We start from the raw sequence: 531,508 nt of genomic DNA, 5'->3' as shown, positions 1-531,508 counted from the left end.
ATCCTCTAACGGCACCATTGCCTCTGCGACCGCAGTGTGGATGGAACTTTCCACTGCGTTATAGAAGGAATCATCCCAAGGTAGGACGTTAAGGGGCTCATCCTCCCACTGGTCATCCTGGTAAGTCTCCTGATAGGAATCCATGCGACTAGGCAGAAAAAACCCTTCAAGGTAAGTGGGCAATTCGGGAGACCTGCAGGTCAGTTAAGGGGGACTGGGTGTCAGACTACACTTTGGGGAAGCAGAGCCTGCATTTAAATAGGGCTACAGCCGAGTACCCAACAGCCCAGGTGCAAGTAAAATATTAATGGGCAGTCTGCCTAACAGAAGTGGGCCCCTGGAATTCTAAAATTCCAACATAACAGACTCCCCAGGAGCGTAAAACAAAACGGCCTATTACTGACCCCCTTGAGTGCAATAACAACTGCCTAATGGCAGACTACAGACCCGAGGAATATGAGCGTTGGAAGGGGCGTGCACAAAGAAAAAATTCCTGCCTAATGGCAGGATACAGATCCAAGCGGGCGTGAGAGGCAGATCAAGGCTCCACCGCGACACTGCTCATCGGCTGAGGAATGCGCGGAATGCGCCAAATGCCGTTAGAGCGTGCGCTGTGGGACAAGGGCATATAGGCTCCCCCTAGCGTCCGGAGGAGCGGACCGTGAGCCAGCACCAGTAGCGGCTGTTAGGGAGTTGATGCTCCCACCGCCGTAAACAAACCGGCCCGAGTAGCGGGCATATTTGTAAATCAAAACCTGTCAGGAACAGAATCAACAGTGAAAAACCTTCAGACAAACACGCAGCGGTGAAAGGGAAGAACCGCTAGGGAATTGAGCGAACGCCTGTCACCGCTTAAGGAAAACAGCGTGCAGCGGGAAAAACGGCAGTAGTGAATATCCCGCACAAGTAACACGACAATGAAGGCAATACAACAAGATCTTAATGGCAGTGCACAGTCATAAGAGTGACATTAACAATACAGTTATCCTTGAGATATAATAGTACAAAAGCAGTCTCAAAACCAATTAAAACAAAAACATTCTCTGAGAGAAAAAAGGGAAGGCACTTATCAGGCTGCAAGCAGCGAAGGAAGAGAGGGAGTAGAGGCTAAAAGAAAACTATGTGGTGTCGGAAGCCCTGTAATTGGTGGATTTCCACGGACACTGTACACGGACTACATACTCTATTGTTCAAAAGCTTATTCCATTCCTTTTGGTTCATGGGAATGTTAGTTTTTTACCAGTTGTTTAAAATGGCTGCTTGTTAATAAAGTGGAGAAAGTAAAGCATAATCCTCGCATCTGGTCCTGACATAGAATTATTTAGATACTACACTTACAATGGTAGGTGTCATTTCATAGTAATAGTGACCTGGTTTCGGAATAAAAGAGACAAAGGACAAACATTACAAATGAAACATATAGAGGTACCACTCCAGTACATACTTTATCTCTACTTAAAGGAATATGCACACAGCTGTGGTTGGTGTAGTAAGTTTTAAATAATAAAACATACCACACTCATTCATAGGTAATGTTCCTACTGATGTAGGAGAAAAAGTGTAAAGAGAGCACACTCATGCTGGATTGTCAAAAGAAGAGAGTTTCTTACCCTCCTACAGTAAGATACAGTCCCTTTACAGATCGTGGACATCACAGTCTCAGATATTCTGGTTGTAAAACATGGTAACATGTTAATTAACATGATGATAAAAATGCTCCCACTGGGCAAGCGGTCTCTAGTCTTCTAAAAAGATGTAAAGAGGAAACACAAGGTCTCCTAGTGGCATAGAACTGAGGGCTACCCTGCTTACAGGGAAAGTGCAGGAATGTGCCGTATTTGTCCAATACGGCACATTACCAATACAGCGCACTCCTGTCCTTTTCCCTTGCCTGGTGCTGTTTCGGCAACCTAGCCCCAATGCAAACACCTTTGCACCATAGTGCAAGTGTGCATATTTTGTTGGCAGGATTGTTTTAGTGAAAGGGGCACTTTCCTACACAAAAATAATCCAGAGAGGCTTTTTTTTCTTTCTATGTGTGCTGCAAAATGCAGTACAGGTAGAAAGAGGAAAAAACTAGGAGAAATACAGATATTTCTCCTTGTTACACCTCCACTGGGGAAGCATGTCTTTTTGGCGCATTCCCAGGTTTACAAGGTCTTGTAAATCTGGGAATGCATCAAAAACCATGGGGATTGTGCAGGAACACCCATACGGCTCTCATTAAACACCTACATGGAGCAGAGTAATGCAACACAGTAATTTGCGCTGCATTGCATTACTTCATATTTTTGGAGCCATGCAAAGTAGCTTTGCGTGGCTTCAAAAATATGACTTACAGTTTGCGTCACTCTTGCACCACATTGTGTGGTACAAGAGTGACCCAAACAGTGTCCTAAATATGGCCCTTACTTACTAAAAGCGAGATGGCGGTTGATTAGCCTATCCTCTATCCACGATCCTGGAAGTAAAGGCTAGGCTAACGCTCAGCTTTTATCTGTTAGTGGATGTGGTCAGAAATAGGGCGTGGAGCGCCGGAGGGGTGCCATGTCACTTCGGCACCAGGAGAAGAAACGCCCCTCATTTACGGTGTATGTAGTCTAACCCACAGGGACAACAGATGTGGTAGATTCCGTTTTTCATCTTCCATTTGGTGTGTTTTAACAGTTTCCATTTCCCTTCGGTACCCATGTTGACCTCTTTGGTGATGTCAGTTAAGGGGCACATACTGCATTAGTTGCAGGGATAGTGTCCGGTAACTGGGGGGGGGACCCCAACTGGAAGTGATGCTGTCTGATGTGATGGCATGTCATGGTCCCGTATGGACTACTAGATCCAGTATGTTATTGGTTCTTTTGAACGCAAACAAGGGTATACGATTTCCGAACCCCCCCTGTACACTTTGGACCACCGTTTATTAATAATTCTCTTAATCATGTTAGATGATAGAGTTTAAGGGATTACACATGTGTGTCCAGGTTGGTCATCTCTCGTATGGGTTGCTAAAATCTCATCTATGTGATTATTCTGAGCCCTCTTCTGTGCAGTATTTAGGTCCTTAATGCAGGGACATCAATAGGATTTGGGGGTCCTGGGCCAAACGAATTTTGGGTGCCCCTTTCCAGAACAGCATTCAATTTATGATCCAGTTTCAGCTCTTTCATGCACACTGTGGCCAGGTTACTTACAGTGCACAGTCACACTGGTCCAAATTCTAAACATGTTTACATCTAATATTCAGGGACCGTGTGTTTTCAATATTGTAATACAGTAGCGGCTCACTAATATTACTGCAAATAATCTATGTGACACCCTCTCATTTCTCATATGTGAGGTCCTGTTTTCATCTAAAATAACTTTTTACTGGGTATTGTATTAATCAAAAACAAAAAATGTATCTGCAAAAGTCTGTAATAGACTCTCACACTTCACCCACATTAAAAATAAATAAGGGGAAAACAGTATTTAAACCAATATGTTTTTTAAAAAAAACAAAGTTTATTGAATTTTCTCTGCCAAAGACATGCTCCCGGAGCCTTTTTTTACATGTGAAACAGGACATAATATTTGCATACATATGGGAAATAACATTTTTGTACATTAATAACAGGAAGCAAGGAGAAAGAGAAGAAAATGTTTAAAAAGGAGTTAAAGAACAGGCTGCTGTAGTAATGGAAAAAGGTAAAATCTTGAGCGTATTGAGGTTCCGTGACGATTTTACTCGTGTTTGTAACATTGTCGTAAATACATAATTTTGGTATCAGTGGACCGCAAATGATCCATTTAGTATATCCTGGTGTTTTCGCTATGCTACGAGCAAGAGCACTCCAGTTACAAACACATTTCTGTTCTACCCATGGCATCCATCTTAGTACACGGAAGCCATTTTGTATTCCTTGCCCTCACATAGTCAATGGACACACAATGACCTCTTTTCATTTAAGGACACGTAGGCTTTAGCCGGCGATTCACCTTGCGAGTGACACGTGCACCTTAGGCCAGCAACACTGTGGCAGCATGACTCGGCAAGAGCTGCCTCCCCAGCCTGAGGCCAGTCCTGCTATACTGGTTCTTGTGTTCGTTGGCCTGATCATGATTAGGCGGCCGAAGCTGGTAACCGTGCCCATTTACGACCCACAAACATCTCTTATCCTGTCTTTCTATCTTCCACACCTGGCTCTGCTCCTTTCCTTCTGGGCCTTTATTAGGGGGAGGTAACGAAATTTACGATGAGGCGGTCCGGGTCTTGAATGAAGAATTGACATGGGATTATGATGGACTAGTGGGAACCCCTCATTCGTAATGTTTTGACATCAGATACTGTTGACGATTCCTGTGCAACGCCAAATATTTATTGTTTAAGACACGAATGTTTAGAACTGTGGTAACATGTAAAGAATTTGCCCCGAGCAGAATATTTAGTATATAAGGAACAACCCTCTTTGTACAAATGGAACAGGCTCCTAGACACTGCCCGTGTGCAGTTTCTGTGACTTCTGTGTCCCTGCAGTAATAAACCTTTGGTCTTTGACGCCACCATCGAGAAGCCCGTGTTTCTGTTTGTTTGTGCACCGAGACAGGTTGAACTCCGGGGTCTTCGGGTGTTGTCCCTGACACCTCTGGACGGAACCAAAAAAGTCCAGAACTCCAATTGGCGCCCAACGTGGGGCGACGTCATTCGGTACCGGTCCAAAAGCCTGAAGAGTTCGAGGAGCTTCGTGTGAAGATTTCAGAGGGAGGCGCCCCACTTCATCGATCCCGGCATATCGCAAAAGTGGCCCCGACGTTCTCTTCCACGAGGGTTCCCGTTCAGACGGCTGCAGTGGTCCGTTGCCTTGACCGTCGCCCTGTCTTGGACCCGAGGTGCAGTCCTTAGTATGGCGAGACGTGACGGGTTTCTCCTTGGTGACGTCTTCAGTACCTCAGTTAAGTATTTTGTGAGGGTTGCTCCTGTTTGGATAATCCTTTTAGTTCTCAGTTCAGTTCAGTTCTGTAAGATTATCACTGGTTATTCTGGTTACGATAATCATTCTGTTCAGTTCAGGTATCGATACATTTGTCAGTTCTGGTAGGCCTAAGTTCTTGGTTCGAGTGCGCATCTTTTCTGTTTGTGTCTTGTTTGTTTTGTGTTCCGGATTATAAAATGGTAAGTCGGAAAAATTGTATGTTGTCTTGTTTTAGTTGCAACAGTGATTCCCAGTTGGAGGACTCGTGTTTGGTTCCTCCGATTGGAACTCCCCTTTATGATCTATATTGCAAATTTGGTGTGGGCCCTATCTCTTATAACGAGGTATGGATCCGCTTCACAGAGAAAGATGGTGTCCTTAGTTGGCCACTACATGGTAGTTTTGAACCTGAAGTTCTCGATAATCTAGAAAGAAGGTTGTTTAAGAAGAAAGCCCGGCCGGCAATGTTTGATTCTTTCCGTTATTGGCGAAAAGAATCTAAACAGAGAGAAATTAAAAAGTTGAAGAAAGAACAGAAAGAGCAAGAGTTGACTTTAGAACAGTCTGCTAGGCAGCTGCAACTCAACGAGTCTGAGAAAGCGATGGAGGTGGCCGATAGAGAGCGTAATTTAGCGATAGACAAGTGCTATCCTGCTTTACCATCGAGTACGGCTAAGATAGTAGAGGACCCTGAAAAGGATCCCCTGTTGTCTTACTTGTTACGATCACCCCCACCGTATGCACAGGGTGCTACGGCTCCACCTATACCGAATGTTCAATTACCGGTTGCTGGACAACCTGGTGTCCCTGTTCCCGCTCCCCTGAATCAAGTTCCTGTACCTCCTGTGGTCAATATTAATGTTCCTTCGACAACCCCTCTTCTAGGGTTGCCGGCTTCTTTACCTATGCCTGTGTCGCTCACACCTGCTAGTTCACAAGCTATTTTTCCTGCTACTCCTACTGTTCCTAATCTATCTGTTCCAACTGCTACTCTATTTACTGCTTCTGCTAATATTATGACTCCGCTTTCTGTTCGTCGGAGAATCACTGATTCTGTCTCCAATATTCTATCTCCCTTCTATAAAACTCTGATTAAGACTCCTACCTCTGACTCTGTACAGAGGCGTAGTCAGCTTCCCAGTACTGAAGAAAGAGGAATATTAGATTCCACTGCTCTTAGATGGGTTTCGAAAGTTGGAAGATATAATGTACAAGATGTATTAGATACATTTATGCAATGGAATGAACCGACACAACGATATGTGTTCGATGAAATGTGTTTCCTTATACGTGAGGAATTGGAAGAGGATGACCCTGAATCAAATCTAGAAGAATTAATTAATGTTCAGAAAGAGTTTGCTGCAGGTATGATAGTTGGACAAAATATAAAAGAAGCGATGGAACTGGTTCTAAGTTATAGGACCGACTCATCCCTTCGTTCACCGAGAGAGTTAGAGAAACGCAGTAGGAAACAAAATCGTCAATACCCAATGAGAGAGGTTCCACCAATTTGGCGTGAAGCTGTGCAAGCTAATGTAAACCTTGGTATTGCAGCCGCTCCGGCACAATTTCAGAGAGTATGGATACATATTCCATGGAAGCGAGCTGAAGTATTAGCAGTGAAACAGGCCTTGCCAGATCCGCGTAAAAATCCTGCAGGGTACTACAAAGAGTTGGCTCAAATGGTTGACGCTTGTGTATTGAATCTTGCTGACATAGATCTGCTATTTGGTAATGTAGTACCGCAACCAATTTGGGCTAAAATTCGTAAAGAGAATCATCCAGTTGCCCTAGGTGGTGACTGGGCAGCTATAATTGCAGCGGATGGTCAACAAATAGGTGGTTCCAAACCAGAACCCCTAATTGCTAATTTGCCTGGTAGAATAATCGATTTAATGAAAACCCTGATGCCAGCATTACGCGTTAACTGGGGCAAATTGTCCGCGTGCAAACAGAAGAAAGACGAAAGCGTCTCAGACTTTTTCACAAGATTCGAGGAGACTTTCGTGGATCATAGTGGTCAGGATATGAGCACAGAAGGAGGCCAGAGATTATTTGTTGATAAATTTGTGCACAATCTGTTACCAGAACTTAGTGGTAAATTAAAGAATTCTGAAAGTGCGTGGGCTGTCTCTACGACTGCGCAAATACTTGCGACTGCCCAGTACTATGAAAATAGGGATAAAGAAGAGAAGGAAAAATCAGATAAAAAGACGAAAGATTTAAAAACTAAAGTACTTTTACAGCAAGCTTATCCGCCCGCACGAATCAGACGAATATGCAGCAAGGGTCATATCAAAGAACGGAATATAATTTTCAAAGACCACAATACCAATGGAATCAATGTGCTTATTGCAAAGTGGAAGGTCATTACAAAAATGAGTGTCCAGTTCGAGCACAAAATAATGCTGCGGCAGCTCAGAGAGGTCGTAGTAGTTCTATGCAAAACTCTAGAGGTCGAGGACGAGGTGCTATGCCTCCGCAGACGAGTGATCGCCCTTCTAATTATTTCGACCAGCGAAATGGACAATCTGCCCAACAGAATAAGTCTCCACAATATCATGTTGAAGACTATTATGAAGCTAGTGAGGAAGGTCAGCAAAGTGAGTACTAGGACAGCCATGGACAAAGAGAGGGAGTAGTATCAGTTCCAGTAGATCAGAGTGGGCCTTATGTCGCAGTAGCAACATCAGGTATAGTCGAACCGTTTCTGTTGGATACTGGTGCAGCAAAAAGTTCTATCATACATGCGAAACTCCCTGGCGCACCTTTGTCTGGCTCAACAAACGTTTCAGTAGGTTTTTCGGGCGCCCCTGTTCACAACCCTGTTTCTGGTCCTTTGTCTATTTCTGTTGGACCCTGTCAATTGAAAGCACCCCTGATTTTGACGACAGGTTGTAACGAAAATCTGCTTGGTTTAGACTTATTAAAACGCCTGTACGCGACATTGTACTGTTCTCCAGCAGGAGTACAGCTTACGTTGGGTAAAAGAATAATCTCTCCGATGTACTTGTCGATGGATGCGCTCCCACCAGAGCTGCGTTCACTCCCTGATACTCTTTGGGCGACTGGTCCTAATGATGTAGGTCTATTGGAAATTCCACCCTATGTAGTAACTTTGAAAGCAAATGTCAAACTTCCACGAATTCCACAATACAGAATCTCTAGTGAAGGTGAGCGTGCGCTCCTACTGATAGTGCATGATCTGATTGAGAAAGACGTTATAGAAGAAACTAGAGGTAATGTCTGTAATAGTCCTGTACTGCCTATTTTGAAACGAACTGACCCTACAAAACCTCCAGTATATAGGTTTGTAATTGATCTCAGAGAGGTTAATAAAATTGTGATCCCACAGTTTCCTGTGGTTCCAGACATTACTGCATTGTTAACGTTGATTCCTGCTACAGCAGCATGGTTTTCGGTTGTCGACTTGAAAAATGCCTTTTTCAGCATTCCGATAGCCGAAGAAAGCAGAGATATCTTCGGTTTCTGTCTAGGAGGACGAAGCTTCAGGTTTAAACGCGCTCCACAAGGCTATTGTGAAAGCCCATCTATTTACAGTCAAGCATTAAAAAGCCAGTTAGATTCCTTCGTACTTCCTCTTGGTTCTGCTTTAATACAATATGTCGATGATCTTCTAGTGGCTGCTGATGACAAGGAAACTTGCAAAACAGCTACGATTTCTTTATTGCATCACTTGTCAGATTTGAATCACAAGGTGTCACCTTCAAAAATGCAATACTGCTGCCAAGAAGTGACCTACCTAGGTCATCTCTTGTCAAAGGAGGGAAGGAAGTTGACCCCAGAGAGAATAAAAGCAATTACACAGATGAATGTTCCTAGCACGCAGAGAGAAGTACGTGCCTTTTTAGGTATTACCTCATATTGTAGGCAATGGATCCCAAATTTTTCTCTTTTAGCAAAACCATTGGTAGCCTTGACTGGGAAAGGTGTTCCGAGTCCGGTACCATGGTCTGCAGAATGTCAGCAGAGTTTTTCTGAATTACGAAATGCACTGTGTTCAGCACCTGTATTGGGTACACCCGACTACAGTAAGCCATTCACGCTCTATGTCCACGAGAGAGAAGGTTGTGCATTGAGTGTTTTGACGCAGAAATTTGGTGATAAACAACGCCCTTGTGCGTATTTTTCATCAACGTTAGATCCGGTAGCCAGAGCATTGCCTAGTTGCTTGAGAGCTACAGCCGCAGCTGCAGCTTCCATTCGACAATCTGCTGGTTTAGTAATGAACAATATGCTAGTGGTTATGGTTCCTCATGCGGTGGATACACTCATGAACCGAACCAAGACGCAACACCTTACCAGTGCTAGATTATCAGGTTATGAACTGACACTGTTAGCTAGTCATATTCAGATCAAAAGATGCAATGTATTGAATCCAGCAACATTGTTGCCGACTAGCCAAGAGTCGAGTGATTCCGAACCACACGACTGTTATTTCAAAACTGAGGAAGAAACAAAAGGACGAATTGATCTAAAAAACACTCCGTTGTCAGATCCAGATGGCACGCTGTATGTTGATGGGTCTTGCTTCAAATTGGAGAATGGTGATGTGACTGCTGCTTATGCAGTAACGACCTTGAGTACGATTGTGGAGACTGCAAGAGTGAGTCAGAATTCTGCCCAGGCTGCAGAATTGATCGCGCTAACAAGAGCGTGCGTTTTAGCTAAGGGAAAGAGAGTGAATGTGTTCACAGATAGTCAGTACGCGTTCGACGTGGCCCATAGTTTTGGCCGTTTGTGGAAAGAGAGAGGTTTCATTACGTCCCATGGGACTAAGATTCAACATGGTCAGCTAGTTAATGACTTGTTGGAATCTCTAACCTTGCCGACTGAAGTTGCGATTGTGAAATGCAGTGCTCATAAGGCAATCACAGATGATGTTGGTCGTGGGAATGCTTTTGTCGATGAGACTGCAAAACAGACAGCTAGAAATATGATGAGTAGAATGTATGTTGCAACGTCTGCAAGATGGATTTCTGAGTCTGGAATGTGTGAAGACACAGTGGAAAGCGTGAAGGAAATTCAGAAAGAGGCGACTGAGGAGGAAAAGCTTGCATGGAGAGAGAGCACGGGTAAATTGGACTCGAGTGGGTGTTGGATTGACTTGTCAGAACAACAGTGTTGGATGTTGCCTGATGCGTATGTGCTTGCAGTAGTGACGATGGCACATGGAACAGCGCACATCAGTTCAAAAGGGATTTGTAAGATGTTGGCTCCGGTCTGGAAGAATGATGGGATTAGTAAGTGTGCAGAGAGAGTGGTGAGAAATTGTATGGTATGCTTGATGCATAATCCTGGCAAGGGAATCCCCACACCTGCAGGTCACTTCGCTCCTCCTTCCTGCCCCTTTGAAGTGATCCAGCTAGACTTCATTCACATGGATCGTTGTAATAACCTGAAATACGTCCTAGTGGTGGTTTGTGCTTTCTCCAGATGGATCGAAGCATACCCGCTAAAGGACAATACTGCCTTATCCACTGCCAAAATTCTTCTTAAAGAATACTTCCCCAGATACGGAATGCCACGGATTGTATGGTCAGATAACGGAAGTGAGTTCGTAGGGAAAGTTATGCAGAGTGTGTGTGCCGGCCTAGGGATTAGACAGAAGTTTCATAGTGCGAATCATCCCCAGTCCGCGGGTTTAGTCGAGGGTTACAATGGCACCCTTAAACTGAAACTTGCTAAGATACAAGCATCCACGGGTTTGTCCTGGCCAGACGCATTGCCGTTGGCTTTGCTATCAACAAGAGCAACCGTACATTCTAGAGTAGGGCTTAGTCCTTATGAAATAGTTTTTGGTCGTCCTGCAAATGTTTGGGGGGTACCTAGACCAAAAGAATTCAAGCAGCTGGAATACCCAATGTTAATTGATTACCTTTTCGACTTGACTGCTAAATTGAGTCTTATTCACCAACAGGTTTTCGATGCATTGCCAAAGCCACCGGAGAGTCCAGGCCATCAGCTAAAACCGGGTGATCAGGTGGTCATCAGAAATTTTGCAAGAACGAAAAATCTTCAGCCCAGATTCATTGGCCCTTTCCAAGTCCTACTAGCAACGAGAACTGCTATTCGTGTGGCCGGAAGGAAAAACTGGATCCATACGACACATGTCAAACGTGTGCCTCTGCCACTTCCTTACGACAACTGGGTAAAGAAAGGAATCGGTGCCTCTGAAACGGAACAAATCCCCAGGTTCATACCTTTCAGCGATGCAGAACTGATCACGGATTCACCAAATTCTGACTCTCCTCCTGAAACTGCTCTTTTGAACCCTGAACATTTGCCATCTGCACCAAAAGGACATTTGCCATCTGCGAACGTGAACATTGCAACGTCAGCTGAAAATACATTGTTTCCAGATCAGACAGCTCCTGCAAAACTGAGATACAACTTACGTTCTCGCAATATGGACAAATAAAGCAGGAAACTGCCTATTTTCAGATTTGAATTTGCTATACATTGCCTCCAGCCAGGAAGTTTGCTAAATACTTTGTATTTTTTCTTTTTGTTTTAAAATTGCCTTGCCGTCTGGGTAGCCGTAGGGTCGTGGCTGTGTGCCTAGTTGAATCTGCGGGGGTCAGACACAAGGTCGATCTTTCTGTTAGTTCTGGGAACTCCCAGGGCTGATAGAGGCATTTTCATCTACGTACACATCATCAGTGGTCGCGAACGGTCGTAGAAGATGGAGCTTCCTGAGCTGCAACGAGAAAATGTAATTTATGTTCGCAGAAATAGACTGTACCGAATACTTCACAGCAAATGCTTTCTAATGCAATGTGCAGTTACGTTTTTAATCGTTTTGATAACGTTGGTGGGTGGAATCATCTTTGGTGTACATTTGATTTTTATGCCAGTAACTACAGTACCTCCCCTTGATCCTACTACTTCTACGGTTTCTTCTATGCATTCTTTTCACTCATTTCCTGAACACGAACAAGCTCGACGCTCAGAATTTATTAACAATACATTTGTACAGCTCTTGCATCAACACCAACTGGTAGTTAATACTACAGACTGCTGGGTGTGCGGCTTGATACCTCACACTATGGATAAAGGCATTCCCTATTTAGTCTTGCCTTTTAGCTACAATGGATCATTTCAGGCCTTTCAGACCATTTTTTTATATGCCCTTGAGACCTATCCTCCGCGTCCACCACGGTCCACTAAATACAACTCAGCCAACAAAGCTTTAGTCCAGGGAATTATTGATATGATTAAAGACGTCAATAATACTCCATCTTACCCTAGAGATGAATTACGGGTGTATTTGAGTTGGAACTCTACAGAGTATCGCCTTAGTTTGGGAGAAAGCAAGCGTAAAAGCTCCACTTCAGTTTGGGTCGTGCCTCACCGAGGTCAAGTCTGTTTGCAAGGAAATGGGAGAAATCCGAGAGCTCAGCTAGGGAGGAGTGAGTGCGTTGAGACTTACGTATTTCCGTCTAACTCCTCCCCTGCCTTTCTGACTGCTAGGGGTACCTACTTCATCTGTCAGGACAGAGCTTATACATGGCTGCCTGCTGACTTCTCAGGTTCATGTTATATTGCTCGATTGTTACCTCCGACATACACTGCTTCTTCAGATTATCACAAGACCAGAGTAGCAAGAGGTGTCTTCAGCAAGGAAGATACCGCTGGTCAAGAAGCTGGAGACTTTTTCAAAGGTTTCCTTCCGTTTTGGGGGCCTATGGCAAATAGTAGAAATCTACGTCAACTAACACGGGTAGTTGAATCTACTATTACAGAAACTGCTGGTGCCCTTAGTAACTTAACAGCTGAGCTTCAGGCGGATCGTCTCATGACGTTGCAGAACCGTATGGTTCTAGACGTAATACTTGCAGATCGAGGTGGGGTATGCAGAATGATCCAATCGAGCTGCTGTGTCTTTATTCCAAATAATGCTCCAACAGTCTATGAAGCAATCTCTAAGCTACACAAGATTTCCGACTCTATACACGTAGATAAGGGAAACTGGTCCTTCATGGAGTGGTTTTGGACTCTGGTATCAGCGTGGGGATGGAAGGTTCTGATGGTCATTGGTGTCATCCTAGTATTTCTGTTCTCGTGCTGTCTTATTATCCAATGTGGTCCCGCTCTGTGTAGTCTCTGTGCTGCAACCTGTTTCAGAAAACCACCTGCATTAGGAGAAAAGGCACGAGACAGGATGATGATACAACAACATGTCACTGACCTAATGAGCATAGAATTAGACTCTGACTCTGATATAGACTGAGTAATTGCCTATGTAAGGGCAAAAGGAGGGTCTGAGGTTCCGTGACGATTTTACTCGTGTTTGTAACATTGTCGTAAATACATAATTTTGGTATCAGTGGACCGCAAATGATCCATTTAGTATATCCTGGTGTTTTCGCTATGCTACGAGCAAGAGCACTCCAGTTACAAACACATTTCTGTTCTACCCATGGCATCCATCTTAGTACACGGAAGCCATTTTGTATTCCTTGCCCTCACATAGTCAATGGACACACAATGACCTCTTTTCATTTAAGGACACGTAGGCTTTAGCCGGCGATTCACCTTGCGAGTGACACGTGCACCTTAGGCCAGCAACACTGTGGCAGCATGACTCGGCAAGAGCTGCCTCCCCAGCCTGAGGCCAGTCCTGCTATACTGGTTCTTGTGTTCGTTGGCCTGATCATGATTAGGCGGCCGAAGCTGGTAACCGTGCCCATTTACGACCCACAAACATCTCTTATCCTGTCTTTCTATCTTCCACACCTGGCTCTGCTCCTTTCCTTCTGGGCCTTTATTAGGGGGAGGTAACGAAATTTACGATGAGGCGGTCCGGGTCTTGAATGAAGAATTGACATGGGATTATGATGGACTAGTGGGAACCCCTCATTCGTAATGTTTTGACATCAGATACTGTTGACGATTCCTGTGCAACGCCAAATATTTATTGTTTAAGACACGAATGTTTAGAACTGTGGTAACATGTAAAGAATTTGCCCCGAGCAGAATATTTAGTATATAAGGAACAACCCTCTTTGTACAAATGGAACAGGCTCCTAGACACTGCCCGTGTGCAGTTTCTGTGACTTCTGTGTCCCTGCAGTAATAAACCTTTGGTCTTTGACGCCACCATCGAGAAGCCCGTGTTTCTGTTTGTTTGTGCACCGAGACAGGTTGAACTCCGGGGTCTTCGGGTGTTGTCCCTGACACCTCTGGACGGAACCAAAAAAGTCCAGAACTCCAGTATGATCATGTCCCTGGATGCTGACCCAGCAATCATCTACTTCATCAAATTGTTAGCGATACATGCGAATATTACACTGTACATGAGGGGAAATCTACAGATCCAACAAAGCGGGCTGTAGGGTCGGTGGAGTCAGAACAATACCCCTGTAGTCTGCCCAGCGTTGCCATATACAGATGTGTTTTTGGGGGCACCTTCGGTCCCTAAATCACGGTTCTTCCAACCCCATGCAAACATCTAGACCTCCCTTCCAGACCCCCAACAGGGGAGGGGACTGTGCTTTCCAGACGTGGGCTATATCGTGCTTGGCCAAGGTCAAACCTCAAAAACAGTAAGTGGCGTTTATATCTGTTGCCCTCAATGTCCTCTGTGATGTGTAGTAATGCGAGCCGTGGTGTGCATTGTATTCTCAATCCCAGCACCTCTGCCAAACATCTATGAATGCCCTTTCAAAACCTTTCCAGAACTGGATATATCCATACCTTGAGGATGAAAGTGGATTCCTCCACCTCACACGGAAGACGTACTGGGGAAGCAATGAGACACGCACCATAAAGCCTCACTCGAGTGTAACATGTTCTGTGTAGATATTTCAGTTGTGTAAGGCGCTGGTGCGAGGAGATGGCAGCCTACCTGGGGGACTTCAGAGCCTCCCGCCAATCATCATTATCAATGGGTCCTTTGTCTGTTTGCCAGGCCTCCTGGAGGGATTCAAGTGCTGATGTGCTGTGGATGATCAGTGATTGATATATCTTAGAGATTTTATGTTCCTCCAGGTCCCCCATGAGGAGCCGCCCCTCTAGTGGGCTGAATTCGGGAAGGGCTGTAAGTTCCCATACGTATGGGGCAAGTGCATGGCCAAACTGTAAATATTAGTAAAATTGGGCACACTGCATGGAGTACTCTTCTTGTCAGTCTGAAAAGGGAGTGAGACCATGGAGAACATCACCCAGTGTTGAGATCCCGATTCGGTCCCATCCCTGGAAACCCTTTAGATGTTGCAATTGTGGGAGCAAACAATTACACCACAGCGGGGCCTAACTTGTAAGGTGCCTGTGCCAGTCAATGCGACGAAGAGACTAGCGCCACATAGCCAAAACTACATTAGTAGCCGGAGGGAGGGTGCGGGTATTGACAAGGCCATATAAGTATTTATAAAGCAACGGATCCGCCAGTACCAGTAGCCATCTCTCTGAGCTATCTGCTGGTTCATTCCTCGGGCAATACCATCAATTATTGAGAACTTGTAGATGGGAGGCCACATAGTATAATTGTATGTCGGTGGCTGCAATGCCCCCGCAGTATGTAGAGAGAAAACATGTGCGAAGCGCCAGTCTACTCCCCCCCCCTCCCCGACAGGAACCCATTTAGCAGTGAATTGATCTGTCAGAACCACATCTGCGGGGTGGGATATGGGTGATTCTGAAGTTGATATAAAATCCTAGGCAGAAAGATCATCTTGAATATCACTGAGAAGCCAAACAGGGATCAATGCAACCCCACCCAGGACTTCAGCTCTATTATAACCTTAACGAGAATCCTGTCAATGTTACATGCCCGGGATACCTCCTGTCTATCTGTTACAAAGACCCTCAGGAATTTAATGTGGTACAGAGTCTGGGAAAGACCTGTGGCCCATCTGTAATCCTCTGAGGACCCATGAAGTGGCCATAGTGTGGATTTATTTATGTTCATGAAAAGCACAGAGGTATCACCAAATATTCACATGATTTGAAGGATTCGGGGGCCAGATCTAGATGGATTTGTCAGGAAGAAAAGGACGTCATCGGTGTAAAGGGCCAATCGGTCAGACATCCCGGTGGACCATTCAAAGCCCCGGATCTGGGCATCTATACGAACCCAGGCCGCTAGTGCTCGATAGCTGAAGCAAATAGTAATGGAGGGAGTTGGCACCCCTGTCTAGTGCTCCGGCTGATTGGAAAAGGTGCTGACACCCTTCCGGCTACGTGCACTGATGCAGTCAACCCCTGATACAGCATCCGTATGTATGAGATAAATTCTGGGGAGAAATGTAGGCGCTTCAGAAGAATGACAAGGTAAGTCCAGCTGACAGAGTCAAAAGCACAATGAAAGTCAGCTAGTAAGAGGGCCGAAGGGCGATCAAGGCAGCCGACAGGGGCGATCGCGTTGTATACCCGACAGATGGTGTTGTGTGGCGCACTGGGCTTGAATCTTGCCTGATCCGGGTGACTCAGGTCAGGGAGATGAACCAACAGTCTAGTGGTGAGCGCATTAGCCAAGAGCTTAGCCTCAACACTTATAAGAGAGATTGGCCTATAGGAGGTGTGGAGTTCCGGGAGACGCCCTGGTTTTAGGAACACTACATTCTCTTCATGTCTCCAGTCGGGGGGCATGAATGTGGCATGAGTTGCTTCTTGTATAACCGTATGATAATGGGGGCCTCGCAGGGCCATATAGGCTTTATAGAATTCACTGGGGAGGCCATTAGGGGCCTCCAAAGACATCCTGGCCTCCTCGGAAAGGGCCCACGAATGAAGGTCATCAAAGAATTGCTCAATCTCAGAGGCTTGAAGGACCTTGCAGGCAGTGTATAAGGAACAGTAGTAGTCCGCGAAGCAATCAGTCAACTCTACCAGCTCTGTCACAAGAGTGTTATCAGGGGCATGGAGTCCTGGGAGTGGAGCGTATCTTTGCACTTGTTGACACCGTCTGTAGAGGAGTTTACCGGATTTGCCCCCCCCCACTGATAGATCCTACTTTGTGTAGCGAGCCATGTGCCCGTGCCTCACCCATCAGCACACTTTGGTAATGCTGCTGGACCAGACGGAATTGCTGACGCATCGCAGCACCGTTTTCTCCAGTGGCATGATTTGCGCCTCTAGCTGAATGAGCGACTGTCACCACCGTCTGTGTTCCGCTGTGCAGAAACTAATATCAACCCCCCACAACGTGGGATTCATGGCCTCCCAGAAAGTACAGGCTGAAGACACAGTCCCCACATTGTGTAAAATGTAGTCCCAGAACATATTGTGGATATGTGCGCGGTATGCCAGGTTTTGTAAGTGCCATGCCAAGAGCCGCCAGATAAAAGGGGGTCGGTTCGGGCCTATCAAAAGGTGTATGGCCACAGGGGAATGGTCTGACAGACCCCTGGGGAGGATCGCAGAGGTCCGTATTCTGTGAGCGAAAGTATGGAGGACAAATATGTAATCAAGCCTAGAATAGAAAGTGTGAGTGTGAGATTGGCCTCAGTTGGGTTATGTGTCCGCCATGTATCGACCCGCCCAATCATATCCACCAGGGTCCACAGTTTGGAATCATTGGGTCCCTCCCAGGCCCTCGCTGAGCGCTACCTATCCACCCCCGGGGACATTACATCATTCCAATCTTTAACTCTCACTAAAAGTCCATCTGGCAGGTTACCCCAAATATCCACCAAGCAGTCTAGGAAATTCTGACCAAGGGGCGGTGGGACATATATCCTACCAAGCACTATGTATTCGCTGGATCACTGACATAATATCGATGACACAAATATAGAACTACCAAAATATCGAGGAAAAAATATAGAATGCAAAAATATTGAATCCCTATCTCCAAACAGGTAAGTACAAAAATATTGAATCAAAAATATCGTTGTAATAAATATAGTTAGTCAAAATATCGATTTTTTTATGTCTTAAAAGTAATTATAAATTAATTAATGAAATAATAAATATAATAAATATAATTAACTTAAACATACTTAAAATACTTAAATAACCTTAAAATTAATAAATAATTAATGTAAGTTAAAAAAAATACAATTTTATTTTTTAATACATATATATATATATATATATATATATATATATATATATATATATATATATATATATATTAACGTAATATTAATAAAAAATATACAATATTTTTACCATACGATAGCGGGAGAGTAAAATTTACTATTACAACTCTAATGAGTGCAACAGTAGGGAAAGCGTTGGATAGCGTAGGGGTAAAAATAACTATTCCCACTCCAGTGAGTGCAACAGTAGGGAAAGCGTTGGATAGCGTAGGGGTAAAAATTACTATTCCCACTCCAGAGAGTGCAACAGTAGAGAAAATGTTGGATAGCTTAAAGGTAAAAAATACTATTCCCACTCCACAGAGTGCAACAGTAGGGAAAACGTTGGATAGGGGAAACGTAAGAATTACTATTCCCACTCCAAAGAGTGCAATAGTAGGGAAAGCGTTGGATAGCGTAGGGGTAAAAATTACTATTCCCACTCCAATGAGTGCAACAGTAGGGAAAGCGTTGGAAAGCGTAGGGGTAAAATTTACTTTTCCCACTCCACAGAGTGCAACAGTAGGGAAAGCGTTGGATTGTGGGATGGTAAAAATTACTATTCCCACTCCAGTGTGTGCAACAGTAGGGAAAGCGTTGGATAGTGGGAGGGTAAAAATTACTATTCAAACTCCAGTGAGTGCAACAGTAGGGAAAGCGTTGGATAGCGTAGGGGTAAAATTTACTATTCCCACTCCAGTGAGTGCAACAGTAGGGAAAGAGTTGGATAGCGGGAGGGTGAAACATTACTATTCCCACTCCACAGAGTGCAACAGTAGGGAAAGCGTTGGATAGTGGGAGGGTACAAATTACTATTCCCAATCCAGTGAGTGCAACAGTAGGGAAAGCGTTGGATAGGGGGAGGGTAAGAATTACTATTCCCACTCCAGAGAGTGCAACAGTAGGGAAAGCGTTGAATAGTGGGATGGTAAAAATTACTATTCCCACTCCAGTGTGTGCAACAGTAGGGAAAGCGTTGGATAGTGGGAGGGTAAGAATTACTATTCCCACTCCAGAGAGTGCAACAGTAGAGAAAGCGTTGGATAGTGGGATGGTAAAAATTACTATTCCCACTCCAGTGAGTGCAACAGTAGGGAAAGCGTTGGATAGCGTAGGAGTAAAATTTACTATTCCCACTCCAGTGAGTGCAACAGTAGGGAAAGGGTTGGATAGCGGGAGGGTAAAAATTACTATTCCCACTCCAGAGAGTACAACAGTGGGGAAAGCGTTGGATAGCGTAGGGGTAAAAATTACTATTCCCACTCCAGTGAGTGCAACAGTAGGGAAAACGTTGGATAGCGTAGGGGTAAAACTTACTATTCCGACTCCAGTGAGTTAAACAGTAGGGAAAGTAATGATTTAATATATTATTAAAAATACATTAAATATCAATACCAATAAAACATTAATTACAATTAATTACCAATTTATTAGTATGTAATAATTAATTAATTAGAAATACAAATAAATATTAGTTATTAAAAATCAATTACCTATTCATAATTAATTAACAACTAATTAATATTCAATAACAAAAACGAATTATTAATACAAATTAATACCACTTAATAATTAATTAACGGTAAATGAATTATCAATACACAAAAAGTATTTTTAATATGCAATTAATTACAATTACATTACTTCCCACCCTATTCCCCTATAAACCCACAACCCGCTACAGAACTAAAAAGCAAAATTAAATTAAAAATAATTAATAATTGTTAAAAATGTATATTTAATTTAATATATTTAAATTACTTCCCACCCTATTCCCCTATAAACCCACAACCCGCTACAGATTTAAATTACGCAAAAATTAAATAACATAAAATTCATTACTCAAAAAAAATTAAACATACATTACAAAAATAATATACACTTTTCACACATATACTACATACAAAACACTTTAAAAAATTTGATATTATAAAAAATTCGATATATTTTAATGCCTATATTATATACTATGATATTTTAAACTTCGATATTTTAAACTTTGATATTTTGACAATCGATATTACTTACCTTCAATTCAATATTTTTAACAACTATATGATGTCCATTCGATATTTTGTCCATTCTATATTTTTAATTCGATATTATGTCCATTTTATATTTTTACTTCGATATTATGTCTTAATACCGTGTTCGCCACCTACGGTCCCATGCACAAATATATAGCGGCCGTATATATCGGACCATTTTTGTATCAGAGTGAGCGCTACACAGCGGTGGATCAGGATGGCAACAACCCCCCCTGGAGCCCCTTGTGAACCGCGCGTGGGAGGTGTGCACAAAGCCATAACAAGCAAGACAGAGAGCCTTCGTGCCGAGCATCTGCGTATCTTGTAAAAGAAGAATATTAGCGCCTATGTATTTGGCCAGGCAGAGAACCCCCACCCCCATTTGATTTTGTATAGCAAGGCCCTCGTATTCCAACTCACAATGTATAGCTGCCCAGGGGAGTGCCCTGCGGGTTCTGTCGCATTATGTCAGAGGATAACGGTATATGGACACGAATGATCGGGGAAAAGGTTATTGCAGTGACATAAAAGCTACATAGCCAGAACAAATCAGAACGTGAGCAAACATCCACACCCCACCCATCCCACCCCAATACCAATAAGTATCTGTTGCGGGAAGCCTGGTATCCCACCACCAACAGGGGGGCAAAACACTGACTCCCCACTGGATCCCTATAGACCCTATAAATCCCGAATCCCATAGGGGGGACTGGAGCAAACCCACATATGTGGCCCAATTTTGTCCTGAACACAAGCATGTATACATGAGGAATACCCGGACGATCTCTCCCGGGAGACAAAGTTCTATATCAGACATTGTTATTTTTTTCGGGGAGGCAAGTTTTCTGGATCTTTCCTGTTAGTTTTAGACCACCATGAGTATTTGGATCTATGTCGCCTTTTATCTGTTGGTTTCGTCTGTGTCCTGGTCGAATCCCCCATTGAGGAATCAGTCTCTGTGTGGCGGAGTGTGTGGCTTAAGAGGCTGTTGCTCATCGGTCCAAGTGAAGACCTCTACTCGGGTATCGAAGAATATTGGTGTGAGAGTTAAAGACTGCTCTCAGGCGAGCCCAATACACGAGCATGTATGGAATTTTGAGGTCATGGAGACATGCCTTGGCCGTGGTAAAGGACTGACACTGCTGTTGCACCATTTTCGTGTAATCTGGAAAGATCATGATCCGATGGGATTCATATACCAAATCTGCTCGAAGCCTAGCCTGCTGCAGGATTATGTCTTGATCCCGGAAGTTTAAGATTCGTGCAATCATAGGTCGAGGTTGAGCCCTGGGTGGAGGCCTCTGCTGCAGGGCCTTGTGTGCACGTTCATCAACAAAGCACTGTGACAGAACATTGTTCAGGAGCCAGGAGGTGAGCCATTGTGTGAGTAACATTACAGTATCGTCTCCCTCGCAATTTTCAGGGAAACCCTCGAGGCTGAGATTATTTCTCCTGGTCCGTCCTTCCTTATCCTCGACTCGCAGGGCAAGGTCCTTGGTCAGCTTTTCCAGAGAGGTGACTTTGCGTTGCAGTGTGGTTATTGCATCTTCGACCCCAGAGACCCTTGTCTCTGTCTCCGTGATGTGGTCGACTGCGTTGTGTAGATCCTGGCGCAGTAGAGTGACTTCCATCACCAACATGCCAATGTGAGCTTCTAATGCCCGGCTGGACTGGGTAATGTCCTGCAAGAGGGCAGCATCGTCCGGCAAGCTGGGCGCGGCTTCTACGTTTTCAGTGGGGGGTAACCGCCGTGGCTGTAAATCTGTCCTTAGTGCTTTGTTTTGGGCTCGGCCCTGGGGGCTTGTCTTTAGACATTCTGTGCGGGTTATTATGTATGGATTCGTAAGCTTATATCTAGCGCCCTCTTAGGTCCAGCGGCACCGTGCACCTAAGCAAGCAGGGAGCCTGCGACAAATTATGGCAGCAATCTCCTTATATAAGAGATCAAATATAGCCTCTCTGATTATGCAAGTGCTCACACCATAGTAGTGTTTGCATACTAGCAATCTCCTTATTGTGCCACATTTCCGCCGATCTACATATTGGGGCTGACGGTAGAAGTAAGAAATAGTTCCAGGGTTGGAATGCCCTGTTGAGTCTGTGCAAACCTACTAACTTGCATGTTTTAAGGGTTTTCAACAACCCTTCTCTAATCATTTCCCTTACTGAGAAATATTGGAAAATGTACTCCTGACAATGGCAGATGTAAACCTTCCAGATGTGGGAAAAATTGGTTGGAGGGAAAGTGAACTTGTAAACACTCAGATTTTCACATGAGCAAATCTACATATGCATATTTGCTCATGCTAAAATGCTGTTCACAAATATTTTCTAAGAGGACTATTTCTTGCCCTACTTCTGTAAATTCTTGTGAATTCATGAAAGCTGTATAGCTCCACGTAATGCAAAGACATATACCATGGGTGTATGTTTGAGTTTTTAAAAAAATAATTGGGCCCCTAATTTGGTCTGGCGTTAACCATGACCTTTTCTGTTTATTAAAATTATTTCTCTCTCTCACTGTATCGGCTGGCTTTACTGTGAGAGACAGCATTCTGCGCTTTCACAGGAGCATATTAGCACACAAAGTAGTTTTGTTCAGGGCTAGTAACTACTTTGGCAGTGTTTTTCTTTTAGCCCAGCAGCTCCCACACCAATAAGGTATTAGAAAAACCATGCCAAAACAAGTCACACATTGCCAAAAGTAAAATGCTGATCACCAATTTAGGACCTGCTGGCTTTGCCAATGCTTGTTTATTTTTATGTTTCTCATTATCTTATTGAAACTGGTTACACAGATTTTCCATTAAGAATATTTTTGGGAAATACTAGCATGCATAAACACATTTTACTAAAGTGTGCTGCACAGAAATGGTACCTGAAATTTTACAGTAGTTTAGCAATTTTCCTCCTTTCACTTTTTTATGAACATTTTATTTTAAAAGCAAAGGATCACCAATCTTGCTTTCAAACTCCTGCAAATATTTACATCTAATCAGAAAGCATTCTGGGAGCATTATACATAGCCTCAGATTGCTAAACTTTGAAAACGTGTGTACACATTTTTATGCTGGAACCATTGTCAGTAGTGGAGTCAGAGCTTACAACATTTACTTAGAGCGGTCACCATAATAATAAAGACTTTTAATTAATGAACCATAAATACAAGTTTGAACAGCATTAACTTATGGACACAAATATGACCTTAACAGCAGACAGAGCCCTTCCCTGATCCATAATGTGGTACTGTACACTGGCAGCCAAAGGGTTTGTGCTGCAGGGGGTTGGGCCTACTTGTCCCATGGACAAAATACACATAAAAAAACGTGTTGCCCTTGAGCCCAAACAAAATGTCCTGGGCGTTGGGCTATAGGAATTCCACAACCCTGCCCCTGCAGCAAAACCAAATCCGCTACTCCAGTAAACTTATGTGCCCGGGCTACTAGCTCCGACAGCCACTCGGGCCCTCGGCACTGACCACTTTATTGCCAGAAGTCTCAACTGTAATTGATGCTGCCAGCCAGGAGATGTATGTACCCCTGAGTCCCCAACCATATGCTGCCTCTCAGGTGTCCATATGCTGTGGGGGTCCAATTCCAGTCCATGACGACCCCCACAACAGATCTGACTTGTTTCTGGGCTAGTGGTTTTTGATACTGGGCTGATACTCAGGGCCAGGAGGCAGTACACCAAATAGGGCCCCAGATGTGAGAGGAAGAGGGAGGTCGAGGGAGGGCCCCCAGCTAACGGCATGGCACACCGGAATCTAATCCAGCCAACCACGCCCCACCTCCCCCTAACGGGCTCCTCCCCTCATTGCTGCTCTAGTTGCCTGTGCCGTGTACTCGGATGCTGTCGGCCGGTGCGCTCCGTGTCTTCCTCGACGCATTAGGTCCACACTCTGGGCCCCGGCCTCTCACCGCATACAAGCCTTGGATCCGGCCTGAACCCAGAGGCGCTTGTACGGCTTCACCCATGACGGAGCCTACATGTCTCCGCAAAGCCAATCTAGGCTCACTCCAACCAGGTGCCAACAGTCTCAGGAGCGTCCCCAGCCGCCGCACACAGCTCCGACCAGCCGGCACTCCAGGACCCGACGACCTCCGGGGTGTAGCCGTATCCCTCATCAGGGCCGGGGAGCACTAATGGGCATCGGCCGATGAATTTCACCCCCGACGGGGCACTTAAGATTCCGCGACGCCTGCCAAGGCATCATCCACCATATTAATTCACCACTAATCCTTTGTAGGCTTCCTGAATAGTGCGCGTCAACAAGCGCTATATAAGCACAAACCTTTGTCCTCCTCTATCCTTCTGATTTCCTTCCAAATCCAAATAACTGACTAACCTATCCACCACTTAAAATATACTTGCATGTTTCACTATACTAATTCAACACTAATCCTCTATGGGTCCCTGAGTAGCGTGCTACTCACCAAAAAAGCGCTTCGACGCCTCGTCAGGGGTAGTAAGCTCTGTATAAATGCAATTACAATCACAATTACAATGATAGCCGTAATTCCTGGATGTAAACGCCATTAGGCACGCTCCTCACCTCCACGGAGGCATCCCCAGCGCTGCCCAGGCCGGAATCTGCAAGTTTAGACGCTGCTCCAAAGGGGGCCAAAGACAGTCCCACAGCTGCCGCCAAGCCCAGCAGATGGCCCCAAAGTAAATCCCAGGGAAAGCGGTCCCAGGGGGATCGCCGAGGTGACCAACAAGTATGTGTGCCGGCACAATTTATGGAGGATCGATTGCGGGCCAGCGGAGCTCACTTAGAACACGTCCGCCATGATGGGCTGCTTGTCTCTGCTCCATTAAAACAATATGTTTAAGAAGTATTTAAGGTAATCAGGGCAAGAACAGAGCTGGCTCTATCAGGAGGGCCCCTGAAGGTTGGGCCCTGGGCCAGAGCCCACATTGCTGATGCCTTAAAACGTCTCTGCCTTAATATATGACCTAGACCTAGAATTTCAAGATCGGAATGGTATACCCTATTGTCATTGTTTACTTCATATACAGACAGCATGAACCCAATGAAATCAATATCCACCACAGCCAAGCAAAAAAAAAAGGTACTGTACCCCCTCCTTCTATGCGCCCAACCCTGGAACTAACTTTCTATTTATCTGAGACTGTCCCCAATGTCCTCATCGTCATGAAATAACTAAAATCCTTCCTTTTCCCTCCACTTACGACTGCAAAACAAGTGCAAATGTCCTTTTTACGTCTCGCCCTGCGACGCATCGCGAAGCGATGTCGCAGCGAGACCTATAGCGTCCGCTTTTTTACAACGAGGCAAGAGGAGACAAGAGATGTGCACGCGCAGCCTGCCGTAATTGGATCAGGTCGCGCACGCGTTCACCATCTCCTGTCTCCTTTAACCTCCAACACACACAGCCACACCTCCCCCTGCTTTCGCACACGCACACACACACACAGAGACACACACACACGAGCGCACCTACACGCACGCACACACACGAGCGCACACATATAGAGACACACACAACACCTCCCCCCGCCGCCTCCCCGCCCCCACACACACACAAGCGCACACACGCACACATACAGAGACACACCCCCCCGCCGCCGCCCCTACCCCCGCCCCCACACACACACGAGCGCACACATGCACTCATACAGAGACACCCCCCGTACAACTAACCCCACTCACCGCATCGGCGCCACTCCGGACTCTGCAGCCTCCCACGTCACCACTGCTCCTCTCTGGGCTAGCCACTCCGTGGGCGCGGGCTTCAGAAGACGAAAGTCCCGCCCCACAACAGGTTTCGGTTTCGCTCACGTCTTAATCAATGCTTTAGAAACATTGGAAAACTAACAGCTTGTCTTTCAGAGCGGACATGGTATACGGAATCGCTTTTGCCCTGTGTTTATTTATGGACGGATGTGTGATTTCTGGCTAACAATGGCTCATGTTCGTGTTGTGAATCTTGTAGGGAAAGTGGCAGGGTGGTAACCAAATCCAAACACAAGGTTGAAGTTGACAGGAGAGTTTAATCAGTCTTCTCATGTCACAGGTCATACAGTTAATGATCCACATTCCACCAACCTCCCACTACCTCACCCAAGTCATAACAATTCTAGAATGTCCCTGGTCATCTATTCCACCTAGTAATGATATACATATGCAACACATCTTCCCCCTTATTTTTTTTATTTTCTTTACATAGCAAAATCCTTGAACCTAGCTGGAATCTGACATTTTCTTTTCTCTCTTTGACCATTTCCATATCTATTCGAAAAACTAGGAAAAGGACTAAGTTGTACATTTTTTTTTCCAATAATCCTACAGGAATCTTTGGTGTAATGCTCTTTACATTTGGTGGGATGCTCTTTACATAACGAAATTCTATTGAAATTCCACACACTACCCCCTTCAATCCTGACAGCATTGTTGAATACCCCAATAACCTCTTTAGGGTCTGACCAACGTTGTGACCCCTTTAAAACATTTGAATTTTTTTTTACTCGTACAAAATCACCAATCCCAATTTTTTGTCTACTTGGAAAACCTCTTTTGTTGTCCATATTTAACTTCATTTTTTTTTCATAATCCTCAACTCTCTTTTCAACTAATTCATAGTCAACGCAACATTTCTCATCATTAGAAGAAAAAAAATTTAACCACCATGGCACAAGATTGGTACTAGGTTTCCTCCCCCTTAGAAGCTCAAAAGGACTAGTCAAAGTGACACTGTTTGGGGATGTCCTGTATGACAAAAGCATAGAATCCAAAGCATTCTTCCAATTTAAACCACTCTTAGTAGAAAGCTGAATAGCTTCTTTCACCACGCGATTGAAGCGCTCGACCTGGCCATTTGCTTCAGGATGGAACACAGCAATTCTTTTGTGTGTAATACCACACTTATTGAAAAAAATGTCCATGTCACGACTCACAAATTGTGGACCATTGTCCCGTTACAATCTCCTGCGGTATGCCTTCCCTGCAAAAAATACCGTCCAAAAATTCTATAACTTTCTGAGACGTTACCTCCTTAACCATCTTTACCTCCGGCCACTTCGAAAAATAGTCAATTAACACAATTCCAAAACTTACATCCTTGGGTAACACATGAAACGGCCCAATTATATCTATCCCCAACTTCCTCCATGGACCATCTGGAAAATCAACCGGTTGGGACTCGGCCCTTAAAGAAACTGCGGATTTATCACTACTGGTACATTCACTACATTGCTTAACAAAGTGTTCAATTGAAGAATCGACCCCAAGCCACCAAAAACACTCTTTGATACGCCTGCATGTGAAAGAAATGCCTAGGTGTCCCTCATGACCAATCCCCATAATGGTGTGCCTTAAACTAAAAGGAGGAATAATCTTATCTTCTCTTAACACAATACCATTTTCAATGGCCAACTCACCACTCACTTTCGCAAAACTCATTAAATCTACAGACAATCTCCTCACTTCTGGCCAACCTTGAATAATGAACTCCTTAACTTTACACAGCTCACATCTTTCTCCATCTCATTCATCGAAAAATCTTCTCTCAAAACATTCTTTCCATTACACATCAAATTCACATCATGAACAGTATAAGCTACCTCACAGTCATCCTCTTGATATGATTTATCATCCATAACAGGTAATCTGGACATACAATCTGCATGAAAGTTTGCCTTCCCTTGAACATATTCAATTTTATATCGAAAGGATTGTAACCTAGAAGACAATCTTGCTAAACGAGCAGACATGCAACTACCACCTCCTGGAGACATCAAAAAAACTAAAGGCTTGTGGTCTGTTTTAATTGTGAACTCTGTTCCCCACAGAAAACTCCTGAAATGTTCTGCCCCCCATGCGCAGGCTAACAGCTCTCTTTCGATCACAGAATAATTTCTTTCTGCCTCCCTTAAAGTCCAAGATGCATAGGCAACAACCCATTCATTATAGTCATCTCTTTGTAAAAGAACTCCACCCAGACCGGAATTACTAGCAATGACCTTTACAGTACACTTTTTGCCTGGAACAAATGCTTTCAAACACGGTGCTTTGACAATAAAATCTTTAAGTACACTAAATGCCTCGGACATTTCATCTGTCCACTTAAAAACTGCATTTTTCTTTAATAAGCACCTAAATGGATCGACTTTGACAGAGTAGTTGGGAATAAACTTAGCATAGAACTCCGTAAGCCCCAAAAACTCAATTAGTTGTTCTTTAGATGACGGTTGTGGAGCATTTACAATGCTCTTGATGTGTTTATCCTTAGGTCTAATACCATCACCACTAATTGGGTGTCCAAGATATTCCACTTCCTTTGCCTTTATATTGCATTTATCTAACCTGAGTGTAAGACCCTTCTTGGCTAATGCAGCAATAACACAATGTAGATTATGATCATGTTCCACATCATCCTTTCCATATACCAAAATGTCGTCCTGAAAAGTGACTGCCCCATCTAAACCCTCCAACGTATCTCTCATCAATCTTTGGAAAACAGAAGCCGTGCTTGCAAGACCAAACGGCTTGCGACAGTACCTATAAAGTCCCTCAAGAGTGATAAAAGTGGTCATGTTCTTAGAATCTTCTGACAAAACCACCTGGTGGTATGCACTAGCTAAGTCAATGCATGAAAATACTTTTGCATTCGCCAAAGTTGATACCATTTTGTGTAGATTTGCTAACGGATGGGCATCTATGCAAATGGAACGATTTAGACTGCGTAAATCAATGCACAATCTGAGTTCGCCATTCGATGTCACCGGAATGACAATGGGAGAAACCCATGGCGATGACTCGATCGGTTCTATAATACCTTCTTTACATAGGTTATTGAGCATATCCTTTAACCTGCCTCGGTAAGAAATAGGAACATTCCTCACTCTGTGTCGAATCGGAACAGAGTCTTCATTGAGTCTAATGACATGTTCAAACCCAATATATTTACCTAACTTCCCACTGAAAACTCCAGGAAATTCATTTTTTAATTTTTCAACCAATACACTACTGTTTTGTGTCGGAGGATCAATTGAAAATACTGGAGGATCAGCTCTAGGGTCAAGTTTGATCCCCAAATCAAATTGCTGTGGCCATCCTAAGAGAGACTTCCCCGATTTTGCTACATAAACCTTGCTTGATGCATAGTTGTTGCAAAATTCTAACTTGGCTAGAAAAAACCCTATAATATCAATTTTATGGCCAGTGTATCCACCAGGAGACACGTCCGGAGGTAAGAGACGCCTCCCAGGCCAATTTTCCTCATAGATTTTATGTGAAATTAAGGTAAACCAAGCACATGAGTCTACAAAAAACTCTAAATTGATGCCATCTAACCTGATAATGCAGGATGGAAATTTCGAGACACCATCAACATTGCAAACATTAATGACAGTGTTAATCTCATTTTCACTATTACCACTACAGACCTCATCATCACTTGAATTATGTATATAATTAATTTTCCTTGGTGGAAATTTACAACATTGAGTATAGTGTCCCTTTTTATTACACTTAGCACAAACCTTATCTATTCCTGGGCAATGTTTATGATTGGCCAAATGCGAGTTGCTGCCACATCTGAAACAAACAACTGTGTAATTACGTTTCTCTATTTTCTTATTCACATTCTTATCATTCCTTTGAATAAATGTATTCTTCTGTTTACTACTTTCCTTGTTTTCTTTGTTTACATTAAATACATCACTTTTCTCATTACCCCTGATCTCCTTTATGAATTTTTCGAATGCTCAACAGACTTAGCAATGTCAATGGCTGCATTTAAAGATAGGTCAGAAGTGGACCATCATTTTTCTTGTACTTTCTTACTGTTGGTGCGCATCAAAATTTGGTCTCTCAATACCTGGTCGTAATTAATGTGTTCAAACCCACAAGTGGCTGCAAGAGATCTTAACGCAGAGACATAATCCTCAATAGATTCATCTTCTTTCTGTTTACGAGAATAAAAGATAAATCTTTCCATAACTATGTTTTTCTTTTTACCAAAACGGATGTTCAATTGATTTGAGGCATATTGGTATACGTTGATTCTACCAGGATTAATAAGAGGAGGAAGAGTTTTAAACTCTTTAAGACCAAATCCACATAGACAGTGTTTTAAAAGAGAAAGTTTCCTTTCTGGCTCACAATCATCACTCTCCATGACCTCCACATAAGCTAAGAACATAGGTTCCCATACCTCCCATGACATGGGAGGTTCACCAGACACCGTTAAGAACGAAGGAGGATGTACAATACCTGACATTGTGGATGGAACACAACAAATAAAGTTACGATGTTACTATAACTATTCAATACCTAAATGTAACAATATGCATACAATATTTACTTACAGCATACTGAACTAATACACATTTAAGATACATTTCACCATTGCCACTTAAAGTGAAATAAATGGATATTTGGTAAATATTCACTCTTATACATATGTTTCATTAAGTGCTTGCGCAGGCTAGAAGTAATGGTTCCCAACTTCTGTATGAACTCAAAAGATTAAAAAAAAAAAAAAACACACTTGCACGCTGAAATCCTTGCTCCAGGAGGAGGTCTCCGTGAAAGTTCGCCCGAGACTGGTTGCTAAGTAACAACTAGACAACAAAATGGCCGATTTGACGCTGACGCGAAAACGCACTGACGTCACAAACGTGCTGATGTCACACACAAAGCCTACATCACACAGGCCAACACGGAGGTTCTACAAATGCCGCTCCCAATGCGAAGGAACGTTGCTGGAAGCAAAAAGAATGTTGCCGGTACACATGAAGCGGGTGAGCTTCCCGTACGTTTTTAGGTTTCGAAACCTGGCGAGGGGCGAAGCCCCTCCCAGATCGAAATCTATTGTTTTCAATAGTGAGGTTAGGACAGCCTCTGTTTCCAATTGGCTAGCTCCATAAATGGAGACTAGCCATTGGGAGACAGAGGCTGTCAATCGCGCTTTCTCCTGAAAACGCGATTCGGGGGCGTTTCTGGTGCTTTTTTTAAGCCCCGCCCCTTTGTCCCGGGCCGCGCTGCGATTGGCTGCCGGCCCGGGACACCCCCGTGACGTCATTCCCGGGCCGCGCTGTGATTGGCTGCCGGCCCGGAACCTGACTTGTTATTGTTTAGGTTGCCACCCTTCCCGACCTCGGATGAATTTCGCCTTTGTAAACAGTCAGAAACAGTCAGAAAAGGCCAGTAAGTGCCATGACTGATAGATTTGTAGTCCAGTTATCAGTTGAAGCAGAGAGCTTAATTTACCCTGTACGTAGACCCCCTTGACGACGCCATATTGGGCACACAGGTTAAATGGCATGAGAAGAATGTTTGTTAGCCACAGTCCGGGTGCCTCTTGCATTTGAAGTCCATAGCTAAATGCCAAAAGGATCATCGTGAAATCAGATGGCCCATATCTGGGATGCAATACGTCACAGATTCTTTCCTGATAAATCTGTATCGCCCAATGTCCCGCCTCTGCAGGTGTGTTCTGGGAACCTGGCAGCACCCTTCTTTCCAAGACGGGCCGGTCGAGCGAGATCTGAGTCAGGGCTCCGCCACAGGGAGAAGGCTCTCCCCTCACACACCTAAAATGAACCTGGGGCACCCGAGACACACTCGCATGATGTCCCAGAAAGGCCACATCGGAACCCCTCTGGAAACCTTCGCCTGCACAGACAGGTTGTAAAACCGGCAGCGAGGTGCACTTTGTACGAAGCCGGCCCCGCCCTTCTCGCCCTACCTAGCGCGCTCTTTTTATTTTCATTTTTTAATACTTTGCAAGTTGCTGCTAAAAGACAAGTTACAGTTAAGCAGTGACAGGGTTGGAGATAAGAAAAAAAAGCTGTCACGTGACCTGCAAGCAGCAGGAAAGAGCAGCAGCCACCAGGGTGAAGGTGCAGCAACAGCCACCAAGGCAGGGGGTCAAGGGAACAACAGCGTTTTCGCCCATCCCTCTTCACAGGATACCGCAAATCCTCCGCAGGGGTGTTGCCTTTGTGTTTCGTTCTAGTTGGCTTTGCACTTGTCGGATGGGGCGATCCCGGCACCAGCCGCTCTGAGGGATGAAGCAGCAAAAACAGAAACCACACGCACGCAGGTGAACTCGTTTGCTTGGCAGCGCTTCCAGAGCTCCCGACCGCCGCCGCAATGTCTCTGAGCCGCAGGAACTGGTCTGCCCTCTCCAGGTGAGAGACCCGCTGTTAATGCTTAACTCTTGCGGACCACCTCCTCTTCGTCTTGGACGAGCCCGGGGGCATGGTATGGAGGTGGCGGCAGGTGGATTATATAGGGGGGGGAGGGGGAGGGCGGGGGTGGCATTGTTGATAGCAGCGCCGAACGTGTGCAGGTCATTTACCCAGAAAAAACGAAAATAGTTCATTTTTGAGACGATGTGCGGCTCACAAGTTTTATGCTTTGCTGTTTCTATATGTCAGAGAACTTCCAAAGTTCAATGTATAAGGGCGTGTGTTGTGCACGGGAGAGGCGGTAGCTCCACGCATGAATGAACTGTTTGTGTTCGGATTTATTTATGTGGAGCAGCCCTGAGACTGCTTAACGATCTGGGCATGGGGCTTGTTTCAGTGAACGGAAACAAGGACAGGCAGAAGGCGAACAGTGCAACGAAGCAAAGCAGTGCATCTGCTATACAGCACAACGAGGCCTGGTAATTCAATGCGTGCCTGGAGTAACCAATGCGTGCCTGGAGTAACCAATGCGTGCCTGGAGTAATCAATGCGTGCCTGGAGTAATCAATGCGTGCCTGGAGTAATCAATGCGTGCCTGGAGTAATCAATGTGTGCCTAGAGTAATCAATGTGTGCCTGGAGTAATCAATGTGCGCCTGGAGTAATCAATGCGTGCCTAGAGTAATCAATGTGCGCCTGGAGTAATCAGTGTGTACTTAGAGTAATCAAATCGCTCCTGAAGTAATCAATGGGCGCCTGGATTAACCAGTGCGTGCCTAGTGTAATCAATGTGTGTCTAGAGTAATTAATGTGTGCCTGGAGTAATCAATGTGTGCCTGGAGTAATCAATGTGTGCCTTGAGTAATCAATGTGTGCCTAGAGTAATCAATGTGTGCCTGGAGTAATCAGTGCGTACCTAGAGTAATCAAATCGCTCCTGAAGTAATCAATGGGCGCCTGGATTAATCAGTGCGTGCCTAGTGTAATCAATGTGTGTCTAGAGTAATTAATGTGTGCCTGGATTAATCAATGGGTGCCTGGAGTAATCAATGTGTGCCTAGAGTAATCAATGTGTGCCTGGAGTAATCAGTGTGTACCTAGAGTAATCAAATTGCGCCTGTAGTAATCAATGTGTGCTTAGAGTAATCAAATTGTGCCTGGAGTAATCAATGCGTGCTTAGAGTAAACAATGTGTGCCTGGAGTAATCAATGTGTGCTTGTTCAAGTGGTGGCCATGGGAGGCCAAGGTGATAGTTGAACATTCGAAGTGAAGGAGATGGCTTTTGAGGCACATTTGAAGGTCCTCTGGGAGAAAGCAGATGTTTAATCGTGGGAGGTATGGCAGAGGTGAGGTACCTACGGTGCTTTTGTCGAGCGCACTCTATAAACCGATCAACACCCGTGTTTTTGCTCACTGCAGTCCATGGTAGCCTTGGGGAGGATGTATGTGTTACAATTGGAGCATTTCAATCACTTTCCGAAGTGGAAGAAGATGGAATCTAAATGAGTATTGAAAAGATTTAATGCAGCAAAATAAAATTGGTGGAAAAGTCCGAGATCACACCACTTCTCCAGGGAGAGGTCACTCACAAGGGCAGCATGTGACTGGTCTCTTATCACCAGAGCCATGCTGATTGCCTGACTGCACCTGCACTGCAGGGGAAACAGATTCTTAGAAATCCTTGGGGAGATGCACAGAAATGACTGTGGCTCAAGAGGAGAGGTGGAGGCATGCAGTCAGGTGCATATCTTGACTGGGTCATTTCTTCTCTCCCTTGAGGAATACAGTGACCTTTGAGGTGACATGTCTATTGGTCATCGGCTCACCAGCAGGCAAAATAATCTCTGATCTATATTTCAAGCAAACTGTTCTTGTAATGTTCTGTCTTCCTCCCACTGTTCTTCTGCTCTATCTCTCAGGCTGCATTCTGTCACTTGTTGCTCATTTTACCAGTTGTATCAGGTATTTCCTTTGCTCTACGTGTCTCCCAAAACTCCTTAGTTGCCTCTCAAACTTTTCGCTCTTTTTGAATTACTTCCCAGTTCTCACTAGTGCCACTTTCATTCCCCCTTTCTCTATCATTCTTCTCGGAGGTGTCTAATCTCTTGTTTTCTCTCTAGCTTCTCATCTTAATTCCCCTCTGGCTTTGCTCCTCTTTGTACGTCTAGTTACCTTTCCCTCACTATAACACGCAGTCCAACTTCTCTCTGGAGAGTCTTTGTTTGTCATCATTAACTGTTTTATTATTTCTTTCTTGCTCAATGACTTTTTTTTTTATCAAAACAATATCTCATATCTGCTAAATTTTTCTCTTTCTCTTACCCTCTCTTTCTTGTCCTCCCTTGTAACTGTGGCTCTAGCTCCTTCCATCTTCTTCCTACCTTACGATTTTTACAATATGTCATTTCCTCTGTCTAACATGGAATTCTTTCTACCTCTTTCTGATGTTTTCCTTACTTTGCAAATTTGGTTGCAGTGCTTCTTACTCTTCTGTTTGTGGATTGAGTATTCCCTCCATGATCACGCCCATCGTTGCCAGATCTCTGATTTATTCTTATCAAGTAGAGCTGCTTCCCTGCCCCCTCGGTTTTGTGTGTTCCTCTGTTGCCTGCTTGCGACCCGGTTTTGTGTGTGCCTCTGTTGCCTGCTTGTGACCTGGTTTTGTGTGTGCCTCTGTTCCCTTCTTGTGATCCAGTTTTTTGTGTGGGTGCAAATGCAATAGGTGTCGCATTTGCGAGAGATTAGGCTATTGGCTTTGTAAATGACATGGCTTTGATATCCTAAATAAATGGCAAACACATAAATAAAAATGTTGTCATTTACAAAGCCAATAGCTTTAACTTTTCCAAAGGCGAAACCGTTGCATTGTAAATGCTTGTTAAAATGTGCACACACATTGTCTTCGTAAAGGGACCTCCTTTCTTGGCCCGGAAAACGAAAATGAGAATAAACAGCACAGAACTGTTAAATCAAACTCTGCGCAATCGCTCTTCAAAACGAAGCTTTTATAAAGGTGTGCACAGATGGAACAGCTCGATTTTGCTGTCGATTTACACCTGCACAACTTTAAGAAAATTTAACCACAGCCACTGCTCGATTAAACAGTCGAGTTAAGTTCCCATAAATTAAATAGAGTTCACCATACACCACTGCTCGATGAAGCAGTCGAGTTAAAATACCTTATAAGTGATGAAATCCAAAGAATAACGATGAGATCTTCAAGTGTTTAAAGATGCTGAAGTCCAGTGCCCCCTCGTCGCCAGTGTAGGGAAAGTGGCAGGGTGGTAATCAAATCCAAACACAAGGTTGAAGTTGACAGGAGAGTTTAATCAGTCTTCTCATGTCACAAGTCATACAGTTAATGATCCACATTCCACCAACCTCCCACTACCTCACCCAAGTCATAACAATTCTAGAATGTCCCTGGTCATCTATTCCACCTATTAATGATCTACATATGCAACAAATCTCATCCACACATGGCACTTCTAACAAGCTAGCGGGGCTCGTCCTGTACATTTTTGGTTATCTCGTGATTTTTGGTTTGGAACAGGCGTCCAACGAGGCTTAGGAATTTGCCTGTGTCTTGTGCACCAAATTTCAGAAGCACAACAGTCCACACACAGTTGTATATGTAAAGTTGTCACGTGCACATCCGGCAGCCATCTACTTTAGTATATACAGTGCAGTAATACCACCGCTGTACATTTTATTGACACTTCAAATAAAGCACAGAGGGTCACGCCTGCGGCGTTCGTGCAGTGCCATTGTAAGGTAAGAGACTTCCACAGACCAGGATCTCCTGTTTGTATCCGCCTGTGCTGCATAACTAAAAGCTAGCAGTGGATTTAGCTCAGATGCTTGCCAGCTCGGAGCTCTTTGTGATCGGAATTCCCCTTTTTTTTGCTTACAGCTTTCAAACTATTCACTAGCTGACCACCGATACAAAGGGTCTCCCGTGCTTTAGAATAATATAATACAGAACATGCACAAATGCAAGGACTCTCAATATCCACATTCCTGCACACTTATTATTTATTTATTCGGTCCTTTGGTTTGACCTGCCAATTATACCTTTTTATCTAGTTAGCAGTGGATTGTCGAATTCCTAATTTGTCAGCTGTGCATTAAAGGAAACCTAAACACAGAACCTACACGGGCGACGAGGTTTCTGGCTTGCTCCTGTAGAATGTGAGTAATTGGGCGCATGATGCCTTTGATGTTGTTCAAGAGAATGGACATTCCTGATAAACAATGCAAGTGTGAAATTTGAAAGCTTGCAACGTATGTGCTTGTGGCGTATGGGAATCTGAAATATCTAGTAGCCTCCTAGTGTGCATTTTGGTGTGTGATAAACCAGTTATGTAGGTGGCTGCTCTGCGTTTTTCCCTCTCGTACATAATTGCATCTTGGCTCCAGTGGCCAGACCGTGAATGCACAGCTTGACACGTCCTTTATTAACTGTCTCATCTTAGTGCTTCAAGCGTTGTAAGGTCAGTGGCCTCATTCTTGGTTAGAATGAGCTCCAGTGTACCTGCAGCCTGTCTTTCGTTGAGGCGCCTCGATCGTCAAAGGTAGGTAAGTGTTGCTTTTATTACGGATGGTCAGCTGCCGTTAAGACGTTTTGTGGAGGAGTGAGTTGAGAATGGGGCTGACATTTTTTTTGCAAGGCTGGACCAAGCAGTGGAATTCTCTTCGAGTCCAGGAACTGTCTTAGAATTTCGCTTAAGGACTATTGAGGTTTGACTAAAGTCCATTTCGGCACGTAGTTCTAAACTTGTCTTTGTTTCACAACTTTTTTTTTTTTGCTGAAGTCTACATTCTTTTGATGTTTTGGTATAGCAGGTGGGCCTTTATATCAGTAAACTGGGTTGCTGCACTCTCTTGTTAATTTCCTCCATATGGCTTGCTGGATGGATCTCCCACTGCAGAAGAGTTAGGTCAAACTAAGAAACATTAGGAATGCTGATTTCCTAATTGTGATTATCTCTGAATTGCAAATAGGAAATCGGTATTCCTAATGTAAGAATTTGGTCTATTCCCAGATAATTCATCCTGGTAGTTTGCAAATCGAACTACCTCATGAATATTTGTGGTTGGTTGGAATTTGTGACCCATTACGAATCTCTGCCATCACAGGGGGTGGTACCCTGTGTAGTCCTCAAGCCACCATGTCTGTTATTGATTTTTAATACATCGATCTATATATTTTTTTAAATTAAAGTAGCATATTGTCCTACAAAGTAAAGTGGTTGTGTTTTGAAAAAGAAAATGAAAGGTTTCATTTTGTAAGAGCAGGCAGTGGTCCCTTGACCTCTGCCTACTTTTTTTTTTTTTTTAACATTCTCAATTCCCATGGGGGCCCCTTCCCATTTGGAAATCGGGTACCGCCACTTTTAAAATGGTGATTAAGTATTAGTGTTTTGCGACCGGAATTCGGTAGCAAATTATGAATACATACCATAACTATTTGGTGTTTAGAAGGGACGTCCTAAACACGTCCCTTCCAAATACTGAATCGCATATTCAAACTGTGATTCGGAAACAAGTTGCCGATTCACATTCTGCCTTTCGTACATTTGAAAAGGTATTTTTGCAGTCACAAAGGGCCCAATTCCGCAAATCTGGCCTTTTGTGACTGCAAAAATGCTTTGTACATCTGGCCCTTAGTGATCTGCATTATTTAATGGGGTGGCAACATGGGATTAGTCGTAGGTCAGATTGATTTGCGTTGCCATTATCAAAGTTCAACTTTCTTTACTATCAAACTATGATTCAGTTTACATATTGGTGGGGCTTAATCGTGAAGGTGTATTGGATACAGAAACACTGACTATGCTTCCTCTCTAGTGAGTGTGACTTTCTTAACCACATTAGATGTTCCCTTGTACGTAGCTGCATTGCTAAATTATCTGGGGCTTTTTAAATGAGAGAACACTGGACATATTAAATGCAAAATTCAGACTCTAACAATAACTGGGTGTGAAAGTTGAATCTTACTACGGAGAGGCGGATTAGATATTTGTTTTTGTATCCCTCCTGAGGATTAGAAGTTGTATTTAAAATACATTTTATATTTTTAGGGGCCTCCCATGCCCATCCATTTTTACTAGTGCCAAGATTCTCCATGCCTCCTGAATAATTTCAGGTGCCTATGGTGCTAGAGGTGTGGGTCTGTGTGTGTGCGCGTGTCCTTGTGTCCGTCCCATCCCTAGTTTGAAGTTCCCGCTAGAATCAGAACTCACAGTGCCAGAAATGCCTAGAGTTCATAGTGATAGTGCCTGGTCATTTGCACTGCCGTGAGCCATTAGTGGAGTGTGACTTTCTTAAAGGGGAACCACACACTTGGCTAGGGCCTGTAAACATGTACTTCTAAGTTGTATTATTATTTGGCTGCAGAAATATTTATTTACTGGGTAAGTATTACAGACTGTATACCCATAAAGGCTACAAGTGTCTCTGCCTCACCTATTTCTTTTTCTTCTCACTCTGAGTTCATTAATGCTATTAGCGGGGCAAGTGATGGTCAGATACAATGTGGTAGTCCTGGTGAGGTTAACCTCTGCACTGTCACTTTTCCAAAGGCTGATTATGGGCCTTGAAAAACTGGTCCGACAGGACTGACAGTTCAGTATCATGCCATCAGTAATGACCTGCTAGTGTCATTTTTCTGTACAAAGCTGTGCACTTTATAAGTGAAAATAAACAAACGAAGAGAGGGTTATTATTCAAATTTAGGAACCGGATTGCTAGACACCAAAAGAATGCAACATAACGAAACGGAAAAACTGGCATTCTCCTTGGACACCCTGGGCCCAGTCTTTCTTCTCGTGCTTCTGGCACTCACGGACCATTTTTAGGTCTCTTCTAGACAACGCATGATCGGTCTGTAGCATGGCATATTCTTAGAGCATGCCCATTACTTACTATTGGTCATTTTTATTGTCCCTCTCATTTGTTTGCTTCTTAGTGGTTAGCTTCTTTGTGCTTTTCTTGCTCTTCCTGCGTTTGTCCTGCCCACATCCATTCAGTGCTCTCTTTTCAGGGGTTACTTTTTTTTTTCGTTTACCCTTGTTTTCCAGCTGTTGTCTTCATGTACCCATCTGCCTTGCTCGCATGTGTTGCTCTGTGACTGCTAGTGTGCTTCTACTACGCCTTTCTCTGTGGTGCCCGTGTGTGCTAATCTCCCCTTCCGCTTCTGTTGTTTTTTCACCTGGGCTCTTCTCTCCTCGGGTGCATGTTGCACACTTCTGGTCCGTGCACTAACCAGTGTTTCTCTCTGTTTTCTCCCCTATGCTCTCTGTGTTCCTTTCCCGTCTACCTTACTTACGCATTGCTTCCCCCAACCCTGAACGCATGTTGTTTTCGTCCAACATCCTGTTGCTTCGCCAGCCCTCCATGATTCCGCCACCTCCATCTTTGATTCCGCCACCTCCCTCTGTGTGGCTCCACCCCCATGCTACTTCTCTGCAATAGCTCTACCATTTTGTTTACCAAGTCACCTTGGACCGGTAAACTAATAGACAAAAGATGGTACTTGCACCGTTTTGTAGGTGCACACATGCTTTGTGTGCACCTCTACAAAATAACACAGCAAGTTATGTCATGGGCTTTAAAAAAAAATGGGGATACCATTAGCAAAGCCAGTAGATCCGAAAAGTGAAACCCTTTGGCTGTGCCTGTGCTCCTTTTCTATTGCCCGCAGTTAATTTCATTTTTAGGTCCCCCCTAGCGTTGCAGCGCACATGCGCTGCTCGCTCTGCTTGACATATTGTGAGAAGACATTTCAGAAGGGGGCTTGAAGCTCCACCCCTTATTTTCATTGGATGGCGTCATCGTTTCTGGTAAACAGTGGCCTCCCATTGAAAATGAGGCTTCTTGGTTACCGCCCTTTCGCCTTTTAGGATGGCCCATCCGCACTGAATCATTTGCTTAACGGGTGTTGTGAAGCAATTTCTTATCTAAAGTAGGCGTGTTATCTAAACAAGCCGTGAGGCAAAAGATCCAGTCCGGATGGGCCGTCCCAAAAGGAGGAAGGGCTGCAGGCAGGCACAATGCACACAAAGCTTTAAGCTTTCCTTCCAACCAGGACTGCCTTGTTTTTTTTTTTCAAGCCTGACTTTTTTTTCACTTTACATACTTGGTTATAAACGCCCCTCCCAGCTCCCAAACCGCATCGAGCGGCGAAACCCGTGGCCATTTTGTTGTTTTTTTGTTGACTTGAAAGCGCGCGCCTGTGTCTAACTTTGCCTTCACGATGAATTGCTCGGAATCAGCGTCTCTGGTGTCTGCTGCCCTGTCGCACAGTTGTATCCGCCCGTCTGCCGCTCACATCTAGCCTACTATGCGGTTGCAGGAGTCCTCTGCGCAGCTTGAGGGTGAGCTGTATCACAGTGTGGACTGCAGGGCACCTCACTTTGTGGAAGCGGTTTCCAGCACGTTGAAATAATTATCCGCTCCTTTACTTTGGATAATGAAAGTGTAACAAATTCACGTGTCCCTCCAGCAATCCCTCCCCCTCCGCCCAGGTGTGGTCATAAAATGTTTATTCCACAGTTCGAGTTCTACTTGTTGTTTTTAAAGGTGCCCTAATGTGTCCACTTGATCTCTAACATGTGTAGACTGACGGACACGCATGCAGCGGGCACAGCTCGCAGCCTGGAGTTGTGTCTTGTTCGGAGCTGTGAAGTGCTGGCGAGTTCCGTAAACTGAGCCTCGGCCTGCCCATTATAAGCAATTTTACAAAGAAAACTGGGGGGATGTCCGGGAATAGGAGCCTTTGTAATACTGTTTTTATAGTTACGGTTTTGGTTTTACAAAAGTTGAGAATATAGGTTGCCGGCTGTTCCCCTCTTAAATGTTTAGAACAAACTTTAGGATGCACGGGTGTGGGTGGGGGGGGTTGGTAGGGGCGAGGGAAGAGGCAAGTGGTGTTGGCACAGTGTCCCTCACAAAACTACAGCAGTGTCTGTCCGAGCAGTGACCGCAAACTGCTACCTCAGACCTGTCGACCAACAAATATGAACTGGGCTACTGCTGCCCAGGAAAATGACGACCATTGTGTCGTACTATAAAGGAACAGCAAATAAGCAAGTCCTTCTTGGGTTTCAAAGGTGTCACACACAGATCACAGCAGCATGTGCATACGCCCCGTACAGCTGGAACAAACGTGAACCAAGAACGCAGACTCTGATTCGTGGTTTTGGCTGTCATGCACTCGCCTCCTCGGCTGCTATCCATGTGGTTTTTACAGATGTCTGAACCCAGATCCACTGAGTCCTGGTCCAGTTCGTGAGGGCTTCAGACTTGCGACAGCGAAAGTTACCGAGGCGGCTAGTCGCTGGAATGCTCGAGCCGAATGACAAACCCCAGCCGAATGAGCCGCTCCGTTGAGCCCACTCTGCATTGCTGCGTTCCCCGACCATCCTTTGGAGCAGCAGTGCATCTGATGTGCCTCGGTGAATACCCCGGAGTGAGGTGTGGATGAAGTAGGACTCGGATGGCTCATTCTGGGCAGCAGGGAAGTGCAGGGTGAAGCTGTGTACCTGTTGTGCAGTGTTGCCAGATTTTGAGACCTTCCTCGTACTGTCTTCTCTGTTTCTTATTTCCCCATCTCACATGTCTCGTCATTTCTTCTTGTCTCTCTCCCCCACCCGACACTTTTAAAAAAAAACTTTAATAAGTGCGGCGCCGTCTTCAAGGACACTGCTGCAATTGGTGTTGCTTTTGGTATTGTAAATAACAATGCCTTTAGTTTTTTTAAAGGCTTTGGCATTTACAATGTCAGTAGCTCAAAATAATGTAATTGCGAGACCTATTGCATTGTAAATGCTTGTTAACTTTTTTTATACCCACAGACATGTTTATTGGTGTGAAGAAACTCACAAGGCATTCCGCTTGGAGTGCCTACTCCTCACCTCTGGGAGTGGGTTTATTCAAACGAAAAGATTTGTAGTGGGCATATCCTTATGAGAGTGTTAGTTTTGCATTTCTTAAAAGGCTATTTGCACACTTACATGCTCAGATAGCATTGTGAATCAAACATGGAGTAAGATACCATTAAACTCTATGGGCTGGTAGCCCTCCATTAAGAGAAGGAGTGGAAGGGGGACGCTGTGAAGGTTGCAACTGTTTAAAGTGGATACGAGACTTATTGGCTTTTCCTTAATTTCTTCTGTACATCTGGTACCCTTTTTGCTTGCCTTATGTGTCCTTTGGTGAAGGGGAAGTTTTTGTCCCTTCGCACTCTCATCTATCTAGGAGACTTTTGCGGGTCAAGTTCTTTGTGCATTATGAACAGATATAACTGCAAAAGCTTTGACGTTACTCTTTGCATGTGGCGTTTCGCGTTAACTTTTTCTGGCAGGGCACGATTGGTGAGAACAGTACCTGATGCCTGAAAACATGAGTTAGTTGCCTTAAATTATGATAAGCACCTTGAACCAAAATGTATTCGAACATTCATTTTAATGCCTCTTGCCATTTAAACACCATTTGTATTCTGTGTGTGTGCATGTGTGTGAAAGCACAGTATGTACAGATGAACTGAGTGTAAAAGCTAGTTGGTTGCCATTATGTATTGGGAGGGGCTAAGAGTCAAATGTGTTGGAACCTCTAGTGATCATGACAGTAGCAGCTGGAGGGAATGGGGATGGAGGGATGGGGGGTGTAGGACAAATTGTTTTTTTTAAAAAAAACACTTACCTTTTGACGGAAGCCATCTCTTCTCCGCTTCGGTCCCTTTCCACGCCATTTTCTCCTCAGGTTCGGTGGAAGCAGGAAGAACACAGGCTCCCTCTCCTAAGCGAATCACAACCCTGCAATGCAGTGTTGTGATTAGTCTGAGCTCTGTGGTTCGGCGTTCAGGGGGAGAATGGGAGCCTGGTCATGTTCCTCACCAGACTGTGCAAAACATTCTTCCAAGAAACCCAAGAAGAACAACATGAGGAGGTAACTGGTCTCAAACGAAAATCCACCTTCTGCCCCATTGGGTCAAAAATCCCTAAAGAAGTTCTGACATTCGAACGCACAGTCCTATCTGGTATATCGTCAATCGAAAAAAAGAGGAATTTCGTTAAGTACAATCTACATAAAGACGAGAAAGACGCCCTATTGTCTATCAAAAATGATCAAACAGTGGTCGTCAAACCGGCCGATAAGGGAGGAGCGATCGTGATCTGGGACGTTATATTGACGACATCTTCCTCATTTGGACAGGAGGAAATGACCAACTAAACTCATTTACAAGCTGGCTTGACTCAAGAACCCAGGACATCAAATTTACATGCACGGCCTCTAACAATTCCAATACTTTTCTGGACGTGAAACTGGAGCCTCATGAAGGAGGACTAAGAACCACCTTATTCCGCAAACCGACGGACAGGAGCAAAGCCTTGCATTTTACCAGCAACCACCCACGCAGCCTCAGACAGAACTTACCGTTCGGCCAGTTTCTTAGGATCCGTCGAAACTGTTCAGGAAAGGAGGAATATTTTGAACATGCCAGCCACCTAAAGGACCGTCTAATCAAAAGAGGATACCCAAAAAAACTACTGAAGAATTCCTTAAAAAGAGCCTGGTGGACCCCAAGAGAGACGCTGCTCGAAAAGAAGATCAAACCTGATACTAAAAGACTGGTGTGTGTCACCACATTTTGCCCAGCCGCCAGCCAATTTAAGAAACGAATTTCGACGAATTGGCACTTGCTGAAAGATCTCCATGATGATTTCAAAACCCCCCCATTGTTTGCCCACAAAAAAGAAAAAAGCGTGGCAAACCACATTGTAAGGGCTGCCCTTCCAATCCAAAAAGCCCCAACTTTGAGGAGTTTGTTCGGATTTCCTCCAACTAAAGGACATCACAAGTGTGGAACTTGTTCATGCTGTGAGGAAACATTGGAAGACTCGTTGTTCACTTTCAACAACATCCATTGGAAACACGATACGTTTACGAACTGCAAGACCAAAAATGTGGTCTATGCTATTGTATGCCCATGCCCGTTGGTATACATAGGGAAAACCACACAAGAAGTTCGAAACCGGATCACACAGCACAAGTCAAGAATTCGGAGGGGCGTTGAGAATGCCCCATTAGTGAAGCACTGGACTAGCAAAAATCACGACCAAGCTGACCTTAAATGGACTGTGCTATCGAAGATAGAGAATGACCCCCGTGGTGGAGATGTAGACGCAAGATTATGCCAGCGAGAAGCCATGTTAATTATGAAATTCAACACGGCACTGAGAGGACTCAACAAAATCTCAGAGATATACAAACCCAGTGGCTAGTCAACGCCAAACTGAGATCCTACCCCCCAATCTCACCCAGCAGTGCCCTTCTACACTTTTATAGCGGCCCCAATGACCGAAAATCCAAGCCACAGAGCCTTTCCAGGCTCCACGTTTTGCTCCAACCTCAGCAGTGCATCCATCTCGCTAGCTGAACTCCAACTCCCACAACCACCAAGGGGGAGGAGCTACCCAACCCAGGAAGTAACTGACAAGTCCGTGTACACAGCCGAACTAGCCAAGGCGAAGCACTCAGCCCCTCGCTTTTGGACGTCAACACAGAACCGAAATGGTAGGTCCCACATCGTGATGCTGAATTGAAACGACAGATGCGCGCTCGGCCCACAAGCCTAACATATGCGTTTTTCAACTTTCTACACAGCGTCATTAAGAATTCATGAAGGGATCCGCGCCCTGTCAGAAAAAGGATAATTGTGTAATACATCGAAGACAGAAATGCATCCCAAGTAGGTAAGCCACACTAAGGCCGCTGAATCCCAACCAATTGAATGTGGATGTATGATAGATGCAAGGCAGCGTGTGACTGTTGTTTCATTCTTTCCAGCACTCGCGCGCATTTCCACTGGAAGTACATCTCGTTTTGATGAAAAGTCGAAGCCCCAAGCATAGGAATTCAGGTAGGACAGTGCTGCCAGTGTCTCAGACGGGGTTCCAGTCCCTTAGCGTAGGTGCCCTTTTTAAAGTCGTGTCTCTTTCATTTTTGTTTTGCAGTGCCACTTTTGGTCCTGAGGAGAACCCCTTCAAGCACCGGGGTTCGAAACGCGTAGACCACAGTGGTCTCGTGTCACTCAAAAACAAAATTTCAATTCGAATAAAGAGCGAACAGCAAGAGGATTTTGAAACCCTCCCTGATTTATAAATATTACAACGTTGATGAACAAAGAAAAATATTTCTTAGAGTGCCAACCTGTTTTCATTTAATCTTTGACACAGAGACCTAGCACTTTGTTTTGTTGAGTGAGTGTATGTGCGTGAATGTTTGGCCATTGAATGTATGAAGCGTGCGAGTGTCCAAATCACAGTATTATTTGTGTTTGTATATATTGTATTTATATGATGTTTGTATTTCCATGCACACAAATTTGCATTAAAAAAAATGAAGAAACTTCAAAAAGTAATTAAAAATTAGTTTTTTCCGCAAACCTTGGAGCCAGTTGTTGATGTTACATTCATAACAGCTTTTTCCTTTAAAATCTTTCAGTTACTGACGGTAGCTCTCAGCACTGGCATTTGTTTTGTTTAAATACTTTAGTTTGGCTCAGCCTTGCTGAGTTGTGAGTCAAGACCCCTTGTGTTCTTTGACTTTAGAGCGGGTAGATTATCCGCGAGGTCCTGTTGGGCAGAGAAGTGGCTGCCACAGGGTGATTAGTTTACGTCCAGGAGTAGTCGGTCCATTTATGGACAGATGTGAATGGAGCTAGTAACAGGCGTACTTTGCCTTTCTCACTTTTTCTTGCTTTTTGTTTTGTCCATTTGAGTGTTCATTGTATGTATGAATGAGTAATGGCTGAAAAAGACACACTCGCGTTCAGTGAAGAACATATCCAGAATCTGCTAAGAGACCCCCCCGTGTTTGCATCAGCAGCACTTATTCTTACGGCTAATACCCAAAACGAGTCGGACAAATTAACGCGATTACGCAAAAAACAAATAAGGACCGATCTACACGGACATTTTTTGTTACAGCACTTAAAGGCAGGAACTATTCCATCAGGACTGCAAATCCGCAATGTCCCAGTAGTATTTGTTGAAGATCCGGAGTACAAAAAAGGTTTCAGCGGGATTGAAACTAAATGCAGCAGAGACTTGATGGTCCTGACCATCGAAACCGCACATAGAACATCACTAAAGGAATTAGAGGAAATATCTATTCTGCAAAGAGAAATCGAGGACAACCAACTGATCACCGACGCCAAAGCGTTACTGGACAAAATTGACAAAGAAATCTTAGATTTTAAGGACTTCACAGTCACCCAAAAAAACAACAAGTTCGAGTTAGACAGAAAAAACTTTTCCTTGGAGTCCGTCTACCCGTATCTGAACAAGGACTTCTATACACGATCGGATTCACGAAGATTCCTCCAAGATAATCAAGGACGCTCACGTCGAAAATTTCTAACCTTTTCGGACACAACTTCGTCATCAGGAAGCGAGTCTGATAACTCTACCAGACCCCCCCTGAATAGAAAAGGAAACCAACCAGATCAACAACAACCACAACAACAAAACCAAACACCTTTTTTAGGGAGAGGCCAACAGAGAGGCAGGGGCCGGACCCGCTTCTCGCAACCATGGGAAATGAGGACCCGTCGGCAATTCTACAAGAATTAGAGGAATCACCCATCTATAATCTATCAGACAAAACTCTAACCACAGCGGAAATGGCGATTTTGACTAAAGGACTGAACTTTGTCCCATCCAGACCGACAGACTTTGTCAAGATGAAACTAGAGACGCTAGAATTCTGCCGAAAAATTCGGTTAAAAACATTCTTCCAAGAAACCCAAGAAGAACAACATGAGGAGGTAACTGGTCTCAACCGAAAATCCACCTTCTGCCCCATTGGGTCAAAAATCCCTAAAGAAGTTCTGACATTCGAACGCACAGTCCTATCTGGTATATCGTCAATCGAAAAAAAGAGGAATTTCGTTAAGTACAATCTACATAAAGACGAGAAAGACGCCCTATTGTCTATCAAAAATGATCAAACAGTGGTCGTCAAACCGGCCGATAAGGGAGGAGCGATCGTGATCTGGGACGTTAACAAATATAAAACAGAAGTCCTCAGACAACTTAACGATAACACATGTTACAGACGCATAGCAAAGGATCCCACCATGGAAATAAAAAATCAACTTTTTGACGCAATACAAAAAGGCTATGAACAGGGCATAGTAGGACCCAAAGAACTAGTTTTTTTACAAAACAAACATCCTAGAACTCCGGTGTTCTATGTTCTCCCTAAAATACACAAAGACGAATTCAACCCGCCGGGCCGCCCCATCGTCTCTGGCTGTGATTCCCTCATGGAACCAGTGGCTAAATACATAGATTTCTTTTTGAAACCATTCATAGAAACCATCCCAGCCCACCTTAGAGATACTACGGCTTTCCTCAATAAAATATCTAATACTCAGTTTGACAGGAACCAACAACTCCTAGTGACTCTAGACGTAGTTTCACTTTACACTCAAATCCCGCAAGAACAAGCACTGGAGACACTGTCAGTCTTTCTTGACAAAAGAGAAAGACCAGTGAGAGTACCGACGGACTTTCTTCTCGGGTTGGCCAGTTTTGCACTACAAAAAAACTTTTTCACTTTTGATTCTGAGTTTTTTTACCAAATAAAAGGCGTGGCGATGGGATGCCCCTTTGCCCCAGAGCTAGCAGTAATGTTCATGGGTCTATTCGAGGACAAATTCATTTACAACAACAACCCCTTCAACAAATATATATCCAACTACATGCGTTATATTGACGACATCTTCCTCATTTGGACAGGAGGAAATGACGAACTAAACTCATTTACAAGCTGGCTTGACTCAAGAACCCAGGACATCAAATTTACATGCACGGCCTCTAACAATTCCATTACTTTTCTGGACGTGAAACTGGAGCCTCATGAAGGAGGACTAAGAACCACCTTATTCCGCAAACCGGCGGACAGGAACAAAGCCTTGCATTTTACCAGCAACCACCCACGCAGCCTCAGACAGAACTTACCGTTCGGCCAGTTTCTTAGGATCCGTCGAAACTGTTCAGGAAAGGAGGAATATTTCGAACATGCCAGCCACCTAAAGGACCGTCTAATCAAAAGAGGATACCCAAAAAAACTACTGAAGAATTCCTTAAAAAGAGCCTGGTGGACCCCAAGAGAGACGCTGCTCGAAAAGAAGATCAAACCTGATACTAAAAGACTGGTGTGTGTCACCACATTTTGCCCAGCCGCCAGCCAATTTAAGAAACTAATTTCGACGAATTGGCACTTGCTGAAAGATCTCCATGATGATTTCAAAACCCCCCCATTGTTTGCCCACAAAAAAGAAAAAAGTGTGGCAAACCACATTGTAAGGGCTGCCCTTCCAATCCAAAAAGCCCCAACTTTGAGGAGTTTGTTCGGATTTCCTCCAACTAAAGGACATCACAAGTGTGGAACTTGTTCATGCTGTGAGGAAACATTGGAAGACTCGTTGTTCACTTTCAACAACATCCATTGGAAACACGATACGTTTACGAACTGCAAGACCAAAAATGTGGTCTATGCTATTGTATGCCCATGCCCGTTGGTATACATAGGGAAAACCACACAAGAAGTTCGAAACCGGATCACGCAGCACAAGTCAAGAATTCGGAGGGGCGTTGAGAATGCCCCATTAGTGAACCACTGGACTAGCAAAAATCACGACCAAGCTGACCTTAAATGGACTGTGCTATCGAAGATAGAGAATGACCCCCATGGTGGAGATGTAGACGCAAGATTATGCCAGCGAGAAGCCATGTTAATTATGAAATTCAACACGGCACTGAGAGGACTCAACGAAATCTCAGAGATATACAAACCCAGTGGCTAGTCAACGCCAAACTGAGATCCTACCCCCCAATCTCACCCAGCAGTGCCCTTCTACACTTTTATAGCGGCCCCAATGACCGAAAATCCAAGCCACAGAGCCTTTCCAGGCTCCACGTTTTGCTCCAACCTCAGCAGTGCATCCATCTCGCTAGCTGAACTCCAACTCCCACAACCACCAAGGGGGAGGAGCTACCCAACCCAGGAAGTAACTGACAAGTCCGTGTACACAGCCGAACTAGCCAAGGCGAAGCACTCAGCCCCTCGCTTGTGGACGTCAACACAGAACCGAAATGGTAGGTCCCGCATCGTGATGCTGAATTGAAACGACAGATGCGCGCTCGGCCCACAAGCCTAAAATATGCGTTTTTCAACTTTCTACACAGCGTCATTAAGAATTCATGAAGGGACCCGCGCCCTGTCAGAAAAAGGATAATTGTGTAATACATCGAAGACAGAAATGCATCCCAAGTAGGTAAGCCACACTAAGGCCGCTGAATCCCAACCAATTGAATGTGGATGTATGATAGATGCAAGGCAGCGTGTGACTGTTGTTTCATTCTTTCCAGCACTCGCGCGCATTTCCACTGGAAGTACATCTCGTTTTGATGAAAAGTCGAAGCCCCAAGCATAGGAATTCAGGTAGGACAGTGCTGCCAGTGTCTCAGACGGGGTTCCAGTCCCTTAGCGTAGGTGCCCTTTTTAAAGTTGTGTCTCTTTCATTTTTGTTTTGCAGTGCCACTTTTGATCCTGAGGAGAACCCCTTCAAGCACCGGGGTTCGAAACGCGTAGACCACAGTGGTCTCGTGTCACTCAAAATTTTTTTTCAATTCGAATAAAGAGCGAACAGCAAGAGGATTTTGAAACCCTCCCTGATTTATAAATATTACAACGTTGATGAACAAAGAAAAATATTTCTTAGAGTGCCAACCTGTTTTCATTTAATCTTTGACACAGAGACCTAGCACTTTGTTTTGTTGAGTGAGTGTATGTGCGTGAATGTTTGGCCATTGAATGTATGAAGCGTGCGAGTGTCCAAATCACAGTATTATTTGTGTTTGTATATATTGTATTTATATGATGTTTGTATTTCCATGCACACACATTTGCATTCAAAAAAATGAAGAAACTTCAAAAAGTAATTAAAAATTTGTTTTTTTCGCCAACCTTGGAGCGAGTTGTTGATGTTACATTCATAACAGCTTTTTCCTTTAAAATCTTTCAGTTACTGACGGTAGCTCTCAGCACTGGCATTTGTTATGTTTAAATACAGCCTGGTGAGGCACTTGCAAAGTGTGCATGACTGTTTGGCTGGCCCAGGAGAGCTGCCTAAGCAGTCATGCACACTTAAGCAGTGCAATCCACTCTGCCCCCTGGCACCCCAGCCCCGTCCCGCCCTAACCTAGCCCGCAGTGAAAACTAAAATGATAACGGGGTTCTTATCATTTTATTTTTCCTTCTGCTGCTCTGAGAGCAGTGGGGCGATGGTCCCTCCGCCTTAGCGGAGGAGCCGCCCCTGGATCATGATACGCCTCTTGTCCCCCTCAGCATATTCCTCTAGACAGATCTGCAGATACGATTGATGTTATGCTGTATTTACATGTGTAGGAATTATAGAATAGAAAGAGGAATGTAGCTGTAAAACGGGCACATGGTATAGTAAGATACAATCTCCTTAACTATGACTTATGAGTGTGACACCAAAGATATAAGTCAGTTTGTAGATGGCAAGAACATGGAATTCCACCTTTGCAGTGTAGTAATTGCTACATCAATGGGCATTTATTAATGCACTTACTCTAAAACAGTGTGCGTGTGTGTGAGAGAGAGAGAGAGAAGCATAAGGGAAAGAAAAACTAATGAATGTGGATATTAAAAGCATAAGGAAACAAGCATTTGCAATGCAATAGGTCTCGCATTAGGAAAGTTTGAGCTATTGGTATTGTAAATGACAACTTTTTTTATTCATGTGTTGGTTTTGAAAATAGGGAAATTAATAGCTTTGTCATTTACAATGCCAATAGTTTTAACTTTCGCAAATGTGACACCTATAGCATTTGTAATGCAATATGTGTTGTATTTACGTGACTTAGATGTATTGATATTACAAATAACAATGGCTTTTAATTTTTTAATCATTAATACTTAAATCAACATATGTTGCATACACCGGTCCTAGTACACGAGTGCATGCTTAGACAGCCGCTTGCGCCTGCCGCAGTACATCCTCTTACTCTTGGGATGATCAAAAACCTGCATTTACTGAAATGAGCCTGTGAAATAAAAAAGCATTTGTTATTTCAGACTGTAAAAACATTGTTGTGCTTAAACTTTCTTAGGCTGTTGCTTTAAGGCTCATAGCTGCATTGAATACTATATTATCACTTTTTAGAAATATTGTGTGTGTCCACTGTTTGCCAAATAACAACAAGCATTGGCAAATGATGAGGGAGGTGTGCCTAGATTGAGTGACCACATGAGGAGGAGGAAAGAGGGAGGAACAGGAGAAGAGGAGCAGCAGCCGCATGTGGTGTAACAGCCAAAGCAGCCGACCGTGAAGCTGGGGAACCATGTTCGAATCTCGGCGTTGGCTCAAGCATCCTGTGATTGTGTGCAAATCACCTAATCTTCCTGTACCTGAAAAAGGAATGTGTCCATCTGTAATGTAACTGGTGATCATATAAAGCGCTCTGATCCCTTCGGGTCGAGTTGGTGCTATATAACACTGCAAAGAAATATAATTTTAAATAAGCAGTGTGGTGAGCTGTATGAGGGGGTGGCTTGGTGGGGGTGGCACAGGGATATTAAGTGGCGGCAAAGGTGCAAAAAACAACTGTGTTGGCTGAGGGGTCAGCACGAGGAGATTGTGGTGGCAGAAGCTTAATAAACACAGAAACAAAGAACATGGTAATTGAAACTGCAGCTGTAAGCCTTTCATGAAGCCAGTGCAGGAAGTAAACAGTCCACTGAGCAGCGTTCAGGTGTGGGATAATGGCCAGAGCAGCCTACCTTCAAGATGGAGAACCAGGTTCGAGTATCGGCTCAGGCATCCTGTGATTGTGTGCAAATCACCTAACCTCCCTGTACCTGAAAAAGGAATGTGTCCATCTGTAATGTAACTGGTGATCATATAAAGCGTTCTGATCCCTTCGGGTCGAGTTGGCGCTATATAGCACAGCAAAGAAATATAATTTTAAATAAGCAGTGTGGTCAGCGGTATGAGGGGGTGGCTTGGTGAGGGTGGCACAGGGATATTAAGTGGTGGCAAAGGTACAAAAAACAACTGTGTTGGCTGAGGGGTCAGCACGAGGAGATTGTGGTGGCAGAAGCTTAATAAACACAGAAGCAAAGAGCATGGTAATTGAAACTGCAGCTGTAAGCCTTTCATGAAGCCAGTGCAGGAAGTAAACAGTCCACTGAGCAGCGGTCAGGTGTGGGATAATGGCCAGAGCAGCCTACCTTCAAGATGGAGAACCAGGTTCGAGTATCGGCTCAGGCATCCTGTGATTGGTACAAATCATTTAATCTCCCCATGCCTGAAAATGTAATGTGTCCATCTGTAATGCTGTTTATGTAAAGCGCTCTGATCACTTCGGGTCCAGTTTACGCTTTATAATTTTGCACAAAAAATATATATACAAAAGCAGTGTTGTAGGAGCTGTGGGGGGCCGACACGAGGAGATTAACGGCCACATGCATCATTGTTGCCGTTTGCGATTTCTTAATTGCGAAAATTAAGGAATCGCAATTAAGAAATCGCAAAAGGCTATGCATCAAGAAATCGCAATTTTTTTTGCGATTTCTTAAAATTCCTTAATTGCGATTCACAATTTGCGAATCGCAATTAAGGAATCCCTTCCCATTGATTCCTATGGGCCAAGAGGCCCATAGGAATGAATGGGAAGTGTTGGAAATGGGATCCCTGGCTGGCCAGGGCTTTCGCCAAAGTCAGTCAGAGACCACCACTCCCAAGTCAGGGCAAGGGAGTTACACGCCAAGATAACCCCTGCTCACCCTCTAGGTAACGTGGCGCGAGCAGCAAGGCTAAACTTGGAGGCGATGTAAGTTAAGTATTTGCGCACGCACCCCAGCAACAACAACCAAAGGCCCACCACAAAGGAAAACTCCACACAAGGTTATATAAAAATAGCCTTTGTATTAGAATAAATATACATCAGATAAAACATACATATTGTTACACTGTGCCAACAGGCACGGGCAGAATTTACAAGGGATATTTGTACAGGACAGGGCCACTTGGACCACTGTCAAGGGTATCAGCACTTTTAAAACTTTGTGGAAATAAAAATCACTGTAGCACACAATATAAAAATAGAGCACACAACCAGTAATCACTGGTAACAGGACCTCACTAGCACCACCTGTACTAGGGAGAAAACAACCACCTACATATCATAATACCTGTAGGGGTGTAAGAACAAAACACATGATGCATTAACATTCAGCGGTGTAGGGAAATAAAACACATGATGTATCAACATTCAGAGGTGTAAAATCAATAACAATTGCGCCAAACTCATAAGTCACCACCTGTGACTGTCCCTGTGTCCCAATGTCAGGGCCTAAACGTAGCAGTTGCCCACAAAGTGCTGGGAAACTGGTGCAGGGAAAGTTAGGGCAACGTTTGAGCCTCTCTGGGCTCAAGAACCACCACTGTGGCACTGTGGGGCCTCTCTGGGCTCCTGGACAAGAAATGGGGCCCTGAGCCTCTCTCAGGCTCTTCCTTCCAGAATGGGCACTCGAGCCTCTCTGGGGCTTGCAACGCAAAAGGGCTGGAGCCTCTCTGGGCTCCACCACGAGGGAATGGCACCCTCAGAGCCTCTCTGGGCTCAAAGAACAAATGGACCCCAGGAGCCTCTCCGGGCTCCTCAACAATGATGTGGGCGTCGGGGCCCCTCACGGGGGACCCTCGAACACGTGGGGGCGCTTCTGTGGGAGTCCCCACCTCTGGGGGACTCGGGAAACAACTGTGCGCCCTGGTGGAGCGGCCCGCTGTCACGTGGGGCCGCTCGAGTAGAGGCAGGGGGGGGGAGAGGGTGCGCGACCTCGCGCCTCTCTCCCTAGCCGGCTTTCACTCACCGGCTGTTGGGCGGCGGCTCTGGTGCCGTGGGCGGCCTCCTCTTCCTCTCCGGGGCCTCGAAGGTCCAGGACTCTTCCTGGGCGGCGGGGCTCCTTTCCTCTCGTCCCGGGGCTCTCCTCTCCACTCGGGGAGCCTCGGGGACCCGGCCGGCAGCTTCTCCCTTCCCGGCTCGGCTACGGAGGCGGGACTTCCGGTCGGCCTTTCCTGGGCCGCGCTGGGATTGGCTGGCCGCCTCACCACTTCCGGGTCGCCGCGGGCAGCGCGGCGGCTCGCTTCTTAGGCAGGCAGGCGGGCTCCCAGGATCCGAGGAGTGGGCTCCCTCGTGAATCCAATAAATCACGGGCAAAACAAAGCGGCCATGAGCGGGGTGGCACCCGCGCCGCCAAAGCAAATATAAAGCGAGGTAGGCACTCGCTAGGCACCGCAATTTCGGGCTGATGCCGGGTGGGCACCGGCTGGCTCTCAAAGCGCTAGCAGCGCTAGCCTCTAAGAAAAGGCGCTCCCAAGCGCCACCGGGCCAAATAAAGCGCTCTCAAGCGCTAGGCAAGGGATTCCAGCGCTCCCCAGCGCTGAAAGGCAGAGAGCAGCGCTCTCAGTGCTGTAGGCACAGCACAAGCTCCAGCAGGGGCTGGAGGCAGGCGGGGGGGGGCAAGGCCGGGCCCAGAGCCAGCACACTGGGTCTCCAGGCAGGGAGACACCCCAAGTGGCGGTCCTCTGGCCCAGCAGCAGCAGCAACAGCCCCCTCTGGATCCTGGAAGAGAACAACATCTGTGGGGACACAGCCCCATTTTTATACACCATTTCCCTTTGTCTAAAGGTGCAGGGTGGGGGGAAAACCAGTTGCAGCTGGTTCTTGAGTACTCTGTTTACCTCAACCACCCTCTCTATTCACTGGCAGGGCTTGGGTCATTAGACACACCACAGGGGGGCGGAGCCAGCATTGTGTGGGGAAAACCCAGCCCATCCAGGACACAGGTACACTCCTCCCACACATCACTCATGCTAATCTCACACTCACCACCGGGCAGACCCATCCAGACTTCCTGGAGCCTGGCATGCCAGCCAGCTCCAGCCAATCACACGCCAGGCATATTTTACACTAATATGCCAACTCCTGGAAATGGCATTTCTACATATGACACACTCATGCAACACACACCATTGCGAAGCATTCACTCTCACGAGTTCACACATACCAGACTCAAGCCTTGTACACTCCACGCATCAGGAACTACCAGGGACACATACATTCCCCAGGCATTCCTATGGGCGGGCAGGCCTAGCTTAGCACATGCACTCAGAGTGTGCACGCACTTTCCACTGGGACACAGTGAAAGTGCGCACAATCCAAAAATCACCATCACCAGGTCACCATTTGACGGCAAAAAGTCTAGGGGTGAACCTGCCCTAAGGGCCAAGTCCAACAGGAAGTCATTCTCAATTTGTGATTAGCAATTTGCGAATCGCAAATTGAGAATGCAATTTCAAGGGTGCAAGGGGGGGTTCCAAGGACCCCCCCTGCATCCCTGAAATATAACTTTAAGTGCCCCAAGGGCATGTGTGTGTGTAAAATGAAACTTTCAAAAATGCACTTTTGTGCATTTTTGAAAGTTTTTGCAAATTACCATGAAGGTCAACTTCATGGTAATTTACCTCTCCCTTTTCGCGAATTCGCAAATTTAAAATGTTCATGCATTGCATATAAGAAATCTCAAATTGCGATTTCTTAAATGCAATCGCAATTTTAGAAATCGCAACATGATTGCGATTTCTAAAATTGCGATAAACATGATGCATCCCATTTTTGTCAATTGCATTTGCAAACAGCCGAAAATTGCGATTCGCACCGTTTGCGAATGCAATTGACAATGATGCATGTGCCCGCTAGTGGCTACAAAGGTGTAACAAGCTGCCAGAGGTCCGTGTGCTGGGAGGGGGAGGGCTATTAAATGAAGTGGGATAAAGCGCTCTGATCCCTTCAGGTCGAGTTGGTGCTATATAACACTGCAAAGAAATATATATTTTTAAATAAGCAGTGTGGTGAGCGGTATGAGGGGGTGGCTCTTGTGGCATGCGTTTTTCACTGTGTGTATTTAATTGTGGCATGCGTTTTTCACTGTGGGTATTTCGGGCTGTTTTATAGTTTAATGTGGCTCTGTGGAGCGGTGGAAGAGACTGCAGGCATTTGTGGCGGTGACGGCGCACAGGAAGGAAGACTCGTCAAAGATAAAGATCAAAATGCAGAGGCCCATGTACGGAAGGGGGCGGGGAGGAACCGGCTGGCGCACGAAGTGCCTAGATTGAGGGACCACATGAGGAGGAGGAAAGAGAGAGGAACAGGAGGGGAGGGAGCAGCGGCCGGATGTGGCGTAACAGCCAAAGCAGCCGACCGTGAAGTTGGGGAACCATGTTCGAATCTCGGCGTTGGCTCAAGCATCCTGTGATTGTGTGCAAACCAAGATGGCCGACGGAGAAGGAGCTCCTCTACAGTGCTCCTGGGGTTAGGGATCACAATCTGTGTAAATCCCCTGAAAACCTCGCGCATCGCACAGTTCTGACTGTTTCGGAATATCTGCGAATTCAAGGACTATTCCCATTACCTTGCACCAAAGCCCACGGACCTCTACGTAGCCGTTTGAGCTCCGGACTCCTCGAGGGTCGCCTGCTGCCCTCTCCAGCCTGGGACTCTGCCCTCTTCTCTGGATCGTTTTTGCTTGCCCTCCGGGGCCAGCTGCCCACCACCCGACCCGAGAGATCTTTTCGAGACGAAGCTGCCGCTCCCCTGACGCTGGTGGGGACTTCATCGACTGGGCTGTGCGCTGCTGTGCGATGATCTACAAGATAAGGGTGGCCCCCTGCCCCCCCGTCCCTTTATAAGCGTGACTGCTGCTGGCGGGGACTGCGTCGACTGGGATCTTCACCGCAGGTGGTACAAGGTAAGGGTGGCCCCCTGACCCCCTTCCCCCTATAAGCGGAGATTGCCGCCTGACTGTGTCTCCTGAACTCGCCCGACCCCCACCTCTCCGAAAGTCTGGACCTCTCCTGACCTCTTCTCCGGATCCTCGCCCGTGCCCCTGAGGCACCGCAGCTTTTTCCCGGTTGCTCGCCTCCCGCTCCGCTGAACTCCGCCCCGCTGCAGCCCCAACCTCACTGATCTTACCTAAGGTCCCGGGGAGCTCATCTCATGGCGCCCCCAGCCACTTTCAGGCTCCATACTGCACGCGGGCTGAGCGGCTATGAGGCATGCAAAGAAATGCTCGGCTGCCGACTTGGAGCTCTCTATTGACCCTCGAGCACTGCTTTATTTTTATCTGCTACGCGCAGCCAATCGTCATTCGTCAGCTCCGTACCTCTCCTAATTCTCATAAGGCAGCCTCTACAACCTCATGTACCCGGACCCACCTAAATATAAAAATATTTTTTTTTTTATTTAAGCTAATTGAATAAAAACAGATAAACCCTACAAAACGGACTCAAAATGGCAGCCCATGGACAGAGTCCATAGAAAGAGGACTGCTCCTCTAAACAAACCAGGTCCCCTAACTGGACCTTAATCAAGCTTGCCCTCAATCTGCTATAAATAAAAGAGGACTACTCAATCTCAGCCTCCAGTAACTGAAAGAGGACTGCGCAACCACTAGCTACGGAAACAGAAAGAGTTCTGCACACTATAATCTTGGGGCGGCCATCTTGTAGTGGCACAGAGTGACTGCAGTAACTGTAAGAGGACTACTCATCCACTAACCACTGAAACAGAAAAGGGACTACTCACTCCTTCAATCTTGGAGCGGCCATCTTGAAGTGGCACCGACTGTCCTTATCCTCTCAACAACCAAGACAAGCCGTTACCCCCCCTTCAAGCACCGCTATCCTTATGGCCATGTCCACAATGACCGCCGTTCACTGATCCCAGGTCCCAGGTCCCCACGAGTGTGCCCATTCCAAGACAACATGGTGGGCCCTGGTCTAACTACCTCTGGGTCAATCGCTTACACCTTGGTCTACCCCCCAAACCTCTCAAAAGGCGCCTCAAAAGCCTACAAACACCTCACCCTGAAAAACTACCCCGAAACCCTGATTTCGGACCTTCGCTTCTGTGCGGACATTGGCTTCATCACTAATGACCTCGTTTTCTACTCCAATAGAATCACCGCTTGGCGCAATACCTTTACAACACTCCTTAATGTACGCTATTCCAGGATCATTCCACATGGCACCAAGCTCACAATAGTCCCATCAGCAACCCTTCAAGCTGCCTTCACAATCACCCTCTACAAGAGCGGCATTGTACTGATCCAAGCCTCAACAAAAAATCTTGAAAAATTCTCAGATCTTTTTACCACTCTCCGTAACCACGTCACAGGGACGCCAAACAATTCACAGCCTAACCTTACTCCAACACCCCTGCCCAACATGGAACACCACAACCCCCTCACTATTCCTACCAACCTCCTTAACATTTCGGACCTGAGACCCGCGATTCCACCCGTCCATGATCCCCAACCCACCATGGAACACCGCAACCCCCTCAATAATCCTACCAGCCTCCTTAACACTTCGGACCTGAGACCCGTGATTCCATTCGTCCCTGATCCCCAATCGGAATCCATGGCTTCCATCACAGCACACCTCCTACATATCAAGCCTCCCACAACCACCCTGAGCGAAATAAACGCTGAACCCCTGGTCTCCTCCCGCCTTGCTCCCCACTCAGACGCTAAGACCATTACGTCATCTCCATTTTGTCCTGTGGCAAATCAAGCCAGCCCCGCTAACACTCAAGTCACCCGCTCTAAGACCCCCAACACGGCCCTCCCTCACCCTACAACCTCCCCCTCCTCAGTGATTCTTCCTGTAGCAGGTCCTGCCAGCCCCACTTGCACCATAGCCCCCCTTTCCATGGCTCCCAACACAGCCCACCCTACCCCCCCTCCCCAGCGACTCCCGCCGCCGCAAGTCATGCCAGCCCCGCCACCATATCCCCCTTTCCATTGAGGTACTGGGTTTTTAGGAACCGGTGCCGAACCGGTAACCCAGCGGTGCCAGGGGATCAACACACCAAAGACCTCGGGTTCTCCTGAGTCAGACCCACAGAAACTTCAGAGTCTTCCAGGTGAAGTCAAAGATTAGTTTATTGGCTGCAACCAAGGTGACAGGGTCCTAGAAGTACGATACAAGTATATTCAGGAGACTGCACACTTTCATGAAGTCAGGCTTCTCTTCTTATACCTAATATTCACCCTTTGGCGAAACATTCCTTGGGTGCGCGGTATTTCATTTATGGTTACTGATTACAAAAAGAAAAGCAGAGTCATGATGACATGTACATATTTCACGTTGTGCTGCCCATAACAAATCATCCGGCAAGGCCCAACATTTCATCAGATATCGCTGGACCCCTAATAGAAATGGTCACCTCCCCACCATAAAATAAGTGAGGAGAAAGGAGTGAAGAAAGATGTGAGCGAGATATGGCAGGTGTGCGTGCTGAAATGGTTTTATGGCCGGTTGGGCCTAGATACTATCTTGCTTGGCCACTGGGAGGGAACTGACCTAACGAGCTCGGCCTGGGGCAATGGTTCTAACTTGTACTGGGGTCAGGAAGAAGTCGATTAAGGAGTACGTGTCCTTGTGGAATCAAATTCGACTGGATTAAGGCCTATGTAGAGGGCAACATGCAACTGAGGGTTCAGAAGGTAAATGACGATTTCGAGGCGCAATTGTCACTCGAATATACTGAAAATATACGTGCTTGATGTACTCGTCATTTCCGGTCCTTTGATACCAAATTCGTCCTATTTCGACGAAGTTTTTATTCTCGAGTCCGGTACTATTACGGATCCATATTTTTCAGAACCACAGACCCTCCTTTTGCCCTTACATAGGCAATTAATCTATTCTCATGTTAATCTGAGTCCAGATCTATATTCCTAAAGTCATTGAGGTGTTGCTGCAACATCATTCTAGTGCTGAGTTCGTGTCTTGACACAGGCTTCCTTACACATGATGTAGCACAGAGGCCACATATTGCAGGAGCACACTGTATGCATAGACAGAACAGGAAAAGAATGGCTAAGACCATCCCAATGACCATCAGAATTTTCCATCCCCAGGCAGATATCAGCCCCCAGAACCATCCCATTAATGACCAATCTCCTTTATCCACATGAATAGATTCGGAAATCTTATGTAGTTTGGAGATGGCCCTGTATACTGTTGGAGCATTATCTGGAATAAAGATGCAACAACTGGACTGGATCAATTTGCATACTCCACCCCGGTCCGCAAGTATTACATCCAAAGCGACCCGGTTCTGAAGGGTCATCAGTCGATCCGACTGGAGCTCAGCAGTCAGGTTACTAAGGGCACCGGCAGTCTCAATCACGGTGGATTCAACTACCCTCGTCAATTGCCTTATGTTTCTGCTGTTAACCATGGCTCCCCAGAACGGCAGAATACCCATTGCGAAGTCACCAAATTCTTGACCCGCAGTGTCTTCTTTACTCAGAACACCTCTAACTACCCTTGTCCGATGGTAGTCCGCCGCTGCTGTGTAGGTGGGGGGTAACAGGAATGAAACAAAACATGAGCCCGAGAAGTCAGGGGGCAACCATGTATAGGCTCTATCGTGGCAGATGAAATAAGTACCCTTTGCGGCTAAAAAGGCAGGGGAAGTCTGAGATCCAAAAACGTACGTTTCTGTGCAGACACTCTTCCCTAGCTGAGCTCTGGGATTCCTACCAATACCTTGCAGACACAGGTGACCTTGATGGGGTACGATCCAGATAGGGGACGATCTCTTGGCTTGCTGTTTCTCACTCAATGTAGCGCCATATCCGGTCACATTCCAACCTACATATGCAAGTATCTCATCGTCCGGGGTATCTTCGTAAGAAGTCACTTCCTTGATCATGTCAACTATACCCTTCACTAGGGCGCTAGTCTTGAGGTTGTCTTTTACAGAACGTAGGGGTTGGATTTCTCGTGCATATATGAACATTGTCCTATATGCCCATACTGACCCATTGTGACTAAATGGCAGGACCAAATAGGGGATACCTCTATCCGTGGTGTGGGGCATGAGACCACACACCCAACAGTTGGTTGTGTTCATTACAAGTTGGTGTTGGTGTAATAGCTGAACGAAGGAGTTATTAATGAACTCTAATCTCCTATTTGATTCGTGGTCAGGCAAAGAGTGGAAAGAATGAGAGGAAACAGTAGGGGGAGGTATGGGCGATGTAGTAGGCGTGAATTTCATATGAGAAGAGAATAAAACATAGCTTATCAAAAACACCATTACGCTAAATATCATAAAAATACACATCATTATAAAAATTTTCTTTCTCATTGCTTTCAAAAGTCTCTGCTTAAAATTCGTTTGTTTGGCAGCTCTCTCCACATCAGGAAACTCCATCCTCTCTAAGGTGCTGCCCGCGGCGGTAGGTTGTTTCTGCTAAAGGATGCTTCCGTCAGTCTAGGGTGGCTCCCTTCGACCAACTGGAACCAGCAACCTATTGTTGTCAGCTGCACCCAAAAGTCTTTAATCAACCGCGACCCTAGCAGCGGAACCCGGATGGCGGTTCGAAAAAACAAAAATAAGCAAGTTACCTAGATGGGAGAATCTGCATTTTCAAAATAGCACTTTGGAAGGAAAAACTTATTATTTTATTAGTCCACAGGTTTTTCTCTCGGATCAAAGAATAAATCACTTTTACTTTAGTCTGTTTTTCTCGGTCGTAGATTATAGCGTCTTTTCCCGGGTGCTGTCTGGTCCGGAAATAGTAGCTCAGGTTCCACAGAGTTCAATTGTTCTGATGGCGGCGTAGTTTCTTGAAAAATGTCCTTACTGTCACAATCGCGTTTAGCTTCTTTTACGCGTTCATCAGTTGTGCGCTTTGAGTCAGTGCCTCCTGTTCGGACCCATTGGTCATGTGGCAGAGGGAAAGGTATTCTCTTACAGTGGATCCCGTGGACCCAATTGGGCTTCCCCTCCACTTTAACAGTCGACCTTGTAGACAGGAGGACGAGGTGAGGTCCGGTCCATCTGGGCTGGTCGTTTCTTGTCCTCTGGAAATTCTTGACCAGAACCCAGGAGCCAGGGTCAATGGAGTGACCCGGTGTCTCGGAAACCGGAGGCAAGGTGTTGTGGACCTGTTGATATAAAACACGCAATTTAGCCGTCAATTCATACAGATAGTCGAGCAAAATGGGGTGTTGCAGCTCGCTAAACTTCGTGGGCCTAGGCACTCCCCATATGTTGGCTGGCCGACCAAAGACTATTTCATAGGGGCTGAGTTTCATTCGCGAATGCACAGTCATTCTGGTGGACAGGAGTGCTAAGGGTAGAGCGTCGGGCCATTTAAGACCCGTGCTCGCTTGGATTTTGGCCAATTTAAGTTTAAGCGTGCCATTGTAACATTCCACTAATCCAGCTGATTGGGGGTGATTTGCAGCGTGGAACTTCTGACTAATGCCTAGCCCTTCACACACTCGTTTCATCACACAACCCACAAATTCACTTCCGTTGTCCGACCAGACCATTCTAGGCATTCCGAACCTGGGGAAGAACTCTTTCACAAGGGCTTTCGCTGTGGACAAGGCAGTATTGTCCCTTAGGGGATAGGCTTCTACCCACCTTGAGAAGGCGCAAACAACCACGAGCACATATTTTAAGTTGTTGCACCTCTCCATGTGTATGAAATCTAGCTGCAAAACCTCGAACGGATACGTAGGAGGTGCAAAATGACCAGCTGGAGTTGGGGTTCCCCTACCAGGATTGTGTTTCAGACATACCATGCAATTCTTGACAACATTCTCTGCACACTTGGGAATCCCTGAATTCTTCCACACGAAGCGAGATATGGCAGGTGTGCGTGCTGAAATGGTTTTATGGCCGGTTGGGCCTAGATACTATCTTGCTTGGCCACTGGGAGGGAACTGACCTAACGAGCTCGGCCTGGGGCAATGGTTCTAACTTGTACTGGGGTCAGGAAGAAGTCGATTAAGGAGTACGTGTCCTTGTGGAATCAAATTCGACTGGATTAAGGCCTATGTAGAGGGCAACATGCAACTGAGGGTTCAGAAGGTAAATGACGATTTCGAGGCGCAATTGTCACTCGAATATACTGAAAATATACGTGCTTGATGTACTCGTCATTTCCGGTCCTTTGATACCAAATTCGTCCTATTTCGACGAAGTTTTTATTCTCGAGTCCGGTACTATTACGGATCCATATTTTTCAGAACCACACCATGGCTCCCAACACAGCCTAACCTTGCCCCCCTACCCCCCTCCCCAGCAACTCCCACCGCCGCAGGTCATGCCAGCCACGCTAACATTTGCCCTCCAACCCCCTCCTCCACAGTGACTCTTCCTGCAGCAGGTCATGTCATCCCATCCACGGCTCCTCACACAGCCCACCCTTGCCCCCCAAACCCCCCCTCCCCAATGACTCCCGCGGCTGCAGACCACGCCAGCCCCGCTAACACTCAAGCCAACCCCCCATGACCCATCGCACACCCACACCCACCCTCACCCTCCAACCCCCCCTCCACAGCTATCCAGTCTCTGCATTCACAAGCCTCCAAAATAATTCAGAGCTTCCACTCCTCCATCCTCGATCTTACCAACCTCCTAAACCTCGCCGAACTCTCTCTCTCAAACCTCATGCCTCAGCTGCCCTCCCTTCCTATCCCAGAGCTTCCAAAACGCCCTCTACCGACAGCCTTGAGACATCTCCGCCCCGCAAGCACACTAGCTGCCTATCTTATGAGGAAACCGTCGACCTCGCCTTCTCCTACAACTTTTCCCTCTTCTCAACTAACTCACAAGACCTCACTGAAAAGTAAATCCAGGATCTTCTCAATGACCATAACGCAGACCCTACCTTCTCCTTGTCTACCTGACGTGAGTGCCGCTTACCCCATCTGCACGGTCGCTATTGACCCATTAAGATCCGCCCCCTCCGCAACAGAAGGGCGATCACAAGTAACCTTGCACCCGTACCCCTGTCCATCCCGAACTCTGCTACCACCCCCCTCTCTGATCTGTCTGGGCTTTTAATCAACTGCCGTTCCGCAGTAAAGCATGCAGCCGATGTCGCTGCTCTCATTCTGAACAACAACACAGACGTAGCCATTCTAACAGAATCATGGCTTAATGATGCATCATCCCCATGCCTCAATCTCTTAATCCCCCCCAACTTTAACTTTGCCAGACTAGACAGACCACATAACAAAAAAGTGGCGGAATCGCCTGCATCCATCGCTCTAACCTCCTTGTCACAGAGCTTCTAACAGATTCCACTGTTTCCTGCGAATACCTAGCACTCTCAGTCCGTAGTAACACCATCCATCTATGTAACTTTTACAGTTTTTTACCACCCCCCGGGCACTAACGAATTCTTCACCGACTACCTCATGGAAGTCATCACAACCAAGTACTCCCCCAACACCAAAGACATTTTCCTCGGCGACTTCAACCTGCACTGGAATGACCCCAACGACCCTGATGTCAACACCATCAAAGACCTCATGTCTGATCTAGCCCTGACCCAAGCTAGGCCCCTCCCAACCCACTCGAAAGGGGCCACTCTAGACTGGATCATCTCCAAGGAGACAACCGTCAAACTCATATCGATTGACCCTTGTGATTAGTCAGACCACCATGCCATCACCTTCCTGCTACCTGGCACACGCAGGTCATGGACACCACAACCGGTGCTCCCTAAACGCTGGGCTAGAGACACTAAAAACCTTGACCTCAATGAACTTGAGATTCGCTGCAAATCTGACCTCACCCCCACCACATCACCTCGGTCAGTGAGCTAAATGATCACTACTCTGTTACAATGTCGAACATCTTGGATGACCAAGCCCCAAAAGAATCTGGAGACAGCACCCCTCGGCAGATAACCTCAAACTTCTTCGCCAGGCCAGAAATACTTACAACAAGAATATCATCAACTCAAAAAAGGAATTTTTCAGGGCGGAATTAGGAAATGCCCAGAACAGACCTCGCAAACTCTTTGAGATGGTCAAACTTCAATCGAACAAACTGTCCAAAACAACGAAAGAAACCCCCAAGTCTCTCATCTCCTCCGAGGACTTCTCCTCATTTTTCGCAAACAAAATAAATCCCTAGATATCGAACTCAAGGCTGCCTCACTCCCCCCTCCGAACCTTGACCTTCCAACGTCTCTCCCCTTGCTGCCATGGTCCGCCCCGAAGAATCAAGCACACTGGTCCGAATTCACACCCTATGATGAACACGCTGTCGCTAAAATCCTCTCAACCCTGAACCCTAACAACCATTTCAACGACCCGCTCCCCTCAAACTGTCTCACAACCGTTGCCAAATCTATTATTCCCAGCTGGTCTGGGATAATCAACGCCTCTCTCCGACAGGGATCAATACCGGCCTCACTGAAAGCTGGCCAAGTCCTCCCCATTCTGAAAAAGCCGTCATTGGACCCAGCCTCCCCAGACAACTTTAGACCAATTTCCAACATTCCTCTCTTGGCCAAAGTGCTGGGAAAGTGTGTCCAAACACAGCTAAGTCACCACATCAACAACTTACATCTACTCGACGACTGCCAATCTGGATTCAGACAGGGTCACAGTACTGAAACCACCATGCTCCACGTTGTCGATGATGCTCTTCTAGCCCTTGACCAAGATAAAACCTGTCTCCTGATCCTCCTTGATCTTTCCTCCGCCTTCGACACGGTCAACCACGAGATGCTACTCGAACGCCTTAAACTGAGAATGGGATTCGATGGTACAGTCCTTGACTGGTTTAGCTCCTACCTTCAAGCCGATCTCAGAGATTCTTAATCAACAGCGAACTCTCCGCCCCCTCCATGGTCACGGTGGGAGTCCCGCAAGGATCAACGTTGTCCCCCAACTTCTTCAATCTCTATCTCGAACCCCTTGCCGAAGTCCTCCGCACCTCAAATATCTCCTTCCATATGTACGCTGATGACACTCAGATCTACATAAAAATCTCCTCCCTTGCGGAGATCCTCACCTTGAATGAGGCCCTGAAGCTGACCGTCAGATGGCTCTCCTCAAACCAACTTAAACTCAATGCTAGGAAAACTGAGTTCCTTTTAATCTCCCCGCCCAAGAACAACCCTGAGATCCAGACATGGATTAAAGCCATCACTGCCTTAAACTGTTCTCCAACCATTGTGGATTCGGCCAAATCTCTGGGTATCACCTTGGACCTCAATTTGAACATGCGAGATCATGTCAACGCAATGGCCAAATCTGCCAGATTCCACCTGAGCTACCTATGGAAATTGAAACCTTTTCGTGACGCTCCTGACCTAAAACTAGCAGTCCAATCATTAGTTATTTCTCGACTGGTATATGGTTGCTCCACCCACTCCGGCTTACCTAAGATCTCGCTGGCTCCCTTAAAAACCTGCCTCAATGCAGCCGCCAGACTTCTTACAGGCTCTAGAAAATTCGATCACATCACTCCTCACTTGAAAGCTTTGAACTGGCTTCCCGTCGAGGCTAGGATCCACCTCAAACTGGCATGCATCACACACAAGGCCTTACACTCTAACTGCCCTGCGTATCTTCCACAGAAGCTTGTGTTATCTAGAGGAAGCAGAAACTCACGATCGGCTAACACCCTCCTCCTCCGGCCTGCACGCTTTAGGAAAACAAAAACTTACAACCGATCCTTCGCCGGATCTGCACCAAGAATATGGCACTCCCTCCCTTGCACGCTTCCAAAAAGAGGCCAAATCCTTCCTCATGAGTAAATTCATTGGATAAACCTGCTCCTCAGCTACCTAAGAGACTATTGCCTCATCCTGCGACCTTGTACAGTACTCGTGTGATTTCCTGCCTATTGTATGACTCATGTCCCTGTAAAATGCCCCGATGTATAGTCTCTCCTTCCCCAAATGTATAGTATTGTTGGAATCTCCTGCCTACCTTATGGCCCCTCAACTCTGTAAGCTCTGTGATGTACAGGTCTTGTGATATACTACGCTCTATACTACCCTTTGAATATGTAAAGCGCTCTGATACCCTCACGGGTCAAGTTCTCGCTCTATAAAACCTTAAAATGAATAAATAATAATAAATAAACCTAATCTCCCTGTACCTGAAAAAGGAATGTGTCCATCTGTAATGTAACTGGTGATCATATAAAGCGCTCTGATCCCTTCGGGTCGAGTTGGTGCTATATAACACTGCAAAGAAATATAATTTTAAATAAGCAGTGTGGTGAGCGGTATGAATGGGTGGCTTGGTGAGGGTGGCACAGGGATATTAAGTGGCGGCAAAGGTGCAAAAAACAACTGTGTTGGCTGAGAGGTCAGCACGAGGAGATTGTGGTGGCAGAAGCTTAATAAACACAGAAGCAAAGAGCATGGTAATTGAAACTGCAGCTGTAAGCCTTTCATGAAGCCAGTGCAGGAAGTAAACAGTCCACTGAGCAGCGGTCAGGTGTGGGATAATGGCCAGAGCAGCCTACCTTCAAGATGGAGAACTAGGTTCGAGTATCGGCTCAGCATCCTGTGATTGGTGCAAATCATTTCATCTCCCCATGCCTGAAAATGTAATGTGTCCATCCTTAATGCTGTTTATGTAAAGCGCTCTGATCAATTCGGGTCCAGTTTACGCTTTTAATTTTGCACAAAAAATATATATACAAAAGCAGTGGTGTAGGAGGTGTGGGGTGCCGACACGAGGAGATTAAGTGGCTACAAAGGTGTAATAAGCTGCCAGAGGCCCGTGTGCTGGGAGGGGGAGGGCTATTAAATGAAGTGGGATAAAGCGCTCTGATCCCTTCAGGTCGAGTTGGTGCTATATAACACTGCAAGGAAATATAATTTTTTTAATAAGCAGTGTGGTGAGCGGTATGAGGGGGTGGCTTTTGTGGCATGCGTTTTTCACTGTGAGTATTTCGGGCTGTGTTATAGTTTAATGTGGCTCTGTGGAGCGGTGGAAGAGACTGCAGGCATTTGTGGCGGTGACGGCGCACAGGAAGGAAGACTCGTCAAAGATAAAGATCAAAATGCAGAGGCCCATGAAAGGAAGGGGGCGGAGAGGAGCCGGCTCGCGCACGAAGTGACTCACAGATGCAGATCAAAAGGCAATGAAAGGAAGGGGGCGGAGAGGAGCCGGCTCGCGCATGAAGTGGCTCACAGATGCATGTTGGCAATTGGAAGTATGTGCACAAAGCGCGTGATTGTGCGCGTAAGCGACACACAATCCGTTGGCAGCACTTCCAAATGCCCCTCTTACTAAATCTCTCGCCATTGCGATCGCTTAAGGGATAGGCAAGGCAAGACCTAACAAGAAGAGCTATTAAATATGGGAATGTGGTGGCAGATGACCAAGAGGCACTGGTGATAAAAGAAGCGCGTGAATGGAAAGAGCGGCCGTGGGAGGTGGGAGGGAAGTAGGAGAGTGGTGGGGGGTGTGGAGCGGCAGACCTTGAAGTGTGATTGGGGACAGACAAATGGTGGTGTGACGTGGCTGGTTCATTGAAGCCAGGTGCGAGGCTGATGGGTTTGCCGTGCACGCGCGTCTCACACGAGTGCACCACATGAACTGGACGCTATCCGCTTGTTCAAGAAGTTTGTTTCCCCTGCTATAGGTTCGAGCTATTAATCCCTGCGGGATATAATAGTCGAGACCTAAAAAGGCTTTATCAAGCAATAGTACAGTGGCTTGTCAGCTACATTGTCATGCTCTTTCTCAGCTCCTCTGTTCAGGCAATGAATACCATCAGTATCCCTCCCAAATCATATTAAAGGCACCCAGCTCTTTTGTTTAAAATGGTATCACAAAATCACCAGTAAATCAAACTTTCCATCTAATCTTACTTTTTTCTAATGTCAACATCATGATCTTGTAAATCAGCTGTTACACCGCACATAACACTGCATTATTATTTGTAAATGTAAATGTAAATGTAATGTAAAGCGCACATAACACTGCATTATTATTTGTACCTAAACTGTGGTCTTCTACAGCAAGTTTGCCATTGTTTCCTATAGGGAAGCTAATTTCTGATTAACTACTGCGCTACTGCAGATTATACGAATTTGATAAGGGACATAAAAGTGTGATAACATAAACATCTTGGAGTATCCCAGTCCCAACACATGGAAGGACTCGGGGCTCAAAAGATTTCCACTGACTAGTGAATTGCCCTGAAATCCAATTGTTGTTGTCCACAAACAAGCAAATCAGAAAGTTATTTTATGTAACATATACATTTGGATGGATCAGTCTGCGTGTGTAGGTACAAGCACAATGGCAGAGACTGGGCATGATAAGAATTAATTACCCTCTCCTTACTTTGCCTACTATTATACGTCTCATTACTATCCACCTTAATCTATTATATTTCTGAAAACTGTCCATACCTCATGTCATAGATCAAATCTCTCCTTCGTTTAAACCATATTCCTGCATCCCAACAATATCAAATCTCCTCTAGTCTATTCATCCCACCAACTATTTGTATGAACACAATAAGCCCCAATAACATTCACATTTGACTCTTATTAATGTAGTCTTCCACATAGAAACATGGGTAATTGAATGGAATGCCAGAACAAGTGTAATCCCAATAATCACCAATAAAAATAACAACTGGACTAACCACGAACTATGAGATCTGGATTAGTGGGGTCCTTGTCGTAAATGGTTTAGCACATGAGTACTCACAAACTTTCTCTCAGGGACCAAATTTACAGTGTGCTTTGTGTCAGAGGGCCGCACCGGTGGGGGCGGGGTCAGTGGGGAAGGGGGCGGAGCTAGAGCAACAAAAAAAAACTGTGACCATGAGGTTGATCACAGGTCCCTGCAGCGGACGCCTTCGTCCACTGAGCCACCAGACCTGGCATGCACACATCTCTCTCTGTCTCCCTCCCTCTCTTTCTCCCTCTCCCTCCCTCTTTCTCCCTCCCTCTCTCTCCCTCTCTCTCTCTGTCTCCCTCTGTATTACTCACTCTGACTCTCTCACTCCCTCTCACTCCCTCTCTCCATCTCTCCCTCTGTCTCACTCACCCTGACTGTCTCACTCCCTCTCTTCCTCTGTCTCACTCACTCTGACTGACTCACTCTCTCTCTGTTTCCTTCTCCCTCACTCTGTTTCCCTCTACCTCACTCTATTCCCCTCTCCCTCACTCTATTTCCCTCTCCCTCACTCTATTTCCCTCTTCCTCACTCTGTCTCCCTCCCTCTCCTTCCCTCTCCCTCATTCCCTCTGTCTCCCTCTCTCTCCTTCCCTCTCCCTCACTTTAAGGTCTCCCTCACTCTGAGGTCTCCCTCGGTCTCCCTCACTCTGAGGACTCCCTCGCTCTAAGGTCTCCCTCTCTCTCCTTCCCTCTCCCTCACTCTGAGGTCTCCCTCACTCTGTCTCCCTCACTCTGTCTCCCTCGCTCTGTCTCCCTCGCTCTGTCTCCCTCTGTCACCCTCCCTCCCCCTCCCTTTACCTCCCACTCCCTCCCTCCCTCTCCCTCCCTATACCTCCCACTCCCTCCCTCTGTCTCCCTCTACCCCTCCCTCTGTCTCCCTCTCCCTCCCTTTCCCTCCCTCGGTCTCCCTCTCCCTCCCTTTCCCTCCCACCCTTGCTCTCCCTCCCTCCCTGCCTTTCCCTCCCTCCTTCTCGCTCTCCCTCCCTCTGCCTCCCTTGCTTTCCCTCCCTCCCTTGCTCTCCCTCCCTCCCTCTCCCTCCCTTTCCCTCCCTCCCTCGCTCTCCCTCTGTCTCCCTCCCTTTCCCTCCCTCCTTCTCCCTCTCCCTCCCTTTCCCTCCCTTTGTCTCCCTCCCTTTCCCTGCCTCCCTTTCCCTCCCTCCCTCTCCCTCCCTCGCTCTCCCTCCCTCTCTTGCTCTCCCTCCCTCTCTCGCTCTCCCTCCCTCTCCCTCCCTTTCCCTCCCTCTGTCTCCCTCCTCTCCCTCTCTCTCCCTTCCTCTCCCTCCCTTTCCCTCCCTCCTTTTCACTCCCTCTGTCTCCCTCTCCCTCCCTCCTTCTCCCTCTCCCTCCCTTTCCCTCCCTTTGTCTCCCTCCCTTTTCCGCCCTCCCTCTCACTCCCTCTCTCACTCTCCCTCTCCCTCCCTCTCTCGCTCTCCCCCTCTCCCTCCCTTTCCCTCCCTCTGTCTCCCTCCCTCTCCCTCTGTCTCCCTCCCTCTCCCTCCCTCCTTCTCCCTTCTTCTGTCTCCCTCTCCCTCCCTCTGTCTCCCTTCCTCTGTCTGCCTCCCTTTCCCTCCCTCCCTCGCTCTCCCGCCCTCACCCTCCCTTTCCCTCCCTTCCTCGCTCTCCCTCCCTTTCCCTCACTCTTGCTCTCCCTCCCTTTCCCTCGCTCTCCCTCCCTCTCCCTCCCTTTTCCTACCTCGCGCTCTCCCTTCCTCTGTCTCCCTCTTCCTCCCTTTCCCTCCCTCTGTCTCCCTCCCTCTGTCTGCCTCCCTTTCCCTCCCTCCCTCTCCATCCCTCTCCCTCCCTTTCCCTCTCTCCCTCCCTCCCTTTCCCTCCCTCCCTCGCTTTCCCTCCCTCCCTCGCTCTCCCTCCCTCTCCCTCCCTTTCCCTCCCTTTCCCTCCCTCTCACTCTCCCTCCCTCTGACTCCCTCTCCCTCCCTTTCCCTCCCTCTGTCTGCCTCCCTTTCCCTCCCTTCCTCCCTTACCCTCCCTCCCTCGCTTTCCCTCCCTCCTTCGCTCCCCCTCCCTTTCCCTCCCTCCCTCCCTCTCCCTCTGTCTCCCTCCCTCTCCCTCCCTCCTTCTCCCTTCTTCTGTCTCCCTCCCTTTCCTCCCTCTGTCTCCCTCCCTCGGTCTGCCTCCCTTTCCCTCCCACCCTCGCTCTCCCTTTCCCTCCTTCCCTCGCTCTCCCTCGCTTTCCCTCTCTCCCTTGCTCTCCCTCCCTCTCTCTTTCCCTCCCTCTTGCTCTCCCTCCCTCTCCCTCCCTTTCCCTCCCTCTGTCTCCCTCCCTCTGTCTGCCTCCCTTTCCCTCCCTCCCTCCCTCCCTCTCCCTCCCTTTCCCTCCCTCTCGCTCTCCCTCCCTCTGCCTCCCTCTCCCTCCCTTTCCCTCCCTCCCTCGCTTTCCCTCCCTCCCTCGCTCTCCCTCCCTTTCCCTCCCTCCTTTTCCCTCCCTCCTTTTCCCTCCCTCCCTTTCCCTCCCTCCCTTTCCTCCCTCTGTCTCCCTCCCTCTGTCTGCCTCCCTTTCCCTCCCTCCCTCGCTCTCCCTCCCTCACCTGCCTTTCCCTCCCTCCCTCGCTCTCCCTCTCTTTCCCTCCCTCCCTCGCTCTCCCTCCCTTTCCCTCCCTCCCTCGCTCTCCCTCCCTCTCTCTCCCTTTCCCTTCCTCTCGCTCTCCCTCCCTCTGTCTCCCTCTCCCTCCCTTTCCCTCCCTCCCTCTGCCTGCCCCCCTTTCCCTCCCTCCCCCTCCCTCGCTTTCCCTCCTTCCCTCGCTCTCCCTCCCTTTCCCTCCCTCCCACCCTCTCCCTCCCTTTCCCTCCCTCTTGCTCTCCCTCCCTCTGTCTCCCTCTGTCTCCCTTTCCCTCCCTCCCTCGCTTTCCCTCCCTCCCTCTCCCTCCCTCTCTCGCCGTTTTCCCTCCCTCCCTCTGTCTCCCTCCCTCTACCTCCCTCTGTCACCTCACCCTGCCTGTGTGTGCCTGGGCTGTGACAGCTTCCAGGCGCACACACAGCCGCACCCGAGCACTTCACAGGTCTTTAAAAGACCATTGGCATGTTAATGAGGCTTTGTTCACCTCTCAGCGCCCTTGCAGCCCCACTCTGACTATGGCGGGAATCGCCCGGCCCCCACAGAGCAGCAGAGTCTCTGAGTCGCGCTCTGGTTGCAGACAATCTTTAAAAAAATACAACAAAAAAAAACTTGGGTACGATGTCTGCAAGGTGCGCGGACCGCCAGGGAAGGCTTACTGGACCGTACTATGAGTACCCCTGGTTTAGCACTTGTGACGGGTAGTAAACTTTACATACATTTACCTACAATGCAATACAACTGCCTCCTTATGAAGGACCATAATTAATAATACATTTTGTACGGCGAATACAGACGTCAGTGTTATTTACAAGTAAACATTATCTTTGGAGTCTCCCCAATACTAGGAAACAGACTAGGAAGATACATATATTAGGAGATTGCGTTAAGACAAATGCTCTCTTAAACAAGAAAGGAAATACATAAAGGAAAAAAAATCAAAGAAGAAAGATAAAGGAAAGAATTAAAAAAAGAACAACAAAATAAGGATAGGAAGAATGAAATTTGGAAGAGGAAGCACGAAAAACCTTGAGAGGAAGAACAACGCAGAAAGAATTGGAACAGGAGAGAAAGAAAACAAAACAGAGGAGATCGGGAATGACAGGAAGAAGAGTGAAGGAGAAAAGAATGAGAAATAGAAAGAAAGGAAGTGAAAGAATGTGCTACTGAGGTGGAAGAGAAAAGAGATAAATACAGAAAGTCAAAAGAAAGAAAGGATGAAAAGAAGAAGGGAAGAGAAAGGAAATAGTGAGAGGGAGAAAAAACAATAGAAATGAAAGGATAAGAAACAAAGAGAAAAGAGAACCCAAAAAAGGAGTGAAAGAAAAGAAACCGAAAAAAGAAAGGAAAAAAGGAAAGGAAAAAAGGAAAGGAAAATAAATACTCCTAAAAATGTATAGAAGAAAGTAGGTACAAAAAAAGAAAGACGGAAAAACAAAGGAAGAGAAAAGAAAGATAGGAAGGAGTGAAGGAAAGAAGAGGACAATTAAAAGAAATAGATAAAAAGAAGACGATAATAAAATGAAATATTGAGACAAAGACAGAGAAAAGTAAAGAAAAGGGGAAAATAGAGAAAGGGAAAAGGAGAAAGACAAGAGGAGGAAGAAAAGATAAAGTGAAAGCATATAAAAGGGAGACAATTAGAGGATGACAGGAGGAAAAGAAATAGAAAGGTAGAGATATTAAGAAAGAGAGAGACAGGACTTGACAGACGAAGATGGCAGCATCAGTGCTTTAGTGCTCCAAGACGAGCTGTCGAGATTTGTAAATATCCTGCCTCTAGTGATGTCCCTGGGAGGCCTTGGAGGTTGCGGTGGTGGTCCACAAGTCTGTATGAACATTTTTCACCACTTTGTTCAAGTCCTGGGTACTAGAGATGGACCTGCCCACATGTTTCGGGCTGGAGAGAGCACATCAAAGTCTGATCACTAAGCACCAACCCCGGGCACTCCTCCCCACGTCCAAAAATCATGCAAGTTTTCACCAAGTTACCATACTTAGAACAGCTTGGCAAAAACAAGAAATTCACTGTGATTCCAAGATCTTCATCTCCCCAGAATATAGAACCTGGGTGTTACAGCAGCAAAAATCCATAACCTGATTAAACAGAAACTCAGAGCTATGCAAATTAAATACATGTATCATAAAACTGAAAGTGCCGGTTCGGGAGAAATCCCTCTTTTTCAAGACTCCTGAAAATGCCTGGAGAGAAGGACAAAAAATCACTTTCAGCAGACAGGAGAATTCTGACAAGGGGCGACCGAAAATTGCCTCTAGCAGCCATCTCTCACCAGGAGAACCTTGCCCACAGCAAGAGCCGGCCAACATGGTCTCCTCATGTGGCACCAGTGGTGATGAAAGCCCTAGTACACAATTGGTTTGACTGTACACACCTCCTTGCTCTGATTTTCATGGTTCTTGTTAATACAAAGGTATTGGTATATGAAAGAGGAGGGTGGACTCAGATGTGGCTATAAATACTGCTTTACTTTGTTTATGGGCCACAGTGATATTAAACTTATGGTTAGGAGGCAATTGCACTGCTATAAGCATATCACTGTTCAGCTAATTACCAAAGCCGAGTCAAACTAGTGCCCGTCAACACCCTGGGAAGGATTTCCTGAAGATCCTTGGAGTCTGGTTTAGCAGCGAAGGTGCTGCAGAGAAGACATGGGAAGAAAGTCTGGCAAAGATGAAGCAGAAGCTGGGACTCTGGAGCCTACGGAAGGGAAGTCTTTAGCCCTGCAGAATGAGACCCTGCCAGTGCTCCAGCACATCATCAAGTGCGGCCTTTGCAGACTGTACAGCCAAGGCATTCACAAGAATGATCTGTTACTTCATCTAGAGTTTGAAGATGGACATCGCCACCATTTTGAGGAGAATCTTTGTGTGCCGCTGCATGATGAACACCCTGAGGACCAAAGACGAGAGCTATGTCGACTCTGATGGCATGTTTCTTCCTGTTGCCGACATGGAGTCACCTTGGATGGACAGAATGGGCGAGCACAGTCCCCTACAACTGGGACACCTCATGGTTCCACAAGGAAGCGGAAAAGTTCATCAAGGAGTTTGGAGTGGAGGCTGCCATCCCAGCCACGAGAGGGTGCACTGTGGATGAGATGACCTACCATCTCTTCAGGGAGTGTGTGTACACAAAAGACCCGCTGAAGGCCCCAGGCACAGACTCAGTGATATACAGTCTGATCACAGGGACACACACACTCGGAGACCTCCAGGTCTGCTTGGGACTCCTGTGCTACTTTAAAGATTTTCTTCTGTTTTCCAGAAACTGCCTGGTAGTAGGGAAGGAGACATCGACCTTGGCATGCCAAAAGATGATCCACAGTCTCAAGTGTGACTATGCTGCACTGGATGAATCAGATGAAGACAGTGATGAGGAAACCCGCCGACCCAAAGGGGTCTCATTGTACCCTTACACAGGGGACCCTGGAGGGCTCAGGCAACGAGGAAGACAATGACAACACCTGAGGTCCCAAAGGGTTACCCAGTCCTAACCTGGGGTGGGGCCCCGGAGGGCCCACTAACCTGTTTTGTCTCTTTTCTCATTAACCCAGGAACTGCATGGCAGCAGGGAAGAGGAAAATGCGGATGAAGACAGGTCGAGTTAATGTAGGTATTTACTGTATGTGTTTGACTAACATGACCTTTTACCTTCAGAGGTAAGAGGTCAATGGGTTAGCTTCTGCACTTGTTGTCAAGTTTGTTACCAATGACTTATGAATAGTAGGGTGTTGTGGAAGGTGACGATTGATGTATCTGAACCAGAAACAAGGCCTGACAAAGGAGGAAAAAATACCAATAATTTACGTTGTACACTGCTTTATATGACACAAAAGACTCGGAGATCAGAAATTAGAGTAATCTCATGGAATGTAAAAGGCCCGAATAATTCAATCAAAAGATGGGATGTAATCTACCAGTGTAAAATGGGGTGTTTTACTCTGGTTTTACAAAAATTTCTACAAGAGCGGCCATCCTACTTAACCGCATGCGCGCTAGCGTTTTTCCCGCTGTGCGCTGCGTTTTTTTAAAAGCCGCGTTACATGACGAGCTCAGCTCGTCATGAGCGTACGAGTGCCGTAACTCATGACGAGCTGAGCTCGTCATGAGCTTCCAAGGGGTTAATAGGTCCTTCCCACTGAATGTGGCGGAAGTCCACTACGATGTCATGGGATGGTGCGTTATGATATCTGGGCTAATGAAAGTGAGATCCTGGAATAAAGTTAGAGTCTATGTGCCACGCACATTAATCAGTTGGTATCAGTTGCTCATGTATCTTACCACATTGCCTCTCTGATCTCTTCCCTATAGAAACAACGTTGACCTGTCCTTATAGAGGTAATGGTAGCCAATGGGAACTGAAATCCCTGGTGCCTGTACGATGAGACATTTGTTGAGATTCTTCAGCATGAGATAGTTTGTTTGAATTTCACAAAGGATCAGTCTCCTCTGAGACAGTACTCGGGGAGATGTTCAAGGTATGGCAAGAGATGAGATAGTCTCCTCCATGGCTAAAAGCAAGAAAGAGACGGAAAGAGAGATTACTAGAGCAACAAACTGCCATGCACTAGTGGAAACGTGTGCAGTTCCATGATGAGGAGACTCTCTGTCAAATAGTTACATTGAGAGAAATGCTCAGGGCTAAACTGTTCATCTTAGCAAAACTGGTTTGGATGGCAACAGATCACAGAGTATATGGTGTCTGCTATACTTATCTATTGGCTCATAAATATGAATGCAGAATCCAGACTCAAATGCAGATTTCAAGACCCACGTTTTGGGCAGATCTCTAACTCTGAAGACACAGCAAGCTCATTGGCCAACTACTATAAAACCCTAGAGGCCAGAAAAGAGCCATATAACTTTGAAGTAGAGCGCCTCTACAACAAGACTTCCCAATAGTTAGGTTTCAAGATAAGGACCAGGAGGGGAGATTTCAGCGGCAATGAAAGATGTGGCCTGGTCCCTCATTTGAAAGACATGTTTGAAGAGGCCCTCCAGAATGGAATACTGCCACATGATCTGCACTTGGCCGCAGTGATGGTCATTCCTAAGCCTGAGAAATCATAGACAGACAGCGCCTCTCATAGGCCTGTTTTGCCTATCAACATAGAGGTCAAAGTAATTAGATCACTAATTCAATGAGACCAAATCTACTTTATGCCGGGTGGAGGAAACAGACATTGCATCTGGCAGCTGCAAGCAGCACTAGCTCACATGGAGGATGTCCAAGACCCAACAACACTTCTCTTGGTTGATTTTAAGAAAGCATTTGAGTCAGTGGATCGGTCCTTCTTCTAGGGTACTTGAGCCGATGAACTTTGGTACCCTCATCAGAGCATTTGTGAAATTGATCTACACATTACTGTGGGCTCAGGTGTGGGTTAAGCGAGAGGAAACTCAACCTTTCCATATATAAAGGGGTATGAAACATGGCTGTTCCATCTCCCCCCTTCTATTTGCTTTGTCGTAGATGTGCAAGTCTAAGGCATAAAACGGCCTGTAGGGTATGAAGATCGTAGTGATCAGATTATGACCTGTTATATGTGCAGCGCCTGGGACAATACAGCGCATGTCTGGGGTGTGTGGTGAATCTTCAGGCTTTAGAGTAAACCAGGGGAAATCACACTAGGTCTGCGGAGGGGTAAGGTAGAGCCGTGCTGTTGAAGTAACAAGTAAATCCAATGTGAGAGCACCTCATTTAAATATCAATAGGCATATATATCTCCCTTGACTCGCTGGTTTGCAGGTAACTACACATTTATTTATTCATTGGATTTATTGAGCGCGACAGCTACCCATAAGGGTTTCCCGGCGCTGAAAGAGATACAACAGGACACCAGGCAAGACTGTTATAGGTCGAAAAGCCAGGTTTTCACCGCTCTGCGAAATCGCGTATGACTATTTTCTATCCGAATGACCAAAGGAAGTGTGTTCCACAGTCTGGGTCCTAAGTTCGCAAAGGAACCACCACCCATTCTGGTAAGTCTAAACTTAGATACATTAAAAAGATGATGGGAGGAGGAGCGAAGTGAGCGAACAGGAATATAAGGGCTGACCAGGGCCTGAAGATAAAGGGGAGCTATTCCGATTTTAATCTTGTGCATAGCAACAAAATGGACAACCCAATAACCCCTTGTGAACTTGGGGAGCGTTTATAAAAAAAACAATGAGTAAACTCAATAGGGTGAGCCCTAGAGGAGACGCTTCAAATTAATCATAAAGGAATGAATCTCTGGAAATCATATCATCATAACAATCTATTGTGAGAAAGAGCAAGCGTAAACTATGATGAATATTAAGAAATAAGATTGTTTTATATTGTGAATCGTGAGAAGCATAGGGTACATCAACAAATAAACGAACAAAATGCATCCCTAAAGTGGATGTCTGAATAAAATTGAATTTTCAAAAACATAATAATTCCTGTTTGTAAATCACGAACATATCACCCCCTTAAGGATTTCAAGGCGCTGGGGGTCATCAGGGAGATTAAGTGAGCTATTGCCCAGAGTCACATGATGCTGAGCTGAGCTGCCACTGGCAATCGAACCGTGAACCCTGCTCTCTGGAGTCAGCCGCTCTGGCTGCTGTGCCACACCTCTCCCAATGACTATGGATCAATGTATACAAAAATCCACCCTTTATTCTCATGTATTCAGTTGATTGCCTATATCAAATGATAAAAGGATGCTGATCCAAAAATATATATGAAAGAAGTGGACCTTTTTTGAAGGATGTATTCAAACCTACTAGAACAGAATTCACACAATATTAGAAAAGGTGACTGGCACAGCACTGATGAGAGAACTCAGAGTAGCACTGTTGGGAATAATGTCAGAGTGGGAAGAGGGTTTAGGGTGCGAAAGCTGGAGTTTCTAGGTCTGGTACTGGACAAAAGAGACATTGTGCGTTATTGGAGGTCAACTGTCACCCCACCCATCATCAAATGGCTTAGAGGTATAGACATCTGCGATTTGACATAGGAAATGGTATAGAAGACTAAGAGGTGTCCTTGGAAGCACAGTACAAGTGAAGTGGGGTCACTTTCCAACTGTACGCACTCAATGTTGAGAGTGTGAAGGAAGTGGGAGTAAATGGTCATACCAATCTTGTGGCAGATTATATCATGACGAGGAAACTGTCATAACAATTGAATCCGCATTGAAAGTGAGCTGCTATGTTTGTTTTGTATTACACTGGTTTGACTTTGCAAGTGTTTAAAAAACAATACAAATATTTAAGAAGGAAAGAAAGACAGGGTAAGAAAAGAGAAAGTGAAGTAAAAGATAAAGCAATACAGGAAAAAATGAAGAGAAATAATGAATGTAAAATGCAAAAAGGTGAGAAAGAAAAATAAAGAGGGTTAGAAAAGAGAAAGAATAGTATGACAGAAAACGAAAGTAGGGAAAGAATGAAAGCTAAAGAATTGTTAAGAAGAGAGTGGGCTGCATGGACCTGCACTGTCAGCTTCCCAAGGCTCACAGAACCAGGCACAACATGTTTGCCTTAGCATTTGGGCAGCTGTACATTCTCAAAACAGTTCACAGGAAATGATCATGTTCAGAGGTAGCCTACAAGCTACTGATACTTCAAAATCAAATTGTTGGTGACCCCACAGACTAAGGCTTATCACTTCCATTGCCACGGGATAAATTGTCAGATTACATTCAACCATTGCACCAAATCTTCAAAATCTCCACTTATGACTGCATTCTTACTGCTTTCCCAAATTGTGTAATAATTGTGTACAAAAATGTTGGTACGTTTCAGTATTGATCCGGAAATAAATATTTCGACCAGGAATGCTGTACCTAGCAAAAGAGCCACCATATATCAACTCATACACTTTGGGTGGTAACACATGTTTTTGTATATTAGATGCATGGTAGTTATTGTTGTTAGATGCATGGTAGTGATAGGTAAGACACGCAGTTAACAACAGACGTGTGAGGAAATTTGAGGGCTGATTTAGTGTTTGGCAGACGAGGAACATCGTTTACAACGAATCTTTTACCCCGCACTTCCATTACAACGCAGGAATTACAACGAAAGTCGTTACAACGACTTTCGCTGGAGGGCGCTGTTGGATAGGAAATAGTTTAATTTTCTATCCAACACCTTCCCTACTATCCACGGGGGCTGGAGTTGGAATAGAAATTTAAACTATTCCACTATCCAGCGCCCCCAACGCAAGTCGTTGTAACGACTTGCGTTGTAATCCCCGTGTTGTAAAGGCATGCGTGGTAAAAGCATGCATTGAAACGACATACATCCTTGGCAGACAGGGTACTTCATTACAAATGCCATGAGTACTCTGATCCGCATGCTCTATTCAAAAACACTAGTTATGTTTTTATTCCAGATCATCACTAGTGATTAATACAAGTATATATATAATATGAAGAAGCAAAGGATCCAGTATGCTGTTTATTGTTCTTATTGTTGAATATGGGGACGGAGAATGGCTCATAAAAGTTAAAGCATTGAGCGTGTCAATCTGACCCGTTCCCATCCTGAGAATTGGCATATTTCCCAATGCACATCTGCATATATGGTTTAAGACCTGCAGTTTTGGATGTACCAGTTAATAAAAAAGATATTTAAACATAATCAGTATACAAGGCTTTACATCTGAGCTAAGTGATAAAATCATATTGAAGAGGCCACATAACTATTAGCTTAGCCGGTTTTGTGATGTCATTTTAACATGCAATCCGACAGGCAGTAAACAACGTTTTTTCACATCGATTTCTATGAACTGTGGTACTAAAATGGAATTTGACATTTGCACCATATTAATAAATGTATGCATGCATGTGTGTTTGTTTTTACACTTATTCTGAATAAAGTTACTGCAACACCTTTATTTTTATTGGAATGGCACAAATATATATATTTGCGGTCCAGATTATTAATTCTAAAACATTGGTATCCAGGCAGTTGAAGGTGGGATATAGGTAGCCAGGCAACGTTGTAGTGAGCACATGAAGGCTAGTCAAGGTATATCAAAGGTTTATTTGTAATAGTTTTTGCAAAGAATTCAGTTGACAATTTTTGAAAGTGCTTCGGCTCAAGATGACAGAGGCCTATTTTCTCCCATAATCAATTAACAAAGCCTATGTGTCTCGGCAATCTGAGAGCTATAGGCGTTGTCTTTTAGCTATGTGTTGTGGAGTGGAGTAACTGTATGTAAACACCCTTGGCCTTTATGTACTTACCCATAATCATGGCCAGGTTGAGGCACTGTTCCGTGGTCCCCCTACCTCTCCTAAAACCATATTGGCTATCCACAATAATGCCAGAGGCATTCGCCCATGTCGCCGGGCGTGCCAATATTACTCTCCCCAATGGTTTGCAAGAAGCATCTATTAAGGAGATTGGCCTATTACAACAGGGATCACTTCTATTTCCTTTTTTAAAAATGGGCACAACTACCGCCTCTTTCCAGGATGATGGATGCATCCCACAATAGTCGCCTTAAAAACATTTAACAGCAGAGGTGCCCAAACTTGAGAATTATTTTTAAACAAATCCAGGGGTACAGCATCAGGCCATGGTGCCTTGAGGGCGATACCTTTTATCAGAGCCTCCTCCACTTCTCCCAACGAGAGCGATGAACTAAGCTGCCGTGCAGTCTGGATATTAAAAGGGATGGCATCCTCACATTCATTTAATAATAAGGTTCCCTTTGGGTTAAATATCTTAGAATAATGGGCCTCCCAAACCTCCCCAGTTATATGCGAGACCATAGTCCTGTTTTCATTACTAAAAAGCGGGCGATTTATGACCTCCCATAATATCCTGCTATCTCTCAGTTTACTAGCTTTCTCAAGGTCATCCCAAGCTTGCTCCTTTAATTCTATCTTCCTTTTTTCAATGGCCTTTTTATAGGTTTGTCTTGCGTTCTTAACCGTTAACTTATCCCGTGGGACTACATGTAGGGCCTTCCTCAGTGCTGTTTGCGCTGTGGAACATTCAACATTAAACCATTTTATAACTGGGATGCTACCCTTCCCAGCAGGTTTAAGCAAATTTGTGGCCACACTCTTACAGAGAGCTTCAAAGTTCTGTAATATCAACTCTGGGTCAGAGGTGACCGTCAAACAGGTCATCGCTTGCGATAAATTGACTTTGAAAATCATTTCCTCCAATGTTTTAGGAACGATCTTGTCCCATTTTATCCTTATCTCTTGATTATGGTTACATTTTATTGGTTGTTCAAGGGACTTTTCACTTGCTACCACAGTGCTTAATGATAGAAGAAGGGGATTATGATCGCTGGCAGGATTTGGTTGTACCCTGAAGTCATCAACAAGGTAAACATATCTGCTAGAAATTAACGTAAAATCTATTACACTCATACACCCCCCCAGCCCCTTGAAAAGTTGGGGATGCATTTCAGGCTATATCAGCAAAGTTACCGCGTGGAGACTGAAATCCTAAATGTAAGTTAAGGATCCCTGGATAAACCTTTCTTTTTACCTGGCTATAATTATATTGGTGCTGTTTGCTTTTGGGAGATCGTGAAGCAGACAGAGAAACGTGCAAGAGGGAAAAGAGCACAGATGCAAATCTGCACTTCCCAACTACCACAAGTACTCTCTTGCGAGATTACAACACAAGAATGAAAAGCTTCCATCATGCTTAAATATTGTATGGGGTTCCCCAGAAAATTAAAGAAGGACATTTTTGCTGAATTATTAAATGATATTCTTCATAAAATGATGGCCTGCAAACAGTAAACACTTCATCATCATAATAAACTTTATTTGATCTAAAAATAGACCATAAAAGTACAAAGAGGAGAAAAATATTACAGTACAATAAATAGACAACGATGTGATTTTCAGTACGTTATAAAAAAAGGTTCTTAAATGGTGACATTATGTCTTATCATCAAACCCAAGTCTAAAATCTAAAACATCCTAATGATATTTTTATATTTAGAGCTAAGATCAGGCCTAGGGGTCCGCTATGCAATACCACCTGCCTACATTTCGTGAGATCGTCAAATTTCATGTTAAACTATGTACAGTGTTTACGGAGTAAAGGAAAACAAAAATACATTAAGTTAAAGCCAAACAGGTACAGGTCACTTACCCTGTTCCATGATTTACAAAATGATGTAACAGGCTATATCCAAAAGGTCAAAATGAGGATGTTTTAAGTTCTCAATGCCTTTAACGGTACAGATAATAGACGCCATCCCCCTAAATTACAAGAATAATAAAAACGGGCTATGGAAAAAAACGAATGCAATTGTATATAACAGTCACAACATTCCTTGGTAGCCACAGTTATATAAGTTAATCACAACTAGATATAAGCCTAACCACAGACTTCAAGAAGCTAAGGACATATAGCACATAATTACTGGGAAGCATTTGTAAAAGAATAAAGGCAGGTCTAACCAGCCTAAAATTTGCCTTCATTAAAATGGGAATGAAGTAAGTCTTCTTGGTACCTCATAAGAATGACAAGGGGGGGAAGTAGGAGGGAGAGAAGAGGAAACACCAAGCAAATGGAGGCAAGGATACCTAGAGAAGCAGAGAGATGGCGGCAGAGAGGACATAAAGGTGAGAGGTAGCTCATGAAAAGAGGAAAGGTAGGAGCAGAGGTCAAGACTAAGAAAAGGTGAGCGATAAAAGAAAGAGGGGGGAATCAAAGTATAGTGGCAGCATGCAACAAAGCTAGAGAAAAGACTGAGTAGCAAAGAGAAGGATGGAGGAGGGAGGGAAGAGTGTGACAGGAGTTTCCTGGTCTGAAACAGTAAGGAAATTGTGGATATAGTGACTGCTGCACTATCTCAGATCATGTGCGAGCCAGTAGTGTGTGGTGCCTGATTTCTGGATGACAAAGCTATAAGAATGGGTGTAGCACGGTTACAACGAATTTTTTACAACGCACTACCATTACATCGCAACTTTTACCACGCAAACCATTACAACGCAATGCGCTGGGGGGCGCTCTAGGATAGGGAATGTATTTAATATACTATCCAACACCTTCCCTGCTATCCACGGGGACTGGAGTTGGAATAGTAAATTAAATAATTCACTATCCAGCGCCTAAAAGCATTATGCGTTGTAATGGACTGCGTGGTAAAAACCGCGTTGTAAAGGCATGCGTGGTAAAAGCATGCGTTGTAGTGACACCAATCCATAAGAATGGCCTAGTGTGTATTGAAATAATTGTTGCCTGTTGTTGTGGTCATCTCTAAAATAGACAGACAGCACCAACTTGTGGCAGACTGTCACAAGCGCCGGTGTTGACAATTAGGTGACGGTGCCGAGCACCAGAAACCACCCGGTCAAATTTAGCACCGGACAACTTGATGCTGTAATTTATCAACAGTTGTCCATAGCCGTCCTCTTTTTTTAAATGCCTGGTTCAAATATGTAACGTGTGTTTCACTTTGACTTTTTGTGGCAGGGGTGAAATGTGTTTGTGCCCCTCCCTGTGCAGTGTTCAAATTCCAGTTGAATACCAAATATAATAATCTGTGGATGAATGCATGAATGCATGTAATAGTCATCATTGTACATCACAATTTTAATCCCATTAAGGAACAATGTGCCGAGGTTGTATTTTATACCTATATATTCCTATGATCTTTGACTCTCTCCTTAGTGATTTTCTTCACTACACACCTTTGTATGGACATCGACGCTAATGAGACACTCTGGAGTTTAGATAACCCCTTAGAGTGAGCAACAATGTTTTATGTGCTAAGAATTCCAAAGATGCTGGCCCTGAGCTCTGTCCTTTGTATGTAGATCTACGCACAGGACCAGTTTACGACTTCACCTCACCTACCCTTGCACACGATATAATGGTAGGAGGCAGGAAGTGTAGGGTTTCTGATAACATCCTGAAAAATGATATGTGAGCTCTTGAAAGAGAGCAGACCACCCCCGCTCCAGGCCCCAACTCCTCTGATCTTTAATCCCAGATCACGGTTGATTGTAAATTTCCTATCTGCTGCAGATGTTCTGTGCTGGTTCTCTGTTCGGGGGACAAACAGGCACCACGAAATGTGTGTGATATGGGAGATTTGGGAGCCCCACAATATGTCCTTTTGAGAAGTAGGGGGAGATCTTCATGAGATACCTTGCTGAGGCATGGTGCAGTAGCGTAATGTCTTGGTTTCTGGTATCTAGCCACCAGGCCTTAAGACACAGTCCCCTTCTCTACCTGTAATGGCACACAGTTGCTTCTGACTGCTGTACCTCGGTGAGGGCTCTCCGCTCACCTGGCCTTAGCGTGCCTTGGCCACATTCTCTGAAAATCTCTGTGCCGCAGTGTTCTTTTCGGCCTAGTAATGGTAAAACGGTGCTGCAGCGCCACCAGGTGGCCTACATAGCTCGAGACGCCAATGCTGTGCTCGACCCTTGTGAAGGAGAATGAAATTGTGAGCTGTTCATCTGCCCAAGTTGATAAGTATTGAAGCACGAATATGGTGGAAAGAGGTGAATCCACCTGCTTGAGGTCTTTCTCGCAACAATGTAATGCTCTCGAACCGAGTCCAATCTGTCGATGTGTCGAGGAACGTATAACATGCTGGGATAGTTGTACCCGCCCAGCACTCAGGTGCCCCTCCTAACATTTCAAAGTGCTTCTACCTGCCCCAGCCCTGATGTCCACAGCCGGCCCAGGTTTTATTCATTATCATTATAATTATGTTTTATTATTAATGAAAAGAGGGGCCTGCAGAGTGCCGATGACCATGCCCCCGGACTGTAAATGGGACAAACGAAAATTGATCGGGAGTGCAAGGGCGCCTATTCTCAAAGGAGCATGGATGATGACATTTTGTCAAGACTAAAACATGTAATCTAATTAAACACGTTTCAGCAGGGAGGCACATGAGCGCCTGTGAGGTCGTAACAAAACCACATTAATCAAAAGCCCACCGAACGATGGACCTGATGGATACTGACGCAGACACAGTGGGCTACATCAGTGGTTCCCAAACTTTTAACTCCTGAGGACCCCCACTGAATCACTACTGGAAGCCGGGGACCCCCAAGCAATTTGTACGTTATAAAATACATTTCGAAAATTACAACAGTAATTTGCAAAAAAATACACAAAAAAGTACACACAAAGCAAATACTCAAATTACTGAACCTTTTATTATTTTATAGTGAAAAATTTGCAAAAATCAAAACATTTCAATGGGAAGGATGGTGCTGCATCTCGGCGACTAACTTTTCAATGTTTGGTTAAAGTTGAATCCTCAGTTCTGATTCTACATTTTTCAAACAATTTCTGTATTTGTTTTTTAGAAACATAAGATCTGAAAAAGCGTTTTTCACAAAAATAGATGGCCATGGTAAGCAAAAAAAACGATGGATTTAGGCCCAGATCTCCGTACTGGGGTGAATGTATGACATTGTTTTGCATTCTGTCCATCAATTGTTGTTTTTGCATTTGTCACCCGAGTGGGATGGGTATGCCTAGACATGGGTCCCTTGTTCTCCATGCCACTGTAGTCAAGCTATCTTGGCTGATGAGGGTTGAAAGCCCGAAACTGGTCCTAGGATGCTTGTTTCCAGTCCAGGGAGGACCTGGCCTTGCAGTTCGGACTGGACCGTTCCCATTAGGCGTAGGGTCAAGACTGATTTGCATATGGCTGCGTCCAAACTGGATTGGCATGGTGAGCAAAAAAAACATGGATTTAGGCCCAGATCTCTGTACTGGGGTGAATGTATGACATTGTTCTGCATTCTGTCCATCAATTGTTTTTGCCTCAGTCATAGCAGCACCTCTACATTCTCATTTCAGAGCCTAGGAGGGGTGACCCCTCCTTTCACAAACTGGTTGAATGACTTTGCATTACTAGCTGGTTTTACTCTATTCACTGTTTAAGGAGTGTTAAAAATATTATACATTTATGAAGAATTTTAGCATGAAGTCATACCCCACGAAACAACATATAAATGGGCAGAATGTGAAAAAGTATGTAATATAAAATAAAGGGTGGGGGGAGCCTTGCTAAAGGAGTACAATACTTCATCAAAACACTGTGTATCTCCGATCATTGATATATACAAGGCTAGAGCAGTACCCGCATCACTTTATGGAGCGGAGCTATGGGGTCTGGGCAATATGGAGTCCCTGTTTAAAGCGGAGAACAAATTTATCAAGGATTTAATGGCAGTCCCGATGAGCACCCCGACAGTCCCGGTGCTTATGGATGCGGGCTGTAAACCAATTAAAGACCTGGCCCGCCTCCGGCCTCTCCTACTGTGGGCCCGACTGTGGAGGGTCCCGGAATTAAAATCCTCTGCAGACGGGCTGGTAGAGGTAATGCATTGGGATGGCTGGCAGAAGATCAAATGGCTCAGGGGCATTAAACACCTGCTCGGGGAACTAGGTCTGGGCTCCTGCTGGTTCACTCATTCAGCTCCCCCGAAGGAGTCTCTGAAAAAAATATATTGGGACTGGGTGTCCTCAAAGCTCATGAGCAATCAGCATCACTGCAATTCCACCGCAGCATATTTGAGGATTAAAGATGTTACTGCCTTTGAACCCTTTTTGGATATTATCACCATTCCAATGGATCGGGCCCTGTATATCAAATTCAGACTAGGAACTCTACCCTTAGCCGACTTCCTTTCTAGATGGAACTCGAATAAGCAGGTATCTCGCTACTGTGCCCTTTGTCCAGACTGTTGCGAAACAGTGGCACATTTTCTCCTTGATTGCCCTGATTACGCGCACCCAAGATCTTATTGGCTAAAACCACTTTGTAACGAGATGGGTATTCGCCAGCATTCGGTGGCTTTACGTATTTTACTGACCAATACTGCTCCCTTTATCGTTTGTGCTGTCTCCAAATTTTTAAAATGGGCTTGGTTGATTCGCCTAAAAAGACTGTCTTTATCGATTTAATGCTTTTTTTAAAATCTATTTATTCTGCTTTTACTATTTGATGTTTTCATGTACAGTCTATGATTTCTGATGTGCTGTTTTATATACTTCTGTGCAATGCTTTTATGATATATGCATATCGAAATAAAGCTATCAATCAATCAATCAGTTATATAAATATAAATTCTAACAAGGTAGTCAAGTGCACAAAGCGATAAGTCCAGTGTATATAGAGCAAATTACTATCATACCTTGGGTTCCTACCTATTCAAGGAGCAGCATACATATTTTTATTTCATGAGCTATGAATGACAATTCATCAGGAATGGCAAATCTACCTCAGTGACTGAGTCACCCATAGCGAGCAAAATAAAAAAGTGTGCTGCCCCTTGAAGTCATGCATTTCATTTATTCAGCAGTAGGGCGGGTGGAGCAGGAGGTACATCAACAAGACCCTGACTAACTGTGTTTATTCAGACACACTTCTAGAAAAAGCAACTTGGATTTTTATAGTGCTGTTCTCTTTCACTTCCATGAGGCTGATAACATAAAAAGAAAACACTTTTTAAATGCGTGCACGCTTTTAACATATGCATATTTCATCAAGGCAGGGTTGTGTGTCCTGGGGGAGGGGGAGTATTTAGTTCATGATGTGATGACAATCCCGCTGCACGTGCGTCAGGTAAATACACTTTTTTCAGAATAAGGATTAAATCATTACACGCATTGATTGCATAATGTGACATGATTAAACCATGTTAAAATAAATTCAATAATTTGGACCACACTTGCAGCCACACTTGTTATGAAACCAACCCTAACGGTAGGAAAAACCATGATGTCACTGCCACCAGCACACAACAAGCTGATCATTCGTCACACAAGAGAAGAATCATCAAAAGGCTGCTGCTAATTCCCCTGGTCTACGCTTGTATAGCCATAAATTAAAACACTCACATGCTTATCTTTGTTTTCCATCGGGTGAAGTGCCCTCCTGCTGGCCCGAGGTACCAGAATGCTGTTTAGCCTTGAAACAAGAGGCACAGCTGTACTTCGTATTCAGGGCAGAAAGTGGAGACACGACATTTGGGGGCAAAATGCTCTGGGGCTGGCCGCAAGAGCAAGGGAACACGCACTGCGGTGCGAACGCGAATAATCAAATAATAAAATAAGCTAATCACCCTTCAGCTTGCACCTAATGCTGAATGGAGATTAGTCCGATTTTATTGTGGTGATTTTGTTGTGGTCCCACCACCCCTGCACTGTCATTCTCAGGGCTTGTAGCGCATGGTAATTTCAGTATTGCTGAAGGAATGCACTCGAGTCCGGCGGACCCCCTGGGAATGTGTCATGGACCCTGGGGGTCCGCGGGCCACAGTTTGGGAAACGCTGGGCTACATGGTACAACTGGCCCAGAGCACGTGGGCTCGGCCTCTTTTATTAGAACTGTGTCACCTGACCAGTGACATCAGTGGTGGGTGGGTGTTCAGTGTGCTGGCATACAAAACACTAGACTGCTGACTGTGACTCTGGGTCACTACATCCCTCCCAAACTTGGGGAAAAGTCAAACAAAAGAAGTCGAAAACCTATGGGAAGAAAAGTACAGTTTTCAAAACCCCACAACAAAAAGTTCAACCTGTGGGAAAGAAAATACACCAACAATATAACACTGGACTCGATGATTTGAAACAAGTCTCTTTGGCGGATTGCAGGCCACAGATGGTGTAGTTACTGCAACCAAGACAATGAGTCATTGACAGTTGGTAGTTTGAGAGAAGGGTGAAATGATATGGCTGTTTGTCCTCTGGATTCTCCTCTTCAGTCCTGGTCCTTGATGCTGTCTCTGGGCAGGCTTCAAAGTGTTTCTTGGCAGATGAACAAGAGTAGGTGCATACATCCCTCTCTAGCCTGCGTGGGACTTCATTCTGCTTTCCTGCCTTCCTGTTGGGACTGGACCCTTGCTGTTGCTGGTGCGCTGTTGCCATCTTGAGCGCTGTTTCTCCCTGGAGCGCTACTTCTTGCCGGACCCGCTTCGCGGCGCTTGCTCTCTGTGGGCGCTGGGGGGAAGGAAACTCTCCAAGACTGCTGTGGGCGCTTGAAAAATCAGGGCTGCGAGCGTTTGGTACTCGGACTCCGTTTCCCAGGAGTCCCTGTTACTGACCTGACCCGAGTCACCTGGGCCGCTCTCCCTGATTGCCACGCCCCCACCAACTACTTTCCCAATAAACAGCACACATCATCTCCGCTGCGCGGGAGCGTCCCGGGAGAAGCCCGGGACTAGGGCGGGACCGTCTGTGGCCGTCAGGGGCTGAAGGAGGCTGGGCTGGGCCCGGTCCCTTACATTTACACTCTGCCAACTGTCGCGTTCAAGTTAGTTGGTCTCCGGGGCACCTAATATACTAAGGTTTTCCATAGTCATGTCTAGTTCACTACCCTCCTGTGTTGGGGCCTCGATCCTCGGGCCTCTTGACAAATATTTTGAGAGGGCAAACAAGGAAATCGACAAAGAACTCCTACTAGCGGAGAAACGTGCCGAGCGACGTCGATCAATAGAACAACTGAAAAAAAAACCACCGACTTCCCCGCTAAACTTAATTACCACACAAGACTCTGGAAATATTGGTAGGTTGGATAGAGATACCGACCTATTCAGTACTGACCATATCCCCAATATTTTTCGCGACCACAACACTTCTGCTATTAATTTTGGTATCATTAGTGAGGATAATTGTAACAGTCCGCCTATTGTTTCTAATAGCCTTATCGACCTTAATACCCCAGTAGCCCCTACCACAGCCTTACAACTTCACTCAACCCTGTCTAACCACTCAACAGATACCGTAGCACCCACCGAGATTATTCCGACACATACCAAAAGTGGTACCGGAATTAAGCCCACGAATCTACGTAGGGTTTTTCGTTCTACGCCAAGGAAGAAAAGGAGAAAGGGTGGGGTCAAAAGAAAAGGTCCTGACCATTTGGGCCCCCCTCCTTTACTAGTAACCCCCAAAACCAAACCAATTATCCCCTCTGAGAGGGAGGTTTCACTAGGTATCCATACCCATTCCTCTTTACCCCCCCATGAAGGAACTTCATCCACGTCAAAAAAAGAGTCTATAGAACTCTTTGAACAAATTATAAAATCCTATATACTCCCACTTATGGAGAGAGTTAGGATTCTGGGGGGAAAAATGGATTGCCTCCTAGCAACTGCTGATCCGACCAAAAACCCTCATTTAACGAATACTAAGGATCAGTCTCAATCGAAAGGCAAACCTAGTTCCACAACTTTGATTCCAAGTAAACCACCCAAAATCAATGGTAACTTAACCGTTAATAATTCTAACGCTCTCCCAACATCAACCACATCGACGTTAGTATTTAAGACACCTAAAGTGAAGTCCGTGCCGGCCTCTAACAAATCGATCCCCACTATAAATAAGCCAACTATGCTCCCAGGGGTAGATAAAACTAAAATTGTAACCCAAAGTACATCCTCAAATCGTAGGAACACAGTGGACCTACCCCCAGAATCAGCAAACTTTGTGATCCTTTTAACTGGTGTTCCCCCGATCACTAATGGAAATCCTGAACTAAACGCAAACTTGAAAAACAAAGTCATCTTTTGGCTTAGAACAAACAGACCCCTCCCAGCTCACCTAAACGGTGAGATTATCTCAGTAAGAAGATGCAATTGGGTGGGCCTTCGTCCGAAAGATATAGATGGAGACATTGTGATCATTAATTTTAAGGACCACAGAGTTGTCTCATACATAAGTGACTGGTTCCCAGGAAATAAGGAAGGAGTTGTTTCAACTTGTAATTTGAGCTATTTTTACCCAGAGGCCCTGTTTAGACCTCCTGCCCACTCTAGTTCTAACAGAAATACTTTCCCCCAGAACATGCCAAACAATACACCCTTTTTTTCCTATCCCGCCAACAATTCCAATATATCCTACCCCCTTTTTCCCCGCCGTCATCCCTCCAGTCATTTCCCCATATCAAACAACTTCACTAATTCCAACCGTTATAACGAATATTGGAACATCCCGTTGCAAAATTTGTACGAACCGTATTCGGGGTTGGACTTTAATGATTGACTTGTTCCTCCATTCCTAGACCCAAAGTCTAACCTAGATTGTACGGGTATTTCTTTCACCCCAGAAAAGGTTTCTCCTTATGGTGTAACATCAAATGACAAGCCAATGCATTGTGGAAATGGGAAGTATGATTTTTCTGGTGGGGCTCGGGGAGGGAAATTGGAAACAGAGTTGGTGGTGGCCCAGGTTGTAGCGACAGCAGAGGCTGATGACAAGGTGAGTGGCTATAACGGGGGGTCACCTAAAGGTTGTCGGGTACCTGTGTTGGCAGTTTTTGGTGCGATTGAACCTGTTAAAAGGAGTGGCGATGTACCCCTACAGGATAGACGAAACATTAGGGGTACCTCTGATGTTAATGTAGCTCCATTTTCACAGGATGTTATACCCCCTCTTTCTAAGGCCAGTTCCACTGTCTTGGAGGACTCATGCGGCACCAAGTTTGGTTGTTGGAACATAGCCGGACTCGAGTCTCGAATGTGTAACCCGGTCTGGGTGGATTTTATGCAACCATGCGAGGTTTGGTCATTCCAGGAAACCTGGGCACTCTCATTAGTGTTCTCTGTTGGATACCTAAACTTCAGTAAATTAGCAATTAAAGGTCACCGAGGGCGTGCTATGGGAGGCCTGACTACATGGGTTCGACAGTATGAGGGAGTAATAGTGGAGGAGGTACCAATTGATAGCCCTGACATATTAATGGTTAGAATAAGATCCTCTAAAGGCCTTAATATTTTATTGATCAATATATATGTTAGGGGCATCCAGGGTGGTAAGGTTGCTCCAACCCTCCGAATTTTGGATGATTTCCTATCAGGTGCCCCAGTAAACGGGTTCACGGTTGTAATGGGGGATTTTAATTCCTGTTTTGAACCCCTGAATGTAGATGATGGACTTCTCACAGAGGTTGAGGATATGACCTGGGGGATTCCCCAGCTTGAGCTAGCCCCGATTGGGAAATGGACGCAATTTGCTACATTTATTAAAGGGTTGTGCCTGGACCAGGGTTTGCGCGCATTAAATGGTAGAGTGCGATCCGATAGGTCGGGTAGACATACTTTTAGCAACGGCAGATATAGTAGCCGCATAGACTATATATTAGTTGATGTAAAGATGTGGGCTGTAGTTGAGGACATGGTGGTCACGACCCGTCCGGAAAGCGATCATGACCCGCTGGTGATGGAATTAAGGGACCACAGCTTTCTTGGGTCCGAGAGCTGTAGGCTAAATGTCGTTCAGGATGAAGTCGTACTTAGTAACGACATGAGAAGGGTACGCTGGCCGAAAGTCTCTGTTAATGTTGAGGCACGCAAGGAGATTAGATCCTTGGTATCTAACTCACTGGAAGAAATCTCCAGTTGTGGGTCACAGGACGATATTAATGCAATAATCACTAATATCCACACTAGTCTATTTTTGGAACTGAAAAAGTTGTTTGTGAAGACCATTTCAAAGCATGGTAGGAGGGGGAAATTGAAAACTATATCCTGGTTTGACGAGGAGTGTCGCCGAACCCACGGGGATCTGTTTAGATCAGTAAAGCAAAAAAACCTTAGCCAAATCAGGTCTTGTAGAAAGGCATATAAAGATGCAAAGCACAAAGCCAAGTCCAACTGGGATGAGGAACGGTGGCTATTACTAACCGAAGCATGTAGCTTTCAGAATATGCGACAGTTCTGGCATCTATTAAAATGGGGTAAATCACAGGAAGATCGCCCAAGCCCTGCCTCGGTTGGTCAACACCAGTGGGTATGCTACTTTGAGGAACAATTTAGAAACTGTAGTAGTGCTCAGGTTGAGGTTGACATTCCAAGTCTTGTTCCGATTGCTCCTCTTAAGCTCACGAGTTGTGAAGTGAAACATATCCTGCAATCTATTCCAAGGGGCAAGGCACCTGGTCCGGATTGCATTCCAGCTGATCTTTTTCAGCAGGACCAGGATCTCTGGGTCCCCTACATAGTCCATCTGGCCAATGCTCTAGCCTCCGGTGCCAAGGTCCCTGAGTCCTGGTTCGGGGCAGAAATCCTGCCAATTTACAAGAAAGGCGATCGGTCGGTTCCCTCCAACTACCGGCCGATCAGCCTTATAGATGCGGTACAAAAAATCTCAGCCTGCATTGTTCTTGGCAGGATTCAGGACTGGATTGGTGAGTTTAATATTCTTACTCCATTCCAGGCTGGCTTTTGGTCGCATGTGAGCACCCTAGACCAGGCCTTTCGGTTTATTCTTCTCTACTGGAAGACTGTCATCCTAGGTAAAGGTATCCTTTACGCAGCATTTGTGGACTTAAGGTCTGCATTCGACCTTGTCCCAAGGGCAAAGTTGTGGGACTGTCTAGTGAAGCTGGGTATGCCAGCCCCTCTCATACGCCTCTTGGTGAATTTACAAGCCCAAACATTTGCCCAAGTACGTTGGGGTAAACCAGGGGAGGTAACAGATAGATTTCCAGTTGCTAAAGGTGTAAGGCAAGGGTGTGTTTTAGGCCCTACCCCGTTTTCTTTATATATAAATGGGGTCATAAATTATTTTGCCAATCACCCTACTGATGCCCCGTCCCTGGCTGGAATGAAAATCCCCTTGCTCATGTTCGCAGACAACACTCTTTTAATATCCAAGACCAGACAGGGTCTTCAACAGGCCCTAACAAGGTTTGAACTGTTCTGCTGCGAGCATGAGCTTGAGGTAAATGTGTCGAAAACAAAATTTATGGTACTACGAGGACACACTCCGATTACAGCTAGGGTCACTATGGGAGGCACATCCCTGGGACAGACTAAACTGTTCACCTACCTTGGAGTCACGTTTAGTGAGACCCTTAGTTGGTCTCAACAGGTCGACCTATTGGCATTAAAGCATGCGCAGATAGGAGGAGCCTTGCTAAAAGAACATAAAAGCTCCTTTACCAGGTCTATGTCCCCTTTAATGAAGATCTATGGTACGAAAGTCCTACCATCTGTCTTGTATGGGGCGGAGCTCTGGGGATACAGTAACCTTGATCCTTTGAAAGTTGCCCAAAATAGATTTCTTAGGATGGCCACCGGCCTCCCACAGTCATCACCGCGGATCCCACTTCTGTATGATCTTGGGTGTCAGCCTGTGGAGGACCTGGCCAGATTGCGACCACTAGCATTTTGGCGTCGCCTCTGGACAACACCTGAACTCCAGCTCTATGCAAGAGCATGCATTGAGGTTAGGGATCTTCCTGGCTCCCAGAACATAGGTTGGTTTAAAGACTTAAGAGCCACGTTGTGTACCATGGGGCAAGGAGAACTATGGTTTAACCCTGATAATGCTACCTTCCCCTCCAATAAGGACTTGAAGTTTCAGTATTGGGACTGGGTGGTAAACAATAGACATTCGGGTTTGACTGCTAGTAGCCTTACTGGTACATTTATTGTTATGAAAGATGTTCCCTGCTTCGAAAAATATTGGGATGTCATAACTAAACCCCAGGACCGCAAACTATATCATCAATATAGGAACGGTTCACTGCCCTTAAGGGAGCACACTAAAACATGGGATAAGGACGGTCCTGGGCACTGTCCTAGGTGTTCAGGACAGGGTGAAAGTGTAAACCTTTTTCTTTTTGTCTGCCCTTTGTATACCGCCCCTAGATCAAAGTGGTTAAGCCCAGTTTGTAGAAACTTGGGAACACGCTCAGCAGCCAATGCTAGTAGGATATTAAAGACAGATCTGTCACCCATGATTGTAACCGGTGTAGCGAAATTTTTAGGCTGGGCCTGGATCCTAAGAGCAAGATTCATTAAATCGACTTAGGTCCCAGCCTATATCTATAATCTTACCACTGACTATGTGCAAATGTGTTTTCACCTATTGTGCCCGGACTACTATGGTTATTTGTCCAAGGATTTATTGTAATTTTTAAATGAACTTTCAATGAAGTTTTGCACAAATGATTTAATAAGGTTTTAGATTGTTTTTATATTATCTTATTCTATTTTAGAAACTATGCATGTATTTTTGTTACTGTAAATTATGATGCATGTCTTTTATGATGTAATAATCGAATAAAGACTTCTTGAAATTGACAAAAAATTGGCATACATCCCTCTCACCAGGATGTCCCTCTCGCCGGTGTTCTTCTCTCTTTGCCAGGCTTCCACTGGACTGTTGTTGTCGGTCATGTTGCTCCACCATAGCCTTCGGGCCGTGAGCGGGGCGCTCCACGATCTTCACCGTTGTGTCCTAGTTCCACCTGAAGGTTACGCTGTTGACTCTTCTCTTGCACGCGAAGCTTTCCTCCCCGTGGGTCTTGCAGACGCACCGTTGTGGATCTGTCTCTCTTGCGGGACTTGCTGCCACCAGAGTCCCTTGAGGCCTTTGCTTCTTGGGCTGCCACGGGTTGGTGTGGAGTGGTCAGTTCCTCAGCCGGATGTATGAGCACTCTCGCCGTCCAATCTTCCGCTCAACCCCAAAGGTAGATTGTTGTCAACAGTCCAAACATGCCCTCTTCTGCGATCGCCACCTGGATGGATGGCTCGTAGGTGGATATATTTGACTTGTGCCGCCGGTGCTCATGCCAGGCCTTGTTCTCCGCTGCACTCCGGTGTTCTGGTGCATGTCACCATCTTCTTCTGATGGGTGTGTGAGTTGACTGGTCACACCTCTTCTCTTCTTGTGATCTTCTAGTGGCACCATGGCACTCACTTCCCTTATTCTCCTCCTTTCCTTTCACAACGTGGTCGGTCCCTTTTCTTGTCTTCAAACCACCTAGGCCATCTTCATGTGGTGTGCACTCCACACCACGTGTCTCCCTGGTTGTGTCCTACCCTTAGGACACGCCTTCTCTTCTTCCAATGACCAAAACCAGGCATCGCACCTTTCTTCCTGTCGCTCCTCCTTTACTTCGGGTCGGTGTTATTAGACCTCTTCTGGGTCCCGTCCATGGACCTCTTCTTGAGCTTCCCGTCGGTCTTCATGTCAGACTATTCAGTTACTTTAGCTTTGACCTTCTGGCATGTCTTCGCAGTCGTGGCCTTCTGGCAGGTCATCTTCTCCTTTTCTTTCCGGGCGACCATCTGACTGGTCATCTTCTCCTTTTCTTTCTGGGCGACCATCTGACTGGTCATCTTCTCCTTCTCTTTCCGGGCGACCATCTGACTGGTAATCTTCTCCTTTTCTTTCCGGGCGACCAACTGACTGGTCATCTTCTCTTTTTCTTTCCGGGCGACCATCTGACTGGTCATCTTCTCCTTTTCTTTCCGGGTGACCAACTGACTGGTCATCTTCTCCTTTTCTTTCCGGGCGACCACCTGACTGGTCATCTTCTCCTTTTCTTTCTGGGCGACCATCTGACTGGTCATCTTCTCCTTTTCTTTCCGGGTGACCAACTGACTAGTCCGCGTCTTCTTTCCTTTTCGGGCGACCATCTGCCTGGTCAGCTTCTTCCTTTCTTTTCGGGCGACCATCCGACTGGTCCGCGTCTGGCGGTGTTTATGCCAGGCCTTGTTACAGGTCTCCGAGGACGCGATCCCTGCGTTACTCGGTCGTGGTGGCGTGGAGTTCCTTCACTCCGTGCGCATTCCTGCGCAGTGCTGTTTGGTCCTGAGGTGTGGAGTTCCTTCACTCCTTGCGTGTTCCTGTGCAGTGTTATTCGGTCCTGAGGTGTGGAGTTCCTTCACTCCTTGCGCGTTCCTGCGCAGTGCTGTTCTGTGGCATTGGCGTGTCGCTGTGCAGCGTCACTCTGGCGCTCCTGGCACGTTCCGGCGCAGTACTGCGCGGTCCTGTCGTGCGGGTGTGAGTTTCCTTCACCCCTTGCGCTGTCCTGCGCAATGCTTCGCTTCTGGCGCGTCCCGGCGCTATCTCCTGGCGCGTTCCTGAAGGATTTGGCGCGTTCCTGCGTTATCTCCTGGCATGTTCCTGAGTGTTCTGGCGCGTTCCTGCGCTGACTCTTGAACACTTCTTGCACTTCCTGGGGTGTACCTGCGATTGGTCAGTCTCCTTGGGTGTCTGCTAGGTAAGTGTCTTCCTTTGCTGCTGACAGTGTTCCCTTGGTTTGATGCGGGCTTGTATATACTGATTCTCTGTCGGGTGTCCTCTGCGGGGAGTCTGCTGTCTTTTGGCACACTTGGGGCCGCTAGGGCAAAGCTGCAGTGGTCACTCGCCCTGTTGCAGGCATAACTGGGGCGGTCTTTTCCTTTGAGGTGCGCTGTTGCACCAGATCCACTGGGTGGCAGTGTCACTTTGCTTGTCTTCTCGTGAACCTTGGCAGGTTCTCGACGCTGAAGGGGCTCGTGCACTCTTCTCCCAGTGCAAGATGTCCCCTCCTGCTGACACCTTCTTGTGACTCCCTTTGAGCAAGGTAGGTGCCTGCTGTGTTGTATCTGAGTGTTGGGACTTGTAACTTTGGGCAGTGTTCCAGCTTGCAGGAGGGCTTCGTGTTGAGCACGGGTGAACTCTGCTTCTGCCCACTTGCTTGGTGCTCCTCTGTGCTTCCCCTGCTGCACACGGATTCCTGTTGAATGGTGCACACGGCCCCTGGCAGTCACTGTCCAGGTTGTGTTTTTGGCTTGTGTTGTCACCGCTAAGGGGGCTTATTCGAGACTAAAAATGCCCCCAGGCCTGATGCTGCCTTTGTTCTTGTATCCCGCCGCCGCAGCTTTAGTCTAAACGCGCTGTGCGGCGGGGAGGGGTGTCGGTGTCAGCCGGTCTCCGGGCCGCTCCCTGCCTCGGCCGTGCACACACAGGGATCAGCGGTGCAGCGAGGCAGACGGCCACGGCTTGACGACTTCCCTTTTCGGTGAGTCTATATTGCCTTTTGCTGCTTAGGGGAGTTGAGGCTTCCTTTACCGGCTGCGAGCCGGCGCTGGTTTTTCCACTCCTCCCCCCACCGCGGCAGCCACACGCTTCGCGGGGGTGGGGGTGCTCGTGTTTGACAGCGGGTGGGCTCCGCTTCCTTTATTCAGGGCCCAGCAGCTCTCCACACGCTGCGGGGTCCCTTCCTCACCGCCGCAGCGGCTTCGGTTACATGCTGCGCGGTGGGTCAGGGGTGACTGTATGCAGGCTGCGGGTGGGCTCCGCGAGCCTTGCTTTACTACGGCATGTAGCGGCCGACGCCACGTCGCTGCAGGCAGGCCGCGGGTGGGCTCCGCTGGTCTTGTCTTAATTACGGGCAACAGCTAGCGCCGCTTACAACTGCTGGGGGCACAGTTAATGTTCATGGCTTATAGCGGGTGGGCTCCGCGTTATGTGCTTGACTGTAGGCTCACCTCCAGCCTGCTGGCTTCTTCTGCCACGTGGGTGGGCACCGCGTGGGCTTTCTGCTTCACCCCACGCAGGGGGCAGTTCACGCTGGGCACAGGAGGTGCGGGATGGGCACCCGGTCACCTCCTCCTGGATGCCTAGGCCCGGAGCACGGCACACCCCCTCGGGCCTCTCGGCAGTCGGCGCCGCTTCCCCGGAGGGGTGTCCTGCACATGGGCACTTCCCTTCTTCTTTCCGGGGTTTTTCTTTTATCTGCGGCACGCGTGGCTAGCATCCGCCCTCCTCGTCGCCAATGTAATGTTGGGGGCCCTGGGCCCTCATGCTCGAAAGGACTGACGCAGACACAGTGGGCTACATGGTACAACTGGCCCAGAGCACGTGGGCTCGGCCTCTTTTATTAGAACTGTGTCACCTGACCAATGACATCAGTGGTGGGTGGGTGTTCAGTGTGCTGGCATACAAAACACTAGTCTGCTGACTGTGACTCTGGGTCACTACACCTAGCAACATGTGTAGGAACCCGTCGCGCCTCTTGCCTGTGCCGCCCACACAAGCGCCCGCCTTTCCTCTCAAAAGTGCAGGTGCCCAAGTGCCTCGTGTAATAACCAGCTGGAAAGGACGCTGTCCTGCCTGGAGGATTTGAAATGTATAAAGCATGACCGAGCCCGAAGGAGCTCCGGGTGTCTCGATGAGCCTCCCCGCTGCCCGCACAGATCTGTGCCCAGGGGTCTGTCGGTTTTGGTCTTTGCCTGGTTTGTGCACTATTTTGAAATTATAGTCCATCAGCCTTATTCCCCACCTTTCTATTCTTGGGGGTATTTTCGCATTTGGGTTGCCATATATGGTCACTAGTGCTTGGTGGTCCGTCACTATTGTGAAGGGTTTTCCATATATGAACATGTGGTAGTGTTCGCATGCCCATACTACTGCCAAACTCTCCTTCTCTGGCTGAGAGTATGCTCTCTCGACATCTGACAGACTCTTGCTTCCGTAGGCTACTATCTGTCGAAGTGAATCTTTTCCAGGTTTGTGTTGTGCTAGTATTGCGCCCAGACCTACCGGGCTGGCGTCTACTGTTAGCTCAGTGCATACGTTCGGGTCAAAATATGCCAAATGGTCTACTGCCGTTACTGACGCTCTTATTTCTTCAAACGCCTTTTTGCACTCTGTCGTCCATTCAAATGCGTGTCCTTGTTTTGTTAGTTCTCTCAGTGGTGTGCTCACCGTTGCGAAGTCTTTTATATACCTCGCGCAGTAGCTGGCAAGGCCCAGAAAGGATCGCACTTCAGCGACGTCTTTTGGTTCACTCGTTTTCTCAAGCGTGTCTATCTTGCTCCTGTCTGGCCTCATTCCTTTCCGTGAGAATAAGTGCCCGAAAAATACTAATTCTTCCCTTCCCAGTTCACATTTCTTCTCATTTACAGTCAGGCCCACCTCTACTAGCCGTGAGCACACTTCCCTTAGTGCCGTGTCATGTTCTCCGTCTGACTTCCCAAAGACCAGAATACTGTAGTTGAGACTGTTCCTTATCGGTCTTATTATCTGCCTGATCGTTTCTTGAAATATTTCTGCTGCTGAAGATATTCCAAAACTCAGCCTCTTGTAGCGAAACAATCCTAGGTGCGTTGAGAACGTCGTTATGTATCTGGACTGTTCGTCCAGCTCCAATTGATGGTATCCCTTGCACAGGTCTAGTTTGGAAAATTTTCTCATTCCTGTCAGGCAACTTATCATGTCGTCCAGATGTGGCCCTGGATGCCGTTCTCTTTCGATGGCTGTGTTTGGTATTCTCATATCCACACAGATTCTTATCTGTGAGGTGTCCTTTTTTGGTACAGCCACTATTGGGGACACCCATGGCGTTGGTCCTTCTGCTGGCTCAATGATGTCCTGTGCCGATTGAATCCGTCATGGGGACACCGCTCTGAAAAGGGGCTCTTCAGCGATTTTGGTGGCAGCTTATTATGGTCTGCGCATTTACTGTTCTTTGGATACCAGAAATTTTACACTAATTTTTGGAACTTCTTGGACGAATTGTGTCTTTTAAATATATACCCTTGACGTGGCTAAAATATTATCCGGATATCGAAAGTTTGCCATAGGCTTCTGTACTGTTTGGATCGAACAACTCCATTGACGTTATTTTTCGTCGCTTCAAGTTCTGACCAACACACTTGCCCTGACGAAGCTCCCATGGTTGGGGAGCGAAACGCGTTGGCTGTCCTATAAATGAGAAAATAAAAGAATTTATTTATTGATACTACATGGTCCTGGCTACTTCATCCTTGGTGCTGCCTCTGTTCTGTTTCTTGATGTCCTGTGCTAGTAGGGCCTTTATTTCTTCCTCCACCTGAGGTTGTAGATGTATTGGTACCCTTCGGTGGTGTTGTGCGACTGGCCTGACAGCTTCATTTATGTGCAGCGTTATTTGTCTTCCTTTCAGCTTTCCTAGTCCTTCCGTCAGGGTCGGGAATTCCTGTAGTATGTTCTCCTTTTCCGACATGTGGTACGTCATTTTCAGTAGGCCCATTAGTTTTGCTGTTACATTGCTTAGTAGACACGGTGCGGGAATGTCTCCTCGTAACACGTGTATTTCTTCTGTGACAGTCTTGCCCTTGTGCGTCATGGTGTCCGTGAATTTTCCCATGTTCGTGACAGGATTTTGTGCACCCCACGTAAATACTCTTACGCTTGATGGTTGGAGCGGTGGCTTCTTCTTCATCTTGTCATATTCGGTGGCACACATGATGTTGCACGTTGCTCCGCTGTCCAGTACAAATTCAGTTTGGTGGGGCCCTACTTCAATGGTCACCCAGTCCGTCTTCTTTATTGACTTCCTGTCTATTAGCCTGATGTGTTCCTCTTCATGCCCTCCATCGGTGGTCATAAGGTACAGGTGTTCTACTTTTCTTGTTATTTCTTCCTCTTCCTCTTCTCCTCCTGACTCTCCAGACGAGCTCCTTTCCGTCGCGTCCATGTGCCTTACATGTCTTGTCGTTGCTGCTCTTGACTTTCCGGGTATGCCACGTTCATTTTAAATTGCCCACCTTGGCACATGGTAGCGAAATGGTTGCTTCTGTTGCATTTCTTGCATGTTTGACCGAATGCTGGGCATGGTCCTTTGTGAGGGAATTCCAGACCGCACCTGTAGCATTGGGAACCTTGTCTCTTCGCCGCTTGTTCCTTGTGTCCTCCCTTCCTGTTCCCTTTCTTGCCTGCGTCCGACAGTCTATGTATTTGCTCTCCCTTTCGGTCCATCTGTTTCGCTTGCATCATTGCTCTTGCTTCGGCCCTTGCTAAATCCAAAATTTTTTCTAGGGTGATTGGTTCTTTTAGTAGTCTTGTGCGGAACTCCGTGTCTCGGCAGCCTTCTATCAGTTTGAGGCAAAGTGCCTGTTCATTGTCGTATCTTTGAAATTCGCAATGTGCTACCAACTTTCTCAGCCTTGTTGCGAAGTCATCCATTGACTGTTCTGGTTGTTGATATGCCATGTGAAAAGAATATCTCTCAAAGTCGACATTTCTTTGGGGGTCAAACTTGGCCGTTAGACATTCCTTTAACTTCTCATAGGTCTCTAATTCACTCTGTGGCAGTGTTATGAGGAGGTCATCCACCTCATCCCCCACATAGTTTAGGAATAGATCCAGTTTTTTTCCGTCCACCACGTCAGTCGCCTTCATGTATCGTTCAAATTTTATGATCCATTTCTCCCATCGGATGCCCACTTGTGGTTCCGATACAGTGAAAGGCACTGGTCTGCGGAATTGTGCGCTTTGCTTTGTTTCTGACATTTTTCTTGTTCTTTCCTGTTCTCTGCTCTATTGCTGCTTGTTCAATCTTTTTTTTTTTTTTTTTGGCCTCTTTTTGCCTTTGCTTATGCTTCTTTGTGTCTTTTCTTACTTTTGTCTCAGTGACCGTAGGCTTTTCTGTGCCTTGTGCACTTATTTGCACCTCTTTTATCTTTCCCCTTTATCTTTCTGTTACTGTAGGCCTTTTGCTGTGCTTCTTATGCTTGTAGTCCTTTGTTTCTTCGTATTTCTGCTCTTTCTTCGATATTGCCTGTCTTTAAGATGGCGGCCATGCACTTTTGATGGTCCTTTCTTGTCTGTGTCCCACACAAAATGGCCGCCGAGATTTCGATCGTGAAATCTCGCGTTGCCTGGTCCTAAGATGGCCGCCGCGTTGCTGCGCTGTTTCTATTGGCTCTTTTTGCCTGACCCTGTCATGGCCGCCGGGATGTGTCTCTCTCGCGAGACCTCGCGCTTCTGTTTTCAAACGCGAGGACCTCGCGCCTGCACTCTCGGGTACCAGCGTTATTCGCGCTGCAATTTTCTTTAAATGCGAGGACCTCGCGCCTCCAATTTCAGGCGGTAGCGCGTTTCTGCTCACGCACCTTACCGCGCTTGTAGACTGTTGGTGGACGCTGTCGGGGTGGGCTCCCGTGTAGCTCCTCGCGTCTTCCTTTAGATTCCTTTCCGGTGGCGGATCGTTTATTTGACACGTCGCCTCGTCGCCAGATGTCGTGTTGTGTATCTCACCACACACAGGAACCACACAGGACACGGATGGTGTGCAGAGGTACTCCTTTATTTTGTATAGCGTCCGTCTGTCTGGGCACGTCCGCCCTCGTCCTCGTCCTGCTACATAATGTGCTTTTCCTGTCCGACCACAGGAAGTGGTCTGGTGACCTGGTCACCGCCCTGTGACCCACAGGGTCCTAGTGTCCGGTCTCTGTCTTCGTCATGGTCATCACAGGGTCTGTCACTGCAGGCTGATCTCACCTGTGTAGGATTATCCCGAAAACACTGGAAAGATTCGATGCACGTGTGGGCTGGCAATACTGGTGGTGACAGCAGAACCCCCCCCCCCCCACCCTGCGTGAAGTTCAGTCCCCAGAGTGCGAAGGGGTGTGAGGGGGGAGGGGGGGAATCTCATCTACTTTTGACCCCTCTGTCAGCAAGGCCACTCCGGGCCCCTCCGCGCCCTCCCTATTGCTACAGTGAGTTCGGACAGAACGCTGCCGAGAATTACCACGTCTGCTACAGCTCAGCTTGCTTTCTCGCCTTGTTGCTGCCTTCCTGCGAAAGGTACCAACGGCCTGCCCTGACTTCCCACTGGCATGATTTTAAAACTAGAGAATACAACCTTTGAAATACCTGTGTTTGAACGCACGACCTTTAAAGTAAGCGATAGCGACCATGCCGATAATCTGAAAGCCTCTGACACACCTTTCTCACATTCAGCACCAGATCTAAGGTCTCCACTACGAGGATAAAACCCTAGCAGTACCTTTTAATATCCTCAGAGTTCTCCTCACTGGAATTGGGACTGCCCTCTCAAACATATCTCTCAGTCACCTGGCCAGTATTATAACTGTCACTAACCATAAAACACAAATACGTTGTACATACCTGAGCGCACATCAAGGCTCAAGCCCAATGGGGGCCTGAGACAAAAATCAAAGGGGCATATTACCAACAATTAGCGATATTTATCGCTAACGAGGCTTAGCAACAAATTTTTAACGCTAAGCATCGCCGGAAATTATCGCAGAGATAACTTGCTATTAGCAAGGTTTATCCAGGGGCGTAACACAGGCCCCTGCAGCCCACGCGTTGCGGGGGGGGGGGGGCGCGGCTCCTGGGGCCCCCTCAGCGAGACCCAGCAAGCACTACATATTGTCAGCTATTTGCTAATGAAATGGTTACGTGCATGGCAGTCGTTCGTTGCAGCAGCACCTGGTCCTCGCAGTGGCCTGTTCATATTGGTGAGCGTGGATGTCTCCCCATTTGCGGCTGCGCAGTAGTCTCCCTTAGGATGGGGCTGGTCTGGTGACCATTATCATGCGCATTGCACAAGCGTGACTGGTGAGGCGAGGCGCCGAGGCATCACAGAGGCCATAGATAACTGAAAGGGACCATGCGGCCGCAGCCCGCAGGCAGTAATTGAATTATTTCTGCCCGCAGGTGAGTCTGTCGATGCATCCATCCATGTCCGAGGAGCAAGGAGTCCATGTCAGAGGGTGGAATGGGATGCATGGTGGGGCGGGCGGCCGGGCCAAAAGTGAAACGTCACATAAGCCTCGGTTCCGTTCTGCGAAGTGCAGACAGAGACCGTGAGGATTGCTCCAGTGCGAGTTTTTATTCTGAGGATTCAAAGCTGCCAAGGTTTCAGATTGCTGTGTGTGACATTTTCATAATTTCTTGGTAAATATGATTGAACTTTCAACGACTATGTGTGGCACTTTGTTACGAGCCAAATTAAGCAATGAAGACAAGGGCAATAGATAAATATCAGAAATACTGAACGACTGTGAATCCACCAACAGCACTCTGCCTCTAGGTAACTTGGTTTAGCAATAATGCCACGTTTTACTGAATGTTGCACTCCGTAATTATGCATTTGTTGCATTATTGTTTACAGTCCGTAATCGTTTATTTTTCATGCTGCTTGTGCTCCCGTAAGCTCGGCTGTTGTGTAAGAGTGTGGCAGGGTTAAACACAGCGCTATCTCGGGATAAGATCTCAGACAGATTGCCCACCCCTGAGCTATAATATGTGGCCTAGACAAAATGACAAATGGCACAGTGTAGATTATTGCAATTTTAAGTAAACTGCTGCAGAGCCCAAAAGGCCGAAACTACCATCAACACTGTTAAATGCGATTCGTTCTTTCAAGAGCTCAGAGAGGAGCGGCCGTGCCAAATTAGACACTCTCTTTACCAGACGATTATCAAGCAACCTTAGGGCTCTACACTCGCTTTCTTATCACCTGTTCAACTCTCGTCTGCTGCTCTCCTCTCTCTCTCTTTCATTACGTTTCTCACTCTAGCTCTCTCCATCTCTCTTTTCATCCACATCTTGTCTATTATTTTCCTCTGCTCCCTTTCTCTAATTCCTATCCCTCTTTCTCTTCCTCTTTTTACCCTCTCTCTTTATCTTCCTACCAATCTCTCGCCTTCATCTTTCTTCTCTCTCATGTTCATCAATCCCTCTTTCCTTGTTATCTTTTTCTCTCCATCTTATCCTCTCTTGCGCACACTCCTTTCTTTTTTCCTACTGTCTTCTTCCTCTGCCCTCTTACAGCCTGATTCATCAAGGTACCGTTTTGCGAGTCTCTAATAGAGATTCATAAGGAATCGCTATTAGAGACTCGCAAAACGGTATTAATGTAGGAATTGCTAAATAAATAGCGATTCCTACACATTCCTTATTTGCGAGTAGCAAATTGCTACTCGCAAATAAGGAATAACTCCCCATTCATTCCTATGGGCCAAAAGGCCCATAGGAATGAATGGGGAGTATTCCTTATTTGCGAGTAGCAATTTGCTACTCGCAAATAAGATAGCGATTTAAAGGGTGCCAGGGGTGCCCAAAGGACACCCTGTAGCACCCCTTAAATGCAAATTGGAACAGGTGTTGCGCACACACATGTCCAAAGGACATGTGTGTGTGCAACATGCAACTTAGAAAAATGCTTTTAAAAGCATTTTTCTAAGTTTTTGCTATTTACCGAGAGGTCTGACCTCTCGGTAAATAGCGGCCCGAAATTGCGAATTAGCAATTTAAAATTGGTTGATGAATTGCATTTAAGGAATCTCTAATAGAGATTCCTTAAATGCAATTCCTCGCACAATAGCGAATTCTGTAATAGCGATTATTGCATTTGGGATGATGAATCCCAAATGCAATAATTGCACTCGCAAAAGGCAAGATTCTGAGAATCTTGCCCTTTGCGAGTGCAATTTAGCTTGATGAATCAGGCTGATAGTCCTTCACCTCTGCCTTTGCCTTTCTGTAACGCTCTTGTTTATCACCCCCCTTTCTGGTTTAATTAGGTTGAAGCCTACCAAGTGCTCTCTACTTTGCTAAAGACATTTTGGGGAGGTTACAAAAGCATCCATAGTGCATACGAATGCATTCCGCACATTGCACGCCATGACTTTGTAGTTTGCAATACACATTAAGTAATTACTTTTTGGCTCCAGCAAAGCTCAAGTGTAAGGCTCTATTTTCTTAGTTTACTGTTTACTTTATTTTTCCCAGACGTCAAAGTGAGACCATATGTGACAAACAGGCTGGGTACTGCAGGTGTGCTGGAGTTAATCTGTACGAAGTTATTTTTTTGTAGCACACAAGAAAATGTACATATCTGTAAATAAGAATATATCAGATATAGGAAAGCCCAATGAAACACTTTTTTGGGTAACTCTAAAATGTGTTGAAACAAATATTTTAATGCGATCAGAAGAAATCATTACAATGATAATGTTTAAAAAATAAATCTGTTATACACTGTACACTTTTATCAGTAAAACTGTGTCCCTGTACAGATGTAATGCTCATTTCAAATGAAAATATGTTCTCTGTAATAGTAGTGTGCCACTCTATGCATACTACACTTTATCCCACTGCACTGCACGCCACTCAAATCCACATTGCACTATTCAACTCAACGTCACTGACTCCATCCCACTACAATATTCCCTGTGCCACTCAAATCAACACTACGCACCACACTAATCTTCGCCACTACACTCTGTGCCACTACATTTGATGTTGCAATCAACAACACTGCACTCTTCACCAATGCACTCAACACCACTATACTCACAAACAATACACTCTGCGCCACAGCACTCTAGCCCAATCTATTATGAACCACTGAACTGTACACCACTATACTCTACACAGCAACACTCTACACCACTGTACTCTACGTCACTGCAGTCTAAGCCATTCTACTTGACAACACTGAACTCTACGTCAATCTACTCTGCACCACTACACACTATAACACTGTACTCTACTCTGCACCACTCCACTTTCTTCCACTCTACTGGACTCTATGCCAATTCACTCTATGCCAAAGCACCCTATGCCACTACACTCTTCACCACTACACACTATGTATACCACTACACTCTATGCCACTACATTCTACGCAATACATTTCACGCTACTCTAATCTATTTTGCACCACTGCACACTATTACACTACACTCTGTGCCACTCTATTTTACACCTCTGCACTCAAACATACACCACTCCTCTCTACGCCTCTCTAATCTCCTATGCTCCACTCTACACTAAGCTAATGCACTCTACTATAAAAAACTCGCTCTTTGCCACTGCACTCTTTACAACTCCAGGATCGGCCTCTCCAGTGTGCTTTGCACCACTCCACTCTATGCCACCTCATGCTACTCTACTATGTGAAACTACACAGCACTGCACTCTACGCCAATCCACTCTACTCTTTACCACTCCACTTTATGCCATTTCAATCTACTCTAAAACAATCTACTCTATGCCACTACATGCTATACTACACCATTCTGAGCCACTCTTTTACAATCTGTGCCACTCCACACTACTCCCCTGCAATATGTGCAGCGCCACTCTATACCACTATACACAACTTTACTCCACACCACTGCGCTCTACATCACATAATTACTATACTCATAATCCAATACACATCATGCCACATAATTACACTACACAAATCCACCTCCACACCACTCAAATCCACGCCGCACAGTTACACAACTAACAATTTCAATCCAAACCACATAACTCTACTCAAGCCACATAAATCCACTCAATAACACAAGAGTTAAAGACATTGCCGTTTACAAAACCAATAGCTCTAACTCAAAAAAATGTGAGACCAATTGCATTTCTAATGCTTGTTATGCATATAAGGCAACCCTAAGGTCGGCCCTATATAACCCAGAGGGCAGGGTGCAATGTATTCAAATGGCAGGACATTTATTTTTAAGGTTTACATGTATTGGTAGAGAATAACTCCCAAAGTCGTTTATCACTATTGCAAGGCCTATCTCTCCCGTAGGATAACATTGGGATTACCTTATTACATTTTATAAGAGATTAGACCTCCAATTCTGGTATCTCTGGAATCACAATTTAGAATCACAATTTATGGTTACATCGGATTTTATATTGTAATTCTGAAAATGGCACTTTTAGAAGTGTGAGGGCTCCATAATCTTATCAAGGAGCTCCCCGGGGCTGTATTGTGGATGTCAGGCGTGGGCTGTTCCAGCCCGTTCTTTCAAAGAGACAATACATATCGGGCGACATGCTGCACTAGCCTCAGGCAGTGCAGCATGTCAGAAAATGGTGAATCGGGTCCTTTCCCTCACCCGCCCTTATGACCCATCAGAAGCCATGATAATGGAAAAGGACAGCCTTCCGTCCTATCTGAACTCTGATTGGGCATAAGGGTGTGAGCCTCGCTCTGGTGCACTTTTGACTGAATCTGGGCACTTGGGAACCGTGATTCGTGAAGTGCATGTCAAGGACTGCCTCGGGTAAGTTTCACTTATGTCTATGTCTGAAAGCATGTGCATATTTTTTCCATGTGTCTGCCAGCCTGCACCAGTGTATGTGTATTTTAATGTGTGTATGTGTGAGATTGTACACAATTGTATCAGAATACCTTTAAAAAATGGCTTTTGTGGCAACGCTACCTGCGTCGCTTCCCCTCGCCCTTTCACCCTGGCAGTGTATTCAAGGTCCAAATAATAACTTCTCAGGAAGCTACAAAAAACATTTAAAACGTCCCCCCCCAAAAAAAAATATTCTGCCAATGCATGCACCACGTAGAACAGACAGTCAGTAACAGTGATAAGGGTCATACATATCCGGTTAATATGGAATGCTACAGACATAAATAGAAAACTCTGATACCGTTACATTTCTTATGTGTAAAAGTGCAGTTTCACAATGTTTGTTATTTTCTAAACTATGGCACAGCTCCACTTTAACAAGCAGCATTTAGAACAATTAAATCTAGTTGTAGCTCGGAGCAGAATCGGGTGCCTCATTGAAATGTAATCCTAGGTGACGTAGCAACCAGGGTCAACATAAAAACTCCATTTGCAGCCTCAGCTTCAGTTTAAGGTGTCTGATTGGAATGGCCTTTGAATCTACCAATCGTTGACTTAGGTGCTGCACATGGTTATAAAAATAGAACGTTATTACAGAATTGTTGGTGTATATAGGTTAGGATGGTAAGAAAGGCCATCACAAGCCAGTGAAGTGTGGACTAGAAATTGCCCCAGACAGAAGGGCTGACAAAAACAGCAGATCCACAATGTGAAAATAGATACTGCGAAGGATTGTACTTACTTATTCTGTGTTATAAATGTACACTAAAATGTTTTGATGTGTGTGGGGGGTGCATCAGGAGGGAATTGCGTTCATGGAGCACAACATGTGTGTTAAAATACCTGGAACGAAGTTGGAGTGGCAAGTCTTGCAATCAGCTTCTTCCATTCCTTTGTTTCTCCCTCTCCTATTACTCCTTTTCTCCGGTTTATGTTGCTTTGCCCATTCTCTTCTCTTTCATAATCCTTGTTGTGCCATTGACCTCCCTTTCCTCTTTCTCTTTCTTGCTCTTTTCTTTCTCCTCTTCACTTTCTTGCTTTCAATCTCCTCTTTACTTTTTCTTTCCTCTTTCAATCATTTCGTGTCCTCTTACCGCTCATATTCACATAACTCATCCCATCTCTAGTTCCCTCTTTTACTTTTTCTCTCCTCTCCTCATCTTTCCTCTTTCGTTCTCTCCCCTCATGTTTTCACACCCTCCCCTTGTTTTTGCATGTTCTCTTTCCCATCTGCTTTCCTCATTCCTTTCTTCCCTTCTATATTCCCCTTATATTATTTTATTCTCGCACTGTTTATTCTCTTCTCCTTCTTGCTGTTTTCCCTATTTCCATTACCACTCTTCACAATTTGATAATCTCACTATTAACTCTCTCTCTTTTTCTCCCCTCTCCTTTTGTTTGCTCTCCTCTTGCTTCACTTTCTTTACATGATCCTCATCTTTTCATTCCATCCACTTTTCTCCCACCTCTTTCATTCTGCTGTCCACCTTTCTCTACGTTTTTCTCCTGTCCCCATGTCTTCTATTTTTCCTCTCCTAATTTGCTCTCCCTCATTTTCTTTTTTTAGTTTTCACAATTTGGCTCATCTTTCCTCTTCTCCCTACATTTACTCCTAATGCACTCCCCATCTCTTTAACAGAGCCTCAACGCACATCTAGTTCTACACACCTAAATTCCTTGCATACCTGAAAATAAATGGTCCACCAGTCTAATATTCTTGGGGATGTGAATACGTCGCAGCATCACAGACCGTTCCCACCCATCATCTGAAACCCTCTCTATTACACCCTCATGTCACTCTGCCTAATATTTCATGTCCTCATGCTGGCTCCTCTCATCCCCGCTCACATTTAACTAAAAGGTCCCCCTTCCTCTCTTCTCTTCACTCTTTTCAACTTTCCCTCCAGTTGTAAACCTCTTGTCCCCCTGTCTCCCTCCCCCACACTCCCCAATTCCCCCACCACCAACTACTATACATGGCTCCTGGCCATCTTCCACATCGGAACTTCCCACACAACAATACACCCAATATTATACCATTTCCTATAATCTCACCTCACATAACCATACAATACTTCTGCATTTGGCTAATATACTCTCTACTGTGGATTGATTCCTGTCTTTCTTGTGCTCCCTCTCATGCTTCTCTCTCTCCTGCTCGCTGTCCACACCTGTTCTAGACCATCACTTACTCAACAACACGCCACCACTAAAACTTAGTCTCCAAATAAAACTCACCGGCGACTTCATCCCTGGTCCCTACTTTGCCTTCTCTTCTTAGAGTACCACAATATTTCATGGCATACAACCCAGGTCACAGCATATCATACAAACTCCACATCTAGAACACCACCCGCCTTCACACTTCGGCACATGACTCAACACTGCAGAGGCATGGTCAACAGCATCACTTAATACATCTCACCATACACCATGAGGGTACTCTTGCCTTAACTCACTTCAGCATTCCACAGCTCACACAACATAGACCATTGTGTCACTTGTGACTAACACATTTCAGTACACCAATCTATCACACCCATTTCAGTGGCCATTTTTCTGATTAAAGACCAATACATAAAAGTCCTATGTAAAAGCATATTTACTGACAGCAAACTTTGCCGAAGGACATAAGTGCGCTACTCCAAAGACACAGGCCATGCTCCATTTTTTGGCACAAGGAGATTTTCTGAGATTCAAAACTGCTTCCTAGTGTTGCATGAATAGCAGCTATACCCACTAGGAAACATTGCCTTTAACATTCCCCGTCCCATCAGACGTCACTACGATTAGTCAACTTAAAGGAAAGTCTGTTGTAATGCCCACCATATATATGGCCTAGCAATTTTGCTTATTCTCTTTGCTGTCTTGCTTAGTCAGAATCAAAAACGTTGTTTACGTCTCACCACTTTCTAAATCCACCAGTCGCCTCTGCCTGATTGAGTCTGGGGGGTGCCCCCTCCAGGTACTTTGCAGGGGGGCCCCCTCAGGTTTCGTTACGCCACTGGGTTTATCTCAGAAGTAATAAAAATCCTCGCGCTAACTGCCAAATGAGAGATTATCGCTGGAAAACCACCGATAATCTCTCGAAGTTTGGTGTTAGCTTGATAATAGGGGCTCACAAACTTAGCCATGATATCCACCTTCCATAGGATATCATGGCTAAGTCAGGAAAATACCAGGTGTAAAAAAAGCAGTGCTAACCGCGGTTAGCGCTGCTTTTTTTTTTATCACTAACAGGGTTAGCGAAATCCTTGATAATAGGAGAAATGTCGCTTAACAACATTTCTCCTATTATTTTTCTCTGAAACGCCCCCTTTGCATCTCATTAGAGATGCAAGGGGAAGCAGAGAGAAAAAGGGTGCTAACATGCAAATTTGCGTGTTAGCACCCTGTTGCTGATAGGGAGATCATTTTTTCTCCGCTTTCTTGGCTTTTAGAGCCAAAAAAGTGGAGATAAATCCCTTGATAAAATGCCCCAAAAACTCTAGACCTAAGTTCAACTTCCTGACCTACCACAGCACGTACACCTCCCTAGAGTCCAGGCACTGGCTGGTTCTGCCGACAATACACAACTGACTGTACTACAAATACAGGCAAGGCTCACCCTAGGTACCTCTGATTGTGCAGAAAGAAATAAAACCCAGTATTTGTAAAGCGCGAACAGCTACCCAAAGGAATCCCAGCGCTGGTGGCTGTCGGGAAGATTAAGCAAGCTATTGCCCAGAGTCACATGGTGCTGGGCTAACCTGCCGCCGGTGCCGGAGATCGAACTGTGAGCCCCAGATTACAGTGCCAGTCACCCTGGCCTCGGCGCTATTCCCGCAGCCTGAAACAAGGGGACCGCAAGAACAACTCACCGGAACAACCATCACTTCAGCATGTCCAGACTGAATCTGCGTATCTTCAGTTTACCAGAAAAGGTGGAGGAGCAGGGCTGGACTGGGAACAACAACCGGCCCTGGTAAAGCACTCGGCCAGCCCCCCTCCGCACTCGGGGGAGTTGGAGGTGCTGCCGAGCTCTTTGCCAGGGCCGGTTTTCGGCCGATTTGGATACAGGGCCGATATTGCAGCTATGCTGCAAAAATGGCCCCCAGGGGCCCAAAACCGTCCCCCACCCGTGCGCCACACAGAGGGATTGCCCAGTGCCCACTATGGCCAGGCCGGCCCTGTAGAGGAGGATGCCAACTCGAGTGTCGACATCCCAGAGACCTGGCTACCACACACAATGAGTATCAAATTAGATAGAAACTTCAAAATAGAAAGGGTGCATTGAGTCCCTATGGGTGTACCATGCTGCAAATCACCCAGTATGTGTCCCAGAGCAATGATATTCAGACCACTATGATACCACCATGTGGAGATCATAATTGCCCACACGAGAAAGGTTCAACAGATGGCCTGGAATGGGGCAAAAATGAATATCTCGTAAGATTACTCTAAAGACACTGAAAACCAGGAAAGGCTTCCTCTCCCTATGACAATCACTGAAGTCTAACAACATCCCGTATGGTTTTGAAGGCCCAGCAAATTTGCAGATTATCTTCCACGGAAAATGTTTGTTTCGTCACAGAACGAAAGGATCAATAAAATGTCTAGCCTCCGCAGCATTGTCGGACATGAACAGAAGATAACCCATTGACATCTCCATTCACTGTGGTGCTCACCCTCCAGCACTGGCTGCATTAACTTCTGAGCAATCTCCATATTTTTCGACAGCGGGATCCTAGCATCCCGACATCATCAGCCACAATGTCTGGGCAAAGATATCATATCTCTGATCTCAAGACTTTGTCAGATCTCTAGGCTCCTGATTACCTGTCTTTCCCATGGCAGTCAGACGCTTTCCAGTGGTCACGTAAGATTGTTGAATGGTCATTAAGGTTCTTCCATGCATGATCAACAGTTCCTCTAATACAATATGCTTAGCGAAGTTTGATGTTTATTATCTCTGCTCTACATTCCAGGGTAGGCGTTTGCTTGGATCAGTCATGTTTGTTATTTCTACTGGCCACTCTCTGCCTACATGGAAAATAATATTTAGACATATGGTCTCTCTGTGATCATGCAAACAGTGAGCTTGTTCATTGCTCATATACACTTGTTATTGCTTTTCCTGCTTTAGCTGGTTGTTTAAACAATGGTTACCCTAATTATTGGTGATATTTACGGTTCCGGTATCCTATGGGAGCCCAGATCTGTTTCTGCCTGTGTAAACACTATACACAAGGCAACACCACCAACTCTCCTCTTGCCCTTCAAATATTTTTTCAAACCTTAGGAGAAATACTTCGCCTCCCACCAAGGTGGCCCTCCATACCCAAAAATGCACCACACCCACATATTTCTGATTTCCACATAGAAACGTTAAACTTCCTTAATGACGCCCTTGCTGGGGGGAACATCCATTACAACGCAACTTTTACCACGCAGTGCCTTTACAACGCAACTATTACAACGCATGCTATTACAACGCATAGCGCTGGGGGGCGCTCTAGGATAGGGAATAGATTTAATTTACTATCCAACACCTTCCCTACTATCCACGGGGACTGTAGTTGGAATAGTAAATTAAACTATTCACTATCCAGCACCCCTTAACGCTATGCGTTGTAACAGCATGCGTTGTAAAAACTGTGATGTAAAGGCATGCGTGGTAAAACCATGCGTTGTAATGTCATACATCCCCTTGCTGGCCATAAAGACAAATCTTTCATGTAATATTGCCTACTCTACTAGGTACAGGGAACACCCTTCTATGTAATTTTATCTGTTCAACCAGAATAACACATTTTCTACAACCATACACAACTTGATCCATGGCTGGGTCCCCTGCGGGATACCAGAATTCTTCCTAATGTTAGTTTTACTTGCAGGGCGGGATATCTGCTCAGCCAGATTAGGAAAGCCCTCTCCTGGCTCGGTATACCCTGATTAGAACATGGGTGGGGGAATGCATCCTAGACACATTCCCTGGGTGGGGTGGTGGGTGGGTAAATAAGGGGTTTGGGTATTTTGTTGTGTTTGCTATAATTTTGATGCCACTTTTGGGTCCACTGGTTCTCTCTGTATTCTTTCACTCTAGTTCTATCCCTCTGTCAGCTATCTGTGGTCCTCTGATTGGGCTTTTGAATGACACAGTGATCCTTTCCTCATGGCGCCATCACATGACAAGTCCGGAGCTCTTCCCCATTTCCACACTCAGCATTTGCTCTGGAAGCTAAAACGCACCTTCTGCACCAAACTAACAAAACGCCCACAGCGCTTCTCACAATCTAGCTCTCAGATTCCATCTACTGTCGCTAAGAGAATTCACTCACTCTTAACATGGTGCATAACATAAATATACTCTTGATAAAAGCATAAAAGGGCTCAACCAACAAGTCAAACGTAGAGTCATAGCTGATTACTGCAACAAACTGAAAGATGACATCATTCTCCTCCTGGAGACCCACCTCAGATCAATACATGAGGTGAAGTTCTACAGCCCATGGATGGCTGACATTGGTATCTCTCCAGCCCCCCAAAAGAAAAATGGCGTAGACACGCTTGTTTGAAAAAAAATCGAGATAATCTGTGGTCTCCCCAGACCAGGCGGGAAGGTGGCTAATCTCTAAAATGAAAAAAGGTGATCTGGAACTTTTAGTAAACATCTATGAACCAAATGACAATGCGTCTGATTTTTGAAGGGACCTAGACCAGCAAATATCGCATCTCCCAGATAAAACCTGGGCATTTGTCTTGGGCGGTCACTTTAACCTTCCCATGAATGGTAATTTAGACATAATTTCCACACATAAATTCATAGCTACCAAAGCACAAAATCAAATAAGGATTTTCTGCAATACTAATAATTTCATAGATGTCTGGCGGCTTCACAATCCCACGTGGAATGGCTACACATTTTACTCCACCCCAAATCACTCATTCACATGCAAGGATTACATTGAAGTGAGTAAACCGATGCCCTGCCTCACTCAAACCCCTAAAATAGAACCCATCGTGATATCTGATCATGCCTGTGTATTGATTTAATTAAAGCTCAATGGTACTACTCCACCACCCCGCTAATGGTGACTCAATGATGACCTCATTGAGGACCCTACTAACAAAAAAGAAATAGAGATAACCATAAAGAATGTCCTCAAAGAAAATGGCCCTAACGACAGCTCTGCTGTGACCGACTGTGATTCAAATGACCTCTTTAAAAAAAACTGAGATATTGCCATCAGACTAAAAGAACTAGGTGACCGGGAGCCTGCCCCGCACCTCTCGAACCCACCGTAGCTGCCCTGGTGAGAGAAGGGCCCCGGACAGAAGCGCCAACCGACAGGAGCCCACACGTGTCGGGCGCGACAGCGTGACCCTTCCGGGAGAAGAGCGGACCGACCGGAGCCCACCCGCGCCGGCCGCGACTGAGCCCGCAAAGAAGGTAACCACGCGGAGCCCACCCGCGTGGAGGAAGACGGAGCCCCACAGCACGACCGGAGGTGACCGGGTGCACACCGTGCACCTCAGCAACTGGCTTGTGTGAGCACTCCACGCGTGGAGCGCCAAGAGGGGAGTGCAGGCCGAGCGGTGCCCACCCGCATCGGCCGCGACTGAGTGCCCCGGAAAGCAGAGGCAATGGCGGACACCAGCTAGCTCCGCCGAGAATGAGCAATGCGGAGCCCACCCACAGCGACCCCTTCCCCGCCAGCAGCGTGCTAGTGTGAGACTGCTGCGGCGGCAGGACGAAGATATGGACTGACCCCTCCCCCGCCCCGCACAGCGTATGAACCGAAGCTGCTGCGGGCGGGGAGAGTAATAAGGAGACAGCGGCCGGTGTTCTGAGAAGCATTGTACCCCCATGTGGCTATGTCCCCCCTACGTCACGGGGTGCAGCAAATCTCAGCACCGAGCTATTCGCCGTCGCTCCCCCATGGCGCTTTGTACCCCCTACGTCATGGGGGAGGAGCGGTTCTCGTGCTTCAGTGTAGCAAATCTCAACTCCGAGCTATTCGCTGTCGCTCCCCCATGGCGTTTTGTACCCCCTACGTCATGGGGGAGGAGCGGTTCTCGTGCTTCAGTGTACTAGAAGAATTGCCGTAATTTCGTGAGACAGCGCTCGCGGGCGCCATTTGCTTTTTTTGGGTTATTTAGGGCGGAGCGGCCCCCGCGCGGTGTACTCCGCAGAGTTTTGCCTACATTGACAGAGCGGCCCCTTTGACTAGGTTTAACTCCCCCGATGGCATGGTAGTTTTTCCCGGTTATTTGAAGCTTCGATTTTTATATCAGTGCGGTCCCTCCGGCCAGGTTTGCCTTCCCCCGATGGCCACGGTGGAGTTCTCCGGGGAAATAAATAAAAATAATAAAATAAAAAGAAGCGGCGTACTGGTGGTGTTGCGCCTTTTCCCGCTGCAGTCTGTGGATGGCTCGGTGCACGAGGCTTCATGGCGCAGTGAGACAAAAGGGCAGGCGCACATCACTTTGATTCAAGCAAGCTTTAATAGCTCAGTTGGTAGAGCGTTCGACTGCAGAGCTAGAGGACCCTGGTTCAATTCCGGGTTTCGGCATAGTTGCAACTTCTACTTTTTTAAATTTTTTATTTATGTATTTATTTATTTATGCGAATTTATATAGCGCGGACTTTACCCGAAGGTGTCAGAGTGCTTCACAAGAGGACCGTTAATGATACAAGAGGAAACAATTGCAAATGAACAAATTATAAAAACAAACCTTAAATTACATGATCAAAACTGACAATAGTGAGCAACCAAAATACATGAGGTACCAATCGGTACATTTCAGGAGAATAAAGTGATATGTGTGCAGGTTACAAAAGCATACAATGTACAAGTAGAGGTATAATACTGCAATAAATCGCAGACACTCCAGCACAACAACAAACGTTACGTAGGCAATGGTGGCACTGGTGCAAGTATCTAAAGCAAACAAAATGTGAGAGGTAGCAAACAGTGTGTTACAAGAGAAAAGTGACATGTGCAAGTTACAAAAGGCTACCATCACAGGTACAAGGATAATACTGGAAAAAATGGTAAACATTCAAACTACCAGAACACACTCGGAAGGAACTTCCATAGTCCTGGACAATAGACTTTTCAATAATGGGAGGACTTCCTTCAGATGATAGCGAGGGTGTGAATTAGATTTGGAGGTGTCTTTGGAGGAGGAGTCAGTCTTAAGTCAAAATCAAAATCAAATCAAGATCAAAATACGCAACGCTGGTGGCCTTATTAGACTTAGTTTTTATACTGTTTTTTCCTGTACCCGGTAACTCAAAAGGGAGCTTATACAGGCCTGTTCTAGTTTGCCAGTGTGCCTTGACTAGGGTTTTGCTGGCGTTGATGGGTAGCAGGTAGTATTTAAGCTCCCCGTGGTTTTGTGTACTACCTAAATCAAAAGGCACTTTATACATGCCTGTTCAAGTTGTTTGTTGTGCCTTGGTTAGGGCTCGGCTGGCGTTGATGGGGAGCAGGTAGGATTTCTGCTCCCCGTGGTGCTTTCTGTACCCCATAACTCCAAAGGGAGCTTATACAGGCCTGTTCAAGTTGTTTGTTGTGCCTTGGCTAGGGCTCGGCTGGCGTTGATGGGGAGCAGGTAGGATTTCTGCTCCCCGTGGTGCTTTCTGTACCCCATAACTCCAAAGGGAGCTTATACAGGCCTGTTCAAGTTGTTTGTTGTGCCTTGGCTAGGGCTCGGCTGGCGTTGTTGGGGAGCAGGTAGGATTTCTGCTCCCCGTGGTGCTTTCTGTACCCCATAACTCCAAAGGGAGCTTATACAGGCCTGTTCAAGTTGTTTGTTGTGCCTTGGCTAGGGCTCGGCTGGCGTTGTTGGGGAGCAGGTAGGATTTCTGCTCCCCGTGGTGCTTTCTGTACCCCATAACTCCAAAGGGAGCTTATACAGGCCTGTTCAAGTTGTTTGTTGTGCCTTGGCTAGGGCTCGGCTGGCATTGATGGGGAGCAGGTAGGATTTCTGCTCCCCGTGGTGCTTTCTGTACCCCATAACTCCAAAGGGAGCTTATACAGGCCTGTTCAAGTTGTTTGTTGTGCCTTGGCTAGGGCTCGGCTGGCGTTGTTGGGGAGCAGGTAGGATTTCTGCTCCCCGTGGTGCTTTCTGTACCCCTTAACTCCAAAGGGAGCTTATACAGGCCTGTTCAAGTTGTTTGTTGTGCCTTAGCTAGGGCTCGGCTGGCGTTGATGGGGAGCAGGTAGGATTTCAGCTCCCCGTGGTGTTTTCTGTACCCCATAACTCCAAAGGGAGCTTATATAGGCCTGTTCAAGTTGTTTGTTGTGCCTTGGCTAGGGCTCGGCTGGCGTTGTTGGGGAGCAGGTAGGATTTCTGCTCCCCGTGGTGCTTTCTGTACCCCATAACTCCAAAGGGAGCTTATACAGGCCTGTTCAAGTTGTTTGTTGTGCCTTGGCTAGGGCTCGGCTGGCGTTGATGGGGAGCAGGTAGGATTTCTGCTCCCCGTGGTGTTTTCTGTACCCCATAACTCCAAAGGGAGCTTATACAGGCCTGTTCAAGTTGTTTGTTGTGCCTTGGCTAGGGCTCGGCTGGCGTTGTTGGGGAGCAGGTAGGATTTCTGCTCCCCGTGGTGCTTTCTGTACCCCATAACTCCAAAGGGAGCTTATACAGGCCTGTTCAAGTTGTTTGTAGTGCCTTGGCAAGGGCTCGGCTGGCGTTGATGGGGAGCAGGTAGGATTTCAGCTCCCCGTGGTGTTTTCTGTACCCCATAACTCCAAAGGGAGCTTATACAGGCCTGTTCAAGTTGTTTGTTGTGCCTTGGCTAGGGCTCGGCTGGCGTTGTTGGGGAGCAGGTAGGATTTCTGCTCCCCGTGGTGCTTTCTGTACCCCATAACTCCAAAGGGAGCTTATGCAGGCCTGTTCAAGTTGTTTGTTGTGCCTTGGCTAGGGCTCGGCTGGCGTTGATGGGGAGCAGGTAGGATTTCTGCTCCCCGTGGTGCTTTCTGTACCCCATAACTCCAAAGGGAGCTTATACAGGCCTGTTCAAGTTGTTTGTTGTGCCTTGGCTAGGGCTCGGCTGGCGTTGATGGGGAGCAGGTAGGATTTCTGCTCCCCGTGGTGTTTTCTGTACCCCATAACTCCAAAGGGAGCTTATACAGGCCTGTTCAAGTTGTTTGTTGTGCCTTGGCTAGGGCTCGGCTGGCGTTGATGGGGAGCAGGTAGGATTTCTGCTCCCCGTGGTGTTTTCTGTACCCCATAACTCCAAAGGGAGCTTATACAGGCCTGTTCAAGTTGTTTGTTGTGCCTTGGCTAGGGGTCGGCTGGCGTTGTTGGGGAGCAGGTAGGATTTCTGCTCCCCGTGGTGCTTTCTGTACCCCATAACTCCAAAGGGAGCTTATACAGGCCTGTTCAAGTTGTTTGTTGTGCCTTGGCTAGGGCTCGGCTGGCGTTGATGGGGAGCAGTTAGGATTTCAGCTCCCCGTGGTGTTTTCTGTACCCCATAACTCCAAAGGGAGCTTATACAGGCCTGTTCAAGTTGTTTGTTGTGCCTTGGCTAGGGCTCGGCTGGCGTTGTTGGGGAGCAGGTAGGATTTCTGCTCCCCGTGGTGCTTTCTGTACCCCATAACTCCAAAGGGAGCTTATACAGGCCTGTTCAAGTTGTTTGTTGTGCCTTGGCTAGGGCTCGGCTGGCGTTGATGGGGAGCAGGTAGGATTTCAGCTCCCCGTGGTGCTTTCTGTACCCCATAACTCCAAAGGGAGCTTATACAGGCCTGTTCAAGTTGTTTGTTGTGCCTTGGCTAGGGCTCGGCTGGCGTTGTTGGGGAGCAGGTAGGATTTCTGCTCCCCGTGGTGCTTTCTGTTCCCCATAACTCCAAAGGGAGCTTATACAGGCCTGTTCAAGTTGTTTGTTGTGCCTTGGCTAGGGCTCGGCTGGCGTTGATGGGGAGCAGGTAGGATTTCAGCTCCCCGTGGTGCTTTCTGTTCCCCATAACTCCAAAGGGAGCTTATACAGGCCTGTTCAAGTTGTTTGTTGTGCCTTGGCTAGGGCTCGGCTGGCGTTGTTGGGGAGCAGGTAGGATTTCTGCTCCCCGTGGTGCTTTCTGTACCCCATAACTCCAAAGGGAGCTTATACAGGCCTGTTCAAGTTGTTTGTTGTGCCTTGGCTAGGGCTCGGCTGGCGTTGATGGGGAGCAGGTAGGATTTCTGCTCCCCGTGGTGCTTTCTGTACCCCATAACTCCAAAGGGAGCTTATACAGGCCTGTTCAAGTTGTTTGTTGTGCCTTGGCTAGGGATCGGCTGGCGTTGTTGGGGAGCAGGTAGGATTTCTGCTCCCCGTGGTGCTTTCTGTACCCCATAACTCCAAAGGGAGCTTATACAGGCCTGTTCAAGTTGTTTGTTGTGCCTTGGCTAGGGCTCGGCTGGCGTTGATGGGGAGCAGGTAGGATTTCTGCTCCCCGTGGTGCTTTCTGTACCCCATAACTCCAAAGGGAGCTTATACAGGCCTGTTCAAGTTGTTTGTTGTGCCTTGGCTAGGGCTCGGCTGGCGTTGTTGGGGAGCAGGTAGGATTTCTGCTCCCCGTGGTGCTTTCTGTACCCCATAACTCCAAAGGGAGCTTATACAGGCCTGTTCAGGTTGTTTGTTGTGCCTTGGCTAGGGCTCGGCTGGCGTTGATGGGGAGCAGGTAGGATTTCTGCTCCCCGTGGTGCTTTCTGTACCCCATAACTCCAAAGGGAGCTTATACAGGCCTGTTCAAGTTATTTGTTGTGCCTTGGCTAGGGCTCGGCTGGCGTTGATGGGGAGCAGGTAGGATTTCTGCTCCCCGTGGTGCTTTCTGTACCCCATAACTCCAAAGGGAGCTTATACAGGCCTGTTCAAGTTGTTTGTTGTGCCTTGGCTAGGGCTCGGCTGGCGTTGATGGGGAGCAGGTAGGATTTCTGCTCCCCGTGGTGCTTTCTGTACCCCATAACTCCAAAGGGAGCTTATACAGGCCTGTTCAAGTTGTTTGTAGTGCCTTGGCAAGGGCTCGGCTGGCGTTGATGGGGAGCAGGTAGGATTTCAGCTCCCCGTGGTGTTTTCTGTACCCCATAACTCCAAAGGGAGCTTATACAGGCCTGTTCAAGTTGTTTGTTGTGCCTTGGCTAGGGCTCGGCTGGCGTTGTTGGGGAGCAGGTAGGATTTCTGCTCCCCGTGGTGCTTTCTGTACCCCATAACTCCAAAGGGAGCTTATGCAGGCCTGTTCAAGTTGTTTGTTGTGCCTTGGCTAGGGCTCGGCTGGCGTTGATGGGGAGCAGGTAGGATTTCTGCTCCCCGTGGTGCTTTCTGTACCCCATAACTCCAAAGGGAGCTTATACAGGCCTGTTCAAGTTGTTTGTTGTGCCTTGGCTAGGGCTCGGCTGGCGTTGATGGGGAGCAGGTAGGATTTCTGCTCCCCGTGGTGTTTTCTGTACCCCATAACTCCAAAGGGAGCTTATACAGGCCTGTTCAAGTTGTTTGTTGTGCCTTGGCTAGGGCTCGGCTGGCGTTGATGGGGAGCAGGTAGGATTTCTGCTCCCCGTGGTGTTTTCTGTACCCCATAACTCCAAAGGGAGCTTATACAGGCCTGTTCAAGTTGTTTGTTGTGCCTTGGCTAGGGGTCGGCTGGCGTTGTTGGGGAGCAGGTAGGATTTCTGCTCCCCGTGGTGCTTTCTGTACCCCATAACTCCAAAGGGAGCTTATACAGGCCTGTTCAAGTTGTTTGTTGTGCCTTGGCTAGGGCTCGGCTGGCGTTGATGGGGAGCAGTTAGGATTTCAGCTCCCCGTGGTGTTTTCTGTACCCCATAACTCCAAAGGGAGCTTATACAGGCCTGTTCAAGTTGTTTGTTGTGCCTTGGCTAGGGCTCGGCTGGCGTTGTTGGGGAGCAGGTAGGATTTCTGCTCCCCGTGGTGCTTTCTGTACCCCATAACTCCAAAGGGAGCTTATACAGGCCTGTTCAAGTTGTTTGTTGTGCCTTGGCTAGGGCTCGGCTGGCGTTGATGGGGAGCAGGTAGGATTTCAGCTCCCCGTGGTGCTTTCTGTACCCCATAACTCCAAAGGGAGCTTATACAGGCCTGTTCAAGTTGTTTGTTGTGCCTTGGCTAGGGCTCGGCTGGCGTTGTTGGGGAGCAGGTAGGATTTCTGCTCCCCGTGGTGCTTTCTGTTCCCCATAACTCCAAAGGGAGCTTATACAGGCCTGTTCAAGTTGTTTGTTGTGCCTTGGCTAGGGCTCGGCTGGCGTTGATGGGGAGCAGGTAGGATTTCAGCTCCCCGTGGTGCTTTCTGTTCCCCATAACTCCAAAGGGAGCTTATACAGGCCTGTTCAAGTTGTTTGTTGTGCCTTGGCTAGGGCTCGGCTGGCGTTGTTGGGGAGCAGGTAGGATTTCTGCTCCCCGTGGTGCTTTCTGTACCCCATAACTCCAAAGGGAGCTTATACAGGCCTGTTCAAGTTGTTTGTTGTGCCTTGGCTAGGGCTCGGCTGGCGTTGATGGGGAGCAGGTAGGATTTCTGCTCCCCGTGGTGCTTTCTGTACCCCATAACTCCAAAGGGAGCTTATACAGGCCTGTTCAAGTTGTTTGTTGTGCCTTGGCTAGGGATCGGCTGGCGTTGTTGGGGAGCAGGTAGGATTTCTGCTCCCCGTGGTGCTTTCTGTACCCCATAACTCCAAAGGGAGCTTATACAGGCCTGTTCAAGTTGTTTGTTGTGCCTTGGCTAGGGCTCGGCTGGCGTTGATGGGGAGCAGGTAGGATTTCTGCTCCCCGTGGTGCTTTCTGTACCCCATAACTCCAAAGGGAGCTTATACAGGCCTGTTCAAGTTGTTTGTTGTGCCTTGGCTAGGGCTCGGCTGGCGTTGTTGGGGAGCAGGTAGGATTTCTGCTCCCCGTGGTGCTTTCTGTACCCCATAACTCCAAAGGGAGCTTATACAGGCCTGTTCAGGTTGTTTGTTGTGCCTTGGCTAGGGCTCGGCTGGCGTTGATGGGGAGCAGGTAGGATTTCTGCTCCCCGTGGTGCTTTCTGTACCCCATAACTCCAAAGGGAGCTTATACAGGCCTGTTCAAGTTATTTGTTGTGCCTTGGCTAGGGCTCGGCTGGCGTTGATGGGGAGCAGGTAGGATTTCTGCTCCCCGTGGTGCTTTCTGTACCCCATAACTCCAAAGGGAGCTTATACAGGCCTGTTCAAGTTGTTTGTTGTGCCTTGGCTAGGGCTCGGCTGGCGTTGATGGGGAGCAGGTAGGATTTCAGCTCCCCGTGGTGTTTTCTGTACCCCATAACTCCAAAGGGAGCTTATACAGGCCTGTTCAAGTTGTTTGTTGTGCCTTGGCTAGGGCTCGGCTGGCGTTGTTGGGGAGCAGGTAGGATTTCTGCTGCCCGTGGTGCTTTCTGTACCCCATAACTCCAAAGGGAGCTTATACAGGCCTGTTCAAGTTGTTTGTTGTGCCTTGGCTAGGGCTCGGCTGGCGTTGTTGGGGAGCAGGTAGGATTTCTGCTCCCCGAGGTGCTTTCTGTACCCCATAACTCCAAAGGGAGCTTATACAGGCCTGTTCAAGTTGTTTGTTGTGCCTTGGCTAGGGCTCGGCTGGCGTTGATGGGGAGCAGGTAGGATTTCTGCTCCCCGTGGTGTTTTCTGTACCCCATAACTCCAAAGGGAGCTTATACAGGCCTGTTCAAGTTGTTTGTGCCTTGGCTAGGGCTCGGCTGGCGTTGTTGGGGAGCAGGTAGGATTTCTGCTCCCCGTGGTGCTTTCTGTACCCCATAACTCCAAAGGGAGCTTATACAGGCCTGTTCAAGTTGTTTGTTGTGCCTTGGCTAGGGCTCGGCTGGCGTTGATGGGGAGCAGGTAGGATTTCTGCTACCCGTGGTGTTTTCTGTACCCCAGTGGCGTCACTAGGGGGGTGCGGGGGGTGCGGACCGCACCGGGTGTCACCCCATCATGGGGTGACACCAATCTGGTTACGCTGGCTGGCTCGCTGTGTAACACAAACACAGCTCTGCACTGCAGTGCACTGTGCAGCCTCACCTCTGCTCTCTGCTGCCTTAATATAGTGCACGGACGGTGCGCAGCGCACGCACCTGCTTAAAAATTAAAATATTGCAGTCAGTGACGTCGCCACGCACGCACGCACCACCTACTATAGAGGTGATGTGATGATGGTGGTGCGATGCGCGGCGACGTACCCAGTTTGTGGGTCCCAGGGCCGTCAATCTTTAGCACTACCAATGACGGCCCTGGGACAGCCCCCGCGCGCTGTGTTCCTCTAACGCCTGCACCACGTCTATGGAGAGACAGTCAGGGAGTGCGTGCGCACTGCTAGAATAAGAATTGTCACCGACATCTCTGTCGGTGTTTGACATCGCACGGGCGCCGTCGTCTCCCTCTCCTTCATCCGGTAATTGTGGAGGCCGAGGTGAGAAATATAATTTATATTATTAGGAAGTTTACGTGTCACACACCCTTTCCCTCGCTGGGCCGGCCCTTAATATATGCAGATTGAGGGCGGCAGAGGGCCTGAGCTGAAGTCGTCTCACTTTTATTCATACGTGTATTCATTTTACAAGGCTTTAAGGTTGCAAATGGCACTTTCTAATTCCCTATGGTGTTATTGTGTTCTTTGTTTAGGGTTTCCTAACTGTGTCCTTAATGTCAGATATTACCGAAGCCTGTGAGCAGAAGCAATTGAATGAATATTTTGTACTAGTGTTTTGCTTCATGACTGGGTAGCAATAAACACGTTCCTGAAGTTTGCTAGGATCTTACTTTACGCAATACACAGCAATGGTGGCATGAACACATTTTGGAACTGATTCATAAAGGTTGAAATTAAATAAAAGGGGCAAACCCCGGAAGCAGAACTCCATTCAGCAAAGGCAATCAGCCTACCTGGTTAAAAAGAGGCCATCATGTTGAAACAGACACAGATGTTTTCAAACAAAAGGATTTCTATTGTGTAATAAGTCTACATCTCGTGATGGTTAGCCGACCATCTCTGTAGTCGTGGGGCAGAAGTTAGATTTATTTTTCAGTCCTTTTATGCTGTTTTCCTCCAGGCATTTTTTTATCTAAGTGAAAATAAGAAAACATTCCTCTGTTAGAGACCCCCGCCCCCCGTCTTTTCATAAAACTAAGCCGAAGCAGTGTTTTGCGTAAAGGCAATCCGCTAATGTGGGCAACTTTTTTGTAGCGTGCCTGCGCCTATTTTCAACCCCACTGCAACTCTGGCATTTACAGAATGCATTTTATTATCAGCAGTACGAGCATGTATGGCCGTTCACTCTGGGCCCACACTGAAGTTTTTGAGCTCTCTAAACGACAGTCTGCTGCTTTTTAAACCGAGTGGCAAGCTCTGGGCTGGAGACCAAGGATTTCACATTTGTTAAATGAACAGTAGTTTTACGCAGAGGCATATTTGAAATATTCCTAGTGGATTAAACATTTTCAAAAGAAAGCCATTCATTTTGGACAACTTGTACTTTACTCTATATTCAGCAGTCCTTTAAATTGGGATGAAAAAGGTGGGGGGGGGGGTCTGTAAAAGGTAGTAACCAAGGAAGCATAACTAGAAGTCCTTTTCAAGAGACCTATGTGGCACACAACAATCAGATCGCAATCGCATTAGACTCCCAGTCCCCAAGGCCGGCCCAAGACAGTCACAGCGCTATAAAAAAGGAAGCTTTAAAGACCTGTCAAGGAGCGATCTAATGATTTCAGAGCTGGTGCTCGCTATCGCTTCATTATTTATGTGGTTGCTGTCTTTCTACTCTTTGGGGGTCGGATTTGGTACTGAAGGTCACTGCACATCCGATCCCTTTTAAATATAACCAGGCGGCACCACCATGTCCAGGCACTAAATGTGTGCCACCAAATTCAAAACCCACATTGAAATAGCAGCACATGCACCACGATGCCGTGAGAGGAGCTGGCCGGTGTCAGGGCCTGGGTGCTCCGGTATCTGTAGCCGGCAGGAGCCAGACAAGCTTGGAAGGTTTTTTTTAAGGGCCAACAAGAATTAGAAGAACGATTTGAGCGGGAAGCTAGGGCTGATGGCGAGTGTAACAATGTGTGTGAATTATATGAGAATGAGTGCACAAACCATAGATTGCTTAAAAACAACAACAATAAAATGGCGCCTTGTTAGAACACTGCTGGCATAGTTCCTTCGCCAAAACACATAACATTTCAGAGCCAACTAGATTAGGTCTTTTTTGTGGGGGCGGGGGAGGGGGGAGGGTGGGGTGGAATCAGAGCAGATTTTTTGTAAGGACAAAAGGCTTCCTATCTTGGATCTCACTGGACTTGCTCCTTGTTGTTTTTGAAGCCAGCTGGGGTATTGGTACAGAGCCCCCTCACCAGTCGAAGGGAGACAATCAGCTAGCTGGTGGCAGCTATGCATAGTGAGTGGAACAGGGGGGGGCTTATTTACAAGCCCCTTGCGCTACCAGTGCGTCACTTTTAATATGGGAAAAAGTGGCGCACCGGCGACGCAAGGGGCTTGTAAATAAAATAAGCCCCAGGGTTTTTACTGGTATCCTTGGTATCTTCAGGAGAGGAGTCTATTGACAGCCACTCTGTAAAATATGCTAGACTCTCCCTTAACTAGTGATTCCCCCTTAACTAGTGTGTTGTTTTGTGGTGTTAGCCGGTGAGTGCAATATAAGTTGGAGTTTATCTCCAGGTTGCCTTCTGATTTTGCCTTCCCCCACACAGAGTCCCTCTACAGTGCCCTGACCCCCATCTTGGAGAATCCACACTCATCCCTAGCCAGGCGTGAGTCCTTCCAGAGGACACAGTACCTAAACCTGTTTATGCTTGTTACAGACCGGTCTGTAGCTTTGCAGAACTTTGATCAACTGATGGTTGATGTTACTGTTCTGTCTTCCCTTAAACCCACGTTATGTGGCCTGGCCATCTTTGGTCCTGCAATGACAACTGTCTTGAAATTGCAGTGATCACATATAATAGGAATACGCCCTCCTATTGAAATACAAGTTCAGTTCTTCATGTCTGCAGCCACTCTTTCTATGTGGTGAAGTGCTAGGAACCTGTGCCTTTTGGTGGTTGACCTGAGAATATGATTTTGTACACATGGCACCTTTTGCTATGCCCTGTCATCCACCAAACCCTGATACTGATCCCTTTGCCAAAAGATTATATTTCATCTGGACAGGGCTTTGTGTGCTTGTTCTTTTTTTTGGCGAATGCCTATTGTGACCTGGCCAGTAAGAGGATGAAGCCATACAGCAAAGCGTGGAGATGAGATGGGCTCTGTCCAGGAGGACAAGAAGCGAGCAAAGTAGTAGGAAGCACGCATCAAGGTCGCTTTGAATAGGTGAGCCGTTCAGGTATTGAGCGATAACCATCGAAAAGTACCTGCATCATGAGAAAAACCCATCAAATTATGTATAGGATAGGTTGTGTGCATTGTTATGTTACGTGAATTTGTAGAGCTTGGCTAATCACCTGATTGAAGTATCACAAGCCCAAGGGATGTCTCCTACCTCAACATATATGTGAGGTATTAACGTGAAGGAGTTGGGGAAGTAAGAGTTAAGAAGGATTTGTTTGAGTTCTCATTTTAGAAGATGCAAGACAGAGTATAGTCCGGAATGTAGGTGGGATAGAATTCCAGACTCTATGTGCACAGCTTGAGAAGGTCTATATCGAGTTTTAGTTTTTTGAAGACCGCTGTGTCAAGATGAAAAGTGTCAGAGCTGGTGAGCTGTAGAGAGTCCTCTTCCCCTGCAGTTCCGATGTTTGGATCAGGAACATACTGCCATTATTGGCTGCTACAACACAATTACTACCCTGCTGGTGCCTTCCCCTACCAAGAAATAGCAGTGAAGTGGAAAATGCCACTAGTCAGCAACACTCCTTGGTGCTGCCCCCGATTCCTACAGATAGTTGGAAAAATGCTGGTCGAGGTTTGTGTTTCACATTACCACATGCTTCAGGAAGCTTAGTCAAGAACCTGGATGGCTTGCAGGGCACAGTCAATCAGCAGATTGTAACCTGATCAGTGGGACTAAGAGCTGCAAACTGCACTGACAGTTCTTCAGCACCCCCCCAACCAGGGAGGAATGGCTAACTAGCTCAAGGTGCACATGGGGGCAGCTAAGCTCAGATGTGGAGTCACAAGGACGCTTAGGGTCACCACAGTTCTTGAAGAACTGGTCCTGTCCCGGGGGCTTGCTGTGCTGGTGTTTCACAGATGATCCAAGTGTAACCTTCCTCTGGGTAGCTTCATCTCTTCCAGGCAGCTGAGTTGGGATCCCATTCAGCCAGTTTTCCTTCTACAGAGGCATATCGAGTGCTTCTCTTCCCAGAAGCAAGGGCACATTCCTTTCCTGTGGGAGATCTTCGATGCTTCCAGGAGGATTCCTCACTCTTCAGGTTATGTTCCCTAAACTGGCAGTGAAACTGGCTGTCATGAGCACCAATTCTGGATCTGAGACGTTGGCTGTAAATAACTCCTCCAGACCCCAGGACCTTTCTTTCTGTCTTATTTCATTACACTGAGACCGTTAGTGCTCATGCTTGATGGCCATAGGTGCTGAGATGCAACTAAAAAGCATCCGCAGACTTGGTACATGTCATGAGTAAATCAGGGCAGGTGTGCACATACTACAAAACGATGCAGCAGACATTCCCCTCTCAGCATCTCCCCATCAGCCATAATTCTGAGCATTAGCCTTAGCCCCCCCATTATCATTAACTTGCCCCATTAGCTTTCTTTTTATTAGTCATAATTTGATACAATAGTTGTATCTCCTTTCATTAGTCCGAATGTTCATTTAACCCTATTGCTCCATCATGCTGGTATTCATTATCACTGATAAATATAACTCTCAGAACTAGCCTTAATTCAAACTGATAATTTTAACTCTCCATTGTAGCCTTAACTCTCCTAGTTTGCTCCATCTCTGCAAGTTAACTTGAACATTCCAGTTAAATTAACTCTACCATTAAACTCAACTCTTGACGTCCTCCTCGCCCTTGTTGACCAAAGTTCTTGTGTGATTAGCTTTCTCGTTCCCTGTTCACCGACCTTATCTTCATTCTTAGGTAAATCTTAGTGATTTCATACCAGTGTTGGCTTAAACTTGCCTCATTTGTTTTAACTCTTCATATTAGACTTAACTCTATCCATTGCCATCTTTAACTCTTGCTGTTAGTTTTAACTCTCAGCCTGAGATTTATCTATCCCATTAACCATAACTCATCCATTTATCCTAACCCCTCTCTGTTATCCTTAACTCTTTCCTTTAATCTTGCTCTCAATATTAGCAGACCCTTAAAGTAGCCTTACCTTGCCCTTCAGCCTTAGATTTTCCAGTAGGCATATGCCATTTTTACCCCATTGCTGTACAACACATTGCTGAGAAAAACCATCACTTGAACTACTGACACACGTCAACCACTCCACCCCAATCAAAGCAAAATCTTCTCAAGAGTGGTAACAAAGCAGCCACAACTTAGGGTGAGGAAACGGCTTGGGTCTAGATTAAGGACTTTCAGAGAGACATACTCTTATCTGTTTCCGGTAGGTGAAAAAGCAAGAACGTATTGGATCTGGGCTGTAGCTTCTTGTCACGAGGCGTCAGTTTTATGTGGGTGTTTTTGGAAAAACATCTATGGTAAACTGAAAGACCATATCTGGGCATTTACTCTTTCCACACAGACATGTATTTTCTGGAGCAAATACATGTATTCCACCAGAAAGCATAATTGTGGCACTGCTTTTTAGTAAATATAACTTTCTTTTTTGAATCAGTTATTCTGAGCTCGCAGTTTCCCAGGATACAAGCGTGAGGGGGTGACACCATGAGTCACCCGCACCGGGTGACACCAACCCTAGTGACGCCACTGCTGTACCCCATAACTCCAAAGGGAGCTTATACAGGCCTGTTCAAGTTGTTTGTTGTGCCTTGGCTAGGGCTCGGCTGGCGTTGATGGGGAGCAGGTAGGATTTCTGCTCCCCGTGATGTTTTCTGTACCCCATAACTCCAAAGGGAGCTTATACAGGCCTGTTCTAGTTTGCCAGTGTGCATTGACTTTGGAGCACTTACTTCTGCTCACCAAGCTTTTTTGTCCCGTCCCCCCCTAATGAAAATGAATCTTATACAGTCCTGTGCATCTCTTTGTGTGTGTTCACTAGTGTTTGGCTGGTGTTCATTGCGAGCAGCTACTATTTCTACTCACCATGTTTCTGGTGGGCGTGGACTATGGATTTGCTTGAGTTGATGGGCGACAGGTATTATTTCTGCTGTAAAGGGAGATCATACAGGCCTATTCTATTTTGTTAATGTTCGTTGACTCTGCTTTCATTGTGGTTTATGGTGAGCAGATAGTGTTTTTGCTCTCTGCAGTTCTCTGTACCTTTTAAACTTAAATTGGAGCTCATACAGGCTGATTATATTTTGGGATTGTCCGTTGATAGTGTTGCTGCCCATCCTCTGCTGCTCCAAATACATTGTGACTTATAGTTTGTGCACTTAAATTTACTTGTAGTACTACATTGTTACCCCCCTGTGTGCTTGGCTTTTATGACATTCTACCGTTGTTTATTTGGGAACACCGCATTGTCATAGATCTTTTGCACCTGCCATTGCAATCTGTTCCACATTGTGCCAGTTGTACTTTAGTGTACCTCTTCAGCCGATTTTTCGCATTCTGTAGAATATCGTCTTACCTATTCATGCACTTTGGCTCTGTATTGTGTTTCATGTAGGACATAGGCTCTTCCATGCTTTACTCATAGTTCCGAACACACCAGGACATATGGGCTAAAGTGCTTTACCCATTTACATTCATTTCCAACAACCTACAAAATGTTGGTGTAACATACAGTGACAGTCTTTGGTTGCTTTTGTGTTACATTTTCCACATAGTAGGTAGGATACAGATTAATTGACTGAGTCTTCACCACCCAAGAACCTTCCAGGTTGTTCTTGCCACCTCTTTTTAAAATGTTTATGCATTTATTTGTTATTTGTAATGACAGTTCTGTAGTAGGCTTATGTCTGTTATACTTGTAATCTAATGAATATCCTTGCCTATTTGTATGGACCCCTTGCGTAATCTAAATTACTCTGTCAAGTTGTTTTAATTGCAGTTATTGTTCATGCTGTGACTATAACAGAGATACCCTTAGTACAGAACTTTAATGACTGCTAAGAAAGTACTCCATTGAATTTGTAGACTTAACGTCTTACTTGTCCAGTGTTTTCTCCTCACAGTCCAAATTTGTATAAATCTTTTGTCGTTGCCCTCTCAGTGCATGTTGGATCCACCACTTCATGTTCATTATTAGACACCAACTTGTGCGTACCCATTATTATAATGCCTTCAATGGCCATTCTTCTTGTTTTTTTCTTTCATTTTTCGTGCAAATTGTATTTTCCAGACCTCAATCACCATTCTCGATAAAAACCAAGAAGGATGTGAAGCTGCTTTATTTGCTATTTCTGCATGCCATATTAATCACAAAATGATTAAAGTAGTTTCTTTTCACCTTTCTGCAATGTTCTTTATTTGCAGTCTGCTTGTGCGTTTCACAACAATTGAATGCACCATCTCCATGCATATTGCGTACCAAAAAGACTTGACAATGAAGTCACAATATTTATTTGTAATTATTCTTTATTTCATTTCTTTTAATAATTTCCACATGTACCAATTACATTCATTTATTAGCATAATAAATACTAATTTTACATCATACATCACAAACACAAACATTACAGTAAAGAATTGTTGAGAATGTATCAAGTCACAATCCTTTCAAAATTTGCAATTCCAACAGTAAAATTTAAAAATCCGATTCTGTACTTCACAACAAAATTTGTGGGCCCACAAATAAGTATTACTATTTTAAAAAATTCTATAAACCTCTCAGTTTAATTTTAATTTGTGAACATGATGTCTCCAAACACTGAGAAAACAGAACAGGTAAAAATAGTTTCAATGTTTCAGAATGGTTATTTACTGTCATCTTTTCTTAGTACTGCTATATGTTACATATGTTAAACAGTCACTTACACAGTAAGTATCTCTTTTGCATGTTCGGCTGTACATTACCATGGTCGCTGTGTCCTGATATTTTTTCAAGGGTATACTTTCTTTTGTTTGCATCAATTTAGAGATGGTGGCAATTGAATTATGAACACTTTAATATTCTTCGATGTATATGTTAGTGAATGAAACTTGGACACTTCGTAAGTGTAACAATAAAAATAATTCTCATTTGCTAAGGCCTAAATCACACGTAAGGGCCGCTGGGGGCAGTCTGTAAAAAAAAGGCAGCTGATCGATCTGTGATCCACAGATTCCGGAGTCAGTCATCATATATGGTGCCACACCTCTTCCCTAACTGTACAGTGCAGCCCTGATATAGTATTGAGTGACGACATTATATATGACACTGATAAATCACTAAGACATTCAAGTATACTTTAAAAAAACGTTTGTAAACATTTAATATACGTACATTTTCATCACTTACATCTACCTGTATACCTAAATAATCTTTTATGCTTGTAAAAAAACCCTTTTACTTTAATGTTAAACAATGTATGCAAGTGTTGTCCTCTATATTGCCGGCCAATTTGTTATTCTTCTTTATGCATAACTAAAAAGATGTTGAAATCACATTCAGTCGACTTACATAGATATTTTCTATACTATTAAAAACTCGGCAACTTTTTTAATCTTGGAGATTAAAATAGGATAAATTTACACTAATTTCAAGTGTTCTCGGTAAGTATCCATCTATCCCAAATACACTGATGCCGAAAGTGTAAGAAGAGCCATGTACAAACACCATCGAAAACTGGTGCGAAGAAGCATGGGTTAATACAAAAATAAAAAGCACTTTCACTTCCAAATGGCATTAGAGGTACTGGAGTCTACAGCGGTAGCCATGGCCGTTGCAAATGTGTTATGCAGTTTCTTACTGTTAGCTATCTCTCTCAATTTGCTAGTTCAACACGTTTAGTCCTTATGACTGAAGCATTAAAGTTAATCTAGTCAAGCGTACCGATTAATTTAAATCAAAAAATTATTAATGTTTTTAAGATCCACCTTCCTATAATATACATGCACCTTACTTGAAATTTGAAACTATTCTTTCTCTAAAAAATACTCGCGTTCATTGAATCAAAGTACCCAATTATAAAATTTGTCACTTACCATAAATCCTTTTTACGGTTAAGGGCACACATCTGTAGCATTACATTTGTATTAGTGGATATCTGTGTATTTATACTCTAATTACCACGGAGCAATTAAAAATAATGACATTGTCTGTCTTCTCTGCCTTTCTACATTGTCACTTTTTATGACTTTTATGACATTAAAGACCTACATTTCCGTCTATAAGCAGAGTTGTATACAACTGTTGTATACAACCATAATGACTGAATGTGCAAGTAAAATATATTTTTTTTAAATGTATGTCATAAATATAGTGTAGTGTTGCATATTGGATACTTCAAGCAGAAGGGGAACATCTGACAGGTCGCCTGACAAGGATCACCATCCCATCCGCCTACAGATTTCTTAATGAACCTCAATTCAAAGAACATTATTATGTAATGTTATGGACAGGTCAGTACTTGTGAGGAGTGTGCGTAAAGTGTCCAATGATTTTGATTACTGGTAGTGTACAGATAGCCCCAAGTAACCATGATGTTGAACGTCCTTCATAAGCATAGTTAACTCACAATTTGATACAGGTGTAGCATATGATTCAGAAATGAACAGAAGAAGGTGTAGATGAACATCGGCATGTTTGCCTCTAAAACTCTCAACGGTGATTGATAGGAAGCGACCAAGATGGTCATCCAAAGATCATTAAATTACATTACTGACTAACCTATTGTTATCAGAAAGGTTGCATGAAGAAATGGCTTAATTTTTAACAAGGTAATTGAAAATGCAAATAGGCAGGTGCATTCTTAAAGTCTTTGCCAGGGTCAGAGCCATATCCGAACAAACCAGATAGCCTGTGTGGATGGGGGTCAAGACGTAGAGTCGATTGAACGCACAGACTCACGCTGAGGTCAAGAAGAGACCCCCGATTGTTGCGATTGTGTCCAGTGTAAATACATGGAAGCAGAACATGATGATATCTGCTGGCATCAAGCCAACTGTATGTTGAAGAACATCAATACCAACAGAGAAGTGGGCTAAACCTAATTAACCAACACGGCCATTGTAAATAATTACCATACCACCAATGTAGGAGATTATGTGCACAGTACTTTTAAATCTGATTCAACTCGAAATTCATGCTCTCAACCAAAAAGAAAATAAAAAAGAAAACATAATATTGCAGGACTTTTTGGGTTGGTGAACTGAAGTTACCGACTAATTATTACAAAAATTTGAGGCACTGACATGAATTTTGAAACTCAGGCCACTCACTTCTTACATACAGTCAGAGCATGTTCATATGATCACTCGACAACAAGTACTCTCATTTTGAAAATCATATAAATCTTTTTCATAAAAAAATATATTACACTTGTTGTACATGCTGGATACTATCAGTTTAAAGTCAATCCATTTGTGCTTCAAAACTACATCACGAGTGTTTACAAACTCAATACCATTACTAACAGCACATCTTGGGAGAAAACATATTAGACATTAGACAACACTACAAGAAACTCTGAGCAAAACAGGAGTAAGCAGGTCTCTACATTTTTCAAGGTGAACAAAAAAAAGCAGAGTTTTAAGAAGACAATAAGACAATCGCCAAGTTCAAGCATCTAGTGGCCTAAAAGGCCCCCCCCACTCCAAAAAGCCCTTATCATCTAACCACGGTTGATGTCAGAGAAGAATTTTGACATTGAAAAGATTGATGTTGAGTTTTTGAAATTGGAAGACATCGACGCAAATTAAAAAATATTATACATCAAGGAGACAGTACATGTTTAAAGTTGACCGTCATCACGTTCACACACACCAATATTTAAATGTCTTGTGACCGTACAAGCCATAAAAGAACAGTGACTCGTTGCGGCATATCAATTTAGCATCACCACATAGAGTACTGACACCCTTTGGGGAAAAAAATGGATATAATGGGTCAGATTTTATTTTCAACCAAATACAAAGTTATATGTTGTTTTGGGCTGAATAGCAAACTCAAACTAAGACTAAATACTTGCACAAAACTTATCGTAGAGTTGGGTCCCTGTCATGGGATCATTTGTCTGTACTCGTTTTGTCATGGATTTGCATCATTGAGGCATTTCTGGACCTGTCCCGATCCCGTTGACACACAACTATATTGATGCGTCTTATGAACAATACAAGTACAGGCCCAGAAGGGGCCCGTACTTTTGAATTCTGCAAGGATCGATTAATGTGACCTTGAAATTGCTGACCGTCTCAGCTGTTAAACAATACAAGTACAGGCCCAGAAGGGGCCCGTACTTAGGAAATCAGACAAGAACCCGTACTATTTAAATGCTGGCCTCAAGTTGTCCAAAATGATCATGATTTTTGTGACTGCCTCAGCTGTGCTTGGCATGTGAAAACAAGCCGGTGAACAATTGGTTATCAGCACAACGAGTACTGACACCAGTAAAAAAAAATGAAGACATAATGTGTCCTGTTTGGTTTGTAACCTCACTACACAGATATGTGGCTTTTGAGCAAGCAAACTCCAAGTAAGACTAAATACTTCCACCAAACGGATAGTAGTGTTGTGTATCGTTTGAATGCACACGAAATGCCATGGATTTGCCTCATACAGCCATTAATTGATACGTGAACTCTGGCATTAACAGATTCACAATAAAACTGTAAGAAAGAGCTTGAAGGCAAGAAGGCGGCCAAGACTCCAGGCAACCAATTGGCTTCAGTTGATTTAATCGAGTTTAAACAATAAATACAAAGGAGTAACATCCAACGGAACCAGATAGCCAGATGCAGGTGCCTGGAGTGCAAGCGCACAGCATTTGACAATACACCAGTACAATTTGTGAAGAAAGAGGCTGAGAACTGCTCGGAGAGTAACCTTTCACACAGAACTTATAAGGCAAGCTAAGAGAGGCTTCTCAGATCTGATCTTGAAAGTGATGACCGCCTCTGCTGAGTTGAATGGAGTCCCACTGGGGGGATGCAAAGAAGTCACAGTCAAAACAATGTTAAAGAATACTGCGATCTGTCTTTAAAATGATGCTAAGATGCGGGCAGGATCCTAGTTAGGAAAAGCGTCCTACTGTTTAAGAATATAGAGGAAGTTTCTAAAAAACAGAAAAAGTCAATCAGAACATGAAAGTACAAGCCCGGTAAGAGCCGGTACTTTGTAATTTGAACAATGGCCAATTAAAAGGACCATAAACAGCTCAGAAAGGGGCTGTACTTTTAATTGAAATCAACAGAAAAAAAACTTATCAGAAAAGGGTCTCGAGTTTGAACTCAATGAATGAACTGAATGAATTGAATGAATAGACAAACACATCTCTGACTGAGTTGGAAGACTAATCTTTTCTTCTATCCTGTTTTCCAGCAAAGAATGAAACGCTAGCCTCAAGTTGTCCAAAATTATCATGAATTTTGTGACAGCCTCAGCTGTGCTTGGCAATGGAAAACAATTAAAGTACAGGCACAGACACTTTGGCAGTGTGTTTAAATATAGATTGAACAGAATTAACCAGAGCAAATACACATGGATTAAAGTCAATGAAAAATGTGCTATTGGATTAAGCACATGAGTTTCACACTGAATTAGCCTTATAGCGAAAACGATTGTATGGACATACTGAAGGAGGCTTAGCGACCTTCCACTAGGACTTCTTCTGCTTATAAATGCAAGAGGTTTTGCATCTGGTGCAAGTCTAAGAACTATGATCAGACGACATGCAAGAGTTGGCGAATGAAATTCATGAAATATTTTGCTACCAGCGTCAACACCAACAACAATTTTCCTTTTAGTATCTTCAAAAGTATACAATAAATATCCATGTATGTAGATGCTCTACAAGGAATATCAAAGTGAACAAACAAAAGCAGGAAGCCCAGAATGTTGGCAGTACACTGTAAACAGCTCAGAAGGGGGCTGTGCTTTGAATTGAAACATACCAAAAAGACAGGTCTCAGGAAAGGGTCTAGGGTTTGAATTGAATGAAAAGACAAACACATCTCTGGATAAGCTGGAACACTACCAATGTTTTCTTCTATCCGTTTTCCTAGTAACTTATAAAAACACTGGCCTCAAGTTGTCCAAAATATCATGATTTTTGTGACTGCCTCAGCTGTGCTTGGCAATGGAGTTGCAAAGCTGTGCTCTGTAATTTGAACACTAGAATACTAAATGGACAGTAAACAAACAATAAAGGCCATTGGAACATCTTGCAAAATAGGCCCCTTTGTCATGGAACAGAAAAATGGATCCTGTGCAGGGGAACGGGACACAGCTCAACGGAGATCCCGTCTACAGTGACCCCCTTAGTACACCGAGGTTGAAGCGTCTTGTGATTGTAGAAAGCCAAGAAACAACAGTGACTCTGGGCGGCAGAATAAGTAGTAAAAAAAAAATCTTCAAGTCAAGAAGCAATGGAGCAGAACGATGGTGAGTCTGCAGATATGAAGGAGTATGGACAGGTCAGTACTTGTGAGGAGCTTTGGGATTTTCTCGTCGCTATATGTATAGCCCCATTTTGTGTGTGACAATAGGAGCAGTATATTTGGCAAATTTTTCTGAGAAAATAAAGCTCCATCAAGGAAACTGGAAAGGAAAGCCCCGCAATGGCGTTTGTGGGGGACGTACACATATTATGGTCTCGCCAAGACAATCAACAATAAAGACTTCAGAGCACGGAATGCCAGGCTGAGATACTTCAAGAGTCAATACTTAATGTTTTTAATAAACTATTCAGATGTTATGAGTGCAACCCTTCTGCAGATGGACAAACATATTTATCTGACACATGAATAAGTTAAGAAGTACTCCTTTCAGAAGTAACTCAGTTGTAATCAGCTACACCACACAATGCATTAAGACTGTGTGCACACAAGACGGGTATCTGGCGTTTAAACTGTGATGCTATTTATTATAAAGTTCGTTTCTCCCTTAGGATAGTATAATGTCGCTATATGATGAAGTATAATCATACTCTACGGTCACTTGTCAAGGTAAATACATGCTCACTGCTGGAGGCACAAAGTGCATTGTGTAGATTAGACGTTAAAGGGAAGTGTAAAAGGGGCTAATCCATAAAAGGAAAGCAGAGTCCAGACTCTGGTTCAGCATTTAAGACAAGATTGTGTGAGTTTGGAGTAAAAAGGCGACATCCAAGCCAAGTAATGTGTATATTAGTTGAGGCACAGTAGTTATGTTAGGACATTATGCATGCAGAATTAAGAATGTAGGTGGCTACCTGCAGAAGTCTGGTGCTGCACCTAAGTGGATAGGAACTTTATGAGAAGAATCGCTAGGCATTCATTAACTTTTTACACAGAGGTACATATCAATCTGTCCTGTCCCTCTTCTTCTTCTTTTGTAATTAACCGGTACGAGAGCCCAATCTCTGGCCAAGCTCATTTAAGTACCATTACGTTAATCATCAGCTTGGGTGCCAAAAAAGCGGTTGATTGACCTCTTCATCATAGCATGGGGGAATTAAACCGCTAGGAATGGAAGACAAGATGACTTCCCCAAAAATCCACGAATTACCATATCAGAATAATCTTCCCCAGAAAGAATGAGGTGTTCTCCGAACCACACCCATCAGGGATTTTCTCTGACAAAAACAACAGGTTATGGAGACGAGATACAGAACGAAAGATCCAGATAAGGAGTTTTCTCCCCACTTTCCAGATCACCGATTAGACTAATTATTGAAAGTAGTAATTTTTACTGAGTGTAAAAATACGCATGTGTATATAAAAGGCGCCTTCTAGTCATGGCTAAAGCTTTTCATACTGCAGAAATAGCTTTGCTCTTTGTAGTTCAAAAGAGCTCTCCTAGCCACCACTGGAAAACGTGTCAAGAAAAGTAAAGTTAAGGACGTTAATAGTTGGGTGTATGTGCCGTACACATGGGAGTGTATACCGAGATGTACATGGATGGCCCTTAGTCCCTTATATGTTGGGATGTTATATATATATATATATTTAGAGAGAGACAGAGAGAGACAGAGATCTCCATCTGTCCTCTACGTCGGTGTCCTACTTTTGTAAAGCGTTCTTTCAACCCTATGTTGTGTTAAGGCGCTATATCAATAATTACAATTAATAATGCAGGAATGTACTCTATACCTGGAATCGGTACTTAACACTAATAAACGATAAATGTACATAACACTTGAAAATGTACGGCATTTAAGTAATGAATGGTGTTATTATCATGCGAAGGCGTATGGGTACCCGATGTTGGACAGATATGCGGAACGAGTAGGAGTATGCAGGCATCTAGAGGTTTGACTATGTTAGAAGTCCGGAGTTAATTTGCTAAGGGCATTTCCAAGAGCCAACCATATCAAATGAAGCATGGACGGATGCCAGTACTCTTCCGCGGGCTCATCGCTGCTCACCTGCAGGTTGAACACCTGAACGGGCAGAGGCATCCTCCTCCTCTCTGGCAGCCACAACCTCAACCTCTACTTCCGGGTCATGGAACGATTCCGAGGCAAAGGTAATGCAGAGCACTGACGAGAAAACGTCACAGAATGCACCTCCCTAAGAGCCCAATCTAAAAGGGCGGCCATGGCGGCTCGTCCCACGGGCTGTAAATTCCTTAGCCCTTCTTCACTGTTTATGAAGTTCTCAGTGGCACTTCTCGTTGTCAAGCGCTTTGTCTGTCGTGGGACTCCTAGTTGGTGTGCATGTTTTACCAGTATTGTCGAGTCGCCCCAGAAAGTACATTGTGAGTTGGAACATCGCAAAGTCACCACCGGACCGTTTATTTTCTTGAAATACCCTTTTGCAACTATTGAGAAAACATTAAAAGCCTTTATTTTAAAGCCTGAAAAATCTAAACAGCAAACACAAAACAAGTCAGGTCCCGGGCCGCGCTGTGATTGGCTGAAGTCACGGGGGTGTCCCGGGCCGGCAGCCAATCACAGCGCGGCCCGGGACAAAGGGGCGGGACTTAAAAAAAGCACCAGAAACGCCCCCGAATCGCATTTTCAAGAGAAAGCGCGATTGACAGCCTCTGTCTCCCAATGGCTAGCCTCCATTTATGGAGCTAGCCAATGAGAGGCAGAGGTGGTGCCGACATCCCTACTGTAGACAATAGTTTTCGATCTGGGAGTGGCACTGCGTGCCCCTCGCCAGGTCGAAACCTAAAAAAGGTAAAAAACTGAGAAGACTCACGAAGGCCATATTTGCCCAAGAAAAGAGGTAGGTACATAGAAGGCACAGACCTTGTGAGTATAGCGATACAACCCACTCTGAATGACCATAAATGTTTGAATAGAATTGAACAGATTTAATGTACATGTATTGAATTGAATGAAACATGTGAAATTGACTTTGGATTAAGCACCAGGAGGGGCCCGTACTTTGGAAATCACACAAGAAAAGTACAGGCCCAGGAGGGGCCCGTACTTAGGAAATCAGACAAGAAAAGTACAGGCCCAGGAGAGGCCCGTACTTAGGAAATCACACAAATCTTCAACCCACCATCGTGGACACAACTAAATCCTGTTTTAAACACAATGGTACAGCCGAAGAACATCAATAAGGTGCATGTGTTTTGGAAATCAGACAAGAAAAGTACAGGCCCAGGAGGGGCCCGTACTTTGGAAATCACACAAGAAAAGTACAGGCCCAGGAGGGGCCCGTACTTAGGAAATCAGACAAGAAAAGTACAGACCTAGGAGGGGGCCGTACTTTGGAAATCACACAAGAAAATTACAGGCCCAGGAGGGGCCCGTACTCTTGAAATCAGACAATACAAGTACAGGCCCAGGAGGGGCCCGTACTTTGGAAGATAGCATGTATCGATTTATGGGAATCATGTGACAGCTTGCCCAATTGAAACACAATGGAACTTCCGAAGAAAATCAATAAGGTGCATGTACTTTTTAAATCAGACAATAGAAGTACAGGCCCAGGAGGGGCCCGTACTTTGGAAGATAGCATGTATCGCTCTATTGGAATCATGTGACAGCTTGCCCAATTGAAACACAATGGAACTCTTGAAATCAGACAACACAAGTACAGGCCCAGGAGGGGCCCGTACTCTTGAAATCAGACAACACAAGTACAGGCCCAGGAGGGGCCCGTACTTTGGAAGATAGCATGTATCGATTTATGGGAATCATGTGACAGCTTTTGCAATAACACTAACTGTCCTTTTTGAAAGATGTATGGCTGATATTTCTTGCAAAGTCTATTTTTAAATTTGAGTTTCTGCCTTTCCTGGCCAACCTCTATATTCTGCTCTGCTGCTCTGCTGCTCTAATTTTCATTTCTGCAACAATGGAGGGATATTCGCTTTCTAATGGTAGTACATACTCATGCTAATAAAGGAAACATAAAAATCAATAAATGATATTTAATTGCATAGAACTAAAAGTAGACTTTATAAATACAATCGATTAACAAATAAGTAATACTTAATTAGTGTGGAAAGAAAACTAAAGTACTACATAGCAAATTTTGCACACATACCAATTAACAAATACCAATATTAATTCAAGTATTGGAAATCTCATACCTGCTCATCATCAAGCTCACAAGGGAATTTTGGTTCACGACCCAAGTACAGTAGAAAGGGGGAAAATTTCGTGGTGGAATGCGGCTTCGATCGTAAGGAAAACAAAACATGGTCCAAATAACGATCCCAATCAGTCTGGTGCTCATTCACGTACTTGGTCAATGTGCTGTACAAAGAAACACGATGTTGCTTATGTGTTTTTTAAAACTAACAAATCATTATTGGACATTGTTTTCAACAAACATATGTGATGATTACAGACTTAACATACAAAAACACGTTAATGACGTTCAAAAGAGACACAATATAGAAACGATACAGCAAAGTATGCACAAGTCACAAAAATAAACACCTTGTTTGTGTGATTGTGAGCACATGGCATAAATCATCCATAGAGCCAAAGTACACATAAAATCGATTGCAGCTCCATAAGAATTTTCGCAATCTTATTTTACGGCTTACCTGATTGAGGTATTTTTTGGATACACGACTGCTAACCTATTAAGCCTCTCATTACCACACCCTATCCATTATGAAGTGTAGTAACCTCCCTGTTGCCCCTATCCCTGTCTCTGTAAAGCGATCGGATACCTGTTAAGATCTTTTGCACGCTATATAAAAATTTAAATAAATAAAGCAACGATTACCTTTTTATGTTAGCATTTGTACGCTCATCTAAACCATTTGTCTGGGGATGATAGGGTGCACTTACAGAGCGTTCAATGTTCAACAGCTTACAGATGTTAGCGTTAACCTGAAAAGAAAAGTTCAGAACTTTCTAAAACAATTGTGCAATAGAAGTTAACAATCAGAAGGATTACAAAACGACTCACTACATAATTCACAAATAAGAAAAACTATGAGAATACATGAAAACAGGACAACAATGTCAGAAAAAGATACTTTGCTTACCTCGTTGACAAACTCCCGCCCTTGATCTGAGAGGATCCTTTCAGGACTACCATGGCGCAGAAAGATTTCCAAAAGTTTCAAAGCAACTTCAGATGCAGTCTTTGTTTTTAAAGGGAATGCCTCAACCCATTTCGACAAATAATCGGTTGCAGTTAAAATATATCTGTATCCAGCAGGAGTTGTTGGTAAGGGGCCCATCAAATCCACTCCTAGAAGCTCCCAAACACGAGTCACCTACAAATAAAACAATTGCAAAAGTATGGGATATGAAATAGCAAAACATGATTCTGCGGATAGACCTTCAAATATAAAGTATGACATTTCTTAACATACTTTTATCGGTTTTAACTCGGGGCACTTCATGAGAGATGGCTGTTCCTTTTGACATGCATCACCAAGTTTAATCTGCAAATACATAATTGCGATGCTCAGTTAAACATGATGTCTGATTATAAAGAAACGCTCACATTACAGCAGATCATAGTACAAAAAAAAGGAAAAACTAAAGATTTACATTCAACATAAGAAATTGAAATAACAGGAAACAATAACACTCACCCATTCTTTGATATGAGTTGACATATCTGGCCAAAAAAAACGGACACTGATGCTTCGCTGTGTCTTATTAATACCAGAATGACCACCAAATGTCGAAGAATGAAATTCATGAAATATATTTCGGGCAGCTTCAGCACCAACAACAACTTTTCTCTTCACATCCTTCAATTTATGGAACAAATGTCCATCTATCAACGACAAGGAATAAGAAACAAAAACAAAGATTTACCAAACAAGCATGATAGAAATGCAAAGTCAACAAGCAATACAACACATATTATACACACTTTCGACCATTGAGAATTAACATTACAAAATAAGATACCTTCACATACGAAGTTTTTGGACATTCGACGCAATGCATGCTTATCAACCTTGGTGAAATCAACTGGATACACATTACGGCTCAAATATGCCAGAAGCTGATTGAACTTTAAGGGATCCATTTTAATTAGCACTAAAAAGACAAAAAACATTATTTTCAATATGCATAAACAGCATGGGGACGACAGAAAAATAAAATGACACCATCAAAACCTCGAGCATGTACAAATGATAACATCAATAGATGCCATACACTGTGAACTTTAAAAAAATACAAAGCCATTAAGGAGATGATAAAGGGAAAATGGCATCAGAAAAGATGTCTGACTTTACAGTACAAGAAAATGTGATATACAGAAAGAGATGATATCTTCGAAATTTTAAAAAGGACTATGAATGTCAAACACTTTCTACGACATTAAACGGCTAATAAGACTACATCATTTTATCTCAAAGCTAAAAAATAGAGGCAACATAGAAGGAATGCTACAAAAAGAAGGTTTCAGTATCATTACAGTGTGCTGAGAAAACGTTACTTTCACTATGGCTATGGAAATGACTTCTAATCATAAGACAGCATACTGCTTCAATACGGAGTACATTACCAAGGGTGATGATAGCAATAATGACATTCAGAGACAATCAAATTAGAGCTCACAAAATGAGGTTTAAATAGAGTATTTCAAAAACAAATTCATTTTCAAACATTTTGCTGACGTCAGGACATAATTTACATTGACAGCTCATTCAACCACTTATGTCAATCGATGAAACTTCGAAGAATACTCAGAAAAGAAAAATGATGGGCTTAAATATCAGGGTGAGATTACAATGTAAAAAGCACTCACCAACTACAAGGAACACAAGAGCCGTTTGCCGTGCTAAGAGAAAGCTTATTGAAAACAAGGAAGAGATGGAATACACACTGAAGTGGAACAGACGCCAAACAAGGTTTGGACAGCAGACTGTAAGCAGGGCGGTGACTGTTATACTGTCAGCAGGGCTGTGAGTGTGACCTAGGAAACAGAAAAAAATAACAATTATTAATGTTGACTCACATTATATTACAGACGTTGCACAATGAAGGTGTGATCAACAACTAATACTTGATAAAACACTTCCATAAACATCATTAATCACAGACCAGACACATGAGGTGGTTAACAGAAAAAGTCAGTCGAGAAGGAATGGGCGGACGCCATTTTGAAAAGTACCTAGATGCGTCACCGTTTTGAAATAATTCACACATTGGTGGGGTAAATAGAATTAAAGTTGAACAAATGCAATGCAAGGAGACGCAAAACACAATATTATTTGAGATTTTTTGATGACTGCAATTTCAAACAAGCAGTGGTAATGCAATAGGTCTCGCATTAGAAAAGTTGGAGCTATTGGTCTTGTAAATGACAAATATTTCATTTATGTCTTGCTTTTTAAAATAGCTACATGGATAGCTTTGTCATTTTCAAAGCCAATAGTTTTAACTTTTGAGAATGTGACACTTGTAGCATTTGGAATGCAACTTGTTTTTTATTTACATGACTTTGATGCCAGCTCTGGGCGTTAGGCCACATATCTAGAGAGCACGACAGTGCAGCAGAGGAAAGAAGCACAGAGAGGGAGATGAGAGTGCAGCAAGGAAGAGAAGCACGGAGAGGGAGCCCAAGAGTGAAGCAAGGGTGAGATGCAAGGACAGGGAGCCTGAGAGTGCAGCAGGGGACAGAAGCATGGAGAGGGAAACAGAGAGAATCAGGGGCGAGAAGTACGGACAGAGAGCACAAGAACGAAGCAAGAGAGAGAAGCAGGAGAGGGAGTCTGAGAGTATAGAAAGGGAGAGAGTTGAGTATAGAAAGGGAGAAAAATGAGTTTGGGAGAGAGCCATGAGAGGTGGAAGGCAGGGCAATGGAGATAGACCTGGGAAAGGAGTAACCAAGAGGGAGATGAAGATGAGAACAACAGGAAAAAACTAGTGGTGTTGACTAATGCCGAATGGTATAAATGATGCTGTGTTAGTGCTCATTGACAATCGTGGGGACCATGAGGAGATATGGGAGAGGGGAGGGGAGAAAAGGAGGAGAGTGTGGAGAGGAGAGAGGGTAGAGGAGAGAGAAGGAAGAGTGTGGAGAGAGATGGTGGAGGGGAGAGTGAGAGTGAGAAAGGGGGGAGAGAGAAGACAGGAGAGTTGTGAGAAGGGAGAGTGGTGAGAGGGTGGAGAGTGGTGAGAGGGAGGAGAGTGGTGAGAGGGAGGAGAGTGGGGATAGAGGGGGAGGGGAAATTGATGGGAGAGTGAGGAGTGAGAAAGCAAAAAAAAATGAAGAAGGGAGGGGAGAGTGATGGTGAGAGGGGAGAGTGGTGAGAGTGCATACTGGTGAGGTGGGATGAGAGAAGATAGTGGTGAGAGGGCAGAGTGGTGAGAGTGCAGAGTGGTGAGTGGAGAGAGGAGATGGGAGAGTGGTGAGGAGAGTGGAGTGGTGCGAGAGGGGAGAGTGTTGGTGAGAGGGGAGAGTGTTGGTGAGAGGGGAGAGTGGTGGTAAGAGGGGAGAGTGGTGTGAGAGGGGAGAGTGGTGTGAGAGGGGAGAGTGGTGTGAGAGGGGAGAGGGGAGAGTGGTGGTGAGAGGGGAGAGTGGTGGTGACAGGAGAGAGTGGTGGTGACAGGAGAGAGTGGTGGTGACAGGAGAGAGTGGTGGTGACAGGAGAGAGTGGTGGTGAGAGTGGTGTTAAGAGGGGAGAGTGGTGGTGAAGGGAGAGAGTGGTGAGGAGAGAGTCAGGCCTGGAGAGAGTGAGGAGAGGGGTGAGTGAGCAGAGGGGAGAGAGGGGTGAGTGAGGAGAGAGAGATTGGAGAGGGAGTGTAGTGGTGAGAGTTGAAATGGTGAGTGAGAAGAGAGGGGAGTGAGTCAGAAGAGACTGGGATTTGAGAGAGAGAGGGGAGAGTGTTGAGAGGGGAGGCGAGGGGAGGTTGAGGAGAGAATGAGGGGTGAGTGAGAAGAGCGGGGGGAGGGGAGGTTGAGGAGAGAGGGAAGATGGGAGGCGGAGAATTATTTTTCACTTTTCAAAAAGCCTTTTAAAAATATCTCTCAAACTTTTTTTATTTGCTCCTTTATAATCAGTCATTGGTTCGGAGACGAGCATGTGATTTATGAGGTATTTGTGCTTGACTTGATAGCGGTAATATGGCAGAATGGCAGTAAAAAAGGTAATAGAATATGATTTATGTCTAAACTTTTCCTCACTAACTCACGTTCTGAGAGATGAGGCCGCTTTGGGTCAGAGACTTTTACCGGCCAATTCTGAGGAGGATGTGGTAAGGTCGAAGGGAGAAGTCGCACTACTGAGGGCGCGCATAAAAGCTATAAAATTCACCTGGAGTCTTTATAGGCACTTCTCAAAGAGGATACAACTCCCTTTTTTCATCCCTGACACTACATCAGGGAAGCCCTCTTCACCGGACATTAGGAGTGTATACCAAATATCTCCATGTCTAATTTTACTGCCTCACCAAGATGATCGTCGACGATGGCCTCTTCTACGAGGGTTGTTGACGACCGCCTCATCTGCGAGCACCCACCCTCCTCCCCGGAGAGTCAGTTATGGAGACCCCATGTTTGTCCGGCATGAAAGTGAGTTTTACCATCTTCACAGCCCCTTGCCAAAGCCTTCACGGTGTAAGCTCCACATAGGCACCGTTGTGCATACATATTTAATGCCCATGCAACTAACAAGAAACTTTAAAAAAGCAATTGGGAAGGGGAGCTGCGGTGCGCCGCAAGGCAGTTGGGTTCCCGGGAGAGGCACAGCTAGGAGGGTGAAGGGAACAAATCCACTCCTCGAGAACTGTGAGAAAATGCGCGGCTGTCATTTGAAAAGATAAAACACAGCAGGCGCCCGGTTGATGAAAGCTGTATGCTGCGGAGGGCAGGTGAGAATGGGTGGGTGAAAAAAGAAAAAACGAGAAGTGTTGATGAATTTTGGAGATGATTGAAAAGCAGCAGCGAGATGGAAAACAATGTGAGTGAGGAGGGATGTGGCGGTACACAGAAACAAGGATGAAATGTCCCGAAATGCACAATTGAATTAAAAGTAGACAGGAGGAAATGCCGACAGTGAAGAGAACAAAAAAGAGCGTAACAGAACGAGAGGGAGACGTAGAGAGCGGAAGAACGTAAGGTAAATGGAGGAGAGTGAAACATAGCGGGATCTATGATGTTTTAGAAAAAAGATGCATTTAAAAGAACCACACAGGCATATGGCGGACTTTGAACGAACATTTACTCGATAATGAATGGACACACGCCATTTGCTAACTTAAATATACATCGCATGATTATGAGGAACACCGCATGGCTAGATTACATATAAATCACGTTGCAAATATACATTGCTAGTACACGACGAACAACAATTCTAATTTTGTGCTGGTTGCACATTCAAACACGCACATGTCGGATTTTAACGCAGACAGAATACCAATTACAGCGCATGGGGTGCTTTACAGAACAAGCATTTGCGATGCAATCGGTCTCGCCTTTTGGGACCTTACATGCATTTAGCTATGCAACAGATTAGCCTGGGTGCTGAAACATCTACTGTTCTTTAACATGGAGGGAACGTAAGCACCAAAATACGTAACACGCCAGGTATGGGGTTGTCCCCTGTCTCCCCTCCTTTTTGATATATATATTGAGCCCTTTGTGTGTTCCTTAAGATCAGATCCAGTAATTCTACCTTTTAAAATAGGGGATTTGACGCTTAAGACAGCACTATATGCTGACGATCTCCTCCTATACACGTCCAATCCGGTTGAGGCTATCCCTAGGCTGTTTGAGTTAGCGGAGGATTTTGGTACTGTGTCTGGATATAAAATAAATAAAGATAAAACAGACATTATGAGCTGGAACAATACAGTACAGATACCTGAAGCTAAACAAAAAATCAGGTACCTAGGAATTTATGTTACCCATAATTTGGATAATGTCACGAAAGTAAGTTGGGAGACTGTAGTAAAGGAAGTGAGGAAACTATTGACCAGATGGAATACCCTGCCGCTTAATATCTATGGTAGAGTCAATCTGGTCAAAATGATCATCTTGCCGAAAATCACCTTCCTATTTAATTCCATCCCCCTCAATTTCAAAAAAACAGATATTGCTAATCTCCAAGGAAGAATTGGTTCCTTCATCTGGGCAACTAAATCTCCAAGGATCGCCTGGAGGAAATTGAGAAGAGGGTTGAAGTTAGGTGGGCTGGCTCTTCCTGATTTGCTTCTTTATTGTTATGCTTTTCAGTTTAAGAACTTCAGACTTTTAGCAAATAAACTTGATTCTTCATCTCAGGGTAAACTCTTTCAGGCTATGCTTTCTGATCTCCCACATGCCCTAGACTTTTTTCTTTACAAATTCGGGGATCACAAGTTTTTTAAAAAGGTTCGACTGAAGCTCCTAAAAACTGCACTCAATAACTGGCAAACATTACGTGGAATGTTTAATATACCTTATTACCATTCCCTAGCCCCAATCTGGGACTCCCCAGGCACACCAGAATGCCTTTTGGACCGATTGGCGCTACCTTTGAAGGCGGCAGGTATCACAAACTGGGGGGACCTGTGTATCAATTCGGCTTTATTAAGTTGGGAATCCCTCTCGAACCTAACGGAGGGTACTATTACTAGGTTCAAATTTTATCAATTGTCCTCGTGGTGGGCGAGGCAGTGTTGGGCCTATAATAAGGAAATACTCTCATTGGAATTAATTAATAGGGACAGGGGATGGAAAGGTGAGGTTGCGCATTGGTATAATAAATTTGTGGAGGTTAAAGAAAATCTAGAATCTGAAATTGTTAAGCTATGGAATGACCTTTTAGACCCTGATGCTGGGGAGGTCTTGAAGGTCTGGACAGATTCTTTTACACTCTCCCAAAAAATTATAAAACCTTCCAATCTTAGAAGAAACCACCTATTCACATTGCATAGGGTCTATTGGACTCCAGCAAAACTAGCTAAGCTGTCAGCAGAAGTATATTTTTGCCCAAGATGTAAGTTTCCAGCGGCGGATGATAGACATATGTTTTTCGATTGTCCGTCTATCAAGGGTTATTGGAGTGAGGTGTGTGAATTCATAGAAGAAGTGGTATCATCCCCAATTGTTCCTAGCCCCAGATTGATTGTGTTTGGTCTCCCTAATGATTATAATACTCGAAATTGTGTGTCGCAGTTTATTTTTTATGTTATCATTATTGCCAGGAGAGAAATCTGTAGGGAGTGGAAGTCTATTAACCCTCCCAAATTCGTAGACTGCCTTAGAAACATCATGGCGGTCAGTCGTTTAGATATGTTGTGTGGTGGAGAAAGCGCCAATGAGATCTGGTGTGCTCTGAATGCATGGACTGAACGATAACATCCAATGAGTCCAATGATTATGCCAGAGGTTAGTGGTCCTATTCTCCCAAAGTGGCAAGCTACATCGCGAATGGGAGTTGGCTTAGGAAACAACCTACCTCTTGGTGACCTCCATCGGCTATCCATAGACCCCAGGGCCGGATCAGCTGGTTTATGCCTGTGGCCAGGAGAGCGCCTACCTAGAGTTGACATTATCTGGTGGCATGTATGAGGACAAAAAAAAAAGGTATGGGAACACTTGGAGAAATATTGCCATTCAGCAAGAAATGGTATTGTCCGAAGCTCTGTTTTTAATTTAAAATACAATCAGGGCCTTCGGTGGTCATATCAATGACAATACAAGATTAAAAACAAATATTATTGTCTACTGGTCGTTTTCGATCCGTAAAACAAAGGCAGTTGGCCAGAAAAAAATGAACCTACAAGTCCTAGGGCTGATGTCCAAAGACCAAAAAAAACATCCACAAAAGAGTATACATTAAAGTATATGCAAGACGGTTTCTACTGCTCAAAATGAAAAAAGCACACATGTGGGTCTGCACAGTCGCAGAACCAATGAAATGGGTTCACTGGTCCCTTTTCGGTTGCTGTATTAATGTGTTTAGCTGGTGTAACATGTGCTGCATTAGGCCGCATAAATAAATGAGCTATGCCCTTGTGTTCCCTGCATCTAATCGTGCACCGGTCACTATCACCGATTAGGCATTCACAGCGACAATAAGGCTTGCCAGCGCTTGACGCTGCAACACAGGAGAAGACATAAAATGTCGTTCGAGAAGGAATGGGCGGGCGCCATTCCGAACAGTAACTCGATGCGTCACAGTTTTGAAAAAAAAAACACATGGGTGGGGTCAATAGAATTAAAAATGGAGATATATGATGGTTAGCAATTCAACAAAGAAAAGTATTCGGTTTAAGCGCAGAATCGATTAAAAGTAAGGACCGCGCACATGGCGGACTTTCATGTAGAAATATAGATTTATGATGGCTGCGCATTCAGCCACGCACATCTGGGTTTTCGACGCAGACTGAAATCGTGCACCGTTCTCTATCACTGGTTAGGCATTCGCAGCGACAAAAAGGCGCCATTCCGAACAGTAACTCGATGCGTCACAGTGTTAAAAAAAATATGGGTGGGGTCAATAGAATTCCAAATGCAGATACGAAATGCAAACACATGCACAACATTTATTTTCAATTTGTGAGGAATAGAAATTAAACAAAGTAAAGTTTGGAGTTTTCAAGCAGAATCTATTACAAGTAACGAAGGGGAACATGGCGGACTTTCATGCAGAAATCTACTATTATGCTGGCTGCACAAGCCCACAAGCCCGTAAGTACCGTGATGGGGCCACATAAACGATAGAGCACGCACACGCCCACCACAATTAGGCCTAGAGCACGCCTTGGAAGAGACTCTGGAGGACACTAGCGTTTACAGTCAAGGCTAAAATCGTGCACCGTTCTCTATCACTGGTTAGGCATTCGCAGCGACAAAAAGGCGCCATTCCGAACAGTAACTCGATGCGTCACAGTGTTAAAAAAAAATATGGGTGGGGTCAATAGAATTCCAAATGCAGATACGAAATGCAAGCACATGCACAACATTTATTTTCAATTTGTGAGGAATAGAAATTAAACAAGGTAAAGTTTGGAGTTTTCAAGCAGAATCTATTACAAGTAACGAAGGGGAACATGGCGGACTTTCATGCAGAAATCTACTATTATGCTGGCTGCCATCGAAAAATGTCGAAAAATAATTCTAAATTTCGGTATGTGGCGCATTAGTAAAAGGAAAATGGGTTTTAGCCGCCGACAAGAAAACACAGACGTGTGGCGCATTAGTAAAAGGAACATTTCGGTATGTGGCGCATTAGTAAAAGGAACATGGCTTTTAGCCGCCGACAAGAAAACACAGACGTGTGGCGCATTAGTAAAAGGAACATGTGTTTTAGCCGCCGACAGGAAAACACAGACGTCGATCAATAATTCAACATTTCGGTTTGTTGCGCACTACTAAAAGGAACATTTAATAACTAAAAATTTACTATAACAATCACTAGAGCAATGACAACCTTTTAAAAAAAGAAGGAGCGATTACTAAAAGGAACATTTAATACAGAACAACCACTTACAATAACAATACCAAGAACAAGTATAAACCAGCAAAAGACAAGAGCAGAGGAAAGACTCACCGCTGAACAGCTTAAAAAGAATTTCACGAACAACGTCGTGGGATTATATACACAACAGAATTAGATCATTGGTTAAATAGAAGTGCAAGTAAACGTAAGTCTGCGGTTTTGATTGGATGGACCGTGATTCTGAAATGTGATTGGCCTGCGACGAATGTGCGCAGATAAGGGGGTACAATGAATTATAACATACGTAGTGAAACGTCATGAAAACGTCACTGCGCATGCGCAATGTCTGTACGCATGCGCACAAACAGGGGGGGGACGCTCAGCCACGGGGGACGTTGGAACATGGAACACCGGCGTGAACTGGCACCAGCCCCCCTGATGTAGCGCAAACCTCCCCCGCGTGGCGGGCGAAGTGAGAGCCGGCGGTGGTGGGGAATAGGAGAGAAGCCGACCCCGAATAAAAAGACTCACCATGTCAAAGAGTCGAGGTCCACACCTGGGGCAGAGGTGCTGAAGCCGACCTCGGCAATTGGGGCGTAGGTGTATCCCAGGCGTCAGTCGCTGGAACACTGGGGTGTCTGCAGTTTGAGGCCATGGTTTTAGAAGGGAGGCAGCACCCGCCATGAGTTGCCTTCCATTTCCTCTGACCCCAGGACGCCTTGGAGGGCAGGACACGAGGACAAGCACTACGGAACCCAGCGAGGTTCCAAAAACAAAAAACAAATGGCCGAACCGCCATAAACTAACCCTGCAGCGCCACCTAGTGGCCTTTTGCAATGCCGCATTTTGCCTGACAGCATTGTTATGCACCGGACCACAGCAGATAAAAGTCAGCAGTGTGCAACCTAAACCACCCATTATGAAAGCTGCCAAGAGCTGGGTGATGACAAAAGAGAGAGACACCACAAAGCAGCAGGCGACACCGCGCCCACCAGTGGAATAAGCAGTATGAAGGCTGCAATAACACTGGACACTAAGGCACAGTGAGTACTACCACGTACAGCCAAGGATGCGCCAAGGGAATGCACTGTAACGCTGACTACAGTGATGCCAAGACATTACCCCGAGACTAGGAGAAACTGACAAAGCGCAAGAACACTGCCACGCCAGAATGGCGCAAAGTCATCACACAACCTTGAGGATAAGGGGACAGCGCAGGAACACGCCAGAAACGCGCCAGGAGTGCAGGAACTCCACACAGAATACTCAAGAGCGCGCAGCGAGTGCGCCCAAGGAAGCACACCAGGAGCGCAGCCATCAGCACACAGAAGGGAATGACCAGGAGAAGGTCGACGGAGCGGTGATGCAACCCTCCAGAAGCACTCCATCCACGCCGGAAGAGAATGCAGCGATGCCTCGTGGCCGCAGGCCATCCCTACAGCAGTATGGCGAAGATAGGAGCACCACCACACGGACCGACGGTAGTTCCAAAACTTGGCAACAGGAAGTGCGAAGGCGCATGACGCAAATGCGCAGTAGTGCAAACGGCAGTAGTCAAAGCAGCAAGTCATGGAAGCACCGAAGAGCGCATCCAAAATTCGCGCCAAAGCAGTTGAAATGCGACGGAAAAGAAAATGGTTGCGCAGACAACCAGAAGCATAAAGACGCACAAAGAAGCCGACCAGCCAGATGGTTGCCCAAGCAAAGAAGCTGACCAGCCAAATGGTCGCCCAAGCAAGGAAGTCGACCAGCCAGATGGTCACCCAGGCAAAGAAGCCAACCCACGGGAAGGTTGCGACAAGAGGTAACCGAAGCAGAAGTCAGCGAGAATCCACACAACAAGAGGTCCGACACGTGGACTGAGGGTAGCCTGTCAGAGATTGGCAGAGTGGACTGGCAAGAGGTCCAAGAAGTTCAACTAAGACGTGGTCCGCGAACATGGACCAACGAACTTCGACATCACAAGTTAACAGAACAAAACTGAAAGTAAAGGGAGGGTCGCGATGTGAACTCTGGAGGTTCAAGTGGAAAGAAGACAGTGTCCTTGGACTAGGACAAGACCGGGGAGACACGTGCGGAGTGCGCGCGCTGCACGAGGAAGCCCGGCCAGAGAAGATGAAAGGAGATCGCCCCAGGTTACGTCTCAGCGGAAAAGGAAAAGGAAAGAAGGAGGAAGACCAACTGGGAACGTGTGAAGAGGTCTATGGACGGGACAAAGAAAGAGTCTGATAATATCGACAGGAAGAAAGGTGGGACGCCTGGTCCGGTCAGCAGAAGACAAGCAATCGTTGTCCTAGGGGTAGGACACAACCAGGGAGACACATGTGGAGTGCACGCCACATGGAGATGGCCTGGATGATGAAGATAAAAGGAAGGGACCGACCATGTTGCAAAAGGAAGAAGAAAGAGAAGAAGGGAATTGAGTGGCATGTCGCCACCAGAAATAACAATGTCCAGGGAGAAGAAAAGAGGTGTGCCAAGTCAACACACACACCGGAAGAGGAAGGTGACATGCGCTGGAACATCAGAGTGCATCGGAGCACAAGGCCTGGGAAGAACATCAGCGGCACGGAGCAAAGACGTCTACCGACGAGGACTCCATCCCCAAGGTGATCGCAGGTGGGAGCAGGCTGGACTATTAGCAACACCTACCTCTGGGGTTGAGCAGAAGATTGGATGGTGAGAGTGCTCAGGCATCCGGAAACAAAGGAACTGACCACTCCACCCCGCCTGTGGAAATCCAAGGGCCTGAGGCCTCAAGGGACTCTGGCATCAGCAGATCCCGGACGAGAGATAGATCCACAGCCGCACACCTGCAGGTCTCGCATGAAATGACAGGAGTCACAAAATACGACCCTTCAGGTGGAACGAAGGACAGAACGGTGAGGCTCGTAGCGCGTCCCACTCACGGCCCGAAGGCTATGGTGGAGCAACATGACAGAAAACACCAGTCCTGTGGAAGCCTGGCAAAGAGGGCTTCCCGGCCATCCTGTGAGAGAGGAACACCGGCAAGAGGGGCATCCTAGTGAGAGGGATGTTTGGACCTACTCTTTTCATTTGCAAAGAGACACTTTGAAGCCTGCCTGGAGACACCACAAAAACCAGGACTGAACGGTGGAAAAACAACACCTAGCCATCCACCATCTCTCCAGCTGATGGTTGTCACCACAAGAGTGAGGCGGAGCATGACTGCAGAGCAACGTCCAGTTACAGAGCCAAATGGAGCCCAGATCCGCCAAGCACTCCTGAACTGTGCCAAAAGAAACTAGCAGTCCAAGCTGCTGTTTGCCAACGTAGTTATTCTGCAAGCAGCCGAAGGGACTTAGCGGAAGTTCAGCTATTGTATTTTGTGTTTCATTTTTCCTACCACAGGTTTTGGACTTTTTCCAGGGTTTTGATTTTTCACCAAGTTTGGGAGGGATGTAGTGATGTGCAGTCAGCACACTAGTGTTTCCAAGTGTATGCCTTACACTGTACACCCACCCACCACAGACGTCACCGGTCAGGTGACGCTGATGTAATAAAAGTGGCCGAGCGCACGTGCTCGTGGCCAGTTGCACCCAGTACCCCACTGTGTCCGTGTCTCAATCTTTAACCAGCATGGGGGCCTAGAGCCCGACACTATAGATCACACACCCCAGTTGAGGAACCATAAGACAAATAGGGAAGATTGGCGGGGACTTGAAGACAGAGAGCATCGGAAGACGGGAGGGGGACTCGACCACAGTAACCAATAAAGAACAGCATATACACACATTGACAGATTCTAAGCGACCTGCAGTGGGGGCACGGGAGGGGGGATGTAAGAGAGGTTCAGTATTTCAGGAATAGATGTATGACTAATAGATAATACACTAATTAAACTGAACAATGGTGATACAAACGTATGGCGGAAGGCCAGCAAAACAAATGTATATGTAAATGGATAAGTGTTATCATGAAAATGAAAATAAAATGTTTAAAAAAAATAATTCGACTAAAAGAACTCGAACGTTCTATTCAGAACCTAAATAGCCAACTCAGTGCTTCTTCCCAAACTCCGTTTGACACAATATGAATATAATTAAATTCAGTGTCAGAGAACGCAAACGTGAATTGCCGTACCCAAAGCAGGCTGACTGTGTTACAACAACAAACCTGGTAAAGCTTTAGCTAGCAATCTGAAATATACGAAAAACAAATCAATCATAACAGTCATGAAACCACCAATTGGTGATATCACAACATCCACCTCTGACATCATAGTATCGTTAAAACGTTCTATGCGGACCTTTACAACTCAAACACCCCCATCCTCCCCTCCAAAATTAACGAATAGCTAACTCTTGTCAGCTCCCATCACTATCTACACAAGACTCTCTTAACATCAACAAACCCATCTCGGAGGGAGAGATCAGTGCAGCCATATGTTCTCTTAAATTAGGGAAAGGCTACACAGCTAAATTCCATTAAACTTTTGCCAACAAGTTTTCCAATCCGCTGTTAGGCGTCTCCCATCAATTTGCAAACATGGGCCAAATATCTGGTTCAGTGATAGAAGCCACCATTGTAGTAATACCAAAAGAAGGGAAGGACAACCTAAATGTTAAAAATACAGACCAATATCTCTCTTCAATATTGACTGTAAAATCAACACAAAAATTCCCACCCATAGATTTGAAACGGTCACCCAACAACTAATCCCAAACTCTCAAATGGGCTTCCTGAAAGGCAAATTGGCGGTGGACAACATTAGAACCTTCTGCCAAGTACTTGAAAATGCCAAACTAATCCACTTGACCTCTGTGGCCCTAGCTTTGGACGGAGAGAAATCCTTCAACAAGGTCTTATTGCCACTCTACATAAATATCAGCTTGGCAAGGACTTCATACGTATGGTTGTAGCTCTCTGCACAGGACCGTCCGCAAGAGTAAGGGTTAATGGCCACCTATCCCACCCTTTCACTTTGTCACAACAAATGCAACAAGGGTGACCATTATCCTCCATGCTCTTTCTCTTAGTCAATGAACCCTTAATATCATCTTTCCGAAACAACCATGAGATCACAGGTATACACTTTAACTCGAACAAACATGTAGTGGCCACATAAGTGGACAGTGTTTTGTTGTTCATTGAAGACGCCTCCCAAGCCATTCCAATCATTATATCAGAAATAGATAGATACTCACAGGTGGCGGGATACTCCATAAATAAAGATAAGACAGAGGTTTTCCCATAAAACGTACATTGCACAGTGGTGGTGAGTGGGGATCTAGGCCTAAAATGGCACTCCTCAGCTATTACATACCTTGGCATCTGGTTCTCTTCGGACCTCAAACACTCAGCTACAGTTAATGAACAAAAATCTCTCCACAACATTGAAGATCTTCTTTCCACATGGTCTCCAAAAACAATCACATGGTGGGGACGGGTGAGAAAGGTAAAAATTATGATAGCCCCTGATCAATTTTATTTCAAGTATGCTCCCAGTCTCTCTAATTGCCACCTTCTTCAAATCAGTAGATATTGACTTATAAAAATTTGTATGGCAAAAGAAAAAGTTTCATGGAAATCCTGAAGAGAAACCAAGGATCTGGTGGCATAAATATTCCAGACTACACCACATATCACAGAGCCTTCCTGGTTACCCAGGGATCCTGGTGGTTGAACCAACATGATCTGAAACCCCCCTTGGCTCTCCTTTCAGATATGTCTCACTGGCCCCTTACATCCATTCCCACCATCCATAACGAAACCCCTGTTAGATCACTCAAGATCGATTTTGTTGGCACGGCATCCTCACTCCTCCACCTTTACAAACGCCTTACACACAAATTAAAAGGCTCAGCCTTCACCCCCCCTTTGGTTTAACTGCCAGATCAAAATCGATGGGAAGACAGTATTCTGGCCCAGCTGGGCCCACAAAGGAATAAATAACATAGAAAGCCTTAGCTCCCATGACAACCCTACCCTCTTCTCTAACTTACAATCAAAGCCTTGACCTATTTAATATTGACTTCTACAATTTCCTACGCCTCAAAGGAGCTTTAGGCAAGCTGAAGCTCTCACACGAACCAGACCCCCCAAACTTACTATTCACCCCTGAACAAAGAGGCCACACTGCTATCAAATTACCTATTGACCAGCTATTCCACAGGAGCAGAAGATAGTCCCAATGCCCTGTCACCAGAGCCCGAGCCGTAATTTACAAATTCTCAGCTCAAGCATCAGTCCGGGGTAAAGGGGAAGTGGAGAAGAAAAGAAAGACTGCCTCTTGGGTTCCTCTACCTCCTCTGTTCAGCTTTCTACTCTTCTTATTTTGTTTGGCTACTGAACCTTGGAACCAGTCAGCACCTGCAGTGGGAACAACGTTAACACACATTCTTCCTTTAACTTCTACTTTTGGTCTTTCTTTTTAAAGAACATAGTTTCAAAGCATCTAGTTCATTAGAATTATCAGATCAATGCAGAGCTCTGATTATTCTAAAGGTCCTTGTTCTATTCTTATTCTTGCAGCAGCTTTTGAATTTTTGCCAAACGAAAATACTGTGTAGGCAGAGATATGCCTTACCGTCTGCCAGTTGGGAAGTTCTACTCTCCGTCTGTCCTCACTACTTACAAGTTCCTCTGACAGCCTCACAATCACGAAATGTCTTCAATCTCTTCTGTGTTATTTTTTTGCATGCGTGAGATAACGACACTGCTCTCACACAACTTCATCTGGATTTAGACACCTCCTTAGGATTGAGAGTATGCGTGAGATTGAGATGCAGCTCTCATTCAACTTCTTCTGGACTCAGACTCTGATTTCTCTCTGTAGAGAGAGATTCAATATTTACCAGAAACTTCTTCAAAGTCAGTGCTACATGAAACATGGCTAACGGCCTTCAATTATTCAGTTGAAGAGCACCATTAAATTCTAACACACACGCGTCATGCAGTTCATCCACTGCACGTGCAAAGAAACAACTAGAGCGCTCCGCACTCTCGGATCCTTTGAATATCTGAACCCTTAAAAGGCTGCAAAAAATGCCTAATTTGAATATTAGATGAACACCTATGCCTTATCCACTGTGGATATCTACTAAGCCTTTCAAACTTAAAGTTTCTTTTCTTGGAAAAAACACTAGATATGACATTCCTGACAACTGCCTACCACTTATACAAATGTTTTGACACTTACAATGGGCAATCGTTGGAACTATTTAAAAGAAATTGGGAACCACAGTTTGCCACCCAACAACCTACATGCTAATGACACGTGGTGGCAAAACATTTGGAAACCCCCTTTGACTTGAAAAACCTCTCTTGCCCTAGCACAAGCAGGATTCTGGTCTATCCATAAAAACTACTGGACCCTAGATAGATAACTCAAACAGGGACTGAAGGATTCCGCCCTGTGCTGACACTGCGGGGAGGAGACAGGGCCCCTACCTCACATGTTATTCACATGCAACTCAGCATGCCCACTCTGGACAAGAATCCAAAAGCTAATACAGCAGCTCACAAAGAGCCCATTATTTGTTCTCTTCCTTACAGCCGCGCTAGGAATTCACACTAAGCAGAACTCACTGCTCTTAGACCCGCTCATAGCCTTGTTAGTTGATCTCCTCTTGTCCCTGGGAACAAAAATGGTACTTTCAAATTGGAAATCAACTTCTGTTAGTGCCTAAGACAAGTGGTGGAACTTACTTTGTGCAATTAGGAATGTGGACAACGCACTATATTCCAAAATACATGGCTTCTCAAGTCCAAGACAGTTCTGAGTTACATTTGACACTTTTCTACAGGAACACAAACCCCCATAGGCCTGCCCCACCATCACCCCCCCACTTAGGATCTTTCCCGGTGCCATATCAAGTGATTAGTTCACTGATGCCTAGAGAAGCCACCTCAACTCTGCTGCTCTTTCAATCTCTTCCTCTTTCCTTCCTTTCTCTTCTTCTCTCTCCTTCTCCGCAGGGGTGGTAGATGACATTTGAAAGTGGTGGGGCGCAAAGTGATTTGCATACAGCACTGTAGCGAGCGAGCGCAGCGAGCGAGCCCGAACCTCAAAAGGTTTTTTTGGGGGATTACCCCCCATGAAAATTTTGGAAAAAAAGAAGAAAAAAAATCGTGCATTTTCAAGCAAATTTGAGAAAGCAGGAAGGTTAATAAAGCAATTGTGAAAGTGCAGTTATTACATTAAGAGATGGCATAACATAGGTAGCTGCTTATTCAGTATAACCACAGAGCTTCATACATTCCGTCCTATTATGCTCAGGTGCTGAATTCAGACTATAAGACTTTCATGGAAATCTCAGCTCTAAGAGTAGAAAAAGTTGCACAGCAGTTGGGAAACAGCCTTCACAAAGCATTGGGAACCACGCCTTACCTTTACCATTAGAACACATGCGACTATCACGCATATCTTCCACACAGATGATAGTGTTAAGGTGAAACAAAATGTACTTAATATGCCATTTGATCAGTAAAATCTGTGTAGTCTTCAAATAGAACAAACACTACAAAACTTTTAAAAACAGAGATAACAATTCCTTTCTGAGTACCTCAATCAGTATTTTTTTATTCAACAAACAAGTAGCAGCATTCACTTTTTGTAAACTAAATCAGCACGTCTGTCTTTCAGTGTAGCAAACTTGTCAATTACTTTCATGTTGATGTCCGGTATTTTTTTGACTAGCTTGCTCTCTACAGAGAGCATCACCAAAGCATTGAGTCTTTCCTCTAGCATGGTGTTCCTGTGTCTTTATTGACATCCCTGCATACTTGAGTCCTACCTGTCTTACAATAAGACACCGTAAAGTACTTCAGTGAGTGTAATTTATGCCTAAATAAATATGAAGACTTCTGAAAAAATAAGTCTCCTTTATGCTTCTAGCCCAATAATCGGGTTCACCATCAGCCACTCCAGAGTTTTTATCTGAGACTGAGCGCCTTGGATTCTCGGGCGTGTGTATTCACTTTTCACAACATGGATGTGGACCTACAAGTGTGTACGCTGACGGTAAGAGGCCATTTTGCAGTCCTGTCGCTGGACATCAGACCGCACAGAACATACAATGCATGATCATCTGGGATAGCAACCGCCAACCAGGCCGCTGACTTAGAGGAGCCGGGTTCAGGGGGCTGCTTCCAACGGTCTCAATTTCAGACCAATTTTGGTATCATTTTAACCATTCTGGGTGCGGCTCGCCTCGTCAGAAGTACTAAGCACTAGATAAATGCTATTGCTCTTGTGCTTGCACAAGCTATTGTTCACCCAAGTGACGCTGGGATTGCCCAAGCCTTCTCTATGCGATTTTTGCAGCGGCTTACCCCAGCCCCTACGACTTTACTGCTCGTCTTGGGCACACGCTGTAGCCTCTTTTGAGACTTCCAAACGGGGATTACTAGACATCCAGGAGTGACCAAATGGACTTTTCTGGATCGCCCTGCTGCTGCTGGTAACTAGCACTCGCATCCGATAATTACTCACTCTCCCTCTCGTGCGTCGCTATAAACAGTTCATCTTTTTTTGCCAGTCCCTCCATATTTGGTGACGGAATGTTTGAAAACAAGCTGTCACAGTTATTATTCGGAAAGTGTTTTTCTTGTACAGCAGTTGCCCGCTTTAATTTTACTTGCACTATTTTTATATTCATCAATTGCATTTCCAATGATTTTGCTTTTGATGATCTCAGTAGGCATCCTCCAATCTGTCAGTACATTTAGAGCACGTGTGTGCCTGTGTATAAGGACAGACACAGCTAATATTAGAGTCTATGAATACTGCAGTAAGTACAGTGGGGCTGAGGCCCAGGGTGTCGGGTCAGTACACTTCAGTTAGGGCGCTAATATGCTATATATTGCAATACCATAATGTCCATCCGAGGAGAGTTGGGCGGTCAGGCGGAGCCGTTGGAGATAGGGCCTTGGGGAGGACAGAAAATACTTAGAGGGGTGGGCGCGGAGTCCGGATCTACCCAGAGGCCAGGGCACAGACTGCACCGGAGATGGGCTGTGAGACAGCGTGCGGCGGGTAACGGCCCTGGGGCCGGGAGTGCCAGGGCAGGCCAGGGCTTGAGCGCACTCAGGCATCAGTCATCATCTGACTCTGTTTGTTATTAATATTATAATTACATACTACTCACTATTATCAATGACGACGGGTCGACACTGTCTCTGAATGATGAAACCACGCTTTTAACCACACAGGGGGCACACAAACACAGGCAGGCAGGCTGGCTGTCGCGCACCACTGGGCAGACACGAGACACCACAACGAGTCCACGACCACGAGGCGCCTAGGCGGATCCTCCGACGTCAGCAGCCTGAGCAGCGCCGCGCGCTGCGTAATGGCCAATCACTGCATGACTACATTCAAGTCAGACACAGTGAATGGCCATTATGCAGTGCTGCTGAGCAGCAGTGCACCACCCACGCGTGGCATCCAATAATGGATTGCTGCGCGGTGACCGGCCAATGCTGGCGCTGCATGCAGCGCCAGGATTGGCTAGGGGGGCACACTGTCTGCTCACCCTCTCGCCCTTCCTAACGCTGGGGGCTGCTGCCCAGCTAAACCTGCACCCCCCTGGTCACTCACTATGGGAGGGGACCTAACTGCGCATGCTTGGGCTAGTTTCAGCCCCAAGCTTCACATGCGTGCTAGAGGTACCTGTCTCTGCTGCTACAGCGCTGGTGTCACTCAAGCTGTGCAGGACAGCCCCCCTGCGCGCAGCGCACTCCCGGTCAACTCGGGTGCTGCCGGATTACAAAAATAAAAGTAGTTCAACAATTGCCTTCCAGCCGTGGGTCCATGTGGGCTAGTGGGGCTACGCCCCTACGCCCCAATGGACGCACCGCGCCTGCTTCTCCGACGGGCGGACTGTTGCCTGCAGTACAATCCATCCCATAGGTTTGTAACTTATCGCCTGGCAGTTGTATTTAAACTCTGATCCACCCATCTACTTACCGTTCCTCTGCAATGTACCTTATTTGGCACCCACCTTCTTCTTCTATGTAGCGAGTCACATAGACTGTGAGACCACTCCGTTATTTCTTCCAGTCAACCCTACAGACTGTACCAATACATTGCTGCTCATGATGTCCAGCTTCGTGGATCCCTGGAATGTACAGCCCATTGTACTTATTCTTTGTTTCTTGTACTTTATATGTTTGGTATTCCTCTGTTGCATGTTTATTTTATGTTCCCTTTTCATAAAATAAAATAAAAACTACCTGAAATCAAAAAAAGGATTTCAGTCCCAGAGCGAAGAGGGAAGGGATCAGAGGGACATATTTCCAAGTTGGGAAAAATCTGAACCCCTAATAAACTATAAAATTCGATTTAGCTGGACCTCGCCGAGAAGGGATCCAGCCTCATAGATCCTTGTTTGGCTCCACTCTGTAACCTTGCTCTGCTGGAAGAATCCGTGCCCCAAAAAAAGTGACTGAAGGTACAAATCTTCACCAGGCGATGGCACCAAGAGTATCTGACCAGCAAGGGGCCTTCTCTGTGTGTGAAATTCTTTTCTGCTTAGATTAATTGAAACCTTGTGCAGCAGCTACGACGACATGGAGCTCTCTGCAGCCGCAGTCTCCTGCCTTGCCCCGCTGAAGATTTCAGACTTCAATCCAGAGACTAAATCTGAAGGAAAACTTCAGACCGGGTTAATCTGGGTTTCTATATCAGGCCCACGCTACATTGTGGTTGGCCTTAACATGTGCATAGATACTGGTCAAGCGCAACCAGAAGATGGTGATTAATGCTTAACACGATACTTTGCACATGGCCTCTAAGTTAAAGTTGTCTACTCTGCGCCGTAGCTACCAGAGGCCTCAGCTCAGGTTAATTTAGTGACTTCATTGGTTCACCCTGACAAGGATTGTGCGTACTGCTTGAGGTGTGTGCTCAACCCCCACTCAACTAATACTCTAATTTCTTACAATTCAGTATACCCAAATGTGCTATGGTTTAAGTAAATTGTTCTCAGCAAGCCTAATGGCCTACACGCAATACTGGTTGCCTTACATTCAAAAACCTATGATCAGGTGTATATATGGGCCATATGTGACATAGCAGAGAAAATAGACATTTCTAAGTGATTGAAGGTAGCATTTGTCCCTCTTCTGTTTTTCCCAATCTTGTGTGATCTCACACTCTGCCACAAGAATGTAGACGGGTACCATGTAAAATGAATAGTAGCTATAGTAATGCATATGGTGACAATTTGGAGGCCCCTCACACCAACAGGTTTAAAGGAACTTAGACACACCGGCCAAATATTTTATGGATACTAATTAGAATATTCATGTCAGCAAAATTACAATTCTGTATCGTGGATGAAACAAATTTTAGCTGGGAATTAAACAAAAACAAGCTTCAGAAAGTCTTACAAGTATTTTGGTGTGATCTTTCATGAAAAACTCACTCTCAAAGAACAAGAATATATGGTTTTGACATGGGTTTGCATGCTGATTTTAGACGTTGTTGTTTTATTAAAAAACATATATCGGGTTTTATATGTTATGCCAGCATTAAAGACACATATACAAAACTCTGTACCCACTGTCACTTATGGCATGGTGGGGTTAATTTCAGATAACTCTTTACATTTTAGATGATTTGATGGAAAGATGATGGGAATTGCTTGTGGCTTGCAGTTGTGGGGAGGGATTGAAGCCCTGCGCCTCGAGTTCAGGATGCACCCTGTACAAGCAGAGTGTAAACTCCATACCATAAAGTTTTTTGCCTCTTGAACAACAAAGTAGTTGCACTCTCTTATTGAATGTTTACATAATTTTTGCTCAAGGGAACTTCCACCAGCCTTGCACAGGAAGCAAACGTTTTCCAACAGGGGCAGCCTTAGGCATGTGCAAGCTGTGCATCTGCACAGGGCCACCAAACCCCAGGGGCCACCACGCCAATATATATCCTTAATATAATAATCCTCTGAGGATGGATACATATTTACGTGGCGGCCCCTGTCAGGGATTTGGCGGCTCTGTTCCACTTCCAAACACCCTGACCCCCCTCTTCACTGGCCTCCGCGCTCTGCCCTGCCTGGACCCCCTCTTCCGGGGCCCCTACCTACGCTCCCTGCCCAGGGCCGCCATGAACCTAGAGCCACCCCTGTTTCCAATTTATCTTTCAAATGGGGGTTAAGTTTGGTCCTCTGGCCCAAAAACAAATTCTCTGCAAGAAATCAACTGAACTTTCCTTTTACGCTGATTAGACGTTTATTCAGAGAGAAAAGGCCTTTACCAGGTCTTTATAAAGCATAGGTTTTTTTAGCACCAACTACTTGTTAAGTGCTCCTAGTCCTACATTGTGTAATTTTGTTATGTCATTTCAATTGGGGTTGTTATTGAAGTTGTGAGAAATTAAAACTGCTGTTACCAATGTACTAGTACAATAAGAAAACCTGATGAAGGTTTCACGTTTTATGACTGTATCAGTTGCTCTGCCCACAAGGAATACATGATAGAAATGTTTGTTTATTTAAAAAGACATTAGAACTGTATCTCAGGCTTTTGACTACCTATTTACGTTAGAGACAAAAGAAAAGTGGTGGCAATCGAAGTTGCCTTGCTTTTAAGGAATAACTTCACTAAAGAAACTGTTTTAATATTACCCACACTAAACACGTGGTTACAAAATATACTGTTTAAATCTGTTAAAGTATTTTATCAAAATCTCACAATAAAATGTTATACTAAACTTAAGGAAATCAACATTACTTTTCATTACATCTCAGATAAAGTCTAATTGAAACAAACTGTCAACTTTGCCAGTGTTAGTGTACAAAAATATGCAAATGCTTCAGGTACTAGCCACCAATGTTCCCTCAAATTCTTTTCCTCTGTGTGCGGCAGTGGAGGGTCTCTGTGCGCTGCAACCATGGCTATGTGCGCCAGGAACCACACCGCGCGTGTCTGCGGCACCAAATGGCACTCAAAACGTTTACTTTAAAAAGTGAAAAGATAGTGCATTTTCACACATACAGCGCCACAATAAGGGTCTTAAGGGCAGTTTGCAAATTGGATAAGCACGCCATGACATGAATTGGTTACACTGGCAAGTACACTTCAAGTTTAGAAAAGCACAAGACTTCAATGGTGGTACCATCATAAGATTTTAATAAATATTCTTAACTGGAGCACAGTTCATTGGGTGGGGAAATGTTGCGAGCCTATACAATATCACATATAAACAAGAAGGGAGAGGGCTGTTCAGACACGTCAAGTGGCGTCACTAGATGGGTGACAGGGTTGCTTCTCACGGCGATCCTTACCATTTTTCCAGTGCTGATAAACTCGGTCTAGGTCAACTTTTCCATTCAGGATGTAGGCCTTTATCCTCATCAGCATGTCCAAATGCTTCTGCTCTAGTCTATTACTCATTTTGCTCTTGATAGTTTTCATGAGGCTGAATCCTCGTTAACAGTCTGCACTAGATGCTTGAAATGTTGCGCAGACATCAACAAGCTGAGACACCACACTATACTGAGCAGCATTGCGTACAGTGAAAGTCACCATGTCTTGAAGGGTGGTAAATAACCCACCCTTAACATGTTCTTGCACCACATATTTATAGTCCCTGTACTGTCGAACAACATCTTCTGGTGTTCCACAATCACCCAGGGCCAAGACATTTTTATACTTTTCAACAAGTCTTTCAATATTCTCAGTCCCAAAGTCAAAATGCGATTGTGTGGCTATTGCCTGGATCTCAAAACTTGCCCATTCTTTTAGCACATCTTCAGGGAACCGTTTTTTGCATGTGCTCACAAAGAAGGGAAACAAAAGACAAAATAGGCCCACTGTCAAACTCTTGCCTTTCCTTGTACAACACCATCAGCTCTCTTACATTGCTGCTCCAAAAGACAGTGTCCCCCAAATACTGTTGCTTAATTTGGCCAATCTTTGCTCTTGCATACTGTACAGCTTCAACAGCAGTTAAAGAACTTTTTTGGAATAGTTTGCACAAAGATGCAAATTCACCCAGAATGTCATTAAGTACTGCAAGGGAAATATGGTAGTTGGAGTCCGATAGCTTTTTATAACAATATTTAGCAATTGGATCATTCTCCTCAACTTTCTCAGGCTCAAAGTACTTAAGAACAGTCTCGTAATCACGAATTAGTGCACCAACAGCAAAATGCCTTGAAAGCCACCGGACTTCATTCAGTGGTCGAAAAGAGACAACTTTACATTCAGTGACTGATGCAATTTCATCCAGCTTGGACTTCCTTGCAGGAGATCTGGAGAACACAGTGTAGACAGTACTCAATAATGTCTCCATCTCTTTAATCATTGGAACCCTCTTCCAGGCATCATCAACTCCCAAATCTTTTCGATGGGCGACACAATGCTGCTCAACTAGATGAGGAATGGATTGTTTAAGGTGAGTAGCAATACCATTATTCTTCCCCAGCATCACAGATGCACCATCAGATGTGAACATGACCATTTTCATGAAGTCCAGTTCATTGGCAGTGTAGAATTCTTTCACGGCAGTAGTGATAGCCTCATCATTACAGCTAGTCAGCTTCACTATGCCCCCAAACTGCGTTTTGTGCTCAGTTGATGTTACAGGTCGGAACTTGAAGTACAGGATGAGCATTTTTGTAACAGAAATATCAGTGCTCTCATCAATTATCAAGGTGTGATACAAAGCTTGCCGAAGTTCTGTCATAGCTTCACAGTGTATCACACTATTGATGGCCTCAAGGAACTCAAAGGCATAGTTCTTGCTCCTCCAGCTGTCTGGTATCTTCACATACAAAGCTAGGTGGTCATGGATGTCTTGTACAGATAACATTGAAGTGTTCATCTTGACTGCCAGCAACACGTTGTTGATGAGAATCTTTATCTCCTCAGGCATAGATCTTTGGCGTTCAACTACTTCCATTCTATTTGCTTTGTCAGTGGCAGTTTCTGTCAGCATTGCACGCACTACAAAACCAAACCTGGCAGCAGCACTTCTGTTTCTCAATATCACCATCGCAGACTCGTGTACTTTGCTAAGTAGATGGCGTTTCATGTAGTCCAATTTCCAGCCATCACTCCATTTCTTCCCTGTGAAAAAGTCCCCAACAATCTTGGCTTCGGCACATGCTTTGCAAATCAAGCCCAAGTCTGGACTGCATTGAAATAGTTCCCCGAGTTGCATGCGAACCTTGCTTCGTGACTTCTGTGTCTCAGCCTCCACAATTTCCTTCATCCACTCTTCCTTGAATACAAGGCAACATTTCTTCCTTTGTGGTGAAGCACTACGCTCTCCCGAAGTTACAGCTTTGCGCTTGAACATTTCCGTACCCGCCGGTTTGAACCTGCTGTCCTACAAAGCCTGCAAAATAAGGAAACATGGCTTACGTTGACACCTAGCTCATGAATGCAATCTGTTATACTACAATGTACAAGATGCACCACGGTTTAACTCAACCCAACAATTACCTCTTCTGCTTGCACTCACGTACACCTGTTTAAATGTATGGGGTTCTGGTTTCGAAACCTGCAACAGAAGAAAACATGGGTAAGTATATATGGTACTACAATGTTCAAGATGCACCACAGTTTAACGCAACCAAACAATTACCTCTTCTGCGTGTACTCACGTACGCCTGCTTAAATGTGTGGGGTACTGTCTGCAAAACCTGCAACTGAAAAAGCACTGGTTTACCTCTACCAAACAATTACCTGTTTGTTCTGCCTGTACTCACGTCTGCCTGTGCAATTGTCTTTGTAGTACAGTCTCACGAACCTGCAAAAGAAAAAGGGGTGCAGATTGTGAATGTATTTGCCCAGCAACCCCCAACCCAACAAGGAACGTAAACAGAATTACCTTGTCTTTGTGGTACTCGCACCTGACCACTCAAATCCAAATACCTTACAGACTGGAAACCTACAAGTGAAGACAAGTAAGTCAGCAAACACCCAAAGAATTACAAACTATGCATGGGACCGGTCAAGAGGCCCAAGACAAACAATGACCAAATAATTACCTGGGATTCCAGCCTAGGACAAACAGGGGTGTGCCCATGTGTTCCATTATTAGCATCCATTATCTTAAACTGGTCTATAAATCTGAATCCCAGGGGAAAGTGGCATCACAGAAGGTGTAACACAAAATACAAACTTTGCAAATGGTTGAGGTGGGTGAACAAGGTAACCCACAGGATGGGTGAGAAGCACACAATCCATCAAAAGATCCCACCTGAAGATGCTGCAGTGGCGCGCAAAAAATATGATTGACTACGTTCAAGCAATTTTCAGGCAACCCTAAATATGTCAAGATAACTGAAGAATGATGGACCTGCTGCAGAGAGATCTAAGTTTTGCCTACTGGAAGTTGAGCCGAGGAAGTTAAAATGCCTGATGAAAAGCTGGTGACCCATGCAGATCAAAAATCACATGCAATGTAACTAGGTCAGTGCATTACTGCTTCTGTCAGAAAGCTCATTTTGTTACTTGCAGTTTATAACTTTAAATCCTAATATAGAACAGTAACCTATTAACTACCAAACAGCTGCATTTCCATTCATTGCAATGGCAGAAAACCTGCGACAGACGACCCGAGCGGAAGAGTAACAGCTTTTGATTGTAATAACTTAAGGGTGTTTTTGAACAGTAAATAAAACATTTTTTAAAACGCAGCCTTAAATTTAAAAACCTGCATCAAGAGGAATAACCTTCAATCTTGTTTTACTTGCAGAGATTTTTACATATTCCCCACATCTTCATTGCTTTGATTTTGTTCACAAGAAAATGTCACCCTTAGCCATCGAATGCTAATCATAAGTACATTGACATTATGAAAATGTCACATAAGCAATCGGAAACCTTGGTCCAGCCTGAGGCGCATGATATTGGCATGTAATTGATGCAACAAACGTCATGTACAAAAATTGCAGACTCATAATTCCAAAAATGGATACCATAAGGAGTTAAATGCTTTTGTTCTGTACACATACTGAAATTGTGGATTCAAAGCTGCTGTCAAATGAAGGAAAAAGGAAGCACTGTGAAATAAAATAACTGCCTAAGATCACATAGTTTGGTCAAGTGAGGAAGCCGACAGTCTGTGTTACATCAAAGAGTATGCTTTATATTTAACTATTTGATGGGCTACATCAGTACTGTACATTAAATAAATACACTAATAACGTGTCAAAGCAAGTTGTGCAGGAAGCCATTCCAGAAAAAAGTACAAAGTTAAAGCAAAGTAGGTTGCTTTATTTTAATGTTAACATCACAGACTTCCCCGACGTATCATAGTGCCCGATTTTAGGAGAGGCTGACCAGCGCAGTGTGTGTTTACTGAAATGCTATGCATGCATTAAAGAATCCGGAAATGCCTCATCCATTCCTGTTTGGAAGCCGTTGACCCCCAAGCAATTTGTACAACTTACATTTCTTTTTAAAAACGCCTTTTGAAGCAGAGGCAATTTCAAGAGGGGGACAGCCTGAATTAGGTCTATTGGCATGGACATGTATGCATACAGCAGTGTATTATTTATTGGTACGCAAGGCCTTGTGGAAAGTGAGCAATCAGTCAGCACGAAAATCCGTGTCCTTTTTTTCTTCCCTCTGTTACCCTCGCTGTCCCCATGCTCTCTCTGCCAGATCTTTCCTTCTGTACCCCTCTCTGCCCGTGTCTCTGCCCAGTTTTTCCTTCTGTTCCCCTCGCTGCTCCCGTGCCTCTCTGCCCGTTCTGCCTTCTGTTCTTAGCTGCCCCTATATTTCTGTATTCTGCCTCCTTGCCACTAGTTTTTTGTGCCCGTCTGACCTCTGTGCCACTCGTTTTTCTGCCCTTTTTGCCTTCTGTTCCACTCGTTTTTCCCCTTGCTTTTTGTGCCTTTCTGTCCTGTGTTCCACTTGTTTTTGTGCCTTTATGTCCTGTGTCCCACTCGTTTTTGTGCCTTTTTGTCTTGTGTTCCACTCGTTTGTGTGCCTTTATGCCCTCTGTCCCACTCTTCCTGCCCTCTGTACCACTCCTTTTTTGTGCCTTTCTGCCCTCTGTCCCACACGTTCTTTGTGCCTTTCTGTCCTGTGTTCCACTCGTTTTTTTGCCGATATGCCCTCTGTCCCACTCTTTCTGCCCTCTGTCCCACTCCGTTTTTGTGCCTTTCTGCCCTCTGTCCCACTCGTTTTTTGTGCCTTTCTGCCCTCTGTCCCACTCGTTTTTTGTGCCTTTCTGTCCTTTGTTCCACTCGTTTTTTGTGCCTTTATGTCCTGTGTCCCACTTGTTTTTGTGCCTTTATGTCCTGTGTCCCACTCGTTTTTGTGCCTTTATGCCCTCGGTCCCACTCTTTCTGCCCTCTGCCGCACTCGTTTTTTGTGCCTTTCTGTCCTGTGTTCCACTCGTTTTTTGTGCCTTTATGTCCTCTGTCCCACTCGTTTTTGTGCCTTTATGTCCTCTGTCCCACTCGTCGTTTTTGTGCCTTTATGTCCTCTGTCCCACTCGTTTTTGTGCCTTTATTTTCTGTGTCCCACTCGTTTTTGTGCCTTTCTGCCCTCTTGCCTTCTGTTCCGCTTGTTTCCCCAACTGCTGTGGCCTTTTGTTTAAATATTGCTGACAATCAGAGCCCCTTCACGTGCTCCGATTAACAGCAATACTTAAACAAAATGCCACAGTCTGCCCCGCGCTTTACTAACAAAAGCGTAGACACTTTCCAAACACAGCGTGTGCTAAAGTACACGCTGTGTTTGGAAAGTGTCTACGCTTTTGTTAGTAAAACACGGGCAGACTGTGGCATTTTGTTTAAGTATTGCTGTTAATCGGAGCCCGTGAAGGGGCTCTGATTGTCAGCAATATTTAAACAAAAGGCCACAGTTTGCCACGCTCCCACACAGCGGCAAGCGCCATAATCCCCACAATCCCCACCAGCCCCCGCCTCCTTACCTGCACTCCTCACGCCCGCTCCTCCACCACCACTGGAAAAGTGTGCCTCATGTTCGTGCCGCTCGCTTTTTAAAAGCGGCGGGCGGCGCGACTCTCTAGCGACGTCCTGTGTGCGCGCTCCACGCTAGGTGGTGCGCGCTGACGTCAGGGAAGGTGCGCGCGGCCTAAAGGGAACGGTGCTAGCCACCCCTAGAACATTTCAGTACAGGCATTAGTTGTCTATTTTCGCCTTTGTGGCTTCCTTAAATGTTTAACCAGAGGTTAGTATGAGATACAATTAGTGAATATAATAGGTCCTTTGGGCCCTTTTCATACAGTTTTTATCACAACATATTCATACCAAATGTGGATTTAAAATCCATGAATCATTTGCTCAAGCAACAAGTGCTTGTAGTTTTTAGGTCTCACGTCTAGCGTTGCAGAGCCGCAGCACTGTCACGCAGCAATAGACTTCTTGTAGGTGGTTTCAAAACTAACCTAGAAATTGCACACGCTTGTGCGTGTGTTTTTCGTTTTGGTCAACGCTATTGGCCTTTGCTTGCGTCTTTGTAACAAAGACAGCACACAATTGCCAAAGGCAGGCGCATTGCTCCGCCTATGGCCTATTGGTGTCGGTTACCCCCACCGCCACCATGTGGTTTCAATTATCGTGGCCAGGCACGGGCGCGTTAATTGAAACCACATGGCTCGCTGTGGCGCGTGCGCGCGCACCTCTCGCGGGCTTGTTCTTTTTTGGATCCATTTCACAGGGAAGCAACCAAATGAAAGAAGGAAAGAGAGGTTGTGAAAGTCAATGAGAAGGCCATGTGGCATCCTTGTTAAATGTGTCTTCACACCCAGGCCGGATTCTTTCAGCCCGGGGACATCTCTGCATTCTTCTACACTGCTCAGGGTGAAATCTGAGACAGTGAAAGGGTCAGGGGACGGGGGCTTGAGAGGCTCATGCAAGGTTTTATTAGAGTACTCAGCATATACAGATCTTTTGTAGTTTGGAAAAACTTCATGCAATAATAAGGTCTAAATGTGCATTAGTAGAAGCACCTAGATTTTAAAAAAAATTCTCCAGAGGGAAAATATTTTCGTGGTAGACAAACCCCTATATTATATCCCTTTGAAATTTTGAAATATGGGGCTGTTTCCTCCCCTTTTACACCATGGAAAGACATTGAATCCTTCCTTAAAAGCATGCAAATGTACATGTGGTTTCATTTTGTGAAACTTCATGAACGAAATATGTGAATACCCACGGATTTACTCGTTTGTACGTGTTCATCTACTTCTGAAATGTCTACAGTACTATGGATGTGCCAAATATTTTGCCATTCTACATTTCTAAGCGCACGTTACATTTATAAATTCCACTACTCATGATTGAATAGGGTGGCATATTTACATACATAAAGTTCTATTATTGTACACCTAAATATTACTGACTTCGACAAAAAGCCTGTTGAATTGAAGCCGGGATGAGCTGTTGCATCTCTGCCGAGTAAATTATGTGGAACAATGGCAATAGCAATGTTTCAAATAAACTTGTAGGGCTGTAAGAGTCTGCCTGGCGTAGGGTTATTTTAGCACCAACGACTAGTGAACCGCTCTGCATTTGAGCAGCACGGGTCAGTAGGAGCTAAGGGGGTTATTTAGAACCTCAGAGAAGGTCCACCGATCCTACGTGGGGGCAGACAGAGGCCATGGACTCAGCAACTTTTGTTTAAGCCGCATGCGGTGTTCCTTGCTTCTTATGGTGGATGGGCGTAAATTAACAGATCTGCCTTAGGAATGGCCCAACCCACCCACCAACTAAAACAGTTGTTCCCTATGTGCTGCAGTATCAAGCTCCATATAAAATTCCCAGGGTAAACAACATCAAGAGGTTAAAGCCTCCAGTGCATATCTGCTGCTCTTTAGCACTGCTCATAGCACCACCCGAACATCCAGGACCTGGCATAATTTTTAGGGATTATTCAGTTGCTGTGTTGAGTTTGCATTGCTTTTTTTTACCAGCGTCTGCAATATGCGAAACAAAGTAAGGGCACAAAAACACAAAGATAATCATTCATTCCGTATGGTTCGGCCCCGTTACTTTCGCTCCCTGCCCCTTGTTGCTTTTTACAAAGCTGCAACTAGCTTGAATTCTGCCTTTTCTGACTTCCCAGTCCGCCTATGGTTATATATTATTTTTGTGTTACTCTGTGTTTTACCTTTGCCTACAATTCTCGATGCCAATAAAGTAATTTGATTGGGTTGCATTAAAGCAGTTCACAACTCCATTCATTCAGTCACACAAGGATCACCTCGAACTAAGCATAAATATATATATTAAAAAATCCTCCGATTTCCATTATATCGCGCTCCACTACACACAAAAAAATAAGTAAAAAACAATGCCATTTACAAGTCCAATAGCTCGAGCTTTTACAAATGCGAGACCTGTTGCATTGCAAATGCTTGTTAATATTCTGACGTAAGCTGAAGAAGCATTGGCTGGCCTACCTGAAATCCAGGCTGCTCTATGAGGGTCAGCTGCTCTCCAAATCCCAGTCTATAGGGCTTTCAAGAGAATTTTTCCAATTTTTGTTTGATGAAACATCAAGCAGTGATTTTAACCACTGGTCTTCAGAGTTCCATTTTATGAACTTGTCTACGCAACAAGCAATGCTCACTTTTTGAGATATGACCTGCATTTGCTATAAGACTGAAATATGGGCAAAAATATACAGCCCGTTGATTTCAATTATGTTTTTTATATTCCTAGCCTATGGGTGTAGTCAAATTGATTTTCCAAATCGGTACGTTTTGTTTTACAAAAAGTCTTAATATGTGTACCATTGGCAAGGAGGACCAATCATCCACCATTGACCAAACCTTTTTCTAGTCTTTGGTCTGAATTACTATTTCCATAAGTGCACAAGATTTTCTTGTTGGCTTTCTTCTTCAATTTAATCAGCTCCTTAAACTCCCTCAGCAGCATCACATGACATTTAAATGCCTGTGAACTTCATTATTTAATATAGATCTAAGTGCCTTCCAGACCATCCAATGATTCTGCAAATATTCCTCATCAAACATAAAACTTCTCTTCTTTTTCATCTGAGGGTTTTCCCCAACGAATTAAAAAATATATATTGACAATTGTTCTGATTTTTAATTCAAAGTCAGTTAGCTTTACTTTGCCTCTTTTTTTTTTTTGTTTATTAGCATTTTATAGGTTTCAATACAGAAAAAAATTAGGTTATCATGACATTTCGGCCATGCCGGTTCAGTATTCAAATATCACAGTTCAATATAAAGTGAACTCATGCAGCCGCACTGGCAGTGTCTCATAAATGAAGTATATGTGCTCAGGGCTGACTATTACAGGTAGGGCCCGATTTGGCGCCCTAGATTTGTCCATGACTATCAGCTGGTTCAGCCGTGCACATTAGCATGGTTATGAGGTGGATCCTTTAACTCTGGACTTGCGCCCAGAAATGACATTAATCTAACATTTATACAAAGAGAAAACGTAAACAGTAGCGGCAAAACACATACATCCAATCGTACTGATCCTCCTCCCCTCGCCCCCCCGGACGCCCATCCCCATGCGCAGCTGCATCTGAGGGCAAGTATGTGTCGCAGGCTTGCGTGTCTAAAGGCAGTAAGGTTATGTGACAGGTTATCTGGACAGTGAAGCACCCCGTGTTAAGTGCTAGCCTCTCAGGTCGTGTACCTGGGTCACTTCAGCGACTGGGTCGCTGGCTCCCCCGGTAGCCGCAAGGCATTGAGAACGCGCTCCCATTGTTCCGCCATGGGTTCTTTTCGGAGCCCGTCGTTTCCTCCCTCCATATGGCTATCCATTCCGCCCGGGCCCATGCCTGAAGGGAAGAGACCCATGCCTGCGCTGCAGGCGGTTCGCGCGCCTTCCATCGCCTCGTGAGGAGACGCTTCGCCACCACCGACCCTAGATCTAAGAAGCGGGAAGATGCTTTATCTTGGGGCGACCTCTAGAAGTGGTGTAAGACGTACTCAGGCCAGCTAAAGGGAATGTTGCGACCCGTGCACACCCCGAGCATTCCATGTATCATATTCCAGTAATCACCCAGTTTAGGGCAGTTCCATAAGAGGTGGACAAGTCCTGCATCAAACTCATCACATCTGGGGCATGACGCGTCTGAGCGGTGGAAGTAACTATTGATTAGCTCGGGTGTAAGGTAGGCTCTATTGACGATGAAGAGTTGTATCTGACAGAAGCGCATGTTGCGGGGAATGCGCACCGGGCTTTTAAGTACTCTCTCCCATTCCTTATCGGCCAGTGCTCGATCCAAGTCTCACTCCCACTTGCCCCTGAGAGGAGCCAAACTGATCTCTGTGTGAGCTCTTAGCGATGCGGCAAACCAATGAACCAGGTGCCTGCCCCTCCCCATAACGTGCAGATATTGTATGGTTAAATGTTGTTCAGGCTCTGTCGCCATGTCTCCCCATCTAGCCGTCATCTGTGCTACGAGGGAGCGATGCAGCAGGAACCCCCCGGGAGGCAGCCCATCCTCGGATATCAGCGTCTCGTAGGCTACTAGTGCTCCATCTCTGAAGAGATCGCCCAGCATCTGAATATCGGCCTCTCTCTACTGCTCCCGCATGGGGTGCGTGATAGTCCCTCCACCAACTGGGGAGCCCTCCAAAGGAATGGCAGGCATGTACGGGAGTACCTTTCGAGTGATGAGCATGGCTCTACGGAAACATTTATATGCCACCGTCAGTAACAGCGGAGCGGGCTTCTCAGACGCCGTCAGCGGGTAAAAGAGCTTGGTGACACGTCACAAGGTGTACGGTGGTTCAATCGTAGCAGTGTCTTCCCTACCCCTGTCGGCCAACCAGCGGGCAACCCAGTGTAGTTGCGCAGCCAGGTAGTAGTGCTCAAAACAGGGGGCGGCTAGTCCTCCTTTGTCCGTTGGCAGAAACAATTTTGTGAGCGCTAGCCGATGCCGGGACGCGCCCAGATGAAGTCCCGCAGGACCGCATTGATCTTTGAGAAGAAGGGGGCCGGGATAAATAGTGGCAGATTGACAAAGTAGTAGAGCAGCCTGGGAAGCATGACCATCTTGGTAAGGGCTACTCTGCCCGTGATTGTCAACGGAAGCGTGGACCAAAAGTTTATCTGAGATCTGATTGCTGTCACCGCCCGCCTCAGATTTCCGTCGAACAGGTCCGCTGGTTGATGATAGATCTGGATCCCGAGATACTTAAAAGAATCACCCTGCCACTGAACCCTCATGCCCCCAGGCAGTACTCCGGGTCCTCCACCCCGCTATCAAATGCGTATAAGCAGGATTTGGCCACATTTACCGGAAGTCCCGAGATTTCTGCGAACCGATCCAGCAGTTGGGTTAGCTGTGCCGGTATGCAGTTCGCGTCTCGCACAAATACCAGCAGTTCGTCCGCGTAAAGCGAAACCTGGTGTATTGCGTCTCCGAGGGGGATTCCCGCATCCAAGGTCTGCCGCATTGCCGCCGCCAGAGGCTCTCTTGCTAGCGCAAACAGTAGAGGTGACAGGGGACAACCTTGCCTAGTGCCCCTGCCCACCGCCACCGCATCGGAGATATAGGGGCCCAGTCTCACGCGTACTACAGGGTTTTTGTAGAGGAGGTCGAACATTTGTAGAAAGCCCACGTCGAACTCAAAGCGCATCAACACCTCGGCCAGATATCCCCATTCCAGGCAGTCAAAAGCCTTTTCCAGGTCGAGTACCAGGCATCCCGCTCTGGGACATTTCTTTGTTGCCTCAGTCGCTATACGAAAGAACCGCCTAAGATTCAAAGATGTGGACCGTGCCGGCACGAACCCGTTTTGATCAGTATGTATAAGGTGCGGAACCACCAGCCCTAGACTTTCAGCGAGCAGTTTTGCTAGTATTTTGTAGTCGACATTGAGCATAGCCAATGGCTTGTATGAGCCCAGTGCCGTTGGATCTCTATCCAGCTTGGGCAATGAGACCAGGAAGGTCTCCCGCATGGACGGGGGGAGTGAGCCCTCATCAATTGCTTCGTTATACATGTAAAGGAGTAAGGGCACCAGTGTGTCTCTGTAGGCCTTATAGTATTCGGCAGGCAGGCCATCGGACCCTGGTGTCTTCCCGGTCGCCAGAGCCAGGATCGCATCTCCCACTTCCTCCAGCGTGAGGGGTGCATTAAGGGCACCCTGATTTTCCTCCGAGACCGCAGGCAAGCTGACCGAATCTAGGAAGCTTTCTAGAGCGTGTCTGGGACCGGTTCCGCGAGCCCTGTACAATTGTGCGTAGTGTCTGACTAGAGCGCGGTGTATCTCACGCTGCATGTATACCACCTCCCCCTCCGCCGTGTGAAGAGCACCTATTGGGGCACCCCGGCCTTCCCTTTGAATCAACCAGGCCAGTAGTCGGCCAGCCCTATCCGCCCTGGCGTGTGTTCGAGCTGTGTGCGCCGCGTAGTCATGACACCGCAGCTGTTCCATAAGAGTTGTTCAATGTGCGTGCGTGTTCCCCGGTCCCTTCGCCCTCCCTCTCGTACTGTAGGAGCTCATTTTCCAAACGTGTGAGTGAGGAGGACAGTACTTTGCGTATGTTCCACGAGGCCCCCATGCAGTGTCCCTGGATGGCTACTTTGTGTGCGTCCTATTCCATTGCAGCGCTGCTTGCAGACCCCTCATTGATCTCAAAGTAGTCGAGAACCGCAGTGCCCAGCAAGGATCTGAACTCAGGATCCTCGAGCGCAGCAGACTGCAACCTCCACGTAGGCACTGGTGAGCGGTCCACCTCCCAGCTAAGACTGAGCCATAGCAGGTTATGATCAGATTGTGTTCTCCCTAAGTATTCTGAGTCGGCCAGCAAAGGGAGCAGCGACTGGGTGCTAACTATTCGGTCTAACCGGACATGCAGGTCACGCACTGAGGAGTAGTATGAGTACACCTTGTCCGCGGGGTGTTGCACACGCCATAAATCTTGTATCTCCCAGTGTGTGAGCCAGTCTCTAAACGCTTGCGCATTGGACGCCACCGTCGTGGCTCGGAGTGGGGGGAAGGAGAGGTCTAGTGTGACATCCAGTGCCATGTTAAAGTCCCCGCCTAACAACCAGGGGAGGCCAGCATACGGGTGTAGGACTTGGTTCAGTGTCGCTAGAAAGGAGGGCTGGTCCGAGTTTGGAGCATAGAGTGATCCCAACAGGATGTCCTGACCATTTAACTTTCCTCTCAGTAGGCAATACCTTCCTTCTGGGTCCACGTTCGTGTCTGTGCAAATGAATGGGACACCTGCCCTCACCCATATCAACGTGCCGCGCGCGTGCGCAGAGAAGGTGGTGCCTTGAATTTGTCCCCGCCAGCGCCTGCGGAGTTTATCTAGCTTGATCTGCGTCATGTGTGTCTCCTGGAGAAGGGCGATCCCCACCCCATGTCGTTGCAGATAGGAGAAGATCGAATAGCGCCGTGACGGTGTGTGCATACCGCGGATATTCCATGTCAGTATATTAGTGTGCGTCATGTGTCTGCTTAAGTCTGGGTCTCTCGCGGCCAGGGAGGCGCCTCCCGAGGGGGCAGTGTACAGCAGCTGGATGGAGGGAGGTCAATGTTCCGCTTAAGAAACAGGAAACAACTAAAAAGAACATTGTAACTAGGAGGGCGAGGCCCCAATGGGGCGTATGTCCAAACTTCAGCAAGATCCACCCACAAGAGAGGTGGGAGGTCAGCACAGGGGCTGTCTGGGTGAGTGTGTTGCCAACAACCCAATCAGATCCCGCCCCAGTCTCAGACCCCTGAGTTACCAGAAAGCGCAAAGGGGATCTAGTGCAGGTGAGCGCATAAGGCCTGTGTGGGTCAGCGTGGGCGGTGCTCGGGAACCGGGCAAGTGCCGAGCGTTTTCCGGTGTTGGCCAGCAGCCATTCTCACATGCACCTGGCCAAGCGTCAACTGGTAGCAACATGCACATGCGTGTCAGGAAACCCCCTCTCCCCCTTCCGAGACAATATCAATTACGTCACCAGTTCATAAAGGATACATTGAACTTTATACTCAGGGGTAGGGGCCCCTACTGGGCCATTATGGACCATTAGTCAGTCACATGAGTTGGTCAGCTGTTTGGGGCGTCACCACAGGCATGTTTATGTCCTCCGAGAGCACCATGGAGGGGGATGAGGAGCCACTGGTGTCTTGTTCTCTGCTCAGCTGGGAGTCCATGCGGCCTGCCTCGTTCACCACTCTCAAGGTCGCAACCGCATCAAGTGCGTCTTGCCTTTCCATTCTCCGCTTCTCTGGGCTGGGCGTGGCGGGGTCCGGGCCGCGGCGGCCTCCTCTCCTCTGTCGTCTCCTCGATCGCTGCTCCTGCCATCCGCCTTCTTCTGAGCTCGTGGGCCGCGCTCCTACCGATTGACCTGTTTCCTCTGACCAGTCCCAGACATCCGATGGAGCATCGAAGAATCGGGCACCGTCCTTCGATATTACGTGCAGGCGGAAGGGGAACAACAAGGAGTAAGGTATCTCGAGCTCCCTCAGCTTCTTTTTCACTGCCATGTACGTGGTCCTCCGCCTTTGCTCTGCCGCCGTGTAATCCGGAAAGAGCATCACACGATTCTTGCGCACTGTGAGTTCCTCCAGTTTCCTAGTCTCGCGCAGTACCACGTCTCGGTCACGGTAGTTTAGGAGCTTGAAAAGGAACGAGCGAGGTCGGGCTCCAGGCTTGGGCGCCCGCGCTGGTACCCTGTGCGCTCTTTCGACTACGAAGTGCGGGGCAACAGTCCCGGGGGTAAGATCTCCTGCAACCAGCTCTCGGTGAACCGCTCCGGGTCTTTCCCTTCTTCGCCCTCCGGCAGGCCAACCACACGCTCGTTATTGCGCCGAGAGCGCCCTTCCGCATCCTCAATGCGATCTTCCAGCACGTGCATTCTGTCCATAATATCCTGGAGTGCTGAGGTATGCGTTTGCACCACCGGTTGTAGTTCCTGAAGCGATTGGCTCTGCGTGGCAATCGACTCCGCCAGCTTGCGATGGTAAGCGTTCAGAAGGGTAAAGTCTGAGGTGACCTTATCTATCCGGGCCTCCAGCGACGCTCTGGCTTGTTCCAGGGTATTTCCAATGCGTTCCACCGCCGCCAGCACAGTATCCATCTTGGCAGCTAAGGCGGCAGTCGCCCCCATGTTTCCACTCTGATGCCCACGAGGCGAGCCAGGATCTTCAGCCGCGTGTTGCCGCTGTTGGGATTTGTCTCTGAGTCTGCCCATTGCCAGTTGTTGCGCAGTAGGCATCCACGTTGATCACCAGCGGCCCGCTCCCTTGCGAGAGGTCGCCACGGAAGGGCCAGGAAGGAGGCCTCCGCACCCACTCCTCTGCAGCTCCAACCTTAGTTGGCGGCTACACAGCGGCGTCCACGTGGCTGACGTCTCCTGTCAGCAACATGAGCGTCTCTCGCGGCAGCTCCGCTGCACCCCTTCGTCTCCAGGAGGGACTCCCTGGCTCCTGCTGCTTTGGTCGCCGTACGCAGATCTCCACGCCAGCAACCTGCGCTCTTCTCTTACATAGTCTCGGTGTTGCCGTGCAGTCGCAAGTGCGGTAGGCGCATTAAGATCGCATACCTCTAGCGGCACCTTTGCGTACAACTTGGGCCACGTTCCTAGAGGGGCTTCCCAACTGTGAGGACAGGAGCGGCGGTTCTCGCCCTATGATGGCGCCCAATTCTCCGTGGATCTGGGCGTGGTGATGCAGTCCTCTTGCCTTGTCGCCTAGAGGTCACCAGAGCCCTGCACAGTCCCGGGTCTCCGCAGCAACCTATTGCCCTATCCGGCTGATGATCGCAGTGTTAGCGTGGTCCTTAGAGTCTCCCTGCCAGTAAGCTGTCAAAAACGGTGCCCGTACTGCGCCAGGGCATATGCTATTGATCGAGTTCAGTCACATTTATTGCAGGGCCCCGGTGTTGGAGCGGTGCTATTTGCTGGCGAACTCCGGGTTTACTGGTGGCTATCAGGCTTCTGGGGGCGCCAGTCTTCCCAGCAGCAGGGTTTCTGTGGGGCTCCACTGACTACCCCTCAACTCGCCTCTGCTTGCCTCTCAGCCCTACCGCAGCCGTTTCAGGCGTTTCCATGCAGCCCTTCCGCCCTCGTGTGCCAGCGTCTCCTCAGGGCCTCCCGGTCCGCCATGGGTCTTGCTCCTTACCGGTCCTCAGTAGTGCCTCACACAGCAGTCTATCTCCTCTCTTGGGAATGCAGCTACATGGGCGAGCGCGTCCTTAAAGCCCCTCGGGCCTCCCACATTCAGGGACAACGTTGTGTATTCCAGGCCGCCCGCCTCCAGTCCGCTCTCCCGTGCCAGCCGGCTCCAAATCTCGGCCGCTCGGGCCTCCGCCGCTCACCTCCGGCCTTGCTCCGGGCCTCGTTCCAGGAGCCTCGCCGTGCTGACGGCCGCCTGCCGCTTGAGTCACAGAGCCCACCAGCCGCACCCGCAACGTTCTTCCGGCAGATGCAGCTGGGCGCCCGGGTTGTGAGTGGCGCCCAGTACCCTGCTCCTCTGGACCCCGTACGCTCAGGGACAACTGTGCTGCGTTCCTGGCCGCTCCACCTCCAGTCCGCCCACCCGTGTCAGTCGGCTTTTGTTCGCGGCCGCTCGGGCCTCCGCCGCTCACCTCCGGCCTTGCTCCGGGCCTCGCTCCAGGATCCTTGCTATGCTGGCAGCCGCCAGCAGCCCTGGGCCTCGTAGTCCACCAGTCTCACCGGCGACGTCCTTCCACCAGTTACAGCTGGGCGCCCGGGTTGTGAGTGGCGCCCAGCACCCCGCTCCTCTTCAGCGGCAGCTCCTGGCTTCTCAACGGTCGCCCGGCCTCAGTGGAGTTTCGCGCCTTTCCGTGAGAGGGCCGCGTCTCGGCTGTGTTCTGCCGATCGTCACCTTCACAGCGCCAGACTCAGGATTGCCGGTCACCCCAGGCTCCGCATCGGTTCCCGCACCCGCTCAACGATGTACAGGTACAGGGTCGCTTTCCAGGATAAAGTACAGGACAAGATAGGGGTCTCGGCGACGGAGCGCTAGCTAAACACGTCCGCCATGTTGGCTAGTTGGCCACGCCCCCCAGCTTTACTTTGCCTCTTACTTGAAAAGCAAAACATTGATAGGTTTAATTTACAGAAGCTTTGTTCCAACCATGTATTTTGGTTTCTTGGTAGACAAATCTTGCTGATGTTGTCATTGCCTATTCATGGAGTTCCTAAATGATTAACAGACCTCAAGATTTTAAGGGGGTTAAAATTGCCATAATCGGGAAGTGGTTGCTTCCTGCACAAGGCAACACCTCAAATGAATTGACCTGGCTTCTTAGTAGCCAATAATCTATGATCATGCAGTCCATAGGGAGTCTAGTAACACTTCTGATGAAGGTTTGCTTTGCTGGTTGATCATTAGGAAACCTCCCTTTTAGCTTTCTCAGCCAAACCCTTTCTAGCAATTTTTGACATAGTAGTCTTTTTTCGTTATTATATTTACATTCTCATTGGCCTTCAAATTGTTTGTTTACAATCTTAGCATTAACTCGTCACCTAATTTGCATATATATCATCCTTGTAAGAATCCTAATTGGTTCTACAATGCATTATGTGGCTCTTAGCATACCACTGACATCAATCCTAGAATTTAAATATAGATTGACGCAAGCCAATCTTAAAATGGGGTAACAAACTATTACCTGAATCACAAACATTAACATGTTAGATACTATACTACTGATTTCATAACAGTTGTACTTAATACCTTTATTTACCATCATTATAAGACCCCCACTAGCTTTTGCATGTGTGCCTGGAAGTGCGGGAGTAAATAAATCCTGAAACTTGATCAGGTCTGGTGGAGTAATACACCAAGGGCCATATGTAGGTAAATGGAGAATACCGAATCCTTAATACCGAATTTTACCGAATCGGTATTAAGGAATCGGTAAACGCGATGTACATAAAATTTCGTTAAAGTTTACCGATTCGTTAAAATTCGGTATTAAATACCGAATCTGAACGAATCGGTAAAAAAAAAAAATTTAATAAAGGCAAATACCGAATCGGTGTTACAGAATCCATTACCGAATCGGTAAATACACGATTTGGTAAATCAAAAAATCGTAATTTGTTGAATCAGCCAATCCTGAATCACCCAATTACCTCCCAAACAGGAAGTGGCCACACCCAGCCAGGTGCACAGGACCTGGAGCTCACTGTGAGGCAGGCAGGCAGGCAGGTGAGCTGAGGAGCCAGCAGCAACACAGCCACACAGCCACAAGCAAGACTGAAAAACTATAACAAGCATTGAAATGGCAAGCCAGGACAGGGAGAAGGAGGGAGGCGACAGAAAAAGAAAACTCAAGTACAGTGACAAGGAGCTGGAGGGCCTGATCCAGGATGTCAGCCAAGAGCACCACAAGCTATTTGGAGCCCAGTCCCACCAAGTGCCAGAGTCACAGAAGAGGCAAATCTGGAGTGGCATTCGGGACAAAATCAATGCCATAGGTATGACCCAGCGCACCATAAAGGACATCAGGAAGAGGTGGTACGACCTCAGGAAGACTGCAAAACTGAGAATGGTAGAGAGACAAAGGCAGGCTGGCAAAACTGGTGGAGGGAAAAACCGAGCCCCAGCACCAACACCACTGGAACTGATGGTGGAGTCCACCATCCAGCCGGAGAGTGTGAGTGGCGTGGGAGACGCAGACAGCTCCGCCAGAGCAGCAAGAAAACAAGGTAAAAAGCATGCCCAGCATGCTGTGCTACCCCCTCCCCAACCCCAATCCCCATAGTGGCAAAGGGGCTCCCACTCCACCCCATGTCTTACTGGTTACCTGCAATGCATTATGGGTGATGTAGTCAGAGGGAACTCATGAATAGGACAGTCAGGCTAGCAAACACAATAGCATGGTAAAGTAATTGGCTACGTCAGGACAACCACTGTGCTCTGTAGGCATGTTGTTTAATGTAATTCCATTGCAGACAGAGCATTGAGTATATCTACATTTGTGTCCTTACAGGCGAGTCATCTCGCAGTACAGCAGAGAGCAGCCGAGCTAAGTCAGCCAGGCCAGAGGGGAGGCAAAATGAAGATGTCAGCATGCCTGCAGGGACCACAAGCTCTGCGACATCACAGCCATCTATTCCTCCACCACAGCCATCACCACAGTGCCAGGGAAGTCCGCAATCCCCTCTCACACAGTCCCCACTGCGAAGATCACCAACACCCCCACCACCACAGTCAGGCAGGAGGCATGCCGTGGCCACCCTCCAACAGATGGAGGAGTAGGAGGAGGAGGGCAGAGGGGGCGAACAAAGTCCCATAGGAGATAGATTCAACAGGGAGAGGGCTGGTTCTGCATCCGAGGGCGCCCACATCTCATCAAGACGCCGCAGGGCAAGGCCGGACAGTCCAGAAGCAGCCGAGCAGGGTGACAGTGTGTTTGCTGGACTAGAAGGCAACATGCTGAAGGTCCAGCGCCTGCAATGGAGAGAGATGAAGTCAATGCACAGGGAGGTGGCACACATAAACAAGCATATGCACAGGATGGAGAAGGGCATCAGTGCTATGGGGGAGAACTTGTGTCATGGAATGGGGAGAGTAGCTACCTCGGTGGACAACCTCTGCAGCCAGCTTGAGCAGGACCGTCTTGGCAGGCGCAGGGAGAGACAGAGGCTCCAGGCCTATACCAAGTCGGTGAACCGGCTGGCCACTGCAACATCACTGATGTGTCGCAGGTCCATCGCCATGCAGGAGCAGATGGCGCATTGCAGCAGGGATGTGGCCAGGGGGATGGTGTCCATGACCTCAGTGCTAGAGCTCATGCAGAATGCGAAGGCGGCCACAATGGAAGGGGGGGGACAGTGAGGAGGCCTCCAGCCGTGGTAGCATTACGCCCTCACCCACCGAGTGCAGAAGGCGTAGTGAACGCAACGTGCCTTCACAGGACAGTCCAACACACCAGACAGTGTCGATAGGGAACGTGCACGTGCAGCACGTGGACGCAGGAAGTAAAGACCTATGGCTGTTTCCATGCATGAGTTGGGTGATGTAACTCATGTCCAATTGGACATTGCTCACAATACTGGAGGTGTGCCTAATAAACACCTTAACATGTAACTGTAACTGGCTCTGTGTCGTTACTCACTCAGAAATAGTTTGACGTAATCTCTGCCCGTCTCTGTCTCCCATCATGTTCAATAGCAACACCTGCTGCGCAGGGCTCTGGCTGAGGGTTGTCCTCGTCCTCGTCCTCTGAGTCAGTTAGTTCCACTGCAGTTCCTTTTTTTGTGGCCAGATTGTGTAGCATTGCACATGTAGCAATTATCTTGCAACATTTGATGGGGCTGTACAGACGTGCACCTCCAGTTTTGTGGAGGCAACGGAATCTGCTTTTGAGCAATCCAAATGTGCGCTCCACCACGTTGCGTGTGCTCCTATGTGCCACATTGTATCTCCTCTCCCTTGGGGTGGCTGGGTTGAGATATGGTGTGAGTAGATAAGGCCAGAGGGCATATGCGCTGTCACCTATGTACAGATGTAAGTGGCATTAATTTGTGTGACCAACAGCTTTAGCCAGGGTGTACATCAGGGTGTGTCACATTGACTTACCTAGTATGTATCCATCTCCGAATTCACCAGCAAGCAGACGTGTATGGATGCCACTGTTCCGGAAGATGTACGCGTCGTGGCTACTCCCGGGGAATTTGGCCACGATGTCAGTTATTATGTACTTGGCATTACATATCACCTGTACATTGATGGAGTGGGTGGATTTGCGGTTTCTGTATATGTATTCACTTGCTGCAGGTGGGCAGATGGTTATATGGGACCCATCGATGCAGCCGATTATGTGTGGGAACTGTGCAGGTTGGTAAAACTCCGGCTTGGTCCTCTGCAGCTCCGCCTGTGTACTGGGGAAGGAAATGTAATGTTCCATTCTGTCCATCATGGCATCTAGGAAGGTGTTGAAGAAACGGGATAGACAGCTCTGTGACACTCCACTCACTGCAGCTATCACACCCTGGAAACTTCCTGATGCAAGGAGGTGCAGGCAGCAGAGTACCTGGACATGGGTGGGGATAGCGTGGGCCCTTGGTGTCTGATGCTCCAGATAGGGTTTTAGGTCCCGTATTAGGTCCAGGATGGTATCAGGGTGCAGTCTGTATCTTTCATGGATTTCAGGTTCTGTCAACTGGAAAAATGTGATGCGTAGTCTGTACACCCGCTCTTCACGTCTCCAGATCCTCGCTCCTGCTGCTCTCAAGCGTAGCCTCCTTGCATTGAGGTACAGGGCCGCCATTGTGTTCACACAGATGCATTTTGGGCCTGTTTTTATGCACTGCACCTGATTACCACACGCTCTTGAAAAGTGGTAAATACCGAATCGTTACTACCAAATCTGGTCATATTTGGTATTAACGAGGTTTGCTACATCGCATTTTTGGGGATTTTACCAATTTCTTATTTCCGATTCGGTATTCTTTGTTTCGGGATTTTTGAATCGGTAAATAAGGAATCGGTAAGTTTTTTACCGATTCGTTATTATCGATTCAATTCGGTATTACGTACATCTCACATGGCTAAATACCGGTCGGTAACGCCGAAAACGGGCCTTTTTCGGTGTTACCGACCGGTATTTGGCCACCTACATATGGCCCCAAGTGGCTTGGAGAATAATTACATTATTGCTTAATAATTACATATGTTGTTTGTTTTAACAAGTTGAATTTGATGTAATTGATCATAGAATTTATTTTCCATTATTGTTAGTTTTTTAATTGTGTGGTGTGGAGCTGATTTGTGTAGTGAAATAATTTGGCATGGTGTGCAGCAAAAATATGTGGATAGTAATTATGTGGTATTGAGAATACTGGAATTATGTGGAGTGGAATTGTGTGTTATAGATTGTAATTATGTGGAATGCCATTTTGTGTTGTGGATGTATGTATCTGCAAAATGAGAAAAGTACTAAAGTAAGTGTCAGTGCCTTAACCATGCCCCGACTGTGGCAAAGCGAACTGAACTTAATGATGAAAAGCAGGAATTGTGGCTGAAATAGCGAATGCTGAAGGAACATAACGTGCCTTTGAAAAAGAAATGCAGGTGCTATAAGTTGATGGGCAATGTCTTGAGTGCCAGTTGGACGTGTGAAAAAATAAACGAACAACAGACTAACCACATGTAGAATACGGGAATTGAAAAATGGAAAAACAAAAGAAATCTATAAACCCTGTAGTGCACTTTGTAATAAGGATCATGCCAGAGTTAAGGTATTGGAGTGCTTTAAATTATGTGGTATGCATTACAGAAGGACAGATCTGCTTTCCCCCCCATTGAAGCACTGAACGATTAAATGATTTGCCCAGAATCACAAGAAGTTAAGTACACTGATGGGATTCCAACCTCATTCCCCAGTTTCAAAGTTGGCAGTCCTATCTGTAATGCCACACCCTCTCCTCCTTCCTAAATAGCTAGGATTTGACACAGCACAAGTCATAAAAAAAGAAGTGGGGGGGACTAACCAAGTTAGGCACTGTGCAAGTGACATCATGGCACGTGCTGCCTTTGCAATGCATGACCTCACAACGTGTGGCATCACACGTGGCATCAGAGGAAGTGACTTCACTGGAAGTGACATCACTAGAAGTGACAACAGATATTAAGACCTCACATATTTGTTTATCAGATATATCACAAGTACATTTAAGTGCATTATGAGATTTAACAAACTAGATTTTGCTTTGGGGTTGAACTAAAAAAAGTGGCGCAATCCCGACACAAAATCTAAGCCTCAGGTAATGAATTATTTTTTTTAAACTCTCCCACAAAGAAATTGACAACAAGGAGAAGCATGATAGTAGATCTGTTCTACTTAATTGGTTGCAAAGTCTGCATTTTAAAATGTTTTATGGGGTTAAGACATCTGCTGCAGAGGTGCCCAGTAAATATCAGGGAGTAATAATTAGGGTGAGATACCTCTAAAGGTTAAAGCATTTGTTGAGGGATCTGTGTTTTGTGTAGTCCCACATCTGAAAAAAAGTAGTATATAAGATTATTATTTACTTTGAACACAGAGATCCTTTCGTTACTTGCAGTTCATAAATAGTAATCCTTCTAATAAAGCACTGTGTTATATGAAGTATAAGTGACTCCTACACATTGTAACCCTCACAGACTCATGCAACACATCTTGTACATTGTATACCACACTTACATATTATATTTCAGTGTGTATGTTATGTAAATAGCTCTAACATCCTGAGAAGCACTATAAAAGAAATAAAATAGTGCTATTTAAATTATTATGTGTGTAAATATTGTGACAGACCAACACATTTGACAATCTTACAATGCATTAGTGTTGTATAGTGTATTCTAATCTCCCTATCTGTCATCTATCTTCTCATGCTTTACAACTTGCCTGTATTTAGAATGTTATAGATGTCATAGAATACTTACTAGAGATGAGCCTTCACTTGATGATGGAAGGCTGAGCATCCAGGAGGACAGCTCCTGGTGGGGCTAACTTAATTACTTATTCAACCATTTAACTACCATCTTGGTTCACCTGTTCCATCTGTAACTTCAGCTACAATAAATAACAACTTGGAACTACACCTGACTCCATGAAGATTATTACATTATTACATTGGCGATGATTTGGACTACAAACCCTGCGTGGATACTATTTTAAAAGGATTTTTAAATTGAAACTACAATTCAAAATCTTCAACTACATCCAAGAACTACAACTCGAAAACTAAGAACCCAAGCACTCACTTGCAACTCTACATCTTGACTGCCCCTGCCCCACCAGTGACCAACTGCCAACGGTCAGCCTCACCTGGGCTTGCCAACATCAACTTAAGCTTGGTGAGTTCTTATTTCAACTTTTAAATTATTTACAGCTGCACATGATTTTAAAAATGCTACTTCTGTTAAAACTCTTACTCCTGATTTAAAAGAGACTACATAACTGTGCTTGAATAGACTGCTAATTGAAAGCCTACAAGCTACTATATTAATAAACTATCATCACAAGCCTGTTCCTGTTTTAAAACATTAATTCATTTTACACTGAGCAGATTTATAAACTTGCAGTGTACTTTTCAAAGAGACACTTGTTAATTAAAGGCTGCGCTTGACTTTATATTTGGATAAGGCCCCTGTGTGAATGTCAAAAGATTCCTGTAACTTGAAGAGTTAACTGTCTGACACCGGCTTTGTAAAGAACGAAAAGCTTCACAAATACACCCACCCGAGTTATAAATTCTAATCCTTTCTGACCCTACTTGTCAGTTAATTACAGATTTATGAGACAGCTGGACGAAGCGAAGGCATATGGAGAGCTTTTCTCTTTGTTCGTAATATCTATTTCCTATTAGCAGCGTGATATGGAAAATTAATGTGCTCTTCAACCATTTGGATTACAAACTGTTTTTTTTAAATTGGTAAATAAAAGATTTATTTCACCTTGCATCTATAACGCAGCAGTTCAACGGTCTTGTTTCCATTCAAAATTGGCAAGAGCGTGCAGCCAGCGCATTCAGTGGGCCCGTGCAGCTAATATTACGTAGAAGACACTGCGCAGTAGCTTTGAGGTGCATATACGTGCCAGTAACCACCCTGCACAACGCAGAAAACGTGCAGCCATCTTAATTTGGCACAGTGCTTCAAAATATTATTTTACAATTCAGCACGACTTTACAATTAGTCATCTTCTCTACCGGATGTTACTTCATCAATTTCAGCGCTACTGCTTAGTCCTGTTTTTAAATCTTCGAAGTTTTAATTCTGTTGGCACGAAATAAATAAAATAGGTTAGCGCCACATATGATCTTCATATTGAAATGTTGTGCTGTTTCTTCAAAGTGTTTCATGGTATTCAGGATCACAATTTCTTCATGAGGAAAAATACAAGAAGTGCTCTTATGATTTTCATATTTCAGCGCAGGTACTGTTTGAATTCTACTTGAACTACAATGCCAAGCATGTTTTCCGTTTTTCAGTTTACAGTTGTCAAGTTCTATCAGCACCAATTATTTATTAATAACATGTCTCAACTGCGAATCCTCTGCGCTGATGCACACAGCTTGTATCATCTTTTAATGTGTTTAAGTGCTTTGACAATGGTGATAACTTCTATTGTTTTAGTTATTAATCATCACATTTTGATAGTGAGATTTCTTCCACTTATCTCTGTTTCAAATGTTCTTGAATGTGATATATTGTCATATGAACTAATCTTTATGCTGTGATGCCTTTTAAAATGAAATCTTGCATTGTAATATTAGATTACTACAAGTATGATTATAAATTATTTATACAATTATTTATTCAAAGTTTAACTTGATGATGATACTTATTCTTAATGAATTCAACAATTTGTGAATAATTTATGAATAGACACTATTTGTCTACACCTAGCGGTATAAAATGAAATTTAATGTCATTATTCAATGTATGCATTTTATCAGTGGACACTATTTGTCTACGCCTATTGGTTTAAGATGATATATACTATTATTAATTAATTTATGCATATTTTATGTGTAGACACAATTTGTCTAAAACTGTCGGGTTAAAATGATAATTTTATCATTATTTAATTGATGCATGCTTTATTAATGGACAATATTTATGTCTACAGCTGCCGGTATAAAATAAGAAATTTTGACGTCATTCTTTGAATTTAGCGCTGTTTTATGATAGTTTTGCTCGAGCTCTCTCTCTATATTAATATTATATCTTCTTTTTACGTAAAATAGTTTTAATACTCTTAATTAATTCCTGTACGTAGACGTACGTCACATGGAATTTTAGTTTTATGATATTCGTGATACTCAAACTTATATACTTTTACAATATTGCTCTAATTTATAATTCTTGCGGATTACATTTCCTTGTTCAGATTAGGTGTCATTCATTTCACCTTTACTTGAATTCCTTATTATATTTTTTTTTTTTTGGTTATATCTCTCACAACCTGATTCATAGTTTCACAATTACGCCAGTCTGGCCAATTGGTGTGGTTAACGATCCTGTGAACCATGTATTCGATGTTCTTCTCCTTATTATTGTTTTTCTACAATAGGAAAAGGAGATGTGTGTTCCTTATACTTTGTATTTCATCTCTTTACCTTATCTACCTTATCTATAATGTTCCTCTTATGGACATATCTATTATAGATTTTCATTAGTTCTGTTTTCCTACATAATTACTAAGCCTGAGCGGCCAGCTACGCTCTGTGCACGGAGTGCACGGAGTGCCGCCTCCTACGCATTTTGCGTAGCCGGCGTAGCCAGGCGGCACTACGCGCGCTCCGCAGACGGAGCGTAGCCGGCCGCCACCCGCCTCCCTCCCGCCCTCCCTAAATACATAAATAAATGTATAAAAAGCTTTTTAAAACACTTACCTTGTCTGCCGCGTCCCCGGGGCTCCCTCTCGCCGTCCCGCAATGCGCGCCGCCATTTCGGATCCTAATGCGCATGCGCGGGCGGCCGCGCATGCGCATTTCTCATGAGGAATGCGCATGCGCGGCCGCCCGCGCATGCGCATTAGGATCCGATTCGGTGGCGGCGCGAACGGCGGGACGGCGAGAGGGAGCCCCGGGGACGCGGCAGACAAGGTAAGTGTTTTAAAAGCTTTTTATAGGGTTAATCGTGTGGTGCCCGTGATTCAGTCTGCGAGTGGTGAGAAAGTGATAGATCCGACCGCCATTGTTGATCGTTTTGCGGAATATTTCCGTGTGGTATATGCTCCCGTGTCTGTGAGGGATGTTGACGACTCCCGCCTTCTTCTGCGTGATATCGCTTTGCCCTGTGTCACCGACTTGGACCGTATTGCTTTGGACTCCCCTTTTACGAATGATGAGATAGCCAATGCAGTTCGATCGCTCCGTTCGGGCAAAGCACTGGGCCCGAACGGTTTGCCTATTGAGTTGTACAAATTATGCCCCGATAAGGTGGCGCCGTATCTCCGCGCCATGTTTCTAGAATCTCGTGAGCGGAACATGCTTCCCTATGATCAGCGTCTGGCGACAATCGTCGTCATTCCCAAAGAGGGTAAACCACGTGACCTCTGTTCCTCGTATAGGCCCATATCCCTATTAAACGTTGAACCTAAGGTGTTGGCTAAACTTTTGGCGACCCGTCTCCTTTCGGTTCTTGGAGAGTTGGTCCATCCGGATCAGTCTGGCTTTATCCCGCATCGCAACACTGCTCTGAATTTACGTCGCCTTCACGGCGCGCTGGCGAGGGCGGGGCTTTTGACTGAACCGGCCATTTTGGCGTCCCTAGATGCCTCCATGGCCTTTGATACTGTGGAGTGGCCCTATTTATGGGCGACACTTGAGAAATTCGGATTCGGGTGCGAGTTTATTAGCTGGATTAGGCTGTTGTACGCGGAGCCTCTGGCGCAAGTTGTAGTGAACGGCAGAGTGTCGGCCCCCTTTTCCTTGGGCAGGGGTACCCGTCAGGGCTGCCCCTTGTCCCCTCTGTTGTTCGCGCTCGCTCTTGAACCGTTGGCGGCCTGGCTCCGTTGGGAACCGTCCCTTAAAGGTATTCGTTGGGCCCCGGACTTCGAAGACCGCGTCTCGCTTTATGCGGACGACATCCTCTTGTATCTTACTTCCCCTCGCAAGTCTCTATCTGTTTTATTTGACGTTCTTGCGTCCTTTGGCGCTAACTCAGGCCTCGTCATCAACTGGTCTAAATCCTGTGTATACGTTTTGTCTGGTATCTTGCCTCCGTTGCCGAGTAGACTTCCTCTTCAGGTGGTCCGGGATGGTTTCAAATACTTGGGGGTGTTCGTTACCTTGGATCCGTCCCTTCGTTTTGATCGTAATCTCCTTCCCCCGTTGCTTAGGCTCCGTTTGGACGTTGCCCGCTGGCGCAAACTTCCCCTGTCTCCACTGGGTCGGGCGGCCCTGTTTAAGATGATGTCACTACCGCGGTTTCTCTACGCTCTCCAGAATTATTATGACCCTATCCCCAAGACCTATTTTCGGGAGATTGAGAGCCTTCAGAGGCAACTTATTTGGGATGGGCGACCGCGCATTGCTCTCGCTAAACTTTCCATCCCGTGGTACGATGGGGGCATGGCGCTCCCCGACATTAAGAGATACTACTGGGCTTCCCATCTGTCCGCTATTAATCACGCTATGTTCTCTCCGGGTCGTAATCCGGCGTTTGAGATGGATAAACTTCAGCTTCCAGGAGGTGACTTTAATAGAGTGCTCTATTCTCGCTCCGCTGGGCGCCATCTTGTGGGACCTACTTTGACTGCTTTGACTGTGTGGCGTGCTGCGAATGTGAGCCTGGGCTGGGAGGATCGCTTGACGTTGGCGACGCCGCTTTATGCTTCAGAACGTCTGGGCGGTCTTTGGTCTTCCAAGGGTTTCGACCGTTGGGACTTGATTGGGATCTCTAAAGTGGGGGATGTATATTCAAAGGGTTCGGTGCGCCCGTTTCAGGCCCTCCAGGCTGACTACGGCCTGAGTAGTCGGGAATTCTTTCGTTACTTACAGATCAGGCACGCTTTGGTTTCGGTGTTTGCTCCTGGTGAGATTCCGCCTGACTCTTCCCCACTTGAAGACCGTATCCTTGACGAACATCTTCCTGATAGCACTATCTCCCTGATTTATAAAAAGTTGATTAACAATCGGACTGACTTATTGGCCCGGCTTCGGGAACAATGGATGGGAGATGGGTTGGAACTTGATGATGAGGATTGGCAATCGGCCCTCTCCTCTCCGAAGGAGGTGGCTATACCGGCTCGACTCCGTTTGGTCCAATTGAAGATCCTTCATCGGGTGTACGTGACGGGACCGTGACTGATGGTGATGGGCTTTTCCTCCGATGGTCTGTGTAAGCGTGGATGTGGTTTGCGTGCTACTTTCCTGCATATTCTTTGGGAGTGCCCGATGGTGGCTGCTTTTTGGGTGGCCGTGCTTGATCTGATGACTGTGGTGACGGGGATATCCTTGCGACCGGAACCTCGTCGCTGTCTTTTGAATGTTTGGGAGCCCACGGACTATTCGGTGGCACAGACTAGATGGGCCACCCTGGGTTATATGATCGCGAAGCGAGATATTGCGCAACTCTGGGGGGCCTCCAGGCCCCCTGCCCTCTCGCAATGGGAGGATAATATGGATTGGTCCATGTTCCGTGAGAAAACTGTTTATGTGGCCAGGGGTAGACCCAGGGCATGGGTGAAGGTGTGGGGTCAATGGAACGAATACCGTGGCGACATTTGTACTCCCCCCCTTGTGGACACTGTCGAGATTACTCTATCCCCCTAGGCTGGCGTTCCCGGAATCTTCATATAGGGACTGAGCTGGTGTCACCGGCTCTTCCCCCCTTCTTCTTCCTGGTCTCTGCCCCCCTCCCCCCCCCCCCGCTCCATACTCCTTAGTGCTTAGGATATTATTATTGCACCTCCGTTGCTGTCCCCCCCTTGCGTCCCTTGGGCTGACCTTCAGTGATACACTCTCGCCTTTTTGTATGTTTGTTCTTTCATTTATATAAAACCTGTTTTGGTCCTGTATATAATGTGGAGTATTGCATTTTTGATTGACGGTTACCTCTGCGGCTTATGTGATATGTCTCTCCTCCTTTTTAGCGGCTGGCCCGTGTGGTTGTAGGCCCATCCTTGTACATTTCTGCTTGCTCAAATAAAGGTTTTTAATAAAAAAAAAAAAAAAAAAAAAAAAAAAAGCTTTTTATACATTTATTTATGTATTTAGGGAGGGCGGGAGGGAGGCGGGCGGCGCGGAGTGGGGCTACGCGGAGTGCACGGGTGGCCGTAGTTGTGCGCCCACTTCACGTAGCTCCGCGGAGCCCCACTCCGCACACTACGCCCAGGGTTAATAATTACTCCTTCCTATTTAATACATACCGTTATTCACATTTCTCTTCTCAAGTGTAAGAAAAGGAGATATGTTGTATAGTGTATTCTAATCTCCCTATCTGTCATCTATCTTCTCATGCTTTACAACTTGCCTGTATTTAGAATGTTATAGATGTCATAGAATACTTACTAGAGATGAGCCTTCACTTGATGATGGAAGGCTGAGCATCCAGGAGGACAGCTCCTGGTGGGGCTAACTTAATTACTTATTCAACCATTTAACTACCATCTTGGTTCACCTGTACCATCTGTAACTTCAGCTACAATAAATAACAACTTGGAACTACACCTGACTCCATGAAGATTATTACATTATTACAATTAGCTTACATAACGGGACTAAACAAAGTCAACAACATGCCTCTCAAGTACCTGTGAAGCGATAACAAGCTGTGTGCTTTTGTTTCCTCTTCGTTGCATTTGCATTTAAGAGTGAAGTTTTAGGCAGCATCCAGTCAGAATACTCAATCAAAAAGAGGCCCAATGACCCCTTACCTTGCCTTTATCTTTTAGCCCAGCTGGAGGGGAACATAAAAGAGACCCCTTGCCGCCTGCATGTTGCTGCTGGGAATGAAAAGCAGACAACGTACAGGCGGTGCAGAACGTGTCTGTGGCGTTTTGGAGATGAGCACGTAGGGTTTAGTGCACCTCAGCCACAGCACATCCAAAGCAACTGCCACCAATCCAATACCCCAACATTCCTAAACCATGTACATTCTACTCATGACATTCTACTTATGTCATAAGTAGGTAGAACTAAACAAAAGACTATAACATGTCACAGTATCTGAAAATTACACTGGGACAAGTTGAGCATATTTCAGTGGGGCCCAACTTCTTGGCATGGTGGATGATGTTAATCCTGTGAAAATAGTGGGTGTACCGGCGTGTACCCCGACTTGTATCCTGTAATTTGATGACATTACTCTGAAGTTTAGCGATATTTCTGGGTCCATTTTAGATACTCAAGTTGCAATAAGATGATTTTCTTTGAATTTAACAATATACCTTTATTAATGTGCTTTAGTTTGCCATGAAGTAAGCCCCTTAAAATACACGGAAGAGCCGCATATCAGCAAGCTGAGACTGTAGGAGTGGGAAACAAAAGCAAACTGAAGCCTTAACAGTCTCAATCCTGTGAATAATGCGATTGGGGAAGTTTGCCTTCTAGCCAGGAAAACACCACTCATCTGCTACTTCAGGACTTGCACAGAAGGCCTGGAAGTGGTGGCCCGGATGTACATACAATGTTACCCAATAATTTTCATGGTTGGCACCGGAAGTTGCCGCCGTGCTACACTGCCACTGTCCTGAGTTTAGCATGCTGCAGACCAAGAGCTGTGGGTTCAGGCTTCGTTTTCAGTGTTTCCCTACTAGAACAAGATGGGGACTGCAACAGCATATGAGGAGCAAGGAAGGTAGCACATTTATAGTTGTTTTTGAGCATCTGACAACCTCTTAATAAGCCTAATCACCAAAATGCACAAAATAGTAAAACAAGGCTGTGTATACAAGTTCCTTATAATAAAAGGCAACCCTCTTTTATTCCATGCATTCTAGTGTTAAAAGATAACCTCTCTGCTCTCCGTATCGCAGTCAATCCTCCATTTCCTTGTTCGTTTCTCATTCCTCTGTGCTGTTGCTAACCCCTCGGCTCCCAGTGGCCGCTCAACTCTTGTGCACTTTTGCAAGACTCACAGCTCATAGCTACTTCAGGCTTCCCAGCTCTTTCAGTTCTCTCATATCTATCCAGATGGGGATCCTTTGTCTTGCAGTAATGCTCATCCACCAGCTACAGAGCTTACCCATCTGCTGTGCAGCACTTAGAAACAGAAGCGTGAAGTGCCACATACAAAAGCTATTGTCTAACCTGAATATACTGCCACGGCCGCCTTTAGCGCTATAGGCACTGGTGCGGAGATATTTTTTCGCAACCCTGCAATAACCTTGTCCGGGTGTGATAAAAAAATGGAAAACAAGTAGTTAAACCTTGGCACTTGTTAAAATGGGCAACGCAAGAGCCTGGAAAGTGCTGGAACTGCTCTATGTGATTTGCAAAAACAGTATTTAGCCCTGCAGTACATTATAATGTGTTTAGAATTCGGTGTACGTGAGTGGAGGAGAGTTGGGCTCAATCTCCTCCCAGCTCCAGAGCAGAGAGCCAGCCTCTCCCAGCCACTGCTCATGCAGAGAGGGGGGAGTCCCTAGAAAGCACTAGAATGCAGAGGATGTCTGAGCTGAGTTCCAAGAGCCTGGAAAGCACAGATTGCCGGGCTGGCATTTTGCAGCGTAAATTGTGATTCTCTTATTATCATGACAAGAGAATCTGGATTTCATTAAAGACACAGAGGCTAACATTATGTATTTTTCTATTAATGTAACTCCAAGCAGCCACTTGAAAGCATTACATCGCAAAGTGAAAAAGTTCTTGAACATAATCTTCAGTCTATACAATAACCATGAGCACAGAACAGTCTGCCTCTTTTAAATGTGTAGAAATAGGGAAAAGTTCCAAATGGATTTATTTTTCTTCTTGTTGCTCTTCTTCTTTAAAACCAATAAGAACATAAGCAAAGGAAAACTCTGGAATTCCAAATTTCGGATGATGAATCAATTATGAAGAGTCACCTAAAATAAAGAGAGGTATAAGTACTCCATTTTTCGGATTGACAGGTAAAAAGAGGAGACAAGCAATAACATTCTATACGTCAAAATGTTATTGTAATAAACCATTTAAAGACACTATGGGGGTCCATTACGATGCCGGGCAAAAGTCTGCCCGCCACCGTAAAGTAATGCAGGACCGACCGTCTGTCAGGGGTGCGGCGGTCCTGCACCTGCAATTAGGATGCCACCACCATTGTGGTGGCGGCAGCCCCCATACCCAGCATTGTGGCGGGCGGTGCTCACAGCACCGCCCGCCACAATGCTGGGAATGCATGTTGTGCATTGGCATGTACAAGGTGACAGGCACCGCGCGGTGCCTGCCACCTTGTCCATGCCAATGCAGGGGGGTACCATAGGTACCCCCAAGTGCACCCCCCACCCCCGCTATGGGCACCCAACAGTAAAGAGCACAAGCCTTTCCATGGCGGCAATGCCACCATGTTATGGCCTTTTTCCGCCCGGTCGACGGTCTTTCCATCTGCCGCGGACCCCCCCAAACTTCCTAATGTGGCAGGGGGGTCATTCATGGCAGGATAGCAGGCGGATCGCCCCTGCCAGGCCGGCAGTGGCTACCACTGGCCCAGAGGGGCCATCCGCTCGCCATCCTAATGGGCGCCTATATTGTGAAAAATATAGCATTTACTTAAACAGAATAAAAGGTAACCACCCTTGGGAAGGGACGTGTGGGATAATGTTAGCCTCCATATCTTTAATGAAATACAGATTCTCTTGTCATGATAATAGGAGAATCACAATTTCATTACAAGACCGGAGGCTACCATTATGCATGTTGGTAGCGTTGTAAGACTACATCAGACATATGTTCAATCGGTTTGCAGTAGTGTTGTGCAAAGGTCTTTGCATTAGACCAGTCAGCTGCCTAGAGAATGTCGTCCACCTTACCTCCAGTCCAGAAGGATTTACTGGCCATAGCACCTCTGAGGGAGTGTGCTTGGAATTTCTTTAAATCAATGCCTGCTAATTTCATTGCAGATTTAACCCATCTGGCTGAAGAAGCAGAAGTTATGGCTTTAACAAGTTTGACAAAGTATCTGAGTAGTTGACTTACACTTTATTCTTTCATGCAATCTACAACAGAGAGTTTCTTGCATAAGTCAAAACGAGGATAAAAAATTGAATCCAACATAGTTTTAGTTCTTCTAATTATCTCAAATTTAACACCCAACATATTGTAAGATCTGTTGGTGACTTCAAGGGCTTTGACATTCGAAATCCGTCTGCAGGATATTAGGCACAACAAGGTTGCGAGTTTAATGGAAAGGTTTTTCCTACCAAGCTGTCTGTTATTCAGCCAATTTGTGAAAAAGATCTAAAATTGCTTTAACGTCCTTCAGTGTCTGATACTTAGGTTTAGGGGGTCTCCTTAATCTAATACTTTTTAATACTCTACAAACTATGATGTTCTTACATACCGTTGTTCCATTGACTAGAATATGACCTGCAGAGATAGCCTATTTATGACTATTAAGCGTTCTATAAGTGAGATTCCTTTCGAACTGATCTACAAGGAAGTTTACTATGTGTACGATAGTAGCCTCCATGGAATCCAAGTTCCTCTCCAGGCACCAACATAGCCATTTTCGCCAGATGTTGTTATACCTATAGTGCATACCAGGGGCCCATGACTCTCTGAGCAGAGTAGCAGCTGATGACGAAATTCCAGACACTTCATTGGATTTCCTGACACTTTCCTTGCGAGAAGATTCAAACTCCCTGTCTGTACTAGGGGATGATCTCTTCCATCTCCGCCTGTTAGGAGCTCCCTCTCAGCTGAACTCAAAAAGGGAATGTTGCAAGCTAATTCCAGCGTCATGGGGATACATGCCTGAGATGGCCGAAAGGGAGTTATTAGTACTAGAGAGCATTGTTCCTTTCTCACTTTCTGTAGGACTCTCTGCATCATGGAAAAAGGAGGAAAGGCGTATGCTTGGATTTCTTTCCAGCACTGGAGAAAAGTGTTTACTGCAAGAGCACCCGGGTCTGGCATGCAGCTGAAGTAGTTCTCTAACTGGAAGGTTAGTCTGCTTGTGAACCGGACTACTTCTAAGGGGCCACACAATAGATTGAGGGCTGTGACATTCTAGTTGAGTTTTTTCAAACGCTGTGATCGAAGAGGAATCTTGAGTTTCAATCTGCAGACACGTTTACCTTCCCTGGGAGGTATTCTGCTTTTAGGGTGATCTTGTGCTCCAGGCAAAACATCCAGAGTTTCTTGGCTAAGTTCGATAGATCTGCCGATTTTGTCCCTCCCAGACGATTTATATAGGCCACAGTAGACATATTGTTCCTCTTCAGAATGTCTGATTCCCCCTGAAGGGAAAGTTTGAAACTGATCAGAGCATACAACCCTGCAGTCTGCTCTAGGAAGTTTATATGATGCAAACTCTCTGCTGCTTGAGACCATACACCAACTGTGTTATGGTCGAAAAGACAAGCAACCCAACAATGAAGGCTCGCATCTGACTCCAGGATGAATTCTGGAGTTTGCCTAAAAATGGCATTGCCATTCCATGCATCTAAATTCTCTAACCACCAAGTCAGTTCTGATCTCGCTTCCTGATCTAGGCTTATCTGATCTCCTTACCAGAGGCCAGGCCTTAGAGCTATCATGTTTACCCTTGGAAGAGCTCTGTAATTTAAAGGTCTCAGGAAAATAGCTTGAATAGAGGAAGAAAGTAGACCCAGAAGCCTGGCTAATTCCCTTAGTGTTAGGCTCTCTTGTTTCAAAACAAACCTTATTTCCTTGCGGATTTTGGTTATTTTTGTTGAGGGAAGTGCGAGGAGGCATTTCGTTGTGTCTACGGTAAACCCCTGGAACTGCAGGGATCTGGAGGGAGTTAATATTGATTTCTCTTTGTTTATAATGAATGCCAAGCTTTCTAAGAGGTCCATACATACCTTCAGGTCTTGCAAGATTTGTGTGTGGTGTTGGGACATAATGAGAATGTCGTCCAGATATATAATAAGTCGAATCCCTCTTTCCCTTAGGAGTGAGGCGAAAGTTCTCCTTACTTTGGTGAAGCACCAGGGGGCAGATGATAGCCCCAGAGGAAGAGCTTGAAATTGGAACAAATGGTTGTTCCAAACAAACTGCAGAAAGGGTTGTTGTTCTTTGCCATCAGGATGGTAAAGTAGGCTTTCTTTTAGTCTAATATGACTAACCAGTCTCCTTCCAATAACAAATTCCTCAGGAGGTGGATGCCCTCCATCTTGAAGTGTCTGTAAACTAGGAATTTGTTTAGTTCCCTGAGGTTTATAACGGGTCACCACCCTTTGTCCTTTTTCTATACAAGAAAGAGAGTGCTTACAAACCTCTTCAATTCTCATGGTACCTCTATGATTTCCCCTTTCTGGTGCACTCTTCCACTATTTTTTGTTGTTCCTTGGTCAGAGGGATGTCTCTTGGATGTGAAATTTGTGTAGGTGTTTCTATGAAGTTTATCTTGAAACCTTTGACAGTTTGCAATACACATGGATCTTGAGTGATTTTTTCCAATTCCGATAGAAGAATCTGAGTCTGCCTCCTACCTTTTGAGGAAAAGGAGAAGAGAGTAAGGTACTCACTCTGAAAGTTGTTGTTGGGTAGTCCACGAGATCTGAATCCTCTGTTACATGAACCTCTCCCTCTCTGCGGGTAGAATTGGGGGGAGTTGGATGATTAGAAGTCTCTTGAAACCTCTGACCCTTGAGTAGGGCCTTGGTTTGAGGCGACCGGAGGAAAGGCCCCTTCTTCGGCGCGTACAAAAAGATTTAGATTGAAGACACGTTTCATATTGAGCTGAGCTTTGTCGAGCGCCGTGAATGTTGAAACTTATTTGCCAAGCATTTTAATCATGTCTTCACCGAAGAGTAAACCTTTAGGGTTTTGCGAAGGTTCCTTATCTACCATATCGCTCAGCTTAGGATTTATTTTTGTAAGAACTACCCTTCTCCTTTTGGCATTGGGCTGGCGTTAGCATTTCCCAGAAGGATAATTGCTCTCTGGCTCCAACCTATATTAAGCTATGTATCGAGAGCCATCCCATTGAAATGGCATTCTTCAGCTGTGTCTATAATTCTGGCCAGAGGGCTAAGGACATTGAGAAGACGATCTTGACATGCTTTAAAAGATCTCTACATCCCCTTCCTGGGGTCTCTCCCGAGTTTGAAGAGAAACGTAAGTAGGTCGGGGTCGAGGTTGGGAGTCTGACAGACTTTTTCTTTAACAGCCCAGAGAATGTTACGTGTATCATTCTCAAGAAGAATCCTGGGCGTTTTTTTTTAATTAATTTGGCCACATGATCTGTGGCCACCATTCCAAACTTCTTAGATGCTTGATATTATAGGTTGAGAACATTTCTTCACCCAGAGGGTTAATTATGTTGTCTTTGGAAGAAGACGGGAGTTCGTCTTCGGTAGATTAACGGTTACATTCCTGATCATCTTTGTCTAGATCAAGGACATATTCATCAAAGGTGCTATTAGCCTCGTCGTCCTCCATATCATTATCATTAATATTGTAGTGAGCACTCTGATAATTTGTGCCGCTATGGACACCCATATGCGTTGTGCAGCTGTGGACACCAGTATAATTTGTGCCGCTAGGGACACCTGAGGCATTCAAGGTGCGAGGACCTCCTTTAACAGTTGAGGTGTTCAGACCTCCCATATTATTAGAGGTGCTCGGATCTCCCCTTTTACTCGGGGGGTTTAGGTATTCCATATGTTTGGTTTTCTTTAGTCTTTTCTCCCTATTTTCAGAGATGTCGTCATTGATTTGTAGAGCAGGACTTTCTGTAATGTCATCCTCCTCTGTAGGGAGGAATCTTTTGGATGATATAACTTGGATTAGAGTCTGCAACATACAAGATCTAATTTCCCTGTGAATGATTTTCTTGAAAGCTTCATTATTCATGTTAGGGGTATAGGTTAACGCATCATCCGAATCCATCTCTGACATATGATCGAGCAAGAATAGCTCGAACGCAGATATTAGCAAAACCGGTAAATAAATAGATATTTAAATTAATTTTGCGTATTTCAAATTTAATTTGAATTCATTTGAATTATTTGTTGAATAGAATGCCAACCTGATCTTAAATAAAATAATTAAATCTAATGAGGACAATAAAGGCTCTAATATAAAATGGGTTTGACCACCTTTATAAATATTTTGTTCATAAGAGTTATCTTCTTAGATTATAAGTATTGGTATTATTGCTATTAGAAAGTTGTTATGTTCTTCAATAAAAAGTATATGTACTTGTGTGTATGTAAAAGGCACCAACAGCTGATCGGGAAGGCAGAGCAACTGTCACTTTCTGCCTGTGAGACCCGATCAGCTGCTGGTGGTTGCCAGGGAACAGAGGGAACACAGGCGTTGTTCCTCGTAGTGGCAATAATTTTGAAGGAAAGCACCATGGCACCGGGATGACGCAACGTCCGCGCTGCCAGGGTACTTTGCTTTAATGGCTTCCTTCACTCTGAGATCGGAGAAGGAGCCAAATCCTACACTGGTATGAGACTCATGTCCCTGGGCATGTCTACGTTGGGGAGAGAGACGCCCACAGTCAGCTGCGTTTTCTCCCTGCTCCGCACTTGGTGAAGCATCATTTCACTCAGTGAAGCAGGAGTCTGGAATTGGGTAAGTGCTAATAAAGGTAAAGTGTGCGTCCGCGCCCGAAGGATTAAGAAAACCAGGGCTAAGCTCCGGTGAGAAGTTGAGGAGAGAGGGGGGGTGAGAAAAACTGTGACAAAGACTGATCTCCGTAAATTGGAGATCAGTAGTGAATAAAGTGTGTATGGAAAAGGGGGAAGTCACTTAAGGATATAAGAGAGCTGAAACAAGCAATAGCATGTTAGTAATTGAAAAGGCAAAGTAGATTAGTAGAGTAAAGAGAGAAGTAAAAAATTGAACTTATCTGCTTGGAGCCGCATTTAAAAGAGGCAGACTGTACTGTGCTCTTGGTTATTGTATAGACTGAAGATTCTGTTCTAGAACTTTTTCACTTTGTGATGTAATGCTTTCAAGTGGCTGCTTGGAGTTACATTAAAAGAAATATGCATAATGGTAGCCTCCGGTCTTGTAATGAAATCAAGTAGTTAAAGTGCGGCGCTCGAGAATGTGGCACCACAATAGCCTTGAAAGAGGAGCATTCTAGTCTGCCTTTTTTCAGGAAAGCAAAGAGTTAAAGCACATCGCTTGTAAAACGGACACCACAAGAGCCTGGTAAGCGCTGGAAGGGCGCGTGTGATTTGAAATAAAATATTTAGCTCAGCAGCACATTATTATGCGTGTAGAATTGGGTGAACGCACGACCACGATAAAAGCCCACATATAGTATTTTGCCATGCAGCACATTATTAAGCGTACAGGATTGGATTAACGTGCTTACACAAACAAAAGCATGCATTTTAACAAAATGCAAATGCTGTGGTAAATATAAGTGTGCCCTGCTGATACACAACCTGAGGCAAACAAATAAAAGAGTGCACCCAAAGAAACAGATTTTTTTTTTTAAAGAATAAGCTCATGTAACTGGGGCAGTCTCCTGGAAGGGTCAAAATACCAAAAGCGGAACTCATTAGGAATACTGGCCAAACAAATGCAGGCATGTATATGGGACAGGAGCTATTGGAAAAGATAGGAGGTGTTAGCATTCCCAATTCCTGATACAGCATGCCTCACATAGCAGCATATGCACTGGTTAGGCTCAACCTAAAAAATTAGTATACCTTTTGAGGTTTCACACATTTTCTGCAAAAAGATCTAGTATAAAACAGCATTGCCACAGCATATAGACGAAGTGACATCCTCTACCATTGATTCACTGTATCCGCATAATCAATTATTCCTCTGTATTGGGCTCAGGTATCCCACTTCAGCGAGTGTTTACAAGGACAGCCACATGCATCATAGATTGTTTTTGCCAGTACTCCACATTCAACAAGGCTGGTCTTCTACTTCCCCTTAGTTGGAGTTCCTGAACCCACCCATTTTGGGCAATGTCATACTTGGCAACAATTAAGGCTACCCTACCAAAAGAGGCCCAAATCGCCATTTATGTGGAGCAGTACCACACGCTGATCTAGGAAAATTTGTGAGTTTAACACCTCGCTGCAAGTTCTTTCCTGCACCCACAGAATCGCTGTAGTGCCATACAGCTCCAAACCGTATTTAACAATTTGTTAACTTCTGCCTGGCAGCAAATGCAAATGGGGGATGAATCTCGCTGAAAGTGACAATACTTCTCTCTTGTAAGGTATGCACCGTGCAGACATTTTAATTGCATTAAGCAGAATCTGGCCATATTTGAAATTACTCTTTGTCGTCAGCGCCTCAAGCCATTCTGATTCACCCAAGAAGCCAATGTCAGCCACTCACAACTCTCTGAGCTTGGGATGTGTCTGGTGTGTTGATAGCTGTAGACATATAGATACAGGAAAATGTATGTATATTCTCTAGGATGGCAATAGTGACATTAGCCTCCAGTGGATGGAGAGCTGGTGTTGAGCCTGTTTGTTTTAACCCCTTCTGTGTGTTAGACGCATAAGTGGTCATGTGGGTCAGGTGGTTCCCGAGCGTCAAACGCCATAACACAGAGAATCCCTCTGGTGCGGGCACCAGAGGGATTCCCTTTACCACCCCAGCAGCCTTGGGAGCTGGGGAATAGCTTCCCCAGCTCCCAAGGCCCCCCTCTGCTTTCCCTGAAATGACGAGCAGCGCTGATGTAATTTCAGTGAAACTGAAACTGAAATGAGCCAAGAGGCTCATTTCAGTTTCGCCTTCTATGTTCTCAGGGGGCGATCCCCAAGCAGGGATCCACCCACTAGGCACCAGGGGGGGGGGAGTGGCCCCTTGGGCTGGGGCCTTTCCTCTCCCACCCCAAAAATGGCCAAATGTAGTCTTTCTGCCCCCCCCCGGTGGGCGGAGAGGGGGCAGTAGAGCACTAGATGCCTGGGATTTTTTGGGGGGCAATTTTAGTTACGGTGGCGGCTGCCCAAAATGGTCATGCCAATGCCCCATCCCCACAAAAATTACAGCCTTTCTGCCCTCCCTGGGAGGCAGACATGGGCAGTAGCCCCCAATCTGCCCCCCACCGGGGGGCAAAATGCCCACTGGACACTAGGGATGTTTTTTGCCAATTTCACTTAGGGGTGGGGGCTTCCCAAGACAGGCATTCCATTGCCCCCACCCGCACCCTGCAAAAATTACAGTCTCTCTGCCCCCCCTGGGGGTATATGGGGGCAGTAGCCCCCATTCTGCGCCCAGGGGCAGAGAGTCCACTAGAATCCAGGAATTTCTTGGCGCAGTTACAATTAGGGGTGGGGGCTGCCCAAAACGGGCATGCCAATGCCCCCACCCCCCTGCAAAAATTACAGCCTTTCTGTTTCCCCTAGCGGGCATATGGGGGCAGTAGCCCCCAATCTGCCCTTCTGGGGGGGCAAAAAGCCCACAAGACACCAGGGACTTTTTTGCCAATTTGAATCAGTGGTGGGGGCTGCCCAAAACGGGCATGCTAATGCCCCCAACCCCCGCCGGCATAAATTCCAGTCTTTCTCCCCCCTGGCGGCATATGGGGGCATTAGGCTCCAATCTCCCCCCGGGGCAGAAAGCCCCCTAGAAACCAGGGATTTTTTGGGGTATTCTTGTAGGGGTGGGGGCTGCCCAAAATGGGCATGACAATACCCCCCCCTCGAGAAATTCCAGTTTTTGAGGTTTGCAGGAGAGTCTGGGTAGGAAAACGTTGGGGGACCCACGCAAGCCATACCTCGCTGGACTCCCCCGGGTGTCTAGTTTTCAGAAATGTGTGGGTTTGGTAGGTTTCCCTATATGGCTGTCGAGCCCAGGGCCAAAAACCCATGGGACCCCCTTGCAAAACAAGGTTGTTTTTTGATAGGTAATTTTAATGTCACCTCAATGGTTTTGTGCCCTTGCCTGTTGCGGGTTCTTGACCCATCCATGCAAGTGAGGTACCATTTTTATCAGGGGACCTGAGGGAACGCTGGGTGGTAGGAAATTTGTGGATCCATGCAGATTCCAGAACTTTCCTACACAGACATTTGCAAAAAAAAGTCATTTTTTCAGCTAAGTTTGATGTTTGCAGGGGATTCTGGGTAGGAAAATGTTGGGGGACCCACGCAAAAAATCACCACCGGAATCACGATTTAGGAATGCTCATAACGGGCGGCACAATGACACGGCTGCCACAATGGGGCTCATTGCAGAGGGGCAAATGAGGCAATGAACCGTTTGACAAAAAAATAACAGTAAGAATGCAATTAAGAAAGAGGTTATAATGCAAACAATAAGGGAAAAACATATTACAAAATGGCGGACGGATTTGCCAAGAAAAGCTCGAGTCCCGCTGGTAATTGGACTAGATAAAAATCAGCTGAGCCTAGTTATCAATGAAGTTGCCCATATAAAAAGAAGCGATTTCTGCCTAAGCCACAGATGCAGAAAGGAAGCTGACAAGGGAGGACGTCGGGCTGGATCTGTCTGATCACCAGTAAGTACTCTAAGGAACGATAGGAAATAGGGGCCTGGGAGAATAGCTTATTAAAATATTCTAATACTTTAACACTAAAAAACTGCTTTTTGACTTTTCCCCAGTTTGGAACAATTTCTTAAATTCCAACAGAGTGGGCTCTGATTGAATTATACAAAGATCAAGAGAAACCACTAGAGGAGGACCAAGAATCCTTACTAAATATAAAATTAAGGTAAGAACCTCCCATTTGGGGACAATACTCTAGTAATTAATGTAATCAATAGATTAAGTAGTGATCCTGAATATCCTGACCATATTGCAGGTCCACATGCAGGAAACTTGGACATCTGTAATAAAAAGACGTCCCCCTTACCCCGAAGAAAAGAAATTAATTTTTAATGGTAAGAAAATAATGTAACAAACGAATAAGGAAATAGCCAACATAAACATCCAAAGTACTAAGATAATATCTCTCTTTAATAGATAACTACATCGCCTACTCACACCTTACAGAAAAGAAGCAAGCAAATCCTTCTTGTAAGGTAAATATTGGCCATGGTGGAAAGGGAGGTATGGCCCTGCCCTGAAAAGATGGGGGAGGCAAGACATGTAATTTCAAGTCATGCCCATGGGGACAAGATTTAGATTATTTTTTCATTTTGTACCCAAAGGCATTGAAAGCCGAAAAAACTTACCCGGATATCCAAATAACTTGCCAGGAAGGAAATAACCCCTAGGTAAGGAACAGCATAAATAAATTGAAGCTGGTCTAGCAAATGAAAGACAAGGATAGAGCAATTATATTTCTCTCTCTCCTTAATTACAGCTTGCTCTATTTTTGGATTTGCCGAGCTTTTAATTACATAAACTATTGGAGATCCCATCCATAGCCAATAGGTATGTGCACAAGATTAATTATTTTCTGTGGGATAGGGTGCGCCCCTTCAACAGAAAGAAACGATAATGGGCAACTAAAGGAGATAGAGACTGATTGGTCGTGTGGGGTTACCAAATACTAGGGTGATGAAGTAGGAAACATTAAGATAATAATGGGATGAGTACTACCATGAGCAGGGTCTAATGGAGTGTCATTATATATTTTTTAGATGTACTTGTAAAGAGCAAAGTCCTGAAGAAGGTGCAAGATTGTGTATGTCACCCAAACGCCGCGTCGACAATTTGTTTGTTCTTCATTAACTGTAAAGTGACCAAAAAGGAAAATATTTTTTGTAATAAATCTTGTTTTTGTATGATTTTAATGACGTTTTTTTTACACTTGTGATTACTGAATTAGAAATTATGTACATTATGACCTTAGTAGTATACTGATATTTTAATAACAATTTTTCAATAAATGATTGAATTTTAAGCTCATGAGTGTTAAGGTGCTCTTACTAAAGAACTGTTTCAAAGAAGTCTGTACATTTGGTAACTCTAGCATTGACTCTACTTATGGTTGCTGGGGAGGGCGCATGAAACTCTAAGGACCCATTAGGATCATCATCCTTGATAAAATGTGGAAAAGGGAAATTTGCTGCTGTTTTTTGGGGGACCCACGCAAGCCGTACCTTGCTGGATTCCCCCGGGTGTTTAGTTTTCAGAAATGTGTGGGTTTGGTAGGTTACCCGAGATGGCCGCTTACCCCGTGGCCAAAAACTCATGGGACCCCCATGCAAAACCAGGTTGTTTTGTGATAGGTAATTTCATGTCGCCTCACAACGTGTGACATCACACGTGGCATCAGAGGAAGTGACCTCACTGGAAGTGACATCACTAGAAGTGACAACAGATATTAAGACCTCACACATTTGTTTATCAGATATATCACAAGTACATTTAAGCGCATTATGAGATTTAACAAACTAGATTTTGCTTTGGGGTTGAACTAAAAAAAGTGGCGCAATCCCGACACAAAATCTAAGCCTCAGGTAATAGATTTTTTTTTTTAAACTCTCCCACAAAGAAATTGACAACAAGGAGAAGCATGATAGTAGATCTGTTCTACTTAATTGGTTGCAAAGTCTGCATTTTAAAATATTTTATGGGGTTAAGACATCTGCTGCAGAGGTGCCCAGTAAATATCAGGGAGTAATAATTAGGGTGAGATACCTCTAAAGGTTAAAGCATTTGTTGGAGGGATCTGTGTTTTGTGTAGTCCCACATCTGAAAAAAAGAAAAAAGTAGTATATAAGATTAATATTTACTTTCAACACAGAGCTCCTTTCGTTACTTTCAGTTCATAAATAGTAATCCTTCTAATAAAGCACTGTGTTATATGAAGTATAAGTGACTCCTACACATTGTAACCCTCACAGACTCATGCAACACATCTTGTACATTGTTTAACACACTTACATATTTTATTTCAGTGTGTATGTTATGTAAATGGCTCTAACATCCTGAGTAGCACTATAAAAGAAATAAAATAGTGCTATTTAAATTATTATGTGTGTAAATATTGTGACAGACCAACACATCTGACAATCTTACAATGCATTAGCTTACATAACGGGAATAAACAAAGTCAACAACATGCCTCTCAAGTACCTGTGAAGCGATAACAAGCTGTGTGCTTTTGTTTCCTCTTCGTTGCATTTGCATTTAAGAGTGACGTTTTAGGCAGCATCCAGTCAGAATACTCAATCAAAAAGAGGCCCAATGACCCCTTACCTTGCCTTTATCTTTTAGTCCAGCTGGAGGGGAACATAAAAGAGACCCCTTGCCGCCTGCATGTTGCTGCTGGGAATGAAAAGCAGACAACGTACAGGCGGTGCAGAACGTGTCTGTGGTGTTTTGGAGATGAGCACGTAGGGTTTATTGCACCTCAGCCACAGCACATCCAAAGCAACTGCCACCAATCGAATACCCCAACATTCCTAAACCATGTACATTCTACTCATGACATTCTAATTATGTCATAAGTAGGTAGAACTAAACAAAAGACTATAACATGTCACAGTGTCCAGTATCTGAAAATTACACTGGGACAAGTTCAGCATATTTCAGTGGGGCCCAACTTCTTGGCATGGTGGATGATGTTAATCCTGTGAAAATAGTGGGTGTACCGGCGTGTACCCCCGACTTGTATCCTGTAATTTGATGACATTACTCTGAAGTTTAGCGATATTTCTGGGTCCATTTTAGATACTCAAGTTGCAATAAGTTGATTTTCCTTGAATTTAACACTATGCCATTATTAATGTGCTTTAGTTTGCCATGAAGTAAGCCCCTTAAAATACACGGAAGAGCCACATATCAGCAAGCTGAGACTGTAGAAGTGGGAAACAAAAGCAAACTGAAGACTTAACAGTCTCAATCCTGTGAATAATGTGATTGGGGAAGTTGGCCTGCTAGCCAGGAAAACACCACTTGTCTGCTACTTCAGGACTTGCACAGAAGGCCTGGAAGTGGTGGCCCGGATGTACATACAATGTTACCCAATAATTTTCATGGTTGGCACCGGAAGTTGCCGCCGTGCTACGCTGCCACTGTCCTGAGTTTAGCATGCTGCGGACCAAGAGCTGTGGGTTCAGGCTTCGTTTTCAGTGTTTCCCTACTAGAACAAGATGGGGACTGCAACAGCATATGAGGAGCAAGGAAGGTAGCACATTTATAGTTGTTTTTGAGCATCTGACAACCTCTTAATAAGCCTAATCCCCAAAATGCACAAAATAGTAAAACAAGCCTGTGTATCCAAGTTCCTTATAATAAACGGCAACCCTCTTTTATTCCATGCATCCTAGTGTAAAAGATAACCTCTCTGCTCTCCGTATCGCACAAAACCTAGTCATGCCTCACAAGAACAGAACATACTTAAAAACCTATGCACCAAACTCTCACTAGCGGACCCATGGCGACTACAACACCCGAGCGCCAGAGAGTACACTTTCTACTCGCACCCGCACAACTCATACAGCAGGATAGACTACTTACTCATGTCCAACACACACACACACCTGACTGACACGACGGAAATAGGACCCATCACAATTTCAGACCACGCACACGTATCCCTCTCCCTGAGTGGCAAGCATAACGAAACACCGAGCAGGAGATGGCGCCTTAACAGTGACATACTCGAAAACCCTGCCAATATCACGGAAATAGAGGAAGCGATCAAAGAATATCTCGAATTTAATGACACAGCTGACACAGGGCCAGCGACACTATGTGACGCGCTTAAAGCAACAATAAGAGGGAAACTCATAAACATCAAAGCACGCATGAACAGGGGCAGAAACAAAAAAATTAAGGAACTGGAGGAGCAGATCAAGGGGTTAGAAAGGAACCACACGGCCAACCTAACAGATAGGAACACACTCACAACGCTAACAAAGACAAAATATGAGCTAAACAGAATCCTAAGCGAGAGGGCATCCACGTGGATCAACAAATACAAATCCATAAACTTATGCTCGGCGAACAAAGCAGGGAAGGCCTTAGCAGGCTACCTGAAAGCCAAGCAAAGGCAGCACTGCATAGCCACAATAACAGACGCAGACAATAAAACACACACAGCGAATAAACATATCCTCGAAACATTCAGGAAGTTCTACAAAGAACTATACACAGCGGACACATCGCTAGATGCGGACGGCGGGGCAAGCCTGCTGGGAGGCCTGGACCTACCCAGTATAAGCGACGAACAAAGAGAGGCCCTAGACCAAGATATAACTAAAGCGGAGGTTGGGATGGCCATAGACTCACTAAAACCCAACAAGGCCCCAGGACCAGATGGCTTCACAGCCACCTTCTATAAACAATTCCAACCGCTACTCAAAGACACACTTGTCAGAGTATTCCGAGCATGTGCAGAAAACGGAAATATGACAGACTCAATGGTGGAGGCAAACATTATTGTCATCCCCAAAGAAGGGAAGGACCCCCAATTCCCTCACAACTACAGACCAATCTCTCTAATTAACGTGGACTGCAAAATCTATGCAAAAGTCATGGCCGCCAGACTAAATGCACTTCTCCCCGCGCTCATACACAAATCTCAGGTGGGCTACCTGGAAAACAGACTATCGCAAGACAACACCAGATTGCTATGCCACCTAATCAACCGAACGGCCAACAGCGCGGAAAAGGCGGTCATGATCGCCTTGGATGCGGAAAAAGCTTTCGACAGAGTCTCATGGCCCTTCCTCAACCAATGCATGCTCAAATTTGGTCTAGGCGAGAAATACAGGGGTATGGTCATGTCCCTGTACAAAAACCCCCGGGCGCGAGTGGTAGTTAACGCAGCCACATCAGACACACTCATACTAGAGAGAGGGACAAGGCAAGGCTGCCCCCTATCACCGGGTCTATTCCTGCTCGCCCTGGAACCACTCCTCCACATGATCAGGTCAAATGACCGGATCACGGGGGTGCAGATAGAGGGGCAAGCCTTCAAGTTAGCGGCATACGCAGACGATATTCTGATCACCACAAACAACCCAGAACAGTCAATTAAGGCACTCGTGCAAACAATAGAGGAGTATGCACATGTCTCAGGCTATAAGCTCAATAGGGAGAAATCCGAGTGCAAACCGATGAACTGCCACACAACCAAGGATGTCCTGGGTGCATCCGGCCTAGCATGGCAAACAAAACCCCTAAAATACCTAGGCCTCCTTTTCGGAAGGGACTTAAGGGCAACACTGGACCATAACGAGGAAGCGATGCTAAAAAAAATTAAGTCCAAGCTGGACACATGGAGCCCCAAATTCATAAGCTGGTGGGGTAGGATAGAAACTATAAAGATGATGGTTACCCCCATGCTAAACTACTTGCTTTCCATGCTGCCTCTCACACTCACACCCGAATTCCACAAACGCCTAGACAAAAGCATCAACATATTCCTCTGGGGAGGGAAAAAACCAAGAATGAGCCTAGCGAAACTCAGACTTAGAAAAGAACAAGGCGGACTGAACCTCACAAACTACAAAGCCTTTCAGAAGGCGTCCCTGGCAAAACAGGGTCTGCACTGGATCGCCCCCGCACCAGATTACACGCCGGTGTGGCTGGACCTGGAAAGGTGTCTTCTGGGTGGCGCAGACCCAATCATGGCCCTCACGGCCCACAAGCACCCAGAAGCCAGAAACGCAATAATTCACAACACAAAGATAGCGTTGTTAAGAGTAGACAGGGAAATGGCAGTGAGTATCAAAGGTACCAAATGGGAATCTCTGTGGCATAACACCAAAGTCACATACAAAGGGAAAACACTAGACAGCATGGTATGGCGAAGCAGAGGCATCACCACGCCTTCGCAACTATTTCCTTGCGGATTTTGGTTATTTTTGTTGAGGGAAGTGCGAGGAGGCATTTCGTTGTGTCTACGGTAAACCCCTGGAACTGCAGGGATCTGGAGGGAGTTAATATTGATTTCTCTTTGTTTATAATGAATCCCAAGCTTTCTAAGAGGTCCATACATACCTTCAGGTCTTGCAAGATTTTTGTGTGGTGTTGGGACATAATGAGAATGTCGTCCAGATATATAATAAGTCGAATCCCTCTTTCCCTTAGGAGTGAGGCGATAGTTCTCCTTACTTTGGTGAAGCACCAGGGGGCAGATGATAGCCCCAGAGGAAGAGCTTGAAATTGGAACAAATGGTTGTTCCAAACAAACTGCAGAAAGGGTTGTTGTTCTTTGCCATCAGGATGGTAAAGTAGGCATTCTTTTAGTCTAATATGACTAACCAGTCTCCTTCCAATAACAAATTCCTCAGGAGGTGGATGCCCTCCATCTTGAAGTGTCTGTAAACTAGGAATTTGTTTAGTTCCCTGAGGTTTATAACGGGTCACCACCCTTTGTCCTTTTTCTATACAAGAAAGAGAGTGCTTACAAACCTCTTCAATTCTCATGGTACCTCTATGATTTCCCCTTTCTGGTGCACTCTTCCACTATTTTTTGTTGTTCCTTGGTTAGAGGGATGTCTCTTGGATGTGAAATTTGTGTAGGTGTTTCTATGAAGTTTATCTTGAAACCTTTGACAGTTTGCAAGACACATGGATCTTGAGTGATTTTTTCCAATTCTGATAGAAGAATCTGAGTCTGCCTCCTACCTTTTGAGGAAAAGGAGAAGAGAGTAAGGTACTCACTCTGAAAGTTGTTGTTGGGTAGTCCACGAGATCTGAATCCTCTGTTACGTGAACCTCTCCCTCTCTGCGGGTAGAATTGGGGGGAGTTGGATGATTAGAAGTCTCTTCAAACCTCTGACCCTTGAGTAGGGCCTTGGTTTGAGGCGACCGGAGGAAAGGCCCCTTCTTCGGCGCGTACAAAAAGATTTAGATTGAAGACACGTTTCATATTGAGCTGAGCTTTGTTGAGCGCCGTGAATGTTGAAACTTATTTGCCAAGCATTTTAATCATGTCTTCACCGAAGAGTAAACCTTTAGGGTTTTGCGAAGGTTCCTTATCTGTCATATCGCTCAGCTTAGGATTTATTTTTGTAAGAACTACCCTTCTCCTTTTGGCATTGGGCTGGCGTTAGCATTTCCCAGAAGGATAATTGCTCTCTGGCTCCAACCTATATTAAGCTATGTATCGAGAGCCATCCCATTTAAATGGCATTCTTCAGCTGTGTCTATAATTCTGGCCAGAGGGCTAAGGACATTGAGAAGACGATCTTGACATGCTTTAAAAGATCTCTCCATCCCCTTCCTGGGGTCTCTCCCGAGTTTGAAGAGAAACTTAAGTAGGTCGGGGTCGAGGTTGGGAGTCTGACAGACTTTTTCTTTAACAGCCCAGAGAATGTTACGTGTATCATTCTCAAGAAGAATCCTGGGCGTTTTTTTTTTATTAATTTGGCCACATGATCTGTGGCCACCATTCCAAACTTCTTGGATGCTTGATATTATAGGGTGAGAACATTTCTTCACCCAGAGGGTTAATTATGTTGTCTTTGGAAGAAGACGGGAGTTCGTCTTCGGTAGATTAACGGTTAAATTCCTGATCATCTTTGTCTAGATCAAGGACATATTCATCAAAGGTGCTATTAGCCTCGTTGTCCTCCATATCATTATCATTAATATTGTGGTGAGCACTCTGATAATTTGTGCCGCTATGGACACCCATATGCGTTGTGCAGCTGTGGACACCAGTATAATTTGTGCCGCTAGGGACACCTGAGGCATTCAAGGTGCGAGGACCTCCTTTAACAGTTGAGGTGTTCAGAGCTCCCATATTATTAGAGGTGCTCGGATCTCCCCTTTTACTCGGGGGTTTAGGTACTCCATATGTTTGGTTTTCTTTAGTCTCTTCTCCCTATTTTCAGAGATGTCGTCATTGATTTGTAGAGCAGGACTTTCTGTAATGTCATCCTCCTCTGTAGGGAGGAATCTTTTGGATGATATAACTTGGATTAGAGTCTGCAACATACAAAATCTAATTTCCCTGTGAATGATTTTCTTGAAAGCTTCATTATTCATGTTAGGGGTAGAGGTTAACGCATCATCCGAATCAATCTCTGACATATGATCGAGCAAGAATAGCTCGAACGCAGATATTAGCAAAACCGGTAAATAAATAGATATTTAAATTAATTTTGCGTATTTCAAATTTAATTTGAATTCATTTGAATTATTTGTTGAATAGAATGCCAACCTGATCTTAAATAAAATAATTAAATCTAATGAGGACAATAAAGGCTCTAATATAAAATGGGTTTGACCACCTTTATAAATATTTTGTTCATAAGAGTTATCTTCTTAGATTATAAGTATTGGTATTATTGCTATTAGAAAGTTGTTATGTTCTTCAATAAAAAGTATATGTACTTGTGTGTATGTAAAAGGCACCAACAGCTGATCGGGAAGGCAGAGCAACTGTCACTTTCTGCCTGTGAGACCCGATCAGCTGCTGCTGGTTGCCAGGGAACAGAGGGAACACAGGCGTTGTTCCTCGTAGTGGCAATAATTTTGAAGGAAAGCACCATGGCACCGGGATGACGCAACGTCCGCGCTGCCAGGGTACTTTGCTTTAATGGCTTCCTTCACTCTGAGATCGGAGAAGGAGCCAAATCCTACACTGGTATAAGACTCATGTCCCTGGGCATGTCTACGTTGGGGAGAGAGACGCCCACAGTCAGCTGCGTTTTCTCCCTGCTCCGCTCTTGGTGAAGCATCATTTCACTCAGTGAAGCAGGAGTCTGGAATTGGGTAAGTGCTAATAAAGGTAAAGTGTGCGTCCGCGCCCGAAGGATTAAGAAAACCAGGGCTAAGCTCTGGTGAGAAGTTGAGGAGAGAGGGGGGGGTGAGAAAAACTGTGACAAAGACTGATCTCCGTAAATTGGAGATCAGTAGTGAATAAAGTGTGTATGGAAAAGGGGGAAGTCACTTAAGGATATAAGAGAGCTGAAACAAGCAATAGAATGTTAGTAATTGAAAAGGCAAAGTAGATTAGTAGAGTAAAGAGAGGAGTAAAAAATTGAACTTATCTGCTTGGAGCCGCATTTAAAAGAGGCAGACTGTACTGTGCTCTTGGTTATTGTATAGACTGAAGATTCTGTTCTAGAACTTTTTCACTTTGTGATGTAATGCTTTCAAGTGGCTGCTTGGAGTTACATTAAAAGAAATATGCATAATGGTAGCCTCCGGTCTTGTAATGAAATCAAGTAGTTAAAGTGCGGCGCTCAAGAATGTGGCACCACAATAGCCTTGAAAGAGGAGCATTCTAGTCTGCCTTTTTTCAGGAAAGCAAAGAGTTAAAGCACATCGCTTGTAAAACGGACACCACAAGAGCCTGGTAAGCGCTGGAAGGGCGTGTGTGATTTGAAATAAAATATTTAGCTCCGCAGCACATTATTATGCGTGTAGAATTGGGTGAACGCACGACCACGATAAAAGCCCACATATAGTATTTTGCCATGCAGCACATTATTAAGCGTACAGGATTGGATTAACGTGCTTACACAAACAAAAGCATGCATTTTAACAAAATGCAAATGCTGTGGTAAATATGAGTGTGCCATGCTGATACACAAGCTGAGGCAAACAAATAAAAGAGTGCACCCAAAGAAACAGATGATTTTTTTTTTTTTGAATAAGCTCATGTTAACTAGGGCAGTCTCCTGGAAGGGTCAAAAAACCAAAAGTGGAACTCATTAGGAATACTGGCCAAACAAATGCAGGCATTTATATGGGACTGGAGCCATTGGAAAAGATAGGAGGTGCTAGCATTCCCAATTCCTGATACAGCATGCCTCACAAAGCAGCATATGCACTGGTTAGGCTCAACCTAAAAAATTAGTATACCTTTTGAGGTTTCACACAGTTTCTGCAAATAGATCTAGTATAAAACAGCATTGCCACAACATTTAGACAAAGTGACATCCTCTACCATTGATTCACTGTATCCGCATAATCAATTGTTCCTCTGTATTGGACTCAGGTATCCCACTTCAGCGAGTGTTTACAAGGACAGCCACATGCATCATAGATTGTGTTTGCCAGTACTCCACATTCAACAAGGCTGCTCTTCCACTTCCCCTTAGTTGGAGTTCCTGAACCCACCCATTTTGGGCAATGTCATACTTGGCAACAATTAAGGCTACCCTACCAAAAGAGGCCCAAATCGACATTTATGTGGAGCAGTACCACACGCTGACCTAGGAAAATTTGTGAGTCTAACACCTCGCTGCTAGTTCTTTCCTGCACCCACAGAATCGCTGTAGTGCCATACAGCTCCAAACCGTATTTAACAATTTGTTAACTTCTGCCTGGCAGCGAATGCAAATGGGGGATGAATCTCGCTGAAAGTGACAATACTTCTCTCTTGTAAGATATGCACCATGCAGACATTTTAATTGCATTAAGCAGAATCTGGCCATATTTGAAATAACTCTTTGTCATCAGCGCTTCAAGCCATTCTGATTCACCCAAGAAGCCAATGTCAGCCACTCACAACTCTCTGAGCTTGGGATGTGTCTGGTGTGTTGATAGCTGTAGACATATAGATACAGGAAAATGTATGTATATTCTCTAGGATGGCAATAGTGACATTAGCCTCCAGTGGATGGAGATCTGGTGTTGAGCCTGTTTGTTTTAACTCCTTCTGTATGTCAGACGTAAAGTGGTCATGTGAGTCAGGTGGTTCCCGCGCATCCAATGCCATAACACAGAGAATCCCTCTGGTGCGGGCACCAGAGGGATTCCCTTTACCCCCCAGCAGCCTTGGGACCCAGCTCCCAAGGCCCCCCTCTGCTTTCCCTGAAATGACGAGCAGCGCTGATGTAATTTCAGTGAAACCCGCCTTCTATGTGCTCAGGGGGCGATCCCCAAGCAGGGATCCATCCACTAGGCACCAGGGGGGGGAGTGGTCCTTTGGGCTGGAGCCTTCCCCCCCCCCCAAAAAAAAATGGCCAAATGTAGTCTTTCTGCTTCCCCCCGGTGGGCGGATAGGGGGTAGTAGAGCACTAGATGCCAGGGATTTTTTGGGGGGGCAATTTTAGTTAGGGTGGGGGCTGCCCAAAATGGGCATGCCAATGCCCCCATCCCCGCAAAAATTACAGCCTTTCTGCCCTCCCTGGGAGGCAGACATGGGCAGTAGCCCCCAATCTACCCATCACCGGGGGGCAAAATGCCCACTGGACACTAGGGATGTTTTTTGCCAATTTCACTTAGGGATGGGGTCTTCCCAAGACAGGCATTCCATTGCCCCCACCCGCACCCTGCAAAAATTACAGTCTCTCTGCCCCCAGGAGCAGAAAGCCCACTAGAATCCAGGGACTTTTTTGCCAATTTGAATCAGTGGTGGGGGCTGCCCAAAACGGGCATGCCAATGCCCCCACCCCCTGCAAAAATTACAGCCTTTCTGTTTCCCCTAGTGGGCATATGGGGGCAGTAGCCCCCAATATGCCCCTCTGGAGGGGCAAAAAGCCCACAAGACACCAGGGACTTTTTTGCCAATTTGAATCAGTGGTGGGGCTGCCCAAAACGGGCAGGCCAATGCCCCCATCCCCCGCCCGCATAAATTCCAGTCTTTCTCCCCCCTGGCGGCATATGGGGGCATTAGGCTCCAATCTCCCCCCGGGGCAGAAAGCCCCTTAGAAACCAGGGATTTTTTTGGGTATTCTTGTAGGTGTAGGGGCTGCCCAAAATGGGCATGACAATACCCCCCCCCCTCGAGAAATTCCAGTTTTTGAGGTTTGCCGGAGAGTCTGGGTAGGAAAACGTTGGGGGACCCACGCAAGCCATACCTGGCTGGACTCCCCCGGGTGTCTAGTTTTCAGAAATGTGTGGGTTTGGTAGGTTTTCCTATATGGCTATCGAGCCCGGGGTCAAAAACCCATGGGACCCCCTTGCAAAACAAGGTTGTTTTTTGATAGGTAATTTTAATGTCACCTCAATGGTTTTGTGCCCTTGCCTGTCGCGGGTTCTTGACCCACCCATGCAAGAGAGGTACCATTTTTATCAGGGGACCTGAGGGAACGCTGGGTGGTAGGAAATTTGTGGATCCATGCAGATTCCAGAACTTTCCCACACAGACATTTGCAAAAAAAAGTTATTTTTTCAGCTAAGTTTGATGTTTGCAGGGGATTCTGGGTAGGGAAATGTTGGGGGACCCACACCAGCCATACCTTGCTGGATTCCCCCGGGTGTCTAGTTTTCAGAAATGTGTGGGTTTGGTAGGTTACCTGAGATTGCCGCTTACCCCGTGGCCAAAAACTCATGGGACCCCCATGCAAAACCAGGTTGTTTTGTGATTGGTAATTTCATGTCGTCTCAATAGGTTTTGGGCCCTTGCCTGTCGCGGGTACTTGACAAGTGAGGTACCATTTTTCTCTGAAGACTTTGGGGAATGCGGGGTGGGTAGAATTTTGTGGATCCACACAGATTCCAGAACTTTCCAGCACAGAAATATGAGGAATTCTTCTTTTTTTTTTTTACAAATTTTGAGGTTTGCAAGGGATGCTGGGTAACAGAACTTGGTGAGAGCCAGACAAGTCACCCCATCCTGGGTTCCTCTGGGTGTCTAGTTTTAAAAAATGTATAGGTTTGCTAGATTTCCCTAGGTGCTTGCAGAGTTAGTGTTCAAAATCTACAGCTAGGCACTTTGCAAAAAAAGGGTCCATTTTCAATGTGAAAATGTGGTGTATCAACGTTGCGTTTTGGGCCATTTCCTGTTGCTGCCACTAGGCCTACCCACAGAAGTGAGGTACCATTTTTCTCTGAAGACTTTAGGGAATGTGGTTGGGTGGGATTTTGTGGATTCACGCATATTCCAGAACTTTCCACCACAGAAATGTGAGGAAAATGTGTTTTTTGACAAATATTTAGGTTTGCAATGGATTATGGGTAACAGGACCTGATGAGAGCCAGTCAAGTCACCCCATCCTGGATTTCCCGGGGTGTGTAGTTTAAAAAAATATATAGGTTTGCTAGGTTTCCCTAGGTGCTGGCAGAGATAGGGTTCAAAATCTACAGCTAGGCACTTTACAAAAAAAGGGTCAGTTTTCACTGTGAAAATGTGGTGTGTCAATGTTGCGTTTTGGGACGTTTCCTGTCGCGGGCACTAGGCCTACCCACACAAGTGAGGTACCATTTATTCTCACAAGACTTTGGGCAATGTGGGGTGGGTGGAATTTCGTGGATCCACGCATATTCCAGAACTTTCCACCACAGAAATGTGATGAAAATGTGTTTTTTTTTTAAATCAATTTTTAGATTTGCAAGGGATTCTGGGTAATAGAACCTGGTGAGAGCCAGTCAAGTCACCCTATCCTAGATTCCCCTGGGTGTCTAGTTTAAAAAAAATTATAGGTTTGTTAGGTTTCCTAGGTGCCAGCAGAGCTAGGGTTCAAAATCTACACCTAGGCACTTTGCAAAAAAAGGGTCAGTTTTCACTGTAAAAATGTGGTGTGTCCACATTGGGTTTTGGGCTGTTTCCAGTAGTGGGCACTAGACCTACCCACACATGTGTGGTATAATTTTTCTCAGAAGACTTTGGGGAATGCGGGGTGGGTGGAATTTTGTGGATCCGCACAGATTCAAGAACTTTCCACCACAAAAGTATGAGGAAAATATGTTTTTTGACAGGTTTTGCAGTTTGCAAGGGATTCTGCGTAACAGAACCTGGTGGGAGCCAGGCAAGTCACCCCATCCTGGATTCCCTGGGTGTCTAGTTTTCAAAAAGGTATAGGTTTCTAGGTTTTCTAGGTATCCCTAGGTGCCGGCAGAGCTAGGGTTCAAAATATACAACTAGGCAATTTGCAAAAAAAGGGTCATTTTTCACTGTGAAAATGTGGTGCGTTTTGGGCCGTTTCCTGTTGCGGGCAATAGGCCTACCCACAGAAGTGAGGTACCATTTTCTTCGGAAGACTTTGGGGAATGCAAGGTGGGTCAAATTTTGTGGATCCACGCAAATTCCATAACTTTCCACCACAGAAACTTGAGGAAAATGTGTTTTTTTTTTAAATGCATGTTTAGGTTTGCAAGGGATTCTGGGTAATAGAACCTGGTGAGAGCCATTCAAGTCACCCTATGCTAGATTCCCCTGGGTGTCTAGTTTTAACACATTTATAGGTTTGCTAGGTTTCCCTTGGTGCCAGCAGAGCTAGGGTTCAAAATCTACTGCTAGGTACTTTGCAAAAAAAGGGTCCGTTTTCACTGTAAAAATGTGGTGGGTCCATATTGGGTTTTGGGCTATTTCCTGTCGTGGGCACTAGACCTACCAACACAAGTGAGGTAACATTTTTCTCAGAAGACTTTGGAGAATGCGGGTGGGTAGAATTTTGTGGATCCACACAGATTCAAGAACTTTTCACCACAGAAATATGAGGAAAATATGTGTTTTTTTTTACAGGTTTTGAAGTTTGCAAGGAATTCTGGGTAACAGAACCTGGTGAGAGCCAGACAAGTCACCTCATCCTGGATTCCCCTGGGTGTTTAGTTTTTTAAAATGTATAGAACTGCTAGGTTTCCATAGGTTCCGGCAGCTAGGGTTCAAAATCTACAGCTAGGCACTTTGCAAAATAAGGGTCAGTTTTCACTGTGAAAATGTGGTGCGTCCACATTGCGTTTTGGACCGTTTCCTGTCGCCGGCACTGGGCCTACCCACCGAAGTGAGGTACCATTTTTTTTGGAAGACTTTGGGGAACGCAGGGTGGGTTGAGTTTTGTGGATCCATGCCGATTCCATAACTTTTCAGCACAGAAATGCGAGGAAAATGTGTTTTTTTAAACACATTTTTAGGTTTGCAAGGGATTCTGGGTAACAGAACCTGGTGAGAGCCAGTCAAGTCACCCCATCCTGGATTCCCCTGGGTTTCTAGTTTTAAAAAATGTATAGGATTACTACATTTCCCTAGGTGCTGGCAGAGTTAGCATTCAAAATCTACAGCTAGGCACTTTGCAAAAAAAGGGTCCGTTTTCACAGAAAAAATGTGGTGTGTCCACGTTGCGTTTTGGGCCGTTACCTGTCACGGGCACTAGGCCTACCCACTGAAGTGAGGTACGATTTTTCTCTGAAGACTTTGGGGAACGCGGTATGTGGACATTTGTGGATCCACGCATATTTCAGAACTTTACACCACAGAAATGTGAGGAAAATGTGTTTTTTTGGACAAATTTTTAGGTTTGCAATGGATTCTGGGTAACAGAACCTGGTGAAAGCCAGTCAATACACCCCATCCTGGATTCCCCGGGGTGTCTAGTTTTAAAAAATATATAGGTTTGCTAGATTTCCCTAGGTGCTGGCAAAGCTAGGGTTCAAAATCTACAGCTAGGCACTTTGCAAAAAAGGGTCCGTTTTCACAGTGAAAATGTGGTGTGTCCACGTTGCATTTTGGGCCGTTACCTGTCGCGGGCACTAGGCCTATCCACCGAAGTGAGGTACCATTTTTCTCTGAAGACTTTGGGGGACGAGGTGTGTGTAATTCTGTGGATCCACGCAAATTCCAGAACTTTACACCACAGAAATGTGAGGAAAATGTGTTTTTTTGGACACATTTGTAGGTTTGCAATGGATTCTGGGTAACAGAACCTGGTGAAAGACAGTCAATACACCCCATCCTGGATTCCCCAGGGTGTCTAGTTTTAAAAAATGTATAGGTTTGCTAGATTTCCAAATTGATGTTGCTGATCGCGAATGAGGAAAAAGTCTCGCCAGGATGTCATTTTGCTTGCCCGCAGTCGCCAACTTGACGTTGAGGACCGCAAGCAAGCAAAAAATGACCGCTGGACTACGCCTCGCGTGTTTGCACTGTGCTACATGCAGTTCGCGTAGTGCGAAGTAGAGCAAACTTCGCAAACTACGGGAGCGTAGCATAGTGCTTTGTCCAGGGTTAATTGTTAACCCTCTCGACATTGTGGTGTATGGATCTGTGGGGAATGAACCTCCTCTGGTCCCATCCACCCAACCCCTGTATCACTGTGGCAAGGCGTGCAGTGAGGTCTGTTGCCAGGATTTTTAATTCACTGTTAATAAGGGAAATTGGCCTATAAGAGGCACATTCAGTGTGGGGCCTGCCTGGTTTTGATATGACAGTAATAACAGCTTTGCAATTCCCCTGGGAAAACACGCCTGCAGTTCTAGAGGTGAGGAATGAAAGTAGCTTTACTTTCTTAAGCAAGTTGAATAGTTTGTCACCTCGTTTAGAGCGATAGGTTCCAAGCAAAGCTGTTCTAAGGCTCCTCCTGAAGGTCAGCAGTAGAAACACTCATAAGTCAGGCAAGCCCTAGTCAGGTGCAATGTCCATGATGCAGCTTGAGTAATGCCCCGGAAAGGAAAGACAATATGACTCTCAAAACCAAAGGAACTCTACTGACCTGGTAAACATTCCTAATCATTATAGCCTCTGGCGGCTCTATAAACCTCACCCGAAATCGTCCCAGATGTAGTGTCGTGCTGGACACGTTCTAGTGTCTCAGCAGACATTTACTTGGTCAGCCCTCCCTCGTGGGAGTGAACACACATGCACCCTACACCCATTCACCACAGGCGTCACGGGTGACGTGACCCTGCTAATTAAAGGGCCTGGGTGCACATGCTTGCGGCCAGTTCCAGTACCGCATACCATGTAATGGTGTGGTTATTTGTCCAGCATGTGGGCTTAACGCTCATGACACCACACCCAAGTGTTTAAAAACTTTATTTTATATCACAGAAACCCTTTCCCTGTCTTATAATACCATTGAGGCAGGCCTCTGCAATATTTAAGACTCCTGCTATTCATCTACATTTTTATTTCACTGCATGATGGTAATTCAGGGAAAGGACACTAAGCATTTGAAAGTGCTGGGGAAACAAACTTGAATTGTAGGCCTCCCTGCTAATAAAAGGGTTCGGGTGCACGTGCTTGCGGCCAGTTCCAGTACCGCATACCATGTGTCCCTGGCGTTATTTGTCCAGCATGTGGGTCTAGCGCCCATGACACCACAATGGCGATGAGCGAGTCCCGACCCTGCATGCACACTGGCTGCATCTCTGTCGTGCCCCGAGGAGTACCTGTTTGCCTGTACTGGATGACCCTGTGGGTGCTGGCCTGCACACGTGTGGCCTAAGAGGGAAGAAGGGGTTAAGTGCTGCCACATCACCGATTGACCCCCCCACAGCCACTGCCCACCGCTCCAGTCAGCATGATGGCACCGGCACTGGGCATGATTAAAGCTGCCAGATGATGAGCCACGCCTGAATGTAGTACGAACACGGCCAGCAGCTACTCTCAAAGAAAGCGCCAGCACGGTCCAACATCTATGTGGCGGCCCTCGACTGGGATAATTAATGAAGGGGGTGTAATGACGGAGCCACCCAGCCCGTCCACACATGCACGCATGCACACACACCCCGAGGGTGGGCTCGCTCGAGGGTATAAATAAAAGGGCGCAAGAACGCACGGGGTCTTTGGCCCAGAGTTAGTGTGTCCGTGTTGTTAATGAGCATAACGAGCTAGGCAAGAATTAGCGGAATAGGTACTACACTGCTCCTTGTCACACGACACCTGAGGTGAGGTGTCCCTTATGCGGGGTGGCCGCGTCATCTACTGCCTGCCCCGTGCCTCACTGCTCCCTGCCTGGGGGCCCGGCCGGCTGGCGTTCCCGGCCGTGTGCGCACTCCCATGTGGTGCGGCCGGTGCGGAAGACTCACGCTGGAGCCAGAACTTCGCAGCGCTCGTGCGGAGGGACTGGGTCGGCCCCCGCGAGTGGAAGGCATAAGTGTGCTCGCTGTTTCAGCCACCTGGGACCTCCTGCTGCCCCACTCCAGCCCCGCGGAGCACCGCGGTAGTGAGGGGCGTGGCCCACTTTACAGTTGGAGGTCGTCTTGCTGCAGCTAAGACCTCGAGGCGCTCGACAACTCAAAATAAAAAATATTAAAAGGGGAAAAGGAAGCCTCCGTCAAGCAGCCACGGCGGAGATCAGGGGCATATTATTAAGAAAGAAAAAACAAAGCTGGTGATGGACGGAGCGTTGACAATACAAACACTCACCCCCAGTCAACTGATCTGGGTTTAATCCATCACCGTTCTTTAGCTCACTCCGCCACCCCAGTTCAGACATGGCCATATACAAATCAGTCTGACCCTGTGCCTCATGGGAACAGTCCAGCCCGAACTGCCAAGCCATGTCTTCCCTGGACCGGAATCAAGCTTCCCAGGACCGGTTTCTGGCATTACAGCCGTCTTCAGCCAGGCTTGCTTGACTCCAGTGGCAAAGTGAGCAAGGGACTCACGTCTGAGCATACCCTGCCAACTTAGGGCGAACAAAGATTTGCATATAGCCAGTGTCTAACCCAGGGTGGTGTGGAGTGCAAAAAAACGATGGATTTAGGCCCAGATCCTTGTACTGGGGTGAATGTATGACATTGTTCTACATTCTGTCCATCACCTGTGTTTTTTGCAATTTTCACCCCGAGTGGGCTGGGTATGCTCAGACGTGAGTCCCAGGCTCTCCACACCACTGGAGTCAAGCTATCCAGGCTGAATGAAGGCTGATAGCCAGAAACCGGTCCTTGGATGCTTGATTCCGGTCTGGGAAAGACATGGCTTGGTAGTTCGGGCTGGACTGTTCCCATGAGGCACAGGGTCAGAGCTGATTTGCATATAGCCAGTGTCTAACCCAGGGTGGTGTGGAGTGCAAAAAAAACGATGGATTTAGGCCCAGATCCTTGTACTGGGGTGAATGTATGACATTGTTCTACATTCTGTCCATCACCTGTGTTTTTTGCAATTTTCACCCCGAGTGGGCTGGGTATGCTCAGACGTGAGTCCCAGGCTCTCCACACCACTGGAGTCAAGCTATCCAGGCTGAATGAAGGCTGATAGCCAGAAACGGGTCCTTGGATGCTTGGTTCCGGTCTGGGAAAGACATGGCTTGGTAGTTCGGACTGGACTGTTCCCATGAGGCACAGGGTCAGAGCTGATTTGCATATAGCCAGTGTCTAACCCAAGGTGGTGTGTAGGGCAAAAAAACGATGGATTTAGGCCCAGATCCTTGTACTGGGAAGAATGTATGACATTGTTCTACATTCTGTCCATCACCTGTGTTTTTTGCAATTTTCACCCCGAGTGGGCTGGGTATGCTCAGACGTGAGTCCCAGGCTCTTCACACCACTGGAGTCAAGCTATCCAGGCTGAATGAAGGCTGATAGCCAGAAACCGGTCCTTGGATGCTTGATTCCGGTCTGGGAAAGACATGGCTTGGTAGTTCGAACTGGACTGTTCCCATGAGGCACTGGGTCAGAGCTGATTTGCATATAGCCAGTGTCTAACCCAGGGTGGTGTGGAGTGCAAAAAAACGATGGATTTAGGCCAGATCCTTGTACTGGGGTGAACATTGTTCTACATTCTGTCCATCACCTGTGTTTTTTGCAATTTTCACCCCGAGTGGGCTGGGTACGCTCAGACGTGATTCCCAGGCTCTCCACACCACTGGAGTCAAGCTATCCAGGCTGAATGAAGGCTGATAGCCAGAAACCGGTCCTTGGATGCTTGATTCCGGTCTGGGAAAGACATGGCTTGGTAGTTCGGACTGGACTGTTCCCATGAGGCACAGGGTCAGAGCTGATTTGCATATAGCCGGTGTCTAACCCAGGGTGGTGTGGAGTTTAAAAAAATAGATGGATTTAGACCCAGATCCTTGTACTGGGGTGAATGTATGACATTGTTCTACATTCTGTCCATCACCTGTGTTTTTGCAATTTTCACCCCGAGTGGGCTGGGTATGCTCAGACGTGAGTCCCAGGCTCTCCACACCACTGGAGTCAAGCTATCCAGGCTGAATGAAGGCTGATAGCCAGAAACCGGTCCTTGGATGCTTGATTCCGGTCTGGGAAAGACATGGCTTGGTAGTTCGGACTGGACTGTTCCCATGAGGCACAGGGTCAGAGCTGATTTGCATATAGCCAGTGTCTAACCCAGGGTGGTGTGGAGTGCAAAAAAACGATGGATTTAGGCCCAGATCCTTGTACTGGGGTGAATGTATGACATTGTTCTACATTCTGTCCATCACCTGTGTTTTTTGCAATTTTCACCCCGAGTGGGCTGGGTATGCTCAGACGTGAGTCCCAGGCTCTCCACACCACTGGAGTCAAGCTATCCAGGCTGAAAGAAGGCTGATAGCCAGAAACCGGTCCTTGGATGCTTGATTCCGGTCTGGAAAAGACATGGCTTGGTAGTGCGGACTGGACTGTTCCCATGAGGCACAGGGTCAGAGCTGATTTGCATATAGTCGGTGTCTAACCCAGGGTGGTGTGGAGTGCAAAAAAACGATGGATTTAGGCCCAGATCCTTGTACTGGGGTGAATGTATGACATTGTTCTACATTCTGTCCATCACCTGTGTTTTTTGCATATTAATAACAGCCTGAATAACGGGAGGAGAGACACCCCAAGGCCCAGGGAAGGACAGTACCCAAGTGTAGCTGTGGAGGCAGGCCAAAGTCCAACTGGGCCCACCTGCAGTCTCTCAATAAGCAGCCCCAGAGCGCGCCCATTGCGAGAGGAGTGAATAGCGCGCCAGCACACGCACGCAGCCAGGGTCCAACACTGCACCATGCCGTTAGCTACACCCTGTGAACATGAGCGTTCAAGCCGCCACCGGTGGGGCCGCCCAGCAAAATGCGTAAGTTCAGCAGCAAGCGGCGGCACAGGCTCAAGCTCCCGCCCTAGGGGCCCAGCAAGTTCCCGCTCCCCCAGGCCATTGCATCGCGGCCCCGCTATCCCCGTTTAGCGAACTCTCTGACCCATCCACCGCAGCCACAAGATGGCGCTCCTGGATTGGTCGCCTGGACCATTATTTCGTCGGCATCAGGGAGACATACGGAAAGGTGAAGAGGTCGCTCCGCATGTGCTACGGCGGAGCTGAGTTTTATGACTTATTCGAGACACTGCCGGACAGGGGCAACCACGATGACTACACCGGGGCGGTGACCGCACTGAATCGCCATTTTGACCCGCAAATCAACCCGGACTACGAGTGGTTTAAACTGCGACAGGCACGACAAGGTGATACGGAGACTGTCGATGTCTACTACGCCCGCTTGAGGAAGCTGGTCACCTCATGTGAACTGCCAGATCAGAGACTAGATATCCGAGCGCAGCTTATTTAAGGGTGCAGGTCTGTTCAACTCCAGCACCTCATCCTCAGACAGCCGCACATCTCCCTCGACAACATATTGGTGCTCTCAAGGACTCACGAACTGTCCAACGCGCGAGCGGATGAGATGGAGGTGGCCCTAAATCGCCCTGCGGTGGCGTCACGCATGCCTATGATCAAGGATGAGAGAGTCGACGTGATCCTCAGAAGACCTCAACAATTCAGAGGCAACGTGAGGACGTCGCAACCCCCCATGTGTGGCAACTGCAGCATGGACCATCCCGCTGGAGGGAGATGCTCAGCGAAAGGAAAAACGTGTTGGCAGTGTGGAAAATTAAACCACTTCGCAAAAGTGTGCCGAAGCAGTGGGGGACGGCGCAACACTCCAGGCGCACAAGGGCCAACGCAGGGAATACGCCAACTGACACTAGAGGACCCAGGACCCTGCAGTGAGCCAGCTCGGTCAGCCTTCAATCTCGAAGAGGACGATGACGATGTGTTCTTTGTTTCGTTCGTCGGCAGGGATGGCTCCCGAAGATGACCACCACCCATGTGTGACATCACCGTAGCAGGCTCTCCGGTACATGCCCTGATAGACACCGGGGCCTCCGTAAATGTCATGGACAGTGTAGAGTACAATAAGCTATCCCCTCGCCCTCCTCTTCAGCCATCCAGAGCTAAGATATATACTTACGACAGTGACGGACCACTCCCGCTACGAGGAGTCATGGAAGTGGACATTGTCAGCAACGGCCAGGCCATCAAGACAAGATTCCACATAACCGAAGGACAGAGAGGGACTCTCCTCAGCTGTCATACAGCGGAAAAACTACAACTTGTTTTCTTTGCAAACCAAGTACATGAATTACATGCGGAGGAGATGCTAAAGGATTTCCCCATGCTTTTTCAAGGACTAGGCCGCCTAAAAGGAAAAACGTTCAAATTGCATTAGACCACACAGTCAGATCCACAGCATTGAGACATAGGAGAGTGCCATTCCACCTGCGGCCGCAGGTGGAGGAAGAATTGCAAAAGCTGGAAGCACTGGGGGTTATCGAGAAAGTGTCAGGTCCGACACCATGGGTTTCGCCCCTCGTGGTCGCCCTGAAACTGAAACAGCCCGGAGCCATACGGCTGCGTGTTGACATGCGCCTACCCAACAAGGCCGTGAAGTGAGAACGTCACCTCACACCTACAATGGATGATATAGTCGCAGACTTGAACGGAGCTCGGTGGTTCACCAAATTAGATCTCAACGCAGGGTACCACCAGCTGGAGCTCCACCCTGACAGTCGCAATATCACCAAGTTTTCTACACACATCGGCCTGCACATTACAGTTTCGGGGTATCTTCCGCGGCGGAAGTCTTCTAAAACGCTATAAGAGAGACACTCTCTGGGCTGTCCGAATAAAGCAAATTTTTGACTTTGACTTTGAACAGCGACGCAAGTTGTTAGAAGCTTCCTGGGGATGGTCACTTACTGTGGCCGGTTCATCCCCAACATCGCGTCCCTCTCGGAGCCTCTGCGGGCCCTCACCAAAGCCGGACAAGAGTGGGCATGGTCGGCAAAAGAGGATGCGGCATTCCAAGCGGTCAAAAGCGCCCTCATTGATGACAAGGTAATGGCATACTTTCGCCCGAACAGACGCACGGAGGTCGTCGTCGACGCAAGCCCCGTCGGACTCGGAGCTGTTCTCATGCAGGAGACAGATTCAAGAGAGTCGGTACCCACCGTGTTAGACCTGGCATCTTTGGCGTGGTTTCCCCCTATCTTTTTGCCTCTACCTCCTGTATTTTTGATGTTGTGCTGGATTTCATTTTTGCTGGTTTAGATGCTTTGGACACTCTGCCACTGCTGATCAGTGCCAGAGTGTAAGTGCTCACTATGTAAATTGTACTGTAATTGGTTATCCGTGATTGGCATATTTGTATTACTAAGAAGTCCCTAGTAAAGTGCACTGAGTGTGCCAGGGCTGGTGATGACAAATGCTACTAGTGGCCCTGCAGCACTGATTGTTGCAACCCACATGAGTAGCCCTAAAATGGTGTCTCAGGCCTGCCACCACAGTACCTGGGTGCAGTCTGTGAACTACCATGTCCTCCTGGTCAGTGTCCCCACTGACCAGGCCTAACCCTTCCCTTTTAGTGCACATTGTTCACCCCTATGGAAGGCCCAAGGTACCCCCCTGGGCAGGGTGCAGTGTATGTGAAAGGTAGAACATGTACTGGTGCAGGTGACATGCTCTGGTAGTGAATGGCAGCCATTTTCGTTTTTCACTATTGTAAGGCTATCTTGCTCCAAAGATTAACATGGGGGATGCTGGCTACAGTGGCTACCAGCATTTCTTCTTATAGGAACAAGATAGGACATAAGAGTCTAGTATCCCTGAACTCAGAATTTAATAACACATCTTTTAGGAAAGGTTGTTTTTAAATCCTGTGTTTGAGAACAGCACTTTTAGAAAGTTGGTGTTCTCTTGTCTGACCCTCCTGTGTGCCTTGGCCTGTTTGTGTATTGACTGTCTGGTTTGAGAGTGAAAGGGCCTGGGGATTCCCCAGGTGGCTGGCTGAGTCAGCCCTAGGCTGAATGACTGCATTTGCAACTTGTAGTGGTGGGAGGAGATGGCACCTGGGCCTGAATAGGGCTGTGCCTGCCTTCCACAATGTTGGCTCCACCTGCTGCTGGGTGGCTGACGACCCTGCCCCTCAATCTGAAAGACAGGAGAAGCCAGGAAAACAAAGTGCTCAAGAAACACCCAGAACTGGTTCAGACCGGGCTCAGGGCCCACTTGCACAAAGAGAACAAAGACTTTTAGGGGTATAAGTACAGGACCCCTGACAACAGAAAATTAGATCATCCTGGAATCAAGAAGGAACTTCTGCCAAGGAGAAAGCTAAAACTGAAGAAGGAAGATTGTCCAGCTGTTGCCCTGCTGGATTGCCCTGCTGTTGCGTTGCTGCCAAGGAGAGGGGAAGGACTTTGCTTTGTGCTGTTGCTTTGAGGAATCTCCAAGTGCCTGAGAATAGCTGGCTCCCTGTTCTGAAGTCCCAGGAACAAAAGGACTTCACCCCCAGCTTCTCCTGAGCTCTACTGAGAGAGTTCTGTCCTTCCTGGAGTGCTTGACCCCTGTGTGGTGCCTCTGGAAGTTGTACCTGTGTTGGGAAGCTGGAAACTAAGCATGAGAGACTTTGCTACAGAAAAGTTATCGCATCGCTCGCTGCGGAGTGCATCCCCGACAGTGCAAGGAGATTCCCGCCGCTACGACGGTCGAGATCGTCGCAGGGCCTGTTGCCCCTGTCAGAGCCTTCGCATCCTTCTTTGGCTGGACGCACCCGATCGGTGCGGGAAGTCTAACATCGCTGCGAGTGTCGTCGCAGAGCCTGTCGTCGCTGGGTAAGATCGCCGCACCGCCTGCTTGCGGACTGCGTCACGTCGCTGCGAGAGTCATCGCCGAAGCCAACGCATCGAGGAGCTGCGAGAGAGAAGATCACCGCTGGTCCGCGCATCGTCGCCCCGGAGGTCGCTGCACCTCCAAAGATTGTCGCATCGTGCCTTTGCGACGACAAACTTCCTACGGAACCTACGCACCGGAATCCATACAAGTGACCTTCCTCCCCATGCCGACCGGATTCGTCTCAACACACCCGCTGCAGCAGCCGGGCTGTCGCAAACGCCTCCCCAGGGTCTCAGGAGCAACGCATCACTTGTTTTCCACCGCACCAGCTTCTACTTTTGGAACTTTGTCGCAACTAAAGGTACTGTGAGCTAAACGTGACGCAACTAAACCTTTCACGTAACTGTGGATTATTTTGATCGCAACCTAAAGATTTTGATCGCAACCTAAAGATTTTTTATTCTCATTTGATCTCTTCTCACCCCTGATTTCGCGGTACCGCCCTGGGGCTGCTCATCTCATATGAAAGGGTTTCTTTGCTCTTAGGAGGAAGTGTACCACCTTGACCGGTCGTCCTTGAGACTTATACCCACCGAGATTTAAGAAGGCTTCATCATAGGACTTCGCACACCTTTACCCTAATTTCACCCCCCTGCACCCATAAATAACAAAAAAGGAGTCCAAAATCTATATCTTTTCTTTTGCCAATCCACAATATCCAGCTTAGCGATAGCCCTCAGTGCTCTTAACCATTTTAGTTCTGTCGGAGGGTCCGCTGACACCCAGTTTCTGCATATCTCCCTCCGGGCCAGCAGTATAGCATAAAAGACAAATTTTGCTTTATCATCCAAGCCCTTTCCTTGTAAATCTAGTCTTCCCAACATAACAAGTTCGGGGCTTACCTCAATCTGCTGGCCCAGTACCGCTGACAGACATGTACTTACAGCTTCCCAGAAGATCTTTATCGCCGGGCACGTGACAAACATGTGTATATCATCTTCATTAAAGCTGTTACATTTGGGACACACCACCATTCCGCCAGCCTTGAACTTAGAGAGTTTTCTGGGGGACCAATATGCCATGTGGAGGGTGAACAAGTGATTTTTCCTTAGATTTGCAGGTTTAACCACTTTATATAAAGTAAACATAGTTACTTGCAATTGGTCTTCTGACGCGATCCTCGGCAAGCACTCTTCCCACAAAGTCTCCGGCAATGTGAATGGTCCATCCTCCACCTCCACAATTGACAAATACCACAACACAACTTCTTTTTTTATTGGTCCTTCTGTCCCCAGCTTCTCTTCAAAAACATTGTGCTGACCGATTAGATTAACCTTACCGGTTGCCCAACTTTGAATCTGTAGATATTTAAACCTTGAGAATTTGTGACCCCACTCCTGTTCACAATATGCCCACGGTGCCAAGCCCCCCTCTATAAACAATTCTCCCCACCTCTGGGGTCCATCTGTTTTCAATGTCTTTGCCAACACATCTTTAGACCAGAGAGGAGCACCTGGCGTGTCCCAAATTGGTGCCATATAGCTAAAATATGGTAGTTTTGTTGCCCTCCTGATTTTAAACCAAACCGTTGCTAGATCCTTCAGTACTTTTAATCTAATTTTTTTGAAAAACTTTGGATCGGCAAATTTATACATATATCCATGTTGCTTCACATTTTCCATATTAAGCAATGCACTCAACAATTTCCCTATATCTGAACTCCCCGGAGTGGCCAGCAGCATCCTACAGTTCTTCATCAGGAATGCCCATGAGTAAATCTGGAAATCTGGAAGCCCTCCCTTCAAAAGTTTTCTCCTAATATTTTTACATGATAGGCGGGACCCTTTTGACACCCAGATAAAAGACCCTATCTTGCTCTGTAACCTTATGAACCATTCCTTCTCAAATAAAAGAGGTAGTGAGTCAAACAAAAAAGTTATCTTGGGTAAAATCAACATTTTCACCAAGTTGACTCGACCGAATATTGTTCGTGGGAGGTGTGCCCACCCCCTCAAAGCAGAAGAGACCACTTTCTTAACCTTAATAAAGTTGGCTTTAGTAAGCTGCCTTATGTCATGCGTTATTCTCACCCCCAAATAGCGTATCTCCAATTTGCAGTCTATGCCCTCAGCTGTTAAATTCCCAGACATAACCTCTGTCTTCTCTGCGTTTATGAGATACCCAGAGACTTTCCCAAACTCCTTAGTTATTTCTTCTAAACATCCCATCGACTGCTGTAGATTGGAGGTGAGAATAACTATGTCGTCGGCATATAGCCCGATCTTCCTTGCCTAAATCTGGAATTCGAAAGGGGGGATCCTCTCTGCCCCCCTAATCCTGCAGGATAAGGGTTCAATGAAGAGATCGAACAAGAGGGGAGCGGGGGGCACCCTTGTCTCGTTCCTCTCATTACTTTTATTGGCTGAGTTAATGACCCGTTCACTAATACCCTAGATGTAGGAGATTGATACATTAATGCCAAAGCTGAACTAAAATATGTTCCCAGATTGAGATGGTTTATCAAGGCCTTTAAGTATGTCCGATTCACGCGATCAAATGTCTTGGCGGCATCCAACGCAATGACTGCCAGGGGAAGGTTATGAGTGGCGGCAGTATCTATACTTCCTATCAGAGAGAAAGTTAGCTCCTTCAAATACCTGCCTTTAATAAAGCCCTTCTGATCTTCATGTATTATGTGGGCGACAACTTTCCCAAGCCTATCCGCCATAATCTTCGCAAAGAGCTTATAATCGCAATTTAAAAGAGAAATCGGCCTATATGATTCCATATACTTTGGGGGTTTCCCAGGTTTCGGCAATACTATAATGTTCGCCTCATTCCACAAAAATGGAAGAGCTGCCCTTCCGAGGAAAACATAATTGAAAACTTGGGTCAATATAGGCGCTAAACTCACTAACAAAACCTTATAAACCTCAGCAGGAAGCCCGTCTGGTCCTGGAGCCTTCCCTTTCTTTACCTGCTTGATTGCAGCTTCAACTTCCCCCTGCAAGATCTCACAATTTAAAACATCCTGAAATTCTTCAGACACTGGTTTCAACATCTTAACCCACTGATCTACTGCATGTGCATCTGGTTCAAGGTCTTCTCTATAAAGTTCCTCAAAATACCTGTGGAAGGCTCCCACAATATCCTTAGTATCAGTTACCAGTCGTTCCCCCACTTTCACTTCCTTTATCAAATTTCGAACCTGCTCCTTCCTCGCCTTTCAAGCTAACAGTTTACCTGTCCCCACTCCATTCTCAAAATGCGCCTGTTGACTGGCCTCCCATTTCTCCGCGACCCTGCCGCTTAACACCCTTGTCAGTTCTTCTTTTGGTTCAGCCAACTGTTGTACAATCCTTCCCTCCGGCTCCAGGCCACCTGTACTGGCTATATCTGCCTCATGCTTTCGGATTTCCTTTTCCAAAACATCTATCCTATTAAAATAGACTCTCCTTTTACCCGCTCCTAGCACTCTTAGCCTACCCCGAAGAAAAGCCTTACATGTCTCCCAGACGATATCGATTTTTGCTGACCCCACATTATTCTCCAAAAAGATTTCCATTTCCTTGCTTAAATTCTCCAGGGCATCATGGTCATATAAAAATGTGCGGTCCAACCTCCAGACTGAGCCCAAATTGCTGCTTTGTGTCTTTAGAGCCATAGTGACTGCTGAATGGTCTGATAGATGAACCCCTACATGGGTTATCTGCGTAACATTGTCTGTCAACCTAAGATCTATCAAGATATAATCAATCCGTGATCTGTGGCTATACTTTTTATTATAATAGGTATACCCTAGTGACTGGCCTTGTAGTGTAGTTCCTATCTTCCCAATAGGCTCTGCGCATTGGAATAATACCTACAGCAGTAAAGGCCTAGGCCAGATGTTAACTAGGTCTACTACTGTCGATACTAGACTTAAGTTTTGGGTTTGCCAGCATAGCTCAGAGTTCGCTAGAAACTTTCTCGAATGTTCAGGAAAGAATTAACTCCCCTGATTAGACAAGAAGGGATTTAGTTTCTGACAACCATAGAACATGACAACTTTGCTCTCCCCTAATCAAGAGTCAATCTCGAGAGTCGTGTGAACAAAAGGCAAATTATTTTACTCAGTCAGTACGTGCATTCTTAGTCTCATCAGAATGTAGAGAAAAGGAAGAGACGGGCGTGTTCAATAAAAAGGTGTTATTTATTGATCAGTCTCTTTTCTCATACAAGAGAAATGGATCGCTATTATTGCAATACTTATAGCTAAGTAAAGTGCATACATTAAAAGCAATAGTATAAAGTAATACTGTAAAAACATTGATATGGTTTCTAAGCCATAAGATGTTTTAAAATGAATAAAATATATTTACATACACATATACATTTGACTAAACGTACTCAACTGGTGTTTCTAAATACGCCTACCCCGTGTACCTGACCTAAGCCTAATACGTGGGCGGGAATAGAAAGTTACAGTTTAAGTTAAGTTTGTTTTTGCCAAGTGAATAACTAAAGAATTCTCTGTGAGGGGTTATTCAGTTCTGTACCTGGAAGTTAGGATGAATGAGGAATGGTATCTCTTTCTCTGGTCTCGATATTCCAGGCTGCCTGCGAGGGCTACCCGGAAGCGCCGGTGCTGGGTCTCTCGGCAGGAGAAATCAGCTTCTCTCAGCGCGTCAGGAAGGCGGGGCTGCTGCCAGCGGGGTCTGCTCTGCTCTCGGCTTCGGCAAGTATGGCTGCTCCGCCTCGTCACCACGCGTGTGTTTGCATAGGGCAAGATCGGTAATATTTATACCTTTAAGGTGCCGAGATTGACGTAAGGATGGACATAGATACGTCAATAAAGATGTCATACGACTTGCTCGTTAGCACATTCTTTTACTAAAGTTCTCGGTGAAATCAAAACAATGGCCGCAGGGTTTTGCCCAGGTTGTCATAGGTTTGATTTGTTATGAGAACTCCGTATGCCTTATCAGGGGCTGGAGGAATATCGCTTGTCTAATTAGATCGCAAGCGTTATGACCTAATCAGATAACACGTTCCTGTGCCGTAGTGTGACTGCGTCAGATAACGGTATCTGCATCATGGGGGTTTTCTGCCTCATGGGCTGACTGCTAGTTAACTTGTTGGTTAGTTTAACCAGAATAGGGTCAGGAATAGGGGGATCAATTCAGAACCTATAGGAATACATGACACCCACTCCACGCTAACTATGGTCATATTTACTAATCTATGCATAGTATAACATAGTACAACATACTATAGAGTATAGTGTATACCTTACCACCCCAAAATACATAAATGCATTTTGAAATTTTCAAATATACTGAAAAATTGCAGTCATATATTTTGTATGCACTTAAGCTATGAATTAAACGCTGTAGTGTAGCTCCTATTTTCCCAATAGGCTCTGCGCATTGGAATAGTACCTACCGCAGTAAAGGCCTAGGCCAGACGTTAACTAGGTCTACTACTGTCGATACTAGACTTAATTTTTGGGTTTGCCAGCTAAGCTCAGAGTTCGCTAGAAACTTTCTCGAATGTTCAAGGAAGGATGAACTCCCCTGATTAGACAAGAAGGGATTTAGTTTCTGACAACCATAGAACATGACAACTTTGCTCTCCCCTAATCAAGAGTCAATCTCGAGAGTCGTGTGAGCACAAGGCAATTATTTTACTCAGTCAGTACGTGCATTCTTAGTCTCATCAGAATGTAGAGAAAAGGAAGAGACGGGCGTGTTCAATAAAAGATGTTATTTATTGATCAGTCTCTTTTCTCGTACAAGAGAAATGGATCGATATTATTGCAATACTTATAGTTAAGTAAAGTGCATACATTAGAAGCAATAGTATAAAATAATACTGTAAAAACATTGATATGGTTTCTGAGCCATATGATGTTTAAAATGATTAAAATATATTTACATACACATATACATTTGACTAAACGTACTCAACTGGTGTTTCTAAATACGCCTACCCCGTGTACCTGACCTAAGTCTAATGCGTGGGCGGGAATAGAAAGTTACAGTTTAGTTTAAGTTTGTTTTTGCCAAGTGAATAACTAAAGAATTCTCTAGGAGGGGTTATTCAGTTCTGTACCTGGAATTTAGGATGAATGAGGAATGGTATCTCTTTCTCTGCTCTCGATATTCCAGGCTGCCTGCGAGGGCTGCCCAGAAGCGCCGGTGCTGGGTTTCTCGGCTTGAGATAGCAGCGCGTCTCTCAGCGCGTCAGGAAGGCGGGGCTGCTGCCTGCGGGGTCTGCTTCTGCTCTCGGCTTCGGCAAGTATGGCTGCTCCGTCTTGTCACCACGCGTGCGTTTGCATAGGGCAAGGTCGGCAATATTTATACCTTAAAGGTGCCGAGATTGACGTAAGGATGGACATAGGTACGTCAATAAAGATGTCATACGACTTGCTCGTTAGCACATTCTTTACTAAAGTTCTCTGTGAAATCAAAACAATGGCCGCACGGATTATCCAGGTTGTCATAGGTTTGATTTGTTATGAGAACGTCGTATGCCTTATCAGGGGCTGGAGGAATATCGCTTGTCTAATTAGATCTCAAGCGTTATGACCTAATCAGATAACACGTTCCTGTGCCGTAGTGTGACTGCGTCAGATAACGGTATCTGCATCATGGGGGATTTCTTGCCTCATGGGCTGACTGTTAGTTAACTAGCTAGTAAGTTTAACCAGAATAGGGTAAGGAATAGGGGGATCGAATCAGAACCTATAGAAATACACGACACCCACTCCACGCTAACTATGGTCATATCTACTAATCTATGCATAGTATAACATAGTACAACATACTATAGAGTATAGTGTATACCTTACCACCCCAAAATACATAAATGCATTTCGAAATTTTCAAATATACTGAAAAATTGCAGTCATATATATTGTATGCACTTAAGCTATGAATTAAATGCAAAAGTGAACACGCATTGTTATGCATTATTGATTGTTGGTATATGAGAAATACACATGAAATGGCTCTTAATATGGCTATACAGAAAAAAAGTCGAAACCATTTCATCACATAAAATCTATTGCGAACATACCAGCGGGCAGCTAAAGTCTATAAAGTCTATAAAGTATCTAAAATAGAAATCTTAGTTCTCTAGGAATAGTCTCTTACTTTAAGCAGAAAATCAGTGTCCCGGGAAAAAATATATAGAAAAATATTTTAGGGGTTTGCTGAAAAAAGTTGCTGTCCGTGAACTGGATTGTAATTGTTCATGTGACTTTATTTTTAAAGTTGAAGGCCGAATTCAGGGAACGCCGTGTGCGAGTTTACTCAAAAGTCTCTATTTCTGTTCCGGAGAGAACATCATATCATTCAGGCTTTCGAAAAAACTGTCAACAGCTTCATGGGAAAGTTCCTCTAAGTCGGAAATAGGGGTAACCATGCATTCATGCGCATGATTGTCTCCATTGACATTCTGATTTGCATTGCTGACAGAAGGTCGTACCTGTTCGATGCTGCTTTCATCTTGAACTTCACTACTCTTCAATCGCAGTGGTGAAGATTCCAGGAATGCCGTCATCAGAATTGGCAGCCTTTGAGGGCAGCACAGTGCGTGAACCTTGGTAGGAACCAACAGTGTATCTGCATCCACCGGCGCATCCGATTGTAGCGTCAGACAGGTGTCTAACACGCATTCTTCTCCGCATAGCAGACACCTTAGTACAGGTAAAACACACCTTTGCCACATTGGTCGAAATGATAGAAACCAAGTCATGTTTAGGTCTCTAAGCCGGGATAGTCCCAGGATTTTTGATATCCGGTCCCGGTATCCAATGGCTAGGATCGTATCTTCCATTGTCGCGAGAGTTTGATCTGTGACATGGGTTGCCATAACGAAAAATAAGGACTAGGAATAGGATTCCTGCAATTAGTCCTAGGATCAGGGGAAGTCCGCCAAAAATCGAATGGACGAAGTCTGGAAAAATACCCAGTATGGCTTTGAATGGTGTTAATGCCATCGAAAATACTGTCTTAAATACCTTTGAGACCCCTGTGGTATCAGAAATATTTAAGATTTCGCTCAGGATTTCCGCGAAATGTACGGGGGAATTAGTTGATAATAATGTATGTATCTCTGCAGTCGTCCTTGCGACTTGTAGATCATACGTTTCTTTAGATGACGTGAGCCTTGTAGGCGTCTGAAGAAGCACTGTTTTCATTCTGCTTAAAGTGTCTATTCGAATAGAAGTAATTTTCAAACTGGGCCATGCCCTCGCCTCCCTGTCTGGAAAGGAGCTGGGGAACAAAGAACGTCCACAGCACTTGACCTTCGCCGTCGTAGTGACGAGATAAGGAGTCCCGGGCATAAGACTACAGCATCTGCGGTCTACAATAAGAATGTAACTCCCATTATAGAGTCTTTGAAAGAATGGTTCTATTTCAGTTGCAGGTGCGCCTTGCTGGTGACATGAAAGGTTGTATGAATTCCCTTCACAGGCTCCGTGCAAACTAATACCGTTACACAGAAGCGTGCCGCTTAGTGACATAGCACAATTGATGCCACTAAGAAACACTTTCTGTCCTTTGTTACTGATACATGCATGTGAATAGGGCAGGTTCCATGTTGTTTTAAGGTACCCCTTTCCCAATTTCTCGTACATGCCAGCCTGTATATATTTTTGGCAGTATTGAAACCTGAAGGTTGAGATTGGAATATTTATGATTCCGTGGATTATCCATTCACTGACAGGTCGTTCTGACATTGTCAACGGTAATCTTTCTAGTTTTTCAATGCTCAAGATTGTATAATCAGCACCCTTCTGCGCCATACCGATTTGTCTATCAGTAAGGTTAAAGATTTGAAATAGTGACGTTGTGTTGATTAAACGCCAAGGCACATAGCCTGAACGCAGATTTTGTAACGTCCAGCCAAGCTGTACAATAGAACGCAATTGTGACTGACCATTGTTGTAATAACAGTAAGTCTTGCGATAATATATCGATTGCTGAAGACACAATGCTGTCCAATGAAAAAATTCTGGAGGACAGAGTCATTAACCCATTGTCCACTACAGAAAGTGATTTTTCCAAATTAATACGGTCAATTTCCCGTATTCTTTCTGCTGTCTCAATTTGAGTAACCTTCCAGGCCTCATTGTATGCTGCATATACAGAGGCTGCTATGAAACGCTTTTGACGCTGTTTGCGTGGTCCAATTATGAAATCACGCAAGTCAGCACCATCAGTAAGTAAAGTTAGGTGTTGCTTAATTTCAGGCAGTGTGGAAGTTTGTAGCCATTGAAGGCATAATTTGCCCACACTGTAGGTTGTTATTATCCCTGGGTGATGTCTTTGGGGATATCTAGGGTCTGGCCTGTTCATTTTGAAACCCTGTGTTTTATTCAGGAATCTATCTTGACAGTTATTTGTATCTGTGGGCCAGATCAACCATTGTTTCCAATCAGGATGTGTTCTGTTTTGGTTAAGTATATGGTTTATGTCTATTTCTTCATCTGTTTCAGAGTTATTGCTAAACATTGTTGGCTTTGGAATAGACAGGTTATTTAAATCTTTGATTTTGGCTAAGCCAAGACAGGTGGTTTGTTGAACGGTGTCATTTAAAAATATCATTTGTTCTGGGATCATGCAGGCTCTAAACAAAGCTTCTATACCCTGTACTTGCCATTCTTTTGTACCCCAAACACTTTTCAAATCAACATGTTTGTCCCAATAATCAAATCCAAAAGTATTCATTTTTTCAAAGAAAGAATCTGAATATATCAATTTTGTGTTGGTTATCATGGTTTTCATCCCTGTCTTGTTTGACAATTTGTAATAAAATGTTTCAGCATTAGTTATGTTAAAACCTGAAAAATATGAATATTTGCCATACACGGTTCTAGAGCTCCCTTTTGGAGGTGTAGCACAATGTTCCCATTGATTAAAATTTAAAACATTTCTAGGTTGTGCAGATTTATGCAAGAAATGGTTACCATAATGGTTATAGCAGTACATGCTGTCATAATTTGTAGAACCCTGCAAATAATCATGTTTTGTAAATTTAGCAGACATTACTAAGTCAGACATCATATTGTTTATACTTTCAAAGTCCCAATCATCAGCAAATGAGTTTGGTTTTGCAAAGTCACTCAAGGAGATCTTGATTTGGTGTGGATATTTCAGGATCTCGACCGGACCATAAATTTCATAGTCAGTGTTGTCCCAGGCTACCCCACCAGATATTGGAATTGCTGTGAAGTTGGCTGAAGAAAGTTCTGAAGAAAGTTCTCTTTTCTCGACGTGTGAAGATGTGTGTGGTTTGAGGACCAAGTTGATGTTCTGACTTGCTGTGTCCATTTTAGCATATTTTCCCTCAATGAAGCGTCCCAAGGTAAATACCATGATGAGCCAAAGTATGAGGATAAATGCACCAAAACCCACCCAAAATTCAATCCATGGAGAAACTAGATATGTTTCTTTCAGTTGTTTCAAAAGTTCCTTCGCTTTGTCTTTAAAGGATTTTGATGATGGCTGTGTCTTTTGTTCGCTGAAGCCTTCAGAGGAATCATCGAAGTTGATGAAGTAACCGGATGCAGTTCTGTCAATTGTTCCAATTGGTTCAGGATTTTTGTTTCTTGCATTTTCACTTGGTACTTCTGTATAGATTGGTGTGTCTCTGCTAAATGTCTTTATTTGGGTTTTCAGAGGTCTAAGTTCTATTGCATTGTTGCATAGTCCTTGTTGTTCTTCTGTAGGCGTTTCGAATGTGATGAGCCTCTTTGATAGGACCTCTGTACTGGTAGCAAACCTTGGTGTTCTGCTACTTATTGGGAGTCCACTTGGCCTACTGTTGGTTATCGGCCACATGTTGTGGTTTTACCAGGTCGATGGATACAACTCGGTTCTCCTTTTTTCCAGCAAGTGGCGGTAGTACAACTGATCTTGTCCCGTTGACAGACAATACAGGAACTGCTTTTCTGTAAGAAGGCCCAAATTCCTTCTTTACCGCGATCTTCTCCCTGACTAGATCCCCGACTTTTGGAATCCAGACAGGTCTTGCTGGGACAGGTGGTGATTCTTCAGTGGTCGTTGGCTGTTCTTTCAACTGTATGTTGCTCAGGTCTTTTCTTGTTTTGTTTAAGTCCTGCAAAATAGCCAAACGGTCTTTGACATCAAAGCTTTTTTCTGTTACCACTGAAGTCTGACTATCAAGGTCAGAGATCAACATCCTAGTTCCGAATAATAATTCGTACGGACTGAATCCCTTCAGAGAATTTCTTGGCAAGTTATTTAGACTACGTTGGACACTTATTAGATGTTTGACCCACCCAGCTCCCGAACCTAATATCCTTTCTATTATAGATTGCTTTCTGTCTTGGTTTTTTCTTTACACCATCCCATACCCTCAGGAAGGAAGTGAGAAGATTCCCGCTGGGCTGTGCTCATTTGGCCATTCTTTCCCCCCCCCAGGCTGGATTGCCTGAGAAAAAGAAAAAAATGGTCGAACGTAGCATGCTCTTAGCGTATATGCCATTTAGACTGGCAAATCTTGTATAACAGTCCGGACGTCAGCCGAGTGCTGTGGATCTACATTATAAGTGGGAACTAGCCTGTATATGTTAATCGCAAGCCATTCTTTTTAGTGGTGATGTTATCTGCCTTGATACGACGAGGTATTAAACTGCTTCTCTCCCCACTGCGATCTCTGTTGCAGTTTGGGCAGTTTTTTACAAACATGGTGTAGTGCAGGCTCATGCCTGGCCACCAGTACCGTGATTGTAATTCTTCCAGAGAATCTTTTAATTTAAGGTGTCAGTGACCCTCGCCCATGTGTGCGTCTGCGATTAACAAGTTTCTCCTGTCCATGTTTGGAATCACTCTATCCCCCACTCCAGGGATTCGAGCAAAAGGAATGGAGTTTGCATCTATGATGTATGTGTAATTGAGTGGATAGTTGATCGGTAACGCCGAGCAGTCGCCTTTTGATGACGTTTTTACTGCCAGCACTGTTTCGCCGTCAATGTATTTTAATGTACGCTTTTTTCGATCTACGGGAGCCGGTTTACTGGCTGCCGCTGCGGCTGTTTCAGCCAATGAATTCCCTACAACGTGAACGCCATCACGCTGGTGACTCAGTGAGTGTGTCACGTGAGTCTTTGGTAGTTCTTTTTTCAAAAGAGCTACCTGTTCCCAGAGCAGTCTCTGCTTTATTGGTGCATCCGTGTCATCTTTGTAATCGTTCTGAATCCAGGTCTGCAAATCCTTGTTATATGCTTTGACGCAGAAATATGAATCTGACACTATAAGTGTCGGGAATTCGCGATCCGTATTATCTAGCGCCATTTTCAAAGCTAATATTTCAGTTTGTAGTTCTGAATTAGTTTCTACTGAGTGTGATTTTGTTAATAGAGGTCTTAGTTTACCTCCGTGCCACACTTCTTTTGTAATCTCACATGTGGGATTGTATGCATGTTCTCCCCAAACGGAGGGTTGAGCATGTCCGTCTGTATAGATTACACAGGCGTAATGTCGTAGAGGCAGAATGTCGATTGGCAGAGGATACGTTTTTTCATATTTTAGATTTTTTAATTCTTCTAGTTCTTAAAAGACTGTTAACCAGGCAATACTTGATAATTCATATCCTCCGTACTGGATTTTCAGATGGGCAATTCTGGACTTTTTGAAGTTGAATTTGTAACCCTCTGCAGCGAAACCAAGTATTATGGTGTTCACTCTTTTCAAGTGAGTCTCCAAGTCATCATCTGTTAAGTAAATGTCATCGACATAAGATAATGCTTCATCATCATATAGTTGTAGTAATTCTGTTACTCTCGCTGAGAATACCCCCGGGCTGTTCTTGTACCCCTGGGCTAACCGACAGAATTGTTTTTGAGTGCCATTTACTGAAAATGCAGTTAAATATCTGCTCTCTGGTGCTATGTTTTGACAAAAGAATCCGTTGGAGATGTCCAAGGTTGTTTTGTATTTTTTGCGCACTATGTTATTCATTAGTGCAGCACTGTGTGAGTTTTGTACTGCAAAAGTTTTGCAACATGTGTTAAGGTGTCGGTAATCCAAAACTAGACGGTACGAATTGTCTGGTTTGGAGACCGGAAACAAAGGATTGTTCATTTGTGAGGTGCAAGTTTCAATCACCCCCTGGTATTCTAGCTGATCTAGTATTTCATTTACTTGTTTTTTAGCTTCTTGCTTAATTGGGTACTGCCTTTGTGCAGTAGGTTGTGATTTTAACTGGACTTTGTGAGGAGGAGAATCCTCATCCCATCCTACGTGATTTTTATATAAAGCAGGTGCTAAGGCCACTGCCCACTTTCTAGCAAGTGTGTATTTTTTATGAATCGGTATTTGATTCGAGAAGGCAGGCATAATTACTTCTTCGCCATGAGGGCACTCCCTGACAAACTCCGGTGGCCAGTCTTTTTCAGCTAGAAGGATGTCATAGCCCTTGGATAGGTTATCCCAAAATAGTCCCCTTATTTTCCTAGTCTTATCTCCCTCTATACGTAATGTTATCTCGTATATTTTGTGGGGCTTGCTAACTCTGGTATCTGCAGTTTCCACTTGAAGGTATTCATTCGTGTCCACTGTCTCCAGATGATTCATAAGGACTTTGCGAGCTATGCTCACCTCTGCTGCGCTGTCTAGCATTGTCTGAGCCCATTCTCCGTTTTTCAGTTGTGTCCTCAGTATTCTCGGCATTGTTAACTACCTTGATACTGGCTACCTTCTTTTTTGGAAATTGTGATTTCTTTTTCAGTTGAGCAGGTTCCTTGTCTTTGGACTTGGCGTGCTCTTCTGATCGTCCTCTTCTTTCCGATTTCTGCGAGGAATTCTGAAAAGATTGAGACGGACGTGTATCAATGTCTTGATATCTATCAGGTTTTTTAATATTATCCCTATTTCTAAGGTTATATCTATTCCCAGAGGGTTCACTCTGAGGTGACCTTTGTCTCGGGTTTGGAGATTTCTCTCTTCGCCTAGGAGACCTTCCTCTGGACTGGAATTTCTTTTCTTTAGGATTGGATTGTTTATTTCCATCCCAGTTCTTTTTTGGTGAATTATTATTAAAAAATATTTTTTCTGGACTTGTAGTCAGTTGCGGTTTTACTGGTATTCCACCTAGACTATCTCTGCCTAGTTCTTCATAGGATTTTTCTATGATTCTGGCAATTTCAGCTGGTTGGTCTGCTATATCTGTCTCTTTTAACCTCTGGCGGATCGCCACGTTTGCTGCTTCACCCTTTATGTTGGCTAGTAATATAGCCGAGACCTGCTTGAAGTCTTTCAGTAATTTCATACCAAGAGTTAAAGCAGGTTCTGGACCGTATTCATCTTGAATTTGTTTTAGCACATCTGGTATTACCGAAATGGATGGAACACCGTGCGTTTTTGTGTAGATTGAAGCAAAGACCGTACCCCAAGTGTCACAGTCCTCAATGTGTGGTGCGATTCCCATTGGGAGACATATAGTCAGAATCCTGTGCTTTTCTAATGGGGTGGTGTCAGGAAACACCGCCTCTATTTGGGTGATTTTCTGTGCCAACCAGAATGGTATCTGTTCCCGTTTAGCTGGAACTTTACCTAGGCAGGATTGGATGTTCTGTGGTGTGATTTTATTTGTGTTCCCCTGGTGAGGGGTCAGCTGTGGAATTTTAATCGCTGGCTGAATTGTTGAAGTCCGCATTACATACTGAACTAATTGTCTGTGAATTTTTAGTAGTTGTTTTAGCTGTATTAATAGCTCTGGTGCAGTCATCTCGTCGATGTCTGGATGTGGTGTGTATCCGGCTAAGACCGGCCACGTTGCTCCTGGTCTTCCTAAAGGACCGAGCCTTGTAATGTGATTATTATGTTTTAGGGCGCCATCAAATAAGAGCAAATGCTCTTGGAATTTGAGTGGTACTTCCACCTCCTCGAAAGGAGTGTACGTTTCAGGAGGTTCCTCTACTTTGTAATAGTGGAAGTACTTTGTTACAGCATTTGCTGCTGGAAAATGTATCCATGTATAGTATACCTCTGTCTGCCGATATTCGTGTGCCTCAATTACGAATATGACTGTGCCACCTCTAGGTGTCAGTCCATTTTCTATAAGTTTTAAGGTTATAGATCTCCTTTTGGCGACCTGGATGAGTATTATATCCGGGTCTGCTGTTTGCATGGTAGCATCAGCATCTGCTATTTCAGTAGCTAATCTAATTGCCTCTCTTTCTCCATCACTGTCTCCCATTTTACTGACAGGATGGTATTATTTTTATTTGCAGATCAGGTTTCTTTATGGAAACAGAGATTAGGTGCACAATATTTTGGAACTGTTTTATCCTTCAACGTTGACTAGACCAAGAACCATACATAGGAGTTCCCTCCTGCGAGGTTTTGGAGGATATAATAACCTTTCACCCACTCCAGACGTCTTTGGAGTATTTGGGAAAAGGTGTCTGAGTGAGAAAGCACGACTGAGTTACTCTAAATGTCTTACGTTAGTTTTATCGCCCTTTCCAAACACGTTGGGCGCCATGTAGTGTAGCTCCTATTTTCCCAATAGGCTCTGCGCATTGGAATAGTACCTACCGCAGTAAAGGCCTAGGCCAGACGTTAACTAGGTCTACTACTGTCGATACTAGACTTAATTTTTGGGTTTGCCAGCTAAGCTCAGAGTTCGCTAGAAACTTTCTCGAATGTTCAAGGAAGGATGAACTCCCCTGATTAGACAAGAAGGGATTTAGTTTCTGACAACCATAGAACATGACAACTTTGCTCACCCCTAATCAAGAGTCAATCTCGAGAGTCGTGTGAGCACAAGGCAATTATTTTACTCAGTCAGTACGTGCATTCTTAGTCTCATCAGAATGTAGAGAAAAGGAAGAGACGGGCGTGTTCAATAAAATATGTTATTTATTGATCAGTCTCTTTTCTCGTACAAGAGAAATGGATCGATATTATTGCAATACTTATAGTTAAGTAAAGTGCATACATTAGAAGCAATAGTATAAAATAATACTGTAAAAACATTGATATGGTTTCTGAGCCATATGATGTTTAAAATGATTAAAATATATTTACATACACATATACATTTGACTAAACGTACTCAACTGGTGTTTCTAAATACGCCTACCCCGTGTACCTGACCTAAGTCTAATGCGTGGGCGGGAATAGAAAGTTACAGTTTAGTTTAAGTTTGTTTTTGCCAAGTGAATAACTAAAGAATTCTCTAGGAGAGGTTATTCAGTTCTGTACCTGGAATTTAGGATGAATGAGGAATGGTATCTCTTTCTCTGCTCTCGATATTCCAGGCTGCCTGCGAGGGCTGCCCAGAAGCGCCGGTGCTGGGTTTCTCGGCTTGAGATAGCAGCGCGTCTCTCAGCGCGTCAGGAAGGCGGGGCTGCTGCCTGCGGGGTCTGCTTCTGCTCTCGGCTTCGGCAAGTATGGCTGCTCCGTCTTGTCACCACGCGTGCGTTTGCATAGGGCAAGGTCGGCAATATTTATACCTTAAAGGTGCCGAGATTGACGTAAGGATGGACATAGGTACGTCAATAAAGATGTCATACGACTTGCTCGTTAGCACATTCTTTACTAAAGTTCTCTGTGAAATCAAAACAATGGCCGCACGGATTATCCAGGTTGTCATAGGTTTGATTTGTTATGAGAACGTCGTATGCCTTATCAGGGGCTGGAGGAATATCGCTTGTCTAATTAGATCTCAAGCGTTATGACCTAATCAGATAACACGTTCCTGTGCCGTAGTGTGACTGCGTCAGATAACGGTATCTGCATCATGGGGGATTTCTTGCCTCATGGGCTGACTGTTAGTTAACTAGCTAGTAAGTTTAACCAGAATAGGGTCAGGAATAGGGGGATCGAATCAGAACCTATAGAAATACACGACAACGCTAACGTAAACACGCATTTGTATACATTATTGCTTATTTGGTATATGAGAAATACACATGAAATGGCTCTTAATATGGCTATACAGAAAGAAAGTTCGAGACCATTTCATCACATAATAAAATGTTTGTGAACATACCAGCGGGCAACTAAAGTTTATAAAGTATCTAAAAATAGAAATCTTAGTTCTCTTGGAATAGTTTCTTACTTTAAGCAGAAGATAAGTGTCCCGAAAATTTTGTAAAAAATAATTTGGGGCTGCTAAAAAATTGCTGTCCGTGAACTGGTGGGAAAAATTGTTCATGTGACTTTATTTTTAAAGTTGAAGGCCGAATTCAGGGAACGCCGTGTGCGAGCTTGCTCAAAAGTCTCTATTTCTGTTCGGGTGAGAACATCATATCATTAAGGCTTTCGAAAAAACTGTCAACAGCTTCATGGGAAAGTTCCACTAAGTCGGAAATAGGTGTAACCATGCATTCGTGCGCATGATTGTCTCCATTGACATTCTGATTCGCATTGCTGACAGAAGGTCGTACCTGTTTGATGCTGCTTTCATCTTGAACTTCACTACTCTTCAATCGTAGTGGTGAAGATTCCACGAATGCCGTCATCAGGATTGGCAGCCTTTGAGGGCAGCACAAAGCGTGAACCTTGGTAGGAACCAACAATGTATCTGCATCCACTGGCGCATCCGATTGTAGCGTCAGACAGGTGTCTAACACGCATTCTTCTCCGCATAGCAGACACCTCAATACAGGTAAAACACACCTTTGCCACATTGGTCGAAATGATAGAAACCAAGTCATGTTCAGGTCTCTAAGCCGGGAGAGTCCCAGGATTTTTGATATCCGGTCCCGGTATCCAATGGCTAGGATTGTATCTTCCATTGTCGCGAGAGTTTGATCTGTGACATGGGTTGCCATAACGAAAAATAAGGACTAAGAATAGGATTCCTGCAATTAGTCCCAGGATCAGGGGAAGTCCGCCAAAAATCGAATGGACGAAATCTGGAAAAATGCCCAGTATGGCTTTGAATGGTGTTAATGCCATCGAAAATACTGTCTTAAATACCTTTGAGACCCCTGTGGTATCAGAAATATTTAAGATTTCGCTCAGGATTTCCGCGAAATGTACGGGGGAATTAGTTGATAATAATGTATGTATCTCTGCAGTCGTCCTTGCGACCTGTAGATCATACGTTTCTTTTGATGACGTGAGCCTTGTAGGCGTCTGAAGAAGCACTGTTTTCATTCTGCTTAAAGTATCTATTCGAATAGAAGTAATTTTCAAATCGGGCCATGCCCTTGCCTCCCTGTCTGGAAAGGAGCTGGGGAACAATGAGCGTCCACAGCACTTGACCTTCGCTGTCGTAGTTACTAGATAAGGAGTCCCGGGCATAAGACTACAACATCTGCGGTCTACAATAAGAATGTAACTCCCATTATAGAGTCTTTGAAAGAATGGTTCTATTTCAGTTGCAGGTGCGCCTTGCTGGTGACATGAAAGGTTGTATGAATTCCCTTCACAGGCTCCATGCAAACTAATTCCGTTACACAGAAGCGTGCCGCTTAGTGACATAGCACAGTTTTTGCCACTAAGAAACACTTTCTGTCCTTTATTACTGACACATGCATGTGAATAGGGCAGGTTCCAAGTTGTTTTAATGTACCCCTTTCCCAATTTCTCGTACATGCCAGCCTGTATATATTTTTGGCAGTATTGAAACCTGAAGGTTGAGATTGGAATATTTATGATTCCGTGTATTATCCATTCACTGACAGGTCGTTCTGACATTGTCATTGGTAATCTTTCTAGTTTTTCAATGCTCAAGATTGTATAATCAGCACCCTTTTGCGCCATACCGATTTGTCTATCAGTAAGGTTAAAGATTTGGAATAGTGACGTTGTGTTGATTAAACGCCAAGGCACATAGCCTGAACGCAGATTTTGTAACGTCCAGCCAAGCTGTACAATAGAACGCAATTGTGACTGACCATGTTGTAATAACAGTAAGTCTTGCGATAATATATCGATTGCTGAAGACACAATGCTGTCCAATGAAAAAATTCTGGAGAACAGAGTCATTAACCCATTGTCCACTACAGAAAGTGATTTTTCCAAATTAATACGGTCAATTTCCCGTATTCTCTCTGCTGTTTCAATTTGAGTAACCTTCCAGGCCTCATTGTATGCTGCATATACAGAGGCTGCTATGAAACGCTTTTGACGCTGTTTGCGTGGTCCCAAAGTGAAATCACGCAAGTCAGCACCATCAGTAAGTAAAGTTAGGTGTTGCTTAATTTCTGGCAGTGTGGAAGTTTGAAGCCATTGAAGGCATAATTTGCCCACACTGTAGGTTGTTATTATCCCTGGGTGATGTCTTTGGGGATATCTAGGGTCTGGCCTGGTCATTTTGAACCCCTGTGTTTTATTCAGGAATCTGTCTTGACAGTTATTTGTATCTGTGGGCCAGATCAACCACTGTTTCCAATCAGGATGTGTTCTGTTTTGGTTTAATATATGGTTTACGTCTATCTCTTCATCTGTATCAGAGCTATTGCTAAACATTGTTGGCTTTGGAATAGACGGTTTATTTAAATCTTTGATTTTGGCTAAGCCAAGACAGGTGGTTTGTTGAACAGTGTCATTTAAAAATATCATTTGTTCTGGGATCATGCAGGCTCTAAACAAAGCTTCTATACCCTGTACTTGCCATTCTTTTGTACCCCAAACACTTTTCAAATCAAGATTTTTGTCCCAATAATCAAATCCAAAAGTATTCATTTTTTCAAAAAATGAGTCTGAATATAACAATTTTGTGTTGGTTATCATCGTTTTCATCCCTGTCTTGTTTGACAATTTAAAATAAAATGTTTCAGCATTACTTGTGTTAAAACCTGAAAAATATGAATATTTGTCGTAAACGGTTCTGGAGCTCCCTTTTGGAGGTGTTGCACAATGTTCCCATTGATTATAATTTAAAACATTTCTAGGCTGTGCAGATCTATGTAGAAAATGGTTACCATAGTGGTTATAGCAATACATACTATCATAATATGTAGAACCCTGCAAATAATCATGTTTGGTAAATTTAGCAGACATTACTAAGTCAGATATCATATTATTAATGCTTTCGAAGTCCCAATCATCAGCAAATGAGTTCGGTTTCACAAAGTCACTCAATGAGATCTTAATTTGGTGTGGATATTTCAGGATCTCGACCGGACCATAAATTTCATAGTCAGTGTTGTCCCAGGCTACCCCACCAGGTATCGGATTGGCTGTGAAGTTGGCTGAAGAAAGTTCTCTTTTCTCGACGTGTGAAGATGTGTGTGGTTTGAGGACCAAGTTGATGTTCTGACTTGCTGTGTCCATTTTAGCATATTTTCCCTCAATGAAGCGCCCCAAAGTTAATACCATGATGAGCCAAAGTATGAGGATAAATGCACCAAAACCCACCCAAAATTCAATCCATGGAGAAATCAGATATGTTTCTTTCAGTTGGTTCAAAAGTTCTTTAGCTTTGTCTTTAAAGGTTTTTGATGATGGCTGTGTCTTTGATTCACTGAAGCCTTCAGAGGAATCATCGAAGTTTATGAAGTAGCCGGATGCAGTTCTGTCAATTGTTCCAATTGGTTCAGGATTTTTGTTTCTTGCATTTTCACTTGGTACTTCATTGTAGATTGGTGTGTCTCTGCTAAATGTTTTTATTTGGGTTTTCAGAGGTCTTAGTTCTATTGCATTGTTGCATAGTCCTTGTTGTTCTTCTGTAGGCGTTTCGAATGTGATGAGCCTCTTCGTTAGGACCTCTGTATTGGTAGCAAACCTTGGTGTTCTGCTACTTATTGGGAGTCCACTTGGCCTACTGTTTGTTATCGGCCACATGTTGTGGTTTTACCAGGTCGATGGATACAACTCGGTTCTCCTTTTTTCCAGCAAGTGGCGGTAGTACAACTGATCTTGTCCCGTTGACAGGCAAGACAGGAACTGCTTTTCTGTAAGAAGGCCCAAATTCCTTCTTTACCGCGATCTTCTCCCTGACTAGATCCCCGACTTTTGGAATCCAGACAGGTCTTGCTGGGACAGGTGGTGATTCTTCAGTGGTTGTTGGCTGTTGTTTCAACTGTATGTTGCTCAGGTCTTTTCTTGTTTTGTTTAAGTCCTGCAAAATAGCCAAACGGTCTTTGACATCAAAGCTTTTTTCTTTAACCACTGAAGTCTGACTGTCGAGGTCAGAGATAATCATTCTAGTTCCAAATAATAATTCGTACGGACTGAATCCCTTCAGAGAATTTCTTGGCAAGTTATTTAGACTACGTTGGACACTTATTAGATGTTTGACCCACCCAGCTCCCGAACCTAATATCCTTTCTATTATAGATTGCTTTCTGCCTTGGTTTTTTCTTTACACCATCCCGTACCCTCAGGAAGGAAGTGAGAAGATTCCCGCTGGGCTGTGCTCATTTGGCCATGTTTCCCCCCAGGCTGGTGGGCCTGAGTGAAAACAATGGTCAAACGTAACATGCTCTTAGCGTATATGCCATTTAGACTCGCAAATCTTTGTATAACAGTCCGGACGTCAGCCGAGTGCTGAGGATCTACATTATAAGTGGAAACTAGCCTGTATATGTTAATCGCAAGCCATTCTTTTTACTGGTCATATTATCTGCCGTAATACGACGAGGTATCAAACTCTTTCTCTCCCCACTGCGATCTCTATTGCAGTTTGGGCAGCGTTTTACAAACATGGTGTGATGCAGGCTCATGCCTGGCCACCAGTACCTTGATTGTAATTCTTCCAGAGAATCTTTTAATTTATGGTGTCTGAGACTCTCGCCCATGTGTGCGTCTGCGATTAACAACTTTCTCCTGTCCATGTTTGGAATCACTCTATCCCCCACTCCAGGGATTCGAGCAAAAGGGACGGAGTTTGCATCGATTATGTATGTATAATTGAGTGGATAGTTGATCGGTAACGCTGAGCAGTCGCCTTTTGATGACGTTTTCACTGCCAGCACTGTTTCACCGTCAATGTATTTTAATGTACGCTTTTTTCGAACTACGGGAGCCGATTTAGTGGCTGCCGCTGCGGCTGTTTCAGCCAATGAATTCCCTACAACGTGAACGCCATCACGCTGATGACTCAGTGAGTGAGTCACGTGAGTCTTTGGTAGTTCTTTTTGTAAAAGAGCTATTTGTTCCCAGAGCAGTTTCTGCTTTATTGGTGCATCTGTGTTATCTTTGTAACCGTTTTGAATCCATGTCTGCAAATCCTTGTTGTATGATTTGACGCAGTAATATGAATCTGACACTATAAGTGTCGGGAATTCACGATCCGCATTATCTAGCACCATTTTCAATGCTATTATTTCAGTTTGTTTTTCTGAATTAGTTTCTACTGAGTGTGATTTTGTTAATAGAGGTCTTAGTTTACCTCCGCGCCACACTTCTTTTGTAATCTCACATGTGGGGTTGTATGCTTGTTCTCCCCAAACGGAGGGTTGAGCATGTCCGTCTGTATAGATTACACAGGCGTAATGTCGTAGAGGCAGAATGTCGATTGGAGAGAGTATGTTTTTTCATATTCTAGATTTTCCATTTCTTCTAGTTCTGGATCAAAGAAGTAGTATACTTTGTCCGTTGTGATTGAATTTACCCATTGTAACCATTCTGGATCCAATGTTGTTGTTGGTAAATTACACGGTGTTGTTAATGCCTCAAAGGCTGATTCAGCTGTTCTGACTGTGATATGTCTACCGTCAGCTATGTCTTTTTCTCTAGCTATTGCGGTTTGAACTGCATGAACAATTTTTTCTTTGTTGCTGAATCTCTGTTCAGCTTTTGTGTACAAGTGTGATTTGAATGCAATTGGTACCTTTTCTCCCTCATTAGAGGTTAGGTATGTGAATCCGCATTTCCCTGGGATGACTCGAATCACAAGATTGCGTGTGTTATCACGTGTTTCTAATTTTGTTTTAATTAGCATGTCTGTTTGTAAGGATCTCAAAATTTCTGTGTGTGTTTGAGTCCAACAGGATCTTTTAAAGTCTGGTTTAATTAGATCATAAAGGGGTTTGACCCTTTCTGCGTAATTTGCAATGTATGTTCTTCCGAAATTTAGGAAGCCTAGAATCGACTGTAAGTTTTTTAGTGTTCTAGGTGCTTGGAGTACGGCACATTTCTCTAGAAAATTGTCAGCCAGGCTTTTGCCTTCACTTGATAACTCATATCCTAACAATAGGACCGTCAGATGGGCAATTCTGGACTTTTTAAAGTTGAATTTGTAACCCTCTGCAGCGAACCCAAGTATTATGGTGTTCACTCTTTTCAAGTGAGTCTCCAAGTCATCATCTGTTAAGTAAATGTCATCGACATAAGATAATGCTTCATCATCATATAGTTGTAGTAATTCTGTTACTCTCGCTGAGAATACCCCCGGGCTGTTCTTGTACCCCTGGGCTAACCGACAGAATTGTTTTTGAGTGCCATTTACAGAGAATGCAGTTAAATATCTGCTCTCTGGTGCTATATTTTGACAAAAGAATCCATTGGAGATGTCCAAGGTAGTTTTGTATTTTTTGCGCACTATGTTATTCATTAGTGCAGCACTGTGTGAGTTTTGCACTGCAAAAGTTTTGCAACATGTGTTAAGGTGTCGGTAATCCAAAACTAGACGATATGAGTTGTCTGGTTTGGAGACCGGAAACAAAGGATTGTTCATTTGTGAGGTGCAAGTTTCAATCACCCCCTGGTATTCTAGCTGATCTAGTATTTCATTTACCTGTTTTTTAGCTTCTTGCTTAATTGGGTACTGCCTTTGTGCAGTTGGTTGTGATTTTAACTGGATTTTGTGAGGAGGAGAATCCTCATCCCATCCTACATGATTTTTATATAAAGCAGGTGCTAGAGCCACTGCCCACTTTCTAGCAAGTGTATATTTTTTATGAATCGGGATTTGATTCGAGAAGGCAGGCATAATTACTTCTTCGCCATGAGGGCACTCCCTGACAAACTCTGGTGGCCAGTCTTTTTCAGCTAGAAGGATATCGTAGCCCTTGGAGAGATTATCCCAAAATAGTCCCCTTATCTTCCTAGTCTTATCTCCCTCTATACGTAATGTTATCTCGTATATCTTGTGGGGTTTGCTAACTCTGGTGTCTGCAGTTTCCACTTGAAGATATTCATTCGTGTCCACTGTCTCCAGATGATTCATAAGGACTTTGCGAGCTATGCTCACTTCTGCTGCACTGTCTAGCATTGTCTGAGCCCACTCTCCGTTTTTCAGTTGTGTCCTCAGTATTCTCGGCATTGTTAACTACCTTGATACTGGCTACCTTCTTTTTTGGAAATTGTAATTTCTTTTTTAGTTGAGCAGGTTCCTTGTCTTTGGACTTGGCGTGCTCTTCTCTTTGTTCTGATCGTCCTCTTCTTTCCGATTTCTGCGAGGAATTCTGAAAAGATTGAGAGGGACGCGTATCAATGTCTTGATATCTATCAGGCTTTTTTATATTATCCCTATTTCTAAGGTTATATCTTTTCCCAGAGGGGTCACTCTGGGGTGACCTGTGTCTCTGGTTCGGAGATTTCTCTCTTTGCCTAGGAGACCTTCCTCGGGACTGGAATTTCTTTTCTTTAGGATTGGATTGTTTGTTTCCATCCCAGTTCTTTTTTGGTGTATTATTATTAAAAAATATTTTTTCAGGACTTTCAGTCAGTTGCGGTTTTACTGGTATTCCACCTAGACTGTCTCTACCTAGTTCCTCATAGGATTTTTCTATGATTCTGGCTATTTCAGCTGGTTGGTCTGCTATATCTGTCTCTTTTAACCTCTGGCGGATCGCCACGTTTGCTGCTTCACCTTTTATGTTGGCTAATAATATAGCCGAGACCTGCTTGAAGTCTTTCAGTAATTTCATACCAAGAGTTAAAGCAGGCTCTGGACCGTATTCGTCTTGAATTTGTTTTAGCACATCTGGTATCACCGAAATGGATGGAACACCGTGCGTTTTTGTGTAGATGGAAGCAAAGACTGTACCCCAAGTGTCACAGTCCTCAATGTGTGGAGCGATTCCCATTGGAAGACAGATAGTCAGTATCCTGTGTTTTTCCAGCGGGGTGGTGTCAGGAAACACCGCCTCTATTTGGGTGATTTTTTGTGCCAACCAGAATGGTATTTGTTCCCGTTTAGCCGGTACTTTACCTAGGCAGGATTGGATGTTCTGTGGTGTAATTTTATTTGTGTTCCCCTGGTGAGGGGTCAGCTGTGGAAGTTTAATAGCTGGCTGAATTGTTGAAGTCCGCATCACATACTGAACTAATTGTCTATGTATTTTTATTAATTGTTTTAGTTGTACTAAAAGATCTGCTGCAGGCATTCTTTCGAAGTCTGGATGTGGTGTGTATCCGGCTAGTACCGGCCACGTTGCTCCTGGTCTACCTAAAGGACCGAGCCTGGTGATGTGATTATTATGTTTTAGGGCGCCATCAAATAAGAGCAAATGCTCTTGGAATTTGAGTGGTACTTCCACCTCCTCAAAAGGAGTGTACATTTCAGGAGGTTCCTCTATTTTGTAATAGTGGAAGTACTTTGTTACAGCATTAGCTGCTGGAAAATGTATCCATGAATAGTATACCTCTGTCTGCCGATATTCGTGTGCCTCAATTACGAATATGACTGTGCCACCTCTAGGTGTCAGTCCATTTTCTATAAGCTTTAGGGTTATAGATCTCCTTTTAATGACCGGAATGAGTATTATCTCCGGGTCTGCGTCTTGCATAGTAGCATCCGCTGCTGCGAGTTCAGTTGCTAATCTAACTGCCTCTCTTTCGTCTTCATTGTCTGACATTTTACTGTCCTGAAGGTTATTTTGTTTGTTTGCAGATCAGGTTTCTTATGGAAACAGAGATTAGATGCACAATATTTTGGAACTGTTTATCCTTCAACGTTGACTATACCAAGAACCATACATAGGAGTTCCCTCCTGCGAGGTTTTGGAGGATATAACCTTTCACCCACTCCAGACGTCTTTGGAGTATGTGGGAAAAGGGGTCTGAGTGAGAAAGCACGACTGAGTTACTCTAAATGTCTTACGTTAGTTTTATCGCCCTTTCCAAACGAGTTGGGCGCCATGTAGTGTAGTTCCTATCTTCCCAATAGGCTCTGCGCATTGGAATAATACCTACAGCAGTAAAGGCCTAGGCCAGACGTTAACTAGGTCTACTACTGTCGATACTAGACTTAAGTTTTGGGTTTGCCAGCGTAGCTCAGAGTTCGCTAGAAACTTTCTTGAATGTTCAGGAAAGAATTAACTCCCCTGATTAGACAAGAAGGGATTTAGTTTCTGACAACCATAGAACATGACAACTTTGCTCTCCCCTAATCAAGAGTCAATCTCGAGAGTCGTGTGAACAAAAGGCAAATTATTTTACTCAGTCAGTACGTGCATTCTTAGTCTCATCAGAATGTAGAGAAAAGGAAGAGACGGGCGTGTTCAATAAAAAGGTGTTATTTATTGATCAGTCTCTTTTCTCATACAAGAGAAATGGATCGCTATTATTGCAATACTTATAGCTAAGTAAAGTGCATACATTAAAAGCAATAGTATAAAGTAATACTGTAAAAACATTGATATGGTTTCTAAGCCATAAGATGTTTTAAAATGAATAAAATATATTTACATACACATATACATTTGACTAAACGTACTCAACTGGTGTTTCTAAATACGCCTACCCCGTGTACCTGACCTAAGCCTAATACGTGGGCGGGAATAGAAAGTTACAGTTTAAGTTAAGTTTGTTTTTGCCAAGTGAATAACTAAAGAATTCTCTGTGAGGGGTTATTCAGTTCTGTACCTGGAAGTTAGGATGAATGAGGAATGGTATCTCTTTCTCTGGTCTCGATATTCCAGGCTGCCTGCGAGGGCTACCCGGAAGCGCCGGTGCTGGGTCTCTCGGCAGGAGAAATCAGCTTCTCTCAGCGCGTCAGGAAGGCGGGACTGCTGCCAGCGGGGTCTGCTCTGCTCTTGGCTTCGGCAAGTATGGCTGCTCCGTCTCGTCACCACGCGTGTGTTTGCATAGGGCAAGATCGGTAATATTTATACCTTTAAGGTGCCGAGATTGACGTAAGGATGGACATAGGTACGTCAATAAAGATGTCATACGACTTGCTCGTTAGCACATTCTTTTACTAAAGTTCTCGGTGAAATCAAACCAATTCCGCAGGGTTTTGCCCAGGTTGTCATAGGTTTGATTTGTTATGAGAACTCCGTATGCCTTATCAGGGGCTGGAGGAATATCGCTTGTCTAATTAGATCGCAAGCGTTATGACCTAATCAGATAACACGTTCCTGTGCCGTAGTGTGACTGCGTCAGATAACGGTATCTGCATCATGGGGGTTTTCTGCCTCATGGGCTGACTGCTAGTTAACTTGTTGGTTAGTTTAACCAGAATAGGGTCAGGAATAGGGGGATCAATTCAGAACCTATAGGAATACATGACAGCCTTACCTCTTTCTCCAAACATCACAAAGCCCCAGCTGGGCAATCAGATCTTTCACTCTATTCAACATTTTCACATTCATTACCGCCCGGCTGCTGGATGATCGATCTAATTTAAAATCCAGCACTGCGTTAAAATGCCCAGCAAAAATAATTTTTCCTGAAAGACCTATTAATTCCCTAGCCAGTTCCTCTAAGGGCCCCACATCGTCTTGGTTTGGACCATAATAACCTATAATATTGTACAACTGAGCTTTTATCTTGAGGCTCACAATCAACCATCTGCCCTTGACATCCGCCACCACACCCTCCACTATACAATCTACCCCTCGCCTGACCAACACCGCAATACCTTTCGTGACTGCCAATTGAGGAGTATAAAACGCATGACTCAGCCAGTGTTGTGACACCAAAAATTGCTTACTCTCCACCCCAGTTAAGTGAGTCTCTTTCAAAATCATAATATGGGCTGGGAAATCTCTCAGATACTTCAAAATTAGGTCCCTCCTTGACTTAACTCATAGACCGTTTACATTCCACGACAGAAAATTTAGTTCTGTCGCACTACCCCCTTTCATAGCTAGTCCGATGAGTATTTTTAATCTTACTGGTGAGAAGATAGCTCCTGAGGACTTTTTCAAATTTTCTCCCCGTGCCCCCCCCCCTCCCCCCCTACCCTCACACCCCCTACTCCCCTGCTCCCTACCCCCCTCCCTGGAAAACCCAACCAACTTTCCTCTGGCCCTTCTCAGGCCCTTTGGGTGCCTGCTGCCTACGGTGGTCTATTATTTACACTCCAAATTTACACTCTGAATTCTCTACGGCAAAGAACCCTAACCTCTACACGGCTCTTCTCTGCTATATGTCTCTTTAGCCTCCTTTTACTACCAAAATTAAATATCTTCACTTTGACACTGTGACAGGAAGCTATCCACATCTTCAACAAACCGAAAAGTGTGCATTTTGTTCTTCCACATGACTTTTAAAAAGGCCGGGAATTTCAACTGCACCGTAGCTCCCGAATTCCTTAACGGCTCCATCCTCTTACCTAGTTCCCACTGCCTATTCGCCGTTACAATTGACAGATCCGACCTGACCTCCACTCTACCTCCATCCATCATTATAGCACCTTTTTTCAGGGCCACTGCCAGAATTTTTTCCTTTAGACTATATGTTAAGAAATTTATCAATATTCTTCTGGGCTTCGAACGATTTGGGTTCAGTCTGAAGGGATCACGATGTACCCTTTGTATATCCCTGGCAATCTGCTCCTCAGTTTCCTCTAGCTGTAATTCTGTCTTTAACTCCCGGACCACATATCTTTTTATGTCCGCACCTTCTTTCCCCTCTGGAAGTTTCAAAATATTTAAATTATTTCTTCGTTGCATATTTTCTAATCTTTCTAACCGTTCCTCGTACTCTCTTTCCCTGAATCTAACATTCTCCATCTCTTTACAATTCTCCTCTACTTTCTCTCTGATCACCTTGACCTCCAATTCAAGTGTTGTAGTACGCAGATTCAGCTCGTCAAATTTAGCTTCCAAAATGCCGCACGCCTCTCTAATCCCTTCCTGATTCGCCTTTGATTCTTCGAAACCCTTATGGACATCCAGGTCCAGCTTCTGTAAAAGACCAATAACTGACAGATCTAAATCTCCAAACTCCGGTGGACTCATAAGTAACGCCTCGTTGCCTTCTTGCTCCCCCTTATTACTCAATGTTTCAGGGGAAGGGGAGATTTCGCCGCCCCCGCTTGCTTGCTCCGTAATCCCTCCCACACCTTCCCTCCCATCTACTTTTTTGGCTATATCCTGCTTCTCTTCCTCCATATCTCTCTCTAGTACTTGATATCTATTTGGGGTCAAATGGTCAGACCAGTCTGATAAACTCAGGCTAGCGCACTCCCCCTTGTGTACTTCTGGTGTTTCTGACAGGGGGGGAGGGGGAGAGTCTCTCTGCAATATCAGTGTTTTAGGTAGGGGTTTAAAAAAAGAATTTAGAGATGGGGTGATTTTTATTTTCCTGTCCGGTATAACTATCTTACTCTCCTCCCTGGAATGTTTTTTCACTGTGTTCTTTGACTTTCCTTTACTGGCCTCGCTAGTATTCCAATCTCCAACTTCCTTTTTTTGTGTAGTTACTGCCTTCACCTCTCCTGCTCCCCTCCCAGTGCTTCTCAAAATATACCTGGCAGCGTCTTGTTGCTCCCCGCTGGAAGCTCCGTGCGAGGCTCCGCCTCCACCCCTTCCGGATCAGGTGAATGTACCACGTCCCGAGCCGCCATACACCGCTGCTGCCACCGCAACTCTCCGCGGCGTTAATCGGCTCCAGACAACAACTTTAGGTCAGGTAAGACCTTGCCAAAATACTTCGCTAGTCCTGCATACACTTCTCCCGTGTAGAGGCTCGTGCTTTGCCCTAACTCGTCACCTCTCCCTCAGGCACCCGCAACCGACTCTCTAGCTGGCCGCCATGTTTTGCAACCTAAAGATTTTTATCGCAACCTTAAGAACTCTTTTTGAAACCATATTCTTAAACTGTGTATGTTGGATTTTTGTCGTTTTGGTCTTGTGTAGTTTAGATTAAATACCTTTATTTTTCTAAACTGTTGTGGAGTCAGTTTGTGGTGTTTTCAGTGTGTTACTGTGAGTGTTGGTACAAATACTTTACACATTGCCTCTGGTTAGCCTAGACTGCTCGTGCCAAGCTACCTAGAGGGTGAGCAGAGGTTATCTCAGAGGGTTTCCTCCTTACCCTGACTAGATTCGCCTTTGATTCTTCGAAACCCTTATGGACATCCAGGTCCAGCTTCTGTAAAAGACCAATAACTGACAGATCTAAATCTCCAAACTCCGGTGGACTCATAAGTAACGCCTCGTTGCCTTCTTGCTCCCCCTTATTACTCAATGTTTCAGGGGAAGGAGAGATTTCGCCGCCCCCGCTTGCTTGCTCCGTAATCCCTCCCACACCTTCCCTCCCATCTACTTTTTTGGCTATATCCTGCTTCTCTTCCTCCATATCTCTCTCTAGTACTTGATATCTATTTGGGGTCAAATGGTCAGACCAGTCTGATAAACTCAGGCTAGCGCACTCCCCCTTGTGTACTTCTGTTGTTTCTGACAGGGGGGGAGGGGGAGAGTCTCTCTGCAATATCAGTGTTTTAGGTAGGGGTTTAAAAAAAGAATTTAGAGATGGGGTGATTTTTATTTTCCTGTCCGGTATAACTATCTTACTCTCCTCCCTGGAATGTTTTTTCACTGTGTTCTTTGACTTTCCTTTACTGGCCTCGCTAGTATTCCAATCTCCAACTTCCTTTTTTTGTGTAGTTACTGCCTTCACCTCTCCTGCTCCCCTCCCAGTGCTTCTCAAAATATACCTGGCAGCGTCTTGTTGCTCCCCGCTGGAAGCTCCGTGCGAGGCTCCGCCTCCACCCCTTCCGGATCAGGTGAATGTACCACGTCCCGAGCCGCCATACACCGCTGCTGCCACCGCAACTCTCCGCGGCGTTAATCGGCTCCAGACAACAACTTTAGGTCAGGTAAGACCTTGCCAAAATACTTCGCTAGTCCTGCATACACTTCTCCCGTGTAGAGGCTCGTGCTTTGCCCTAACTCGTCACCTCTCCCTCAGGCACCCGCAACCGACTCTCTAGCTGGCCGCCATGTTTTGCAACCTAAAGATTTTTATCGCAACCTTAAGAACTCTTTTTGAAACCATATTCTTGAACTGTGTATGTTGGATTTTTGTCGTTTTGGTCTTGTGTAGTTTAGATTAAATACCTTTATTTTTCTAAACTGTTGTGGAGTCAGTTTGTGGTGTTTTCAGTGTGTTACTGTGAGTGTTGGTACAAATACTTTACACATTGCCTCTGGTTAGCCTAGACTGCTCGTGCCAAGCTACCTAGAGGGTGAGCAGAGGTTATCTCAGAGGGTTTCCTCCTTACCCTGACTAGAAGCAAGGGTCCCTAGTTGGACAGTGGTACCTACCCCTGCCAACTAGAGACCCCCATTTCTAACAGACGGCATACGCCAGCAGGGCGTTGACGGCCACTGAAATGCGCTATGCCCATATCGAACGCGAAGCGCTAGCGATAAAGTGAGCCTGTCAGCCTTTCCACTTATACCTGTATGGCCACGAGTTCCGAGTAATCACGGACCACAAGCCACTCTTACCGCTCTTTGTCGGGACTGCGAGGCTCGCCCCTCCTCGGATCGAAAGGTGGGCGGTACAGCTACAAACGTATCGTTTTGATGTTCACTTCAGACCCGGGGCGGACAATCCTGCTGATTTTTTGTCGCGCCACCCGCATGCAGCCCCGTTTGCTCCCATACAGGTTGAGGCCGAGGAGGTCGAAGAATTCGTGCAGATGATCTCACAAGAAGCCTGCCCCCTCGCCCTCACGTTGGAAGACATAGGTAAAGCAACGGAGGGAGACGAATGTCTTACGAAGGTGAAGAACACGCTGGTCAATTGGAGCTGGAAACACTTTCTTGATGGTGTCAGTTCACTAACAGCAGTGGAGCAAGTGTTCAGGCAACAAGTCTGGTGAGCTCAGAGTGAGCTCAGTGAAGGCCCCCATGGGATTGTACTAAGGGGCACATCGCTGGTGATACCAATGAGCCTGCAAAGAGAGGTCGTTGGACTGGCACTCCAAGGCCATCAGGGAGCGTCCAAAACCAAGGCCAGACTGAGACACAAGGTATGGTTCTCCGGGATGGGTGCCATGGTGAAAGAAGAAGTGCGCAACTGTCACTCGTGCGCCATCACAGGCAGTGACCCAGTGCCGCACCCAGTAATCACGGAAGAACCCTGCCAGGAGCCGTGGTCTAAACTAAGTATCGACTTTGGATCATTCCCAGACGGCCGGAACACCCTTGTGCTGATAGACTCGCACCCCCACTTCCCCATAGTGGAGGTGGTTCCTTCCACAGCATTCTCGCATGTCAAGACAATACTCGATCGGACATTCGCGATGATGGGGTTAACGGAAGAGATTCGGTCAGACAATGGGCCACCGTTTCAAGGCAAAGATTTTCCAGTTTATCTGGCGTCCAAGGGCGACAAAGATCGGAATATCACCCCACAGTGGCCCCAAGCAAACGGAGAAGTTGAGCGCTTCATGCGGACATTGAATCGCGCTCTTCCAAACGGGGTGGAAAAAGGAGAAGATGCAGAAGAATCTCTCTCAGTTCCTCAGCGCATACCGTCAGACACCTCACTGCACCACCTGGTGCGCCCCCGCACATCTGCTATTCAGAAAAGCTCCCAGGGACTGTATACCCGCAGGCCCATCCTGGTGCCCCCCCCGAGCTTGACCGGAACGCCACCCAAGATAGGAGAAGACAAGCCAACGACAAAGCAAGCCAAATGCGAAGGGCCAGACCTATGTCTCTTGTAGTAGGGGACAAGGTAATATTAAAGGACCGGCACCCGAACTGGTAATACCGCACACCTTACGAACCTGAGGTGTGGGAGGTTGTCAATATCGGGTGGCACGAGGCACCCGAGTGGTCACGCGGAACACCTCGTGGTTCAAGAGAGTCCAGAGAGAGCCGAGAACGATTGAACAGAACACTCCCGACACTGAATGTGGAGAAGGATCCATCTTGGTAGAAACCTCCCAACGCCGAGGTGAGGAAGCTCTGTCACCCCCACGAATGGCGCTCGAGACCCCTACCAACCACAGCAGCAACACCAAAGGTCAAGGTGTCACTGTGGAGCGCCCTGGAGAGTTTGAGACGAGTGGAAATTCCCGAAGTCAGAGGTATAGCCTCCGACCAAACCCGACTCCAAGTCAGAGACTGAAGGACTATGCCTGGCGTTTGAACAAGGACTAAGAGTCATCACATTTGGGACTATGTGTCTGAAAGATTGGAGGGATGTAATGACGGAGCCACCCGGCCCGTCCACACACGCACGCACGCACACACACCCCGAGGGCGGGCTCACCCGAGGGTATAAATAAAAGGGCGCAGAGTTAGATAGTATGTCCGTGTGGTTAAAGAGCATAACGAGCTAGGCCCGAATTAGCGGCATAGGTACTACACTGCCCCTTGTCACACAACACCACGGGGAGGACAGCATCGGAGTTGCACTGTAATACTCCATACCCAGCCTGCAGCTGCAAAGATGACTGCCTGAGGTCTCGGAATCCCTGCAATGCCTCCGCATCCTGACAGTAGCAGCAGGAGTCATGGAGTGTGCAGAGGCCAGCGGCGCAGTCAAGGAAAGGCTAGCGGCTACGAGAAGGCTGCTGAAGCCTGTGTAGAGAAATCAGAGCTACAGTGCCTTAGCAGTGGCAACCCCTGCGGCCGTGGGGCAGACAGAGACCACACCTACTGGAGATCAGGTAAGAGAAAATAGATGATCTCCCGCAATAGCCACAACAGAATCAGAGCAGTGTGTCCACACAGCAAGCAGAGCTGAAGCATTTATAGCCTCCTACTGCCACTGCCTACATCGTCTCGTGGACAAAAAAGTCATGCATGCCAGATACTGGCTGCATACGGAGACGTATGGTATCATGAGTGGGTGGGGGTGGAAATGGAGTCATCGCGGGGGGAAGGAGGTGAGAGGGGTTTAATTAAAAGAAAAGAAAACTCACCGCGCCACCTCAGCTCCTGGCTGTCCCGACTCCCACAGTCCTGCATATGGTCAGGGACTACCGTCCATCCCCCTCCCCTACCTTGTGCACCACACACATTTATTAGAAATTGGACATGAGAGAAGAGTTTCTTTGGAAGGCGGGGGTCTCACAACCCCCCGGCTGTATATATTAAAACATGAAAACAAATAAAAAATGTGAAATTAACAATATTTACACAATCATTTATGCTGAAAAACACAATCAACATTTGACTATAATCCATGTAGACAGGTATCCAAGGGCTAACCTTAACATATTTCTAGTACAGAATATTTCCTATCCGAATCTAACATTTCGGATCATAATCACACATTTATTAATTATTCTGCATATCCTAATTTTGGGCCTACGGCAAGGTCGCTAGCCTGTGTCAGATCCTTATCAAACAGCCATGCCCTCACGTCTGAGTGCGCATGCGCAGAGGGCCCGTTTACCGAGAGGGTACTTACCCCCTCCCGGTTCCCCCGTACACTCCATGAGCTCCATTAACCAAAAGGGGGCCCTTGCACTTTGCGCCGTTTAATGACGTCATAGTGCACGTGCGGGGTGGCCAACCAGCCTAAGGAAAGCGTCACTCCCCCTCCCCCTCCCCCGCACCCATCCAACCAACCGGATGTACTGCCCCATGAGTTCTAGGAGAGACCACTTGTCCCTCCCCATGGGCTACCCCATTCAAGAATGGCACCGCCCCCTAAGGACCTTAAATTGACTGCTCACTAATCATGATCATCGCCACAGGCCAGCATAGTTGCCCGACTATCTGGCCCCCCTATACTCCTACTCTGCAAGGTCATGCCCAGACCCAAAATGCCCTAGCCATGCCAAGATGTTCTCTAAAAATAAGTCATTGCCCACACTAGTCAGGTGAACCCCATCTTGTAAGAAGCACTGTTTCCCCCTGACACAACCATGTGGTATGTTTTGCAATTGAGGTGACCAAAACAATTTCTCTATCTCGTTGTTGATCCTCTTTACCGAGTGATTCAATGCTTTCACCGAATCCCCCCTCCATCTGAGTCTGGGAATTATCTGGGACCAAACTATGGTGCAGCCCTGGCATGTTTTAGCTAACCAACCTACCCCTGAGGTTATCTCTTCTATCAGGACCCTTCTATTCAGTTTGACCAGGTCGTTCCCGCCCAAATGTAAGATAACAACTGTGGGCGGCGGGGTGTGTCTGTTGAGCAACTCCGTAACAAACCCTCTCAACTGACTGAGGCAGAGACCCCCCTACCATGAAAGGAGACCCTGAAACCTCCCTGCTCCGCCCTCCGTCTGTAATTACTGGTAAAAAAAAGATTTAACACGTTTCACATAAGAATGCCCAATAACCCATACGACTTTTGTCTCCTTGTCCTGTGCCTGGGTCCGCCGTGATGAAGATACTTGCTGGTGAGGTGTAGACTGCAGTTTCCGCCCTGCGTGACAGGTTCGGTAAACTGAAATACAAGCAAACAAACAAGACAGGCATCAGCGTAATTATTCAGCCACCCTCACATGTGCAGCCACACATAACGCTTATAACAGTTGGAAGACCATTTCCCAATTCTCCTCACACTGCTATTGTGTAACCCTCTAGCAGTTGCTTCAGTGGCAGTCCCTATACGGAACAAATGTGTCCCAAAATCCTTTGGATTTAAGCCTGCCTTGTCAATTGTCATAGCTAACACTCTCTTGAATTGAAACCTGGTAAGTGGGGAACCATCTGCATGCATTAATAATGCCCCCCCTAGTGCGCCTACTCTCTGATTGAGGAAGGCTTCCACGTGCATCACTGGGCAGCATGGATTAGTACGTGCCCGATGGAGTACCAGCCCCTCACCACGGGCTTCCTGATCAGTCTTCAATTTGCTGATGGTAATTAACAGAGTATCACCTACTATCCTAGTGTGCTCAAACTGAAGTCCACCTAGCAGGTCCTGCTTATTGCTAGCCACCAGCTCCCGTACCCGGAACGCCCCATAAAAGGCTAGTGTAGAGGCTGCTCTGAACAATAGCACTCCCCCCGATGAACTTCAGATGCTACACAGGGCATTTAATAGCGATGCCAGCCGCTCTAAACCTATCGGTTGCCTTGTGCCTGTGATGTTTGCTTGCAGGTGCTGCCACCCCTTCACCGCCTTCCTTACAATGAAACTATTCGTGGTACTCCTAATCTTTGGTACTCCTAATCTGTGCAGAAAAAGAGACAGCTGCCACGTGCCTGCTGGTTGTCGCTGCGGAGCGCCCTTCCCTCTGCAATGCATCTAGATACTGAGTGAAATTCCCTTCCTGATCCCATCTCTCCGCCCAACCTTGTCCCAAAAAAGTGCAATAAGACAAAAACGCCCCTTCGTAAGCGGTTCGGGTCCTGGGCGCTAGGCTAGCTGCCTAAAGGTTCTGTAGCTGGGGGCACAAATCTGCCAGAGTGTTGCTGAGAAGTGTGTAGGCCTCGCCTCTGCGGATGATAGATGTTCCCTGAATACCTGCATCTTAAAGCGAGAGAGTGTGTCAGCTGCATTATTTAACACCCCTGGGACATGTTTGGCCCTAAACTGTATGTTAAGCTTCATACATACCAGCACTATCTCTTTCAGTAGGCGAAGTATCATTTTACACCGTGCCGCTTGTTGATTGATACATTCCACTACTGTCATGGTATCAGACCAGAAAATCACAGATTAATTACACAACTAATTTGGCAAAACTGTCAATGCAACCCAAATTGGAAATAGTTCCAGGAAACCTATATTAGTGGTCGGACCACTCTCCTCCCACCATACCGGCCACTTTGGTGCCACCCATTCATTTCCAAGTATGGTGCCAAAGCCCACACTGCCCGCAGCGTCAGTCCATAAACCTAACTCTGCTGACGTAGTGGGTGGACCGAGCCACACTACCCTGCCGTTGAAGCCTTCCAGAAATACGATCCAAATCCGCATGTCCTGGCGGACCTCGGCCGGCAGTCTGGTGTGATGGTGCTTCTCCCGCAGACTTGTCATGGTCTGCGAGATTGAGCGGGAGAACGGCCGTGCCATGGGTATCACTCTCAGTGCGAAGTTCAACTGCCCCACAACCTGCTGTAAGTGATGTAGTGTTGCCTTGTCCTTAGCCAAACATTGCTAGAGGGCTGCTCTAAATTTCGTGATTTTATCTTTAGGTAACCTAAAACAACCCTCTACTGAATCCAATTCAATGCCTAAGAATTCCAATGTGCTTGCTGGACCCACCGTCTTTCCCGGAGCCAGCGGGACCCCAAAAGCCCGCATGAGCACGCAAAATTCCTGCAATGCCCCCGCACACTCCTGGGAGCCCGCCGACCAGAGAAAGAGAAAGTCATCCAGGTAATGCATGACATATTGATGTCCAGTCTTCTGCCTAAAAACCCATTCCAAAAAAGAACTGAATTTCTCAAAGTAGGCGCAGGAAACAGAACAACCCATGGGCATACACTTATCCATATAGAATTTACCTTGGAATGAGAAACCTAGCAGATTCTGATCTAGAGGATGCACTGGCAGTAGCTGGAAAGCGGACTCAATATCCGACTTTGCCAACCAGGCTCCCGGTCCCAAAGTCCTCAACATCTCCACCGCCTGGTCAAAGGAAGCATACTTAACGCTACAAATGCCTTCATTGATGGCGTCATTTAGTGATGCGCTCCTAGGTGCGGACAGATTATGAATCAGCCTGAACTCCCCCTCATCCTTCTTTGGCACCACGCCGAGAGGTAAGCAAACAAAATTGTCCACAGGGATGTGATCAAAAGGACCCTCTATCCTGCCTAGGCGCAGTTCCTTAGCAATCTTTGTTGCTGCCACCTCTGGGTTGTTCCTAAGGGATAATTGGTTCCTACACTCTGCTGATCCAGTGTAGCCCACCGCAGGGATCCTAAATCCATGCAAAAAACCTTCCTGTAACATCCTAGCAGAGGCATGGTCTAGGTACCTGTTAAGCCACGAATTCATAGCCAGAACATCAATGGGTGAACGCGACAACAGCCGTACTCTCTCCCTATTCCTGTTTCTTTCTTCCCCTGTTTCCCGAGGCGTTACCTTTATTGCGGCATGTTGTTTCTGGGTGGGAAGGTTGATTACAAATGGAACATGCGTGTCTGAACTTGCATGTGCCTTGTGCCTGGTGCATACTCGCTTATTAAAATCCCAGCACACCCCTTTTCGCCCCCCACTGCTCCCTGCTCTAGGGGTCGTGCCACTGCCCTGTGCCAGCCGAAAGGGCAGTTGGGGTTTTTGGGGGTAAATTAAATCCTTCACTTCTTGTGTCACATGCTAAGCTAAATGTTCCCTCCTGGAGGGTACCGTACCCTCGCCCAGCACTGGCAATGCCACCTCCTTACCAATTTCACGGCACGCGTTGGTTCTACCATCTTCTCACTTCCGGGGTTGCTGCCTAGACACGCCGCTTGTGGAGGAATAGGCGTACTTGGCCCCCCCGCTACTCGGGGCAGTCATGATCCTTGCAACCATCTTATGTGCCTCTGCCAGAGAATCCTCCCCCACCTCCTTCGCGCCTAGTGAGGATGGTAACATCCCCCCTATTTCTAGCCAAGGGAGAACTGCCGCTATCGGTGCCACTAGCTCTGGTGGGACCTGACCAACCCCTGCAGATGCTGCGGCCGGGACGGGGGCTGCTAGGCTTGGGACAGGACTCCCTAAGACTGGCGTGGGGTTAAGCGTGGGTACCACTGGGACTACCGCTGGGACCACCAAAGGCACTGAGCTTGGTGTTGGGACAGGTGCGGCAGGAGCCGGTGTTACAGGTATGATTGCCGGGACCACTGCTGGGACCACCAGAGGCACTGAGCTTAGTGTTGGGACAGGTGCAGCAGGTGCCGGTGTTACAGGTATCATTGCCGGGATTTGGGGAGTGGTTATAGGGATGACCGGTGGCGCCCACCCCCCTTTAGGGCCCCCCTTCTTGGCTCTGGCTCACTTGGGTAGTGGATCCAATTCCCCCCTGGGCTGCGGGGGTACTATCGTTTGCTGGGGACTCCCAGATGACCCAGCCTGATCATCCAACCTCTGCCTGAGCTCCGCCACGCTCTTTGCAATCTGATCTACTTGCCCCCACCGCCTGTTCATTGATGCCATATTACGCATCATACACTGCAGCATATGTTCCATGCTGGAACATTTGGTGCCACGACTACTGGCCATCTTCTCTCACCTCGCAACTGCTAAGCAACTGATACCTGTGCTAACCCTAAGAACACAATGTATCCCTGCAACCACCAGGACCTAACCCGGCTTTTACCTGCACAAAGTTGGAGGCACACAGACTGGCCGTAATCACCACGCAACTCCGACCGTGCCGCACCAGTTAGTTTGGGTGTTGGGCGAGCGTACTCTAGCCCGGCGGCCCACCAGAAGCAGTGAAGTGCAGGCCTGCCTGTGTCCCCTGATAGCGTTGTCCACCGCTTCGCTCCCCATCGTCTTAGCAGGCAGTGCCCCCTCAATGAATTTCTATGATGAAAACAAGATTAGCATATAGCACTGCCACACCAAAACCAATAACCTATTCAACCTTACACTTGTGCACTTCCAGATTTATTCACTCAACAGAAAGGGAGTATGTTGATCACATGCAAGACGAATAACCTCTAAACTAAGTATCCAAGCCCTTCACATGAGCATCAGCTAAATTACGCAAGCGTTTAACAAACACAAGAACATTTAGAATTCTTGAACCTTGAGTGCCTTTGACCACCCTTAATTTTTCAGAAATGTGATTATCAAAACATTGCCATGCGAAAGTCCTTTGCCAAGCTCACATTTAAAATGTCCCCAGCAGAGAAATTGTTTTCAAAATCAGCCTTGCTGCGCCTGTGTAGCCCCCCTTCATGCCCCTCCGTGCATTTATTTAAAAAAATTCTACAGCCCTGGTATTTCATACGTGGTCTCCCATCCAAGTACTAACCGGGCCCGACCCTGCTTCGCTTCCAAAATCAAGCGTTTATTCTGCAGGCTGCTTCCTCCCTTAACGATCGCTATTGAAAGAATTATGGGAGAAATTGCCCCCGAATGTTCGAAGCGTTCACTATGCCCCGGTGTGCCAAATGCTCCCACCGCTCAGCTGGGGACTCGGGCTGCGATGGTGAGGCGGCGCTGCTGGCCCAGTTCTCGCTCTCCTGCCACACTCCTCGCAGGAAAGTTTCCAACACGTCCTGCCCGCTCTGCTCAAGGAAAAAAGGGAATCGAAGCTACCGCCGTGACTTTTTCTGTTTCTCCTCTCCAGCACGCTCCTGCCCGCTCCGCTCAACCTGTAAAGGCGAGGAAAAAAGGACTCAAAGCTCCGCCGTGCTGCAAGACAATAAGAGAACAAGCATTTACAATGCAATGGTTTCGCCTTTGTTAAAGTTAGAGCTATTGGCATTGCTCTTGACATTATTTTTATTTATGTTTTTTTAACATAAATAAATGGCATTGTCATTTACAATGCCACTAGCTTTATCTCTCGCAAATGACACACACAGAGCCCCCCCCACACACACACCCACACAGAGCCCCCCACACACACAGCCACACAAAGCTCTCCACACACACAGCCACACAGAGCCCTCCACACACACAGCCACACAGAGCCCTCCACACACACAGCCACACAGAGCCCTCCACACACACCCACATGGCACAAGCAGGCAACAGGGGCACACGGAGGCACAAGCAGGCAACAGGGGCACACGGAGGCACAAGCAGGCGACAGGGGCACGAAAACTGAGGCACAAGCAGGCGACAGGGGCACGAAAACTGAGGCACAAGCAGGCGACAGGGGCACGAAAACTGAGGCACAAGCAGGCAACAGGGGCACACGGAGGCACAAGCAGGCAACAGGGGCACACGGAGGCACAAGCAAGCAACAGGGTCACGAAAACAAGCACAAGCAGGCAAAAGGGTCACAAGCAGGAATTGTAATTTAGACGGGGCTGAAGTGGAGAACGGTCAGTAGGGAAGTAGTGCGGCTGGTGCAGTGGTACCAAGCCGAAAGGTGAGAGGGGCTGTCTGCACCCCAGTTTGGACAGTTTCCACTACCTAACAGGGATTGGTGGGAGGGGGGCGTACTTCTTGCTTGCTTTAGGGCTGTTACTCCGCGCCTGGTGGTAAGACTGAGAAAAGGCCTCAGATATTTGCAACTGTTAGAGAGTAGTCCCGGTATGGCTGTAGGCTCTGGAAATGTATAGTGAAATAATGGCCCAAAGACTAGTCACAGCAGGATGTCAATGAAAAAAGCACAAGTAATACAGTCAATGTTGTATCCCATTAACGAAACATTTCACTTGAGGCTGTGCGTTGGAATTTTAAAAGACACTTGCCTGGTACGAATTGGCATCAAACAATGTCGAGAGTATGACAGGTAAAAATAGAAAAAAAAGACGAGATATTGAGACATGGGGGAGTCAGAGGGAGGGAAAGAAGAAGAAAGGGGAACTAGTCCCGCTCGTACTAGGGAGATGTCGTGAAAATTACCTGTGAAAAACTTGTATCGGAAGAGAAATCTGTGGGAGGAAGGAGACCCTGCGTCAGGACGTGAGGAAGCCGGTGTGCAAGGACAGTAATGAGGGAAATGGAAGGCAGAGAAGTGCTCTTACCGTAGTAACGGTGAAAATTCCAAACCGGCTGCGAGGGTAGAAAAGGGCGGATGGAGGAGTATACCGGTTGCCTGCCGGTCCGGATTAACCAGCATGAGGTAGAGGCTGCGGGAATCTGGAAGACATGTGTTGGAATGGGTGTCGGAGCACACAGACTGTGTGTATGGCGTTACTGCATGGCGGCCAGGGGTACGTGGCTTACCAGTGATCAAGAAACAGAAAGTAGTCAGAGTGGCGTGCAGCTCGAGGTAGCGGATCCTTCGGTCGGGCAATGCTGGGGGGCGGGAGAGGACACGAACGGCGGGAGAGGACACGGATGGCGGGAGGGGGGCGGGAGAGGACACGAACGGCGGGAGAGGACACGGACGGCGGGAGGGGGGCGGGAGAGGACACGGACGGCTGGAGGGTGGCAGGAGAGGACACGAACGGCGGGAGGGGACACGGACGGCGGGAGGGGACACGGACGGCGGGAGGGAGGCGGGAAACGTGCACAGGACAGCGAGGGGGGGCGGGGGCGGGGAGGCACACGGAGGGGGGCGGGAATGGACAGCGCATCTGAAATCACTTTCAGTGAAAGGGGAGGGAACGGGAAAAAACGAAACTCCGCCCAGGGAAAAAATCTCGGGAACGCCCCCGAATCTGGTCCGGCCTTGACGGACAGATCCGGCACCCAATGGCTACCCTCCATTTATGGAGCTAGCCAATGAGAGCCGGGGGACGTTCCCGAAGTCCTTATTGTAAACAAAGGATTTCACCTGCGCCGAAAAGCTGCGCAGAGCGCAGCCTTCGGCAGGCGAATCCCAAAAAAGGTCACAGCCTCGAGAGACTGGGGCAAAGGGAAGGCCTGGGAAGCGCGGGAACAAGAGAACGTCTCCTGCGCTCGCCGACCTTTTAAAACCTCCACGGCAGACCAATTCCAACTGGTCTGCCCCTTGGCTCCCCCCTTTGACCTGGAAGCGATTCTATGTGCTGGGGAAAAAGGACGTGGAACACTTGAAACAGGTCAGAGAGACACGTAGTATCGCTCCTGATAGTTACCTCGATCATGCAAGTTACATGCACATAGTAGTAGTGCTGGGGAAAAAGGACGTCGAACACTTGAAACAGGTCAGAGAGACACGTAGTATCGCTGCTGATAGTTACCTCGATCATGCAAGTTACATGCACATACATGACACGGTCCAAGGCTACACAGTTGAATACACTATATAAGGGCTACAGTATGAATTAGCTTCCAGTGTAGTAGTGAGATGTTTAAAAAAAATGTCCTCTACTCAATTTGTTTGACACCAGGGTTATATTAATGTAGAGCGGGAACAATGGGGTGCTGTAGGATGTTTTCAAGTCATTCAAATTTTTGAATGCCCTAAATGTTCACTGAAAGATGATCCAAGTCAGCGGTGGCCATCAATACGCGGCTGGGCCAGCAAGGCTTGATCCATGATACAGTTTCAGAATATGTGTATAGTATATATTTACATGCCGCAAATCTAAATAGGACTCATTTACATATCAGTTACTTTGAAAATATGGCAGGAATCTGGAGCTGCATCCACAAAAATATGGATTTGTTGCACTTGCCAAATAATCCGCAATCTGCTATATAAATTGCAGATCTCTACATAAAACGTTTCTAGCTCAAATGCATCATAAGTTGGTGCCATACAGTTTCCAGCTCTCGAAGATCATTTTATTGACCAGATGCCACCAGTGCTAAAGCTGGCCCTGAGCTGCACAGTCTGTGCAGGAAGACTTTGTGTGGTGCGTCCTCAGCTCTGTGGTCAGGGCATGAGGCCGCCTCCTTGTTGACAGGTATGTTGGGATGTACAAATGACAGGACACGGACTGCTTTGCTAACCAACCAAGTGCCATAGGAATGCGTTTTTAGCTTTTTCACTAACCTGCGCACATCACCAAGCGCTAAACCAAAGCAACCCTGGTGTGCAGGGGTAACATCTGGCCAGATCACAACCAAACCCTCCTTGAGTGTCACACACTTCCCACTACAATGAATTGCAGGACAGCTCTGATCTCCATATTCGAGTGCACCTCCTCATTTGTCATTCTGTCACACTGTATTTCCATTTCAGAATAACTAACAATAAGGTGTGATGAGATGTTGCAATGCAGATACATAGCACGAGCAAAGCTTAAAACCATCAAAACATGGGGAAACAGATCAATAAGTCTCCACTGGTCCTTGAACGACCCAGAGTAGCTTCTGAGAACCTGATGAAACCAGGATTGGCAAATAAAATAGACCAGGCCTTGAAAAGTGTGGCATTTTTTTTGTATGTCTTTTTTTATAAACATTTGCAATATCCAAAAATAAATTGCCAAATATATAAAAAACTGAAACTGAAGCAGTGTCTCAGCAGCCTTGACATACCTCCCCTGATACTGAAGTGCCGTCCTTTTCAGGCGGCTTAGCACATACACGCTGGTAAAGTGCTGTCACTCACAGTGCACATCAGCAAATGGGTCAAGTTGACTGACGCACTGAGCCCATACCATGGTGGGCGGAAGTAAATCTGACTGACAGTATGAACAGACCAATGGATGAAATGGGGGAACCGAAAACCCTGTATTTATTTTTTCATTACGTTTGGGATAACATGAGGCGTCTCTAGGCCAGACGTAAGCACATTGACTGCAAAATTATAGGCTCAGAAACGAAGACTGACAAAATCTCGACCAAATTTAAATTTCTCCCGACAAAAAGTCGACTTGCTTCTAAGCACACCATCAAACAGTTACCTCACCCCCCCCCCGAACCTGATAATACTGAAGTTTAAGATTAACCCAGTCTTGAAAGAAAGTGAGTTTTATTGCACTTATACGTTTTATGCCTGCTAATACCATTGCTCATTTGCAAGGTAAACTGCTCACCTTTCGGTTTCTTGCATATGAAGTTCCCCTCCCATTCCACAAACAGTGCTCTTGAGGCGGAGGAAGCTTTCTGCCGGGTTTAAATGTCCCGTCCTCGGCTCGCAAGCACCAGGATACCATAGCTGCCAAGGTTTCAGATTGCTTACGTGTGACATTTTCATGATTTCAGTGTAATTATGAGGGATATTCAACAAGTATGCATGACATTTTTTCGCAATCAAAATCAAGCAATTAGACAAGAAAAACATATAAACATCAATAATTACACCTATTTGACTAACGAAAAACCAAAACTGCTCCAAAGCACAGGGCAGTTGTATCTAATTTTGCAGACACCCAGCCGAAAAACGCAATACGAAAAACTTGGTATTGCCTGGGTGTCAGCAACATGAATTACAACTGCCCTGAAAGTTTGTCATTAACAAAAGCAATAAAAATGCTCCAAGAAACAATTTTGTGCAGGAGCCCATCATTTCACTTTGACGATGATGAATGAAATGTGCTGATGGTAATACAGCATTTTTGGGTTTGTATGCCAAAGGGAGGCTGGCTGGCACAGGTTAAGAAAGTAACCACTTTCACAGGAAGGAATTGCGCAAGTAGGCAGTGTGCAATGATATTCATGTCCCTTGCATCTAACTTGAATACAATCAGAACACAACGTATCTTAAAAAACAACACGTAACCAGAGAACTTCAAACAATTTTTTTTAACTAAAAAAAGAAATTTCTGACCTCTTCCTTACTGCGTCTTCAAGCTTCCACGTGCTTTTCTGTGAGATGTGCAGTACTAGCCAAGTCTCTGCTGTGTATACAGGCTCTCCTTCTAGGTGAGGACTCAACTGCTGTGCCCTGAGCTCTAACAGCAGAGACCTAGCAGAAGAAAGGCAGAGTTGCTCATCGATAAGGCTCCTAGCTGCAGTTTTGTTTGTCTGTAGAGCTGGGCCTGACATGTCTGACGACGCAAGCAGGACTCTCCCATAGCTGCCAAGGTTTCAGATTGCTTGGACGTGTGCAAGGGGAGGGGGGTTGGGGCAGGGCAAAGGTCTCAGCTGTTGTGATGATGACCTGTAGAGATCGCGTGCGCGCTGCTATCCAGACCCTGAATTAAAGGCACATTTTAAAAACAATGTATATGATGAATGTCGGCGGGAATGTTACCTCGTCTGTTCAGTTTTCAGCCAGAGTAAGACATAGGTATGGTGGTGTCTGAAGTGAAGTGCTCCCGATCATCCCCAGCAATACTGAGTTTTCTGCGGTGGTCCAACGGACTTTTGAGTGTTTAGGGGAGTTGCGCTTTTCCTGCATGCAGCCTCCCGCCCGCCGCAGACAACCTTGCAGAAGTTAATTCTGCATGCAACGGTCCTATTGTAGGTGGTGGCGTGGTGTGTGTGCGTGCCGTGCGCAGCACGCTACAGGCAGCAGTTTCGCACTTTGAACGGGCCGCGCGCCTAGCACTGGCGGCCGGTTACAGCGCCCTTTATAATTTATTTGGGGACACTACTGTAAAGTAGTGAAGTAGTGTCTACAAATAAATTATAAAGGCCGCGCAACCGGCTGCCAGTCCCTCGCGGCTGCCGCCCCCAAAAGGGTGCCGCCTGGGGCGGTCCGCCCCCCTCGCCCCCTCCTAGCTACGCCGGTGTACATAAGCACACAGGCCACTGAGGCCAGCGACCATGGAAACATCACACATAAGCAGCACCAGGCCAGAAAGCATGAAAAATTCACACAAAGGCACCCAGGCCAGTGGCGCTGGAACTCTTTTCAGAGTGTGGGTGCTGCCATCAATGTTACATCACTGAAGTCATTGGACTGTGAAACAAGGGTAGCAAATGAGCCTCATCTTTTCCAGTGGAGGTGGTGAGATGTGTGGTTCAGAGTGGAAAAAGGCAAAATTTCATGTCAGCACATAACACCCCTTCAGAACAGCTCAGATACTGTGACAGATTCAACAATTGTGGGGGATTAATGGAAGCTGAAGAACCCTTCTTTAGCAGATCTGAGCATTCCCACACACACCCATTCAACACCTCTAAAAGCGTTATCACCGGATTTATCAAATGACACTATAGATGGACTGGACATTTACATCCTGCATACCACTCTACCTCACGTATATATTTTAGACTTCATATTCATACAGCAGGCACAGCATAGTCTTAGCATTGTCATACTAAGAACCAGAAACTGCAAGAAAGAGTACCAGAAGACAGGCCTTCTGCATCATGCATTTTAGTTTAAAACAGCACCCTTTCGAAGACCTGGCAACAGGGCTTTAAGTGGGCTAGGTCCTGCCGAAGCCCAGCAGTTCTAAAAAGCAACTGCTGAGATGGATCCCTATCATGCTCTCCATTTTTGCCCTCACCCACAGGCCAGGTGAAAAATAAATCTTATAATATACAGTTTTAGAAAAGGGTCTAAGGGGAAACATATTTAGAGACCAGGGAACACTATACCCCCATTCAATATCACTAAACAACAACAAATGTCACTGGTCTATAAGTGGGCATGGGCGAAAAAACAGTAAACTCAGTGATTACCTAGGATGTGTTTGCAAAGAAAAGAAATGAAATGAATCCCATCAGCCCACCCGATGGCAGAGCTTCATCATCTGGGATTACTGAAAAGATGGTCCAGATTTTGGGCCACACACCTGATGGTATCGTGTGTTGCTCCAATCCAACCACCAGTGATGGATCATGCCATAGAATATGTGTATTTCTGTGGTGTGGGATAGAACTTGCAGTGTTGAAAAATTGTGTAGGAGTGATCAAAAAGTGCAATATAAAATTGGCTACCATGACATAAGGGAAAATTTTATTAGGGCGAAATCATGGTGTCAAAGTCTAAAAACAAAGTGTTGGACAGTTTGAAATAATAACTGTCATCTAGAAGTTGTAAACGGTCAACATGTTTCAGTCCTCGTAGGAAATAATGATTTACCTGGCTTTCATTAGGACCAGGACCACACTACTGCAACTAGAAATATACCAATGTGGAAAATTGTTTTTACACAGAATTTAGATCATGATACCATACATCCTACCATACGTAGAATTGTCAATGTGTAGGATGTGCGTTCAAGAAAAGGGATTCTTTCCTAAAAAAAATACTGTTGTTTAGAGAAAAATAAATCTTACCTCTGCAGTGGTACCACTCTTCACTGCCTGTGATGTAACTTCAAAGAGACTCAGTATAGCTCTTTCACAGTCTTATCATTTCAGAGATGAAGCATTTTCAATTTTATATACATTGAAGTAGTAGTTTCTGATTTTTTTCTCGGTCAACTAACAACCATTGACAAAGACAACAGCTAGTTGTAAGTATAATGTTACTTGATGCACTATACAGCAAAATACCAGTTGGGCTGCACGCTCAGCTCAGCACAGATTTTTAGCTTTCATGATTTTGAGCCATGCATTTAATTAAATTGGCCACGCCCTTTTGAGACCCGTTTTTTCAACCCACTTAAGGCCCTGCCTGACATGCATCATGATTAGGGCTCCCGGTTTTATGGCATTTATTTTTTCTACATTTCCGTCTGTAATTATCCATATTTATTTTTTGCCAATTTTGTCTGTATTTATCCATTTCTATTTTGTGTTTTCTGTATAAATGAAGCTGCCATGGGTATAATTAATACTCACCTTTGAATTTCCAAAAGGTTTTAGCAGTATACAGTGCAATAGCGTTATCTAAAAACACTTACATTGTAGAATAGCATTAATAACTGTAGATCTGCACTTAATTAAGCTTAATTAGGAAATCTATTGTCTTTTTTCATCTTCCCTAACTCTCAATCTGTGCACCTACTGACCTGGCACTCATGATTGACAGTAGAAAAAAACATCCAAAGAAGAAATTTTTTCCATATTTTTCTGTATTTAAAAATAAATACAGGCAGGAAAAAAATAGTCTTCGGTCTGTATTTATCTGTAAAAATCAGTAAAAACAGAAAACTGGGAGCCCTAATCATGATACGATGACTTTGTCCCTGAACCAGACAGTGAAAAGTGCACGGTCAGGGATACTCATTACTTGCTGGCTGGTGAGGTGATGTGCAGCCAGGTCACATGTTAGATCCAATTCCAAGGCTGAAAGGCCTGAAGGTCTTTATTTTTGCTGCCAGGGCAGTGCGCGCCTCTGTGCCTTTAACACATTTTTGCCCTATCATGCTCAACTTGTTTTAAGGACACTTACTTACTTTAGTTAACTGCTGTGATATGGCCCGACTCGGAGGCCTGCTCAGACTCTTGCTTCTATGGATGGAACCTGGAGGACGTGTGCACTACCTACTTTGCTGTGGTGCCAGCAGGCGAACTTGGGGAAGGGGCTTAGATCATTGGTTCGACTTGCGAGTCAGACCAATGATCTGCACCCCCTCCCCAAGTTTGCCCTATACTTGTGCTGTCATTGGCTGCCAATCCAGTCCTCAAAGGTTGGTGTAGCTGGCGCTGCACCTGCCTACACAAGGCGGCGCAAAATTGTACGCGACCGGCACTGCACATGCACTTCTAAACTCAAACAACGGTTCACTCTGACTCGGAGTGCACTGTTGTTTGAATTTAGTAGTGCGTGTGCATGTGTGGTCTGACCTCTGTGCAGTGGGAGAAAAGATGCTTTTTCTCCTCACAGAGGTCAGAGTGCAGAGCCTGAGACTGTCACAGTGACTTGAGGCCTTCTGATTTTGACACTGGGGGCCGATTTTGCTAAGAAATCGTCCCACAGTAACAAAACCTACCACCTGTGAGAAAAACGCCCCCCATCCTTCTGGCCTATCGGGGCTTGCCCGGTGCCTGGCATCACCAATCCGGCCCTGATCACAACGCTGCAATGGCAGCGTTGTGATTGGTGCGGTGCAGGTGCACAGCGCCCCAGCCAGGCACCTAATCGGAGGCTCTTTTCTCTGTGAAGGCTCCATGTAGCCTACATAGAGAAAAGTGGGAGTGCGCATGACTGCTTTGGTCGGCCCTAAGCTGACCCAAGCAGTCAGGGCCCACAACAGTGGGCAAGCCACTCCCCCAGCCCTCGAGCAGGACTGTACAACCAGGCATTCTTGCAGTGACGAGAAGCAGAAACATAAAATGGTAGTTTTACCATTTTATGTTTCTGCTTCTCCCACTGCGAGAAAGCAGTGGAAGATGCCTCCACGCCCCTATGAAGGAGCCACCACTGTGTGTTAGGGATCATTTGTGACCAGAAGGTGCCTATTTGTGACTCAAAGGTGCATATAACAGTGAGATGATCAACTTTGTTGAAGGCAGCTGAGAGGTTCGGCTATAGCAGGGAACAGGGTATTATTCAACTGTGATCAAAAGTGCATCGTCTATGAAGTGTAAAAGTGGTGGTCTTTGTCCTAAAGCATGATCTCCAGCCAGACTGGAAGTCATGCAGAAAATGGTTAGCACTGATGTGATCTTTTTCAATGACCTTGCTTGGTGAGAGTTGGATGGCAGTTGATGAGTTCATCAGTTTAGTGTAGGTTTCTTTAGGAGTGGGATGATCTGGCCAGTTTTGAGAGCTTCTGAGCAGATGCCCTAAATTACAGAGGCATTGACTGGTACTTATGGCCGAGATAGCATTCCTAGAGAAAGCTTTGATAAAGGACTATGATAAGACATCATCTTCAAAAGAATAGACTTTGAGGGACTTGAGTATGACCAACAGAAGTAGGGATTTGAAGGCGGACCAAGGTGATGCAGGCTTGGTGTCATCAATGTGCTTACAGATCCTTATTTTTTCCCTGACTAAGAGGGTGATGGCATTGCATTTTCCTAAGGAGTGAGTAATAGGTGGGTCTGTAAAGGGGTTGATTCATTGCTTGACTGTCTTGACAGTTTCCTGCTGCTGGCTTCCTTGATGTTCATGGCATAGTACTTTACTTTGATGACATGAGCTGTCTGTCTATTGCGCAGCGGGCCTTCAGTATCAAGAGTTCCTTTGGAGGTCTGCTTTTCTTACATTTTCTCTTCTGTCAGAGAATAGATCATTCATTGTCAGGAAGACCTTTAGAATGCCACAGTGCTGAAGGCTGTGGCTTGCACTTGCATGTTGTAATTGGGGTGTGGACGTTCACATAGCTTTCCAAAACAAATTTAAGTTTGTTTGTAACGTTGTTGGCATTGAAAGTGGAGTTGATGGAGTGAGTGATGAGTTCCAGAGTTAGGTTGTCTATGGAGATACTTTTGAAAGATCTGAAGCGTTAGTGTTCTCTTTTGTGTTAACCTTGGTTTGTTGGGAATAGCTGAGCAGGGAGATGGGGATGGTAGAGTGCTCAGTCCAGTACAATGGTATAGGTGGTTTGTACTGGATTGTTAGTGATGTTGAGAAAACAAGAATGAAGATGTGACGTTTGAAAGGTGTTGGTTGTGTCCCTTTGTACCATGTTGAGTGTATTAAAGAGGTTGAAGAGGGTGTCTTTTGTATTTAGATTTAGACATAGATTATTTTAAGCTTCCTAATTGCATAAATTCTGATGTTTCTGTGATTGTTTCTGTGATTCTGTTCTCCTCTAAGATTAGCTGGGCTACTGATATCCTTTTATTTTCTGACTGCCCTTCAAAAAAATGATGATCTAACTGAATAACTAAATCTATGAGCCCTTCACACTTAGCTACAAGATGTAACACTTGTGCCAAGACATCTTTCAATTCACTTTGCAACTCTTGCTTTTAAAATAAAGATGCTGTTTAGTCTTCTGGACAACCAGTTTCAACCACTAATTGAATGAATGTGGAACCGTAATTGAACAATTGATGGCAATTTTTCAAGGTTAATAACTAAAGAATTTCTGCATCATATCATGGAAGTCAGAAATGTTCTATACCAAACAGTTAATTCTCTCATCGAAGGACTACCCCAGTTTGCAGAATTCCCACTCACATTATATGACAAAACAAGAGATATTTTAGTTTGGTCTATTTCAATAATCATAGGTTTACTCAAGTGTAACAGACATTGATGAAGAAATATTGCAACTTCTTTGGGGCTCCAGAAAACCTTCCCACTGATGCGAAGAAAATAATTAGAGTCACCACGGAACAGGGATTTACAAAAAAAGTAGTGTCTTGTAATAAAGGTGGGGACACCCAATAATATCAAGAAACGGTATTTGATTAGGGTCTGTTTTTTAAATACTATAAATCTCTTGTTTTATACTGTAGAACCTTGACCTCCTGCTGTAATTTAGCTACAAGACTCTATATCTAAGACCGAGAAGTGTTTGAATCCATCATTCAGGTTGGATAACAAGTGTGCTAGACAATCTGTCTGAAAAAACAAACCTTGTGCTTTGAATCCCACAGGGGCAATGTGCTCTTCTGTCCCTCACATCACCCAAAATAAACTCCACAAAGTGGGAATATGTAGGCCAAAAATGAAAATAGAGTAAGAGAGTTGTCACTGTGCTGGGCACTGACAACCACAAGACAAGATGGATGGCTAAAGGCAAATATACATCTTTAGTAATCTATTTAGAACATGACACCTAACTTTGTTGATATGATATGCTTTAAGAATATCTCTGTCTAACCAACTCTCTGTATTCATAAAATATAACTACTATTTCCGAAAGTAAAGCATAGCAAGATTCAATACAATTTGAACATAATATTACCCTTCTTATTTATTTATGAGATTTGTTGAGCGCGCAAATACCCAAAGGTGTCTCGGCGCTTAGGATAGAGTGATTGTATGGTAGGTGTTTATTAATTGAAAAGCCAGGTTTTTAACTGAAATACATCACCTTATAGCAATTCACAGGACCTTTAGAATCATCCTGGTCACTTATACATTATTGTATCTTTGACACCATCTCTTGTGGTTGCACCCCCATGAATCTGGGGTATGTCGCCCGGGCTCCAGTAAATCCTCCTAATATGGAAGGTTCAATAACTTCATACAATAGTTTATCAGTTTGAAACTGAACGTTTTAATTTCATCATTTTATCATCACGTGGATGTTAAGTTCATAGTTGTCCATTTTCATTCATGAGCAAACATTTTAGCTTTTCCAGCAGACATTTTAACTTTCCCAATGCATTTCGGCATGAAAAATGCCTTCTTCCAGTGGGTATTTCTATAAACCGAAAACAGAATAACACAACATTCAATATCAGTTCTAAATACTGTCTATACATAATTCGTCATCGTAACACGTGTTGAATCATAACCTGAGTTGTTAATCATTGACTCGTAGCTTAACGTTTAAACATTGTGCCCACCGAAAACATAAAAAAAAATGTGATTCAAGTCTGAGGACTCTTCACCCAGTACCTATATTGCGTGTCTGAATTAAATCGGCTCTACAATAACCTTTTCCATTCGTTAACTGCAAACTAGGTGTGTATTCTAACAGTGCTCGGGTTTGTTTAAACTATGCGTGATAAAAAGAAACCATGTAAGTGCTGTTATTCAAAGTTCCGAAGCGGTTAGGTTCTCAAAAAACGGGCTTACCGAACGTGAATGTTTGTGTCTCCCGCAACTCCTCTCATGAACCGGAAGCCCTATGGGTAGCGCTCCGGAAGCTTTAATAATGGGTCGCGACTGTTGCTAAGCGACGTTCGAGTGTTTAATGAAAAACATTTGAAAGTGCAATTCTTACCGAATTAAATACTTGCGTATATATCGTGTTATGAATGCGTAAAGATAAATGGTAGTATTTTAATGATGATCTCCCAAAACTAATTGTTATGGAGCGTGACAAGTGCGTTCTTGTGAGTTTCAATAAAGTTAAAAAAATTTAAAGAAGAGCTTTTTTATAAAAAAACGAAGTGGTGAGATGAAGTGTGGTTGCAAAGAAGCTACAGTCATTAGTTATTCTTAACGATCATGTTGGTAGTGTGTGACCTAAGACAAATGGAAGCCACTTTTCGGATTTAAGGAACAACAAACATAATTAAAGATAACAAGTAAATTCCATACGGTCATTGAGGCCGTATGGGGTCATGCTAGTCATTAAAGAAATCCAATAATTTTCCCTCTGTAATAATCTTTTTTTGTGATCTTGTCCTTCCATTTTGCATACATTCTCAAGAACACAAAATCTCAATTGGCTAATGTTGTGGCTCATCTCCACAAAATGTTGAGCCACTGTTGATTTCAATTGTTTTGTTCTTATGTTTGATTCATGTTCATTTAGTCTAATTTTGATTTTATGATCTGTTTGTCCCACGTATATCTTTCCGCAAGGACACTTTAACATGTACACTACACTGGCTGAATCGCAAGTCGCTGTTGCTCTTAAGTGTATCTTGTTGCCCTTCATTGGGTGGTTAATAGTTGTTCCTTTAATGACACTATTACAGTGGTTGCAGTTCCAACAGGGGAGTGTCCCCTTGTGTGTCATAGGTTTGGCGTGTACTTGTTTTAAGTGTTCTCCTAAGTTTTTGGCTCTTGTGTAAGCAAAGATGGGATCCTCGTCAAAAATGTGATTGAAGTCTTGTTCGATTCGCAAAATTTGCCAATGTCTCATGATGATGCTTCTGTATTTTCTGCTGGCTGTTGAATATTTTGAGACCACAGTGATTGATTCTTTGGTCTTTGTTTGTTTGTTAGTCAGTAATTCAGTTCTGTTTTTTGTCGCTGAACGTTCTTTTGCCTGTTGGAGAATATGATCAGGATATCCTCGCTTTTTAAATCTACATATCATGTCTTTTGATTGTTGTTCCAATGTTTCTGGGTCCGATATTATTCTTTATGCCCGTAAGAGTTGACTATATGGTAAATGTTCTTTTAGTGGTTGAGGATGAAAGCTTGAATAGTGCAATGTATTATTTCTATCCGTGCTTTTCCTGAATAAGTCTGTCTGAAATCCTGTTGGTGTCTTTGTGATTCTCACATCCAAAAATGTTATTGAGTCCTCTTGTATTTCATAAGTAAATTGAATACTTGGATCTACCTTATTCAGTTGTTTGAGTTGTATTTCCAAAGTATCTTTAGGACCTTCCCAAAGTAGAAAAATATCGTCAATGAATCTAAGGAATATTTTGGTGTGATTTTTCCAAATGGTTTTGCTCAGTATGTTATCCTCTTCGAATCTACTCATGAAGATATTGGCATAGGCTGGAGCTGCCGAATTTCCCATTGACGTTCCTGATTTCTGTTGATACCATTCTTCATTCCATGAAAAATAGCTATGAAATAGCGTAAATTCCAAAAGTTCCATTAAAAATACTTTGAAACTGTTCTCCAAATCTGTTCTCAATAAACAGTATTCAATCGCTTCAATTCCTTTGGAATGTGGTATTGAAGTGTACAATGCTGTAACGTCCAAAGTGCATAATAGTATGTCTTGAATGTTTGTCACCTCCAACTTTTGTAATTTCAATAAAAAACTCAGTAGTGTCCCTGATATATGTTTGTGTTGATGTCACGATGGGTGGCAAGTATTTATCCAGGAATTTTCCGACAGGCTCGTGTATGCTCCCAACCGTTGAAACTATCGGTCTGCAAGGAGGGTTTTTTTGATTCTTATGTATTTTTGGTACCAAAAAGAATTTTGGGCTTTTCGGATGATCCTGTGTGAGGTATTTTTTGTTTTGTCTGTGATAATTCCATCTTGTAATGATTTCAAAAGAAGAGTATCAATGATTGCTTTGAACTGTGTCGTAGGGTTTGCATCCAATTTCAAGTATGTTTCTTGATCCGAGAGGTGGAGGATTGATTGACTGTTGTAGTAGGTAGTGTTCATAATAACTAAAGCTCCTCCTTTATCCGCTTTAGCACATGTTATGTCTGGATTCGTGGCTATAGACTTGAAAATGCTCATTTCTTTCTGGGTATAGTTTTTCTGTTTCGGTGCTCTTTGACAATTCATTTTGTTTATATCGTTTTTGACCAATGTTTCAAACGTTTCAAGCGTTTTATGAGACGTTGGTGCCATGTATACACTCGTGGGTCTTAGTCCTCTCAGTTGGTCTTCTGTTGTGTCCATAGATGTTGGGACCATGTTGTTGAAGAAGTGGCACAAGCGTAATTTTCTCATTAGTTTGAAAAAAGAGATGCCTATTTCAAGTTTGTTCGTGTTGGATGTTGGAACAAACGATGTTCCCTTTTGTAACGTTTGAATCTGAATTTTGTTAAACTGGAAATCCGAGATGTTGATAACTAGATTCTCATCTACTTCACTGTCTTTGGTTTGTCCTTCTTGGCCGTGACCGTTAGTGAGTGTGGTGGTTCTTTTGCTTTTTCCTTTGGCCCTTCTGGGTCTTCTTGTCTGTCTTGGCCTGCCTCTAAAAAAGGATCAGTTGATGTTGATGGTGTTTCCACGTTTCTTTGTGATGTGCTTGCTGTCGTTCCTGATCTCTGTGGGGGATAACGATTCATTTTTCTTTGTTGGTTGGTGGTATCCCCATCTGAGGAGGAAGTGTCTGTATTGGCTGTATACGGTTTATTTTGACGACGTTTGGCATATATATCAGCCCATGTGTAAACTTCTCCCATCTTGTAATCGATGGTGTCTCTTCTCAGTTTTCTTATCTTTTGTTCGCTCACTTCTGCCGTATGTTTAGACAACTGTGTGTTAATGTCTTCCAGAATTTTTGCTAATTCTTCCGGTGTATAGCTGTTTTCTAGTTCCATTTTTACGTTGCTGATGTCTTTGGCCAGTTCTTCCAAGATACTTGTTAATTCTTCGACTATTAGTAGTATTAGATCTAATGAACATTTATTTAAAATCGCGAACCATCTATCCTTGAATTTTTGAACATTCTTACAAAGCGATGGTTTAAGGGGTATCCTGAGACCTCTTGGTATCCTTTGTGCCTTGTGATATTTGATCATGGTACTCGCATGCAGGCATTCGTTTATTTCTTTTTTAGACAGATAAGGTAATTGTCTTATATTTTGTTCCTTTGTCCTATTAGTGGCTATGTCTGTTGTTTCTTCGTTAATAAGTGCATAGATCCTGGAAGCTTCATCATCTTTATATGCAAATATTTCAGCTCTGGTGTCTGTCATGCTAAAAATTTCTTCGTACTGCATCTTGTTCTTTATATATTTTCTTTGAGGTGTGCCGCCCTTGGTAAATCAGATAAGGTTGACGTAACTATGGGTTGAGAGGGGCGCACTACGCAATTCATAAAGTTTTTATAGTTGTATGGTGCTCCAAGGTATCACTCTCCGATACAAGTGTGAAGAAATAACTCTTGTGGTTGCACCCCCATGAATCTGGGGTATGTCCCCCGGGCTCCAGTAAATCCTCCTAATATGGAAGGTTCAATAACTTCATACAATAGTTTATCAGTTTGAAACTGAACGTTTTATTTCATCATTTTATCATCACGTGGATGTTAAGTTCATAGTTGTCCATTTTCATTCATGAGCAAACATTTTAGCTTTCCCAGCAGACATTTTAACTTTCCCAATGCATTTCGGCGTGAAAAATGCCTTCTTCCAGGGGATATTTCTATAAACTAAAAACAGAATAACACAACATTCAATATCAGTTCTAAATACTGTCTATACATAATTCGTCATCGTAACACGTGTTGAATCATAACCTGAGTTGTTAATCATTGACTTGTAGCTTAACGTTTAAACATTGTGCCCACCGAAAACATTAAAAAAACATGTGATTCAAGTCTGAGGACTCTCCACCCAGTACCTATATTGCGTGTCTGAATTAAATCGGCTCTACAATAACTTCTTCAACAACATGGTCCAAACATCTATGGATACAGCAGAAGACCAACTGAGAGGACTTAGACCCACGAGTGTATACATGGCACTAACGTCTCATAAAACGCTTGATACGTTTGAAACATTGGTCAAAAACGATATAAACAAAATGAATTGTCAAAAAGCACCAAAACAGAAAAACTATATCCAGAAAGAAATGAGCATTTTCAAGTCTATAGCCACGAATCCAGACATAACATGTGCTAAAGCGGATAAAGGAGGAGCTTTAGTTATTATGAACACTACCTACTACAACAGTCAAGCAATCCTCCACCTCTCGGGTCAAGAAACATACTTGAAATTGGATGCAAACCCTACGACACAGTTCAAAGCAATCATTGATACTCTTCTTTTGAAATCATTACAAGATGGAATTATCACAGACAAAACAAAAAAATACCTCACACAGGATCATCCGCAAAACCCGAATATCTTTTTGGTACCAAAAATACATAAGAATAAAAAAAAAACTCCTTGCAGACCGATAGTTTCAACGGTTGGGAGCCTACACGAGCCTGTCGGAAAATTCCTGGATAAATACTTGCAACCCATCGTGACATCAACACAAACATATATCAGGGACACTACTGATTTTTTATTGAAATTACAAAAGTTGGAGGTGACAAACATTCAAGACAAACTATTATGCACTGTGGACGTTACAGCATTGTACACCTCAATACCACATTCCAAAGGAATTGAAGCGATTGAATACTGTTTATTGAGAACAGATTTGGAGAACAGTTTCAAAGTATTTTTAATGGAGCTTTTGGAATTTACGCTATTTCATAGCTATTTTTCATGGAATGAAGAATGGTATCAACAGAAATCAGGAACGTCAATGGGAAATTCGGCAGCTCCAGCCTATGCCAATATCTTCATGAGTAGATTCGAAGAGGATAACATACTGAGCAAAACCATTTGGAAAAATCACACCAAAATATTCCCGAGATTCATTGACGATATTTTTCTACTTTGGGAAGGTCCTAAAGATACTTTGGAAATACAACTCAAACAACTGAATAAGGTAGATCCACGTATTCAATTTACTTATGAAATACAAGACGACTCAATAACATTTTTGGATGTGAGAATCACAAAGATACCAACAGGATTTCAGACAGACGTATTCAGGAAAAACACCAATAGAAATAATATATTACACTATTCAAGCTTTCATCCTCAACCACTAAAAGAACATTTACCATATAGTCAACTCTTACGGGCAAAAAGAATAATATCGGACCCAGAAACATTGGAACAACAATCAAAAGACATGATATGTAGATTTAAAAAGCGAGGATATCCTGATCATATTCTCCAACAGGCAAAAGAACGTTCAGCGACAAAAACCAGAACTGAATTACTGACTAACAAACAAACAAAGACCAAAGAATCAATCACTGTGGTCTCAAAATATTCAACAGCCAGCAGAAAATACAGAAGCATCATCATGAGACATTGGCAAATTTTGCGAATCGAACAAGACTTCAATCACATTTTTGACGAGGATCCCATCTTTGCTTACACAAGAGCCAAAAACTTAGGAGAATACTTAAAACAAGTACACACCAAACCTATGACACACAAGGGGACACTATCCTGTTGGAACTGCAACCACTGTAATAGTGTCATTAAAGGAACAACTATTAACCACCCAATGAAGGGCAACAAGATACACTTAAGAGCAACAGCGACTTGCGATTCAGCCAGTGTAGTGTACATGTTAAAGTGTCCTTGCGGAAAGATATACGTGGGACAAACAGATCGTAAAATCAAAATTAGACTAAATGAACATGAATCAAACATAAGAACAAAACAATTGAAATCAACAGTGGCTCAACATTTTGTGGAGATGAGCCACAACATTAGCCAATTGAGATTTTGTGTTCTTGAGAATGTATGCAAAATGGAAGGACAAGATCACAAAAAAAGATTATTACAGAGGGAAAATTATTGGATTTCTTTATTGACTAGCATGACCCCATACGGCCTCAATGACCGTATGGAATTTACTTGTTATCTTTAATTATGTTTGTTGTTCCTTAAATCCGAAAAGTGGCTTCCATTTGTCTTAGGTCACACACTACCAACATGATCGTTAAGAATAACTAATGACTGTAGCTTCTTTGCAACCACACTTCATCTCACCACTTCCTTTTTTTATAAAAAAGCTCTTCTTTCAATTTTTTTAACTTGATTAAAGTTCACAAGAACGCACTCGTCACGCTCCATAACAATTCGTTTTGGGAGATCATCATTAAAATAATACCGTTTATCTTTACGCATTCATAACACGATATATACGCAAGTATTTAATTCGGTAAGAATTGCACTTTCAAAAGTTTTTCATTAAACACTCGAACGTCGCTTAGCAACAGTCACAACCCATTATTAAAGCTTCTGGAGCGCTACCCATAGGGCTTCCGGTTCATGAGAGGAGTTGCGGGAGACACAAACATTCACGTTCGGTAAGCCCGTTTTTTGAGAGCCTAACCGCTTCGGAACTTTGAATAACAGCACTTACATGGTTTCTTTTTATCACGCATAGTTTAAACAAACCCGAGCACTGTTAGAATACACACCTAGTTTGCAGTTAACGAATGGAAAAGGTTATTGTAGAGCCGATTTAATTCAGACACGTAATATAGGTACTGGGTTGAGAGTCCTCAGACTTGAATCACATGTTTTTTTAATGTTTTCAGTGGGCACAATGTTTAAACGTTAAGCTACGAGTCAATGATTAACAACTCAGGTTATGATTCAACACGTGTTACAATGACGAATTATGTATAGACAGTATTTAGAACTGATATTGAATGTTGTGTTATTCTGTTTTTGGTTTATAGAAATATCCCCTGGAAGAAGGCATTTTTCATGCGGAAATGCATTGGGAAAGTTAAAATGTCTGCTGGGAAAGCTACAATGTTTGCTCATGAATGAAAATGGACAACTATGAACTTAACATCCACGTGATGATAAAATGATGAAATAAAGCGTTCAGTTTCAAACTGATAAACTATTCTATGAAGTTATTGAACCTTACATATTAGGAAGATTTACTTGAGCCCGGGGGACATACCCCAGATTCATGGGGGTGCAACCACAAGAGTTATTTCTTCACACTTGTATCAGAGAGTGATACCTCAGAGCACCATACAACTATAAAAACTTTATGAATTGCGTAGTGCGCTCCTCTCAACCCATAGTTACGTCAACCTTATCTGATTTACCAATGGCGGCACACCTCAAAGAAAATATATAAAGAACAAGATGCAGTACGAAGAAAGTTTTAGCATGACAGACACCAGAGCTGAAACATTTGCATATAAAGATGATGAAGCTTCCAGGATCTATGCACTTATTAACGAAGAAACAGCAGACATAGCCACTAATAGGACAAAGGAACAAAATATAAGACAATTACTTTATCTTTCTAAAAAAGAAATAAACCAATGCCTGCATGCGAGTACCATGATCAAATATCACAAGGCACAAAGGATACCAAGAGGTCTCAGGATACCCCTTAAACCATCGCTTTGTAAGAATGTTAAAAAAATCAAGGATAGATGGTTCGCGATTTTAAATAAATGTTCATTAGATCTAATACTACTAATAGTCGAAGAATTATCAAGTATCTTGGAAGAACTGGCCAAAGACATCAGCAACGTAAAAATGGAACTAGAAAACAGATATACACCGGAAGAATTAGCAAAAATTCTGGAAGACATTAACACACAGTTGTCTAAACATACGGCAGAAGTGAGCGAACGAAAGATAAGAAAACTGAGAAGAGACACCATCGATTACAAGATGGGAGAAGTTTACACATGGGCTGATATATACGCCAAACGTCGTCAAAATAAACGGTATACAGCCAATACAGACACTTCCTCCTCAGATGGGGATACCACCACCCAACAAAGAAAAATGAATCGTTATCCCCCACAGAGAACAGGAACGACAGCAAGCACATCACAAAGAAACGTGGAAACACCATCAACATGAACTGATCCTTTTTTAGAGGCAGGCCAAGACAGACAAGAAGACCCAGGAGGGCCAAAGGAAAAAGCAAAAGAACCACCACAAACACGAACGGTCACGGCCAAGAAGGACAAACCAAAGACAGTGAAGTAGATGAGAATCTAGTCATCAACATCTCGGATTTCCAGTTTAACAAAATTCAGATTCAAACGTTACAAAAGGGAACATCGTTTGTTCCAACATCCAACACGAACAAACTTGAAATAGACATCTCTTTTTTCAAACTAATGAGAAAATTACGCTTGCGCCACTTCTTCAACAACATGGTCCAAACATCTATGGACACAACAGAAGACCAACTGAGAGGACTAAGACCCACGAGTGTATACATGGCACCAACGTCTCATAAAACGCTTGACACGTTTGAAACATTGGTCAAAAACGATATAAACAAAATGAATTGTCAAAGAGCACCGAAACAGAAAAACTATACCCAGAAAGAAATGAGCATTTTCAAGTCTATAGCCACGAATCCAGACATAACGTGCTAAAGCGGATAAAGGAGGAGCTTTAGTTATTATGAACACTACCTACTGCAACAGTCAAGCAATCCTCCACCACTTGGATCAAGAAACATACTTGAAATTGGATGCAAACCCTACGACACAGTTCAAAGCACTCATTGATACTCTTCTTTTGAAATCATTACAAGATGGAATTATCACAGACAAAACAAAAAAATACCTCACACAGGATCATCTGAAAAGCCCAAAATTCTTTTTGGTACCAAAAATACATAAGAATAAAAAAAAAACTCCTGGCAGACCGATAGTTTCAACGGTTGGGAGCATACACGAGCCTGTCGGAAAATTCCTGGATAAATACTTGCAACCCATCGTGACATCAACACAAACATATATCAGGGACACTACTGATTTTTTATTGAAATTACAAAAGTTGGAGGTGACAAACATTCAAGACATACTATTATGCACTGTGGACGTTACAGCACTGTACACCTCAATACCACATTCCAAAGGAATTGAAGCGATTGAATACTGTTTATTGAGAACAGATTTGGAGAACAGTTTCAAAGTATTTTTAATGGAACTTTTGGAATTTACGCTATTTCATAGCTATTTTTCATGGAATGAAGAATGGTATCAACCGAAATAAGGAACGTCAATGGGAAATTCGGCAGCTCCAGCCTATGCCAATATCTTCATGAGTAGATTCGAAGAGGATAACATACTGAGCAAAACCATTTGGAAAAATCACACCAAAATATTCCTGAGATTCATTGACGATATTTTTCTACTTTGGGAAGGTCCTAATGATACTTTCGAAATACAACTCAAACAACTGAATAAGGTAGATCCACATATTCAATTTACTTATGAAATACAAGAGGACTCAATAACATTTTTGGATGTGAGAATCACAAAGACACCAACAGGATTTCAGACAGACTTATTCAGGAAAAGCATGGATAGAAATAATACATTACACTATTCAAGCTTTCATCCTCAACCCCTAAAAGAACATTTACCATATAGTCAACTCTTACGGGCAAAAAGAATAATATCGGACCAAGAAAAATTGGAACAACAATCAAAAGACATGATATGTAGATTTAAAAAGTGAGGATATCCTGATCATATTCTCCAACAGGCAAAAGAACGTTCAGCGACAAAAACCAGAACTGAATTACTGACTAACAAACAAACAAAGACCAAAGAATCAATCACTGTGGTCTCAAAATATTCAACAGCCAGCAGAAAATACAGAAGCATCATCATGAGACATTGGCAAATTTTGCGAATCGAACAAGACTTCAATCACATTTTTGACGAGGATCCCATCTTTGCTTACACAAGAGCCAAAAACTTAGGAGAACACTTGAAACAAGTACACACCAAACCTATGACACACAAGGGGACACTCCCCTGTTGGAACTGCAACCACTGTAATAGTGTCATTAAAGGAACAACTATTAACCACCCAATGAAGGGCAACAAGATACACTTAAGAGCAACAGCGACTTGCGATTCAGCCAGTGTAGTGTACATGTTAAAGTGTCCTTGCGGAAAGATATACGTGGGACAAACAGATCGTAAAATCAAAATTAGACTAAATGAACATAAATCAAACATAAGAACAAAACAATTGAAATCAACAGTGGCTCAACATTTTGTGGAGATGAGCCATAACATTAGCCAATTGAGATTTTGTGTTCTTGAGAATGTATGCAAAATGAAAGGACAAGATCACAAAAAAAGATTATTACAGAGGGAAAATTATTGGATTTCTTTATTGACTAGCATGACCCATACGGCCTCAATGACCGTATGGAATTTACTTGTTATCTTTAATTATGTTTGTTGTTCCTTAAATCCGAAAAGTGGCTTCCATTTGTCTTAGGTCACACACTACCAACATGATCGTTAAGAATAACTAATGACTGTAGCTTCTTTGCAACCACACTTCATCTCACCACTTCGTTTTTTATAAAAAAAGCTCTTCTTTCTATTTTTTTAACTTTATTGAAACTCACAAGAACGCACTCGTCACCCTCCATAACAATTAGTTTTGGGAGATCATCATTAAAACACTACCATTTATCTTTACGCATTCATAACACAATATATACGCAAGTATTTAATTCGGTAAGAATTGCACTTTCAAATGTTTTTCATTAAACACTCGAACGTCGCTTAGCAACAGTTGCGACCCAATATTAAAGCTTCCGGAGCGCTACCCATAGGGCTTCCGGTTCATGAGAGGAGTTGCGGGAGAATCAAACATTCACGTTCGGTAAGCCCGTTTTTTGTCAGCCTAACCGCTTCGGAACTTTGAATAACAGCACTTACATCGTTTCTTTTTATCACGCATAGTTTAAATAAACCCGAACACTGTTAGAATACACACCTAGTTTGCAGTTAACGAATGGAAAAGGTTATTGTAGAGCCGATTTAATTCAGACACGCAATATAAGTACTGGGTGGAGAGTCCTCAGACTTGAATCACATGTTTTTTTAATGTTTTCGGTGGGCACAATGTTTAAACGTTAAGCTACGAGTCAATGATTAACAACTCAGGTTATGATTCAACACATGTTACTATGACGAATTATGTATAGACAGTATTTAGAACTGATATTGAATGTTGTGTTATTCTGTTTTTGGTTTATAGAAATATCCCCTGGAAGAAGGCATTTTTCATGCCGAAATGCATTGGGAAAGTTAAAATGTCTGCTGGGAAAGCTAAAATGTTTGCTCATGAATGTAAATGGACAACTATGAACTTAACATCCACGTGATGACAAAATGATGAAATAAAACGTTCAGTTTCAAACTAATAAACTATTGTATGAAGTTATTGAACCTTCCATATTAGGAGGATTTACTGGAGCCCGGGGGACATACCCCAGATTCATTGGGGTGCAACCACAAGAGTTATTTCTTCACACTTGTATCGGAGAGTGATACCTCGGAGCACCATACAACTATAAAAACGTTATGAATTGCGTAGTGTGCCCCTCGCAACCCATAGTTACGCCAATCTTTGACACCATCCCCACCCTCCATAGTGACTTTTCCCACTGTGAGTGTCTTCTCCTATTTTGAGTCACTGTTCCATAACTAGACTATGTCAACAACTTGATCAAACATACTGTTTGAAAGTTCACAATGTTGCCTCCTGGGTTCCGCTGCCTCCAGCCCAACCCCTCTATTCATCTTGCCATTGTATCTGTGTTATATCTGTCCCCCCCCACCGCCCTTAGCTCATCCCCAATCAAAATCGCCTATATCATCTCGCCTCCTGTTCCCAAATAGTCTAAGTTCATTATCACGTCGCACTATTCGCATGTGTGTCTTTTCTGCCTTTGCCCACTCTATCCAGTTCCCCCTCTAAACATTAGTTGTAGGTTTCCTAGGACTAGCCCAGTGTATAGTTATGCATCTTTTGGCCTGCAGCGCACCTAATTGGAAGAATTGTTTTTTTCTCTTCCGGAGGAGATTAAGAATGTATCTCCGTATTGTGGGCATGATTCCCCCTGGTATGTGCTTACCAATTGCAAAGACAACCTCTTGCCAAAATGTGTATAGGCCTCAGTACTGCCATGTCATGTGCAGGAAGTCTGAACAGTGGTGGTTCTTATATATGGGCGGAGGGGCTACGCCCTCGTCCTTTTTCTGCCCCCTAGTTGTGCTTTTTTATTCATCAACTAACTGAAAGTAAAGCAATCATTTTTTCGAGTAAACTGCCTCAGGCTGTTTGCTACACGGACATTTACTTCAGGCATGAGGCAGAGTTCGCAAGTCATGATTACGGGTGCCATAAATCATGCACTCTGAGCATGCGCCAGCAATCGTAGATTTGCCGGGCTGATGAGCTCAAAGCCCTGAGGCTCGTGACGTCACCAGCTCGGCAAACCCATTGTATGCCCTGCTGAAGGACCTCCCCCGGCAATAGAGTTAGCCCTGGGCGCTGTCTGCTTCAGCTCTGCAGAGGCCAGGGCTACACGTCAATCATACTTCACCAAGCCTCGCTGTCACCCCCACCCTACCCTGCTCTGTGACCAATCAGACAAGGGCCCTGTGACCAATCAAACAAGGGCGGGCTAAAGTGAACAGAAAGAAGCTGCGCCATGAATCCTTGCTTGAACCTCCGGTAAGTGAAAATTAAAGTTATATATTTCCAGAATAAAATCAAGTGTGTAAAATGCTTGCGCCTGTTTTATCTCTCAGCAAGCTATAAGTGGTTAGCAGTTTTTAACTGTGTTCGTTCGTGCCCTCCTGTCAGGCATTGAACACAAAACCACTGGGTATGGGCTCCCACAGGCATTGCTTGCCACACTTGTGTAAGAAACAAAACAGTTGCAAATGCCACTACTTTTTTCAAAATAACATTACTTGAATAAACATGTGAACCAAACAGTATGTTTACCGTGAAATAAATTCAGTTTGTTTTAATCTTTTTTCATTTTCATTTGACACTTCTATTTCAAAAATGATCTCACAATGTATTGTACAAATATTAAAAACCTGAGGTGCGCAACAAATATCAAATACAGTGATGACAAAATTTGTCAGATATTTACAGTGTAATACAACTTATTCACCATTCAATCTCCACTCATACACCACTCAATCCACTACAGATAGACAAACTCACAACAAAACATGAATGATTCGAAACGTTACTGGATGCACTCTCCAGTAACACAAGCCAATTGTTTTTTCAGTATTTACAAATTCTAATAGGTTAAAGATTCAATAATAGACTCTGTTTGGCTATTAACGGGGTCTACGCGTTTCGAACTACCATTCTTGCGTAGTTCTCTTCAGGACCAATCTTGTACTCGACAAGACAAGCTAGAAGGGTTGTGATCCCAATTTGGGAATCACTGTGCACTCCCAGGTTTTGCCTGGCTCGCCTATCTGTTAGGGACGAGGCAGGCGTGATGCATGCAAAAAGCGTTTCCGTTTGTTTGATCGTTATATTCTGCGCCGTCTAGGTACACGGTGGATCGCTCGCGTCTGAAACACCCGGCGTCTGAATGCTGCATTGATTTTCAGGCTCCTGTCAGGCATTAGCATAGCTGCCAAGGTTTCAGCTTGCTATGTGTGACATTTTCATAATTTCATTGTATTTATGAGTGACATTTCAACAACTATGAGCGACACTTTCTCACGAGCAAAATCAAGCAAAGAAGATGAGGGGAACATAAATATCAGAATTTGGAGTTCATGAGGGACTATGTTTAAAAACTGAAATGTTTGTGGTCTTTCAGCAGGGCATTGGAAGCAGTCAGATCTTTTGAGATCCAGCCTCAGCAGATATGACTGTAAAACAGTAAATCAATGGTCGCCATGAGGACAGGCAGCAAACTGGCGTCACTCAGGGAGCAGCATTTTACTGTTAGCTAGCCGAGGGGGCGAAGTACGATATGGTGAAAACTAAAGTGAACTGGCGGAGGAGTCACTTTCAGTCAACTCTACTGACATGGAACCTGCAGCAGCGGACTCACTGACAGCACTCATTATCTGCACTCATTCACCTGCAACGCACTGAATATACATCTGTGAATTTATATGCACTCACAGACAAAAATCTGTTCATCATAGACCTCTACACAGGTGAGATTATCGAGGAATGTGCACTCACTCCTGCCACTGCCGCACATGTGAGATTACCACGAAACCTGCCTCTGAATATGCACATGCACACCTGACATCCTGTGTACACATACCTGTGAGCCAGCTCTCCCATATCGAAGCAGAGGCATTTTAGGCGGGAGACAACTAGTACAATGAAGCCAATTTGGGCTTCAAAAATTGGGAGTCTCCGGCCTGAAGATGGTCTTATTCTTATCTATGTAAATTTTACTCACCTCAAATGCTTAGCAAGTTAAGTGCAACAGAAACTCAGGCTGATGGAAGCCTTATAAACCATGCAAAGTACCGACTTTAAACGTTATGTGCAGCACGATAACAAGCACATTGGTAAAAAAACTTCAGTACTGCTCCTCCAAAACCGTCTTATTGACATATTTCATCTTTTTGTTTACCTGTAGCTGCGCAGCTTCGCAACTCTAATAATCAGCCCAGAGCAAGCTCCCTAACTTTTCCGAATCTTCAAGCCTTGGCATGACCCAGCCTGTGGTAGAATGTGCTCTCAGCCATGAAGGTGAACCTGCACACCATTCTGTTATTCTGGCCAAACCACCCAACGTGCCCAGGCCTAAAAACTGAGCCACGTGACTGGTGCTACTTTAAAGCTCTTCGTTCAGGTTCGCACCGTATAATAGCAAAGAATATCATAGGCACGTGTTGTCAAAACACAGAAACTCTGGGGCATATTACCAACAACTAGCGATAATTATCACTACGTTGGTTTAGCGGCGATATTTTTATCGCCGAGCTGCGGTGATTTTTATCGCTTAGGAACCTTGCTATCTCCTAAGCGATAAAAATCGGCCGAAATGCATGAATATCGCTGAAAAGTCAGCGATATTCATGTATTACCGAGCTAATGCTCTTAGCCATGTTATCCACCTACCATTGGATAACATGGCTAAGAACTGCTCAGGGGCAGGTGTTAGCTTTTGGAGATATTCGCGCGTAGCGCGAATATCTCCAAAAGTTGGTAATAGGAGATAGCGGTGTTAGCGACTGTTTCCAGTCGCTAACATCTTGGCACGCCCACTTTGCATGTCATTAGTGATAAATATCACTGACATGCAAAACGGGGCCCAAGATGGTCGCTATCTCCTACTAGCTGTCGCTAATTGGTGTTAGCGACAGCTAGGTAATAGGGAGATAATTTTATCTCCGCTTTCTTGGCTTTTAAAGCCAAAAAAGCGGAGATAAACCCCCTTGATAATATGCCCCTATATTTCCTATGCTGGGATTGGCGAACAACTGTAACTGAAACTTTTAACGTTTTCTCTGCACTGCAACCGCATGGTGTTAATCAAAACTCGGGTGGGCTGATACTTACGAATCATTTGCCTCCGGTCTCCTTAGTCCAGTGTTCTCAGAGTCTAGCCGGCTGTTCTAAGAGTCTGCTGCTGTCCGGTGACATTGTCCTCGGGCGGCCGCTGCAACTGCCGGTCACCGACTCCATAACGTGAGTTCGGTAATGAATTATAGAGTTTAATGCGGGCTCACAAGATTTTAGACAGCACGCTACGACGGCCCGCACTGTGCAGGTGCGAGGAGCAGGCAGTGCTGCGAGGGACATGATTGCAATGGTGCCCACAAACCAGTAGCCTCCCGAACCATTCTTCCCAAAACAAACTCCCCGCCTTCCTTAGCAGGACGTGACGTCCCTCAGGGCGCCAGATTGATATAATCACTGGGCACTACCGTGACGTCAGGCTGTGAGCAGCGCAACGGAAAATATTCACAATTTAAACATTGTTGCACAGTGCAGTGAGCCTGCCAACAGTCATAACTCGGCTGCAAGAACTAAACCTGCACCAGGAACAGCACGTGCAGTCTCGGGTGGTGCACTGGCAGCTGCCACGCTCTCGATGATATCGTTTAGGCAGTGCTTCGGTGAGGCGGCTGAGGCACTATACATATGCGTGACAATGCATTTCAGTGCGGTGTTGCGGAGCACCACACTGAAATGCGTTAGTGTAACGCCCGATGCGTGATGCTTGGCAGGACTGCATTAGTTTGTGGCTGGAATCCCGAAGTTTATGATAGATCCCTTCAACCATAAGGGGTTGTAAACTGTAGCTAGCATTTAGTTGCAGGCAAGCCTTGATCACAATATTTGGTGTGTAAATTCGGATGCACACCAGCACACAACATCAGCTGGCCGCTTCTGAGGGCTGGGTTGAGCAGCAGAGTATACGTGGGACTGACAGAGCGGAATTCTAGGGCTTGGATTCCAGCTGATAGGAATAGAAGTCCTCTACGTGACATTTTAATGGTCTACTTTCTGAAATACACTCTTAATAATAAAAGCAGTGTAAAATTACCCTGTCCTATTGTAAACACCTCTCAACACAGTGCACACTGCAGTTTTACATTGGTAATATAGATAGAGCTGTCCTGTATCAGACTACTCCTTGTTATGCTCTTTGGGGGATTTTATGAAGCACAATTTACTCCCCCCTGAAAAGGTTTCTTGAAGCTGTAAAGGGAAAAAGTACAACTACTAAAAAGGTGATGGAAAAGGCTTATGATGTAAAATGCAATGTGTTTGGTAGTTTGCAAAATTTCAGAAGGGATGAATCATTGCTGTTATCCCTATCTGTTGTTGTGTTCTCCTGTCTGTTGGCATGCCCTGCCTGTGGGTGTGCTGCCGTGTCTGTTGCACTAGCTTGCATTTTGTTGTAATTATCTGGTTGTTGCAGTGTGCTGTCTGTGTTTAGACAGCCCTGACTCTGTTTGCACTCCCCTTTCTCTTGCGCTGACCTGTTTCTTGTGTTTCTGTGGCATTGACCTCTCGTTTATTTTGCCACACTGTATGTTGCACTGCCCTATATATTGTTGCGCCCCCTGGTTGTTGCCCTGAACTGTCAGTTGCTGCGCTGCCACGTGCGTTGTTGTGGTGTCATGTCTGTTGCAATATCTAGTCTGCTGCGCTGGCCTCTGTGTTTCTGCTGCACTCTGTTATTGCGCACAGCCCTTCATGTTGCTCTGCCTTTGCATTACCCTTCCCTGTGAGGTCTTGCGTTGCACTGGCTATTGCACTGCCTGCTCTCTGGTTCTGCTCATCTGTCTCCTCATGTGCCCTGCATTACCCTGTTTGTTGCACTGCCCTGCCAGCTGCACTTCCCTGTCTGTTGTTGTGCTAATCTGTCTGTTGTACTGCCATGTCTGTTGTTACGCTGTCCTGCCTCTTACACTGCTCTGCATCTTGCATCTCCGCACTGGTTGTTAGACTGTCACCCATCTTGTTGGTCTGACCTGTTTTTGCACTTCCCTGTCTCTTACTAATTTGTCCTGCCTGTTGGACTGCCCTTCCCCTATTGTACTTCCCTGGCTCTTGTTGTGCTGCACTTTCTCATGTTGTGCTGCCTAGTTTTGTTGTGCTCCATTACTTCATGTTGTGCAATTGCATTGTAGGTGAGCAGGGTGGCTGTACTGCAGTGCAGCAGTGTATGGTGCGGGGCAAATACACTGTAGTTCTCTATGGGCATGGCGCCTGCACTGTGTAGATGTATAATGTGTACAGAGCAGATTGACTGCCTGTAGCTGTGAGTATGTGGGGCCACTTGGACCGGAGATGTATGCAAAGAAAAGGTGCAGTGTGGCTGCATGTTATGCACCCGCAGAATGTTGAATGTAGTTTACTGTGCGCACTGTGGCATTGTGCATATACACGGTTATTGCAGTGCTGCACAGCGGTTGATACTCTTGACTGCAGTGGTCACTGGCTGCTACGGCCGGGATTGAAGTGCACTTGAAGTGTGCTTGCGGGTACATGCTGTCTGATGTTTCCTTTATCTGTGATTTGCTGTAACAATCTCTTAGACTGCATGAAATAATCATGCACAGCCCGTGCAGTAATTAATCAGTGCTGACATAGGGTCAGGAGCTGGTCTGACCATACCTCAGCCCGGGCCAGCTCTCTCCAGAGCCTGCTTCTGAGGTAGAGGATCTGCGCCGATGAGCGTGGAGAGGCTGTCAGAGAGCAGGGAGGAGAGGCCAGTGAAAGGTGACAATCAGAGAGATGGGAACATAAAGGAGGGAAGAGCAGAGGGGAGAGAGAATGGAGAAACTAACAAGAACACAGACAGCAGGAAACAATACAAATGTATTGCTGGCAGCCACTGCAAAGTAAGTGCGTTGAGTGAGGGTTAAGTGCCCGGTGCTGTTGTCTGCGGTGTCTTGAGTCCGTGAGTCATTCAGTGTTGAATTTATGATATAGGCAGCTGAGAATCCGTATTTGGGGCCTCTTACATCCTCTTTCGGAGACTCGAGTTGGCCGGGCCTGGTCAGATCCCATGTGGGACAGCGACCTGGAGTCCAAACTGTTGATGCTCTGCTACAGACCTAGTCAGCCCTTGTAGCCGTTACCCAACCGGACAAGCAGACACATGCGCTGCATTTTGATAACAGAAATGGGTGACAGTGACGTTTATTGATGGCTGCATTGGGCTGCGCTCTGCATAATTCATCCCAAACATGCAACCCACACAGACCAGAAGGATTTATGAGCAGGCACAGAAAGATTTGGTGTCGTGAGGAAACCTGCATCCTTGCTACACATCCTTCGAGTAAAACTGTTCATGCAACTAGGGGCACACCGAGCTAGAAGCCTTGAAAGCAGACTTGCAAATAAAGCACCAAAAAAGGGAGGCAGGGGTTGTGACTGTAGGGGGATGGGAGAGATGGGTAGATTTACAGAGAGATGACGAAAAGGGGGGGGTGTCTTCTATAGTTAGATAAAAAACTAGCTAGTTAATGCAGATAGACGAATGGACGGATAGCCTCAAGGAGGGAGGACCAACTGAAGGACGGAATAAAGGATATGAAGCGAGTGACAAAAGAGAGAGTGTGACTACGGAGGACTGAGAACAAATAGATTGCTAGAGACAGTAGAGGGAAATCAAGAGACAGACACAGAGTGAAAGAGGGTGCAAAGAAGAGAAAGACAGACCTAAATAGGGATGTAGATAGAGATAAAACGACAGGCCTAAAAAGAGAGAAAACAGATACTTGGAGATAAAGTCAATGGAAAGCAAAGAGAGAAGGGACACAGAACGCACCTGTAAACCAAAATGTCATGCCTGGTGTGTAATGGAACTAACCTGGATGTAATTGATAACATGAGAGAGAATGAATACATTGATAAATAAAGCAAGAGAGATGAAGCGAAATTGAAAGAAAGATGAAGAGCCAGAATGAGAGGAGAGAGTGAGAGTGTGTGTGTGTGTGGGGGAGAGAGAAGCGATGGATTGTTAGAGAGAATGAGAGAGAGGAGGTGAACCAGAGAGAGATGGAGTTAAGCAGAGCCAGAATGAGAGTGTGTGGTAGAAAGAGAGAGGGGTATAACGAGTATGTTGAGCTAGAGAGAGAAAAAGAGGGACATAGGAAGTAAGACAGGTATGGTTATGAGCATATGTATACAGTTATCTCTACTATAATCAGACACTGGAACAGACCATTGAATGTTGGAATGTAAAGTCTTGTCCCGCTTTGGGGTAACTTAAAATGTTGTCTGCTACAGGAATTTTTAAATATGAGGGAATGTTAACTTGCTTAGTCAAGCCATGCATTGTAGACTGCACTTAGCCAACATGAAATGAGACGTGAGAGGCCTGCTTTGGCAGTGAATTGGATCTGGAATTTCTGAGTTTGCGTTGCATGGTCAATATTTATGTGTCACTTTTATAGTTATTTAGACTGTGTTTCTATTTTATACTGTTTCTGCCAATATGTAACATTGAGCCACAGATTTGGTTGAATTTGATTGCAGTGGCTCAGTTTATTTGGTGATTCACAATTCCAATCATGGGTAACATATGGCTTGTTGAACATAAATGAGATGTACTTGCAAATTGTTGGATTGCGTATTGCATTTCAGGTTTTCAATTTGACCAAACTTTTGACTTCTTACCAACGAAATACGAGGGTCTTCCTGGTTGAGGACCACACTGCTTTTTCTCTTATCTGTCTTGTATCAAAACCCTGCTGGACTATGGGTTGAAAGAAAGCTTGAATAAGCAGCTACCTATGTCATACGATATCTCTTTATAAATGTAATAACTGCACTTTCACAATTGCTTTATTAACCTTCCTGCTTTCTCAAATTTGCTTGAAAATGCACCATTTGCCCACTGTTTTTTCAAAACCCTCCTTAAGTTGTTCGGGCTCGCTCGCTACGCTCGCTCGCTGCGGTGCAGTATGGCAATCATTTTACGCCTCACCACTTTCAAATGTCACCAGCCGCCACTGAGTCTGAATCCGTCTGCCCACATTTTCCACACGTGCCCAATGGGCATATTCTGTGTATATTCGCCAGGGTAAGATATGTCATGTGGATGTAATTATATTCAATTCAATACTTTATTTTCGGTCTTTTTAGACCATAAAAGTGCATAAAATATTACATCACATTAATATTAAAATCACATCAATATTACAACCTTGACAATATTACGCCAAATAACAGAGATGGGGTCAGAGTTTCCACAGTTCATCTTCATTCAACAGATAAAAACATTTCGTTGTAAAAACATTTAGTTATAAATCCAGTAAATATGAATATAAATATAGGTAAAAAACTGTTAAAAAGAGTTTAAAAAGAAAGAGGGGTTTCTCTTAAAAAGTCAGACATTTCATCAGAATGAACAATATTGCTATTAGGTCAGATCTCTGAAAGTTAGTTGGCCACAAGTTTTTCCAGAGTTAAAAAACAATCATTATTTGAAATTAAATTGGATAGGCTGGTTTACTTGATTACTAGAGTAGCATACTACCGCAGTTACAGTTTCAAACCATTTTTGGCTCTAAAATACATTACATTGCAGAGGAATCTTGACACACAAAAAACCACCAATCGTGTGGTGTCAGATCGTAGGATCCGCTCTGTCTGGCTACAATGTCTTCATTTAAGGTTATTACATAAAGGTTTAATCCATCTTTCCCTTGGATGTTGGTATGCAGGACAGAAAAATAAAATATGTATATCATTTTCCTTGACTAGGGAAACATTTTTACAGAAGCTACACTTATCAGAATCTTTATCATTTGGATTGCAGCCCCATTTGGATTTCTTATCATTGGTTTGCAAAACCCCATATCTGAATTTCAGGTATAACGATTTCGTCACCGGAGGGTTTACCTCATCCAGCAAGGATTCAAATTGAGGAGTGTCTTTAAACTGGAGAAACGATATAGTTAAATGTCCCAAACTGGTATCTTGTAGCAAGGTACTGCTTAAGTAGTTCCAAAATGTAGATTTTACTATCTTGCTACAGGCCCAATAATTTAGTAATCCTATTTTTGTAAACCAGGTAGCGATGTGTTTGAACCATGGAATATCTTTTAGAAGACCAAAAGGCATTATCTCTTGTAGCCCCTTTTTATAATGGACAAGCTCATCCGTGGTCCAGATTCTTATCCAGAACAAGAGGGGGCGTAATGCAGCAAGGCTGTCTGTGCGTTTTAAGTTAATGTCAAGAAAAACCGGAAGCATTGGAGTTCTATTTGGTAATAACTGTAGCTTACGGACACATTTATTTTCGCCTACTTCAAAGCTACGCTTGCAATGCAGAGCCCAAAGTTCTGCACCATACAAGGCTGCTGTCTGGGCCTTGAAGTTAAAAACCTCTATAGCGGGTGAAGCAGCCTTGGAAATGCTCCCACTGTGTTTCTTTATCATGGGCGTACAGTTTTGGAGCAGAACTAGTCTGCTTTTTTCCAATTGAGGTTTCCAGGACAATTTGGAGTCCAGTGTAATTCCTAAATAGTTAAAACTGCTCACGTACTCTAGTCTTTCGCCTTGCAGCTCCAATTTATTTTTAAAACCTTAGCTTGTGTTAATGGACATATATTTTGTCTTAGTAGGGTTGATCTCAAGTCCCTTTTTGGTACAGTACAAGTGGAAGGAATTTAGCAAGTGTTGGAGGCCGCTGGGGGTTTGTGAAATTAAAATAGTGTTGTCTGTGAAGAGTAGTGCAGGTATCACTTCCCCCCTAACTTGGGTGAGTCGTTCTTACATCCCTCTAAGAAGGTGGGGATGTCATTTACATATAAGGTAAACAAGGTTGGTGCCAGCACACAACCTTGTTGCCCACCACGCTTCACAGGTATTTCTTTTGTAAGTTCTCCCCGCTTTCCCCATCTTACTTTTGCAAAATTACCTTCATGCAATCTGATTATCTGGACTAGCAGTTCGATTGGTATCCCTAGATCCTTCAGATGACCCCAAAGACTGGCCCAGGGAACCAAATCGAACGCAGCTCTTAGGTCCACAAATGCAACATATAAAGTATCTTGCCTTATCGTAATGTATTTCCAACAGAGGCATAAAAATCTGAAGACTTGGTCGATGGTACTAATCTTCTTTCTGAACCCTGCTTGGAGTTTTGTTAGCAGATCAACCTCTTCTATCCAAGACAACAAGCGTGACAATATATGCCTGGCAAATATTTTCTGTGGAATGTCTATCAGACTGATAGGGCGATAATTCGCCGGGTCAAGTCTGTTCCCCTTTTTAAAAATTGTGACAATCTCTGCCCCCCTCCATGTGTTTGGTATCGGGTCAAAGTTTGCTATTGCATTACAAAGAATATTTATATAAGGAGCCCAGATAGTCAAGTCATGTTTTAGAAGGTCACCGGGAATTTTGTCCGGTCTTGGGGCTTTGCCAGATTTTACTGTTTCTAAAACTTGATTCGTTTCCTTTAATGTGAAATGTAAATTGGCTGCCTTTGCTATCACAATCATTTCCTCCGGCACTACAAATCTGTCTCCAATGGATTCAGTGTAAAGTGCGGAGAAATGGTTAACCCAAGTATCCTCGTCTAAGAAGAGGTCTCTCTGGGCTCTGCCTGCCCTATTGCGTTTGGATATCAAATTCCAGAATCCAGCCTGGTCCTTCGCCTTAGCTGCACGTATTAGATCTGCCCATATCTCCTCATCCCAAGCTCTCTTTGCAGCATCTAATATCTGATTGTAAGTGCGCCTTTTTTTCCTCGTATTTTCTATGTCGTTTCCCTTTATGGCTTTAATTAACTCGCAATTCGACAGTCCTTGCTATACCATGGTTTACCATGGCTGGCCCTTTCAGATGTTCCTGGGTTCCTTCCTTTTGGTATTTTTCTTAGTATAGGGCCTAAAGCATCTACCAGTCTACCATGGAGGTCAGTCATACTTATTGGGACTGCGTTGTTCTCAACTTGAGGAGATAAAGTGTCTGCAAAGATTGGATAAATACTGATCATTGCTTTTGTATCCCCTAGGATATTTGGCCACTTTACAACCCGGTTATTCCTCTTCAGCATGATTTCATCATCTAGACTACCAGTATTAGCGTTGCCAAAGAGTGCTATAGAAAAAAATTTCTGGTGAAACCCTCAAACTCAAGGGTAAATGATCACTCTCTGTTCGGGAGTCTATTTTAAGGTTGCTCAAGTAACACCAGCAACCTAATGTCACCAGCATATAGTCTATATAGCTTCATGAATTGCCTCTGTAAAACGTGTGGGCTTTAGGTCTATCTGATGGAAGTCACCCATTACATGCTCTGAGGTTGTGCGCCAGTGTTAATCCTAAGAGTTGAGTCACAGCTACTGTGCACTTGACCTCCTTTTCACTAGCCAATACTGGAACATTATATGCTTGGTCTTGGGTCTCCATCAGTTCACCAAAACCCAGCACTGGCTCGAAGTTGCAAATAAAATCGCCAGCTATTACTACATTTGGGATATGTCCCAGAGTATCAAGGGCACGGTCCAACTGATTGATCACCAATGACTCACAGTGTGCAGGGGCTGGTCTGTTATATATATTAAAGAGATATTTGGCTCTACCATCCTTGGCGGTTAGTTTTAGGCCCAATATATCTTTAGAGATAATGTCTAAAGAGGCAATAACAATTTGCAAAGAAACACGGACCCAAATCACCAGTCCTCCAGAGGGTCTTCCTTTTACTGAAGGGGTCGCCCCCACCCAGTATGTTTTGTTACCAACCCTGTGGGGGCTATCTAACAACCAGGTCTCTTGTAAGAGTATGATGTCATAAGTCTCTATATATTCATGCCAAGTGGGATCTGGCAAATTCCTATTTAACCCTGCGATATTCCAGGAGATGATATGCAAATCTAATGTATTGCTATGTTATCTAGGGCTGGGTAATTAATTTTCCGACATTTTAACCCCTTGCATGCTGATGACGGCCCCCAGCCGTCATGCACTACAGTGCTCGTGTGCGAATGACGGCTGGGGGCCGTCATGACCGCACCTGCGCTGAAATCTTCAGCACGGGAGCGGAATCGGCCCAGCATGGAAGGGGTTAATACTTGCGTTTGAGTCAGGGGCATTTAGTGATTGTATGGGGGTCAATTGGGTGTTAGCCCCTAGATGGACATCAGGAATTTCCACTATTGCCATGGGGTCTTCCACGATCATAGGAACTGTTTGGTTAATTAATCGGCCACCCATCCCCATCTTTTGTCTCAATGAGGAACTCCCTTGACTACACTTGTCACTGCTACGACTTAATAACAGCACTGATTTACAGTGTGTAGACTTTAAATGTCAATCCTGCTCCTCGGGAGTGGATAGAATCTCATAACAATTATTCAGCTCTACCCTTGGCTTAGGGTTAATTGCTTGGCCACTCCCCATAGGTCTATAAAAGTATCCCAGTGGTAAAGCACTGATACTTGTGTGTCCCCGATCAGTCATTTCCTGAATTTGGAGGATTTCTCTGATTGTGTGTGGCCGCCTGAAATTTTATTTTATATTGTATATGTTTATGGGGCGATTTACTTGCTACCATACAGACACCCTGGCACACCTCCCGCCACTCTTTGTTAGTCATGGCCCTGCTGCTAGTATTCCAATCCAAGCATCTCGGATTGGCAGTGGTTTGTCTTGTTTGTCAGCTTTCAGCGCCTGGTATAAGTGTGTGATCAAACATCTGCATTCCGGAAATGCTAGCAGCATTGTCATAGTGTGGGTGACCAGCAGTTTGGCAGGAACGGGGGTCCACATCCCGCTGGCCAGATGCATTACCTCTGCATACTGAAGGAACTGTCCGGCTGGAACCCATACGTCTCCTGTGCTTCTTCAAACGTGAAAAATCTAGTGACTGGAAATAAATCAGCAAGAGTTGTGCATCCTGCACTTTTTATTTTTCCACCGACATGGTCTTGACCATGGATGTGAAAGGGGCTATGTCCCAAAGGAGCATGGCGTTCATGTATAGGGGCATTTAAGCACCTTCATGATGGCTTTATGGCACATGTTTACGACTTGCTGCTTCACGTATGGAAGTGTCCGTGTCCTCTCCTGTGCCCCTCATCAACACCGTAGGCCGCGTCTCCTCCTCATAGGTATCGCTCAGTAATCTTTTCTCTCAATTATCTTCCTTGTCAAACCAGTATACTGCATGCTGAAAGTCAGCTGCTATGTAATACAACTCCTGATCTGGCACCTCTAATGGGGGTGGTGATGGACGGAGCATCTGAATCAATCAAACACTCACACCCAGTCAAAAGATCTGGGTTTAATCCATCACCGTTCTTTAGCCCATTCTGGCACCCCAGTTCAGACATGGCTATATGCAAATCAGTCTGACCCTGTGCCTCATGGGAACAGTACAGCCCGAACTACCAAGCCATGTCTTCCCTGGACCGGAAACAAGCTTCCAAAGACCGGTTTCTGGCATTCCAGCCGTCTTCAGCCCGGCTTGCTTGAATCCAGTGGCAAAGTGAGCAAGGGACTCACGTCTGAGCATACCCTGCCACACTTATGGCGGCCAAAAGTGGTACAAAAGGGTGTGGTGAAGGACGGAGCATCCGAATCAATCAAACACTCACACCCAGTCAAAAGATCTGGGTTTAATCCATCACCGTTCTTTAGCCCACTCTGACACCCCAGTTCAGACATGGCTATATGCAAATCAGTCTGACCCTGTGCCTCATGGGAACAGTCCAGCCCGAAATGCCAAGCCATGTCTTCCCTGGAGCCGAAACAAGCTTCCGAGGACCGGTTTCTGGCATTCCAGCCGTCTTCAGCCCGGCTTGCTTGAATCCAGTGGCAAAGTGAGCAAGGGACTCACGTCCGAGCATACCCTGCCACACCCATGGTGGCCAAAAGTGGTACAAAAGGGGGTGGTGATGGACGGAGCATCCAAATCAATCAAACACTCACACCCAGTCAAAAGATCTGGGTTTAATCCATCACTGTCATCATCAAAAGTTTTGGCCGCCATAAGTGTGGCAGGGTATGCTCAGACGTGAGTCCCTTGCTCACTTTCCCACTGGATTCAAGCAAGCCGGGCTGAAGACGGCTGGAATGCCAGAAACCGGTCCTCGGAAGCTTGTTTCCGGTCCAGGGAAGACATGGCTTGGCAGTTCGGGCTGGACTGTTCCCATGAGGCACAGGGTCAGACTGATTTGCATATAGCCATGTCTGAACTGGGGTGGCAGAGTGGGCTAAAGAACGGTGATGGATTAAACCCAGATCTTTTGACTGGGTGTGAGTGTTTGATTGATTCAGATGCTCCGTCCATCACCACCCCCTTTTGTACCGCTTTTGGCCGCCATAATTGTGGTAGGGTATGCTCAGACGTGAGTCCCTTGCTCACTTTGCCACTGGATTCAAGCAAGCCGGGCTGAAGACGGCTGGAATGCCAGAAACCGGTCCTCGGAAGCTTGTTTCCGATCCAGGGAAGACATGGCTTGGCAGTTCGGGCTGGACTGTTCCCATGAGGCACAGGGTCAGACTGATTTGCATATAGCCATGTCTGAACTGGGGTGGCAGAGTGGGCTAAAGAACGGTGATGGATTAAACCCAGATATTTTGACTGGGTGTGAGTGTTTGATTGATTCAGATGCTCCGTCCATCACCACCCCCTTTTGTACCGCTTTTGGCCACCATGGGTGTGGCAGGGTATGCTCGGACGTGAGTCCCTTGCTCACTTTGCCACTGGATTCAAGCAAGCCGGGCTGAAGATGGCTGGAATGCCAGAAACCGGTCCTCGAAGCTTGTTTCCGGTCCAGGGAAGACATGGCTTGGCAGTTCGGGCTGGACTGTTCCCATGAGGCACAGGGTCAGACTGATTTGCATATAGCCATGTCTGAACTGGGGTGGCAGAGTGGGCTAAAGAACGGTGATGGATTAAACCCAGATCTTTTGACTGGGTGTGAGTGTTTGATTGATTCGGATGCTCCGTCCATCACCACCCCCTTTTGTACCGCTTTTGGCCGCCATGGGTGTGGCAGGGTATGCTCGGACGTTAGTCCCTTGCTCACTTTGCCACTGGATTCAAGCAAGCCGGGCTGAAGACGGCTGGAATGCCAAAAACTGGTACTCGGAAGCTTGTGTCCGGTCCAGGGAAGACATGGCTTGGCAGTTCGGGCTGGACTGTTCCCATGAGGCACAGGGTCAGACTGATTTGCATATAGCCATGTCTGAACTGGGGTGCCAGAGTGGGCTAAAGAACGGTGATGGATTAAACCCAGATCTTTTGACTGGGTGTGAGTGTTTGATTGATTCGGATGCTCCGTCCATCACCACCCCCTTTTGTACCGCTTTTGGCTGCCATGGGTGTGGCAGGGTATGCTCGGACGTGAGACCCTTGCTCACTTTGCCACTGGATTCAAGCAAGCCGGGCTGAAGACGGCTGGAATGCCAGAAACCGGTCCTCGAAAGCTTGTTTCCGGTCCAGGGAAGACATGGCTTGGCAGTTCGGGCTGGACTGTTCCCATGAGGCACAGGGTCAGACTGATTTGCATATAGCCATGTCTGAACTGGGGTGGCAGAGTGGGCTAAAGAACGGTGATGGATTAAACCCAGATCTTTTGACTGGGTGTGAGTGTTTGATTGATTCGGATGCTCCGTCCATCACCACCCCCTTTTGTACCGCTTTTGGCCGCCATGAGTGTGGCAGGATATGCTCGGACGTGAGTCCCTTGCTCACTTTGCCACTGGATTCAAGCAAGCCGGGCTGAAGACGGCTGGAATGCCAGAAACCGGTCCTCGGAAGCTTGTTTCCGGTCTAGGGAAGACATGGCTTGGCAGTTCAGGCTGGACTGTTCCCATGAGGCACAGGGTCAGACTGATTTGCATATAGCCATGTCTGAACTGGGGTGTCAGAGTGGGCTAAAGAACGGTGATGGATTAAACCCAGATATTTTGACTGGGTGTGAGTGTTTGATTGATTCGGATGCTCCGTCCATCACCACCCCCTTTTGTACCACTTTTGGCCGCCATGGGTGTGGCAGGGTATGCTCGGACGTGAGTCCCTTGCTCACTTTGCCACTGGATTCAAGCAAGCCGGGCTGAAGACGGCTGGAATGCCAGAAACCGGTCCTCGGAAGCTTGTTTCCGGTCCAGGGAAGACATGGCTTGGCAGTTCAGGCTGGACTGTTCCCATGAGGCACAGGGTCAGACTGATTTGCATATAGCCATGTCTGAACTGGGGTGTCAGAGTGGGCTAAAGAACGGTGATGGATTAAACCCAGATATTTTGACTGGGTGTGAGTGTTTGATTGATTCGGATGCTCCGTCCATCACCACCCCCTTTTGTACCGCTTTTGGCCGCCATGGGTGTGGCAGGGTATGCTCGGACGTGAGTCCCTTGCTCACTTTGCCACTGGATTCAAGCAAGCCGGGCTGAAGACTGCGGGAATGCCAGAAACCGGTCCTCGGAAGCTTGTTTCCGGTCCAGGAAAGACATGGCTTGGCAGTTCGGGCTGGACTGTTCCCATGAGGCACAGGGTCAGACTGATTTGCATATAGCCATGTCTGAACTGGGGTGGCAGAGTGGGCTAAAGAACGGTGATGGATTAAACCCAAATCTTTTGACTGGGTGTGAGTGTTTGATTGGTTCGGATGCTCCGTCCATCACCACCCCCTTTTGTACCGCTTTTGGCCACCATGAGTGTGGCATGGTATGCTTGGACGTGAGTCCTTTGCTCACTTTGCCACTGGATTCAAGCAAGCCGTGCTGAAGACGGCTGGAATGCCAGAAACCGGTCCTCGGAAGCTTGTTTCCGGTCCAGGGAAGACATGGCTTGGCAGTTCAGGCTGGACTGTTCCCATGAGGCACAGGGTCAGACTGATTTGCATATAGCCATGTCTGAACTGGGGTGGCAGAGTGGGCTAAAGAACGGTGATGGATTAAACCCAGATCTTTTGACTGGGTGTGAGTGTTTGATTGATTCGGATGCTCTGTCCATCACCAACCCCTTTTGTACCGCTTTTGGCCGCCATGGGTGTGGCAAGGTTTGCTCGGACGTGAGTCCCTTGCTCACTTTGCCACTGGATTCAAGCAAGCCGGGCTGAAGACGGCTGGAATGCCAGAAACCGGTCCTCGGAAGCTTGTTTCCGGTCCAGGGAAGACATGGCTTGGCAGTTCGGGCTGGACTGTTCCCATGAGGCACAGGGTCAGACTGATTTGCATATAGCCATGTCTGAACTGGGGTGGCAGAGTGGTCTAAAGAACGGTGATGGATTAAACCCAGATCTTTTGACTGGGTGTGAGTGTATGATTGATTCGGATGCTCATTCCATCACCACCCCCTTTTGTACCCCTTGCTACACATATAAGCACCTGAGCAGGCCACCATTTTGGTGACTGCTATTCTGCCCATGACCGACAGTGGGAGCATTTTAAAGAATTGAATTGACCTGTGCAGCCCTTGTATTACTCATCCCATATTCATTCTAGGAATGTTCTCTTCGTCTATGATGATTCCTATTCCCAGGTGTGGGAGAGTATGGTCTGCTTCCTATGGTGACCACCACTTTTTGCTGTGTTTCACTGGTTTTTCGACTTTAGTATGGCTGTGGCCCTGCTAATTAGGACCACAGCCTAGCTGTTCTCGCTCTAAATTGATACCATGTTCTTTAGGTACATACCAGGTTGGTTACTGGGTCACCCTTATGAGTCCTTGTATATGGTACCTTAGGTACCCAGGGTCTAGGGACCCCAGAGACCTACCAGGGGCTGAAGCATGTATTGTGCCACCCCTGGTTAGCCTTCCAAGATGACACCAAAGGTCTCCTCTTGCAGCCTGTGTTAGGTGGTGTAAGCACCCCTTAGTATACCTATATCTACCCTTACATATAGACACATATCAACCTATAAGTCACTCCAATGGCAGGCCTTGACAATCCTGAAGGCAGAGTGCTTGGTTTGTGTCAGAGGGTGCCCTAACATGAGCTGAGCCCCTCTGCAGCTTTGAGAAATATCTCCTTTTATCGGTTCTATGGTATAGACATACCATATACTCTTAAGTGCATTATGAACCTCGCGGTTCAATGCTAACTTTGGTTTGGCTTTATCAAAACATGTTCTGTAAGGTGTCAAACGATTTGGAATACTACCCCCCCTCCCCCGCCAATTCTGGCGGCAGGGGTAGCATTCCACCCTTCTAGAGGGAAAAGACATGTACACACTGGTATACCTGGTTAAAGTTAAACAGAGTTCCAGCATCACAAAATGGATGCTGCTGCCACAGACACAAGTCTGACCTTCTGCTGCTGGACAAAACTCTGGCTGGGGAGACCTGGATGATAGGTTGCTTGTCCAGGGAGGTGCTGGCAGCTCCCCAGACAGGCTTTAGTGTATTGGGGCAGGGTGTGTTGCGTTCAGTGAATGCTTTTCAGACACTGCCTGGGGCACACAAGGTGCTCCATGCATTTCCCAGTTCAAACCGGTTGCTGGGGAACTCAGCCCCAGCTCTGGCGCGAAACTGGACAAAGGGGAAGGGGTGTAACCACCCCCTCCCCAGGTCCACCCATAGGTGGGACCTTAGTGTTAGCCCAACCCCTAAACTTAGTATAAGTATAGGAACCTATCCCTAGGACTTTTGATTACCCTGGACGAAACTCTGAAGAAGAAATCCTGGACCTTCGACATTTCATTTCGACTGAAAGACAGAAGAATCTCCCTTGGGGTCAAGGAGTGACCCCCTGTTCAAACAGGCACCAAAGAAGCATCTTTGCCGGTCTGCATTTTCGAGGCTCCCGCCGGACCCCGAAGAATCTGTGACACAGGACACAGACTTCCAGACATCTCTGAAGCTGACACGAGTTCCCAGCAGAGTTGAGACCAGTAGCTGACACGAGAGACGTGAGACCAGTACTCCTGGACATCCCTTGATAGTTCCTTAGTGGAAAAGGATCTAGCCCTTTATGAATTTAAATCAGCCCTTGCTCAATTACCAAAGGACAAATCCCCTGGTCCGGATGGTTTCACTGCAGAGTTTTATTCTTGTTTTTCTCAGACTCTTCTTCCTCACCTTTTATCTCTATACCAACATCTTATTTCTCATAAAGAAGCTTGTGGTTCCTTTCTTGAAGCTGTGATTTGCTTAATCCCTAAGAAGGGCAAGGATCCCGCTTCTTGTGCAAACTATCACCCCATTTCTTTAATTAATTTAGATTGTAGGATCTTTGCTAAGATTCTCGCTCTTCATATTAATAAAGTTATCCCTGACCTGATCGGATACGAACAAACAGGGTTTGTCAAAGGTAGAACGATCGCAGATAATTCCAGAACTTTTTAAATACTATACACCTTGCTTCTAAAAGTTCCTCTCCTGTTGCTGCTATCACCCTTGATGTGGAGAAAGCCTTTGACCGCCTTCATTAGCTCTTAATGATGCGTGCACTCAAGTGGCATGGCTTTGGTCCTATCATTCTATCTTTTATTAGTTTATTATATTCTTCTCCTACTACCTCGGTTTTTGTTAACAGACTTCAATCCCCTTATTTTACTCGTCAAAGAGGCACTCGTCAAGATTGTCAATTGTCACCTTTGCTTTTTTTTATTTTTTATTTTGTCTCGTGAACCTTTTCTTTAATCTCTAAGACACTTTCCTGCCGTTTGTGGCATAATTCTATTGAAATCAAGTTTACCGCTTATGCAGACGATATTCGGGTATATCTTTCTGATCCTTCTACCTCTTTACCCGCTTTTATTGATCTTTTATCTTCTTATGCTGCCCTGTCCGGGTATAAATTAAACTTCTTTAAATCTGAAATCCTTCCATTAAATAAGTATTGTCTAAGAAGTATGTTCGAAGGGACTGATTTCAAGTGGAATACCAATTGCATTACCTGTCTGTGGATAAAATATTCCTCTTCAGTTGCCAAAACAGTTCAGCTCAATTTGGATGATGTTTTATTAAAAATATCTAATGTGGCAGAGAAATGGTCTCCTTTATTTCTGTCTTGGTGGGGCAGGCTTGACACTTCTAAGAAGATAATGCTTCCAGTAATTAATTTGTATCTGTCTATGCTACCTGTCCGACTTCCTTTAAAATTCTTTAAATCTCTTAATGGCATCTTGAGTAAATTTCTATGGAATAATCGGAAAGCTTGCATCTCTCTTTCTGCTCTGTCTGCTCCTAAAGATAGGGGAGGGGTCAACTTTCCCAATATCCGTCAATATCATTCCTCCTTTCTAATCTATCAGGTTCTATCCCATCTCTTTTCCTTGGACAATCCACCTGTATCGGTATGGTATAAATTGGAGGAATCTGTTTTCCACCAACTTCCCTTCTCCTCACTAGCTAGTTCTACTTAATCTCCTCGCTCATTTAAATACCCTACCATTCTGCAACTTATATCGACCCTTTATCCTGTTCTTTCAAAATCGCGTTCACCTCTACAGATATTCCTTGACTCCATTATCTGGCACAATAAGTCTATTAACATCTCTAATCGCTCTATCTACTGGAAGGATTGGATTGCAGAAGGGATTATCCAGGTTAAACATCTAATGCTGAAGATGCAATTTTTTACTTTGCAAGAATTTCAATCTAAGTTTGGTTTACCTGCTACTTCCCTCCTTAAGTTTGAATCTTTAAGATCGATTCTGACGCAACAGCTTTCTCTTATCCCTGAATCTCCCTCCTCCTCAATTGACCCTCAGTTAGAACCATTACCTAATTTCCTTTCTGTCCGAGCTTCCCACATATATAAATATCTCCACTTTTTCACTCCTACCCGTCCCAAAAGCAAAATTGGGATTTTATGGGAAACAGATTTACAACGTACTATTTCTATTCACACATGGAATTCCATTTGGACTTGGATACATCACACTTCATGCAACGCTAACACCATTCAAACGCAATACTACTTTTATGAGAGACTATTTTTAACCCCACTAGCTATGTCCAAATTTAGTTCAGACCTATCTCCCATTTGTTGGTCCTGTAAGAATACCCCTGGCACATATTTACATTCTTTTTTTCTTTGTCCTAATATTTCTATTTTTTAGACAAAAATATGTAAGTCTATTGCCTCCATTTGCTCCATTGATTTCCCCTTTGACATATTTTTCATATTTCTGGGTAACATTCCATACAATGGTTTGGTGCTCGCAGATTGGGCTTATTTGTAGATTTGTCCATTGCAATTGCTCTTCAAGTAATTACATCTAATTCTAAGGATGCCTCCAAGGTCTCCTTTTCTGCTTGGTGGAATCTTCTTTGTCATCATCACAGGCTCGACAGTGCTTCTATAACCCCCTCGCGGAAACTCCTTCGAAAAGAAGCCCTTTGGGCTTTTCTTACTAATTACATATCCTCTTCTGCAGTTCATACCAAGGATAGTAATTATGTTTTTCAGCCACCGCGAGTGCTGCAATTTTTCCTTTTTAATTGTTCATATTTTATAGTCATTATACTTTATCTGCGATTTCATACTGTATGTTAATGGAAAGTTGTACTAGACCAAGGGTTACTCACAAACTTTCTCTCAGGGGCCAAATTTACAGTGTGGTTGTGTCCGAGGGCCGCACAGGTGGGGGCGGGGTCAGTGGGGAGGGGGCGGGGCTAGAACAACAACAAAAAACTGTGACTATGAGGTTGAACACAGGTCCCTGCAGCGGACGCCTTCGTCCACTAAGCCACCAGACCTGGCATACACACATCTCTCTCTCTCTCTCTCTCTCTCTCTCTCTCTCTCTCTCTCTCTCTCTCTCTCTCTCTCTCCCCCCCTCTCTCAACCTCTCTCTCCCTCTCTCTCCCTCTCTCTGACTCTCTCCCTCCCTATTTCTCCCTCTGTCTCACTCAGACTGTCTAACTCCCTCTCTCTCTCTGTCTTCCTCTCTCTCTGTCTCCCCCTCTCTCTGTCTCCCTCTCTCTCTGTCTCCCTCTCTCTCCTTCCCTCTCCCTCTCTGTCTCCCTCTCTCAACCTTCCCTCTCCCTCTCTGTCTCACTCTCTCTCCTTCCCTCTCCCTCTCTGTCTCCCTCTCTCTCCTTCCCTCTCCCTCTCTGTCTCCCTCTCTCTCCTTCCCTCTCCCTCTCTGTCTCCCTCTCTGTCTCCCTCTCTCCCCTCCCTCTCCCTCTCTCTCCTTCCCCCTCCCTATCTGTCTCCCTCTCTCTCCTCCCCTCTCCCCCTCTGTCTCCCTCACTCTGTCGCCCTCCTCACTCTGTCGCCCTCCTCCCGCTGTTGCCCTCCTCCCTCCTTCCTCCCTCTGTCTGTCACCCTCCCCCTCCCTCCTCCTTCCCTCTGTCACCCTCCTCCCTCCCTCCTCCCGTCACCCTCCTCCCTCTGTCTGTCACCCTTCTCCCTCCCTCCTCCCTCCCTCTGTCTGTCACCCTCCTCCCTCTGTCTGTCACCCTCCTCCCTCCCTCTGTCTGTCACCCTTCGTCTCCCTCCTCCCTCCCTCCTAACTCCCTCGGTCTGTCACCCTCTGTCTCCCTCCTCCCTCCCTCCCTCTGTCTGTCACCCTCTGTCTCCCTCCCTCTCCCTTTCTCTGTCTCCCTCCCTCTCCCTTTCTCTGTCTCCCTCCCTCTCCTTGTCTCCCTCCCTCTCCCTCCCTCTGTTTTCCTCCCTCTCCCTCTCTTTGTCTCCCTCTGTCTGTCTCCCTCTGTCTCCCTCCCTCTCTTTGTCTCGGCCTCCCTCTCTTTTTCTCCCTCTCTTTTTCTACCTCTCTCTGTCTCCTTTCCTCTATCTCCCTCCTCCCTCTGCCTCCCTCCTTCTTCTGTCTCCCTCCTTCCTGTCTCCCTCCTCCCTCTGCCTCCCTCCTCCCTCTGTCTGTCACCATCTCTCTGTCTCCATCTGTCTGTCTCCCTCTGTCTCCCTCTGTCTCACTCTGTCACCCTCTCCCTCCCTCTGTTTGTCTCCCTCTGTCTGTCTCCCTGTCTGCCTCCCTCTATCTGTCTCCCTCCCTCCTCTGTCTGTCTCCCTCCCTGTGTCTCCCTCCCTCTCCCTTTCTCTGTCTCCCTCTCTCTTTCTCCCTTTCCCTCCCTCCCTCGTTCTCCCTCGCTCTCCCTCCCTTTCCCTCCCTCCCTTGCTCTACCTCTGTCTGCCTCCCTTTCCCTCCCTCCCGTGCTCTCCCTCCCTCTCTTTCCCTCCCTCGCTCTCCCTCTGTGTGCCTCCCTTTCCCTCCCTCCTTTCCCTCCCTCCCTTGCTCTCCCTCTGTCTGCCTTCCTTTCCCTCCCTCCTTTCTCTCCCTCCCTCGCTCTCCCTCGCTCTCCCTCCTTCTCCCTCCCGTTTCCTCCCTCGCTCTCCCTCTCCCTCCCTTTCCCTCCCTCTACCTCCCTTGCTCTCCCTCTGCCTGCCTCCCTTTTCCTCCATCCCTCTCCCTCCCTCTCCCTCCTTCGCTCCCCCTCCCCCTCCCTTTCCCTCCCTCTTCCTCCCTTTCCCTCCCTCCCTGTCTCCCTCCCTCTACCTCCCTCCCTCCCTCCCTCGCTCTCCCTCTGTCTGCCTCCCTTTCCCTCCCTCCTTTCCCTCCCTCCCTCGCTCTCCCTCTTCCAGTCTCCCTTTCCCTCCCTCTCTTGCTCTTCCTCCCTCTCCCTCCCTTTCCCTCCCTCCCTCGCTCTCCCTCCCTCTCCCTCCCTTTCACTCCCTCCCTTCCTCTGCCTCTGTCTGCCTCTGTCTCCCTCCCTTTCCCTCACTCCCTCGATCTCCCTCTGTCTGCCTCCCTTTCCCTCCCTCCCTCGCTCTCCCTCCCTTTCCCTCCCTCACTCTTCCTCCCCCTCCTTTTCCCCCTCGCTCTTCCTACCCTCCCTTTCCCTCCCTCCTTTCCCTCCCTCCCTCGCTCTCCCTCTGTCTGTCCCCCTTTCCCTCCCTCCCTCGCTCTCCCTCCCTTTCCCTCCCTTCCCCTCCCTCTCCCTCCCTCTCCCCCTTTCACTCCCTCCCTCGCTCTGCCTCTGTCTGCCTCTGTCTCCCTCCCTTTCCCTCCCTCCCTCGATCTCCCATTGTCTGCCTCCCTTTCCCTCCCTCCCTCGCTCTCACCCTCTCCCTCCCTTTCCCTCCCTTGCTTTTCCTCCCCCTTCCTTTCCCTCCCTCGCTCTTCCTCACCCTCCCTCCCTCTACCTCCCTCACTCGGTCTCCCTCTGTCTGCCTACCTTTCCTTCCCTCCCTTGCTCTCTCTCTGTCTGCCTCCCTTTCCCTCCCTCCCTCGCTCTTCCTCCCTCTCCCTCCCTTACCCTCCCTCGCTCTCCCTCCCCCTCCCTGTCTCCCTCCCTCTACCTCCCTCCCTAGCTCTCCCTCTGTCTGCCTCCCTTTCCCTCCCTCCTTTCCCTCCCTCCCTCTCCCTCTGTCTGCCTCCTTTTCCCTCCCTCCCTCGCTCTCCCTCCCTCTCCATCCCTTTCCCTCCCTTTCCCTCCCTCCCTCCCTCCCTCTCCCTCCCTCTCGCTCCCTCCCTCCCGGACAGCTTCCTTGGCACAAACACACACACACACAGCCGCACCCGAGAATTACACAGGCCTTTAAAAGACCATTTGTATGTTAATGACGCTTTTGAGCAGCAGAGTCTCTCAGTCACGCACAGTGTTTGGAGACACTCTTTATTTTTATTTTTTTAAAACACGGGTAAGATGTCTGCAAGGTCCGCGGGCCGCCAAGGAAGACTTGCCGGTCGCTGGCGGCCCACGGGCCGTACTATGAGTACCCGTGTACTAGACTATTTGATAATGTTATTGATACCCTCTTTCTTCTCACTTCCTTCTTCCTTTCCTCTTTTTCTTTTCATCCTTCTTTTCTTTTCTTCCTTTCTCTCACTATTCTTAAAATTTAAAGTAAAAATGCTAAATTCATTTTGGTACTCCTTTGTCTAATTTTGCTCTTAACATTGGTATTTTATCTTGATAATGTATGATATATCTAGCTTTCAACCTTTGTTGCTCTTGTGTTTTCTCGTTATCCTCTGTATTTATTTTTATGATCATTATTATAATTCTGTACCCTGTTTTTCACATTTTTCAATAAAGCTTTCTAAAAATTGCTTTTTTTTTTAAAGCAGATGAGACAGCAGCCAGCCATGTCATATCCCTTTGCTCTTACGAAATAACTCTGAGATTATTCATGTTGTTCAGACTCTGGCTAACATCTCGGAATAAAGTAGGTTCTCCCACTTTATGTAAGCTTGGCCCAGGCGGACTACCCATAGATACTCCCACAAGACCAAATCAAACACTTGTTCACTATGAGGAGCGTCAGGGCACAGTCCTGGTCAGATCTTCCCACTGTATGAAGGACATGCATCAGTATGTAGAAGTTATGTATGGTACTCCTGTGGAGCATGAATCTGCTTTGATCTTCATTTACTAAGATTGTGGTTACGAATCCGATTTGTCAGCACCTTGCTCAATATTATAACATCCACATTTAGCATGTACAGTGGGCAGTAGGTTGATACATTCTGTGCGTCTCTGTCCGGTTTAGGTATCAATACAACTTGCATTTCCCTTATGGATTCGGGCAATATGCCCTTTCTATAGCCTTCATTAAAAACTGCCATCAGTGTCTCCGCCAAAAGGCCACTATTATGTTGGTAGACTTCCACCAGTAGTCCATCCCTCCCTGGAGTTTTTGCTTTTGGCATGTCCTCAATTGCTGTTAAAATGTCTTCTTTCCTTGGTGGGGTACCTAATCCTTCCCTCTGGTCTGGGATCCGTCTGCCAAACTGGAGGTCTGCGTTATTATCAGCAGTTTGGTTTAAGTTCACCTTTCACGTTTGTGAATGTAGCTCTTGCATGTGGTAAGTTCCTAACTAGTCTATGTGTGCAACTGCAAAGCTATAAACAATCAACAATATTCTCTAATGCATAGAACTCGCAACATATTTATATATATTATTCAATAAACACCTGTTATATTTTGCAAATAGTCAAATGTACTGATCAAAAGTAATCAAAGCTATTTGTGTGATACTAACAAATGCTCCAAAGAGTTCAGTTTTTCCTCCAATTCAACTTGATTTTGGAAATTTTCTGTGAAATACAAACCGTTCCCAAGAAGTCCTGTGACAATTTAGTTTGCAAACGAATGCAATATATAAAGGTGCCAGCTGCACACATAGAAGAATTATTGTCTAGCAAGGACGCCATGGAACATGAGGGAAGTTATACCCAGTAATTCAAGAAGATGGAGCCAATCTCCAAGCAATGTGTTCAAGTATTTCTAGGAACTCTATGTGTTTTTGGCTGGTGTCGCTAAGTGGTGTATTCTTCAGAGAAGCAAAGCCTTTAGACTGGCAGCACCTGCCTGCCTTTCCTTCCTTGGAAAGTTATTAACATGAGCAGGATTGAAATATTACACATCTGTGCTCACCAAAGGCTGGCCTGTAAGTCATGATTCCTAACATAAATATGTAAGCCTTGGGATTCAACAAACTTGTGCAGGATCCCATCCATATGACGATCCACACCTGGAACTTCATTTTCTGTCTGCAACCGATACCTGTAGGCATCAGAAAACAGAATGAATGTTGCATGCCTTGTTTATAAGGGAATTAGTCTCTTCACCCAAGTAATCACAGACCCTTTCATACATTCCTTGCCACAGGGTCAGTAACTAACCCTAAAACCACCAGTACCAAAAAGTGAAACAGTGCAAGTCCAACAAACTGCAGGGCAATTCTGAATCATCCAAAAGCAGGTACAATCCTCAAAAGGGCGTGAACAAGACAAAAGTAGGAATACATGGGCAAGTATAAACTTTTACATGATCAACAGTCTAAATTCAGAACCTCCTGGTGATAAAAACCAACAATAGTCAACAGTAGAGAAGACCTTATCACCTTGGATGATGACCATCAAGCAGCGCTCAATACTACAAACTCTATCCCCAGCTTACAACATGGCAACTTATAGGAACATACTGAGTGGACATAAAGGTCTGGATAAGGAAGTACAGAAAAGCCTTGGGCTGGATTCATTCATCTTCAACTGTAGCCAAGTAATCAGAATTGGGTCTGCCAAATCAATCATCTCGATAACCAAAATTATTTTCGTGTGAGTATCAAAATGCAAAGCCATCCTATTGGCTTGGCTACAAGTTTTAGGGATGTCTCAACCCCCAGCACAAAATGTAATGAGTGCAGGAGTAATATTGTATCTCTATTTATCATTCTTCTACTGAATAGATGTGGTTGTGGAGGGAGCCATGTACCCTGAATGTCAAGATCCCATCACCCCTGAAACCAGAATACAGATGGGAGAATAAGGTCACTAATTCTGGCCTAGGTGGACTATGCAAAATGGTGTACAAGTGTGTACCTAAAAGCTCATTGACAGACTTTTGGATGTACGTTGTTACAACGCGTCTTTTACAACGCAAGTCGTTACCACGACTTGCGCTGTAGGAGTGCTGGACTTAGGAATAGTTAAATTTACTATTCCAACACCAGCCTACGTACAGTAGGGAAGGTGTTGGAATAGTAAATCTACTATTCCTTAGCCTAGAGCGCCCTCCAGTGCAAGTCGTGGTTACGACTTGCGTTGTAAAAGACGCGTCGTAACTGCTCTGCGGGGTAACATCCGCGTTGTAAAGGATGTTCCCCCAGACTTTTATATTTACAAAATCAAACAGCAAGGAAGACCTCCAATTGAAATAAAAGGAACCACATTAGGCCTGCCCATAAAGCAATACACTGTTTCAAGGTGAAAGGCCGAATTAAGTTTAAAGTTTGATACGCCATGCTCAAAATATATTGAGACAATGGGTAAAGATACATTGATTAACAGGCGCGCAAAGTGTTGTGCCACTTAGCAAAGTGTATGGTTGCAAGCATCTGCAGTTCAAGAGACTTTAGTATGGTGATAGATTCTAGTCGATCTGAGGCTCAAAGACAAAAAAGGCTCTCACCCAGTGATGAGTTCAGCGGAACTACATTTCCTATAGACAGTACTAAAAACTTAAATATTCACTCACTTGCATGACTAAGATTCAGGACCCCCAGTAACAACACACATTTGTATGCCTGAAGCGTACAGTTAACTGACCTGTATTCACATACATCCTGCACAAAAACAAGTATTGGCAAAACCAATAGATCTCATCTACGTGAGAGCTATTGGCTTTGCCAGTGTCTTTTAGTCATTTTGTACAGCAGCATGGATGCTTTTCAGTATGGCTAAAAGTTTTTGACATGGTGTAGAGGATAGTAGAATGGTGTTGAGTGGTGTAGAGTATAGAGGAGTGGGGTAGAGTAGAGTGGCATAGAATAGAGTAGACCGGCATAGACTGGAGTGTTATGGAGGAGAGTGGAGTAAAGTGGAATGGAGTGGCGTGGTGTGGAGTAGAATGTCGTGGAGTAGAGTAGCATAGAGTGGAGTGATGTGACATGGAGTTGAGTGGTGTGCAGTGGAGTGACGTAGAGTGGAGTAAAGTGGAGCAGAGTAGAGAGGCATAGGGTGGGGTGGAGTAAAGCTGCATTAAGTGGAGTGGCTTAGAGTAGAATGCCATAGAAAGGAGTGGAGTGTCGTAGAGTGGCTTGGAGTGGCTCATACTGGAGTGGCGTGGAGTACAGTGGCATAGAGTAGACTTGTGTAGAGTGGCTAAGAGTAGTTAAGTTGTGGGTGTACATAAAAAAAGCGTCAATAGAGGCGGAAGAGGGGGTGAAAGCAACATAAACCTAAATAAGTAGAAAAGCACATTGCATTCCCAGGAATAACACTGAAACATTTGTTAAAAAACAATATTGTGTTGCAAAAAGATGAGGAGGAGCACATGTACTTGGTCCATCCTCCAGGGAGGAGCTCACACAAGAAAGGAAGGGAGGGTTACGGGAGGGAAGCAATCAAAAGATTGCAAAGGAGAGTGACACCGATATCAACTAATGGTATGCTGTGGGTGGGTTGTAAGCCCACTGAATTGTAAACAATACATCTTGCAGAACAGTGCAATGTGTAGGTGTGGTAAATGGTTTCCATATCTTTTCTCTCTCTACCACTTCATCAGAATGTCCTGTGACATCATGGAATGTTTGAGTGCCTTACTGTGGTGTGATTGTCAGTTGGTCATATCAGGCTGAGGAGCTGGTAGCTTGCTCCTGGTGGGGTTTCTCCTTTGTATCTTCTTACTTATAACTTGCCACTTATCTACCTGCTAATAAGGAGGGATCTACTACTACACCTGGACTACGGGTCATCATTTATGTACCACAGTTTGGTGACGTTTCTTGGACTAACCTACGCTGTTAAGAAGGAATACCGATACTCAGCTATAAGGAAACCAAGGATTGTTCTAGGATCCAGTTAAAGTAACTACAGGAGTAAGTTAATGTTTTGCTAAAATCGGAGAAACGCCCAGTAAACCCCACCAGCGTCCTTCTGACCTTGGACAGCCTGTACCCTGGGCGTTTGTTCTGTGAAGAAGTCAACTGCCATCATTCTGTCATCTGGAAATTGTCTGTCTCCAGCCACAAAAGCGATTGATACTCAGCTGGCCTGATCACCCAGCTACGTCTCTCTACAGTTTTTGCATAGTGACAGTTCGCCCTCAATACAACCACTGTGTGACAGATGTTTACTCTCACAGTGTGGGCTCGCTTTTTCCTGTCAGCGCTTCTTGTGTCTGCTGTCACGGAGTTGCCCCGGCGCTAGCAGTATATTCTTCTTCACTACAGCCACCCACCATCTGTGTTCTCCAACTGTTTTTCGACAACTGTTTATCTAGTGTGTACTCCTGCAGCGTGGTGTTTCCCCAGCCGTTTGTTATGAACTTGGAAAGCTTGGTCCTGAGCGCGAGCCGAAGCTCGTCTTTTTGGAAGCCGGATCATATGTTAGCGGTGAGTGGGGGACTCTTTTGTTTTGGTTTTGTGTGCATTCACGATGACATTTATTTCATGGCAGTTCAACCGCTACTGTTTAAACGTCCATTCTGCCATGGCGCACACTGAATCTTACCTGTCTCGTGGGGCCGGCATTCCTCCCTCTGTGACGTCTACCTTTCTGCCAGTGCTCCCCGTTTTACTACATCGGACTGCACGTCCTCGCCGCGAACCATCCGGCGCGGACGTGACGGTGTGGCGCCATTTTGATTACAGTCAGTGCGCAAGTCTTCCCAAGAGTGCGTCTGATGCTGCAAGTCTTCACACGAGTGCGTCTGGTGCTGCAAGTCTTCACACGATAGCAGTCTCATTACAGTTTCAGCGGCAAGCGGAAGGTCAGAAATGGAACTCTTTTGTCCACTTCACAGTTTACGTGACTATTCAATGTTTGTACATTTCAAGTTTTCGGTGTGTTCCAAAGCTTCATCACATCGCACTGCGCATTTGGTACTTTCCGTTTACGTGACTATTCGGTGTTTGAACACTTCAAGTCTTCGTTGTGTTCCAAGTTTTTTTCATTACATTGCACTGCGCATTTGGTCATTGCCATTATTAGGAGGAGATGTCTATGGGAACCCGGGTTAGAGATCGCTCACCGGAGCTGAAGATTTTTATTTTTGTGTTGGAGTTCAACTTGTTCTGTATATTTTTGTGTGATTTCATTTTCCTTAACAGTGGTGGGTGTCAGTTTTGGTTTCCTAAGGCAACATGTTAACCCTACGGTGTACCCTTATTTAGGGGAGGTTGTGGTGCCAGTCAATGCCACATTTTTGTTCCTAGAGTCATGTTACCTCATGGTGTACTCTATATAATCATAGGGGATGTTGCTGTCTTGGTTTTACAGGGGGTGTTTCCTGTGTTTAATCCTGCTTGGTGAGCTAGGTTGTTTGTGTCTAATCAATGCCCCATTCATGTACTAAGGGTTAGTACCCAATGGTGTACCCTTACTTAGGGGAGGTTGTGGGGAGGTTGTGGTGCCAGTCAGTGCCAAAGTTTTGTTTCCTAGGGTCATGTTGTTACCCTTTGAAGAAGTTACGTCACACATTGTTAATGTGGTGTACCCTTTCATTAGGGGAGGTTGTTTGCATGTAACTTCTATTCTTAGAAGTTTCAAGGATTAGTATCCTTTGGTGTAGTGGTGTGCGTGGTCAGCGCCACCATTAGGTGATGTTGCGTTGAACACATTTTTACATTGTTCAATGGTGTACCCTTTTGTTAGGGGAGGTTGTCAGTGATTGTCAGAAAGTTGCATCCCTCTATTTTTGTCTTGTTCCATCACTAGGTGAAGTTGCGTTGAACAATTTTTCTTACATTGTTCCATGGTGTACCCTTTTGTTAGGGGAGGTTGTCAGTGATTGTCAGGAAGTTGCATCACTCTATTTTTGTCTTGTTCCATCATTAGGTGTACCCTTTTGTTAGGGGAAGTTGTCAGTTATTCTCAGAAAGTTGCATCACTCTATTTTTGTCTTGTTCTATCATTAGGTGAAGTTGCGTTGAACACATTTTTTTTACATTGTTCCATGGTGTACCCTTTTATTAGGGGAGGTTGTCGTGATGCACTAGTCTGTTTGTCTATCTTGTTTTTTGCTACAAGTTGTACCTTTCCATTAGGGACGTGGTTGTAGCCTCGTTGCTCATAGCTACTTTTCCCCTGGACATCTGGACCTGGCGTACATTTTATTGTGCTTACTTCCATCTGCACACATTTTGTCTTTTGGTTGTTACACCCTATTTGGCTTACCAGGATCGTTACCTTGTTTTATTAAGGAGGGTGGATGGGCATGTAATGTAATTTGCATTCTTGTGTTTTGACCAACCATGACCATTTGTGCATCTTATGAATATCTTTCTACATGCCTCTGTTAATTGTCTTTGTTTCTGCTTCCACGCTTAAGTTTCCTGCTTTTCAAATCATCTTTTTGACTTGCTCTTGAGTTTACAGTTTCCTCTGAATCATTCTGCTCCGTCTTAACTTCTTTCTTGCTGTTGTTCGCTAACGGAAGAGGATGTGTGGTAAATGGTTTCTATATCTTTTCTCTCTCTACCACTTCATCAGAATGTCCTGTGACATCATGGAATGTTTGAGTGCCTTACTGTGGTGTGATTGTCAGTTGGTCATCTCAGGCTGAGGAGCTGGTAGCTCGCTCCTGGTGGGGTTTCTCCTTTGTATCTTCTTACCTTATAACTTGCCACTTATCTACCTGCTAATAAAGAGGGATCTACTACTACACCTGGACTACGGGTCATGTTTTATGTACCACAGTAGGCAACACCAAACTACCCTACAGACTTGTCTACTTACAGCCACTATCCACCATATAACGAGATATCCATAAAGTATTGCCCATCACTGTACAAACACTTAGAAAATACTAATCCTGTCACATAGCACATTGTAAGTAAAATTGTCACTATTCTTTGAGTGCATGGTGCTCTGAAGCAGCGGAAAGGTGACATGTTGATGCTACATAAACCTCCTAAATGAATTAACTGCTGGCAACAAAGAAAGCATAATAATGTTTTTAAATGTTTGAATTCCATCAACTTAGTTTCTACTCACAGTGTTAACAAATAGAAAGTAACACAGCCCTGCATATCGCTGCACATTCCCTAGTAACTCTCTACTTGTCTTCACCTTCGACTAGAATGCAGATAAATTTAATTTTTGGAGGAGTAACCTGTTTTAAATGGAGCGCAGATCGTATATAATGTTAAAAGGGACCGTGTTTGTGTACAGACACTAGGAAAAGAGAGACAGAGGTTGCAGTCTGAAATCGTTCAGTGAGTTCTGTAACTTATAAAATTCTTAAAAATCCAGATTTCAGTAAAAAATCTATATTGGCTGGAGAAGGGAGTTTGCCTATCGAAAATCATGGAAGGGTGCTTAATGTACAGTATCCAGGCAAAACATTTGATAGCCTTGAATTTGAGACAGTATTAACACAATCATACTTTTTCTACCATGGCGAAGAAACGTGGTGCGGGGAGGTATCATACCACTGTCCTCCTGCTGCTGGTGATCGGTACACAGTCCTGAATCCTACAGAAAGAGCTGGCTGCGACCCCTCATAGTAGCTCCCCATTAGTGAACATGCTGGAATGTCTTGCCGGTAGACAAGAGGTGGCTAGGCTAGGCATCAACAGTGGAGCTAGAAAGACTGTTCCTGTCCCTCCATACCCAATTGGCTACATGGTGTGGGACTAAGCAAATCCCTTGATCTCTCTCCCGATATTCAGCATTGCATGCACATTTGAATATTTATATATATGATGTTGTTGTAAAGAGGCACATTCTAGAGCTGGGGTTGCCATACTTCTGAGCAGAGGAAGTGAACTACAGTCGTTTTCTCTTGATTCCTCCCTTTCAGGCGTGAGCTGAGTCCCTTTGGTGTGAAGGTCTCCATCATCGAACCAGGGTTGTTTTTGACGTCCTTGGTGGATTGCCAAGCCTTCCGGGACAGCGTGTGCCAGCTGTGGAGCTGTGCCCCTGCCTGCAGAGATCAAGGCGAGCATTGGCCAGGAGTACTTTGATCGCTGAGTTCATCGTTGAGTGCATAAAAGAGAGGGAAAGCAATTTATTAGGGTAGCAATCCGGTTTGGGAAGTATGAAGCCCTGAAAAGGGTATTGATTGGTGTTCTCGGCCGAAGGGGAATTTTGTAAGAGGGACGGGCAAGTGAAGAACCACCAGGGGTAATATGCGTAGCCACAGCACGAGAAACCACCTCCGGTTCTACATCAGAAACCAGTGAGCCTAATTACATTGCTAGTGAGTGTTTCTGCGTTGAGTCTTGTTTAATTAGGCTGGCAAGGCGTGTTTGGGTGAGCCAACTCTTTGGTACCATTGTTTTGTTGTGTTGATGAGCCTTCGTTTGTTGTGCCAATAAGCCTTATTTTGTGTGCGTGTAATCACTGTTTCGCTGTGCTTTTAATCGCCGTCTTTCACTGTGACACTAACCATTATGTTTTTGCACAGATCAGACTTCTTTTAACGTGCCATTAAGCCATGTTTTGCTGTCCCTATAACCATTGTTTTGTTGTGCTGGTGAACTACTTGTATTGTAATGGCAAACTTCTTATGTTGTGCCTGTATCATTTGCTGTGTAGTGGTAATAACCTATGTTTTGATGTGATGAGCATTTTTGTAGGACTTTTGCCCTTTGTTTTGTTGTGTGACTTAGCTTATTTTTGTTGAGTCAACGAGGCTCCTTTTGTACCCATTGTTTTATTGTACTGGTGAGCCTATGGCCAGGGACTGCCGGAGGTCCCCCACCCTTCCGTTAACCAACATAACATTATTAACAGGACAGGAGAGTGCTTTCTCTGGAAGGCGGGGGATCTTTAGACCCCCCCGGCTGTATTTATTAAAACATACAAAAAAAATCAAAATTGAAATAAACAATATTAACACTATTACGCAGAAAATGTTACAATTGATATATACAGGTATTCAGATGGCTAACCTTAACATATTTCTAGTACAAGGTATTTCCTATTCAAAAACTAACATATCAAACACATTATACCATCTTTATTTTCTGCGTACCTATTTGGGCCTACGGCAAGGTCAATAACTGGTGTCAGATCCTTATCCCTAAACCACGCCCTCCCGAAAGGAGTGCGCATGCGCAGGGGGGCCCATTTACCGTGGGGTTACATGCCCTCCCTGGTCACCCCCGTACGCCCTATTAACCATGCCCTCCTGTTGGAGTGCGCACGTGCATGAGGGCCCTTTTACTGTGGGGGGCACACCCCTCCCCGGTTACCCCCGTACGCCCTATTAACCACACCCTTCTGTCGAAGTGCTCATGCGCAGAGGGCCCGCTTACCGTGAGGGTACTTTGGCCCCCCGGTTACCCCGTACGCTCCATTAACTCCATTAAAGGGGGGCCCTTGCATCTCTGCGCCCGTTTACTGGCGTCATTGTGCACGTGCGGGTTGGCCAAACAGCCGAGAGAAAGCGTGACTGTTTCCCCCGCACCCATGTACCCAACAGGCTGTACCTGCCCCTGGAGGTCTATGAGAGACCACTTGTCTCTCCCTTTGGGCGACCCCATTCGAGAATTGCGCCGCCCCCTTAAGGACCTTAAATTAACGGCTCACCAATCATGACCTTACCGCCACAGGCCAGTGTAGTTGACCGACTATCTGGCCCCCCATCCTCCTACACTGAAAGGTCATGCCCTAACCTTAAATTCTTACAGCTAGCCAACATATGCTTAGTCCAACTATCGGGCCCTACAAACTTCTTGCAAGATAATATCTTGTCCCTATACTCCCTTTCGTAGGCAAGAAAAATTCTCTGCAATGGTTTCAACCCCAGACGTGTACAAACAGACACCGTCTTTCAAGAAGCACGACTCCAACCAGATGCACCCCTGGGCTATGGTCTGCAATTAGCAAGCCTCACTACTGTTGTTACTAGGTATTTGCTTCCATGGCCACAATATGGCCTCACAGACTCGCTTCCCCACTTCGGGAGATCTGAAATGTCTGCGCCAGGGTGTACCCCGAGTACGGACATGTCGACCCCCTTCTACCCAGGCGTCCTGGTGTACTTGTTCATTCAGCCCCCCCCCCCAAATGCGTGCTAATTATGCTAGGGCTGACTGATCCAGGGAAATTAAACGTGCCGCCATAAGCCACCTGATGGGCTTCATTGAATGGCATTACGCTGTGTCCGATAAGACACAGCGCTCCTGACGCTGCCACCCACTGTCAGTGCAACTGAAAAGGCTACCCGTTAGTGTATGTCTACCTCCTTACTATGGAAGTCCCCAAACGCGCTGTGTCTATTAAAATGGCCACTGGGTTTGGCCAGGCTGGCCAGGCACACCCCTGTGCACTGCCACATTACTATCATTGCCGCTACCAATTGGTAAACTATGAATATACTATGACGACCACGGTGGCCCTGCGAGCACAGGCGCCGTCACTGTAGAAATACAGTTTCCTGCCATCTTATGTGAAGCAACATCCCACTACATTACTGCGGCCAACCAAATCTAGGGTTAACACACCAATAAACAATCAACCCAGTGTTGGCACCTCCTGAGTCCTTGATCGATCGCCCATCAAACTTGACGTCGTTGCTTGCCATTCCTGTACCTGACGTACGCGTCCCTTTGGCTGTCCACCTTTTGCAGTTTTTGCGGTGTGACTTCCCAGATATCCGCCATGGACCCGGCCATACATAAATGGAAAAGACAAACACAAACGATTAGTGTTTCTGGCTTCATGACGAAAGCTGCAGTACACATGCCCGTATTACATTGCTGTAACATGCTAAGCCTTAGCTAAGATTAGCCCCAGACGCATTCCCATAAAACTTGCAACTGCAAGTGTTTAGCATGGCATCAGTCTGTGTCACATGCGGAGTATTTGAATTAGTGTTACAGATAGGGTGCCCGGTAGTATGCCCCTTATTAGAGAATAGACCTGGGGTCCACAGTGAATACAATAGCGCCTTCATGACTCCTTAAGGACGATACAGAGTGTGAAGTGCAGTGACACAGCACATTCATTGTTACTAAAATTATGCTGCAGACAAGGACATTTCTAGCCAGGCCCATGCTAACGGCACTCCCAAAGTCCGTCAACACATACGTGTATGAGCGAATGTGTGTGACATGACACCCCATCGTTTCTGTGGCCATATCATGTTTAGGGCGCCGTGGTTCCACTCTTGGAACTGCAGCTTCTTCCACGATGCTCTGCCTGGGCCCCCTCTCTTTTCCTTACGAACGGAGGAGAAAATACATTGATATCTCCTGCAGCCACTCTCTTGCCCGGGGGCCATTTTTCCAATGTATTTCCTTCCCATAATTCGACAGTCTTTTTAAAAAAAATATTTTTATTTGCATTTTCAAACAAAACAGAGCAATACACGTGTCACATTTGGTAACAGTTGTGCAATAACAATTACATATGATCCACATCTTAAGACGCATCACCTCTTCCCTCCCTCGGTCCGGGCAAAACTGCAGTTTCCCAACCAGTATCCCCATCCCCAGAGTCTTTCCCATGTCCATCAACTGCCTGGACGACAGGCCCAAAGGTCCCTTCATAGGGAGCACAGTCTGGCCCAAGAGTTGTAATTTGCTAGTCGGCTCCCAACCCCCCATCCATTCCATAATAGTTCCTCCATTTTCCCCATACCTTAAAGAACTTCTGCAGGCACCCTCTCACCTTGTATGTAACTCTTTCTGCTGCCATGTACAAGTCCATCCCCCTCTTCCATTCCCCCAGCTGGGGAGGCAGCGTCGCCACCCCCAGGCATGGGCCAGATCTCGTTTAGCCACCACCAGTGCCAGTTGTGTGAAGATAAGTTAAGGGTGGCCCAAATTGACATCCCCGGGTATACCCAATAATACAAATTTGGGGTCTAGGGGTAATGTTTCGCCCAGTACTTTACTCAGTTCTCCCAGGACATGTACCCAGTATGTGAGGATGACGGGGCAGTCCCAGATAGTGTGGTAAAAGTACCCCTGTTGCAGTCTGCATCTTAAACAATGGGGTTCACTGGCTCTGCCCATACGATGAAGTCGGGCGCTATCGTTGTACACTCTGTGTAGTATCTTATATTGGATGAGTGTAAGGCGAGATTTAATTGCCAGTTCTCTGTGGTGCATCAGGACCGCCTTCCAATCCACTATTTCAAGAGCGCCCAGGTTCTGTTCCCACGTGTCCCTCAAATTCCCTAGTCCGTCGGGCATATTGTTGTTCAGGGTCCTGTATGTTAGGGAGACTGCCTTATCGGATATCTGCTCCAGCAGTAGACGTCCCTCCAGTGGGGGTAGTCCGGCAGGGGAGAGGAGACTGAGTCCTCGGCTACCCAGGCATGCCTCAGCTGCGCATATTTAAAAATTTGAGTAGCGTGTAGACCAAATTCCGTTGCTAGTGCCTTAAAAGTTTTGAGTTCCCCCCTAGCCACTACATCGCCTACATTAGAAATGCCAAAATGGCATCCCATTCCCCGAAGCCACTCAGTTTGTGTAATTCCTTCAACCAGGTGCAGTGCCAGAGCGGTGTCTGTTTTGTTGGCTTGTGAGCCCATCCCACGACCTTGGTCGCTCTGTCCCAGACTTCCAACGTCACTTTTGTGGCCGGGAGTAGGCGACCTCTACCTCGCCCCCATAGAGTAAATGTAAGCATGAACGCTGCGCCATGATGTCCCTCTCTAGCCTGTAAGTGGGGTGATCAGCCGGGGAATAGATCCACTCGTTCACCGGTGTCAGATGCTCCGCCCAATAATAGGCCTCAATGTCTGACAGTGATATTCCTCTATTGTATTGATTCCACTGGAGCGTACGCAGGGCAACCGTGCATGCTTCCCAAGCCACAGCAGAGAGCAAAATTCTGCGTCTATCACCCAGAATGGCTGCCTGGAGAGGGGGAAATACTCATTGTGGAGGGCATACAAGAAACAAGGCAGGGTGATCATTTTGGACATCCCTGCCCAACCCTGGATCGTGAGGGGGAGCGCTTTCCACCTCTGTGCATCTGCGGCAAAATTCGTTATGACCAACTGGATGTTTTTTTGATAGGAAAGTTTTCTGTCTGTGGTGAGGTAAATCCCCAGATATGTAAATCCCGTCTGCGCTACATGGAGGGCTCCAGGGAGAGAGGACCAGAGTTCCCGAAGTTTGGGGCTATATACGACCGACGTGTGCCAATTTATGGCATAGCCCGATAAGGACCCGTACTTGTCAATGAGTTCGAACAAGGCGGGGATTGTGACGTCCGGTTGGGTAGCATATAACAAGATATCGTCCACATATAGTGAGATCTTTTCTTTCCCCTTATCTGTTGGCGTAATTGGAACCCCCGTACCTCCTGTTTCTGTCGGATCTCACACGCCACTATTTCTATTGTGAGGGTGAAGAGTAGGGGGGATAGTGGGCATCCCTGCTGGGTTCCCCGTATGATAGGAAAGTCATCAGACAACCACGTATTCACTTTAACTCGGGCTCGGGGGTCTGCATAGAAAAGGCCAATCCATTGACGGAACTTGGAGCCAATCCCAAACTTGACTAATTTAGCCTCTAAAAAGGGCCAATGCACAGCGTCAAACGCTTTTTCCGCGTCTAGGGAGAGAAAAATTTGGGGATCTTCACAATCTTGTACCTCCATGAGCCAATTGTGAGTTTGTCACAGGTTTTGTCTGGTTGCCCTATCCGGGAGGAAGCCCGTCTGATCTCGATGCACCAAAGCGCTGATGACCTGGTGAAGTTGGGGAGCTAATACAGTCGCCAGGAGTTTGACCTCTATATTGAGGCGGGAGATTGGGCGATACGAAGCGCAATCCTCAGGGGGTTACACCAATTTATAGATTGGAATTTATGGTGGCCATCCTGAGATCCAAGGGTAGTACTCCGTCTGTAGTATGCCAGGAGGTGCACGGCCAAGAGGTCTGCTCCTTTCTTATAAAACTCCGCAGGGAGCCCGTTTGGGCCTGGGGTCTTGCCAGGGCGCAATTTAGCTATCGTGTCCTTAAGTTCGTCGACCAATATGTCTGATTCTAATCCCTCCCTCTCATCATCCTCCTAGCTCGGGGTCTGAATAGTGTCCATGTACATTAATAGCTCTGCCGAGGTACCCAGCTTCCGGGCCTTATAAAAATTCTGGAAGTAGGAGGCGACTGTCCGTACTATCTGTGCATCTCCCATCTGCATCTCCCCTGCTGATTACTACTCTTTCCACCCATCGGGCTTCCACTTCCTTGCGGCTAAGCCAGGCCAGAAGCTTTCCAGATTTGTCCACCACATCATATAGTCTATGAAGGGTCGCTTGCGCCTGCGTTTAAGCCTCCTCTGTAGCCAGGGCCCTATATTGCTGTTGCGCATCTGTCAACCGCCTGAGGACTTGTGAGGCTCTGCCTGCAAGGTAGCACTGTTCTAACATCAAAATTTGAGTTTCCAAAGAGGTTAGCTCCTCCTGCACTTTCTGCTTTTTCCATGCTATTCGATTCTGAGCCCTGTCCTGGAGCACTGTTTTTTAGGCCTCCCACAATATAACACCCGACTGAACTGATGCCTGATTTTCTGCAAAGTAAACTTTCATGTCAGCCCAAAGTCCTTGCACCACCTCTTTATTTTGCAGGTCCCAAGCTGATAGCCTCCAGTTTCCTTGTCCAACCCGGGGCCTCCTCCCTCCCTTAACCAGCAGGGGTGAGTGGTCTGAAATTCTATGGGCTAGGTACACCGCCTCATAGATAGTGCCAGAAGACCCGGTGGGAGAAAGACGTAATCCAGTCGGGAGTAAAACCTGTGCATCCCAGAATAGTATGAGTACTGTCGTGTGTCTGGATGCAGTCGCTGCCACACGCCCACCAGACCAAGAGTGTCTGCCAATCTAGCTAGCTGTGTAGTCGGGGTGGGTCAGTGTAGTTCCCTGATCGGTCCTTGGGAATAGACATCACATATTTAAAATCGTCCCTATAATGTTCTCTTCTCTCTCCCTACTGCCCTGGAAAAACCCTGCGCTCCACGAATGCACTTCTCGCCATAGTCCCAAGAATTAAAAAAGCCAGAGCAGGAGGCAGGTCCTTTTCTCTGAACGCTGCCAAACTCTGGAACTCGCTCCCCTTCGCACTTAGAGCCATTCCCACCCTTTTACAATTCCGCAAAGAACTTAAAACTCTCCTATTCAGAAACTAATCCTTCCCTGCCCCCTCCCCTCCTCAGAATCTGTATCTCTTTTCCATCACCAGCGCTTGGACACCTGCGGGCAACAGCCGCGCTCTACAAAACCCCTTCACTCACTCACTCACTCACTAATGTGTAGAGTACCAGGTGTCTCCAGTAGGATATCAATCACCCCGTGAAGAGTCTGTGCTTGTAGTTTCGGGGGGGGCATAAACCGACACAATAGTAACCCTCCGTCTCCCCCATGTGCCTGTCACCCCCACGTACTTCCCTGAGGATCTAACCATGTGCGTGTTACCTTGAAGGGGTGGGACTTTTTAATCAAAATGGCTACTCCCTGAGAGTCAGAGGTGTACCCCGCATGTGCTAGAGCTACGAAGGCTTCCCTCGCCAGGAACCCACACTTGGTGCCCTTAAGATGGGCCTCCTGTAACAGGACCACGTCCGGGCGAACCCGCTTTACGTATGCGGTCACCAGCCCTCTCTTAATTTTGTCACCCAGACCGTTCACGTTCCAGGTAAGTAGAGTGCAGGCGTTAATCTCCTGCTTGTTACCAAGGCCCCTATAGTCAACTTTGGACCCATGAGCATGTATGATCACGTTATGCCCCAAGCGGGGGCGGGCAATTGCGCAGGCTGGTGTGTGTGTGTGTGACTGCTATTCAAAGAAAAACAACAAAATAACATAAACTAAACCATAAGAACTTTTGCAAACCCCCCATTCCCATCCCCCCTCCCCACCTCCCTCCTCCCCGGTGTTGCATCCCCCGCCAGTCACATGGGGATGAGCCTCAGGTTGGTGGAGGTCTGTCGCCCTCCCGAAGCCAACTTAAGTCACAAGTTCCAACTCTTGTGGCAGTCCCCAAGTTCTCTGGAAAAGTCCTCCGCTAGCTGTGGAGGGACAGAGGGCCCGATTCACAGAACTAACTTAAGACAAAATTCTAAACTTACTACCATTTTGGTATTCACAGAAGGCGCTTACTAATTTTGGTATTCACAGAAGGCACTTACTCATTTCGGTATTCACAGAAGTTAGGAGTCCTAACTTTAGGACTCCTAAATGCCTTCTGTGAATACCGAAAGTCTTAAAGTTAGGATTATTCTCAGTCTAGGAGTAGTAAAGTTAGGACTCCTAATTTTAGGACTCCTAAATGCCTTCTGTGAATACCGAAAGTCTTAAAGTTAGGATTTTTATCAGCTTAGGAGTAGTAAAGTTAGGACTCCTAACTTTAGGGCTCCTAAATGCCCTATGTGAATATCGAAAGTCTTAAAGTTAGGATTTTTCTCAGTTTAGGATTAGTAAAATTAGGACTAAACTGAGCAGTGGCCCTCCGCTGCGGTATCTTCGGATACACGGGGTAAGCGGGCACGGTCAGGGGCCTGCGGGCGTCCGGTCACAGCATGCCACGTACCAGGCCTCCAGCTATCACCCGACCCACTCAAATGGCACCTCAGGCCACAGGGAATCGCTCTCAGATGCCTCACTCGGCGCAGGCCGCTATCAGGCCAATAGGGGGACGGAGGTCGACGCTCCTCCCGACATCAGTCTCCATGTGGCTTCTCCTCGGTCCTCCACAGGAACTACTTTTTTAGTCAATACAACTTCACCATTACTAATATACCAGGTTTTCAAAACAATCTGGCAGATGCTGTATCACAACGATATCCTTAAAGTCCTACTCTTTCTTAACAAAACATCATAGAACCACAATGTGTCATTGGTACTGTACAGTTGATCTTGACAGAGTGCAGTCGGGCTATGCACCTCTCACCAATGAAGATTGGAATACGGTGTCTGATCAACTTAACCAACAAGACAAACATTACTACAAGGAAAATGCACTGTTCCTCCCTACAAAAAAGTGCAATTGAAGACTCTGCAGATGTGTCCTGATTCTCCCATCGCTGGCCACCAGTGTTTTCAATAACACTCTCAAATTGGTGCTTTGTTCCTTTTGGTGGCAGTCAGTAAGAGAAGATACCCAAAAATATGTATTCTCCAGTCTAACCTGTGCTCAAGCCAAGACCTCTCATCCCAGACCCGTGGGATTGCTTCAACCTTTACCTGTTCCTCCAGCAGCGTGGCATTGGGTGTACACTGATTTTATCTCTTCCTTGGCCCCATCTGTAAGGAACCATGTCATTATGTTGACAGCAGACACATTTTCTAAGATGGCGCATTTTACCACTCTAAGAAACCTGCCTTCCGGTAGATCTCTCGTCTCCATTGTCTTCCACAGGTCATTATATCTGACCAAGGTTCCCAGTATATATCACAGTTCTGGAAACACTTCTGCAAGTTCCTTCTCTTCGAGGTGGCTCTGTCCTCTGGATTCCATCTTCGGACCAACGGGCAAACCAAACGCCTTAATCAAGGCCTGGAGCAGTATCTTTGTTGTTTCAGCAATTCCACCCAAAGTGATTGGACTACCTACTTGCCATTAGCAGAATGTTCCTATAACAATGCTGTCCACAGTGCATCCAGGGCTACTCCTTTTGTCTGTCTCTCTGGCTACCATCCAAGAGCCTTCCCTTCTGCTTTACAAGATTCTTTTTCTGTTCCAGCATCAACCTCTTGTACCCAACGTTTCCAAGCAGTAAGGCAAAAAATAAATTCCAACCTCCAGGAAGTCAAAACAAGAATAAAAAGGACTGCTGACGTCCTTCGACGTAAGTCTCCAGCACATCAGGTCAATGATAAAGTTTGTCTCTCTTCTAAATATCTACCTCTTTGCCGGTCCCTCAACAAATTCAAGCCAAGTTTTATGGACCCTTCAAGATCACCCACGTAAATCCTTTATCTTTTCATTTGCAGATGCCTCTGTCCTGGAAAGCCCACCCTGTGTTCCATACTTCACAACTGAAAGCCTATGTCACTGACCCTTATAATCGGGTCTTTTCTCGACCTCCTTCGGTCCTGCTTAATGATGTTCCTGAATACCAGGTCCAGGATATCTCTGACTCCTGTTTTTTAGACACCGCTTGCCATTCCTGGTTTATGGGCAAGGCTATCCTTCTAGTAACCGGTCCTGAGAGGATGCTGATGCAGTTTATGCTCTTCTCTTGGTCCGCCATTTTTTTGGTTCTTCCCTGCTTAACCTGGTGCCTTAGGAGGGAGACCTACGGTTATGCCGTGGGCCAGGGTTCAGCTAGCGACGCTCCCTTCTTCACTGCTGCCGGCCGCAGTTCAACCCACTGTGCCTGTTTCTGTATCTCAGGCTTGCCGCAGTTCCACCATGCAGCAGCCCGCTGTATCTTTTCTGGCGCCCGCTGCATCTCCCTCCTCTATAAAGGGCACACGGTGGATGCATGCCTGTTTTTGTGGCCATATCATGTTTAGAGCACCACAGTTCCGCTCTTCAAATTGCAGAGTCTTCTACAATGCTCTGCCTGCACCACCCTCTGCTTACCTTACGCATGGATGGGCAAACACAGTGATATCTCCTGTAGCCATTCTCTTGCCCAGGTGACATTTTCCCAATGTGTCTCCTTTCCATAATTCCACAGTCTGGTTCCCAGAATGCACTGGGAAAAATGTTCTTGCACCATTCTAAGATGGCTGCTTTCCTTATCTTTTTCACCTATGCTTCCCAATCCAATATGGTGGTTACTCACTTCCTGATGCATCACTTCCTGTCTAAGGGTACATAAGGGGCTCAATCCCTTATTTTCCTTGTGTTGCAACACTCTTCGCTCCTGTTGCTGTATCTTCGCTACTTTTGGTTTATCTTCGCTCCTGTTGTGTCTTCATTTCTGCACTCGCCCTCTTTGTTTTCCTTGTCTGACGTTTTCTTGCTATGTATTCTTTTTGCCTTGTCCTGTTTTCTGGATTCTTGGAATCTCCACTTCAACCAAAGATTTTTTCCCTTCGGGGTTTTCCTCGCGGGGACTCCTTCTGGAAGGCCCTAGTATTACATTTTCAGCAGCACTGTGGCTACAGGAAAGGGTCACCTCTACCTCGGATAGTCCCGGAACCCTGAAACATGTCGCTGCACATTATAGCCAGAAAAAAGAGTTGCGAACCTGACACCATATTGTTTTTTCTCTGATTAACTTTTTTGCTGTGTCAGTAATCCTCCTTTGATTGTGCTGGAAACACTTTTTGGTGTGGTAAGAAACTTTGTTCTGGTATTACCTATTTATTTTTATTTTTTAGATGAGCTTCGTTTTGTTTCCTATATGAGAATTCGCAGTACATTGCTTTGATTTGCGGTGCACTGTTTAGGTTTTGTTGGTGATCTCTTTTGTTGTGCAAATAACAGTTTTTCTGTGGTGGTATTGATTTGTCAATCCCAAAAGCTGCAAATAATCACAACATTTGATATGTTCTAAATGTGTCATTTAAGATAAATGCTTTCCCTGGTAATGTCTTCTTCCTACTGGTATAGATTTCATACTGTTCACTGAAGGAGACAACCATATTCTTGAAATTGTGAGATTAAATCTACTGAAACAATCTGTTATTTAAGTATGTTATGACTTTATAAAAAAAGCACACTATTTTCCTGAAATAGATTTCTAATGTTCTGCTCTGGATCCATTTGTATTTTCATTTTCAGTACTAATCCTACCCTAATTATAGAAACAAAGTGAAATAGCCTTCTTGTTCTTAAAATTGAGCAATACTGCACGACTTCTGGAGACACTCAAGTGCTGCAGACCTTATAAATCTGCTTTCAAAGGCGAATTCATTTTTAGGGTATATAAGAAATCCAATTTTGTTTTTAATATAAATATGCATTTTCTTTCCTGTTCCAGTGTACAAAGGTTTAAAAGACTTTGCTTCACATGGGAATTCCAAACTGCTTTTGGTCACTGACTGAATGCAGCATGCTCTAACAGCGGTGCACTCCAGGAGCTGCTGCTCCGCTGGCTGGGATGCCAAGTTTTACGCTTTGCTTCTTTCCTACTTAACCACAGAGCTGTGTGACAAGATTGACCTCTTGAATAATTTGTTCTTTCTTGAAGAAATCACGCTGTAACATGCACTCAAATTGGCTATTTTTCCCTTTGAAGTTTAAGCAACATATGCATAATTGATTAACTTTTGTACATTTTTCTTTAGTTTTCTCATAGCAAAAAAAAACAGTCAGATTGTCCTGCATTGTTTTAACCATTGCACTATGTTAAAATTAACACAGTTTTGATTTAGCCTTCAATCAAAAAGGAGATGAAATGAGCAGGAATTGGGAGGTTAAAGTATTCAAACTCAGAATAAACTACTTCTCAAACACCCTCTCATGCCCACATCCCTCTTTCTTCAGCACTCTTTTCTAATCTACATATTCTCTCTTTCTCCCCTCTATGATTACCTAATAGGTAAAAATAAATTATAAATAATTAATAATTTTGCATTAGAATAATGAGTTGAAAATATTGAGTTATAAAGACATTGTAACCAGAATATTAACTTTCAAAATGTAGTGAAAGTAAACATATGTAGGTTAGTGCAGGTTTGTCATACTGAACTTCTCATAGAGAGAGAGAGAGAGAGAGAGAGAGAGAGAGAGAGGGAGGGAGGGGCTATGTATATATGTCAGGATATCTTGGTTGCTGAAGGTGCCTCTGAACTCTGATATCACAGCCCACACCTTCCCTGTCAATGCCACCCAAAACGTTAATGAATAAGACAAGCCAGCAAATGGCTTATCTGGGAAAAGATTAAAACAGCTGGGTGTTTTGCACCAGCTCATGTGTGCGCAGTACATTGATACACTGCTGTTAGATCCGGCTTCCTGAGCGCCAGGGCACTCAGAGGTTACTGTGCTCCAATTGCATCAACTAGAGTGTTCCCCACTGGTGTCCTGGGGCCTCAGTACAAGTGGACCCAAAATAGGATAATCTAGTACTCCTCTCCAGTACTTGACTCTCTCAGGTAGTGAGACAGAGCAGTCCAAGGCTTACTCAAGAAGGTGAGTTGGGTTAGACATTCAGAATGCAGTGCACATTGTACTACCAGCTGATAAACTCAATGTCCAGTCAGTGCTTTAGTTTTTATAAAAGGAAAGTGCTTTAATAATTACACTACATATGAAACTAGGATAAACAGTGAAAACCAGATGTCTCTACAACTCTCTGGGCCAGAGTTCTGACCCCAAACAGTATTATAGTGCCTAGACGCCAAGCACTATAAAACACAGTTAACATGAAAACACACAATTAGCATTGCATATTACAGAACATGTTTCACAGGGCTGCTCTCATTCGCTGGAGCCTTGATACCAATCTTTGGATTGAAAGGATATAGTTTCAGCATATGATGTGAAGTCAAAGGGTCTTGATCAGTCCCATAACCCCCACCTAAAGTAACAGAAGTACCTTCCTGTCCTGAGTGAGGACACTGCTCTAGTGGAGTCAGGGATCTGATCACAGGTGCCTGATGTCTTGGCACAGTTTACTGGAGTCCCACTAGTCCAGTAGCCATTGGCAAGCTGTAGGAGTGTAGTGGCTGGACAGAGTGCCAGTTCACCCTGATACCCCAAGAGATCACAAAAAGAAAGGTGGGGCCTATTTCCCGGGCCTCTAATCCCAGCTACTGCTTGTACAGGCTCTCACAACGCAAGGGAGGAGCTTAGAGGGGATTTGATCTCACCTTCAAGGACTAGAATCAAGCTTCCCCCTCTCTGGCTCCCATGATGTACTGCAAGCTTCCTTTCCACACCAGCTTCCTTGATGTGCCGCAAGCTTCCTTTCCACACCAACTCCTTTGATGTGCTGTAAGCTTTCTTGGGCAGCTGTCTGCAATTTCCTTGTTCAAAAGTGCACTCTCCGCAAGTCTCACAGAAACAGCTGGTCTTCTCCCATGCTGCTGATGCCCTGTATTCTCATTGAACTCTTGGCAGCAGACTCCATCCATCACAGAGAAAACTTTCGCAGACGCAGTGAGCAAGTGTCTTATCTCTTACCTTCACACTGCGGGTCGCGGCATGCTTCCCTTGGACAGACCTGGTGTGGCTGCATCTTCAGTCATAAAACCAGTCTTGAATACCAGCTGACCAATCACGGCCAGACTTTTAACACCTCTGGTTGATAGGCTCATCCAATCAGAGGGTCTGCTACTTTTGCATCCTGAATACACCTCCAATCACAAACCCTTCATGGCATGTTCAATGCATGACTAAAGCATCCACAGATGACCTACAGTCTTCCCTGGTACCAGCCTGTGTAGTTCACTAAAGAGGCATGTTAATTAACTCCATACCAGGAGGCACTGGCCAGTGGGGGGAGGGTCCTCTTAGCAGAGTTAGTGCAGCTAACCCCAGATAAGAGCTGAGTGCCTACCCCAGCCCACCAAGCCTCTCCAAGGAAATGGGGAGGGGCACGGGCGGAGCTGGGATGTCCAGCAGAACAGCTCGCATTCCACACAGTGGCTCACTTCACCATTCTTCCCCAGTACACCCACGGGCTCTCAACCAAAGGTCAGGTAGACAAATGCAACAGGACCACAGGCATGGCGACTGCAAAGACTTGATCAGGTGGGTGGCTAGCGACTCACCCCTCCGGACTATAGATTTATTGCTGCCACCAATGTCAGTCTACCACAGCCTGGGTAGAGAGGACAGTAGCCACTCTCTGAACAATAGGGGTGCACTAGGCATGCACCCTCGAACTCAGATCCAAGCTAGGGTCTCAATCCATGTAAACAGGGAGAGCCTCAGTGGACATGTATGATTGTCATGCTCACTGAGGTAGGGATTAAGGGCCAGATGTACGACTATTTTTTGCATACTCCAACGGGTTTGTGACCTGTTTGTGCATGCAAAAACCTACATGGTCAATATACAAACACTATTTTGTGTGTCACAAAAAATTGTGACTCGCAAAATAGTGTTTTGTGACTTGCTATTAGGCAGGGGCGTTCCCTTCCTAATAGCGAGTCTCTAACCATGTATGAATGTTTGGTGACCGCAATTGCGGTTGCAAAACACTCGCAAATTACTACCCTCACAATTGGCAAGGGGTCCCCAGGGGATCCCTTCCCCTTTGTGAGTAGCTCTAAAAATATTTTTTAAGGGCAGGCAGGGATGTCTGGAATCCCGTTTTCCTTTAAGGAAAACGGGCTGTTTAAAAAAAAAAAAAAAAGCTGCTTTACTTAAAAGCAATCCCAGACATGGTGATCTGCTGAGCCCAGCAGGCCACCATCCTTAGGAGGACCTGTCATTTCCAATGGGCTCGAAAATTGCAAGAGGCTCATTAATATTTATGAGCCTCGCAATTTGCAACCCGATTGGGAATCGCAAACAGTGTTAAACACACTGTTGTACATGCGAAATAGCACCTCGGAAATTGTGAGTCGCAAAAGACTCGCAATTTGCGAGGCGCTATTTTGCACATCGTACATCTGGCCCCTAGAAACCATACAGTGGCTTTTTAGTGACTTACCTGGAGATTAGCTTAAGGCAGGGGAAGCACTGTCTCCAGAGACATGCAAGCGACTTCCCGTCCCAACAACTGCCAAGCTGGACAGGACGTTTTGGATCCCCATAAGACTGAAGTGGAACCAAAAAAATGTAATACACTAAATGGACATGAAACATAATATTCCCAACTCCACATCCCCCCCCTGTCTTTCAGACCTGAACTTACTGACAGATAGCTATGCAATTAACTGAACAAGAACAAAAGAAAAAACATGCAGGAAAGAAAACCGTGCAAACTAACGAGCGTAGCCCTCCATCTGCTGTTCTGAGAGGTGTACTACTTCATGCTACTACTGTAAATGGCACCCAAAGGGCTTGTGTGGGTATGTATTGGCTTGAAGCCAGATGTGTTTATTTTTGATGAGTCCCACCTTGACTTGCCAACCCAACCTTCAGTGGCCTATCTAACAGAGCCACCACTGCAGACAAGCTATGATGTGACGAGAGCCCAGTACTCTGTGCCCCCCTTGGGAGTGAGTATGTCAGTAATGCATGCCTGCCCTGCTATTTCTGAAAATATATCTTGACGAAATAGAGATGTGGAGTTAAGAATGGTAAATCTGTACTTACCTACATAGACTTGACGTCCTGATATTTTGCTAGTTAATGTTCTGGTACAATATTTTTTTATTTCGATATGTATGTGCTACTTGTTCTGGGATACAACGAGGTTGTACCTAATTCTCATAGGAAATCTATCTTAAATCAATAAGTTCAAAATAATTCTATTTACATTGGCATTGAGGATTCTGAATGGCAAATGCATATTTAAATGATGTCCCTAAATAAACATTCTTTTGCGAAGTCTTAGAGCACGGGTACTCATAAACATTTTCCCAAAGGCCACAAAGATTGGTCTATGATGTGACTGAGGGCCGCATTGATTCCAGCAGGGTGGGGGTCCGTGGTGGGAGCGTGATGGTAAGGTGGGTATAGGGGTAGCAAAGTATATACATCTAATGGCTGAATTGCACAATGTGAAACCAGAAAAACTAGGATTTGTCCCAGCTTCCCAGCTTTACCAAATTGTTTGTTTCTAGGCAATTGACTTATTTTACTTTCCTTCCTTTTCCTTCATTATTACTTATAAGAGGACCTCAAAATACATGACTTCAGGATGTGTGCTGTACAAAACCTTCTCCTGTGTTTGAATTAATAAGCTATAATGTTGTTTATGTATACTAGTAACCTAGGCCATCTTAAAAGCGCACATAAAAACGGATGTGCCACTTAGTTCCCTATTGGCATTGTTGTCAGTGTGGGGGAAGAATGAATGTTTCCAAATTCATATTTGAAAACTATCACTTTAAAAAAATACTTTTTAATGCACTGATATTATCTGATACACTAAGGTGAAATGGATCTGCATGTTAATGAAATACACTTTTTGACTTTTGGAGAGACCTTATCATATTTCTACACTTTTGCTGCAAGATGGCTTTGAAAATGAAGGTGTTCCTAACGTTAAGTGCTGGAGGACAAATAAGTTACATCCTTTCCTTAATTTCAATTATCCTTTAAATAAAGGCTTGCCTGTTTATTTAACTTCTTTTTAATGCTCGTGCTGAGTAGCGTCAATAGCAGTCCAGTGCTTCTTTTGGTCATGAAGATCCCTTGTAAATGTCACAAGGGCTGCATTCGGGCCTCGTGATGTACTTTGATTATCCCTGTCTTAGAGTCTCCCCAAATCTTTCTTATTTGTCATCCTAGTTCATCTGCTTGCCCATCCATACACAGTTTGCATAGACAAAATGACAACCAGGAGAGAATCTGCTTTTTCCCCAGTCACCAAATGTGAGTGCCTTCAGGTAGCTCCCATCATTCGCTTTTCAAGGTGGACATATATCTTTTGGGCCCCTATAGCGCATTTAAGACAGGAGGAGCTGTAACCCTCACAAATCACAAAACCATACTCAACTTTGAGTTGAACAGATCCATTGGATCCCTAAATATATGGAGCACTTCTTACTAGGCATTCAACAGTGCTTAATTTGGGTGGACGGTTGTAGGTGGCAGAGAGTGGCGCTCAATTATAAGGGCCAAGACTTATTTTTCATCAATATTATTATTGGTTTTATAGAGCTCATGGCTACCTCAGTGGGGTTTCCCAGTGCTAGACAAAAAATAGGGAAAGAATCAAAGTTTGAAAGAGCCAAATTTATTAAAGGTTTTGAAAACCACAGAACAATCTGCATGCCCTCAGAGAGCCAGGTAGAGAATTCCATAGTTTAGGACCCATGGAGGAAAAGGGCTTCCCACCCTGTATGACCCTCCAGAATATGGAAACGGTGGAACAATTCGGATGACTAGAATGAAGGGGTCATCTGGGACAGAAGTGGGACACCAAGAATCTGAGATAGAGTGGGCTGTCATTCGACATGGCCTTGTGCGTAAAACACAAGGCATTATATTGGACTTGCTTCTCATTGGGGAGCCAGTGGAGATCATGTAGGAGACTAGAGAAGGGAGAGTGCTTAGGAAGATGAAACAATAGCCGGCCGCCACATTCTGAACTACTTGAAGGCATCTAAGAGAAGCCTTAGAGGATCTTAAATAGGGAATAATTCCATACTCCAGTCTAGAAATGTCCAAGGCCTAAATTACCATCCTTTGAGCAGAGACTGGGAGCATCCAAAGTATTTGTTTAGCCACTTAAGAACACCAGAGCACATGAACCCACTCTACTGGGTTTACTAACCTCCCCTATTGATACTCTTTTCTGGACTTTCTGTCCCCTATTGTAATATATATTTGCCAGTGAATATTCATGTAGGAACTTCCCTCTTTTGTTCCTTTGTTATTCATAAAAGAGAAAAATTTACAAACAAGAAGTGAAGATTGTAATAATGTAGTCAAGCGAGAAATGTGTACTAGAACGTGTACTAATGTACAACACATGAAATGGAAACACTTGTATGGAAATGTGACCATTGAAAAATGCATGTAAGATATAAGACCGAACGTGTGCTATCAATGTATACTTGTTATGCATATTTGCTAAATGCCAATAAAAAGATTTTTAAACAAAAAAAGAACACCAGAGCACATTAAGGCTACTTTGGTGATTTATTGATTCATCACTGCTTTGTCATCTAACCAGAAGCCCAAGTTCTTAACAACTGAAACAGGAGAGGGATAAGCTCCCAAAGCATCTGGCCAGTACCGGGGACCCCAGAGATGAGGCAGATTACCTACCAGCAAAAGTTGTTTCCATTAAGCTTAAGAGAGTTATTATTCATCCAAGTTGCCACCTTCTTAAGGGCATCTGAGTTGCAGTCATCTGTGGGGGAAAAGGGATGAGTTGAGTATCACCCACAGAGGAGAACAAAGTAAGAGTACAGCTTTCCACTAAATCAGCCAAGGGACGCATGTAAATGTTAGAAACAGGTTTGGACTCAACGCCGATCCTTGTGGTACCCCAGAGGATGGTGGGAAGGAGTTAGAGGTATGGATTTTTGTGATTGCCTGGAAAGAGTGATCTTGCAGGAATTAATTTAGCCAAGCCTGGGCCAGATCTTGACTACCCATGTCCTCTAGTTTATGAAGAAGTCACTGGTGTGAGACTGTATCAAATGCTGCGCTCAGGTCTAATAAGATCCGAGTCGCAATGCCACCCCTATCAAGTTGGAGCCTGAGATATTCAGTGACTCCAAGCATGGTAGATTCAGTACTATTACCAGCTCTGAACTCAAATAGAGAGGGGTGGAGAAGACCATTGGCTTTTACAAAAGCAGAAAGGTCTTGATATGCATGCTTTTCCAAGATTTGAGCAAATAAAAAATTGAGATCATCTGACTTTAAAACGGAGCAAGAGACAAACATGTAGAAAAGAGATAAAAGAGGAGAAATTCGGGCTAAAATGAACTAAGGGAGAAAGCACAGATGAAAATAAACTTGCATGAATAAGGCAAAGAATCAGAAAGTTTAGGGTGGTGGAATAAAGACGAATGAAGAGGAGTCAAGAATAAGAAGCATTGGTATATGTCAACCTTGGTATTCAGCAGTGATGGTGGTGGGTTCCTAAGAAAAACTATGGGTACCTCCCCTTACATTAATAATAATATCATTATTATTGCTATTATTAACAACTGTAGCCCTGTCTTTAGGAACAATCTGGTAAACAGGATGGGGATAGCATGTGAAGCACAGAATCCGAAGTTGTCCACCGTAATTTAATATTCCCTTAAATAAATTCAACCAGCATATAAACCCACTGAGCCCCCCCACCCAACCCCCAAATATTGTACGACTAGTGTTACAATAGTAAATCAACTATCTCTAAAAACCCAGTTCTAAAATCTTTGGAAAGCAAGTTTGATTGTATGTATTAATTAAATACAGATTTTATAGGGAGACATCTACGCATGATTAATGTTTTGAGGAGCTGTATTTTGGAGGTCAGGGTTTTTCTATGGAATCCAGCCAGGAAAGTAGGAATCGAGAGGGAACATAGCCAGATATAATTGAGACCACCAGTCATATGTCAGACAGACAGGGTTGGCACAGAGTCAGTCGGGTTAGGCAAGTCAGACTATATGTACAAAGCTGTTTTGCAATCGCAAAGCCAGCAATTTGCTAAATCAAAGGGTTTTAAACCACAAAATGGCTTTTTGCAATGTATTAAACCTATTATGTGTGTCAGAAAGGCCTTTCTGACTCATAAAATGAGTTTAGTGACGATTACCAAATCGCAATTAGAAAGAGGCGTAAAAGGGCTGCCCAGTCCTAATTGTGATTGGGTATGGTGTGTATCAATGGTTTGAAACCCTAATTGTTGTTGCAAACTATTGATTGTTTCCAACACCTCATAGGAGATGGTGACGAGTTCACAAAGGGGAAAGTCTCCCTCTGGAAACATATTCCCCTTTTCCAGGGCCGTAGCCACGGGGAGGGGAGGGCCGTAGCCACGGTGCGGGGGGGCCTAGCTGCCCTGGTCAGCCTAGATTTTTCTGTGGCCGGTGGCCCCCCCAAACAGTACAGGCTGTGTACTTGCTTTTTGTTTGTTATGATTGTAACCCCTTCGCTGTGGGGGTAATTCCCCCACAGTGCGGGTGTCCGTGACGAGCCCAGTTCGTCATGAGTCACAGTGGAGGAGTTCTCATGACGAGCTGGGCTCGTCATGACCCCGCCCACTGATTAGTTCGCCCGCACAGGCGGGGAATCAATCGCGGATGGGCGGCGAGCAGCCGTTATGACGAGCCCAGCTCGTCATGAGCACAGCTCCACTGTGAGCACTGAAGTAGTTAATATCTGTTTGGGCCTGTTCCTAGATTTTTCTCTGTGTGTTGAGCAAGGGGCAGAGGCTAAGTTGGAATGGTTGGTGCAATCACGCATGTTTCTCTTTGGGCCAGAAAGGAAAATAAATTACATGAGAGGCAGAGGAGGGGTTGTGGGGCGTGTCCTCTGCCAGCCTAGAATGAAGTCATCATCCTGGAGATGGCCATGTGTGCTGCACAGCTCATTGTGGGAACAGCTTCCATGTGTTTCCCTGTAGGACCCAAAGTTGGTGCTGCTTTTAATGCACCTAAGGCCTGGCCCACATTTGCAGCACTCCACTTTCCACCTGCTTGCCAGTGCCAGAGTCACCTCTGCCTATAAGCATGTGCTGTCTGTGTATTGCTCCCTGCTGGCACAGAGCTGTGAAGCCGCCCATTTCGGGGTCGGAGCACCTTAAGTGCTAAAATAGCTGTTATGCGGGTATTTGCTAGGGGTGGGCGGAATTTACGTAATTGCGTTACGCAAATCTCCGCGAAATGGTAAAAAATCTCTGCGAACACGCAGAAATTCCGCGAACACGCGGAATTCCTTGTTCGCGATGCTTTTTTACTGTTCGCAAACGCTGTTTGCGAACACGCTTTTGAGAAGGCGAAGAAGCAAACAATTTCGTGAAGTCGGGGAATGCAGAATTTTGGGCAATTTCGCGTTCTCCGTGGAACGCGAAATTACCAAAATTCCGCGAGCGGAACGGAATTTACCGCCCAGGCCTAGTATTTGCAGCACTCTGCTCTGCACCTACCTGGTATTGCATGGAGCGCCTGTGACCAGGGCAGTGAGGGCCCTCTAGCTAATCAAAGTATTAGCGGTCAGACCCTCAGTACTGTAGGACTGGTGAGCAAATGTTGTCTGCTGCTCTTCAAGTAAATAATTAACACATACAACAAGAAAGGGCCCCTTTCACATAAGAAGTGGGCAAGCAAATAAATTAACAAGGACCAGTCTACCAAGCCCATGTTCGAGCAGAGAGCCATGAAAATATCTGCAGGGGTGTAAAAATATGGTAAAACCTCTTAAAGATTAAAAAATGTGCATTTTTTAAACATTCTGAAAGCTTAACTGTTTCACCTCATAATTATCAGATTATATCGCCCCATTAAGAGGAATTTGATAAAACTGATGGTTTTAAATTTCTCCCTAGAAACATTTCTGTCCCTAACCTCACATGCAGTAATATACAAAAGGAGGCATGAGGAAATGCAATTTTTGCCTAGGATCATACAATTTGTCAAGCAGGGAAGCTGGGATTGGTCCCATGTTTTATTGTTTTCACATTGTGCAACTTAAATAAACAAATCGATGGAAATGTATTTCTCTCCTGTTTTTCATCAAAGGTTAATGTTTGGAATTTAAAACGTGCTAATTTCTGAAACAGTAGTATTTACCCTACAATATCAGATCAGATCACTTCATTGAGAGGCATGCATCAAAACTGATTTTTTTAAACTAACTTAAAAACAGTCCTGCCCCCTCTCTCCCCCCCCACCCCTCCAATGTAACAATGCCTTTAGTGTGCTCTGAGAAGCAAGTCAGTTGTCCTGTGTGAGTTATATTCCTATAGGTGGAACAATATTATGGCTCATTAAATCGAAAAATAGGTTTTTGCACTCTGCACATTCTAAACTCATATATTTGAAGATGTTCTCTCATGAGATAAGGCAGAAAAGGGCAGCACAAGGAAATAAAATATACATAGTTTGGTCAACCGGGGCAGCCAGAATTGATCCCAAGTTTCATATTTTCACATTAATCAGTTTAGAAGCTAGATGGGAATCTCTCTTTCTCATCTGTCTGTTTTAGATTAATGGCTAATAGTTCGACTTTAATTCTTAATTCCAAAAGGTGGAAGAGTTTGCCCTTAAAATATCAGATTATATCACTACATTGAGAGGCATTTACTAAAACTGAAAGTTTTTAAACTTCAGTGAAAAAACATTCCTACCCCATGCCCAGATGACAATGCCATTAGTAAGCACTAGGAGGTAATACAATTGTCATGTTTGCCCTACATTCTTATTGTATGTGGGGCAACATTAACCCTATTAGATCAAGCAAAATAGGTTTTTGCACAGTGCACATCCTGAACTCATGTTTGAAAGCGTTTCTGATATGCGATAATGAAAAGTTTAGCGCACTGAAACAAAATCTTTGTCTAGGATCACACAATTTGGTGTGGCGAGGTCGGAGGCTCAATTGATCCTACATTCTGCAGTTTTACATTTAGGAATATAATTATCGCTCCTATTTCTCAGCAAAGGCTAATATTTTTACTTTTATTCTTAGCTTATAGCAGGGGCGCTGACGCCAAAGGGACAATAAAGGTTGTCTTGTACAAGGGAACCAGATAAACTTGAGAAGGGCTACAGGAGAAATGTTTGTTGAACTTTCAGTGGCTTGCCCACATCTATTTTCTCACCACTGCAACCGGAAGTGGCAGGTAGGGCCACTGAGTTGGTTACCCAAGTCCAGTCCCATTATGGCTGATTCTGCTGTTTTTTTAAACTGGTGCCATCTTCAAATGACCCCGAATGTGGTCTGTAGAGGTATACAAGTGTAGCATAATAAATTCTTTGATATTAACTGGATCTAGTGCTTAATTTGTAAAAGACAATGTGACGGGTCCCAAAGTTTTACTCTGAAGGTCATAGCTGCCTCTATTAAAGGTTGGGGTGTCGAATGCCAAGGCTTTATCTTGATTCGAACTCATGCATCTTTGATCCCCCACTAGGCACTTCCTACCTTTCTATCGCACTCTTGTCAGGTTTTTTCATCCCTTCTTTCTCCCTATGTCACTGTTTTTCGATCTTTCTTTTCATACTTCTTTTATCCTTTTAGGGTTTTTATCCATTTGTCTCTTAGGGGCATATGTAGGTAATTTTCATTTTGCAATTCTCAAATTGTGATTTTTAGGGAATCTCAATTAGAGAATCGCAAAACGAAATGTAGGAAAGATTAGCAATTTTTTTTGCGAATCCCACTTATTCCTTATTTGCGAATCGCAAATTGCGATTCGCAAATAAGGAATACCTTCTCATTCATTCCTATGGGCTAGAAGGCCCATAGGAATGAGTTGGAAGACATTCTCAATTTGCGATTCTCAATTAGAGAATCGCAAATTGAGAATGCAATGTCAGGGTTGGAAGGGTGTCAATAGGACACCCTCTTGCACCCCCCCTGAAATTGACATGTGTGCACATGTGGCCCACATACATGCCCTAAGGGCATGTATGTGACCCACATGGCACTATGAAAAATGCCAAAAAGTGCATTTTTCAAAGAAATAGCAAAATACCACCAACCTGAAGTTGGTGGTATTTTGCGATTCCTTAAGCCAAAAGTCGCACAACTTGGGTGCTTCCTACATTGCATTTAAGGAATCGCAATTTGCGATTCCTTAAATGCAATAGCAAAATAAGGAAATGCACATTTTGCAATTCCTTATTTTGCATGTGGGTTTTTGTGTGCTACATAACACACTTCCCTAATTGTGAGGACAAATGCTGAAATTCTGCGAATTTCAGCATTTTTCGAGCGCAATTAGGCTTCCTACATATGGCCCTTAATCTGTTGAGGAAAAACAAGTGCTGGTTCCCACAAACCGTTCAGGTGGGCCCCGCCTGCAACCACTGGTTGGTATTAAGGACTGACTGGATCACGCCTGTGCATGATGTGAGGGAGACGTTGCACAAGTATGACGTGTTCGCCTGTCACAATCTTGACTCTCTTAGTGGGGCTTAGACTACATTTCACATCTGCTAATTGTAGAGTCGCCTGGTATTTAATACCAGGACAGCCTGTGTTAGTAGAAGAATACAAGATAATTCACGGACATAGCACTATGGTTTCACACATCTCCAGAGACATCACTATTAGTATTGCTTTTTGTGGTAATCAAACAGTAAAAATTAAATTGAAATGTTGTGCTCCACTTTAGAATTCCTCATTTCAGAACAGACACATGGGATTGTAAGTGAACCGGGGCTACGGAGATCCACTAAGCCTGGAATAGTATATTTTGGCCAGCTTGCTGTGTGCTCGCATTTGGCTATTTTCACCTGCAATCTAACACTCTGTAAACATAGTATGAAAGAAAAACATTGTTTCAATGGATTACTTAAAATGGCAAAGACACGAATGCTTGACATGCTGAGTTTATACCCCCTCTTTTGCAGCAATGATAACAAAAGTCAGCATCTGTGCTTGTAACATAGTTGCCATATTCACCGAGTCCAAGTGAGACTAGGCACTCCACGCCAGTTTTATTTTTTTTAGTCTGGGACTTCTAGTCCTAGGTATAAAAATTGAGCAAACAAGGTTGGAAGTACCAGAATGCAAAGGAAAAGCCTAGACAGCTGCAGCTAGACACTCATAGACATGAGAACCTTGACAGGTCTGTGGTAAAGGTCCGACCTGTCATCGGACCACGCTGAAAATGAGATCAGGTCTGATAGATGTGTGGGGCACAGCATGCTTGTGGTCATGCAGCCTCACAAAATTACAACAAGTATTTCATTTAGTGAAAAATGCCAGATCACTTGGACATAAGTATTAACAAGCATTAGCATAGCCAATAGGTCTCGCTTTTGAGACCTTATAAGTGTTTACACATGCAACTGTTGATGTTGTTGCACCAAGGCTATTGTGCTGCATAACTAAATACTTATAAGCTCCCAAAAGCGAGACCTATTAGCTATGCCAATGCTTGTTTAGGACTTGTGCCCTGAACATTTCTAATCTGGAACTCTCTTTGTGCCAAGCCCGAAACGTCCCCACCTCAGGGAAGGAGGCGACCTTCTGACGAGCAACAGAGCGCCTACAAGTACCTCCCCGAGCCCTAGCCGTCTGTAGATTCGTCATTCTACCAGTTCCCCTGTACCCTGAACCAGGATTACACTGGTGGCTTAAAACCACAACTACCCACAGCCGGAGTCACACTCATACAACGGCTGAACCGACAGTGCTGGAAAACGAGATGCGACGTGTGGTGTTGTGTATATTTCTCCTTATTATTATTATTATGCTCTGTATTACATGCTGTGTTGTATTACATGCTGTACCTTGTATTATGTGACAGTGGTTGGAACCTTGTATTGTCACCTATGTCATCCTGTTCTGAGAATGTTTGTATTCGCCCTGCTGGGCAGGTGCTGGCCGCTCCCTGGGCCCTGGACTGCTCTACACTTGCTCGAATAAACTACAAGAAAAGATTACTGGTGACTCTTGCAGACTTTACATGACACAAGGGACGCATATATAATATGGTGGCGGGGACAGAAACTGCCCCACAGTAGGCCTTCTCTATCCAAGGGCTTCACAGGGCCCACATGGCCCAGAGGGCAGCATAAAGCGCTATATAGTCAAGAAGACAACAAAACTCACAGCAGGAAGCATGATGACTCAGACGTCCCCCAGCGAACACAAGAGACAAGCAGGCCTGGTCTGTGCCTCGGAGGGCAGCATAAAGCGCTATATAGTCAAGAAGACTACAGAACAGCGTGTAGGCCACGGAGTGGATTACAGCGCTATATGAATGCAACAATGCAACTTACAAGAGAAAACATGGGGGCGGGGCTCCATTAGGGAAGGAGAGGCGGACACAGGTTGGAATAAAGCACTATACATACCAGCACAACGTCACAACTCACATCAGCAAACATATCCGCCACACAAGGACAAGAGAACAGAAAATGAACTCTGTCTGCGATCAGGTAACGACACGAAGAGTGTGTCGCGTGAACACCATACACCCACTGCCCGTACTCATATAGCACCCAGCGCACCTACTCCGCGGTACACTTGCCTGGCACATGGATGCAGTCCGAGCGTGCAGCTGTTGACTGCGAGACATGTCTGAGGGGTCTCAGACACTGAACTCTGTGTGTGATGCTTGCCTGGAGTTGCTGTGTCCCAGGCACGGATCGGAATGTTTGTGTAGCACCCGCATAACCCTTGAGGGAAGAGAGGGTGCTTAAAGCACACACAGCCTGTTGCCCTCCCAGCCTACAAGCGTACAGGGCCAAGGGGGCCTTCAGCCTTCCCTGGCATCCGTGGGCGACATGTTCTCAAAGGCTTGTGTCTGCACAAGGGCAGCGCCTTCTCTTCCCCAAAGGCGCTGTGCTGAAGTGCTGTATGGCTTCCACAAGGTGCCTGGTGTGTGAGCTGCCTCTCTGTACAGATGGGGTTTACTGTACTTTGAAAGAAGATCGCACAATAGACTCCCCCACGCAATTTAACAAGCATACAGGAAACCGGCGTGGAATTTACAATATGCTTGGCCCTTAACTTTAAAATCGAAAACTGAAAGAAAATGAAGAAAACCTTTGCCCTAAGACAGGACAGAGGACTCCCAGCTAAGGCTGGGGAGCTGCTGCAAGCTGCTGCTGCTGATGGGCTGCTCCGGCCCCGGTTCCGGGGCCGCCCCCTCTCTCGGCTGTCCGAGGCAGCCCGGCAGCAGGGGGCTGCTTAGGCAGAGAGCCGGGCCGGTGACATCAAGGACCCTGGACCCAGGCAGTACTCGGACCCTCGCTTCACTCTCTCGGGGCATGGACATTATTTGCATATGAGGGGCTGTGCTTGATTAAAAAAAATAGGAGTCTTGGAGCCAGAGCTTGAGGGTTGAAGAAGTTGCCTCCCCAGAGTTGGGGTGAGCTGCATCAGCTGCTGAGAGGGAGTCCCTGCACCCCCCGCACATAGAGAAGTGTCCCGAGCAGAGTGTCTCGGAGGCCAGTGCGAAGCAAGGCTAGGCGCTTGTTAAACACCAAGGCTTGTGCAGCAGCAGGGGAGGGGCCTGCGCGATTCCCTTGTGGGAGCGTGCGACCATAAGGCACCACCATATGGCGCTGCGCGCTCCCACAAGGAAATCGCCAGACGTGCACGCGTTGCCATTGCAAGCAATGCAACGCGTGCTTGTTTTTGGCCCCAAAGCTGTGCCGATGGCATTAGGTCTCTCTCCTATGCAGCGCATGCACGCAGCGTAGGCGAGACCTTAAAAAGAGACTATCCCAGTAAATCTGAAACATCTGCTCTCCTTAAATGACATCTCCAAGCACCCTTACAGGGCTGTAGGAGAGTAGGGTCTGCTTTCCTATGGTCACCCCACTTTTTGCTTTTTGCTTCACTGGTTTTCGACTTAATGTGGCTGTGGGCCTGCTAATCAGACCCACAGCCCTGCTGTTCTCTCTCTAAATTCAACCCCATGTACTTTAGGTACATCACCAATTGGTATTTGGGTCACTCTTGTGAGCCCCTGTACAGTGTGCCATAGGCACCCAGGGCATAGAGACACCCCAGGCCTACCAGGGGCTGCAGCATATCTTTTGCCACCCCTGGCTGGCCTTCCAATTTGACACAACTGGCTGATCACTCAGCTGGGGCAAGGTGGTGTAATCACCCCTTGCTTAGATATACTATTCCTATATCTACCTTTACATATAGCCACATATGCACCTATAAGTCACTCCTATGGCAGGCCTTAACAATCCTGGAGGCGGAGTGCTTGGTTTTATGTGAGATGGTGCTCTAGCATGAGCTGAGCCTGTCTGCAGCTTTCAGAACCATGTCCTTATAGCTGTTCTATTATCTGTGATATTGCCATACCATATACTCTTAAGTGCATTATGAACCTCGCGGTTAAATGCTATCTTTGGTTTGGCTTTATCGAAACATGTCGTGTAAGGTGTCATACGCTTTGGAATACTACCCCCTCGCCAGTCCTGGCGACGGGGGTAGCATTCCACCCTTCTAGAGGGAGAAGACATGTTACTTTCCTTAAATACGGTTAAAACTAACCAGAGCCTCAGCATCACAAAATGTATGCTGCTGCCACAGACACAAGTCTGGACTCCTGCTGCTGACCGAAACTCCGGCAGGGGAGGCCTGGACAAAAGGTTTCCTGTCACAGGGAGGTGCTAGCACCACCCCAGACAGGAGATAGTGGATTGGGGCAGGGAGGGCTGAATGAAACTAGACACTGCCTGGGGCACACTAGGTGTCCATGCATAGCCCAGTTCAAACCGGTGCTTGGGCACTCCAGCCCCAGCTCTTGCGCGAAACTGGAAAAAGGGAAAGGGGTGTAACCACCCCCTTCCTGGGTCCCACCCATAGGAGGGACCTAGCAGGTAATCCAGCCCCTTGATTTGGAATAAAGGTAGGAGCTGCATCCTAAGACATCAGATAATCCTGACTGAAACTTTGATACATAACTCTGGACCCTTCGACATCCTACTCGACGTAGAAGACTGAAGAATCTCCCTTGTGGTCAAGGAGTGACCACCCTGTGCAAGCAGGCACCATCAAGTGCTCCAAGGTTTGCTTTGTTGTTGCTCCCGCCGGAGCTCGAATGACAGAGACCAACAAGAACTGGACTTCCAGACATCCGACAGCCCGATCCACAGCCACAGCAAAGCTGAGGCCCGTGGAGGCGACGTGAGACATGGGACCGGCCTTCTTGGAAAGCCAGCGAAGTGCTTTCTGTACAGCTCCCGAGGCACCCTCGAAGCTGTGCATTGGGGATTGAGAAGCCCCAGCCCCGAGCATTATTTGCACTCACCGAGTGCTGCGTGGGGCCCTTTTGCATTTTCCTGCTTGACGCGTCTGTCCGGTTACTTGCCCGTTGGCTAGTGGCCTCTGTGATGATGAACCTTCGAATTTACAATGCTGGTCTGGTTGTTCCCGACTGGCCCTTGCTCCACTGAAAAGGAGCAGCCCATCAGACCTTGCTGGTCTGATCCAGAAGTCATATTCGATTCCTGTGTGGGTTGTATTTGCCAAGGCCTGTTGACTCCGAATCAAGATCCGACACCGCCAACAGCGAGAGTCTTTGTGGGACAGTCCGTGCCCAGTGCCTGGTCATCGTCAACACCTCCTGGTCCACGTGGCAGCGGAGACAAGCTTCACAACATCACCTGATCGCAACCCGACATCGCCTGGTTCCTTCCTGGTCACTGGCTAGTGACCCAGACTCTGTCCCCTCTGCTTTCAGGTAATCTTAATCTTCGATCCACCCTTGGATCCAACCGGACTCTTCCCTCCTGGTCGCCTGCAGCATCTTTTCTCCAAGGCTCCATAGAACTCCACGACGAAACCCGACACACTTTGACACCTATGCACCCGCTTCCTGTGGGTGAGGTAACGCCAGCACTACGGTGCTCCTGTAGAGATTTACATCCCTAGTGTCCTAGTTTAAAGTGGTTAAGTTCTAGTCCAGTCGGAAGACTTCCAAAACAGTAACTTTGTAACTTTTACGCACCATTGACTTCTATTGGTGCACGCGTGCACATTTAGACACTGCACCCGCATCCTGTGGGCCTCCCACGTCCTAACTGCTGTTAGTCCAGTGTAGCCCCAGCGATTTCCAAGGCCCTAGGCTTACCATTGTTCATGACGTGGTTCTTATACCACTATTTTAGTATATGGTTTTAAGGGCCACCAGGGCCTATCCATATTTGTGCAACTTTTGTATGTTATATGAAGTTCTTTGTTTAACGCTTGTGCTTCTGTCCTCATAAAGAGAGAGGATTATTCTAGTAATAAATACATATATTTTATAATATATAACTTGTGTGGTGTCCTTTCATTTGGTATTAAAAGGATTGCATATGGTAAAACAGCTGGCTTCACATGCCCTCTTGAGTTTAGCCTAAGACTTCTTTTGTCCATGCTACCCCTAGGATAGCTGGTCTATAAGGTTGACTTACAACCAATCACCACAAGGGTCGTTTGGACTGGTGCACGGTGCTCACTAGAATAGTGAACATCACATACCAGGCCAACTTCTCGCATTGGTGTGCAGCGGTTGGGATTTGAGCTTGCTGTTGTTTTACCAATTGTAATCTTTGACAATATCATTTGAAAGATCACATCAAGTTTCAATACCATAGAATACACCGATGGTCTCCTATATGTGTTTATTAGCAAAAAGGTTGTGCCTCTCTCAAAACAATATAACAGGAACCTAACTGGGGAAGACATCCCTTAAGGATAAGAACCCTCACTCACCCAAGGGTGACATGCTTCATCATATGGGTCCTCCTTACCAGTGATGAAACCCTAGTCAAACACTGGGAGCTACTACTTCGGTGTTTAAAGAAGGAGCTCAGAGATGTTTTGAAGGATGGCTAACCCATAAGTGAGGTGATGAATGTAGTGAGGTGTGCAGCGCTGTGTTCAAGAAGGTGTGGGTGACGTTAAAACTGACTAGGTAGAATCACTGCATGACTTTATTATTGTGTTCTACTTGACAGGGTTAAAATACAGAAAAACAGCACAGTGGTATGGATATAGAACCACTGACACTAAATGGTCGACATGTTTCAGCCTGTTGATCTTACTAAGTATCAGTGGCTTTCTTCAGGACCAGATCTAATATGTGAAAATTGCTGCTGCAATAAAGTGAAAACAAAAATTGAAAATTATATTTATACAACACCGGTATTCCTGCGTTTTTCCTTTTTTCTGTCAGGTTATACCCAGGTATCCTCAATTGTAGGATAGTCCTGCCTCACCTCTACCTGGCAGGCTGCTCTGGAGGGAGGCCCCGCTCTATCCGTCGGTACCTCGTCGCCTGCAAGAGCTCGCCCCACAATAATAAAGTCATGCAGTGATTCTACCTAGTCAGTTCACCTCACTTATGGGTTAGCCATCCTTCAAAACATCTCTGAGCTCCTTCTTTAAACACCGAAGTAGTAGCTCCCAGTGTTTGACTAGGGTTTCATCACTGGTAAGGAGGACCCATATGATGAAGCATGTCACCCTTGGGTGAGTGAGGGTTCTTATCCTTTAGGGATGTCTTCCCCAGTTAGGTTCCTGTTATATTGTTTTGAGAGAGGCACAACCTTTTTGCTAATAAACACATATAGGAGACCATCGGTGTATTCTATGGTATTGAAATTATAAGTGGGAACACACACCTGATGGTCTATAAATTGTTCCTCCTAGACCCCTAATCCACGGTAGTTTTTTTCAGATCACATCAAGTACCATAGGTACATATAAACAAAGCTTAAATACTTAAGTTCTACTGAACTTAGTAGTTGTGGACCAAAGGGCTTAGCACACCCTGACTACAACTCCTAGAAAGGTTCAAGTAGGTAAACACTTAGTATAGGTAGGTGCACACACCCACACCTCACTATTCATGTCTGGCACAGGTGAACAAGCCAGTTCTCTACCTGTGGAAAGTGACCCTTCCAGGGCACCCTCCAGCTATGAAAAACTCAGCTTCAGAGAATTGAGTGCCTTGTGTACCTCAAGGAGGCTGAAAAAGGGTCATAACCCCACCATCCCAATCCTGATACAGGTCCTAGAGACAGCAGATCTTGAGAGGGTTCCTGGAGCAGGCCCCTCAGGTAATACAGGAGAAGGAGTAACCCCCCTAGATGATGATACCATCACCCCAGAAGTTGAGGAGGTAGATGAGGATGAGTCAGATGATGGAGGGGATGGCCAGGTTCAGGTCAGAAGGCTTAGCCAGGCTAACCTAAGCTTACATGGAAATGGAGAGGAGTTTCACCTCTCCAGACTTAAAAGTAGGCTTCTCCCAGGCAATAGAAGGGAAAGATCTCCTTCCAGGGAGTCTCTCCTCTCTAATGCCTCAAGGGGTTCTCAAAGGGGAATGACTTCCCCTCAGAGAAAAGAGCATGAGGCTAGGATGAGAGCTGTCCAACTTCAGATAGAGAAAGAGGAAACAGCCCTGGCCCAAGCTAAACCTGCTTTAGCAAGGGAAAGAAAATTGTGTGGATTAGATTCCACTGGTGGCAGCAATATCCCTAAGGATAAAGACAGGTCCTATGATCATAGAAACCTGAGTAAGTTTGTGCCCCCCTACAACGATGGGGATGACATCCACAAATGGATGACTGCTCTGGAGACAGCCTGCAGGGTACAGCAGGTTCCCCAAGATCAGTGGGCAGCAATCTTGTGGCTCTCCTTTTCAGAAAAAGGAAGAGACAAACTCCTCACTGTTAGCCCTGAGGATGCTAAAAACTACACTGTCCTGAAGAGTACTCGTATTGATGGGTTTGGCCTAACCACTGAGCAATACAGGTTGTTGTTCAGAGATATCCAAAAAGCTCAGACTCAAGACTGGACTGATTTTGTTGATTGTGCCACTAAGGCTCTGGAAGGTTGGTTGCTAGGTAGTAAAGTTAAGGACTATACAGGATTGTATAATTTGATCATGAGAGAGCAAATCCTTAATAACTGTCAGAACCAGTTGTTGCACCAACACCTGATTGACTCAGATCTGACCTATCCCCAAGAATTGGGAAAGAAGGCAGACAAATGGGTCAGAACCAGGGTTAAGCAGAAACCCCAGAACCATGGAGGTGATCAGAAACAGGCAGACCAGAAGGGTGGAGATCAAAAACAAAAAGACCAGAAGTCTTCTTCAGGCCCCCAAAATACTTCTAATGAGGGGGGTCCCAAACTGGAAAGAAAAAGAAGAAGAATGATGGCCCAAAGAAACCTTGGTGTAATTACTGTAAGTCAGCCTCTCACTGGTTTAGTGAGTGCACTAAGAAAGGTACAGCCCCTGCCACTGTAGCCCCTAAGGCAACTGCGCCCCCTAGTACAGTCAGCAGTGGCAGCCCCCAAACTAAAGCTATAGTGGGGTTAACCATGGGTACTGAGATGGAGTCTGGCTCAGTCAGAATTCCTACTCAGGCAGTCTTGATCTGTGATGTGGACATGGCTATGTCCACTACTGTGAGTCCCAATACTTTGGGCAAGTAGAGGCAGACGCCTTTGATTAATGATAAATTGGCTCAGGCCTACAGGGACACATGTGCCAGTGTCACTATGGTGACACCGAACTTTGTGGACCCTGGACAAATTGTACTGGGTGATAATTACCTAGTGACCAATGCTAGCAATGTCACTACCCATCATAGTGTGGCAGTTGTTAATTTCTCCTGGGGAGGGGTAACTGGCCTCAAAAGGGTTGTGGTGAGTGCAGACCTTCCAGTTGAATGACTTTTGGGCAATGATCTAGAGGATTCAGTATGGTCAGAAGTGGAGTACAGGACCTCAACAACAATGATTGTAACCTAACATTCACGGAATGTATCAATGAAACAAAAGTAGCGTATCTAGATCTAATAGCATACATTGAGGAAGGGAACATACAGACTGCCCTATATCGCAAACCGACGGCGGGAAACAGTACGCTTCATGCGGACAGTTTCCATCCGGACAGTGTAATCAGAGGGATCCCTTACGGGGAACTGGTTAGAATAAGGTGGAATTGCACCACAGAAAGAGAGTTTCAAAAGGCGAAGAAAGAGTCATTCCAGAGATTAAGAGAGAGAGGGTATAAGGAAAGGACTCTGAAGGGGGCTGAAAAGAAAGGAGAACAACTAGAAAGAAAGAACTTGATAATGGGGGAAAGGGAACCTCGAGACACTGAATCTAAAAATGAGCTGAGAATGATAACCGATTACTCAGCACAATCATCAGAGATTGTTCAGATATTTCGAAGAAATTGGAAGGTGCTTAAGTCAGACGTAATCATAGGAAAGCATCTACCTGAGACACCCCTGATAACATACAGAAGAGGCCCGGCCCTCAGAGACCACCTGGTAAGAAGTCATTTTACCAATAATCCAAAGAGGAAAGATGCAGTGACAGGATTCTATCCTTGTATGAGCTGTAAAGCTTGCAGGAATGGCCAAAAGTACAAGAATTCATCATCCCAGGCAGGAAAACTAAGTGAAAAATAAAGAAGCTTATGAACTGCAATACAGAGTTTGCAGTCTACTGCCTATCATGTACTTGCGAGCTCAATTATGTAGGGAGCACGAAAACCCGGCAAAGAAAAGGGTGCTCGAGCACATGTGTGCTATTAAAAATCGCGATGCCTCATACCCAGTGGCACACCACTTTCAAGAACACCATAAGTCCAACCCCAACCTCCTGAAATGTTTCTGTATAGATCATATCCCGAAGGATAAAAGGGGTGGGGACAGAATTAAAAAAATTACATATCTGTGTTGTAAGGAACATTAACTGTGAATTGTGTTTGTTGCTTAAGTGGCAGTCTGTATGTTCTAGTTACTGGTAATCATATTCTTTTGAGAATAAACTCCAAATCCCCTGTACAATTGTATTTTAATTATATCCAGGGTTAGCTGCTGCAACTGCTACAAGAATCTTCATGATGTATCATTTACCACAAACCTTAGCCCAGATTCCTGTGGTGGGCTGCACAAAGTTGCCTTAAAACAATCTGATGAGGGTTACTGATCTTACATGCTATATGTACACCAGTACACATTCATTTTCCCCAATACTCCTAGTGGAAAACCTATCCATCCTGCCTCCCCCATAAAATACTGACTTAAAATGATATTCCAATTTCACTTAACCTGCACATTTTCAACAAATACCCTCAGGAAAGTATATACTATAATCAAAAAATGCAAATGTAAATACACCATCTGCTTTGTAATCACAGTTATACAGCAATTCTTTTTTTTTAAAGTTAAGGCAAGAGAATGTGGCGGGAACCTTCTCTTGATGTTGTCATTACAGGGGCCATGACCCCCTAACCAAATCTCCCTGGCTACAGGCCGGCCCTTTTCGAATGGTGTCATGTGACCTCAAAGGAGGTAGGCAGTGGCTATAGGATGACTACCCCACTCACCCCCCCTTCCCCACAGTTTCCATTTCCAAACAGGAAACTTTAAAAAAAATCCTTTGAGAAACAGGGTCTGTTTAAAAAAAAAAGAGTTTCCCGTTTGGGTATGGAACACAGATGGGGATCCCTGTTCATAGTCAATTGCTGGTGGTCACAAATAGTGAACTTCCTAGTTAATAATCATTTGACAGATCGTTCTATGACCCCATGCAACTGGTGATTTTACGAAGTATCTTATTGGAACGTGGGTTGCATCACAGAATGAAAGACTGGTCGCCCAAAAAATGACATGCAATTTGGACTGGTCGCAAAAAAACGTTGTGCAATTTACGATCACTTTTTGTGACCAGCCTTTTAGTACGTCTGACCCTAGATTTCTGTATTTGCATCATCAAAGGTAACCTAATAACTTATCCGGAAAACGCAAACATTGATCTAGCCCATTGGTCAATATTTGATTAGTCAGCCTCCTTTCGCTCTACCTCGGAGCAGCACAGCAAAGCATTTGTGAAGAAAACATGTTCACATTTTTCCAATTCCACCTATCTTACACAACTAAAACGCAGCGATTGTTCTGTGAGACAACCATGTCTTAACCCCTTCGCTGCTAGGCCTTTTCCCCTCCTGTGCTAAGCCTTTTGTTTGGTGATTTGGGGTAGTGCGCGCTTAGGCCCCTGTAACTTTTTGCCACATAAGGTATCCACGCCAAATTTGCGTCCTTTTCTTCCAACATCATGTGGATTCTAAAGGTACCCAGCATTTGTGGATTCCCTTGGAGGGGTCCCAGAAATTAACCAAAATATAGAGACATTTTTGTTTTTTTCAGAAAAATGGGAAAAACGGGCTGCAAATGAAAGCCTATGGGTTTTTCCCTGCAAATGGTATCAAAAATGGTTTGTGGGGCTGAAATCTCCATTTTCTCAGCTTTTAGGGAATGACAGTCTTTTGTCAGAGAACCAACATTTTTCACACAGTTTTGGCATTTTTCTGGGACATAGCCTATGTTTGCTATTTTTAGAGCTTTTCATCACCTTCCAGTTAATGGTAGAAATGAGTATGAAAGCAATAAGGGATTCTGGAAAGCTATACATTTTCGAAAAGTAGACAAAATTCTGAATTCATAAAAGGGTCATTTGTATAAATCCATGAAGGTTTCTTTATATAAACTAACAGTTAAAATATTGGAATAACTGAACATTTGTTGAAAAAAACAGCCTTTTGTCTCAACGTTTTCACCTATAACTTCTTGTAATGTTGACAGCTCTTGGAAAGCAATGTACCATTACATTTGCTAGACCTTCCTGGTTGTGGGGATATATAGGACTTGTAGTTTCTCCAAGAACCCGACGAACCCAGATCCAAAAACTGAGCAGCAACTTGCAATGATTTTTTTTTATTTACTGGGTATAGAGCACTTATTCTTGGAAAATGTATATGTGGAAAAATCGGTATGAAAGACACCTATGTATTTCTGAACTGGATACAAATTATAGAGTCTAGAAACAGTATATAATTGCACATTTTCAAAATTGGGAATACTCATACTAGCATGAGAATTATTGGTCATTTTTGAAAAAGATTTTTTTTTACACAATGTCTTTCATTGGGAAGGGAGAAATGCATGAAAACACAATTAGTAATAACAGTTGATTTACAAATCTGAATTACCCTAAGTCTCTCAATAAAAACGGTACCTCAATTGTGTGGGTCGGCCTTGTGCCTGCGACAGGAAACGGCGCAAAATGCAACGTGGTCACACCTCAATTTTGCAGTTAAAAATGGACCCTTTTATGGCAAAGTGCCTACCTGTATATTTTGCACCCTAGCTCTGCCGGCCCCTTGGGAAACCTAGCAAACCTATACATTTTTTAAAAGTAGACACCCAGGGGAATTCAGGATGAGGTGACTCGACTGCCTACCACCAGGTTTTGTTACCCAGAATTCCTTGCAAAGCTAAGAATTTGACAAACAAAACACATTTACCTCACATTTCTGTGGTGGAAAGTTCTGAAATCTGCATGGATCAACAAATTTCTACCCACCCAGCGTTCCCCAAGGTCTCCTGAAAAAAATGGTACCTCACTTGTGTGGGTAGGCATAGTGGCTGCGACATGAAACAGCGCAAAACGCAACGTGGTCGCACCTCAATTTCCCAGTGAAATCTTGCCATTTTTGGACAAAGAGACTACCTTTTGTTTTTGAGCCCTAGCTCTGCCAGCACCTAGGAACATCTAGCAAACCTATACATTTTTAAAAACTAGACACGCAGGGAAATTCAGGATGGGGTGACTCGACTGCCTACCACCAGGTTTTGTTACCCAGAATCCCTTGCAAAGCTAAGAATTTGACAAAAAAACACATTTTCCTCACATTTCTGTAGTGGAAAGTTCTGAATTCTGCGTGGATCAACACATTTCTACCCACCCAGCGTTCCCCCAGGTCTCATGAAAAAAATGGTACCTCACTTGCGTGGGTAGGCATAGTGGCTGCGACATGAAACAGCGCAAAACGCAACGTGGTCGCACCTCAGTTTCCCAGTGAAATCTTGCCATTTTTGGACAAAGAGACTACCTTTTGTTTTTGAGCCCTAGCTCTGCCAGTACCTAGGGAAACCTAGCAAACCTATACATTTTTAAAAACTAGACACCCAGGGAAATTCAGGATGGGTGACTCGACTGCCTACCACCAGGTTTTGTTACCCAGAATCCCTTGCAAAGCTAAGAATTTGACAAAAAAAACACATTTTCCTCACATTTCTGTGGTGGAAAGTTCTGGAATCTGCGTGGATCAACAAATTTCCACCCACCCAGCGTTTCCCCAGGTCTCCCAAAAACAATGGTACCTCACTTGCGTGGGTAGGCATAGTGGCTGCGACATGAAACAGCGCAAAACGCAACGTGGTCGCACCTCAATTTTCCAGTGACATCTTGCCATTTTTGGACAAAGAGACTACCTTTTGTTTTTGAGCCCTGGCTCTGCCAGCACCTAGGGAAACCTAGCAAACCTATACATTTTTAAAAACTAGACGCCCAGGTAAATTTAGGATGGGGTGACTCGACTGCCTACCACCAGGTTTTGTTACCCAGAATCCCTTGCAAATCTAAGAATTTGACAAAAAAAACACATTTTCCTCACATTTCTGTGGTGGAAAGTTCTGGAATCTGCGTGGATCAACAAATTTCCACCCACCCAGCGTTCCTCCAGGTCTCCCGAAAGAAATGGTACCTCACTTGCATGGGTAGGCATAGTGGCTAAGACATGAAACAGTGTAAAACGCAACATGGTCGCACCTCAATTTCCCAGTGAAATCTTGCCATTTTTAGACAAAGAGACTACCTTTTGTTTTTGAGCCCTAGATCTGCCAGCACCTAGGGAAACCTAGCAAACCTATACATTTGTGAAAACTAGACACCCAGGGAAATTCAGGATGGGGTGACTCGACTGCCTACCACCAGGTTTTGTTACCCAGAATCCCTTGCAAAGCTAAGAATTTGACAAAAAAACACATTTTCCTCACATTTCTGTAGTGGAAAGTTCTGAATTCTGCGTGGATCAACAAATTTCTACCCACCCAGCGTTCCCCCAGGTCTCATGAAAAAAATGGTACCTCACTTGCGTGGGTAGGCATAGTGGCTGCGACATGAAACAGCGCAAAACGCAACGTGGTCGCACCTCAGTTTCCCAGTGAAATCTTGCCATTTTTGGACAAAGAGACTACCTTTTGTTTTTGAGCCCTAGCTCTGCCAGTACCTAGGGAAACCTAGCAAACCTATACATTTTTGAAAACTAGACACCCAGGGAAATTCAGGATGGGTGACTCGACTGCCTACCACCAGGTTTTGTTACCCAGAATCCCTTGCAAAGCTAAGAATTTGACAAAAAAAACACATTTTCCTCACATTTCTGTGGTGGAAAGTTCTGGAATCTGCGTGGATCAACAAATTTCCACCCACCCAGCGTTTCCCCAGGTCTCCCAAAAACAATGGTACCTCACTTGCGTGGGTAGGCATAGTGGCTGCGACATGAAACAGCGCAAAACGCAACGTGGTCGCACCTCAATTTTCCAGTGACATCTTGCCATTTTTGGACAAAGAGACTACCTTTTGTTTTTGAGCCCTGGCTCTGCCAGCACCTAGGGAAACCTAGCAAACCTATACATTTTTAAAAACTAGACGCCCAGGTAAATTTAGGATGGGGTGACTCGACTGCCTACCACCAGGTTTTGTTACCCAGAATCCCTTGCAAATCTAAGAATTTGACAAAAAAAACACATTTTCCTCACATTTCTGTGGTGGAAAGTTCTGGAATCTGCGTGGATCAACAAATTTCCACCCACCCAGCGTTCCTCCAGGTCTCCCGAAAGAAATGGTACCTCACTTGCGTGGGTAGGCATAGTGGCTAAGACATGAAACAGTGTAAAACGCAACATGGTCGCACCTCAATTTCCCAGTGAAATCTTGCCATTTTTGGACAAAGAGACTACCTTTTGTTTTTGAGCCCTAGATCTGCCAGCACCTAGGGAAACCTAGCAAACCTATACATTTGTGAAAACTAGACACCCAGGGGAATTCAGGATGGGGTGACTCGACTGCCTACCACCAGGTTTTGTTACCCAGAATCCCTTGCAAAGCTATGAATTTGACAAAAAAAACACATTTTCCTCACATTTCTGTGGTGGAAAGTTCTGGAATCTGCGTGGATCAACAAATTTCCACCCACCCAGCGTTTCCCCAGGTCTCCCAAAAACAATGGTACCTCACTTGCGTGGGTAGGCATAGTGGCTGCGACATGAAACAGCGCAAAACGCAACGTGGTCGCACCTCAATTTCCCAGTGAAATCTTGCCATTTTCGGACAAAGAGACTACCTTTTGTTTTTGAGCCCTAGCTCTGCCAGCACCTAGGGAAACCTAGCAAACCTATACATGTTTGAAAACTAGACACCCAGGGAAATTCAGGATGGGGTGACTCGACTGCCTACCACCAGGTTTTGTTACCCAGAATCCCTTGCAAAGCTAAGAATTTGACAAAACAACAAATTTTCCTCACATTTCTGTGGTGGAAAGTTCTGGAATCTGAGTGGATCAACAAATTTCCACCCACCCAGCGTTCCTCCAGGTCTCCCGAAAAAAATGATACCTCACTTGCGTGGGTAGGCATAGTGGCTGCGACATGAAACAGCGCAAAACGCAACGTGGTCGCACCTCAATTTCCCAGTGAAATCTTGCCATTTTTGGACAAAGAGACTACCTTTTGTTTTTGAGCCCTAGCTCTGCCAGCACCTAGGGAAACCTAGCAAACCTATACATTTCTGAAAACTAGACACCCAGGGGAATTCAGGATGGGGTGACTCGACTGCCTACCACCAGGTTTTGTTACCCAGAATCCCTTGCAAGGCTAAGAATTTGACAAATAAAACACATTTTCATCACATTTCTGTGGGGGAAAGTTCTGGAATCTGCGTGGATCAACAAATTTCCACCCACCCAGCGTTCCCCCAGCTCTCCCCCAAAAAATTGGTACCTCACTTGCATGGGTAGGCATAGTGGCTGCGACATGAAACAGCGCGAAACGCAACGTGGTCGCACCTCAATTTCCCAGTGAAATCTTGCCATTTTTGGACAAAGAGACTACCTTTTGTTTTTGAGCCCTAGATCTGCCAGCACCTAGGGAAACCTAGCAAACCTATACATTTGTGAAAACTAGACACCCAAGGGAATTCAGGATGGGGTGACTCGACTGCCTACCACCAGGTTTTGTTACCTAGAATCCCTTGCAAAGCTATGAATTTGACAAAAAAAACACATTTTCCTCACATTTCTGTGGTGGAAAGTTCTGGAATTTGCGTGGATCAACAAATTTCCACCCACCCAGCGTTTCCCCAGGTCTCCCAAAAACAATGGTACCTCACTTGCGTGGGTAGGCATAGTGGCTGCGACATGAAACAGCGCAAAACGCAACGTGGTCGCACCTCAATTTCCCAGTGAAATCTTGCCATTTTCGGACAAAGAGACTACCTTTTGTTTTTGAGCCCTAGCTCTGCCAGCACCTAGGGAAACCTAGCAAACCTATACATTTTTGAAAACTAGACACCCAGGGAAATTCAGGATGGGGTGACTCGACTGCCTACCACCAGGTTTTGTTACGCAGAATCCCTTGCAAAGCTAAGAATTTGACAAAAAAACAAATTTTCCTCACATTTCTGTGGTGGAAAGTTCTGGAATCTGAGTGGATCAACAAATTTCCACCCACCCAGCGTTCCTCCAGGTCTCCCGAAAAAAATGATACCTCACTTGCGTGGGTAGGCATAGTGGCTGCGACATGAAACAGCGCAAAACGCAACGTGGTCGCACCTCAATTTCCCAGTGAAATCTTGCCATTTTTGGACAAAGAGACTACCTTTTGTTTTTGAGCCCTAGCTCTGCCAGCACCTAGGGAAACCTAGCAAACCTATACATTTGTGAAAACTAGACACCCTGGGGAATTCAGGATGGGGTGACTCGACTGCCTACCACCAGGTTTTGTTACCCAGAATCCCTTGCAAAGCTATGAATTTGACAAAAAAAACACATTTTCCTCACATTTCTGTGGTGGAAAGTTCTGGAATCTGCGTGGATCAACAAATTTCCACCCACCCAGCGTTTCCCCAGGTCTCCCAAAAACAATGGTACCTCACTTGCGTGGGTAGGCATAGTGGCTGCGACATGAAACAGCGCAAAACGCAACGTGGTCGCACCTCAATTTCCCAGTGAAATCTTGCCATTTTTGGACAAAGAGACTACCTTTTGTTTTTGAGCCCTAGCTCTGCCAGCACCTAGGGAAACCTAGCAAACCTATACATTTTTGAAAACTAGACACCCAGGGAAATTCAGGATGGGGTGACTCGACTGACTACCACCAGGTTTTGTTACCCAGAATCCCTTGCAAAGCTAAGAATTTGACAAAAAAACAAATTTTCCTCACATTTCTGTGGTGGAAAGTTCTGGAATCTGAGTGGATCAACAAATTTCCACCCACCCAGCGTTCCTCCAGGTCTCCCGAAAAAAATGATACCTCACTTGCGTGGGTAGGCATAGTGGCTGCGACATGAAACAGCGCAAAACGCAACGTGGTCGCACCTCAATTTCCCAGTGAAATCTTGCCATTTTTGGACAAAGAGACTACCTTTTGTTTTTGAGCCCTAGCTCTGCCAGCACCTAGGGAAACCTAGCAAACCTATACATTTGTGAAAACTAGACACCCTGGGGAATTCAGGATGGGGTGACTCGACTGCCTACCACCAGGTTTTGTTACCCAGAATCCCTTGCAAAGCTATGAATTTGACAAAAAAAACACATTTTCCTCACATTTCTGTGGTGGAAAGTTCTGGAATCTGCGTGGATCAACAAATTTCCACCCACCCAGCGTTTCCCCAGGTCTCCCAAAAACAATGGTACCTCACTTGCGTGGGTAGGCATAGTGGCTGCGACATGAAACAGCGCAAAACGCAACGTGGTCGCACCTCAATTTCCCAGTGAAATCTTGCCATTTTTGGACAAAGAGACTACCTTTTGTTTTTGAGCCCTAGCTCTGCCAGCACCTAGGGAAACCTAGCAAACCTATACATTTTTGAAAACTAGACACCCAGGGAAATTCAGGATGGGGTGACTCGACTGACTACCACCAGGTTTTGTTACCCAGAATCCCTTGCAAAGCTAAGAATTTGACAAAAAAACAAATTTTCCTCACATTTCTGTGGTGGAAAGTTCTGGAATCTGAGTGGATCAACAAATTTCCACCCACCCAGCATTCCTCCAGGTCTCCCGAAAAAAATGATACCTCATTTGCGTGGGTAGGCATAGTGGCTGCGACATGAAACAGCGCAAAACGCAACATGGTCGCACCTCAATTTCCCAGTGAAATCTTGCCATTTTTGGACAAAGAGACTACCTTTTGTTTTTGAGCCCTAGCTCTGCCAGCACCTAGGGAAACCTAGCAAACCTATACATTTGTGAAAACTAGACACCCAGGGGAATTCAGGATGGGGTGACTCGACTGCCTACCACCAGGTTTTGTTACCCAGAATCCCTTGCAAAGCTATGAATTTGACAAAAAAAACACATTTTCCTCACATTTCTGTGGTGGAAAGTTCTGGAATCTGCGTGGATCAACAAATTTCCACCCACCCAGCGTTTCCCCAGGTCTCCCAAAAACAATGGTACCTCACTTGCGTGGGTAGGCATAGTGGCTGCGACATGAAACAGCGCAAAACGCAACGTGGTCGCACCTCAATTTCCCAGTGAAATCTTGCCATTTTCGGACAAAGAGACTACCTTTTGTTTTTGAGCCCTAGCTCTGCCAGCACCTAGGGAAACCTAGCAAACCTATACATTTTTGAAAACTAGACACCCAGGGAAATTCAGGATGGGGTGACCCGACTGCCTACCACCAGGTTTTGTTACCCAGAATCCCTTGCAAAGCTAAGAATTTGACAAAAAAACAAATTTTCCTCACATTTCTGTGGTGGAAAGTTCTGGAATCTGAGTGGATCAACAAATTTCCACCCACCCAGCGTTCCTCCAGGTCTCCCGAAAAAAATGATACCTCACTTGCGTGGGTAGGCATAGTGGCTGCAACATGAAACAGCGCAAAACGCAACGTGGTCGCACCTCAATTTCCCAGTGAAATCTTGCCATTTTTGGACAAAGAGACTACCTTTTGTTTTTGAGCCCTAGGTCTGCCAGCACCTAGGAAAACCTAGCAAACCTATACATTTCTGAAAACTAGACACCCAGGGGAATTCAGGATGGGGTGACTCGACTGCCTACCACCAGGTTTTGTTACCCAGAATCCCTTGCAAAGCTAAGAATTTGACAAATAAAACACATTTTCATCACATTTCTGTGGGGGAAAGTTCTGGAATCTGCGTGGATCAACAAATTTCCACCCACCCAGCGTTCCCCCAGCTCTCCCCCAAAAAATGGTACCTCACTTGCACGGGTAGGCATAGTGGCTGCGACATGAAACAGCGCGAAACGCAACGTGGTCGCACCTCAATTTACCAGTGAAATCTTGCCATTTTTGGACAAAGAGACTACCTTTTGTTTTTGAGCCCTAGCTCTGCCAGCACCTAGGGAAACCTAGCAAACCTATACATTTTTGAAAACTAGACACCCAGGGGAATGCAGGATGGGGTGACTCGACTGCCTACCACCAGGTTTTGTTACCCAGAATCCCTTGCAAATCTAAGGATTTGATTAAAAAAAACACATTTTCATCACATTTCTGTGGTGGAAAGTTCTGGAATCTGCGTGGATCAACAAATTTTCACCCACCCAGCATTCCCCCAGGTCTCCCGAAAAAACTGGTACCTCACTTGCGTGGGTAGGTATAGTGGCTGCAACAGGAAAAGTTCAAATCGTACGGTCGTGAATTTACAATACCCTATAGCAAAACTACCTTGATTGTTTGGGGGGGCACCTGAGTTTGTGGCCCGGGGCTCAGTGGCCATCTTTGGAAACCACCAAACCCAAACAGTTCTGAAAACTAGACACCCGGGGGAGTCCAGGGAGGTATGGCATGCTTGGGTCCCCCAATGTTTTCCTAAACAGAAATCCCTTCAAACCTTAAATTTAGGTAAAAAAAACCACTTTTTCATACATTTTTGGGTGGGATCTCCCTGCCGGCACAAATGTCCTACCACCCAGCGTTCCCCTTGATCTCCCGAGTAAAATGATACCTCACTTGTGTGGGTGGGCCAAAGCCCTGTGATTAAGGTTGGGGTGCTTAATTTGTCAAACCTATATACTAGATTTTTTTTACATTAATTTTTAGCCTGTTCTGCTTTGGGGCACCCACACAAGTGAGGTATCATTTTACTCTGGAGAACAAGGGGAACGCTGGGTGGTAGGACATTTGTGCTGGCACGGAGATCCCACGCAAAAAAGTTTGGAAAAGTGGTTTTCTTACCTAATTTTAAGGTTTGCTAGGAATTCTGGGTAGGAATACATTGGGGGACCCACGCATGCCATACCTCCCTGGACTCCCCCGGGTGTCTAGTTTCCAGAACTGTTTGGGTTTGGTAGTTTCCAAAGATGCCCGCCAAGCCCCGGGCCAAAAGCTCAGGTGACCTCAAAAAATAAGATAGTTTTGCTAAAGGTAATTTTTAAGTCTCCACCGTACGAATTGGGCCTTTTCCTGTTACAGCCACTATGCCTACCCACGCAAGTGAGGTACCATTTTTATCGGGAGACCTTGGGGAACGCTGGGTGGGAGGTAATTTGTGTGAGCCCAGTGATGCCACGCTTTCCCACACACAAAAAGTGCGAAAAAAATGATTTTTTTCAGCTAGAATTGAGGTTTGCAAGGGATTCTGGTTAAGGGAACGTTGGAGGATCCACGCAAGCCATACCTCCTTGGAAGCCCCCGGGTGTCTACTTTTCAGAAATGTATGGGTTTGGTAGGTTTCCCTAGATGGCCGTCTAGCACGGGGCCAAAAACCCAGGTAACCCCTCTTGCAAAAGCTGGTGGACTTGACAATGGTGACAATGTCATAGTGGCTGCAACAGGAAAAGGTCCATATCGTACGGTGGAGAATGAAGTTTTCAATTTGAGAGCATGCGATTCAAGGGACAATATTACATGGAAATTGTGACAGACAATTTCAAGTTTGCAGGAGATTGTGGATAAAAAACAACAAAAGAATTCACCAGAAAGACATGACCATATACTTCCTTGTTTTAATAATAATATCTAAATTTAGTAAGTTATTTATAGCTATAATGTACACCTTAACAGAGTTACTCAAAAGTCAAACATTCAAGCACAGCTATCTATTCCTCAAAGACACACACATACAGGTTGGATTTGGCACGAGGGCGAGTGATGGTTCAGTACATAAAATTTTATTAACAAGATATTTCAAAAAATGAAATGCTCTGTCAATAAATAAATGCATAAAAACCGATCCAGTGACTCGCAACTCATGAGCTGTAAAGCCACGACAAGGCACCAACCGTTTTACAGGCCATTCACGTACCTTTCATACCTGATACAAACCAGACCATTGACACCATCCTGAAGGAACAGCAACACATTACAACAATCATAATAAGGGACAAGGTACACCCTACTTCAGAAAGAGATAAAAGACAAATATTACTGCACAGCCATCTATTCCGCAAGCACACACACATACTGGTTGGATTTGGCACGAGGGTGAGTGATGATTCAGTACATACAATTGTATTCGCAAGTAATTTCACAAAAATGAAATACACTGCGTATCATTGAAAGTATGATAAACTGAACCACTAACTCACAGCTCGTGAGCTGTAAAGCCACGTCAAGGCACCAACCTCTTTACAGGCCATTCATACACCTTTCGTACGTGTGACACATACAAAACATTCACATCGCCAGCCGTGGACCCATCACATTTCAACACTCACACCAGCAGACAGCGCCATTCAAGGGCCCATCACTTTCACACGCCCACATTTCTGACATTGCAACAACACAAAATGATGGACTGCGTGGAGTGTCACTCAACTAGCAGTGTGTGTAGTGAACAACAGAAAGTAACCACTCACACACCGCCAGCCGAGCGCCAGTCCACCCACACCACCATCCAAGCACCAGACCATGCACACCGCCAGCCAAACACCACTCAGCGCACACCGACAGCCAAGTACCACTCCACACACACCACCAGCCAAGCATCACTCCACGCACACTGCAAGGCAAGCGCCACTCCACACACACCGCCAGTCAAGCACCACTCCGTGCACAGACAGCCAAGTACCACTCCACACACACCATCCAGCCAAGCACCACTCCACACACACCGCCAGCCAAGCGCCACTCCACGCACACCACCTTCCAAGCACCAGACCATGCACACCGCCAGCGAAACACCACTCAGCGCACACTGACAGCCAAGTACCACTCCACACACACCACCAGCCAAGCACCACTCCACGCACACCGCAAGCCAAGCGCCACTCTGTGCACAGACAGCCAAGTACCACTTCACGCACACCACCAGCCAAGCGCCACTCCACACACACCACCAGCCAAGCGCCACTCAACACACACCACCAGCCAAGCGCAACTCCACACACACCGCCAGCCAAGCACCACTCCGTGCACAGACAGCCAAGTATCACTCCACGCACACCACCAGCCAAGCGCCACTCCACACACACCACCAGCCAAGCACCACTCCACGCACACCACCAGCCAAGGACAAATCCAAACACAACACCAGGCAAGCGCAAGAGCACGCACACCGCCAACCAAACACCAGACCACGCACACCGCCAGCCAAGCACCAGTCCACAGACACCGCCAGACAAGCACCAGTCCACAGACACCGGCAGCCAAGCGCCAAACCATGCACACGTCAGACAATGGACACTACATGCAAACCAACATCATACTTTAGTTTTTTTTTTAAATAAAAGAAAAACAAAAACAAATTGCAAATTGATACAAATCTACTAACTCAACAACTAAATCTAAAAAGACTACACAAATGCAAACTTTGAAACTGAACAATAAGACCAACCAGTTCACTTTACCACTCATTGATACTCCCAAAAATTATTTTGCGTGTGGTACAATCTAAAACAAGCAGGTACACACAGCCCAGGGTTTGAAGGGCAGTCGGGGCAGTACATACGAACCTCCTTTCGCAAACCTCTTCGCCAACAGACTCTACATCTCCGACTGGGAAAGTCTTTTGAGATTGTAGGAGGAATTGTATGAGGAAAGTGGCGATCTTTCAATCTGGCAACATCCTCCACCACTCCAACTCTAGGAACACTTGCCTGTTCCACTAAAACAAGGCTGCCTATTACAGACTCCTGAAACTTTACAAAAGTCATCTTTGACTGGGGACAAGATTTCTGGAACACAACAAAAGCATTAAAGGTTGCCAAGTGGAAAAGATAGATAGCCAACTTCTTGTACCAAATGTAAGCCTTACGAAGAGCAGCATACGGTTCCAACCTCTGATCCACTCTGTGAACACCACCCATGTACTTATTGTAGTCCATTATGCACACAGGTTTGCGCACTTCTGCAACCTGACCCCAAACAGGCACCGGTTCAGTGCTTTCATCATGTATTGTAGTCAACATGTAGACATCTCTCCTGTCTGAAAACTTCACAGCTAGAAGCTCCTCACAACGCAATGCACTGCACTGTCCCCGAGCAAGCATTCGACAAACAAGTTCTTTTGGGAAACCTTTACGGTTTGAGCGGATTGTGCCACAAGCAACAGTGTCCACTTTGGCCAATCCTGAACAACCGCACACCAGTGTAGAAGTTATCGACATACAAATGATGGCCTTTGTTAAAAAATCCACGACCAAGTTCCCACACAATTTTCTCAGTCACTCCAAAAGTCGACGGACAACCAGGGGGGTTAATCCTGGATTCCTTACCAGTGTACACCCTGAAATTAGAGACATATCCAGTCTCACTGTCACACAGCATATACAGTTTGATTCCATAGCGTGCCCTCTTACTAGGAATGTATTGCCGAAATACCAAGCGGCCCTTGAACAACAGCAAAGACTCATCCACTGCAATTTCTTTCCCGGGATATAAGATTTCAGAAAATCGATCAACAAAATGATCAATAACAGGCCGAATCTTGAAAAGACGGTCACAATCAGGGTGATCTCGTGGAAAAGCAAGACTATTGTCAACAAAATGCATCATCCGAAGCAGAAGCAAATACCTATCACGACTCATGACTGCCGGAAATATAGCTGTTGCCATCAAGGGACTAGTAGACCAATATGAAGCCATTGATGGTTTCCTAAGCAAGCCCATCAAAAAAGTTAAACCCAAAAATGTTTTCATCTCCTCCAAATTTGTGGGAGTCCACCGGGTAGCTCTAGCGTGGGGCTTAAGGCTGGCACTGTTCACCCTCAAAAAATGTTCAGCATACAAATTAGTCTGCTCTACAATCTCTGCCAAAAACACATCATCCATAAACAACTTGAAAAAATCAATAGGCAAAATGTTTTCAGTGTTCACCCTACACCCTGGAACACCAGTAAATTCAGGCAATGCCGGCTGCACCATGCCTGGTGCAACCCAGAGGTCAGAACTTTCATCGTCAAGTCTTGCAGCCGCAGACTGCCGCCCAGCTGCCTCTTGTCTCACTACACCAACTGGAAGTCTAGCAGCCCCAGGCTGCAGCCCAGATGTCTCTTGCCGCACTATTGGCACAGCAATGTCCTCCGCAACCACAGGCACATCATCCACACCAAAAGTAGCTTCATCAGCACTCAGAGTGTCTTCATCATCAGATGAAGCCATGTGTAGAGAAAACTCACTACCTGAATCGTCACCTCCCACCTCTGGCTCAGAATCAGAGTCAGTCTCTGGACCATGGTCAGAGGAAGAATCAAAAAGCATTCCAACAACTTGCTGAGCAGTAATCCGGCGGCTAGCAATTATCCTTACAAATAAAGGAGTCTGTACAAACAACTCAACAACCCCAACACTGCGCAAAGTAAGATAAAAAATGTAAGCCTTTTTCACAAAAAACTATATTTAGAAAAAATATACAATTCACTTACAAGACACAACTACACTCACCAGCACCTACTCTGCAAAGACACAGCAAATAGGCAACGATATCCCACTAGAAAGAAGAAAAAAAAACTTACATCTACAGAAGGACACATCAAAAACAAATGCAAAACATGTTTTACAATCACAACAAACAGAAACCAAACATACTCGTATTACTACACACTTTGCAAAATAAACAATTACATTACAATTGAACAAAAAAAGGTCTCTTACCAAACACATGCAACTACAGAAACAGCAGAACAACAGAACCACCAGTAACGGAACCGCACACTGCAACAATCTAAAGAGAAAAAAAAACAATACACATTAGAAGAAACAAAAACAACACACATTACAACAGGCTATGTCACAAATGGGGTGTCTGTCCCCATGGGGGACAGAATATAAATCATTATAAACGTGGGCCCCCTTAAAGCAACCCTACGGAGGGCAGAGAGGCCAAATAAAGACACGGCAGAACATACTTTTGAAAACAAATGGGCCCAAGGAAGCAACCCTCGGCCAAGGGGTCGCTCCCTATAAAAAAAAAACCCTGGAGTCTAGTGGGCTTTTCTATCCCCCCCTGGGTCCAGAAACGGTAAAAAAAACAGCTGATCTGCCCCCAGGGGGGCAGAACAGTCTACAATATTTATAAAGCCCCCTGGAAGCGACCCTTGCCCAAGGGGTCGCTTCCTTTATAAATAATATTTGTATTTTATTCTAAAATCTGTGTGAATTCTTGTATTTTAACGCACTCTGCCCCCCTCCCCCTGCACTTACCTGTGTCACTGGAAACAGCGGATCTGAACGCTGTCTGGCACAGGACTCACTCGCTCGCCGCCATCGCCGGCCACGAGGAGACTAGGACACGCCCCCTCTGGGTGGCCACGCCCACTTTTACTCAAAATCCTTTAAAAGCGCGCTCTGACCACTAGAGCTGCACTTTGCCCTAATCTCCTGAGGCGGAAAGCCGGGAGCGACGCTTGCTACTAAAAATTGTATTTTATTCTAAAATCTGTGTGAATTCTTGTATTTTAACGCACTCTGCCCCCCTCCCCCTGCACTTACCTGTGTCACTGTAAACAGCGGATCTGAACGCTGTCTGGCACAGGACTCACTCGCTCGCCGCCATCGCCGGCCACGAGGAGACTAGGACACGCCCCCTCCGGGTGGCCACGCCCACTTTTACTCAAAATCCTTTAAAAGCGCGCTCTGACCACTAGAGCTGCACTTTGCCCTAATCTCCTGAGGCGGAAAGCCGGGAGCGACGCTTGCTACTAAAAATTGTATTTTATTCTAAAATCTGTGTGAATTCTTGTATTTTAACGCACTCTGCCCCCCTCCCCCTGCACTTACCTGTGTCACTGGAAACAGCGGATCTGAACGCTGTCTGGCACAGGACTCACTCGCTCGCCGCCATCGCCGGCCACGAGGAGACTAGGACACGCCCCCTCCGGGTGGCCACGCCCACTTTTACTCAAAATCCTTTAAAAGCGCGCTCTGACCACTAGAGCTGCACTTTGCCCTAATCTTCTGAGGCGGAAAGCCGGGAGCGACGCTTGCTACTAAAAATTGTATTTTATTCTAAAATCTGTGTGAATTCTTGTATTTTAACGCACTCTGCCCCCCTCCCCCTGCACTTACCTGTGTCACTGGAAACAGCGGATCTGAACGCTGTCTGGCACAGGACTCACTCGCTCGCCGCCATCGCCGGCCACGAGGAGACTAGGACACGCCCCCTCCGGGTGGCCACGCCCACTTTTACTCAAAATCCTTTAAAAGCGCGCTCTGACCACTAGAGCTGCACTTTGCCCTAATCTCCTGAGGCGGAAAGCCGGGAGCGACGCTTGCTACTAAAAATTTTATTTTATTCTAAAATCTGTGTGAATTCTTGTATTTTAACGCACTCTGCCCCCCTCCCCCTGCACTTACCTGTGTCACTGGAAACAGCGGATCTGAACGCTGTCTGGCACAGGACTCACTCGCTCGCCGCCATCGCCGGCCACGAGGAGACTAGGACACGCCCCCTCCGGGTGGCCACGCCCACTTTTACTCAAAATCCTTTAAAAGCGCGCTCTGACCACTAGAGCTGCACTTTGCCCTAATCTTCTGAGGCGGAAAGCCGGGAGCGACGCTTGCTACTAAAAATTGTATTTTATTCTAAAATCTGTGTGAATTCTTGTATTTTAACGCACTCTGCCCCCCTCCCCCTGCACTTACCTGTGTCACTGGAAACAGCGGATCTGAACGCTGTCTGGCACAGGACTCACTCGCTCGCCGCCATCGCCGGCCACGAGGAGACTAGGACACGCCCCCTCCGGGTGGCCACGCCCACTTTTACTCAAAATCCTTTAAAAGCGCCCATGGGCGGATTTTGCGGATTGGCAATCCGCGAACTTGCGTATTTACGGATTCGCAATCCGCGAAGATCCGCGAACTCTAGCGGACTTGCGGATTTTTCCGTTTTTTGTGTTGGCGCGTGTTCGCGCCGATTTTGGGACAAGTTCGCAATTGCGAACTTACTTTTCGGCTTGCAACGGCCGCGACTATGTTGTTTCTACGTCTGGTTTATCATCACAGGTTCACAGCACCCTCTGTTTCACCACTGCCACCCTCTGGGACACCCATGCCACCCTCTAGTACATCCTCACAGGCACCTATTAGGTTTATTTATTACTGTAGATTATGGTGGTTGAAAAAAGCTAGCACACCTGCCCTTCTTCAACTGCCATCAATTAATTTGTGTTTCATTAATGTGTCAGTAATTTTGAAAGTTCCAGTCTGGCTGGCACCTGCTTCCTTCCTTATCTGTAATTTGCTTTTTGTTGCAGTGAAATTTTTTTTTTACAGGACCTTTATGGTGCTATTCTATGAGCCTGCTGTTTGGGTCATAGCAGGGTCATAGAATTGTTGCAAACTCTGGAGGGGCCCATCAGGAAGCACTACCTTGAATGTTACTAATGTTAAGTTTGAACTTTTGCACCTGCTCATTGCTTTCATTTTAGCTAAAATTGTTTTTTTTGCAATTTCGCGCGTTATTTGGGGCGCGAATCCGTGCGAGATCGATTTCGGAAGCCGCGAATACGTGCGAATACAAAATTGTTTTTGTTGCGACGTGTATATTCGCGTGATCTTGCGCGTGTTCGCGAGGCGCTTCTAGCTATTCGTTTGCCAAGTTACCCTATCGGTCGTACACGGGCGCGGCCATCTTGTTGGCGTGACGTAATTCCGTTTCCGCCCGCTATGTGTAATCTCGCAAAGTGTGCTGCTCGCGAGTACAAGTTCGCGCGTACTCGCAAGGAAAATCTCGCGCGAACTTACCCACGCGGTCGTGAACGGGCGCGGCCATCTTGTTTCTCATTCATTGCTATGGTTCTGGGCATGCTTTCTCTATCCTCTCTCAATCTCTGCCATCCTTTGCTTGTTTGAAGTTTTTTTGATCTAATTTTACTTATTATCTAACCCTCTATTTTTCTAGCTCTATATTTTTGTGTTTTCTGCAGCTTTTAGTTACTTTTAAACTACTTTTTTAAACTCTTTTATTTTCTTCTTCACTATTCTATTTCTTCTTTATCATTTAAGTTTATTTCTGCCCAGACCATGGTAAAGGGAGCCGGGAAGCACCCTGAGAAGGGGAAGGGTCCCGCACCCCGTGCCCGGCTCCCGTGCGGGCGTTTAAGGGGGGAGCAAGTGGTCCCGAGGGAGATCTTTAGCGCGGAGGAAGTGGCGGCACTGATCTTCCATGTCCAGCGCCGCCTCCCCAAGACGATCCTGGGAGGCGGCAAGATCGCGACCGGCTATGGCATCCGGGAGCGCCGCCAGCGGTGGGAGAAGGTGTGCCGGGCCATGTACAAGATCTCTGGGGTCCGGCGCACATATAACCAGGCCACCCACCGCTGGACCGATGTCATGGACCGGGAGCGGGACTTGCTGGACGCACTCGGCGTAGAGGTCCCCGGGCTTGGTGAGTAGTAGTAGTAGTACATTTACTACTCTGTTTTATCCTGCTCTGTTATTTGCAAATCTTTGTTCTTTACCAAGAGCAATAATGCTGCCGATTACATTGAGGTAAATTATATTTCAAAATCTTCTATGCATTTCATTTTCAGGTGCACTGCTCTCCTTCTCAGTAGCCTTGCTTGCTACTATGCTTCTTTGTTTTGTATGTTGTGTTCAGAAGCATTTCATTGGCCTGAGAAATTATGTATCAGTGTACTGTAAAGAAAAGAACTGCGTAATGCTAGACAGTAAGGGTCATATTTTCAATTACCGGCGCATCCCTGCAAAGTAGCAGGGATGCGGCAGTAATTGTGTGCCATGCCACCACCACCCATTGGCCCAAAACGTCACAGAAGCCTTACGCATCTGTGCCGTAAAGGCAGCGCATTGCTGGAGTTGCGTGCCAACGATGGCGCAGCTCCAGCAATGCTCTGGGGTACCCTATCTCCCCAATGCTGCATCAAGCCGTACGTCGGCTTCAAGCGCGCAGGGTTTGAGTCATGCATCATTGTCATAAAAATGACTGATTGACATCTTGTAGATTTCCCTCAGCCACTTTTAGGATTCGTTCCTGCGCAGGTACGCCCTCCCTTGCGCCGGAACGCCCCCTGATGGCGCAGGGCTTTACAACGTGATGCATCGCCCATATGCCCATATGTGTTTTTTTTTTTAATATATACGCCGCACCAACACCATGGCGAGTCTTTTGTTCTGCCGCTGCGTCAGAAAAGGCACGCAACAATGGAGGAAAATCAGCCGCAACTTCCGCAAGGGACTTATAAATCAGCCCCAACAGACTGAAGTCCAGTGTCCTTCCTTTAGACAGTCACATGGCTATCAGAAGAAATAGTGGCGGTGGTGGCGGGTGGATTGATAGTTTGAGTATTCACTGATCTGCAAGCAGGATGGACTTTGTCTGTCACGTGTTGTGCACTACTGCCTGCAGTGCCAGGCCTAGGCAAACCTCTTTAGTAGTCTGTTTATTGAGTTACATAGGAACTTTCTAAGTCAACGTTCCGCAAATCAGGCAATACGAATAACGTAGTATACCACATGAGATAGATCCCGTGGAATAGTTGTCTATCTATTTGCTATTTTTCCAAAATATGTTGTTATTGTTCTTTTGAAATGTTTGATTTGGTTGAAAAATCTCATCCATGTTTTATGGTTTTTCTTTCTTTCATGTTGTACATCAGCTCCCCCCAAGGGCAAGAGGACACAGGAGGAGGGTGCTGAGGATGCAGGCCAGGATCGGGCAGGCGAGGGCTTCTTTGCTGGCCCCAGTAAGTTTACATTTTACTAAACAGTACCTATTTTTTCCTAGCGTTCCTCATTCGATTTTTTCTAAATCGTCTTTGATCTTCTTGTAGACTGGATATAAATTCTTATCCTGCCTCGAATATGACTCCCTGTGGTATTACTAGACTATTCTTATTAGTCTGTCTGTGTAGCTAACTAAGATTGGACATTTGGCAATTCCATTGGACTCCCATTATATTCAGCAATACCTCTATGCACTGTCTCCTTACTGACTAGATAGTGTGGCAGAGTCATTCAGCTCCCGAAGTCACCGATTATAGATCCCCAATGATCTCTAGATTATCGTACGCAGGACAAGAGAGTAGTACGGAGTCACAGCACAGTCAAGAAGTGTCAGAGGCACTCATGCTTGCAAAAATTCCAAAACCTTTAGCTCATCCACTCTAGTCTAGAGGAACAAAAACCACAGAGTCTATTTAAGTGTAAAAGCTTTATTAAAAGTAAACACATTTATTGAAATCTACTTTGTCATAAAACTATTTAACTGTAAACGGAAAAGTGGTTAGTGCTGACGATTAATTGGACACATTTCTTGTGGTCGAGCCGAACTCTCACCTACTTTGAACTTGATCCTGGTCGTGTTCTTAGGACTCAGGAGTCAAGCTTCTGTCTGTTAGGAGAAAAAGTGGTGCGTGTTAAAAATCAAAAGCAAGCATTCATCAGTTGTGCATAAAAGTGCAGCAAGACAACAGCCTTCCCTGGAAAATGGGACATTTTTACTATGGAGTAGACAGTCACAAATTATTACATTGTATTCTGTTTTTTTAACATTTCTCCTAGACCAAATATTATATAGTAGTGAGTGGTGTATTCTAACTTTCTTAAATGTACTTTGTAGGTGTAACATCTGGTGACGGGGCCAGCGCGGAGGTGGCTGATGTGTTGGACTTGGACTCGGAGGCCTCTGGGGAGGATGCGGCGGTAGAAGAGCTGGTGGCCGTTCCTGTGGGGGATCAAACGGTGGTGGCGGAAACAGGTAAGCTATATATTCCTTACTTATTGAGATTGAAGACTGCATAGTGTGCTTTCTGCACGGGTGTATTACAATTACAAATCAACCAGGTAGTAGCCTCCTCGAAATGTACTTCGACTTAGCTGTGAAGTTTTTGGTGAGAAGAATCCCAATAAGTTCTTAGACGAACGTGATGGATGGGATGAACGAAAAGCGAAAGAAGGGTGTAAGTAAGTGGGACGCGAACTTGTATGATGGCTGGCAAAGAAGAACGATATGTGTTTGCTTGGACCCAGAGGTGGCTGGGAAGGAAAGAATATGGTATGGTGCATGGCTGGGTCAATGATGAAGCAAGGATGGGTGGAAGGACAGCAGCCTGGGTGGGTGAAACAGAAACTGTATGTGTGCGTATACTTTGAATGAATGGATGCCTGGAGCATGGTATTCTCTGACTCTTACATAGCAAATGTGTATCTAGAGAGAGTAGATGGTCGCCAGGTGAAGTAAGTGTTACCTTGAAGAGCATGTACCACCGCACCCGCACGTCCGTCCCAGTGCAGGGAAGGCAAGGAAAAGAAATTGTAAATGTGTCCAATACTACCATGAATAGTAGCAGTACTTTGTATTGCGTTTGCATTCACAGCATATATCTGGTTATTACGGTGGACACTCCGTACCTCTCTTAATAACTTTAGTTTACTTGTAGTACGTCATTCATGTGTGGGTGTATCACTGTGTTCACTCAATATTAAGCAAAGCACCTAAAGTCATCTCATCTGTCATTAAATACGTCCCATGTGAAGTGATAGATAATCAAATTAGTTAGCTTCTTCAGTTTCCTTTTCTAGTACTCATTTGCACTGTAGGGTGAAAGGTAAATTAATTAAGCAGTAGCCCTTGTAACAGAGTATTCTCAGTGCCACCCGTAATAGAAAAGTAATAGCTTCACCACCTGCATGTACTGGACCGGTACAGTAACGCAAGTCTGTCTCCATCATCATGGTGTGCAACTTTTTTTCTCGGGTGCAACTTCACTGTGCTGTGTCCATGTCATTCTGCCGGCTTGCATAAGATAACGTACCCATTTCCCTAAACAAGAGAGAAGAAGAAGAATAAGACTGGTGTACTGTCATAGTCGACTGTAATGGAAGTCCATAGTGGTCGTAGAATTAGTTCATTAAACTACCACTACTGTTAGAGCAAGGATGCAGAAGTGGGAGGGTTACATAGATACTGTCCTCAATAGTTATGTACTGTGCTTTCAATTTGCTACTTGTACTCTGTGACCCAACTTTCGGCTCAATCACTTTGTGTTATTAATAAGGAGCATTGGTTACAGACTATGTCTTTCTTTCTTCATATAGTTGCTCCTTCCAAATCAACAACAAGGAGGGAGCAGGCTAGATTGGCCCGGCAACGGAGGCTGGAGGCCACAGTCGCCGAGTATCGGCGGCTGGTGGCCCTGGAGGAGGAGGAGGACACGCAGTCGAGCGGGGCAACATCTTCGACTGTGACCACTGCATCCTCCTCCGTGACTAAACCAGCGGGACCGAGCCGGGCTAAGAAAGCCGACCGCCACCGCCAAGCACCCGAAACACCAGCTGCCCCCCACAGGAGCTGCAAGGAACGCCAACACCGCCTACGAGTCCGCATGTCCAACCTGGAGCAGGAGGTCCTGAGGTATAAGACCTTGGTTAAGGGCCTCCGCTCCGAGCTTGCCACCCTCCGCAAGGAGTATGATGCCCATGCCGCATCATGCACCAGCACCAGCACCCTCCAGTAGTGGAGTGTCCCTTGCCCTTTTTTTATAGACTTTTGGGGGGTGGGATTTGGGAGTTGGGATCGTTTTGGGACGTTTCAGAGACAATCGTTGGGGTTAGGGTGGGTGAGGGAGATTATTTTGTTAGGGATAAATAAATATATTTTTCAACTACTTTATCTGACCATACCTGTTTTTTACTGCTTTTCAGTCTGGTGGGTGGGGGGCGGGGGTGTAACAGTAACTTTGTTTTCCTGAACAGTCGTAGGACTTTAGTAGTACAACCGTCAAACTCTTGTCTACTCCGAAATAATACTCCATTATACTACCTCCCACCAAACGCTTATCTTACCTGTAATTTGTGTTAGAAATTAGGGCTAGGCCCAGGGCTGGCTCCAGGTGAAATGGGGATTAACGTTGTCATTCCTGGGCGGGTGACATTTCCTCATTGCGGTGTTACTAGTGGTGTGACACAGTGGCAGTTGCATGCCTATGGAAAAAAAGAAAACGAAACCTTGTTTGTACTCCTTACTGTAGCATTACAACGGTTACGGTACGATCGAGAAAATAGCAGGTGACAGTACACTAGAACAGTGCCATAATGTAGCCTAACAAATGGTAAAGTATTGCAAGTATAACTAGTACTTGCGTTGAATTTATTTGACATTGGCTACTACTACTAGAAGATATAGTACTGAAGCTGAGTAAGTCTAGAAGATATCCTCGTATTCCTTCACCAGCCTGTTGCTGCTATCACCTTATCCTCCCCAGCAAGTGTGTGGAATTATTGATGTCATTTTAGTCAGACATCAAGCAAAACAACACAGCCCGGGGGAAGAGGGTTAGGGTTTGTAAAATGGATGGGAATGGGGGTTTCTTTTTGGGTAGGTTTTGTTGAGAGAAGAAAAAAAAAGCAGAGCATGGACAAACAATAATTGAAGATACAGAGTTTACAGACAATCTTTGGTTACAAAGTAAAGGTAAGCACATGCAGTCACACTCATAGAATAAAAGACAACAATGGATACTGTATCTGTATTGCGTATGTTGTTGGAGTTGTCCTGTTGAAATTGGTAAGTAAGTTGCATGCAGCAAACAATTCCTCTTATTGGCGGCACTCCTCCATTCCAGCTGACGCTTCGTCCATCAATGTGGTGGTGACCACTGACAGAAGAGACACCCTGTCCACTGCCTGCCTGGCGGATGTTGACTGAAACCCGGCCTGTAATTATTGAACGGAAAACAGGAAGTGCTATTACAATACCACTGATAAATAAATAAAAGGTATGTACGCTGTGTGGTTCAAAAAGTCACACTTTGATTTCCCTAATAGACAGTACAATATTTTTGAAATTGCGTGCTCTGTCTGAGTCACCTTTTTAAGGATCAATAAGTATGGCCAAAATATTATAGCGGATCTTTCCCCTCAAGGTGGGTGTACTACTGTGTTTTAGAACAAAATTTGACCTTCCCAGCAATGCTCCCACCAAGACCCTTACTAAAGCCAGTCGCAAAAATGTAGAAGAACCCAATCATATCTCCAAAAACGATGCCTAGCAGAAAAATGGTTACAAAACGTACTTTGAAAGTAACAGTAGACCCAAATACAGACCGTGGATTGTATTCAAACCACTTGCCTGCAAGCAAAAGTATCCATAGCCAGCATCGCTCCAACAGTGCTCTACAACAACAGAACCGCGTTGCAATAGAACCCCCCTAAACACATGCAATCCTGCTGCTAGGGCTAACCCTAACGAACCCTAACTTACAAAAAGTGCCAAAACTGGTGTTTCCTTATGGATTTTGTCCAACTAACTTCTAGCCGGTATTAGACCTTCCCAGGAATGCCCCAGGCAAGACCCGCCAACCCACCCGCAAAAAAACACCCGACACAACACCACCAAACAGCGAAAAAGCTAAATCTCATACTTACAATGTCTCTCGGCCTTCGGTCCAAACGCGGCGCTGTGCAGCTAGGTCGTCATCATCATCATCAATCATCATAACTCCTGTTTTCCACCACGGATTTCCTGAAAAGCAAATGCAATCAAGATTAGACTGTCGCAGCAGTGCTTCGACAGAGACCCCGGCCGCAACCCACCCACGAACAGCAGGAAGCCCCCCAAAACGCTACATTGAGCAAGATGTCTGAAGAAATGGCAAAAAAAAGGCTGTTCCTTATGGATTTTGTCCAAAACACTTGTATCCGGTATTAGACCTTCCCAGGAATGCCCCAGGCAAGACCCGCCGGCGCCAACCCACCCGCAAAAAAACACGCGACACAACACCACCAAACAGCGAAAAAGCTAAATCTCATACTTACAATGTCTCTCGGCCTTCGGTCCAAACGCGGCGCTGTGCAGCTAGGTCGTCATCATCATCAATCATCATAACTCCTGTTTTCCACCACGGATTTCCTGAAAAGCAAATGCAATCAAGATTAGACTGTCGCAGCAGTGCTTCGACAGAGACCCCGGCCGCAACCCACCCACGAACAGCAGGAAGCCCCCCAAAAGGCTACATTGAGCAAGATGTCTGAAGAAATGGCAAAAAAAAGGCTGTTCCTTATGGATTTTGTCCAAAACACTTGTATCCGGTATTAGACCTTCCCAGGAATGCCCCAGGCAAGACCCGCCGGCGCCAACCCACCCGCAAAAAAACACCCGACAACACCCCCAAACAGCGAAAAAGCTAAATCTCATACTTACAATATCTCTCGGCCTTCGGTCCAAAGTAACGCGCTGTGCAGCTAGGTCATCATCAATCATCATAACTCCTGTTTTCCACCACGGATTTCCTGAAAAGCAAATGCAATCAAGATTAGACTGTCGCAGCAGTGCTTCGACAGACACCAAAAATTACACACAAACCCCCGGAACCCCGCCAAAGAGCACCTCAAAGGCAAGCAAGTCAGCAAAAACGGCAAGAAATTTCCACCTCATATTTGGTCCAAAACACTTTTGTCCATTATTAGAGCTTCACAGCAATGGGCCCAAAACCGTCAACTCACCCGCAAAGAAGTACAACACCCCCACAAGTGCTGAGTCTTTCTTCATTGTGCGTAATCCAGCACTCTGCTTGGAGGGAAATCGCAGTCTGGAGGAGGAGGATAGAGGAGCATGTTCTTCAGAACTTGTGAACCTGAGGAATGTAGACTGCGGCACCTTCAAATCAATAAGCAAACAAGTGAAGACAGTTCTGATGATGGTCTTGTTTTTGGGATTAGGTGATTAAAGTTTGAATTAAATTAACTGTGCAAAACAAAGAAAGAGAGACACAAAGCACACAGGAATAAAAGTGAATAAGGACGAAAAAGAAAGTTCTTGATTGATTGTCTCATTTTCAGGGCTCGGTGTCAGGGAATAAGAACAAGATTTCGTCATCATACTCTGCGAATTCAGGCTGGATGAGGTCAGTGGCACTGAACAGAGAAAAAATCCCCTCATCTACGTTGCTGTCCTCATCGTCTTCATGTGGCGTGCTTTCTCGCACTTTGTAATCTGGTGGTATGAGGTGCTGATTCATCTTGATCATTGTCAGCCGCTCCACATTTTTGGGCGATAGGCGGCTCCGTTTGGCAGTTACAATGCCACCAGCAGCACTGAAAACACGTTCAGAAGACACACTTGCGAGTGGGCAAGACAAATAGTTTATAGCCAGGTTGTAGAGCTGTGGCCACAATTGTTTTTTGCCATGCCAATACTGCAATGGCTCCTCATTAAGAAAGACCACTGTTGAGTCATTCAGATAGTCCTGCACCATCGACTCAAGGTCATCAACTGTTCCTCCACTTTGCTTACTTTTTGCTGTGCCTGTGACATTTTTTAGAGAACCATAACCCATCAAACTTAGCCAATCCTCCTCCCCAGCCACTGTTAGTGTTGTCATTGTGTGTGGTGCAGATGATCCAGTTGCCGGTGTCTTTAACGGCTGAGAGGTCACTTGTGCCCCAGCCACAGGTGCAGAAGTGGATTCTTGTGACTGCGGATGGCCTGCTGATGCTGATGCTGATGTACTGGCTTCTCCTTCAATAACCTGCCGTTCTTTTTCAAACCTCTTGGCTGACCAGGCTAACCAATGTTTGTACTTTTGAACATCTGCATCAGCGAAAGGAAAGAATGCGTTGTCTGCCAGCGCCTTTTTGTAGCGTGGATCCAGAATAGTAGCACAAATGTAATGCTGATCTGAGTTGATGTTTTTAAGACGTTCATCACCACGTAGGCGATGTAATAATTTCTCAGACAAAATGAAATGGTTTTTTTTTTTTTCATCTTTTTCAAACTCAGAAGAAACCGCCATCAGTTGGTGCTCCAGTATGCACAACAATGGGATAGCTTTTCCCAAATTACAGTCCTCCTGGCTGACTGCACGCGTGAAGAACTCAAAAGGACGAAGCATGTCTGTCAGGCTTTTAACTATGGCCCATTGCGCCTTACTCATCCGCAGGTCCTCCTTCTGAGATGTAGCCTCTGTCAAGAAATAGTGATCGAGTACCGTATACTGCTCATGCAGACGCTCAAGCATGTAGAAGGTTGAGTTCCAACGTGTTGCCACCTCCTGGATGAGTGCTTTCACTGGCATTCCACGTTGAAGTAGCAGTCTCCGCAGATGCTTCCGGGCCTTAAAAGAATGGCTGAAATGGTTGCACATTTTGCGGCAGGTGGCCATTACCTCGAACGCTGGACTCTCTTTATCACTCAAGAATTTTTGAACTACCAGGTTGATACAGTGCGCCAAACACGGCACTCTAACATGGTGACCCTGTGACATGGCCTTAACTACATTGGCGCCATTATCCGTGGAAACATAACCAATCTTGCGTTTTAGGGGGGATAGCATTGACAACACCTTTTTGTCAAACTCTTCCAAAAGGTTTTCTGCTGTGTGACTTTTCTCCAAGGCAAACATGGCTAGTGTTGCATGTTTCCGAGCAGCTTTGAAAACTTGGTCCGGGTCAACACCTGCGTTTAGCTTTGCTATAACACCTGAAAAAGAGACCCAGTGTGCAGTGATGCACATGTAATCATCGCCTGGGCCACTGGTCCACATGTCTGTTGTCAGATGTATTGTGTGAACAGCACTCTTCTGCAAAGCTGCCCCAATCGCCTGCAGCACATCTTCATGTAGTGCTGGAACCGCAACTCTGGCAAAATAGAACCGGCTCGGAACCTTCCATTTAGGGCAGAGCGTTGCAACTAATTCAAGAAAACCTACCGCTTCTACAAAAGAAAAAGGTAGAAGGTCCACAGCTAGCATTTTAGCCAGCTTAGTGTTATACAGACGCGTCAGTGGGTGGTTGCGTTCATATGGCACGTCTGAAGTAAGCATTGTTCTAATGTTGGCCTGGACCAAGCATTTACGGGCTGATAATGACTTCGTTGACCCAATTTTGCTCGCTGGTGAACTTTTGTGCGTTGGTGTCTCACTCGCTCCAACACTCTTAGTGTGCCTCACATTGGGTGTGCTGCTGAGAGGGGTACTGGGTGTAAGGGAAGTGTTTGACACGTCTTCTTCCTGCTCGTCAACATCAGATGAAACATCAACGTTTCCTTGATTTTGGCCTTTCTTGATCGCAGCTAGGTGCGCAAACCATTGGACACCGTGCTTTCTGTCAAGATGACCACTCTGGCCGCCGGTACCATAGTTGCTACCTGGCTTACCACGACTAACTGCAAGCTTACAAAGGGTACAAATGGCAAACCTTGGATTTTTGGGACAAACAGTAAAGAAGTCCCAAACTGGGGACTTGAAGTGTCTGTGGGACCTGGAGGAGGCGGCGATACTGGTGGTGGTGGTGGTCATGAAGCTAATGCCAGATGAAGTGGAGGATCTGGATTGGCCAACTTTTGTACGTTTTCCACTTTCACCGCCACTAATTAAGGTCGAGGTTGACGCAGGTCTCTTCTTGCCAGAAAGAAATATGGAAGCGGGACGAGTTGGTGTACTACTTAACTCCAATGATTGTGGTGTTTCCACTGCCTCCTCATCGACAACATCATCATCATCATCATCACACGCAGCAGCTCTTCGGGCTAGGGTCAAAATGTCTGTTTGCTGCATGCCCGCTGGGGCTGCAGTGACCTTTATGATGACTGGGTCGTCGTTGGCAGAGTCTTCATCAGCAGCAGTATCCGCCACTTCTTGTTGAGCCTCATCACACTCCATAAGTCTGAGACTTTGGACGAGCTTCCTTTTACGCTTAAGTACCTTTGTTGGATCATGGTGTGCCTCACTCTCAGACGGCTGTGGTGCTGGTTCCCAAGTTTGATCCGTATCATCAGAAGGAGGTGTGCTTGAAGAGGATGTAGACACCACCCTTGATCTCTTCCTTGCTAGGGTTGTGGAAGACAATGAAGGATCATCAGGAGGAGTGGCTTCCTCAAATGATACCTCGCCTTGATTGTCGATTTCCTGATGTGCCCCTACTTCGGGAGGAACAACTATTGTGGGCACTTGTTGTGACCCTCCATGCACCTCTGCATGCGCATCTCCTTGCACTGCCTCTCCTTCCACATGTACTTGGGCTTGTACTTGCACATGTGATTGTTGTTGCCGCTGTGGTTGTTCAACACTCGTCAGATGAGCTACAACAACCTGTGTTGATTGAGGGACATTGCTGCTGCTTTCTTGCGATGAGCCAACATCACTGGTCGATGGTGATTGAAGAAGTATACTGGCTGCCTCTGCAGCACTCAAGGGCTTGGACTTAAGTTGGCGTGGTGGTGGTGGTGGCACTGAGCCCAATGGAGCGGGGGTGCTGCTGCCAGCTTGGTCCCCAGCAGATCCCGCTGCAGCTGCTGCAGGCATACTTTTTTTTTTACTCACAAAAAAAGGGGCGGGCGGCACACCAGTGTCCTTGGTAACTTGCTTCTTCTGCTCCTTACTGGCACCTTTCTTGCTAGAGGAGCTACGGGTTACTTTTTTTGGGGCCATCTTCTTCAGAGCAGGTCAGCAGGCAGCAGTTGCACGAGTTGCAGAGGGTTCTGTGTCCAGACGTGACGTCGCGTGACGTTATGCTGCACACACCGCTGCAGGACTTCTTCCTGGCACTGGTGGTTCTATTGAGTCTTCTTGTGCACCTAAAAGCAATGGAAGACAGAGGAACATCAGTTCAGTTATACACCCCAAAAAATCGACAAAACACAGAAAAATGAGCACAATCCCATGCCATCCATGATGTTTACATTGAAGACACCCCACAGAAAGACTAGGGACATGCAAGTATGCAACACTCACTACCCCTGGGCATAAGGGATGAAAAGTAGGCAAAATAAGTGCAGGCCTCAGACACTGCCTCTCCTCAAAATGGCCCCCTTACACCCCAAGCACATGTTGCCTGTACCAGCCAGCACTCAAGATGGCCACCACCACCACCCACATGGCCAGTCCACATCAACAGTACACCCCCAAAAAACAGAAAAACTGCCAGAAATCACCACAATCCAATGCCATCCATGATGTTTACATCAAAAAGAGTGAGACAACACCACAGGCACACTCAGTCCATGCACCACCACCACCCCTGGGCAAGCAAAAGGCCACACCAGCAGCCCCCCAAAAACGACAAAAAACAATAAAATAAGCACAATCCCAGCCCATCCATGGCCTCAATTATGTTTAAATTCAAGAAGACACCCCACAGAAAGACTAGGCCCATGCAACACTCACCACCCCTGGGCAAAGGGCCACACCAGCAGGCCCAAAAAAACGACAAAAAACAATAAAATCTGCACAATCCCAGCCCATCCATGGCCTCAATGGTGTTTAAATTCAAGAAGACACCCCACAGAAAGACTAGGCCCATGCAACACTCACCACCCCTGGGCAAAGGGCCACACCAGCAGGCCCAAAAAAACGACAAAAAACAATAAAATCTGCACAATCCCAGCCCATCCATGGCCTCAATGGTGTTTAAATTCAAGAAGACACCCCACAGAAAGACTAGGCCCATGCAACACTCACCACCCCTGGGCAAAGGGCCACACCAGCAGGCCCAAAAAAACGACAAAAAACAATAAAATCTGCACAATCCCAGCCCATCCATGGCCTCAATGGTGTTTAAATTCAAGAAGACACCCCTCAGAAACACTAGGCCCATGCAACACTCACTACCCCTGGGCATAAGGGATGAAAAGTAGGCAAAATAAGTGCAGGCCTCAGACACTGCCTCTCCTCAAAATGGCCCCCTTACACCCCAAGCACATGTTGCCTGTACCAGCCAGCACTCAAGATGGCCACCACCACCACCCACATGGCCAGACCACATCAACAGTACACCCCCAAAAAACAGAAAAACAGCCAGAAATCACCACAATCCAATGCCATCCATGATGTTTACATCAAAGAGAGTGAGACAACACCACAGGCACACTCAGTCCATGCACCACCACCACCCCTGGGCAAGCAAAAGGCCACACCAGCAGCCCCCCAAAAACGACAAAAAACAATAAAATAAGCACAATCCCAGCCCATCCATGGCCTCAATTATGTTTAAATTCAAGAAGACACCCCACAGAAAGACTAGGCCCATGCAACACTCACCACCCCTGGGCAAAGGGCCACACCAGCAGGCCCAAAAAAACGACAAAAAACAATAAAATCTGCACAATCCCAGCCCATCCATGGCCTCAATGGTGTTTAAATTCAAGAAGACACCCCACAGAAAGACTAGGCCCATGCAACACTCACCACCCCTGGGCAAAGGGCCACACCAGCAGGCCCAAAAAAACGACAAAAAACAATAAAATCTGCACAATCCCAGCCCATCCATGGCCTCAATGGTGTTTAAATTCAAGAAGACACCCCACAGAAAGACTAGGCCCATGCAACACTCACCACCCCTGGGCAAAGGGCCACACCAGCAGGCCCAAAAAAACGACAAAAAACAATAAAATCTGCACAATCCCAGCCCATCCATGGCCTCAATGGTGTTTAAATTCAAGAAGACACCCCTCAGAAACACTAGGCCCATGCAACACTCACTACCCCTGGGCATAAGGGATGAAAAGTAGGCAAAATAAGTGCAGGCCTCAGACACTGCCTCTCCTCAAAATGGCCCCCTTACACCCCAAGCACATGTTGCCTGTACCAGCCAGCACTCAAGATGGCCACCACCACCACCCACATGGCCAGTCCACATCAACAGTACACCCCCAAAAAACAGAAAAACAGCCAGAAATCACCACAATCCAATGCCATCCATGATGTTTACATCAAAGAGAGTGAGACAACACCACAGGCACACTCAGTCCATGCACCACCACCACCCCTGGGCAAGCAAAAGGCCACACCAGCAGCCCCCCAAAAACGACAAAAAACAATAAAATAAGCACAATCCCAGCCCATCCATGGCCTCAATTATGTTTAAATTCAAGAAGACACCCCACAGAAAGACTAGGCCCATGCAACACTCACCACCCCTGGGCAAAGGGCCACACCAGCAGGCCCAAAAAAACGACAAAAAACAATAAAATCTGCACAATCCCAGCCCATCCATGGCCTCAATGGTGTTTAAATTCAAGAAGACACCCCACAGAAAGACTAGGCCCATGCAACACTCACCACCCCTGGGCAAAGGGCCACACCAGCAGGCCCAAAAAAACGACAAAAAACAATAAAATCTGCACAATCCCAGCCCATCCATGGCCTCAATGGTGTTTAAATTCAAGAAGACACCCCTCAGAAACACTAGGCCCATGCAACACTCACTACCCCTGGGCATAAGGGATGAAAAGTAGGCAAAATAAGTGCAGGCCTCAGACACTGCCTCTCCTCAAAATGGCCCCCTTACACCCCAAGCACATGTTGCCTGTACCAGCCAGCACTCAAGATGGCCACCACCACCACCCACATGGCCAGACCACATCAACAGTACACCCCCAAAAAACAGAAAAACAGCCAGAAATCACCACAATCCAATGCCATCCATGATGTTTACATCAAAGAGAGTGAGACAACACCACAGGCACACTCAGTCCATGCACCACCACCACCCCTGGGCAAGCAAAAGGCCACACCAGCAGCCCCCCAAAAACGACAAAAAACAATAAAATAAGCACAATCCCAGCCCATCCATGGCCTCAATTATGTTTAAATTCAAGAAGACACCCCACAGAAAGACTAGGCCCATGCAACACTCACCACCCCTGGGCAAAGGGCCACACCAGCAGGCCCAAAAAAACGACAAAAAACAATAAAATCTGCACAATCCCAGCCCATCCATGGCCTCAATGGTGTTTAAATTCAACAAAACAGTTGTATCATGCACCCATAACCAACCCTGGTCCTACTGGATACTGTGGCTACCCACAATATAATTTATTTAATTTTCTGAAAAAGTTCCAAAATTGTACTTGCAGCAACTGTAATGCCCCAAACAAACTTACTTGTGAAAGTTGATTTCTAATCCAAAAGTGATCCAAAGACAGTCAAAAAGGCCTCAAATCCAAATATCCAGCAGCACCCACAAAAAGTAATCCTTCCAGCTCCAGATCCAAATGAAAGTGACCAGGAGATGGACAAAGCACTGGGAGGAGCCTGCTGGACAGGAACAGGAAGTTGGAGACTGTGGGGCACTTCCTTCCTCCCCCCCCCCCCCAAAATGGACTCCTTGCAAAAAAAAAGGCCATGCAAATGTCAACCTGAGGAGTGATTCTGATAAAAATCATAATTTTCTGAAGGTTTATCCTGTTTGCTGGTGATTTTCTTGTGCGAAATTGCAAAATCTCTATTTCGCAAGTGCGAGATTGTTCCTTTCCGCCGCAACTACATGTTCGCAATTGCGAACTCTCGCGAGGTGTGCTGTGCAAGGTGGCAAGCCGCGAGTACGTATTCGCGGGCGACAAACTCCCGCGGGAACACGCAGCAAGATCTAAAATGGCGCGTCACTCGCAAAGAAAAACAACTCGGCAAACGCTAAAATGACGGAAAGTGAACGCCGTGCACCACGCCGCGCGCCGCAACCAAGCAAAAAATCCGCCGCGAGCGGATTCACGGATTTTCGACAAATTCGCGAGCGTTCGCGGATTGCGGATTTGCCGAAAATCCGAAAAATCCGCGAGCGGAGCGGATTTTACGCCCATGCTTAGCTCTGACCACTAGAGCTGCACTTTGCCCTAATCTCCTGAGGCGGAAAGCCGGGAGCGACGCTTGCTACTAAAAATTGTATTTTATTCTAAAATCTGTGTGAATTCTTGTATTTTAACGCACTCTGCCCCCCTCCCCCTGCACTTACCTGTGTCACTGGAAACAGCGGATCTGAACGCTGTCTGGCACAGGACTCACTCGCTCGCCGCCATCGCCGGCCACGAGGAGACTAGGACACGCCCCCTCCGGGTGGCCACGCCCACCTCAACCACTCTCCCTTTTGTGCGCATAAATAATGTGTCAGGTCAGGGAGCGCAGCGGACGGGCGCAGCGGGCGCGCCGTCAGCGCGCCGAAGGCGCGCCAAAGGCAAGCCCGTCTGGGCCCGTCCGGGCCCAGACGGACCTAGGCCTAGGGACTCTGCCAAACTGCACTCATGACCGTGTGGTGTACTCTGGAGAGGCGCTCCGCGCACTCCAACCTCAGAAAGACCTTGCTTGCTACCACACGCACATTGAGGGCACACCCTTCTCCAACTGTGCGCACTGCAATCCGACCCCCCGGAGCTCAACTAAATCCGAACTAAAATTTGGACTCCTTAATTGCCGCTCCCTTCCCAAACATGCCCTTGAAACCAACCTGCTAATACAAGATCTGGATCTTGACGTACTTTTTTTAACTGAGACATGGCTATCAGATAGCTCCGATTCAGACATCGTATCGGCCCTCCCCACTGGGTACCTCTGCCAAGCCTTACATAGACCAAAAGGGAGGGGAGGGGGGGTTGCCATAATCTTCAGGGACAAATATACCTGTAGAACTTCCAACGCCTATATTGAGGACTGCGAGAGTTGTCAGTTCTCCCTCCAAACCTCCCCAGCTCACTCTATGTCAGGGCTCTTAATTTATCGCCCCCCAGGTCCCCCCGGCAATTTCATCAACGCCGTCGTTGAGTCAGTGTCACAACTAGCATCTGCAACCTCCAACTTTCTCATGTTAGGTGACCTAAACCTCCATTTCATGGACCCTTCGGACCGGACGGCCTCCGACCTTCGGCTAGACCTGATGTCACTCGATATCCGATTGGTTAACAACGAGCCTACCCATGAGAAGGGACACCTACTGGATACCCTCTTTACAAACGTAGCAACTATCACCACTAAACCACCCATGCCCCTTCCATGGACGGACCATTTTCTGGTCCCTATCGCCTGGGAAATTTCCACCATGAACCTCCCTACCACTAAAATTCAGGTAACCGACAGACGGTGGCATAAACTTACACCGGGGGAATGGGCCACCGTCCTTGCAGAATCCACCCCCGAGCTCTCGACCGACCCTATTACAGCCGATAAGCAGCTGGAGGAGTGGATTACCGGCTCCCTAGACACACTTCTCCCTAAAACAGTGACCTTTAAACATCCCAAACGAATACCAGCGGCTCCATGGTACACCCCAGAACTTAAAGCTCTGCGCCAAGAGTGTAAGAGAACAGAACGCTCTTGGAGGAGAAATAAATCGAAGAGCGACAAAGATAGCTACTCGACCTGCCTTCTAACCTACAAAACCGCTATACGAAAAACCAAAAGCGCGTTTTTTAAGGAAAGAATAGAGAAAGCGGGATGCTCTAGTAAGGAATCTTATGTCATCCTTAAAGAGCTTTTAAAAACCCCAGAACAGGGACCAAGACAACCCACAGATCCCAAAGCTGATCAGGAAAAATGCCAACAATTGGCTAACTTCTTTCATAAAAAGATCCAAACAATTCTTGACTCAATCCCCCTTACGAAGTCATGTGATGAAAACGATCCCCCATACCTCTCAACACCTACTTGTCTCTCCTCTTGGGGGCAAGTCACAACGGAGGAGGTAGGAAACACGTTGAATTCCATAAAGAGTGGATCTCCCAGGGACCCCGCCCCTTTCCGGATTCTTAAGGAAGTAGCTCCCACGATTACCCCCCCCCTGACACACCTGATCAATGCCTCACTCCAACAGGGAGTTGTACCCCCGAGCTGGAAGAAGGCCGTCGTAAAAGCCTTACTCAAGAAACCCTCCCTCGACCCCGAAAACTTGGCCAACTACAGGCCTATTTCCCTACTCCCGGGAGTAAGTAAGATCGCTGAAAAGTTGGTCAACAGGAAACTCTCCCAGTTTTTGGAGAGTAACAACAAATTAAAGAGCTCACAGACGGGCTTTCGTCCAGGTCAGGGCACTGACATCGCCCTCCTGGCCGCGGTTGAGGAAGCCAGAACATTGCTTGACGACGGAGGATCAGTGGCAGTGATCCTCCTCGACCTCAGCGCGGCATTCGATACCGTCAACCACCAACTCCTCATCAAAAGACTCAAGAGAGTAGGGGTGGAAGGCTCTGCCCTTTCTTGGATCTCATCCTTCCTAGATCAACGGACCTATCAGATCTGGGAAAAGAACGCCCGCTCCTCCGAAATTCCCCTTCAATGTGGCGTGCCTCAGGGCTCCTCCCTGAGCCCCACTCTATTTAATATCTATATGTCCACATTGGAGGAGGTTATCACCCCTTTCGGAGTGAGCGTCGTCAGCTACGCCGACGACACACAACTAGTGGTGTCTCTATCCCATCCCAGACAACAATCAGCAGACTTATTTAACTGCCTTTCACAGGTCCATCTCTGGATGAACAACTCAGCCCTAAAATTAAATGGGACAAAAACCGAAGTTTTACTCCTCGGTCCAAAAGGGCTCACACTCTCCCCGAACATCTGGCCAGCCTGTATGGGCCCCCCCCCTGACCCGAAAGTAGAGGTAAAAAGCCTAGGGGTATGGCTCGACTCGGACCTCTCATTCACTGTGCAGGCAAACAAAGTAGCCGGGACTTGCTTTGGGCTCCTGAAATCACTAAGGAAAGTCCTGCCCCTTTTGCCCTTTAACTCCCAAAAATTGCTTATTCAAGGCTTGATAATCTCAAGGCTTGACTATAGTAATGTGATCTACCTAGGTGCCCCTGAGGCGACCCTCACCAAGCTTCAAAGAATCCAGAATACTGCGGCCCGGATTATCACAAATACCCCTGCCAGAACCTCCGCCAAACCTGCCCTCAAACTCCTCCACTGGCTTCCCATAAGGGAGCGGGTCAAATTCAAGGCCTTGTGTCTAGCCCACAAACTACTTCAAAAGCAAGGTCCCCCCGCTCTCAGTAAATTTATCACACCCTATAGACCCACGAGATCTCTCCGGTCGGACACAGAAAACCTCATCACCACCCCCAGATTTAAGAAAACCCGCTCAGGCGGAAGACGCTTTTCAGTCCAAACCGCACGTCTTTGGAACTCGCTCCCCCGCGACCTGAGACTAGAAACACGGTATCTTCACTTCAGGAAGCGGCTTAAAACTCATCTTTTTCCCCAATGATTCACGCCCACTCAACATTGACCCCCTGCCCCCCCTTTCCTTTTTTAACCGTCCTGAACTGGCCCAAACCAAAGAGATAGGGTGCCTAGCGCTGGGATACCTTATGGTGACTATGCGCTCTACAAAAATAAATAATAATAATAATATAATAAACTCCCTGGTGTCTAGTGGGCTTTTCTACCCCCCTGGGTCCAGATGCGGCCCAAAAACGGCTGATCTGCCCCCAGCAGACAAGTCTAAAAAAAAATAAGGGCCACTAGGAAGCGACCCTTCCCCAAGGGGTCGCTTCCTTTTCAATTGTAAACAAATCCCTGGTGACTAGTGGGCTTTTCTGCCCCCCCCCCCCCCCTGGGTGCAGATTGGCCAAAAAAACGGCTGATCTGCCGCAGGGGGGGCAGAAAAGTCTGAAAAATATTTTATCCCCCTAAGGAAGCGACCCTTGCCCAAGGGATCGCTTCCTTTATAAATATAATTCAATCCCTGGTGTCTAGTGGGCTCTTCTGCCCCCCCCCCCGGGTCCAGATGTGGCCCAGGGGGGGCAGAAAAGTCTAAAAAAAATTAGGGCCACTAGGAAGCGACCCTTCCCCAAGGGGTCGCTTCCTTTTTCAAATATAACCAAATCCCTGGTGATTAGTGGGCTTTTCTGCCCTCCCTGGGTGCAGATCGGCCAAAAAAACGGCCGATCTGCCCCAGGGGGGGCAGAAAAGTCTGATAAATATTATGGGGCTAAAAGGAAGCGACCCTTGCCCAAGGGGTTGCTTCCTGCACAAATAAATATGGCCAAAAACAATCCCTGGTGTCTAGTGGGGCATTCCTGGTGCACGATCGCGATGCTGTGCGCGATCGTGCTCCAGGAATGCCGTGCATTGGGACATCAGGGGAGAGGAAACACAGTTTCCTCCCCCCCGATGCCTCAAGGCACCGAAAAACGCCCCCCCCCCCCGCCCCATCGAGCAGCACAACACCCACCTCTCTGCTGGACGCGCTGGAAAGAAATGGCTTCCAGTGCGTCCAGCGCTTCCTGATGACATTGGCGCGTGCTGTGCGCGCTGACGTCACCAGGAAGCGTGGGGGGGCCAGGGGGTGGCAGCGGAAAGTCTTCCGCTGCCACCCCTTCTAAAAAGCTCACGATCGATGCCCCCCAGGGCTGTACTGATGACGGAGCGGTTCCGTCATCAGCACAGCCCAACCGATGCTGATGATGGAACCACTCCGTCATCAGTATCGAAGGGGTTAAAAGGTTAACTAAGACTGTATTTTGTATAATAACAAATAAACAATTAAAAGTGATCTATTTTTACTGACCCACTCTTATGGAAAGGGGCACTGTGGGTTTGTTGTAATGAGAAAGACAGTGTAACAGTCCATAATATAGATGGGCATTTTGTCTGAAATCCTGGAAGGAGCACGAGGGTGGTGATATTTTGAGATTATTTTTGGTGGGCCGCGCTCAAACAGAATGGTCCCCATAGGAGTGGCGGCTCAGCTACCGAGTTTGCCAGCCAAGAAAGATGCACAGGGCACTCGAGTGTGCTCACGACACACGTCCTACATGGTCTCCATGTTTATCACAGATTTTTGCGACTTTGTAATCAGGAAATGTCATGGTCCCTTTGTAATGTGTGACCTATTATGTCCTGCATTACACGTGCATGACTAGTGCATCCACGCACAGACTACCCTACCAGGAAACAGTTTTATTCTCTTTTCTGTGTTTGTTATATTTAATTAAAGAATTTCATGTGGTGCTACCGTGTTCCTTGACCTTTTTTCTACATCGCTACAAGCACTTGGTAAGAAGCGAGCGTACAAAGGTGTATGGAGATAAAGGCTGGTGGGGATAACAGAGGAAGGGTTCGTTGGCTGGCCAGAGAGGCTGCTGTGGGGAGGTTCTTGGGTGTAGGGAGAAGAACATATGAAACTTAGGGCAGGGGAGGATAAGGTCCTTGTGCGTTGCCGGTGCTCCCAGTCTGGCGAAGTGAACTTTACTCAGTCACATCATCAATCAACCAAAGTGATAGTGATCACGTGGTATCTACTTTAATTTATTAAAAAATGAAGGTATTGTTAATTTGCAGCAGCATGAGTATACATTAAGATAATGTACCACAATTGTATTATGTTTTTAGGCGATTCAGAAGGTTAGACAACAGAGGGTTTGGAGGGGATTGGCATAAAGACCAAGAGATGTGACGAGGAGAGAGGTCAATGCACCTTCCAAGGTGAGTCATCTGTTGACGTCAGCGTGTCTTCTTCCGGTGACCGTAAGGAGTGACCCAATGTTCCTGCCCTGGGTGACACTGGGCACGACATAGCCGACCCTCGACTCACATCCTGCGGAAATAGGATTTCATCTGCTCCTGTTTGTCTGCCCTTGGATGGAAATATCCTGTGGAGATAAGGAAGTCTGAAGTCCAAGTTTACCTCCAGCACCTGGGCTCTTATGAAAGGGCTCACTCCCAGTCACATCCATTCATCCTTTCCTGGCCGCCGTGAACGATCGATCCACGGCTTCAGAGAAACACAGATCGAAAGCAGGCAAGTACATTTTCCCCGCCATGTTCCGCCAAACTGCAATTACCGTCCCACAGAACCGGGCCATAACTTTCTTATCCTCCAGCAAAAATCCTTTTGAATTGGGAATACGAGGCTGGAGCTAATAAATATGAGACTGCAACTTACAGCATCAGCTACTTAATGACATTTTTGTGATTACAATTAATTCAGATTTTGCATTGCGAATAATGTTCTACCTTTGGGTTTTAACTGGTTTTATCTGAAGATTGCCTTTCACAATTTCAAAAATGAAAAAGGCACCAAAGATGGATGAAATCACACTGACTGTCTGTGGAAAATTGTATCTCTTGTTTTAAGCCTTTATATTGCAATGGTTTTAATTAACTATGCAAAAATAAAGAAACCTGAAACCTTTCGAATTGCAGTCTTTCCTTTCTGAGTATTCGCTTCCCCAATTATGTCCTTTTCTGCATTTCCTTAGTTTCAATGTCCCTCCATTCCTAAAACCAGACAAGCCACATGTTGAACTTACAGAATATGCCAAGGGAGGCGGGCGGGTGAGATACAGTGGCTTTGTTCACATCAAGACTATTTTTCTTGTACCTGCTGGTAGTCCTTTTTCCACCAAGGACAATAATATTAGTGTTATGCAATGTACTTATGCTTTTAAAAATATTGTATATGATTATAAAGCAGTTCCCACAGAAAACTCAGTTTGTGCTAATTTGGGTTTGACTAACCCAGCCAGTAGTACCAGTAGTATTTTCTCTGTGCATCCTGGTACTTGTAGTTTTGCTTTCTCTATTTAAAATAGAAAACTGAGAAGCGCCAAAAATAAGAGAGCCAGATCTGAATGACCTTCTCATATTCGGTATGAAAGAGACCAAGATGTTGTTTATCACGCAGGGAAAGAAGGACCTAATGTGAAGCCAGTGCATTGACTGAAATGAAAGCTTTCAGTGTTGAAACTACCTCTTTCTCTCTGTGTGTATTTGGTCACATAGAGTAGTGTGTTGGTATTTGCTGCCTTGTAGCAGAGGCAACAGATCTTGAAGATGATGTTGCAGGCTTGATGTTGAGGCTTGTTTAGTTCTGCCAGTTTGAGGCCATGTGGTTGTACATTAAGCCTTTGTGAGTTGGTCAATTGCCCGGAGGATGCTCTTGACTAGAACAATGGGATGATGGGCAAGTCAGCAAGCTGACTCTCACAGTGGCTTGGAAGTATGCTTTGGCAAGCTTAATTTTTATCTAGTGACAGTGGGATACTGGGTACCAAATTGTTTTTTTTGGCAATGTAGCTACTAAGGAGTGTTTGTAGTCAACGATGAACCCATGTGAGTCTGCTTTTGCTTGGAGGTATGGCGTGGCTCGTTCTAGGTTCATGACAGTGAGACTTTATAGGATCTGGACTTGATTGAGGCTACTCGAGATGAACATGCCCTCGCCATAGAGAGACATGTTATCAGATAGCCACCCAACATAGGGCTTGGATCAGAACGAAGCAGTCTGAGTTGGTTGATTCCATTGTTTATAGATATTTTCTTGTAGAGTTTACTATTGTCAACATACTAGTAAGTTTTGTTATCATGGTTGGCCAGGAATACATAAAGCAGCCCGCCCCATGCAAATAGTGAAAAACAGTAGCTAGAGGGTGGACCCTTGAGATACTTCACAGTTGACCTTCCTCCACTGGTTCTTGGGGGTAAGTAAAGGGTGATGGAGCCTCGGTGACATGTTGAACTGCTTTTTGTGGACAAGTGATGTAGGTTTTCCAGGGAACTTGAGCCAGAGACGGCATAAAGGAATGTTTGTCGGTCATACATAGCTGCTTTGTACTGTCTGCATCCCATGTGCCCCGGAATTGGGGAGAACCCATGCCGTTAATGCTTGAGAGAAATAGATTGTTGAGTTCTAAATTTCCTTAATGCAGGGGCGGCTCTAGGCTCATGGCGGCCCTGGGCAGGGTGCGTAGGGAGGGGCCCCCCCGGAGGAACGCAGGCGCGGAGGCCAGTGAAGAGGGGGGTCAGGGTGTTTGGAAGTGGAACAGAGCTGGAGGCCGCTAAATCCCTGCCAGGGGCCGCCATGCAAATATGTATCCATCCTCAGAGGATTATTATATTAAGGATATATATTGGCGTGGCGGCCCTGTGCACGTGCACAGCTTGCACATGCCTAAGGCTGCCCCTGCTTAATGCCAGTATAGAAATCCCAGTTTCATCCTGTTAAAGATCTCCCCTGGTTAACCACTTGCTGCTGGGAGCTGAGTGAAATCTGCACATGACAGCTTCTGAAGCCAGTAAAGCACTCTCAGCCTTTAATCCTCCTGAGGTTCATAAAAGGGTACAATTCAGTTGTGTGATAACGACACCTCTTATTTAAAGTGTCACGAGAAAATTCTCTGCTTCTGCTATAAAAATGGTCGATTCAAACTTTCAGTTAGCAGTGATGCCACAGTGTTGTAGATGTCTCGACGCGTAATTGCAGCTTCCCAGAAGCAAATCTTTATGGGGTCAGTAAAGATAAACAGATAGGCTGGCTGGAATCCCAGATACCGATAGAACTGTGGCTGCAGACAGAGTTAGCTTCCCTACAAAACCACAGGATTTAGGTGGAAAAAAGGGGACGAGGATTAGGATTTTGTACTGAATGGACAAATTACTATGTATCTTTTTCCACGTAGTAGTGATGCCTCTGCGCCTTAGGCCACCCTACATACAATCAGGCATCTTTTGACGCTAGAATGGAACCTTCTTGCATACCAGTGGCACAAAATGCGGAAGAGTTTGCTCCTTAAACCTCCTCGACACTCCTCTTCCAAGTCTCAAGACTTTGAGTTGAAGCAGAATAAATACCACATAATACCTATAGTTAGATTCTCAGGTGTATGGCAGATTGGTGCTTAAGAATGAGGGGTAAACTTGGGGAAGAGTCAGTCAGACATTTCCTGTCATGTACAGAGAGTGTCCATATCAGATTGCATTTTTATAGGAAATGTCCTGACAGAAGTCCAAATTGTCCACCTTTTCTTAGAGAACACGAATCACAGCAGTTTTTTCATTGCCTATTCCAACCCAAGAAGATTAAAAAGAAACAGTACCAAAGGCCAAAAAATGAGAACAATCGTGGAACCAGCTTTTAGTGGTATCCGTAGTGCGGACATTAGTGGTGCATTTCACTCATGCAGGCAAAACCAGGTGGCACTTGTGCTGTCCTCCTCACAGGCGCAATGTGTGATCCTCTTCTTGTTGTAAGGGGATGATGTGTGGCTTTTCCTTTGTCGCTCCAAAGTGAGGGAATCTAAGGTTAATGTATATGTACTTTCTTTTCTTGGAGGCCATGCTATTCCTCTCCAGGTGCGTTAACTAAAATCTTTCATTCAGACACTTGCTAGGACCCCTCAAGGTGCCAACTCTTTCCAAACACAGTCTCCCTCTGGTTCAGTGAGCACACCCCTCTCTGCACCAGTAAAGTTGAGGCCATGTTTGCATTGCAGTGTTCAAGGGCAGGTCAGTCAGCAGAAAAAGTTACTGTTCAAGTTCGGTACAATAAAACCATTCAAAGGCTCATAAAGGATGGATCATTGCAGGTATCTTTGAAACCGAAACATCATTTTACAGTTGTGCAGCTGCTAAAAATTAGTTCTCGCGCTTCGAGCTGTAAAGGAATGTGAATCCGATCACCCTTGTGGTTACTGGTTTACGAAAGAAGGGCATGGCTGTGCGTACCGTGTGTCACAAACTGGTTGCGGATACTGTTGTAACAAAAAAAGAAAAAAATGGAGGAAAAACTGTTTTGAGCGTGAAAAGTTTTTTTTTTCTCCATCTTAAAACAGCACGGGGTGTTCTGGTTTTGAAGTGAAAATTACAGAATAATTAGAAAAGAGCTAGTTGGTTTCGGTAGAACGCTATTGTGCCCCCAACAAAAGAGAAATAGACAAAATTCAGGGGCTACACACCCTCTCGTTTGCTTCACCTACCTCAGTTTTGAAGCTCTGTTTTTTTAGAACAAAGGTGTGGTAGCAGAAATCCCTCTGTATTCCCCCTAAATTTGCTTGAAACAAGCAACATGGTTGACGTTTTAAAGCCACGACTCAAAATCCCAGTTTTTTTCGAAAAAGAGAGAGCATGTTGGACTTGTTCTGATGAAATAAGATTATTTAGCGCAAAACATTCCAGTTAAAGGTGTTCTTAAAAAATATACATACTCTCGAGAGTAATAACGAATACCTGATAAAATAGAAATGCTGGCACAACCCACCTGAAAGCAGGCGTATTTATGAGACATTCTGGTTGTGCCTCCTTAAAAGGAAAACATTGACCATACTAATTTGAATGTCTGAATGTAGCACAAGAACATTCTAAAACATGTGTCTGATACAAAATGCAACGCAGGTAGTCATTTACAGGAAGTTCCTGTACAGCCATGTACCTCATATTTACGACTGTCTGCTTAGTGTGGGTCAGAGTCCAGGACCACAAAAAAGCAAAACTATGAGAAACTCGAATTCTCCAGCTTACCACGCATAGCACAGAGTAAAAGTGTACAGCGAGTGAAGAAGATCTGTCAGCTATGAGGGGGCGTAGCTTTGCACTCTGCAGCACGGAGGTGACGTACCCGACAGGGAAGTGCTGCGGCTCCAAAGAGACGGAGGCCAAATATAATAAAAGTTGTTCGAACAAAATGAAAGGTAGGTTGCCGAATGTATTGAATAATTTTTTTTTATTTATTTAAAAAAAAAATTTTTTTAGTTCAAATAATTTATTGACAGAAAAACAAGGTGACCTAACATCACAATCCTATCTTGCTTTGAAAAGGGAAGGAATTGGATTAACAGTACATAGGCAAATCATGGAAGGGAGCAATATGCAATAACTGAAACACATACATTGAATACATTTTAAACTAGAGTTTTAATGAGGCTCAACCAGGTGGTGACGTTTTCCATAGAGAATTGGTGAGAGCTTTGAACTGTTCAAGCAAATAAACGGGGATCAAGAGGAGAGATGAGGTCACATTGTCAAAGCACTTCTCATTTGTTGGAATCTTAACAAAGGCGCGTTGACCCTCGCATTTCTCGTGGTATTTTGGGGGCAGGAGGAAACGTTTATGCCTTGCTTTTTTGTATCAAAAATCCTGCTGTCCCAAAGGTTTCATTTGCATCTTCCTTGATGCCATAATCTACCAATAAGAAGAAAACTGAAATCGGCAAAACCTAAGTTTTCTTCCAATAATGTGATGTAGAGCAGTGACACACGGTTCCATGCCAAAATAATTTCTGTTAGCCCTATTTGGTATTATTATTATTATTATTAGAAATATTTATAGAGTGCATGGCTACCCGAAGGCATCCCAGCGCTAACAAAGGCAACAGACTGGCAAGCTAATAGTTAATGGGTGAGGTTTTGGAAAAGCCAGGTCTTAACCCCTTCGACGCTCATGACGAGCTGGGCTCGTCATGAGGTAGCCTCCTGCTACGCTGATGACGAGCCCAGCTCGTCATGGAACATGCGATACCGCAAATCCCAGCGTACGGGCGGAATTCCGCCCGCACGCATGCGGTTAAGAAGCTTCTGAAAAGAAAAATGATTGGACTCTGGAGATGCGGAGGAAGAGCATTCCACAGTTTGGCAACATTGTAGAAAAAAGAGCGACCGCCACCTCTCTCTCTTTTAATTCTAGGGACTGAGGCTAGGCAGAGGTTGGTTGATCATAGGCATCTATTTGGACAATATGATGGTATTGCTGATTGAAGGCCCTCTCCCCCAAAAGGACTTGTGGGTTATGCATAGAGATTTGAATTTTATTCTCTCCATGGCAGCCAATGTCGGGCATTCACTGCGGGCTTGGCAGGTTGGCTGTTGGAGGTCTTAAGCAGCATGCATGCTGTGCAATTATGAATGACTTGCAACTTATTTGTGGTTGACAAAGGGGTCCCTAAGTACACAGCATTTCCATAGTTCAGGCGGGAAAGAATGAGAGACTAAGAATCCATATTTTAAGGAGGGGGATAAAAATCTCAAGGCAAGAGTCTGGGAATTCCATACCTTGGCCACCAGGAAACAGAATACTTTGCCACCTTATTGAGACTTCCTTACCTTTGTTATCTTTAAGAGCTAGCCTAATGAAGGATGATAGCAGTAAATGAATTAAAACTAGAGTCCTTTGCCATATATGGTTTAAACCAAATGTAGACAATTTAAAAAATCGTTCATGGAAATAGATTCACCTAACTGCTAGGGGTAGCGGAAGTGACAGCACATGGCTTTTGACCGAAGATGTCATCACAGGTAGTGACATCAGAAGCATATTTTTTTAATCTCCTTTTTTTGGCACCATACATTGCACACAAAACATTCACATGAGGATACATTCACCCCCCACATTGGGATTCTCCAACCACCACCCTAGTAGTCCCTCTGTATCGACATAAATGCTATCGCTCCTGGTTTTCCTCTCAAACCCATTTCTCCTGGCTAAGTTGAGCATTAGATGGGAGAAGTCATACCTGGTGGACCTCAGGCATCCTTGTTCCCTCAGTACTATATTCTCATCTTACCCAAACTTTATCACATTTTTGGGGCCATCCCCATCTTTCATACACCACTCTCTCTGCTTCCTCTTTCATTCTTTTGAATTTGTGCACCTGCAACTCCAATGTGCCACAACTCCATTTTCTGGACCAAGCCCGTACTGTACTTACAGGAAAGACCAGGGGGAACTCAGGACCTTTGCCCCCAAGACCGTACCTCATGTTATGCCCTGAAGAAATTCATTGTATATGAACGAAACGCATTGGCTGGTAACTTTAACTGTTTGGATACTTGTAAAAATAAAGGATTTACCAAGACAAAACAAACAAGACTATATGACTTATTGAGAAACAAGCTTTGCTTCAGAGAAGTGCACCACTCCAAACTTCTGGTTCGTTCTCTCTCTGCCTAGCAGCTGGCACCCAATGACGGCAGGTGCTGGAGTTGTTTTGTGCACACCCATCCGATCATAGCAGCAAAATAACCATGAAGGAAACACAGCAGGGGAGTGCGGTTACCGTGTTCGCCGTCGTCCGCAACAGTTCTTAGCATATTTTTTTATCTCTTTTTATTTAGGTGGGTGAAGTCATACCTGGTGGACTACAGGCATCCTTGTTCCATCTGTACTATCTTCTCCTCTTACCCCAAACTTTATCACATTTTTTGGGCCATCCCCATCCTTCATACATCACTCTCTCTGCTTCCATTCTCCTGGTCTTTCCCTCTTGCCACATAGCCTTAGTCGGTTTGCACCTGCCTCCACATTTTAGCCACATCCCATTTTGCAAGCATGCCAAAGGCTCACAGCACAACACAAGTAACAAGGGTGACAATGGGCACCCCTGTCTCATGCCTCACTCCTATGCAAACGTTTCAGAAAATCCATTGACTTTCACTGTCGCTGTAGGCGCCTTGTAAAAAAAGGCCACCCACGCACAAAACTGGACCCAAAGCCAAACATCTTCATTGACTGGAGGTACCTACACAGGGCCCTAGATTTAAAAGCTTCTTCTGTGTCCAATGACATGAGGGTCCTGGGGCCCGCTCCACTCAAAGCCTATCCAACCACCCGTTGAGGCGTCTGAGGTGAGACATGTCACCCTCCCTGGTATTAATTCCTTTTGGTCTGTATGGATAATGAAGGTTATGATCTTCACCACCATAATTGCAAGTATCTAGGCTAGGAGTTTGCTTTCAGTGTTCAAGAGGGAGATAGGCCTGTATGAGGCACACTGATCCCCTGCTTTGCCCACCTTTGAGATCACTATGATGGTTGCATGATTACGATCTGGTGGAAGCTCTCACCTGTCCCTAGCAGCATGAAACATTCAGCAAGTGTGGCTTAAGAAGCCGGGGCCAGGAGTTTTTATAACTCTATTAGTAGGGTGTTAGCTCCGGGGTTTTTCCCTGATTGCATGCTCGTCAATGTTTCTCCTAGCATTTCTAACGACAAGTTTTCTTCCAGTGTGTCTCGGTCCAAGACAACCAAGACCGGGACCAGAACTTTCCCCAAGAACTCCTCAATCTCCTGCTTCATGTGGTCACTCCATGCTGTGTGGAGCATTTGTTTGTATTGCGTGAATGTCTGTGCTATTTTTACATCTGAATGGGCACTTCCCCCATTCCTATCTGCACCTCAGCCACTGAGCTTGTCTCCTACTCTCCTATAGGTAGCCATACCAGGAGATGTCCAGTTTTGTTCCCGGTATCTTATAGTTTTTGCTGTACCCTAAAGTAGTGTTGACCGGTGCATTGTGTGCAAGGTAGTGGCATTGTTCCATAGTAGCGTCCAGCATATGTATATGCTTGGATCCTTCCTGTGTACCCAGGTCTCTTCAAACTTGAGAAGGCGTTGTTCTAACTATTGTACCTGGTTTCCCTGTGTTTTATTTTTTAAGACTATGATATTTTGAGCTTTGTCTAAGACCACTGCCTTGTAGGTCTCTCAAAGCATGATTAGGGAATTCACCGACTCCTTGTTTTTCTCAAAATATAATTGGGAACCGGTGGCATAAGTGCAGCCACTGCCCTTTTATGTCTGTGACAGGCCTGAAAACCGGAGAGAACCGTCAACTTTTTAACTGCTCTCTGATCAATTGCAGATCCCTGCGGAAACATAAATTTGAAATCTATGATTATATGAGGGATGCCCAGCCGTCTGTGTTATTCCTAACTGAGACCTGGCTAAATGAGGAATCAGCTCCTGATATTCTTGAAGCCCTTACTCAGGATTATGGTATTATCTGAGTTGACCGAATGACCAATAGGGGCGGAGGAATTGCCATTATACATAGGCTATCTATTTAGTGCACCTTAGAACCTACAGAGATTGAGGAGTGCAAAGCATTTTTTTTCCATCATGGCGCCTTCAAATTGTTGTATAACGGGGTTCCTGATTTATCGTCCTCTGGGGCCCCATACACGTTTTGCGCCCAGCCTGATTGAGCGAATAATACAACCCGCCTTAGGCTATGCCAAATTGCTGTTGGTGGGGGATCTAAATTTACATTTTGACGATCCACGAGCTAACGAACTACAGGCACATTGGAATGAAACCAATAGGTGCATTAGAACTAAACCAATAAGCACTAGTTTTGAAATATGAATGAGTTGAGGAATTTTGCCATTGATAAAAGATACATTATTTACACCACAGACAGAAGGTACAAACGCATGGAATGAGTGAGTTGACCTTTTACGATGGTGGTGTGTGTTCTACAAAGTATTGCCATTTATCAGTTGCTATACATTACTGTGTGTGACAACATAATTAGTTGTCTTTGTTTGTCAGTCCTACAATTACTACCCCTTTATCCCCTTCCTATGTATGTCTGCCATTTGTGTATTACAGGTACCTACGAGACCTACTTAGGAGAAGGATTAATATATCCATTTTCCCACTCCTTCACACCAATAGACAACCCTATTCAAAGGAGTTCACATTCACAGAGACGCCCTTGGTCTCTACACCCACTTCACTTGGTCCTGAAGAAAGCCCGTCCAACCCCATCAGGCAAACAAGGGCTGAAACATGTCGACCTTTTTATTTACAAAAGAATACTAGTGTGTGAGATTCCTAATTTATCTCAAAACACACGCCTATCATTTTAAAGGTGACTCGAACCCAGACTTTAATAAAATACGAATATCTGGTTGTACGAGCCTGTTTTATCCCAAAAAACTTTTGACATACTCCACCCAACACTGATCACTACTGCGGTAACCAGGGGTAACCCTCCAGCTGGAGGATGCATAACTACTAACCCGATGATTATGCACACACGTGCCTAAAAAGCGGAGAATCAAGATATACCGCTTCCATCCAAGTTCAGTCACATGTATGAGGGTTTTTTAATTGGGACATTACAGTACGCAACCTGCATACCCAGGTTAATGCAGGACAAGTGATCCATCCCCATTTTTGATTTTGTGAATCTGATAACCAAGGAAGCTGAATGGATCACGCTTTCCTTCTCCCTCTACAATTGATTGCCAGAAACAATGTCCCCACACTTTGGGCACGATATCCAGATGCGGGGGCAACTCTCGTTGTGGCTGTACGATTCGTGGCACCTCTGTGCGTGTCGTGTGGCAGTGAGAACCGGCCTTGCCGTTTCTCACGCTACTGGCGGTGCGCTGCGTATGGTGCGGCTGTGGTCTCCGGCAGGGTACGAGTCGTACCGCTCGGGTGCCGCTCGTTCAATGACGCGCACAGGAGGATGCAAAGGCTGGGTACTCGCCGCACACTGTCAGCGGCTTCAGGCGGACAGTCAAGAGCGTACCAGGCAGGTTAAGGTGCACAGTTACCACGGGGAAAGAAAACGTTGCGGGCCCCGAGCCCGTTGTGTGTAGGTTCGTGCTTGTGCGTGACGTCCGTTCTTCACTCAGTCTACCAGGCAGGCAGACGCGACGTAGAAGGTCGGTGCGCTTCGAAGCACGGGACGTACCTTGGGGTCTGTGGACGGCGGGTGGCTTCCAGACGGCGCGGCGCGGCACGGGAGCCTCCAAAACAAGCTGTAGAGGGCGGCGAGTCCCTTGTTGGTGCGGCGCGGCCTCATCCAGAGGTCAGAGGACACAGCGGGGCGGCCGGGTGCGTTCACAGTGCACAGGCTTGAGGGTGCGCTTGTGAGACCAGGATTCCGGCGGGAGGGGGAATACAGCCCTCCAGGCACTCCAATAACGAGCGAGGTGGCAGAGGAGCCGGCGGCCTAACTCAAGGGGCAGAGAGCGGCTCAGGCAGAGCGAGGCTCTCAATGGGTACAAGGCAGGCGAGCTCCAGAGTGTCACGGCCCTAGGAGGGGGCGAGGGGGCACAGTCTTGCCTCCGGCGGGAGGAAACACACGGCTCTGTTTGCAGATTAGCCAAGGCACAAAGAACCCACTAGTCCTGGGGTTCAACTCAGGGGGCAAGCTCAGTCAAGCCCTTGGAGATAGTTTAGAGCACAAGTCAGCAAAGTCCTTCTCTGGTCTTTTCCTCTCATTCCTCAGCAAGGCAAACTGCAGGCCAGTCCTACCAGCTTCTTCTTCTTCCTTCTTGTTGGGCAGAGGTTCGTTGTGGTAAAACTAGATCTGATTTCTTGGGAGCAGGGCTCCTATACTTATACTCAGTTTCTTTTGTTCTTTCAGGCCAGGGGGGCCTTGGCATAGCCCATTTCAGTTTTGAATCACTCTATTGTGCTGTTCCTGGCTTTTCCTTTCAGTGTGAGGGGCAGAGACATTAGACGCTCCGCAGGAGGTGGAGCCAGCATTGTGATGACAAGTGCATCTGGAAGCACTCTGTTGATAGTCCTCCCTCTTCCTTGGCCAGGTGAGGGGCAGAGTCATCAGTCGCTCCCCAGGAGGGGGAGCCATTTCGACTCAGCCCAGGGGGCTCATTGCCAATGTCTGTATCTGATGGTGGCAGAGCACAGCCCTATTCAGAGTCAAGGGGCACTCCCACCACCCACTCTGGTGTAATCCCTCCATTCACCACCTGTCATACCCAGCCCTGTCACTCACACAACCCAGACAGCAGATACACATCCTGGCTGAGGCGGGCTGAAATGGTTAGGCAAGCAAAGGCTAACTTTCTAAAAGTAGCATTTGCAAACACAGGATATTAAAATAAACTTTACTAAAAGAAGTATTTTAATATTCTGAGTTCAGGCATACTAGACTTGACCGTCTACCATGTTCCCTGAGCCTGCTGGGATAATAGGGTGTAATAATTCCAGCAGCCCATCCTGGCCTATGAGAACAGGTAGCCTTACAATAGTGAAAAACGAAAATGCCTGTAATTCACTATTAGGACATGCCACACACATCAGGGCTTGTCCTACCTTATGCTTACAATGCACCCTGCCCTAGGGCCTACCATAGGGGTGACTCACATGAAGTAAAGGGAAGGTTTAGAGGCTGGCAAGTGTGTGCACTTGCCCAGCCAGCATGACAGCACCAGACTGCACGCAGGTTCTGCAATGGCAGACCTAGACACATTTTAAAAGGCTGCTTCTGTGGGTGGCGCAACCAGCGCTGCAGGCCCACTAGCAGTATTGGCATTCACAAGCCCTGGCACTCCTGGTGCACTTTACTGGGGACTGACAGTAAATTCAATGAACCAATCATGGACATCAATTACAGGTACACTTTACATTGGGAGCACTTGCACGGGGCACGGATTGGCACGGATTGGCCGTGGCGCAGTGCCCTGAGCAGCAAACACCATCAAAGCCTCTGAGGCACATCAGCTAAACGTGGAAGGGAGACTCACGCCAAGGTGCCAGGTCTTACAATTCCACAGAAGGATCGCCCGTGGGTCAGTCATGTGCCAGTCCAGTCCAAACCCTCTATGATGCGCGCCATGTCAAGCTACTAACATCACAAACTAACCCAGTTGTGCCCCCAGCCCACTTTTCCCTCACATAGGTTCTGAACTACCCATGTCTCCAACATAGGAAAGGTTGAGCGTTCACCCCATACCTCTCTCATGGTAGCAACTGCTCAAACGACGAGCATGCACAATGCTTTGATGGTGAAGTCTAATCATTAGTGTCTGAGGCAGCTCCAGGAGTTTCATTTCGACACCACTTCTGATGTTGCTTTGTGGGAGGCTGGATTCCTCACACGGCCTCCTGTTCTTGAGGTCCTTCGGCAACCCCTGTAGATTTGCCATATTGCTTCCCCATGACTTCTCCTTAATCTCTAGCTGTTGCATTTCCTGACGGGAGGGCTTCACACCCATTCCCAAGCCCGGTAGGATATACTGTATGTCCATGGTGTGTAGTTTCTACTTTTCCTATTCAGATGATTATATCTGTTGCTGCATCAGTCTCTTGTAGTCTGTAAAGATTAGGGTTAACTTGGATTCAAGCTTTATTTCCCTGTGGCCTATAACTGTCCAAAGTATCTAGTCCCTATCTCTACAATTCAAGAACTGGGTGATCATCTGTCTATCTGTCTAGGGGGTGCCCCTGGGGAAGGGGGCCGACTGACCACAATGCCAAGGCCTGGTGTGCTTGTTCATTAAGCAACCATAGCAAAAATTGATCCACCAGCTAGAAGATGCTCAGCTAAGCCTTCAGAAACTGCCAGGATGGAACCCCCACCCCTTCCCCAAAACACAGGAACCGGTTATTGCACTCGCTGGACAGGCCTCTCATTGTCTGGGCCATGTGACTCAGTTCTTTAACGTTGCCCTCCAGAACCGCCACGTCCGCACCTACCTCTTCGATCTTGCTCTCCAGTGCTTGGCGGGGGGAGTCTAACACTTGTAGGTCAGCGTCCGTGTTTGGGTGGGAGATGACCTCTCAACTTTGTGCCATGTCAGGCTTGTCGGTTGCGATTTCTTGTGAACGTTGTGTCACTGGCTTGGCAGACTTATCCAGTTTCCCCTGTTTATGAGGGGGCTTGTCTTTGACTATTGTGGCCAAGTTTGATAGGCCATAATTCTGGGTCCCGGCCAGTTTCCTGCTCTCATTCTGGGGAACAGGCTGCACAAGCAGCCAGAATATTGCCCTCACTCTCTGTCTCTCACTAGACTATGGTCCAGTCCGCCAGAGTGCTGCCAGTTCAACTTGGGACCTCTGTAGCCTCTGTCATCGACCTGCGACAGCGCCAACCCCCACCAGGGGCGGGACAGTCGCAGCAGTTTCTCTCCCATCCTCCTGCGGGGATATCAGGATTTGTGGTCCCCCATTTATTGTCTCTTCCCCGCTATTCATTTTCTCGTGGGTTAGAAAAGGGGAGGAGGGGACCAGGGGCCCCTCTCTTTCTACCTGTGCAATTCTCTTGGCCAGTGGCCATTGGTTGTCTCTGTGCCCAGTCCGATTTTATATCTCCCCAACAAGGGCCCCCAGACCTATCTGCCACTGAAGACCTTCCTGCTGGCTGCTTCTTCTTTCCCGGATCTGCCCCTCTTCTCCATGGGGTCGGGGGTCTAGAAGCTGCACTTCACTCAGTGCTTGGCATTATGTGGCTCCACTCACTGAAGGGGCCGAAGTGCCATCTGTCATCTCCTGGCATGCAGAGCCAAGGCCAAAGGCTATTTCAGCTAGGCCATGGACCCTCAAGCTGTTGTGGAAGGCTGGGGCGTACACTCATAGTGTCTCGCCCCACCCATTGGACCCCCCAGCAAATGCAGGTCGGGGAGTGGAGGCTTACCAACGTGCCCTTGATAGTGCCTACGACTCACAGTGCTCCCTTCTTAGCGTCTGGATCAATGCTGATGGTCGGTTTCCCATGGCCTTAGACCCCGGGAGCAGACTATGCCCCACAAGCACTCAGATGGCACAAGGATTGTGCAGGATTGTCGGTGCTGGCTTAGTAGTGATAGGGCTGGGTTCCTCACTACAAATCTACTCCGAAACCCTTGGTTAATGAATCTTTGTTACCTGCTAAGAAGTGTAGGGGGGAGAAATAACTCATTAAGGTACATTAACAACTTTAAGGAACCATGACTCTGAAGAATCACACACTTCGAATTCCAATTTAGTGGTTTATTATAAAGCAAAAAATGACTGGACATACAGACACCTCAAGATGAGGTTGTAAAAGTACATTGGAACTAATACAAATCTAAACCTACGGACATGATGAAAACGCTGGATCATAAAAATAATGACAAATTCCAGAACCAAAACGCAGGCAGTGATTGCCTCCACATCGAGATCAGTCTTCATTTGGGGTTGGTAAATAAAAAGCATTAGTCTATCCCTACACTACTACTACAGTGACATCCCTACTTAGCATTCGCCAGGCAAGATCAGGAAAATGTGTCAGCTCGTGAAGACTTCCTAAGAAGTGCACTCACGTTGTATGGGTCAAGTAGCCAAAGCTACAGAGCTCGTTCTAAGATGCTCCTTCCCTCTCCATCGATCTCCTCACCTCCTTTCCTGACTCAACCCCCTGGGCACTGTCCCTAATTCAAAATGCTAAACACAAAACACACCCACTGCCTGCATCTGGATCACCTCATCTCGCTGGGCACTTCTAATAGCTGACTTTCCATTTAGTTTCGATACTCCCAGATCCTGGGTCGATGACCTTGATTCCCAGGCCTCCTTCAGTGAGAAAGAAAACCGCCTCCCAATTATCAGCATTCCTTGCATAAAAGTATCTTCTCCTCCCCTAGCCTAACTCCTAAAACAAAAGGCATTATTCTGGCTAACAAAGACGACTTTCTCCACCTGCAACAAAAATGTGGGAACAGAACAAATTCAACATGCACATGAATTTTAGTTTACCCTTCTACGAGAGCCATCAGGGAGAATACATTTCAGGCCTATAGAAATCGTCCAACATAAGAATGAATCACATAGGCCCTATGAAAATGCACATGAATGAACAGTTTTACTCCAGCATTTCTAAATCTGCATGTTACATAAACAGAATGAATGCACAAATCATTATAAGCAGCCTATAATTTCTACATATTTAAACTCAAGTTGCCACATCCGTGTGCAACTTTAAACTAGAGCACGTTTATCTCTATGCATTACATTATAAATGAGCAACTTCGTTAACCAATTGCAGACAAATGCTAACGGTTATATTATTCAAATCACAACTGGCACGTTTATTTCTTTACATGGCACATAATAATTCTAACATTTCACTCTCATATGTTATTACCAAGTACATTCTAATGACCAAATGTTAGCACAACAAAAGAATAAATGTATGTGCAGACTACCCGTGATTATGATGCACCCCTAAAAATGAAAGAGCAGCATCTCACTCCATCAGTTTCCCCAACTGATGATAAGTGTCATCACAATCTATCACAACTCCCTATCGAAAGAACCAACCTAAACAGCAGTTGTAGCCGGTCTTCCCTGTCTAAACATTTCTAAGCTTTTGAGATTCTCATAGTGACTGTCCTGCAGTCTCTCCATCTTCCTCTCACGCTCCCTAAGAGATCTCTCTGATTGTTCTGCCTTGTGCCACTTGTAAGCCTTTAGTAATCCCAACAAGACAATCACACAAACCACCACTATGATGATGAGCTTCAAGATGTAACCAGGTATTCCCTTGCCAAGGTTGGTAAACCAACTTCCAATTTTGCCAAACCCTTTCCCAACCTTATTCCAACCACCCTCTGTGGCCAAATCATGAACCTCATGGAGAATCTCAGTGATGTTACTTATATACGTCTTCAGATCTTTGCTGTTGTCTGGTATATAAGTACATCACTGTTGGACCCTCATCATTTTACAGACTTTGCCCTCTTTTACTAACAAAACATCTAAGGCAAGACGGTTCTGTATCACCATAGCCCTTATCTACGCCATCTCCCCATCTGCAAGGAACAAAGACTGAGCTGTATTCGCAGACAACTTATCTACAATAGTTGACAACCTTCTAATCTTCATATCATTCAGAACCGCTCCCAGGCTTGGTATCATTGCTCCAAATACATCTCCAACAATTTCTCCTGCACTGGCACCTCGCTTTTCTCAATAATGTAATCCACCTCCTAAGGGTCCCAAATCCTCCAGATGATAAATCTTGCGGAACCCAACAGCCACGTAACACTTGCCATACCAATTCAGAGGCGACCTTACATAGGCATTTTTCCCGCACACAAAATACACATTTGGCACCACTTGCACCGCATATTGCAATAATTTTTTCACAGTGGCTTCAATTGTGAAAATGAGATCACACAAGCTCTGTCCCACAAAGACCATATCATAGTACATCTGTACCTGTTAGATACAAAGCTTCCCCATCCAAAGCTCTTGGACCATAACTCCCCCTTGCCTTGTGTGCCAGCTCTTCCTTGGTCCATTCAAATGTTCCTCCTCTACTGTTAAGTTTTACTGTTAGTTGTCTAAGTCTATCTTCCACTTGGTCAATAAACTTCTTCTCGATATCTGTTAGTATGCATGTCTAATTATGACGATGTGCATAAGCTGTATCTAATGTAAGGGTAGGTATGAAATACTTTCCCAATCTATTTTTTTGCTTATAGTAATTGTACTTTATCAAGTGCTTGTAGGCTAGAACTTCTGAAAGCACTGCAACATAATTAGAGAAATAGTACTCAAAATGACCCTTACCGTAAAACATACTAAGTAACAAACTACAAGTAATACCATATGACAAGGGAAGGTGGTGATAACGAATACCCTTCTCCACAGATGCAGGCAACTGCATACACACATAACAATCTCTTACATCCATTGTGCTCACATATTCATATAGCAGCTTTGCATAAGCATTAAGCATGTAATCACCTTCAGATACATCTAAGTGTAGCATACAACTAGACTGATCTAACATAGCCTTTTCAGCTCCTACGGTACCCTCTTTTGTGCTAGAAGTAACAGATGTGGTTGTCCCTTGTACTCCCACCCCTTCAACTTCAGCTTCATGTGAAATATTTACAGACACAGTAATAACTACTGCTATCACTATGATTATTCCTACTATGAGTTTACCTATCACACACTTAGACCTACGGTTCAAATTTCCAGACTCCATTTCCAAATTGTCGGTATACCACAGCAAGAGAATCAATGTAAAGTCTCTGTCTTCGCCTCAGATTGCTGTTCAACCAGTTCACACACAGTTCATTGAAGTCCTGGAAATTGATTCACAGCTCGTTGCACCTATATTTTCACAGTTCAAAAAGACTTCCTTAGCCCTCTTTCTTCTACTACGGAAAGTCCCTACATGTATTCTTCTTCCACTCGAGCCTAGGTTATCTTCTTATAAAGCAACATTTATTTTTACAATTCACAGTTCAATCAACAGTCTCTTATAAGCTCAGAACCAATTTCAATAATGACACATTGTAGAATCTCTGTATGAACAGCTGCAATTTCCTGTGCTGGCGGTTTATATCCAAAAGTTGGAAAGGACAAATCTCGCAGAATCAAAACTTACTGTCAGCACACCCTCTATTTCCAGTCCAGGGACGACTAGCTCAATATCAATTTTCAGTTCTGGGATTCTGCTCACCAATCGTGAAGACCTCAGTCTCCAAGTCCCCACTGCTCCCGGCATCTATGATCAAATAGGTCCACTTTGGGGCAGAGTACCTCTGGCATGGCATTCTTTCTCTTCTTGACCTCCTTGGGCTTTATTGTGCTTGTTCTGCATCACTAAGCTCCAATTCAGATGTTTCAGACATTAGAGCAAGATCTCTTTCAGATGCCATTCTCAAGTTGAGCCTCCTCTGTCTCACAGGCCACGAATCATTTGCAAGCTCACTTGCAAGCTCTGTGTTTCTTCTCTGCACCCGACCACTTTGCGCACCAGTTCCTCCAGCTGAGTCTGACTCTATACCACTCACAACGTTATTGTCTCCTTCAGAGACAATACCTGGGCCTTGTGTAGCATGACCCCCTCAGTTTGCTCTGGTGGGCAGCCATCTTAGTCAGCAACCACCACAGCTTGGCTCATCCTCTCCTGTGCCTTGCAATCACAGCTTTTTTTTCTTCAGGGAGAGGAGCTGTCTCTTCCGAGGGTACTCAAACTCTGCAGGTATGGGAGGAGGAAATCCAGTTCAGCAAACCTCCACACTTCACAGCCGTGTTAGTCACCAGAATCACTTGAAACGGACCTCTCCAGTGAGCATCATGGCAGCTCTTCCTCATGTGCTTATGAACGAGCACCCAGTCACACGGGCACTAGTCGTGGTAGAGATCCTTTGAGGTCGGGGCAGTCGCAGCTTCAACCTGGTGAGACACAGAACGGACCACATCAGCCAGTCCCTTGAAATAATCAAGGATCAAATCATCTGTGATATTTATCAAGACTGTAGAAGGCACTGCTGGTAAGCATATCGCCCTTCCCATCAGGATCTCATGAGGCGAGAGACCTGTCCTCCTATTGGTGATACTACAAATACTCATCAGCACAAGGGGCAATGCATCATGCCATTTCAGAGACAATGACGAGCATACTTTTGCCATTCGCATCTTGAGAGTTCCATTAATCAGATCCACAATGCCAGATGCCTCAGGTCTGTAGCTACAGTGCAGTCTCTGATCAACTTGTAGGGTTGCGCAAAACAGCTTCTTAATCTTGCTATGAAAATGTGTTCCTCTGTCTGAATCCAATGAGGTTGGTAACCCGAACCGAGGAATAAGCTCTCTAAGCAATAACTTTGCTACTGTGAGACTATCACACTACCTTTTTGGGTAAGCTTCCATCCACCGTGAGAAAACACACACCTCAACCAGAACGTACTTCAATCCATTGCACCTGGGCATCTCAATGAAATTAAGCTGATCCTGTTAAAAGGTCCCCAGATCTCCCGATGTGACTCAATGCAACCACTGTTTTCTTTCCAGCATTCATTTGTTGACACGTAACACATCTGTGACACACTGCCTCAGCAAAGGCACCGAACTGTGGATTAAACCATGTCTGTGTATTCCCCAGTAAAATGCATCCTTGTTCAGCACAGAAACGTAATTTCCCTTCCCATGAGCACCCCACTTCACCACAGCTATTTCCTTTGGATTTTGCAAAGCTTCCAACAATTGTCTTACATATTCCCCATTCCTGATGGGAGATCCTGATGACGTTAAGAACCCCCTCTGTGACCACAGCTGTCCGAAGTCATGAACCACACGGAATCCGTACTGGCTATCGGTGTAGATGATGACTCGGATTAAATCAGCAACTAGGCATGCACGTGTCAAGTCAATGATTTCAGCCACTTGTGCAGAGTATACTCCCTGTAAACAAGCAGCTTCTACAACTCCAGAAAGGGTACATACAGCAAACACTGCTCTCAGATGACACACATTACCCCTTAAGCATGAACCAACTACAAAGAAGATTTCATCAGATTCTGGCAGAGGTTCATCGACAATGTTAGGTCTCGGTTTAGTGCAAAGTTCAGTCACATCAAGACAGCCATGATCCTCACAATCTTCACCATCAACAATTGGAAAAGGCATCAAGATTTCAAGATTTTATTTTTGGGTGATCGGTCTTTTTTTAAAAACAAAACCATTACACCAAATAACAGTTTTTAAATAATACTACTACATATATACACATAGAATAGTTTACTTAATCATACAAAGATAATCAATAAGTTACTTTTATGCGTCTAATATTTAAAATTTCGTTTTTTAAACAAAGTTTAAAAAGAAAAAATGCCTTTCTAGCATCATTATTATAAAAAAAAAACACTTTGACTCTTCTTAATTTTCTGGTTAGCTGTTAGTTTTTTAAGAGAATCTTTCCGCTCTCTATATAGTTTCAACCAATTTCCTTTAAATACACATATAAAAGTTTCACCCCTCTACATACTAATGGGATTGAGGTCTCGCCGAGTCAGGTAGTTACCGCTTCTCTACATGAGCGTATATTCAAATTGTTCAGTAGTGATTTTAAAAGTGCTTTCCGTTCATTTAGTAACATAGGGCATACACAAAAAATGTGTTCAATAGATTCGTCTTTGTAACCGCATAGTCTGCTGTCTCGATTTTCCCTTTTATCCTTGCATGCTGGGATTAAGTCTTTTGTTTCCCGCATGCCCAGACGCAACCTCATAAATTGATGTTTTAAAGTACGTGAGAAATACGCTGATAAATATTCCTGAGGCTTCCTTTTCCCACATGAATTAATACCTGTCCAGGCATGCCGTCTCTGCAGTAGGGTGTTCTCATCCTTTGAGTGAGACAAACATTTTATTGTGATGTTAATTAGTTTGTTGAATGCCTTTTTTCCTATGCTAAGATTCCAAATATCTAGGGCGGAGAGGTTCGTTATCACCTGGTTTAAGTTTTCTTTCCTTTTTGTCTTTCTATTTCTTTCCAGCATAGGTGATCTATAGCTCCACTTGCAGAGGAACGTAACCTCCAGCACAGTTTTATAAAAGCTCCTTTGCTGCGAAATTCCTGGTTTAATAAACCAAACTCTAGCCGCACCTGAGCAGGCGATGCGCTTTGCTGGATATGGAAGACTTTTTTATATACGTTTGTTTGTATTTTGTTTAAAACCGGGATTTCACATCCTTTCATTATTTCAGTGCCATAGGTTAATGTTGGCATTAACTGTGCCTGCATAACTGTTAATAAGTTGCCATATGATCGACAGCTTAATTTCTTTTTTAATACATGAAGCCATATATCAGATTTTGAGATTTTGACTTCATTGAAATGAGCTGTGATTTGTGGATTAATTTTCGTTCTACCATAAATCCGAGATATTTGTAGGAAGCATCTATTTCGACTTTCTTCCCCTTTATATACCATGTATATTTCTTGTTTTTGTTTTTGGCATCTACTAGCCGTACGACCTTTGTTTTTGATAAATTCAATTCTAGCCCTTGTACTGTTAAATATTTGGCTAAGGCATTCATTCCTCTTTGTAAACCGATTTGGGTTTGACTTAGGAGTACTAAATCATCAGCGTACTGAAGGCACCTAATTTCCTCATTAACAATCGATGGTGGGTGACTATTGATTTCTACAAGGGCATCTTCAAGATCAGATAGGTACAGGTTAAAAAGGGTAGGAGCTAGCACACACCCCTGTTTCAGGCCATTTTGGGTGTTTATTTTCTTTGTTACCCACCGGCCATCTCCTACCTTTACCCGGCTCCATGTACGTGAATATAATTCTCTGATGGCCTTTAACAGATTTATGGGGATGCCCCAGCTGGCCAGTTTTTCCCAAAGAAGTTCACGGGGCACGCTGTTGAAAGCTTGCTTAAGGTCCACAAAACAGGCAAACAGGCAGGTGTTTTTACATTTAGCTTTTTCGGCTAACAATATTAATGCCGTTAGATTTGTTAGAGTTCCTGCTCCCACCCGAAACCCTGTTTGAGATCTCGGGATGCAGTTGTTTTCATCGGACCATTTTTTTAGTTTGGTTAGTAGCCAACTTGCATATAGCTTTGCTTCAACATCAATTAAAGCAATTAATCTGTAGTTGATCGGCATGGTTGAATTTCCTGAAAATTGGCTGTATAATAATTGTTTCAAACAATTAATTAAAGAGTGGGAAAGATAATGGGCCCAATATGAAGCTTCTCCCTTGAAGAAGGCATTTGTAATGGCGTGCCCTCCGAATTTAGCCCTCGGAGCTTTTATATTTCGGGGAGATTAGTTTGTTATAGGCATTTAGGTCCTTTTTTGATGTTAGACTACCTGGGGTTGGTTTAAACTTTGATTCTTTATACATACTCATTATGTAGGCTACCCATGGGGGCGTGGCTAAGGCGCCGATGTAGCTGGCAGCGGGACTCCGGAGCTCCTCCGCTCCCGCCTCGCTCCGCAAGATATCCTGACCCCCAGCTCGACCATCGGACCCCCGGACACGCAGGAGAGGGTCTGGTGAGCACTGGGACTAACTTTGGCGGCCCTGGAGTCCCCGTATCTGCCAAGAACGAGCGTTATTGCACTCGCAGGAGCGCCCGGAGTTACGGGCGCCCAAAATGGCGGCCGCGGTCCCTGCCCGCTGCGCCTGACGGCGGGACCCTGCAGGCGGCGAGGAACACCGGAGGCCAGTGAAGATCAACCGCGCTGCAACAGGAGCCCTCCGGTGCTGGGGGAGGTAGAGGGCTTCGCCCCGCGTGTTGGCGTTTGCGGAGATCTGTGGGCGGTGACGCGACGAGCTGCCTGACCCCAAGATGGCGGCCCCATTGTGACGGAGCCGGACCGGGCTCTAACGGCGGTGCAGACGGGCTGTGCGGTGATACCGCCCTGTTGCTGTGGGGGTGCCCCTGTTGCCCCGTGCCCCGGGAGACCGGCACAAGCGTCATTGGTGGACCGGAGGCGAGAGGCCCCAAGGCGGGACGTCCAGAGTGGTGTGTGGCCAAAATGGCGGCTGTGACCCATCACTCCACGGACTAACGGCGGAGAGCTGGTGGCGCCGGAGTGCCCAGGAGGGAGCGCAATGCATACAGTCTGGGGCCTCGCCTGGCAGGGGCTTGGAGGTGCAGGCGGGACTGAAGAAGAGTGCCTTGCCTCGCTGGGGTCCACCACAGAGACACCTGGACTACTAGCGGGTGGGGGATTGATTCCTGACCGGAGGCGCCTGCGCCCCGCACGCTGACCTGGGCCTGGCGCTTGAAGGCACGAACCCGACCTGAGACATCCGGGTGGGCAGTCGCTACCTACAACACAGCGACTGGAGTGGATCAACGGACTGGAGCCCTGGCTGGCAAGGGCTTGGAGGCGCAGAGCCGAGCGACTGAGGCGAGACCGGAAAGAGGACCTGGGAGTGCTCTGATTCACTGGGGACCACCGCTGAGATACACAGACCTTTCCGCCTGCCAGAATGGCGCGAGGAGGCAAAAAGAAGGGCTTCGACGCACTGAAACTGGACGACCCGGGCCACCTAGTGGAGGAGGGTGCGCCGGCGTCTGGAGCGGGCAGCTCGACCGGCCAGCGAGATCCATCCTTGAGTGACATAATGCAGGCGATAGTAGCGTCACGGGAAGCTCTTGAAAAGCGTATGGACACCATCGGCTCGGACCTGTCCATATTGAAGGATGACCACAGGAAGCTGAAGGAGAGGGTGGCATCCTCGGAGGTAACCCTGAAAGATGTACCTGGGGATGTGGCTACCCTGAGAGCGTCGTTGGCGGAGGTGGCGCAGAAGGTCCGGGTGCTGGAACTCAGGGCCGAGGACAGCGAAGGGCGCTCCAGACGTAACAACCTCCGCCTCGTGGGGGTTCCGGAAAAGGTCGAAGGGCAAGATGCGGTCGCCTACCTGGAGGGATGGCTGCGGGCCGAAGTGGCTCCAGAAGGACTTTCCCAGTTTTTCGCCCTGGAGCGAGCCCACAGGGTCCCGGCGCGCCCTCCCAAGTCGGGAGGGCCGCCGCGACCAATCGTGATGCGCCTCCTGCACTTTCGAGATAGAGATCACATCCTCCGGAGAGTCAGGGACCTGCCGGACCTGAGAATAGATAATAGCAGGGTCATGGTCTTCCCGGACTTCACGAGAGACGTACAAAGACAACGGGCCTCCTTTCTGGCGGTCAAGCGGAAGCTGAGATCGCTGCAGCTGCCCTATGCTATGTTGTTCCCGGCCCGGCTACGGGTCATCGCTGGAGAACGTTCCCACTTTTTCCACACACCGCAGGAGGCTTGGAGCTGGTTAGATACCAGGGGGGAGTCGGACGTGGGCGCCCGTCCGGTGGCCTCACCTGGTAGGCACTCTACTGAGACGTCGCCGCCGCGGAGATCTGGTTCCCCGTCGAGATGGCAGCAGGAAAGAGCTAAGGCGGTGCTGGCGGTGGCAGCCATCAGCCAGGGAGGCGCCAGCCCTGCCAGCGGCACGTCGGAGCAGTCGAAGATCAGCGCTCCCAGTCCTGGCTCCAGTAGTGGACACGATCTCTCGGAGACGGACCTGCCGATGGTGACTCCCCAAACAGCAGACGGCATCTTTGGCTGATGTGGACGGCAAGCAGTTGGACAAATTTGTAAGGTACTGGGATGTGGGTGGGAGCTGCCTTCAGACGCAATGCAGTGAGATGCGGAGACCACCTGAGGCTCATCACTGAGATGTGGGGGAGTTGGAGCAGGGGGATTCCTCCTGACTGTTCCGGGGGGTGCGGGCAGGGGCGGGGGGCTTCGGACCTGTTTGGGTAGGCGTACTGGCCACCCTAGCCCTATTAACTTGAAGTACACTTTCGTTGCTGGAGTTTGGATGGGGTTTCCACGTTGGTTGTCTGTCCGGGGGTGTGGGAGTTGGGGAAGTTTATTTGATCAGTTTGGGGGGGGAATGGGGGTGGGACCCAAGCGTGCCAGAGGGGTCACTGAGAGTGTGGACGAAGCGCAATGGGCTCTACAATGGGACCCGACCTAGGCTTTAAATGTCTCACGTGGAATGTAAGGGGGATGCACACGATGCAGAGGCGCCACAAGATCCACTCCTATTTAGTCAGGCGGGGTATTCACTTCGCCTTCCTCCAGGAAACACATCTACTAGACAAGGAGGGTAAGGTGCTGCAAAGAAGGCAGAGGGGACAGGTCTACCACACTGGATACTCCGCATATGCCAGGGGGGTGGCCATCTGGGTACGGGCGGGGGTTCCTTTCCAATGCACGCAACACCTAATTGACCCGGAGGGGAGATATGTCGTGGTGAGGGGCAAACTAGATGGGAGGGACCTTACTCTGGGCTGTCTGTACGCCCCGAACGTGGACCAACCTGCATTTCTCTCCTTGTTGTCCAGCAAACTGGCCCCGTTTCTGGTGGAGCCCTTGCTCCTTGGAGGGGATTTTAATAGCGTCACTGACACCACCCTGAACAGGTCGCACCCCCCCCTGCCCAATGCACCAGCTGGCAAACTAGCACTTGCGCGCACTGCTTGGCAGCGCCAATGGGGCCTGGTCGACTCATGGAGGGCTAACCATCCATCGAACAGGGACTATTCGTTTTTTTCCGCTCTCCATGAGCTACACATTCGCATCGATGCCTTCCTGTGCTCTCAGGGCGTGCATGCGGAGGTGTGCCACAGTGAGTACCTCATGCGCACGATCTCGGATCACAACCCGTTGCTTTTGCAATTGGGCTGGTCCCAATACCGCCCGCGAATCCCTGCCTGGAAGCTATGCCCGGAGGCGCTGGAAGACCAACTCTTCCGCACAACAATAGCCTCAAACATCGAGGAATACTTTCAGATCAACGCGGGCACAGCGGGCTCGGCCACGATAGAGTGGGACGCCTTCAAGACGGTGGTGAGGGGTCAATGCATTGCGGCGGCGTCGGGAGTTAGGAGGACGTTGCTAGCAGACATCACGAAGGAGGACGAGAAATTGCGAGACCTAGAGAGAGCGAGACCTGAGCGGCCGGACACACATGAGGCGCTACTTGAGGCGCGGGAAGCAGTGGCGGCGACAGTGGAGCGCCTCAGGTGCTTCGACTACAAGACCTACCTCACACGCGCGCACTCGGAGCGCGACAAGTCGGGAGCTCTTCTGGCCTGGCTGGCCAATCCGGCTCGCCGAAGCTCGGTCATTCTTGAGCTCAGGGACCACTCGGGAGCGGCACGATTTGACCAGGGGGGGATCAATGAGGTATTCTACGATTACTACACGGAGCTCTACCGCAGTAGGATCCTGCCGTCGGCGGAAGAATTCCAGGGTTTCGTAGAAGGCCTGGACTTGCCCGAGTTGGGTAGGGAGGGCGCGAAACTGCTCGGGGGCAACATTGAGGAGAGGGAGTTGAAGATCGCCATCAAGGGCATGGCGAGGAACAAGACGCCGGGCTCAGACGGGCTCCCAATGGAATTTTATCTCACGTATATCGACCTCCTGGCGCCCAAACTGACGCGGGTCTAGAATGAGGCGAAGAGGCTGGGCAGCCTACCGACGACCGCTGGCGAAGCACTCCTAGTCCCCCTACTGAAACCGGGCAAGCAGCCGTGGGACAGGACAGCATATCGCCCGTTGTCCATACTCAACCTAGATTACAAGATCTTGAGTAAGATCTTAGCGACGCGCCTACTCCCCCTCATGGCCTCGCTGATCCACGCGGACCAGTCCAGCTTCATCCCGGCCGGAGACACGGCGCTTAATGTGCGGCGGCTCCTGCACGTGTTGGAGGCCGACACCTATGAAGGAGATGAAGCGGCGGTGTTTGCAGTCGACATGGAAAAGGCCTTTGACAGCCTGGAATGGCCTTATCTCTTCCATGTTATGCGCACGATGGGACTGGGCGATGACTTCGTGGATTGGACGGCGCTGCTATATCGAAATGCGACGGCGAGGGTCAGAACTGGGAGAATCATCTCTGAGATGTGTGCAGTGAGCAGGGGCACCCCTCAGGGATGTCCTCTCTCTCCCCTATTGTTCGCCATAGCTGTCGAACCACTCGCGGCGAGGGCCCGACTAGGACGGGCGTATCAGGGACTAGATGTCTATGGACAAGTACACCACATAGCTTTGTATGCGGACGACCTGCTAATGTTTCTGGCGGACTCGGGTGACGCTCTGCGCGGTGCTAAGGCCCTCCTGCAATCACTGAGTAGGGTGTCAGGTCTCCGGGTAAACTGGGCGAAGTCATACTTTTTCCCAGCCCGACCGCGCAGAATATGCCCACAGCCCTCGGAGGGGGTGACGTGGGAGGAGAGGAGCCTGCGTTACCTCGATATTTCATGACAAAGCGGATATTCTTGAGGGGAACGTCGGTTCGGCAATTAGGCACGCCAAAGAGAACTTCGAGTTTTGGAGTACGCTCCCGCTGTCGCTCATGGGGAGAGTGGCACTTCTTAAGATGGTGACCCTACCACGGCTGCTTTATTTCTTTAGGACCCTCCCGATCTGGATCCCGGCGAGCTTCTTCCGGCGGTTAAGATCGTTAGTAATCGGCTTTCTGTGGGGGACGGGCAGACGCAGAGTGGCGCACAGCACACTTCTCCGCCCTAGAGAAGAGGGTGGGCTTGCGGTACCAGACTACGAGCTGTACTACCTGGCGGCTCAGCTGCAGTGGCTGACGCAATGGGTCGCACGAGCCAGGAGAGAAGGCGATGGATCCGGAGAACCGGCGGGCCCGGTTCAGGTATTATCCCGGATTGTTCTGGGGCTCCCGCTGGGAGATTTCCATCTCACGCAAGAATTTGCGACGGCCCGAAAGTGCTGGAATAGATACCGCCGGAGGGGCCGCATTGGGGTGCCGTACGCCCCTGAGATCCCGCTCCAGCTGTGCGGGGCACTGCCGCATGGGGGCTCGTGGCACGGACTAGGGGATTGGGAACAGCAGGGATTCAAGTCCATGGGGGACCTCTATGAGGACGGGGCGATGCTGCCTTTCGACCTACTGAGAGACCGCTTTGAGCTGTCGGGGGGGGACTTCCTCCTTCACGCGGCGCTAACGTCGTCAATCCGCAAGCACTGGAAGACGGGTATGACGGAGCCGCCACTGTCTCTGGGATGCCAGTACGTGGTGATGATGGCGGGGACGGTCAAGGCAGTCACGTGCCTATACAGATGCATGGTCTCGGAAACTGTTGCTCCTCTGCTGGCCCTGAAAACGAAATGGGAGGCAGACCTGGCGATGGAGATCCCTGACGAAGCGTGGACTGGCATAGTGGCGCGGGCCCGAAACGGAACGCGCAACGCTAGATTTCAGCTGATGCACTTCTATGTCCTACACAGGGCCTACCTAACACCTGACAAATTACATAAATACTTCCCTACCCGCCCGGGGGCCTGTCCGCGATGCCCGGCAACCTTAGCTGATTTCCAACACATGTTCTGGTCCTGCCCAGAGTTGGGTCCCTTTTGGCGGGAGGTAGTAGACACCCTGAGGGAGGTCACGGAGAGGGACTTGCATCTATCCATGGCACACTGCATCCTACACTGGTTCCCACACACATCGAAGAACAAGATTACTAGCAAGTTCTTGGACCTGGGTCTGCTCCTGGCAAAACGAGCCATAACATCCCAATGGAAGGCGAATAGGGGCCCTGTAGTGGAGAGGTGGAAGGCTGAGCTCCTCAAACGGGCCCGGTGTGAAGGAGAACTCCGTATGCAGGCTGCGCTTATAGCAGATAATGACACGGCGCTGGAGAAGGCCAGGGCATGGGAGGGGCTGATCTTAGACCTCACACTTTTGGGCCTGGAGGAGGAGGACACCCTGGCGCATAGCCCTGCCCCGGCGGACCACTTGCCCAGAGAGGTGGTGACCTGGGCTCCCTCCCTCGTTCCCAAACTTCCTGAGTGAGGACTACGATCATTTGTTGGTTACTCTTGATGGCCTACTTCGGGACTGCATTGGTCGGGATGACAGTGATCTCGCATTGGTGGTGAGCTGGCACGCCTGAGAGGGTGGGGGGTGGAGTTGGGGGAAGGGGGGATAGTTCTGGAGGGGGGGAAGGGGTGGAAGGGGACAGGGTGGGTTGGGGGATTGGGGAGTTCTTGCTCAAACATGTGGAAGAAGAGACCTTCCTGATTTCCCTGGACAACGCGATTCGGTGGGGGAGCGAGAGGATTGAAATGCAGCACTGTCTTGCCCCAGAAAACTGGTAACAACTGTTCCGTGTTATTCCACCCTGCGCACGTCTTTATCTACTATTGTGCTGCTCGACCTCTGGGGTGTGAGCTAAAGAGCTGTGTAACACGACTGTTGAAAATTTATAAGGGGAATGGTTACCAGCAGAAATGACTCATACGATGTGAATGTACCATTAATCTTGCTGCAATAAAAAGATATTTACAAAAAAAATGTAGGCTACCCATTCTTCCTCGTTTATCCCTGCGTTTTGATGTCTGTTTTTTCTGAGTGTCAGTAAATTTATCTGAGACCAGAAGTGTTTTCCATTCCGTTGTTTACTAGCCAAAAGGAGTTTATTCCATATTGCGACCTGATAACTAGATTTAGCTGCTCTGCAGTTTTTCTTATACTGTTTTCTTAAGTTTTTAAGCACGCTTCTGTCAGGTTTTCCCCCTGTTTTTAACTGGTTTGAGATTGCTCTTATTCTGCGTACTATTAGGCTTTTTTGCTTGCGAAGTTCATGATTGAACCAGGGATGGTGGCTGCTTGTCCGTGTGAGCTTCTTCTGGTGCCTGGCTGAATGTTCACTTTTGATGACCGATTAGAGTTCCATTAAGGATCCTGTTAGGATGTCCCAGGCTCTTACCCTTTCACCTTCCCTACTTTGTGGTGGATCTGGGCTTGCGGATTCCACTGAAATGTCTTCACTTTTACCCGCTTGGCGGTATACTTCTGCCATCACCTTTTCGATCCATCCTTATTCCATGCCATTTCAGTCTTTTTAAATTGTAGGCATGTGTCGTGGAAAAAAGATTTTTTTCGGCTGTCAGCCTGGCTGTAAAGTGCTCCAATTGCAATAATAGTGGCATGTGGTCGCTCTCTATGTGTGGAACAATTAGGAATGTTCATGTTTGGCATGCTACAGATTCACTCATTAAGGTATGATTGATTGTTGAGCTTTTGGGCCCACTTAAATAGGTTATTGCCGCTGGTGAATCTTTTTTTTGTATTTCCGTTGTGGTGAATCAGTCCTAATGATTCAAGTTGTGAGAGCAGCCTGTGAGCACAAAAGAAGACCTATGTCCCCATCGGCGGCTATTTTTAAATCAGGCGCTGGAAATAGGATTGCATTGGCCCCTACTACGGCGGCCATCTTGAGGTCAGGCAAGTGCAAAGAACCTCATAAAAAACTGTGAAATTCACAGAAATAAGGCGTTACAAAGTGGAGAAATACATAAGTTAATATTAAAGCCACCGGAAATGATAAACTGTACCTGGCAATACAGCCTCTGTAGTGATTTAATTATTCCTAACAACGCATTCATGTGCATATCTTTTGTCTCCTCACTCGGATGGATGTAAACATTAAGTAGTATTAATGTTGTTACAGACCAATTGCTTTTATGCTGTTCCAGTTTGGATACAAGAACCCAATGTGTCCCTATAGTTAATTTTTCTAGCGTCCAATCCAATTTGGACGAGAAATAAGAGGATAGGCCGCCCCTTGGGTGACCACATTTTGCAGATTTTGTTGCTGGCTCATGATGGCCGGAAAAGGCATCAAAGTAGCAGAATTCAACACAGAGCATCTTTTCAGAGTCACATTCTCTGAGGCAAGCATCACCTGTTCATAGTATGTGAGTCGGTTATTTGTCAAATGTTGTGTCTTGGTTCTGGTCATCAGAAGCTCAACTGAATGTAGAACATAAACAGTAAGAGGATGACCCATCCCAATACTTTCACACCTTTCAATGCTGACACCTGTTGCAGCAACAGACTTGGGGCAACATGAAGCTACTGGATCTAGGGTAGCCTAGAAGTAGGCAACTGGTCTACGGACACCTCCATGAGTCTGTGTGAGTACTGATAGTGTGCAACCTTCCCGCTCAGAGCAAAATAGTGAGAAGGACTTGCTGTAATCAGGCATTCATAGAGCCGGAGCGTGACACAAGCTTTCCCTCAGCTCCATAAATGCAATCAAACAGTTGTTATCCCACAGTACCGGATCACTCACACCCTTATGTGCCAACCTTTGCAGAGGTTTTGCCTTCAGCGAGAAATTGGGAATCCACTGTCAACAGTACCCAACCATTCCCAAAAACATTCTGACCTCCTTTTGGGTGGTAGGCGCAGTCATGTTCATAATCGCCTCAAGGCCGTCTGGTGACACCTTCCTCATGCCTTTCTCAATGCGATGACCCAAATACTGAACTTCAGTCAAACAGTACTGTAGCTTGCTCAGAGAAACCTTGTGTCCATTCTCTCCCAAGTGATTGAACAAGTCAACAGTATCAACCCTGCAAGTGTCTTCTGTCTCGGACGCAATCAAAAGGTCATCAACATACTGCACAAGAACTGAATTTTGTGGCAGTAACAGACTATCGAGACTCTTTTTCAAAATCTGATTAAAGATTAAGTGACTCTCTGAATACCCTTGTGGGATACGACACCACGTTACCATCCGATTTTCCAGACAGAAAGAGAGTAAAAATTGTCTTTTCTCTGGTAGGGGGTATCGAAAAGCATGCCTGACACAAGTCCGTCGCAGTGAACCATTCAGCTTCACATGGAATTTGAAACAAGATCACAGATGGATTTGGTACCACAGGACATCATGGGACTACAATTGTGTTGACCTTCGCAGGGCTTGCACAATTCTAAACTTCCCACTCTCCTTCTGTAGTCCCATTATAGGGGAACTGCGGGGGCTCCCCATTATCTCCTTCAGAATTCCCTGCTCAATCACGGAGTCAATTACAGGCTTGATTCCTGCCACCGTTTCCGGTGTCAGATTGTACTGGGGCGTTCTCGGGAACTCAGCATTTGGCTTGATCTGAATCTTAACTGGGTCAAGCCCTTTGATCAATCCTATCTCTTTCCCGTGAAGTCCCATCCCTCCACAGAGTCTCTCAAGTCGAGTAGTGGTTCTCACACTGTCTTCAGGGGATACATCTCCAGGCAGAGATTCTGATTTACCAGTTTGAATGCAATGTCATCATCGTTAGTCTGCAACTCCATTCCCTTGGGCGTGCAATAGATGGTACAATTCAAGTTACACAAAAGATCATGACCCAACAAGCAGACTGGACTCGAATCGCACACAACACATTGGTGTTGATTGTGGAAAGTTTCTACTCTCACAGGTATCTCATCTGTCAAAGGACTGGTCATTCTCTTATTTGCAACTACTAAAACTTGGATTGATTGTCCAGAGAGGGGTAGTTTGGGACTACTGCAGATCTTACAGTAGAACAGGTAGCACCAGGATCAATCAAATTTATGATGGGATGACCGTCAACATCCGCCTCCACGTACAGTCCCTCTCTGGTCTACCTCCAGGACTGCTCCAAGGGTACAGTCTTCCTCCCCCTCAGGCACCGTCATTGCAACGGGTCTGAATCGAATTCATTGAAGGTCTCGATGACTGGCTTCTGCCGGTACGTCGAATTTCCTTGTGGGATTCTCGGAGGTTCGGAACTTGCACTTGTGGACTGAAACCCCGTCTGTGTACAGATCTGGGCCTTGCTACTGTATTTACAACATCATGCACCTGCACTACTTGATCATCTTGGATCTGATTAGCTGGATTTGACCTACACTCATGCTTCCAATGTCCGATTTTGTGCCAATAATGACATGCAGTGGTTTTCATTAGAGTACCAAAGTCTACCCCTGGCTTGGAGTCTACGGATTTCCCTCAACCCTGACCTGACGCATTCCGAGCTCCCTCAAGCTTGTTTCCCTTCATTCGTCCTAACGTTCCTCCATGCGGCTGTGCTTGGTCCACTCTATCCGCATTCCTCCTCTGGACTAGCATTAGCTTGTTCTTGAGCTTCTTGTGCTTCAAACCTACTTCATCACTGCAATATGTGGCATACCGCAGAATTTCAACTATGGATTTGTTCTGCCAACAGATCCAGTGCTGTTGGATCATTAAGGTAATCTCTGGCCTTAGTCCTAAAACGAATTTGGAAACAAACTGTCCCATGTCCTTTGAATCTAGAGTGCCCAATCCACTGTTCTGCTTGAATGCTTGCAAGAGCCTTTCGTAATAAGTATGAACTGATTCCTTGGGCTCTTGGGCTGTTCGATCTAGTTTAACCCAATCTATATCATGTTGCGAGATCTTGGACTGTAACCATGTGATTACCTGCTCAAACTTTTTCGTAACTATGGGTGAAGGACGATGTGTTATGGGGTCTCGTTCTGATTCTGAAGTCGGCCATTCAACAGCAATTTTACAAGCAGACCACAAATCACTTGGTGCTACAATGTCAAACAAGGTATTCAAATCAATCGACAATACTTTTGAAATCTTAACAAAGCGATCAACCTGCTTGTACCACTCAACAGGCTTTTCCCTCATCCAAGGGAAATCAATTGTAAACACTGCCAAATCACCCCTGCTCCAAGGCACATACACATATCCTCCACTCGGTACCTCTTGCAAGGGGTAAGTCTCTAATCCTGTTGTCCCTCCTCCTGGAGGCGGCGTTGACATCTTTCCCACTACTCTTGCACTGGGACTCGCCTGTGGTTCTCCTATTCCCTCCATGAGGGCTCACCTTCCCTCCTCTGAACTTGGATTGTATGGAGGCGTATGCTCAGCTAGAAACCTATCTAACAAGCTGTCATCGGTGTCACTGTCGTCCTCTTCCTTCCTCTTCTGAGCATCCCCTGTTTTCACTAACAGTGGGATTAGTCTTTCTCCCTCAACTGTGTCTACTCTCCATTTCTTCAACTGTACATCCCAACGCACATCCTGATATGCCTTCATTGCCTTTTTCATCCTTCCTTGACTTTGCTCCCTCCTATTTGCCTTTGCTGCTCTCATCCATGCATCTACTGCCTCGAACTGTGTTGGTCTGGGTGGAGGTCGCAATGAAGCTATCACTACCCTTAGCTGATACAACACCTCTAATCTAAATGAACCATGATGTGGGAAAGCCAAATATCCTTCTTTTTCGGTAATCTTATGCCAATTTTGAAGCCATACTATGGTATGAAGTCCTACATTTGTGGCCATGTAATGAGCTGGAGTATCCTCAGGTGGCGCTCTTTCACCTACTCGAGGTACCACTCCTCTAGCTCCCCTACAAATATCTCATAATACCCTAAAGCATTGCATGATTGAATCGAATTCTTTTGCCCACAAGATGTTTTTGTTTCTACTTCCTGATGACAATCCACCAATTGCAGCAAGGCTTTACACCAACCTACCTATCGCAGCGCGGCACTCTCCGACATCACTTCTTCCACCTCACACAGCAATTCACCCTCCTTCAAATCTCCTCCTTACACATTCACGCACATCATTCATAGAAACAAGTAACTGTATGTCCACCAAACGACCAGACAGTCACATATCCGACTGTCTGTCCACCAAATGACCGGGCAATCTCACAAGTAATTGTCTGCCTCCCCACGGGCAACTGTCTGACTGCGAAATGACTGGACAGTCACCTCAGACCATCTACCCACGGTCATAAACTAATCGAGAGGTTCCAATCGCTCAAGATCATTCACACACAGTGACCCATGACCTGCGGCGGTCACTCGAATCGCTGTAGTCTGCCCTTGTGCACTAGCTTCCCACACAACTCCATCAAGCTCTCTCACACACATTTCCCTATCACCAGTGGGTTGTCAATAGTGCTTCACGACTCCCACAATGACTGATCAGACAATTACAGCACTGGTGTCTTCTAAACCACAAACCTATCCCAGGATCTTAGGTTACTCTTCGAGCCTGACATCAAAACTTAACATATCATATGGATAGCGCGTGTTTGTCCCGAATCAACAATCACTCGACTCTCATCCCAACTCCACAAGACATAGCACAATCAGTCAGTCATTCAAAGGTAACTTTATTTGGTTTTTTATAACCATAAAGCATATAAAAAAGCACAATCTGTTACATGAAAAATTAAAAGCAAACCGTATTTTCAGTCTACATTAAAATATTTACAATTTCTATGAAAAGGTCCTTTTCTGGCCCCAACCATTTAATCTTTTCCAGCTTTCGAGAGTACGTTTTCTACTAGTATCATAAATTTTACCCCCGACATACTAAAATATTTGATGAGGCGCCCATCCAACTTGTTACCGCGTGTCTACAAGTATGGACATTTAAATCAATTAAGGCTGTTTTCAACAAGTTCCTTCTTTCTAGTTTTACTGATTCACAGACGCACATTAGGTGGCATAAAGTTTCCATGTGGTACCCACATAAACGACATGTCTTTGTTTGCTGTTTATTTTTCCAGGTGGGAACCAAGTCCTTCGAGCAGTGATCTCCAAATCTAAATGCCATGAAACTCCTTTTTAGTGATAGTCGGAAGTGGGCTGCTAGGTAGGGTTGTGGTTTTAGGCTTATGTATATATTTATTACCACCCATGCGTGACGGCGTTTGGCTAATCTCCTTTTATCTTCCACAAAGGATAGTGCCTTAGCCCTGGTGTTACACACTTTGTTGAATGATGACCTTTCCAACTTGCTATTCCATGCTTCTTCGATCTCTAGTTCCTCCAGGACAATACGCAGATGGTCGCCCCAAGTGTTTGGGTTTCTTTGATCGTATTGTAGTTTTATTTCTGTCCAGCATAGGTTGTTCAATGTTCCCATTTCTGCGGCTCTGAGTTTCCAGCATAGTTTTGCAAAAATTGCTTTCCTTTGATATTCTTGGTTCTGGAGCCCAAATTCCAAACGTATTTGCGCTGGCGAGGAACCTTTAAAGAGGTTATATACTGCTTTATAAACTTTAATCTGTAGTTTATTTAGGATGTTGATTTCTTGGCCGTGCCATATTTCCAATCCGTGTGATACGGTTGGGAGCAATTGTGCTGCTATGATTTTTAGGAGGTGCCCATGTGAAGGGCATTCCAATTTTTTATAAAGCTGTTTATAGGCAAAGGTTAATGATTGGGCTTTTGCTGTAATCTCCCTTTTCTGATCCGCCCAGGACAAATTTCTTGCCAATTTGATACCCAAGTATTTATATGCGCTTATTTCCTCTATTTGTGAGTTCTTTGCATACCATTTGTATTTTCCTGGCCTCGTGCCCGCAAGTCTTACCACCTTTGGTTTTTATTTATTTAATTCCAGACCTTGTGAATCCAGGTAGTCTGTTAGTTTGTTTATGGCCCTTTGCAGCCCTATCGGGGTTTGGCTCACCACCACGATGTCATCTGCGTATTGCAGAAATTGGATTGGCTCATTTGCCAATTTTGGCGGATGTTCATTTACATGTAGCAGGTGGTTATTTAAGTCTGCTAAATATAAGTTGAATAAACATGGTGAGAGTACACAGCCTTGTTTTAGTCCGTTGGTTATGTTTATTTTTGATGATATTCTTCTTCCGTCTCCTAGCTTTACGGTGGCCCATGTTTCACTGTATAACGATGTTATTGCGTCTGTCGTATCTGTGGGAGTCCCCATGCTTTCAGTTTCTTCCACAGGCGATCGTGTGGCACTCTGTCAAAAGCAGATTTCAAGTCGATGTAACAAGCCAATAGCACTCCCTTTTTCCTTTCTGCTTTTTCCGTCAAGATCGTCCATGCTGTTAGGTTTGAGACGGTACCCATGCCTTGTCTGAAGCCCGTTTGAAATTTTGGGATAATGTTATTTTCCTCTGTCCACTCTTGTAAATGTCGCAAAATACACGAGACAAAAAGTTTAGCCTCGACATCGATAAGGGCAATCAGCCTGTAGTTCCCAGGTTCTGTTCTGCTGCCATTCTTGTAGATTGGGTGGAGAAGATTACCGCTCCAAAACCGTGGCATCTTGTTGTCACAAAACAATTAGTTAAAAAGTGGTGTGAGGTATTTAGCCCAAACTTCGGGGTCTCGTTTGAACAGGGCATTTGGCAGTCCGTTTGGTCCTGCGGCACCTTCAGCTTTCAATTTTTTTATCAAACATTTTGTGTATTTTACTGTTGTCAATGATGTTAGATCATTGGCTTCCCAGCTGATTAGATCTTTTTCTCCCTCCCTTTTGGGAACAGTTGCCTCTGGTTCTGGTGCTTTTCCTTTTACTTTGTCTATACTTTCTTCTTCACACATGTGTGGTCTCGCTTTGGGGTTGTACAATTTATCAATGTATTGCAGCCACGTTGTTTCACTTATTCCTACGTTGTGTAGAGTTCCATTTCCTTTTGTTAGTTTATTAATTAAGCCCCAAAATTCCCTGCTGTTCGGTAATTTACTTGCCCACAGCAGATCTTCCCATATCTTTTCTGTGTATTTCCTTTTTGCATCTCTGCACTCTTCCTTGTATTCTTTTCTCATTTTTTGAATCTTACAATTGTCACTGTCTCTTCCCGTTCTGTTTGCTACAGCTTTTTGTCTTACCTCCTTGGCGATGTTTCTTTTTTTATCTCTCAGCTGTATAGTGTACCATGGCTCTTTATTGGCTCCATACGTGCCTTTGCTTCCTGGTTTTGTTGGGAACTAGTAGGGACGTGTGTAACTTCTCCCAATCTTTTGCCAATAAGTGCGCTGGTGAGTCCGCTGCGTTCTCTATATGCTTTTTCACCGTGTCCATTATCTCTTCGATTATTGTTCCTCGCCATTTGAGTTTCCTTAAGTTATATATTTCTGGTAATGTGACTAGAGATACTACACACTCTCTTTGCTGTATGTTTAGGTGTAGGGCTGTTTCTTGGGGGAAATGGTCGCTCTCCGGTCGTGTTATAATGCGGAAGTAATCGACCAGGGGTGTGAGGTCCTTGCTGATTATTGTATAATCTATAATTAATTGTTTGTTTCCACAAGAAAAGGTGATACCTGCTGGTTGGCCTCCCTTCGTGTTTCCATTTAATGTAACAAAACCTAATGCTTCCAGCTCGTTCCATGTTTTTTTAATTCTATTCTTGTTGTCTTTACCCCCTGTCAGATTGCAATTAATATCGCCTGAGATTATCATCTCATAATTTTGATGTGTAATTTGTAATGTTTTTCATATGTTTATCAAGTTCAACAGTTTTTTAATTTTCTTATTCTTTCGGAATGAATGTATATATTTAAGACAAGTAACTTCCTCCCCACTCCGTGTGTGGGGTGATTACATTCCAGTTTTATGACTTGGATCCAGTTTTCTCCCGAATCTATTTCCTCTATTTTCCAGTCGTATTCTATTGTTGTATATATGGATAAGCCCCCTCTTGGGTGTCCATACTTGGCGATTTTTTCTGCCATTATATGAAATTCTTCATATCCTGCTATATGCCTTGGTGTTACGTTCCACGTTTCTTGTAGCAGGATTATGTTAAATTTACTCAGAAAGGAGATGGTCTCTTGGTCTTGTTCCATTTCTTTGAATCCATGGACGTTCCAGGAGCAGATTGTTATTTTCCTCGCATATTGCTTAATGACCTTATTGTTTTGCTCCCCACTGGCTACGTTGTTTTCATCAGGATCGGTGTAAGTTCAGCGTATGAGGTATCCAGGACCAATCTTGATTTCTCTCTGGCTGGTGGGTCGATTGTCTGAGGGTTATACTTTTTGGGCAGGGGTCCCTGCTTATTTGCTGGGTTGTGGACGTACTTCTCGCTCCCTTTAGGACGGAGGTTGACTTTCCATTTATGTTTGATAACAGGGCCGCCTCGTTGTTCAATAGCTGGTATGGGTATTTTATTAGTGTTGGGTAGGATAGTGTTATGCCCCAAGCTGCAAAGACCGCTCTTGTAGAGAAGATCAGCTCCGTTGTCCCTTTTGATGCCCATGTTGTTCTGCTTACTTCCAATCCTGTCTCTTTGTTTATTTGGACGAATTCTACCGCTAAGAGTTCCGCCGATGGTATTTCCCTTAATTTGGGAATTTCTCTAAATAGCCGCATTAGGTTTCCCCTGTTTAGTGTATCCCTTTTTCCTTTTGTTTGGTATTCTGGCCTGAAGATTAATTTACAGCCTGTCTCTACTGGATCCGTTTGTGGTTCCTGGTTTTGGTTTTGTTCGTTTTTTTCCATGGCGGTTTCCCAGGCATTGTTTTTGCTCATGGGTTCTACGAAGGGCCGTTCTTTTAAGCGCGGGTTTACTGTTGTGTCTTTATTGTCAATTTGTCCTATTTCGGCCTCCGTTGTTCTATGACTTGTGGCTGGCCTGGCGTTTTCCTTGTAGGTATTTCCAGATGATGCCTTGCAAGTCCTGCCTTTTTTATCCAAGGTAATTAGTAATTGGGTATCGGTCTTCAAGAGACGTTCCACCTGTGGTCCAGGGCTCTTTTCCCTTTTAGACAAGTCAGGTTTCTTTTCATCAGTTCTCCTTATGGTTGTTTTTACCTGGTCCAGGTTTTTTGCACTATCTTGGGTTTTTGCTTCAGGTACGTATTCCAACCATCTTGATTCACTTTCCTGTTTTTCTGTTACTGGTTTGTTTCTCAACATTGTTTGCATATTTTCTGTTTCGTCCTCTATGTTAATTATTTTATCTTTTGCTTTTTCTTCTACGGTCTGACCTCTTTTTGTTTTGTATTGGGCGTTTTCTGGTGACCACTGCTTACTTTTCCTGGAAATGTAAAGAGACCCTGGGTTATCTGATATGTTTATTTCTTGGATGTTTGATTCTGCTTTTGGGGTGTCCTCTGCCCGCTCAATAACGCTTTTATTGCCCTATTGTGAAAATATGGCGTAATTTTGTCTTTTTTCCTGCTTGGTTTTTAAGATGGCGTTCTTTCTTGCTTTCCGCGCTCGTTTGCGTTGTCTTTTAGTTTGGTTCTCCAATACGCTTGGTGAGGCAGAGGCGTTGTTTTCACTGTGCCTGTTTCCCTTATCGTTTGTTATACTTACTTCCGTTATATTTATAATGTCAACAGGTTCAATGCTTCGCCTCGTGTTCCTTTGTTTTTCAGTCCTTATGTTTTTGCTTTTGTTTTCTTGGGCCAATGTTTCTTCCATTTGTCTTGTTGTTTGCGCAACTCGTAGAATTTCGGTCAATATTTCTGGTAGGGACGCCAGTTTATCTATTATTTTACCGCATCCACAACTTTGATCCAATGATTTACTTCTGATTTGGATGTCTTTATTTATTCCTTTGGTTATTTGGTCTGTAATTTTATCCAGTTTAGTATTGATTCCTGCTATATGTGTTGCGATCAAATTCATTAGATCTACCTGGACGTCTAATTTATCCGATTGGAAATTTAAAACGGCAATAGCTTGATGTAGACTTCTTAATAGCGATTCACTCCAGGTGGCCGACTCTATGTTGTTCGGTTGTGTTAGAATCCCTGATATGGAGTCGAATCCGCTTACTGATGAGATGAAGACTGTGTTTTTATGTTTCCTTGTGGTAGTCCACTTTGCTCCTTGTTTGTTTCTTTCCAATGGTTGGGGCTGGGGGTGCGCTTAATCGGGGTTGAAACAGCTCCCCTTTCTATTCCCTTTTCCCTTTTTTCCGCCGGGCCCATTTCTTTGTGTTTCCCTTGCCTGTTCGCACAATCAAATCATCACCGCATTCTAACACACACATCCCTATTCATACTCACCACTCCACTGTGAATTGCTGTTCCTGCCTCACCGTCACTCTCCTTCAGTCTCTGCCAAATTACATCGACCTCCGCTCTCGATCCTCTGAGCTTTCATCCTTTGGGATCTTTAGGGCTCTATGACTAACTTTCCCTAACGTTTTCCCCTCACTGCAGAGGTAACCGTCCTCCTGCTACCAACTGATAGGACTGGGATCCTCTCTACAAATCTACTCCGGAATCCTTGGTCAATAAATCTTTGTTACCTGCTGAGAAGTGTAGAGGGGAGAAATAACTCATTGAGGTAACTTAACAACTTTAAGGAACCATGACTCTGAAGAATCATACGCTTCAAATTCCAATTTACTGGGTTTATTACAAAGCCAAAAATAACTGGACATACAGACACCTCAAGACGAGGTTGTAAAAGTACATTGGAACTAATAGAAATCCAAACCTACGAGCAAGGTGAAAACTCTGGATCATAAAAAGAATGACAAATTCCAGAACCAAAACGCAGGCAATGATTGCCCCCCACATCGAGATCAGTCTTCATTTGGGGTTGGTAAGTGAAAAGCATTGGTCTATCTCTACGCACTACTACCGTGACATCCCTACTTAGAATTCTCCAGGCAAGATCAGGAAATGGTGTCAGCTTCTGAAGACTTCCTAAGAAGTGCACTCACGCTGTATGGGTCAAGTAGCCAAAACACCAAGCTTGTTCTAAGATGCTCCTTCCCTCACCATCGATCTCCTCCCCTCCTCGCCTGACTCAACCCTATTTCAAAATGCAAAACACAAAACACACCAACTGCCTGCATCTGGATCACCTCATCCCATTGGGCACTTCTCATAGGTGACTTTCCATTTAGTTTCGATACTGCCAGCTCCTGGGTCGATGACCTTGATTCCCAGGCCTCCTTCAGTGAGAAATAACACTGTCTCCCAATTATCAGCATTCCTTGCATAAAAGTATCTTCTCCTCCCCTAGCCTAACTCCTAAAATGAAAGACATTATTCTAACTAACAAAGACAACTTTCTCTACATAAAACAGCAACATGAGAACAGAACAAATCCAACATGCACATGCATTTTTGTTTACCCTCCAACGAGAGCCGTCAGGGAGAATACATTTCAGGCCAACAGAAATCGGCCAACATAAGAATGAAGCACATAGGCCCTACGAAAATGCACATAAATGAACAGTTTTACTTAAGCAATTCTAAATATGTATGTTACATAAACACATCGAATGCGCAAATCATTATAAGCAGCCTATAATTTCTACACACTTAAACTAGAGTTGCCACATTTGAGTGCAACTTTATTCTGGTGCACGTTTATCTCTAGGCATTACATTGTAAATGAGCAACTTCGTTAACCAAATGCAGACCAATGCTAAAGGTTACATTATTCAAAACACAACTACCATGTTTATTTTTTTACATGGTACGTAATAATTCTAACATTTCACTTTCATATGTTATTACCAAGTACATTCAATGACCAAATGTGTCAGGCCTCACGGGAGGTTTCCTCCTTTTGACGCAACGGGGGCTACCATTTCCCCCCTACTAAATTATCAAAAGTCATTTCATCCCTCAAGCTGGAATGCTTGTTGGCATCGATGGAACTCAAAGATGGCTGCCAACATGCACATACTGCAACAGCACACCGCTGTTAGCAGTCTAGTCTTTTAGGCTTCAGCACACCTGGTGAAGTGTGCTTCAACATTCCACTGCGCACTTCACTGAAGAAATAATTGGAAGAGCACCTATTTCCCCAGCGTCGTGGAAGTCAGTTAGGGTAGTTGCGATAAAATAGGGGTTAGCTTCCTCGGAACTATATTCCTTCACTAATCAGGTTAGTATTAAACTATGTAGCTAATATGAAACATTCTGTGAGAAAAGGTTATCGTGTCAGAGGTATATTTCTATTTAAAAATGAAATGATGTCAGAATATATTTTCCTTCCTTTGTAAACTGGATTGCTAATCCTTTGTACATCTTCCATCCAAACTGCCATTGGGCAATGGAAACCTAAGGGCCTATTCTAGGAAGGCCATGTGCAGTTTATTAACTAGTTTGTATGGCATATACCAAGTTTATGAATGCTGTTTATCATAGTTGTTTTACTTTATATCTACCCAATTCATCCAATCCAATATAGGTAAAGGGGGGTTGGTCTCTGCCAGATTTTCAGGATAACTTCTGACTCTATGAATACATTTTATTTAGAATAATTGCATGCAAATTTAATTAAGTGGCTATCATCAGTGTGTTAAGGATCCACCCTGCCTAGACACATATTGAACTGCCTCTTAAACACTAACTATGTTAGCATTAGCCATATATGTAATCTACATCAAAAACCGAATTGTCAGGTGGTATTTTATTAATAGCAGTTACTCAACAAAGCAATTTTTTAAAATTTTTAGATTTGAGGCACTTTGCCATACCTTGCTGGTGCATACCATGTTCACACATAAACACATCTCAGATGTGTGCATCTAGACACCTCTTGTCTATATTCTTTTAGCTCTCTGGAACCTTCATTCATCAAGCTGTGCCTCTTGTGTGCATGTAATGCACTATGTCATGTGTTTGCCACTCATACTCTTTCCCGTGTGCTCTCTCTTGCTTGTGTGCACTTTATCCTTTTAATTGTATGCAACTACTCATATCACCTTTATCCACATAGCACCTCTAACCTGTGTGCACTTTTACTTTCCTCACCATATGCACCTAAGCCTCACCTCTGCACGTTGCTCACTCTTATTTGACTTTGCCTAGCCCCGGTCAGCTGCTTACATAGAGCTACCCCCAGCTACTCAGACTTAAATCAAACAAGTTCTGATTTCTGGGTTATGGAGCTCATATCACATCACCCCACCTTTATGTGTGCACCTAACCCCACTCACACCTGGGTATAGGAGGCTCCTACAAATCTCTCTTCACCCTACCTCCTTTCATATGTGGGCATTTAGCTCATCCGACCTGTGTGCCTATACTACCTTCCAACCTGGTACCCTGGGCCTGTAAATCAAATGCTACAAGTGGGCCTGCCACTGCATTACCTATGTGCATAGTGTTAAACTGCCATTTCGACCTGGCAAGTGCACCCATTTGCCAGGCTCACACCTTCCCTTTTAGTACATGGAAGGCACCTTAAGGTAGGCCAAACGTAGCCCATGGGCAGTGTGCAGTGTATTTCAAAAGAGTGACATGTGCTGCTATGTTTTACATGTCCTAGTAGGAAAATACTGCTAATTTTGTTTTTCACTACAGCAACGCCTATCTCTCCCATGGGTTGCCATTGTAACCCCTTACAAGTGTAACTTCCAATCGGAAGCTGATAGAAAATTGGAGTTTGGGGTCTCTGGGCTCACAATTTAAAAATACATCTTTTACTTAAGGTGTTTTTTAAATTGCAGGTTTGAAAATGGCACTTTTAGAAAGTTGGCATGTACTTACTTTAACAATTTGGCGCTTCCTCCTGTCTGCTGAATACATGTCTATATAAGAATGACAGTTAGGCTGTTTGTGCATTCACCCTAGACAGTCACACAAAGAGAGCTAAGGTGTGACCTGCATATCCTGATGGCGCGTCACCCACATGATGGCCCTTCCTGAGTAGTGAGAGGAGTTGACACTGACACCTGAATAGGGCTGTGCCTGCCCGCACAAAAAGATGTCTCCATCCCCTGTAGTGTGTCTGGAGTCAGGGCAGGGAAAGGTAGGGTATTCTGCACTACAACGAATTCCCTCTAAAGTTTGCCTGCTTCAAAGGATGAAATGGGGTTAGGTACTTGACTTGTGACACCATATACTCAGAACACTTCTGGACTGAGGACATCCTGCCAGGTAGAGGAGCTGGATAAGATGTCAGGAGGGACTGCTACTTTGCTATTTCCTTTGCTTTGTTGGCCTGTAGCTTCTGTCCTGGGAGTGAAAGGACTGGACTTTGCTTTCTGTATCCTGCTTCCAAGGTTCTCCAAGGGCTTGAGTTGAGCTTGCCCCCTGTTAAGAAGTCTGAGGGCCATCAAAGACTTCACCTGCCAGTACTTGGGCTTTCCTGTTCAGAGTCCTGACTAGCCAAGTCCAGGTACTGGGCCCTTGGAAGTAAATTCTGTTTTTTTCAAAGAGAAAATCCACGGATTGACTCACAGCATAATTTCGAACTGACGCATTGCTATAATACTCAACATATTGTTGCAGCCAGCACTGGAGCATGGTTCCTGCTTGACGCAATGACCGTGGTTTACAGCGCAGGCCCCAGCTTTCTGTTGCAGTGCACCAGAAGAACCGCCGCTGAGTTAGTTTTGAGCGCTGCATCACCGAAGTCTGTGACACAGTGCTCTGACTCCGATGCAGCACCTGCTTCATCGTTGTGGAACTGACGCAGCATGACTAGATTTCTGATGCATCGTCCCTGGGCGCCGATTTCTCCGTCAACACCACACAGCTGTTGGGAACCGATGCATCGGGCCCGCAAACGATGCATCACATCCCCTGAACAGTAAGGAACCAATGCATCACCTTTCCTGCCTAGTAGTACGGAACCAACGCCTCACCTCCCCTGTATCAGTACAGAGCCGATATACTGTACGTAAAGACCTAAGGCAGCTTATAATTTTACTTTAAACCATAATCAAACCCATTAAACTGAGCCAAACAAATGACATTTATCCATACTCTTTTATAAACAAAGATATACATTTTAAAATCAAGACACGTTACTGATGATTCCTGTCTTTGAATCCTATTCTATGTGTAAACTTATTCATCATGTTTCTTCATTTTATTATGAGAAGAACTATGTATCAACAGATTACAAAAAAGAGAAAAGTAAAATGTTTCCTTCCCCCCTACAATCTTATCAGAGTACCGACCATTATTATACATAAACATTTGTAGACTTTAAAGACGTGGCTATTTCTTGTTGGCATCATATCAACACGCGTTTCGGAAACAAGATCACCTTCATCAGTAACACCACGGATATAGCCAGAATAAACTATGAACGTCGATAGATTTCCAATGAATCGGGTATCACCCACAAAATGGGTTTGTTGCGCATCAGTGTAGACATATCTTTCTAGTAATATATGATGTGTCCGTGCAGAGAATGAGTGAGACTAGGTAAATATGGATGATCCTGCTGTGATCCTCTTATTTTATCTCTTTTCTTCAAAGAAGTACTGATTATCAGCATTTGCTTACTCAATTCTGATCAACTGAAATTGAGTCCTTTATGTTCTGATGTCAGTAGGTGTGTCCTTTACCATATTTGCTTGGTCCTGAATGGCGGACATAGGTAAGTTTCATCCCGTACGATGAAAGGAAATACAGAGCCGACACAGCACCTGCTTTTTCCATGATTCACCTCTCCTGCGCCCCGCACCACCTTCGATTTTTTACGCATCTCAGGTACTTTGTCCTAAATTAGCGCATTCATTGATTTGTATGGACTAAACTTGCTTAACCTTTCAAACGCGATATTTTGACTTGTGTATGTTGATTTTTGGTCTTCTTTTATTCAGACAATTATTGGCTATTTTTCTAAACTGGTATAGTCACCGTTTGAAGTGTTTTCACTGTGTGTGTGTATGGGTGTGTGTGTGTGTGTATATATACACACAAATCCTTTAAACATTGCCTCTGAGATAAATCTGACTGCTCGGGCCAAGCTACCAAGGGGGTGAGCAAGGATTATCTTAGTTTTGTAACTCCCTGACTAGAGTGAGCGTCCCTACTTGGACAGAGTGTAAACCACTGCCAACTAGAGATCCAATTGCTAACAGTACGTATCAGCATTGCAAGCACCCCACTCACTCTAAAAGGTACAATATGGAGAGTTAGGTTCCCGTACACACAGAATAGGTACAGAACTTATGGTATCAGTGTTACCGTCTCTCATACAGAAGACGTTTTAGATGTGCAGCTAAATGTAAATAATGTAAATGTAGTATACTTGTAAAGCGCACAGCTGCCCCAGCAACGGGGCGTCCCGGCGCTGTATAACTCTGGGGAACCCGTCCTGGCTTTCCCTGTGGGATGGTCCCTTGCTGGGAGTCCCCAAGGTGGAGCCAGGCATCCCCGGAATTGGTGGGGCCGTTGTGGAGATTAGGCAAGCTAATGCCCAGAGTTGCCGAGTGGAACCCCTGATTAGAGTAAGCACCGAAGCGAGAATTATCGAGTCCGCTGACCAAGGTCCACGACCCTGCCGCGTCGGGAATTGAACCCTGGTCCCAGGCTGACTTCTGTTCTCAGGCCTGCCGCCTCTAACCAGTGAGCCACACTACTCCACTGCAGCTGCAGTGCCATATTCCTTTGCACAGAATTAGAAATGTCAAACTTCTCTGACACTAAAAAGTTACAAGAGCAGCATTGCAGACTTTCCGAGCACAGAAAAGACACAACATCAAAACCACTCTCAATTAAAAAGAAACTACATGGTAAGGAGCAAAGTAAGTCCACAACAAAATGGGTACAGCATCAACATGAGATGGGCGAACTTCTGCCACACAAAAATGAACATTTTGGGCAGCACATTAGAAGCCATCCTCATAAAACGGATGAAGCGCAGGGAGCAGTGAGCAATGCAAGCCTCCGCACTAAACAGACATTGTATTTAAATCTGGGTTTACAGCAACCACAAAGTATTTATATATGACAGAAAATCGAGCATGGACAGCAGTAAAGGAATAGGTGTTGCAGAGTTTACAGGTTGCACAATGTTATGTGTAATACCTTCAGACAGTTGTTTATTCTTTTTAGGCAAAAGCACTTTGTAGACTGGGATGTTTAAATCCATTTTGGTTTACAAAGGTGAAAACAACCATTAATCCTGTGCTAGTTGAGGATGGAAAAAGCATAACTACTGGGTTACAGAAAGCATTGTTAGTTTGAAGGTAGCACAAGGAGGAATTTGAATAGGTACAATGGATACCATGGGACCCCATTGTAAGCAAAACAAATGTGCTACTTTACCTCGTTTAATTTGAAAAAATAAAGTGTAATTTGCATTTGGTGCAATGTGCCCCCTCAGCCTTTGTGTTGGTGCGCATGCTGAACTATATATATATATATATATATATATATATATATATATATATATATATATATATATATATATATATATTACCTACTGGCGGTCGCCAGTAGGTATATATAGTTAGGATTTTTTCTCTATGGGTTTTTTGAAAATTCTATGTCTAATAACTTTGGCGTTTGTGGACGGAATTGGCTGAAATTTTCAGGAAAATGGCACATTTTGTTTCTGAGCAGCCCCTGAAAATTGGGGGGGGTTTCGTCCAGGGGGGGTCGAGAAAAAAGGGGGGTCCCAAAACGTGTTTTTAACATTGAGTTTTCCATAGGGCGGTTGGCCTCACTTTTAGCCCGAACGGCTGAATGGATTTGCACGAAACTTGGCAAAATTGTAGGGACTGGTAGCCCGATGTGCCTTTTGTAGGTCTCAATATATGTGCTCCAGTGGATTTTGAGAAATTAACGTTTAAAAAAATATATATATCTGTAACAGCGGACCGGGCAGCGTCCCAGGACGCGTACTTTTCGCGCAACGGAGCTTTGTGAAGCGAAGCTGATTGGTTCTCCGGCGTCTGTCAACATTCCAAACAGTCCGTAGCGGCCGCCATCTTGTCTCTCGGTAGGATCGAGAGACAAGAGGATGCCAAAGCGAAGGGGCAAATGACCATAAGGGGGAATAGTAGATCCTCGCTGACCCCCTAGGTTTGATGTGGAGGTTTTAAAAGGGCCCCGCGGGGCAAAAAAAAATAATAATAATAATAATCGAACGGCTGAATGGATTTGCACGAAACTTGGCAAAATTGTAGGGACTGGTAGCCCGATGTGCCTTTGCTAGGTCTCAATATATGTGCTTCAGTGGATTTTGAGAAATTAACGTTCAAAAAAAGATATATATCTGTAACAGCGCACCGCTTCGCGTACTTTTCGCGTTACGGAGCTTTGCGAAGCGAAGCTGATTGGCTCTCCGGTGTCTGTAAACATTCCAAACAGTACGTAGCGGCCGCCATCTTGTCTCTCGGTAGGATCGAGAGACAAGAGGAGGCCAAAGCGAAGGGGCAAATGACCATAAGGGGGCATAGTAGATCCTCGCTGACCCCCTAGGTTTGATGTGGAGGTTTTAAAAGGGCCCCGCGGGGCAAAAAAAAAAAATAATAATAATAATCGAACGGCTGAATGGATTTGCACGAAACTTGGTAAAATATTAGGGACTGGTAGCCCGATGTGCCTTTGCTAGGTCTCAATATATGTGCTTCAGTGCATTTTGAGAAATTAACGTTCAAAAACAAGATATATATCTGTAACAGCGCTCCGCTTCGCGGAGATAAAATTATATCTGTATTACCTAGCTGTTGCTAACACCAGTTAGCGACGGCTAGTAGGAGATAGCGACCATCTTGGGCCCCACTTTGCATGTGAGTGATATTTATCACTAATGACATGCAAAGTGGGCATGCCAAGATGTTAGCGACTGGAAACAGTCGCTAACATCGCTATCTCCTATTATCAACTTTTGGAAATATTCGAGATAAGCGCGAATATCTCCAAAAAGTAACAGCTGCCCTGAGCAGTTCTTAGCCATGTTATCCAATGGGAGGTGGATAACATGGCTAAGAGCATTAGCTCGGTAATGCATGAATATCGCTGAGTTTTCAGCGATATTAATGCATTGCGGTCGTTTTTTATCGTATTTGCGATAAACCTTGATAATAGCAAGGTTTATGTGCGATAATTTCTGACGGTAAAAAAATCTGTGCAATGCATCGTTAGGGATAAATATCGCTTAACTTTGGTAATATGCCCCAACATCTGTTAACGTTCGATTCGAAGGAAATCAGGAAGTGTTGAAAAACATTGTCTGCGCCATCTTGTCTTTTTTCAAATGCCACACTTTTGTCGTGCACGGCAGCCATTTTAGATGCCTTGACCAGACCCACTCTGTGCACGCTGTCGATCCTTAGCATGGCTCCCCACCCTCGCAAGCATCTCACCCAGGCAGTGGTCACCCCCGCTCTCTGTCTTATGCATGGGTAATAAACCTCCCCCCATCTGCGCTGCTCTTCCCTGAGAATCACACCCTGTGCCCGACCGACACCTCCCTTTCGCCCTATTCACTACCGCACCCTCTGACACTCCTCTTCCTCTGTGTCCGATTGTCCAGGCCGGTCCTAGGCTATCAGCTAGCCCTGCAGATGTAGTTTATGGCCACAGCTGTAAAGAATCACCCCTCTTCAAAGGAGTTATAGTAGATCAAGGCCCACACTCGATGAGATCCGTCACAGCAGAAGCGTTGCTATTATCTGAAAACCATCCTGTATTGTGATTGGGGAGGGGACCGAGCGTGAAGCGGAAGATTCCAGGGATGACTCTTTGTACATTAAAGTTTTTACAATTATGTGTCACATTAAAAATATATAGCACTCTGACAAAGTAGTAAGATTATAAAACTTTAATAATTTATAAATATATACAAGAAAACAAAAATAGTAATAACATATAAAAAATTTTAGGGAAAAACAACGAAGTAGCGGTCGGCTGTGCGAATAGTCCCAACGCAGCACAACGTCCAGATTTCCGGCGTGGGGCGTCGCGGGGGGTGGGTCATCAGTAGCAAACTGTTGTGCGAATAGTTCCAAGGCAGCAGAACGCGCCGAAATCTAGATGACACGAAAGTGATGTCTAGTAAGTTGCCACCCAGCAAATAACGGCGTGGGGCGTCGCGGGGGGTGGGTCATCAGTAGCAAAGTGTTGTGCGAATAGTTCCAAGGCAGCAGAACGATGGCACCAAGGTGATGTCCAGTAAGTTGCCGCACTGGTTTTGGTATCCTACAATGCTGCTCCAAATAACGGCGTGGGGCGCCCCGGGGGAGGCGGTGTGAACGGGCCTCTCCAGGTGGAGTGTCATCTGTTGTAGTGGGGCGCCCCTTTACCGTTTCAGTTGCCATTCCGTCCGTTTTTGGTCCACTGTGTCAAAAGCCGCAATTCAGCTGAGTTGCGCCCACTCTTGCGGTGCAGCGATAGGCGGCTGTCACAGGACTCTCAAAATGGCGGCAGGCTCTTTCCTTTTTGGGCCTGGTCCACTGAAATGGCCCTGGGACACCTTGGAAATCGGACGCTTGTCTGCTAGGTCTTGGACCCCATTCTCGAAAGCGTCCCCTCCGCATTGAGAATTCATCAAAAGTTTTGGGGGCCCCGACTCCTGCAGGCTTCTGGTGGGGAGCGGCTGCCATGATTGCTCGAGGAATGACCACGACGGAGCTACGAGATGGTGGTGCTCTCATGCTGACGCCAGCTTCAGTCTGAAACATCCAGAAACAAGGTGGGGCTTTCATCGTTTGGGAAAAAAAAAAAGTTTTCATCCAATGAAAAGTGTTGTTTTTAGGTCATATGATCAAGCCTTCCATCATTAGGAAACCAAAAGTAAAATGAACCAATGAAAAGTTTTATAAACAAGTCACATGACCTGTTATGCGGCATAGGGTATAAAATGCGGAGAAAATACGTTGGCACGTGAGGCTGCGTCAGTAGCGGACCGATGTGCGAATAGGCCGAAGGCAACACAACGCGCCAAGATCCGGATGGTACCGAGTTGGTGTCCAGCAAGTTGCAGCACTGGTGTGGCCATCCTACAATGCTGAAAGTCGGCGTGGGGCGCCCCGTTGGCCTGTGAGTTTGCGTCAGTAGCGGACCGATGTGCGAATAGGCCGAAGGCAGCACAACGCGCCAAGATCCGGATGGCACCGAGGTGGTGTCTAGTAAGTTGCCGCACTGGTGTGGCCATCCTACAATGCTGAAAGTCGGCGTGGGGCGCCCCGTTGGCCTGTGAGAGGGCGGCAGTAGCGGACCGATGTGCGAATGGGGCCAAAGGCAGCGCAACAATATTTTCTGACTAGAAGACACCACAAGGCGCTGAGATGCCAAGCTCCGGATGGCACCGAGGTGGTGTCTAGCAAGTTGTGCCACTGGTGTGGCCATCGTACAATGGTAAAAGTCGGCGTGGGGCGCCCTGTTGGCCTGTGAGATGGTGTCAGTAGCGGACTGATGTGCGAATGGGGCCAAAGGCAGCGCAACAATATTTTCTACAATATTTTCGGAGTAGAAGACACCACAAGGCGCTGAGATGCCAAGATCCGGATGGCACCGAGGTGATGTCTAAGTTGCGGACCGATGTGCGAATGGGGCCAAAGGCAGCGCAACAATATTTTCTGAAGAGAATACACCACAAGGCGCTGAGATGCCAAGATCCGGATGGCACCGAGGTGATGTCTAAGTTGCGGACCGATGTGCGAATGGGGCCAAAGGCAGCGTAACAATATTTTCTGTATGGAAGATACCACTAGGCGTTGAGATGCCAAGATTCGGATGGCACCGAGGTGATGTCTAGCAAGTTGTGCCACTGGTGTGGCCATCGTACAATGGTAAAAGTCGGCGTGGGGCGCCCTGTTGGCCTGTGAGATGGTGTCAGTAGCGGACTGATGTGCGAATGGGGCCAAAGGCAGCGCAACAATATTTTCTGACTGACACCACAAGGCGCTGAGATGCCAAGATCCGGATGGCACCGAGGTGATGTCTAAGTTGCGGACTGATGTGCGAATGGGGCCAAAGGCAGCGTAACAAGATTTTCTGTATGGAAGATACCACTAGGCGTTGAGATGCCAAGATTCGGATGGCACCGAGGTGATGTCCAGCAAGTTGCTGTACTGGTGTGGTCATCCTACAATGCTGAAACTCGGCGTGGGTCGCCCCATTAGCCTGTGAGATGGCGTCAGTAGCGGACCGATGTGCGAATAGGCCGAAGGCAGCACAACGCGCCAAGATCCGGATGTCACCGTGGTGGTTTCATAGTTGAGAGGCACTTCATCTGCAGTGGGGCGCCGAGATCCGGATGGCACCGAGGTGATGTCTAGCAAGTTGCTGTACTGGTGTGGTCATCCTACAATGCTGAAATGTAGTGGGGCGCCCCTTTACCGTTTCAGTTGCCATTCAGCTGAGTTTCGGCTGCTCTTGATGCTACAGCGACAGGCGGCTGCAAGAGGACTCTCAAAATGGCGGCCTGTTCTTTGGATTTGGGCCTGGTCCACTAAAATGGCCCTGGGACACCTTAGAACTCGGACGCTCGATTTTTTTTTCCTTTCCTGTACATTCAAAAAAAGGTAAATGCCCGGTACGTTACACGCTTCATCTGCCACGATGAACTCTCCAGAGGAACCGAAAAAAAATATAGTTGTGGTAACTATACTATGCATCGTCATATGGAGAGGTGGCACCAATTAATTATAGTGCTGCATAAAAGAGAGATTTGGAGGAGAACCCCTGACCTGCTAGTACATTCATCAAAGAAGTGGCACTGAGAGCTTCAGAGGCAAGGGAAACGGTCCCAAATATTTAGAAGAACTTTGGAAAGATTAAAATGACATGTTTAGATTGTGGCAAATTAATTTCATGTGGACAGATGAGTGTTACTCTAATACATACAGCATATGAACGTCATCATAGTCGATGGTTGGTAGAGACATTTTGACTATATCCTGGACCTGCCCGTCCTCGCCCAAAATGGCGCCGGAATAAATGGGACTCGTAACTCCTTGTTGTGGACTGGTTGCAGAACCTTGAAATCACGAGATACGTATGCAGTTTTGAAGCACATGGCGGGCGGGGACGAGAATTGATTGAATATTTCGACATCCCTATTGATATTAAGTTCTGATGTGTTATTGATTACTGTACTGTTGAAAGTTCGAATTAACGTCACCCATGGTACTTGCCCGCAAATGTATATCTAGATAATTTTATTGTAAGTGGCCCTGTCGTATTTTAATTATAAAATGTACGTCCACCGATTCCGTAACTGTTAGACACCTTAGTTCTTGCAACCTAATGGCCCGCCCGTTACGTTCCTCTACAGTGTAAATGTCTATTCATCATATACGATTACAGTTTGCTCTGTGGCAGGCCCACGTGGTTATAGGCTCGTATTTGTATAATGAAATTTTCACAATAAAGGTTTTTAAAAGAAAACATGGTAGTAGTATATACATTGGTAAAGTTTTTAATAATAGTCACTGTTTTAGAATCATTAAAAGGCAAGTGAAATAAAGCAGACCAATTACATGAAGGGTAAAAGGTATAATACGAAGGAACGCAGTAAAGATAAATGGTCAAGGGCTGTTGTGTTTTCTATTCCTGCAACATAAAGTGATCGATAAGAATCTCATATTCAGGCGTATCGGCGACTAAGACAGCAGGTCGACCCTCTTTTGCTCAACGGCTCCGTCATGGGACGAAGAAACGCTCTTTTTCTCGAAAAAATAATATATTTTACTTGCAGGACAGTTGTAAATTTTCCGGGAAAGTACATTAGCCTGGAACATTATAACATATATTTAAGAAAAAATAATGTTCGGAAGTAATAAAAAGCGTAATTTTTAGGTCATATGACCAAGCCTTTCATCATTAGAATAAGAAAAGTAAAATGAACCAATGAAAAGTTTTATTAACAAGTCACATGACTTGTTATGCTTACGTTATGCGCTGCGCGCCCCGGATGACTTCCGGATGCGCTAACGCGGCGCGTCATATGACGCATTACGCGACAACGCAGGTCCAGAATATAGTCAAAATGTGTCCACCAACCAGCGGTCGGAACACAACCCCTTTCAGCAGGCTAAATAGTTCTGTTAAATGACAACAGAAGGGACAGGCAACAAGAACCATCAGTCAAAGAGGGGAGGGCTAGTTCTTCTCTACCGGGTTACATTGGGGCGCTACCAGAACTGATCGAATTGGTAGTCTACAGTGTTTCTGGATGTTTCAGACTGAAGCTGGGGTTAGCATGAGAGCAGCACCATTTCGTAGCTCCGTCGTGGCCATTCCGCAACCAATCATGGCAGCCGATTTTTATCGTTATTTTGGGCGGGGTGGGTGGCGGAGCCGAGCTGTTTTGCAGCCATCATTGTGTGGAGTTCAGTTCATTTCACTAGTTTTGTATTTGTCATGAGGGGTTGTTCCTAATGTTTCTATTTTAGCGAGGTCAAAAAGAGATCCCATTAGTGGCCTACTGATTTTGCTCGATTCCTTTTCTTTTTTTTTTACACGATTTTTCGTTATCTGCAAAGACTAAACAGAGTATTGCGACTCTGTGTTTGTTTGTAAATAGAGAATGAACCAAAGAGAACCAATTCTAAAACAGTAAATACTTGGATAACAATCAATCAAATGGAGAGAGAAGCAGGCACGACGTATTACAACGGGGGCAAAGGCCTGCGTTAACTACCCTTCACTATGTGCAAAGAGAGAGTACTCCTAATAAAAATGAGGGGGGGGGGGCACCATTCAAAGCAGATCAGTGTGCATAAACACGAAAATGTTTTCACTTACCACGTACTTGACATTCGACAGCTTATGATATTTGCTATTAAAAAACCATTGAAATTCACTGAAAAAACCATAGGTTATAGACCATATATAGTTAGGAATTAGCATTTACAAAACCTTGAAAATTCACTGAAAAAACCATAGGTTATAGACCATATATAGTTAGGAATTAGCATTTAAAAAACCTTATTTTACTCACACAAAACCATTGAAATTCCATATATAGTTAGTTGCACTAACTATATATCGCGCACCCGCAATCCACTGCTGATGATGTCACATATTACATCATTCATGACATGGTCAGTGACATCACTGATGACATCACTGATGACATCTCAAATGACATCACTGATGACATCACTGATGACATCTCATTTGACATCAATGACCACATCACTGATGATATCATTCATGTGACAATACAATGCATCTCCTCACATTTTAATATAACCTCTGTTTCACCCAGTGTTAAAAACAGAGTATAATTTTTGAAACTATTGACACACCAATACTAGTTACTACATACGTACTCACTGATTCCTACGTCTACACACACATTCACTCATTCACCCATACAATCATTCATACATACAATCACTCATCTTTACAACACTATCATATGCACTCATACATCTATACAGACACTCACACTCTGCCACTCATCCATGGAGTTACTCACACACCTAGTCAGTCCTGTAAAGAATCAATCACACTTCCATTTTCTTGTCTATACAGTTAAACATAGAGCACCTTACATTTTCAAACATATACTAACACATACTTACTTTCTTATAGAATCATTGATACAAGTACACATTGATCTGCACAGAGTCACACACCTCCCAGCCAGCCACACACACACCCAGTCTCCCATACAAATACTTGGACAATCAATCAATAACCCATATAGTTAATCATATAGCTACTGATCAACACATGCAGCAGTTTACAGAACAACAGACATAATGATGCACAAATTAAGACAGTTTAGTCACTAACCCATGCACTCAGTGAGACACATTTCATCACTCACTCATACATTCAGTCATGCACCTACTAAATCCTTTGTCCAGACAGTTATACATCTACTCATTCTTCAATATGTAAAACATATTTAAACTTTATAGAAACACACAGTCACTGGATGATGTCATCAGTGATGTCATCAGTGATGTCATTTGAGATGTCATCAGTGATGTCATCAGTGATGTCACTGACCATGTCATGAATGATGTAATATGTGACATCATCAGCAGTGGATTGCGGGTGCGCGATATATAGTTAGTGCAACTAACTATATATGGAATTTCAATGGTTTTGTGTGAGTAAAATAAGGTTTTTTAAATGCTAATTCCTAACTATATAAGGTCTATAACCTATGGTTTTTTCAGTGAATACATATATATATATATATATATATATATATATATATATATATATATATATATATATATATATATATATATATATATATATTGCCCATGACGTCTCCTCCACCAGAAAGAAACAGGCAGCACACGGGGCTTGTGGAACATCCGCCTTTAATTTTCTCATCAGACCATGGGCATGACGCGTTTCGGGAGTTTTTCCTTTCTCAAATGCCCCCCTGGTCGAGTTGTGTCTCTGCTTGCAGTTCCCAATTGTCAATTATTTATTGTCCATCCCACCTTCTAAAGTAGTGTGGGTTGCCTGACAAACACGGCATGGAATCGCCTCTGCTTTTAATAGTAAACTGCATTTCCCAGCATGCAGCATTTGTAAGCATGCCGGCGGCGAAATCAATTACCGGCTCAATTTCTTGTATTGTCCGCAGCCGGTGTGTCATGTCGTCGCCAGACGGTAAATAAATAAATAATTACCGGTACTATTTTTCTATACATTAAATGAAAAGGGTAGCTCAATAAATAAGAGGCAGAATCCGAGGTGTCTGAGTCAAACGGGATTTAATCAGATGGCTCGAGCCTCAGGAAAAGAATGACATGGACTGGAATGGAATGGCAGCTGCAACGTCTCATCAACATTATACAGTATATATAGTAAAACGGTACAATTGCATTGAATACAGTAGGCGTAACAAGTGACAAACGAATGATAAGAACATATGGGCGTGAAAAGAAGGCGTGCACAGGGCGTGCACGGAGGCATGTGATGTAGACGTCACAGAAGTGTCATAAGTGGGTGGATACATGGAGGGGGCTACCTGGGCAGCTGGAACCTTTAACCTAGTGGTGCGCGAAAACGGGCCATGACGTGTAACTGGGGAAAACTGGGGGCTCTGACTCTTGCACTAGAAGAGGAGACTAAAGTCTGGGATGTCAGGACGACATGTACCTATAGCACATCTGATATCTCGTGTTTGGAGAACATGTTGATAGAATCTAAAAGTCATCAGGGTAAAGGCTACTTGTCACTAAGGCTGGTGCATACATATATTTCTTAGTGTATTTTGTGTGTGCTATGAATCTTCTATGGACATTTATTCAGTAATTCTCTTGCATGGAGACAGAAAGGCTAGACTATAAATGAAGATGTTTATGCGGTTCGTTAGCTAGGAATGTGAAGCCGGGGAGCTGAACTGATAACTAGAGGCATAACATATTCTTGGCAGACAGGCAGGCAGGCCAGGCCGGGCACCGCGCTGCTTGGCAGAAAGTAAGCGAAGGGTCAGGGATGCAGGAGGGGCTGCATCGCTCCTCGGAGTGGTTTCAGGAGACTTGAGCTTGAATCTGGTGTCCGGGCCCTTTGAGGCCTAGAAACGGGTGCATCTCGATGATTTAACGTGCACAATGTAAAGATGTTGGCAACATAGGCCTAATACTTGTTGCTTTCAGGAGGACTGGATAACTGGCATACTAACGTTGGACACAACTATAATTGCGTCTGTATTCGGGCGAGTGAATGAATATGCATATCAATCATGCACATATAGCATACGGGGGGAACACGTAGGGACACATGACAAGGCAAAATTCAATTTTCCTCATTCCCTCCTTGTGCCCTACGTTTCCATTAGGAAACATCAATATTCATGATACCATCTATCTGTTCATATAGCATCATTTGCTCGTCTCTTATTTTCTGGGAACGGGACTTTGGACTTGGAATACAAGAGGTAGCGCACAAGCCGCAAATCGCAGGGCCACATTGTAAACAGAGACAACAACTGAATATGATCATTACTACTATTCCTAGGAATGACAGTACTTTCCATCCCCAGGCAGATATTATATTCCAGAGCCAACCGGACCATGTCCAGGTGCCTGGATTCTGGTGTAACTGATGAGCTATTTTATGAAGTCTTGTTATAGCTGAATATACAGACGGTGCGTTATTAGGAATGAAAACGCAACAACTAGATCCGATGACTCTACAAGCTCCGCCCCTATCGGCCAATATGACGTCAAGAACAAGGCGGTTCTGAAGCACGACAAATCTAATAGCAGATTGTTCTTCGGTTAAGTTACCTAGAGCGGAAGTAGTCTCATTCACTACTGCTTCAAGGGTTTTGGTTAACCTGCGTATTAATTTACTATTCTGGACAGGTCCTATGAAGAAAAAAGAAACCTTTATTGAAGTCTGTGTACTGTTCTAAGGCAGTTTCAGTTTGGTCGAAAATTGGGGACTCGACCTCCCTTCTATGTCTGATGTGTACTAGATGTGTATTTCTGTGATAATCGGATGGGGCTAGAAAAACTGGTGGCAGTAGGAAGGCAATGTAACATGTTCCATCCCAATCTAGGGGCAGACGTACATATGCGGTCTGACCACATACAAAATATGAATGACGTGAGGCTTTGAAATTAGATTTCCCACTGTCACTATACTCGACCACAGGCATTGCTGGTCTGGTGTGAATAGTGTAACATACGGATGAAAGAATTGTTGCGCATGGCAAGTCGGTAGGATAACTCGTGAGGGGGTAGTTCACTAAAAGTGTGCTCTACTGTATCATTAGAGGAAAGATGTACATGTGAATCAATAGGAGGAAAAAATACATGTAAAACATAACTTATACAGGTGATCGTAAGACTCAGAAATAACATAAACAATAAAGTAATAATACATCGACTTCGCATATTTTTACAGTAACGTATTCTCTTAGAGTTTCGACTAACTCTCTCACTATGGGGGTCTATCTCATACATGTCAGGAACCTGTCTAACCGCTTCACCCGAGAGGGACTTAAACAATTAAACTGTCTGACTTGCTAGACCTTAACTTGATTTTATACTCCTGCTGCGGAGTTTTCTCTAACAGGGGAAGTTTAGAGTCAGTATCGGGGCAGTCCTTGAGAAAAGTCTTTGGACGGAGTCCATGGAAACGTTTTACGTGGCTGGAATGTAGCCACCCTTTGCGTCCCTCGATCTTGACGGCGGTCCTTGTGGTCATCAGAACTAGTTTCGGCTCTTTCCAGCGGGGCTCCAGCGGGCTTGAACGATCGAAGTTGCGGATCAAAACCAGATCTCCTGGAACGACCTCGTGCGGTTTCACCTGGGTGTTGTCTGGAAAGGCAGCCGCGACCTGTGAACGACAAGAGAGTAGTGCAGACATCAAGGAAGCTAGGTAATCTGTCAGCATATTACTGTCAACATCTGTAATTTTACGAGGCATAGGTGTACCCCACATGTTTGGGGGACGACCAAACACGACTTCGAAGGGTGACAGACCTGAACGGGAGTGAGCGACCATTCTCATGTAAAAAAGGGCGACTGGCAGTGCTACTATCCAATCTACGCCTTTCTCGGCACAAACTTTCGCTATACGTATTTTCAGAGTTTGATTGTGTCTCTCTACGAGGCCAGCTGCCTCGGGGTGTCGTACGCAATGGAACTTCCACTGGTACCCTAACAGAAGGGATACTTGTTTCATGAGTTCGGATGAGAATGGCTGGCCGTTGTCTGAATATACGACCCTGGGCAAACCATAGCGGGGAAAAAACTCACGAACCAACTGCCTGGCAGTGGTCGCGGCAGTGTAATCTGGGACAGGATATGCTTCTGTCCATCTGGACAAAGCGCATACAACTACGAGGACATACTTGAAACCTCGACATCTCTCCATCTGAATATAATCCATCTGGAGGACTTCAAAAGGGTGGTCAGGAGGATGGAATCCACCTTGTTCCACCGGAACACCTTTACCTGGATTGAACTGACAACAGATCATGCAGGTACGCACTTTCTGCTTGGCTGCGGCTCGTAAATGCTTGTTAAACCAAAGGTTCTGGATACTGTCTATCATGGCTTTTTCTCCTAAATGTGCTGGACTATGTGCTGTATTAATAATGACTTGAACCATAGAGTCGGGGAGAAACCATGTGGCTTTTCCCTTCGTCAACCATCCCTGATCTGTCTGGACCCCCTCCTTGTTCAGACCATTTCTTGATCTCGTCTGGGGTAGCATGTGTCTGGATGTCTAGTACGTCTTGTGTAGGGTCCTTAACTGTCATACAAGTTGTCGGGACTGGAACATCAGTCTTTGTCGTGTTAACTGGAGTGTCTGGGGTCTGAGCTGTAAGCTTGGCTGTTCGATCTGCTAGATCGTTACCTTGGGAAATGGCGTCAGTGACTTTCGTATGAGCTTTGCATTTCATAATGGCAATGGCTGTCGGCAAATGTATTGCTTCTAACAGAGCTTGAATGAGGGGGCCATGCTGAATCTTGGCTCCATGAGAGGTCATGAAACCTCTTTCTTGCCAGAGGACTCCAAAGTCGTGTACGACTCCGAATGCATAACGTGAATCTGTATATATGTTTACTTTCAGGTTCTTGGCTCGTATGCAGGCATGGTCAGAGCGATGAGCTCTGCTGCTTGAGCAGACAGGGTGTCAATACGATGTGTTTCTATAACTTCAGTTTCAGTAGTCACTGCATACGCGGCTACTAACTCTCCTGTACTTGTTCTCATACATGAACCACCCACGTAAAGTGTCAGGTCTGGATCAGGTAATGCAATGTCCGTCAAGTCTTGTCTTGGCTTTGTCATGGTGTTAATAACTTCCACACAATCATGTGTGGCAGGATTGGAAACAGTCGAGGGCAACAGTGTAGCAGGATTTAAAATGTTGCAGCGTCTGATTTCTATGTGTGGCTGAAACAGTGTCAGTTCATATCCTGTTAAACGTGCAATTGTCAAGTGCTGAGTCTGTGTTCGGTTTAAAAGAACTTCCACGGAGTGTGGAACTTGTACTGTCAGGGAATGTCCTAACACTATGGAATCACTTTGTCTGATAGCTAGAGCTGTGGCTGCAACTGACTTAAGGCACGCAGGCAGAGCCTGGGCTACTGGATCTAATGTGCTAGAAAAATAAGCACAAGGCTTGTGTTGTCCTGCTTGATCTTGCGTGAGAACAGATAATGCTGTACCATCACGTTCAGTAACAAAAAGTGTAAAAGGCTTACTGTAGTTCGGTGTCGCTAGAACAGGTGCTTGGCATAAAGCTTTCTTTAACTCATTGAAAACAAGTGTATGTTCCTGGGTCCAAGGGAGGACAGTCGATGTCGCTGCCTCCTGTGTCGTTAACTGTATCAGTGACTTGGCTAGATATGCGTACTGAGGAATCCATTGTCTGCAGTAAGAAGTGAGGCCGATAAAAGCTCGTACCTCCTTCTGTGTCTTGGGCTGTGGAAGATGTGCTATTAACTGGATACGGTCAGGTGTCAACTGTCTACCCCTCTTGGACAACAAGTGTCCAAGGTATACCACTTGTTGGACACAGAATTGTAGTTTCGAAGGGGACACCTTGTGCCCCATGTCTGCCAGGAAATACAAGACTGTCAGTGATGCACGTTCGCAGTCACGTTCTGTACGGGCTGTGATCAATAGATCATCGACATACTGGAGCAATGCAGTGTCAGTTGGCATGTGAATACTGTCTAGTTGTCTTTTAAGTGCTTGACTGTAGATACTAGGACTTTCTGTGAAACCTTGAGGAGCACGTGTGAATTTATAGCTTCTTCCATTTAAACAGAATCCGAAAAGGAACTGGCTGTCTGGATGAATGGGGACACTAAAAAATGCGTTCTTGAGATCAATAACAGTAAAGAACTCTGCTTCAGAATCAATGGCAGTCAATAGGGAAGAGATATCTGGAACCACTGGGTACTGGGGTATGATACATTTATTGAGTTCTCGAAGGTCAATCACTAATCGATAAACTGGAGGTGCATTTGGATCAGTACGTTTAAGAATCGGAATGATAGGAGAATTACATACATTGGAGTCAGTTTCTACAACTACTCCTTGAGCAATGAGCTCGTCAATAATTTTCGATAAGGCTGCTACAGCCTCAGGTGGCAATTTGTACTGTCGGATTCGTGGTAATACAACACCTGGTTTCAGAGTAACACGATATGGTGTAATGTGCATACAACCTACATCAGTTGGACCTTGCGCCCATAAATGCTGTGGTACATTCAGTAATCTCGGATCAAAATCACGTAACACATAATGACCTTTAAAATCACGTAAAAACAATCTCACTCCTTCCGGAGAACAGGAAATGATAGCTCCTAATTCTTTCAATGTTTTAATACCAAGTAAATTTTCTGGACATGATTTCGTAAGTAACAAGTCTGTAGTTCGGGACAATGGACCAACTTCTAGGGAAACTGGTTTCGATATTTCATTAACAATAGGCTTTCCTGAAAATCCCAGGGAAACATTTCTAGAGCCTGAGAGCGGAGCCCCTGGAACCTCGTCATGACTGATGGTAGTCCTACTTGCCCCTGTATCGATCAGAAACTTTCTGTCTTTCCCTAATACTTGACTGTGTACATAGGGACCCTCTTGATCTACAGGAATCTCGATGAGAGGCAAGCCAACCTCCCTCTCTAGGCTGTTTCATGAATACTGCTGATATTCTGGATAATCTGACTGTGCGTACTGGTACATCTGTTGCGTAACGTGTTGTGTGGCAGCTATAGGCTGCAGTACTGTAACTGTCTGTTGTGCGTTCTGCGGTGGTTGCGAATTCTGCGGAACATGTTCTTGTCTAGGAGGACGCGGTCTCTCTTTCGTCTTACCTGTAGCTATGTTGTGTTTCAGAACTGCACATTCGTTTATATAATGACCTGGCTGTTTACAGTAATTGCATGTCCCTTTAACGGGAGCTGCAGAATGACTAGTTTGATTCGTACCCCTCTTCTGACCATCTGCTGGAACGGACTGTGCAACTAGTACTTTCATTTTCGTATCTTTCATACATCTCCTTTCGTGTTCTTGCTCTTCCCTGATTCGGTTCTGGTGGTACTGTAGCATCTGGAGCATCTGGGACGGGGTATTAGCTTGCCAGGTACTCTCGACTTTTAATACTCGATTTTTAACTTGCGGTAAAGAATTCTCAACTAGTTTGGTAACAAAGAGATGTGGATACGACTCACTACTTGTTTTAAGACCACTATTAATAATGAAACATTTCTCAAATCTGGAATAAAAGTCACTAGTATCTTCGTCTTGTTTCTGTTTACAGGCTGAGATGGCATCCCAATCTTCCTTTTTCGTGGCTGGTATTCTTGGCAAGACTTGTATTAACAGTTCGGGCAACTCTTTAGCTTTAGCCCCAAGACCAGTACCTGGAACTCGTGTTTTATCTTCGTTCTCTAACGTGGTCCAATCAATCTTTTTCTCTCCCACCTCCCATTCTTTTTCTTTAAGTTTTTCATACATGCCCGCAGGCAACAGGACCTTTAACATTTTGATGATATCAGGATACGTGTATTCTCCCATACGGAGCATGTCTTTTAATTCACGGTGGAACCCTGCTGGATCTTTATCGTGACAGGGCACTAACTTTTTCATTTCAAGTAATTCTATTTTCGTTATAGGGGTGTAAACAAATACTCGTTCGAGCTCACCCCCCGTTCCCTTAACAGGATGCACTTCTCGCAACGGATTCTGTCTATCTATGTAGAATGGGGATGAAACAGGAACAAAATGCGGAGTCAGGAACGTTCTGTATTTGTGGCGCTGTTCTAAAATGACACTAATTAAATCGGTTCCTAGACCTTTCCATCGGTTTAGGAGTAACTCGTTCAATACATTATATAACGGACCTGGATCAGAATGCTGACTCTCATACTGTGTAATGAGGTGCTGGATCATGTACATACCCACCAGTCGCTGCTCGGCTGGGGGCAGCTTCAGAAACATTTGAGCCACTACTTCGTCTGGAAACGTGGTGGAATCGCTAGTCCATCGGACTGCTGATCGGGCTAGTTCCTGTTCATGCATGGTACTGAGTTCACTGTAACCTATTCGTAATTTCAGAACCTTATCTGTGGCCTGGAATACTTGTTCAAGAGAACACTGTTCTGGCACGGGAGGGGGAAAAACTTTCTTGTAATCTAGGCGTGTGTGTCTGTCAAAAGGTCTCGTCTTACCTACATACGCTATTCTGGTGGGATTCTCGTTGTCTACCTCTTCGTCTGAAGAGTCATTCTCTTTCTCTGCTACTATTCTTGCTTTCTCCCTCTCGTGTATGCTTATAATTTCTTTCCGGATCTTTCTGTACATAGTTTCTATACTATTCTGCGTCTTGTGTTTTCCGTCTGCTATATTGTCACTCCATCTTGTCAGGATTTTCATTTCTTCTGGATTTTTTATCAGGACTATCCTGTTCTCTTATTAAACAATTTATTAGAAATTGCAAAATCATGCCTTGAGTCTCGACTTTCCTATGTGACATGGCTTCGTGAATACTTTCTGGTTTCTCCCCTGTTCGGATGAAATGATATATTCTGTCTAAATGTTCTTTCATATCTGACATGGTAGTCAAAAAGTTTGCAACTCGTCGTAAACGTACGGAATGCAATATCATGTGATCTTTGCCTGGCACTGGATCATATCTACAATCAGTAAGGTACTTCTTGAGTGCGTCGTACGTGGCCACTTTTGGCGTACGCTGTAATGCTGCGTCTCTCAGCGTCAGGCGCTTAGTCTGAGGCGGGGTGATAGGAGTACCTCCCCCTGCTCCTCCGGAACTAGAATCATCAATTAATACTGAATGTGCGGCTGCTGGTAACGTGACTGGTAAAGTAGGTGTACGTAATGTGGGTTGGTCCTGGGGTACTGGCACATGGACAGGATTCCCGGGACCCACGACTGGAGGAACAGTAATAACATTATTAACGGCATGTGGGAGTTGAACAGGCGGAGCAGGATTCGTGTTAGCATATTCTGGGACAGTGTCATCTAAATAGGAAGAAAGGAAAATTTCAGCTGCTGTCGGTTTATGACGCAGCTTAGTCGGGACCAATGGTGGCGGTAAATTACAGGGTGCTTCCGGGGTCGCCTTCGGCAACCCCTCGGCGAGAAGAGGATACATACCTTTAATAAGGGCATTTCTTTGTCTGTCTGACTGTTCTGCTCTAACTCGTTCACCTTCTTCTAGTAATTCCCTTTCTTGAGCTTTTTCTGAGGATTCCCTACTTAATTCTGCTTTTCTGAATTCTTTTTCGGTTCTCTTATGTGATTCTTTACGCCATAATTCTATGGCATCTTTCTGGGATTGTCTGGCTTTCTTTTTCCATAATGCTTCTTCTACTCTCATGATGCACTCGGCATCCCATGTTCCTGAAACAGGCCATCTATATTTCTCTTCGAGATGTTTGGTGTAATCCACCCATAAATCTAGATACAGTATGGCATCTAAGCCATGCTTATGATACATAAAATGTCCAGGACTGTCCCTGGGAGGGACAGGAACTGATTCTTCGAGTAACCCTTTTCTGGTTTTTATCTGACGTAACTTAGAGAACAGCGGCATATTTGAACCGTACTTGAACTTGAACACAATACACAATAAACACAGTAATGAACAGCAAAACAATCACTCATACCACGACATAAAAAACACATTAATAACAGTTCGAACAGATACTACCTGATACATTGAAAACATAATACTTGAATTTCTCGAGAACAGACTTACTAGAAATACTGGATGCACTGCCAAAACAGTACAGAAACTGGATGCACTGCTAAAACAGTACAGAACATACCGGTCTCCTAAAGAGACACGTCATACCGTATCCACCTAAGCGAACACGTCGGACCGGATCTGTGTACCCAAACCCGTCGGACCGGGCACAAATTAATGAACACCCGTCTAGATACCCCCAGCAACGGTACTCACCGGGAAGCAAACTGAAGGCCTCAGACTGGACTGCTACTGGACTGCTACGACATCTGGTTACTGCTACACACTACGCATCCGCTTCGGGCTTCGGGCTTCGGTTACAGGTGGGCCTCCGGATACCTCGGACCTTGCACTCTCGGCTTGGGCTCTGGTCGGGACGACCCGCCTTCCTCACCGCCTCGTCTGGATGCCGGACCGCAGTCTCCGTCTCCTCCGTGGGCCTGAGGGAGACTTGAAGCAGAAATATCTGCACATGCGCAATGGGAGTCCGTCACGGCTGTAGAAGGGTCAGGGGGCCTGCGTTACATCGCCGGCGCGTGGGGAAGGGGCTCGTGCCTGTTCGGGCGCCATTTCTGTGGTAAATAAATAAATAATTACCGGTACTATTTTTCTATACATTAAATGAAAAGGGTAGCTCAATAAATAAGAGGCAGAATCCGAGGTGTCTGAGTCAAACGGGATTTAATCAGATGGCTCGAGCCTCAGGAAAAGAATGACATGGACTGGAATGGAATGGCAGCTGCAACGTCTCATCAACATTATACAGTATATATAGTAAAACGGTACAATTGCATTGAATACAGTAGGCGTAACAAGTGACAAACGAGTGATAAGAACATATGGGCGTGAAAAGAAGGCGTGCACAGGGCGTGCACGGAGGCATGTGATGTAGACGTCACAGAAGTGTCATAAGTGGGTGGATACATGGAGGGGGCTACCTGGGCAGCTGGAACCTTTAACCTAGTGGTGCGCGAAAACGGGCCATGACGTGTAACTGGGGAAAACTGGGGGCTCTGACTCTTGCACTAGAAGAGGAGACTAAAGTCTGGGATGTCAGGACGACATGTACCTATAGCATATCTGATATCTCGTGTTTGGAGAACATGTTGATAGAATCTAAAAGTCATCAGGGTAAAGGCTACTTGTCACTAAGGCTGGTGCATACATATATTTCTTAGTGTATTTTGTGTGTGCTATGAATCTTCTATGGACATTTATTCAGTAATTCTCTTGCATGGAGACAGAAAGGCTAGACTATAAATGAAGATGTTTATGCGGTTCGTTAGCTAGGAATGTGAAGCCGGGGAGCTGAACTGATAACTAGAGGCATAACATATTCTTGGCAGACAGGCAGGCAGGCCAGGCCGGGCACCGCGCTGCTTGGCAGAAAGTAAGCGAAGGGTCAGGGATGCAGGAGGGCCTGCATCGCTCCTCGGAGTGGTTTCAGGAGACTTGAGCTTGAATCTGGTGTCCGGGCCCTTTGAGGCCTAGAAACGGGTGCATCTCGATGATTTAACGTGCACAATGTAAAGATGTTGGCAACATAGGCCTAATACTTGTTGCTTTCAGGAGGACTGGATAACTGGCATACTAACGTTGGACACAACTATAATTGCGTCTGTATTCGGGCGAGTGAATGAATATGCATATCAATCATGCACATATAACATACGGGGGGAACACGTAGGGACACATGACAAGGCAAAATTCAATTTTCCTCATGGCGGGAGCTGTGGCGCTTGTTCGGGGTTCAGGTGATGACATCCACACTCCTCTCCCCCTTCCTCGCACTTCAGACTGTCCTGGAGACGGAAACGCCTATGAAGTAGGGGCGTAACTCCATGCAGGTATGGACTGTATTTACAGCATTCTCCAATGCAGGCTTGATGCGGGGTAGTCCGAGGGTCTAACTTTCTGCGACCCCCTTTGGACACTTGTGGGGGGTGCACACCTTGCGCGTGGTTCAGCACAAGTGCCAAACACTTACAACGCGCTGAATATTGCCCACGACGTCTCCTCCACCAGAAAGAAACAGGCAGCACACGGGGCTTGTGGAACATCCTCCTTTAATTTTCTCATCAGACCATGGGCATGACGCGTTTCGGGGGTTTTTCCTTTCTCAAATGCCCCCCTGGTCGAGTTGTGTCTCTGCTTGCAGTTCCCAATTGTCAATTATTTATTGTCCATCCCACTTTCTAAAGTAGTGTGGGTTGCCTGACAAACACGGCATGGAATCGCCTCTGCTTTTAATAGTAAACTGCATTTCCCAGCATGCAGCATTTGTAAGCATGCCGGCGGCGAAATCAATTACCGGCTTAATTTCTTGTATTGTCCGCAGCCGGTGTGTCATGTCGTCTGGCGGGAGCTGTGGCGCTTGTTCGGGGTTCAGGTGATGACATCCACACTCCTCTCCCCCTTCCTCGCACTTCAGACTGTCCTGGAGACGGAAACGCCTATGAAGTAGGGGCGTAACTCCATGCAGGTATGGACTGTATTTACAGCATTCTCCAATGCAGGCTTGATGCGGGGTAGTCCGAGGGTCTACCTTTCTGCGACCCTCTTTGGACACTTGTGGGGGGTGCACACCTTGCGCGTGGTTCAGCACAAGTGCCAAACACTTACAACGCGCTGAATATTGCCCACGACGTCTCCTCCACCAGAAAGAAACAGGCAGCACACGGGGCTTGTGGAACATCCGCCTTTAATTTTCTCATCAGACCATGGGCATGACGCGTTTCGGGGGTTTTTCCTTTCTCAAATGCCCCCCTGGTCGAGTTGTGTCTCTGCTTGCAGTTCCCAATTGTCAATTATTTATTGTCCATCCCACCTTCTAAAGTAGTGTGGGTTGCCTGACAAACACGGCATGGAATCGCCTCTGCTTTTAATAGTAAAGTGCATTTCCCAGCATGCAGCATTTGTAAGTATGCCGGCGGCGAAATCAATTACCGGCTCAATTTCTTGTATTGTCCGCAGCCGGTGTGTCATGTCGTCTGGCGGGAGCTGTGGCGCTTGTTCGGGGTTCAGGTGATGACATCCACACTCCTCTCCCCCTTCCTCGCACTTCAGACTGTCCTGGAGACGGAAACGCCTATGAAGTAGGGGCGTAACTCCATGCAGGTATGGACTGTATTTACAGCATTCTGCAATGCAGGCTTGATGCGGGGTAGTCCGACGGTCTACCTTTCTGCGACCCCCTTTGGACACTTGTGGGGGGTGCACACCTTGCGCGTGGTTCAGCACAAGTGCCAAACACTTACAACGCGCTGAATATTGCCCACGACGTCTCCTCCACCAGAAAGAAACAGGCAGCACACGGGGCTTGTGGAACATCCGCCTTTAATTTTCTCATCAGACCATGGCATGACGCGTTTCGGGGGGTTTTCCTTTCTCAAATGCCCCCCTGGTCAAGTTGTGTCTCTGCTTGCAGTTCCCAATTGTCAATTATTTATTGTCCATCCCACCTTCTAAAGTAGTGTGGGTTGCCTGACAAACACGGCATGGAATCGCCTCTGCTTTTAATAGTAAACTGCATTTCCCAGCATGCAGCATTTGTAAGCATGCCGGCGGCGAAATCAATTACCGGCTCAATTTCTTGTATTGTCCGCAGCCGGTGTGTCATGTCGTCTGGCGGGAGCTGTGGCGCTTGTTCGGGGTTCAGGTGATGACATCCACACTCCTCTCCCCCTTCCTCGCACTTCAGACTGTCCTGGAGACGGAAACGCCTATGAAGTAGGGGCGTAACTCCATGCAGGTATGGACTGTATTTACAGCATTCTCCAATGCAGGCTTGATGCGGGGTAGTCCGAGGGTCTACCTTTCTGCGACCCCCTTTAGACACTTGTGGGGGGTGCACACCTTGCGCGTGGTTCAGCACAAGTGCCAAACACATACAACGCGCTGAATATTGCCCACGACGTCTCCTCCACCAGAAAGAAACAGGCAGCACATGGGGCTTGTGGAACATCCGCCTTTAATTTTCTCATCAGACCATGGGCATGACGCGTTTCGGGGGTTTTTCCTTTCTCAAATGCCCCCCTGGTCGAGTTGTGTCTCTGCTTGCAGTTCCCAATTGTCAATTATTTATTGTCCATCCCACCTTCTAAAGTAGTGTGGGTTGCCTGACAAACACGGCATGGAATCGCCTCTGCTTTTAATAGTAAACTGCATTTCCCAGCATGCAGCATTTGTAAGCATGCCGGCGGCGAAATCAATTACCGGCTCAATTTCTTGTATTGTCCGCAGCCGGTGTGTCATGTCGTCTGGCGGGAGCTGTGGCGCTTGTTCGGGGTTCAGGTGATGACATCCACACTCCTCTCCCCCTTCCTCGCACTTCAGACTGTCCTGGAGACGGAAACGCCTATGAAGTAGGGGCGTAACTCCATGCAGGTATGGACTGTATTTACAGCATTCTCCAATGCAGGCTTGATGCGGGGTAGTCCGAGGGTCTACCTTTCTGCGACCCCCTTTGGACACTTGTGGGGGGTGCACACCTTGCGCGTGGTTCAGCACAAGTGCCAAACACTTACAACGCGCTGAATATTGCCCACGACGTCTCCTCCACCAGAAAGAAACAGGCAGCACACGGGGCTTGTGGAACATCCGCCTTTAATTTTCTCATCAGACCATGGGCATGACGCGTTTCGGGGGTTTTTCCTTTCTCAATTGCCCCCCTGGTCGAGTTGTGTCTCTGCTTGCAGTTCCCAATTGTTATGTTATGTTATGTTACTTTATTTCTTTTATAGCGCACGGCGACTCCAGAGGAGCATCCCGGCGCTTTGGCAAAGAAAGACAGCATAGAAAGCAACCACACAACAGAAAAGAACAGAAAGAAAGACTATTTCCTAAAAAGCCATGTCTTCAGATCCTTTCTAAAAGTCAGAAGACAGGGAGCCGATCTCAGGGACAATGGTAATTCGTTCCATGCCTTGGGTGTCAGATAGCGGAAAGATCGACCTCCCAATCGTGCACGACGAATTACAGGAACAGTAAGCAAAGACAGACCAGATGACCTGAGATTCCTGCTTGGCACATACCGGGAAAAACGTTTCCCAAAATATTTGGGGCCAATACCATGTAGGGCCTTAAAGGCCACAGTCAGGCATTTAAAAAGGACTCGCTTGGAGATAGGTAGCCAATGAAGAGTGTTCAATAAGGCAGTGGCGCCAGCTCTCCTCGGGAGTCCAAAGATGGCACGGGCTGCCGAATTCTGGACTACTTGCAAACGGGTCATGAGATATTTTGGTAGACCCAAAAAAAGAGCGTTTGCGTAGTCTAGTCGCGACCCGATTAATGCCTGAACGACTGTTTTCCTATGGTTGAGTAATAGTAGAGGAAGAAATTTCCTCAACATCCGTAAGATGCCGAAGCATTTCCCAACAATGGACAAGATGTGGGGTCCAAAGGATAAATCACAGTCCACTATCACTCCCAAATTCTTGGCCTTCACAGCAACCTTGTCAGGAGGAAACATATCCTGTGGCCACCAAGATTTCCAGTCATGTTCCGGTGCGCAACCGAAAAAAAGCAACTCTGACTTGTCAGAGTTGCATTTTAAGCCATGACCTCTGAACCACTCAAACACCGCACCAAGGCAATCCCTGATCTTTGTGCCATCAAATGACCCACCCCTGTCACATGTGAACAGGAGTTGGGTGTCATCAGCATAAGACACGATCTGGGCGCCGAAAGATTCCGCGACTTCCGCCAGAGGGGCCATAAAGATGTTAAACAGCATAGGGCTGAGAATGGAGCCCTGCGGGACTCCCACCTCTAGCGGAGCCATATCAGCGGAAAAAGGAGGCGCCCAGATCGTTTGTCGGCGGTCGGCCAGAAATGATTTTAGCCAATTCCACACCGTTCCTCGAAGGCCACACTCCCAGAGTCTTACAAGGAGGGCATCATGAGGAACGGTGTCGAAAGCCGCCGACAAGTCAAGCATGACTAACACGGCCTTTCCCCCCAAGTCGAGTACTTCCCTGATGGCAATTATTTATTGTCCATCCCACCTTCTAAAGTAGTGTGGGTTGCCTGACAAACACGGCATGGAATCGCCTCTGCTTTTAATAGTAAACTGCATTTCCCAGCATGCAGCATTTGTAAGCATGCCGGCGGCGAAATCAATTACCGGCTCAATTTCTTGTATTGTCCGCAGCCGGTGTGTCATGTCGTCTGGCGGGAGCTGTGGCGCTTGTTCGGGGTTCAGGTGATGACATCCACACTCCTCTCCCCCTTCCTCGCACTTCAGACTGTCCTGGAGACGGAAACGCCTATGAAGTAGGGGCGTAACTCCATGCAGGTATGGACTGTATTTACAGCATTCTTCAATGCAGGCTTGATGCGGGGTAGTCCGAGGGTCTACCTTTCTGCGACCCCCTTTGGACACTTGTGGGGGGTGCACACCTTGCGCGTGGTTCAGCACAAGTGCCAAACACTTACAACGCGCTGAATATTGCCCACGACGTCTCCTCCACCAGAAAGAAACAGGCAGCACACGGGGCTTGTGGAACATCCGCCTTTAATTTTCTCATCAGACCATGGGCATGACGCGTTTCGGGGGTTTTTCCTTTCTCAAATGCCCCCCTGGTCGAGTTGTGTCTCTGCTTGCAGTTCCCAATTGTCAATTATTTATTTGCCAATTGTATATATATATCTCACAATTCCATCGGGTAATCGTACCCGTAACAGAAGACGGCACTCACAAGGGGATGAGTTCAAAAGATTTTATTAAGAACTCCGGGCAAACAAAAGACGCGTTTCGGCGCTTAGCCTTTGTCAATTTCTGCGCCGAAACGCATCTTTTGTACGATTACCCGATGGAATTGTGAGCAGGATGTTGAAGCAGGAACACCCCCGCTTGACATGCACCCGATCCCGAGTGCAACCGGCTGGTGGTTTGGAGCTGGAATATATATATATATATATATATATATTGCTGACCAAAGTATTTCTGCGCGTCGCCACACACTCCCAGCTGGCGCAGATACTCAAAGCACGGACCAAATTTCACGGTGTTCAGTCTTTTATTCGCATGTCGGTTTCATAACGTTTCGGCACCCCTGTGCCTTGCTCACATGACAGCGATAGTGAGTGAGGGTAAAGTATTTAAAGTGAAAGTGCTCAATATTGAATGGACAAATTCAAATAGACATGGAAAGAATGTTTGTAAGGGGGACATTGGTTTTATAATACAAGGGCATATCCAACAACACATTATTCAATCATATTGATGTGTCGACATACCAAAAGTAATAATTATCAAATATATAGGTGGACACTTTGTGCAAAATATCACAAAATTATTGAGTACAAAATAGGAGGGATTATCAAAGTTAAATTCCTATTGTTAAAAATACAATATTATAAATATTTCATATATTTACAATTGGACAAAGTTCAATAGCCCCTATAGCTTTGTTAATTCATTCCATCTCACATTGTCCCTTGTGTCACCTAAAAGTAGGACATAATCCTATACTTTAATTCATCATATGGACAATCATATAGACAACCACCCTACCACGATCTATTCGCCATGCTATTATTTTATATTTATCCAAATGTGCTATTCAATCTTGCCACTGACAAACTAACAGAATATTAACTTCTCATAATACATTCTGTTGTGCTCACACCTAATAAAGTAAGTGACTAGTGCTAAGATAACAAAAAAAAAATTTTCCTCAGTTTCTTATTTCCTCTTGTTCAAACCTGCTGATGATATTGCAGACAAATCCTTACACAGATTTAACTGAGCCCAGTTAAAAATATATATCCTTGAAAAATACATCAGATCATATCATGCATTAGACCACTACATATCAATATTCCTATGGGTAGTAATCTCTAATACTCCAAAGGAGCCCAAATGTTGCAAAACGCTGATCGCCCACGCTTTTCCAATGTTCAATTTTTGAGCTTTGGCTTTTAACAGTTGATACATCAGGGATAAGTTCATAATACATGTTTGTAGTTATTTCCAGGGCATATATATATATATATAAGAGAGAGAAGCTTGTGGGGCTGCTGCCTGCACGATACATGCTCTGTGCTTGTCTGGTAACCTCGCACTGCTTATGCCTTTGGGTTAGATGGTCTGTGTGTACAAGAGAAGGTTGCACCCCTATGCAGCTGGCTGTCCCCCGTGATTCCTTAGACACACCAAAGAGGTACAACATTTGCAACAACAGCGTAATATTCACTGTGTGTGAAAAATAATACATCTGTTACTGCTACCCCATGCTACATGTGTTACCCAAGCTTTCAAGCATCTATACAGTATACAAAATCCAAATTCAGTGGCATGTTTGCGTAGAGTCGGAAATCCTCATTCAGGGCTGATCTCCATATTTGATTTAATAATTATGTTCAATAAAAGTGTCAGGCAAAGTTCTGATGTCAGTACATTTCCATTACATAGACTCAGCGTGTTCTATTTTACTTTATTCACAGGGAGTACGAGCAAGATTGCTTACAACTTTCCTGCCCCCAAGCGGACTCTTCTTTTCTTATTCCATAGAGGCTGGCGACTGAATTTCCATGATGTGGCTGTATCTGGCAGCACTACTGGGCCTTTACTTTCTTTTCCGCTGGTACCGGGAGAGGCAGTTGGTACCGAAACTGTCGGATAAATATGTCGTGATCACTGGTTGCGACTCTGGGTTTGGTAACCTTTTGGCACGGCAGCTGGACATGCGTGGGATGCAAGTTCTAGCTGCATGTCTGACACAAACTGGAGCAGAGGAGCTGAAAGACGCCACCAGCCAGCGACTGAAGACGGTCATCATGGATGTCGCCAACAGCGAGAATGTGGATGCAGCCGCCCAGTGGGTGAAGCAGCAAGTGGGTGAAAAAGGTACAAATGAATTGATTTCCTGTTTGTTTTTATCAAATTTTCACCATCAATTTAATATTGAGGATTCAAAATGCATTCTCTTTACCATCATTTTAAGACATGGGCTCTTAGTCAGTTAAATGTACTCAGAATAAGTACATATTTTAGGAACATTTTGACAATTGACCTTTGAACTTCACTGTTCAGGACCAATTGCTGGAGGTTCCTCCCCTTTAATTAGGATCTACCCAAACCATAATGTCTCTTTTTAAAACTATAGTCCAGCAGCATTACTCTCTCAGGTGGGACTAAGCGGAGTTTCTTGCAAGCTATACCAAGTTTGGCATGTCCTTTAGGATCCATTGATTAACACAAGACTGTTTCATTTCCAACAGTATTATCAAGCATCAAAGGTTGCACTTTGCACCGAGGTCTGCTGATTCTTTTGGTAAAATAATGGAGAATTTAATGTCAATATTTTCGTTCAGACAATAGGTTTTGCTGATCTCACTGTGAATCATGGTTGTGTATATCTGTGCAAATTATTGCAGTGAGTACTGAGGTCTTTTACATTAAAGGAGCAGAAATGTATGTATGGAAGAACCTTATTTGTCTGCATCTCGCAAAAGCCCATAGCTAGTGTATTGTGGTTGCTGAGCAAAACTCGTCTGAGGTGCACATTGACTGCTGTGGAGAAGTAAGGGCCATAAACTGTAGTGTACTGTAGCATTTTATGAGACACTAAAAGGCATGTAGATGGACACAAATGTACTTCATATATCGTGCCTGGTTGGTAGAATGTGGTTTTTAGAGTGCCTACGTCAGAGGAATTTGGGGCCATATTATCAAGAAAGGGCGCTACTTTATCGCCGCTTTTATCGGCAGGAAACTGCCGCTAAAGCGGCGATAATGGTCTTGATAATATGCCCTTGTGAATTCCCGTAGAAGCCCAGGTTCTGGTGTTACATTTTTCAAATAGTCACGGTAATGTTACAGTTGTGTCTTGCTTGTCAGAGTACATGAAGGAACTAGCGAGTTAATGGATCAAAGGATAGCTCGCACATTAAGGACAAGTAGTTCTTGTGTCACTTAAACAGTTACAGGATGTGTTTCAGGTTGAATGACGTTTGTTAAATTTACTACCATAAAGCATGGGACTAAGGTCAGAGTGAAGCTACCGGGTGTGGTTGAGAAAGAATCGTTGAAATATGGAAGAGATATGGCAGTGAAAGAGGTGAGAGGTAAGGTAATAATGCTGTTCCTAACGAATGAGTGATCTGAACTATGTATGTTAGAGTGAACACAGACAGACATGGTTTTGACAAAGTGGAGCAAGGTTGTAGCATTCCTGATTCTTTGAATTAATTTGAGAAGGAAAGGGCTGAGTGAAGTGCTGGCCTTGTCTTCTTAGAAGGACCACAGAAGTATTCAGGTATCACGTAACTTGGAAAAAACAATAGGTAAGTAATATTCTTTATTGCTGATTAATTAAAATCATTGCACTGTACATCCATAAAATACATTTTCCGCTTTCGGCAATTTGATAAATGTTTGGTATTTTATATTTAACTTTTTCAGGCTATAGGTGTTGTGTTTGTAGTGCATAGGGCTGAACGAAATTACCAAGCGACTTTTAAAACAGACAACATTTGCCTGTTTTTCACCCGTGAAGCAGATTTAGCGTTGCTCCGCAGGTGCAAAAAAGATCAAAGTCGAACACAGGGGCATATTATCAAGGCAGGCGAAATGAAATTATCGCCGCTTTTGCAGCCGTTTTCGGCTGCAAAGCAGCGATAATTTCATCGCCCTATTAGCAAGCTGTGGCTAACATTAGTTAGCAGTTCAAAAGAAAAAGGTGTCCCGAATTATTCTAACATTAGTTAGCGACAGCTTTTAGGTGATAGCGAGCAGTTTGGGGCCCGCTTTGCATGTCAGCGATATTTATCGCTACGGACATGCAAAGTGGGCGTACCCAACCAGTTAGCGACTGAAAGCAGTCGCTAACGTCGCTATCGCCTATTAGCAAGGCAGGCGTAGCGATAAAAAAATGTGCGCTAAGCGCGAATATCGCTAAAAACTAACGCCTGCTCAGACCAGTTCTTAGCCATTATATCCAATGGGAGGTGGATATTCTGGCTAAGACCCTATTGGCGATGATGCGTGAATATCGCTGGTTTTCCAGCGATATTCACGCATTTCGCCGATATCGCCGGTTATTTTATCGCATTGGAGATAAACATTGCTAATAGCACGTCATCTCTGCGATATAATCTGGTGATGGTTGGCGATAAAAAAAATGTCCTAAGCTTCTTTAGCGATAAATATCACTAGTTGTTGATAATATGCCCCACAGTTTTTTTTAGGAGCACTGGAGGGACCAGGCAGTCTCATTACAATAGTGATCAATGCCCGGATCCCGGACAGTGCTGTTGAACGCAGCTCACCCACAAGCACTTGTCTGCAGGGACCTCGTGCCCATCTAGCAGGCAGCCACCACACATAGGGTCTCCAGATGGGAACCTGCGTTCGTGCACTGCCGGAGGCTGGGCGGGTTAATGAATGTAATGCATTTACTATTTTGAAAGTTACATTTTCTGGCATTTGACAGTGCTGGATGGCACATAAAAAATCGTTACGCGCTCTCCTCAATGTTCAATGTGAGGAACAAGAACATTTTGTGCTTTTGGGCATTTCTTCCTGCACTCGCCTTGTTTTTAATCCAGGAAAGGCAGGTATGGAATTTGTCCAAGTTTTGCATCCTGTTACTGCGAATTCAAATAAATAAATTGGCCATCACTGGATGAACATACACAGTGGAGAACACTGATACATACCACACAAAACAATTAATGTTGTTTTGTGTGGTATGTATCAGTGTTCTCCACTGTGTATGTTCATTAAACTAAGAGATGTGTTTTGTCTTGACGTGTATGTTTGTTCCACCTTTGAACGTGTTTATTTAGAATTTAGAATGCATGTATTTTAACTAATTTGTAATAGGCTGTGAGTTGAGTTTTCCTGTATAAAGAAGGGTATCAGAGTTGCCCTGTGTGGACCCAGTACATAGAATTATGGATGGGTGGCTGTCAGTAGCGAGGTTGTTTTGCACTGAGAGGGTTCTAAGATACACCAAATACATAGCATCAGTGGAGCTTGAGGTCTCTCCTTCTCTCAGTTACTTGAAACCTAGAGGTGGAAAAGAATAAAGTACTTAACTTTGGTAACAATATATCAGTAAGAAACATAGGTTAGTTAGAGATTCCTTACCTTAGATTTACCCCCAGGTGTCAGACTGGATCCGGAAAGTTTTTCGTCAGCAGTACACCTGCGCGTTGGAAGGTGGGTCGGTCAACCGCGTTCGTCATCGTTGTCACCTGGATGACACTGCGGTAGCTATATAGACGCTGCCCATGCGCGCTTATGTCAGTTCTGTACACGACTTTCCACACCAGAAGCGCAGAGCTATGCAAGACACTGACCACTGGTGCACAAAACTAGGGCCCTAAAAGGCAGTCCTTAACCCTAGAAGTCAGTTCGCAGAACGGGGAGGATGGGTGGGGCGGTAAGGAATCTATAACTAACCTATGTTTCTTGCAGATATATTGTTACCAAAGGTATGTAACTTGTTGATCTGAAAGAAACAGTTAGTTATAGATTTCTTACCTTGGAATAGATACCCAGCAGTCTGCGAACTAAGTTCACACCAGAAAGTCCTGGAGAACAGAACGGCCAAATAAGCCGTCTCTCTGGACTTGGCTGTCCAGGCAGTGATGTTTGGTGAGCGCGTGCAGCGATGCCCACGTAGCTACCTGATAGGCAGTAGCAGTCGGTAGTGGGAGTGGTGCCGGGCGGTGACGTGGGGCGGTGGGAAGGGGCAAGGTTGGGGAATAGTAAACTACGGAATACGGCCAAATACTCCCACTACCGACCGCTACTGCTGACAGATGTCAATAAGAGAGACTTCCCGTCCCAAAGTAGTAGTAGCTGCTGTCGCCCTGGTGGAATGGGCGCGCAGCCCCACTGGAGGCTGCTTCTTTGCCAAAGAATAGCAAGCTTTGATGCACAGACAGACCCACCTGGAGATGGTCCGTTTGTGCACGGCCCGACCTTTCTTAGCGCCCACGTAACCAACAAAGAGCTGGTCGTCCACCCAGAATTGTTTGGTGCGATCCAAGTAGAAGGAAAGCGCACGTTTTGGATCCAGACGGTGGAGCCTCTCTTCCTCTGTTGAAGGATTTGGAGGCAGAATGAAGGTGGGCAAAGTGATGGTTTGGCCAATGTGGAAAGAAGTAATCACCTCAGGAAGAAAGGAAGGTTTGGTTCTGAGGATGACCTTGTCCGGATGAACAGCCAGAAAGGGAGGCTTGAAAGAAAGAGCTTGTAGGTCATTCTCCCTGCGCACAGAGGGGATGACCACCAGAAAGGCAGTTGTCAAGGTGAAAAGCCTGAGAGGACAGTTATGCAGCGGCTGAAAGGGAGCGTACATAAGATAGGTAAGAACCAAGTTCAAGTCCCACCTAGCCATTACGAAGGGAACAGGAGGTAAAAGATGAGTAATGTCCTTAAGGCAATGATTTACATAGGGGACTTGAAAAGAGAAGACTGATCAGGAAGACTAGGGAAGGCTGAAATGGCCAAGAGATAGCCCTTTAGAGTGCCCAGAGCAGAGCCCTGCTGGGCCGAAGAAAGAAGGAACAAGAGAACCTCAGAAAGAGGGGCGGAAAGGGGATCCACAGCCTTTGCTGTGCACCATGCCACAAATTTGTTCCATCTGCAGGCGTATACCATCTTAGTGGAGGGACGCCTGGCTGCCAAGATTACATCACAGACTTCGGGAGGCAGGTCAAACAACGTCAACTGCTGCTGCTCAATCTCCATGCAAGTAGGTGGAGGCTTGACAGGTTCGGGTGGAGGACCGTCCATCGCTGCTCCAACAGAAGATCCTCCCGAAGAGGCAGTCTGATTGGAGGATCGTGGCCATGTGTATCAGCTCGGGATACCAGACTCTTCATGCCCAATCCGGATCCACAAGAATGACTTGGGCCCGGCCGCGCATGATCTTCTTTAGCACTCGGGGCAGAAGTGGTAGAGGCGGATAGGTGTATAGAAGACCGCAACTCCACTTGCGACGAAAAGCGTCGCCTAGCTAGTGCCTCCTTGGAAATTCCAACACGCAGAATTGCTGACATTGCACATTCTCATCGGTGGTAAATAGATCTAACCAAGGCTCTCCCCAATGCTAAAAGAGACCTTGCACTACCTCCGAGTAAAGACACCATTCGTGATTTATCATGCACCTGCGGCTGAGTTCGTCCGCCCTGGCGTTCAGTGAACCTGCCAGGTGTTGAAACACCAGGGATATGCCCTGAGGTTCCAGCCATGTCCAGAGGTGGAGGGACTCTTGACATAGGGTCCCGACCCCACCCCATCCTGTTTGTTGCAGTATCACATGGCGGTGGTGTTGTCTGTGAACACCTGCACCACTCTTCCCCGGACAGAGGGAAGGAATGCTTTGAGTGCAAGACGGATCGCCGGAAGCTCCAAAAGGTTGATGTGGAGCCCGGGCTACGCCAGAGACCAGAGGCTTCTGATCTCCACCTCTCCCATGTGGCCGCCCCATCCCAGAAGGGATGCATCTGTCACCACTGTGTGTTCTGGTTGGGGAAGGAAGGGGGATCTGCCGTTGACCCAATCCTGGTTCGTTAGCCACCACTGCAATTGTCGTGCAGTGCCCTTCGAGATCTGGACGTAATTGGACAGATTCCCCTGATGCTGCACTCACTGGAACTTCAGGTCCTACTGCAGAGCCTGCATATGCCACCTGGCATGATCTACCACTAGGATACAGGAGGCCATGAGGCCCAGCAGCCTCAGGGTCATTCTGACCAAAACCTGAGATAGAGGCTTAAAGATCGGAATCATAGCCTAAATATCCCGGACTCGCTGTTCGGGAGGATAGACCCAAAAATGCATCTTGTCCAGAACTGCTCCAATGAAGAGGAGCTTCAGAAAGGGAGTTAGGTGTGACTTCGGCACACTGATGGAGAACCCCAGCGAATACAGGAGGTCGGCCGTAGTCTGGAGGTGGGAGACGACAGCCTGGGGCGAGCCCGCCTTTAACAGCCAGTTGTCGAGATAGGGAAAGAATGGAACTCCTGATCTGCGCAGATGAGCTGCAACCACTGCCATTGCTTTTGTGAACACCCGGGGGTGCTGGTAAGGCCAAAGGGGAGCACAGTAAACTGAAAGTGCTAATGGCCTACCGTGAACCGTAAGTAACGCCGGTAGGTCAGCAGGACGTCCTGCAAGTCCAACGCTACCATCCAGTCTCCATGGTCAACATTTTGAACTTCTCTTTCCGGAGGAAGCGGTTGACATCCCTGAGTTCCAAGATGGGATGCAGGCCTTTGTCCTTCTTGGGCACCAGAAAGCAGTGGGAATAGCAACCACAACCTACTTCTGGGACAGGAACAAGCTCAATGGCACCCTTGGCCAGAAGTGCCGAAACTTCCTGTTGGAGGAGGGCCAGATGATCCTCTGACATGCAATAGTATCGAGGTGGCATGGATAGAGGGTTAGTCTCAAAGGGGAGGGAGTAGCCCCTTCGGAGTATTTGCAAAACGCACCTGTTCGACGTGATGGTGCGTCAGTGGGGGAGGTGATGGCGAGTCCTGTAGCCCAGTGGTGATTGGTGGCCTTGAAAGGTCAGACTAGGAGGGTTTGGTGGCTGCTGCAGAGGGGGCTGTGGTGGACTGGCCTGCTTGCTGGCCCCCAGAACCACGGTGTTGGTTCCCACGTCCTGTGGCTCAGGGTGGGACGTGGCAGGGCACCCCTTCCGTAGCCATGAAAGGGGCAAACGGCAGACTGTGCAGGGCAGGTGGTGGAGGGGCCCAAGGACCTGGCCGTAGCCCAAGAGTCCTTAAAGCACTCTAGCGCCCTGTCTGCTTTGTCACACAATAGGTGTCGGCCATCCAAGGACATGTCCATAAGGGTGGATTGGACATCCCCGGAAAAACCAGTCGACCTCGACCAGATGTAGCAGTGAAGTGTGACCGACGTGGAAATCGTCCTGTCTAATGAGTCGGCGGTATCCAGCCCACAGTGGATGGTAAACTTTGCTGCTTCTCTCCCTTTGGCAACTGCTTGAGAGAGTACAGCCCGGGCCTCCTTCCGGGCACTGAGGCAGCACTTGCACAACCGTATCCTACACGGAGTGGGTGTAACTGCCCAACAGACATGCAGTGTTTACCGACCGCAGTCCCAAGCTGGAGGAAGAAAACATCTTCCTAAAATAGTCCAGCTTGTTGGATTCCCTATCTTCTGGAGTGGTAGGGATGCACCCTTGGAGGTGGAGGTTTGGACCACCAAGCTCTCAGGGGTGGGGTGTTGGGAGAGGAAAGTGGGGTCGCCCGGGCCGGGCGGTGGCGTCAGCAATCATCCTATCCACAGGAAACCCTGAGTTGGGCCTGGACCAGGTGCCCAAAAGGATGTCGGTCAGGGCTTCATTAAACGGCAGCAGGGGCTCCAAAGAGCTCGCCACCGGTGGAAGCACTTCTGTCAGGAGGTTAGTCCTAACTGCCACCGTAGGTAGGTCGGGGTGGAGAGCCTCGGCTGCCCTACGCAACACCACAGCATAAGACGCTCCCTCCTCTGTAGCCACTGTAGGAGGAGACAACATGTCAAGATCTGGTGAGGTATCCAGACTACTGGCTTCCCCGAGTTCCTCTCTCCAGTCTGGTTCATAACTCAACTGGTCAGTCAAAGGGTCTCCAGACCCTCCCAGCCCTCCTCACCTTCCTCTGGCTGCCAATCTGGTCTCAAAGAGCCAGGGTAGAACAGGGGCACAGAAGTACCTGCAGGCGTCCGATAAGGCATTTGGTTGACGCCATTTCCAGCACCATGTCTACCTTGAGGTGGAGGCCGGGGCCGATGGCGGCTACGGACGTGGTGCCGGTGGAGTTGGCGCCGATAGAGGTGTTACAAGGTCGACAGGCACCAATCCGGATCCAGGCCTGGATCCAAGGGGACCCACCGGTGCCGAGGCCAAAGCCACCAGTGTCGAAGACCCAGGGCCTCCTGCTAAGTCCGCGGGGCCCAAATGCGCGCCAGCGGATTCAGGCTGCTCAAAGATGGTGTGCATCAGTTCGTAAAATTGACAAAGCTGGGCAGGGGTCGGTCCGGGTCCTGGAAAGGGGGAGAAAAGCCGGAGTCGACCCTACAGGCTCCGCATGCGGAGCCGCGGGAGGGGCAGCACCCGCATCCCTCGTTGCACTGGCCGCGGACAGGAAGAAGTCGAAGAGCGACAATGCTTCTTCAACTTTTTCTTCTGCTTTGACTTACCTGATCCTGAGTGCGAAGACTTGGAAGAAGAATGATGGTGACTGCCGGTCCTCGAGAAGCTTTTGGGACTGCTCCCGCAAAGACTTCGGATTCATGGTCCGGCAGTCGGGGCATGACTTGGGGTCATGGTCGCGCCCCAGGCAGAAGAGGCACACGAGGTGGGGATCCATCACCGACATCAGACGGTTACAGGAACCGCAAACCTTGAAGCTGGACATCCCTCATTCACCAGAGTCGATGGACTAAAAAACAATGTCGACAAAAGTCAAGAAAAAGTCAGTCAAACAGTGACTGGAGGTACCGCTCTCTCCGGATCTGCACTAGCTGGCACGGAAACAGAAAGAACTAAAGTCACCGAGCGAGGGCGGCATCTATGTAGCTACTGCAAGTACATCCCGGCGACCATGACGCTGACTATGAATGCGGAGTCCACCCACACCACCTTCCAACGTGCAGGTGTACTGCTGACAAAAAACTTTCTGGATCCAGTCTGACGCCTGGGGGTAATTCTAAGGTAAGGAATCTATAACTAACTGTTTCTTTCAGATATTACCATTATTGCCATCTACAATTTTATGTTTGTATGCCCGCCCAAACCTTTTCCATACGTAGTTGATCTTAGGGATTTGTAGGATAAGCTGACTAATAGAGGAGCCGGGGCAAACCATGCAAACCAAGGCTTCGCCTCCTTCAGTCCTGTTTCCCCGTAAATACTTAAAAAATACATTTACAGTGTGTTCTTCTGCCGGCCTTCTCTCACCAAAATACACACAGGAAATGTCTGGTGTGTTTCCATCCTCTAACACCGCCCAGGGGTTCTTCCTTTCTCACTGTTCCTGATTTCAGAAAAATGTAGCACGTGGGGGGAGGGGGACTGGATAATATTGAGAACAATTCCTCTTGTGATCTGTTATTCTCCACCACAGTTCCGGAGTCAAATTTCTTACGTGGCTGCCATTGTGATAAATTAACTAACAATGTAATATATATGCATAAATGACACATTCATTAACACTGGCACTTGCCTTACTAGAGTTTTAAGGGTATATTAAATGATGCCATCTAAGTGCAATTCCAACGTTTTTCTTAATTGCAAAATCATACATGGATTTGAGATTTCCTGACACCTAGGCCGCAGAAAGGCCAGATAGACTACTCTAAAGAAAGACCTGTGGTGTGCATGAGCCTTATTGACTTACTGAGATGCAATCTTGTTGGGAAATCTCTGTTGACCTTAAAAGAGACACAATCCTTTCAGGAAAAGACCACCTCAACTGTAGGCCTGCCTATTCTGGATTGCCCTGTTTATAATCCGTGCCTTCCTTCTTTGCAGGTCTCTGGGGCTTAGTCAATAACGCCGGCATTGCCCAGCCTACTGCACCTAATGGGTGGCTGAAGAAGGAGGACTACGCACGGGTTCTGAATGTCAACCTGCTGGGGACTATCGACGTGACCCTGAAGTTGCTGCCTCAGCTGAGGAAGGCCCGGGGCCGGATTGTCAATGTTGCAAGCATCATGGGGCGAGTCTCCTGCTCTGGCGGAGGCTACAGCATCTCCAAGTTTGGTGTGGAGGCGTTCTCCGACAGCCTTAGGTGAGCAAATGCTTGTGATTATGGCTCTCACTTTTCCTGTAGAGAGGGCCTAGTGTGATGCAAGAAGCACCAGAGTCTGGAAAGTTCTGGACTGTTGACAGTTTTTGAAACCAGTTGTGAGACAGTGCGGTCTAGTGACTACGTTGTTTATTATGGAACTCGGATAACTTTAATTTCACCTGTTTAATTTTCCCAATTTTTTAGCTCATTCTTAAATCATTCGCTCTCAGCTTCAATTCTACAATTGGGAGCCCATAGCAGGGGCGGCTCTAGGCTCATGGCTCATGGCGGCCCTGGGCAGGGAGCGTAGGTAGGGGGCCCCCGGAGGAACTCAAGCGCAGAGGCCAGTGAAGAGGGGGGGCCTCAGGGTTTTTGGAAGTGGAACAGAGCTGGAGGCTGCCAAATCCCTGCCAGGGGCCGCCACTCAAATATGTATCCATTCTCAGAGGATTATTATATCAAGGATATATATTGGCATGGTGGCCCCTGGGGTGTGGCCCCCCTGTGCACGTGCACAGCTTGCACATGCCTAAGGCCGCCCCTGCCCAAAGAAACAGACTTGATACAAGCATTAATCACTGTGTATCCTAACTAGACAATTAAACACTGGAGAAGATATGTGAGAAATAATTTCAGCAAAAGCTGTGAACACCTGGCAGTGGAAATAAAACTATTAACCAGTAGTTGGCTGAGTATGTCAGATGTTTTGGATACCTTAGCCAATTAGAAATAATTACATGCAATCAATTTAAAATGATGTTGAGAGGCCGAGGAGTTGTTTGGATGACTCCAGTTCAGGTTGACCAAGTTCAGGATATAGTGGCCCTGGCAGCGAGCTACATAAGAGGGAGGAACTGAGGGGGGAAGCGGTAGAGTGAAACTTAGGTATTCTGGCTTTAGTGAGAAGGTAAGCGAAAGCATCAACTGTGGCTCAGGGAGGTAGCAGGTCTGATCTCCAGCACCAATAGTTAAGCTAGCCTATAAGGAAGTCTTTAGAATACCCAATAGTCTGTTGCGATGGCCAGCCTACATAAGCAACACGTCTCGGACCATCATTGAGACACTGAGATCCAACAAAGTAAAGGCAATATGGGTTTCCAGAGATTTAACTCACAAACACACTCCTTACTGAAATTAAAAAGATAAACCATGTTCCTGTGGTCTAAGACATATTCTATGCCAAAGGCTACATATCCTTAAGACCAATCAATGAAGAAAAGGCACATCTATACAAAAAAATCTAGAAAGTTACAGACAACATAGGGGAGTTGTTCAATCATCCTTGCAACAGAATGTAATAAAAAAGGTCCTGAACTAGCCTATAAGTATTAGAAAAACTCATAAGCTTGTGAAAGTAAATTTTGGAGCAGAGGGTGGGGAAGAAGGAGATTTTCAAAAAAGGGTGGCGTGGAGCTAATCAGTTTGATATTCAAACCTTTCTGGGAACACTCGTCATGTGAGTCAATAATCTTGTAGGCGGGCTTGCGCTAAAAAGGCCCTCATGACTCCTTGCCTAAGAAGACAGGACATCTTAAGTGGTCATCCTTGTTAGGTTTCCCCGCATCCCTCTGCCCTTGTCTTCTGCATAGACTGCAACTCTTACAAATCCGATTGTCTGAAAGGGATTCAGTTTTTCACTCAGACGTGAAAATCGAAAGACAAAAGGATGACACCCTGTATGTCACCTACCTTTTGATCTCTTTTTTGTCAGTCAAGTAGTATTCTTCAAAACCATGGAAGCAAGCTGACTTGAAATGGAAAGACTTTCTACTTGGTGAGGATGGAATATTGTCATTTTCTCTCCAGCAATGTTATCTAAAAACCAGGTGATGGGTCAGTAGGCGTACCTCAACCAAAATGGTTGTGTGGCTAAAAGCGAACAGTAGGGTGAAGTAACAATTCTAAGGAAAGTCACCCTTAGAAATTAAATGCTGGAAGAGCAGGCTGCCTGATAAGAACTGGTCTGATATGTAAACACAAGATATTGTGTTCCTCACTCAAGGAGCTTTCCCCTCAAAGAAACAGGATGTCAAACCATGAACATGATATTAGCAAAGTGAAAAAATAAGATTCTACACACTCTCTTGATAATCATCTGCTAAAATATAGTAGTTCCTGATCTTTGCTACAGCCATTCAGCCTCTCCTGTCTGAGAGTAACTGAATATCAGTTTTCCAAGTGTCTTCAATACTGTCCCACCTGAGGACGGCGTCTGTTTTGCTACTGCTACACACAAGACATGCTTGTATGGATTCTATTTTTGCAGTAAACAGGACAATGTCGCAGACCCTCTTACCAGTGGTGGGGTGGCGTCGGAAGCAGGTATCAATGGAGAAGAAGGTAGACTAATTAAATAAGTTGCTTTAGGTGGAAAAGGATGCATACCAGCTACGGGCGATACGCATAGTTCGGCAGAGCCAGTGCACCACACATTTATTTGTGTGCCCTCCATATACAATATCTAAGTGACCACTTTAGACTAAGGTGTTCAACAACCAGCAAGTGAAGCAGTCACTTCTGGCATAAAGGGAGCAACAACCAAGTCTATGGCTAACAGTTGTGGTTTAGAATATGGAGATACATTGTTGATGCTACATAAAAAGTATAAAAAGGGAGAATTAAAAACACAGTTTCATCGGTAAAGTAATTTTAGAAACCTATGACTAAGATAGGTCCTTTGAGATTTTGATGTCCTAACTGAATAATGATTTCCTGCTCTTGCTGTATGAGTGGTAGGTTCAGCATCAGTGTTGTGTGGGGGGTGGCTTGTGGTTGTATGGATTGAAACTTTCCTTTGCCGTTCCCAGCATAGTTAGGTGGAACATAGAAACATTTATTAATGTTATAATGAGCTTCACATTCTCATGTAGATTAAGTCTATATTTTGTTGGAACTAAGAATAATGGTCATTTGGTGTCAAAATAGTTCAGATATAGTATTTGTTTAATGGCTGAGATATTTCCTTATGTTCTTTTCAAGATAGATCATGAACTGTACTCACTATAAATACATTAAAATGTGGCACGTCTCAGGCAGACATTTGAATTGAGAACATTATCGGATTTGATTGTCTGCTGCCAGTGGTGGGCATGAAGATAGACAAGACATTTGGGTAAAATGATCCATTGAATGAACAGTGCGCGATCTCCAACAGTACGTATAAGGCAGTTCTGTAGTACCGAAAGAGAAATTTCCTAAAACTTCATAAAACTCTAGAGCACCTGCTGGAAGCTAAGAGGGAGGACTTCAAACCATTGGCTCAAATCCAATCCATCACACTATAGATGGAGGCATCAAATACCAAAGGTAGACGAGTTCTGTGTGGAACACATCTACCTTTGATTCCAGTATTCTTTGGACTATTGCTTGCACATATCGCCATTACACATCGGAATGCGTAATTATACACTATTACTCCCAAGAGCACAGATGTTGAGTATGAGATTTAATCGCTGAACCCTTGTTCCGTTCTGCAGGAGGGAGCTCAGTGCATTTGGTGTGAAAGTCTCCATCATCGAGCCTGGTCAATTCAGAACCCCCATCATGAACCCGGAGTCTGTTGTCAAGAGCCTCCAGTCGGTCTGGAGCCGCGTGCCTGAAGAGATTAAGACGACTTATGGAGAGCACTACCTCAATGCCTGTGAGTGAACAGGATAGAACAAAACAGATGCCAGTACTGAAAATCACTTAAGTATTATTCCATCACCGGAACCAAAGCAAATTTGTCCAAGGTTCCAAGAAACATTTATTTCTCAAAACATGGTACCATTTTTTTATTTTTTTATTTATTTATTTATTTATTATTGTGAGTGGCCATGAGGCTTTTGTTAGTGTGATCCCTTAGATTGCATGTGAAAATGAATGTGACTTCTTTGAATGCACTAAGTAGGTTTTATGAGTTCTGCATTTGCATATGGGGCTGAAGTTCAACTCAGAGGATGACTGGGGAGGCTGGGAGCTCTTTGGGTTTATGGGAGAGTGGCTATGTACCTGATGTACCCCAGGTGCATGATAGGGGGGTTGTGAGCTCTTTGGGTGTTTTAAAAGGGGATCTAAGCTCTTTGGATGGCAAATGTCAGTTCTTTAGGTGCATAAACATGTGATATGAACTGCTTTTCAGGTGACGGTGCTGTCTTGGAATGCACAAGAAGGGCAAATATATGCATTACTGTTTCATGAGAATGTGAACGCCAATCGGTCACAATACATTATTTGTGGTTTTCCTGTGCATGAGAGCAATTGTGGGCTCAGGGTTCACTGGAGGGCCAATTTGTGCTCCTGGTGTGCACAGATGTGTGAAATGTAAGATATTTATGTTCTCAAAAAGTTGACTGTGAATTATTTGGCCACATGCAACTGTGAATGTAAACTCCGTTGATGCAGTAATGGGTGAATATGTGCTCTTGGGTACAATGAGATGGTCATTACAAGTTCGTCTGATGCACAATGTCTTACTTAGGAGTCTTTTAGGTCTTTGAGATGATGTATGTGGTCTCTTTGGCTGCATAAGAGGGTGAACATAGGCTCTTCAGACACACAAGAGGATAGATTGTAGGGGCCTCATTTATGAGAAATGACGCATTGCTGCGTGAAAGCAGCGATGCGTCACTTCTCAGTGCGCACTCCTTGCGACATACCTGATGCGTCATATTTAATGTATGACGCATCATGTCGCAAGGAGTTACAGATACGTCAGTATTTCTGATGTATCTGTAAGCGCAAAAATGACGCATTGCTGGAGTGTGTCACAAAAGTGACGCAACTCCAGCAATGCGTCCTTTCACATGGGGCAAGCCACATGTGAAAGGGCCTGCGTCAGTCTTACGCCTGCTGTGAGGCAGGCGCAAGATTTTGACGCAACAGCGTCCTAGAAGTGACGCAGTGAAATCTCATTGATTTCACTGTGTCACTTCTACGAGGCTTTTTGCGGGGGAACGCCCCCCGCATACATTATACCTGATGCAGGTATAATGTAGCGCAGAGGTTTACAAAGTGACACATCTGCTTAGATGCTTAACTTTGTAAATAGTGCGCAACAGGAGGCATGTTTTACGCCGCTGATGCGTCACAAAAAGTGATGCATCGGAAGCACAAAACTGACGCAAGGCCTCATAAATGAGGCCCTAGGTCTTTTGCTACATAAAGTAATATGAGCTCAGTGTATATATTACTGTAACGATGAGCTCTTCGAAAGAGAAGGCCATGAGTACTATTCGGGTGCATGATGGTGAGAATGTGAGACCCAAAGTGTCAGTGCGGAACACGTCTGATCTACAGGTGCATAAGATTGACTGTGCATTCTTAAAGTGCACAAATAAGTGAATGTGGGCTCTTTGGTTGTATGAATGCCAGTAGTTTGGGCAACTGAGACACTGAAATCAAGCTCTTCAGATGCATGTGTATGCTTCAGGTGCGTAAGAGGATGAATGTTTGCTCTTCAGGCACACAAAGAGATTAATGTAAGCCCTTTGTGTGCACACATGGATGATTGTAAGGTCTTAACGTACACTAAACGGAGAATGCTAGCTCTCCCTTTAGATTACATGAAATTGTGAACATGAGCGGGTAGGGAGCATGAAATAATGAATGTGGGCACTTACCTTGCAAAAGACTGTTAATGAGCTGTGCACTTGCAGTTTCACAGTTATGTTTGTCAGTGCTGCCTGCTCTCTTGATATAGTTTGCCAGGGGAAAGCCCTCTAGTTTGTTCTAGGTAATACAGAGGAAGGGCCACAAACACCGTACTCTACCTGCTCTCATGTCTACGGTGTTTCCCAATCCCCAGTCCACGCACTCCCTAGTGATTCAGGGTGACCCAGGCATCAGAGGTTCCTCGCTTTCTAGAGCGATAAAGGCTGACACAGGCATAAAACTGGGTAATGCATGCTTACTTGATGTATGATGTCTGAGACACCAAACTAAGTTTGAAGTTATGATTCAGGCAATACACGTTGTGTGCTCTAGTCACTCAAAGTGACACTGTCCTCAGACTACTTGATCTCCTGAAATATACAGGATGAGAAAGACATGAAACGTTATATGTTCTTTGATTCAAGATGTCAAAATACTCAAACAGTGTTCTAGCTTTATGCAGCTTGAGAGGGGCTTGAAACTGTGTCTGCTACTATGATATGCGATATCTGAAAGAGACACGTTAGTGATAGATTCCTTACCTTAGAATATCCCCAGGCGTCAGACTGGATCCGGAAATTTTTTGCGTAGCAGTACCCTTGCGTGTCGGTAGGCGTTGTCTGCGGCTCCGCGTCCGTCGTCGGCGTCGTGGGCGCCGTGATGATGTCGCCGGAGTACTTAGACGCCGCCTCCGCGTCCTGACGTCAGTTCTTCTTTTTTCCGCGCCAGCAGCGCAGATCCGGAAAAAGTGGTACCTTAGTCACTTTTTGACTAAACTTTTTTGATCTTTTGTTCTTCCTTTTTCGAAGTCTTCGACTCCGAACGGTGCCAGTAGGGGTGCCAGGTTTCAAGCCCTGTGAGGATTGCGACCGACTGATGTCGGTCACCGATCCTCACCGTCGGTGTCTCCACTGCCTCGGCGTCGATCACGACGACAAGACCTGCTCCGACTGTCGGGCCCTGACTTCGAAAGCTAGGCGGGAGCGGTCCTGCAAGCGACTCGAACTCCAGCAGTCAGCCCTGCGCTGAGAATGGTCCCGGTCCGGACGGAGGTCGAGGGACCGGTCGCGGGAGAGGAGCCATCGGAGCTCCGGGAGTCGACATCACTCCCCTGGGTCGAAGTCGTCAGGTAAGCACAAGAAGTCGAAGAGACGTCATCGCTCTTCCGACTCCCCCCGACGCTCGCGCGACGCGGCCGGGGGTTCTGGTGACACCGCCCACGCGACTCCGTCGGAGTCTCAGGCACCGCGTCCGGCTTCATACCCTCCGGTCCCTGGGCCTAACGCGGTGCCGGAGGAGATCGAGCGGTTCCTCATGGCCATGAGGTCCCTCTCTCCTCCGACGGGCTCCGCGGTGCCTTTGGGCCCAGCGGACCCGTCTGGAGGGCCTAGCGGGTCGGGGGCTTCGGCTTCGACGCCGCCGGCGCCTTCGGGCCCGGCACCGCAGGGCCCCGCTGGATCCGGTTCCGGATCCGGGTCGCCGCTGGTGGACTTAACGACCTCCCCGGCGCCGACCCCTCAGGTGTCACCCCCGGCGCCGCCCGAGGGCGGCGCCGTCCCCGATGCCTCCCTCGACCCGGTTCCGGCGACGGAGCGGCGCCGCTGGGCGCCGCTTCAGACGCCGTTCGGAGAGTTTACTTTCCATGAACCGGCCCCATCATTTTCTTACCCTGAGTACCAGGAGATGGGTGATGAGGAGTATTGGGAGGGGTCTGAGGACCCTCTGACCCGTGAGTGTCAGTCCCAGGAGGACTGGACAGGTGACCTGGGGGATGCCAGTGGTCTGGACACTTCGCCGGACACTGGCTTTGTCTCACCTCCTACCGTGGCTACGGAGGAGGGGGCAACCTATAGTGTGGTGTTGATGAGGGCAGCCAAGGCCTTGGGCCTTGAGCTCCCCGTCGCGGCCGTGAGGACTAACCTCCTCACTGAGGTCCTTAAGCCGCAGTCATGCTCAGCCGAGCCTCTGCTGCCGTTTAACGAGGCCTTGACCGACGTTCTTTTGGGCACTTGGTCCAAGCCCGCTACAGGTTCGCCTGTAGATAGGTTCGTGGCCAGACGCCACCGCCCGGCCCCGGGCGACCCTTGTTTCCTGTCCACCCACCCCACCCCTGAGAGCCTGGTGATCCAGGCCTCAAATTCCCAGACTGCATTCCCGTCGGCGCCGCCTGACAGGGAATCCAAGAGGTACGAGCAATACGGCGAAGGGCAAAGGGGGCCTACGCCCTATCTTGGACCTAAGGAACGTCAACGGCTTCCTCTGGAAGTAAAAGTTCAAAATGCTGACACTGGCTCAGTTCTTAGCTGCCCTGGACCCAGGAGACTGGATGGTAGCGTTGGACTTGCAGGACGCTTATTTCCACATCCCCGTCCTGCCGGCCCACCGGCGCTACCTGCGGTTCACGGTTGGCCACGAGCACTTTCAGTTTACCGTGCTCCCCTTCGGCCTTACCAGCGCCCCACGGGTGTTCACAAAGGTGATAGTGGTGGTTGCAGCTCATCTGCGCAGGTTAGGGGTTTCAGTCTTCCCCTACCTCGACGACTGGTTGTTGAAGGCGGGCTCGCCCCAAACAGTCGTCAGCCACCTCCAGACAACGGCAGACCTCCTGCACCAGCTGGGTTCTCCCTCAATGTGCCGAAGTCACACCTGTGCCCCTCTGAGAAGCTCCTCTTCATCGGAGCGGTTCTGGACTCTGCGCAGTTTCGGGTTTATCCTCCCGAACAGCGGGTCCGGGATATTCAGGCTCTGATTCCACTCTTTCAGCCTTTATCCCGGGTCTCGGACAGGTTGACGCTGCGGCTTCTGAGGCTGATGGCCTCCTGCATCCTACTGGTGCATCACGCCAGGTGGCGGATGCGGGCTCTGCAGTGGGACCTGAAGTTTCAGTGGGCCCAGCATCAGGGCAACCTGCCCGACCACGTCCTGATCTCGGAGGGCACTGCGAGACAGCTGCAGTGGTGGCTCACGGACTGCGATTGGGTCAGCGGCAGATCATTCTCCCTTCCCCAACTGGAGCACGTAGTCGTGACGGATGCGTCCCTCCAGGGCTGGGGAGGCCTCATGGGAGAGGGGGAGATCAGGCCCGGCTCCACATCAACCTTTTGGAGTTGCGGGCGTTTCGTCTAGCACTAAAAGCATTCCTCCCCTCTGTCCGGGGGAGTGTAGTGCAGGTGTTCACGGACAACACCACCGCCATGTGGTACTGCAACAAACAGGGCGGGGTGGGGTCGTGGACCCTTTGACAGGAGGCTCTGTGCCTCTGGCAGTGGCTGGAACGCCAGGGCGTGACCCTGGTGGCTCAACACCTGGCAGGTTCTCTGAACGCCAGGGAGGACGAGCTCAGCCGTCGGTGCATGATGGATCACGAATGGCGTCTGAACTCGGACGTGGCGCAAGGCCTCTTTCAGCAATGGGGAGAGCCTTGGTTAGATCTATTCGTCACCGAAGAGAACGCGCAATGTCATCAGTTCTGCGCGTTGGAATTTCCAAGGCGGCACTCGCTCGGAGACGCTTTTCATCGCGAGTGGAGTTGCAGTCTATTGTACGCCTTTCCGCCTATACCACTTCTGCCCAGAGTGCTGAAGAAGATCAAGCACGACCGGGCACAAGTCATCCTTGTGGCTCCGGAATGGGCACGAAGGTACTGGTACCCAGAGCTACTCAGTATGTCAGTCGATCCCCTGGTTCGTCTGCCTCTTCAGGAGGACCTTCTGTCGCAGCAGCAGGGGACGGTCCTCCACCCGATCCTGTACAGTCTCCACCTCCATGCTTGGAGATTGAGCGGCGACAGTTGAGGCCATTTGACTTGCCTCCTGAAGTCTGTAACGTCATTCTGGCAGCCAGGCGTCCCTCCACAAAGTCCGTATACGCCTGCAGGTGGAACAGATTTGTGGCATGGTGCACAGCAAATGCTTTGGATCCTCTTGCTGCCCCTATCTCTGAGGTTCTTCTCTTCCTTCTTTCTCTTGCCCAGCAGGGCTCTGCTCTGGGCACTATCAAGGGCTACCTTTCTGCCCTTTCAGCCTTTCTAAGGCTGCCTGATCAACCTTCTTTGTTCAAGTCCCCTATTTTAAATCGCTTTCTTAAGGGCATCACACACACGTTTCCTCTTGTTCCGTTTGTGATGCCTCAGTGGGACTTGAACCTTGTTCTTACGTTTCTGATGTGCGCTCCCTTTGAGCCACTTCACAACTGTCCTCTCCGCCTTCTTACTTTGAAGACTGCTTTCCTGGTTGCCATCACCTCTGCCAGGAGAGTGAGTGAGCTCCAAGCCCTTTCTTGTACTCCTCCTTTCCTTTCTGTCCATCCAGACAAGGTTGTGTTGCGTACTAAGCCATCTTTCCTGCCCAAGGTTGTCACGGCCTTCCACATCGGGCAGTCTATCACCTTGCCAACCTTCTTTCCGCCACTGCATCCCTCTAAGGAGGAAGAGCGGCTCCACCGTCTGGACCCAAAACGTGCGCTCTCATTCTATTTGGATCGCACACGCCAGTTCCGGGTGGATGACCAGCTCTTTGTTGGTTACGTGGGCGTTGAGAAGGGGAAAGCGGTGCACAAGAGGACCATCTCCCGGTGGATCATCTTGTGTATCCAGGCATGTTACTCCTTTGCTAAAAAGGAGCCCCCTGTTGGATTGCGGGCTCATTCCACCCGAGCCACGGCGACTACAACTGCCCTGGGCCGGGGAGTGCCCTTACAGGACATCTGTCAGGCAGCTACGTGGGCATCGCTGCACACGTTTGCAAGACACTACTGCCTCGACAGCCAAGTCCGGAGGGATGGCTTCTTTGGCCGTTCTGTTCTCCAGGACTTTCTGGTGTGATTATTGGTTCGCAGACCCAGCACCGGGGTTGGTATTGCTGGGGTATCTATTCTAAGGTAAGGAATCTATCACTAACGTGTCTCTTTCAGATGCACAAGTTACTACTTGTGTAACGATATATCTGTAAGAGACATTAGTTAGTGATAGATTCCTTACCGACCCACCCATCCTCCCCGTTCTGCGAACCGATATCTAGGGTTAAGGTCATCCCCTTTCAGGGCCCTAGTTTCAATGGCACCAGTGTTGGTTTTTAACATGGCTCAGCGCTTTTGTCGCGGAAAAGCTGTGTCTAAGAACTGACGTCAGCACGCGGAGGCGGCGTCTAAGTACTCCGACAACGTCATCACGGCGCCGACGACGGACGCGGAGCTGCAGACGACGCCTACCGACGCGCAAGGGTACTGCTACGCAAAACATTTCTGGATCCAGTCTGACGCCTGGGGATATTCTAAGGTAAGGAATCTATCACTAACTAATGTCTCTTACAGATATATCGTTACACAAGTAGTAACTTGTGCGTCACAAGTATCGAAGCCCACATGTTTTTGGGATGCAGAGTTGGACAGGCATCAAACTGTACATGTTCTCCTTCTATAGGATGCCACAGGACCCAACTGCTCCTTATCTTGTAGGCATGATGATAGATGGGCTTCAAACTGTGGGTGCTCTCCTAAGGGGGAACATCCTTTACAACGCAACTTTTACTCCGCACTACCATTACGATGCAGCTATTACAACGCAAGTCGTTACAACGACTTGCGCTGGAGGGCGCTGGAGGATAGGGAATAGTTTAATTTTCTATCCAACACCTTCCCTACTATCCCCGGGGACTGGAGTTGGAATAGAAAATTAAACTATTCCACTATCCAGCGCCCCCCAACGCAAGTCGTTGTAACGACTTGCGTTGTAAAAACTGCGGTGTAATGGCATGCGGAGTAAAAGCATGCGTTGTGATGTCATACATCCCTCCTAAGTCAGTGTGTCAAGCATGGAACTGCGCATGCTTTGAAGATAAAGGCATACATGGAAATCACACTGCTTGTATGCTATAGGGTGAGGTGACACAGTCATCAGGGTATTATTGCTCACCACCAGAATGCCCATAAACATGAGTCCCTGCACCTAGGGAAACACAGAAGCGTTGGTGGGTATTAACACACCAAACACTGTACGCCAGACTGTTTTGTGGCTCTGTAAACTAGCAAAGGCGAACATAAGTGAAACAGATTTTTCCTTTCATCCACAGATTGTGAATATGCCAGGACTTCCCTTACCAGTGGCAGCGAGAACCTGACCCTAGTGACCAACTGCATGGAGCATGGGCTGACGGCGCAGCACCCCCACACTCGCTATTCTGTCGGGTGGGATGCAAAATTCTTCTACATACCACTTTCTTATTTGCCAACGGCCTTTGCAGACTTCCTGCTGACCCCTTCTGTAAAATCTATTAAGAGGAACTGACCTTGGGTCACCAGCATGGGATAGCCAAAGCCACACACAAATAACTAAGACCTAGGAGAGAGGTTTGAGTTTGTAGAGAATTCAGGAATAGGGTGTTGCCTCCAGACACCAGCCTGAAATGTGACTAACCCTGCCTCATCCTTATGAAGCTTCAGACCCTTCAGAAAAAGTGCTGTCCATCCATAAGCATGCGCATACTTATTCACTGTACCTCTATTCTAATTAACTTGGATACTAACATCTGGATTGTAATATTTTAAGTAAGGAAGCGTGGAACCGTTTTTGCTCCTGAGCTGCCAACTTTAAACTCTTTGTAGAGCCAAACAAGAGTTAGATGTCACATTTGCATCATGAACTTTAAACTATGTACAAATCAGATCACAGTAAGTTGCGGGGACAAACTAGCTGGACTTCAGTATTTATTAGGGAGAGAATGTTGTCTATGAGAAAGGTTATCATCTCTGCAACCAGAAGTCGTTCTGTCTCTCTAGGTGGACACATACCTTGAAGCTGGTCAATTTATTAGCTGCCCGTACCACTGCTTGAAATTTGGAAGCACCTTGACATGGATTAAGTGCTGGTAGTTTGTGCAATATAAAAAAAATTACTAAAAATGTACTAATGATGCCTTGAGGAAATGGCCCTTCTAACTAAGATATTAGGAGACGGAATTTTGCTTCACTTGATATAAATATTTTACACAGTAATTTTCTCACTGTCACCTGCCAATACAATTATGCATCAATAATATTGGGCTTCCCCACCTTAGACTGTATTCTATGTGCTAGACCTAGGAACGCTATACTACCCATGTTGAAAAACAATACGCTGTCTGTTATAAGAATCATATCAGGTGCTATATCTTGAGAAAATTAATAAAATATGTCTTTTTTTTAAAAATCAATAATATTGTTGGATACTTCAAAAGACATTGTGTTGCCAATGACAAATAGGCTTGATGAAACCCATCTCTAAAAATGATCGCAATATTCAGCATTCCCTAATTTGTGAAATGTTACCTGAGAGGTGCCCTTCAGCATGAACACAATTTCTCATGTCTTTTTGGTTCCTTCATTGGATGTGGTGGCTCATGATTCGCAACTTTTTGTTGCAGATCAACAAAAAGATCTAAGTTACTTTCTTTACGTAATTATTGGAAAACTGAATGTGAATGTAGATATTATAACCCCAAGATAACATTCAATGATACTAAAAAGCAAAAATGACACATTTTTGAATAATAAAAGTAGATGACAAAGTCAATGAAATCAACAAAAAGCAAAAATCAACATCTGCCATCAGTCATTCATTCAAAAATTTGACAAAGTGCCAGTTTGATAGGAATCACTGACTGGAAAAGGCAGGTGCAGCAAATGGCACACACACGCCGAGTGAATACCATTAAAAAAAAACAGAGTGGCAGCCTTTAGTACCTCTGGCTGACTGTCAGGTTAAAGTTTCAGGTTACTTTCTTAAATAGTACTGTCAAAATTAAACTGATAAATGAGAAAAAATTGACAAATTCTCATAAACATTGATTCATAATAAAAACAGAAATGCCAAATTAAGAGCAACAAAGGACAAAAGCAGTTAAAGATTTTAATAGAATCACCAGTGGAATATTTTTGTTAGTTTAACTGTTTTTGTAATCCTGGAGTATAATCGAAAGGCTCCCGAAGGAGTCATTTAGAGAAAGAATTTATTTGATGAGTAAATATCTTATAGTTGGTGTCAAATCAATCCAATAGTTTTAGAAACTGTAAATGTTTTGTAAATATTAAAATAGTCTACTTCAAATCCTTAGCTGGGCAAAACATAGCAATATTATCATTTCTTAGCAGGGTTGCATTATTCTAAAGAGAGGTAAAATCCGCTGGAATAGCATTAGTAAGTGTTGATGATAGTAAAAACATGCATGTTCTCTTCTTTAGATTATTTGCTTAGCATGCTCATCTGCGAAATTAATTCAAAGATAAAACAGTCTGAAATAGATCAAACCTTTGACTCCTTCATTGTACAGACACCTTGGTCCACATGCCTACCCACAATACAGCAAAATAAATGCACAATGTTTAACTTCATCACAGCCACTAGTTGAGTAGAACATTCTCTAGACAATCGCCAGAAGGACTTGAGATTTGTCTCTGCAAATCTTGCATCTCTCCTCCCTGCCCATGCAACCGTGCTGTTTTCTCATCTGTACATGACTGTCAGGTTGTACCCCACCCTCCGCTGCTCTCTGCCTTTTGTAAAACACTCCATGGATTTGTAGGACAGACAATATATGAGATTGCCTGTATATGGTAAAGCTGGACTCTAGAAAGCTTACGAAGAAAAGAACTATACCTTCAGTCAAAAAGGGAATAGTCTAAGGTATCCTGAGCATATACTAGTTGGTCCTGCTGTTAATACAGAGATATGCAGGTTTATTTACAAGTGCTTTTTGGTGTGAGTTATTCGAAGCAAGCGGATGGCTAGATAAAAAGCCACCAAAATTGGACTCATTGTTTACTGAACTCATGAAAAGCTGTACTACAGAATGGGGTATTAAGTTTAGGAGGGTGTAGTGTGGTAAAATTGAATATATGTAGAAGCCATCGAAACAAATTACATCTAGTGACGCATTTATATTGTATATAGAATTGAATGAATGTACAACTGTAATAATGGCACTTCAAATCTGTACCTAGTGATACAGTACTAGTGCACTAGATAACGCTCAAAGACTAGCTATGCTTCTTTATTTTTTATCTTTGAGATAAATTAAAGGATTTTCCATTTTAACTAACTAGTCTTACCTGTATTTATTTTGCATTATCCTACCTAAACTTAGCTTTGCTATCTTTTATATAGGAAGCTGTTTGAGTGCCTACTTCCAGTTTGCATGGACAACTAACTTAGGTCTTAGTATTACTGCTTGTCGTATTAAATTTCAAGTGACATCATATAGCACAATCACGTATATATAACAGAATCATTTGAATCGTGCTTTTCAGACATACCATACTTCTTTTTTTTTCAGTTTAAGAAATTTTATTAAATTTTTAAAGATAATAACATTACATACGTTATGAATTCATAGAACGCAGATATATAATATAAGTAAATAAGAAATACATAACATATGCAAGAATAAAACTAAATAGATTGATAAGGGGGGTATAGAGAAAGTAGAAAGGAAGAAAAAGGGAAAGAAGCAGACAAAGAACAAGAAAAAGAGAAGAAAGAGAAGAAAAGAAAAGAAAAAGAAAAAGGGGAAAAGAATGTGGGAGTAAATAGAAAGTATTCAAGAAGGAGAATTCGAGGAAAGATATGATGTGAAAGGAAGCCATAGAAGATCCGATTTAATTTTTAGGGAAATAGAAGAAGAGGCAGCAATAGAGATCCTATGTTCATCACATACAAAATTCCACCAAGTATGAGCAGAAAGCTTAGAATTATCTTTCCAACACGATAGAATGACTTTGAATGCAATAGAGATCAACAGGTCTAACAATTTGACAGAGGAAGATATAATATCAATATCATCGGATAAAGAGCCTAAAAAAATGTTCAGTAAAGATAACGGAGCGGAACAAGAAAATATATACGCATACAGGTTTTCCAAACTTCCTTCCAAAACGAAAGGACAAGGGGACATGCATATAATAAGTGTGTAAGTGTTCCAGTCTCTTTAGAACATGACCAACACAGTGTAGATGAAGTTTGGGAAAACATATGAACTGTAACAGGTGTAATAACGACTCTATGATAAATAAAAAACAAAGATTGAGTAATTCGAGCAACAATAGATGTTTTAAACAGTTTGGACCAAATACGATCCCACAATAAAAACAGGGAATTCAGTATCCAGGTCACATTCCCATGCAATCTCGACAGGAGATTTGGGACGATACCCAGCAATCGAAGTCAAAATTGTATAAACATGAGCAGCCTTAGGTTGATGGCAAGAGAAAAAAAGACATACCATACTTCTAATTTAAGTAAATAATGGATTTTAACATAGCCAAACCTTTCAATTTATTTAGTTATATGGTTCTCCATTTTAGTTAATTCAAAAGAAGCTATTTAATGTAACATTAGGACATTTTAATGGTTTGCCTTACAATTACGGTTAGTTTCATGTAATGTATTTAATTTGAGAAAAATTACACATTTTAGAATAATTCAGATTATGAATGGCTATTTAATTTCCAGTGTATCAGTGGTTCACTATTTTTGTCATTATCTAAAATTAAATTGATTAGTATTATATATATTTCCCATTTATAGTCCTCTTCAATTTAATGTAAATATTCCTATATTTAAGTACTTTGTATTTGTTAAGGCTCTCATTTAAAATTTCATATACAAGTTAAAATATTTAACTATGAAATACAGTAACGGGCTAAAGTTCCATATTTATAATTTAATTTAATTTAAATTATTTTGGATTAGGATTTGGATTAGTATAGAAGTGATGAGTCAAATTAATTCTAGTTTCAATGTTAGAGATAAGGAGTGAAGATAGAAAAGTTAAGCTACGCGGACGTATTCCCTGACAAAGTAATCTATTTTAAATACAGCACAGATCAAAGATTTGGATTGTTTTGCTACACTAGAGAACCAAATCTGTGATGACAGTGCACTTTCAAACGTTTTTATGACTCATTAAATATTTGTGTTTTTCATTCCGTGAATGGCCAGGTAAGTAATTCCCCTAATACTGGATATTGTATGCAGCGTCGGACTGGCCTATAGGACAATCTGGCAGTGCCAGATGGCCTAGTTAGACAGGTTAGCATGTGGGGCAGTTTTGTGGTGGAGGAGTAGATTCATGGCGGCATGTGGCTGCTGCTGTGATCATCTTTATGTAATGAATGGGATGCAGTAGCATATGTAGGCACCTGTAGGTTGTGCAAGGCACACAATGCGGCAGAGAGTATATTATATCCATACATTTTTAAAAACTCACATCTAAACATACCACATTCTTATATTGTAAGATATGAATTGACTTATCTGTGCTTGAGCAGCAACAAAAGAGGAAGATGGCTGCTGGTTCTAAGATTATATGCAAGTTCAATGTTCTAGTCTTTTTATAGTGTTCTGATTCTAGTGTTTGTTGCTGCTGTGTTTGAGAGCTATAAAGGTAATATGCATAATACTAGCCTCCGGGCCTTGCCATAAAATCAAATATCACCTGGCCCACGCTAGGTGCTGCACACATACCTTCATGCGCTCCTTAACACTATCCTTCCCGTAGTCATGCTAAATGCATTGCCAGTTTCAACTCGCAACAATAGCAGTGGCTGATTGGCTCTGTAAGGTGTTCATGCCGGTGGTGTGGGAGTGTCACATGTTTGGGTGGCATACTGGAGAAACCACTGTAGTGTTTGTCCAAATGTAGAGCACACTTTGTACTATTCAATGCAAATCATTTGTTTTGGTGCCCAAGCCTATTTTCTGTCCCTGTCCCACCCAGGGTAAAATGACGGTAGAGGCCTCTGCTTGCTGCACATGAACATAGCCTCTGCTGTTTCCATGTTTAAAAATGTTTGTTATCGGACATCTGTTAAAGTCACGATGTCAGCCTAGGCATAAGGTCAATGTTGACAAAAGGAGAAGAATTTTGCAATCACAGTGAACTTTGCAATCACAGTGACCACTTGCAGTGCCAATTCACTTTAGATGAGGTATCATGATTCAAAAAGTGCCCTCTTGTGGCCATTTTCAAAATTATACTTCGCCCTAAAAAACCTATTCTGTCTGCAGGGAATCCAAGAATCGGTTATCTTTGAAAATTTGCATTTGACTTTGCCTAAACGAGTAGATACATTGGAAATTGTGGAATTCCTCATAAAAGCAGAATTTCCAGCATCAGTGCTTACTGATTGATCAGCAAAACTAAATTCTGGTAACCAGGCAAGGAAAGGGCGCTCAACACTGGTACAAGGGATACTAGTAGAAAGTCAACATAAGTCTAAAGGGTGCTGCAAAGGGAGAAAAGGGGTGATTACCAGACAACCCTCAAAGACCATACCAAGATATGATCCATATTGAATGAAATGGGCGATCCTCCCTGAGCTCCAAAATAATCAAAGAGCTAAGTGTCTCACAAGCACAATATCTATCACATTCCGCACAAAATCTGACATTCTGTTATGATTATAAGGTTGACACTCTCAATCACGTGACCACTCGTAAGGATCACTAGCAATCAAAGTCCATTTCTCCAATCAAAATGATAGTGTAGTCCATAAAACATCAAAATATATTCTCTTGTGGTCAAATATGCTCCAAACGTTGTCAAATCCAGATTTTAAAGATTGATCAGCTTTTCAACTGGTAACATTCACAGATGAACCATCCCCATCAGTAATCTGCTGTAGCGAAACAAACTAAAATTTTGATATGAAATTTAAACAAGGATTTTTCTCAGCTAACTTCGAAACTTATTTGAACAACATTCAGTAAATATGTTCTCTCTGTGTATTTAAATCAAAATCATAATGCCTGCAGCGATAGTTGAAGGATTTTGGTGCACTAGGTTAGGTGACTTTTTTTCGCCCCCCTCTTCTGGCGAAGGGGCCATATTTGAGGAGGATTTCCACCAAATGGTCAAAGCTGTTGCATATATTTCTAAGATTTATAAAGGGGTACATAAAATTAATCTAATTGGGAATCATTTGCAAAAATTAGGGTATTCTAAAAATTTGCCATGGGTCTGGCCAAACTCGGCCTACATGGGAGGACATTTTAGAGACTATGCTGACCCTCTATTGGTAGTGTATTAGATGGCTGTCTAGCATCACCTCTCCAAAGACAGCAGTCTGGCTGTCTTGGTTATTTCTACCACTTTGTATGTTATTTCTGCTTATGTAAATACACTGTAGCTTTGTTTCTTTTTTTTACACCTGTTTTTGTGATTTTTAGTCCTGGTAGCAACAAAAGTTTCCAAATAGTGTTTACTCTAGGGAGTGGGCAGAGGAGATCAACCAAGAGGTTAATCTGAGATCCACTCTAGTTCTAGGCTTTATTCCGTATAGCACATGGCCAGACCCACATCTCCATACCAGGCATCCGCAATTCCTGATACCGTGCACTTTCAATTGAAAATACATATAGAATAAATAAAGACTCTGTAGTGTGAAAGCAAACACCAATATGCAGATGGTTATTTGTTGAAAAACAAATTTTACAAAGTTTAAATCTTTGTAGTTCAGATTGCGAGGTAACATACACATAATCCTGCCATAATCTCTATTATCTGAATTCTGTAAAGATGATATTTAGGTACAAACATGTAAAGCGCATTGCAGCAGTCGAAGCGTGAGCCAACAATTGCATGAATCATCATGTAACAAGCATTAAATGCTAATACAGTAAAAAACCTTGCTTAAACGTTTTACCTGAAAAGGCAAGCAGAGGTACATTTTGTCAATTTCAGTAGAACAATTGAGACAATCCTCCAAGATGAACCCCAGATTCAGAGCGCATGGCACAGGAGTGAAAAGATCTCACTAGGAGCTACTGGGCCACCATTCACTAGACCATAAGGCAGCAGAACCACTGAATCAAAACCTCTGTTTTCTGGGAGTTCAATAAAAAAAGTTTCTATTCGTCCATGAGCAGGAGACAGTCACTGAATCTCATTTTTAGGGCCACTAATGGCCAGGATGGAAATGGTAATGGTGACTAGAAGGTAAGCCACTCAACTGACTAGTATGCAATTAAATGTAGCATCATGGGTAGAAAAGAAAGGTAAGTCAAGTGCAATGATCATCATTCTGAATAGGAAATTAGACCTACTGTTCCAATCCAAAAATTGTACAATACTCAATTAAAGCAGTAATAACAGAAGATATAAAATCATGAGCTTTATTATTAACATCACCTACAATAAGTAATCGTGAAGCGGAAAGAGCTGTCCGGCCAATGACATTGGCCTGATCTTTGCAACACTAGTTGCAAGATAGAAGGATGGGTAGAGGGGTGCGATAGACAACCACCCCAGTAATCAATAATGTGGAAATTGGGGCAAAATGAAACACCATTATTTGTAAAAAAAAAAAAACCTTTACCACGTTCTGTCAGCATTTGAGATGCTAGTGAAAATGGCTGCCACACCATCACCTAGTTCACATGTCAAATTTTGAAGAATCATACACCACCATAGGGATTTCAGGACCAGATGTCTCACGGAGCCAGGCCTCCATTATAAATAATAAGTCATAATTAGATTCAAGGATGAGATCATGAATTTCCTCTCTGTGTATAACCACCGATCTGGCATTAAGAAGGAGGCACTGTACATCATTGGTGAGGCAGAAGTCAAACTGATAGCGCGTTAAGTGTTAAGTGATTTAAATGACTAAGGACTTGATTATGATGGTGGTCGGACAAGCACCGGACCACCATCATTGCAGGAAGGTAAGCGCCCGACTAGTAGTCGGCGCTTCCATCCAACATATTATTATGTGACCGCCCTGTATGCGGTCATAAACTTGGGTTTTTCCATTTGCAATTTGTGGTGCGGCCTGGAAAATGGAAAAAGGGATGCTTTGAAACATCTATCCCCCATGTGCCAGGCACCACATGGTGCCTGGCACACGTGGCATGGATGTTTGGAGGGATACTGCAGGTGCCCCTCCCTCGGGCCTCATAGCTGAGGGTAGGGGTCTGCAAAGTCCCTTTCCGACATCCTTTCTATGGCTGTCGGAATGCCATAGAAAGGTTGTCGGAAAGGGACATCGTAATCCCTAAGGCGGTGCCTGAGCAGGCACCAACCCTATTGTAGGGAATATACCCCGACCAATCGGCTCCTTGAGCCCGTCGGAAGAATCGGTGTGGTCTAACAGACCGTATCATAATGTGGTGGTTGGACCGCTCTGCTGGATGTCGGTGAGACCACCACTGACGGCCTGTCGGTTGTGGTCCCATTGACATCCTAATTAGGCCATTAGCTTTTTTTCTCTCCCAAGTAAAAAGTAAAAAAGGGCCTTTTGCCAAAACGTCTTCCCTCATGTACATGCTGAGTGACAGGAGGTTTATAATATTGTTCAACCAGGGTTTTTTTCTGCAGCTACGATCTGGGCACAGATTGGCTTGCCTTTGGCATGCTACAGGATGTCCACTGCCCGAGTCCCCTGGTGAGGGTGGGGTGGATGGAAACAACATGGGACGGGCGAGGGGTCATGGAAGCAATATGGAGAGGGCTGTGGGTAATGGAAGCAACACGTATAGAAGCATCAAGGGTAGGATAGAAGACACAGAATCAACACAGGGGTGAATGGGGCAGATACAATATGGAGAAGCACATGGGCGAGCGTAACAGGAAGGAGAGTGGGGAAAAGCACACATGGATAGATAGCAGCACGAGGGGGCAGAGATGTTCACAAGGGAGACAGCCCTGAAACACATGCATGGTCTGGTCTGTCGGTGTTCCCTGCCTGAGCAATTTTCCCTGAAAAATAAAGATGTTATTGAACAGGCAAAATTCAATGAGTTACAGCAACATGGTATTATGCATTGCAAACTTTAAGGGTCTCTTGCTTAAAAAATACTTCACCGCGTTCAAACCATGTCTGTGGTCAATACAGGTGTAGAGTCTTGTGATGTCTAAGACTACATTTTGTCTAATAGTCTTTATTTTTCAGGGAGAATTGTTCAGGCAGGTCTCGGGCACCGCGATGGGCACCTGCTTCGCCCCCAGCTATGCAAACTTGTTTGTGGGCTGGTGGGAGGAGCAGGTGGCCTGGTCCCCTAGAAATGAGCAGTGGACCGAAAAAATTGTTTCATGGCACAGATACATAGACGATCTGTTTATGGTGTGGAGGGGTACGATGAGTGAGGCAGAGGAATACATTGCATTACTGAACAACAATGAGATAAACTTGCGATATACAGGTGAAGTGAGTTCGGTGGCAGCAAACTACTTAGACCTTAAGGTGGAAGTAATAGATGGCAAGTTAACTACTGCCTTATTCAGAGAACCGACAGCGGGCAACAGTACGCTTCATGCGTCTAGTGGACACCCGAGGAAACTAGTTAACAGTATCCCATACGGGGAGTTTCTTAGATTGAGATGAAACTGTTCAAGAGATTGCGATTTTGAATCAGCAGTACAAGACAGTTTTGGACGATTTCTAGCCAGAGACTATGATGCTGAGCTTTTAAAGAGCTCACTGACTAAAGTAAAAAACGATCTGTTGAAACAGAAACGATCCAAAATGGAAAATGGCCAATTTAGACTGATCACCACATACTCAGATGACGCTGCAACACTCAGAAACATCATGAGAAAGAACTGGCATGTTTTGAAAACTGACCATATTATCGGGGCTGATATTCCAGCAGGTCCGTTAATAACATACAGGAAGGCACGTTCTTTAAAAGATAGCCTTGTACATAGTCATTTGGAAGTGCTGCCATCTAGACAAGGCACTTTGACTGATATGAAAGGATTTTATCTTTGGGGAAAATGCAAGGCTTGTGCCTTTAGCAGGAGGGTCCTCTCGTAAAAGATTAAAGGACAAAAAAAAAAAGAAAATCAACAAATGTTTGACATGTCTAACTACACATACAGTTTACTGTTTGTTTTGTCCCTGCGGACTTCGATATATAGGGAGTACAATTCACAGCGTCAAACTGAGAATATTGGAGCACATGCGTGCTTTTGCAAACAGAGATTTCAGCTATCCAGTAGCACGCCACTTCACTATCAAACACAGCAGTAACAGGGATCTGTTACAATATTTTAGCTTAGATTGCGTGCCAACAAATGTGAGAGGAGGTGATAGGGTCCTGAAACTAAGAAGGTTGGAATCACGTTACATAATTGACCTGCAAACCAAATCCCCAAACGGATTGAATGGGGGGAGGAATTAACTGTTCATTTAGGAAATTGATGTATTTGTACTATTTTGCTATTTTTGCATGGACAGTTTGCTATAGAGAACTAGTGTTTTTGTTCTTTTCTTTAATCATTTGTGACTGCTTAATGAACATGTTCAGATTAGCCAATACATGGTAAAATTTTGGTAAATTGAGGGCTTTTTTTGGGCAGCTTTATTTTTAAGGCTGCAATTGCCGATCCACGGCGAGATTGTTGTTGTATTATGGTGGACTTCATATGTTTCATGTAAATTATTTCCACTGTCATATGGATATTGCCTCTGACATGCATAACTTTGAAATGTGTCTTGAAGCCTGTAATAGAGATTGTCTCTTTAAACATGGCGCGTCTTTTTCGCGCAATTGCCCGTTGTCAATTTCCATGTACTGACACAAAGCACTTTGAAAATGGCGGCCATCAGCGCTTTAAATGAATTACACTGACGAAGGAAGACATTCCGAAACGCGTCTGCTGAAATAAACACCACTAATGCAATTTGAAGCCCTATGAGTGCCGTCTTTCTTTCTATAACTAGAGAGGATTTTGGAGCGATATATATATATATATATATATATATATATATTTGTAAATGTTTATAAAATTTTAAAATTATAAAATAAATTAAAATTAATAGTTTGTTAATTGTTTTAAAGTAAATATATACAAATTATTGTGTATGTGTGCTTAATTTTTTTAATTACGTTTATTTATTATATATGTTTTAATTTATATTAAAACTTCTTTATTTTGTGTATACGTTTTTTTATTTAACATATTTAATATTTAGTATGTGTTTTTATATGTATATATACAATGTAATATTTTGTAAAACTATATTTTTTACATCAATATTTTTTTCTATATATTTTTTCAAATACCTGCTTAAGTATAGGGAGTTGATATTTTTGCTGCATTCTATATTTTTGCATCGGTATTTTTTACTTGTATATTTTTCACAGCGATATTTTGTCAGTGAACCAAAAAGAATGACAAGGGTTGGCTTCCAGTAAATCAATCTGAGGTACCTCAACTGATTTCAGAGATTTCAAGATGGAGGGGATTGTTCAAGAAGGGGGCTGTCAATGAAAATTGATTTGGAGGATGCTTATTTTACAATTCTCATGGCAGTCGGCATTCTGAAATATCTATGGTTCAAGTGGGTAGGAGAGTTGTACTAATGTAATTACTTTCCATTTGGGCTGGTGTCAGCACTTCACTGTTCCTCCATGATTCAACAAGCAGTTGCAGCATATCTTTGAGAGAGAGTAGTATGCATGATTATGCATCTAGACGATTTCATAATTATGTCACAACTTAGCAAAGAAATCCAGGAGCAATTAATCTGGTGAAGAAATTTGTTGAAGGTTTGGGTTTTGAGAAGTCAGTGCAATTTCAGTGGAGTTGGAGTTTTTAGATTTTCATGTGGATCGTCAAACTTAAAGCTGCATATGATGAAGGTGAAAAAGATAAAAAATGGAAGCAAAGAGTGTACTCAGCAAGAACATGGTTTCTTTGAAGGCTCTGGCAAGAATAATAGATCTTTTATCTTTCAGGTCCATTGCATTGCAGGGCATTACAGATACTGAACACAGAGAGCATGATAAAGAATTTATATTAGGGCAATCTAATTTTTATATCCATGGATGCAACAAGGGAGATAATTTAGTGGCTAAACAATATAAATATATGGAATGCCAGAGCAATTTTTGGAATATATGAAGATTTCATTTTGAAGACGAATGTAAGTTTACATGGTTGAAGGGCTCCAACAGGTCAAGAGGAGACAGGAGAAAGATGGTATTCAGAAGAGAAGAATCTTCATATCAATTGTGTGGAGATGAAGGCAGGGTATTTTGCTCTAATGTGTTTTGAGGGTGTTATAAGCAGTAGCAATGATTTGCTGAAAATGGACAACGTATCTGCAGTTCAATATACAAACCATTTGTGCGGAAGCAGGTCACACAACATGATGGAGGTACCAAAGGAGCTGTAGAGTTATTGTTTAGAACAGAAGATAGAATTGAGAGCAGAATATCTACCAGTTCAGAGCAATTATGTAGCAGATTATAATTTGAGATTTTTAGATTACAGCTAATGGAGACTAGGTCAGTGAGTTTTTCGGGGGATGCATGGACAATTTGCTCTTTTAGAGCTAGACCTTTTGCTTCCTGGTTAACGAGGCATTTGAGGAGGTTCTACAATTGGGGACCCAATTCAAAAGCAGAAGCGGTAGATGCTTTTCAACATGAATGTAGAGGGAACCAGAGACATGCCTTTCCTCCATCTACAAAGATTAGGAGGGTTCTCCTAATAGTGAGGAAGCAAGAGTGTCAGATTGTACTAGTGACTCCCTATTGAGTGAGTCAAGCATGGTTTCACAGGGTGATGGACTTAGAAGAGGAACCTTTTTTGATTCCTGTCAAGTGAGATTTGCTAATGGTACCAGACATCAAGGACCATCCTCTTGTGGTCACAAGAACCCAGAAACGTTTTGCTTGGAAGATTTCAGTGGTGCATACCAATTTGAAGGCCTTTCACAGGAGCCTCAGGAATTGCCCAAGGAATCATGGGGTCCAATGACAAGATAGAGAAGTGTTGGGGCATGGAGAGTCTGGTTATTTTTGTGAATGAAAAGGCATTTGGATCGCTTGGAAACTTCTTCAGTAGATTTATCAAATTTCTAACTCTCCTACAGGTGAAAGGATTACGTTATAGGATTATCAATTAATTGTTTTACATCAGAATTAGCGCCTGGCCAAAATGGGCTGATTGGAAATCAATAGGAAAAGACAGTTTGATTTGTAGGGTTCTGAAAGGTATCAAATGACAAAGACCACCTATGCCAAAATATGATTTCTTTTGGGGAAGTTAAATTGGTTTTTAAAATGTATGAGAGTTGTCTAGTAAGCTGAGCCTGTTTTTTTTTCAGAACAGTGGTAGATGCAAATGTGTTGAGAAGTAGGTAATAGATATCATGATCATGAAGGCATTACGTTTCATATAACACAAATAACAGAAACTTTGTCTTAATCCGTGTTTTATCCATGAATGTGAGTGAGATCTTTGAAAGAACATGAAAGTCGAATAAGTGAATTTTGGGCACATGGCAAAAAGCCTTTTGGACCAGTTTCAACAGCAATCATAGCCATATGGATGAAGGTAGTAATGAAAGAAGCAAGAGTGGGCATAAGTGTATTTGTTGAGCATTCGTTATGAGAAGCTATGGCCAGTGATGAGGAAAAACAGCCCAAATTACAACCGATGCCCAGGCTGCTGGCACAAGACGCCTCTTAGTTCCCATTTTGATCAGTTACCATATAAAGAGACGGGCGCTGGAAGCGGGAGTGCAAGAACAGATTTTTATTTCTCATGAGGAGAGCCTGTCATTTGGGACACGCGCACAATGTCTTCAAGAGGTGCTCTAACAAGTTTCTCTGAGGCTCTGTCTTTTATACACAGGTTTATGATGCACAAACATTCCTTATTGCAATAAAGAAACTTTGAAGTATGAAAAGGCACGTTTGGAATCCCAGCTTCAGGCCTATTCCCATACCTGCCGCTCGGATGTCGTTTCCCCTCCCAAATGTAACATGTGATTGTAATCTTGCAGCCGGACATTCCAACAGGACACGAGGGCAAGAGGGGGTGGTCAGATCTAAGGTTGGGCAGGCGATAAGATCGGCACTTCGGTTGGTGTATCACGTTTTGCTATGCGGGGCCGGGGGGGTACATCCATGAGGCTTTGTTTTATGACTTGGGACCGGGTCGAGAGGCCAGGTGTAGCCGGGGGGTCATCAGAAGAGGGGAAGGGTGTTCCTGGGAGGAATGCAGGGGGTGTCGGTCAGGCAGGGGTGTCACTTTTAGAGCAGGGTCGCGCAGAGGGAGAGGGTTTTATGTCCTATGCATGAGAGAGCGGGGGTGTTCAACGGGAGGGGGGGCGTGCTGGGGATTTAACAAACGGGCAGAGAGGCCTTGGTGCCTAAAATGGCTGTCGTGTACGTGCGTGCATGGGCCTATGCTGGCGGGATGATGCGGTCAATGCTTCGCGGTATTCGTACTGCTTACAGCGAGGGGTATGGTGAACACAAATGAACGCCGCTTATGTACATATACATTGTCGTTTTCCACAGTCGCCGCTTTTTAACATAAGTTAGTTCATATCCGTGTTTATCATAACTGACGGGGTGTACATATAGCCATGTGTGGTCAATGAAATAGCGTTTGTCAATACTGGCAGATTGCATATAACCATGTGCAGTCGATGCGATAGACGAGGTGCAATACAGATGAATTTACATTTGTCGGGTTATATATACAAGTCTAGAGATCGGTATACTACTCAGTCGGAGTCAATCAAGGAAATGTTCCGACACATTATGGAACCATGTTCTGACTCTCTCTCCGGCGGTATCAATGTACAGTCAAAAGTGACCGATGAAACATTTTGAAAGCAATCCAGAGTGGTTTAGGGAGGAATTCAGTTCAATACAAGCAAGTAGTCAGGGGGGGGTTAGAAAGTTCAGAAAGGGGAGGGGGGGGTCTGCGCCACAGTGTCTTTTTAGCAGCGAGCCATCACTGGTAGGCTCTAGTAGTTCGTTTTCTTCCATTGGCGCTGTTGAGCACCGGCGGTGGAGCTATAGGTCCAGCTCGGATCCATCCTTACACGTCGCAGGGTGCGATCTGTCCTCTGCTGTTAGACCACAGTCCTGTTTCCTAACTAATCTTTTTAAGGGTGCCTCATGCTGGGCACCTGCATTTCTTTCTCCTTCCGTGGCAAACCCTATTCTACCTAAATGCTGTTCTTCTTCTCTGAGTCAAAATCCATGTGAAAAAAAGGGGGGGTTGTCGGATAATCGAGGGAAGAGAGGGCGGAGTGGGATCAGATCTTTGAGACAAACCAAGGGAGCAAAGGATAACGAGCAGGCAGGCCCATCAATCGGGCTCAAAGGGGCGGGGACTTCTGGCACGCGTGGGTCAGCAAGCAGAGGGCTTCAAGGCAGCCCTCCATCCTTTCATTTTCCGTGTTTGAGAGTGGTGCCTCGTCCCGCGTCTCGTTGCTCTGCGGCTCCACCTTTGGTCGAGGTCACATGTGCTTCATGATCTGCGGCTAGGCTGTGAGTCACGTCCGGCCCCTCTCCTCCGGTGATTGTGTATCTTTGAATGGGTACAAAACAAGCTTTAGAGAACTGGCAGGAGAAGACATTTATACATTTCAATTCCGCCCCCAATCTTAAGTAGTTGGGGATACGTTCATCGGTCACGGTCAGAAGTTATCACTATGGAGTATGTATGCGGGCATTTCTACTGAGTTTGTACTAAGTCTATTTGGCGTTCATTCATGACATATATGGAGAGAAGTCAGACTCCTATCAACTGCGTATTCCATCAAACTCGAAGTCGGATCCTTCGGTAGAGACTCGTCTTTCTAACCCAAGCCCTGGCATTCTTCTATCATCATGAGAGAGGGACAGAGGCTAAACATTCTTTTCTCGGGGAGCAACGGTTAATCAGGGTCATCAGTTATACTTCGGGGCATGGAGCTGGGGTCAATCGGGAGAAACGAGGACGCTTTGGACATCCGTACTTGGGTGCAGAGAGGTGGGGCAATCTGGGCATTGGGGATTGTGTTTCCAACGAACTGAGAACGGAAGGCCACTGACATATAGTCCCCCTATAAAAAAAGGCCAGATTAGGGGACATCAGTCGTCTTACCTGTCCTTTCCTTCTTAGCCAATTCAAGTTCCATCATTTTACAGAAAGGAGAGGTAGTAATATGGCAAATTACAATTGTTTTAGTTTCTGTCAATTTTGCCGAACACCTTTGTGTTCAAAAACCAATTAGGCTTGTGCCGGCGGGGCACAATGTTACCACACAAAGGAAGAGGGAACAGGGGGACCCTCAGAGAGAGAGAGAGTCGTCCGCATTTTAAACGAACTATTCGGTACACGTACGACATGGAGAGAGAGAGAAAGAGAGAGAGAGAAACGTGTACAATAATAGGCCATTTAGTGCGCACACAACACAGAACAGCAGGGGTCAAGTTATATAGAAACACAGGCTGAGGGACGACGTAGATCCATACATTACGTACACATGAATTCAGGCGGTGGGGGGGACAGTACATGTATTATATACAAAAATCCAAGACAAAACATAGAACAGTACTTGGCCAAAAAGATTTCTTCCTGCATGCTGCGCATCCTTAGTATCCTACTTAATTCATCTGGCTGCCTTTGCTGGTGGCCTCGGTTGCAAATACTTACACCTTTGTCAATTGTTCGGGAACTAACCTGGTCGGGCTAATACTCACGGTGGGATCTTCGAATCATTTTTAGCGAATGGGTATCCAGGCTGAGGCAACGGAGGGTGTCAGTCGGGAGAACAATGGGGCAGCTTTGAGTTTCATGTCTATGAGGGTGCAAGAAGGAGGTGGTAAATCTTAAACATTGACAATATTCCTAGTCTTCCAGGAGGAGGGTACTTGGGTAAACCTCACCCCGGAATATTCCTGAACCTTTCCCTATTTAGTTACCGTATGAATTTACTCATGGGTGCACGTCATCCTTGGTTGCATTATTTGGGGTGCCGGTTGGAGTCATATTTTGTCATACTGCAATAACCCGCCAAGTTTCTGCTTCAGGCCACCCTCCCAGTCGCTGGGTTCAGAGAGAGAGACAGTCGTTTCTAAGTAAGGGAGTGCTATATCTTTGTTTGTTCGTCGTGTATAGGCACCATGTTCAGACCCCTTTTCCCCATTCCATCGGCCGTTTGATCATCACTTAAGTCGTACATAAAACATTTCTCTTATCAATCCAAACGTGTGCAACGTGTATTCAGTCGAGCTATACACATCAGGGCATACACGCGTGCATTCATATCACACAAATTCGTCACGTTCTCAGGGGCAGTCCCCATAGACAATATACAATTTTTCCGTGCGGAACCATGGCGTGTTGCTTAGGTCTTCTCCATACTTTAGTCGACGTTCCGATGTGACCTGCAGAAAAGAAGGGAAAAAGAAGGGGTGGGGGCAGCGTTTTAAAACACATCAGCGCGCATAAACCCGAAAATGCTTTTACTTACCACATACTCGACCTATCTCCGCGGGATGCAGTCCCTTTCGTCTCGGCGATTAAGCCCAGAGGGACCGGTAGTGAGGGAGAGATAATCATTGATGGACTGTGTATTGCATAGATCGCCCAAGTGTGGTATTACGGATCGTGTGTAGGGAAGGGTCAAAACAAAGGGCAGTCAGTGTAAAGTGGGGGGTGAACTCGTGCTCTCCTTCGAGGAGGGGGGATGGTCTACAGTGGTACAGGGTTGTTTTTGTTCATCAGGCACGGAAACTAGAGGGGCTAGGTGGCATTCCTTCGGAGTGGCTTAGGGGCATCTGAAACAACTTCCCTGATACATGTGGCACATAAAGTAAAGGCTAAATACCGGGACCTTTATCGATTGCTTTTACGTTGCACAAAAATAAAAAATAATATATATTAAAAAAAACACACACACAACAAACCTGGACCATTCACATTTGCAATATTTCTGTGTACTTTGCTTTTTAACCTTTAAGTAATCGAGTTGCTTCATTTCACCTGTATTTTACTTATATCGGAAACAGTGGCCATTTATTCGAAACTTACCAATCTAAGCGCTACAACTATGTTTGCTTTTCAAAAAAACCTTTATTTAAAAATGTTGGCGCACAAATACTGGCCTACAACCACGTGGGCCGGCCACGGAGCAGACTGGAACTGTACATGAGGGGATATTTATTTGAGGAAAACGTAACGGAGTCGGTGGTCGTTGATTTCATAAAGGTGCGACAAGTGCAATAAAATCATATCGAAAATTCATTGTGGGCAAGTACCATAAGTGTCGAAAATTCGAACTTTCAATAATACGGTAATCAATGACGCGTCAGAACTTAATATCAATTCATTGTCCGAATGTTCAATCAGTACCCATCCCCTCCCGCCATGCGCTTCAAAAACTGCATACATATCTCATGATATCAAGGCTGAGCAACCGGAACACAACAGGGAGTTGCGAGTTTCATTTGTACCGGCGCCATTTTGGGAGAGGTCAGGCAGGTCCAAGTATAGTCAAAATGTCTCCACCAACTCGTGGTTGGACCAGAGCCTCTTTCGGCAGTCCAAAAGTTTCGTTAAAGGGCAACAGAAGGGGCCATCGATATGAACCATCAGTCAAAGGGGGGAGGGAGGCAACAATCTTTCCTACCGGGTCATACTGGTGTTCCACCGGAACAGATCAAATTGGTAGTCTGCAGGATTTTGGTCATTCAAACTGAGGCTGGCGCCAGCATGAGAGCGCCAACGTCTCGTGGCTACGTCTTGGTCGTTCCGCGGGCAATCATGGCAGGTATTCCCCATCGGGGGGGGGGCCCGCAGGGGTCGGGGGCCCCTGCAGTTCTCGTAGAATCTTCAAAGCTGAGGAGAACGCTTCTGGACGGGGGACTCATTTTGTAGCTGACAAGCGACCAGGCCATCTTTGCACGCCAGGCCCAATCCTGCAGAGTCGACCGTTATTTTATGAGTTCCGCGGCAACCGGCAGTCGCTGGATCGCAAGAGCAGACGGACTCCAGCCTGTCGGGCGCGGCGTTGCACCGCAAGAATGGACGAACCCTTGTCGGGTGAGTGGAGCGTTGGGGGTGCAGCTGAGGGGCCTCCACCTGGGGAGGTGGGAGAGGCTCGTCCGCGCCGCCTCTCCCTCCCAGTGCACCCCACGCCATCTCCTGGCGCTGACATTCGTGATGGCCGGACCAGGCGATGAGAGAGGGGGGGGCGTCAGAGGCATAAGCAAGACATCCCCCCCCCGTGGCCTGCAAGGCGCCAGAAGAGGAGGATGGGAAGACCAGTACATTCCGGGCCATCCACCCCACGACCTCTCCGGCCGATGGCGGCCAGCCGGGCCCCGCCCTGCACGTGTCGAGGCCTCGTCTTCCGGATGGGCATAACCGTGGACCTGTTGCACTTCGGGAGCTTCCGGAATGGGGGTAGGTATCTGCTGACTTGTATCTATCTTATGTTACCGTTATTGGGCGTGGCGGGCGGTGGGACAGACATGTTTGGAGCAGTGAGGGGCGGCGGAGCCTAGCTACCTCGTGGCTGCCGTGATGTCAAGCTTGGCTTCTCTCACCACTTTCATGTTTCTTATTGCGGGCTATTTTTAACGTTTCTTATTTCTAGCGAAGTCAAAAAAACTCATCAGTGGCCTACTGATTTTGCTCGATTTCTTTTTCCTTCCTTTTCTAGTGTGTTTCGTGCTAAAGTTTCTGTTAACAGGATACGGTGATTACTTCGTATTTTACATATGTCCTTTTTATTAGGGGCGCCCTCCGGTTGAGCCAGATAATCTACCTCTAATAAATGGTCCGGGTGGAACTAGTTTACCAATCAGTGGGGAGTAGATAGGCATGACAGATTACAACGGGGGACAAAGGTCCGCATTACCTACCCTTCACTACTTGCAAAGACTAGACAGAATATTTTTATTCCACGTTATTTGCAAACAGAGAATACCTCAAAAGAACTATTCCTTGAACAATAAATGTACAGACAATCAATCAATCAGTGGGGAGAAAAACAGGCATGACGGATTACAACGGGGGACAAAAGTCCGCATTACCTATCCTTCGCTATCTGCAAAGGGAGACAGAATATTCCTATTCTTCTCTGTTTGTAGACAGGGAATATCTCAAAAGAGCGATAATCGATAAAAAATCGATAACAAACAATCAGTGGGGAGAAAGATAGGCATGACGGATTACAATGGGGGACAAAAGTCTGCATTACCTACCCTTCACTATCTGCAAAGGGAGACAGAATATTCCTATTCTTCCCCGTTTGTAGACAGCGAATGCCTCAAAGAGCAACAGAGCAACCAATCAATCAGTGGGGAGAAAAACAGGCATGACGGATTACAACGGGGGACAAAAGTTCGCATTACCTATCCTTCACTATTTGCAAAGAGAGAGGAACGTTCCTATTCGTCGCTGTTTGCAAACAGAGAATGTCTCAAAGAGAACCAATACTTCAAGTAGCAACCAAGGCTAAATGAACCAATCAATGAACAATACCAGTATTTAAATACCGATTCCAATATAAACAATCAATCACTCAATCAATCAGATGGATAAAGTCATCCTATCAATCAGACGTAAAGACGTCCTTCTTAACCTTACCCGGACCGGACCGTGTGGACAGTTCTTCGCCTTCCCTTTCCAGCGCCCGATCGTTCTCTTACTCCATGTTTTTACCGCAGCATTCCTGTGGGATCCCAGTCAGGACAGTAGGTCGCTTGAGAGAGGTCCGTTCGAAATCGGTGAAGTTCATTCAATCGGCAGCCGGACGAGGGCCCTCTCAAGGCAGGTATACTCCAATCGCTCAGATGTTCACCCCATCGTCTGGACCTCTCTTACCGGACCTTATGTCGCTGATGGGCCCTGCGTTTGGGACGCCAATTGAGGAAAAACAGCCCAAATTACAACCGATGCCCAGGCTGCTGGCACAAGATGCCTCTTAGTTCCCATTTTGATCAGTTACCATATAAAGAGACGGGCGCTGGAAGCGGGAGTGCAAGAACAGATTTTTAGTTCTCATGAGGAGAGCCTGTCATTTCGGACACGCGCACAATGTCTTCAAGAGGTGCTCTAACAAGTTTCTCTGAGGCTCCGTCTTTTATACACAGGTTTATGATGCACAAACATTCCTTATTGCAATAAAGAAACTTTGAAGTACGAAAAGGCACGTTTGGAATCCCAGCTTCAGGCCTATTCCCATACCTGCCGCTCGGATGTCGTTTCCCCTCCCAAATGTAACATGTGATTGTAATCTTGCAGCCGGACATTCCAACAGGACACGAGGGCAAGAGGGGGTGGTCAGATCTAAGGTTGGGCAGGCGATAAGATCGGGCACTTCGGTTGGTGTATCACGTTTTGCTATGCGGGGCCGGGGCGGTACATCCATGAGGCTTTGTTTTAGGACTTGGGACCGGGTCGAGAGGCCAGGTGTAGCCGGGGGGGGGGGGGGGGGTCATCAGAAGAGGGGAAGGGTGTTCCTGGGAGGAATGCAGGGGGTGTCGGTCAGGCAGGGGTGTCACTTTTAGAGCAGGGTCGCGCAGAGGGAGAGGGTTTTATGGCCTATGCATGAGAGAGCGGGGGTGTTCAACGGGGGGGGGGCGTGCTGGGGATTTAACAAACAGGCAGAGAGGCCTTGGTGCCTAAAATGGCTGTTGTGTACGTGCGTGCATGGGCCTATGCTGGCGGGATGATGCGGTCAATGCTTCGCGGTATTCGTACTGCTTACAGCGAGGGGTATGGTGAACACAAATGAACGCCGCTTATGTACATATACATTGTCGTTTTCCACAGTGAAGTGTTTCTATTTGTGGTTGAAAAAGATCCTGAAGGTTGCAGGTTGATCTAATGCGGGAGTGTTTGCAAGATGTTATCTTAAACCAGTGGAACACGTGTCTTTTGTGGCTTTGGGAAGCTTTGAACGTGCATAATGCAAGCTTCCGGTCTTGACATGAAAGATAGATTCGCCAAGAGATTCTGTTAGCAGGATCTGGATTTCATTAAAGACATAGAGACTAGCATTATCCCTCAAAGACTGCCCTTGTCGGTGGCTGGAAGAAGTGGTTGAGGATAAGACTAACTAGTAATATAAGTGGAAAATATTTAACTGAAAAAAATATGTATTAATAAGACTGAATACTGTTAAATGTGTGTTAAATATTGATGGTTTATGTAGGAGGCTAGTTCAGTATATGGTGTTCACTTATGTAAGTGTAGCATCATGCACTAATCCAGACAAACCTTATGGTGATTTTAGTGGTGTTAGACAACCATAGAAAGCTTTATAAGTGATAGCTGTGTAAAGCATCCTTAAGGCTTAGTCCAGAAGGAGTGTAAAGCAGCTTGTTTTACCAGTACCACACAGTGTACTTAAAAAATATGTATTTATTATAAACACTCACTAACATATTGCAATATCTTCTACCCAGAGATATAAACACAATACACACAAATACTTTGGAAATAGAACTCGTAACTAGCACAAATACACAGTAGTCTCCAGGAAGAAACCATACCAGATACAAAAATAGTGGAATGCGAACCACGACTTAAGTCGAGACTGAACCCAGAACACATAAAAGAGTCGGGGACCCAAGGAACCACCCAAGATGAGTATCTAGGAACCCCACGGAGGCCGTGTGCAGTGTGGGAACACAACTGTGTACTCGATGCAAGTCAATGGGTAAGCCGCAGTTGTACTTTTAAAGAATATAGACCCATCCCAGCGGCCCCTGAAGAAACGCATTGGAAGATGGAAGGTTGGAGAGTCACTCCACCTGTAGATACCCCAGGAACCAGGATACCTACACGAGGGAAGCCGAGTGCATAGGTGTGAAATGACGTTGGATACCACCGTAGACCCCAATGGAGGACTTCTGAAAAGATTCCGCTGGCGAAGAAGGTGAAAGAATCCATTGGAACCCAAAGGTGGATTCAAGATGAGAGGTACCTGCAAGCAAAGGGGACAGAGTCTATGACACTCAGGATTGAACAGGAGGTACGGAAGATGAATGCCCACCGATGTCGGAGATTCAGGGAAGTTGACGGTGCCCTTGAAATTGCAGCTGTGCGGACAAGGCAACACTGTGGAAGACCAGGAGCCATTTATGAGCTGTCCCACATCGAATGTCAAGAGCCAAGGGGTCAGTGTCCCAAAGGGACACCAACAAGCCTTGGAAACGACAACCAACAAAGTCATAAAAAGAGGTACAGTGTCGGGACTAGTAAGTTCCAGGTGACTTACCACGAGCAGGTAAGTCCGAGCAGGCCCCGAGCATGCAGGGGAGTCCACTGGAGCCAAAGAAGACCCTCAAGAGGACCCAGAGGTGAGAGGCACAGGAGTCGCAAGAGGACCATGAGCAGCTCACCAAAGAATGCAGGCCCACGGTGGAGAAGATGCAGTGCAGGGAAGGTCTTGGTTGCAGGAGATGCTTGAGGTTGGAGCTTCTTGGAGCCCGAAGATTTCTGGAGGAGAAAGCCAACAAACTTTGGCAACAGCAAGTCGACGCAGTGCACAGGCGTACCCCCCCAGCGGTCCTGACGAAGGATACTGACTTCAAACTTGCTGTGAAGACAGGGCAGGCCTCTAGGAAGTTGCAAAACCACCACCTTTATTGCTGAACTTTTTGGTGTCTGTAGGAGCTAAGGAACAGCAGACGGTCAGCTTTGTTGTGGTACCTGCAGATGCAGAGGAGTGACTCCTTCACTCCAAGGGAGATTCCTTCAGGTGTCTTGGATGTCCACAGATCCTGTGAAGAACTTGTATGAAGCACAGGCACAGACATTGCAGAAGACTGGCAAGGACAACTTGACCAGGATCAGCAGGAGTCTTCCCAGTTGCAGTCTTGTTTCCCAAAGCGAAGTCCAGAGTGCCAAGACAGTTGAAGTTGAAGTGGTTTCGGATCTGAATGTTATCCCATGGTGAATCTAGGTACCCACCCACAGGTAAGCTCTTAAGTACCCTAAGGAAAGGGTTGGGACGATGCAGGGGTCCCTGTCAGAGAAGGGGCTAGACAGTGGGGAGTATACTCCCATTTACTTTGTCCAGTTTCATGCCAGAATGGGAGCCAACGGCGCCCTAAACTGATTCCAACTGTAGTATGCAAGGAAGGCATCAAATGTGCCTTTCAAAGCAGTCTAGTAGCGCTGACAGGCGCCCCCCCCACCCTGTCCCAATACACTAAGTCCTGTCTGGGAGGTGTTGACCCCTCCCTGCAACAGGAAACCTATTGAGAATCTTACTCTCAGGATTTAACAGGGAAATTGGACGATACGAACCACAATTATCGGGGGCTTTCTGCTTTCATGTATGACTACGATATTAGCTAGTCTTTGACTAATTGGAAGAACACCTTTGCTTGCGCTCTCGTCGTACATCCTTACCAAGTACGGAGCTATTGTCGATGCATCAAACTTATACAATTCTATTGGTAGCCCAATTGGGTCCATTGTTTTCCCTGTCTGCAGTGCCCCGATCGCCCGTGCCACTTCCTGCTCAGTGAGATCAGATTCTAACTCTTCTTTATCTGTACTTTCCAAGGTGGGCAAGCCGAGTTTAGCTAACAATTCCCGCGCACCAAGTAGGATCAATGTCCCTGATTGGGTGTATACCTGTTTAAAATAATCTGTGAAGCTCCTCACCCACGCACACAAAGCACTTCACAACACCGGACCAGCCTACCTGAACAACAGACTCAACTTCTACACCCCCGCCGGCCACCTCCGCTCTGCTAGCCTCGCCCTTGCCACCGTCCCGCGCATCCATGAACAACATCCGGCGGCAGATCCTTCTCCTTCCTCGCCGCCAAGACCTGGAACACCCTCCCCATCCATCTGCGGCAGACCCAGGACCTGCTCTTCGAACAGTAGCAGCACCCCCCCCCCCCCCCACAGCGCCTTGAGACCCTCACGGGTAAGTAGTGTGCTTTACAAATCCAATGATTGATTGAAGGCTTCCGCTATTTTTTGTCTATCTCTAATTAAGGTCTCGTCGTTTGTCTTAATCTCAAACACCGATCTAGTGGCCCTTTCTCGCTTATCCAGCAATGCCGACAGTTTACTTGCCTCATCTCCCACCTCATATACTTGATGCTGGGTAGCGCGATAATGGGCTCTGGCCACCTCCTCAGCCATATCCCTATATTGTCTGTGTTTGATCTGCAGTCTATGTTTTGTGTCTGGGGAGACCAGTGATATCGGTTTACGTTCTAACATGGTAATTTGTACTTCTAGAAGTTGTTTCTGCGTTTTTTTCTCATGCCCTCTAATTGTAGAGATTCCCTTCCCCCTGATAACCGTCTTGTATACTTCCCATAGAGTCTGGGCTGAGTTCACAGACCCTTCATTCTCTTGGAAGTAAAGAGTGGTAGCCTTGATCAGGAGTTCTCTTATTCTCTATATTTTAAGATACCATGGGTTGAGTACTATCCCCAAATTTTAGATGACGGCCTTCCCCCGTGGTGCATGAATATGGACGAGTGATCTGAGATGCCCCTTGGGAGGTGCCCCACTTCAGCGAACATCAAAAGCTGCTTCGCCCTTCCATACATGTAATCTGTGCAGAAGAGACTCCCATGGACCCTGGAGTGGAAAGTATACTGGAGAGCAGAGTGGTTTCGAGTTTTCCAGATGTCTATCAAGCCCATTGCTTTATAAAGTCTTCCATGGCTTTCCCTGAGGCCTCCCTGAACTTGGTTGGGTGTCTATCTATGTTCCCATTAATAGCTGCGTAACAGTCCCCCCCTATTAGTAACTCTCCCTCTGGCAGATTGATTACATGTGCCCCCAGATCAGGAAGAGTGGGGGAGTGCAATCTCGGTGGTTTTTAGAGAGAGATAATATTGAACGATCAGCCCTCCCAACAGTAGGATAAAGTCACAAACCTGCCCATCGCATCCT

At 45.6% G+C, this 531,508-nt stretch overlaps 1 protein-coding gene across 2 annotated transcripts; it reads left to right on the top strand.

Moving 5' to 3' along the window:
• The first annotated feature begins 56,609 nt into the window (after positions 1-56,609).
• Positions 56,610-507,918, top strand: LOC144829898 (retinol dehydrogenase 7-like). Of its 2 annotated transcripts, none has more exons than XM_078688866.1 (5): positions 56,610-57,092; positions 482,907-483,309; positions 492,962-493,220; positions 496,697-496,860; positions 504,920-507,918. In XM_078688866.1, exons 2-5 carry the CDS (start codon positions 482,994-482,996, stop codon positions 505,132-505,134), a joined length of 954 nt encoding a protein of 317 aa, XP_078544992.1. In that variant the 5' UTR covers positions 56,610-57,092; positions 482,907-482,993; the 3' UTR covers positions 505,135-507,918. The 2 variants fall into 2 exon arrangements, with proteins under 2 accessions (XP_078544992.1, XP_078544991.1); XM_078688865.1 differs by lacking the exon at positions 56,610-57,092 and adding an exon at positions 408,385-408,754.
• The last annotated feature ends 23,590 nt before the right edge of the window (positions 507,919-531,508 follow it).

The sequence above is a fragment of the Lissotriton helveticus genome, chromosome 1_1, assembly GCF_964261635.1.
Source record: "Lissotriton helveticus chromosome 1_1, aLisHel1.1, whole genome shotgun sequence".
Classification (NCBI taxonomy): Eukaryota; Metazoa; Chordata; class Amphibia; order Caudata; family Salamandridae; genus Lissotriton; species Lissotriton helveticus.
The sequence above is the reverse complement of the archived record's forward strand: the minus strand, read 5'-3'. Positions and strand labels throughout refer to the sequence as shown.

Bases quoted from the DNA above. Each gene is read 5' to 3' on its own strand.
- LOC144829898 (XM_078688866.1), top strand. From the start codon at position 482,994: ATGATGTGGCTGTATCTGGCAGCACTACTGGGCCTTTACTTTCTTTTC. The intron at 493,221-496,696 runs GTGAGCAAATGC...TCCGTTCTGCAG, and splicing joins GCGTTCTCCGACAGCCTTAG to GAGGGAGCTCAGTGCATTTG. The intron at 496,861-504,919 runs GTGAGTGAACAG...TTTCATCCACAG, and splicing joins AGAGCACTACCTCAATGCCT to ATTGTGAATATGCCAGGACT.